At 43.1% G+C, this 576716-nt stretch overlaps 1 protein-coding gene across 1 annotated transcript; it reads right to left on the reverse strand.

Annotated features, from left to right (window-relative positions):
- Positions 1-203150: 203150 nt before the first annotated feature.
- LOC126199511 (ski oncogene) lies at positions 203151-424551 on the reverse strand. The gene is made up of 12 exons (XM_049936434.1): positions 424540-424551; positions 424129-424496; positions 414232-414412; positions 410356-410447; positions 410242-410309; positions 410152-410197; positions 401903-402068; positions 382288-382470; positions 272044-272086; positions 265918-266028; positions 209360-209440; positions 203151-203272 (listed from the first exon to the last, which is right to left on the reverse strand). The coding sequence occupies exons 1-12, from the start codon at positions 424549-424551 to the stop codon at positions 203151-203153; spliced, it is 1473 nt and encodes a 490-aa protein (XP_049792391.1).
- Positions 424552-576716: the final 152165 nt, after the last annotated feature.

The following is a 576716-nucleotide window of genomic DNA, read 5'->3' on the forward strand; positions in this document are numbered from 1 at the left end:
TACTAAGTTTCCTATCGCTTCTCGAGATTATTTTGCCTCGTCTTCAATATGACTTAGATGTGTTGTTGTTGTTGTGGTCTTCAGTCCTGAGACTGGTTTGATGCAGCTCTCCATGCTACTCTATCCTGTGCAAGCTTCTTCATCTCCCAGTACCTACTGCAACCTACATCCTTCTGAACCTGCTTAGTGTATTGATCTCTTGGTCTCCCTCTACGATTTTTACCCTCCACGCTGCCCTCCAATGCTAAATTTGTGATCCCTCAAAACATGTCCTACCAACCGATCCCTTCTTCTAGTCAAGTTGTGCCACAAACTTCTCTTCTCCCCAGTCCTATTCAATACCTCCTCATTAGTTACGTGATCTACCCACCTTATCTTCAGCATTCTTCTGTAGCACCACATTTCGAAAGCTTCTATTCTCTTCTTGTCCAAACTGGTTATCGTCCATGTTTCACTTCCATACATGGCTACACTCCATACAAATACTTTCAGAAACGACTTCCTGACACTTAAATCTATACTCGATGTTAACAAATTTCTCTTCTTCAGAAACGATTTCCTCGCCATTGCCAGTCTACATTTTATATCCTCTCTACTTCGACCATCATCAGTTATTTTGCTCCCTAAATAGCAAAACTCCTTTACTACTTTAAGTGTCTCATTTCCTAATCTAATCCCCTCAGCATCACCCGATTTAATTTGACTACATTCCATTATCCTCGTTTTGATTTTGTTGATGTTCATCTTATATCCTCCTTTCAAGACACTGTCCATTCCGTTCAACTGCTCTTCCAAGTCCTTTGCTGTCTCTGACAGAATTACAGTGTCATCGGCGAACCTCAAAGTTTTTACTTCTTCTCCATAAATTTTAATACCTACTCCGAATTTTTCTTTTGTTTCCTTTGCTGCTTGCTCAATATACAGATTGAATAACATTGGGGAGAGGCTACAACCCTGTCTCACTCCCTTCCCAACCACTGCTTCCCTTTGATGTCCCTCAACTCTTATAACTGCCATCTGGTTTCTGTACAAATTGTAAATAGCTTTTCGCTCCCTGTATTTTACCCCTGCCACCTTCAGAATTTGAAAGAGAGTATTCCAATTAACGTTGCCAAAAGCTTTCTCTAAGTCTACAAATGCTAGAAACGTAGGTTTGCCTTTCCTTAATCTTTCTTCTAAGATACGTCGTAAGGTTAGTATTGCTTCACGTGTTCCAACATTTCTACGGAATCCAAACTGATCTTCCCCGAGGTCCGCTTCTACCAGTTTTTCCATTCGTCTGTAAAAAATTCGCATTAGTATTTTGCAGCTGTGACTTATTGAACTGATAGTTCGGTAATTTTCACATCTGTCAACACCTGCTTTCTTTGGGATTGGAATTATTATATTCTTCTTGAAGTCTGTGGGTATTTCGCCTGTCTCATACATCTTGCTCACCAGATGGTAGAGTTTTGTCATGACTGGCTCTCCCAAGGCCATCAGTAGTTCTAATGGAATGTTGTCTTAGATGTAACTGAATTTTTTTGTTTTGTTCTTTAATCTCACGCATTTGTCTGGTGGTTTCTGCATTCTGAATTTTAATTTGGTTCGCAATTTCTTTATTTTTTCTTGTCATGGTTTCCGTAATTTGCTGTAATAATTCTGCCAGATTGGTGGGTCCTATTGCGTTTTCTTCCGACGTCCTACGCTCTGTGTTTTCGCCCAAGTGTTGGTTTGCAACCGATTGCATTGAACTGTGCGGTGACAAGTTTCTGCTCGAATTCCTTGTACTCTGGGTGAGGGAGCTCTGATTACTTGTACTACGGGTTCTACGTATTCAAGACGCAAGTTAGAATCCTCATCAGCTGTCTCTCTACTTTCCTGCTCCTCTGTCGTACGCTGACTTATGTTTTCTATGCCTTGACGTACATTATCCTCGTTATGGTGCGTTATCTGTCCTATTTCTCGCGATACTGCATCGTCTGTTGTACTGTCCTCTATTCTCTGTCCGTCTTCATATTGGGTCTCTACCTCAATTCGGTCAAGGTCTCGATCTGCCATTGCTAATCTTTCCGAATCCCTTATTTTCTGTTTTAAAAGCAACTCACGCGCCCTAATTCGCGTCTACATGCGCTCATACGATCTCACGCGTTTCATAAACTTTTTGCACACACGACTTGACAATCAATTCACTTACTTGTTGGGTCAGAACCAACTTGTCAACGATGTATCCGCCACCTGTGCGCTTGCATTGGAGAGAAAACTTAATTCTAACAATATTAAAATTCATAACTTAATTATGCTATTGTCTCTGCTAGAATGTCTCACTTTCTATTGAATACTTTCTTACTATCTATCGCCGCAGCTACTGTATTCGACTGTGTATAACTTTAAGAAAAAAAATTTTGTTACAAAAATTTTTCAACAAGATATTTTTCTGACCTAGTTAGGCATGTGGTGGACTTTCAATCATGGTATTTTACCATCCTGGCAGGGTCGCCATTCTCTAATATTCTGCGTGGTGTCTGTTTGTTCTAAGTCATGTCTCCCTACCACTTTCACGCAACGACGCTCTGAGCGTGTTTTTTAGGGAATTGACTAGTTTGGACCTGGGACCTGTTGCTGGTAAGGAGACGCCAGACCACACATGACATGTAGAGTTCAGAAGAGTTCAGTGAGACTAGCGATGATATAACCAAATACTTAATGATTTCAGCGTCAGCTCCACTGCACTCCCTGTAAAAGAATCTTAATACTAACTAAATTTAGTGGAAGGGGTTCAAGGCTTTCCTATTTTTAGTTAGCTGGTAAAATAATGTCGAAAAAGCAGTTAAGTTTACCATTGGAAATTTTATTCTACTCACAAAACATTGTTTATAAATTGCACTATTGATAAAAGGAAATATTTTAATACAGGATGATAAAAACGAACTGCGTTCAACAAAAATGTGAACAAATATTCCCTGAGTGGGTTTTCAAGTTCTACCATGGATCGAAGGATGACCTATGCCATATCACATCTATAATCTAGGTTTAAATTAAGTTTCACAAAAGAGAAAACTATCAAAATGGTCTACAGCGACCCTAAATTATCTTTAATTACTTATCTAACTTGTAAATTACAGTGGCTGATGTGGCTTCTCAATAATTATATAACAGAAAAATCATCGCATTGCAGATTTTAACTTACGTAGCAAATGTGAATACCATGAGCTTCAATTGACGATCGACACTAGTATTACGTAAAAAGGGGATGTAACAGATGATACTTCTGCAGTTCTGAGTGAAGCCTCATGCGCTCAAAAATGCGGCATCGCGTGCGTTCATTACCTTGTCGGTGTCCGTCAGGGGGCGGCGGACGGCACAGCTCCACGCACCTCGCCGTCTCGGAAGCAACTCGCTCCTAACTTCTCCTTACTACTATTTACCGAAGTTTGTTTAAAAAAAACTATCTGGCTGTATTTTCATCTGACCAATCAGGGTCTCAATGTTAACCTTAAGCTCCGCCTACAAAATTTCTGTCTATCCAATGAGAAACGTTATACTTTTCGTGGTGGAGCAATGTTTTTAACGTTTGGGACGTTTGCTCACTCGTTGATCGTATTACTTTGGTTAATTTAATGTGAGGATTTATTCGGAGCTATGTGACATACTGCCGGATTTGCTACCATATCAGGGTTTTCATGGAAGGTGTTGGATTTGCCTGACACCTTACACCTTTACATCGCATATTCGGATTATACGCCAAAAAATACCTATGGTTTACCATACCATTGTTTCCATTTCGTGGTAAATGGCTCTGTCATCGACAATTGCCTGTTTTTGCAATTAAGTATAGACGTTTCTGATTCTACAGTTTTCATTTACGATGTAAATGTAAACCTATGTGCTGATATTGTCACATGAGTGTTGCAAATGTGATTGTATATTGAAAGTAATATGACTAGTCACTGACATTTATGCCATATAAGCTACTCGTATCGTAACGTAGTTATCTGTTTCCTACGGGGTTGACTGTACTGCGTCCCCAAACCATCGGTATGCTTGATTTCGGTGACCACTTGATTTCGGTGGCCACCTTAGAACCTCGCCATTAGGGAGACTGATTACGGTGTGTGTTTACATTCAACCGCCGAACTCTCGTGCTGTCCGCTACGCGACTACCGGAGGAATACAAACCATAAGAATTGTAATAAGGTTAAATGTCCATGAAGTGACAGTGACAGGCGGACCTGTCATCGATACTCACCGAAATCGAGCACCCCAGCGTTGAGACGCAGGGGGGCTCATCGGTATCAGGTAGCCCAATAAAGAGAGTCAATGGGACCCACCGCAATTAAGGATCTCAATGCGACCACAAAACTACTACATCTATGTCGTCGTTCCTGGCTCACTCTAAATGTACACTATGTGATCAAAAGCATCCGGACACCTTACTGAAAATGACTTACAAGTTAGTGGCGCCCTCCATCGGTAATGCTGGAATTCAGTATGATGTTGGCCCACTCTTAGCCTTGATGACAGCTTCCACTCTCGCAGGCATACATTTAGTCAGGTGCTGGAAGGTTTCTTGGGGAAAGGCAGCCCATTCTTCACGGAGTGCTGCACTGAGGAGAGGTGTCGATGTTGGTCGGTGAGGCCTGGCGCGAAGTCGGCTTTCCGAAAATGTCAAAGGTGTTCTATAGGACTCAGGTCAGGACTCTGTGCAGGCCATTCCATTAGGGATGTTACTGTCGTGTAACGATTCCGCCACAGGCCGTGCATTATGAACAGGTGGTCGATCGTGTTGATAGATGCAATCGCCATCCACGAATTGCTCTTCAACAGTGGGAAGCAAGAAGGTGCTCAAACATCAATGTAGGCCTGTGCTGTGCTAGTGCCAAGTAAAACAACAAGCGGTGCAAGCCCCCTCCATGAGAAACACTACCACATCATAACACCACCGCCTCCAAATTTTACTTTTGGCTCTACACACGCTGGCAGATGACGCTCACTGGGCATTCGCCATATCCACACCTTGCCATCGGATCTCCACATTGTGTACCGTGACTCCTCACTGCCTCGTGGTGACTGGGTGTTTTGTGATGTCCTTAGGTTAGTTAGGTTTAAGTAGTTCTAAGTTCTAGGGGACTGATGACCATAGATGTTAGGTCCCACAGTGCTCAGAGTCATTTGAACCATTTTGACTCCTCACTCCACACAACATTTTTCCACTGTTCAATCGTCCAATGTTAACGCTCCTTACACCAAGCGAGGCGTCGTTTGGCTTTTTCGGCTTGATGTGTGGCTTATGAGCAGCCACTCGACCATGAATTCCAAGTTTTCTCACCTCCCGCCTAACTGTCATAGTACTTGCAGTGGGTTCTGATGCAGTTTGGAATTCCTTTGTGATGGTCTAGATAGATGTCTGCCTGTTAGACATTACGACCTTCTTCAACAGTCGGCGGTCTCTGTCAGTCAACAGACGAGATCGGCCTGTACGCTTTTGTGCTGTACGTGCTCCTTCACGTTTCCACTTCACTATCACATCGGAAACAGGGGACCTAGGAATGTTTAGGAGTGTGGAAATATCGCGTACAGACGTATGACACAAGTGACACCAATCACCTGACCACTTTCGAAGTCCGTGAGTTCCGCGGAGCACCCCAATTCCGCTCTCTCAGGTTGTCTAATGACTACTGAGGTCGCTGATATGGAGTACCTGGCAGCAGGTGGCAGCACACTGCACCTAATATGAAAAACGTATGTTTTTGGGGGTGTCCGGATACTTTTGATCACATAGTGTAGTTTCTAACGAGCCACTGAAACGGCTAGCCATATTGTACTATGCAGTCAAATTTGCAACACTTAAGTAAATTTCGGACATAAATATCAGCCGTTAGATCACCAAGATTTACATTTATATAATAAATGAAATATAGAATCAAATGTGTCTGTTCTTAGTCGCAGTATCAGGCACACTTGATATTTGTCGATTACAGCGTCATCTGCAACGAATGGAAAACAATAGTTTCAGTTAATCGTACGTATTTTTTAGTGTAGAATCGGAATATGCATTAAAAAGAGGGTGTTTCCATTTTAAAATACAAAGCTGACTCCCCCCACACAAGAGGGGTGCTTAGGTGGCCAGTTGTAATAGACAAATGTCCCCTTTGCTAATATCAACTTTTCACTCAGAACATATTTTTCGTACGGTTCCCTGTTTTCGAGATATTTAGTCGCCTCAGTTTAAAAGAAACACCCCGTGTACTCTACAGAAAACATAGGAAGAACACATTGAGGTATTTTACCCAGTACTGCTCCGGGTCCTTTCGCTTGGAACTGACTGAAGTGTCCCAAGCAGAGGCCCCGTAGATACCGTGACAGTCGTGTCTGCGGATATCTGAATCTGGGTTATGTGTTGGGGAACTGTAACACCCACTTGACAGATTAGGGGTGCACTACACATAGGAAGCAGCTACTATTGTAGCGGAGCACGAGTGCAGTACACGCGGCGGTCTTATAAGCTAGGCTTTAGTTTGAAGACCTATGATGAACGCTCGTCAGCTGATACGCAGAGACTGAAATTAGACTGCGTAACAAATAGACACACTTCGAATGTCAAGATTTCAACAGTAAATTGCCGCCCTCCAGCAAGGCTGTCGCGCTCAAATAATACTCGAGAGCTGGATGAAACGAAACGTAGAAAGCCCAGAAATGAGGCATAGAATATGTATCGAAAAGACAGATTAGACTTCATAGGAAGGGAAATGTTTATTACAGTCAACAAAAATATTTTATCTATCAAAATCGAAATTGACTGACTATGAAATAAACTGAAAGAGAGTAGCAGCATAGATAAACACAAGTTAATCATGGGATGCTTGTACCGGCCAACCGAATTCACTGTAACAGTTGCAGAAAAATTCAGAAAGTGTTTACTCTCAGTAGCGTGGAAGTACTCCGATCATTCAATAGTAGTTGTTAGTGACTTAAACGTACCGAGAATAGAGTGGGACGCTTCATTGCACGGGAGACGGACAGGCAGTCTTCTGGAGATGGTTCTGAACGCATTCTCTGAAAACTGTCTTGGATAGCCTGTCAAACAATCCATACGCAACTGAAATATTTTAGAATTTGTAGCTACAATCAGGCCTGATCTTATCGACAGTGTCACTATAGAGACAGGGATTAGTGATCATTATGTCATAAAAGCGACGATGTTTACTACAGTTAATAAATCTATCGCCGGCCGCTGTGGCCGAGCGGTTCAGGCGCTTCAGTCCGGAACTGCGCTGCTGCTACGGTGTCGCCGGTTCGAATCCTGCCTCGGTCATGGATGTGTGAGATGTCCTTAGTTTAGTTAGGTTTAAGTAGTTGTAAGTCTAGGGGACTGATGACCTCAGATGTTAAGTCCCATAGTGCTTAGAGCCATTTGAATCATTTTGAATAAATCCATGAAGAAGGTTGAGATAGTTTCACGCTGGAAAGAGCAGATAAGCAGCTGTTTGCATCCTACTTCGATAATGAGTGGACGTCATTTAGTTTGAACATGAGAACTATGTACCGAGTAAGTGGGATAGGGGCCGAAAAGACCCACAGTAATTTAATAGCAAAATTCGGAAAGTGCTGAGGAAAACCGAAAAATCGACAGGGAACAGTTGGTAGACGTTCATGTGTCTGTGGAAAGATCGATGTAACAACTTTGAAGCCGGCCGAAGTGGCCGTGCGGTTAAAGGCGCTGCAGTCTGGAACCGCAAGACCGCTACGGTCGCAGGTTCGAATCCTGCCTCGGGCATGGATGTTTGTGATGTACTTAGGTTAGTTAGGTTTAACTAGTTCTAAGTTCTAGGGGACTAATGACCTCAGCAGTTGAGTCCCATAGTGCTCAGAGCCATTTGAACCATTTGAACAACTTTGAATGTCTCTCCAGTCAGTTGGTAGTTGATGGTTGAAGGCACAACATGGTTGTTACAGGTAGTCTGCAAAAACCAGTTAATAGATGTTGGCCAGTGATGAATTGTGTATACGACTGGAGTTAAGACCCTCAGTGTCAGTTAAGGCCTGAAGATGGCGTACTGAAGCACCGAAACTGGTAGCCGTATAATAACATCGTAAGAACGACTGTAGGTGTTCCATTTTATTACATAAGTGAACGGCGGAAGTGCGTCAAACCTCCAATCAGAAGGCTGGACATACCAAAACTTCGTCATCCATTAGCGAAAGACTTTGCCGATATCTGGTCCTATGTAAAAGCGCTAAACGAGACGAAGTCTTCTTTTTAATCAAACGTCCATCAGTCTGGTGTGGCAAAAGAAGACAGCAAAACAAAAGCTTAAGTTTTAAATTCTGCGTTTCAAAAAGCTGCACGCAGGGGGATCGTGTAGAAATATGTACTATGACCGTCGCACGCACTCCCGTGCAGAGAACATACAAAAATGATTCAAATGGCTCTGAGCACTATGGGACTTAACATCTATGGTCATCAGTCCCCTAGAACTCAGAACTACTTAAACCTAACTAACCTAAGGACAGCACACAACACCCAGTCATCACGAGGCAGAGAAAATCCCTGACCCCGTCGGGAATCGAACCCGGGAACCCGGGCGTGGGAGAGAACATACAGCTAGGGATCCATGGCTTTGAGAAGTGAAGTTGAAAACAATAAGTCACTGGGTCCGAATGGAGAACTCTTCGGCACTGGCCACTTACTAAGCTAGCAAAATGGTTCAAATGGCTCTGAACACTATGGGACTTGACATCTGAGGTTATCAGTCACATATACTTAGAACTACTTAAACCTAAGGACATCACACACACCCATGCCCGAGGCAGGATTCGAACCTGCTATAGTAGCAGCAGCGCGGTTCCGGACGGAAGCGCCTAGAACCGCTCGGCCACAGCGGCCGGCTACTAAGCTAGCATAGTGTAAAGTTTCAAGCGACTGGATAAAGAGCAAGTGACTCTCCAAATACACTAATGGAAAAAAATCGCAGCACCGAAGAAAGAGTTGTGCGACATAAACGAAAATTGGTAGGCGTGTTTCTCCATCTGAAATATGATGTCTATTCAGGTTTTACACCAGTCGCATAAGAATTGCTCTCGTAATGTCATTATGAGGATGCAAATCAGGTTTGCTTTAATACACGGTGTCACGGTGGTGAGAGTTGTCTTTGAGAGAGGCCGTGGTGAGTTCATATTAGTCATGAATGCCTTTAAGACGATAAAGACGCCATTATCAACACCTCACTACGTTTGAATGGGTTCGTGTAATAAGGCTACGAGAAACTGGATTTTCCTTCTGCGATATTGCAGAAAGGCTTGGCAGGAAAGTAGGCACTGTGCTTGAATCTTGGCAGCGACGGTCACCAGAATGTACGGTCGCAAGAAGACCGAGCTCGGGACGGTCACATGGCGATGCCGAGGGGAAGACCGTCGTGTTCGGCGTCGGTAGCCGTGAGGGTCGTGTGTTGATTAGGAGGAGGCCAGCTGAGAGCCAGAAACCAACGTGTCCGCGTACTAGACACACTGCGCATACATCCAGAGTTAAGGTTGTCAGTAGGCTGTTTATGTTTTCTTATTTAGCGCTCTGTATGAAAATCACTGGCTGTGCTGTGTGCAGTCTGTGGCTAGTTTGCATTGTTGTCTGCCATTGTAGTGTTGGGCAGCTGGATGCGAACAGCGCGTAGCGTTGTGCAGTTTGAGGTGAGCCGCCAGCAGTGGTGGATGTGGGGAGAGAGATGGCGGAGTCTTGAAATTTGTAAGACTGGATGTCATGAACTGCTATATATATTATGACTACTAAGGTAAATACATTGTTTGTTCTCTGTTAAAATCTTTCATTTGCTAACTATGCCTATCAGTAGTTAGTGCCTTCAGTAGTTTGAATCATTTATTTAGCTGGCAGTAGTGGCGCTCGCTGTATTGCAGTAGTTCGAGTAACGAAGATTTTTGGTGAGGTAAGTGATTTGTGAAAGGTATAGGTTAATGTTAGTCAGGGCCATTCTTTTGTAGGGATTTTTGAAAGTCAGATTGCGTTGCGTTAAAAATATTGTGTGTCAGTTTAAGCACAGTCTTGTATAATTTTTGAAAGGGGACGTTTCATATGTCGACCCTTAGCCGAGGATACCTCACTGGAATCTTCTGATTTTTTTCTTGTAGTTTGTGTAATTAGTGTAGATTTTGTTTATTGCTAGCGCGTAATTGTAGAGAGAATCTCCTTTGTAATTGTAGTTTTTCATTGTTGTACAGTAAAACAGTTGTGGCATGCATGTAGATTTGCAGCAAGTATTTCGCAGCTGCGCTTGAAATTAACTAGATATTATTTTCAATGCTATGTTAATGTGTTTTGTTATTTTGCTCTTCAAATTGTGCTTTCCTGTGTTGTCGTGTGAAATATTGTGACAATAATGGCATGTGCAAAACATAATACTAGGCTTCAAAGTAAACTGAGAAATGACAGTGAAGACGAAAGCAGTGTGTTAGCGCCGCAGAGTAATGAATTAACTAATGTTCAAAGTAGTAATTTGGTAATTGTGCATAGGGAAATGGAGCGGGCTGCAAATAATGGTGTAGGCAGTGAAACAATTAGTGAACAGGGAAGCATTATCGATCGATCGGTCGGCAACAGCTCGCCTCAGGAATCCGAAATGACAGAACACAATATTACAAATACTGTAGACTCAGGTTTTGGGTCCTCACCGTTTTCTCAAATGAGTCAAGACACATTTTCTGCTTGTCAAAACGTGAATGTTGCCGGTGAAAATGCACTGCCAAAAAGCATAGAGAAACACATTCCAGACACTAATACATTATTATTGCAATTAATGCAACAAATGGAACAAAATCAGAGACAAACACAGCAAAAGCTTCAAAAGGTAGACATAATGGAACAACACCAGAGACAAACACAGCAACAGTTAGACGCAATGGAACAAAATCTTCACACCACGCTTGAACCAACACGTGAAGATTTAATTACTGAGTTACATAACATTGAATCGAAATGTCAAAAAGCCTGTGATGACGTAAAAACACAAATTTGTGAGCATTTTCAACCTATTTTTTCGCGGCATGAAAATGCATTACAGATTCACGAAGCAGCCATGAAAGATCTGCAAACTATTGTTCATGAAAATCATGAGACCTTGCAAGCTAAAATTGACTCAGTTGCATCTACCGATTCGGTTACGCAACTTGCAAAAACTCAGGAAAACTTAAAGGACACAGTAGATACGATTTCAACACAAATGGACACTCTGAAACTTGGTTCAGAAAAACACACAGAGGAAATAGTAATTTCACTATCGGATAAAGTAGCCAAACTTTCAGATCAGTTCACTAACTTATCTACAAAGGTAGATGATGATCTGAATGACACAAGGCCTGTAGCTTTCACTCACACTGAAGAGAGTGAACAAATTAGAAAATTCAAACAAAATCAAAATCAAATCAATTCACTGTACAAAAGAGAAATCTGAGAAGTACAAAATCAGTTGGCACAAGTAATACAAGAATTACATATTTCAGAACACACTCGGGCTCCAATACGGGAAGAGGGACTTAGAAATACGGAAAAGCCTCAAAATAATAACACAGGGCATTTCGGAAGTTATGAAAGAAATTGGCAATGTGCACCGAATTTTGAGATTGAACCGCCGACACTAGGTAACAATGACCGATATGCGACTCGCCGACACGATGATTTTGACTATAAGCTGTTCATTACTACACGTAAATTCAAAACATTCAAGAATTCTGGCAACGATATTCATCCACGAGCATGGCTTCATCAATTCTCTCATTGTTTTCCTCCCAACTGGTCATTGCAGCACAGATTAGAATTTATGTGTGGCTACTTAGAGAATGAACCAGCAGTAAGAATGCGATCGGTCATTCACGATTGTCACAGTGAAGGAGAATTTTATCATGTCTTCCTCTCAGCATATTGGTCTCAGGCTACACAAGACCGAGTAAAACATAGCATCATAATGATGAAACATTTCGAACAATCTGAATTCTCCAGTCTTGTGAAATATTTTGAAGACATGTTGCACAAGAATCAGTACCTGTCAAACCCATACAGCCCCTCAGAACTCATCCGCATTTGCTTAATCAAATTACGTGAACATTTACGACATATTATTTTGGCAGGACGTTGCAAAGACGACATTGAAGCTTTTCAGGGACTCTTACAAGAACTGGAAATTGACACTGCCAATCGCGGAACGCTATATATATTATATCAAGGTAAATACATTGTTTGTTCTCTATTAAAATCTTTCATTTGTAACTATGCCTATCAGTAGTTAGTGCCTCCCGTAGTTTGAATCTTTTATTTAGCTGGCAGTAGTGGCGCTCGCTGTATTGCAGTAGTTCGAGTAACGAAGATTTTTGGTGAGGTAAGTGATTTGTGAAAGGTATAGGTTAATGTTAGTCAGGGCCATTCTTTTGTAGGGATTTTTGAAAGTCAGATTGCGTTGCGTTAAAAATATTGTGTGTCATTTTAAGCACAGTCTTGTATAATTGTTCAAAGGGGACATTTCAAGGTCTGCAGTGCTGTTTTGTATGACAACAGGAGCAGACTTGTGGTCATCCCACACACCCTGACTGCAAATTTGTACGTCAGTCTGATGATTCGACCTGTTGTGCTGCCATTCACAAACAGCATTGCAGGAGGTTCCAACAGGATAACGCTCGTCCACATATCGTTTTTGTAACCCAACATGCTCTACAGAGTGTCAACTTGTTTCTTTGGTCTGCTCGATCGCCGGATCCGTTTCCAGACGAGAACATATGGGACGTCAGCGGACGACAACTCCTGCATCACCCACTACCAGCATTAACCGTCTCGTTATTAACCGACCAAGTGCAACAGACATAGATCTCCATCCTAAAAACTGACAACTGGCACCTATACAGCTTAATGTTTGCAGTTTCACATGCCTGCATTCAACATTCTGGCGATTACACCCCTTATTAATGTACCAGCATTTCACATTTGCAATGGCTTATGTCGTGCTAGCAGTAACCTGTGATCTTGCAATATTTAGCGCTTAAATACACTACTGGCCATTAAAATTGCTACACCACGAAAATGACGTGCTACAGGCGCGAAATTTAAACGACAGGAAGAAGATGCTGTGATATGCAAATGATTAGCTTTTCAGAGCATTCACACAAGGTTGGCGCCGGTGGCGACACCCACAACGTGCTGACATGAGGAAAGTTTCCAATCGATTTCTCATACACGAACAGCAGTTGACCGGCGTTGCCTGGTGAAACGTTGTTGAGATGCCTCGTGTAAGGAGGAGAAATGCGTAGCATCACGTTTCCGACTTTGATAAAGGTCGGATTGTAGCCTATCGCGATTGTGGTTTATCGTATAGCGACATTGCTGCTCGCGATGGTCGAGACCCAATGACTGTTAGCAGAATATGGAATCGGTGGGTTCAGGAGGGTAATGCGGAACCCCGTGCTGGATTCCAACGGCCTGGTATCACTAGGAGTCGAGATGACAGCCATCTTATCCGCCGTAACGGTTGGTGTAGCCACTTCTCGATCCCTGAGTCAACAGATGGGGACGTTTGCAAGACAACACCCATCTGGTCGATCAGTTCGACGACGTTTGCAGCAGCATGGACTATCAGCTCGGAGACCATGGCTGCTGTTACGCTTGACACTGCATCACAGACAGGAGCACCTGCGATGGTGTACTCAACGACGAACCTGGGTGCACGAGCGGCAAACCGTCAATTTTTCGGATGAATCCAGTTTCTGTTTACAGCATCATGATGGTCGCATCCGTGTTTGGCGACATCGCGGTGAACGCACATGGGAAGCGTCTATTCGTCATCGCCATACTGGCGTATCACCCGGCGTGATGGTATGGGCTGCCATTTGTTACAAGTCTCGGTCACCTCTTGTTCGCATTGACGGTACTTGGAACAGTGGACGTTACATTTCAGATGTGTTACGACCCGTAGCTCTACCCTTCATTCGATCCCAGCGAAAACCTACATTTAAGCAGGATAATGCACTACCGCATGTTGCAGGTCCTGTACTGGCCTTTCTGGATACAGAAAATGTTCGACTGCTGCCCTGGCCAGCGTATTCTCCAGATCTCTCACCAATTGAAAACGTCTGGTCAATGGTGGCCGAGCAACTGACTCGTCACAATTCGCCAGTCACTATTCTTGATGATCTGTGGTATCGTGTTGAAGCTGCATGGGCAGCTGTACTGTACACGCCATTCAAGCTCTGTTTGACTCAATGCCCAGGCGTATCAACGCCGTTATTCCGGCCATATGTGGTTGTTCTGGGTACTGATTTCTCAGAATCTATGCATCCAAATTGCGTGAAAATGTAATCACATGTCAGTTCTAGTATAATATATCTGTCCAATGAATACCCGTTCATCATCTGCATTTCTTCTTGTTGTATCAATTTTAATGGCCAGTAGTGTAATACCGAGGGCGCGAGTGACAAGCGTTGAAATCATAGCTAACAACACGGCCGCACTTTCACGTTTTCTCTCAAATGCCACCCGCTACTGATAGCGCTAATAACGTATTATTTGATGAATGGCATTAACTAAGATACGCTTCGTGCAGAGAAAACAATAAAAGCAAAACATGCAATTTATAATGCAGTTGTCTAGAAAGAAAAATAATAAAAATGTATAATGAAACTGTGCGTGCATGTCCAAAGGAATAGGCACTGCAGCGATTACAGCCGTTATGAAATACCATGAGCTGTTGAATGGAATGACGACAGTGAAAATTTATGCTGGATCGGGAGTCAAGGGCGGGTTTCTCTCTTATCGCGAGCGGTCGCCTCCCCATTTGGCTATCCGTGCTCGACTCACGGCTAGACCCAAATTTCCATATGTCGTCAACATTTAATGTATTTCATAACGGCTGCAGTCGCCGCAGTGCCTTTTCGTTTGCATCGTAATTCAGAATAACACTGACACCGCAATTTCGTATCTATCCGCCGACACCGGGCAAGCGACTTTAAAGTAAAACGTCTCACCTTCACGTGAATATACATAATGGATGTAGGAGTACAGATTATAGACGCACGGTTGACGACATTTGCTAATTTGTGCCGGGCCGCGAATCGTGCTCGGATAGCCAAAAGGTAAGGCGACCGCTCGCGATAAACGGGAATTTCGGGTTGAGTCGCGGTCCGGCACAAATTATGTCATCATTTTATTTTACAGCTGATGGTTGACCATATTCGCATTTGCACATACATTTAATGTGTAGTATGAAAGAGAGTAATCCGACATACCACGAATTAAATGTAATGGTGGAACATATGACAAATACACAGAATACGTCATATTAAATAAACAAGAGTGTGGATGCAGACAGTGCAACATAACGTAAGAGTATAAAGTAACATACATAAACATGGATCACAAAATATTCGGTAACGGAGATGTTGGCTTGACTAATAAACACAAAGTAGAAAAATCTCGATATGTACATAGCTGCAGAGATGCACATTAGATACGTAAACTGAGGAACAGTATATTACGTACAAATCCACTTAAAGAAAAACTGAACATAGCTCTGAAAACAACATCCAGACAGTAGTCTCAATGAGCAAATTGAATTAAAATGATGCTCAGCAACCACTTACAATACCTCCAGCGATCTCCGCTACAACTCGGTGTCGTATTTGGTCATCTCGCACAAGGTTTATCTACAGCATTTCCTCCCATAATCTTGGAGGTTGCGTGTTATGTCAACTGGGAGGTGTTGCAATACATACGAGGCCTGTTCAGAAAGTAAGCTCCGATTGATTGCCAAATTGAAACCATAGTGAACATCAGAAATGTTTTACTTGTAACAATTAGCTACACCTTTCAGCTACTTCTCTACGTAGTCGCCGTTCTGACTTAGACTTTTGTCATAGCGTTGTACCAACTTTTCAATAGCCTCATCATAGAAGGCAGCCGCCAGTGCTTTCCGCCAATTCTCCACGCTGGCCTACACCTCGTTGTCTGTGTCAAAATGTTGTCTTCAAAGACAGCGGTTCATGTGACCAGAGATGAAACTCAGGGGGAGACAATTGCGGACTGTATTGTGGGTAATCTCACATTTCCATTTGAAAACGATGCAGGAGCATCTTCATTGCCCCTGCAGAATGCGGCTGAGAATTGTCTTGAAGAAGAAACAGCACGACAGTTATGTAATGTTAGCTGCATAGCTTCAGGCGAAATTTCTCACCAGGCCCTCGTACTTGGCGGCAGACACTATTTTCTAGACATCTTTACGCACTCACTGCGAGCTCAGAAATGAGAAGAGCGACGTGATGCTAACTGGGGTTATACTAGAGACACTACCCAACACATCTGTGCAAAGCTTTATCGGATTTTCATAGTCGTTTCCATTTCGCGACCGATCGGAGCTTACTTTCTGAACGCCCCTCGTATTTAGAGCTAGGTTTAGTTTTTCATTTAGTGGGTATGTACGTAATATATTGTTCCTCAGTTATGTACCTAATGTGTAACTCTGCAGCTATGTACGTATTCAGAAATTTCTTTTCTTTTGTGCTGACTAGTCACACTGACTTCTCCGTTACGCAGATTTTGTGATCATGATTATGCAGGTGACTTTATACACTGTGTTACAGTACATCAATAGTCTTGTATTCTTAATATGACGTATACTGTATAATTGACATATATTCCACCATTATGTTTAATTCGTGGTACGTCAGTTTGATCTCTTTTATATTTTATACTATGGTTTTACTGTCTTTATTTCTTGACAGTTTCATTGTACATTTTTTTTTATTTTTTTTTTATTTCGAAGCTACTGCATTATACATTGCATGTTTTGCTTTAATTGTTTACTCTCAGGTCTATCTGCAGTTACTCTTTCTCTACTGACAACGTAACAGTTCTCGCTTCCTTTTATACTTGCGGGTCCACCTCTGCTAGTATCTAGTGGTCAGTCAAGACACTTCTGATCTTGTAGTGTAAGTACAGATTGTATTAAAGGTTTATAATTGAAACAGCAACCAGTCACAAGTAAGGTTTAACAAGGCTCATTTGCTCATTTGGATCAAATCATGACCGGCTTTAATTGTTTACTCTCAGGTCTATCTGCAGTTACTCTGTCTCTACTGACAACGTAACAGTCCTCACTTCCTTTTATACTCTGCTAGCATCTAGTGGTCATTCAAGACACTTCTGATCATGTATAATTGAAAAAGCAACCAGCCACAAGTAAGGTTTATCAAAGCTCATTTGGATCAAATCATGACCGTTTTGGCATTTCTTACAGTTCTGTTTTCAGATGGTTGTTACAGGTTTCGTTGTTTTGTTTCTGGGGCGTCGTTTTGTTTTGTTATTGGGTTGGTGCACTAGGATTAACAAAGAGTTTTTTGTTCATTGTTTGGTAAAGTTTTATGAGAGATATAGTTATTATGACAGGTAGCAAAGCATTTATGAGCAGGTTTTAAGACTATTAAAATATAAAATGTGATGAAAACTCATGTGCTGTATGATGTGGGGCGAAATCACCCGCTGTTTCTGTTGTGAATTTTAAAATTCATCCATTTGTGGAGGTGCACTATGCGAGTGCTGTTTACTTCACTGAAAGACACCTTACACCACACCACTGACAGACGATTAACATTTACAAGGCGCGGCCCAGCTTCACATGAGTAACGTAAACAATGCTTCTAAAGATGTTACAGTCGCAAAGACGTTAGGTTACCGATGCTGTGAGAGATTAAGGGCGTATTAAAACATGTCTTTTCTAAGGCAACGGAATTAACTTAAAAAACGAAAAAAGAAGTGAAATTATTTAAAATAGTTTCTAATATGCCGAACGGTTAGGGTTAGACATATAAAGGTTATATTGGAACAATACTAAGCAGTGTGTACAGTAGATATACATAATAAGTCACTTTTTATATTACAATGGTAAAGCTAAGTTTGAACACTGAATCTATGGATGCATTTTGCATTATACATATTTTACTACGCCCATACTCGCTCACAGTATCGGTAACCTAACATCTTTGAGACTGTAATATCTTTGAAAACATTGCTACGTCACTCATCTGAGGCTGGGCCACGCTTTGTAACTGTTTGTTGTGTGCGCTACCTTTAAACAGAGAATGGTGTGGTGTGCTTTACGGTGAATTAGATAACACTTGCATACTGCACATTAACAAACGTGTTGATTTTAAAATTCGCGACAAAAACATACGACGATTTCGTCACATAGGATAATACAATTCATAAGTTTTCGCCACATTTCATGTTTTAGTTACTAAAAACGTTCCATAATTGCTTTGATGGAGGTCATTAGAACTATATCTCTTGTAAACTTTACCAAATAATGAACAAGATATGTTATCAATACCATCCCACGGGAATCAGAGCTGTAACGGAATTACGAATTTCCGTCAGACGCGGATATCGGTCGTGCCGGATCTGGCGGAGCCAATGATGCATGCACGCTGAGCCGCACCTCCGGCGGCTCCTGGAGAGCCTATAAAGAGGGAGAGAGTGGCCAATGGTGATAGCGTCGCTGATTGGCTGAGAGCCGAGGACGCTATGTTTTTACCAAACTGACTCTGACTTGGTACGAGTATAAATAGATGCTGTGTGTGACTCTGTACTATTGGTTCTCTTCAACGCTTTGAACGCCAATTCCATTGTACAATTATGTACAGGTTGTATTACTTTACAGTCACTCTGTTGGTCGGGTCTATGACGATACTTTTAGAACTTCACAGCAATTGTAGAGGCAAAATTTTTATTTAAAGTGATTTACTGAGTGTCACTAATAATATGAATTATAAAATCGTCAAAGACAGTCAAGACGAATGCCTGGTTGCTCCGCTGTTGGGTACAAAAACCGAAATGAAGATGGATATATGATGCTCGTTTTCCCAATAAATGAAGAAAGACGTAAACAGTGGGCAGTGAACGTCAACCGAGAAGGCGGGAATCGTAAAGGCAACTTATGAAAACCAACAAATTATTCATTTCTGTGTGAAGTAAGTAATTTTCTCCTGTGATATGCCGTTAGTAAGGCCCAAGCAACAACATTTTGTTTTGCTTGGAAGGTTCACAGGCTGTTTACTTAAATGGTGCCTTTCTATACGAGCAATAAAATGCACTGGCCTGTAAGTAGTTCAGTTTCTTTTCAACTGTAATAAAAATTATAAGCATTTTGAAATGTAACATTATACAGTAAAATGCACGTAAATATCCATAGTTGTGCATAGAGATACTTGCTCATTAGAATAGTGAAGTTGCGTAATTAGCCACATTGTTGTCCTCTTATTCTTTAGTTCTGCTTGCTTTTCTTATTACTTTTTTAAACGCTATTTTCTAGACTATTAATGGTTCTTGAGTGACAATTCATGCTACAAGATGTGTTTTAACATGTATACGGAACTCTAAGTCTACGTACTTCCGACTGGCGACTAGCACTTGGCTCTGTAGTCTTGGCTATTCATATTCCTGTAAATTATAATTATCGTGTGGATATTCAGTTACCTATTTGGAATTACTTTCTGCTCTTTCAGTAGAGTACCTAAGTATTGATATTTTTCCGATTTTCTGTGGTATAGAGTTCCTTAAATGTGTGTACAGAGAGACGTGTTTTGCCAGCATAAGAAAATGTTACAAGAGCGACACACACTTAAAATGCATTATTTGTGGACGGAAAGAGACAATAGTTTACCAGTTTCAGCGATGAATATCCGCACGGAAAAATCTGGAATAGCATCATGTACTCTGAGATACATTAACTGAAACTTCTTTTTCTTATTGATCAGTTGTCAATGTTTATATAGTATTATGAAATACAGCTGCTGAAATTCGGCAGACATACACACTGCTTCACGATACTTCCATTTGCTCACAAATTTATTAGGCCTATATAAACATAGACGAATGGCATTTGTTTTAATCATATACCGAGTATTAAGCTAGAAGATCTTTTTAGGTGTCATGCGTCAAACATAGGCCTTATTTTACTGGTGAAGTGGCAAGCTTTCTGCTAGCATCGCTACCTAATTGCACGTCTCGCGCGCAATCTGGTAAAAACATGGCGGCCATGGGCCGAATAGCCACTCTCTCCCTATATAGGCTCTCTAGCGGCTCCGTACTATGGGCGCCCTCTGCTGCCGCGATGTAGGATGGCCAGCGGCAGCCATACAGCCTCTTCGCTACGTGATGCAACGCAGACGCTGCCTTGTCGTGGATACGACACCATCATTCGTGCTTTAGTTCAGAGCCACATCCTTGGTGCTATTGTATCAACTGGGTTCTGTTTCTTGTTGCAAGATTTGTAATGAGTCTTCGTACTCTTGGAGAAATGCAAGTAAAGTAAATCTTCCGTTTACTGTGTTAATTTGTTCGCTAATCATTTCTACTCCTGTCCAGCTTTCCTTTGACGACAGTTGCCACACCACTCTGTATCCCACCTACCCTTACCGTTGAGTACGCCCGCCCGGTTAGCCGTGCGATATAACGCACTGCGCCGGCCGAAGTGGCCGTGCGGTTAAAGGCGCTGCAGTCTGGAACCGCAAGACCGCTACGGTCGCAGGTTCGAATCCTGCCTCGGGCATGGATGTTTGTGATGTCCTTAGGTTAGTTAGGTTTAACTAGTTCTAAGTTCTAGGGGACTAATGACCTCAGCAGTTGAGTCCCATAGTGCTCAGAGCCATAACGCACTGCTTTCTGGTCGGGAAGGCGTGCCGGTCCCCGCCACGAATTGGCCTGGCGGATTAGTGTCGAGGTCTGGTGTGCCGGTCAGTCTGTGGATGGTTTGTAAGGCGGTTTTCCATCTGTTGTTGATAATTCTTCCAGGTTATATGGCCGTGGTCCATGGAATACTTCTATTCCTAACGTTTCTTCCAATACTACGTTGGACATCCTCAGAGGTATGGCTGGTCCTGTTGAGTCGGCAGGACCAGCCATACCTCTGAGGATGTCAAACGTAGTATTGGAAGAAACGTTAGGAATAGAAGTATTCCATGGACCACGGCCATATAACCCGGAAGAATTATCAACAACAGTACCATCCGGTCGTGAAAGCCTTCATTGCATGGTTTTCCATCTGCAGCGACGAATGCGGGCTGGTCCCTCTTATCCCGCCTCAGTTACACTATGTCGGCGATTGCTGCGCAAATTCTCCACGTAAACAATGAAACCTGTAATAAACATCTGATGATGGTTTTGTAAGAAATCCGAAACTGGTCATGATTTGGTCCAAATAAACCTTGTTGTATGTATGTTGTATGTTAACCGGGGACTTAGAAACGAGGGAGAGGCTCAGTCCCCGCCACAGCCGCAGTGGTCCACAACCACACGACGACTACCGCAGTCCACTTCACCCCTCCGCCACCCCACACCGAACCCAGGGTTACTGTGCGGTTCGGCCCCTAGTAAATCCCCCCCCCCCCCCCCCCCCCCCCAGGGAACGTCTCACAACAGACCAGTGTAACCCCTATGTTTGCGTGGTAGATTCAAATGGCTCCAAGCACTATGGGACTTTACATCTGTGGTCATCAGTCCCCTAGAACTTAGAACTACTTAAACCTAACTAACCTAAGGACATCACACACATCCATGCCCGAGGCAGGATTCGAACCTGCGACCGTAGCAGTCGCGCGGTTCCAAACTGTAGCTCCTAGAACCGTTCGGCCACTCTGGCCGGCCTGCGTGGTAGAGTAATGGTGGTGTACGCATACGTGGAGAACTTGTTTGCGCAGGAATCGCCGACATAGTGTAGCTGAGGCAGAATAAAGGAACTAGCCAGCATTCGCCGTGGCAGATGGAAAACCGCCTTAAAAACCATCCACAGACTGCCCGGTTCACCAGACCTCGACACAAATCCTCCGGGCGGATTCGTGTCGGGGACCAGGCGCTCCTTCCCGCTCCCGAAAGCCGTGCGGTAGACCGCTCGGCTAACCGAGCGGGCAAATAAACCTTACCTCTGGTTGGTTGCTGTTTCAATTATAAACCTTACAGTATTACAGCCACGGTTCTCACAATGTCAGTTTTCGACAAAATAGCGAGAGTGTACGTATATATCTTTTATCTATTCGTTTCTTTTAATAGACAATCGAAGATTAATGTACGAATAGCCTTCGTTCAATGGCGAAGTGAACATATGTGAGGCGATGAAGTAATACGAGAAATGCTAGGAAATTTACTGCGGAAAAGGACAATAGTGTTATATGCGAATTCCCGACACAAAAGAGAAATGTTTGTCGTTTCTCTGTGTGAAAGCACGAGATGTATGAGATGCTTTCTGTCAGAGACGACGCGGCTGGCAGTCAAAAACCGGGGCAGCGTAACGTGGCGTCCACGCTGTGGACACAGGCAAACGACAAACATGCGCGCTTTGTGGGCGCGGCAGCCACTGTGGCGCTCATGCAAGTTTGAGGGGCGGTCGCAATTTGCGCCGCTTTGCCGCTGCGCCGGCGGCAAATTGCCCCGCAAACAGGCAGCCACTCTTACCGAAAGCTGCTCCCCGTCCGCCGCCACCACGTAAACCTCCCTAGTCCGTGGGCAAAAGTCGCTCTGCACAACGGCGACTTTTCCATATTATTCCGCCGTAATCTTTCGTATTCTCGGGCATTAAAAAAAAAAAAAAGAAAAGAAAAGAAAAAGGATGTTTACCGTTCGGATAAAATCTCCGAGTTGTGAGCAGATGAAGCTCACGTCTGAGGTAATGGCCAGCGGAGGGAGACGACAGAACGACGGACAAAAACAACTCGAAGCCGGATTTAGCTTTTTTTTTTTTTCGCCCGGGACAAACACGGTTAGAGAGTAACGGGCAAAGTGCCAAATCCAAACATTGTGTGCCGCTTAACAGCGATTCGTCGCTATACTAAAACATTAATATTTAAGAAACACAACAGGGAACTCTCTTTTCGGGTATTACTTAAAGCACTTTGTACGTCGCGCGCCATATGGAAATTAAATATGTTGCAAGTGGAAAGCTTTTACGAAATTAATTTTTTTCTCTTGCTTTTTCCCCCGTATTTCTGAGAGCGTGCACGGTACTTCACGGACGAGTGACAATTCTTACAAAAGCTTTGACATCAGCTTCGACTAACCTTGGTGGTGGCCTGGAAGCCATGACACAATGGTGCAGGTAGCCGCAAGAGACACAGGCGAACAATCAGTAAAAATGAAATTTACCAGCTGACGTCAACATCCTCTGGCCGTTGAGACACTACTGACGACCACTCTTAACCATCAGTGAAGAATAGGTAGGACCGTAAAGAAAGGAAATCCCCGGAGTAAAAGTAATAAATATTAATTTTCAAGTTTATAAGAAGCTGAATCATAGAAAAAAAATTTGCATTAGCCGCGCTGGTACGGAGAAGTTATTATAAATGTGGTAAAAAAATTGTCCAATACTACAATATATTTGTCAACATAAAAGAATAATAATATTTATTATATTGGTCAGTACAACAGCTGAAAGAATAATCCAGCTACAGTGAGTGATATTCTTTCTCTTAAATATCATATAAAAATAAATTAATCTACAGATTTTAATCAACAGACAGTTTGTAACGTCTGGACCCAACTGAAGGGAGGAAGCAGAGAACTATCACATTTGATAAATTGTAGAACGTAGACCATTTTTGGATCTGCCTAGCAATTTTATCACCCTGGAATACAGTGAAACGAAAGGTGTGGCTTCAGACGAAGCAAGAGTTATATCTCTTCCAGAGATTGCAAAAAAGAGAGGATTGTAACAATCAGACTCACCAGAAGTTCTGATTTTAAACTAGAACTTGTATTCCCATAGACATCCAGAATAATTATTTATTACCTAAAGTACATGCAAATAAAAGGAACAGTTTTTAAAGGATATCTCGATCTGATTATAATAGTGATAAGGAGAGCAAGCTTAAGCACAGCGAAAGCAGCACAAACAAGGGAAAATCGTTCAGTAATGATGCCTGCTGAACATTAAGTATGAAATGTGAGTTGTGAGTTCCTAGTTTTATTATTTCAAAGTATAACGAAAAACACCTAATTCTATAACCTCGGGAGAGTCCCTTAGCAGCAGTCGTTCAGTAGTGTGGAATGACCTGCGAATCTCTGTATTTTGATGAATATTGATAAGAGGAATTTGTTCGTCTCCTCCGCCAGAAGATTTCAGCGAAAACTGCATCCACATCACACACAACTTACAATTTGTAAATCATTCAGTCATCACTTACGGAAAATAAGTTCCAAGAGAAGACGCTAGTGCAATGTGTCCCTGAAATACCACATTCTGCGGATCGTATGAAGATTTCATTCAAAATTCATACATCGATACCATAAAACACGACAAGTTTTTGATTCAGGAAAGGGGGGAAGTAAAACTAATGCTTGTAGGTAAATTAAAATGTCTGAAGCTGTAACTGAAAAAAGAAAATCAAGTATACAGTTCCATCCTGGGGTCTGCGCTCACACACTGATATGAACCAGTTTTAAATGTTTTATGAACAATGCTTTAGAATCACACCAAAGAAAATGTCTCATGGAATAAATACGACGTATAGAGTGGAAATAAGCTGTTTGAAAGTCACTTGCACGTTTGGACGGCTATCATTCCAGTAGATTTTGAATCAGGCGTGCTATAGAATACGTTCTAAGTTGGACAAAGGCCAATATCAACACACGAAATTATAAAGCCGATAATGTAATACACAAGATGTCATTTACAGCGAAACTAGAAACAAAGGTTTCGGCAGTATGCATTCTGTAATAAATTAAGCTGTTGTGATAAGTCAAAGATCAAATTATATCTACTCTGTCACTGTTTAAAATCTTTAGTATAATTTCTTTCTTCAATTTAAAAAATAACTGAGGTACGTGTAGCCACTCCCTTACCTCCTTTCTTCTTCCGCCCGCCTTCATGTAAGGACCCATTTCTTGTTGCATACAATTTTATGAATGGTAATGATAGTATTTAAATTCATTTATACTTTTATTTCATAGTAATCCCGTAGAAAGCGTTTTACTAATGAGGTGTTTACAATTCCTGTCAGTTTCAGTTTATTAATAACGTTGGGAAGCGGTTGGTTTGGTGACGTCTCGGTTGCTCATCATCCGCGTGCCATTACCCGCACATTTGCACTTTTTCACAAGTCGATCCTTGCACACCAAATTTCTCGTCACGAAGTACAGTTACTGTTTTTCTTTCTGTAATGTACGTTAATCAATTTCATTATACATCAAATCATCCCCGCCCGTCGTCATGGGGCTGATGTCGCTATTTATGTTTCATCATGTATGCATACGGTCACGGAACCATGAATGTCTTGTGTCTATTCTTTCGGGCATGTCCGAAAGAACAGAAAAGAAAACAAGTATATACAGGGTGGCCCATTGATCGTGATCGGGCGAAATAAACGTCAAACGAAAAAACTACAAAGAACGAAACTTGTCTAACTTGAAGGGGGAAACATGATGGCGCTATGATTGGCCCGCTATATGGCGCTGCCATAGGTCAAACGCATGTCAACTGCGTTTTTTTAAATAGGCACCCCCATTTTTATTACATATTCGTGTAGTACGTACAGAAATATGAACGTTTTAGTTGGACCACTTTTTTCGCTTTGTGATAGATGGCGCTGTAATAGTCACAAACATATGGCTCACAATTTTAGACGAACAGTTGGTAACAGGTAGCTTTTTAAAATTAAAATACAAAACGTAGGTACGTTTGAACATTTTATTTTGGTTGATCCAATGTGACACATGTACCTTTGTGAAATTGTCATTTGTGAGAACGCATGCTGTTACAGCGAGATTACCTGTAAATACCACATTAATGCAATAAATGCTCAAAATGATGTCCGTCAACCTCAATGCATTTGGCAATACCTGTAACGACGTTCTTCTCAACAGCGAGTGGTTCGCCTTCCGTAATGTTCGCACATGCGTGGACAATGCTCTGACGCATGTTGTCAGGCGTTATCGGTGGATCACGATAGCAAATATCCTTCAACTTTCCCCCCAGATCCGGTGAAGGTGCGGGCCATGGCATGGTGCTTCGACGACCAATCCACCTGTCATGAAATATGCTATTCAATACCGCTTCAACAACACGCGAGCTATGTGCCGGACATCCGTCATGCTGGAAGTACATCTCCGTTCTGTCATGCAGTGAAACATCTTGTAGTAACATCGGTAGAACATTGCGTAGGAAATCAGCATACATTTCACTATTTAGATTGCCATCGATAAAATGGGGGCCAATTATCCTTCCTCTTATAATGCCGCAAAATACATTAACCCGCCAAGGTCGCTGATGTTCCACTTGTCACAGCCATCGTGCATTTTCTGTTGCCCAATAGTGCATATTATGTCGGTTTACGTTACCGCTGTTGGTGAATGACGCTTCGTTGCTTCATAGAACGCGTGCAAAAAGTCTGTCGTCGTCCCGTAATTTCTCTTGTGCCCAGTGGCAGTACTGTACACGACGTTCAAAGTCGTCGTCATGCAATTCCTGGTGCATAGAAGTACGGTACGGGTGCAAACGATGTTGATGTAGCATTCTCAACACCGACGTTTTTGAGATTTCCGATTCTTGCGTAATTTGTCTGCGGATTAGCCACGACAGCAGCTAAAACACCTACTTGGGCATAATCATTTGTTGCAGGTCGTGGATGACGTTTCACATGTGGCTGAACACTTCCAGTTTCCTTAAATTACGTAACTATCCGGCGAACGGTACGGACACCTGGATGATGTGGTCCAGGATACCGAGCAGCATACATAGCACACGGCCGTTGGGCATTTTGATCAGAATAGTCATACATCAACACGATATCGACCTTTACCGCAATTGATAAACGGTCCATTTTAACACGGGTAATGTATCACGAAGCAAATACCGTCCGCACTGGCGGAACGTTACGTAATACCACGTACTTATATGTTTCTATAGCGAAAAAAGTGGTCCAACTAAAACATTCATATATCTTTGCGTACTACACGACCATTTAATAAAAAATGGGTGTTCCTATTTAAAGAAACGCAGTTGTTATGAGTTTGACCTATGGCAGCGCGATCTAGCGGACCAACCATAGCGCCATCTGCTTTCCCCCTTCAAGCTAGACGAGTTTCGTTCTGTGTAGTTTTTTCGTTTGATGGTTATTTCGTGAGATATTTGGCCTGGCCACTGTCAATGGACCACCCTGTATGTACAGTATATATACCCCTTGTCGGTATAATCATGATATCTTCAATTCCTCTTGCAGGAATCATGCTAAATGCTGCGAGGATTCAATATGGTCAACAGAAGGCGCTGAGGAAGTAATGTGTGACAAGTTGGGAATTTGGGTTTTACGGGAAGCGTGCACGGATGGCCAAAGGTGTTAAAATGATCGCTCGTGTAAAGCGGAAAATCCGGGTTCGAATCCCAGCCTGGAAAAATTTCACTTATCGCAAATAAACTATTTCAATGCCCTCACGCGGCTGACGCCGTTAGTTCTCTTTCATAATTTATCTGTTACATTACTACAAGATAGATTCAAGAGAATGACTTAGTTTTAGTACTCTTCAAAACCATGTAAATATTAGCTTAGTAAAGCAAGCCGATTTTGAAAGAGCACAGTTTTCTTGCTCCTCACGTGTTGTACGTATGGTTCTGTTCACCTTTGAGCCTAAGTTATCTTTTGATGTCACTTTGCTTTCCTGTATTCTATTTATTAATGTGATCCAACACTCTATGAAACGACTGACATTTATTCCAGAATAAAGATGTACACATTTGTTCTGTAAACATATCATCTAACTATGTTTTGCATTGAACACCTGAGAAGCGAAAGAGGAGCAGAAACGTATGGAATGTAGATGATAGACTAATGAACAGTGATACGCACTGCCGCAGAGAAATTTAGCACGCCCTTTCAGAAGTTTACAATTCACTCAAAATTTATTGTCGTAACATTGCATATAGACTACATGAAATGATTAAATTTACGGATTAGCAACACAAGCAGTTCAGGGGTAGCAGGTATCGACCCACGCTGAAATAACTGTGTTAGTACATGGTGTTGCCTCCACGGGTAATACAGGTGCTGACTCAGGACCCAGTCGATAATATAGGTGGGAAATACTGTTCTAGGATACGTTATTCAACTTCTGCTCCACCTGTTCACACAATTCCGTAAGAGTTGTTCGTTGATGCGTTGCACGGGTCTCGTCTGATTCCACCGTACCCCACACGTGCCCGACTGGAGACAAGTGTGGATATCATGCTGATCAGCGAACTTGCTGCACTTTTGCAGAACACGCTAACAAGGGGAGGCCGCCAATTGTGAAATTCAGATTCGATTCATACTGCGCATAATAAAAGCTTATGGCCAGAGGTGTAATGTGGCAAAGCACCAAGATGCACTTCTCGGCCGTTGTCGAGAAAATCGACAGTTAAAAGAAACCGTTGCCGTGAAATACTCTCTACGATTAATAATTTTCTACAGCGTCGTGGCGCAACGGTAAGTGCTTGGGTTCGTAATCCGAAGGTCGCCGGATCGAATCCCACGCCATGCAATTTTTTTTATTATTTGTTTTTTGTAATTCAAATATATATATATATATATATATATATATATATATATATATATATATATATATATATATATATATAAAATTCCCGGCAATCAGTTGCAACAATTATGCATATAATAAGTTGTTGAAAGTCGTCTGTCGTGGAAAAACTGGCGACTTCGAAATTCATTATGTTTTCCGCAAACAAAGTTGTATTTCACCAATGTTATTAATTATCTGCATAATGTTATCCACGTATAGTTAACGGAAGACGTAGAAACGATATTCCGAAACGAATACGTATAGCGTCAGTCAAACGTTCGAATTAGAATAGAGACCCCACGAACACAAATTTGCTGTGGCAGGTATGAAATATAAACTCCGTTACTCGCTCGTTACACTTGAAGGACAGATGTTGAATGGGCCGAAACGAGCCGCCGCATAACAGCGTAGTTGCGTGCTAACTTCGAAAGAAGGTAGATGCGGTCCCTAGCGCAACTTATAACATCGTCGAAGAAAATCAGTGCGGACGGGAGAGCTTTGGTACACCCTGTTAGAAAAAACGGAAAAATGGAGGCGGTACAATTGGAGAGCGATCCGCCTTCACCAACATGCATTAATAATAAAAAAAAATTGCATGGCGCGAGATTCGATCCGGCGACCTTCGGATTACGAACCCGAGCGCTTACCGCTGCGCCACGACGCTGTAGAAAGTAATTAATCGTAGAGAGTATTTCACCGCAACGGCTTCCTTTAACTGTCGATTTTCTCGACAACGGCTAAGAAGTGCATCTTGGTGCTTTGCCACATTACACCTCTGGCCATGAGCTTTTATTATGCGCAGTATGAATCGAATCTGAATTTCACAATTGGCGGCCTCCCCTTGTAAGTTTCGCGGGCGGTGTGTGGGCGAGCATTATCCTGTTGGAACAACACATCGCTTTCCTGTGGCAAGTACAGCTAAAGAACGGGTCTAACAACATTCTGCATGTACCGAGCGCTGGTAAGCGTCCCCTCCAGAAACATCAAAGGTGAACGGAAGTTGTAGCTTATCTCACCACAGACTATACGACTTGAGGTGGGGCCAGCGTGTCTTGGACGTATGCGCTCTACGAATCAGCGCTCACCAGGCCTACGTCGTCCACGCAAGCCATCACTTACGTGGAGGCAGAATCTGCTTTCCTCACTGAAGACTTTGGCGCGCCTTTATATCTTCCAAATCACTCTCTGACGGCACCAATCTAACCACGAACACAGATAATGTGGAGTGAGTGGAAGACAAGCTAGATGTATGCTTGCCCGTAGTTCCACTGCCAATAACCAGTTCGAACAGTTCGTGTTGACACGTCTGGACTCACAAGCTCCCTTACCTGTGCTGTTGTAGCTGTACGATATCTGTGCTGTGGTAGCCGTACGATCTGCCACTGCTGCCCTTACGGTAAGACGATCCTGGGGAGCGTCTGTGCTGCACGGACGCCCACAAACTAGGTCTGAGAATGTTCACGTGACCTCTGATGCCAGAATCGTCACACAACTGACACAGCACGTCCAGCTTGTGTGGCAAATGTCCGAAAGGACTGTCCCACCACTCGGAACACCGCAATTTGACCCTTTTCAAACTCGCTCACTTGGATATAGGAGTCCGTCTTCGTGGAATAGTTGGCTGCTTGCTTCACGCGTTTGCACCACACCGAGCCTGCTGGATGCGAGCATTCCCTTTTAAAGGGTAGACACAGATGGCGCTCTGGTAGCTACGCCACTACGCTGTCTGTGGCAGACGTCGGTGAAACCATTATCAGTTCATGTTAGGTGGCATATGGCGTCATTGGATTAAAATCGACTTAGTCTTTCCAGCTGTATTGATGTTTTTTTCCGGAAGTGTAGTAAAGACAAAATTACTGTATTGGTGGGTCTGTGACGGCAATGTGAGACAGTGAGGAACACATGTCGAAAACAGTTATGGCACAGTCAACTTAGCATTGTGTTAGAGCGTGTTGATGTGGACTACAAAACTAAACTACTAGCGTACGACTTATGACGAAGTTGCACTTACTGGGGATGAAGAGAGCAAAAGGCTATCCACTCCTGGTGTAGTGTATAATGACGGTCGTGTTATCCAAGTGCGTAATGCGACGACCGTTCGCACTCTTCACAAGCACTTCATTCTTCGAAAAATAACTACGGCACGTCCCTATCAACGTTCCTCTTCCGCGTGCTTTCATATAAGAGCACATTTCTTTGTTACTTATAATTTTACGCGTGCTGCTGATAACGTATAGATTCATTTATACTTTCGTTTAGTAGTAATCTTGTAAATATCATTTTACTAATGATGTGTTGAGAATGTGTATCTGTTTCAGTTTTTAATAATGTTGGCAAGCTGTTGGTTTCGTGACGTGTCGATAACGCGCCACCCCATGCCATTACAAGCACATTTGCATTTTTCACAAATCGAACCTCTCAAACCAAATTCATTGACGCGAAGTCCGATTACTGTTTTCCTTTGTGTAATGCGCGCTATTCAGTTGCATTATACGTAGATCATGTTACTAAGTCCTGCCGTCACCAAGCTTTTCTGCTCCCCAGCAACGACTCTGCTCCTAAATACAAAGAAAGCAAGTAACACACGAGTTTTATTTTGGACAATCGGAAAGTCTAAGTGTAATCAAAATTGATGATGTATCTTTCTTTATTATGCTTCTGCTGTTGGTCATTGTGATGTATCCCGCTTCAGATCAACTAGCCTTCGGAAGAATTAAGTGCAAGTTCCCCACTATGTGTTTCGATATGAAATTTAGCCCAAATTTACCTCCCACTCTATAAACAGTGTACCTATTACCTAAACTATGTACCGACAAACCATTATTCAACTTAAACTCGTATGCTAACCTTTGAATAAACAGAATAAAATTTGAATTAAACCGTAACTGGTCTGAATACAACCTGTCTTTAGATTAAATGCGCAACTGAAGTAAAATTGTCTGGCACTAATGAAAATTTCCATTTACCTCGCGTTTTGACAACGATGTAGCAAATTTCTTGAAAGCACAACTGCAAACAGCAAGCAGGAAGAGGGTAAGTTAATTTCTATTTTTAAATCTAATTTCTAAACAATATTCAAACTTTTGCATACATACATGTTAATGTTCTTTAAACAGGGGTGGTTGGGAGAGTAAACTATTCCTGTGAAATGGTGTACCAAGATAACGATTTTAGAATGAAGTGTGTATTCAGAAAGACAGAGTAAAACTTCGCGTGATGTCATACATAACATCGGTCTGAACAATTTATGCTTAACAGAGTGAACAGTGTTTTCAAAAGGGTAGAATGTTAAAAGATAATTTCTGTAAAAACCAAAGAGCTTAATAAGTTGACATGTTAATGCATACCGCAGGGAAGTGAGGTGGTCTTCCTCTCAGCTCTGAGAAAGTGAACGAAGTTAACTAGCTGACAATAATCATTCTAGTAAACTAATTGCAAAAAGTTCCAAGAAAACAAGGAATTTAGAGCCACCAGATAATTTGAAAGCGTATGATTCAGTTCATGTTTTTAAACGACTTACACGATTAAAAAGAGACACTGAAATAAGTTGTATAATTTTATTACAAACTGCCCTATTTATATCATAAACACGACAACTAGAAGAAACATTTTAGCAACACAACAAAGTACAGTGAAATTATATGCTAGTTTTAACGATAAAATACCAGCTGATACACCTTTATATATAATAATCCATAGGAAAAAAGCATTTAACAGATGGTGCTCAACATAGAATATTATCAGAGAATGTGTAATTTTTTCTTAATTTTTCACATTTGTCAAATTATCATCTCCGACTTCATCATCAAAAGTTGAAAATTTTATGTTTTCGTCTTCCTTCACTAAACATGCACCATTGGACTTCTTATGAAAGATCTGCTCCGAAAACAATACAAGTCTTAAAGACATCATTCAAACCAACGCCGACTGATGACCATAGATGTTAAGTCCCATAGTGCTCGGAGACAAACCAACGCCGTGGTTCAGTAAGTCATTTTGAGATGCAAACAACGCATTTCATGCATATTTATTTCCTTGTACCACTTAATTCCTACCAAACACGATTCATCGTTACGCAATAGTTATAAATATGTGTAGTTTAACCATTTCACCTTCATGAAGGACCTACGTACAAGACTACATAAGTTCGAAAAACATTACGGAACACAACAAAGACAGATTTTACCGTCACACCAATAAAGCGGTGAAACCAAAGCCGATCATTATATAATCTCTCGGCTAAAGTTCAACTACGACGAAATCTGTTATGTCTGCAATCACGTAGTTAATATCAAGTTGAATATGTAAATCTACTTATTCGCAAGAGCTTAGAGAAATGTGCCTACATCTGTATCTCGAATTTAATCATTTGTTACACACGGGGATGTGGCAGCTATATTCATCTCGCGCTGTGTTATTTTGATTCTGAATCAAACCACAGCTTCTGGCGTCAAGCTGAGGGGGGCGCCACAACTGTAAGATTTCTACAGAGGACGTATCATAATTGTAGCAGCGGCTTAGGGTGCCAAGTTGAGAGGCGCATCGAAGTGCAAGATTTGTATGCAGCGTGGCTCACAATTAGTACTGAAAACAGACGCGGGTGGAAGGGTATGTAGGAAATGGGGGAAGGGTGAAAGGGGGGGGCGGCAAGCGATAAGGCACTTACGTGGAAGAATGTTATCGAACAGATCATGCTAAAAGCGAAAATCTGACGTCCGTTGTCAGCGTCATACATATATACTTCTCTCCCTAGCTTGTGATGCCAAAGACGACGTAGTGTGGGTGATCCTCCGATACAACATTGCTTGCTGTGTTACGATATCCTAATACGTCGACAATTTTCGGCATTTTACTGTTACAATGGAATAATGCTAACAGACCACAAGAAATCGAGTATGATACTCTTTAAAAGACTCTGGCAGAAGTGGGGAACCCGCTTTCCTCACCAAAAATTTTGGCATGCGTATATATTCGCACTCGTTTAACACAGGACATTCTAAATCCTTTTACCCAGTATCTCCTCGTACATAAGTCTTCTTATTTAGCATCTCTCTTTTTCTGCCAATAAATATATACGAGTATGTCTCTCTCCCATTGTATCCTTCTCCCCCCCTCCCCAGTTATTTCCAGTATATTAACGGCGGCTACATAATAGTATGGTCGGGGGAGAGGAGGGGGAGTGGGAGGGGGGGGGGGTGAGCTCGACCTAGGAGTGTGGAGTATTTTTAATATTTTGGAAGACAAATGCTTCTCTCTTGATCCATCTCTTTTCCGCTTTTACTGACACTGTGTGCCACATCAATATCTCCTCGCTCTTTGGCTCCCACTGCTATTGTCTTCACCCAGTTCTCCCTTTCACTGCCACTTTCTCTCCCTCCACCATCGCAGCCTCCTCTCTGTGAATGCCTCGTCTCTCTTTCTCTGTCACTGTCTCTCTACTAGTCTGTCAGTACAAAGAGAGCGTATATGTTCGCATGTTAAAATTTTTGGTGAAGGAAGCGGGCTGAGCATTGAGCTGGTTCCTTAATTTTCTGTCAGAACTTTTCAAGGGGAACCTATTGTTTTTTTAGTGCTTCGACGCGAGTATTTTTTCGATGGTTCTGTTCTTCTCCCTCTTACTGCAGGGTGTGGTGCTTATATGTTAGACGAATTCTATAGGTGAGTAAAATTTCGGCAGTTGATTTATATACCTCATCGATCGAAATTCACCGAAACGCCCTGCAAAATGGTTCAAGTGGCTCTGAGCACAATGAGGCTTAACGTTTGAGGTCATCAGTTCCCTAGAACTTACAACTACTTAAAACTAACTAACCTAAGGACATCACACACATCCATACCCGAGGCAGGATCCGAACCTGCGACCGTAGCGGTCGCGCTGTTCCAGACTGAAGCGCCTAGAACCACTCGGCTACACCGAAAACGCCCTGCATATGATTTGTATCTTAAAAGAGTAAAAACGTTATTAGAAATATGTTACTGAGTTTTCTGTCTTTCCAGCTTTACATAATTTTTGGCAGACATTTTAAGTTCTTTTCATACATCTTAAGACCCTTAAAGCCCACAGTTTTGTCATGTTGTACCACTATGAGCATATCTTATAGGCGTGAAGTGCCCATTATACAGAGACAGAGCATCATAAAATTTTATTGCTGAAGAAACGGTGACTAAAACTTAGTTAGGTGACCTCAGAACCCTTGCGATGTCCCTGAACCCTTGCCATGTGTTCACTCCGTCAGTTAAAACTGTGTTTACGCCTCAGACCTGACATTACGTGGATGTTTTACGTGCATAAGTGCGGTAACTTTGAACCACTGGTTCACCGAGAGTATCGTTTTAAAAACATATGGTAAAAATTTAGACGATATACCATGAACAGAAATTATAGAAGTGGTCACCCTCACAGTTGGTAGATCATGGTTTTTCAAGAATCGTGATGAGCGATACAGGTGTCCGAAAATGGGAAAATGGCGTTTGTTGATGAATGTTTAATAACCGTATAGTTAACATTTGAGCCAGTTGCTATAGTTAGTTATTGAGAGAATTGGTGCCCACGGAGTAAAAACGACGAAAAAGCGGTTTGTGTGGTTTTTCGCATAAGTTTGGTAACTTGGAACCTCTCGATCGCCGTAACGGATAGTGATATCGAAAAAAGTTTCGAATTTCCCCGAAAATGTCATCTTAAGAACATATGGCGAAAATTTTGACTATCTATCAGCAATAGAAATAAGAGAAGTGAGAAATGGCCATTTCCCCCCCCCCCCCCCCATAACTGCTACTATTCCTATCCAAAAATCATATTTTTTAGGGGTTTTCTCAGTAACCGCCCATGAACAAATGGTGCTTTTAGAAGCCGCCTAATTCAGAAAAACCAAGAGATTTACTCAATTTGCATGGGCTGTAGGAAGCGTGTAATGTTTAAATTTGGACCCTTTATTTTGGAATGGCTACAGTATCCCTTTTCTTCCGGTATGTATACATATGGTCGCTAGCCCAAGGAATATCTAAAACACTGGACCCCTCATCTCTGTGATCAACAGAACCTAACTATGACTCCAGAAAAGTTACACTTTCGTGCAAATCCGTGCACGGGCAGATTAAAAAAAAATGTTCGCATGTGTGTGAAATCTTATGGGACTTAACTGCTAAGGTCATCACCCTAAGCTTACACACTATTTAACCTAAATTATCCAAGGACAAACACACACACCCATGCCCGAGGGAGGACTCGAACCTCCGTCGGGAACAGCCGCACAGTCCATGACTGCAGCGCCTAAGACCGCTTGGCTAATACCGTGCGGCCGGGCAGATTATTATTATTATTGTTATGAATTATTATTGATTATTTTCATCATTATTATCATCGGTAATTCTGCCTGGCGGATAGGGCTAAAACGCAATCAAAAAATGGTTCAAATGGCTCTGAGCACTATGGGACTTAACTTCTGAGGTCATCAGTCCCCTAGAACTTAGAACTTCTTAAACCTAACTAACCTAAGGACATCATACACACCCATGCCCGAGACAGGATTTGAACCTGCGACCGTAGCGGTCGCGCGGTTCCAGACTGTAGCGCCTAGAACCGCGCGGCCACTCCTTCCGGCCAAAACGCAATCAATTTTCATGGCCTTTTTCCTGTCTCTTTTCTTCCCAAAAACCTCTCATATGTTCATTGTATTTCTTCTTCCTCTCTTCTGTTCACTTGTTTCCTGCTTTTTCTTCCCTTTTGGCGTTTGCTCAAACTTCTTTAATTTTTCCTGTCCGTCATGTCTTCTTTGGAGATGTTTAGATTCTTAAAGTCTTCCTTGGTATCCATTAATCGCTTAGTTTTCAGCGTGTTAGTCGTCACTGAAAATCCTCTTGGTCAGTCTGTCCTAGTTCATCCTGTGTACGTGTTCGTAGAAGATGCTTGTTGGTGCAGTTTTTTATTCTTTACCCAGATCGCCGTTTCTGAATTAAGCCGTAGATCTTTCTCAGTATTTTCCTGTCAATCTTCTTGATTTCGTTCTTCCCTTGAATACTGTTGTTTCTCAGGAGGACAGGGCCGCATTGCAGTGTCTTAGTTTGGCGTTGTTTCAAATACTTCTCTTGTTGTACTTGTTACTTTTATGTCTGGTTACTTTCTGTAGTTCTATGATCCTTTCTTTGTTCAGTCCTGTTTCCTGTATAATCTTTCCCATGTATTTCAAAATTTCTACTTGCGTTATCTTTTCGTACTTAGTTTCCAATGGGTAGGTGTCTGTGGATTTTGTGTCCATGTGCTATGTTTCTTTATATGAGATTTATAGTCCCGTTTTAGCTGAGATTTCGTGTAGTGCTCTAGAGTTTCTGTGGCTGCACTTCTGTTAGTTGTTCGATGGCTGTATCAGCAATGGCGAGAAATTTTATGTTGGCGGTTCTTTCCTTTCGTCGTCCTATCTTTTAAGCCATTGGTCTCATTGTCCCATGCCATTATTTCCTCAAAAACTGATTTAAATACAATGGGTTACTGGTCATCTCCCGGCCTCACTCTTTTCTTAGTTTCTCTCCCGTGACCATCGATTTGGATACTGTATTTATTGATATTTCCTGCATTAGCTTTCTCGTCTTGTTCACATTCATTTCTGCTAGCATGTTGAAGAGTGTTTGTCTGTGGAATCCTGAAGTCGACGAATGTTATTATGGTGTTCCTGGACTTCCTCTTTATTAATATTATTCTCAAGCATCAGACCTGTTCACTGCATGATCTTGCCTTCGTCTGTCCTCGTTGGTATCCTACTATCCGTGGTTATAGATGAGGCTCTAGCCGATTTAGCACGGTACTTAGAAAAACAGTCTAAATCGTACAAATCACATTTATTGCTATTTTGTCAAAAACTGACATTTTGAGCCCGTGGCTGTGTATAAAATATAGGTTGACTCTTGCACAGAAGATTACAGCAACCAGCCACTTTTTACAATGCCATTTATTTATTAAAACAGCGCCGTTACCGGTTTCGAATCGACAGGTTCATCTTCAGACGGCTAGTTCATGTTTTACATTAGACTTCGCCTTTTGTTTCTCCACCTGAGGAAGTTTCCTTGGGGTGCTGGTGCTCTACAACCAAAACAAGATGTTCGAGTGCAGGTTGTTTATCATCTTGCAGCAGCGAAATATCTCTGAGAGTGGAAGTCTTCGGCATTGGTATGGTTGTTATACTGACATCTTTGTATACATACCTCCATGTGATGAAACTTCTTAGTGTGTGAGTGGTGCTTTACATTAGGTGCATATTTACACACAAAAAAGTGCATTATACAGTTTTCACTGCTCCAAGATGATAAACAACCTCCACCGGAACGTAGTGGCGCGGACTCTTCATCTTAAGTAACCGAAACTGTTGTGTCGATTCCCTAAGGTCTCGACACAATGAGTGGCTAGGTGCACGCGAAACTAACGCAGACGGGCGTAAATTCTGAAACAGGAGACTGGATGAAAACTATAAAGAAAAGAAGAGAGATTTTAATATACTTAACTTTAATGTAGTCTTGTTCTTGTTGAAATACATCTCTTGCATAGTAGTAAGCAATTAGCAATGATACACAAGGCGCCTTGCTAGGTAGTAGCGATGGACTAGCTGAAGGCTATTTAATCTGTCTCTTGGCAAATGAGAGGAATACTTGGTAGGTCTAGTCGCAAGCTATGTCGTCCGTACAACTGGGGCGAGGTCAAGTCCGTGTCTTGTGACCTGCCCTGTGGTGGCGCTACGTTTGCGAATACACAGTGGCGACACGCGGGTCCGACATGTACTACAGGACCGCGGCCGATTTAAGTTACCACCTAGCAAGTGTGGTGTCTAGCGGTGACACCACATTCCTCCCCCGCAAATCGGCGAACGGTCGTGAGATAAGGCTTCCGCCCGCCGTGGGGAGGACCCCATGTTGACGTATGCGATGAGGTGGGGAGCCTAACAACAGGCGAGGCTGTGCCACCCGCACCCGGCCATTCGGTCCGAGGGGAGCTAGTAAACGCCTGCAAACCTAGTCCAGGGTGCACGTCAACATGAGGTGTATGCGCACGTAATGAGACAGAAGGGTCGACCTCCATGTGGTCGGAGCACCCGACGGGCGAAGACGACATCTGGTCCGGAGCGGGCAAGAGGTCCATGGCGGAGGACGGCTGGTCACGGGAAGCAAGCGGCGGCGCGTGACCCAGGGAGGCGCGAGGCGGCTGCAGCGAAGCGTCCGCTGCTGGCGGCGCCGGCGGCGGCTGCGGCGGCGCGACGCCATGAGGCAAAATGGAAGGCATCGTCGGTAACACCTGGGGATGAGGCGAGCCAGTAGATGGGTCCCCAAGGCGCTGACCGGACGGCTCCGTCGCTGAAAGCAGACGGGGAGCGGCAGAACCCAGGCGACGACAGAGGCGCAGCTGATTGAGATGCCGACGCACCTCACCAGAGGCCCCCAAAACCAAATACATCGCGCGGCCGAGGCAGCGAAGAATGCGCCCTGCGAGCCAACGCTGTGAACCGCGATAGTTGCGATAATAGACAACGTCGCCAGGAGCAAAAGCAGGAGTCTGCCGCCGCACAGGAACCTGATGTGGCGGATGCAGCAAAGACATCAGAGTTCGATGAGTGCGACCATGGAGCAACTCAGCCGGCGAGCGACCATCGCGGGGCTGAGAGCGATATGAGGACAAAAAGAGCAACAAAGCGTCCTCCCGAGAATGCGACTCTTTCAACTTCAACATCTGCGACTTGAAAGTCCGGACCAATCGTTCCGCGGCACCGTTTGACTGAGGCGAAAACGGCGCGGAAGTCAGATGTTGAATACCATTGGCCTTGCAGAACGACTGAAATTCTGCGGACATGAATTGTGGGCCATTGTCGGAAACAATAGTCTGCGGAAGACCTTCAATGCAAAAGATAGCAGACAAGGCTTGGATGGTGGCAGAAGACGTCGTGGCAGACATCCGGACAACAAAAGGAAAATTACTGAAAGCATCGACCACAACCAACCATCGAGCATTCCAGAATGGACCAGCAAAATCGATGTGCAAGCGTTGCCAAGGGGAAGTGGCTTTCGGCCATGCAAAGAATGTCCGCGGCGGTGCGGAGTGGTGTTCGGCACACGCCACGCAAGAGGAGCACATATCCGTAATCGCAGCATCGATTCCGAACCAAGTACAGTGCTGTCGAGCAAGTTGTTTCGTTCGCACTATACCCCAATGTCCTTGGTGAAGAAGCCGTAAGACAGAGGACTGTAACGAACGTGGGACTACGACTCGGGATTGATCATTATCGGAACGCAACAACAAAACACCACGTCGGACAAAAAGTCTCTCCTTGTGAGCAAAAAAACGGCGAACCAAAGGATCCTCGATCCGTGACTTGGACAAGGGCCATTGCGTAGCAACAAAACGCAAAACAGTAGCAAGGACAGGGTCAGCAGCTGTGGCTGTAGCTACACGACGAAAATCAATCGGAAACGATGCGACCACGTCATCGGCTTCCGAATCAATGAACATGCAAGCAAGTTCGGAAGAATCGAATGCTTTATCCTCAGCAACAGGCAAACGGGACAACGCATCAGCGTTTCCGTGCTTAGCAGTGGACCGATACAAGATATCGTAGCGGTACTGCGAGAGAAAAAGAGACCAGCGAATGAATTTCTGCGCTGTACGTGGAGGTACAGGCTTGTTCGGATGAAAAAGTGATGTCAAAGGTTTGTGGTCCGTGATGATTGTAAAGTGACGACCATACAAGAAATCGTGAAACTTTGTTACACCAAACACAAGAGCCAAAGCTTCCTTCTCTATTTGGGAATAATTTCTTTGCGCAGATGAGAGCAATTTTGACGCAAAGGCAATAGGGCGATCATGCGAACCATCTTTGTGCGCAAGCACAGCACCGATCCCGAAATCCGATGCATCGACCATCAACAAAAGGGGTTTTCGGGGATCGAATGGCGTAAGGCAAGTATTTGAAAGTAACGCCGATGTCAACTGGCGAAAGGCGCGTTCGCATTCCGTCGTCCAGACGAACGGAACACCTTTACGGCGTAAGCGATGAAGCGGAGCTGAAATGGAAGAAGCATTGCGCACAAATCGGTGATAATAATTTACCTTACCCAGCACACTCTGTAGCTGTTTTAAGTTCTGCGGTGACGGCAAGTCCTGAATGGCACGAAGGTGCTCTGGACTCGGATGTATTCCTTGGGCATTTATGACATGCCCCAGGTACGGTAAGTCACGAGCAAAAAACACACATTTGTCCTTCCTCAAGCGAAGACCATTCTGACGCAATACCTGAAATAATGTTCGGAGATTTTGCAAATGTTCTGTTTCTGTCTTTCCTGAGATTACAATATCGTCCAGATAGTTCGCAGCCGTAGGGACCGACGCACAAATAGTTTGTAAATATTGCTGAAATAAAGCAGGGGCGGATGCACACCCGAATGGCAGTCTTTTGAAGCGATACAAGCCAAGATGCGTGTTAACCACTAAGACGCGCTGGGATTCTTCGTCCACAGGTATCTGCAAGTACGCATCGGCTAGGTCCAATTTTGAAAAATACTTTCCCGGGCACAGTTTGTCAAAAAGATCTTCCGGGCGGGGCAAAGGAAAAGTAGCAGTCACAAGTTGTGGATTCACAGTTGCCTTGAAGTCCACGCAAAGTCTCAGTTTTCCGGAAGGTGTTGGCAAAATTACTAAGGGTGAGGCCCAAAGAGAAGCCTGCACACGTTCAATGACACCTTGAGATTCTAATTCGGCTAATGTTCTTGCGACCTCATCACGCAATGCGTGGGGAACATTGCGCGCTCTGAAAAATTTCGGTTGCGCGTTGTCTTTCAATTCCAAATGCGCTTCATAGTTCTTAGCGCAACCAAGGCCCGGTGCAAAAATGTCTGCAAATTCTTCACAAAGACTAGAAACACTGGCGGAAGGCACAGTCTGATTCACTGATAGGACCTGATTCACTATAGACATATTAAACAATTGAAACAAATCTAAACCAAACAAGTTCACTGCACTAGAGGAACGAAGAACATAAAATGACACAAGTTTTGTCTGTCCCTTGTATGTGGCAAGAAGGCTGCACTGTCCTAACACAGGTATATGCTGTCCTGAGTAACTAGTTAACGTAACATTTGCGGCACGCAATGGCGGGGCGCCCAGTTGTTTGTACGTGTCGTGATTGAGCAAGGAAACTGCAGCTCCGGTATCGAGCTGGAATGGGATCACTTTGCCTTCAAAGTCTAAGTCCACAAAAAGTTTATTGTCTTGTTGACGACAAGAGCGACTGTCTCGTGCAATTTGAACTGATACAGGTCCAGAAGCACTTGCAACTTTACGGGATTTCCGGCGACGTCGACGCACACTTTGGGTGGGACGAACACAGTCACCGTTAGCTAAAGTGTCACTGGACGGGTGGGCAAGAACTACATGAATGTCCATGGGCGAAGGTCCACGAGCCTGATTGTCCTGGGTGCGATTCCGGCGCGAAGCAAAAGGCCTGGAATTATTGCGAGTGTCTGATCTAAGCTTTTTCTGGCAAACACTTTGTACATGTCCTGTCTTTTGACAGTAAAAGCAAATAGCTTGGCGTGACGGGCAATGTTCACGCGAATGTCTAGTTGCACACCGCGGGCAAGATTTCACTGCATTTGCTTGCTTACGCGGCGCACGTGGTTGCAAGCTAGGCGGCCGCAGCGAAGTCGGGCGCGAGGGCCGCTTAGCGTCCCGTGCAGCGGGCCCGGCGGGCCGATTAATGTGACACACTGCTGGCGAAGTTTCAAATGATGCCTGAGCAAAGTCAAGTGTGTCTTGCCTGTCCAATATGTCTATCACTTGTTGCAGGGAGGGATTAACTAGCTTCAAAATCTGTTCCCTTATGCGAACATCAGAAACGTTCTGTGCAATTGCATCACGCACCATAGTATCTGAATATGGGAGGCCACATTCACAGGCAAACGCGCAGTCTCTAGTAAGGCCTTGCAAAGTTGCAACCCACTCCCTATTAGTCTGACCGGCGGTACGTTTTGTACGAAAAAACGTATACCGTTTTGCAACAACATTAACTGTTTCTTTGAAATAGGCATCTAAAGCAGACAAAATTTCCTCGTAGGTCAGAGTTGCTACGTCGCGTCGGGGAAACAATTTCACTATCACCCGGTAGGTAGACACACCGACACAAGAAAGCAAAAACGGCTGCCGCTCTTTACCTTGAATTCCATAAGCAGTGAGGTGGAAGTTGAACTGATCGGCCCACTCAGTCCAGCTTTCGGTTTGGGCCTCAAAGGGCCTAAATGGCGGTGCGACAGCGTTGTGTGGCTGCGGTAGCGATGAAGCGGCTGCCGCCGCATCGGTTTGCAGCGCACGTTGACCCTGGACGAGCTGTCCAAGGGCTTCCAATAACGCCTGCGTCTGCTGATTCTGCAAGCGAAAAAATTCGGACAGTACATCTGGAGAATGCGGCGAAGCCATGACACAAGCAAATTAGAGCAAGTATAACACAAAGACTGCAACGTGGGCGCGGCATCCCATCCTCGTCGCCAAAATATTGTTGTGTCGATTCCCTAAGGTCTCGACACAATGAGTGGCTAGGTGCACGCGAAACTAACGCAGACGGGCGTAAATTCTGAAACAGGAGACTGGATGAAAACTATAAAGAAAAGAAGAGAGATTTTAATATACTTAACTTTAATGTAGTCTTGTTCTTGTTGAAATACATCTCTTGCATAGTAGTAAGCAATTAGCAATGATACACAAGGCGCCTTGCTAGGTAGTAGCGATGGACTAGCTGAAGGCTATTTAATCTGTCTCTTGGCAAATGAGAGGAATACTTGGTAGGTCTAGTCGCAAGCTATGTCGTCCGTACAACTGGGGCGAGGTCAAGTCCGTGTCTTGTGACCTGCCCTGTGGTGGCGCTACGTTTGCGAATACACAGTGGCGACACGCGGGTCCGACATGTACTACAGGACCGCGGCCGATTTAAGTTACCACCTAGCAAGTGTGGTGTCTAGCGGTGACACCACAGAAACTTCTTCCCTTTAATAATAATAATTTGTTTACATCACTTAAAATCATTGTGAGGCACAATTACAGTTAAAAAGACGTTGTATCATATCGTTTTGGTTGTAGGACACCACCGTCCAAAGGAAATTTTGTCAGTTGGGGAAACAAAAGGCAAAATCTGATGTAAAACGTGAACTAGCCGTCTGAGGATGAACCTGTCGGTCGAAACCGGTAACGGCGTTGTTTAAATAAATAAAAATCATTGTAAAAAGCGGCTGGTTGCTGTAATCTTCCGTGTAAGAGTCAACCTATATCACATTTATTGGTTACTGGTTTCAGTCCAAAGGCAGCCACCTTCAGACCGTACTCCAAAGTTGATGAGTGGAGACGGATCCACGGAGTAGGAACTGCAAAAGGCTGCAGGCATCTCCGGTTGACAGAATCAGGAGGCTTCTGCAGTTCCTGCTCTGTGGATGCACCTCCACACATCTACTTTGGATTACGGTCTGAACATGGTCCGCCTTTGGACTGAAACCGGTAATCATAAATGTGATTGTGGGCTCTAGACTGTTTTTCTAAGTAAAAATGTGAATATCTATCGCTGTTTTTCCCAAATTATTTTCCAAAATGTGATTTAACAATGCGTTGGATAGAATTTTATACGTAAGGGGTAGTAGTTATTAGGGACTGTTTTGTTTCCTTTCTTGTGGAGATGGTGTAATAGGGCCGACTTCCATTCTTCTGGTGCTGTACTGCTTTCGCAGATTTTGTCGATGATTCTGCGTTTCTGCGGTGCTTTATTATTTCAATAATATTTTATCTCCCTCGGTGATGTGCTGCCCCCTTGAATATTTGCTATTATGTCCAAAATACTGATATGATAAATTCGTCCAATTTTTGACGGCATAAAAGTTAAAATACAAGGCAACATTTTACGTTCAAGAAACACAGCACAGCCGCTTTGTGTATTCTGTGTGCTGTTTATTCGGCTCTGAAACACAACAAATTTTAGAACCTATACAAAAACAATTTTTGTCGAGACAATGATTATCACCTTTTATGAATGTTACAGTCCATTTCTTTCTTCTGTACTTTTGCACTCATTATGTTAAGACACTTCTTTTCATGTCAAAGCGCAATGCTGAAGCAAAACGAGTTCCAACAGTAACCCACTCTTGACCAGCTTGAACATCAACGTCAGTCAATGCAAAATCAACACGGCCATCACTAAACACTGATGAACCATGTAGCACATCAACAATCTTAACAGAATCGACTTCATATTGTATTCATTTCCAACACCTGAAACAGTCTTGCAAATAGTAGGGCGCCATCGGAGCATACGATGCACACAGCGGCGGGGCATCTCGGCAGTTTCGCCAACACAACAATTTTATGTACTCAGTTTATAGAATTTATAACAGTAATTGTATCCCATGGACATCTGCCACTGTTTAAATTCACTTCCATACACAAGCGATGCCAAGCGTAGAATTTATGAGGGCAAGCGGAAATGTTAATTGCAATTACCAGTGTCTTCAAGCTAACTTCCTTTTATGTACGCTATTTTTAACTGATTCTTACTTCCAGTATTCTATTTTGGTTCCACATTGATACCACGAATTGTTGCTGTTAACGTAACTTATAACTATATACATTGAAGCGCCGAAGAAACTGGTATAGGTAAGCGCATTCAAATACAGATGTATGTAAAGAGGCAGAATACGACGCTGCGGTCGGCAATGCCTATACAGGGTGTTACAAAAAGGTACGGCCAAACTTTCAGGAAACATTCCTCACACACAAAGAAAGAAAATATGTTATGTGGACATGTGTCCGGAAACGCTTACTTTCCATGTTAGAGCTCATTTTATTACTTCTCTTCAAGTCACATTAATCATGGAATGGAAACACACAGCAACAGAACGTACCAGCGTGACTTCAAACACTTTGTTACATGAAATGTTCAAAATGTCCTCCGTTAGCGAGGATACATGCATCCACCCTCCGTCGCATGGAATCCCTGATGCGCTGATGCGCTGATGCAGCCCTGGAGAATGGCGTATTGTATCACAGCCGTCCACAATACAAGCACGAAGAGTCTCTACATTTGGTACCGGGGTTGCGTAGACAAGAGCTTTCAAATGCCCCCATAAATGAAAGTCAAGAGGGTTGAGGTCAGGAGAGCGTGGAGACCATGGAATTGGTCCGTCTTTACCAATCCATCGGTCACCGAATCTGTTGTTGAGAAGCATACGAACACTTCGACTGAAATGTGCAGGAGCTCCATCGTGCATGAACGACATGTTGTGTCGTACTTATAAAGGCACATGTTCTAGCAGCACAGGTAGAGTATCCCGTATGAAATCATGGCGGTGAATCGAGGAAGTACAGTACATACTGACGAAACTAAAATGAGCTCTAACATGGAAATTAAGCGTTTCCGGACAGATGTCCACATAGCATCTTTTCTTTATTTGTGTGTGAGGAATGTTTCCTGAAAGTTTGGCCGTGCTACAATGGCAGTTTATCAAGATTTGAGGGAGTTTGAACGTGGTGTTATAGTCAGCGCTCGAGCGATTGGACACAGCATCTCCGAGGTAGCGATGAAGTTGGGATTTTCCCGTTCGATCATTTCACGAGTGTACCGTCAGTTGGAGGAATCCGATAAAACATCAAATATTTGACATCGCTGTGGCCGGAAAAAGATCCTGCAAGAACGCGACAAACGACGACAGAAGAGAATCGTTCAACGTGACAGAAGTGGAACACGTCCTCAGATTGCTGCAGATTTCACTGCTGGGTCAACAAGTGTCAGCGTGCGAACCTTTCGACGAAACATCATAAATATGGGCTTTCCGAGCCGAATGCCCACTCGTGTAGCCTTGATGACTGCATGACACAAAACTTTACGCCTCGCCTGGGCCCCTCAACACGGACATTGGAATGTTGATGACTGGAAATACGTTGCCTGGTAGGATGAGTCTCGTTTCAAAGAGTATCGAGCGGATGGACGCCCACGTACGTAAGATCCTGTCTGATCACCTGCATCCATTCACGTCCCTTGTGCATTCCGACGGACTTGGGCAGTTACAGCAGGACAATGCAACATCCCACACGTCCCGAATTGCTACAGAGTGGCTCCAGGAACACTCTTCTGAGTTTAAAGACTTCCGCTGGCCACCAAACTCCCCAGACATGGCTGCGCGGAATGGCCGCGTGGTTAGAGGCGCCATGTCACTTATTGGACGGCCCCTCCGGCCGGGGGTTCGAGTCCTCTCTCGGGCATGGATGTTTATGTTGTTCTTAGCATAAGTTAATTTAAGTAGTGTGTAAGTCTAGGACCGATGACCTCAGCAGTTTGGTCCCTCAGAAATTCACACACACACACACACACACACACACACACACACACCCCATACATGAGCATTATTGAGTATATTTGGGATGCCTTGCAACGTGCTATTCAGAAGAGATGTAGACGCCCTCGTACTCTTACGAATTTATGGACAACCCTGAAGGTTTAATGGTGTCAGTTCCTCCAACTTAAGACATAAGTCGAGTTCATGTCACGTCATGTTGCGGCGCTTCTGCATGTTCGCGTGGTTCAAAAATGGTTCAAATGGCTCTGAGCACTATGGGGCTTAACTGATGAGGTCATCAGTCCCCTAGAACTTAGAACTACTTAAACCTAAGTAACCTACGGACATCACACACATCCATGCCAGAGGCAGGATCCGAACCTGCGACCGTAGCGGTCGCGCGGTTCCAGACTGTAGCGCCTAGAACCGCTCGGCCACCCCGGCCGGCTGTTCGCGTGGTCCCTACACGATATTAGGCAGGTGTACCAGTGTAGATGTCCCATAAATACCTGGAAGTTCCCTGGACGGGGTCTGTAGACTTTACAATTATCACGGAAGCATTCTGCAATAAAAACCCAGAAGCACATACTTCTAGGTTCCGATCAACACAGAAACTATTTGTTTCAGTATTTTTGACTTTGTCTCCAACTTTTACATATGTTTCAACTCCTCCTTTTTCGATGTTATCTCTATTTTTTGAATAAAGAAACAGAAGAAGCCATTGAAAAGAAAAATAAACCACATGGTGGTTTTGGCAGAAGACTTAAGAAGCTTAAGAAAAATATAATAAAATCAGAAATGAAACGAAAAACCTATCAAGGTATGTGCTTAGATCTTTGTGGGAAATGCTTATCAGCTGAGTTGAACACGAAACTCACGACAGTCAGGAATCAGCACATAACTGATCAGACAGCTAAAACGTACAGATAAAGATACTGCAAATATAAATATCAATCCTTCAGGAGACTGGTTAAACCACTATAAGGCATTATGCTATAATCTGGATGTAGATGAGCCAATGTATGAAAAAGGAGATGGAGGAAGAGATATAATGGATTTGTCACATTTAAAACAGGTATTGAAGAAAAGGGTTGATCTTCAGGTTGTCATCGATTTAGTTTAACTCTCGTTTGTCCGTATTTTGGTGCTGCATTTAAAGGGTATTTGTAGCTATCGTTTTATTGCATAATGCCATTACTGAGGCTGTTATCATTAGCTCCAGGTTGTAATTGTAAGCTATGTCCCGTGTCCTTAGGAGAGTCCAAGCTTTTCTACTGGAATGAGTAAAGTTCATTTGGGAGGTCAGCTCTTTCTATTTCTGTTTTCGGCCTCCGTTCAGGTCTTCTAATACCTGTTAACTGATTTCAGCGTTGCCAGTCTCTTAATATCCCTTGCAAAGGATTTGGGTAGTTTCGTCCCAGCTAGTCACACAACTTTTTTTTCTCTCCTACTCCATTCAGCTACACCTAAAATAATTCCTGAGCCGTGTATTGGCTCGTATCGGTAGAGGTTTGCCCTCTGTCGTTACGTGTGACTGTTGCCCAGCAACAAGTTTAATGGCGTCTGCTAGCGTTGCGATCTGCCCTGCAGCCTGTTTTTAGAGCACTCTGTAGACGGGCTCTCTCTCAATCTGTTTTGAGTTTTTGTGATGTAGCTGACGAGTGAAGGGGACGCCTTGCGAAGCTGCCTGAGTCCGTCCACTGTGGCGCTAGCCCTTTGGGGTAAAAGCACACGCTGGAATGCATTTGAGGAGACGGGTTGCATACTGAAGGCTACGATGAGTACCAGACAGAGACCACATGGCTCTAAGGCACTCTCTGTTTTCCACACAACACCAGCACATCACTAAGAGCACTCAGTGTTTTGGTGTTCCACAGCCAATGAGTGGTATCTTAGTATAAGATAGCTTGTAAGTAGGCTGTTTAGGTTTTTATGTTGGTAACGTCACCTAGCGCTCTGTATGAAAATGGTTCAAATGGCTCTGAGCACTATGGGACTTAACTTCTGAGGTCATCAGTCCCCTAGAGTTTCGAACTACTTAAACCTAACTAACCTGCTATTGTAGTGTTGGGCAGTTGGCTGTTAACAGCGCGTACCGTTGTACAGTGGGAGGTGTGCCGCCAGCAATGCTGGATGTGGGGACAGATATGGCGAAGTTTTGAGAGCGGACGATCTGGACGTGTGTCCGCCAGAAAGAGTAAATTTGTAATACTGGATATCATGAACTGATATTATATATATATATATATATATATATATATATATATATATATATATATATATATACACTCCTGCAAATGGAAAAAAGAACACATTGACACCGGTGTGTCAGACCCACCATACTTGCTCCGGACACTGCGAGAGGGCTGTACAAGCAATGATCACACGCACGGCACAGCGGACACACCAGGAACCGCGGTGTTGGCCGTCGAATGGCGCTAGCTGCGCAGCATTTGTGCACCGCCGCCGTCAGTGTCAGCCAGTTTGCCGTGGCATACGGAGCTCCATCGCAGTCTTTAACACTGGTAACATGCCGCGACAGCGTGGACGTGAACCGTATGTGCAGTTGACGGACTTTGAGCGAGGGCGTATAGTGGGCATGCGGGAGGCCGGGTGGACGTACCGCCGAATTGCTCAACACGTGGGGCGTGAGGTCTCCACAGTACATCGATGTTGTCGCCAGTGGTCGGCGGAAGGTGCACGTGCCCGTCGACCAGGGACCGGACCGCAGCGACGCACGGATGCACGCCAAGACCGTAGGATCCTACGCAGTGCCGTAGGGGACCGCACCGCCACTTCCCAGCAAATTAGGGACACTGTTGCTCCTGGGGTATCGGCGAGGACCATTCGCAACCGTCTCCATGAAGCTGGGCTACGGTCCCGCACACCGTTAGGCCGTCTTCCGCTCACGCCCCAACATCGTGCAGCCCGCCTCCAGTGGTGTCGCGACAGGCGTGACTGGAGGGACGAATGGAGACGTGTCGTCTTCAGCGATGAGAGTCGCTTCTGCCTTGGTGCCAATGATGGTCGTATGCGTGTTTGGCGCCGTGCAGGTGAGCGCCACAATCAGGACTGCATACGACCGAGGCACACAGGACCAACACCCGGCATCATGGTGTGGGGAGCGATCTCCTACACTGGCCGTACACCACTGGTGATCGTCGAGGGGACGCTGAATAGTGCACGGTACATCCAAACCGTCATCGAACCCATCGTTCTACCATTCCTAGACCGGCAAGGGAACTTGCTGTTCCAACAGGACAATGCACGTCCGCATGTATCCCGTGCCACCCAACGTGCTCTAGAAGGTGTAAGTCAACTACCCTGGCCAGCAAGATCTCCGGATCTGTCCCCCATTGAGCATGTTTGGGACTGGATGAAGCGTCGTCTCACGCGGTCTGCACGTCCAGCACGAACGCTGGTCCAACTGAGGCGCCAGGTGGAAATGGCATGGCAAGCCGTTCCACAGGACTACATCCAGCATCTCTACGATCGTCTCCATGGGAGAATAGCAGCCTGCATTGCTGCGAAAGGTGGATATACACTGTACTAGTGCCGACATTGTGCATGCTCTGTTGCCTGTGTCTATGTGCCTGTGGTTCTGTCAGTGTGATCATGTGATGTATCTGACCCCAGGAATGTGTCAATAAAGTTTCCCCTTCCTGGGACAATGAATTCACGGTGTTCTTATTTCAATTTCCAGGAGTATATATATATATATATATATATATATATATATATATATATATATATATATAATGACTTTTGAACACTATGAAGATAAATACATTGTTTGTTCTCTATCAAGATCTTTCATTTGTTAACTATGCCTATCAGTAGTTAGTGCGTTCAGCAGTTAGAATCTTTTATTCAGCTGGCAGTATCGGCGCACGCTGTATTGCAGTAGTTTGAATAACGAAGATTTTTGTGAGGTTAGTGATTCATGAAAGGTATAAGTTATTGTTAGTCAGGGCCATTCTTCTGTAGGGATGATTGAAAGTCAGACTGCGTTGCGCTAAAAATATTGTGTGTCAGTTTAGTGATGATCAGAATAAGTAAAGAGAGAAATGTCTGAGTACGTTCAGTTTTGCTCAGCTGTTTGAAAATCAAATAACGAAAGGGGTTTATCAGCACAGTAATTCATTAATTTTTCTAAGGGGACGTTTCAAGCTAAATTTCTATATAATCTGAAGGACAATCAAACAACTTAAAATTCGAAAATTGAGTGAAAGTCCGAATCCGCAATAGATGTATGACGACCAGTTTCATACCCTGGAAGTATATCTTCAGGTCAGATCGGATGCTCATCTGCCGAATCATCCAAGGTATTACCGAGGAGTGGCGTGTTTCCACGCGCACTTGTACCTTGAAATTCGTGGCACATTGAGTATTAATTTTATATGACCTGAAGATATACTTCCAGGGCATGAAATTGGTCGTCATACACTGAAAACACGTATAGCTATTGCGGATTCAGCCTTTCACTCAGTTTTAATGCAGACTATTTTAGTATCTCTGATTTTAAATTGTTTGATTGTCCTTCACATAACGTACAAGTATTTGGCTTTGTTTGCCCGAACCATATGGTTATTTGTTAGCTAAATTTGTACAATGTTGCAGTGCCTGTGTTAATCCGAATTACAATACAATGTTCCTTAAGATATACATGCATGTCCGAAGGAACATCGCATCGTAATTCGGATTAACACAGGCTCCAGCACGTCGAATTTATCGACCGACAGCAGGCAAGCGACTTTCAAGTAAAATGTCAACCTTGTACGGGAATATATATAATGGATGTACGAGTACAGGCTGTAAATACGTGGATGACAACATATGGAAGTTTGGGTCTGGCCGTGATACCTCCTCGGATAGCCACATGGTGCCGGTACGGTATCTCAGCGTGTTCGGTCAGAGGGTTACCTGCCCTCTGTAATAAAAAAAAACTGAGTTAATGGCTCAACGATGAACTTCAACAATCGTGATGGGACGTCCGCCCCGAACAAACAGAAGAACGGTAAGGAACAAAATTAGATAAAAAAAATTGTAAGGCGACCGCCCATGTTATGCGGAAAATACGTCTTCAAGTCCCTGCGTGGCATAAATTTTCATTGTTGTCATTCCATTAAACAGCTGACGGCAGTCCACACTCGCAACTGCGAATACATTTCTTGTATTAGCTAACTTTGTTTTGCTGGCGAACTTCACTGGCTTCTGTAACGTCAGTACAACGTGGTACAGCTCTGGTGATGTCTAATATTACCGTATTTGTAAAATATCTAAACCACTGTTGTTCGATTTGTTTTGTTTAGTGTTGAGGATCTCGGATTTGATTATTATGGCATATTCTCTGTTTCTTTTCTTTTTTTTTTAAATCTAGCAGTTCTTATGTTTAATATTGTCATCTTTTTCTATAAATATGCAGGATGAACATTATTAAAACAAACTGCAGAGATGGATTCCTGAGTGGAAATAGAGTAAAAAAGGTCATATGAATATGTGTTCGGAAATACATCGTTGCCACGGTAGATGGCGCTGACGAATGAAAGTTCCTCTGTCCACGTGCCGTGTATTCCTTGTGTGCCGCATGCTGTGTGATTGAGACAGTGTATGTAAGCAGCAGAATGGTCCGGTATTCATGTCGGGAACAAAACGAGATGCGTTTTGTGTACGGCCAAGCAGATGGAGACGGTCGAGTGGCAAAACCGGGTCCTCCAAATCTGGTGTACGCACAGTCCATCGCCTACCTGCACATTCGCCTGTCTGAAAGGACCCATGATCACACAAACACCCAAAAAGGACTTGAAATATAGTGTAACGTGGTCGGTGTCTGAGTGTTCTTTTGGTACAACTGTGCTGCCTCTCGACTCTTTCCGTCTGCTTGGCCGTACACGAACACGATCTCAGCTTGTTGCCGACAACAACACCGGACCATTCCTCTGCTTACAGTACGCTGCATTAATCACACAGCCTGCAACACGGAAGGAACAAACAGCACTTGGTCAGATGGACTTTCATTCGTCACCGCCATCTACCATGGCTGCGATGCATTTCCGGACACATGTTCATAGGACCGTGTTTCTTCCATTTCCAAACAAGAATATGTCCCTGCAATTTGGCAGTTTTATTCATGTTCAACCTGTAGAAAATTCAGAGCTCTGAAATAAGTCTGGCATAAATGTTTATTATGTTTACTAATTTTGATTGTATCGCCTTGATTATTACCATATTTTAATAAGATTGTCCTTTGAATTTTCCTCCGCTTAAAAATAAGAAAGTATAGCTAGATTTATCGATATGATAACAGTTTTGAAAGCGTTTCGTACCTAATTTTGCCCTGTTAGCTGCCCTCTTGAATCAGCTGCACCGTAAGGAGGAAGTCTTTTAGTTGACCGATAGTCAGCAGGCTCCTTTCGATGCACTCATACTTCCGTTAAATAGCGATCCCGTTTTGGCTATCTCAGGTTTTGACCAACCCTTTGTAGTCCAAACTGATGCCACCATTTCTGGGATTGCAGCTGTAGTCTTTCAGTAGAACGACAGTGACCGAAGACCAGTTGCGTAGGACTATAGAGTTCTGTCTACGGCTGAACTGAAGAACTCCGTATACGAGGTAGAACCGTTAGCGGTGCTTTTCACCTTTTAGAAATTTAAATTTTGTCTTGAACATAAGGAACTCTTGTTAGAAACCGACAACTAAGCTTTAGGTTGCGTGCTTTCCAGACGTCGTAAAACAGATATGATCACGCGTTGAGCTGTCCGCCTTTCCACCTTTCGCTTTTGGCTGAAGTATGTAGGGTGATCGCATATCAGATTGTGCACGCCTTGGGCCGTGGGTTTGTGGTTGACCACACTGACCTGGAGGCGTTCCAAGATACTGAATTTAGGTCTGAATTTCGACAGCAGTGACCGAAATACCTTCACTGTTTGGTAACAAAGGAAAAAACAGAATCAGATTCTAACATTCTGCGTGGTGTCTGTCTGTTTTAAGTCGTGTCTCCTTACCACTTTCGCGCAACGACGCTCTGAGCTTGTTTTTCAGGGAATTGACTAGTTTGAACCTGGGGCCTGTTGCTGGTAAGGAGAAGCCAGATCACACATGACATGTAGAGTTCAGAAGAGTTCAGTGAGACTAGCGATGATATAATCAAATACTTAATGATTTCAGCGTCAGCTCCACTGCACTCCCTGTAAAAGAATCTTAATACTAACTAAATTTAGTGGAAGGGGTTCAAGGCTTTCCTATTTTTAGTTAGCTGGTAAAATAACGTGGAAAAAGCAGTTAAGTTTACCATTGGAATTTTTAATCTACTCAAGAAACATTGTTTTTAAATTGCACTATTGATAAAAGGAAATATTTTAATACAGGATTATAAAAACCAACTGCGTTCAACAAAAATGTGAACGAATATTCCCTGAATGGGTTTCCAAGTTCTATAATGGATCGAAGGATGACCTATGCCATATCACATCTGTAATGTAGGTTTAAGTTAAGTTTTATAAAAGAGGAAACTATCAAAATGGTCTACAGTGACCCTCAATTATCTTTAATTACTTATTTAACTTGTCGTAAATTACAGTGGCTGATGTGGCTTCTCAATAATTATATAACAGAAGAATCATCGCGTTTCAGATTTTAACTTCCAGTAGCAAATTTGAATACCATGAGGCTTAATTGACGATCGACACTAGTATTACGTAAAAAGGGGATTTAACAGATGAGACTTCTGCAGTTCTGAGTGAAGCCTTATGCGCTCTTATGCGGCATCGCGAAGGTTCATTACCTCGTCGGTGGTTAGGCAGCGTCAGCGGGCAGAGGGCGGCGCAGCTCCACACACCTCGACGTCTCGGAAGCAACTCTTTCTAACTTCTCCTTACTACAATTTACTGAAGTGGGTTTAAGAAAAAGATATCTAGCTGCGTTTTCAAATGACTAATCAGGGTCTCAGTGTCAACCTTAAGCTCCGCCTACAAAAATTCTGTCTATCCAATGAGAAACGTTATACTTTTCGTGGTGGGGCAATGTTTTTAATGTTTGTAACGTAACAGAGACGTGTATAGTCTCACGCTAAAACTTGCAGCTGGTGTGGCCCGTTTGGTGTTATCGTAAGATCTATACTGTTCTTCTGGAGGGCTCTATCTTTTAACATGGGCTGTGGGCTGCTCTTGTCTTCTAGCTTAACACGGTTCTGCTCTCGGCTTCTGTTCTCGTTTCTCCCCTCCAAACAGCGTCTGTTTCATGGTGGGAAGGTATGACATGCATTTAGGCGTTCTTGTGTTAGTCTGTGGTATTCCATTTGCTCACTCGTTACTCGTATTACTTTGGTTAATTTAATGTCACGATTTATGCGGAGCTATGTGACATACTGCCGGATTTGCTATCATATCAGGGTTTTCATGGAAGGTGTTGGATTTGCCTGACACCTTACAAGATTTCAGACGTAAAATGTGTCAAACACAGGCTTCTCACTGGTGAACAGATTCAAGGTACCAACTTAATAAACAGCTCCTTTGTTACTACACCAATTATCTTGGGAAATTACTCGTTTGTGCTCCAAGGAACTGGTTCTTTTTCGGAATTTTCATGCTTGTCACAACGCGGTTCGAGAATTTATTCTCATTTTCAAATACATTTGTTTACATGAGTGTTTTTGGCGATGTCTGCATATGTGGTTTTCTGCCTTTCTTCCCATCACTTCCAATAGCGAGAAAAATACATTTTGTAATTTACAGCTTTATATATATCCCATGTGATGAAAAGTATCTGGACACACCCAAAACCATACGTCTTTCATCTTAGGTGCATTGTGCTGCCACCTACTGCCAGGTACTCCATATCAGCGAACTCAGTAGACATTAGACATCGTGAGAGAGCAGAATGGGGCGCTCCGCGGAACTCACGGACTTCGAACGTGGTCAGGTGATTGGGTGTCACTTGTGTCATACGTCTGTAAGCGAGATTTCCACACTCCTTAAAACATCCCTAGGTCCACTTTTTCCGATGTGATAGTGAAGTGGAAACGCGAAGAGACATGTACAGCACAAAAGCGTTCAGGCCGACCTCGTATGTTGACTGACAGAGACCGCCGACAGTTGAAGAAGGTCGTAATGCGTAATAGGCAGACATCTATCCAGACCATCACACAGGAACTCCAAATGCATCAGGGTCCACTCCAAGTTCTATGACAGTTAGGCGGCAGGTGAGAAAAATTGGATTTCATGGTCGAGCGGCTGCTCATAAGGGACACATCACGCCCGGCAATGCCAAACGACGCCTCGCTTGGTGTAAGGAGCGTAAACATTAGACGTTTTAACAGTGGAAAAACATTGTGTGAGTGACGAATCACGCTACACAATGTGGCGATTCGATAGCAGGGTCTGGGTATGACGAATGCCCGGTGAACGTCATCTGCCAGCGTGTGTAGTGCCAACAGTAAAATTCGGAGGCGGTGTTATGGTGTAATCATGATTTTCATGGAGGGGGCTTGCACTGCTTGTTGTTCTGCGTGACACTATCACAGCATAGGCCTACATTGATGTTTCATGCACTTACTTGCTTCCCACTATTGAAGAGCAATTCGGGGATGGCATTGCACCTTTTAAAACGATGGAGCACCTGTTCATATTGCACAGCCTGTGGCGGAGCGGTTACACGACAATAACATCCCTGTAATAGACTGGCCTGGACAGACTCCTGACCTGAGTCCTATAGAAGACCTTTGGGATGTTTTGGAAGGCCGACTTCGTGCCAGGCATCACCAACCGACATCGATACCTCTTCTCAGGGCTGCACTCCGTGAAGAATGGACTGCCATTCCCGAAGAAACCTTCCTGCACCTGATTGAACGTATGCCTGCGAGAGGGGAAGCTGTTATCAGGGCTAAGGGTGGGCCAACAGAGTTGTAATATTTTTGTAGCATGTTTTGATTATTAAAACAAACAATACAAATGGAGAATCGCGTGTGTGTGACATTCTGTGTAATCAAGGAGGCACAGTACCTGTACGTAGACAAACGGAAATACCATTTCTAACAACAGTACATAAATACGTGCCAAGGTTAATGTTGTCTGATTTGCCGATTGCAGTATATCCTTCAAAAGACATGCAAGAGCGTCAGAAAATTACTCATGCAAACTTCACCAAAGATATTCATGTAAGCAAATGAACTTGAAAATGAGAATCAGTTCTCGGAACGAGTTGTGCTAAGCATGAAAATATAGGTAACTAGTGCAGTTTTTATTAGTTAAATCATGAATGACACAGTTGCAGGCTTACCTAAAACATCCAATATGATGAACGAAATTAAGGTATAATGTTTGTTCCCCAGTGGTGACGCTGTGTTCCCTGCTCACACAGCTCGCTCCGCCCAGGACTGGTTTTGTGAGTACGAGGATGAACTGTCGCTTCTCTCCAGGCCTCCACAGTCACCAGATTTCAGTATTATTGAGCCTTCGTGGTCTACTTTGGAGAGAAGGCTCCGTGACAGCTATCCACTCGCATCATCGTTACCTGAATTTTCCACTATCTTGCACAAAGAATTGTACAAAATTCCCTTCAAACCTATATGGGCCTGTACTTGCCCATTCAGAGATGACTGGAAACTGCTTTGAACGACGAGTACACCATTGTAGACGCGATGATGTGGCTTTAGTGATTCCGCGTTTTTTGTCCAATTCCTGTATATCCATTGGTTGTAGAACTAGGTAGTCGATCCAGTACCTGAATACTTTCGACAAATACTATCACGTCATCAGAGGACTGTAAAATGATGGTTTCCAATGTGTGATAATTAACTCCTACATCGAGACAATTGCTTTCTTCGCTCACTGCCTTTTCAAAATACAGAGTGAACGCTTGAAGTGGATTTAGAGCCAGGCGCATTGGACCACCGATAGGTTTGCCATCCGTCCAGTTATATCTGGACTACACCGTCATGCACCTTCCCCATTTGTGTGGCCATATTGTCCGTACTCGCTTTACAATTCTTGAAGGTATTTTCGTTCTGTTGTAGCAACTATAAAAATGCGTGTTTTTTTTCACCAGACACGTTTCACTTTATTGAGGTAAAGCATCATCGGTGTTAGGTAATTAAGTTATTTACATTTTGATTTGTTTTGAGACAGAAAAACAATATATTGGTTTGTACTTAAGGTGATTTTTCACTTGGTTTCTCGCTTACATCGGGAAATACGTTCTGCTAGCAATTGGTTGCTGTTTTTCTTCTTTAGACACTGCTAGTTGCGCTCTAACTTTCAGTTGTTGTTCACCATTATACGTTTCTTGTGTTTTATACAGCACACCTTTTCGCACACCACACACTTAGATGTATAAAAACAAACAGAAAACATTGGTGTGAGAAAAAGTGTGCTGTGTAAAACATAAGAAGCGCACAGGGCTGCAGAAAAACTTAAAATTAGATCACAACTATCAGTGTCTAAAGAAGGAAAACATCAACGATGTGCTAGCAGAACGTATTTCCCGATGCAAGCGAGAAATCAAGCAAAAATCACCCTAAGTTAAAACCAACATACTGTTTTTCGATCTTAAAGCAAATCAAAACTTAAATAACTTAATTACAGATGCTTTATCTCAACAAAGCGAAAAGCGTCTGGTAAAAAAACACTAATTTTTGTAATTGCAACGACAGAAGAAAAATACCCTCACTCAAGAAATGGACCTTCTTGTCCCGACATCCTGACAAGACCCTATTTTGTTCCGATGTTGCAAAATACTGTTACTAGTTTGGCTCAAGAACTGAAGTAACGCCATCTGTTAGCGCAACATGTAGATAATTAATCTGATTTCGAAATTTGAGCAAGAGAATTGCTTTTTATACCATAGCATTTGATTACTTAGAGAAATGGGCTGTTTCTTTCAATAAATATCAGATTTTTGACTGGATGACGCTATCTGAAAGATCCAGATTGGGTGATGATTCAAAACACTATTACACCTAACTAAAACTGATGTGAAGGTTTCTGGTGACAATTGTTTTCAAGAATGTATGAATCTCGAGAGCCTTTTAGAAAGTGAGCGTGACTCGGAAGAAGGGAAGTCTAAACATTGCGTGGAAGAAAGGTGGATATACTTTCTCAAGGAAACCGAAAATCCTGAACGCAAATGCCAATTGCTAAAATTATGCGAGTATTTTTTTTTTCCCGCACACGACATCACTGTGGAAAGAGTATTTTCGATGATTTCGGCCCATTGGAGTAATGAAAGAAATAGACTGCTTCCAGGGACTGTATAATCAGTCTTACGCGTGCCAGTTTAACTATAAGCTGACTTGCATGGAGATTTTTAAATACGTGGAAGGAAAAAAAGTATTGTAAATAATCTTCACGGGTTTGCCGCCGGATCACGTTGTGCAGATTCCACAATATTTCCTTGGGGCAACTGTCCGACATATTCAGGTAGTTGGATATTTTTCTGGTGGCTAGGTACGACTGACGGTATTCGCACGTCGACGCCCCCTGTACAGAACACGCACGCGAAGAATGCGCAGGCCCGTAAATCATGCATGGGCCACGATTTGCGGACAGACGGCGCCATACTCAAACGCCCTCTACCGAAAATCGCAGAGCGGCACTCCTGCGCGTCCACTGTTTACTAACAGTGCATCCGGATGTTACTCACTACAGAACCGCACTAGATCAATGTTATGTCGGGTCTGTTCTCGAAAAATCTTGATATTTTTCATCGTGATTTAATGGCAGCCATTGCAGGGTTTCAGGCTATGCTCAGTTGAAATCCTTCATCCTTGTTTATGAGATTATCAGCTGTGCTGTTATGTATTGCTTCCTTAATGACGCAATCCGAGAAAGATGATGCCGGGGATAAAACTTCTTTTCATAAATCATGCGATGCCCTGTATTCAGACAGTGTTCTGCAGTTGCCGACTTCTCCTTTTCGCGTAGGCGTGTATGACGCTGATGATCATCACAGCGTTCTTGTGCCGTGACGCATGTATGGCCTATATACCGGTATGCCGCCCCAAATTGAGTACGGTGCCATCTATTTGCAGATCATTGCGTATGCGTGATTTCCGCGCCTGCGCATTCTTAGGGCGCGTGTTCTATATACGGGGCGTCGACGTGCGGGTTCCGTCAGTCTTACCTAGCCACTAGCAAGGTTCAACCACCTGAAGATGTCGGACAGTTGCTCCGAGGAAATATTGTGGAATATGCACGTCATCCGGCGGCAAACCCATGACTACGTATTTACAACATATCCGCCGGGAAAGCTTGAAGAGTCGAAAAACGACTTTCTGAAAAATGTTGAATCTTCCGAAAAATATGGTGCACCAACTACTATTGTAACACGTTCCCTGTACCAGTAACTTTATCTTGGAACTCTTCCAATTTTTCCGTGTTTGCATAAAAAAACAACAATATGGGAATTGTGAGTCCGCCATGTTGCAATACACTTTTTGTTATTTATTTACTTATTTATTCCCCAAACTAGTTTCAGCGACAAATATCGCTATCATCAGTGGGTTCTTTAAATCTAAAACATGCAGAAAATAGCATAGATATACTGTAAGATGTCCATGATTAAGGAATTTGTTGCTAACGCACTCGAGCAGATGAAATTTCGATGGATTGCTCACGTGCTACCGGAGGTATGTAAGCTATAAGAGAATCTGAGACCAAAGAGCAGTGTTGACTGCATTAGGAACTGTGTAGCAGTAGGAGTAAGTAGTTGCTAGCGAGCAGTCGTGTGTATCGTGTTGGCTGGGCCGGTCGTGGTGCAGCGATGGCGGAGCCTGAGCGTTGTAGTATAAGGTAAAAGCAACCTCGCGCATGTGTAGTATTGTTACATCAAGTCCCATGTAAATGTTTCTAAAAAAATTATCTTAATAATAATATTTCCTATAAAAAGTAACTTTTGACAATCACTCATCTCAATTTAAAGAATTTACTAATTTCCCCAATCCATGGTCATCCCGATTATTGCTAAGAAAAATCAGTTGTTCTTTTTATACATGACAAATATATCGGCCAGCATTGCACTGGGCTGTGCCACAAAAATTTATTGTAAGAGCAGATATATATGCGTTATCCAGCGACTTCATTGAGGTAAGAATTTTCAATTTATTCAGAATGATCTTTCAGGGCCATGACGCAGCACTGCTGACGTCCAAAATTTACCAGTTTAAATTCACAGTCAATTATTGAAAGGTTATAAGTGAGTCACATTTTTATTATTCCTAGGTTACGGAATAAAAACTACTGGAAGGTTACCCTGAATGTGATTGAACTAAATAATTATATTGTTTTTACTGTTGGGAGGTTACGGAATTTATTTTGTGGGGAGGTTACACTTGTCGACAACCGGCCAGGATCGTATTTTCTTTGTGAATTTCTGAGAAGTAGTCATATATCTGCTCTTATTTACTTAATGTTAAATGGAGTTTGCATTAGGCGCAACGCATTTACTGATTTGTCACTCTCTCTTTCACAGATCATCGGCAATTTATTGCTCTTTGTTGTAATTGTATTTGTTCCATTTTTGCTTTGTCTTTGTTTGAGTTTGTGCTTAGCTTTGATTTGTGAAAATGCCGCGAAAAACTGCTAAAGTACATCGCGATGTGCAATGAGTGAGAAAGCCGACTCGAATAATTTGACCGATAATACGATCGACACTCAGTGTCATAATGATATTCCTCTAATTACAGATAATCAGTGCGTACCGACCACTAGTAATGATTTTAATCCTAATTATGAGCAAACAAATGCAATTGCGTCCACTGTAAATTTAACGACAATTGATGACGCGGCACGTTCCGTTACGATGAACGCTGCCCATTTTGAAACACCTGATTTGCAAAATTTACACAGTGAACAGACAAATGTTTCTAACGAAGGTGAACTATATATACAAAACGCGTCAGATTTATTTGATTCCGATGTAGTGACCAACAGAGCACATCCGATTAGCAAACCTTTTTGTGAATCAGACAATGACCAAATGGTTATACAAAACGTGACACAAGCAAATACACCATCACACAGCACAGAGAATACAGCAGCTAATTTTGGCATGGATCGAGTTATGGCATTATTGCTACAACTTAATGAAAATCTCAAACAACACATTAATGAAAATAATGAAAATCTCAAACAACAACTTAATGAAAATCTCAAACAACAACTCAATGAATCGAACAAACAACTTAATGAAAATCTCAAACAGTCGAATGATAAACAAGACAACAATTTAAAACAACTTAGTGAACAGATTACAGCCGTTGCCGTGCAATGTCATGATACTAAAGAACAATTACGTGAGGAAATTAAGGCTTGTACTAGGAACAGTAGTGAAGAAATTAGATCTGTGGCACAAGAATTAAGTAATACACATGCAGCCACAACTAAATTACTTAGACACGAAATTAGTGCAGTCGCTAAACAATGTTCTGAAAACGCAATACAGTTACGCGACGAGTTTAAATTAATGTCATCAGAACTTTCACGCACACTGGATGCGAAAGTAGACACGAAATTTGACCAACAGAACAGCCAAATTGACGAAAGTTTTAATCACCACCTACAAAACAGTGAAACACGTTACCGTAAATTTATACAGGAACAGAATAAAGTAAAGAAACAAGTCATGGAAACAATTACGGCACAGAGACAGGAAGATAAGCGTAAGTTGTTTACGAAAGCAAAAACATACGTAGACACCAACATTGCGACAGTATCAGACGAAATTAATACTATCAAAGAGTTGAACACTGTATTGCATGATGAAATCTCCACTCTTAAAACAAAAGCAGGCACTCACACAGTAGACTTTCAGACAATGACCAGCAGACTTGAACAGTTGGAATTAATACATGATCCCGATGCTATTAAAGGAGACGTTAAGAAATTAAACAAAACCACACGTAAAATCCAAAAACAAATTAATGCTTGTGACACTAAAAATGATGATCAGGTTAAAGCATTGACTGAAAAATTTGATGAATTGGCCAGTCGTATTGAGGTTATCGAAAATAACAATGACACTAAATCAGACGATACGTCACCAATTTCGTTCAATCAAACACCCGAATTCCAAAACTTACAGCAACCAATCAGTGAGATAGGTTCGTCCAGTAATACATTACGTAGAAAATTGTCATCTTTACAGCAAGAAGTAACAGAGATGAAAAATGTTTCAGCCTCTAACGTGGCACAGCATACGCCACATTTCGAATATTTCTCACACTCGCACAGCCAGTATAATTTAGGTAATTTACAGAGAGTACGTGACTTAGATTCCGAACAGTCACAGACAAACAGATTATCATACAATCCTGAACCTGTTCAGACATACAGAGACGATCATTTTGATTATAAGCATTTTCTATCCGTGAGAAAATTTAAGGTATTTAAGAATGACAGAACACAAATTCACCCCTTGGATTGGATACAACAATTTAGTTTTGCTTTTCCACCAACTTGGCCCGTAACACACAAACTTGAATTTATTTGCAGTTTTTTGGAAGGCGAACCGGCAAGTCGTATGAGACCGATCGCGAGAAATGCTACTCGGAAGAAGAATTTCATAATGCTTTTCTGTCAGCGTATTGGTCGAAAACGACACAGCGCGGAATCAGGGATCAATTAATTAGCTTACCGAATTATGAAAACTCAAATTTTCTCACTGTCACGCAATTTTTTGAACACATGGTACAACAAAACCAATACTTAAGTGAGTCATACAGTGAATCAGCACTTATCCAGTTATGTATTTCTAAATTACCACGATCGTTAAGAGTATCACTTTTAACAGGACAGCAGAAAGAAAATATTTCGGCATTTAGAGATCTGCTACAGCTTTTGGAAGTTCAGCAATCAGACTATTCTTCCATAAACAAAAATTTTTCACATCATAACCAAGGCCAACAAGCATACAGTAATTACGACCAGCCACGCTATTTTAATAGCAAAGGTGATAGACGTTCCAGAACTTAAATAACAGACAAAATTTCAATTATCAGTATCGTCAAAATTATCAGCAACAGGAAACACATTTTGGTAACAATAGAGGTTTTTCCCTTCAACAACAACAAAACCAGCCGGTTAGCATACCTAACCAGCAATGTAGTCTGCAAGGTCAACCAAGCTTTAATGTTTCGCCTCCTACACGTATAGCGTCGGCTCCACCAAATAGTAACGCACAGCAACAAGGAAATCACTACGTACAGAAAACACACCATTTCAACGCATATCGCAATGCGCCGTATAGCAACGATTATTATGACAGTAAAAGTAAAGAGCAGTTTTCAGCGTACGTTTAATAACAGTCTGTCTTACCAGCAGCATAATCATCCGCAACAACAAATTATCATGATTGAACCAGACAGTCGATATCATCCCGAACCTAATACGTCAGGAAGAAATAACAGAACAGTACAAATAGTTGAAATGCCACAGCATCCTCCCGCAAATAACAGCACGTCAGAAAGAATTTGACTAAATACAGTACAGGTTGCATCTTCCAGCAACGCAAGCAATACTTTTGACACATAGAATCTTGTTCACGAAAATGTTATTACTTTTGACGACATCCGAGACACTCTTTTGCAGGAAAAACCAGTTATTCAAAAAACCATTTCCCACCCTGTCATTGAAGTAAAGATTGGATCATCCAAATTTTCAGCAGTAATCGATTCTGGATAACCTATGTCAGTCATAAATGAAGAAACCTTCAATGAATGTAAGAAAGAGAATACTTATCCTACGTTACCATTAGGCAGAACTAAAGTAAAAGGAGCAGTATCTAGTAAAGGAGTAGATGTAAAGTTACAGACACACTTATCATTTTGTATTGCAGGTCATACGTTTCACTCAAATTTTTGGATTGTTCCCTTATTGACAACAGACATTATTTTAGGTACGAATTTTCTGATACAACACGACGCAATTATTGACTTTCAAAATTCCTATTTAATTTTAAAGGATGAAAATGTACAACTGGCATTAGAATTTCAGCACTCTTTATCTGCAGAAGAACAAACAATTAATCGGACAGAGGTCATTTCTGCATCACGTAACATAAACTGTCATTCCACATTGTTCACAGATACGTATGTTCACAACTACAATACACCAGACGAAGCCGACTATGACGTTATGCAAATGATTTCTGACAAAGTTAAACAGAGCAGTGCAAATACAGACGACGAACGTACAGAGCTACGCAAAATTCTTTTACAGCAAGCTCCAGTTTTTGACAACTTCCCTGGTATTATGTCCGGTTTTATTTATGAATTTCAAATTAAACAGCACGACACGTTTAAAGCCAAACATTATCCCATTCCATATATTCACAGAGAACAAGTTAAGAAAGAATTGCAAGCTATGCTTGACCAAGGAATTATTGAACCGGCACTTAGTCCGTACATAAGCCCGCTCCATATTGTTAAGAAAAAGGATGGCTCACTTCGGCTCGTACTTGATTCGCGTCACATCAATGACATTATTATTAATGAAACAGATCGCCCTCAAACACTAGAAGAACTTCTACAGAAATTTCATGGTACTGCTGTTTATTCCACATTAGATTTGAAATCGGGATTTTGTCAAATTCAGCTCCATCCGAACTGCAGAAAGTACACAGCATTTCTCTGTTTTGGTGACTGTTATCAATTTTGTAAATTACCGTTCGGTTTAACAATTTCTTCAGCAGCGTTTTTTTCGCGGTTTGAATACTATACTTCCGACAGAATTAAAAGACAGAATCACAACGTATGTAGACGACATTCTTATTGCAGAAGCTAACTGGTCTGAACACAATCTGATTCTTGAACAACTGTTGCAGACTTTTCATGCACAAGGACTCACAGTTAATCTTAGCAAATCGCACTTTGGCAAAACTTCCATAAAATTTCTTGGACATGTAATTTCAGCAGAAGGTATTGCGCCTGACCCGGAAAAACTTCAAGCTTTACGTGACATTACTGTTCCAACGACGAAGAAACAACTACGCAGCTTTTTGGGATTAATTAACTTTTTCCGTAAATTTATTCATTACTCTGATTTAGACACCCCTAGATTATGCCAATTGACGGGTAAAAACGCTATTTGGTCCTGGGATAGCCAAGCACAGTCTGAATTTGTCAATCTGAAACAAGCTTTGTTGAACGCACCACTTTTATCACACCCAGATCCTACCAGAAATTTTCCATTGCCACCGACAGTTCTAACACAGCTTTAGGCGTACACATTTTTCAGGAAATTGAAGAAGACGGCACTACAGTAATTAAAAACATAGCCTTTGCAAGTCGCATTTTGTCACCTTCTGAACGCAATTATTCTGTCACAGAACTTGAAACATTATGTGTTGTATGGGCATTTACGAGATTTAGCCATTTTCTTTATGGAAGACATACGACCGTTTACACAGATCATAGAGCTATACAGTTTTTACTTTCCGCAAAATTTACACACGTCAGGTTAAGCAGATGGAAACTTTATTTACAGGATTTTAATTTTACAATTGTTCACATTCCCGTTACACAAAATATTGTAGCAGACGCAATATCCCGTTCTCTCAGCAACAATCAGCAAGACATCGCAACCAACTTCTGCCAAGCAAATTCTAGCGTCATGTATATTCAACAAGTCGCATTTGAAAATTTCATTTCATCGTCATTACGAGACATAGCACAAGAGCAGAGCAAAGACAACGTGTGGAAAGAAATTAAACGCCTTTGGCAAGATAAGAATAATGTTACCATTAGAAACCATTATACTGTACGCAATAATATTCTGTTTCGCCGCTCTCACCCTGATAGCAACAACTGGTTATTATGTATTCCTGACGAGCTTGTTAACAGATTAATTTGGTATACTCATTTAAGTTACGCACATTATGGAGCCAGAAAATGTTTTCTTATACTGAGACAGAACTGTTATTTTGCGAACATGGAGAAACGTATTCGACGAGTTTTAGCGTCATGTAAAATCCGCCAGAAAGCTAAATCAGACACGACTTCACATATTCCTCCGTTACATCCCATTGTACCCATTGAATTGAGACACATGGCCGCTGTAGACATTTTTGGTCCGATTCCCAGATCTAATAGAGGTTTTTGTTACATTTTTGTCGCTGTTGAACTCACTTCGAAATTTGTTACCTTCACTCCGTTACGCAAAACTGCTGCTAAATCTGTTTCGAATGCATTTGTAAAATATTTTCTATTTCATGTAGGGCATGTATTGAAAGTAATTTCCGACAATGGACCACAATTTCGATATGCGATATGGACCCGTATATTACGTGCTAAAAACATTTCTCCGATCTATATATCCAAGTATCACGCTTCTTCGAACCCTTGTGAACGACTGATGAAAGAAATTGGTAAACTATTTAGAATATACTGCCATAAAAAACATATTGATTGGGACACACACATACTCTCATTCCAGGATGTAATTAACTCCATACCAAATGAATCTACTATGCTACCTCCGACTGTTATATTGAAAAATGTTGAACCACCCGAAACGTCCCCTTTGAACAATTATACATATGAAACGTCCCCTTATAACAATTATACAAGACTGTGATTATGCTGACACACAATATTTTTTTTAGCGTAACGCAATCTGACTTTCAAAAAAAAATCCCTACAAAAGAATGGCCCTGACTAACATTAAACTATATCTTTCACAAATCACTTACCTCACAATAATCTTCGTTTCTCCCACTACTGCAATACAGCAAGCGCCACTACTGCCAGCTAAATAAAAGATTCAGACTATGGAAGGCACTAACTACTGATAGGGATGGTTAGCAAATGAAAGATATTAATAGAGAACAAACAATGTATTTACCTTGATATCATCATATATAAATATAGCAGTTCATGACAAATTTCAAAACTCCGCCATCTCTCTCCCCACATCCACCACTGCTGGCGGCTCACCTCCAACTGCGCAACGCTACGCGCTGTTCACAGCCAGCTGCCTAACACTACAATGGCGGGTATTACAACAATGCAAAGCAGCCACAGACTGCACACAGCACAGCCAGTGATTTTCATACAGAGGTGGCGTTACCAATAAAAAAAACCTAAACAGCCTACTTACATAGCCCCCATGCTCCCCACAAAAAATTTTACAAATTGGCTTGGGCAGTGGCCAATACAGATTTGAAAATATTTTTCATAATTACAACAACAAAGAAATCAAATGCACACACTTATTGATACAATGTTGCTCAAAAGCTAAAATTTTCTCACAGTCCATAAAGACAGTCCTGATCATTCATCACAATAACATTTCAGTGTTTTTCTCAAAGTCTGAGCAGTAGAAGAAAATGCACACGAAAGTAGTGGATTTCCATGCAGTCTTGAAGAAGTAGTGTTGTCCTTCCAACGGAAAGACAGTGCTGACTCTTGACATGCTGACAGGTAATGGGCCACAACAGAGCAAACCCACAGCAGAGTCAGTCGAAGTTTTGAAGAGTATTGGTGGGTAGGTCATCACAGAGCAGACCCACTTTAGTCCTGGTAGAGATTACGGTATTGGTGGGCCACCAAAGGCGCAGACCCACTGCAGTCCTTGTAGAAATAATGGTATTGATGGATCATCAAAGATGCAGACCCACTGTAGTCCTTGTAGAGATTACGGTACTGGTGGACCACCAGAGGTGCAGACCCACTGCAGTCCTTGTAGAGATGGCCAGCAGCCATCTGTTGTGACTGTGCAGGTGCACAATCACCATTGAAGAGTCTTGCGGATAATATAGCAAGTCCATAACCACCACTTGTGCACTCACAAAGTTTTTGGAATTGTCCTTAGAACCAGCAATGCTGTTAACCAGTCCCTTGCTGAATTATTAACACACATGCAAACACTATCAGTCCCTACTTCTCACATATTGTCCATATACTATGACCAACAGAAACGTGTGCAGTGAAATGTAACTTACAAGTTAATAATATGATGAACTGGTGTCAATTACAATTTTATAACATAAGAATACAATAACAAAGGTACAAAATACATCATTAGATAACATTTGTAGTACAAGCTTTACGAAAGAATAGAAATAAAAATATACATCGATGTTACAGGAATTATGAGATAAGTAGATACATAAAAGATCAGAATAAATTTTGAAACATCACCTTCACATATGAGCATTAAAACAAAACAGAATAAATAATGTCTAAAGTATATTTACAAGGTAAATAACATATTATTAATGCCAATTATATTTGAGGATAACAGTATTCCTCATCATAGTGAATGTAACTTAGTATTAGAAGAGAAAAAAAAGTCTATGATACAGTACACAGAGACAGGAAGAAAACAAATACACATGGGTACACAAACACATAGTGGGATAACACAAGGAAAGGACAGGGTTTCTTTTACTGCAGTATTTTGCAAACAAAACTTTCTTTACTTCTCGGAGATCTCCCTTCGTTCCTCATTATTTCCAAAAAGTCCTATCAATACCTGCTTTCTCTACTCTGTTCATATTTCTTTCAAAATAATTATGGATCATTGTACAATACTCATTTTGGCCCAAAACGTTTTCATATACCTTCAATGCATTTCTTTCCATTCATCACAACTAGTTTCTTATATAGTCTACCCCCTCTTAAGCTAACTTAAATCTACTGAGCTCAGATGCTAAACTAAGGGACAAGGCAATGCAGCAGCACATAAAACAATTAACGCAAACAGCAATGACAAAAAAGTGCAGATTTGCAAAGGAAGCAGCATTTTAGAAATTAGTGAAGCAATTGCAATATTACGACTAATATAAGGCAATGTGCAGCAAACAAGAAAAATAAATCTGGCTAAGCAGAGTAACACAAATTAAAACTCAGTAGCACTATGCCTGGCAAACAGCAGCAGCAAAAAAAAAAAAATCTCTAAACATTACATAGCTCAAGCAGAAAAAATATTACACTAAAAATGGCCATGTCTAATACCTATGTCACATCTTAACACTAGAGTGATGCATCACGATAACTTACTCTACCAAAAAAATTACCAAGTAGTTGAAAAGAAAATTATGTATACAGTTCTTGTTACTAGTCCCTTCTTATTGTTCTTTCCGTTCCAAGAGCTCCTTTTTCGAAGAATGTGGATCATAAAGTAATTATTTAATAGATCTGTTGACAGAAAGTGTTCACATTAGCAAATGCATTTAATTTTATTTTATGAAACCAATGCTGCAAGACAGCTGGAAACCAGATATCAAATCAAATAAGCAATTACGCAAACCAAAGCATAAAAATATCATTCAATAGTCATGTGACATTTCATAAGTTAGTAGACATTCTCTCAACTCTCGTAGATATACACTTGTCCTAATCAGGTGTGCAGATGTAAGAATGTTTCCAAGTTATTATTAGCGTGTCGTATTTACAATGCTTTCTACAAAGGAACGTCAATAGCGAGGATAATGGCCTCCCTTTTTTTTTTCTACCTGTGCCGCTGAAAAGGGCTCGCAATAATGGCTTTGTCTCCAGGCGTCTGACACACCTGGCTGCTGAGCTGGGTGCCCACGACGCATTACGTGCAGGTGGTCACTGAACTTTCCTACCGAAATATTTACGACACCAGTTTCTGCTACAGTGACAGTCTCATATAAATATATTTCACAGGTCAAGAATTTGGGTTACAAATCTGTAGAAACAAAATCCTATAAATATAACAGCGTCCAAAAAATTTTAGCCAGCATTGTGATACATTTACGCATTTACACACATTTCCTACCTCTTAAAGTACGATTATTGGTTTCCAACATCCTTTTTCACAAGTCAGTGTCCCTAACCGCTACTCATTACTCCTTACCTTATTACACATATATATATTCGTCGACGCTTCTTTAATATTTCATTATATGAAATATGTAGCATAATCAAATTCCTCATATAGCATCAGCTTCTTGACCATAAACATACCTCAGCAGCATAATACACATCGTCGTCGTAAAAATAACATCATAACACCTCAGTCAACTCTCAAAATCGTCGTAGCTTCCTCCAATAGTTTCAAAACCTAAAAAAATTCTCTGCTCATTTCAATAGTGTCATCTAGAGATGGGCAAACTGAAACACCTAACTGTTTCGAAACAAATGAAACAGTACAATGTAATGTTTCGAAATGCTGTTTCGAAACAGTGAAACAGTTTGTGTCTTATAATTGTTTAGGCCGTCACATTATATAATCTTGAGTGTCTACTCTATAAATATCGTCATAAAAACACAAATGAGGTGCGAGACCGCCAATCATATCGCAGAAAGTGTGAAACTTTCACTTAGGCGTCTTTGCAGTTCCATATTTCGTGTAGCAGCAAATACACTGCTTTCGTGTCATGTGACTTTCATATTTTCCAATTGGCCGAGGTCAGACTTAATATGTTTGACATAACAGATTTTGCCAAACTCGTTTCCCTGTATTCTAGTGCATAATTTTGATAGGTTTTATGAGTGATAATCTGTATGTGCTCTTGAAAAGGCATATCATGGGATATAATTTATTGAGATAACATCCTGGAAGCGAGGCACTGAATTAACATTTATGAGTATGCCACTCACACTTTTACTACCTGCAGATAAATTTTCCATTGTTTGTCACTCAGAGCAGGATGCAAAGTGACTGATGCACACAGATCCAAAAATTACCGTAACAGACTGGAGGATATAGCGCAATGGTCAAGTATGGCAGTTTCTCATCAAACATTCAAAAGTTAGCTGGATACATCTCATAGTAAGTACACTTGATAGAATAGGAAAACATTTCAATGTAACTGAAATGCAGAGATTCGTATGTTTCTTTGAAGTATAAAATCCAGACGAAAATTTAAAGCAGTTCCTACAGTGTAATGCCTTTGTGATGCCTGTATCATGGCAAATCTGCCTCTACACCACTTATAGTTCTTGCTAAAGAAGTTTGTTTGAGGTACAGGTACATGGAGTTCCCTCAAGTAGTCACAGCAAGCAGATGTATTACCATTTTATTATATACTTGCCCAGGAAATCAGAGATGAAATTACGTTGTTGTAGAAATGCAATTTTTATCACAGTATCTGAACGCCAAAAACAAAAGTATCGTACAATTGTTGATTTGCCTGAGAATTTTTTATCATACACAAGTATCAAGATGCCTATAGTGTAATAACCAAACACAGCACATTTACAAAAATATACACACAAACATATACATACACAAATCAGATAATTATTCTCAAACACATAAATGAATAAATAACATACTAAAAAAAATTAAACTCACTGAATGGTGAGCAAAAACGTGTCTTCTGTGTGCAACAAATTTGAAAAAAAATCTTCTTGTAAGGTAGCTACATACACAGTTTAGTGGACTAAACAAAATACAATCAAATATAAATTCAGTGCACTCTGTCCAGAGAAGAACAAAATCAATTGAAATTTTCCTGTTTCATTTCTGAGTAGATCTGCTGTGACTATTCTAAGTTGTAGTTTAGAAATATCATTTTTGATACTTTTTCACTTGTAAGACGGGATCGTCTGTATGTTATTGTTTGCCCCTGCTTTGAAAATATGCGCTCACATGGAACAGAGGTGGCCATAATACAAAGACGTCGTTTCATTATTTCAAACAGTGTAGGAAACAACACATGATTTTCTTTCCACCACAGTAATGGATCTTGTGATCTGTGTATCAGTGGCATCTTCATATATTTATCAAGCTCGACTATACTTGCAGCACGTGGATTGTCTACACTTTGGATCAAGCCACCTACAGCTTGGTCAAAATCTTGCCAAATGTTGCCACTGCTAGAAGTGAATGTGCTCACCTCAACTGGTTTGGCTGGTGGCGGATTTTCTGTAGAACACCGAGTGGGTTTCTGTCGTATTGCACAGCACTTGTTAATTATGGCATCTTTTGTTTCTTTTAATCGATGCCCAGTTTTTGGAAAACCATGCTCCCTGAAGCGAGGATCCAGTAATGTTGCCTCACAAGCAATTGCTTTATCTGCAAACTTTTGAACGAGGCGGGTACAGATTCCGTCCTCAAGTTTAGCAATTACTGTATTAGTGGCTTCATTGCTGTGATCTGAGTTTTTTAGTCTCAGACAATGACTTTGTAAACCTTTGCTTAATAAGACAACTTTTGACAAGGTTACATTTCTTTCACTGCTAATTTCTGTTGTGACTTGTTCAAAAGGAGATAGTATTTCACAAGATTTTTCAATAACTAACCAGTCTTCATTGGACAGTTTTGTTTGTGAATCCACACTGAGGATGGCAAGGGTGCTTTGCAAAGGCTCTTTGATTTTCAAAAGCCTGTCAAACATTTCATATGTGGAATTCCATCTCGTAGGGCAATCTTGTTTCGGTGTTAAAATAGGAACGCCCATTTGCTTCTGAATGTTGTGTAATTTCTCAAGTGCTTGAGGACTTCTTTTGAAAAATTCCACTATTGACTTCACCTTTGCCCTTGTGTCTGTAATTGATTCAAGGCTTGCTTGCACGATTAAATTCAGTGTATGTGCAAAACAAGGTACATGCCACCATTTGCACATCATCACTGCCTTCACCATATTAGGTGCGTTATCTGTAGTGCAAGCTACAATTTTATTGGTGATACCCCAAGTTGAAGTCACATTTTGTAATTCATTGGAAATGTTTTCTGCTGTATGCTTGTCATGGAATTTAAAACTAGATAACAAATATGACTTCAGATTGCAGTTTTCATCAATGAAGTGAGCAGTCACTGCAATATAATTCTCATTTTTCACAGATGTCCATCCATCAGTTGTAATGCAGATGTAGGATGCAGCTTGCACTGCAGATCTTACTCGCACTAGTGTGCTGTCGAACACTTGAGAGAGTAAACTGTGGGAGAGTGTTTTTCTACTTGGTGGTACATAGTTTTCATTTAATAAATAAGTCATTTTTCTAAACTCTACACTCTCAACTACATTAAATGGAAGGTATTCTTTAACAACAAGTCTTAAAATCTGTTCGTCTATTTTGGCTCGTTTGGATGAAGGCACTGGTCTTGATGCAAATCCAGTAATCTTTGTTTGTTTACCACACCTACCCAGAACTGAACTGGTGGAAGTGCTGGGTATTTCTTGCACAGATTGTTCATCTTGACGCACAGGCACTGGAATGGCAGATTCCTGAACAGTTGCTGTGGAAACTGAACTGGTTTCGTCACTGCCCAGATTCATAAAGACTGATTTCGAACGAGTTTCACTTAAATTAACTGTTGGATGCTTATGTCGCAAGTGTCTGTTTAAGCAAGAAGTTGAACTACTTTTAAACGACAACACTGCCGAGCACAAGTTACATTTAATTTTCTCAGGATTTATCTTCATAAAATAATCCCACACCGGACTTCGTAACGCCATAGCTGAAGACAGAAGAACTAACACGCACTGTACTGGAGGCGGGAAAAAATTGCAGAAACAATGGATACGCTACTGGGATTCCCACATTTCGTTAGTATGGATAATATATACCCGGCCTGCTAATATCCATACACACAAAAGAAATCATTGTGGAGAATAGGCACATTGACTATAAACTCACAAATAAAGCCACATAATTCGAATAAATGACAAAATATAAGAGAAAAATTTTTTTGTCTCTTAAGGTGTTTCGAATCATTACTATAAATCCACCATGCTTCTCAGCCCTTCCCGTTCACCATTACATCATCAAAGATCCGTCAATCATATTGCTTTTCAAGTGCATCCAATTTACGTATATGTCTAAAAATTGCCACTCTACGCTTTTTTTTAATTCAAAATGTTGTAGGTTTACTTGAGTTTTTTAATACGATTACTGTACATCAACAGATAAGCATATGTTATAGGAGATGTGTAATTTAACTGAATGTTTTTCACAATTTTATTATTTTGAATGCCAATAGTGTGCTTTATTTTATTGTTTGTTAGTGTTTATAAAGTATATATTACGCCATTTCGGAATAGAGCAATCAATTAGAAACGAAGCTTTATTTTCGGAAATCTTAAGCTTCATGCTGTTGTGTGTCAAAAGGATTTCGACACTCTTGAAAGAGTTCGATGAAGTAGTATATTAAACGTATTTCCGTATCTGTGCCGTGCCCGAATCTCGTCCGAGACAAATCGAAATGAAACATCACTGTTTCGATACAGTTAGTCCGTTCCAAGCACAAGTGGACTGAAACAGCGTTATTTTGAAACAACGATACAGTTTCTGTGGCTGGCTCGAGATCGAATCAGGTAACCGAAATGAAACATCACTGTTTCGATACAGTTAGTCCGTTCCAAGCACAAGTGGACTGAAACAGCGTTATTTTGAAACAACGATACAGTTTCTGTGGCTGGCTCGAGATCGAATCAGGTCCCGTTACCCGACACAGAGCGGAATGAAACACCACTGTTTCGAAACAGTGAAACATAGCCGTTTCGAAACAATGAAACAGTTCCACGTATCGATACACTGTTCCGAAACATAGAAACAGTAGCCAAGTCTAGTGTCATCAACCTCAAACGTACTTTAAAATCATGCTCCCTTACTAAATACATCATTCAAAGCTCTCATAGCATCACAATGGTTCCAAAAAAATATGAACAGTTCACAAAGTACAGACAAAATACAATTTCGTAAGTGTGAAGTTATCCAACGGTGTAATTACGTAAACATCTGTCACTGCCGTAGTAAAAACGTTTGTCTCTCTCAGTTAAATGATCTGATAGCTGTGTAATTTGTGTGTTAGAGAAATATGGTACCGATGGGTAAAGTTGTATAAGCAAATACCATATTAGCTAGGGCTCCTTGTGCTTGCCACACACATGGTACACAAAGTAAGCGTGTACCCCCCTGAGGATAAATGAATAATACCCTCAGGTGTTACAGATTACAGCAATGGAATGAAATGTATCACGGAATACCTTTGTATCATTGTACTTCAAATATCTTTAAAAATAAATGTTTTAAGTACGAAATTAATCACTCAAATACGTGTACTGTAGCGCTAAACTGTGCGTCATGTTGTAAGATAATCTCTGTGGAAGTCTCGTATTTATCGTCCTCCGAAAGCTAAGTACTGCAGAAGTCAATGTACTTACCTCATGGTAAACAAAAGTGAAATGCTTTGTGTATAGATATCGTAGTTATTACGCTTATTGTTGTGATGAAGAAAGTACTGTACTGTAACGTATTGTTGTGCCACGAAAAAGGCTGTCTCATTGTTGCTATACCACAAAAGTTACTACTAAAACATGTTTTTCTTTCCAGAAGAATTCAGAAAACTGTGCAGATATAAAACAGAAACACTGCAAAAGCAACATTGTATATTGCCACTCATTAGTAGCGTCGTGATAAAATCGTGTAGTTGTCACATAAACTAACCACTATGTCATCTGGTATCTCACGGAAAGTAGCTTAAATCCAGAATGTATTTTCAAGTAAACCAAAATGTTGTATTAGAATCTCATTAGCAGTACCAGTATGTGTCCTAAGTATGTAAGCCTGATAGTCGTTACGTAATCGTGCAACTAACAAGCAAGAATGTACACACACAATAACACTGTGTCGTCTGTTCACTATAACAATGCATTTGAAATTACTGTTTAAATAAGTTCTCTTGGTTCTTGATTGCATATTTAACTTCAAACATTGTTGCATGGTAACAGTTTCCAAGTCTGACAAAGCTTACTAGTAACTTGAAGTGAAAAGTTTTATGGCAAAGATAAATTTAAAAAGCAGATTATCTTTCAATAAACGGTTTTACATGTGAAATGTGGTGTAAACCTTTACTCTTCATAGTACTCAGAGTTTCAACTGAAAAGCAATTGTCATGTTTTATACATCGATAAAGAATGCTAAAATTTTTCTCAAGGCTAGCGTCTTATGTTATTTTTCTCGGAGTCAGCGGGCGCACGCGGCTGCCTGCTGTGTGAGTCACTGTCTGTCTCTTTGTTGGCGCGCGCCGTTATTGGGATTAGGAGACCTAACTTCTACAAATTCACTTTGACGAGAAGGCCCTGCCCTGTTTGAAGCTCGCCAGTTCTGATGGATTTCAGGTCTGTCGTTACGATCATATCGTCTGTCGTCATGTCGGTAGATTCCGTAGTTTCTTTCTTGTCGGTCACGAGGTGGAGAATTTCTCCCTGAATCGTAACTGCGCGCTGGACCGTTGCGTCTAAAGTTATTCTGTCTCCCGTGATAATAATAGTTCTGGTTGCCAAATTGTCTGTTTCTATGATTGTCTCTGTCATATTCATTACTATGGAAGTGCGATCTTTCTCTGTACCTATTATTCTGCCAACGGTTGCCATATGGGTGGTGTCTTTTTTGGTCACGATTTGTGTTGTGAGAATAGCCTTGTCGTGTCCAGTTATTGTTTCTGTCGTCACGGAACTGTGACGTATGTGACCTGTAGTGATTGTTTTCCTGTTTTCGCATCCGGCGACTGTCTGTGTCAATTTCTAATTCTTGTAGGAGTCCCTGAAAAGCTTCAATGTCGTCTTTGCAACGTCCTGCCAAAATAATGTGTCGTAAATGTTCAGGCAATTTGATTAAGCAAATGCGGATGAGTTCCGAGGGGCTGTATGGGTTTGACAGGTACTGATTCTTGTGCAACATGTCTCCAAAATATTTCACAAGACTGGGGAATTCAGATTGGTCGAAATGTTTCATCATTATGATGCCATGTTTTACTCGGTCTTGTGTGGCTTGAGACCAATATGCTGAGAGGAAGGCATGGTAAAATTCTCCTTCACTGTGGCAATCGTGAATGACCGATCGCATTCTTACAGCTGGTTCATTCTCCAAGTAGCCACACATAAATTCTAATCTGTGCTGCAATGACCAGTTGGGAGGAAAACAATGAGAGAATTGATGAAGCCACGCTTGTGGATGAATGTCGTTGCCAGAATTCTTAAATGTTTTGAATTTACGTGTAGTAATGAACAGCTTATAGTCAAAATCATCATGTCGGCGAGTCGCATATCGGTCATTGTTAGGTCGTGTCGGCCGTTCCATCTCAAAATTCGGTGCACATTGCCAGTTTCTTTCATAATTTCCGAAATGACCTGTGTTATTATTTTGCGGCATTTCCGTATTTCTAAGTCCCTCTTCCCGTGTTGGAGCGCGAGTGTCCTCTGAAATACGTAATTCTTGTATTACCTGTGTCAGCTGATCTTGTACTTCCCGGATTTCTCTTTGGTGTTGCGTATTAATTTGATTCAGATTTTGTTTCAGTTTCCTAATTTGTTCGCTCTCTTCTGTGTCATTAAAGACTACCGGTTTTGTGTCATTCAGATTATCATCTACCTTCGTAGATAAGTTAGTGAAAAGTTCGGCTACTTTCTCCGATAGTAAACACATTTCCTCAGTGTGTTTTTCTGAACCAAGATTCAGAGTATCTACTGTGTCCTTTAAGTTTTCCTGAGTTTTTGCAAGTTGCGTAACCGAATCGGTAGATGCAACTGAGTCAAATTTAGCTTGCAAGGTCTCATGATTTTCGTGAACAGTAGTTTGCAGTTCTTTTATGGCTGCTTCGTGATTCTGTAGTGCATTTTCATGCCGCGAAAAAATAGGTTGGAAATGCTCACAAATTTGTGTTTTTACGTCATTACAGACTTTTTGACATTTCTATTCAATTTTATGTAACTCAGTAGTTAAATCTTCACGTGTTTGTTCAAGAGTTTGTTCCAATGAGTCTAACTTTTGAAGCTTTTGCTCCACTGTGTCTAACTTTTTGAGATTTTGTCCCATTTGTCTCTGATTTTGTTTCATTTGTTGCATTAATTGCAATAATAATGTATTAGTGTCTGGAATCTGTTTCTCTATGCTTTTTGGCAGTGCATTTTCACCGGCAACATTCACATTTTGACAAGCAGAAAATGTGTCTTGACTCATTTGAGAAAACGGTGATGACCCAGGAACCTGAATCTACAGTATTTGCGAAATTGTGTCCTGTCATTTCGGATTCCTGAGGCGAGCTTTTGCCGACCGATCGATCGATAATGCTTCCCTGCTCACTAATTGTTTCACTGTCTACGCCATTGTTTGCCACCCGCTCCATTTCCCTATGCACAGTTACCAAATTACTACTTTGAACATCAGTTAATTCATTACTCGGTGGCGCTAACACACTGCTTTCGTCTTCGCTGTCATTTCTCAGTTTACTTTGGAGCCTAGTGTTACGTTTTTCACACGCCATTATTGTCACAATATTTCACACGATAACACAGAAAAGCACAATTTGAAGAGCAAAAATAAGAGAACACATTAACATAGCACTGAAAATAATATGTAGTTAATTGCAGCTGCGAAATACTTGGTGCAAATCTACATGCATGCCACAACTGTTTTACTGTACAACAATGAAAGACTGCAACTACAAAGGAGATTTTCTCTACAATTACGCGCTAGCAATAAACAAAAGCTACACTAATTACACAAACTACAAGAAAAAAAAATCAGAAGATTCCAGTGAGGTATCCTAGGCTAAGGGTCGACATATGAAACGTCCCCTTTGAACAATTATACATATGAAACGTCCCCTTATAACAATTATACAAGACTATGCTTATGCTGACACACAATATTTTTTTTAGCGTAACGCAATCTGACTTTAAAAAAAAATCCCTACAAAAGAATGGCCCTGACTAACATTAAACTATATCTTTCACAAATCACTTACCTCACAATAATCTTCGTTTCTCCCACTACTGCAATACAGCAAGCGCCACTACTGCCAGCTAAATAAAAGATTCAAACTATGGAAGGCACTAACTACTGATAGGGATAGTTAGCAAATGAAAGATATTAATAGAGAACAAACAATGTATTTACCTTGATATCATCATATATAAATATAGCAGTTCATGACAAATTTCAAAACTCCGCCATCTCTCTCCCCACATCCACCACTGCTGGCGGCTCACCTCCAACTGCGCAACGCTACGCGCTGTTCACAGCCAGCTGCCTAACACTACAAAAATGGCTCTGAGCACTATGGGACTTAACATCTATGGTCATCAGTCCCCTAGAACTTAGAACTACTTAAACCTAACTAACCTAAGGACGGCACACAACACCCAGTCATCACGAGGCAGAGAAAATCCCTGGCCCCGCCGAACACTACAATGGCGGGTATTACAACAATGCAAAGCAGCCACAGACTGCACACAGCACAGCCAGTGATTTTCATACAGAGGTGGCGTTACCAATAAAAAAAACCTAAACAGCCTACTTACACACCTAACAAAATTAAAGAATTAGTATCTTTTCCTACATCTCGTCGACTACGTCACCATGAAATAATTGACATTGCGCTCAACAACATCAAACGTGCCGCAGAGCGCCGGAGACGACAGCAGAAACAGGTTTGTACACGCCGTGACTTTCACAATGGATAGAAGATATTAGTACGCACGCATTATTTATCCAACAGAGGAAAGAGTAGATGCAGTAAATTTGAGCTTCTATACGCAGGTCCATATAGAATACGACGCATTCCTCACCCTAATGTAGTGCACGTCGAAACTTTGAGAACCAGAAAAAGCAAGAGCAATCACCATGTCTCCAATATTAAACCCTTTATTGAATGAACATACTTTATGATTTATCACACTGTAATGCCATTTCCAGATATTTATATGACCACTTACTGATGATGATTATATTTTTTCTTGGCAAGTGCCCGGCAAGGTAAGGTTAGCAGGTCGCGTTTCTTGTCGTTAGACATCAGACCATGCTCATTTTCAATTTTTTGTGTATGTATGATTGTTTTCCTATCGAAAGTAGAATTTTTGTCTGTATGCACTATGAAATATTTAAGATGTAACAAACACCAGTTGACATTGACATTTTGCCTTATGATATCTCAACATCTTGACTATTCTACATTTTTTGCTACTACATTATGATACTGTGTGTACATTTTATGCACTTAAAAACTGTCTATGTTTTGGACCTAATACGTTTCGTGTCATGCTATGCTGTATGCTTAGTCGTATCGCTAGAAACAAGTTTTTATTTAATGGGTATATGATTTAAATGCAAGATATTAATCCTTATTCATCATTTTCAGAAAGCAATAACGTGTAAAAGAAATAAGTTAAACAAACCACAGTGGTTTACTATGAAATGGAAATTTCACCATTGGAATGAACGAAAGAAAATGCAATACTTTGTCATGAAGAGAAAATGGATCAGAATTAACAAGCATTAACAAGAATATACTATACACACTGTATAATAGCAGTCTTAACTAATTATTTTTCTTTCAGAATACGAGGCGATTATTGCAGGCTGTCAGACAGAACTACACATGTTAATTTTAGTGATGAAATATGCTAGAAGTAAGAAACTCTATACTATACGAAGTAATGAATGATAATGAATAGTTGTATGAAGTAAATGGTAATATTAATATGAATAATGAAGTTTTTCTTTGCAGATGATGATGATGATGAAGTTATTATAATATGAATAATGAAGTTTTTCCTTGCAGATGAGAATTATGATGAAGTTTATATATTTACTATTAGTTAAGACATGCTATGAAGTATTTTTTGCAGTTCCTTTTGACAGTATGTCTTATGTCGCATAGTATAATGATTGAATGTTTTGGGAAAGACAGCTAGTTTACATACATATTAAGTACACGTTTCATTACCTGTTAATTCGAAGTTTACTACTTTTCAACATAACATATATATTTTCTTTCAGGGCAATAATACATTTTGTATTTTTTTCCAGGAGGAGCTTTTCATGATATTAATATGCTATAAGCATTTAGTTATTAAACCTGTTCTAGTACTTGCATTTTCTTTACCCAGTTGTGTATCATTCATGAATGTGATCACATATACTCTACTTCTTTGATAACCTTGGTACAGCTGACTCATGATGAATGACGTTATTAATCCTTATTTCCAGCAATAAGTCAAAAGCAAATATTTTCATGCCCTAGCAATTAATTATCGATCCCAACGCAATGCATTGCTAGCAAAAAAAAAATTATTACCTGTCCACTAGTCCCAGCTATTACCAGTATATAACTAAATAATGCTACCAGTTTAAGATATATTTCTAGTCTTAAATATAATGTAAATTTTTCTGTGCATTGATTCTATTATGTCTATGTATTATTGGACTACCGACCTTGAGTAACAGTTCCAATGTCTTACATTTTAAATATATCTTATGTCACTTACATGATATCATATATAAACACCAGTATCTTGATGCTACACGCAATAGCTCCTGTTTTGAATGATGAGTCGTGAATAATACTGAATAATGTTTTGTAAAACTATATGAATACTTTGTAAATGGGCAATGAGTGCCAATAATTACTGCAATCAGATGAGTTATGAATAGTGTTTTGTAATACTCAATACTTGCTACATGTTTAGTAACTGGCAAATGAATGCCACTGATTACTGTAACAAGATGACATATGCATAAATGAATGCCATTGCTTACTGTAATGAGATGACGTATGCATAAATACTATGCCAATAATTACTGTAATAAGATGACTTATGAATACTGTTCTGTAATACTCCATACATAAATAGAAATGTTTAGCAACTAGCCAATGAGTGGCAACAATTACTCAAATCGGTTGATACACTAGTGTAATTCTGAATGATGAGTAACATAAGACTTAATGTCCTTCACCATCTGACCCAATTACCAGCAATTACTGCAATATCCGTATGTCCTGTCCAACCTCATGATCATGGAGCACTATTTTTGGTTTTTGCACTAACTCTACGTTGATGTAAGAGTATGGATTCTACAAGAATGTGGTGTTGAAATATCAAGCTGTCCACCACCTTGAATGATGGAGATGCTATTGTGGACCTGCTGTTTGGTGTACCTAATGTACTACCAAAATGATAACATACAATATTAATACAAGATTTCAGTGTCTTGGCTACACTGATGAATACTTCAGGGAAGAGAAGTTCAGATTGTCTCACTTGGTGTTGTGCTTCTGTAGAAAGATACGGACTTTCAGTGCAGCTACGTGCAACCTACTGTGCTACAACCATAATGCAATCCTTCCCATTCCTTTCCTAGTTCTTGTAAAATGATAAAGACTTTTACAGTGCGAGTGTACTTTATTTCACTCCCTGATATATATATAATTCATGTAAAATCCTAAAGACTTTTACAGTGCGTGTGCACTTTATTTCTTTTCTTAATGTACCCAGTTCTTGTAAAATGCTAAAGCCCTTTACAGTGCGTGTGCAGTTTATTTCATTTGTTAATGTTTTCAGTTCTTGTAAAAAAACGCTAAAGACTTATACAGTGCGTGTGCACTTCATTTCATTTGTTAATATGATCAGTTCTTCTAAATATGCTAAAGATTTTACAGTGCGTGTGCACTTCATTTCACTTGTTAATATGATCAGTTCTCCTAAATATGCTAAAGACGTTTACATTGCGTGTGCACTTTATTTCATTTCTCAATATGTTTAACTTCTTGTAAAATAGTAAAGACTTATGCAGTACGTGTGTACTTTATGTCATTTGTTAACATATTTTGTACTCATTGCGTATATACTTTGTCATTTCTGGATATGTTTTGTACTCAGTGCTTGTGCACTCTATTTCATTTCTTAATATGTTCTGTACTTATATTATTTATCAATAATGTTATATATATGTATATACTCTGTGACTGTAGACTTAGTAAACTAAATAGATTATAGAAAAATTTGTTGCTCATGGCAAGTCCAATTGACTCACCATCGCTGCCAAATTTTTACCCCCCCCCCCCCCCCCAGTGAAGGGTTATGTAAGAGGTCCATGATTAAGGAATTTGTTGCTAGCGCACTCGAGCAGATGTAATTTCGATGGATTGCTCACGCGCTACCTGCGATATGTAAGCTATAAGAGAATCTGAGACCAAAGAGCAGTGTTGACTGCATTAGGAACTGTGTAGCAGTATGAGTAAGTAGTTGCTAGCGAGCAGTCGTGTGTATCGTGTTGGCTGGGCCGGTCGTGGTGGAGCGATGGCGGAGCCTGAGCGTTGTAGTATAAGGTAAAAACAACCTCGCGCATATGTAGTATTGTTACATCAAGTTCCATGTAAATGTTTCTAAAAAAATTATCTTAATAATAATATTTCTTATAAAAAGTAACTTTTGACCATCACTCATCTCAATTTAAAGAATTTACTAATTTCCCCAATCCATGGTCATCCCGATTATTGCTAAGAAAAATCAGTTGTTCTTCTTATACATGACAAATCTGTCGGCCAGCATTGCACTGGGCTGTGCAACAAAAATTTATTGTAAGAGCAGATATACAGGGTGTTACAAAAAGGTACGGCCAAACTTTCAGGAAACATTCCTCACACACAAAGAAAGAAAATATGTTATGTGGACATGTGTCCGGAAACGCTTACTTTCCATGTTAGAGCTCATTTTATTACTTCTCTTCAAATCACATTAATCATGGAATGGAAACACACAGAAACAGAACGTACCAGCGTGACATCAAACACTTTGTTACAGGAAATGTTCAAAATGTCCTCCGTTAGCGAGGATACATGCATCCACCCTCCGTCGCATGGAATCCCTGATGCGCTGATGCAGCCCTGGAGAATGGCGTATTGTATCACAGCCGTCCACAATACGAGCACGAAGAGTCTCTACATTTGGTACCGGGGTTGCGTAGACAAGAGCTTTCAAATGCCCCCATAAATGAAAGTCAAGAGGGTTGAGGTCAGGAGAGCGTGGAGGTCATGGAATTGGTCCGCCTCTACCAATCCATCGGTCACCGAATCTGTTGTTGAGAAGCGTACGAACACTTCGACTGAAATGTGCAGGAGCTCCATCGTGCATGAACCACATGTTGTGTCGTACTTGTAAAGGCACATGTTCTAGCAGCACAGGTAGAGTATCCCGTATGAAATCATGATAACGTGCTTGATTGAGCGTAGGTGGACGAAACTAAAATGAGCTCTAACATGGAAATTAAGCGTTTCCGGACAGATCTCCACATAATATCTTTTCTTTATTTGTGTGTGGGAAATGTTTCCTGAAAGTTTGGCCGTACCTTTTTGTAACACTCTGTATATGCGTTATCCGGCGACTTAATTGAGGTAAGAATTTTCAATTTATTCAGAATGATCTTTCAGGGCCATGACGCAGCACTGCTGACGTCCAAAATTTACCAGTTTAAATTCACAGTCAATTATTGAAAGGTTATAAGTGAGTCACATTTTTATTATTCCTAGGTTACGGAATAAAAACTACTGGAAGGTTACCCTGAATGTGATTGAACTAAATAATTATATTGTTTTTACTGTTGGGAGGTTACGGAATTTATTTTGTGGGGAGGTTACAATACAAACACTGTAACACATTATTACATTTGTACTGCTTGTTTTTTGAATACAGTTTTCTGTGGATACTTTCATTCTACCTTATTTACTGCATGTAATAGCATGTTTTTAAGAATTGTTGTCGCTGTTTTGCGGTATATTTTCTGTATTTTTTATGTTGCCGTTTTTCCCCGCATGCTTCTTGTTAACTGTAACTGCGTGAGTGGCTGTTACTATACAAATACTAAAACTTGAACTTACGTATGTTAGCTTTATACAATTGGGATTGCGGTAGTGTAATGGATGCAGTTTTGGTGTGTTACTTAGTTTGTCATGTACTCATATTCTTTGGACGGCTTGCAGATAACTTTCTACACAGACAAGCAAAACTTTCGCACGTCGTTTATGATCCAAAACATTACGTCATCTTGCTGTTCGCGTGTGTCACGAGAAACATATCGCATGCTGCGAGAAGTCTATGAAAACTGAATCGGGAGTTCTGACGACTTCCGTTTCTTACTTATGTCTCTGGTCTGATGGGGGAATGGTACTTTTGCATGTGTGTGCTGGGTCAGTTCTCTCAGAGCGGTATAGTGTGCTGCTGTTTCAAAGTATTGTTTTCGTTTATTATGTTTTTCCCTCCCACTACAGCGTTTTGCGTGTAGTAATTGCCTTCTATTGTTAGTTGTCGGTGTAGACAGTTGCTATGTTTCAGAATGTGTAGTTCGCTTTCGATATTAGTGGGGCTATGGTTTTTGTTCATTAGGTGCTCTTCGAAAGTTGAATGTGTGCTGTCACTCACTGCTCTCACGTGCTCTGTGTACGTCATTCGGAAATTTCTGCTTGTTTTCCCTACGTATTGGAACTGACAGGAGTTACATGTGAATCGATATATTCCAGCATTGCTGAATTTGTCTGAGGTTCTTTTGTATGGTCTTATCCTTTTTTGAACGGTGTTGTCTGTTCTGAATGTTATTGGGATCCTTTGCTTTTACAAGTTTACAATCCTATGTCATATTTTATTATTGTATGTTAGTGTACAAAAATGGCTCTGAGCACTATGGGACTTAACATCTGAGGTCATCAGCCCCCTAGAACTTAGAACTACTTAAACCTACCTAACCTAAGGACATCACAGACATCCATGCCCGAGGCAGGATTCGAGCCTGCGACTATAGCAGTCGCGCGGTTCCGGACAAGCGCTTAGAACCGCTCGGTCACCACGGCCGGCTATGTAAGTTTGTATCATCTGTCTCTTTTCCTGATGTGATGTGGTCTGCTGTGTTGGATGTGTGTTCTGCCTCTGGGTTTTCAGATCCTTTGGTTGTGCTCTTGAGTGGATGACCACTATTTTTATGTTTCGTTTTTTACCTTGTTGTTGAGCTTGTTTATGATGTTTGTTTTGCGATCGTTTTCAACAGCAATATGTGTGATAATATTTAGTTCCTGTGTATAGTTTTCTGATTTAAGAGTTGTTCTATTTATATGTGGAGCATGTGTGTAAAACTGGTATATTTATGCACTGTAGGGTGGGAGGATGAGCTATGGATAACACTGCTTGTGGATGTGGGTTTTCTGTAGCTGGAGAATTTATGTTAGTTGTTTCTTGCGATTATAAGATCCAAGAAATTTAGTTCCTTGTTTTTTTTCTGTTTCGATTGTGAAATAGATTTGTGGGTGTACTGTATTGATGTTACTCTGTAGCTCTTCTATCCTATGCTATACTAGGTTATCCAATACCCTATAACAGGGTAGAATAGCTGCTGTAAAGAGAGACAGCACATAATCAACTTCCACAGAACACCTAATGAACAAAAACCCTAACCCCACTAATATCGAAAGCAACCTACACATCCTAAAATACAGCAACAGTGTATACCGAGAAGTAACGATAGTACATGCAAAAGGCTTTCACTGAAGGAAAAAACGTAATAACGAAAACACAACACTTTGCCACAGCACACTCTTTACCACTCAGAGAGAACTAACCCAGGACACAGAACAGAAAGCACACACACGCAAAAGAACCACTCCCCCATCACACACAGAGACATGAGTAAGGAACAGAAGTCGTCAGAACTCCCGTTACAGTTTTCATAGCCTTCTCGCAACATGCGAAACATTTCTCGCAACACACACGAAAAGCAAAATGACATCATGTTTTGGGTCATAAAAAAAGAGCGAAAGTTTTGCTTCTCTGTGTATAAAATTAGTTGCAAGCCGTCCAGCGAAAGAGAGTACAGAACAAACTAAGTACAGGGTGTTTCAAAAATGACCGGTATATTTGAAACCGCAATAAAAACTAAACGAGCAGCGATAGAAATACACCGTTTGTTGCAATATGCTTGGGACAACAGTACATTTTCAGGCGGACAAACGTTCGAAATTACAGTAGTTACAATTTTCAACAACAGATGACGCTGCAAGTGATGTGAAAGATATACAAGACAACGCAGTCTGTGGGTGCGCCATTCTGTACGTCGTCTTTCTGCTGTAAGCGTGTGCTGTTCACAACGTGCAAGTGTGCTGTAGACAACATGGTTTATTCCTTAGAACAGAGGATTTTTCTGGTGTTGGAATTCCACCGCCTAGAACACAGTGTTGTTGCAACAAGACGAAGTTTTCAACGGAGGTTTAATGTAACCAAAGGACCGAAAAGCGATACAATAAAGGATCTGTTTGAAAAATTTCAACGGACTGGGAACGTGACGGATGAACGTGCTGGAAAGGTAGGGCGACCGCGTACGGCAACCACAGAGGGCAACGCGCAGCTAGTGCAGCAGGTGATCCAACAGCGGCCTCGGGTTTCCGTTCGCCGTGTTGCAGCTGCGGTCCAAATGACGCCAACGTCCACGTATCGTCTCATGCGCCAGAGTTTACACCGCTATCCATACAAAATTCAAACGCGGCAACTCCTCAGCGCCGCTACCATTGCTGCACGAGAGACATTCGCTAACGATATAGTGCACAGGATTGATGACGGCGATATGCATGTGGGCAGCATTTGGTTTACTGACGAAGCTTATTTTTACCTGGACGGCTTCGTCAATAAACAGAACTGGCGCATATGGGGAACCGAAAAGCCCCATGTTGCAGTCCCATCGTCCCTGCATCCTCAAAAAGTACTGGTCTGGGCCGCCATGTCTTCCAAAGGAATCATTGGCCCATTTTTCAGATCCGAAACGATTACTGCATCACGCTATCTGGACATTCTTCTTGAATTTGTGGCGGTACAAACTGCCTTAGACGACACTGCGAACACCTCGTGGTTTATGCAAGATGGTGCCCGGCCACATCGCACGGCCGACGTCTTTAATTTCCTGAATGAATATTTCGATGATCGTGTGATTGCTTTGGGCTATCCGAAACATACAGGAGGCGGCGTGGATTGGCCTCCCTATTAGCCAGACATGAACCCCTGTGACGTCTTTCTGTGGGGACACTTGAAAGACCAGGTGTACCGCCAGAATCCAGAAACAATTGAACAGCTGAAGCAGTACATCTCATCTGCATGTGAAGCCATTCCGCCAGACACGTTGTCAAAGGTTTCGGGTAATTTCATTCAGAGACTACGCCATATTATTGCTACGCATGGTAGATATGTGGAAAATATCGTACTATAGAGTTTCCCAGACTGCAGCGCCATCTGTTGTTGAAAATTGTAACTACTGTAATTTCGAAAGTTTGTCTGCCTGAAAATGTACTGTTGTCCCAAGCATATTGCAACAAACGGTGTATTTCTATCGCTGCTCGTTTAGTTTTTATTGCCGTTTCAAATATACCGGTCATTTTTGAAACACCCTGTAACAGCCTAGTACACACCGAAACTGTATCCACAGTGCTACCGCAATCTCAATTCTGAAACGCTGACATATATAAGTTCACGTATTACTATTTGTTTAATAAGAGCCGCTCACACAGTTGCAACTGACATGACGTATGAGAAGAAAAACAGAGAAATCTCAGAATATACGCCGCAACAATTCTTAAAAACATGCTACAAAGTACAGTAAATAAGGTAGTGTGAAAGTATCCACAGAAAACTATATTCAAAGAAAAAAACAGTGCAAATATAAAAATGTGTTACAGTGTTTGTGTAACTATGCTATTTTCTGCATCTTTTAGATTTAAAGAACCCACTGATGATGGCAATATTTGTCGCGGAAGCTAGTTTGGGGAATAAATAAGTAAATAAATAACAGGAAGTGTTTTGCATCAAGACGGACTCCTTGTTGTTGTTGTTGTGGTCTTCAGTCCTGAGACTGGTTTCATGCAGCTCTCCATGCTCCTCTATCCTGTGCAAGCTTCTTCATCTCCCAGTACATACTGCAGCCTACATCCTTCTGAATCTGCTTAGTGTATTCATCTCTTGGTCTCTCTCTACGATTTTTACCCTCCACGCTGCCCTCCAATACTAAATTGGTGATCCCTCGATGTCTCAGAACATGTCCTGCCAACCGATCCCTTCTTCTAGTCAAGTTGAGCCACAAGCTCCTCCTCTCCCCAATTCTATTCAATACCTCCTCATTAGTTATGTGATCTACCCACCTAATCTTCAGCATTCTTCTGTAGCACCACATTTCGAAAGCTTCTATTCCCTTCTTGTCTAAACTATTTATCGTCCAAGTTTCACTTCCATACATGGCTACAATCCATACAAATACTTTCAGAAACGACTTCCTGACATTTAAATCCATACTCGATGTTAACAAATTTTTCTTCTTCAGAAAAGCTTTCCTTGCCATTGCCAGTCTACATTCTATATCCTCTCTACTTCGACCATCATCAGTTATTTTGCTCCCCAAATAGCAAAACTCCTTTACTACTTTGTCTCATTTCCTAATCTAATTCCCTCAGCATCACCCGACTTAATTCGACTACATTCCATTATTCTCGTTTTGCTTTTGTTGATGTTCATCTTATACCCTCCTTTCAAGACACTGTCCGTTCCGTTCAACTGCTCTTCCAAGACCTTTGCTGTCTCTGACAGAATTACAATGTCATCGGCGAACCTCAACATTTTTATTTCTTCTCCATGGATTTTAATACCTACTCCGAACTTTTCTTTTGTTTCCTTTATTGCTTGCTCAGTATACAGATTGAATAACATCGGGGATAGGCTACAACCCTGTCTCACTCCCTTCCCAACCACTGGTTCCCTTTCATACCCCTCGACTGGTATGACTGCCACCTGGTTTCTGTACAAATTGTAAATAGCCCTTCGCTCCCTGTATTTTACCACTGCCCCCTTCAGAATTTGAAAGAGAGTATTCCAGTCAACATTGTCTAAAGCTTTCTCTAAGTCTACAAATGCTATAAACGTAGGTTTGCCTTTCCTTAATCTATTTTATAAGAAAAAACGTAGGGTCAGTACTGCCTCACGTCTTCCAACATTTCTACGGAATCCAAACTGATCTTCCCCAAGGTCGGCTTCTACCAGTTCTTCCATTCGTCTGTAAAGAATTCGCGTTAGTATTTTGCAGCATTGGCTTATTAAACTGATAGTTCGGTAATTTTCACATCTGTCAACAGCTGCTTTCCTTGGGATTTGAATTATTATATTCTCCTTGAAGTCTGAGGGTATTTCGCCTGTCTCATACATCTTGCTCACCAAATGGTAGAGTTTCGTCAGGACTGGCCCTCCCAAGGCTGTCAGTAGTTCTAATGGAATGTTGTCTACTCTGGGGGCCTCACAAGTCCCATATTGTTGAAGTTCCATGCAATTGTGTTCTACACAGAAAGTAATTATATTAAATAATTTTTTTACTTCATTTCTGTACCCCATCTCAGAGTCAGCCGACGAGGTCCCAGCTCGATACGGCAACCCTAGCCACAGACGAGCTTAGCGCCGCAGCCGGTGGTCAGCGGCGGCGCCAGACTGACAAATAAACACTCGGTCAGGGCGGCGGACCTCTGGCAGCGGTCGTTGCCTCACTTTGAGAAATGGGGGAAGACGGCGGCCGGCAGCTTGTTAGCGGATCCTTACTTGTGCTCGGATAGCCATGAATGTTTCATGGCCGAGGCCCTTACTCGCGGGCCCGCCGCCCTAGAGCAAACTTCACCCCCCACCACCCTCCCGCAGACGGTGGCCACTGCCGCCCGCTCAACTATTCCATTTGCCGAGATCTGCGGCCAGCAACACGGTGCTCCGCAAGTTGCCGCTACGACTCGCAGCCGAAGCGCAGACGCCAGCCGACAGCGGAAAAGTACCGCCGTACTCCAGACGTGCTTCAGCGCCACTGAGGTGCAGGTAGCGTAAGGACACTGTCATACAGAAATTCTCTTTTTTTCTGACCAGTACTGATTTGACAATACATCCCGACGTACCCGTTTTCGCTTCGATCTCTTTTTTATTTGTTTTGTTTTACTATTACTCACGTAACAACTAATATATGCCGGCCGAAGTGGCCGTGCGGTTAAAGGCGCTGCAGTCTGGAACCGCAAGACCGCTAGGGTCGCAGGTTCGAATCCTGCCTCGGGCATGGATGTTTGTGATGTCCTTAGGTTAGTTAGGTTTAACTAGTTCTAAGTTCTAGGGGACTAATGACCTCAGCAGTTGAGTCCCATAGTGCTCAGAGCCAGCCAACTAATATATGAGATAAAATATGTTACTACGAAAAGAGACCCGAAATACCTTTTAGTGATGCTGTGCTATGCCTTCCCTTGGATCATTAATTTTCAACAAAACAAAACATATTATGTTCTTATTGTTCTGGATCTGGCTTTCTATTAAAGGAACATTTTTTCGTTACTGTAACTCGCCATAAAGTTCAACATATCTTCCTTACTTTATAGTTATTGAAAAGGTTAATGAAAATTACTTCGTTATCAATACTGAGGTTACAGTACGCAATGATTGTTCAACATCATAATTTTGCAGTGGATTTTTTTTAACAGTAAAACAACAATAAGTACCACGACTAACACGAGAGCATGAGACTATTATCGGAGAAAAAAGATGTTTTTACTATAAGGTTGCCAGACCAGAACTACACACAGCAAGATTTCTTTCATGTTATGAAAGTAAATTATCTTTTTGCACTGTTAATAATATAGGCCCCTATTATCAGCAGCCCGCGTCAACCTGTAAAACACATCAAAAAATCTGCTGCTCTGCTCTGTAATTCTGAAAGCTGAAAGAAATAATTTTACTTCACTATTACCTGCCCGCTTCTTTGCGGTATGGTGGATTTTATTTAATGCAATTTGAATGCGCCGCGGCAACGGCTCGTTGGTTCGTATCGCAGCTCTGCACCACGACTAATATTTAAATAACTGAAAATGTCTTAAAGGGATGGGATAAAATACCAGGCAAGCTTATTACAAATCATAATTCAAGGTTTCACTAAGTAACTCTATTCAAAACATTTAAACAATTCAATTAATTACACACCTTTCCAAAACTTTACTTAATGGCGTCCCTCTTACAAACTTGACAAAAGAATGCTACGCTAGCGTACAATATAACGTCACAGGCTATCCTACTCACGTAACTCCAAGAAGACGACAGAGACATTAATGTTCGTTCTGTATTATTTATACTAGTCACATATTCTCATCTTTGTTTGATATTTATCGTCTGTGGCGGTTTCAGTACTCGCCGACACAGATATTATCTAAAACAAATAAAAAAAACAGTACATAATTTTATACAAGAACAAAACATGACACACAATGTTTTCTCTTTATTACATAATATGTCTTTTGCTAAGGGACGTTACACCGTGTCACTTATCAAGGACGTAGCCAAAGGGGGGAACGAGGAGGTTCCGGACCCCTGACTGCCTTCATCAGCTACATGAAATCACATATGACATAGCTGTCATGAAGTGAAATTGAGAGATATTTTGGTTTTCAATCTTTCGACGAAAACAGGACTCCCTCTGCTAGTAGTCAACAAGGCTATCGACAAATTCGGACTATCGATATATCTAAATCACTATCGACTATCGCCCAGTCCTACTTTCATCAAGAACGACTACTGTACATTCCTGAGCTCAGGTGTTCATTTGTTAATCAGTACAGATCTTACTTGTAGCTGAATTTGATGTAAGTATTTCTGTTCTGTGTGTTGCTGTGATACTTTCTAATTATGGATAAGTCTGTAAGAAGAAAGAAGGAAAAGCTATTTTTATTCGGCCACTAGCGTTATCCTAAGCTTAAAATATGTATGCACTGCTGTAACACCATACTTACCAAGCTATAGCAGTATAATGTTAGCACTGGAGTCGTTATTAGGATAGTACTAGAACTTTTGGGTTACAGCATTCCTTATTTCAAAAGGCAGCGAGCAGCAAACATTATTACAAATAACATCGAATTAAAATCCATTTGTAAATATACACTTGGATATTCTTGTATCACCCAAAAAACATGTTGATCAACAAAAATATCGACCAAACGGCGACGGTTGCATTTCCTTAAAAAAAAAATTAGTTCAAAATGCTATCATTAATAGCCCAAATGGTAAAATATCACCCAATCTGCTGGCCCGCATCTCGTGGTCGTGCGGTAGCGTTCTCGCTTCCCACGCCCGGGTTCCCGGGTTCGATTCCCGGCGGGGTCAGGGATTTTCTCTGCCTCGTGATGGCTGGGTGTTGTGTGCTGTCCTTAGGTTAGTTAGGTTTAAGTAGTTCTAAGTTATAGGGGACTGATGACCATAGATGTTAAGTCCCATAGTGCTCAGAGCCATAGTGCTCAGAGCCCAATCTGCTCACGCAGGTGGTAGTCAATTACGATAACCAATTCCATTACGGAACGATGGTGTGGGATTTGGCAGAACAGAAGGGGTACGTGGTGACAATATATTCTATAGTTCGTTTCTAAAAGATTTTTTTCAGCGGTCCGCTCCAATTCGTCGAGCCCCGATCCCCCATCCCCTTCCTTCCAAAATCTATTTACGCCCTTGTGATAACGTAATAACTCAACGGCAGGAATTCCATGCCTAGTTAAATCTTAAAATAAGCATGCACTCATGCACTATTTCAGCTGACCAAGCATGCGATATCAACATTCTATTTTCTGTTGTGGTCCATTTTATTTTATTTTAAAACAATGTAGAACAAACAGTTTTTCCAAAATCTCCAGCGACCAGTCTAGCTCAGTGCGTTGAGGCGCAGGAACTCTGACTGAAGAACTGGCCCCCACCTCTCACGGACCTCCCATTGCAGTGACGCGTATTTCACCACCATTACCTCACCTACAGGAGTTTTTTGTAGACTTCACTTATGTCAACGCTGACCTGTCGAGTGAGCGACTGCAGAGGGCCCGTGATGTTTCCTGCGATATGATGCGAGGCCATCCCCGAGTCCTCGATTACTTGGCCGGTGGTCTGGCGTTCAGGCATGGCACTCTTCTCGATTCCGATACCAGAGCGGCCTGGTTTTCTGTGGTCAGTCACAAATATATGTAACGCCAGAGACTCCATTCCATACGTATGGTTGATTTTCCGTTATGTCGCCAGTGCTATCTACCTGATACAGATGAGCACAACCTGGAATGACGGTCCGCCATGGAGCTGTGGAGGTTGATGAGACCGATGGTGTCCCCCCTTCTGGGAACGACCCCTACAGCAGTGACTTCGACAGTGAATTCGAAAGTAAAATTCTATGTACCGACTTGACAGAAAATCCTAGGAAGTTCTGGTCTTACGTTAAATCAGTAAGTGGCTCGAAACAGCATATCCAGACACTCCGGGATGATGATGGCATTGAAACAGAGGATGACACGCGTAAAGCTGAAATACTAAACACCTTTTTCCAAAGCTGTTTCACAGAGGAAGACCGCACTGCAGTTCCTTCTCTAAATTCTCGCACAAACGAAAAAATGGCTGACATCAAATGGTTCAAATGGCTCTGAGCACTATGGGACTCAACTGCTGAGGTCATTAGTCCCCTAGAACTTAGAACTAGGTAAACCTAACTAACCTAAGGACATCACAAACATCCATGCCCGAGGCAGGACTCGAACCTGCGACCGTAGCGGTCTTGCGGTTCCAGACTGCAGCGCCTGTAACCGCACGGCCACTTCGGCCGGCTAAGCTGACATCGAAATAAGTGTCCAAGGAATAGAAAAGCAACTGGAATCACTCAACAGAGGAAAGTCCACTGGACCTGACGGGATACCAATTCGACTCTACACAGAGTACGCGAAAGAACTTGCCCCCCTTCTAACAGCCGTGTACCGCAAGTCTCTAGAGGAACGGAGGGTTCCAAATGATTGGAAAAGAGCACAGGTAGTCCCAGTCTTCAAGAAGGGTCGTCGAGCAGATGCGCAAAACTATAGACCTATATCTCTGACGTCGATCTGTTGTAGAATTTTAGAACATGTTTTTTGCTCGCGTATCATGTCGTTTTTGGAAACCCAGAATCTACTCTGTAGGAATCAACATGGATTCCGTAAACAGCGATCGTGTGAGACCCAACTCGCTTTATTTGTTCACGAGACCCAGAAAATATTAGATACCGGCTCCCAGGTAGATGCTATTTTTCTTGACTTCCAGAAGGCGTTCGATACAGTTCCGCACTGTCGCCTGATAAACAAAGTAAGAGCCTACGGAATATCAGACCAGCTGTGTGGCTGGATTGAAGAGTTTTTAGCAAACAGAACACAGCATGTTGTTATCAATGGAGAGACGCCTACAGACGTTAAAGTAACCTCTGGCGTGCCACAGGGGAGTGTTATGGGACCATTGCTTTTCACAATATATATAAATGACCTAGTAGATAGTGTCGGAAGTTCCATGCGGCTTTTCGCGGATGATGCTGTAGTATACAGAGAAGTTGCAGCGTTAGAAAATTGTAGCGAAATGCAGGAAGATCTGCAGCGGATAGGCACTTGGTGCAGGGAGTGGCAACTGTCCCTTAACATAGACAAATGTAATGTATTGCGAATACATAGAAAGAAGGATCGCCCGCATCTCGTGGTCGTGCGGTAGCGTTCTCGCTTCCCACGCCCGGGTTCCCGGGTTCGATTCCCGGCGGGGTCAGGGATTTTCTCTGCCTCGTGATGGCTGGGTGTTGTGTGCTGTCCTTAGGTTAGTTAGGTTTAACTAGTTCTAAGTTCTAGGGGACTTATGACCACGGCAGTTGAGTCCCATAGTGCTCAGAGCCATTTGAACCATTTTGAACCAAAGAAGGATCCATTATTGTATGATTATATGATAGCGGATCAAACACTGGTAGCAGTTACTTCTGTAAAATATCTGGGAGTATGCGTGCGGAACGATTTGAAGTGGAATGATCATATAAAATTAATTGTTGGTAAGGCGGGTACCAGGTTGAGATTCATTGGGAGAGTGCTTAGAAAATGTAGTCCATCAACAAAGGAGGTGGCTTACAAAACACTCGTTCGACCTATACTTGAGTATTGTTCATCAGTGTGGGATCCGTACCAGATCGGGTTGACGGAGGAGATAGGGAAGATCCAAAGAAGAGCGGCGCGTTTCGTCACAGGGTTATTTGGTAGCCGTGATAGCGTTACGGAGATATTTAATAAACTCAAGTGGCAGACTCTGCAAGAGAGGCGCTCTGCATCGCGGTGTAGCTTGTTGTCCAGGTTTCGAGAGGGTGCGTTTCTGGATGAGGTATCGAATATATTGCTTCCTCCTACTTATACCTCCCGAGGAGATCACGAATGTAAAAGTAGAGAGATTAGAGCGCGCACGGAGGCTTTCCGGCAGTCGTTCTTTCCGCGAACCGTACGCGACTGGAACAGAAAAGGGAGGTAATGACAGTGGCACGTAAAGTGCCCTCCGCCACACACCGTTGGGTGGCTTGCGGAGTATAAATGTAGATGTAAATGTAGATGTAGATCCCTTCTTATCCCATATATGACGTTTTATCCACATACTAAGATGAATGCAGTGATACGGATCAAGGGCGTGGCCATACTGTACCTTTACCGTGATGATGACAAACACTTTCTCGAGTTTTGGACCTTCCTATTGGAACGATTCACTCGTCTACGACGTCACTAGAAATACCGCCAATACTTTGCTAATTATCTGGGTAGTATCTTCTTGGACCATCCCCACAGTTGGGGTGTGTCGGGTATGAAATGTTCAAATGTGTGTGAAATCTTATGGGACTTAACTGCTAAGGTCATCAGTCCCTAAGCTTACACACTACTTAACCTAAATTATCCTAAGGACAAACACACACATCCATGCCCGAGGTAGGACTTGAACCTCCGCCGGGACCAGCCGCACAGTTCATGACTGCAGCGCCTAAGACCGCTTAGCTAATCCCGCGTGTCGTCGGGTATCAGAAGTTAACTTTATGTATATGTTAATTTTACGGATCGGACCGGAAAAAGTAACACAGTAATATGAACCCTGTCTTCTTGAAGACGCGCCCGGCGCGAATGATGGGTTAGAATGATCCATGGACGTGTTGATCGATGGTAGCATTGGGTGTCGTGTCTAATGCTGGTTCCATCAGAAGGGTGGTCTTTACGTTCCATTTATGCTTTAATTTTGTTGTTGGTTAGCTACCTTTTTTACCCCTAGAAAGAATAAGGATATTTTGTTTGTGGCCTCGGGTTCCGACCCCCGCTACCCTACCTCCACCGACCTGATGCTGATTGCTCTACTTCATATATATATAGAGTTCCAGTTTAGGCAAGTGCCGGGATTGGTCTCTTACTATAGGCCACAGCCAATTCCTCCCGAATTCCTTTCTTTCCTGACCTTCGGACAGTCCCGGCTCTGAAAGCCATATGATAAGTAAATAAAAATCCAAATTTTCCTCATTTAGGATCATGTTCCTATTGGCCGAGACGTTCTTTAAAGCAGTAAAGCGATCTTTCTACATTGCGAGAAGTGACAGGTGCATACTTAAATGGGAAAATTTGGAAACCTTTAAGGTTGAATAATTGGAGATCCTTTGCATTTTCGCCACCAAAAATTGTTCTAGGTTATCTGTGAACAGAACAGTGTCATATCTGTTTATTCCAACAGACCTGTTAGTAACAATCACGGTGTCCCAAAAAGCTGGCTCTTGTCCATTGCTGATCACTTCCTCAGTTCCGATCTAGATTAAAGGAGGAAGAAGAATGTAAAATGATCTTCGAGGATGAAGGGAGACAGAAGCAGGAATGTTTCTTAGAATTTTGCCAAAATATAGTAGTCCCAGGTAACGAAACTGTCTTTGCTTGGTGAAACGTGGAGATAAAAGAAAACAATTCAGATGGGTCTGAGCACTATGGGACTTAACTTTGGAGGTCATCAGTCCCCTAGAACTTAGAATTACTTAAACCTAACTAACCTAAGGACATCACATACATCCATGCCCGAGGTAGGATTCGAACCTGCGACGGTAGCGGTCGCGCGGTTCCAGACTGTAGCGCCTAGAACCGCTCGGCTATCCCGGCCGGCACTTGGACATCATTGTCGAATAAAATGGTTTATAGTTTTCACTGAAATTCCCTATTTTATAGACCAAAATTCAGAGAATGCACTGTTATACACAATCGTGTAATATTACACTCTAAAGCCAGAAAAAGGTGATTAACATGCTGGATGAAAGTGTAAAATATGCCATATTAAGTGTAAGAAATCAAAATATGCAAGAATTTGCTCCCTGTAAAGTCAAAATATGCGAACATGCACCGGAAAGCTAAGGTTGTTGGTAATGAATAACAGCAGAGTTTGAGAAGTGTAAGCAACATATACAAAAACGTGTATTTCCGTGGAAATCCTGGCTTTAATAATAACTGTAACCGATGTGAATCAGATTTCAGGTTACACTATAAATACGTTAATTTTTTAAGTTTATTTGCAGCCATCTATCAAGTACTGTTTCTGCAGTTCAACAAGAAAATCAACAGTTGACTCGATGAAAAAAAAAATACAAGAGGACAAAACATGTTAAATTAGGCTCTATCGTCAAAATAGGCTTTTTTAGGTCGTTAAAAGACGTCAGTTTTTGATGTTGTCATCTTTGAAATGAGTAGGTCTATGTACAAATTATTATGCACATATTATTTAAAGATTAAAATAGGTTTTTACCTCAAATCCGAAGTCTAGTGATGAGTAAGGGGTTTTGCGACTATATGTACGGAAAATCAAGACATGATCCAAAAATTGCCATGGTTGTAGTGGTTCGCCGAACACCATGATGTAAAATGTAGAGAACTTCATTTTTTCTGGTAGCTGGGTTATAATGGAAATTCATTTTAAAGATTTATATTTTCTACTGTTCGACCGTACCGATAAATACATTTTTCGCGATATATGCAAGGAGGGCTAGGACATTAATGTTCTGATAACATCATTGGATAAACTTATACGGGCTAATCGGATCAGTATGGAATTTAACATTTTGATAAATATGTTAAGCTGACTCAAAGCCTACATCTTGAACATGTTTTTCTTCCCTTCTGTAAGTCAGAACTCTTATTTTTAATCTACTTTAGTTCCTTTTTTCAGTCGAATTAATGAACTTTAACAGAACTGGTCTTTAAAATTTGTAGATCAGCAATTCGTTATATTTTTGTGCCAACTCAAAAGTCGTTTCATCTTCGTTTCAGAGTTCTTATAAGGAATTTCAATAATCTAATACCAGACTGAACTTCCGCTCTTTAAAACACTTGCAACCAAACAAAGTGATCCTCCATCCAGACTCGTTCAACGAATCAGGTTGTTTCCTTGAACTAAACGTAAGTCTTAATGCAAGTTTGTCCTATGATGACATGGTGGAGACCGTGGCTGTTGTTTGAAGACCAATGTTGATGGTGTTGGGACAGCAACCAGCCACAGATTTACTTTCAGATCCTTGAAACGTCCCCTTAGAACAATTATACAAGACTGTGCTTAAACTGACACACTGTATTTTTAGCGCAACGCAATCTGACTTTCAATAATCCCTACAAAAGAATGGCCCTGACTAACATTAACCTATACCTTTCACAAATCACTTACCTCACCAAAAATCTTCGTTACTCGAACTACTGCAATACAGCGAGCGCCACTACTGCCAGCTAAATAAAAGATTCAAACTACTGAAAGCACTAACTACTAATAGGCATAGTTAGCAAATGAAAGATTTTAATAGAGAACAAACAATGTATTTACGTTAATAGTGTTGAAAAGTCATAATATACACTCCTGGAAATGGAAAAAAGAACACATTGACACCGGTGTGTCAGACCCACCATACTTGCTCCGGACACTGCAAGAGGGCTGTACAAGCAATGATCACACGCACGGCACAGCGGACACACCAGGAACCGCGGTATTGGCCGTCGAATGGCGCTAGCTGCGCAGCATTTGTGCACCGCCGCCGTCAGTGTCAGCCAGTTTGCCGTGGCATACGGAGCTCCATCGCAGTCTTTAACACTGGTAGCATGCTGCGACAGCGTGGACGTGAACCGTATGTGCAGTTGACGGACTTTGAGCGAGGGCGTATAGTGGGCATGCGGGAGGCCGGGTGGACGTACCGCCGAATTGCTCAACACGTGGGGCGTGAGGTCTCCACAGTACATCGATGTTGTCGCTAGTGGTCGGCGGAAGGTGCACGTGCCCGTCGACCTGGGACCGGACCGCAGCGACGCACGGATGCACGCCAAGACCGTAGGATCCTACGCAGTGCCGTAGGGGACCGCACCGCCACTTCCCAGCAAATTAGGGACACTGTTGCTCCTGGGGTATCGGCGAGGACCATTCGCAACCGTCTCCATGAAGCTGGGCTACGGTCCCGCACACCGTTAGGCCGTCTTCCGCTCACGCCCCAACATCGTGCAGCCCGCCTCCAGTGGTGTCGCGACAGGCGTGAATGGAGGGACGAATGGAGACGTGTCGTCTTCAGCGATGAGAGTCGCTTCTGCCTTGGTGCCAATGATGGTCGTATGCGTGTTTGGCGCCGTGCAGGTGAGCGCCACAATCAGGACTGCATACGACCGAGGCACACAGGGCCAACACCCGGCATCATGGTGTGGGGAGCGATCTCCTACACTGGCCGTACACCACTGGTGATCGTCGAGGGGACACTGAATAGTGCACGGTACATCCAAACCGTCATCGAACCCATCGTTCTACCATTCCTAGACCGGCAAGGGAACTTGCTGTTCCAACAGGACAATGCACGTCCGCATGTATCCCGTGCCACCCAACGTGCTCTAGAAGGTGTAAGTCAACTACCCTGGCCAGAAAGATCTCCGGATCTGTCCCCCATTGAGCATGTTTAGGACTGGATGAAGCGTCGTCTCACGCGGTCTGCACGTCCAGCACGAACGCTGGTCCAACTGAGGCGCCAGGTGGAAATGGCATGGCAAGCCGTTCCACAGGACTACATCCAGCATGTCTACGATCGTCTCCATGGGAGAATAGCAGCCTGCATTGCTGCGAAAGGTGGATATACACTGTACTAGTGCCGACATTGTGCATGCTCTGTTGCCTGTGTCTATGTGCCTGTGGTTCTGTCAGTGTGATCATGTGATGTATCTGACTCCAGGAATGTGTCAATAAAGTTTCCCCTTCCTGGGACAATGAATTCACGGTGTTCTTATTTCAATTTCCAGGAGTGTACATAGCAGTTCATGACAACTAGTCTTACAAATTTCAAAACTCCGCCATCTCTCTCCCCACATCCACCACTGCTGGCGGCTCACCTCCAACTGCGCAACGCTACGCGCTGTTAACATCCTGCTGCCCAACACTACAATGGCGAGTATTACAACAATGCCAACCAGCCACAGACTGCACACAGCACAGCCAGTGATTTTCATACAGAGCGCTACGTAACGTTGCCAATAAGAAAACATAAACAGCCTACTTACATCCTTTATTCAAAGGGTACCGTTACTGGTTTCGAATCGTTGTGTTTCGTCCTCAGACGGTTTACACGCTTTCTTTATGACATGTGATCGGTTTTTTTACAGATTAATTGTCCTAAAATATAAATAATACATAATTATAAACACGCCACACACAGATGGTTGCGTTACAGGTTTTCGTTGCAAGTGACTTACGTGAAATGTCAGTTTAGAGTGTTTGTTTTCATAACATTAGTCCAACAGATTTGAACACATTCCCAATGCATTATTATTGTAGCACACGTAATTTTTTCTCACTGAACACTTTAGATTTGTCACTGAGAAGATTTCTACCACACACCACATATTTTGATACAAACAAAGAGCTTACAAACATATGAGTATCAAAGATGCTATGATATATCGTAACATTTTACGATGATGTCCTATGTTTGGAAAGGATCATATATTCATTTACGCAACTGTAATGCCTTTTACACTAGTACAGATATTTATTTTTTGAGTTGATATTGTTACATTAATTATAAAGTTGTTTTAAACGAAAGTCTTTCATAATGTGATGTCAGAACAGTTGGAAAGAATATCTTCGAATCTCCTACACAAATAAAGATTAATGCTCTAGGTAAGTCCCACATACTGAAAGAATGGATAGCTCATTGTAAAATGATTGATTTAGCATTTTATGAGAACTGCATTCTTTTCGTTTCAAAATGTCTTGGAAAAGGTGACCACTCAGTGAGAGCGATTCATTAATAGACGAGCACTCCAGAAATTGGAAAGATGCAGTCAACAAATTTCAAGGACTTTACAAGAAAATTAACTGCATTTCTGCTGATAATTTTCTAAAGTTGTTTCTGGTAAAATAGAGGCTATTGCTATTTATTTGGACAAAGAAAGGAGGAAAGAAAAAGAACGAAACAGAATCAGTTATGTTTTGTGGAGAGAATGAACTACCCTTCCGAAGTGACACAGAAAGGGTTCCCATTATTCTTGGAACCTGGTTCTGCCTGGAATCAGTGACGGCCGTGTTTTGATTACAGCTGTCTGCTTGCTAGACACACTGAACCAACACTCGCAGCTATGGTTTGGGGTGCGATTTCGTGTGACAGGAGCACGACAATCTGGTCATTCGATCTACTGTGATGCCGTTCCTGGACAGCATCCTAGGGGCTGTTTTCGAGTAGGATAACGCTCGCCCATGTACTGCTGCTGTAACCCAATTCGCCCCACAGAGTGTCGGTATGTTGCCTTGGCCTGCTCGATCACCAGATCTGTCTACACTCGAGAACATATGGGACATCATCGGAGGACATCTTTAACGTCAGCCACACGTCCCTACATTGACAAATCAAGTGCAACAGGCATGGAACACCAGTCCACAAACTGAAGTCCGCCACCTGTACAACACAATACAAGCACATCTGCATGCTTGCATTCAACATTCTGGCGCTTACACTGGTTGTTAAGATTCCCGCATTTCACGTTTGCAATGGCGTATCTTCCGCTTACGTTAATCTGACATTTTGCAATGTTAATCACTTAAATATGTTAGACCGAGCGAGGTGGCGCAGTGGTAGCACACTGGACTCGCATTCGGGAGGACGACGGTTCAATCCCGTCTCCAGCCATCCTGATTTAGGTTTTCCGTGATTTCCCTAAATCGTTTCAGGCAAATGCCGGGATGGTTCCTTTGAAAGGGCACGGCCGATTTCCTTCCCAACCCTTCCCTAACCCGAGCTTGCGCTCCGTCTCTAATGACCTCGTAGTCGACGGGACGTTAAACACTAACCACCACCACCACCACTTAAATATGTTACCTAGGCAAATGTACTTCCGTAATTTTATTATTCTTCATTAATTTTTGGCGTTGAGATTTTGTTTCCCCATCAGTGTAATATCTGTCAAAAGCGTTAATTCTGAGTTGATGTTTGATCCGACTTCGTATTAACTTGATGATTCTAAGAGAACTGAATACACAGAGGCGCTACGTCGTTCAAGTTTGTCAAACGAAAAAAAATGTGATTTAAAAGTAAGAGTGTGAGAGTAACCTATAAAGAACGGCACTGTAATATTCTTGAAAGTAGACAATCATTATTATCACAAAATAATTTACGAAATTGCATCGGTTCTAGAATGTTGTGTGTTTCAAAGCCAAAACAAATAGCGCACCAATTACACTACTGGCCATTAAAATTGCTACACCAAGAAGAAATGCAGAAGACAAACGGGTTTTCATTGGACAAATATATTATACTAGAACTGACATGTGATTACATGTTCACGCAATTTGGGTGCATAGATCCTGAGAAATCAGTACCCACAACAACCACCTCTGGCCGTAATATTGGCCTTGATACGCCTGGGCATTGAGTCAAACAGAGCTTGGATGGCGTGTACAGGTACAGCTGCCCATGCAGCTTCAACACGATACCACACTTCATCAAAAGTAGTTGGGTTGTTCGGGAGAAGAGACCAAACAGAGGTCATCGGTCTCATCGGATTAGGGAACGAAGTCGGCCGTGCCGTTTCAAAGGAACCATCCCGGCATTTGCCTGGAGCGATTTAGGGAAAACACGGAAAACCTAAATCAGGATAGCCGGACGCGGGATTGAACCGCCGTCCACCCGAATGCGAGTCCAGTGTACTAACCACTGCGCCACCTCGCTCGGTATCAAGAGTAGTGATAGGTGTATTGTGACGAGCCAATTGCTCGGTCACCATTGACCAGACGTTTTCAATTGGCGAGAGGTCTGAAGAATGTGCTGGCCAAGGCAGCAGTCGAACATTTTCTGCATCCAGAAAGGCCCGTACAGGACCTGCAACATGCGGTCGTGCATTATCCTGCTGAAACGTAGGGTTTCGCAGCGATTGAATGAAGGGTAGAGCCACGGGTCGTAACACATCTGAAATGTAACGTCCACTGTTCAGTGTGCCGTCAATGCGAACAAGAGGTGACCGAGACGTGTAACCAATGGCACCACATACCATCACGCCGGGTGATACGCCAGTGCGGCGACGCCGAATACGCGCTTCAAATGTGCGTTCACCGCGATGTCGCCAAACACGGATGCGACCATCATGATGCTGTAAACAGAGCCTGGATTCATCCGAAAAACGACGTTCTGTTATTCGTGCTCCGAGCTTCGTCGCTGAGTACACCATCGCAGGTGCTCCTGTTTGTGATGCAGTATCAAGGGTAACCGCCGCCATGATCTCCGAGCTGATAATCCATGCTGCTGCAAACGTCGTCGAACTGTTCGTGCAGATGGTTGTTGTCTTGCAAAAGTCCCCATCTGTTGACTCAGAGATTGAGAAGTGGCTGCACGATCCGTTACAACCATGCGGATAAGATGCGTGTCATCTCGACTGCTAGTGATACGAGGCCTTTGGGATCCAGCACGAGGTTGCGTATTATCCTCCTGAACCTACCGATTCCATATTCTGCTTACAGTCATTGGATCTCGACCAATGCGAGCAGCAATGTCACGACACGATAAACCGCAATCGCGATAGGCTACAATCGGACCTTTATCAAAGTCGGTGGTACGCATTTCTCCTCCTTACACGAGGCATTACAACAACGTTTCACCAGGCAACGCCGGTCAACCCCTGTCTGTGTATGAGAAATCGGTTGAAAACTTTCCTCATGTCAGCACGTTGTAGGTGTCGCCACCGGCGCCAACCTCTCTGAAAAGCTAATCATTTGCATATCACAGCATGTTCTTCCTGTCGGTTAAATTTCGTGTCTGTAGCACGTCATCTTCGTGGTGTTGCAATTTTAATGGTCAGTAGTGTATCTGTATCACATCTCTGTCCATTTTCTACACTCTCATCTCTCTACCCACGTCCTCCTCCGCCATCTCTCTATGTCCTACTCATCACATATCTGTGTGCAACTCCCCTGTCCATCTCATCCTCCACCTGTGTATGACCATCCCATCGTCATCCCTTTCTGACCAAATCCACCTTCCCCCTCTTTATATCCATTCCCTCCTCTCCCCTCTCTCTGAACGTCTCTTCCGTCCCCTCTCTCTGACCATCCACTCCCACCTCCCCTCTCATTCTTTCCATCTCCTCCTCCCTACTCTATCTGCCAGGCTCCTACTCCCCAGTCTTACAGCCCAGCTCACCCTCCCTCTGTGCATCTACTTTTGCCTCTGTGTCCATGCCTTCCTACCCCTTCTGTCCATCTCCCCCCTCTCTCTACCCACCTCATTCCCACAATATCATGTCCATCTCCTTCTCTTCCTCTCTCTGCCTCTCCATCTCCTCTTCCGCTCTGTGTCCATCTCCTACTCCCACACTTCTACCCATCTCCTCCTCCCCCTTTTCCTCTGTCCATCTGATCCTCACCCCTCTCACTATCCATCTCCTTTCACCCACCTCTCTCCGCTCAACCGTGCCCATCTGCTTGTTCGGCGTCTGTAATACTACTGGCAAATACAATTTTCGTGCAGGGCAGCTAGATGTCAGCAGCTGAAAACCCTTTCTAGTTATATCTCCACTGCTACAGAAACCGAGATTCCTACCCCTCGTGATGCTGTTTCCCAGATAGCAAGTAGTACTGGTAACAGATTTAGTAGAAATTGATCCAGTGAAGCATGGACTTTGTGTGCATCGCCACCACTCTCACTTTGATGTACCAAATGCAGACATCATTACCGAGAGGAAACAGACACGTTGTACGGAAAGGGAAGTTCTGTTGCGCGCCTGAACTGAAGCCGAACTCCATCTAGATAATGACTTTCTTTTTATCAATGAGGAACTAGAACCTCTCTTCCCCCATCGGACTCTGGGCGCTATAAAATACCGAGCGAAGAAATCAGTGCACAGGGAGATTGTGAGTGAGATGGTCGTTGCGATAGAGCGCCGCCAGCGCTGTCAGCAAGAAAATGTGTCGCCCCTGGAGAGGCCCTTCCCTCCACCTGGTTCTGAACCCAGTAGATTACCATCTTCAGCAGTCGATGATTCCGTGTGGAGGCATCTCAAGCCCAATATACACAGAAGTACCATGGCACTACATGCGGCAGCGTCGTGACGGAAACGTAATGTCGTTTTGAGTCATCCCTATGCTAACACTGGACGTGGCGCCGTTTCGAATCATCCCTATGCTAACAAGTGTTACAACGCAAACAGAGGCGGCGTGGTGGCGATCTGTCCTTACGTCACCCATGCCATGATAATGAGACTGAACTTAATGACTAGATGAAAACATAAAACAGGTTTGTCTGATAACATCAGTTCTTATTAGAAAAATTTTACTTCAGATCTTGTCATATTTAAAGCACCTACACCATCATCTGGAACATCATTATAAATGAAGTGTCCCAAAATAATAGGCTTCGGAATAGTGTAGACCTTTAGAAGTCCTCCCTCGGTAATGTAAGAGAAGGGCAAAGTAGGACAGTATTCAGTAGACGGGCGGAATGCCAGCAAGGAAGATCCGCTGATTTTACAGCGCTTGACAGTTTCTTAGGAACAGAGGCATTGTTGCACAAGAATAATTACCGGGAATTGTGAAGACATGAAACACAGTACATTCGTAATAAAGTTGGAGTAGTATATTTATAACGAAAAATGGCATATATCTCACCACATGAGAAAGCTGAATAACAAACATAAATAACGTACACGTTTGACACAGGTCAGACTCCCAACATAAAGGTCGATATTGAACTCTGAGCATGGAATGCTCCCTCCTCTGGTACTGATGCACACTTTGCTCCTGTTATTCACGCTGCCTACCTAAGTGTTGCAGAGTCCTTGGAGGATATCACCCCACTCCTCTCTTAAGGTGGTTTCCAGTTCTTGCACGGTTCGGGGATGGGGTGTTCGTTGAGAAACAAGTCTGCCTAGAGCACCCCAGGCATGGTCTATAGGGTTTAGGTCCGGGGACTATGCAGGCTATTCCATACTTTCCGACGCCTTAGCGGCCTGTGTCGTCATAAATAGAAATTCGGGACCTACCGCACCCCTAAACTGACGGACATGATCCAGGATAATGTCCCTACAATACCTGTATGCTGTAGAGGTACCTCGCGCGAAGATGTGCAGCGGTGTTTGGCCCTTGTGCTAATGCCTGTTCACACTATAACGTCTAGACCATACCGATAACGTTCAACATTCGTAGTGTGTATGTGTTCTCTCTCTCCGCATTGACTGGTGGCCAGAACCACTTCCCACAGTGAAGTGGGAGTCGTCGGATAACATCACTCCGGACCACTGTTACTGACCCCAACCACCATGCTCGGAACACCAATGAACTGGAATGCATTCAGCAGGCTTCCGAGCATACAAACCAGCCTGATTTAATCGCCACAAAATGGTTCTGGCAGGGACACGTGTACCGGTGGTAGTTGCAAGGTCTGCAGCGATCTGCCTCGGACTGAGACTTTTTTTTTTTTCGCCGTTAGAGGTGTGTATCGATCCTCTTGCAGTGTGGTGGTCCGTCTATAACCACTAGAATACTTTAGCATTGTATTTCCACCTTCAGCGGCGTTTTATATTCGCGACCTGACACTTTGGGACACACCGATTACTGTGGCCACAGCAGTCACACTTTGACCTGCTCCGAGTCGTCCAACTGCTCGTCCACGATCATACGAAGTTAAATGATTTCTTGCGCACAAGCTGCCTTACCACACGGAATGTCGCACTAATCGGTTGCACAACAACCTTCGTCAAACTCAGTACTGCATGAACTGTCGAATGCTCACAGAGAGTTCGTGCACAAGTCTCGCTGCAGGTTAATATGTCCCAGTCTCTAGATTTCTCTTTACCATCATTGGTCTGGTGTTCCGTAGCAGTTGTCTTTTGTGCTGTAACAACTGTCGTTTGTTATTTAGGAAACTGGAATATGTGGTAAGATATTATGGGACCAAACTGCTGAGGTCATCGGTCCCTAAGCTTACACACTACTCAGTCTAACTGAAAGTAACTTATGCTAAGGACAACACACACGCCCATGCCCGAGGAAGGACTCGAATCTCCGACGGAGGGAGCCGCGCGGACCGTGACAAATTGCCTCAGAGCACGCGGCTACCCTGCGCGGCTATTTTTTACCAACGCCAGTTGTTCCTTAGCAATTGTCAAACAGTATATATACTATTCGGCACAAGACAGAGTTAATTGCTGCACGCCCTAAGAAATGGGTGTCCAAAGCATTAATGCTGACCATTACACCACCACAGCACTGTGTCCAAAGCACTAATATAGCACAACGACATCATGGAGAGAGGAGGATGTAATGTGTTGACCACGCAGAGCGAAGTAACAAGCTATAAATTGGACGTAAGGACGATTATTCACAGTCTGCAAGATACGATCACTGTTGCTTCTGAAAGGCAAACGCCTTTTAGCTACAACTGAAGCGTCTAGAAAGCCGACCAGTCAAGGAAAGCAGGCCAAGTGAAGTCACCATTATCATGCAAAAGCAACACATGCGAGATAGTAACCATACAAATTTTTCTCCTGTCCATTGGCTCGACCTACTTGGTTCAAAATGGTTCAAATGGCTCTGAGCACTATGGGACTTAACATCTCAGGTCATCAGTCCCCTAGAACTTAGAACTACTTAAACCTAAATAACCTAAGGACATCACACACATCAATGCCCAAGGCAGGATTCGAACCTGCGACCGCAGTGGTCGCGCGGTTCCAGACTGAAGCGCCTAGAACAGCTCGGCCCTACTTGGTTCACAATCGATCAAGTTGGAGGTGACAGCTGTGTCGGCCTATCCCTTGTTCATGGAGACCACCTTTGAGCTCCAATGGTGCAGCAAGTCGAGCCAGGAGGACCTTGACACTGGAAGACGCAGTATTGCCGTTTGAATCAAGACTGATGGGAACAGTGGGCGAAACACACCATCTGACCTTTTGGAGACCTAATTGGTGTGGCCAGGAAGAAGTGAACAATCGGCAACGTGCAGGGGCAGCCGCCTCCCACATCCGTCCCTGTAGGCATATTGGCCTGTCTGAGGGCACAGTGTGAAGCAACCTGACATCGCACACTCAGTGCGGGACCAATGGGTGCTTAGTGGAGCGCAGTCTAGAATTGCAATATGTAAAAGCTGGTGGGTAGCAATTACTAACTCATATCCATATATTTTTGAATATTTACAAATTAATTTATGATGTGAATGTAAAACAACTCCTTCCACATCATTACGATTTATCGTGCAAATGACCTATGAAAATGAAACCAACTCGATTCCATTTTCCTGAATGATTTCACCGAGGTATTTAAATTGTGACACTTGTTTAATTTTGCCGTATTTCGTCTCCGTGTATTTTGGCACTTGTTTGTTGCAGGTCGCGTATTCTGTCTCCTCGAATGTATCTAGAGCCCGACTTTTTCTGCAGTTTCTTAGAAGAGTTCAGTCTGATTTTGGGATAATGAAATGGCGCTAGTTAAGATATCTAAATCCTATACAAATACTAGATAGTCTATCGATACATATGCAACATCATGCGCTACCTCATATTTTTCAAAACACCGGGCATAAAAATGGTACTCATAACTCTATTGGTGATGTAAGGGTAGGGTCAAGTGTTGTGCAGAGCCCTTGGGCTAGTGACCATTTGTACTTGCATTCCCAACAGAAGGATTGCATGTCCTGCAGTACAGGGTCGAAATTTGAATATTAGGCAGTTCCTCCAGCTTAGGAAAATGGAGCAATTCGCTTAATTATTTTTGCATTAGATGTAATCTGCGATGGATAAACCATTTAGTTAACGAACGATTTCTGAGAAAACCCAAAAAACGTGGCTTTTTTGGTATGGAACTGAGCTGTGGATTCCAATACCGCTATGCACACCAAATGGCTCTAATTTTTAGAATATTTTCTTAAGATTCCAATCTCCAACCACCTTCAAAATCTTCTTTTATTTTGATCCGTTTTCAACATACAGAGTTCAAAGTTGCCCTACGCACGTACTATCCAGTGTTAGGCGAAAACGTAGTTTATAAAGTGACGTATCGCCGAGAAATATGCTGTAAAGTATCTTCCTTCTCATCAGAACGGTCCTGAGGAGTCCTTGTCGTAGTACTGAAAGAGGTACGAAATTTTCCTGTCACAAAATCCGGCCTGAGGTGTAAAATTAGTTTTGCGTTGTTCCAACTACAGTTTTATTGACCCATAAAGTCCTTTTCATATGAGTGACATTCCCTGCTGTAACAGGGAAAAGAAGGATACCAGCGGAAAAACGCCCCTATCAGAGCACAAAAAACGCTAATATACTAGGGTAAGAGTGAAGGAGACAGTGCCAATGAGAGAGGAATAAAGAGAAAGAGAAAGTGAAAGTGAATGAGTGCGAGTGATAAAGTCGATGACAATGACAAGGAGGAACAGAGAGACAGCGACAGAGAGAAAAGGCAACAGCAGTGGGAAGGAATGAATGAGACAGTACCAGTAGCAGGGAGTAAGGGGGAGACTGTGGCAGTGAGAGGGGATAGTAGTAGGACAGAAAGAGACGGTGGCTGTGAGACAGACAGTGACACAGAGGCAGAGAGAGGTGATGACAATGACAAGGAGGAACAGAGAGACAGCGACAGAGAGAAAAGGCAACAGCAGTGGGAAGGAATGAATGAGACAGTACCAGTAGCAGGGAGCAAGGGGGAGACTGTGGCAGTGAGAGGGGATAGTAGTAGGACAGAAAGAGACGGTGGCTGTGAGACAGACAGTGACACAGAGGCAGAGAGAGGTGATGACAATGACAAGGAGGAACAGAGAGACAGCGACAGAGAGAAATGGCAACAGCAGTGGGAAGGAATGAATGAGACAGTACCAGTAGCAGGGAGCAAGGGGGAGACTGTGGCAGTGAGAGGGAATAGTGGTAGGACAGAAAGAGACGGTGGCTGTGAGACAGACAGTGACACAGAGGCAGAGAGAGGTGATGACAATGACAAGGAGGAACAGAGAGACAGCGACAGAGAGAAATGGCAACAGCAGTGGGAAGGAATGAATGAGACAGTACCAGTAGCAGGGAGCAAGGGGGAGACTGTGGCAGTGAGAGGGAATAGTAGTAGGACAGAAAGAGACGGTGGCTGTGAGACAGACAGTGACACAGAGGCAGAGAGAGGTGATGACAATGACAAGGAGGAACAGAGAGACAGCGACAGAGAGAAAAGGCAACAGCAGTGGGAAGGAATGAATGAGACAGTACCAGTAGCAGGGAGCAAGGGGGAGACTGTGGCAGTGAGAGGGGATAGTAGCAGGACAGAAAGAGACGGTGGCTGTGAGACAGACAGTGACACAGAGGCAGAGAGAGGTGATGACAATGACAAGGAGGAACAGAGAGACAGTGACAGAGAGAAAAGGCAACAGCAGTGGGAAGGAATGAATGAGACAGTACCAGTAGCAGGGAGCAAGGGGGAGACTGTGGCAGTGAGAGGGGATAGTAGTAGGACAGAAAGAAACGGTGGCTGTGAGACAGACAGTGACACAAAGGCAGAGAGAGGTGACGACAATGACAAGGAGGAACAGAGAGACAGCGACAGAGAGAAAAGGCAACAGCAGTGGGAAGGAATGAATGAGACAGTACCAGTAGCAGGGAGCAAGGGGGAGACTGTGGCAGTGAGAGGGGATAGTAGTAGGACAGAAAGAGACGGTGGCTGTGAGACAGACAGTGACACAGAGGCAGAGAGAGGTGATGACAATGACAAGGAGGAACAGAGAGACAGCGACAGAGAGAAAAGGCAACAGCAGTGGGAAGGAATGAATGAGACAGTACCAGTAGCAGGGAGCAAGGGGGAGACTGTGGCAGTGAGAGGGAATAGTAGTAGGACAGAAAGAGACGGTGGCTGTGAGACAGACAGTGACACAGAGGCAGAGAGAGGTGATGACAATGACAAGGAGGAACAGAGAGACAGCGACAGAGAGAAAAGGCAACAGCAGTGGGAAGGAATGAATGAGACAGTACCAGTAGCAGGGAGCAAGGGGGAGACTGTGGCAGTGAGAGGGGATAGTAGTAGGACAGAAAGAGACGGTGGCTGTGAGACAGACAGTGACACAGAGGCAGAGAGTGGTGATGACAATGAGCTGGGCAGAATGATTGAGGGGATGGGTACTGGTGACTTACAGCGATGTACTACATCTACATGTATACACCGCTAGCCACCAAGTGGTATGTGGCGGATGGCACAATTTGCTCCAAAGTCATATTCCCTCCCCTTCTGTTGCACTCGCGGATCGCGCGAGGGAAAAACGACTGCCTGAACGCCTCAGTACGAGCTCTAATTTCCTTATCTTCGAATGGTGATCATTGCGCGATTTGAAAGTTGGTGGTAATAATATATGCTTTACATCCTCGGCGAAGATTGGATTTCGAAATTTAGTGGGCAGCTCCTTCAGTTTAGCCCTTCGTCTATCTGCAAGTGTGTCCCACTTCGAACTTTCTATGAGATTTGTAACGCTCTCGCGATGGATAAATGTACCAGTCACGAATCTTGCAGCTCTTATTTGGACCTTCTCAATCTCTTGAATCAGACCCAACTGGTAAGGGTCCCATACAGACGAACAATACTCTAATACCGGACGAACTAACGTATTGTAAACAATTTCCTTTGTGGAAGGACTGCATCGCTTCAGGATTCTACCAATAAACCGCAATACAGAGATTGCCTTGCCCGTTACTTGTGTAATCTGATCATTCCATTTGACATAATTTCGAAAAGTCACACCCAGATACTTGACGGGCGTTATCGCTTCCAAGGACTGGGCATTTAGTGACTGTGTGAACGAGTTACAGTTAGGAGAGCTCGTGGGAGTGATATGTGAGTTGCTTCTTAAAAAGAGCGCAAATATGTTCGCATGACAAAACTTTTGGGTAAGTTTTCAAACGTACTGAGGAGGTAAGAACAAGGCAACTTTTCAGTCAGTCTGTCATTTTTCCATTGGTATATAACGTGCCTATTCCTAGAGTGAGTAGGTTATTTATTGATTGAGTTGCTATTTATTCTTACACTACTGGCCATTAAAATTGCTATACCACGGAGATGATGTGCTAAAGACGCGAAATTTAACCGACAGGAAGAAGATGTTGTGATATGCTTTTCAGAGCATTCACACAAGGTTGGCGACGGTGGCGACGCCTACAACGTGCTGATATGAGGAAAGTTTGCAACCGATTTCTCATACACAAACAGCAGTTGACCAACGATGGATGGTGAAACGTTGTCGTGATGCCTTGTGTAAGGAGGAGAAATGCTTACCATCACGTTTCCGACTTCGATAAAGGCCGGATTGTAACCTATCGCGATTGCGGTTTATCGTATCGCGACATTGCTGCTCGCGTTGGTCGAGATCCAATGACTGTTAGCAGAATATGGAATCGGTGGGTTCAGGAGGGTAATACGGAACGCCGTGCTGGATCCCAACGGCCTCGTATCACTAGCAGTCGAGATGACAGACATCTTATCCGCATGGCTGTAACGGATCGTGCAGCCACATCTCGATCCCTGAGTCAGCAGATGGGAACGTTTGCAAGACAACAAACATCTGCACGAACAGTTCGACGACGTTTGCAGCAGCATGGATTATCATCTCGGAGACCGTGGCTGCGGTTACCCTTGACGCTGCATCACAGACAGGAACGCCTTTGATGGTGTACTCAACGACGAACCTGGTTGCACGAATGGCAAAACGTCATTTTTTCGGATGAATCCAGGTTCTGTTTACAGCGTCACGATGGTCGCATCCGTGTTTGGCGACATCGCCGTGAACGCATATTGGAAACGTGTGTTCGTCATCGCCTTACTGGCGTATGACCCGGCGTGATGGTATGGGGTGCCATTGGTTATACGTCTCGGTCACTTCTTGTTCGCACTGACGACACTTTGAACAGTGGACGTTACATTTCAGATGTGTTACGACCCGTGGCTCTACCCTTCATTCGATCCCTGCGAAACCCTACATTTCAGCAGGATAATGCAGAACTGCATGTTGCAGGTCCTGTACGGGCCTTTCTGGATACAGTAAATGTTCGACTGCTGCCCTGGCCAGCACATTCTCCAGATCTCTCACCAATTGAAAACGTCTGGTCATTACTCTTGATGAACTGTGGTATCGTGTTGAAGCTGCATGAGCAGGTGTACCTGTACACGCCATTCAAGCTCTGTTTGACTCAATGCCCAGGCGTATCAAGACCGTTATTACGGCCATAGGTGGTTGTTGAGGGTACTGATTTCTCAGGATCTATGCACCCAAATTGCATGAAAATGTAATCACATGTCAGTTCCAGTATAATATATTTGTCCAATGAATACCCGTTTACCATCTGCATTTGTTATTGGTGTAGCAATTTTAATGGCCAGTAGTGTATATTAGGGTTTCTCGTCCATGCGCATTTCCCGCTGAGCGCACACCACGAGTAGTCGGTCTTGTTCGGGAAGTCGGCCGTGCTGAACGGGGCTTAGGGCGATCGATTGACGCCGCCTGGCCACGGCCTCCCTCCAGGGCTCCCCCCTCCTCCCCCCCCCCTCTGTGCAGACAGTGGCCAGACGGGGGCAGCCGAGGCGACTGCCGGACGCCGCCGCCGCTGTCGGCATCTCCCTACGTCACAGGGGGAAGTGTAATTAATTAGGTGCACGTAATTAACATTATCCCGCTGCCCGCCTCGGGCCCGGTCGCCTAATTAAGCTGAGAGCGCGTATAGTGTTACCCCGTGTCGCCGAGGCAATTACAAGGCTTGACAGTTGCCAGACTGCAGTTTTTCACTCCGTAGGCTCGGCAAGAATCCCACAGCCCGCGGACGTCCCGCCTTCCCCAGTTTCCCTCCCGTGAAGTGGCTCTTAGCTCTCGCCCGGTGTCGTAGATTCCATTTTGCACGTTATCCCTTACACGTTTGGGAGGGATCAATGTCTTCGCGATCTACCATCACTTTCTACTTAGCGAAGTGTAAAGATGAAACACATCTTCGTTTCCCTCACAGTCGATGTCTTTGGAACCACCGTAGTGATCGTGGCCAACGTGCTTTGTTTAAAAGATGGGCATGTAACGTGAGCTTCCGTTGGATGTTCGTGAGGTAAAAGGCTTTGTGAAACCCACGCATTCCTTGTGCGCCCCTCTGGTCACACGACACATTTCCAAGCAGTCGTTTTTTCTGTAAAGGGCTGGGTTGGATTGTTTGGGGGAAGAGCCCAAACAGCGAGGTTATCGGTCTCATCGGATTGCGGAAGGGCAGGGAAGGAAGTCGGCAATGCCGTTTCAAAAACGAAACATCCCGCCATTTGCCTGCAGCGATTGAGGGAAATCACGGAAATCACGGAAAACCTAGCCGGCCGAAGTGGCCGTGCGGTTAAAGGCGCTGCAGCCTGGAACCGCAAGACCGCTACGGTCGCAGGTTCGAATCCTGCCTCGGGCATGGATGTTTGTGATGTCCTTAGGTTAGTCAGGTTTAAGTAGTTCTAAGTTCTAGGGGACTAATGACCTCAGCAGTTGAGTCCCATAGTGCTCAGAGCCATTTGAACCATTTGAACGGAAAACCTAAATCAGGATGGCCGGACGCTAGCAGTCGTCTTTAATGTGACTGGACTGAGTACTTTTCTCAGTCTTCCTCTTAACCGTTTTACATGGTACTTAACATTATCCCGATAATTAACATTATCCCGCTGCCCGCATCGGGCCCGGTTGCCTAATTAAGCTGAGAGTACTCATAGACCCACAATGGTTTAATAACGAAATTCGCAAGATGCTGAGGAAGCAGAGGCTGTTGCACTCTCAGTTCAAACAAGAGCGCAAAAATTACGACAAATAAAGGTTAGTAGAGATTCGTACGTCTGTGAAAAGATCTATGCGCGAAGCATACGACAACCACCTCCGTCACACCTTATGAAAAGATCTGACACAGGACCCCTGAAAATTCTGGTCCTAGATAAAATCTCTAACCGGGTCTAAGGCTTCCATTCAGTTCCTTGTTGACACGTCTGGTGTGGCAGTTGAAGATGGCAAGACGAAAGCCGAAATTTTAAATTTCACGTTCAAGAAATTGTTAGCTCAGGTGAATCGCACAAACATACCGTCATTTGACCATCGGACAGACTCCCGTATTGACAGTATAGTAATAAGGTTCAAATGGGCTCTGAGCACTATGGGACTTAACATATAGTAATAAGCATCCTTGGCGTAGAGAAACAACTAAAAGACTTGAAAGCAAGTAAATTACCAAGTCCGGATGACATCGCAATTAGCTTTCACAAAGAGTTCTCTACGGCATTGGCCCCTTACCTAGCTTGCATTTATTGCGAATCGATCGCCCAGCACAAAGTCTCAAGCAACTGGAAAAAAAAAGCGCAGGTGACTCCAGTATATAAGAAGCGTAAATGAACGGTCCCGCAAAATTACAGACCAATATGCCTAACTTCGTTTTGCTACAGAATCCTTGGACATATTCTCTGTTCGAATACAATGAACTTTCTTGAGGTGGAGAAGCTTATGTCCACGAATCAGCATGGTTTTAAAAAATCATCGCTCGTGAGAAACTCAGCTTGCCCTTTTCTCACCTGATATACTGCGACCTATGGATGGAAAACAATAAGCAGATTCCATATTTCTAGGTTTCCTTAAAGCATTTGACATGGTGCCCTATTGCAGACTGGTAACTGAGCTCACAGATATGTGAGTGGCTCGAAGACGTCTTAAGAGACAAGCGTATAGTCAGAAGTACCCCAGGGAAGTGTGATAGGAGCGCTGATGTTCTCTACATACATAAATGATTTGTCGGACAGCGTGGTGAGCAATCTGCGGGTTTGCTGATGATTCTGTGGAGTTTTATAAGGTATCGAAGCTGAGTGACAATAGGAAGATACAAGACGACTCAGCAAAAATTTCTGCTTGGTGTGATCAATGGCAGCTAAATGTGGAAAAAATGTAAGTTAATGCGGTTAAGTAGGAAAAACAAAGCCGTAATTTTCGGGTACAGAATTGGTAATGTCCTTATTGACACAGTCAGGTCGTTTAAATATCTGGGCGTAACGCTGCAAAGCGATATGAAATGGGACGTAAGTGTGAGAACTGTGCTGGGGAAGGCGAATCGTCGCTTTCGGTTTATTGGGAGAATTCTAGGAAAGAGTGGTTCACCTGGACTGCATATAGGACGCTGGTGAGACTTATTCTTGAGTACTGCTCGAATGTTTGGGATTCGTACCAGGCCGGATTGGAGGAGAGCATCGAAGCAGTTCAGAGGCGGGCTCCAGATTTGTTACCGACAGATTCGAGCAACACGTAAGTGTTACGGAGATGCTTCGGGAACTCAAATGGGAATCTCTGGAGGAAAGAAAACGGTCTTTTTGAGGAGAACTATTGAGAAAATGTAGAAAACCGACATTTGGAGCTGACTACCAAATGATTCTACTGCCGCCAACATACATTATGCGTAAGGACCACGAAGATAAGATTCGTGAAATTAGGGCTTCTACGGAGACACATAGACAGTCGTTTTTCCCTGGCTCTGTTTGCGAGTGGAACAGGAAAGCAGATGACTAGTCGTCTTACAGGGAACCTTCCGCCACCCACCTTACGATGGCTTGTGGAGAATGTATGTAAAAGTAGATGTAGAATATGCCCTAATATTTAAAATCCTGTATGATAAGAAGCAACAGTACAGTGATGTTTGTCATCATGAATATGGCATCTGCCAGATGAAACAAGGAAGAGAGGTCCCGCCGCTTGTGACAATCGCAACAAAACATAAACCAAGTCATTTTGGTTACACCAAGATTTTCGTAATATTCTAGGACACATCAGAACATCCTTGATACGTAATAGCGTCTTCCACTTATGAGCCTATACATAATGAGCAGTTCCCGATGCGAAATTTAATACCGTACGTTATCGTTGCCGGGAGCTGATGGAAGGAAAAAGTTGCAAGCTTGCTATTTTCTTTTATAATCTTGGCTTCAATGAAAATGGCAAAGTACTTTTAATCAGAACACAGGAGAAGTTGTGATCTAAATGACATTAGATTTATTCAATCTTAACATAACAAGACAAAAAAATGACTAAAGAAACGTCACACAAACATCTTTATTTGACAAACGCTGTCACTAACATGGGGTCTATGGTGGACAAAGAGGTCAGCTGGGGATCTACACACGAAAATAACCAGAACACTAATCGCTCTATCTGCCTACATACACGTGAACCCGGGGTATGGCACAACAACTACCCCACAATCAACCATCTATACTCTACCATTCCGACTGAAGTCATAGAAGGCCGCAATCTGTTATTAATGGCGCGCGCCCGAAAAATGCAAGTATGCGGTCTCGCGTTCGGGTAATTCGGAATGCAGGTACTTCCTTATGAGCCTCTGGAAACCCTGTGAATTCCAGTGTGCAGGTGAACCCGTTTGCTGGTCTGCCAAACCAATTTGACTCCATGCCACGACTATGTGTCACAGAATTTGTCAAATGTTTAGACGGCCGACTCAAGACAAATAAGTAGACTCACGTATCACTCATTGTGTGCATAATGCTAGAAGCAGTACCTCTGAAGGCTCAGAAGGTGACAGGCTCTAAGTGGCACACTAGCAAAGGACACAAGTTTCGCCGTTTAGGTAGAGACCTGCAGTTCTTTACTAGCAAAGCGCCAGTACAAGAGTGATCTCTTCTCTTTCTGTCCGCTTCCTCGTCAGCCCGGTAGCAAAGCACATTTACATTTTAGACTTCCCCCACTTTTGCACAAGCCAATCACGAGCTGGAGCGCGGCATTCGAAGCTGGGAGAGCGTCCTTTGCTCTGCATACACCATTTTGACCAATCAGAGACTTTGAAGTTAATTGGGAGAAAAGGAAAAAAGATTCAGCTTCGCGGCCTCTTTCCCACTCGTTTATGCCCTGTCTTTTGCAAACATCATGACAAGGATGGAACCACAGCCCTCCATAAAAAGCTTTTTATCTCTCCTGTTGCGTCCATTTCGAAGTTTGCGAAGAACGTCCATAAACTCGCTAAAAGCCTCGTGGTTTGACAAATATGTTTTGTAACAGAGTCTGGACGTCTGGGCGCCAGTGACCTGTCCCACGGAAATTCGCAGAACGCACACAGATATCTCGTCGGCTTCCTGCCTAACAAGGCCCCATCCTCTGCTTTATTGCCGGTCTACAATGCGCTGGCCATTGCGGAGGCCACTTCTCGGCGCTAGTCAGTCTATCTGGACGTGGATGCCGACTGACTGGCGGCAACCAACGTGTCTGCACAATGAGAACGCAGAACTCGGCCGTCCAGAAATGTTTCCACCCAGGTTCCACAGAAAAAACGCGCTTTCCTTGGTCAACCGTCGCCGAGCTTTTACTGCATTCGTTTAAATCGGCACCCTATTCCTTTTAACGCAGGTAAAGCTTACCATTATTCCTTCCCTCCTTCCCTAGAGCACGCAAGCAAGAACATTAACTACTGCCCACCGTTTCATTATGATGTATGAAGTCAAATCGCAAAGTATATCGTCTTCCCTAAGAACATGAAGCAGCATAACTCCGAATTAGAAGTGAGAGTGCAATGCAATCTCTGAAAGAGTATAAACAGATAATAGACGAGTGGGGTATCGCTCAGGTGAAGATATGGGCTGCAAACTGGGAAATCCACCGACATGAGTAAATTTGACAAAGGGCAGATCGTTACGACACTGCGCCTGGAAAATGGCGTCACGGATATGGCGAAGCTGGTTAACTGTTCACGCGCTAATTTTCTATGTAAAATGATTGATGTACATTGAAACCACGAGGAGGCGATATGGTGTTGGACGCCCATGCCTTATCGTACAACGTGGAGGCCGGAGGCTTTCTCGGGCTGTAAAGTTGCATAGGAGCCGATCTATGGCAAATCTGGCAACAGAGTACAATGCTGTTTGATACACAAGTGTTCCGGAGTACACAGTTCGGCGCGGCTTGTTGAACATGAAACTTTACAGCAAACGTTCCAATCTTGACGCAACGACATCGCGAATTCAGTAGGCAAGCAATCTTCGAGATTGGACCGTCGAACAACGAAAAAGTCTCGGACGAATCACTTTTCTTGTTACAGCAGACGTATGGTGGGGTCCGGATGCGCTGTGATAGAGGAGAACGGCTGCTAGAAACATGCCCCGCGCCACGGCCGTTATTGGCAGTACTGTGCTATGAGGAACATTTTCCTAGGCTTCCGTGGGACTTGTGGTAGTAATCAAAGGCACCATAGCAGCTGTGACGATGTGAATATTATTACGGATTAGCTGCGTATCTTCGTGCTTGATGTCTTCCTTGATGGCGACGGCACCTTCCAGCAAGATAACTGTCCGTGTCGTAATGCCAGGATCGTGGTGCATTGATTTTAGGAGGATGTTAGTGAACACAAGACGTCTCTGTCACCAAAATCGCCTGATATGAAACATATGGAACACATTGTGTGAGGTATAAGGAAACAGCTCCGCTCTCAAAAAACGCCAGCCAACAAGTTATTGAGTTTTGAGTGACCTATGCGCTGAAAACTGCTGCAGTACCTACACAAATACTCCTGACGGTGTGTGGTGGAGGGTACTTCTGACACCACTAACAGAGCTTTCCTTCTCTGTTCCATTCGCGAATGGCGCATGGGAAGCCCCGGTATTAGCTCTAATTTCTCGAATTTTCTCGTTGTGGTCATTTCGCGGGACGTATGTAGGGAACAGTAACAGTTGTCCGACTCCTGCCTCTCTAGAAATTTAAATTGTAAACCTGTCCGTGATGCACAATGACTCTCTTGCAGGGTCTGCTACTAGAGTTTGTTGAGCACCTTTGTAACGCTCTAGCTTCGACTAAAGGGTCCCGTGAAGAAGCCTGTCGATCGTTGTTAGATCTTCTCCATGTCTTCTATCAGCCTTACCTGGTGAGGGTTCCAGACTGATGACCAACACGCCACCTATTTAGTGGGCAAACTACATTTCCTTAAGATCACCGAGCGCGGTGGCGCAGTAGTTAACGCACTGGACTCGCATTTGGGAGGACGTCGGTTCAACCCGCGTCCGGCCATCCTGATTTTGGTTTCTCGCATAAAACAAATACCGGGATGTTTCCTTCGAAAGAGCACGGCCGCTTTCCTTCTCCATCCTTCCGTAATCCGAGCTTGTGCTCCGTCCCTAATGATGTCGTTGTCGACGGGACATTAAACACTAATGTGCTCCTCCTCTTTAACATTCTTGCTATGAATCTCAGTCTTGCATCTGCTTTTTCTACTATTTGTTTAATGTGGTCACTCCAGTTGAGCTCTCTATGTAGATAGCCTATTCCCAGTTATTTTACGGTGGTTGTTGATTCCAGCAATTTGTCTTCAGTAGTGTAGTTTTACAGTAGTATATTTCCTGTCCCATGTATGCGCATTTTGCTACATTTATTTACGTTCAGGGTCAACCGAGAGTCCCTGCACCATTCAGCAATCGTCTGCATGTCCTGCAAATCAGAACTATGTTCTAGCTTTACTACCTATATATAGACAACCGCATAATCTGCGATCATCCTTCAAGAGCTTCTTTGGAACCCACTGGATCATTTATATAGATTGTAAACAGTAACGCTCCTATCACATTTCATTGGGGGACATCGGAAATTACCTGTACATCCATTTTGTTCCATTAAGAGCGACGTGTTGAATTTTACCTGCAAGGAAGTCTTGAATCCAGTCACAAGTCTGGTCTGATACACTGTGAGCTTGTGTTTTTTTTTTTTCACAAAATGGCAGTGCGGGACAGTGTCTAATGCCTTCTTGCAGTCGTGGAAAACTGCATATACGTGAGCGCCGACGTCTATACCTCTGGGAATCTCATGGAGGAACAGAGAGAGCTGAGTTTCGTAAGAACTCTGCTCGCTGAATACGTGTTAATTTTTATAGAGGAGATTTTTGTTCTCCAGAAATGTCATGGTACGTGAGCATAACTATGTGCTCTGACCTATGACACTCCCTGAAAACTGGAATGGCGACATTGGCTAACTACTTCAAAGAGGTACTCATGAAATGCCCTCCGAATAACATGTGCAACAGTTGATGTAACCAGATCGTTCAAAAATGACTAAATCCCTGGTGAAGACGGTATATCATCTGAAACGTGGATATTAGGAGGAGATGAAAATATATATAAATGATTAACAGAGATGTGAGACGATAGAACGATTTCACAGGACGGAAAATAAATGCTGATACATCACTGCGTAAGAAAAGAGATCCGGACAACTACAGACACTCTTTTGTCAGTCACGTACAAAATTCATTCTTAAGCTCTCATGAACCTTTTGGACCCACAGGATGATCACTTGATTCGTGATTATGAAGCAAGATTCAGAAGGGTTGATCACGTGCAGAACATTTATGCAATCTGAAGACGGTGTAAGGTACTGACTTTGCACCGGTAAAACACAACATTGTGGACCTTTAAAAGGCCATGGTTCTCTTGACATCCTGCTTTTCATAATCTAGAAGAGCTCAGAGTGGACAGAGGAACAGAAAACCAATATACCATCGTCCTACAAATGGAAATGAAGTCCCATGCTGCTTTGCAGACCGTAGAGAAACGATGCGGGAGACCCGCACCGCCGTACTAGGCAAGGTCTAATGGAGGTAGTTTGGTGTTGCCTTCTTCCCACGGTGATGGGGATGAACGATGATGAAGACGACGCAACAACACCCAGTCATCTCGGGACAGGTGAAAATCCCTGACCCCGCCGGGAATCGAACCCGGGATCCCGTGGTCGGGAGGCGAGAAGGCGACCGCGAGACCACGAAATGCGGATCTCCTGCAAATACAAAAGAAAAATTTATAGCGTAATCTCTGAGGTTTTTGAGATATGTTCAGATGTTAGACATAGAGATGGTTTTCCCACCGGCAGTTTAACTCAGTTATTAACAATATTATAACAGAATGGGAAAAATACATCGTATAAACATCGAAATTACGGATGCAAATACAATGTTCCGAGCCGGCCGCGGTGGCCGAGCAGTTCTAGGCACTTCAGTCCGGAACCGCGTGACAGCTACTGATATTCTGTTTGTGGATACTATGGTTGAGTTGCCTTATGGTCACAGGAATTTTTCGTAGTATAAAAGTTTTCAGCCACAGAGTGGTCACCTTCAGAAGCATGGGCGTCCGCAGGGGGCACGATTCTAAAATTGCCATTTTCGATGTAGTTCGTCCTGTGTGTCTAATGGGTCATGTGCGAAGACACATGTACGGGACATACACCAATTTCATTGATCTCAAAGGATTGGTAGTTATACACTCATTCCTCTTTTTTTTTTTTAAAAAAGAAAAAAAAGATACATTACTTTGACACGTAAAAGGTATGCATATTTCATTAGTGTATACGAAGTCGATTACTGGCCTAACTCGTCACATTATTTTAAGAAGAGCTGAAATCGCTGTAGATGAAGAATCGTAGTCGAAGAGTCAGTTACTTAAGAAATAAATGAAGAAATAAGATCTTGGTACTGAGCGGTGAGTAAACAGGCTATAGATGATAAATAACAAAAAATAACAAATATGAGTAGTACCTTACTGAATTAACGAAACGAAACGACATCATATGCGTAACTAAATCCGATGAATTGGGAAATGAAAGTGGAAAGTATTCACTAAAGATATTTTCATTTAAATATCAAATAATGTTAGGATGACTCTGAAAATCAGCAACAGAACAAAAATGTCCATCTGCCTGAGGGACTCTTGTTAGATATCACCAAAATAAAAATAAAAAAGTCAGTGATTACCACTCCTCAAAGTGAGGAAACAGAAAATTGGATGCTATCTATAACACAGTTCGCTTACAAAATTTCGCCTCTGATCATGTAAATGGCCTTTCTGGATTAGTTTCATGCAATCCATTTTTTTTTGTTTGGAATAATTAAAGAAAAAATTTTTTTTAGGTTATATGACCAAAGTGTAACCCACAACAAGCATTAGAACCTCCTAAAATAACACTAACTAGTAGAATCGACTCCGAGCAGCCTAGGAGTAAACCAAGATGGTCCTTGCCTTCGAAATTGACTAATTATTGTGCACCATGGCTACTAGACTAAACAACTGAGTATAGCGCTGTGTAGCCAGCCGGGGCGGCTCAGTGGTTCTAGGAGCTCCGCTCTGGATCCGCGCGACCGCTACGGTCGCAGGTGCGAATCCTAACTCGGGCATGTATGTGTGTGATGTCCTTAGGTTAGTTAGGTTTAAGTAGTTCTAAGTTCTAGGGGACTGATGACCTCAGATGTTAAGTCCCATAGTGCTCAGAGCCATTTGAACCATTTTTGAACAATGTTCCGAGAGCGTGCGGAACAGTAATGCCTCCGAACTTTTTTGGTGGAAACTCTTAAATATTTTTAAATATTTTAATCATTGACAAAGGTCTTTTTAGGCACTTGTGGGTTTTATTGTTCTGAAGAACGTGTAGTTGTCTACGCCGAAACCTAGGTAAACACTAGGTGCTTTTTTCGCAATCGAGGTGGGTTTCTAGTTTTTTAATATATTAACCAACGATTGATGACGCGCTGCGATGTTGAAGGTTCTTATTTTTAAATGAAACAAACGTTATTAAGTTTCTGTATCTTCATTCTCGATGTCTACGTATTTATTTCTCAACACGGTCACTCAAGGGAGAGAGACCAGTTTGTTAATACCGTCACATAGAATGTTTGACTTTGTTGACGAAGCCACAACCACACTTCTGCTTGCACCGCTTCTTCACTATTTAAAGTGAAGTCCTCGAAGGTGTCTTTAAACAGATGAACATTGTAACGGGCAAAGTCGGGACTGTATGGAGGATGATCGATGACAGTGAACCCAAGGCGTCGGATTGTTGCCGATGTCGAAGCGCTCGTCTGTGGTCTTGCATTCTCATGCTGAAGGAGAGGGTGCTACATGTGTGGACGAACTCTTCGAGTTCGAAGTTCAGTTACAGCATGGTGTTTCTCACGCACCCACGGGACTCACATGCAGGAGGACGACGGGTAAAACCTGCATCCGGCCATCCTGATTTAGGTTTTCCGTGATTTTTCTAAATCAAAAAATGGTTCAAATGGCTCTGAGCACTATGGGACTTAACATCCATGGTCATCAGTCCCCTAGAACTTAGAACTACTTAAACCTAACTAACCTAAGGACAGCACACGACACCCAGTCATCACGAGGCAGAGAAAATCCCTGACCCCGTTTCTAAATCACTTATGGCAAATGCTGGGATGGTTCCTTTCAAAGAGCACGGCCACCTTCCTTTTCCATCCTTCCCTAAGCTGATATTGTACCCTGTCGGTAATCACCTAGCTGCCGATGGGCCGTTAACACTAATGTCCTCCTCCTTCTCCTTCTCACGCGCCGACGTTGTTTCGTTATACACCGCCACGCTACTCACTACAATTCGAAGCCTGTAGCGGCAGAGGGCTGCAGGTATGTAGATATGAAGAATAAATATGTAGAACGTTAATAACTTTTGTTGTATTTAAAAAGTTTTAAGAGCTTGTACATAAATAATTCGGTGGCATTACTATTCAGCATGCTCTCGTGAGTTTCGGTTACGACTGTGAAGAAGAAACTGAATGTGCCGTAAGGAAAGCTATACAAGATAGAGGCAAAGGCAGGGCTGCAGCCACGTGGGCTAGCCGCGTGGTCAGGGGCGTTTGGCCACGGTCCGCGCGGCTCCCCCCGTCGGAGGTTCGAGTCCTCCCTCGGGCATGACTAGGTGTGTCGTCCTTAGCTTCATTTAATTTAAGTTAGATTAAGTATTGTGTAAGCTTAGGGAACGATGACCGCAGCAGTTTGGTCCCATAAGGCCTTACCACAAATTCCAATTTTTGCGGGGCTGCAGATGTTGTTGTGGTCTTCAGACTGGTTTCACGCAACTCTCCATGCTCCTCTATCCTGTGCAAGCTTCTTCATCTCCCAGTACCTACTGCAACCTACATCCTTCTGAATCTGTTTAGTGTATTCATCTCTTGGTCTCCCTCTACGATTTTTACCCTCCAAACTGCCCTCCGGTGCTAAATTTGTGATCCCTTGATGCCTCAGAATATGTCCTACCAACCGATCCCTTCTTCTAACCAAGTTGTACCACAAATTTCTCTTCTCCCCAATTCTATTCAATAACTCCTCATTAGCTTTATGACCTACCCATGTAATATTCAGCATTCTTCTGTAGCACCTCATTTCGAAAGCTTCCATTCTCTTCTTGTCTAAACTATTTATCGTCCACGTTTCACTTCCATGTATGGCTACACTCCATACAAATACTTTCAGAAAAGACTTCCTGGCACTTAACTCTATACTCGATGTTAACAAATTTCTCTTCTTCAGAAACGCTTTCCTGGTCATGCCAGCCTACATTTTATATCCTCTCTACTTCGACCATCATCAGTTATTTTGCTCCCAAAATAGGAAAACTCCTTTACTACTTTAAGTGTCTCATTTCCTAATCTAATTCCCTCAGCATCACCCGACTTAATTCGACTACATTCCATTATCCTGGTTTTGCTTTTGTTGATGTTCATCTTATATCCTCCTTTGAAGACACTGTCCATTCCGTACAGCTGCTCTTCCAAGTCCTTCGCTGTCTCTGACAGAATTACAATGTGATCGGCGAACCTTAAAGTTTTTGTTTCTTCTCCATGGATTTTAATTCCTAATCCGAATTTTTCTTTTGTTTCCTTCACTGCTTGCTCAATATACAGATTGAATAACATCGAGGAGAGGCTACAACCCTGTCTCACTCCCTTCCCAACCACTGGTTCCCTTTCATGTCCCTCGACTCTTATAACTGCCATATGGTTTCTGTACAAATTGTAAATAGCCATTCGCTCCCTGTATTTTACCCCTGCCTCCTTCAGAATTTGAAAGAGAGTATTCCAGTCAACATTGTCAAAAGCTTTCTCTAAGTCTACAAATGCTAGACTTAATCTATTTTCTAAGATTAGTTTTAGGGTCAGTATTGCCTCACGTCTTCCAACATTTCTACGGAATGCGAACTGATCTCCTCCGAGGTCGGGTTGTACGAGTTTTTCCATTCGTCTGTAAGGAAGTCGTGTTAATATTTTGTGGCCGTGGCTTATTAAGCCGGTCTGTGTGGCCGAGCGGTTCTAGGCGCTTCAGTCTGGAACGGCGCGGCCGCTACGGTCCGCAGGATCGAATCCTGCCTCGGGCATGGATGTGTGTGATGTCCTTAGGTTAGTTAGGTTTAAGTAGTTCTAAGTTATAGGGGACTGATGACCTCAGATGTTGGGTCCCATAGTCCTCAGAGCCCTTTGAACCTTGTTTTGGGCTTATTAAACTGTGTCAACACCTGCTTTCTTTGGGATTGGAATTATTCTATTCTTCATGAAGTCTGAGGGCATTTCGCCTATCTCATACATCTTGCTCACCAGATGGTAGAGTTTTGTCAGGGGTGGCTCTCCCAAGGCTATCAGTAGTTCTAATGGAATGTTGTCTACTCCGGGGCCTTGTTTCGACTTAGGTCTTTCAGTGCTCAGCAGATATGTTGTGAGAAAACCCATTACTTTGAAAATTCATCATAACAGCGAGAAAATTCTGCTAAAGATGGAGTACGGGATGATTTTACGTGTATTATGCTTCAAACACGTTGAAAATACAGACTGCTTGAAGGTTCGATTCAGAATCACTTCGAACCGCTTTAACAAAAAGTAATATCGCGCAGTGCAAAATTGTGTCATTGCAAGACAGTTATATTACTGGAAGCACTATGTGCATCAAAGACCGTAGGTGTTGGAGGACATTCTAAAGTAAAACAGGAGCGATAAATCGTTCGGACAGTACATAGCTCCAAACAAGAAAAAGAAATTTGGTGTAACATAGAAAAAAATGTGAGCTCTACATGACAACAGAGACAAGTTTTTACCACTGTGCACAAGGCACGCTTGAAATTACACGTTCATCTATCTAGAACGGGCTACAGTAACCTCATCAAAAGACTACTCACTATTATTAATTCAAAGAAAGCAAAAATCATCTGGTTAGAAAAATATAGGGAAGATTTACAAGCCATGAGCATCACAAAAGAAAACATGATAAACCGTCTAGCACTTGGACCTAGTAACGAAGCACAGATTCACGGAAAAGATTGCAAAGAAAACTGGCAAAAACTGTTTGAACAACGCAAGAAAACATATTTTGATTTCATGGAGAGACTTTGGGAGGATGAGAAGGCAAGAGCCATCAATCCAACTATCAAGTTTAAATATGGTCTTGAGTGGGCTGAACTAAGAAAGAAAGAAAGACTAGAGAGACAGGATGATATGATATATATTACACATCAAGGAATACCACCTGTGTTGCTAGAAAGAGCTGTAGGGGCCATACCCATAGGTTGTGTTGTTGTTGATGTGGTCTTCAGTTCCGAGACTGGTTACATGCAGCTCTCCAAGCTACTATATCCTGTGCAAGCTTCTTCATCTCCCAGTACCTAATGAAACCTACATCTTTCTAAATCTCTTTAGTGTATTCATCTCTTGGTCTCCCTCTACGATTTTTACCCTCCACGCTGCCCTCCAATACTAAATTGGTGACCCCTTGATGCCACAGAACATGTCCTACTAACCGATCCCTTTTTCTAGTCAATTTGTGCCACAAATTTCTCTTCTCCCCAATTCTATTCAATAACTCCTCATTAGTTATGTGATCTACCCATCTAATCTTCAGCATTCTTCTGTAGCACCTCATTTCGAAAGCTTCCATTTTCTTCTTGTCTAAACTATTTATCTTCCACGTTTCACTTCCATCTATGGCTACACTCCATACAAATACTTTCAGAAAAGACTTCCTGACACTTAACTCTATACTCGATGTTAACAAATTTCTCTTCTTCAGAAACGCTTTCCTGGTCATTGCCAGTCTACATTCCATATCCTCTCTACTTCGACCATCATCAGTTATTTTGCTCCCCAAATAGGAAAACTCCTTTACTACTTTAAGTGTCTCATTTCCTAATCTAATTCCCTCAGCATCACCCGACTTAATTCGACTACATTCCATTATCCTGGTTTTGCTTTTGTTGATGTTCATCTTATATCCTCCTTTCAAGACACTATCCATTCCGTTCAACTGCTTTTCCAAGTCGTTTGCTGTCTCTGATAGAATTACAATGTGATCGGCGAACCTTAAAGTTTTTATTTCTTCTCCATGGATTTTAATACCTACTCCGAATTTTTCTTTTGTTTACTTCACTGCTTGCTCAATATACAGATTGAATAACTTCGGGGAGAGGCTACAACCCTGTCTCACTCCATTCCCAGCCAGTGCTACCCTTTCGTGTCCCTTGACTCTTATAACCGCCATCTGGTTTCTGTACAAATTGTAAATAGCCATTCGCCCCCTGTATTTTATCCCTGCCACCTTCAGAATTTGAAAGAGAGTATTCCAGTCAACATTGTCAAAAGCTTTCTCTAAGTCTACAAATGCTAGAAACGTAGGTTTTCCTTTCCTTAATCTAGTCGTCGGGTCAGTATTGCCTCACGTCTTCCAATATTTCTACGGAATCCAAACTGATCTTCCCCGAGGTCGGCTTCTACGAGTTTTTCCATTCGTCTGTAAAGAACTCGCGTTAGTGTTTTGCAGCCGTGACTTATTACACTGATAGTTCGGTAATTTTCACATCTGTCAACACCTGCTTTCTTTGGTATTGGCATTTGGATTGGATTGGATTGTTTGGGGGTAGAGACCAAACAGCGATGTCATCGGTCTCATCGGATTAGGGAAGGAAGTCGGCCGTGCTTCAAAGGAACCATCCCGGCATTTGCCTGGAGCTATTTAGGGAAATCACAGAAAACCTAAATCAAGATGGCCGGACGCGGGATTGAACCGTCGTCCTCCCGAACGCGAGTCCAGTGTGCTAACCACTGCGCCACCTCGCTCGGTTTGGAATTATTCTATTCTTCTTGAAGTCTGAGGGTATTTCACCTGTCTCATATATCTTGCTCACCAGATGGTAGAGTTTTGTCAGGACTGTCTCTCACAAGGCTTTCAGTAGTTCTAATGGAATGTTGTCTACTACCGGGGCCTTGTTTCGACTCAGGTCTTTCAGTGCTCTGTCAAACTCTTCACGCAGTATCATAGCCCGCATCTCGTGGTCGTGCGGTAGCGTTCTCGCTTCCCACGCCCGGGTTCCCGGGTTCGATTCCCGGCGGGGTCAGGGATTTTCTCTGCCTCGTGATGGCTGGGTGTTGTGTGCTGTCCTTAGGTTAGTTAGGTTTCAGTAGTTCTAAGTTCTAGGGGACTTATGACCACAGCAGTTGAGTCCCATAGTGCTCAGAGCCATTTGAACCATTTGCAGTATCATATCTCCCATTTCATCTTCATCTACATCCTCTTCCATTTCCATAATATTGTCCTCAAGTACATCGCCCTTGTATAGACCCTCTATATACTCCTTCCAACTTTCTGCTTTCCCTTCTTTGCTTAGAACTGGGTTTCCATCTGAGCTCTTGATATTCATACAAGTGGTTCTCTTTTCTCCAAAGGTCTCTTTAATTTTCCTGTAGTCAGTATCTATCTTACCCCTGGTGAGACAAGCCTCTACATCCTTACATTTGTCCTCTAGCCATCCCTGCTTAGCCATTTTGCACTTCCTGTCGATGTCATTTTTGAGACGTTTGTATTCCTTTTTGCCTGCTTCATTTACTGCAATTTTATATTTTTTCCTTTCATCAATTAAATTCAATATTTCTTCTGTTACCCAAGGGTTTCTACTAGCCCTCGTCTTTTTACCTATTTGATCCTCTGCTGCCTTCACTATTTCATCCCTCAAAGCTACCCATTCTTCTTCTACTGTATTTCTTTCCCCCATTCCTGTCAATTGTTCCCTTATACTCTCCTTGAAACTCTGAGCAACCTCTGGTTCTTTCAGTTTATCCAGGTCCCATCTACTTAAATTCCCAACTTTTGGCAGTTTCTTCAGTTTTAATCTACAGTTCATAACCAATAGACTGTGGTCAGAATCCACATCTGCCCCTGGAAATGTCTTACAATTTAAAACCTGGTTCCTAAATCTCTGTCTTACCATTATATAATCTATCTGATACCTTTTAGTATCTCCAGGATTCTTCCAGGTATACAACCTTCTTTTATGATTCTTGAACCAAGTGTTAGCTATGATTAAGTTGTGCTCTGTGCAAAATTCTACCAGGCGGCTTCCACTTTCATTTCTTTCCCCTAATCCATATCCACCTACTACGTTTCCTTCTCTCCCTCTTCCTACTACCGAATTCCAGTCACCCATGACCATTACATTTTCGTCTCCCTTCACTATCTGAATAATTTTTTTTATTTCATCATACATTTCTTCAATTTCTTCGTCATCTGCAGAGCTAGTTGGCATACAAACTTGTACTACTGTGGTAGGCGTGGGCTTCGTCTCTATCTTGGCCACAATAATGCGTTCACTATGCTGTTTGTAGTAGCTTACCCGCACTCCTATTTTTTTATTCATTATTAAACCTACTCCTGCATTACCCCTATTTGATTTTGTATTTATAACCCTGTATTCGCCTGACCAAAAGTATTGTTCCTCCTGCCACCGAACTTCACTAATTCCCACTATATCTAACTTTAACCTATCCATTTCCCTTTTTAAATTTTCTAACCTACCTGCCCGATTAAGGAATCTGACATTCCACGCTCCGATCCGTAGAATGCCAGTTTTCTTTCTCCTGATAACGACGTCCTCTTGTGTAGTCCCCGCCCAGAGATCCGAATGGGGGACTCTTTTACCTCCGGAATATTTTACCCAAGAGGACGCCATCATCATTTAACCATACAGTAAAGCTGCATGCCCTCGGGAAAAATTACGGCCGTAGTTTCCCCTTGCTTTCAGCCGTTCGCAGTACCAGCACAGCAAGGCCGTTTTGGTTATGTTACAAGGCCAGATCAGTCAATCATCCAGACTGTTGCCCCTGCAACTACTGAAAAGGCTGCTGCCCCTCTTCAGGAAGCACACGTTCGTTTGGCCTCTCAACAGATACCCCTCCGTTGTGGTTGAACCTACGGTACGGCTATCTGTATCGCTGAGGCACGCAATCCTACCCACCAACGGCAAGGTCCATGGTTCGGGGGGGGGGGGGGGGGGACCTATAGGTTAACACTGAGATTTGACTACCAAAACAAATACACTAAGTGTTCAAAAGTATCCGGACACCTCCAAAAACCTAAGTTTTTCATATTAGGTGCATTGTGCTGCCACCTACTGCCAAGTACTCCATACCAGCAGTCTCAGTAGTCATTGGTCATCGTGAGAGAGCAGAATGGGGCGCTTCGCGGAACTCACGGACTTCGAACGCGGTCAGGTGATTGGGTGTCACTTGTGTCATACCTCTGTGCGCGAGATTCCCACACTCCTAAATATCCCTCGGGCCACTGTTTCCGATGTGACAGTGAAGTGGAATCGTGAAGGGATCCGTACAGCACAAAAGCGTACAGGCTGTTAACTGATAGAGACCGCCGACAGTTGAAGAAGGTCGTAATGTGTAATAGGCAGACATGTATCCAGACCATCACGTAGAAGTTCCAAACTACATCAGGATCCACTGTAAGTATTATGACAGTTAGGCGGGAGGTGAGAAAACTTGGATGTCATGGTCGAGCCACACATCACGCCGGTAAATGCCAAACGACGCCTCGCTTGGTGTGGGGAACGTAAACATTGGACGATTGAACAGTGGAAAAACGTTGTGTGGAGTAACGAGTCACGGTACACAACGTGGACTTACTATGGCGGCGTGTGGGTATAGTGAATGCCTGGTGAACATCATCTGCCAGCGTGTGTAGTGCCAACAGTAAAATTCGGAGGCGATGGTGTTATGGTTTTGTTGTGGTTTTCATGGAGTGGGCTTGCACCCCTTGTTATTTTACGTGGCACTATCACAGCACAGGCCTACATTGATGTTTTAAGCACCTTCTTGCTTCCCGATGTTGAAGAGCAATTCGGGAATGCACTCCATCTTCAGGCCACGAGTGACCTACAGGGACCATCCGACCGCCGTGCCATCCTCAGGGGAGGATGCGGATAGGAGGGCCGTTGGGTCAGCACACCACTCTCCCGGTCGTTATGATGGTATTCTTGACCGAAGCCGCTACTAATCGGTCGAGTAGCTCCTCAATTGGCATCACGAGGCTGAGTGCACCCCGAAAATTGGCAACAGCACATGGCTGCCTGGATGGTCACCCATCCAAATGCCGACCACGCCCGACAGCGCTTAACTTCGGTGATCTCACAGGAAGCGGTGTATCCACTGCGGCAAGGCCGTTGCCCAATTCGGGAATGGCGATTGCATTTTTCAACACGATCGAGCACCCGTTCATAATGCACTGCCTGTGGCGAAGTTGCAATACGGCAATAACATCCCTGTAATGGACTAGCCTGCACAGAGTCCTGACCTGAATCCTATAGAACACCTTTGGGATGTTTTGGAATGCCGACTTCGTGCCAGGCCTCACCGACCGACGTCGATACCTCTCCTCAGTGCAGCACTCCGTGAAGAATGGGCTGCCATTCCCCAAGAAACCTTCCAGCACCTGATTGAACGTATGCCTGCGAGAGTGGAAGCTGTCATCAGGGCTAAGGGTGAGCGAACACCATACTGTATTCCAGCATTACCGATGGAGGGCGCCACGAATTTGTAAGTCCGGATACTTTTGATTACATAATGTAATTGAGAACTTCGTGTGTACGTGCCGCTCTGTGATGAGAAGATTCGCACAGGATGGAAAATTGTGGCTGGCCGCGTCATACCACTCAGAAAATTGATTAAAAAGCTGTGCTATAGTCCCGTTTACTTCGAATAATTGAAAATAGTGGTTGTAAATGACATGTCAAAGTTGTGTTCTTTGGTTCGGTTGCTTACAGAATCACAAGAACTTTTCGAAATGGAAGCCATTTCTACCCCTGCAGTGGGCATCTTCGGTCTCCTTCCCATAGACGTCCACAGAAGGGGGGGGGGGAGGGGGGAAGGGGGGCGGGATGGAGGTGTTGGCACTTCTTTGTTCGTTACACAATTCTCAGGAATTTCAAAAAATTGTTTTTGATTATATTTAAACTGCAGACTCAGGTCTGACAAGAACAACTGGAAATACTGTGTCTTTAGCAATTGCTATGTAATTTGGTTTTGGCCGGCCGGAGTGGCCGAGCGGTTCTAGGCTCTACAGTCTGGAACCGCGCGACCGCTACGGTCGCAGGTTCGAATCCTGCCTCGGGCATGGATGTTTGTGATGTCCTTGCTCGTGCTTTGGTGGCTCAGTTGGTAGAGCACTTGCCCGCGAAAGGTAAAGGTCCCGAGTTCGAGTCTCGTTCCGGCAAACAGTTTTAATCTGCCAGGAAGTTTCATGGATGTAGTACATTGCCTGAGCGAAATTGTGCTGCTTTTCGAATGAACGGCGGTTCAAATTACCGTCCGACCGTCGAAACATAGGTTCTAGGTTATTTCCATAAATCGTTGAAGGTGAATGCGGCATGTTTCCTGCGACAGGACAGCGTCGATTTCCTTCTCCGTCCTTTCCCAATTCGACTTCATCGTCTATGAAACGCAAGCGTATTCTTTCTCTCGTACTTCACCACGTTGGTTGACTTTCGTCACTAATTCCCACAAGATTACGTCTCCCACTCCCTCTCTCTACTGAACAATTGAGGCAAATCAGCAATTTATTGTCTCGAAATGAAGGAATAAAAGTGGATAATTTGAAGGTCGAGAGAAGTCATCTTCAGGTGTTGTCGCCTTCTCACTCTACATGGGATGGAACACAGCGATATGGCTCAAATGGCTCTGAGCACTATGGGACTTAACTTCTGAGGTCATCAGACCCCTAGAACTTAGAACTACTTAAACCTAACTAACCTAAGGACATCACACACATCCATGCCCGAGGCAGGATTCGATCCTGCGACCGTAGCGCAGGCCGCGGTGGTCTCGCGGTTCTAGGCGCGCAGTCAGGAACCGTGCGACTGCTGCAGTCGCAGGTTCGAATCCTGCCTCGGGGATGGATGTGTGTGATGTCCTTAGGTTAGTTAGGTTTAAGTACTTCTAAGTTCTAGGGGACTGATGACCACAGCAGTTGAGTCCCATAGTGCTCAGAGCCGTTTGAACCATTGTTTTGCGACCGTAGCGGTCACGCGGTTCCAGATTGGAGCTCCTAGAACCGCTCGGCCACCCCGGCTGGCTACACAGCGCTATACTCAGTTGTTTAGTCTAGTAGCCATGGTGCACAATAACTAGTCAAATTCGAAGGCAAGGACCATCTTGGTTTACTCCTAGGCTGCTCGGAGTCGATTCTACTAGTTAGTGTTATTTTAGGAGGTTCTAATGCTTGTTGTGGGTTACACTTTGGTCATATAACCTAAAATTTTTTTTTTCTTTAGTTATTCCAATTAACAAAAAAAAAATGGATTGCATGAAACTAATGCAGAAAGGCCATTTACATGATCAGAGGCGAAATTTTGTAAGCGAGCTGTGTTATAGATAGCATCCAATTTTCTGTTTCTTCACTTTGAGGAGTGGTAATCACTGACTTTTTTATTTTTATTTTGGTGATATCTAACAAGAATTCCTCAGGTAGACGGACATTTTTGTTCTGTTGCTGATTTTCAGAGTCATCCTAACATTATTTAATATTTAAATGAAGATATCTTTAGTGAATACTTTCCACTTTCATTCCCCAATTCATCGGATTTAGTTAGGCATATGATGTCGTTTCGTTTCGTTAATTCAGTAAGGTACTACTCATATTTGTTATTTTTTGTTATTTATCATGTATAGCCTGTTTACTCACCGCTCAGTACCAAGATCTTATTTCTTCATTTATTTCTTAAGTAACTGACTCTTCGACTACGATTCTTCATCTACAGCGATTTCAGCTCTTCTTAAAATAATGTGACGAGTTAGGCCAGTAATCGACTTCGTATACACTAATGAAATATGCATACCTTTTACGTGTCAAAGTAATGTATCTTTTTTTTCTTTTTTAAAAAAAAAAAGAGGAATGAGTGTATAACTACCAATCCTTTGAGATCAATGAAATTGGTGTATGTCCCGTACATGTGTCTTCGCACATGACCCATTAGACACACAGGACGAACTACATCGAAAATGGCAATTTTAGAATCGTGCCCCCTGCGGACGCCCATGCTTCTGAAGGTGACCACTCTGTGGCTGAAAACTTTTATACTACGAAAAATTCCTGTGACCATAAGGCAACTCAACCATAGTATCCACAAACAGAATATCAGCTCTTCTGCAGAAGATGATCATTGTGTTCTTGAAATCGTGAATTGTTCTCGTGATTATGGGCGAAGTGGAGCAAAGATAAGACACTGCACTGGTATTCGCGTGGGCGGAAGTTCACCCCTCCACACAGCCAGTCAGGACTGCCGTGGTTTCCCGAATTCGCTGAAGGTGAATGCTGGGATGGTTCCTTTGTAAGGGCACAGTCAGTTTCCTTTCCTAGTCTTCCTCAACCAAAGTTTGTGCTTCGTCTCTAATGATCTCGTTGTCGACGACACAGTGTTAAATCATAATTGAGCTTCCTTTATTCACCCTTTGTTCTTGTGAATGTTTCAGAATCGGTATTAAGGAATGTGGAACAATTATCGCCAACAGAATATAATTTTTGTAATTTTATGTCAAATTGGGATTCGAAGTCGGAACTCCAACAAAATACGAGAAGCCAAGAAAGGACCTTATTGCCATCTGCACAAGGCTGCAAGTAATCATTCTGCACAATGATTTGTTGCGTAGTTGGAGGCATATCGTAGCTTCACTCGTTAGGATAAAACCATCTTTTTATCAGTGCCGATCAAAATAATTTGGTGAGATTCGTGTATTTTAGCTTAAAATATTTTTATCCGGTGGGGACATTTGTGACAAGTGCCTAAAACGTTGTCATATTGGCGTATATTATTGTTATAAGCGACACTGCTGAGAGCAATTTTTAATACCAGTAATAGGATTTACGGCCCGATTCTGTTTATTTTAATGTTGCAAAGGATAATCGTTTTACCGAAAATTTGGTGTTCTAAAAGCTTTTAACGTTATACCGCTGGCTGATACGCTGCGTGTGTCGTGCCTATACCCCATTCCCTCTTTTGGGTGTGACTCGTGTAACAGTGGATGTTACAATGAGAGCAACATTTTGTAGTGAACGCCGGCGGGCATCTCTTCAAACTGCACCGGTCGAAGCAGAGTTCTTAACAGTGATGGATGGGGTTCGCTACAGGCACTGAAAAACCGAACAGTCTTCAGAGGAATATAATTTTTTTATGACCTGCAATGTGATTAACAGTTCTAAAGCGTTCCTTACTTTCAGCAAGTAGCAAAAAATGGCTCTGAGCACTATGGGACAACTTCTGAGGTCATCAGTCCCCTAGAACTTAGAACTACTTAAACATAACACACATCCATGCCCGAGGCAGGATTCGTACCTGCGACCGGAGCGGTCGCGCGGTTCCAGACTGTAGCGCCTAGAACTGCTCGGCCACTCCGGCCGGCAGCAAGTAGCACAGTGTCATCATTATACCTTAGCATTACCATTCGGAACATGTATTTTTTTTTAGACGATAACTCAATCAACATAACAGCTCTGCTTTAACAACTTTTTATCAAATTTTATCTTTATCTGACACCTTTCTCACTCCAGTTGTAATGTTTTATTTTGTAAATATTTAAAACTACTCAACTGCTGCATCCAGTCGCTCAATACAATTACTAACTAGGTATTTCCCATCACATTGTCAAAAGCCTTCGTGAGTTCTATCGATGTGCTTAAGGAGTTCAAATGTTTCTCAATTCTTGCTCTCATTATCAAGCAAGAGACTTTATTTACTACCTTGCTAATACTGCATTCTCGGCTTTCACACTTTATTTATAAAACAACAGTATCCGATCTTGCATCCAAATCCAAGAATGCTGGAAAGAATGTTATTACAGTACACAGGGAATTTTGTTATTTTTCGGTGCAGCGCATGACCACAGGATATTATACTGAAGTGTTATTTAGCATCAAAGCGTAAATAGGACCAGTCGACAAATATTACAGTTAATGGTGCCGTACCGCAATCTGAAAAGCTTATATTGATCTAACTCACTCAGTACACAACAAGAGTTGTGAAGCATAGTTCTTCTCTGATACAAGTATTGGGAGAGGCATGAGGCTACTACGCATGCTTGATAGTTGAGTTAATGTTTACCAACGAATAATTACTACATACACAAGCCATAAAACTGAAATAGTGTAGAAGAACGAACAATTTTCTGTTATCATCCCGTTGAAACGTACCCTTAGAAACATTATGAACTACTGTGCTGATAAAGCCGGCCGAAGTGGCCGTGCGGTTAAAGGCGCTGCAGTCTGGAACCGCAAGACCGCTACGGTCGCAGGTTCGAATCCTGCCTCGGGCATGGATGTTTGTGATGTCCTTAGGTTAGTTAGGTTTAACTAGTTCTAAGTTCTAGGGGACTAATGACCTCAGAAGTTGAGTCCCATAGTGCTCAGAGCCATTTGAACCATTTTTTGTGCTGATAAACCTCTTACGTTATTTTGCTGTGTAGCCACCGTTTTCGGGTAACCGTCTCTTGTATTTGCGATAACCACCAACTCCGATTTGTGTGTCGTCCAAGTATAGTTTTGGTTTTTTTAGTGTACATTTTCTATCAATCGTACATTGCAAATTGTGGTTTAATGACGCGCATAGTCCGTGAATAATGTTTTTCACTAGTATATCATATAGTTCCGGTCTTCTTGTGGACTGGGAAATTCAGCTAGGATGATTTTGTCGATATCCATGGGATGAATTCTGTCGTGTAGTCATGTGAGACTGTGCGAGTGAGGAAGTCCCTGTTTTTGCCTTTCGAATGTGTACATCCAGCATCTAAGGGTTCCAAAGATGAGGCAGTTTGTGGTGACTTCAATAACTCTCGTTTGTATTTGTCGGAAAACACGGGCTATTACGTCGTATGTCGAGACGATGCATAGGGGCTTGCCCGTACCTTAGTTTGATTCCTGGCTAAGATGAGTTGCACGTGAATGTAATGAAGAGGTCAGGTCATCCATATTTTCTTATGTAGGTCATGGCATCTTGAGTGCATTCGTGCCTGTGTCTCGGACTTATAGTGTATGATGTGGGTAAGATTACCATTGTTCCAATTTCGTCATTGTTTCCGTCTTTTATGACTGCGTCTCGAAGGTGGACGTATTCTTCCGCTAGTAGTTTCTTCTGAGTCAGTCTTAGTAAAGCATCCGTTCCGCTTCTGTTTTTGCATACATACCTACCAGGAATTGTTGCAACAAACAGTGAGTCTTGAGAATGTGACTGTATGTTTCATTGACTCTGATCATTAAGCGGTAAGCGCAGAAGCCTTTGGAAGTGACTTTTTGTTTGTTTCTACTCCTGTTTCTGATTTGTTTCACATTAAAAGCGATATCCGTCCTCTCCATGCAGAAATATTAATGGGTATTGGAGGGCATCATATGAATAGTGTGTCTCTGCAATGCGTCGTAGTCCTCTTCTTCGTTGTACAGTTATGTCACGGCTTGTTTTTTCATTGCCCACGATTACGACGGCGACTTGTTCTATCTGACGTGCATTATGTCGACGTTCGTGTTTTCCAGATGGTCTTCTGTTGGCCCGAATTATAACTTTATAGTCATCAGAAATATTTGGTCTAGTCATGTTTTGACTATGTGAATCAGTTGATTATATTTGTGCAAGATCCTCTGTACATCTTGAACTACTTCTCGTCTCAATCCACTAATATTTGCGCATCGGTGATCAATTTCTGTTTCTTCATTTCCGATTAAATATACTTGCAGAAATTTATGGTCTTCGTTGGGTAGTGGTAATAATGACCCATGTTGTGATAGATTTGTCCTTGGATGGAAAAAACATAATCGATTTCATCTCCGTTAGTGTTAATCGAAGTGACATCGAAAGAAGTCATTTGGAAGCAGGCGTTATACGCTTTTATATTATCAAGAAATTGTTTTGATTCTGGAGTTTCCCCGGTCATGTCATGTACAAATTCCTTTGGAGGTGCTTCAAGTGGTGGTAATCGAATTTCCATTCATGCAACAGAATCCTGGTGTTTCTCTACTGAAATTTTTCACATTACAAAATTGGCAGACGTTATCCATTTTACCGATTACGACGTGTTTGTTACATTGTTTCGTCGGGTCGTGGTGGAATGCTTCATTTGCTAGGTTTACTGTTTACTTGTCCTCGTCCGCGCTTTCCTTAGGGTGATATTTTCAAGGCTGGCTTGAGTTCACAGTCTAGACTGTGTCGCAGTTGTTGATTTTTCGGTCCGTTCATTTCGTTGTTCTTCGCGTTCTCTGCTTCTCACGGTGCTGATTGTCGTCCATTGGAAACTTAAACGTGCTTCGCGCTTTTCGCCTGTTTTGTTTTTTCGCTGTTCTTTTTGTTTCCGCCACTTTGCTTCAGAACTGGTAAGAGCTCCTCCCTTTTACGTTTGGGCATTGTCTAAAATATAAATCAAAACAATCTGTTATTAACAAGTACACTAAGTACACTTCAACATTTTACACACTTTTCACACTGTATTTTCGATTTATATTCAGTCACTGTATCAGTTTGACTACTCACACTTCACTGTTTGTTTTTATTCGCCCACTGCACTACTTTTTCGCTTCCTCTATTCGTCATCGATAACAAACTGACGTTCGAACCCAAGACGGATCTTGCTTTATATGCCCCTACCAGTGGTTAGGCCCACCAGTGGCGAATTCCGTATCATACCAAAAAGGCTTCGAATGCTCCATAATGTTCAAGAACATTCCTCAACATTCGAGAGTGTTCTGGAATGTTTCACAATGATCTGGGATGTTCTTAAATGTTACCGCACATTCTGGAATCTTCCTAAATGTTCCAGAGTATTTCCGAACATTCCAGACCATTCCGGATCATTGTGGAACACTCAGGAACATTCTGGAATGTTGTGGAATGCTCTAGAACACTCCCGAATGCTCTGAAATGTTCTAGAGTGTTCTAGAATGTTCTGAAATGTTCTAGACATTTCTAGAGAGCGAAACTCCCCAGCCCTTGTAACTCCAAAAGCACATCCTCCGGGTAAGAGCGGGAACGTTCTTCATTGATGGGATCTAGAGGGCTACCACACTATATAACACCCTTAATCATTGTTGTTGTTGTGGTCTTCAGTCCTGAGAGTGGTTTGATGCAGCTCTCCAAGCTACTCTATCCTGTGCAAGCTTCTTCATCTCCCAGTAACTACTGCAGCCTACATCCTTCTGGTTCAAATGGTTCAAATGGCTCTGAGCACTATGGGACTTAACATCTGTGGTCATCAGTCCCCTAGAACTTAGAACTACTTAAACCTAACTAACCTAAGGACATCACACACATCCATGCCCGAGGCAGGATTCGAACCTGCGACCGTAGCAGTCGCGCATACATCCTTCTGAATCTGTTTAGTGTATTCATCTCTTGGTCTCCCTCTACGATTTTTAACCTCCACGCTGCCCTCCAATACTACATTGGTGATCCCTTGATGCCTCAGAACATGCCCTACCAACCGATCCCTTCTTCTAGTCAAGTTGTGCCACAAACTCCTCCCCAATCCTATTCAGTACCTCCTCATTAGTTATGTGTTCTACCCATCTAATCTTCTGCATTCTTCTGTAGATCCACATTTCGAAAGCTTGTATTCTCTTCTTGTCTAAACTATTTAACGTCCATGTTTCACTTCCATACATGATTACACTCCATACAAATACTTTCAGAAACGACTTCCTGACACTTAAATCTATGCTCGATGTTAACAAATTTCTCTTCTTCAGAAACGCTTTCCTTGCCATTGCCAGTCTACATTTTATATCCTCTCTACTTCGACCCATCATCAGTTATTTTGCTCCCCAAATAGGAAAACTCCTTTACTACTTTAAGTGTCTCATTTCCTAATCTAATTCCCTCTGCATCACCCGACTTAATTCGACTACATTCCATTATCCTGGTTTTGCTTTTGTTGATGTTCATCTTATATCCTCCTTTCAAGACTCTGTCCATTCCGTTCAACTGCTCTTCCAAGTCCTTTGCTGTCTCCGACAGAATTACAATATCATCGGCGAACCTCAAAGTTTTATTTCTTCTCCATGGATTTTAATACCTACTCCGAATTTTTCTTTTGTTTCCTTCACTGCTTGCTCAGTATACAGATTGAATAACATCGGGGAGAGGCTACATCCCTGTCTCACTCCCTTCCCAACGACTGCTTCCCTTTCATGTCCCTCGACGCTTATAACTGCCATCTGCTTTCTGTACAAATTGTAAATAGCCTTTCGCTCTCTGTATTTTATCCCTGCCACCTTCAGAATTTGAAAGAGAGTATTCCAGTTAACGTTGTCAAAAGCTTTCTCTAAGTCTACAAATGCTAGAAACGTAGGTTTGCCCTTTCTTAATCTAGCTTGTAAAATAAGTCGTAGAGTCAGTACTGCCTCGCGTGTTCCCATATTTCTACGGAATCCAAACTGATCTTCCCCGAGGTCGGCTTCTACCAGTTTTTCCATTCGTCTGTAGAGAATTCGCGTTAGTATTTTGCAGCCTTGATCATACCAGGACTCCTTTCTGAGTTTTAGTGGCATGCACGTTGTGCACTTATTTTTATAATATAACATATTGATTACTATGTGTAAGGTGGCTATAATTTCGCACCTTACAAGAACTCATCCACATACTTTGCGTGATCTAAAAACACAATTAGGTACCATGTGATACATTGTACATCGTATATATGAATATATAAAGGAGACTGACATTGTCACGTACGTCTTGAAAATAAGTGTTAACGCTTATTGCATGGAAGGTGACGGAGTGTCTTTATTATAATACGGCTTAATGAATGATTGCCTGTACTAGTAGAGGTTGGAACACAAGTGGAGATGAATCGACAGGCAGAACTCAAGCTCGCACGGGTGTTGGTCCTGCTTAAACACATGAAGTAGCTAGACGGACGTCGTGGCACCTGAGCTCTGGAGCACAATAGGGTGACGACCGGCCGCTATTGTAGTAGGGGCCGGAAGGATAACCGGATAATACTTCTGAAAGCTGAAAATCTTGGACGCAGCTGAGAGGAACGAAGAAGTGGCGCTTCGGAAACCATGCAGGCTGGGTTATTTCCAAGGATTTTTACTCAGAAGCGTACCATTGTACGAGTATAGGTATTTCTTCGCAAACTTTCCGCGCTGGACGACAAAAGACTAAAATATGGTTAGTCGGCGTTCGGAAGAATCTGTAGAGAAGGAGAAGATTCCGTGGTTTCGGGAATATGATTCGTTTTCGGAATTACGATGGTGGGGAGCCGAGCCTTGCTGGGAGATCAGCGGTGGAAAGACGAGGTCTTCCATCGTGAGCGCCCGTGTGTGAAGGTCGCTCGATGTCAGCTTTTGTTGGTACAGACGGACTTGCTGTCTTTGCCCTCAGGAGAGAGTTTATAGTAAGAACAGTTAGGAACTGTACTGTTGCGAACCTATACGATTCTGGAATTCACCTCCGGGTTGGAAGTCGTCGTTGAGTACGCAGCCTTCAGTAATTGAGAACACTTCTGCCTATACTTACGTTGAGACGTTATCTGAACTCCGTCCTTGTGGCTGGGAGTTCGCGTTTCTCGTCTGTAGAACACTGAGAGGAGAAGACAGTATTAGAGTATATTAGTCAGAGGACCGACTTCTACCTTCCTAGTGTTTGAAAGAGTTTTTATTTTTGTGGCTGGAGTTCTTCCATCGACACAGACGTGTACGAGAACCAGCACGCCGACGCACCAGACGCAGTACATACGGTGATATCGCAAATTGCTTCGGTTCATTAGGGCTATGAAGCTAAACAGCTGTGATCACTTTGTTTATTTCCACTGAGGTTCCACACCAGTATAGATCATCTTTGAAAGTAGTGTCTTCTAGTGTTTGGTACGTAGATGACGTCAGTCATTTTGCGTTATTGATATTAGATCGCGCGTCATAATAAGGGGCGGAGTTGGGCAAGTGATTAGTAAGTTTACTTAGGAAATGAAAGCTTTGTAATATAAGGGTTTTTTTAATCTACAATAAATATATAAGCAGGAACAACGTTTATCATTTTGTAGGATAAGTTCCGCCATCATTCATTTAGACTGTAATTTATAGAATTAATAAATCCTAAGATCTGCTTCAGGGGGTAGTCAGACAGCGCCAAATCATAATTTTAACCTTTATTATTCTCCGTTGCGCACATTTATTTTACACCCGCCTGGAGTAGCATCTTGGATATGTAATATTTCTGGCTTTGCAGCCATGATATTCAGGTAAAAGAAGCTCTTCTTAGAACAGTTGAGAAAGCAGCAATTGCAAGTTCGTGTAATGTGGTGTGAGGTACCGATGACAGACGATTTGTTAGGTACGGGTATCGTGAGAAAGACGCCTAAATTGTAGTCCTCCTCCGCGATTGGCTGCTGCATTCGGAAGTTCCGCACCAAAATGACAATTTTCTGTTATTAATATTAGACAAGCTAAACAGCGTATTTACTTGCATGTCATATTTAAAGCATCTCTCAGTAGCGTGCTGTCATTCCACTATATCACAAGTATTTATAACCAGGAGAATAATAAACAATTGTGAAACGAAAAGGCAGACGAAGCACTTCGGTTATCTTCGGATCGCGCCTAAATTGGATGGCGGGCGAGGTGGTTCGGCTGTAAGTAAGATCAGAGCTAATAATAATTGACTCCTTCTACCGACCCCCCCCCCCCCCCCGACACAGATGATATAATAGCTGAGCGCTTCAAAGAAAACTTAAATCTTATTACAAATAAGTACCCCACTCATACAGTTATAACTGGTGGAGACTTCAGTCTACCCTCGATTTGTTGGCGAAAATACATGTTCAGAGCCGGCGGTAGACAGAAAACATCTTCCAAAATTGTACTAAATGCTTTCTCTGAGAATTACTTTGAACAACTAGTTCATGAGTCTATACGAATTGTAAATTGTTGCGAAAACACACTTGATCTCTTCGCCACAAAAAATCCTGATCTAATAGAGAGCGTCATGACGGATACAGAGATTAGTGAACACAAGGTCAGTGTAGCGAGGCTCAAAACCATATCAACCAAAACCACTAAAAATAAACGCAAAATATATCTATTTAAAACAGCAGATTTGCTTGATTCCTTCCAAGCTAATTATGTAAGTGTAGACCAGATATGGCTCAAATTCAAAGATACAGTATCGACAGCAATAGAGAGATTCATACCAAGTAAGTTAATAAGAGACGGGACTGATCCACCATGGTACACAAAACACGTCAGAACACTGTTGCAGAAGCAACGTAAAAAGCATGCCAAGTTCAGAAGAACGCAAAATCCCCAAGACTGGCTAAGTTTCACGGAAGCTCGAAATTTAGTGCGGACGTCAATGCGAGATTCTTTTAATAGTTTCCACAATGAAATATTGTCTCAAAATATGGTAGAAAACTCAAAGAGATTCTGGCCGTATGTAAAGTACACCAGTGGCAAAAAACAGTCAATACCATCACTGCGCGATAGTGAAGGAAATGTTACCGATGATGGTGCCACTAAAGATGAGTTACTAAATAGTTTTCTGTAATTCCTTCACGAAAGAAGACGAAGTAAATATTCCAGAATTCGAAACCAGAACAGCTTTAAGCATGAGTGACATAAAAGTAGATATCTTAGGTGTTGCGAAACAACTCAAATCACTTAAGAAATGCAAGTCTTCCGGTCCAGATGGTATATCAATCAGGTTCCTTTCAGAGTATGTAGACACAATAGCGCCTTTCTTAGTAATCATATACAACCGCTCACTTGGCGAAGAGTCTGTTCCTAAAGACTGGAAAGTAGCACAGGTCACACCAATATTCAAGAAAGGAAATAGGACTAACCCATTGAATTACAGACCCATATCACTGACCTCAATTTGCAGTATGATTTTGGAGCATATACTGTACTCGAACATTATGAATCACCTTCAAGAAAATGACTTAAAGATACATAACCAACCCGGATTCAAAAAATATCGTTCTTGTTTAACACAGCTAGCTCTTTATTCCCATGAAGTAATGAGTGCTGTCAACAAGGTATCTCAGATCGATTCCATATTCCTAGATTTCCAGAAGGCTTTTGATACCGTTCCTCACAAGCGACTATTAATCAAATTGCGTGCACATTAAGTATAGTCTCGGTTGTGTGACTGGATTCGTAATTTCCCCTCAGAGAGGTCACAATTCGTAGTGATAGACGGTAAATCATCGAGTAGAACAGAAGTGATATCTGGCCTTCTGCATGGTATTGTCATAGGCCCTCTGCTGTTCTTGATTTGTATAAATGATCTAGGTGATAATCTGAGCAGCCCCCTTAGATTGTTTGCAGATGACTCTGTAATTTACCGTCTGGTACAATCATCAGACGACCAATTCCAATTACCAAATGATCTAGAGAGAATTTCTGTATGGTGCGAAAAGTGGCAATTAGCACTAAATAAAGAAAAGTGCGAGGTCATCCTCATGGGTACTAAAAGAAATTCGAGAAATTTTGGGATTACAAATCTAAGGGCTGTCAATTCGACTAAATACCTAGGAATTACAATTACGAACAACTTAAATTGAAAAGACCACATAGATAATATTGTGGGGAAGGCGAAACAAAGACTGCACTTTGCTGGCAGAACACTCAGAAGCTACGACAAACCCACTAAAGAGACAGTCTACATTACACTTTGTAGGGAAGCAGCCTACTCACGCCGTAGTAAATTCACATCAGTCTTTCCATTGTGTGCCAGCCAGTCCGCTGTAACTAGCTCTGCCGTCATAAATGTTGCGCAATACTTTAAAAATCAAGCAAATATCCTAAAACATTTCTTGCATATCAGGAGTAATACTAAATTAATGTGTGTTGAATATCAGTTCGATAACTTTAGCCATTTTCGAAATTTTGACGTTTTTCTGTAAAAATCATTGGCGCAACAGAAAAGAGCTAGAGAATTAAAAATTGATAATTAGATTCATTTTTCATAATTATTTAATAAAAAATTTTAGTGGAAATTCATGATTTTCTGGTTTTTGTCTTAAAACTTAAGGAAGCAAGATAGATTAAGTAGGCTAATAAATAAGGCTAGGATGTTTATATTTAAGTAGGTTTGAGATACGCTATAACTATGAAGATGTGAGAAGTTTCATTTGAATACCTATAAAACTATAGCGATAGCGATCTCCAAAGGGCCAGTTCAGAGCTCATCTACTGCGTGCAGTGCAATTAAATTAATTCTCTCGCCCAAAATATTTAACTTAGCCACGTCAAAATTTTATTATCAATACTTACCTGTGTGCTGAATGCACATTTAAATTGAGAGCTTCATCGGCCATCAGCAAAAGAAGCTATAATTTATTCAATAACTTAATGTGGTGCATTACTAGCCCAGCGGCTAGTCGGGAGAGCCGATTTGATCAGGCGTTCCCTTAGTCGTCCGCACCGCGGCTTTATATATAAGAACGCTGCGCGAGGAAGCAAGGCCCCAGTTCTCTCCAGACACTGAATAGCACACCATCTGTGTCGGGAATCGCGTCGCGTCGGTATCATTGCTATAAACGGCTTCGGATGCCGTAGTAAGTTACTCAGGATACACGCAACCATGAAATCATTTTCGAGTGAAGTGTTAATTCTGGGATGATTTTAACTATCGATCTTCCGTTTGCGTATTGTCGTATTTTCACGTGCCGCCGCGGGACAGACATTCTACCAATTATTTAGCGTGGCGTTTGATGAAACTAATCATCAAATTATGGCGAGCATTCATTTAAACATTTAATTTGGACAGTTATAGTGGCATCAGCGCATTAGACTCTGAACTGCTCTGTTAGTTAGATTGTGTGGATTCTTTTGTTTTCATCTGTGACTTTCAGAATATACTGAACTATTTTAATCAAAATCGTTTTTGATTATGAATCCTAGACAATCTCCTAATTTCTCAGAGCTATAAGCTGCAGCTGTAACTGTGTTTCTCAGATGAAGTGGGCACTAGGAATTCTAATTGCAGGCATCACGTTTTGCTAATCACTTTCTGGTTGCCAATATTGTAGTTAGAAAGCCAGTGTTGAGAACGGCGAAAGACAGCATAAATAACATTCTAAATAATAGGAACATTTTAACAACAATAATTCCACCCGCCGCCGCACATATGGTTAATCAGCCGGGAAATGCAGTGTTTCTACATGCAAACAAATTTTATATAACAGCAACATAATTCCATCAGCCGCCCCACAACTTGTCCGTCCTCTGCTGGAATATTGCTGCGCGGTATGGGATCCTTACCAGGTAGGATTGACGGCTGACATCGAAAAAGTGCAAAGAAGGGTAGCTCGTTTCGTGTTATCGCGCAACAGGGGTGAGAGTGTCACTGATATGATACGCGAGTTGGGGCGGCAATCACTGAAACAAAGGCGGTTTTCTTTGCGGCGAGATCTATTTAAGAAATTTCAATCACCAACTTTCTCTTCCGAATGTGAAAATATTTTGTTGACACCCACCTACGTAGGGAAAAACGATCATCATAATAAAATAAGAGAAATCAGAGCTCGAACGGAAAGATTTAGGTGTTCCTTTTACCCACGCACCATTAGAGACTGGAATGGTAGAGAAGTAGTATGAAAATGGTTCGATGAACCCCTCTGCCAGGCATCTAAGTGTGAATTGCAGAGTAACCATGTAGATGTAGATGTAGACGTAGAGCCGGCCGCGGTGGCCGTGCGGTTCTAGGCGCTGCAGTCCGGAACCGCGGGACCGCTACGGTCGCAGGTTCGAATCCTGCCTCGGGCATGGATGTGTGTGATGTCCTTAGGTTGGTTAGGTTTAAGTAGTTCTAAGTTCTAGGGGACTGATGACCTAAGATGTTAAGTCCCATAGTGCTCGGAGCCATTTTTCTTGTAGACGTAGAGGCAGTCTCGGAGGACGGACATGTTGTCGGCCGCGGTACCAGTTAAAAGTTAGTTAACAATGTATGGTTATTTGGACATGTGGTGTGATACTAATCACGGAAATATGCGGTTCATTAATTTGTTGAAAAATAGAAATAATTTGTGACTCTAAAGCAAGGAATGGAATTGTGCAGTTTCTCGTGATCTGCCAATAAGAAGCGAATGGCATCTCGTATAAAAAACTAATTGGAAATTTAATCATTTCTAAAATAACAGTTCCTCCCAAAGAGTTTCTTAGAGCATCAAGATTACGGATTCACGACCTACGTGCCGTTTTCTGCGCAGGGGACAACAACTGTAGAAGACTGTAGGTTGGTGAACACGTAGTAGAACCTATTCATTCCACACAGGGCGATGGGAGCAAATAGACACCTCGCGTGTACTGCAGTCTTAGTACAAATGAGATCAATGACACGTTATCTGTGGTAACACAGAGGAGGTATGAAGAAGAGAAATATTTATGAGGGAAGGAGTTTTGATACACACATACATCACTTCTCCCTATCTCTCTCTTTTTCAACTCGCCGTAACCACCCGCAGAGCGCAAGCAATGTATCATCTTCCTCTCAGTACCGATGCTTCGAACGAACTTGGTGGTGGTGGTGGTGGTTAGTGTTTAACGTCCCGTCGACAACGAGGTCATTAGAGACGGAGCGCAAGCTCGGGTTAGGGAAGAATTGGGAAGGAAATCGGCCGTGCCCTTTCAAAGGAACCATCCGGCATTTGCCTGAAACGATTTAGGGAGATCACGGAAAACCTAAATCAGGATGGCCGGAGACGGGATTGAACCGTCGTCCTCCCGAATGCGAGTCCAGTGTGCTAACCACTGCGCCACCTCGCTCGGTGAACTTGGTCGTACCAGCGATTGGCGGCTGGTTAAGTCAGCGTTAACAGGGGGCGCTGTACTGTCTTTCTGGAGGTGTGGCGCTGCCCTCTCTATCCACTGGGATGGGTCAGCGCCTTCTTGATGCCGTTTCGCGGCGCTGCACTGGTCGGTATGCAATCGATGCTTTAGACATGCACTTGATGTACTGGCTCACGTCTAATAAATTACCTGTAAAAGTGGTCGCGTTACCAACATGTTGTGAAGTTATTATACCACGGAAATGGTGTGTTTATGGACATAGGTTTCAGTTCGGAATGTTATCTACTTAGTCCCCCCTAAAAGTCCCAGAGTTTGTAACGGGAGTTTCAGAGCAGCTTGTATATTTATACAGGGTGTTAGAAAAAGGTGCGGCCAAACTTTCAGGAAACATTCCTCACACGCAAATAAAGAAAAGATGTTATGTGGACATGTGTCCGGAAACGCTTAATTTTCATATTAGAGCTCATTTTAGTTTCGTCAGTATGTACTGTACTTCCTCGATTCACCGCCAGTTGGCCCAATTGAAGAAAGTTAATGTTGACTTCGGTGCTTGTGTTGACATGCGACTCATTGCTCTACAGTACTAGCATCAAGCACATCAGTACGTAGCATCAACAGGTTAGTGTTCATCACGAACGTGGTTTTGCAGTCAGTGCAATGTTTACAAATGCGGAGTTGGCAGATGTCCATTTGATGTATGGATTAGCACGGGGCAATAGCCGTGGCGCGGTACGTTTCTATCGAGACAGATTTCCAGAACGAAGGTGTCCCGACAGGAAGACGTTCGAAGCAATTGATCGGCGTCTTAGGGAGCACGGAACATTCCAGCCTATGACTCGCGACTGGGGAAGACCTAGAACGACGAGGACAGATGCAATGGACGAGGCAATTCTTCGTGCAGTTGACGATAACCCTAATGTCAGCGTCAGAGAAGTTGCTGATGTACAAGGTAACGTTGAGCACGTCACTGTATGGAGAGTGCTACGGGAGAACCAGTTGTTTCCGTACCATGTACAGCGTGTGCAGGCACTATCAGCAGCTGATTGGCCTCCACGGGTACACTTCTGCGAATGGTTCATCCAACAATGTGTCAATCCTCATTTCAGTGCAAATGTTCTCTTTACGGATGAGGCTTCATTCCAACGTGATCAAATTGTAAATTTTCACAATCAACATGTGTGGGCTGACGAGAATCCGCACGCAATTGTGCAATCACGTCATCAACACAGATTTTCTGTGAACGTTTGGGCAGGCATTGTCGGTGATGTCTCGACTGGGCCCCATGTTCTTCCACCTACGCTCAATGGAGCACGTTATCATGATTTCATACGGGATACTCTACCTGTGCTGCTAGAACATGTGCGTTTACAAGTACGACACAACATTTGGTTCATGCACGATGGAGCTCCTGCACATTTCAGTCGAAGTGTTCGTACGCTTCTCAACAACAGATTCGGTGACCGATGGATTGGTAGAGGAGGACCAATTCCATGGCATCCACGCTCTCTTGACCTCAACCCTCTTGACTTTCATTTATGGGGGCATTTGAAAGCTCTTGTCTACGCAACCCCGGTACCAAATGTAGAGACACTTCGTGCTCGTATTGTGGACAGCTGTGATACAATACGCCATTCTCCAGGGCTGCGTCAGTGCATCAGGGATTCCATGCGACGGAGGGTGGACGCATGTATCCTCGCTAACGGAGGACATTTTGAACATTTCCTGTAACAAAGTGTTTGAAGTCACGCTGGTACGTTCTGTTGCTGTGTGTTTCCATTCCATGATTAATGTGATTTGAAGAGAAGTAATAATATGAGCTCTAACATGGAAAGTAAGCGTTTCCGGACACATGTCCACATAACATATTTTCTTTCTTTGTGTGTGAGGAATGTTTCCTGAAACTTTGGCCGTACCTTTTTGTAACACCCTGTATTTATATAACTATGTTCCGAACGAGGAGTCGGTGTAGATGGGGAATTTAGTAGCCGGAAGACAGCGCATCTGTTGCAGCGTCCTCAAGCTCGCATCCAAGTCTGAGTCATACACTGTGAAGCGGATCTTGAGAAAGCATTCTGAAAATGACACAGCGCAGCGGAATTACGCTGCTTAGACCCGTGAGTGTAAACGACCGATGAAGGTGGTGATGGCGACACGTGCGTGCGTAACTACGGTGCACGGGGGAGGCCCGCCCTCCGCTCTGAGACGGGTGGCTGTCCAGGGGGACGTTTTGGCACGTGGTAAACAGTGAGCTGTGGTGAAGGCGGCCGCTGGTGGCCGGCGGCGGCGCACACGTGGCTCTCTGCCGGCCGGTGGGGGGGGGGGGGGGGGGAGGGGGCGGTTCTCTCCGCACGGCTCCCCTGGGACGCGCTAACTCACCCTATTACGGCGACTGATAGGCCGCGCCCGGCGCGGAATAATAATAATAAAAGAAACGCGCCGAGGGAGCGGCGAAATATGACCAATTTGTGTGGAGCAACGAAGCGAGCCGCCGCGACTTGTAACGAATTGCGGGCCCGCCTCGCCTCTGCCAGCGCCTCTGCTCCTACTTGTGGTTCTGCTGCTGCCTCCAGGCACGCCGCGCCTTTCTTTATCAAGTTTGGTTAACTCGGCCGGTCGCGGTGCTCACCAGCCCCCTCCCCCCAATCATCCTTTAACCGAGCGGAGCTGCTTTCCAGCTCAGGCGACTCGAGCGGTGGCAGGGAGTGAGGGAGGGAGAGGGGAAGGGGGAGGGGTTATAGGGGGGCAGCGATCCCCTGCGCGGGGGCGCGGATGCACCCGAATCCTATTTTTGCTGACTACTGCCTAGGGATTTACTCTGATTTTCTATTATGGCGTATGGTATTGGGGAAAATTAAAGTGACACTGAAGCGAAAAAGAGATTTCGCCCTCTCTCTCTCCCTCTCTCTCTCTCTCTCTCTCTCTCTCTCTCTGCCCTCTCTCGGGCGTCGGCGGGGCGCATCTGCTCGCAGCGAGGCCGGCAGCTGCGTGGGCGGCGGTGGGCGGCGCCGCTGCCCGCTTGACGGCCACTCTGTCACCACAGCCGGCGATCCCTCCCACCTGCAGTGAAGAGCCGCCTCTCCCTCCACACCGACCAGCTGTCAAAGTGCACGGCTGAGCAGTGCGGGTGTTGCCACCTCTTTTGTGTTACACCAGTCTTCTGAACGTGTTTTACATTTTATATTTTATTTTATATGTCATGTTCCGTGACACTGGCTATCAAGAAGATGGCTAGTGAAGATGTAGGTCTAAGGATAAGTGAAGACAAAACTAAATACCTGGTTACTACTAGAATGCCAACAGCAGTAGATCAGGAAATGTTAAGAGTTGGAGACATGCAGTTTGAAAAAGTGAACACATTTAAGTATCTAGGCGTGGACATCACTCCGAGAAATGAGATTGAATCCGAACTGAAGAAGAGATTACGGGCGGGAAATGCGTGCTACTTCTCACTGTATAGATTACTTTCATCACGGATATTGTCTAGGAATTTAAAGATTAGAACATACAAAACTATTAACCGGCCGCGGTGGTCTAGCGGTTCTAGGCGCTGCAGTACGGAACCGCGCGACTGCTACGGTCGCAGGTTCGAATCCTGCCTCGGTCATGGATGTGTGTGATGTCCTTAGGTTAGTTAGGTTTAACTAGTTCTAAGTTATAGGGGACTAATGACCTCAGAAGTTGAGTCCCATAGTGCTCAGAGCCATATAAAACTATTATTCTACCAGTTATGATGTATGGGTGTGAGACTTGGTCTCTCACTGTGCAAAATGAATAGCCAATTCGAGTATTTGAAAACAAAATTTAGAGGAAAATTTTCGGAGCAAAAAGGGATGACATTAGCGGAGAGTGGCGAAAACTGCATAACGAAGAGGTCCACGAACTCTATTCAAGCCCTGACATAATCAGTATTATTAAATCACGTAGGCTGCGATGGGCGGGTCACGTAGCTCGAATGGATGAGGGCAGGGCAGCGCGCAGAGTACTGGTAGGGCACCTAGAGGGAAAACGTCCTGTGGGGAGACCGAGGCGTAGATGGGAGGACAATGTGAAGGCTGATTTTAGGAGCCTAGGTATTGAAGACGAATTGAAGGAAATAGCCCAAGACAGGGACAGATGGCGAAAATATGTTACTGCGGTAGTGGACTCTCGAGTCCGGTATGACCAGTGTGTGTGTGTGTGTGTGTGTGTGTGTTTATGTCATGTTCCTTAGGACCAAATTGAGGATCAAGTCTCCGTGGTCATAGAACGAGTGAGTGCATTCAGTTATAACAGAAGAGTAATAATACATCAAATGAAACGTATTGTGGCAAGTGAAATAGAGAGAAAGTTAGCGACAGGGATTCATGTGTGCCTGGTAAATCCCTTTCCTCATAAATTTCCTTCCTTCATAGCTCCTCGGTGTTACCACAGATGATCGTTCACTTATCTCATTTGTACTAAGATTGCAGTACACGCGAGGTGCCTAGTTCCTTCCACCGTCTTGAGTGGAATGCTTAAGTTCTGAATAATGTTCACCAACCTGCAGTCTTCGATAGTTGTTGTCCCCTGCGCAGAAAACATCGCGTAGGTCGTGGGTCCTTTAATAAACTGTTAGCGAGGAATGGGTCCAGTCCAAATAATTAAATTTTGAGTTGTTGCTTTAAACGGGATACCACTCGCTTTTTGTTAACAGAATACGAGAAACTGCACAATTACAATCCAGTTTTTTGTTGTTATGGCCTTCAGTCCAAAGACTGGTTTGATGCATCTCTCCATGCTACTCTATCCTGTGCAAGCCTCTTCATCTCCGATTTACTACTGCAACCTACCTCCCTCTGAATGTGCTTACTGTATTCATCTCTTGGTCTCCCTCTACGATTTTTATCCTCCACACAGTCCTCCAATGCTAAATTGATGATCCCTTGATGCTTCAGAAAGTATCCTACCCACCGATCCCTTCTTTTAGTCACGTTGTACCACAAAGTTCTCTTCTCTCCAATTCTATTCACTACCTATTCATTAGTTATGTGATTTACCCATCTTTCTCCAGCATCATTCTGTAGCACTGCATTTCAAAAGCCTCTATTCATGTCCAAACTGCTTATCGTGCATGTTTCATTTCCATACGTGGCTACACTGCAAAAGAATACCTTCAGAAAAAACTTCCTAACACAAGAATCTGTAGTCAGTGTTAACAAATTTCTCTTCTTCAGAATTGTTTTCCTTGCCATTGCCAATCTAGATTTTATATCCTCTCTATTTCGGCCAACATCACTTATTTTGCTGACCAAATAGCGAAATGCATGTACTACTTTAACTGTCTCGTTCCCTACTCTACTTCTCTTACAATCACCGGATTTAACTCGAGTAAATTCTGTTGTAATTGTTCATCTTTTATCCTCCTTTCAAGATACTATCAATTCCGTTCAACTGCAGTTCTAAATCCTATGCTGTATTTAACAGAATTACAATGTTATCAGCAAACCTCAAAGCTTTTATTTCTTCTTCCTGGACTTTAATTCATAATCTGAATTTTTCTTTTGTTTACTTTATTGCTTGCTCAATATACAGATTGATCGGGGATAGGCTACAACCCTGTCTAACTCCCATACGTGACCCTCGACTCTTACGACTGACACATGGTTTCTGTACAAATTGTAAATAGCTTTTCACACCCCATATTTTCCCCTGCCACCTTTAGAATTTGTAATAGAGTATTCCAGACGACATTGTCAAAGGCTTTCTCTAAGTCTACAAATGCTATAAACGTAGATTTGCATTTTCTTAACCTATCTTCTATGAAAGTCGTAGGGTCAGTATTGCCTCGCGCGTTCCTATATTTCTCAGGAATCCAAACTGATTTTTCACACGGTTGGCTTCTATCAGTTTTTCCATTCTTCTGTAAACGATTCGTGTTAGTATCTTGCAGCCGTGACTTATTAAACTGATAGTTCGGCTCTCCCAACGCTATCAGTAGCTCTTAACGGAGTGTTGTCTGCTACTGGGGTCTTGTTTCGGCTTAAGTCTTTCAGTCCTTTATCACATTCTTCACGCAGTATATCTCCCTTCTCATCTTCCTCTACGGCCTCTTCCATTTCCATAATATTGCCATCAAGTACATCGCCCTTGTATAAACCTCTTATATACTCCTTCCACCTTTCTGCTTTCCCTTCTTTGCTTAGGACTGGTTATCCATCTGAGCTTTTGATATCGATACAGGTGGTTCTCTTTCCTCCAAACGTCTCCTCAGTTTTTCTGCAGGCAGTATCTATCTTACCCCTAGTGATATATGCTTCTTCATTCTTACATTTGTCCTTTAGCCATCCCTGCTTAGCCATTTTGTACTTCCTGTCGATCTCATTTTTGAGACCTTTGTATTCCCTTTCGCCCGCTTCATTGATTGAATTTTGATATTTTCTCCTTTCCTCGATTGAATTCAATATCTCTTGTGTTACCCAAGGATTCCTACTAACCCTCGTCTTTTTACCTCCTTGATCATCTGCTGCCTTCACTATTTCATCTCTCAAAGCTACTCATTCTTCTTCAATTGTATTCCTTTTCCCAGCTCTTTCAATCGTTCCCTAGTGCTCCCTCTGAAACCCTCCACAACCTCTGGTTCTTTCAGTTTATCCAGGTCCCATCTCATTAAATTCCTGCCTTCTATGCAGTTTACTCAGTTTTAATCTGCAGTTCATAACTAATAAATTGTGATCAAAGTCAACATCTGCCCCTGAAAATGTGTTACAATTTAAAATCTTGTTCCTAAATCTCTGTCTAACTATTATATAATCAATCTGAAACTTTCCAGTGTCTCCAGGTCTCTTCCACATATACAGTCTTCTTTCATGATTCTTAAACTAAGTATTAGCTATGATTAAATTATGCTCTGTGCAAAATTCTACCAGGCGGCTTCCTCTTTCATTCCATTCCGTCAGTCCATATTCCCCTACTACTTTTCCTTCTCTTCCTTTTCCTACTGTCGAATTCCAGTCCTCATTTTGGTACTATACTTCCAAACAAAGCAGTCAGTTGAGGAGAATGACTACAATTTAGTCTGTCTTTCTCACAATATACATATTGAATAAACCATCTGTCGTCGGTACTCTAAGAAGAGCTTCTTGTAGCTGAGTATGACGTCTATATGACCATAAATCCCCCCCATGAACCATGGACCTTGCCGTTGGTGGGGAGGCTTGCGTGCCTCAGCGATACAGATGGCCGTACCGTAGGTGCAACCACAACGGAGGGGTATCTGTTGAGAGGCCAGACAAACATCTGGTTCGTGAAGAGGGGCAGCAGCCTTTTCAGTAGTTACAGGGGCAACAGTCTGGATGATTGACTGATCTGGCCTTGTAACATTAACCAAAACGGCCTTGCTGTGCTGGTACTGCGAACGGCTGAAAGCAAGGGGAAACTACAGCCGTAAATTTTCCCGAGGACATGCAGCTTTACTGTATGATTAAATGATGATGGCGTCCTCTTGGGTAAAATATTCCGGAGGTAAAATAGTCGCCCATTCGGATCTCCGGGCGGGGACTACTCAAGAGGACGTCGTTATCAGGAGAAAGAAAACTGGCATTCTACGGATCGGAGCGTGGAATGTCAGATCCCTTAATCGGGCAGGTAGGTTAGAAAATTTAAAAAGGGAAATGGATAAGTTAAAGTTAGATATAATGGGAATTAGTGAAGTTCGGTGGCAGGAGGAACAAGACTTTTGGTCAGGTGATTACAGGGTTATAAATACAAAATCAAATAGGGGTAATGCAGGAGTAGGTTTAATAATGAATAAAAAAATAGGAGTGCGGGTTAGCTACTACAAACAGCATAGTGAACGCATTATTGTGGCCAAGATAGACACAAAGCCCATGCCTACCGCAGTAGTACAAGTTTATATGCCAACTAGCTCTGCAGATGATGAAGAAATTGATGAAATGTATGACGAGATAAAAGAAATTATTCAGGTAGTGAAGGGAGACGAAAATTTAATAGTCATGGGTGACTGGAATTCGTCAGTAGGAAAAGGGAGAGAAGGAAACATAGTAGGTGAATATGGATTGGGGGAACAAATGAAAGAGGAAGCCGCCTTGTAGAATTTTGCACAGAGCACAACTTAATCATAGCTAACACTTGGTTCAAGAATCATAAAAGAAGGTTGTATACCTGGAAGAATCCTGGAGATACTAGAAGGTATCAGATAGATTATATAATGGCAAGACAGAGATTTAGGAACCAGGTTTTAAATTGTAAGACATTTCCAGGGGCAGATGTGGATTCTGACCACAATCTATTGGTTATGAACTGCAGATTGAAACTGAAGAAACTGCAAAAAGGTGGGAATTTAAGGAGATGGGACCTGGATAAACTGAAAGAACCAGAGGTTGTAGAGAGTTTCAGGGAGAGCATAAGGGAACAATTGACAGGAATGGGGGAAAGAAATACAGTAGAAGAAGAATGGGTAGCTCTGAAGGATGAAGTAGTGAAGGCAGCATAGGATCAAGTAGGTAAAAAGACGAGGGCTAATAGAAATCCTTGGGTAACAGAAGAAATATTGAATTTAATTGATGAAAGGAGAAAATATAAAAATGCAGTAAATGAAGCAGGCAAAAAGGAATACAAACGTCTCAAAAATGACATCGACAGGAAGTGCAAAATGGCTAACCAGGTATGGCTAGAGGACAAATGTAAGGATGTAGAGGCTTGTCTCACTAGGGGTAAGATAGATACTGCCTACAGGAAAATTAAAGAGACCTTTGGAGGCAAGGGAACCACTTGTATGAATATCAAGAGCTAAGATGGCAACCCAGTTCTACGCAAAGAAGGGAAGGCAGAAAGGTGGAAGGAGTATATAGAGGGTTTATACAAGGGCGATGTACTTGAGGACAATATTATGGAAATGGAAGAGGATGTGGATGAAGATGAAATGGGAGATAAGATACTGCGTGAAGAGTTTGACAGAGCACTGAAAGACCTGAGTCGAAACAAGGCCCCGGGAGTAGACAACATTCCATTAGAACTACTGATGGCCTTGGGAGAGCCAGTCATGACAAAGCTCTACCATCTGGTGAGCAAGATGTATGAAACAGGCGAAATACCCACTGACTTCAAGAAGAATATAATAATTCCAATCCCAAAGAAAGCAGGTGTTGACAGATGTGAAAATTACCGAACTATCAGTTTAATAAGTCACAGCTGCAAAATACTAACGCGAATTCTTTACAGACGAATGGAAAAACTGGTAGAAGCGGACCTCGGGGAAGATCAGTTTGGATTCCGTAGAAATGTTGGAACACGTGAGGCAATACTAACCTTACGACTTATCTTAGAAGAAAGATTAAGAAAAGGCAAACCTACGTTTCTAGCATTTGTAGACTTAGAGAAAGCTTTTGACAATGTTGATTGGAATACTCTCTTTCAAATTCTGAAGATGGCAGAGATAAAATACAGAGAGCGAAAGGCTATTTACAATTTGTACAGAAACCAGATGGCAGTTATAAGGGTCGAGGGGCATGAAAGGGAAGCAGTGGTTGGGTAAGGAGTGAGACAGGGTTGTAGCCTCTCCCCGATGTTATTCAATCTGTATATTGAGCAAGCAGTAAAGGAAACAAAAGAAAAATTCGGAGTAGGTATTAAAATTCATGGAGAAGAAGTAAAAACTTTGAGGTTCGCCGATGACATTGTAATTCTGTCAGGGACAGCAAAGGACTTGGAAGAGCAGTTGAACGGAATGGACAGAGTCTTGAAAGGAGGATATAAGATGAACATCAACAAAAGCAAAACCAGGATAATGGAATGTAGGCAAATTAAATCGGGTGATGCTGAGGGGATTAGATTAGGAAATAAGACACTTAAAGTAGTAAAGGAGTTTTGCTATTTAGGGAGTAAAATAACTGATGATGGTCGAAGTAGAGAGGATATAAAATGTAGACTGGCAATGGCAAGGAAAGCGTTTCTGAAGAAGAGAAATTTGTTAACATCGAGTATAGATTTAAGTGTCAAGAAGTCGTTTCTGAAAGTATTTGTATGGAGTGTAGCCATGTATGGAAGTGAAACATGGACGGTAAATGGTTTGGACAAGAAGAGAATAGAAGCTTTCGAAATGTGGTGCTACAGAAGAATGCTGAAGATTAGATGGGTAGATCACATAACTAATGAGGAGGTACTGAATAGGATTGGGGTGAAGAGAAGTTTGTGGCACAACTTGACTAGAAGAAGGGATCGGTTGGTAGGACATGTTCTGAGGCATCAAGGGATCACCAATTTAGCATTGGAGGGCAGCGTGGAGGGTAAAAATCGTAGAGGGAGACCAAGAGATGAATACACTAAGCCGATTCAGAAGGATGTAGGTTGCAGTAGGTACTGGGAGATGAAGAAGCTTGCACAGGATAGAGTAGCATGGAGAGCTGTATCAAACCAGTCTCAGGACTGAAGACCACAACAACAACAACATGACCATAAATATTCAAATACACGAGTCCTGTGCAGATGACAAGCCATAAGTACAAATTAACATACAATAAAACGTAACACAGGAATTAGCTTAATTTTTTACTTTTTCCAGGGGTACCTCAACAGAACAGAAGAAGTGAGTCATGAGGTAGCTTCTCAGTTTAGACTTTCAAGTGCCTGGATTACTGCTAAAATTTTTGGATCGTGGCAGCTCATAGAAAATGGATGCAGCAGAATACTGCTCACCGTTCTCCACAAGAGTCAAGGAGTTGAGTTGCAAATGCAGACTGGATTTCTGCCTAGTACTAACTGAGCGAAAGCTGCTAACTCTTGGGCATAAGCTTACACTGTTAACAACAAACGACAGTAAAGGAAATGTGTATTGAGAGACCAGTGTCAGAATTCTCAGACTACTGAACAGTGGTCGAAAAGAGGTTGCAAATGTTGCTCGAACCGCCCGTTTCTAAGCCAAAAATACCCTTTTTGAATCAGAAGAGTTACCACAGAAAATAATCCTATTCGTCATAGGCGAATGAAAATAAAGTAGATTACTTTTCATATTGAACTATCCATCACTTACTTCACATACTGTTTTAACGGTAAATAAAGCAGCATTTAGTTTCTGAACAAGATCCTGAACATGGGCTCTGCATGGCAGCAACGCCTAATTAGATGCGACTCGCCAAGATTTCGTCTCCTGTGTCACCCTTTTCGGAGTATCAATTGCACGAAATGTCCTCCGTAACTTGTTGGATACCGATACATTTCAGTTTCAGTCTTCCCATACAGTTTTCACCCTCGGCACCTCAATCTAAATCCACGGAAGTTCTTCTTGATGTCTTAATAGATGTCTTATCACCCTGCACCTTGTCAGTGTGCTCTACATGTTCCTCACCTCGTCGTTTCTGCGCAGACCCGTTCTTTATTTTTATTTAAGCTAACTTTATTTATTTTCCACTTTAGTATCTTACCAGTAAACCCCCATCGTCGACTGTTTAAAGAAACAAATTGCCATGCATTAAACAGCATCAAATGTTATTAGTAGATATGACTTACGTGTAAAATATAAGACATTATGGAAATGAATGCTCCAAACCAGCTGCAATAACGTAATCTGTTTTTCAATATTTTATGTGTCAGGCCTGTTTCGGCCTGTAGCCATTATCAAGTGACCTGCGAAATAACATTAGTAAGATTATCTGTACATAAATTGACTGTTTCACGTTTACTTTTGCGCTGGTACCTACGTCTAGTTGGAAGTGACGACCACATTGCGTCTATAGTAAAGTCTTTCTGTCATCTCTCGATAAGTACAATAATAGTTGTTGTAGTACCGAAACGTAAAAATACGTTTTTGTCATATATTTTGACACTTGAGTTTTGACAGTTCTTTACTGTGATGCTATATGCTTACAATGTATATATAGCTTACCGGAGGTGATGTTATCTATCGTAGTTGTTATTTTCCTTTAAATTTTGTCTGTGATCCGTGTAAGTTTTGTTTACCATTTGACTATGTCTTTTCGTGTTCTATAACGGTAATAAAGTTTTCTAGATAGTATTTATGTTAAAAATATGTGTGTTCATTTACAATTTGCATGAATATAAATTTCCAGTTCTTCGAGAATGTTAGTAGTAGGACCTTTCAGTATTTTATGTAATATTTCTAACGCAGTTTCAATTTTTTCCGCTTTGCAGTGTTGAGTTTTCAGTTGTAAATAGAAGCATGACGGGTTACTATCATTGTTTCTAGGGTGTTCTTTAAATCTGGTGTTAAAATTTCGTCCAGTTTGGCCAATAGAGAAATCGTTGCAATCGTCCTAGCTGACTTTGTATATTCCGGAAGTGGCATATTCTGAGATTTTGGTTGTCCTTGAACGTGATTTCGTTATAAGATTATTGTTTGTAAGGAAATCCAGTTGTATTTGTGTGAATTTAAACATTGCATTTATCTTCTTTGATTTCATCCTAGGTAACTTGCAGGTTTCTCTGGTATGTCATTGTGTATCGTGATGCGTTTTGGGGGTTGGGTTGTTTGGGGGAAGAGACCAAACAGCGAGGTCATCGGTCTCATCGGATTAGGGAAGGATGGGGAAGGAAGTCGGCGGTGCCCTTTCAAAGGAACCATCCCAGCATTTGCCTGGAGCGATTTAGGGAAATCACGGAAAACCTAAATCAGGATGGCCGGACGCGGGATTGAACCGTCGTCTTCCCGAACGCGAGTCCAGTGTGCTACCACTGCGCCACCTCGCTCGGTGATGCGTTTTGGTTCTGTGTGTTTTTATACAGTTTTGTTACTGTATCTGGATCAAAATCATTTCTGTAGGCTGTGTAATAGAATGTTTTCAGTTCTTTTTGTATAGCTGATTGCTGTAGAGGTAAATTGATTATTCCGTTAATCAAGGAGTGAAAGAAGGCATGCTTTTGTGTTTTAGGATGGCAAGAGTTGGCATTTATTATATTATCTGTGGTGGTTGGTTTTCTGTATATGTAAAACGTGTGGCTGTTGTTGTCTTTGCTAATTTTCAGGTCAAGGTAACTTACTAAATTGTCTATTTCCAATTCTGTAGTAAATATGATATTGGGATGTAGATTGTGCAGTGCTTGACGGATGTTACTGATGTCTGTACTGTTTCCATTAATCAACATTAGCCACATATACTATGCAGCGGGCTCAACGAAACCGTAAAATACTTGTAAAATATTTGAAGTTAAGCATGGAAGCGAGAACAAGTTTAGGAAATATTTGAAATTATGTTTTTGTTAGAAATCGCCAAGTGCTCTTATTATCAAGTTATGGATGAGTATAGTGTGGGTAATAAGCGCTTCATTTTAAGCAAAGCTGGTTTTTCACGTATCTCAATGTTTATGACTTCACATCTCCTACATTAGGCGGTAGTAAAGAGGCAATAAATTAAAACGTCATGCCTGATGCTGAACTGTTAGTGCGTGAACAGTAAAACGTGTTTTTTTTCTTTTGTCACTTTGTGGGGGGTGTCAACGAGAAAAAGCTTCATGAAGTTGTGAAGTTGCTACGTGTTATCAGTCTCAAATACTGGTTGAGTATAGTGTGGTGACTTAGCGCGCTTTGAATTGCGCTGCCTGAAGACATATGCATAGTTTCTGACTGTAATACTTGCCTTCATATCTTAAATCTTCAACGTAAGATAATATGTCTTATTGAGCAGGTTATGACAGTAGTTTAAATTTTTAGGGGGGGATGTAATGGATTCTGCTCCAAAAAATCCGTTTTTAAAAAATGTTATTTTATTGATCTACACACTTTACTCTATGTTGTGTGTGAATTTTATTGTGACAGCAGCTTTAGAAATGCCTTTAAATTGTTTAACTGATTAACTCTGCACTGGCGGCCACGGCCACCTTTCCGACATTTGTGAAACTGCTTGCTACGGCGGAATTTTTATCAGTGTAGAGGCTATTTTCTTTCGATATCTTTGGCTAGCATCTATATCTCTGGATGATATCTATATCTTTGCATGGTTTATTTACGTTTTCACAATACTAACACTTTTAGTAGGTGGAAGGTTTAATTCGCAAACCTTTACGTGGAAGTCAAGATTTATGCATTATGGGTGCTGGAAAAACTGTGATTAGGAAACGGAGGTTTCATGGAAATCGATTGACCAACAAAAAAGGGGAAGCAGCTCGAAATGATGAACGTAAACTCTCAGCTTCAGCATCAAAACTTGGGACAGGACAACTGTACAGGTGCGTGAATAATGTTGATATGGAAATGAGACGTATTCACATAAACACTCATTACCAGAACCTGTTATGAATGCAGTTAAGCCCACATTCAGGTTTCTTGCACTCCCTGATTTATTGAGCAAGTGTCGTCAAGGAAAGACACAAAATACAAACGAAAGCCTCAATAATTTAATTTGGATTAGATGCTCAAAAAGGACATGCTGCGGACTTGAAGTTCAAATGGTTCCAATGTCTCTTAGCACTATGGGACTTAACATCAGTCCCCTAGAACTTAGAACTACTTAAACCTAACTAACCTAAGGACATCACACACATCCATGCCCGAGGCAGGATTCGAACCTGCGACCGTAGCGGTCGCGCGGTTCCAGACTGAAGCGCCTAGAACCGCTCGGCCACTCCGGCGGACTTGAAGTACTCTAAATGAGTGCCTATGTTGCAGTTTTATGTTACAGTAACGGAAATAATGGCAGAACTGAAGAGCGGAAGAGAGCTGGTATAGATCTTGGTGTGTTCACAACAAAAGCGTTTTATACCGTCGACGAGAGCAGTGTCAAGAAAGCTAACAGATCAGTGTCTTACCTGCAAATACAGGCTAGGCAGATTCGAAGAGGAGAGAAGAGAAACCCGGAGGATGAGGAGTATCAGTACGGAGGATTTTAAAATTGTAGTAAGCTTATTACATGTGGAAGTATGAGAAGAAAATCTTTGAACCTCATCTTCTCTGTTTTACATTTTTTACGTTATTAGAAGCCTTTTCTAAAGAGTATACGCGCTAATGTTATGAAATTTTCAGGAACTGTTCGCAACATATTGCTGTCTCCCTAAAACAAAAAAAAAAAATGAGATCCTGCAATTACATTCTGATTTTTAGATGATTATATGTAGGAAGAAAGTTAAATTTGGACGTGCAAAATTTAAAACTCCGTTAATGATATAATTTGTATCATAAATTAATACCTGTAGTTCAGCGGTCTTATAACCTTCTCAGGACACTACAATAAAATTTTCAGATTAATTGCATGATAATAATTTAAGTTATGGCTTTTTATAAAAAAGACGATAAAAAATTAAAAATTCAAGTTTCTAGCAAAATATTAATCGTGCATATTTTATTGTATTTTTCTGTTAAAACACAGATCTTTTGTTTTACACATGCAAAATTTTAGATTTGTACATTGATAAATATGGCTGTAATGATTTTTTAAATAAGTGTTTACATTTTCCATTACATCCCCCCTCATATCCAATCAATAATTGTATGAAATATTGAAAATCATATTTTTGTTGCCCCTGGAAGACATTAAATAGGATCACTGCGACTGGATAAGTGCACCGTGCACCGCGTCAGCCTTTTAGTAAAATAGATCAGTCCACCAAATTTTCAACATCGTTCTATAGCACTATCTCTCATTCAGGACTGGGCCTATCGGATTGTCCGGAATGTGAGAGTAGTAAATTTCAATCAAGGGCCATTTACTTGAGTGTGAAGTGCTTGACTATGAGGGTGAACTGAAGTACATGCACCAACTCTCTGACTCAGCTACAGCATGGCTCAGGAATATTTCTAATTTTGTATAGAACACTCTAAGAAAAAAAACAGACACACTAAGAAAGAATAGCCCGCATTGGATGGAAATCGGTAGATGTGATGTACATGTCCCAACAAACAAATGGTAACAATTTCAACCAAGTTGGGTTATTTATTCAAAATAAAGAACTTCAAACATTGAGAAAGTCAATAACGCCCTTATACGAGCAGTTGTTCGGCTTGGTATTTATTGGTTGGCACCTTATATCGTCATAATCCCGAGCTGATGCTTCAAACGTTCTCAACTGGGGAGAGATCCGGCGACCTTGCTGGCTAAGGTAGGGTTTGGCCACCACGAGGACAAGCAGTAGAAACTCTTTCCGTCTTCGTGTGGGCATTAGCTTGCTGAAATGTCAGACTAGGATGTCTTGCCATGAAGGCCAACAAAACAGGGCGTAGAATATCGTTGACGTACCGTTGTGCTGTAAGGTTGCCGTTGATGACAACCAAACGGGTTTCGCCATGAAACGTTGCTATCTATCTTTCTCCGGGGCCTCTCCAGACACGTCTTCGCTGATCATCGGGGCTTAGTTCGAAGTGCGACTCATCACTGAAGACAATTCTAGTCCAAGCAATGAGATTCCCTGCCGAGAACTTGTCAGTAGACACCCATTTCTTTGCAGATTGTCATTATTGTAATGGTTTTGTATGAATATGATGAGGTACTTGTTGCGCCGGCTGCGGTGGCCGTGCGGTTCTAGGCACTTCAGTCCGGAACCGCGTGACTGCTATGGTCTCACGTTCGAATCCTGCCTCGGGCATGGATGTGTGTGATGTCCTTAGGTTAGTTACGTTTAAGTAGTTCTACGTTCTAGGGGACTGATGACCTCAGATGTTGAGTCCGATAGTGCTCAGAGCCATTTGAACCAAGCCAGGTACTTGTTGCTGTCAATTATCAGAATACACGAATGAGAAAACGTAAACAAGAAAAACAAGTAAAAAAGACTGTAATAAATAAAATAATTTAAAACATAAATCAAATATAAGTAAAATAAATAATATGAATAATAATGGATGCTTAAATATCTTAATTAGGTTTCTTGCAAATACTCTAACAGTACGCTGTGTGCAGCTTATTTTCCAAAAATATTTCAGAAACCAGCTTCTTTTATGCATGGATGTATGCGGCTTGAAAGATTCTTTAATTTAGGTTGCAACAAACTTCGCATTTTTCCAATGGTGGGGTATTTTGAAAAATTTCAAATTATTAAAAATGTTCGTTATACAGAACTTTATTTACGTATCAACTTTTACATGAAAAACATTTTTTAATATGTCACCGTTTCGAAGATATTCCCTGAAAACCTAATATGCCAAATTACCTTTTGGTGTGTGTTTTACCCCTTAAAACTGAAATTGGGCTCCAACAAGAAAATACATAATGCGTTATTTTGCACTCTTTACACACCATCCAAGTTGCATCAGGATCGTTTATTGACACTTGAGGATGTTCCCCTGACATTGATCGATTTTGTAGCGAGTCGAATGTTTGGGGCCAGCTGCCAGCCAGTGGTGGTTGTTTCGCGAGAGTCACGTTCTCGCTCCGTTGTTTGTTTCGCAGGTACGTGCAGAGCCTTTCTTGTGAAAGTTGTGACTGCACACCAGCAATGCTGCCCAACCCCTCTCCACAATGTGTGAATCACATGGCAATTGAATCCCAGCTATAATATTCATTATTATTGTTTGTTGCGCAAGAAAATGGTACAAACGTATCGTCCTTTGACCATCGCACAGGGTCAGACATAGTAATATGCATCCTTGGTGGAGGAAGCAACTGAAAGAGTTGAAAACAAATAAGTCGGCAGGTCAGAATGGACCAAATGGTTCAAATGGCTCTGAGCACTACGGGACTTAACGTCGCAGGTCATCAGTCCCCCTAACTAACCTAAGGACATCACACACATCCATGCCCGAGGCAGGATTCAAACCTGCGACCGTAGCGCAGAATGGACCCCAGTTCTGTTTTCTAAAGAGTATTCTGCGTCATTGGCCCCTTACTTAGTTTGAATTTATCGCGAATCTCACGAGCAGCGCAAAGTGGCAAGGGACTGGGAAAAAGCGCATGTGACTCCTGTGTATAGGAATGGTAAAATAACGGACCAGAAAAATTACAGACCTGTATCCTTAACTTCGGTTTGTCGCAGAATTCTAGAGCATATTCTGAATTAGAATACACAAATTTCCTAGAGACCGAGAACCTCATGTCCACGAATCATCACCGCTTTACAAAGCGAAACCCAGCTTGCCCTTTTTTTACGTGATATACTGCAAAATATTGATGAAGGGCAACAGGCAGAATCCATATTTCTAGATTTCCAAAAAAACCATTCCCACGATACCCCACTGCAGACTCTTAACGAAGGTACGTGCATACGGAATAGGCTCCCAGATATGTGACTGGCTCGAGGACTTCTTAGGTAATAGAACCCAGTGTGTTGTCCTGGACGGCGGGTGTTAATTGGAAACAGGGGTAACATCAGGAGTGCCCCAGGGAAGTGTGATATGATAGGACCGTTGCTATCTTTTGTGTGCGTAAATGATCTGGCAGACTGGGTGCGCAGCAGTCTGCGGTTGTTCGCTGATGCTGCTGTGGTTTACAGGAAGGTGTCCAAGATGAGTGACTCTAGGTTAATACAAGATGACACAGACAAAATTTCTAGTTGGCGTGATGAATGGCAGCTGGCTCTTAATGTCGGAAAATTCAAGTTGATGCAGACGAGTAGAGAAAAACCCGTAATGTCCGGATACGGCATTAGCAGTGTCCTGCTTGACACAGTCACGTCGTTTAAATATCTGGACGAGATTTGAAATGGAACGAGAGTGTGAAATTGTGGTAGGGAAAGCGAATTTAAGGAAAGTGTAGTTCATCTGTAAAGGGGGCCGCATATACGACTCTAGTGCGACCTATCCCTGAATACTGCTCGAGTGTTTGGAATCCGCACTAGGTCGTACTGAAGGCAGATATCTGGGCAATTCGGAGGTGAGCTGATAGACTTGTTACCGATAGGTTCGAGCAGCATGTATGTGTTACTGATATTCTTCGTGAGCTCAAGTGGAAATCCCTGGAGGGAAAAAGACATTCATTTGGAAGACCACTAATGAGAAAGCTTAGGGAACCGGTATTTGAAGCTGACTGTAGAAAGATCCTACTGTCGCGAACATACATTTCGCGTAGGGGCCACGAAGAGAATATAAGAGGAATTAGGACTCATACAGAGGCATATAGATATCGTTTTTCCCTCGATCTATCTAGGAGTGGAACAGGAAAGGGAACGGCTAGTTGTACAGATTACCTTCCGTCACTCACCGTACGGTGGCTTACGGAGTATATACGAGGGCTATTCCGAAAGTAAGGTCCGATCGGTCACGAAATGGAAACGACTATGAAAATCCGATAAAGCTTTGCACAGATGTGTTGGGTAGTGTCTCTAGTATAACCCCAGTTAGCATCACGTCGCTCTTCTCATTTCTGAGCTCGCAGTGAGTGCGTAAAGATGTCTAGAAAATAGTGTCTGCCGCCAAGTACGGGGGCCTGGTGAGAAATTTCCCCTGAAGCTATGCAGCTAACATTACATAACTGTCGTGCTGTTTCGTCTTCAAGACAATTCTCAGCCGCATTCTGCAGGGGCAATGAAGATGCTCCTGCATCGTTTTCAAATGGAAATGTGAGATTACCCACAATACAGCCCGTAATTGTCTCCCTCTGAGTTTCAGCTCAGGTCACATGAACCGCTGGTTATGAAGACAACATTTCGGCACAAGACAACGAGCCGTAGGCCAGCGTAGAGAATTGGCGGAGAGCACTGGCGGCTGCCTTCTATAGCGAGGGTATGGGAAAGTTGGTACAACGCTACGATACACGTCTAAGTCGGGTCGGCGACTATGGAGATAGGTAGCTGCAAGGTGTATCTAACTGTTGCAAATAAAACATTTTTGATTTTTACCGTGGTTTCCATTTCGCGACCTATCGGACCTTACTTTCGGAATAGCCCTCGTATGTACTGTAGCTATAGATGTAGAAAATGTTGACCTTGAGGATGGAGATGCGTGCTGTGACGCGATTCTGGACGGGGAGTGTTGCGCACTCAATTTCAGCTGCACTTATCGCGGCTCAGGCCAGTGACACGCGGCGTTTCATGTCGTCTGGAGTCGTCGGTGTTTCTTTGGGGTTCCTTGGTTTCTCGTTACTGCAAACAATAATGCTAAAAATGCTTTCCTGGTGAAACGTTTGTTTATCAAAGTGTATCAGTATCCTCTTTTGTAAAGTTATTTCGATGTGCAATAAGGTATGCTGTATGGCGTTCGAGATGATTATGAACAGCGCGTACTAATTACCAGTGGTCGTCTGCCAATGCTTCTCATAGAAATTATTTTGATAAATGAATCCGTAAAGTGTTCTTATGCCTTTGATTTTTTTAAATTGAGTTATCGTTTCAGAGCTGATTCAGGCTGTAGTGGGATTCTATTATAATACGTTAGGAGGGGAAATGTTAGTGAGGCAAGTAATAAGACATCTGTAAAAGGCTGCTTTGCGGGGGAAGGAACTGTTGGATTACACAAACTTAGAAAAAGTAGCATAATTTGTTGGGTGACTAGTGGAGTTTACGCTCAAAGATTGGTTAGTTGGTTGGTTATTTGGGGTTAAGAGACTAAATTGAGCGACAAGGGTATTATGAAAGTAAAGAAAGATGAGAAGGATGTCGTTGCATGTCAGAAGATTTTTAATACTAAAGAGGATTGCATGTTTCACAGACGTGGACGCCATCTCCCCAATAGCGAGTCACAAGCTACGCTGTAGAGTCAGACACACTGCTGGCCATTATATTCTCTGTGTTTCTTTTATACTTCCAGTAAGTAAGAAATTACTGATTTCATGCCCATTAATTTGCTTACAAAGTGATGCCAGGGACTTAAATGGTAGAAGAAAATTGCTTATTGCTTATAATTAATGATTTCTGATTGTGTGTAACTCTCTTAGAGAAAGGCATCGCCTTTTTTTAAAGTTCTTCGAACTCTACGCTCACTGTCAGTTTCTGCTTCTTTCTGTGTCTGTAAGCACTTGGTGCAGATTAAACCAACGAATGATCCGAAATACAATGCCTTCTGAAAAGCCGGCCGTTGTGGCCGAGCGGTTCTAGGGGCTACAGTCTGGAACCGCGCGACCGCTACGGTCGTAGGTTCGAATCTTGCCTCGGGCATGGATGTGTGTGATGTCCTTAGGTTAGTTAGGTTTAAGTAGTTCTAAGTTCTAGGGGACTGTTGACCTCACCAGTTACGTCTCATAAAGCTCAGAGCCATTTGAACCATTTGACCCTTCTGAAAAGCCCTTGTTGACATTGCTATCGGGCTCAAATTTCTGTGCATGGGGCCATCTAATGGTGCTTTACTTTAAACCATTCAGAGCTTAATGTAAATGCTTTTATTAAATAAACTGTGGCTGACAGTAATGATTTACATAGGAAGTATATTCTTAGAAGTCATGTTTCCTTTTAGTATTTCTCTCAGTCATAAAAACAAATTTTTTTAGCGAATGTTGAACATACGATCTTTGTCTGAATTGTCATAACAGAAGTAACAGCGGATTGACTTCATTCTACGAGAGCGTGATGAAATATAATGCGTTCGTATTTTTTGAGTGAAAACTCTTGAAGCTTTTCACATAAAACAAAACGTTATTAACGTTCTACGTCTTTATTCTTCATGTCTACATATTTATTTGTCAATATACTCACCCTGGCGACGAACACATTCCTCTAGGCGAGACAGCAGGTTGTTGTCCGCCCCCGGTAGCTCAGTGTTCAGCGCGACTGAATGTCAATCATAAGGGCCCGCGTTCGATTCCCGGCTGGGTCGGAGATTTTCTCCGCTCAGGGACTGGGTGTTGTGTTGTCCTAATCATCATCATTTCATCCCCATCGACGCGCAAGCCGCCGAAGTGGCGTCAAACCGAAAGACTTGCACCCGGCGAACGGTCTACCCGACGGGAGGTCCTAGTCACACGATATCAGTTTGTTGATATCAACACGGTAGAATGTTTGACTTTATTGACGGAGCCACAATCTCACCTCTGCTTGCACCGCTTCGTCACTATCAAATCGAAGTTCTCAAAGGTGTTTTGGAAACAGATGAAAATCAGATGGGGCCAAGCTGGATCTTTATGGAAGGTGATCGATGGCAGTGGACCCAACGTGCTGGACTGTTGCAGATGTCGCAACGCTCGTGTCTGGTCTGGGAGTGTCACGCTGAAGTGGAGGCTGCTCCATGTCCGGACGAACTATCCGAATTAGGAACTCGATTACAGCACGCTCTCACGCACCGACGTAGTTACGTTGCATACTGCGATGTTACATGCTTGCAATTCAGAGCCCTCTGGCGGCAGAGGGTTGCAAATTGTGCCAGCGAAGCAGGAAAGTCGACCAAGTAATATGTGTGATACGTAATACCTCAGCCTATATTGAGAGCAGTATAAACAATTCGGAGGCATTAGCTTTCAGTACGCCCTCGTAGCACAATGTGAAGGCTTCTTTAGCCAATATCAGTACTGAATATTCATTTATTCATTTCTTCTAAAACTGTGTAATGGGGGGATGAAGAAATAAATTTTTTTTGTTATGCTGACGATGCAATTCTGCTGGCAAACAGTGAAGATAACCTGCAAAACATTTGCATATATTTAACGAGACAGCCAATAACCTACATTTGGTCATATCCATTCAAAAAAACCAAATGTGTGACCACGTCTGTGGTACCAATTACATGAAAACTGGAAGTGGATGGGGAAATTATTCAACAATTAATGACATTTTAATATCTTGGCACTGATCTGTCCAAAAGTGGAAATGTGGAAAAGGAAGTCTGAGAACAAGTAACAAAATCAAATAAAGTGGCATTGTGTTTAAATGATACTATTAGGAAAAAACAAGCATGTAAGAAAAGATGCAAAGGCAAGAATATACAAAACAATGGTGAGACTAATTGTAACAGACACAGCTAGACAAGACCGGAAACATCAAAACCAAAGAGACTTCTGAAAACAACGGAAATGAAAATTCTGCGAAGGGTTAGGGGGGGGGGAGACACTGCGAGACCGAGAGAGAAGTGAAAACATTAGAAAAGGAAGTAAAGTAGATTCCATTAATGAGTGGGCACTTAAGAGAAAGCATGAATGGAACGAACGCATAGACAGGATAGATGAACGGAAGATTGTGAAAATCGTAAGAAATAAATTACCAGCTGTAAAAGAAAAGGTAGCCGTTCAGGGAAAATATGAAGCGACTACCTCAAGGACGCCGAGAGGTACTGCAGGAAACAGGCTTTAACCTAGGAAGAAAGAAGGAAGAAGAAGAAGAAGCAGAAATTGAAAAATCTATTGTTCCACATGTAAATATTTGTCTATAAAGCACATAAATACTAGTGCTGTTATCATCACTTGGCGGAGTTCAGAAAACCAGATCTCCTCAAAGTTCTATCTAACTGTTAATTATTGCGGCAAAATTTTCTAATATTTGAAAGTACAGTTTTTCTCTCCCAAAAGTTGTAAGTTTTAATACTCTACTCGTCATGCGAATTTAGAAAATGCGCGAAGCACAAAACGATCTAGACTGAAACGAGAGAGACTTCTAATAATTTGCATTTCACGCTGAAGCTCAATTTCTGACAGTTCTACAAAAGTTCTATCTTGAATTTTCTCGTTACCTTTCAAAGTTGTCCGTACACAGCCATCCGAGGCTAGCGTTAGCAGTTGTAGTTGACATCACAGATCACTCCGTCGCTAAGCTCGAGATTGACCTGTCCGTTGGCGACACACTCTGGTGACTAAATGTTTTGACCGAATAAAGCCATGAGGCAGCTCCAGAGTCGCCTACATCCCCTCGGTTTCTGTGGAAGCGGACGGCGAACCGAAACAATCGCTTCGAATACGCCAGTGCCCTTTCCTCGGCACTCAAGAAGCGCCCTCTCGTCACACACAATTATTAATAAATTTCCCAGCTGGGGTTGTATCGCTTCTGCAATTTTTACCATCATAGATCCATGCTTGAGGAACATTTTGCTTCAATTTCGTTTCTATATCTCATTAAATAATTAGTACGATTTTTTAAATGGAAGTTTAAGTGATATTTACGCTCTGAACATCCATTCTGATATCGTGTACCCTTGCAAAACTATGCTATCACTTTTAGATTTTACGCATCGTCATCATTTTCCATACGAAGTATGGTTCAGTGATCTCTGTACTCTAGCTTATACCTAAATAGCGGATAATCCATTAAGTTTTTCTGCCTTTTAGTCCAATATTTAAATTTCTTTTAGGAAAGTTTTCAGATTTTTGTATCAAAGTACATATATCCTCAAAATTTCAGATTTGTATCTTGATACCCTGCAGCATGTAAAGTTTCGCAAAATAGCAATTTTTAGGCATAATGTTTATCTGATTACACTTAAACTCAGTAACTCTTCCTTCCACATACTTCTACGACACTGAAGGTCACTTGCTAGTGAATCTGCTTCAAAAATTCGATTTTTTCGTCTTAAATCAATATTTAGAGTTTTTTGAACAAAACAGTAGTTAAATGAATCGATTCGAACATCGGGAACATCTTTAAAAACAAATTTAAATATATGTCGGTATGCGGCAACGACCATGTTTCTGCTGCGGTCGGATGTCAAACGGCGTCATTATTATTTTGCCACTTCGAAAAGATACACTGCGTAATCGTTTCTTGAGTTGGAAGCCCTGTTAGAACACACGCTTTCCGATGCTCCTTTGTTTTCCTTTATATATCTATGGTTTTCGAGACTTGTTTGTGTTGAAACTTCTCTACGTTGTTGAGGTGTTGGTGCTATGTCATTCTCGGAAGTAGTTATGCCTTCAAAATAGTGTTTTGGAACGGGAAAACGTAAGTTGTATGGTAATCGGTTTACATCATTGGAAAGTAGAGACTGCTTAATTACATCCACAAACCAACTGGATGTTATGTCGGCTCCGCCAAGTGCCTCAAGACAGAAGCTAAAATATTTGAGTACCCAGAGTGACATTTTTATAATTATATGATCAAAACACTGTAACGGAATGTGTTTCCATAATAGCTGAATTGAGTGCTTTATGTTCGCTTCTAAAGAATGCTGCTGTGTGTGCGCTTTGCGGAAAAGGTGGTATTAACGTCGTTGAAGATTTTGAAGGCAGGAAAGGTGTGGCTAGTAAGTTACAAGTGTTTTGTGATTTCTGTGGGGTAACTAAAACGTGGTATTCTTCTGGATTGTGCAGAGGAAGAGTTTATAACACAAATATCAGACTTGCATACCGCAACATCCCTAGAAAATGGAAAGGTGATTGACATAGAATGTATGACAAAGTACTGCCATGGTTGCAAAGGAAATAACCAGGATCATGTTTGGGTTCAGAATTTTTCTGGGTACAATTGTGGAATGGAATCAGAGGGAGTTCTCAGAATATTTCAAAGGTCGGAAGAGAATGATGGTGTAGGGTATGTGAAGTACCTTGGAGACGGAGACTCCAAAGGGTCTGCAAATGTGTTGGAAAATATGCCTTATGGAATAACTGTAAAAACTGAAAAGTTAGAGTGTGTTGGTCATGTCCAAAAGAGGATGGGCACACGTTTACGTAAGCTAATAAAAGATATGAAGAGGAAAAAGCTCAGTGATGGCAAACCAACTGGTGGTCGATGTCGTATTACTAAGGAAATGGTGGACAAACTGCAGCTCTATTATGGTTTAGACATAAGAAGGAATCGAGACAATCTTGAGGCCATGAAGAAAGCAGTACGGGCTACCTTTTTCCATAAATCTTCTATGGATGACCGTCCACAGCATGCTCTCTACAACAGTGGTGTAGGCACATGGTCTGGACACAAAAAAGTAATAGCAGAGGTGATACTTATGCACACCATCACTCCCTGCCATTTGAGGTATTGGAAGCTATTAAGCCCATATACAGGGACCTAAGTGACACTAACCTGTTGTTACGGTGCTTACATGGAAAGACACAAAATGTTAATGAGTGTTTCAACCATGTGATATGGGAACGCCTGCCTAAAACTGTGTTTGTTGGTTTCAATACCATGAGATTAGGTGTATTAGATACAGTTGTTTGCTTTAATGACGGAGCAGTTAGCAGATGTGATGTATTAGAGTTATTGGGACTAACTCCTGGTTTCAACATGAGACAAGCACTGATGACAACTGATTCCTTGAGAGTGGCCGAAGGCGAAAAATGGGTTATTGAGGCAACTAAAGAGGTCAGAATAGCAAAGAGGAGCAAGAAAAGGAAGAGAGAAGATGAGGAACACACAGACCAAGAATATTATGCAACTGGAGGGTTCTAAGAACAATACAGGTTAGTAACAGATAAAATGTACCTTTAAACTGAATTTCCAAAGAATAAAATTTTCTGACATGTTTATTTTATGCAAAAAACTATTTGAGTTAGAGGTATGAAATTTTTTGTAATATTTCAGGCTACCATTTGGAGAAAAGTAGATTATATACACCAGCTTAGTGTCACCAGGAGGAAAAATATATCCTTATTAATTACAAAACAAATTACCTTAATTTTGATTGTATAATCGATGTGTTTATAGTATAAAAACTATTGATTGAAATCATTTGATTGTAGTCTACTTTTCACATAAAAAAAGTCATAAATGTATGCACAAAAGTAGTTAATAAGACTAGACTTCAAAGGTAGACTAGCAGGAAAAATTTTAAATTACTGACCGACATGAATGTTTATATAATAAAGTTTATATCAAAGCTATCCTGATTATTCTTATACCAAACTCTTCATCGTTAAAACACTTTCATTGTCCTAAAATTTCTTTGTGTTCAGAGTTCACATTGTGTAGTTAGACCCTCACAAACTTTATGAAAATTCTTACAGTTTTTCCAGCCGTTCACTGGCAAGTTACCTTAACTAACATTTAAACTTTTTCTTTTTGTGAGTGATCTGCAGCCTCAACGGGTTTTGAGAATGGAAACATGGTCCAAGTAGGCTATATTCTGTTTATTATCTGTTCAACCGGACAATTTCAATTGCGGATGACCATCAAGCACATAGTTTGAGTGAAGTATTTATAAGGGTGGCTACAGTTGTAGATAATAAGAACACAACTTGGCAACCATCAATTGCAAAACACAACTGCTGGTCTGTCTCACTGACTGTAGCTGTCGCACATATAATGAGCACCAAAAGTGGCAGACCCGAGAATACTTCTCATGCCGTCTCAGGCAAAAACGATGATATTGCTTGACGCCTCATCTCATTTCATTTCAGTCAACTACAAGATCGCAGTCCAATCTCCACGCTGTACCAAATCTTTCGTTAACCATTTATCCACCTGCTATAGTTCAGACACACGAATCTCGTGATATACACTGTCCAGTCAAACAAATGTCAGTGCCTACCAAAAGTCTGAATAGCCACTATTTGTAGCGCGGACCTCTGCCAGACGAGCAGGAAGAGAGTAAACGAGTTTCTGGAAGGTATCGGCAGGGATGTGGAAACATTCCGATTTCGGAGCCGTGGTCACGTGAGCTAGGTTTCTCAGTTGATGATCCACAGCATGGACGGTCCGATCGAGGCGGTTCCACAATTCTCGATTGAGTTTAAGTCCGAGGAGTTTGGTGGCCAGAGGAATACGGTAAGCTCATCCTGGTGCATTTCGAATCATGCACGTACAATGCGAGCTGTGTTATATGTTATATTGTCCTGCTGGTAGATGCCATCGTGCTGAGGAAAACAAAATGCATGTAGAGTTGGACATGTTCCCCAAGGATAGATGCATACTTGTGCTGATCCACAGTGCCTTGCCGACAACATTTTCCAAACCATAACGGTCCATTCTTTAGCCTGAACGCTTCCAACGATAGTTGCAGGCTGTTTGCTTTCAGACGTTTCGCGCCTTACATGCCAACGACCGTCTGTCCGATGGAGTGCAAAACATCTGAAAAGGCCACCTATCGCCGTTCAGTAAATGTCCAGTCGTGGTAATGGCGTGCAAATTCCAGCCTTCGTCACCGACGAACACCAGCCAGCATAGGTGCATGAACCAGGCGCAAGCTGCAGAGGCCCATATGCAGCAACGTTTGTTAAACGGTCGTTGAGGTAGCCCATTGGTTCTTCAGGGCGGTCAGTTGCTCCACAGTTGAATGTCTATTTGCCCGTGCAAGTCTCCACAGCTGCCGTTCCCCCCTGTCACCTATGGCTGGTGTTGGAGAACAGTTGCCTCGGCCCCAGGGTTTGCACAGCGCCATTTTGCCTTACACTGTATACTTTATCCATGGCAACACACAAACAGCTAACAAACTTAGCTGTTTCGTAAACGCCTGTCCCAGAAGCCCTTTTGGACGGTAGATAAATCGACTACGACAGCGCAACTTTCTGCATCTCTCTGACATGCTTCATAAAGGTTGTTTCTGCTGCCCCTGCCGTCCGCTGTGGCCGAGCGGTTCTAGGCGCTTCAGTATGGAACTGCGCTGCTGCTACGGTCGCAGGTTAGAATCTTGCCTCGGGAATATATGTGTGTAATGTCCTTAGGTCAGTTAGGTTTAAGTAGTTCTAAGTCTAGGGGACTGATGACCTCTGATGTTAAGTCCCATAATGCTTAGAGCCATTTTTCTGCTGCCCGTACCTATGAGTTTTATACAACAGGCAACGTCTTCTAAAACCAGACACGAAATTTTCAATTCCCTCGCTCGTTTCACCGAAACTGTTAGCCCTACAGAAAAAAATGAACAGGACCTTATTATGGGAAATTTAATATAGTTAAATTTTGTACTGAAATACGTTTTCACTGGAGGCCACAGGAATCGGATTTTTCAAGGAAACATGTTTGAAGGTCACTTTAGTACGTTTTTCTTGAATAATTCGATACCTCGGGCTGTAGCGAAAATGTATCCCAGTACAAAATTTAACCACATTTTATTTCTACAAAAAGGTCCTTTATTTTAAGGAGTGCTCAGCAAGAGAGAGAATACGAAAATCTTGCTCGGGGTATTTGAAGGCGTTGCAGGTTGCGTAAAACCGTAAGTATGGGCAGCAGAATCACCCTGTATATCGTCCACTGCTAGTGCTGCCACCTATCATTTGTGAGTGCTTATTGCATGTTGACGTCAGACATGGGCGGTGGTCACTTTAATGTGACTGAACTGTGTATATCCTACAGAGCCCATATCCAATTTGAAGCTGTGCTTTGTTCAACAAACCCAAAACAATCTCTGTTATCATTACGAAAACTCACCTCTCACTTTATCTAAACACTACTCTTCTGATACAACAGTATAACAGGTTCTTTGTATCATAACAAATATATCTGCTCTCTTTCCATTTCACCTTTGGTACCCCTTCCTTCTTTCTGTCATTTTTTCTTCATTTTCCACTCCCCTTTCTTCACTCTTTTTTCCGGATTTTTTCCCCCTTTTCATTCATCTGCATCTGCATCTACATCTACTTCAGACTACTTCTCTACTGTTCCACTCTCGAATAACGTGCGGGAAAAATGAGCACCTAAATCTATCTCCCATTTCATTGTTATGGTAGTTTACCCCTATGTAGTTGGTGTGGTGTCACCGCCAGACACCATACTTGCTAGGTGGTAGCTTAAATCGGCCGCGGTCCATTAGTACATGTCGGACCCGCGTGCCGCCACTGTCAGGATCGCAGATCGAGCGCCACCACACGGCAGGTCTCGAGAGACTTACTAGCACTCGCCCCAGTTGTACGACGACGTTGCTAGCGACTACACTGACGAAGCCTTTCTCTCATTTGCCGAGAGACAGTTAGAATAGCCTTCAGCTAAGTCCATGGCTACGACCTAGCAAGGCGCCATTTGTAACATTGCATGTTTCTAAAGAGTCTCACTTGTATCGCCACAATCTCCAGATGTCTCATCAAGAACGATGTATATAAAGGATGGATTAAAGTTAAGTATCCAAGAAGCTACGTACTTTTCTTTATAACATTCATTACGTATCCTGTTTCAGACCTCACTCCATCCTTCGTGAGTTAGCGCGTGCATCTTGGCCACCTCTTTCAATTAGTGTGCGTAGTGTTGGCAAGTCTGCCGACACTACAGTTGGGCCTCAACAAATATTTTGGAATTCTGAGAAGAAAGTTGTTATTCAAATTTCGTTAAAAGACCTCCCCGCAACGAAAACGCCCTTGTTTTAATGATAGCCACCCCCACTATTTTGCGATGGTACAAAACGAGCTGCCCCTACTAGAAGTTTTTCGATGTCAGTCCCATCTGTTAAGAATCCCATACGAAGCAACTTTTCTCCAGAAGTGTATGGACAAGCATAGTGTAGGCAGTGTCTTTCGTAGAGTTGTTACATCTTCTAAATGCTCTGCCAATAAAACTCGGTGTTTGGTTCCCTTTCCGCACGGTATTTTCTGTGAACACATCACAAATATCCTGTAACGTTAATTATTCTCTTATCACTCGTGACCCCACGTTCTCCAGAGCGGTGGAATTTAATAAAAGAAAGATAATTAGGTCAATTACAGCATTTGAGGCCAGACATAACAAAGAAATTTGATTTTGCTATTGAGTGCTTGTTTTTTAATTTTCTGTGTGTTATGAGGCTAGACAACAGATACTAAATAGCTAGCGATGATAAACAGGTAGTTATCGCCTAGTTGGCGTTTTCCGTTAAAAGTAGTCCCTTGTTGGAACTTGAATGGTACCTCGTGCACGGTTACACCAGGGAAACATTTTTAGCCTTGGGAGTCGTCAGAGTCTGACGGCATTATGAGCCTGAGCAATATTCACAAAGTTGTGAAAATAAACTTGTTTATGGACTGGCACGTCTCATGTTTCAGTTATAACTGATAAATCCGTCATACTCTGAGATACTTCCCTATTAGTTAATAAATATTTAACGCTTGTAATAAGCAACATCAGTGACTGCCAGGATTAAGCAGCCTACGTTTCTGTTCCTGTTTTCTGGTGACATTTTTGTATGTTATATTTTCTGTGGTCCAGTCGGGTCCATGATGAGCCAGGGAAGGCAGAGAGGGCTAGGACAGTGATCAGCCTCCCCCCCCTCCCCCCCCGTTCCGTTCCCTCCATCTGAGAGTTTCGTCTCGTCTTTCAGAGGAGAAAGTGAGGAGCGATGAGATGAAGTGCCAGCAAGCGAGGTAGAATGCCACAGCCGAAGCATTGTTTGGCCCTGGCGCCTGACAATCATACGCCCGCAGTTTTTTTCGTAATTTTGTTCTTTGTAATATGGGGCCCAAGCGTCGGTTCAAAGAAATTTTGCAACGTGACTGGAAGAATACCTGTGCTAGTGCTGAATCTTGTCTTGTACAAGCTGTGCCATCCGGCCAAACAAATTTTGGGTTTTCGCCGCTTCCTGGAATGCTGTGGAGGTGAAAGTCTGTCACATATACTGACGTCTGTGTTCCGTGAGAGGCGACGCAGCTACGTTGTGTTCAACAATTCTCTTCTGTCTTTGTACATCGTCGAGCTGACATTCTGGCGCCCCTTTACATGAGATGAACAACCTCTTTTCTAAAATGTTTTAAGAGGGTACCTCATTGGTTAATCGTAAGAAATCGCTGAGAGGATTGAAGGCAGGACGATGCTTTTCGAGATAGTCACACATGGAGAGTATCATACTGCCTGAAGTGAAATACGTAGCCGGAGAGACGGAGTGCGACAAATATGGTTTAAGAACCGTGCACGTCAAAATTGGGCGACTGTTCAATGCTGTAAAACTTTTAGTTGGTGGAGAGTTAGTTATTTGGGTAACAACAATATTATTGTCAAGCATTTTGCACACCCCTTTTCACTGTTGCACAGGATTTGTGCAGACTAGCAGGTAGGAGAGGAAGTCTGCTATGGGAGACAACATTTCAGCTGCCAGTTCTCAAGAGGAAACTTGATCTGTAGAGTATAGGGAGAATGGATGCTCCCACAGTCACCAACTGACGTATTGCAGACTGCATCTGGTCACGACGCTCGGAATGCTGCACACTGCTGAAGAATATGGTGACAAAATACAGCTAGGGCGAGCAGCGTAAGAGACTTACCGAGTGTCTGTAGGTGCGTTGTTAGGGTCGAGAAGGTTCTACGAATCTTATGCTTCTCCCGAGTCACTGCGGACACATTTATACCTTGATGTTATCTGCGTGCAGCATTTTTTAATTATTCAGGTGAAATCACACGGTAACTGTGCATCCATACCCATGATTCATTTGTAAGAAACGGTTTTGCCCCATTCATCCTAATTGTCCGATCTCCACAAAGTGATGGTTCAGATGGCTCTGAGCACTATGGGACTTAACATCTGAGGTCATCAGTCCCCTACAACTTAGAACTACTTAAACCTATTTAACCTAAGGACATCACACACACCCATGCCAGAGGCAGGTTTCGAACCTGGGACCGTAGCGGTCGCGCGGTTCCAGACTGAAGCGCCTAGAACCGCTCGGTCACATGGGCCGGCTCCACAAAGTCATTTAAATGTTAGACTAGAGCTATTTCATGTTAATACTTGCCAATTTTCGTGTCTTTTCCATCGAATAGTTCCTGTGATTATTTCTTATTAATTTTTATATTAGTAGGGAACTTCATAATAAATATGGACTAATGTGGACGAGTGTTTCATTCCATAGTTAGATGATCTTATGTTTACTATGTTTGGTGAGGAGCAATACCCATGTCTCATGTTTGCTGGGCGACTCTTGTTCCGTCAGTTATTTGTTGCGCTATAGTTTTTGTCAAGCGCATATGAGCCCATGGGAAGCGATCTGACTACTAGCCAGTGTAACCGAAGCGGATTATTCTGACGTCTGAAGACTCAGTCGACCCCCAAGGCAGCAAGTGCCCCTTCACGCAGGACATACAGCGAACTCCCTCAGTTGACTATAAAAGCCTCCTTCAAATGGTCCGCACGTATGTTTCTGGCAACCGTGGCAACCTTCTGTGACATTAGACATGATACAATGGGTTGATTTTGTCAACACCCACTTGACGTCGGGACTACCCCGTTTGGCACAGATTTTAACGATGCCAAAGGCGATGGCACACAGACTGCTGGCGGCTTTTCGATAATTTGTGAGCGTGGATCTTGTGAACAAAGTCCCCTACGACACGCTAACTCCTCCTCGAGACGGCAGCCTTGGTCTTATCAACGTCTATGGAAAAGAGACTGCCTTTATATAAGTGCGATGACTAAATCATGGACGCGCCACCGGACCGGACTAACCGGACCTTCACTGATGAACTGGACCCTCGCTCCCGAATGTCGCTCCTTGCAGTAGCGCATATTTCTACCTCCCTGTCACGCATCAAGGCCTCCTTTATCGAAAATAGTTGTGTCCATGCAGACTCGTACCACAGACACTACAGCACGTGATGTTTATGACCTAATGATGATAAGATCATTTCCGGAACATGCTGGAAAGCCAGGATACTACGGTCGCATGGTCCTAGGTCCCCATTCGGTGCACCATGTCCTCCTCGGCATGAACGCTCGTGCGACCAGGTATCTAGATGTTAACAGAAAATACATGACACACCTCCGCTACGTGCCGTTAACATGACAGATTCGCTGCGTTGTGAGACTGTGGCACACAATAGACACGGACGAACATCGGCTACAGTGTGGATCTTTTGCGGCGGTGTAGCAGCTGATTTGAAAAATATTTGACTTTCTTCTACGTGGAGCTCCCGATGCCACTGCGCCGAAGCCAATTCTGTTCCTGGATGAGACCTACACCATCTACGAAGACAAATGCAGTGAATTGAATAAAAGGCCTCTCGATTCCTAACTTGTTTTATGATGGAGATAAGAGCGTTCTTGATTTTTGGACGCTCCTGCAAGATCATTTTACCTTTATCTCGCACAGTTCGAGATTCCGTCAATATTATGCCAAGATTTTTGGTAGTCTCTTCTTGGACCCCTCCGCGGCAGCTGATTTGTCGTGGTTATGAAAAGATGACTTGAAAGTGAGTGTGTAATACTAGGACTTGGGCCAGTGTACGGACAAAATGAAACATTCTTCGAGAAGACGTACCAGTAACATGCCTAACGGGCATGGATTCTGGGTGCGTCCATCCGTATGTCGGCTACGTGCTGATGCTGTTTTGTTTGTTTCGCAGGGAGAGCGTTCATCATTCCATTTCTGTTTTGTTGTTGTTTATACTAATTGCACATTCATGTGAATCTCTTATGCAGTTACTCTTCTCACACTGAGAAAAAACGACAACTCACGACAAGTGGGAATTCCGGGTTTAAGTCCTGGTCCGGCACAAATTTTCAGTGTCATCATTCCATCATTCTAAAGTTTCCGAAACTGCGAATACATGTCCTGTACGTTTATAATATTTGTAGACTTAAAGAAAGGTTTTTGCAATTAGAACTCGAGTACATTATTTAAATTTTGAAGGTATTTGAGATAAAACAGAGGAAGCGATAGGTTATTTAGAACTTGTACAGAAATCAGACCGCAGTTATAAGAGTCGAAGGACATCAAAGACAAGCAGCAGTTGAGAAGGTAATGAGACAGGGTTAGGGTCTATCCCTAATGTAATTCATTCTGCATGATAAGCAAGATGTGAAGGAAACCAAGAAGAAATCTGGAAAGAGAATTGAAGTTAAAGGAGAAAAGAAAAAAAAAAACTTTGAAGTTTCCTTATGACATTGTAATTCAGTGAGAGAGGGCAAAGAATTTGGAAGGGCACTTGCACGGAATGGATAGTGTCTTGAAAACAGATTACAAGACGAATGTCAATCAAAAATAAAACAAGGCAATGGAATGTAATCCAATTAAAGAAGACGATTTCGAGGGAACTGGATCAGGAGATAAACACTAATAATAGTAGATGGGTTTCGCTGTTTGGGGAGCAAAATAACTTACGATAGTCGAAGCAAAGAGGATATAAAACGTTGAATAACACTAGCGAGGAAAACATTCCCGATAAAGAGGAATTTGTAAACATCGAATATAAATTTAAGTGTTAGGAAATCTTTAGTGAAGGTATCTTTTTGAAGTATAGTCCTTCTATGGAAGCGAAATGTGAACGATAACAGTTCATACAAAAACAGAATAAAAGCTTCTGGTATGTAGTGCTGTACAAGAATGCTGAAGATTTGTTGAACTGCATAAAAACAGTCTTCGGGCTGAAGACTCCAACAACAATAAGGGAGAAAAAGAAGTTACTGCTATGTTATTGCTACTGTTTGTAACCAATTACCCTTAACTTATTTCCTGTTTGGTCTTTTTCCGGATTCTTCAAAAAAATGGTTCTGAGCACTATGGGACTTAACTTCTAAGGTCATCAGTCCGCTAGAACTTAGAACTACTTCAACCTAACTAACTTAAGGACATCACACACATCCATGCCAGAGGCAGGATTCGAACCTGCGACCGTAGCGGTTGCGTGGCTCCAGACTGTAGCGCCTAGAACCGCTCGGCCACCCGGATTCTTCGGCCGACGTTTGTTGGACTGCATTTCCGACATTTCGCCAGCACTAGCGGCTGGGACTGTCAAAGCTTCACCCTCCATAAATGGTGCCACCAGTAACGAAGCGCGAAGCTTTGACAATGCCAGCCATTCGTGCTGGTGGGATGTTGCAAATGTCGTCAAACAAACAGCCGAAGAATGGTAGGTAGAAGTCAAAATGCAATTTGTCAACAAGTGGCCACGAAAGGGTTAACAATTTTCTGCAGTTAGTCTTTGTAAATGATTTTCCAGGAGAGATGTAGTTCTGAATTTTATAGCGGGACAATTACTGTTACAGTCACCCTTGCGTTTGTACGTTCTGTGTGAACTTCAACATTTTAAGGGAGATGATGGCTCTGATAGTGTCCCAAGTTATTGGACAGAAAATTGTACAGACGGCACAAAACGCAGTTCTTATTACAGTGAAATCTCGTCTGTCCAGCCCTCGTTAAAACTGATCTCCGGCGGAACTGCACACAATTTCGTTTAGTACAGTAACTATACACTATTTGATGTTCCAGACGTAATGGCCGCATTAATCTATGACGAGAACCATTAAATTTAAATTCAACCAACTCATGGCAAGATGCCAGTTAACAACTTGACACGCTGTGTTAAGACATGTGTCAGAACTCTCCACTACATTGAAAACAATATAGTCAACTTAACGCTATTCTTTGAATTTTGTAAGCACTCAGATATCAATAGTAACAATCTAAGGGCGAAACGTGGGAGCGCGATTCTAAGCATTGTTGCGAGACGAGGTCTGTCTGCGAGAGTGGAAGTACTAGTGTCGGTCGAGAGCTCGAATATGTGTCACGCTGCTCTCACGTCGGTGATGAAAGGTCTTACCACACTCAAGGCCTGATTTCATTTACATAGCCAGGAGAGATTTAGATGGCGTAACTACGCTTGAAGATGGAATTCAAGGCAAAATTCACAGGCACAGCGCAAAAGCAATTGCAAGGTTAGGCTCGTGATTGTTAGTCTGAGTTTGCAATAATCTCATGTTTTGCTTGTCAGTTAAAGAAGCTTTCTTGTTCTCCAAATAATAATAATTATTCTCCACATCTAATTAATAAATAAATTCTGTGGTTATTAAATGTTAATGTAACTAAGATATTAAAATAATTTGTTAATCTGGCACTCAGCCATTATTGACAGCTACAGTGTGTCCAGAAAAGGACTCCCTGATTTCAAAATTAAATATCTCGAAAACAAAGATCGGTAGAGGAATGCAGTGAACGGTAAGTTTATTGCGAAAGCTGCAAGAAGTTTATACAGCAGTTTGAAATAATAGTAACAAAAACTTCTAACAGATGGCGCTGTAATCGCCATACGTAATGCCTAGTATAAATGGTGATCCGAAGCCCAGAGCGATCAGTTCCACTACTGAAACGTGAAAGGAGGTTAGCGTACCGAAGGAAGAGATTAAAACCATGTACTCCATTGAACGCCGCGTTTTTCTGGTGCTGGAGTACCACAGGTTATAAGAGAGTCCTACGGCAACAAGACGAAGTTTTCAAGCACGATTTAATGTTCCAAAAGGACCCGATGCGAAAACCAATTCGTACGCTCTTCGCAAAATTTCAACGAACAGGCAGCGTAACTGATGATCTAGTGGGGCATGTTGGCCGCAAGAAAACCGCAGTTACGCCTGAAAATATCGCCACAGTTTCTGGAATTATTCAGCGAAATCCAATGTCATCCGTCCGTAGAATTGCATCTGAGACTGGTTTGAAGCGTTCCAGCACGCAGAAAATACTGAGAAAGAGCCTACACATGTTTCCATTCAAAATTCAAACGCACCAGGCCATACCCGTACGAGCTGTGCAACAAAGGGTTGCCTTTGCTAATCAGATGCTCACAATGATTGATAGTGAAGGATTTGATGTTGGTTGCATCTGGTTTACAGATGAAGCACACTTCCACCTGAATGGATACGTGAAGAAGCAGAACTGGCGATTTTGGGGTTCCGAAAAGCCATATTGGTATGAAGCGAAACCCCTGTATTCTCCTAAAGTTACTGTGTGGGCTGCAGTATGCAGCAGAAGCATTATTGGCCCTTTTTTCATTCGAGAAACGGTCACTGGTGCACGTTACGTTGCAATTTTGGAACAATTTGTCGCCACACAGGAAGCGTTAGAGGATCGACCAGGTACTGAATGGTTTATGCAAGATGGAGCCCGACCACATCGGACCGAACAAGTGTTTCGCTTTCTTGAGGAATACTTCGGGAATCGAGTCATTGCTTTGGAATATCCCAAATTTACTGGTGCAGGCATGGATTGGCCTCCATATTAGCCGTATTTGACTCCCTGTGACTTTTTTTGTGGGGCACAGTGAAAGACATGCTCTACCCGAAGCATCCCGCCACGCTGGACGAGCTTGAATCGGCGATCTCTGTGGCACGTGAATCCATTTCGGTTGAGAAACTACGAAATGTGATGGCGAATTTCATTCTTCGTTTGCGCCACCTCTGTAGTGCCAATGGTGAACATTTTGAAAACATTGTGATGTAATTGTTTGCAAAGATTGTTTTCATATGATTGTTTCACTTTTGTATGCTGATATGAGCTGTACAGCGTACAGCGCCATCTGTTAGCAGCTTTTGTAACTATTATTTCAAACTGCTGTATAAACTTCTTACAGCTTTCACAATAAACATACCGTTTACTGCATTCCTCTACCGATCTTTGTTTTCGAGATACTTAATTTCGAAATCAGGGAGTCCTTTTCTGGACACCCTGTATGTCATTGTCATTATTAATACTTGTTCATGATGATTTCTGAAGTTTTTTAAATAGACTTAACTTATGAAATGGCTTCTCACAAGTTATTTAGTAGTTAACATGACCCAAGGAAACTCCTTTTTGTTCAATTCAGTCTTAGTAACAATAAGCTTTAGCCACTGCTGCTGCATGCTGCTGCGAATTACTGTAAACCACATGGAAAAAGGCAGTCTTCTGAAGAGGTGAGTGCAAAACTTAGGGTCAAAACAGAGACACTGACACACCACAACATGTCATTTACTCTAACCCAGTAAATTCCGTTGCACAAGCCATATTCTGTATCACTTGTTAATTCTTGTTAAAAAACGCAGTCAGATAGCTTAGGTATTCATTGTTACAGGTTCATTTGTTCCTGAGTTTTTCATATTCAAATACGCAGTCAGATAGCTTATCCAAATGTTAGTTTTTTCATGTAACGATCTGTTAAGGGCTTAAAGGACAGTGAAACTGACACTCATACAAAACGCACACAGTGTTAATGCACGTTAGATTCCGTTAACTGATATATCAGGTTGCTTATCGAGTCCATTTTCACAGACGAACATAGGCAATATTTGTTGTAGGAACGTCACATATTGGTTGCCTATACGTTACATGTTGGTTGCATATTCGTTACATCATTTGTATAGTACTATGATCCCCCCATATCTAGTATAAAATGTCATCAAAGAGGAAGAAGGTGGTACAGTGCCTATCTGCAAAAAGTTAAATGTACTGCGTGGGATGAATAATAGAAAATTGTTGAAAAACTTTGATGCTGAATTTGATGCTGAAGCATTTACAAGGGTTCCATGATTCTCAGGCAGAGGCGTTATTGACGTAAATGAGTGACTACCAAACGGCAATGACAATGTCCACGATATGATTTCTGATGGCAAAATCATTACCGTTTGCTCCTCTGCGGAGAATGATGATGGTGATGATGGATCAGATGGTGGAATTGGCATTCAGTCTGAAGACATTATGAGATTTACAGAGGCAACAACGCAGCTAGACAAAATAATAGGTTATTTGATCGAACTCTTGCAAAGGAAGTTCAGTTCCTGGGCGAACATACAAATTTTTAAAGTTATTACTTGGCGCAGACGGCAGGGATGCAAATACGGCTCATACAGTATGTCGAAACTATTATCTGGGGCGCACGCGAAGACTGAAATGTTGCAGAAGGCATAGGACTGCCAGTAAGACATTTCCACATAGAGCCGAGCCTTAATTAAGAAGTGCAAACGGCGTAGTATGACAGTACTTAATGTGTCGCCCGGTCGGCCGTGCAGTCTAACGCACGGCTTTCCGGGTGGGAAGGAGCGCCTGGTCCCCGCCACGAATCCGCCCGGCGGATTTGTGTCGAGGTTCGGTGAACCGGCCCGTCTGTGTATGGTTTTTAGGCGGTTTTCCATCTGCCTCGGCGAATGCGCGCTGGTTCCCCTTATTCCGCCTCAGTTACACTATGTCGGCGATTGCTGCGCAAGCAAGTTCTCCACGTACGCCGACACCACCATTACTCTACCACGCAAACATAGGGGTTACACTCGTCTGGTGTGAGACGTTCCCTGGGCGGTCCACCGGGGGCCGAACCGCACAATAACCCTGGGTTCGGTGTGGGGCGGTGGAGGGGTGAAGTGGACTGCGGTAGTCGTCGTGGGGTTGTGGACCACTGCGGCTGCGGCGGGGACGGAGCCTCTCCGTCGTTTCTAGGTCCCCGGTTAACATACAATACAATACCTAATGTGTCATTCTGCGTGGCTTGCACTACAGAGCCATAACATGTAACTTCCGACCTCAGTCGCTCCACGGCATTCAAATGATTCAAATGGCGCTGGGCACTAAGGGACTTAACTTGAGGTCATCAGTTCCCTAGAACTTAGAACTACTTAAACCTAACTAACCTAAGGACATCACACACATCCATGCCCGAGGTAGGATTCGAACCTGCGACCGTAGCGGTAGCGCGGTTCCAGACAGTAGGGCCTTGAACCGCTCGGCCATCTGGCCGGCATCCACGGCGTCTTTGCCCTGATGGAAGCGAAGGATGTCTAACGATAACAGAAACACCAAAATGGGGACAAGTCCACTGACAACTCAAGGAAATGTGAGAAAACGTCTGCATTGCTGGCTGCAATAGCGTTCTGTACAGTTTAAATACGACCATTTGTGAAGCCTCAGTCTCAACGTCTGGTCGTCCCATCTGCAACTCCGACGGAATGACATCTCGCTAGTTACCTTGAACGGAGAGTCGAGATGTGCTGCCTAAGCTGACTGAAGACCTCGCCGTCGAGACCACAACCAGCTATTTGTAATGGTACTGAGCCCCAGCAAGGTACCATTGCTGTTTGGTCACTGCTGTGACAGAAGAAGATGTGGAAGGTCCTGGGCCTTCTGGTGAAGAGCCATACCAAGTGCTGCCTTGCTGCGTGAGACACCTCGAGACACGTGAGTACCGCCTCCCTGGCTGTATGTAATATTGCCTTCCTGGCTGTATGCTCTGATGTTGATCTGGGTCCTGGACTACTGCCTTCATGACACCCACCATTCGTGGTATGCTGTCGGTACCTCTCTGAGTGCGCTGGGGAAGGCTGAGCTGTGATAGGCTTGCGCCTAAAGATTTCTGTCCCGGCCACCTGCATGATATCAATGCTGGGTCCTGACCTGCACATCGGGTGGCGAAGCTGCTCTGTCCTAATTCATTGTCACACTCCATTTTGTGAATCAGTCCGACTTCCACCGTGCCAGAGAAGATAATCTTTACTGTAAAATCAACGGTAATAAAAAAGATTCCAGACAAAGCAGTTTCACTGACGCCTTAAGGTGTATGACAGCCATCCACACAAACTCCCGCATTCTGTCTCCTACAACAGTACTTCTACCACCCCACCTGCTCAATTTCCACACCACTAGAAATTCTGATTCAAGAGAAGACCGCTACAGAACTACTGCTTGGGATATGCCTAAGTGATTGTGCTGACGTAAACGACATTCGAATCTGGCTCAAAAGACTCTTGCTGCTTATTTCTATGTATAATAGAGTTTTTTCGATATCTGGCCAAAATTGATGTCAAACAACGTGTAATTCATGTTTTTCTTGAAAATGAGTATAACGCTTGTATTTATAGCATCAACTACACTAGACTCTCGCTAATCCGGCCCTCTGTAGTCCGGCCTCTCAGTAATCCGGCGCACATCGAAAAACACGTGCACAATGAATTATCATGCGCAACAATGCTTAGTTAAACAATGCTTTATATGCTGTATTTGAACTTTTAACTATCTTTACAGTTCGGAATCATGTCTTCTAAAAGGAAACAGGTTACGCTAGACCTCAAGCAGAAACTTGAAATTTTAGCCAGTCGTAGTGGCCGAGCGTTTCTAGGCGCTTCAGTTCGGAACCGCGCTGCTGCTACGGTCCCAGGTTCGAATCCTCCCTCGGGCGTGGATGTGTGTGATGTCCTAGTTAGGTTTAAGTAGTTCTAAGTCCAGGGGACTGATGATCTCAGATGTTAAGTCCCATAGTGCTGAGAGCCATTTGAACCATTTGTTCAAAATTTTCAAAAGTGTGTGAAATCTTATGGGACTTAACTGTTAAGGTCATCAGTCCCTAAGCTTACACACTACTTAACCTAAATTATCCTAAGGACAAACACACACACCCATGCCCGAGGGAGGACTCGAACCTCCGCCGGGACCAGCCGCACAGTCCATGACTGCAGCGCCTTAGACTGCTCGGCGAACCATTTGAACTCCGAAATTTTAGATAAGTTAAATCGAGGTTGTTCGCTGAAAGCCATTGCAGCTGAGTTCAATGTTGGACGAGCAACTATTTGTGACAACTAAAAGAAAGATGATGTTATTCGACAGTACTCAACACAAATGAACAGGGAGTTGGGAAAACGGAAGGTTATTCGAAAGAGTGAGAATGAAGAACTGGACGTAGCTGTTTATAGATGGTTCATACAACAACGCAGTAAAGGAGTTTCAGTCAGTGACCCGATTATGAAGGAAAAAGCAGCTGCATTTAACAAACAACTTGCGGTAGTAACTTGTTTGCAGCGAGCGAATGTTAGCTTGAAACTGGAAAACGACATGGCATTCGGCAGCTGAGAGTCACCGGGGAAAGTCTCTCAGCTAACGATAAGGATGCTGATGAGTTTATAAGCAAGATACGGAAGATAATAGAGGAAGAAGATTTAACTGCGGATGCCTTGTATAAATAATACTGATGAAACAGGACTCCTTTAAGGGATGCTTCCTTCAAAAACATCAGCTGCCAACAACGAGAAGGAAGCTCGTGGTTACAAGCAACAGAAACAGCGCGTTACATTAATGGTGTGTTGTAATGAAAATGGGGTCGTAAACTACAGCTTATGGTGATATGAAAATGCCAACATCCACGTTGGTTTCAATACACATAAGTGTCTAGTGCAGTATTGTTCTCGGAAGAAAGCGTGGATGGACAGACTAATATTCTCTCGGTGGTTCCATGAAAAGTTTGAACCAGCTGTGAGAAAAGAGCTAAAGAAGAAAAGGCTTCCTCTGAAAGCTATCATTATAATTGAAAATGCTCCCAGTCATCCTTTAGATGTTTCTCTATAGTTCGATGGCATACAAGAACTCTTTCTTCCACCCAATGTGGCAGCCCTAATTCAGCCCATGAACCAGGGAATTTTGGAATCAATTAAACATTATCGACATTCACTTCTCGTCTCCTTGCTGAACGAAAGTGAATACGACTCTATCGAGACTATGCTGAAGGCGTGGAAAGAAATTAACGACGTGATGTTGTTTTCCAAGTAGCCGAAGCATGGGATAAAGTGGAGAGCGCTATCATAATCAAGAGCTGCAGAAAACTGCGGTCATGTACAGGGCTATTACAAATGATTGAAGCGATTTCATAAATTCACTGTAGCTCCATTCATTGACATATGGTCACGACACACAACAGATACGTAGAAAAACTCATAAAGTTTTGTTCGGCTGAATCCGCACTTCGGGTTTCTGCCGCCAGACCGCTCGAGAGCGCAGTGAGACAAAATGGCGACAGGAGCCGAGAAAGCGTATGTCGTGCTTGAAATGCACTCACATCAGTCGGTCATAACAGTGCAACGATACTTCAGGACGAAGTTCAACAAAGATCCACCAACTGCTAACTCCATTCGGCGATGGTATGCGCAGTTTAAAGCTTCTGGATGCCTCTGTAAGGGGAAATCAACGGGTCGGCCTGCAGTGAGCGTAGAAACGGTTGAACGCGTGCGTGGAAGTTTCACGCGTAGCCCGCGGACATGCTGGAAAATTGGCTCATGCCACAACTGGAGACCGACAGCGCCGACTTCATCTTTCAACAGGATGGTGCTCCACCGCACTTCCATCATGATGTTCGGCATTTCTTAAACAGGAGATTGGAAAACCGATGGATCGGTCGTGGTGGAGATCATGATCAGCAATTCATGTCATGGCCTCCACGCTCTCCCGACATAACCCCATGCGATTTCTTTCTGTGGGGTTATGTGAAAGATTCAGTGTTTAAACCTCCTCTACCAAGAAACGTGCCAGAACTGCGAGCTCGCATCAACGATGCTTTCGAACTCATTGATGGGGACATGCTGCGCCGAGTGTGGGAGGAACTTGATTATCGGCTTGATGTCTGCCGAATCACTAAAGGGGCACATATCGAACATTTGTGAATGCCTAAAAAAACTTTTTGAGTTTCTGTATGTGTGTGCAAAGCATTTTGAAAATATCTCAAATAATAAAGTTATTGTAGAGCTGTGAAATCGCTTCAATCATTTGTAATAACCCTGTATTGATGCCGAGTTGGATCGAGTAGTGAGTGACAGCGATGAGCCAGTCAATTCGGAATTATCAATTACTTTGTACACTGACATGTTCCGCAACCTTCCAGGAGGAGAAGAAATTGATGATGAAAATGTTACTAAGTGGCTGAATGGGGAAAACTGTGATACGGACTAAACTTTAACAGTTGAAGAAATAATCATAAGCGTGCAAGAAAGTAATGATGAAAGTGATGAAGAAGAGGACACAGGAGGAGAGAGCATGAAGATTTGTCACACTGCTGGTGCTGAAGCTGCCGAGATCTTCCTGGAATAGATTATGCAACAACCGGATACATGCAGTACTGATGTAACGCTTGTAAAGCGGTTCGTGATAACACATGCCACCGTCGCGTATCATTATTGCGTCAGTTAAAAATTAGGGACATGTTTCATAGTGAGTGATACGACTGTGTAATTATGTACAGTATACACTCAAGGACTAAGTTATTTTTGAAAATTAATATATTTAATAAAGTGTATCCTCTACGTTTTAAAATTGTATCCTTCGGTTAATAAAGTACAGTACACTATATCCCATATGTTTTCAAAATAAATAAAAAAACAAAAGAAACGAATAAAATAAATTTCAGACACTCAATAATCCGGCACTTCCGCTAATCCGGCTCCCATATGTGCCAGAAATGGCCGTATTAGCGAGAGTCTTGTGTAATGCCATTATATTTTCTTCTCACTTTCCGGACTGCACGCAATTTGTATTATCTAGACGATCTGAAGTCCCACTTAGGCCGGACAAATGACTTTCCACTGTACTTTTGGATAAGGAACTCATCGATGAATACAAATATTTAGTTTTTTCATGGTATTGACTAGTTACAGGTTACAGCTGCTACTTTAGTTTATACTAATTATTCAAAGAATAGCTCAGCAATTACATTTCATGCATTACAACATAATCCAGTGACAGAAATGAACTTTGGGTGTGATATTTGGTTTCATTGCTTGCATGCGGTGTTGACGTTCGGGGTGTAATTTCTGCTCAACAGTACTGTATAATTTGATTTGTGCGTTTTACTGGTAAGTTTTATTATGCTTAATGGTGTGCACAGATCATTTCAAACTCTAAAGTGCGAGTAATTCTTTGTCGGGCTCTCTGGGTCGTGAAGGGGACGTTTCTGCCGATGACGATTAATTTCTTACTAGTGGGATGGCCACTGTTGAAAAAATTTCTCTTCACATTCGTTCTGCATTCCCGGCACTGTATAGGTTGAAAGGACATCCGCGAATTCCTATAAAGATTAATTCTTCCTCTTCAACAAGCCGGCATGAGCTGTTTAACAGTGTTAAAAAGCACCGAACACAGATGACAGCCGATTGCGTATTCAGTACGAAGATCATGACGCATTGGTAATGATCAATGTCAAAATGTGTGATTTATTTAATTTGAAAAAAGGCAACATTTTGGGCAAATCATGATCCTGTTATGAAGTTCTGTGAGCACGGGCCACAACTCCTTATTTCACATTATTTCATGTACTGACATTAACGTACTGAATATCTGTCTATTTTTTATTGATTTAAGCCCACTAAGGAGCGCTTATGACTGGTTATTCTTCGATGCTCTCTTGCGTTCCCAATATCTCTTGACCCCTGCTGATAAGTTCTCCTTCCTCTCCTGTGAAAAGAGCTTCCGACGTTTAGGGACTCCAGGTGGTGGTGTCTAAGACTCTACCATAACACGAAATTTGGTACGATCTTCTACCTCAAGGTCAGAGATCCCAGCCGAATCCAAGTCCTTTAGAGTTTCTTTAAGCCACAGGCTTCCAGTCTTGTAGCTTTTAACCAATGAGAAGATCTTGGTAAGCCTATTGTTGTTCATTCGTTGTAGGTGCCCATAGAACTTGAGCCTCCTATGTCGCATACTGGTGTTGGCTGATTCTATCTATGTTATTCATGTAGTGCACGTATCTTGAAAATACTATGATTCAAATGGTTGAAATGGCTCTGAGTAGTATGGGACTTAACATCTAAGGTCATCAGTCCCCTAGAACTTAGAACTACTTAAACCTAACTAACCTAAGGACATCACACACATCCATACCCGAGGCAGGATTCGAACCTGCGACCGTGGCAGTCGCGCTGTTCCGGACTGAAGCGCCTAGAACCGCTCAGCCACCGCGGCCGGCGAAAATATTATGCCATTACGCAAAGTGAAAATTTGCAAGCTGCAAAATTGCGTTTTCAAATGTACACAAGATTCAATTTTACGTACAACTTGGTACAACGTTAGAAATTGCTGTTGGCACTTAACAGTCTGACCAAGATCTGTTCACCGAGTAACGAAAATATACTGTCAGTCACCTGTCACAGTTTGTGACACAGTTCCGTACTCGTCGGTGGCAAACAACGATACTGCTGTCGCCCCAGAGATTATCGAATGTTTGCATGTCTATGTTATAGCAATACCTATAAACATCGTTACTCATATGTTACAATGCTTTGCATGTATTGAGATTTGACAGAATTTTATAATATTCACTGGTATCTCAAACGTTCGTAAACCTTGGTAACTAATTAAATCAATACGATTAACTCTTGACCCATGAGCTCCCAAACTGCGCTCACTGCATGCATTACGAATTCCAAACTGGAAAAGTAAAATGCATTTTACTGTTAAAGGAAATTAGGTATGGTTGCCTCTTTTCCCAAGAACGTCGCTAAATTGGCCCTAGAGTAGCCCACTGGCCACGTCCGACTTTTCTTTTAAGACTTTTGAGTCGTTCTCCAGTGAAAGCGCAAAATATTTATATTTCATCTGCATTCTTTAACAAATAATCCTGGCCTTCTAAATTCAAAATATTCAAGCTGCCCGTGTGTTTACTGGATCTCAATAAATGAAAAGCATTTTAATTTATGAGTAAGAATATTTTTAGGTATCGGTGTTATATAAACACAGAGACGTTCAGATGTCTTTAAGTCTAGTTTTTCGTCAACTGGCACCGATATAAACGAATAGGATGTTACAATCTTTGATAGGTGATTGGCAGTGAATTTTCGTTAGCCAATTTGCAGAGTTTAGTAAGATTGTTAAGTGCCACCATTAATTCCGATTATACCACGTTACATGTGGAATGGATTCTATACGACTGACAATGCAGTTTTGTCGCTTGCAAATTTTTGCCTGTCCTTCAAAAAATGGCTCTGAGCACTATGGGACTCAACTTCTAAGGTCATTAGTCCCCTAGAACTTAGAACTAATTAAACCTAACTAACCTAAGGACATCACACACATCCATGCCCGAGGCAGGATTCGAACCTGCGACCGTAGCGGTCTCGCGGTTCCAGACTGCAGCGCCTAGAACCGCACGGCCACTTCGGCCGGCTTGCCTGTCCTTAATGGCACGATAATTTCAAGGTACGTGTACTGCATGGAAAACATACAGGGGTTCGTGAAAAATTTGGAAACACTGCGAGAAATGCATGCTTGAACATTAATACAGATGATAGCCAAGCCCATAGGTGGCGCTGCTGTGTTTGACCACGAACGGGACCTGTCTAATACCTTCAATACGTTGTAAGTGTCAGTCATGCTCAGGACGGTATTCTGTGTAGTTTTTAGAGACGTATGTTGGATCTAAGCGAATTGGAACATGGGCAAATTGATGGTGCTCGATAGCGAAGATTTATACCGCATACAGAAAAAGTGGAAAAATATCATCTGATCAGTTACAACACGAATGAAAGTGTGAGTTGAGGTCGTTGACGTGGACAGTGAAGAAAAAAAAAAGAGGACGATAGTTGCAAAAGTCACTACAGAACTGAATGTCGCACTCGCGATACCTGTCAGCACCAAAACAGCAGGAAGAGAGCACCCTTTCAAGGAATAACAGGACGAACAGGAATTACAAAACCACTCACCAATGATGCAAATGCACTTAACAGGAAAACGTGGCGCTGCGGCCATAAAACCTGGATTATGGAGCAGCGAAAAAATCTCATCTTTCGAATGAGTCTCGTTTCACACTGATTACAACTTCTGTTTGTGTCCCAGCAGTGTGGGATTCCATAGGTCCCATGGTTACTCTGCAAGGTCTGGTTATTACCGAGTATTATGTGACCGTTTTGAGGGATCTGGTCCATCCCATGGTAGAAAGTTTGTTCCCAAATGGTGATGCTGTGTTCCAAGGCGACAGGGCCTCTATTCACACAGCCAGCATCTTCAAGGACTACACTACTGGCCATTAAAATTGCTACACCACGAAGATGACGTGCTACAGACGTGAAATTTAACCGACAGGAAGACGATGCTGTGATATGCAAATGATTAGCTTTTCAGAGCAAGGTTGGCGCCGGTGGCGACACCTACAACGTGCTCACATGAGGAAGGTTTCCAACCGATTTCTCATACACAAACAGCAGTTGACCGGCGTTGTCTGGTGAAACGTTGTTGTGATGCTTCGTGTAACGAGGAGAAATGCGTACCATCACGTTTCCGACTTCGATAAAGGTCCGATTGTAGCCTATCGCGATTGCGGTTTATTGTATCGCAACATTGCTGCTAACGTTGGTCGAGATCCAATGACTGTTAGCAGAATATGGAATCGGTGGGTTCAGGAGGGTAATACGGAACGCCGCGCTGGATCCCAACGGCCTCGTATCACTAGGAATCGAGATGACAGGCATCTTATCCGCATGGTTGAAATGGATCGTGCAGCCACGTCTCGAGCCCTGAGTCAACAGATGGGGACGTTTGCAAGACAACAACCATCTGCACGAACAGTTCGACGACGTTTGCAGCAGCAGGGACTATCAGCTCGGAGACCATGGCTGCGGTTACCCTTGACGCTGCATCACATACAGGAGCGCCTGCGATGGTGTACTCAACGACGAACCTGGGTGCACGAATGGCAAAATGTCATTTTTTCGGATGAATCCAGGTTCTGTTTACAGCATCATGATGGTCTCATCCGTGTTTGGAGACATCGCGGTTAACGCACATTGGAAGCGTGTATTCGTCATCGCCATACTGGCGTATCACCCGGCGTGATGGTATAGGGTGCCATTGGTTACACGTCTCGGTCACCTCTTGTTCGCATTGACGGCACTTTGAACAGTGGACGTTACATTGCAGATGTGTTGCGACCCGTGGCTCTACCCACCATTCGATCCCTGCGAAACCGTACATTTCAGTAGGATAATGCACGACCGCATGTTGCAGGTCCTGTACGGGCCTTTCTGGATACAGAAAATGTTCGACTGCTGACCTGGCCAGCACATTCTCCAGATCTCTCACCAACTGAAAACTTCTAGTCAATGGTGGCCGAGCAACTGGCTCGCCACAGTACGCCAGTCACTACTCTTGATGAAATGTGGTATCGTGTTGAAGATGCATGGGCAGCTGTACCTGTACACGCCATCCAAGCTCTGTTCGACTCAATGGCCAGTAGTATATTTCTGTGAGGACGAATTGTCACATCTCCTATGGCTACCGCAGTCACCAAAATTATTGAGTCTTTGTGGTCCACGTTGGTGAGAATTGTGCGTGATCGCTATCCGTCTTCTTCATTGTTACCTGAACTTGCTACTATGTTGCAGGAATTATGGTATAATATTCCCTCGAAAACACCATATTAGGCATGACAGTGTGTTGTGATTCTGGTGCTTCCATATTTTTGAGAACCCCACGTAGTTAGATATGAGATACATATATTTTAGTATGTAAAATAACGAGCTATGTTTGCCTTGCTTACAGAACTTGATAATTGGATCATGACTTTCCAAAACATGTTGCCTTCGTACATAAGAGGAATCACAAAACTACAGAACTGTTGCGTCATAATATCCGTTCTAACATCACCACAACAGATAATCGACCTTTTTTTTTTTTTCAAGGCAATGCTATCAATGACGATACGTCATTCTGCATGTAAAGAAAACACAAACAGTAGAAATGGTTCAAATGGCTCTGAGCACTATGGGACTTAACATCTATGGTCATCAGTCCCCTAGAACTTAGAACTACTTAAACCTAACTAACCTAAGGACATCACACAACACCCAGCCATCACGAGGCAGAGAAAATCCCTGACCACGCCGGGAATCGAACACAAACAGTAGAAACACAAGCAGTTTACAAAATAGCGACTGTGTATTTCTTCAAGGTAGAACCATCAATGACGATGCGTCATTTTGGTTGTAAAGGAAATACTAGCACAATTTTGAACATTACTGTCTTGCAGCAACCGTATATAAGTTTCAACACAAAAACGATGCAGCCAACCGGTTATAAAATTTTTTTAATACATTAACCTAGGTTTCGACAGCTCTAAGGATGTCTTCATCAGAACGAAATTTTTACAACGGTAAAGTTACAGTGCGAGAGGGCAGTAACCAAAACTTCGAGGAGACATACTCAAGTCAAAAATTAAAAATGTTCCAGCCTTTGGTACGTATACCTTGCAATGAACAACATCATTTTCAATTTTTGACTTGAGTATGTCTACTCGAAGCTTTGGCTACTGCCCTCACGCATTGTAACTTTACCGTTGTTAAAATTTCGTTCTAATGAAGACACCTTTGGAGGTGTCGAAACCTAGTTCAATGTATTAAAAAAATTATTTGTAACCGTTTGGCTGTATCATTTCTCCGTTGGAGAGAGACACAGTTTACAGAAACCTGTCTCACTTGTATTATTCACTGAAGATCTCGTAACACTTGAAATATTCATTTCCGACCATTAGGTCACTCATTACAAAATGAGTTTAGAAACCTGTCTGCCGCGCGGGATTAGCCGAGCGGTCTGGGCGCTGCAGTCATGGACTGTGCGGCTGATCCCGGCGGAGGTTCGAGTCCTCCCTCGGGCATGGGTGTGTGTGTTTGTCCTTAGGATAATTTAGGTTAAGTAATATGTAAGCTTAGGGACTGATGACCTTAGCAGTTAAGTCCCATAAGATTTCACACACATTTGAACATTTGAAACCTGTCTGCATAATTTGACACCACAATTTTGTTACATATCATAGAGATGGTTGCAAATCTTACTTACTTGTCGGCAACCACGCTTCTCCACTTACCTGCAGATGTTCTCGAAGCGTCCAGAATGCTGTAAAGACACATTTCAGCTGTAAATCACAGTGGTTGATGAAACAGTTCTATGTAAGCGTTGTAGAATAAAAGAAAACTGTTTAAACGCATAAATAACAACCCATTTAATATCGTACAACATAACGCGAAGCGTTCAACATTACAGTGCGTGCTAATGTATGCGGAAGTCTATTGCTAACTGTACATAGTATTAGACGGTAAGCGACATGCAGCCTTTCATCAAGTTACGCCGCTTGCGTGATCATATACATGTACATTCTTAAATGTGTAAAGGTAACAAGAACATAAATTTCAATTTTCAGGACCAAGACAGTATAACACTGAGGACCAGTGATGTCATTTGGACACAAAATCACTTCTTCAGTTTTCATAGGTATACCGTCCACTCTAGCACGGTATTTGGACTGTGCACCACACAAACTGTGACGACTTTTTGAGACAACTCGTTGTACGACATTGGATGCCTACAGTCAACGTGAAATCTAACACTTTGAGTATCCATGACAGTAACAGGAGACAGAAATTGAGAAGTTGGATGTTTGTGCACTACAATAGCTTCAACGGGATTGTATCTGCTCTACAGTGAAAGTCTATTTTAAACATTAGTCATTAATCAATGGGCTACTACTGTTTCATGTCGTGGTATACGTTTCAGTTTCGAAGCATCAGCACTTTCAGCGGCCAAAAGCAAAATATTGTTAAAAATTTATAAGTAAACATCTCTGTGGTGTTCACTAGGAGCATGTTGTACGTTATGTCCGAAATTACACAAGTATTTCGTTACTGGACCTGGACACAGTTCACCCTCACTTTTCTTTTAAGAGCACTGGTGTGATAGAATATTTCGTCCGTAAAAAGAGTGAGACTCTCCTGTTTTCTGAGTAGTAATGCACAACTACTATCATCAGAGATTGTGAAGTAGACTTTGGGAGAAATATGCTAACGGTGCTTAGTCACACTGCTGCGAGTTTCTCTGTGCATGGGTTTCTGTAGACAAAGTTACTCGAAATCGAAGTCCACTGCATACAATATTCGTACCACGAGTGCTTTATCGGTTCAAATGCAAGAAAGAGGCTGCTTGCCTACTCTTTGGAGAATACACACAGTCTAGGATATAGTTCTGCTCTCCATAATACTTTAAAACTTTTTAAACTATCACAACACTTCTCTAACTTGTGACTATTTATAGGTCACTAGGTCTGTGCCACACGATCGGGAAATGTAGAACACTCGCTCCCACAGTGATCTCGTAGAAAGGCGTACGGATGGAAAGCCGGTGCTACGAATCGTCGATGCTGCGCTGTCGAAGTCTATCGGCGGCCCTCGACTGCGCGCTGTGACGTCTCCCTGGAGACGCACGGAAGTAGTGGAGCGGAGCAGCGCGCCTCTTGCAGCTGACGTCACGCCGGAGGACTGGGAGGAGCGGCGGGTGGGCGCCGGCTGGAAGCGTGTGGCAGGCGGCGAGGCGCGTCCGCGCCCTATGGCGCCAGCTTGGCGTCGGGCGAGTGTGTGGGCAGCACGCCGCCGCTGTACAGCTGGTGGCACGCCGAGCAGTCCAGCGCCATCTTGGACGACAGGTGCTGCAGCGCCGTGTGCGCATCTGTCGACAGCGAAGGCGCCGGTAAAGGTCAGCAGCGGATCCGCAGAACATAATACTAAAGGATTTTGTACAATCGCTGGCAAAAAATGTGAAGCTGCCAGAAGACACGATCGGATGTGAATGTAATTTCGTACACTTGAATCATACAGGGTGTTACAAAAAGGTACGGCCAAACTTTCAGGAAACATTCCTCACACACAAATAAAGAAAAGATGTTATGTGGACATGTGTCCGGAAACGCTTAATTTCCATGTTAGAGCTCATTTTAGTTTCGTCCACCTACGCTCAATGGAGCACGTTATCATGATTTCATACGGGATACTCTACCTGTGCTGCTAGAACATGTGCCTTTACAAGTACGACACAACATGTGGTTCGTGCGCGATGGAGCTCCTGCACATTTCAGTAGAAGTGTTCGTACGCTTCTCAACAACAGATTCGGTGACCGATGGATTGGTAGAGGCGGACCAATTCCATGGCCTCTACGCTCTCCTGACCTCAACCCTCTTGACTTTCATTTATGGGGGCATTACATTTCCTGTAATAAAATGTTTGAAGTCACGCTGGTATGTTCTGTTGCTGTGTGTTTCCATTCCATTATTAATGTGATTTGAAGAGAAGTAATAAAATGGGCTCTAACATGGAAAGTAAGCCTTTCCGGACACATGTCCACATAACATATTTTATTTCTTTGTGTGTGAGGAATTTTTCCTGAAAGTGTGACCGTACCTTTTTGTAACACCCTGTATAAATGATTGGAGTTGCAAAATGTCTGTGACAGATGGAACGGCCACCAGAGTGCATTAGTGTTGTCTCTATTTAGTTACGAGGCCTCATAGGTTTACAGGGCATTAAATGCATGGGATAAGCTGCAGGGGAGACGGGTAATATACATACAATGTGTACAAGAACCAAGACGGAAGACTAGGAACGAAGTGCTCGGATTAAAAAGGCTGTAAGACGGAGATGTAGTCTTTCACCCCTAGTGCTCAATCTGTACATCGAAGAAGCAATGATGGAAATAAGAGAAAGGTTCAGAAACAGAATTAAATTTTAAGGTGAAGGGGTATCAATGGAACGATTCGCTGATGACATTGCTATCCTGAATGAAAGTGAAGAAGAATTACATGATCTGCTGAATGTAATTGACAGTCTAATGAGTAAAAAATATGGACTGAGACTAAATCGAAGAAAGAAAAAGTAATGAGAAGTAGCAGAAATGAGAACAGCGAGAAACTTAACTTCAGGATTGATGGTTACGAATTAGATGAAGTTAAGGAATTCTTCTACGTAGGTAGCAAAATATCCAATGACGGACGGAGTAAGAAGGACATCAAAAGCAGACTAGCACTGGCGAAGAGGCATTCCTGGCCGAGAGAAGTCTACTAATATCAAATATCGGCTTTAAATAGAGGAAGAAATTTCTGAGAATATACGTTTGGAGCACAGAATTGTATGGTAGTGAAACATGGACTGTGGGAAAACCGGAACAGAAGAGATTCGAAGCGTTTTAGATGTGGTGTTACAGACGAATGTTGAAAATTAGGTGGACTGATAAGGTAAGGAATGAGGAGGTTCTGTGCAGAATCGTCAAGAAGGGAGAGGATGACAGGACATCTGTTAAGACATCAAGGACTGACTTCCATGCTGCTAGAGGGAACCGTAGAGGGCAAAAACTGTAGAGGGAGACAGAGACTGGAATACATCCAGCAGATAATTAAAGACGTAGGTTGTTTCTCTGAGATGAAGTGGTTGGCACCGGAGAGAAGTTCGTGGCGGGCAGCATCAAACCAGTCAGAAGACTGATAAAAAAAGGATGCAGTTGAAAGCACAAGATACTAGCAGCAAAAAAAGTCTCAGTAGAGATGGACTCTAAAACGCAAAACGCATAGCTTAAGACCTTAGCGCATTTCTTAATCTAAGATGCTGTGAAACATATATCTTCTGCTGTAAGCTCTCCACTTTCCATATTTTGAGTGGAGGTGTTTTGGACCAAACAAACAACAAAAAGTGTCGATTAAACATGGGCTGTAAACTGCATACTTTAAGAGCTATGAGCACTTGATGAGTAGAAGAGATGTGTTTTACAGTAGTGAAGATGAACACGTTCTCATAGCTATGTCTTTTAGACCCTATGTTTACTGGCCTTTTTTTCCTTGTTTCGGTCTGTACTATCTGTGGTCTCGTCCAGAGATTGCGATGCCACACCAAAAGTCGACAACGTGAATCGATCCAACAGACATAAGCAAGGTAGCTCTGATATCCGCAACTACAATGAGAGGCGCACCAGAAGACACGCCCCTTCTCTCAGCACGGCAGTGCCCTCGCAGTGACGCTCATATAGGACCGAGTATTGAAGAACTCTTCCCCCAGTTCGTGGCCTCGTCTGAACGAGCCAACATCCTAGTGTAGGACCAAGGAGTTCTTAAAGTTTCTGTTGAACTTATCCTTTAGTAAGTGAGCCAACATCATAGTGTAGGACCAAGGAGTTGTTAAAGTTTCTCATGAACTTATCCTTTAGTAACTGTTTACCTTTTACCCCTAGAGAACAGTTTGTTAATTGGTGCATCAAGTGATACTTTGCTAATCAAGGACTGTTGTAAATTATCTAATACTCCTGCGTCAAAGAAGTGTGTCAAAGTTAAGTTAATCTTTTATTCACTTATGTAATAAAGTGAACTAACGTTTCACATATTCTAGTTTGACGAGCATTCTCCCAGAGCAATCAAAGAATACAAGCTACAGCGAGACACTGCTAACAATATCACCTCTTAAAATATGGAAGCAGAGAGGCAGCGGTAGCAAAGATTTGTTTCGCGGTATCGAAGATAAAAAAAGTGGTCATAGCTCTTAAGATATCAATTTTAGAGCCCTTGTTTACTGATACTTTTTTTGCTTCTAATATCGGATGCTTGTATGAGGTTTGTCCACAAAGTACGTTCCGTTTGGTTACATAAAACAACGTGTATACATACAGAAAAAAACATCTATTGTACAAAAATCTAAAACTACTGAACTACTTTTCTACATAGCTTCCGAAATTTTGTAGGCACTTGTCACAGCACGGCACAAATTTTTGTATGCCTTCTTCATAGAAAATTGCCGCCTGTGTATTCAGCCATGTGGTAACATGTTCTGTCAGCACCAAGGACAGATTTTAGGTGTAAGAAGAGACGAGTGTCGCTAGGAGCGAGGTCCGGGCAGTAAGGATAATCAAATGCGTCGCAGTGAAATTCCCGTAAGAGTTGTTTGGTCACATTCGCCGTGAGAAATCAGGCATTATCTCTGGAAAAAAAAATTGTGACTAATCTTCGGCCCTTGTTCTGTATTGCGCAGCGCAATTTCTTAATGGTCTCGCATCAACCATGTGCATTGATTGTTAGGCCTTGTGGTAAGAAATCAATGAGCAAAATGCCTTTCCCGTCCCAAAAACCGGTACACATGACTTTTCGAGGTGTCAAGATTAGCTTGGGCTTAGCCTTTGTTGGGGATGAAGTGTGCCTCCATTCCATTGATTGCCGTTTTGTTTCAGGGGTGTTATACGACACCCAAGTATCTTCCCCCGTGACTACCCGAGAAATAAAACAATCGCCTTCTTCATTGTAGCGTGTCAAAAACGGAAGTGCACTGCCCATCCCTTGTTTTTTGTGTTGTTCAGTAAGAATTTTGGGTACCCAATGTGAGCAAAGTTTTCGAAATTTCAGTTTTTCAGTAACAATTTCATGAATTAGTGATCGTCAGATTTTCGGAACTTCCATAGCAAGGGCACTAAGTGTAAACTTACAGTTGTGGTTAATCTTCAATTATGTGAACCAGTTCATCAGTAACCACAGACGGGCATCCACTTCATTCTTCATTATGCACTTGATTACGTCCTTCATTGAACAGCCTGTCTCATCTTCTAACCTCGCAGATTTGTCGATGAATTTCCTTTGATTTAATTTTCTTTGCATTTAGAAAACGAATCACAGATGTAATTTCACAGGCGGCGGCATTTTCAATTACGGCTAACATTATAAAGAAGCACTACAAAGCACACGTCGGCAGCAGCGGCCTGAAAATGGGACGTCATCGTGGGACTCCATTTGGCTGGATAGTTGAATCGTGCAATGTCCAGAGGTGTGGGGCTTCAAATATGACAGTATCCCGATGTTGGACTGCATGGGAACGTGAGGGCAGACACACTCGTCATCGAGAGTTCAGTCGACTACGTCTGTCCACCGTAGGAGAGAATAGCCGCGCTCTGCACCAAGCACATCGTAATCCCTTCACATCAGAAACTGCCATCCGAGAACAAGTAATGGATTCTGTGCCACCCCGCAACATTCGTCGGAGACTGACAGCACTCCAACTAGGAATTTTCCGTCCTATGCATTGTTGCCACAACACAAACAACTGCATTTGGAGTGGAGCGCTAGCAGGGAAGCGTGGATTGCTCATGAGCGGCGTCTCATTGCGTTCAACGATCATTCATACACCAGATGTGGCGCCTCATGCGACAGTATTGTCGTGTCACTTTTCGAGTGGCATACGCTCCTCCACAGGTGGCACGTGTGTCTACAAACAGTGTCTATGAGGTACTCGGATGTCGACTATGTCCCAGAGCCAGTTTTGAAGATATCAAGGAACAGTTACAATAATTAAAATCACTCCGCTCCATGACTACTACAGTGGCGCCGATACAGCTGTCGTAATAGGTCCACTACCAGCAAGCAGGTTTTAGACAAGGAAGAAGCTGCTGCGACCAGGTGCTGGCACTTACCACACACATTGAACGAGGCTTTCAGGAAAAGAAAAAAACAGGGATAGACTTCATAGACCTGACATCAGCGCACGACACTGTATGGCTAAATGGTCTCATGTTAAAACTGGCAAAGAGAGTCAAATGCAAAACAACGTTGAAGCTCATGAACAACATGCTGAGCGATAGGAAGTTCAGGGTCAAATTAAATGGTGAAACCAGCAAGTGCCATACCCTAAAAAATTGTGATTTATACTTTATACTTTATGGTAAAAGTAAGCAACTTTTGAAACTTCCTGGTACATTAAAACTGTGTGCCGGACTGAGACTCGAAATCGGGGCCTTCGCCTTTCACCGGCAAGTGCTCTACTAACTGAGCTACCCAAGCACCGTTCTCAAATGGTGAAGCATGCTCCTGTGAGTTTTTGGAGCCGAGGTGGGGTTGAGAGAAGGAAAGGGACGGGGTATGTGAGGGACAGCCACAGAATGATTGCAATTTGTCATCAGCAAAACGATGGTAGTTTTCAACATCTTTGAAAAAGTTAGTGTCGTCCCTGTAATACATGTTGTTCTTCATTTATCACGGCTGCCCTAATTGCTTTATTGTTAATGATTCTTACGTATATGTTATACGTGGAATTCAGTTCACTGATCCCTCTTTTTCTTTCTAAATACTGAAGAGACGTTTGCTACCTGCCTCGCTTTCCAAAACATGTCTAACAGGTGAAGAAAATGCTGTACGTTTTCTCATTATATTGCTATTTTCTGTTATTTCCCCATTTTATAGAAACAAGTGTGCTTACATTCTTTCCCTTTTTACCTTTTCCCGCTCCTATACAGAGACCCATTTCGGGCCGGATACCCTTCTCACGTCACCATTGCCTCCCACCTCTATGCGAAGGAATATGTGTGGCCCATCTGTCTGTGCCTAGTGTAGACGTCACGTTCAAGAGTGACAACGTTTTAAGTCTCTATGTAGTGCGTAAGTGAGAGTGGACTTGGGTAACAGCCCAGTATTTACATAAGAGGATGTGGGAAACCGCCTAAAAACCACATCCACCAGTAGTCGGCTCAAAAGCCCTCCTTGTTAATCCGTAAGGTGGATTCAATCCGGGCCAGGTTCGTTTCCCCGTGTCCCGCAAGCGTTTGCTTTAGCGCTCTCGGCTATCCGGACGGGGTAACGGCTGTGCTTTCCGTAAAGTGAAATATTTTATCGTAAAAAAATGTGGCTGCTTCTAGAAGAGAGGAGAATATATTTTTTTTTCCGTGCTGGAACCTACGGTATCTTGAAATCACTACTGTTCCCCTAATCTGGCGGGAGCCCTGTGGGAAACGCTTGCTCGTACCTTTGATCCTGTCCGGTGCGTGGAGAGCATCTGGCAGACCAAAGTAGGTGCAGGGCTCCGTCGGCACTGGAGCTGCCAGTTCTGCCAACAGAACAGAAACGGCTATGTTTATTTGAGGACAAGACTATCTGGCATACGAAGCACAATTTCTAGGAATACACCACTGGAAACGCTTTTGTACAAGGAGAAAATGTCGGTTCAAGATGTGCTGCACAATCCAAGCAGAAGCTTTATGTAACCAGGAGACAATGTGGCATTTGGATTTTCGTAATTTTTTACATTTATGGTACGTGAAGTTCGCTACACAAATATCGAACTGCTTTGGCGGTTGCAAATCTCAAATACTCTCGACAAAACCGACTTTAAAGTTTTCCCGGGCGTCTTAAATGTGTTAATGCGAGTACAAAGCTTCGATGTGTATGTGGCTCTTTGGCACAACGGTTAGTAGAATGGGTCTCCTGGGTTCAATAGCTGACCAACGCTACTTTTAAATAAAGGTGCATTTTCTTCAAACCTTTCTCTGAGGCGTAAAGATGAAAAATTTTGAACATGGCTGCTATTCAGCAACTGTGCATTCAAGAGCTTCAATGTATTGGAAATAACAACCAACCAGCTGCAAAATCCAGGTTTGTTAGATCTTGACCACGGTTTCGACAATTTTAAAACTGTCTTCTTCAGAAGGTACTGTACGTAGAATCACATATTATCTACATACAATTTGGGAATGATTGCCTCTGTGTAGTAAATGAGCGTATCATCCTTTTAATCACGATTTAAAAGACATCAAAAGTGGTTCAAATGGCTCTGAGCACTATGGGACGCGTATCATCCTTTTAATCACGATTTAAAAGACATCAAAAGTGGTTCAAATGGCTCTGAGCACTATGGGACTTAAATTCTAAGGTCATCAGTCCCCTAGAACTTATAACTACTTAAACCTAACTAACCTAAGGACATCACACACATCCATGCCCGAAGCAGGATTCGAACCTGCGACCGTAGCGGTCGCGCGGTTCCAGACTGTAGCGCCTAGAACCGCTCAGCCACCCCGGCCGGCAAAAGACATGATTTAAGAGTAGTAATACGGGTGCCGCGACACGTCTTCGACCTGGAATCTCACTGACTAGAGTAAAATTGTCTTCAGTGACGAGTGCCGCTTCGAACTAAGCCCCGATGACCAGCGAAAACGTTTGCGGAAACGCTCTGGACTGTGGTGGAGTACCAACCTGACTGTCGCCCAACATACGGCCCGGGAACCAGGAGTGATGGTCTGTGGTGCCATTTCTTTTCATAGCAGGTCCCATTCGGCTGTCGTCCGCGGTATCCTTACAGCACAGTGGTGCGTCGATGATATTCTAAGCCCCGTTTTGTTGTCCTGGATGGTAAGCCATCCTGGGCTTACATTTCAGCAAGACAATGCCGGTCGCACAAAGCTAGAGTTTCTACTGGTTGTCTTCGTGTTAGTCCACCCTACCTTGGCCAGTAAGATGGCCGGATCTCTCTCCGTTTGGACCATTATGGGCAGGGTCCTCCAACGAGCCTGGCAGTTTGACAATGTAACGCGCCAGTTGGACGGAATTAGGCACGATATCCCTCAGAAAGACATCCATCAACTGTGTCAGAGCCAAGCCGAATAAGTGCTTGTACAAGGGCCAGATGTGGACTAACGCGTTGTTGACTTGCAGAATTTGTGAAGCTCTTTCTATCTGAATAAATCATCCAATTTTTCTGAAGTTGTTATCACTTGTATGTCTGAAAATGTACATCTCATCTACCGATTTCAGTCCCATTCGGATATTTCCTTCGTGGTGAGTCTTTCTTTTTGTCTTACAGTGTATTTAATGAATTTTATTGTCATATGCAAGAGGTATCCGAACTGGACGAAAAAAAAAAAAAAAAGATGTAATCAGCGAAGCAACGTTCGAACCATCAGTGCAGTGGTTACCCATCTCAAGTGCTACCATTTTTTCATATTTACGTGTGCTTCATAGATATGCTCGTAGAGCATGCACCTTTGTTAAAAAAGTTGCATCAGGTGAAAATCAAAACCAGGCAACCCACGTGGGAGGGCGACCATTCCACCACAGTGCCAAACGGGCCGTTAAAAATTCGTTCTTACTTTAGGCCACTAGAGGCTCTCGAGGATACTTAGAAGTTGATCTTCTCTAGAATTTTTTAGAGTTGTATCGAAATGTTTTGTTAGAGTGATATTTGAGTTCTGCACTTCACGTACTACAAGTATAAAAATGAAAAAGAAGTTAGATTGCCGCGTGGTATCCTTGTAAGTAATACAGCGCTGCTACAAGTATGCTGTGAAATCCTGAAACTGTGGTCGTTATCAGCTTTACATAGTCATTAAAGCCGAGGGCAGGTTTTGGAACCCCAGTCAGCGAAGATGTCAGAAGAAAAATTCCTTTTGCAGTACAGAAATGAAATAAGAGGTTTCCCTGAGTTGTCGATATCAAAACTCTCGTGGCGGTTGAGCAGGCTTTCTGGCAGTTGTGTTTCCACAGGTGCCTTAATCACTGAATTCCAACACCCAACACAAAATGAGTGGGTACACATTTATGAGAAATTTTTGTATAATTTATAGCACCAAAATCTTCTTCGATATTATGGATACTAATACCTTTTTAAGCACATACGTAGGTATTTTTTGAAATTAAAAAGCCCCAAGAGGCTGAGTCTCGTCAGTAATTTAATTTTTACGTAATCGATGGAATGATCAAAGAAAGTAGGTGACAACGTTGAATCACCGTATATTTGTTGGGCTGTAGAACGCAAAGCGTGTCGTTGTCGTTCGTTGCAACGTTCTTGTATAATGAGTCGCGTTTGTTCTTTTATGTCATTGACAAACAATTTGATAAGTACGCGCCTTTCGTAAGAACAGATCAACTTCTGCAGATCCGGATGAGCAGCTTTCTTGGTCCGTGGGCGGAAGATCATACTGACTTCATGTTCCTTCATTGTTCTGGCAAACTTTGAAGAAACATTTCATTATTTATTTGTTTCTTTTACAATCTGACTGAGTAAAAGTGCTTTCTTCTTGGCGACTGGTTAAGGCTTTTGTCTATCTCTGTGATCTGCTGAGCGAAAAATCTAATAGTAATAAAAACCAGATAATTGGAATAGCAAACGTACTTAAGTATACACAAAGATCATCAATAGGTTTTGATGAGTGAGTTTTTATTACAGTATGTGATATAAAAGACCATATCTTTTGATTATAATGACTTGGAATCTTAAATTTATAACCGCCAAGGCACCGTAGACCTTAGCGTTTCTCACGAATTTCTGCTCGAAAGAAGAAAAGAAGAGCGGGCTTAAGCAGATAGACACAAATATGGATAACAAAGTTCCGTTTTTACAGACTGATTCACGGACCCTGTAAATGGTAAAAGGTGACTCTTACTACTCTTATTTGATTGTGTTTGGAGATCCTCCTCTCGTTGTTGGTTCCAGTTGTAGCCACATTTAGTTAACTGCCAAGGAAACTGCAGCCAGTAGGAGATGGAAACGGTGCCTTGCGGCTGATAGCTTCTACGCAGGGTAAGACTCTGAGGAAATTTCAGCTGTAGAGCAGAGGGGGAAGATGAGTCCTTACAATTTCCGAGGATTCTTCCCCCGACTGTGTGCGAGCATTCCCTGCAGCTTTCACTTTCCTTATTTACTGCTAACGCCACAGTATGCTACGTGAATCAAACGGCATTCGCCTGGAGAAAGAAGAAAGGAAGGAAGGTTAGTGTGTAATGTCCCGTTGCTGAAGAAGTCTTTAGACACGGAACACTCTCTCGGTCTGGGGACGGATGGGGAAGGAAATTGGCCTGTCCTTGTCAAAGGAAACATCCAGGCATTTGGCTTGACCAATTTAGTCCAGTTTCACACTATGTCATCTAGCTTGATCACTATAGACATCGGTATGCTCCATGCGAAGAACGAATTAAACTCATTATCAGTTTTGTGTTAACAAGCGAAGTTATCAGGAAGACTGGGCTGAATTTTTTGTGTTGTACTTCAGAGTACAAGGAACGTCTACTTACAATCTCAACAAATCTCAGCGAAAAACTGTTATTATACGATTCCAGTTTGTGTTTCATCCTGCACTTTATTAAAAACAGCACTAATAAATGGAGAATCTGGTCCTCCAGACAGCTAGACTACGAACCAAGGAAAAAGACACCAATTGGGTACCAACAGGACTAAGAAGGACTGAAAGCAGTTCCAAGAAACGGTATGCAGCAAGTGCTTCACTTTACAAAGAAGGAGCTACTCTATAATATAAGGGTAAGTCGATATCAGTATTGCTGTAATCGACGGGAGATTGGCTGTACGCCTTACTGCGCTAGTGGGCCACTACATGGCAGCGTTCTCTTCACATATGTTAGACGTCGGTTTCGGCGTTCACACAATAGTTCACTTTTGCGTTTTTGTATAGTGAACACGGTTGCACCGCTATGTTTGCACCGTCGTACAACAGTCTTACGTAATTCGTTTTTCGAGTTTCACTACGGTTTGGTGGCTGAAGGGTTCAAAAGCGGCCGAACGAGATTGACGGACTAAAAGAGAAGATGATATCCAACGACATCACATCCACTACTGATTCCAATGTTGAGAAAGTCCTTGCTATGACTCCCAGTAACCGACGCGTGACTATTGATGAAGTGGCACACTATAACACATTAGTCAAGGCTTTCCATATGAAATCATGCACGAAAGGAACAACACACAGAAGTTAACCAAGCAAGGTAGCGCAATGCTAACACATTGGATCCTCATTCAGAAGGACGTCGATTCAAATCGTCGCACGGCATCCAGAATTGGGTTTTCTGCGTTTTCCTCTAAATTACCGGATGGATCTAGAAAATGCAGTTAAGGCCGTGTACTCGACGAAGGGAAACTCCTGATCTATACCTTCCCAGGGTAGAGAGGGACAACATAATGTGACGGGTAAAGTAGACAGGGACTGAAGGATGACTGCGATAAGGCATCATCCCAGCGTTTTCTGGCCAGGACAACGTCTTATCCTGGAAACCAGAAACAATTTTCGAAGGCAGAAGAATCAACTGATGGTCAACAACATTGAGTATGGAAGGCAATGGAAAATCATCACATTAAAAATCCATGGATGCCCCAAACATAAACTGTAAACTATGCCAGTATTTTCGGAAAAATTTTCCAGAGATAAACCAGTTCCCCACGCCGATTTCTAGGTGCGGAATGTAAAACATATAGACAAGGCGAAGAAAAACAGTCACTTGGAATGTCAGAACACTGCTGCAGTGCAACAAACTAGAAAACCAAATCTTAAATGGATATTATTGGCATTTCAGAGATGATACGGCTTCAATCAGGAGACTTCTGCTCTGGTCTGGTCTGGAGTAGTCATTCACACCGAAACTGATGAAGACAGAACCGGTAATGAGAGTAATTGGAGTGTTTTCAAGAAAAAACAGCGGCTCATGTTTCAGAGGATGTGAAATATCTATCATCTAAGATAATACTGGTCAAACTTCAAACTAAACTGAAGAGCACTGTGGTAGTACAAGTGAACTTATCAACGTCCAAAGAAGTAGGTGAAGAAATATACAAAAAAAAAAAAGTAATGTGAAAAGATATGCTAAAGGAGATGAAAACGCGATAGCCTTGGAGGACTGGAATGCGATTGTGGGCGAAGAACCGGAAGGATGTATTCCATGTTGCTATGGACTACGGAAGAAGAAATGAAAGAAGAGCCTGACGAACTGAGCTCTGCTCGAGGTACATACTAGTTGTTGAAACACACTATTCGAACATCACAAGCGGAGGAGATACACCTGGAAGGTCTCAGGAGCCTTAATGAGACAATAGATCGACTACATTTTAATGAAATGATATTTTAGAAACCAAATTAAACGCTGCAGGAGCTATCCATCTGCTGAGGCGAACAGTTATCACTGTAGGATCCTGATGAAAAGTTCACTGAGATTCAAATGCAACTGAAAAAGACTGTAAAACAGAAAATAGAAATAGAAATCTTGAAAACTGAGAGACTAACTTAAAAAAACTCTAAATAATTGTATCAAAAGACGAATGGGATAAATTACACCTGGTCTATGCAAAGCAGCAGAAGAAAAAAATTAGGGTATCTAAATCTAAAAGTACAAGGATGTTATTCATCTTACTGACAACAGAAGACTACCCAAAAATGCTGTTGTAGAACAAGGAATAGGTGTATACAGTAGACTGAGAAACTCGAGAACCAGGGAAAGCAAAAGAAGGTCTTCCCCAAGAAATGTCCCAGAATGTGGAAGAAAATGTGCGTACTGGAAGACTGAGTAGCATGCAGAACAGCAAACAATTTTTTAACAAACACGATACAATAATCTCGCGTGCAGTAGATGTCAATTTGGAAAATGATGTTTCGAGAAGCCATGTTGAAGAGATTGGAAGAACACATTGAGGAACTATATGACGGGGCAACGTTATCGGAGGATGTAATAGGAAAGTAGGAGGAAGCTGACAAAGATGACAAAGAAGATGAAATTCTGAAAGAAGACTGTGAGAAAAGATTTAAATGTCTATGGTATAGAAAAGCAAAAGATATGACGACATACTTGCAGAACTAATCTAGAATGCTGACAACAGCATGAAATGAATGTGCTGCAGACATTCATATCGATACCTACTGATTTCCAGAAAATGTATCATGGTTACCATATCAATGAAGGCGACATCTAAGAAATGTGAACAGTACCGAACCTTAAGCCTAGTATAAGATGCTTCGAAAATTCTCATAACGATAATTCTGAGGAAAGTTGAAAAGAAGGTGGAGGGTATACTGAGTGAAGATAACTTTGGTTCAGGAGGGGATTAGGAACAAGAGAGATGATTCTGGTACTTAGGCTTCTTATCAGTCAATTACAGAAAAATAAATCAACTTATGCTGTCTTTGTAGACGTGGAAAAGCCATTTGACAGTATTACCTGGCAAGAAATCTTCAAAGTACTGAAGAAAGCAGATGTAAAATACGAAGACATTCGGGTAATACTCACCTTCTATAAGAATGAAGTGGCTGTGATTAGGAATTTCCGTAAGAAACAAGAAGCAAAGAAGCAAGGTGTGAAGAATGAGATGCTCTCTCTCTCTCCTCTTATACTAAGTGCATGCACCCAGAGAGCTATAAACCAAGTTCGCCAAAGAGCTGAGGTATGGATCAAAATTAAGGAACATAAGACAGACGTGCTACGATATGTAGATGATATTGACGTCACGGGGACGAAAGAAGATCTAGTGAAGATCCTTAGTCCAAAGGAAAGAAAATCTGGTGAAGATCCTTAGTCCAAAGGAAAGAATTTCCCGTTCTTGGTATGGTATGAAAAAAAAGGTAAAGACTAAAGTGATGGTACGCAATAATCTAGAAGAATGGGAATTTCTAGAAATGAGAATTGGAAGAGAGGAGTTAGAACTTATAGAAAAATTTATATATTTGGGGAGAAGGATCATAAAGGATTCTAGGAGCCGAAAAGAAATTGTGAACAGAATACAGCAGTTTAAAACTGCATTTAATCTGAGAAAGAAGTTACAAAGAACAGCAAGAACATTAGTGTGGAAATAAGGAAACGACTCACGAAAGTATTTGTTTGGAGTATGGTCCTATGAGTATGTAAAACTTGGACGATAGGAAAACAACAGAGACTCCCTAGAGAGTGGGTGAAACACAAGGAGCCGAAGATCAGCTGGAGAGTTACCAATGAAGAGCACAGGGAACCAGATTTCTCTGGAGGCACATCCAAACAACAGGAGACGAACTCGTAGCACGCATTTTAAGACACAATAACATCATTGAAACAATGGCAGAAGAGCTATTGAGGGAAGGAACTTTTGGGGACGACCAAGAATGTCATGTATGGAGCAATGATGTAGGTTGTGTTACGTATGCAGAAATGAAGAGGAAGGTAGACAAAAAGTGGGACGGCGTACTACTGCAAACCAACGTCAGAGTTGAACACTAAAGAAGAAGAGAATAAGAATAGCAGTTCCCATGAATCTCTTAACGAAAATGGAGAGATGTTTTCTTCGAACAGGGCAAGATCAATTTCTTCCCGAATTCTTAGTTTGTCCTCCGTCTCTAATGATCTTGCGGTGGATGGTGCACTTAACTCCAACTTCCCTTCCTCTTTTCTCATAAAGTCTGCAGCCCAAAATGGCTCTGTGAAGAACACAATAATGGACTGAGAATTTGTCAGTACCTAATCTAACCTCGTGCTAACAAAGGTGAAACTTTATTGAAACAAATCACTGCAGATGAAACATAGATTCATCTTTCCTAATCACAGAGCTAATACCACAGCTTAGGAGGGAAACAGTCCGAATTTCCAGAGAAAAATAAATTCAAAAGGCTCTGCAGGAAAACAGAAGCTCACATTGTTTTGGACACGCGTGGATCAGTTGTGGAACATAACCTAGGAAAGGGATTTACAGTGAACAGTAAACGTCACAGCGATATGCGTTGCAAGAAGTTGAAAGCTGCTTTAGTGTTTCTTTCGTGACAACGTGCGTTCACATGCCTTCCCCATCCTCTCCTCACACGCGAAAACCACTAAGGGTCTACATTTAGTGGCGTTGTAGGTCTCAAAGCCGCGTTAAGAGGGCGATAATTCTCTTTCTGTTAAAGATGACATAAGCTGTGCGTGCAAAACATGCTGCTCAAGCGAAAAACCTTCTTTCTCGTGCTAGCAGAAACACGGTGCAAGACGCAAGAAGTGTATTAATAACCACGATACGGGTTGACTTTAATTAACGTTTAAAAACCTCCGAAGCGAAGCAGATGGCGCTAAGGCAATTAATTTAATATAAGACACATGGGGGTCGCAAATGTCGGGAAATACCCCAAAACGGATGAGAAATGTTGATCATATGACGTCACCAGATGACTATCTCGCCGCCCGTGTAGCGATTGGGCTTGCGTGTGAAGGAAGAATTGAACGAAGCAATATTTGCATTCGAGCAACCGGTGAAAATTTCGAATACATTTTGTAAATGTGATCTGTTGTAAACATAGAAGTTACACGATATAGTCCTCGCCGTAACTGAACAAAAGTTGATCTTATTTTTTGTTTCTGTCCTTCTGTCCCTTCTTTCTTTTGTTTACAGACATTATTTAATAAAGAAAAGTTAGGCCATTTACTGGTAACGATGCAGTTCGGAAGTCTACACCCATTTATATGTGACGCAGAACGGTAGGTTCTTCTTGTACAGCACTGTGCAATAAACCAGCTGAAACCGCGAGACCGACAATTGAGATAATAAATCTTACCTCTATGTAAACACATAATTGTCTAAACGATTCAAAAAATACTGTCTGTCAGACGCAAGACTTGAACCTGAGCTCCAGTCGCTGATGTCGTGCACGTGGACCGAGAGCAACATCTACCTGGACACCTAACTTGGGTGCCACAGACCGGTGGGCTCAACCGCTGGACGGCGAGGTACGTCATCTGGTGACGTCACATTTGTCTTCCACTTTTGGGATATTTCCCGACATTTGCGACCCCCATGTGTCTTATATTAAATTAATTGCCTCAGCTTCATCTTCATCTACATCTACACTCCGCAAGCCACCCAAAGGTGTGTGGCGGAGGGCATTTACGTGCCACTGTCATTACCTCCCTTTCCTATTCCAGTCGCGTATGGTTCGCGGGAAGAACGACTACCGGAAAGGCTCCGTGCGCGCTCAAATCTCGGGAGGTATAAGTAGGGGGAAGCAATATATTCGATACCTCATCCAGAAACGCATCCTCTCGAAACCTGGAGAGCAAGCTACACCGCGATGCAGAGCGTCTCTCTTGTAGAGTCTGCCAATTGAGTTTGCTAAATATCTCCGTAACGCTATCACGCTTACCAAATAACCCTGTGACGAAACGCGCCGCTCTTCTTTGGATCTTCTCTATCTCGTCTGTCAACCCGACCTGGTACTGATCCCACACTGATGAGCAAAAATCAAGTATAGGTTGAACGAGCGTTTTGTAAGCCACCTCCTTTGTTGATGGATTACATTTCTAAGGATTCTCCCAATGAATCTGAACCTGGCACCCGCCTTACCGACAATTAATTTTGTATGATCATTCCACTTCAAATCGTTCCACACGCCTACTCCCAGATGTTTTACGGAAGTAACTGCTACCAGTGTTTGTTCCGCTATCATGTAATCATACGATAAAGGATCCTTATTTCTATGTATTCGCAATACATTACATTTGTCTATGTTAAGGGTCAGTTGTCACTCCCTGCACCAAGTGCCTATCCGCTGCAGATCTTCCTGCATTTCGCTGCAATTTTATAATGCTGCAACTTCTCTGTATACTACAGCATCATCCGCGAAAAGCCGCATGGAACTTCCGACACTATCTACTAGGTCATTTATATTTATTGTGAAAAGCAATGGTCCCATAACACTCCCCTGTGGCACGGCAGAGGTTACTTTAACGTCTGTAGACGTCTCTCCATTGAGAACAACATGCTGTGTTCTGTTTGCTAAAAACTCTTCAACCCAGCCACACCGCTGGTCTGATGTTCCGTAGGCTCTTACTTTGTTTATCAGACGATAGTGCGGAACTGTATCGAACGCCTTCCGGAAGTGAAGGAAAATGGCATCTACCTGGGAGCCTGTATCTAATATTTTCTGGGTCTCATGAACAAATAAAGCGAGTTGGGTCTCACACGATCGCTGTTTCCGGAATCCATGTTGATTCCTACAGAGTTGATTCTGGGTTTCTAGGTCGCTTCGGGTGTTTCTGAACGTTAATAAGAATCGCCGTGTAATATTTTAAATTTTTACTTGCTGTATCCAAGGAGCGTGCGTCCTCCCGCGATACAACCATGTCTGTAGGGTTGCCTATTCAGCAGACGTGTCAGCGTACCACAACACATTAATGTGACCACGTGCAAAAACCACTCACAGACGGCACGTAGCAGCATTAGGAATGGAGGGTACATAAAGCGCGTCGGGGAGAAACGGAAAACAGTGCGGCCGTCGTCGTAAAGCGGGAACGATTTACCTGACGTCCGGCTTCCGGACTAAGGTTTGAAGCATTCACGAAACGGCTAAGTTTGTCAACTATTCGCGTGCCTCCATGGTTAATGTATACCGCTCATGGCAAAACGAATGCCGAGGTATTTGTGGCGCATCACGGGCGCAAACACCGGACACTGCAGGAGCCTCCACGAAGATTGCGTTCACCACTCGAACAACAAGCAATCGGGCGTCCCCTGGAAACGACCTAGTCGGCCAATCCTGCAAACACCGGAGCACCAAAACCAAAGATGACAAAACAACTCTCCGAAGAGACTCAAAAAAGGCCTTTATCAAGACCATCACTAGTGACAACTTCCTGCAATACTGAAGGCTTATCTGTAAATAAGGAAATTTTATTATCTGACATGTGCAAACGAAACAACTGCGATGTTTTAGTGTTACAAGAAACACACAGAGCACCAACTAGCCATAGACCAAAAATACAGGGCATGAAATTAGTTCTTGAGAGACCACACGAAAGGTACGGAAGTGCTATATTTGTGAAACCGAACTTAGACGTATGCTCCTGTGCTCTGACCTGCGAAGAAAATATAGAAATTTTAACTATTGAGCTACATTCATGTAATGTAACATCCGTGTACAAATCACCCAGTGCGAGGTTCAAATTTATGGAGCCTGGAAATTTCCATTCAAAAAACATTAAAGTTGTACTAGGAGATTTTAACTGTCACGGTCTCACATGGGGTTATAAAGAGACAAATGACGATGGCGAAATGCTGGAGATCTGGGCAGACCAGGCTAAACTGAAATTGATACATGACCCAAAGTTGCCTGCATCATTTAACAGCGGAAGATGGAAACGAGGATATAATCCAGATAACATCTTTGTCTCCGAAAAGGTATCCCTGCAAACTGTAAAGCAAATCGAGGACCCAATTCCAAGATCGCAACACAGAGCAATAACTTGCTGCATTACTGCAGTAATCAAATCAGATGTAATGCCCTTCAAGAGACGCTTCAGTTTCAAAAAAGCTCATTGGGAACTTTTCACAGAGGATCTTGATAAGGAGATCTTGGAAATTAAACCAGAGATAGAATCATATGAAACTTTTATAGACCTTGTGAAGAAAATCTCTCTACGGCGCATACCTAGAGGGTGCCGCACCCAGTATATCGCTGGACTCAATGGTAGCAGCAAGGAAGCTCTGAAAAAGTATGAAGAACTATACAATAAGGACCCCCTCTCAGAGGAAACGATCCAGGCAGGTGAGGTACTGATGTCTGGTATCTCCGAAGCGAGAAAGGAAAAGTGGTGTAACCTCCTACAAGAGACGGACATGAAGCACAGCAGTAGGAAGGCATGGAAACTGGTCAAAAGTCTCAACAACGACCCAACAGAACCACAACCAAATTACAGTGAAGTTACACCTGATCAGATAGCTCACCAACTACTCATGAACGGAAAAACTGAAAGGAAGATCAGGAATGGCAAAATTAAAAGAAAATTGAACGAGGAGATTAGCTTCCTAGCTCGCCCGTTCTTCATTCAGGAGCTACAAGATGCCATCAACGATTTGAAAAACAATAAATCCGCTGGCCTCGACGATCTGAGATCTGAGCAAATTAAACATTTTGGACCGGGAGTACAAGCATGGATCCTAGAGCTAATGAATAACTGTATCACAACAATGCAAATTCCTAAACTGTGGAGGAAAGCTCGGGTTATTGCGTTATTAAAACCAGGGAAAGACCCAGCTGAAGCTAAAAATTTCCTGCCTGTCTCACTGCTTTGTCATTTATTAAAAGTGCTGGAGCGAATGATCCTCAAACGCATAGCTGATTGTGTGGACAAAGCCCTCATTAACGAACAAGCTGGATTTCGACCAGGAAAATCATGCTGTGGCCAAATCTTTAATCTCACACAGTACATCGAAGACGGCTATCAGAGAGGAAAGTAACTGGGGTCGCATTCCTGGATCTCAGTGCTGCATATGACACAGTTAACCATAGGTTGCTTACCCGGAAAGTGTATAATGTCACTAAGGACTACACCCTTTCTATGTTCGTGCAATGCATGCTACAGAACAGACGCTACTATGTAACCTTACAATCTAAAAACAGCCGATGGAGGACACAGAAAAATGGACTTGCACAGGGTAGTGTCTTGGCTCCAATATTATTTAACATCTATACCAATCATCTTCCCATCAGCCACCAGACACGAATGTTCATATATGCTGATGATGCAGCAGTGGCCACTCAGGATAAAACCTTTGAACAAGTGGAGGAGAATCTCACAGGGGCCTCAACAGAACTTGCTACCTATTACGACGGCAATAATCTCAAACCAAACCCTAGTAAATCTCAAGTACCCGCCTTCCATCTTAGGTACAAACAAGCCAAACGGAAACTCCGAGTCATGTGGCAAGGGGAAGAGCTGAAACATACAAACAGCCCAAAATACCTGGGAGTATCACTGGACAGAGCACTTACTTTTAAGCCGAACTGTCACAACACTAAAAATAAGGTCTGTGCCAGGAACAACATACTGCGGAAGCTAACAGGTTCATCGTGGGGAGCTCAACCACACGTTTTGCGCACCACGGGTCTGGTGCTATCTCAGCAGCGGAATATGCGGCGCCAGTTTGGAGGAACTCTGCTCACACTAAGCAAGTTGACGCCGCCGTAAACGAAACTGTACGTATTGCCACAGGATGCCTCAAACCAACTCCCACAGACATCATTTATCCCATCATAGGCATAGTACCACCCACTATCCGCAGACAAGTAGCCACCGAGATCGAAAGATCAAAACAAAAGAATGATCCTCGACACCCGATACATATGCACCGAAAACAACGTGTCCGGCTGAAATCCCGCAGGAGTTTCATTGAAACTACTGTAGAGCTCGCCACCAAGCCAGTCGCAAGGCGGCTGTCTCTTTGGGAAGAAATGGTGCCACACTCCACAATGGAACTACTTGAGGAGGGATCTGCAGGATTTCAACTACCTTTTACAACTTGGAGGTCATTAAACCGGCTGCGCACTGGAGTAACTGGGTGCAAATCAAACCTATATAAATGGGGTTACAGTGATAGCGATAGGTGTGAATGCGGAGCAATACAGGACTTGGACCACCTACTGATTTGCCCAGATATGTCTATAACATGCACTAAAGATGATATTTTGAAAGTCAATGACAAAGCAAACTACGTTGCTAAGTACTGGGAAAGGAAGATATAACTGGTGCATCCGGATACGGAAGAAGAAGAAGAAACGGGCCATAGATGACAGGAGTGACGACGGCTGCGGATGTGTGTACAGGCGAATAGACGTGCAACTGTTGAATAGCTGATCGCCCAAATGGACCAAGGGGCCACCAACAGTGCCACCTCAATGACTGTTCAACGCACATCGCTGCGTATGGGCCTCCGCAGCAGGCGCCTGGTCCATATTTCCACGCTGACTGTTGTTCATTGGCGATAACAGTTGGAATTAGCACGCCAGTACCACAACTGGACGTCCACTGAGTGGCGACAAATGGCCATACTCCATCGGAGAGGTGGCCGTTGGCATGTATGGCATGAAACGTCTGAAAGCAAACAAGGAGGGAGCGTATGGTCTTTGGAATGTTTTCATGGTATTCCCTGGGTGATCCCGTCATTCTGCAAGGCACACTGGATCAACAAAAGAATGCATGTACCTTTAGCGAGCAGGTCCACCGATACATGAAGCTTCTTTTTCCTCGGCACGATGGCATCTATTCTGCAACACAGTTCAACGTGTCACACAGCTTGCAGCGTACGTGTGTGGTTCGAAGAGCACCAGGATAGTTAACCTCGCAGCGTTCTGCGCTGTAAAGTGTGGTTATTCTGTCTTTTGACAGGTGGTCACATCAATGTGACTTGACAGTATGTACGGGACGATCAAGAAGTTTCCTTTTGAGGGCGTTGCTGCAACGTGTATACAACGTAACGCGACCACGATGCAAGTACATAAGCACCGACATGTAGGTGAGGAATTAGTGTGGCATTCATGTCTTTCGTCAGCAGCTCGTGGTCGTGCGGTAGCGTTCTCGCTTCCCGCGCCCGGTTTCCCGGGTTCGATTCCCGGCGGGGTCGAAAATCCCTATTTTCTCTGCCTCGTGATGACTGGGTGTTGTGTGATGTCCTTAGGTTAGTTAGGTTTAAGTAGTTCTAAGTTCTAGCGGACTGATGACCATAGATGTTAAGTCCCATAGTGCTCAGAGCCATTCATGTCTTTCCGACGTGTGTGCGGAAATGCGGAAACGTGAACTATGCTGACGTCATTACCAAACGCATCTAAGCACGAATATCGTGCTGTTATTCTTTTCTTGGCTTCCGAAGGGCAAATACTGGTAGACATCCATTGGAGAATGAACAGTGTGAATGGGGTACCCTGTCTGTGGAGAACACCGACGTGGAATGGTGCGCCAAGTTCCGTGCTGGTCCTGATTCGACACAGCACGCTGGTCGACAAGAGAGGCCAGCCTTATTACTAACTGAAGGGAGACACTCCAGCGCCCGCTCTACAGTGCTCACCTCTCCTCACGAGATTATCACTCCATCGCTCGTTCAAAAAAGGTCTGAAAGGATCGACGTTTCCTGTCGGACGAGAATGCTCAGCAGGCAGTTACATACTTCTTCACACAGCAGGACAAACACACAAATGCCGTTCAATATATCTTGGTTTCAGCTCACACGGGACCCAATTTCCTTCTTTTTGTATCATGCCCATAGCCTTGAGACATTCTGAAATGGCTTTCTGTGTCACTCCCATTAATCGTGTCAATTCTTTTTGAGTTTGACGCGAGTCTTCACTCAGCAATGTCTCCAGTTCTGCATCTTTAAAAACATTCTCTTTTCCACCACTGTGCCGGTCTAAGATGCTAAAATCAATCACCGTTCTTGAAGCGTTGAAACCACCCACGACACGTTATTTCACTAATAGAGTCTTTCCCATACGTACTTGAGAGCATTCGATGAGACTCAGCCGCTGTTTTCTTCATATTGTAACAAAACAGTAACACCTCCCGCAAATGACGAGAATTAGGCTCGTAAACTGACATTTTCAATCAAGAACAACCTTATGACGCAGACACGAATCGACTAATGTCTGAATGAGGTTATGTTTACCGAGGTCCAAGCTAACAACCTGACGTCTTCGATCTGTTTCTTTCGACCGCTACTTACCGTTGTCGCCACCTATCGGCAAACGGAGAAAGCAAAGTTGTACACCTTGTATTTATACTTTATTTACTTATTTATTGGCCTGTGTCGTTAATCGTTTAGCCAGAGAAGTGAGTAATTACAGCCTTTCTATACAATATCGTATATGCATCATAGACGCAGCGAATTATATTAATACCAGTTGAACTTCATGGTACAGTTTGTACATTCACACATTCAGCAGAGGCCATATAAAATATTTTCTAAAGCAGGATCCTTTCTGTCTGATTTACAACTGTATATTCCGCTTCTTGCAGAAACACGACAATACTGTAACCACAATATAGTTCCGGCTATCACCAATCCTCCCGGAGGGCACCAAAGTTCCCGCTTTTCTTTACAACGCCAGTCATGTGCTATAAACCAGAGAGTGACATTACTCTTCCGCTAATCGGGCATTCAGAAGCCCTACGGCAGCGAGTTGTCTTCGAGTTAACAGCGAGTTTTCTAGGACTGACACCGAGAGCTGTACATTACTCTACGAGTGTCCACTTCTTGGACGAATAAACTATAATGTTTGGAATTTTGTGTCTAATTGATCATTTGTGGACGTTTGTTGGACTGTATTTACTGTACTTGTAATAAATGTGGCGACGTTGACTCAGTTCTGTGATCACCTTGATATAATAAGACAATAACTTCACGTGCAGCGCAACACATGGTCGCGATGTTATCAGCTTCAAAAAATGAATGTACATGATTGTGAGGCTCCCATACCATTACACGTCATATTATTTACAATTTTCATGCTTATTCTTTAGTTTGAAATGAATTATGGGTATCGATAATCATGCAGGAACAACTGGTTAAGCTGTATCCAGTAGTGAAAATAACAGTTGCCTTCTGACAGTGTTTTATAAATTATTGTCGTAGTTCGTGATGTGCGTGCACTGAGCGTAATATCTGAATCAGTTACAATTCGTAAGCAGCGCTCTTGGGATTCAGAGTCACTGAGGTGTATATTTCAGTATCACAATGGAGGAATGCACCCATCTCGTGATTAAGTTCATGTGAAACATTCGCTTCTCATTTACAGTATATCTGAACTTGCAACAGAAAAGAAATGCATTAGGCGCTGTGATTTTACTAACTCAAAGTGCAGCTTGAAGTTTTTAGAAAAAGAACAATTGAAACAACGAACAGTATAGTTTCTGATTCATCATTAATTTTTGTCAAAAAATTCCTGTTTTTGTCCGTATTGTAGTCTGCCACTAAAGGGACAGGTAAATTATTTTTTGACTACATGAGTGTACTAATTACGATTGGCCCAACGGAGAAACGGAGTCGGAGAGGAGGAGTAACGTGGTACAGTCGCTAACATTGCAGTCGGAGCGTTATACAATTTCAGAACGAATTTCCAGTCATCTGCGGGATGTACGCTGATCGGAAACTTCCTGTTACATTAGAAATGTGTACTGGAGCGGGCTTCGAAAGTGGGACCTTCTCCTTTCGCGGCCAAACGCTCTACCAAGTGAGCTACCCAAGTCCGACTCACCGACACACACAAACACCCTTCCCCCACAGGTTTATTTCCACCAGTACCTTACCCTCTACCATCGAAACTTGACAGAAGTAGCGCTCCGTTCCATGCGTGTCCACCACTCTTGGAAGGATGGATACAGCGCAGACATGGCTTAGCCACAGCCTGGAAGAAATGCTAGTAGAGAAAAGCATGCGAGACAACTTCCGGTAAGCTTGGACAAGATGAAGTGTGGTCGTTGTAAAAGGAAAGCTGTGAGAGTGGGTCATGAGGCGTGCTTGGATATCTCACAAGGATAGCTTACGAACTTCGCCTCACAGATTCGTCATATGCTTGAGGCCGACTAGGACTTCAATATTTGTAATCATGGATAAGTACTTTTATGAGAAAAATCGATTTCGAAAATTTTAGGCATGCTTATGTACTTCGTATGGTCGCTAGCATTCAATGAGTTCGCATCCGAGCGAGTAAGCACTTAGTTTCATAGTCGCAAGGTATCTGGGTTGACTATCGCTTCTGGTACTTCTTTATCATTCCCCGTAATTATAACAGCAGATATGCGTGGCATACGTTGAAACAGTACGATGACTGAGAACCGATTATGAATGTAAATCAAGTTTGCTTTGCAATAGACACACTGAAAAAAATGCACACGCAAGAATTCGGTTCAAATACATGTGCTGTATGTCGCAATAATTATTGTTTTCCACACTTCACGATCAATATCAGTCAGAAATTCTGCAGTGCTCCATAGATTCACATTAACTTTTCACAGATGTAGATACAATAATTTAAATGAATGGCTTTACTGATTTGGCTGAAAGTTCTTATGTATCCCGTTTTGTTTTTACGCTAGAAACAAAAAGAGCACCATGAAGGAATTATCCGAATGGGACGGAAATCGGTAGATGTGATGCGCTTGTACAGGCAAACAAATGATTACAATGTCCGAAAATATGGATGACTTCTTCAATATAAAGAGCTTCACAGATTGAGATAGTCAGTAACACGTTGATCCAGCACTGGCCTTTATGTGAGCAGCTACTCGGCATGGCACTCGCTGACAGTGTTGTTGCATGTTCTCCTGAGAGATAAGGTGCCAAATTCTTTCTAATTGCCTCGTTAGATTGTCATACTCCCGAGCCAGTTGGAGACCATGTACATAATGCTCCAAATATTCTCAGTCAGCCAGAGATCCGGCCACCAAGTTGGCCAAGGTAGGATTTGGACAGCACGAAGACAAGCAGAAGAAATTCTCGCCGTGGTCGGGCGGGAATCAATTTTCTGAAATGTAGGCCCAGTACAGCTTGCCATGAAGGGTAACAAAACGTGGTGTAGAATATCGTCCACATAACGCTGTGCCGTAAGGGTGCCGCGGGCTACAGCCAAAGGGGTCCTGCTATGTAAAGAAATATCACCCCACACCATTACTCCTGGTTGTTGGGGCGTTTGGCGGGCAACAGTCAGGTTGGTATCCCACCACTGTCCGGGACGTCTCCAGACACGCCCTCCGTCTGGAATCTCATCGATTTTTTTGGTGGTAAGTTCCTATCGGACCGAACTACTGAGGTCATCGGTCCATACGCTTACACACTTCTTAATCTAACTTTAACTTATGCTAATGACAACACATACACACCCATGCCCGAGGGAGGACTCAAAACCTCCGACGTAGGCGGCCGCGCGAACCGTGGCAAGGCACCAGAGACCGCGCAGCAACCCCGCGCGACAATCTCATTGACTGGAGTAGAATTGTCTTCACTGATGAGTCCTGCATTATGAGCCGATGACTAGCGAAGACCCGTCTGGAGTCGCGAGCGGTTCTAGGCGCTACAGTCTGGTACCGCGCGACCGCTACGGTCGCAGGTTCGAATCCTGCCTAGGGCATGGATGTGTGTGATGTCCTTAGGTTAGTTAGGTTTAAGTAGTTCCAGGTTCTAGGGGACTGATGACTTCAACAGTTAAGTCCCATAGTGCTCAGAGCCATTTCAACCATTTGAACAGCAACGGGGTACCACTTGACTGTCGCTCGCCATATGGCCCGACGACTAGGTCTGATGGTCTATGGTGCCGCTACTTTTCATAGCAAGACCCCTTTGGTTGTCAAGCACGGCACACTTGCAGCACAGCGGTACGTCGACGATATTAACGCCCTGTTTCGTTACCCTTCATCGCAAGCCGTCCTGTACTTACAGTTTAGCAAGATAATGCCCACTCGCACACGGGGAGAGTTACTGCTACTTCTCCTCGTGCTTGCCGCACCCTGTCTTGGCCAGCAAGGTCGCCGGATCTTTCCCCAAACGAGAACGTTTGTTCTTTGTGAGCGGTACACACCAATCTCATCAGAGTTTCGATGTTGTTCTAAGACGCCAGTCGGACAGAATTTGGCAGCATACCCCTCAGGAGGAGATCCGACAAAACACTGTCAGTCAATGCCAAGCCGAATAACAGCTTGCATTAGGGTCAGAGGTGGACCGGACCAACTTGCTCAATTTTTAAAGCACTTTCTTTTAAATAAATGATCCGATTTTTCTAAAATTGTAATCAATTGTTTGTCTGTACATGTAGATCGCAAATTACCGCTATCCGTCCCATTAGATAATTCCTCCGTGATGCATCGTTTTTTCTGTCTTGCAGTATCTATCCAATCTTCTTGAGAAAATAATTTTTTTCCTTGTTCCAAGATAAAGATTCTGAAAAAAATAAATGTATCATTAAATGTTGATAATCTGCACAGCCATAACAAATCTGTTGCTAGATTCACGTGCGAATTAAAAAAAAAGAAAACAAGATGTACGGGCAGTGAGACTGGACCCAGGGAGCTCGCTCTTACTAAACTAATCGCTTACACGCTCGGCTGCGGACTCCTCGGTTAACAGTGATCATAAGAAGCACGTAAGCACACTTTAAATTTTCAAACTCGATTTTCTCGGAAACGGTTGAGAGTTGCGTTTTCCTGTTTGCATACGCTGAAGTCCTAGTCATGCCTTGCACCACCTATCAATATGGATCAGGTCGTTGAGGGGAATTTCATACAATCCTTGTGTCAGTCGGCAAACAAATGGTCACAGGTTCGAGTCGCGATCCGGCACACAGTTTAATTTGTCAGGTTTTTAATGTATGTTCCGTAATTATTGATTTTCGACTCAAGTCATCATTAACATGTAGCACGGCTGGACAAATAAGCCGAAAACTACGACACATAACAATTCTTCACTAATATAAAACTATATCAAGTACAGAGAAGCCTTTTGTGGGTATAATACCAGTTCTTTGAGCTTAATTATGATGTAGCCGACATTCTCCTCGATATTTCGTTATACCGGTACATATACGCCATCAGGAAGTAAGGAATTTCACGAAAGACCTGCAAATGTGGGAGTATCACGTTATCAGAGGCACTCCATCAGATCGTCCCATCACAAAGGAACAAAATAGACGTACGACTTGTTCGAAGACGAAGACGGTGATCGGCAGCAACAGGGTCTCCCGACGCTTGTCACGGTGAAACGTAAATAAGGCGCATTAAGGATGATTTGATCGCTATCGCCAGGAATAAATAACAGTGGCGCGCCGGATGTTATCGGCACAGTAATTTGCGAGAGTGTGCGTGAGCCGCGTGCATATTAAATGCCGCCGTCATTACGCACCGGGCGTCGCTGAGTCCCCCCTCGGTCGCTTGCCGTGACCGACTGCGTCCAATTTTCCAGAGCGGCGTTTAAACGCCACGGCAGTCGCATACGTCAAGCCGCGGCGATAGACGCATAAATCATCCCTTGTCCGTATGGAGTGGGCGGGTGGGGGAGGGGAGGTGTGTGTACGCTCGTCACCAGGAGCCCAGCAATTAAAGTGGCGGCCTCGAGTGTTTACGGCACTCGGGGGACCGCTGGGTGCGGTACTTGAAATTCCGCTCCCCGCTCATTCGTCGCCGTACGTCGTCGTTTTTACTGTCTGCTTGCTCGAACATTTTCCCAGTCGCTTCGCTACCTTGTAATATACCTTAAGCCGTCCTCTCACGGGACGTGAAAACGCACGTGGACGAACGAGGAGCTGGTGACGTCACAGCATGGGTTTTCACGTCCACTACATTACGGAGCGTCAAATGAGAAAGCTGCCACGTCAGATTTTAGCCTCGTGGAGAGGAGCGTGGCCAGTGAGATGCGACATTGTTTTACGTTATAAGCGGTACATAAGAGCCGACGTAATGTACGGCGTTAAATACTATACAGGGTGTTTATAAATGAATGTCGGGGTTTTAACGCTTTATAATATTTATTATATTAAACTTACAGTTATAAATGATATGTCAAATGAAAGAGCAACTCAAACAGTTTTACCAAGAACCTTATAAATGTTCAATGTGGGCACCATTTGTCACACGGCACAAGTTATAGCCGAGTTCTTCCCAAACGTTGATAAGTGTATCTTCAGTGATTATAGGAACAGCTGCTTCAATCCGGTTTCTTAATTCAGGGAGGTCTGCTGGTAGCGGAGGCTCGCACACACGATCTTTGATGAAGCCCCAAAGGAAAAAAAACCGCATGGCGTTAGTTCGGATGAACGTGGAGGCCATGCAAGTAAGCCCTGTCATTGGGCCCCTTGCGGCCTACTCAGCGCTTGGGTACAGACTTGATGTGTGCCGCGTGACAAATGGTGCTCACATTGTACATTTATGAGGTTCTTGGGTAAACTGTTCGAGTTGCTCTTTCATTTGATGTATCATTTATAGCTTTATAATAAATATTATAAAGCGTTAAAACCCCGATATTCATTTATAAACACCCTGTATTTGGTGGTTTTTCTTTCTCATAGAGTAACGTGGTATGAATATAACCTGTTTGAAAGTATCAGCAAATTAAAGATCTCCACTATAGTTGATGTTATAGTGCTATAACTTGTGTGCTACGAAAATATACCGTTTCAATGCTACCGCACAATGATACTCTATCAAAAGCGCGTCTTTTTGGTACAGTTTGCGTATTAAATATCAAATAATGACATATATAGGTACGGTCTCTAAACCGTGTGTACCAGATACGGAGAGCTATTTCCTAGGTTGAAGCTGTAGAGCAGTTAGAGCGTCGTGAGGTATGAATTTGACGATAAAAGTGGGTGGTTCGCTGCTACCTCCTTCCAATTTCTTTTCACTTTCATTTTCTAAATGATTCTGGGTCATTCTTATTCATTTACTGGAAGTATAATCTTAAAATTTGATGTTATTTATTATAAAAAATGTACTTGCTGCAATTTTTTTGCAAACGTCAAAAATCGTAACGAGACTCCCAGTGTAAGTCTGAAAGCAAAAGTTTTTGCTATTATGAAACTTTCTGTAAAATATACACTGAAGCGCCAAAGAAACTGCTATAGGCATGCTTATTCAAATACAGAGATATGTAGACAGGTAGAATACCGCGCTGCGGTCGGCAACGCATATACACTCCTGGAAATGGAAAAAATAACACATTGACACCGGTGTGTCAGACCCACCATACTTGCTCCGGACACTGCGAGAGGGCTGTACAAGCAATGATCACACGCACGGCACAGCGGACACACCAGGAACCGCGGTGTTGGCCGTCGAATGGCGCTAGCTGCGCAGCATTTGTGCACCGCCGCCGTCAGTGTCAGCCAGTTTGCCGTGGTATACGGAGCTCCATCGCAGTCTTTAACACTGGTAGCATGCCGCGACAGCGTGGACGTGAACCGTATGTGCAGTTGACGGACTTTGAGCGAGGGCGTATAGTGGGCATGCGGGAGGCCAGGTGGACGTACCGCCGAATTGCTCAACACGTGGGGCGTGAGGTCTCCACAGTACATCGATGTTGTCGCCAGTGGTCGGCGGAAGGTGCACGTGCCCGTCGACCTTGGACCGGACCGCAGCGACGCACGGATGCACGCCAAGACCGTAGGATCCTACGCAGTGCCGTAGGGGACCGCACCGCCACTTCCCAGCAAATTAGGGACACTGTTGCTCCTGGGGTATCGGCGAGGACCATTCGCAACCGTCTCCATGAAGCTGAGCTACGGTCCCGCACACCGTTAGGCCGTCTTCCGCTCACGCCCCACCATCGTGCAGCCCGCCTCCAGTGGTGTCGCGACAGGCGTGAATGGAGGGACGAATGGAGACGTGTCGTCTTCAGCGATGAGAGTCGCTTCTGCCTTGGTGCCAATGATGGTCGTATGCGTGTTTGGCGCCGTGCAGGTGAGCGCCACAAACAGGACTGCATACGACCGAGGCACACAGGGCCAACACCCGGCATCATGGTGTGGGGAGCGATCTCCTACACTGGCCGTACACCACTGGTGATCGTCGAGGGGACACTGAATACTGCACGGTACATCCAAACCGTCATCGAACCCATCGTTCTACCATTCCTAGACCAGCAAGGGAACTTGCTGTTCCAACAGGACAATGCACGTCCGCATGTATCCCGTGCCACCCAACGTGCTCTAGAAGGTGTAAGTCAACTACCCTGGCCAGCAAGATCTCCGGATCTGTCCCCCATTGAGCATGTTTGGGACTGGATGAAGCGTCGTCTCACGCGGTCTGCACGTCCAGCACGAACGCTGGTCCAACTGAGGCGTCAGGTGGAAATGGCATGGCAAGCCGTTCCACAGGACTACATCCAGCATCTCTACGATCGTCTCCATGGGAGAATAGCAGCCTGCATTGCTGCGAAAGGTGGATATACACTGTACTAGTGCCGACATTGTGCATGCTCTGTTGCCTGTGTCTATGTGCCTGTGGTTCTGTCAGTGTGATCATGTGATGTATCTGACCCCAGGAATGTGTCAATAAAGTTTCCCCTTCCTGGGACAATGAATTCACGGTGTTCTTATTTCAATTTCCAGGAGTGTATAAGACGACGGGTGTCTGGAGCAGTTGTTAGAGCGGTTACAGCTGCTACAATGGCAGGTTATCAAGTTTTAAGTGAGTTTGAGCATGGTGTTATAGTCGGCGCACGAGCGATGCGACACAGCATGTCCGAGGTAGCGATGAAGAGGGGATTTTCCCGTGCGTCCATTTCACGAGTGTACGGTGAATACTAGGAATCCGGTAAAACATCTAAAACATCAAATCTCCGACATCGCTGCGGCCGGAAAAGAACCCTGCAAGGGCGGGATCAGTGACGACTGAAGAGAATCGTCCTACTTGACAGAAGTGGAACCCTTCCGCAAATTGTTTCATATTTCAGTGCTGGGCCATCAACACGTGTCAGCTTGCGAACCATTCGGCGAAACATCACCAATAGGGGCTTTCGGAGCTGAAGGTCCACTCGTTTACCCTTGATGACAGTACGACACAAATCTTTACGCCTCACCTGGGCCCGTCAACATCGGCATTGGACTGCTGATGACTGGAAACATGTTGCCTGGTCGGACGAGTCTCGTTTCAAATTGCATCGAGCGGATGGACATGTACGGGTATAGAGACAACCTCACGAATCAATGAACCCTACATGTCAGCAGGGAACTGTTAAAGCTGGTGGAGGCTCTGGAATGGTGTGGGGCGTGAGCTGTTAGGGTGAAATGGGATTCCAGATACTTCTGGATACGACTCTGCCAGTGACACGTACGTAAGCATTCTGTCTGATCACCTGCATCCATTCATGTCCACTGTGCATTCCGGCGGACTTGGATAATTCCAGCAGGGAATGCGATTCTCCACACCACCATAATGCTAAAGAGTGACTCCAGGAACACTCTTCTGGATTTAAACACTTCCGCTGGCCATCAAATTCCCCAGACGTGAACATTATTGAGCATATCTGGGAGACCTTGGAACATGCTATTCAGAAGAGATCTCCACCCCCTCGCCCTCTTACGGATTTGTGGATAGCCCTGCAGGATTCATTGGATCAGTTTCCTCCAGCACTACTTCAGGCATTAGTCGAGTCCGTGCTATGTCGTGTTGCGGCACTTCTGCGTGCTCGCGGAGACCCTACATGATATTAGGCGGGTTCACCAGTTTGTTTGGGTGCTGAGCCGTGTCGCGAATCGACCTAACGCGCCAGAGGATTTCGTGCATGGTTATTTTTGGCTAGAGGGCGACCACGGACAGCTTCCAGATAGTCTGCTGAGGATACAGATGGCGCCAAACTGGAAAAGTCGTGGGGTATGTGGAGCACCTGGCGGTGCTGGGTGGCGGGTGTGCTTTCTGTGACGGGCGTGTGGGACCCGTTCCTCTGTAGCTTATGGTGTAGTGGGCAGAGGGGCATTTTCCTCCGTGACCTAAAGACTTGTGCTGCAGACTGCAGTCTGTGCCATTTTTCTACACAGGAGCGCAAGCTACGTGTTTACGTCTCTCCATTAATACCCAGTGAGGAACTTTCAAGTTGTCTCTTACATTTAGCAGTACAGAAATGCAGTTGTCACTGCATTTGCGACAAGTTATACGAGCCGAGTGTCTTCCAAGGTAAAACTTGGGTAATGCTTGTTAACTGGGCGGACCTCTGAGAGAAACCAGTACTTGTTAATTATCATATTGCTATTGTACAACATTTTCTTTCTTTTTAATGAGTAATGAATATTATGATGACTCAGAAAAGGGTCAAATTTTGTTCTTCCTGCAATGGATATCTTATTGTATGTCATTTGTACTATGGTACATGCTACTCGTTATTTCTGCTCCGATTATAGTCGAGTCGCCTCTTCTACATCTACATCTACATCCACATCATATTCCGCAAGCCAATGGAGTGTGTGGTGGAGGTTACCTCCGATACCACTCACTGATTCCTCCACTCGCAAATGGGACGTGGGAAAAGTGATTGTCAGTTAGCATCTGTATTATCTGTAATTTATCGAATATTTTGGTCGTGGTCATTTCGCGAGATGTATATGGGAGGAAGTAATATGTCACACGGCTCATCCCACAAAGTGGTCTCTCGAAATTTCAATAGTAACCTCTCCGTGATGGACAACATTTCTCTTGTAGCTCTGGAGTTTGTTGAGAATCTCTGTAACACTTTCGCGCCGACTAAACGATCCCGTGACGGAACTTGCTACTCTTCGTTGGATGTTCTCTCTCTATTTTATAAGTCCCACCTGATAAGGAGCCCAGACTGATGAACAGTACTCATGAAACGGTCGAACAAGCACCTTGTAAGCCACTTACTGAGCGGATGAATTACGTTTCCTGAAAATTCTTCCTATGAATCTGTCTGGCATCTACTTTACCTGATATTTTGTTTATATGATCATTGCACTTAAGATCGCTCTAGGAAGTTACTCCTAAATATTTTACGGTGGTTACTGTTTCCTTCAATTCGTCACCAATTGTGCAGCAGTTCAGTAGTAGTGGATTTCTTTTTCAATGTATGCACAATATTTTACGTTTATTTACCTCCCAGAACCTGCACCATTCACCAGTTCTCTGCAGGTCGTTCTGCAAGTAGATGCTGTCTTCTGGCGTTGCTACTTTCATAGAGACAATCGTATCATCTGCGAACAGTCCTAAAGAGCTTCCAATGCTTTCTACTAGGTCATTTACACATTTAAACATCATGACCACCAGCTCAATTGCTTGTTGTCTTCACAACGAAATACATCACAGATCCTGCGTATCAGGGATCCGACAGTTTTTTGGAAATTTCGTAAATTTGTGGTAAGTTCCTGTGGGACCAAGCTGTTGAGATCATCGATCCCTAGGTATTACACACTACTTAATCTAACTTAAACTGACTTACGCTAAGGACAACACAGCCACCCGTGCCCGAGGGGGGACTCGAACCTCCGACGGGGCGTTCAAAAAATGGTTCAAATGGCTCTGAGCACTATGGGACTTAACCTCTGAGGTCATCAGTCCCCTAGAACTTAGAACTACTTAAACCTAACTAACCTGAGGACATCACACACATCCATACCTGAGGCAGGATTAGAACCTGCGACCGTAGTGGCTAGCGCGGTTCCAGACTGTAGCGCCTAGAACCGCTCGGCTTCCCCGGATGGCCGACGGGGAGAGCCGCGCGATCCGTGGCAAGACGCCCTAAACCGCGCGGCTATCCCGCTTGGCCCAGTTTCTTGGTCGGTTTATGGAGGTGGCATTAGATGTCTACGCACAGATCATGTGATTCGCATAAATAACAGGGACCGATTACCTCTGCAGTTTGGTTCCTTTAATCCTCAAACCAACCATAAATAACGGGCCGTTATTTGCATATGTGCCAAATTTCGACCCAGGTGGCTTCCGTAGCATTTATAGTGTGTTCCCTATAACGCTCCTCAAACCACTTGAGCACGGTTCTGGCTGCGGGACAGGGACAATTATACTGCTGAAAGATGACATCGAGGCCGGGGAAGACATCGAGCATGAAAGGATGCAAGTTGTTCGCAGCTGTCAGCGTGTCTTCAATTGCTACCACAGGACCCAAGCAAGCGCAGGAGCACGTCTCCCATAGCCTAATCCGGCCCCCACCAGCCTGCATCTGTGGAGCGCTCCACGTTGCGAGCCGCCGTTCACCTCGATGACGGCGTGTGTGTAGACGACTATCAACCTAGTATAGCAAGAATGTGATTCACCCGGAGAGCCGACACGTTCCCATTGATCAGACGAATCGCGATGGTCCCGTGCCCACTGCAATCGTAACTGATAATGTCGTTGTGTCGACGTGTGAACGCGTAGGGGTCTGCTCCGGAGCTCCATATTCAACAATGTATGATAAACGGTGCGCTCCGAAACATTTTGTGTGCACCAGCACTGTGCTCTTTCGGCAGAGATACGACAGAGCACCATCTGTCTTACTTTACACAGCAGACAAGCGTTCGAACCTCAAGTTTTATAAAGAGGTGTGGAGTTCCAACCATTTAGTACCTAGTGGGAGTTTCACTGTCCTTTTAACTCTTTCCATAGATGCTCACGACAGTAGTACGTGAACATTCGAGTGGCTTCTCCGTTTTCAAAATACTCGTTCTCAGGCTCTGCTTAATAATAATCTGCGCTTTGTCAAAGTAGTTTATCTCAGTTAATTTCCCCATTTGCTGCCCATATCTCCGCTAGGGTGATACCCCGTCCGCGTCTGCTCCGCTTGCATAAATTTGTTGCCGCGTTGCGGGCCCGCAACGTCACCAGGTGGCATCCATCGCCGCTGTGGGCAGTGGTCATAATGTTTTGGCTTAGCATATACGTTGTAACCCCCCCCCCCCCCCCACGAACCATAGACCTTGCGTTGGTCGGGAGGCTTGCGTGTCTCAGCGATACAGATGGCCGTACCGTAGGTGCAACCACAACGGAGGGGTATCTGTTGAGAGGCCAGACAAACGTATGGTTCCTGAAGAGGGGCAGCAGCCTTTTCAGTAGTTGCAGGGGCAACAGTCTGGATGATTGACTGATCTGGCCTTGTAACATTAACCAAAACGGCCTTGTTGTGCTGGTACTGCGAACGGCTGAAAGCAAGGGAAAACTACGGCCGTAATTTTTCCCGAGGGCATGCAGCTTTAATGTATGGTTAAATGATGATGGCGACCTCTTGAGTAAAATATTCCGAAGGTAAAATAGCCCCCCATACGGATCTCATGGCGGGGACTACTCAATAGGACGTCGTTATCAGGAGAAAGAGGTTAGAAAATTTAAAAAGGTTGCAGTAAGTACTGGGAGATGAAGAAGCTTGCACAGGATAGAGTAGCATGGAGAGCTGCATCAAACCAGTCTCAGTACTGAAGACCACAACAACAACAACTACACGATAAACGGTGCGCTCCGAAACATTTGGCGTACACCAGCACTCAGTACACCAGTACCACTCTCTTTCGGCAGAGATGCGACAGAGCACCATCTATCTTACTTTACAGAATAGACATGCGCCCGAACCTCATGTTCTATAAAGAGTCATGGAGGTCTAACCATTTAGTACTTAGTGATAGTCTCTCTTTTTAACCCTTTCCATAGATTCTCACGACAGTAGCACGTGAACATTCGAGTACCTTCTCCGTTTTTGAGATACTCGTTCACAGGATCTGCTTAATAATAATCTGCGCTTTGTCAAAGTAGCTTATCTCAGTTGATTTCCCCATTTGCTGCCCATATCTTGGTTAGGGTGACTCCCCCGTACACGTCTGCTCCGCTTGCATAAATTTCTTGCCGCGTTACGTGCCCGCAACGCCAACAGCCGGCATCCAACGCCGTTGTGGGCAGTGGTCATAATGTTTTGGCTTAGCATATACGTTGTAAACAGTAACGATCCTCACGTGGTGCCCTGCATTACGTGCTGCCTTACGTATATACCTCCAGCGAAAGCAATGAAAAAGATGGAAGCTCAATAGGAAAACAAGTGTTGTACTCACGAAGTGATACCGAAGTTATTGTAGCGTCAAATCGTGTTTGCCGACCTCCATAGGCACAACAAATTACCACCCCGTCGGCCAGCCTCATTTGGCTGTTCGGTATAAATGATGTATGGGAAACCGCTGCTCTTATTACACACCTCTTATTCTAAAATGTTGTCATTATAATGCGCGTGACGTAACGTTGACAGGCAGTGTATATTGTCCGCCACGCCGCCGCTCTTTGCATAAGAATAAACGAACTTTTTCATAACAGAGTTAACGATTTCTCCGGAAAAATACTCGCACCTCGGTGTTTGTTAGTCTATAATATCCGGCATTTTTAATATGCATGATTGCTCCCTCAGTGCTGACATATCGGAGAGACAGCCAACGAAACTAAAAGAAATGAAGTCAGCGGCGGAATTCTTGCCATTTAAGTAAATCAACGTGTATCAGTAAAAATCCAATAACAAACTAAGCTCTTTATCGAGCGGTTTTTAATTCGCTTGAAAGCCCAACGCTTACTCGTTGGTACGGGCGTCAAAGTGAGAAAGAGTTATTTTGTTTCTGTAACAGAGCTCCTTTCCAGGTTATTACTCGCATTAGCTGCCACGTTTCGCACATATAGCTGCCTCCAGAAATTTTATAAGAAATAACGACACACTACATTCACGCAGTAATCTCTCGTAATCTCGTTATCCTGGTAACGACTTTTTATGTACTGTACGTTCCTTTGACGAAAAAAAGTTAACGAAGATCGTTCAGAGTCTTTGGGAAACATGAAAATTGTGGCGGAGAGACAGAGAATAGAGTGGTTAACTCAATTTCGGCAATGTTCTGAGAAGGTTCGCGTCCATCTTGCCTGCAGCACAACTCACAACTGCCGCCATGCCAGGGAAACGACATAATTTTCTATCAACAGCCAGATAAACAAACAACCAAAGTTACATAGCGATTGCTAAAATCACCTTTGTCGCGCTCAGAAATGCCAAATGTGACTTAGTAGACTCAGAAAGAATCATCTTTAGAAATTAGAGAGAAGTCTGTAGTAAAGAACAAGTCTGTACCCCAGATACCAAGATGGGCCAAGTGCCTCTCTTGAGGACGACTATGCATAGACTCATTGGTTCCCCGTGTTGCTGCGTTGTTCTGCAGTAACTGCTTTCCAAGTGTATGTGGTGGCAGCTGGGTTACTAGCTGTGTAACTCTTATGGGAAGATGTAGTGGAGGCGACAAAGTATTTGCTGCAGTTGAAATTCTAGCGAGAAATATTTATATCGTTTAAACTACCGTGCAAAGTGTCAGTACTTCTCACTACACGACCACAATGTGGACACAAGTTGAAAGTCGTCTGTTAGAGATACTGGAAGGTAGATGTTACTTATGTGTGTGTTTCATAACGCGGATGTTGCCGAGGGAAGGTAGATGTTATTGCGTGTACCTTACGTAATGTGAATGTTGGTATTGTGTGTCTCTCACAACGTGGACGTTACTAGCACGTACCTTTCACAATTTCATTTTTAAGATGTTGAGGTTTATGGTCAATCATTACGTAATCCACTTTGTTCTGAAACATGTCGACGCTTGGGAAATGATTTATAATGGAGGATTTAATTTCATTTTAATTTCCTCGTGTGACTACTGAGATCAGAGGCATCATTCCCCACCGTATCCCAATTCCTTACGTAGCCATTTTCATGAAAATAGTAGCACGGCGTCATCGAGGTGGAGTCTGAGCCGATTACTTCCCGTCTTTTCCTCCACGCCGAAGATGAGGGAAGTTCGTTGGCTTTCCTCAAATCTGACTGGCTGGAGCGAGTTACAAAGTCGACAATGCACTTTCCCGTCATTTTCAGAATCCAGTCTTTCGATTGGTGCAGGGGAGATCGCCCATGGAAGCTTCCAGAAGGTACTAGAAAACCGTCTGTCCTTAAGGCACAGTGGCTGTTACCATCCCGCGTTTTTTGCAGTCGCTCTAATTGATTTAGCGTCAGATGTTGTGTAGTGGGCGTTGGAGATTAGCCGAGACCGCCCACACTATCAGATCTTTGCCCTGGACTCAGGGGGAAGTTGAGTTGTGTGGCGAGGGCCTACTGTTCAGGCTTCGTTGAGTACAGACGGTTCTGTTAGAACGTGGTTTTAAGTGTACATTCAAGGTGATATGTGTACGTTATTTCGCGCTCAAACCTGATGGCATCAACGCTACCAAGAGTAGGGCGTGAATCACTATATTCGTTTTGAGTATAGTAAGTGCATTTTAATGATTTCGTGTGACGTTTTAGATAGAGTGGATCCTGCGTTAGCTACGTAGGACACATGTGATCATAACAAGGAGTCAGTGGAGCGTCTGGTAACGAGTCTTTGTTTCCTCAAACGCGGTTAGGGTTGCGAGGCACTCACTCCACACTGTTCCTGAAATTAAAGTCGATTGAGTCTGTATTGGTTGTAAGATAAGGTCGATCACCACGTGGTCCTGAGCCGCTATAATAATGGCCGCAGTTCGCGCAGTCAGATTGTGCCGTGGGTTGCCAGCTTAAAGAATGCCGGCTTTCCTATGTCAAATAGTTTACTCACGGCTTCGTTGTAGTCAGTCGGAGTTGGTGATGAGGCCATACGCTTTCTTAGTTTCTGTCTGTGCCGGTCCCTTTTGTTGTGTGCATGTCCGCTTTCCTGTCACAAATCGAATCAAATCTGTGTTTGATGAGGATATCCCGTACCGATTGCTAGCAACCAAAACATTTCCCACTGCTCAGTACTTAAGGAACTGTGAAAGGTGGCTACACTGAGCCACAGCGCCAGAGATCGCTAGAGAGCATTGTTCCGCCGCCTCCACGGGAAGTCATTATTGAGATGTGCTAGAAGTCAGTGCTTGGGGAGAGCTCGTAGTAGTCAGTTCGTGTTGAGATGTGCTTGCTGAGATGTGATACTGAAAAATTCTTGTTGAGATGTTGTAATAGCGAATCGGTGTGGAGATATATTGTAATTATGAGAGTGATTTTGGTCAATATATGAAGGTAACGAAACTTGATTTATTTTTCATTATTTCCATGTTTTAAATAATGTGTCATAACAGGTTCAGTCAACAAAGCATCTGGCTTGTGTTCTTGGATTAGAGTGTAATTGTGGTTCTCTTGAGTAATTATGGTATTCGTATTTTCTTTAATTAATTCAGTATAAATGGTATTTGAAATTCTTGTCTTTTGAAGAAGAACCGTGCCAGATGTGTACGTTGAGTCATACTTCCACACACAGAACAGTTACACTTGTGCTTTGGTTTCGTAGGTTTTATAGTTGCTGGGGACTTAATTGATTAATTGTGTTAATGAAAATTTCCATTTCATTCCTTGTTGTTATTCTAAGCAGTCAGATTGCGTAATAATACTAGTCAGGGCCAACCGGTACGAGACTTCGTAATCGGACAGACTAATACTAAAGCAGAAATTAAAATTATTTGCATTTCAATTTTATTAAGCCCCCATGCACGTGGCGACCACTGCTTCGGATCGTCCCTTGGAATTCTTCTGATGGTAGAAATAGTAGACAGTAGGATTGTTGTAGTAATTTCTAGTTTAGTAATTGTAGTCTATTTTGCATGTGTAGATTTGGTAATTGTCATTCTTATAATGGTATTTTTTCTCTGAATTTGATTTGTTGTCTTGTATACGCGTTTGACGACTTAATGCAATTATTTCAATTGTTCGTTAATCGTGATTGAGGGAAACATTTCATGTGAATGGTATTGTTGGTGATAAAGTCTTATTGTGTATAATTTTCGTACAGTGACGAGTTTTGTATATTGTGTAAATGATTACGCGATCAATGAAAAAGACAAAAATGATGAATAGTGAGAAAGACGAAATTGTTAACATGGCGAACTCGCCAACAGAGGAAAACACTGTGATGAATAATGAAGTGGAAAACAATGTAATAAGTCGGGAAAATAGCCCGCAACCATTTCAAAATTTTTCTCAATCAGAAAATTCACAGAATACGAGATTAACGATAGAAGATTCTGAAATAGTATCGAACACAGATAGCTTTACAGCTATGACGAAGGAAACTGGTTTTGCGGGAAATGTTAGGGGCGAAAGGAGTTTCGAATCAGTTACTATGGAGCAGTTGATGAGTGCTATATTAAAAATGGAAACACGGTTAGACTCACAAATGGAAACACGGATGGAAACAATGGGATCTCGGTTAGACTCACAAATGGGAACAATGGGATCTCGGTTAGACTCACAAATGGAAACAATGGAAACACGGTTAGACTCACTGGGATCACAGTTGGGATCACAAATAGGAACAATTAAAACAGAGATGGAAACAATGGAAACACGGTTTGACTCACGAATAGGGACATGTTTCAAAAATATGAAAGATGAATTAAAGAAAGAAATTAGAGAAGAAGTACAACCGATTTTGAATTCTCACAATAATAGATTAATTGCAGTAGAGATTAGACAAAGGGAACAAGATAGAGAACAGGAAGAAAGAGATCGCGTGATAGTACAGAAATTTTCAGAGTTAAATTTACAACGTGCACACGATAAGGAAGAAATATTTGAGAGAATCGAGGAATCTGTACCAAATGACAGATTAAATAACCTAACACAACAGTATGAACAGTTAACTACTAAATGTGTTAATACTGAAACCCGAGTCGCGATACTTACGGAAGACGTAGGTAAACAGAAAGAAAAAATAGGTGACTTATCGGAAAGAGTTGAGGAGATTTCAGATAAATTGACAAATCTTAGTTTACATGGGGACAGAGATTCAGATGATACAGCTCCATTACCATTTGCAGAAACCGAAGAGTACCAGAACATAAATAAGCATGTTGAAAATCAGGGAAAATTTAATGAACGCGTTAAAAGGGAAGTTGAGGCATTACGAAAGCAAGTCAAACAAATTGAAGGCGAAATCGTAGGAAAAGACAGCAGAAGAAATTTAGAATCACAGATAGCAGAGGGCTTTGAAGAAGATAATTTGTTTCATTTACGGGACGCAACAAGAGGGCGCCAGGCGCGCGAACTTGACAATAATCGACATTCAAACTGGGACAGACGCGGTAGGTCTTTGTCGCCAAGAGGCGAAAACTTTGACTATAAACACTTTTTGACTGTTCGGAAATTTAAGATCTTCCGCAATTCTAAGAATGACATACATCCATGTGCATGGTTAGATCAATTTATGTATGCACTCCCACCAAATTGGCCACTAAGTCACAAACTGGAATTTATGTGTGGATATTTAGAAAACGAACCGGCGACGCGGATGCGCGCACTCATTAGAGAGTGTAATAATCTGAATGATTTTTATCATGCATTTCTATCGGCATATTGGTCCGAAAACACACAAGACAGAGTCAAACATAGTCTGATTATGCAGCGTAATTTTAAACAGTCTGAGTTCCGCACACCGGCAGATTACTTTGAAGACATGATTCGAAAGAATCAGTTCCTGTCCAACCCTTATAGCCCAACTGAATTAATTCGGATTTGTTTAACTAAGCTGCCACAATCCATAAGACAAATTGCTTTAGCTGGAAGATGTAAAGACGACATTGAGACTTTTAAGACTTTGTTACAAGAACTTGAGTATGACAACGACGACGGGACTTCTTGTAACTTTTTCAGTAACAGTAATTACGATAGATTTTCAGAGAAAAGGGATAGTGATCGGAACGGGCGTTATATGGGTAATTTTGAGAATGACAGACGTAACAGACAGGACAATAGATACCAGCCTTATGACAATAACAGACGTTCTAACAGAAATTACACAGACAATTATAATAACGGTAATTCTTACCGGAATGATCATTCATACGGAAACAGTAATCGGTATCATCAAGACAGAAATTATCCATACAATAATAGAAATTCTTACTACAGAAATAACCAGGGTAATAGGTCTAACAATAATTTCAGAAGTGACAGTCGAAATTATACAGGAAGTAGTTATGCAGACAGACAGGAAAACAGAAATTTTAATAACAGACACAACCAAGAATTTGCATCCAACAGACAGGAAGGACCTAATTGGCATCCTCCGCGTGACAGAAATTCAGAGAGACAAGTGGAAATAGTAGAAACTGATCCGCGAAATGTCGGGAATAATCAAAGACGTGACGCAAACAATCGACAATGACTAGCAGCTTCGGCTTCTGGCAGCAATATAGACGGTTCAGAAAGTAATGACACTTCGACTTTACACTACGTACGCCTGGAAGACATGAGAGACATTTTGTTAGACGAAAAGGAAACTAATGTAGACGCATTTTTACATCCTGTTATTGAAGTATGTGTGGGTAAGAATAAGTTCACTGCAGTTTTAGATTCTGGGAGCCCATTGAACGTCATTAGTGAATCAGTTTTTCATACATGTGAAAGAACTATTGCCTGTCCTGTGTTACCTATTTCTAAAACTACAATTCGAGGTGCTATTTCTGGAAAGGGTGTGGAAGTTAAACAACAGACCAACCTAGATTTCATTTGTCAAGGATACGAATTTTCTGCTAATTTTATTATTGTTCCATTACTCAGTACACAGATTATATTAGGTATGGAGTTTCTTAACGCAAATAAGGCAATTTTGAACTTTAAAGAAGGAAGTGTGAATTTGACTGTTGCCGGAATGCCGAAATGTTTGAAATTTTTCGAGTGTTTAGCAAGATCAGAATCAGATACAAAATGTTTAAGGTTTCTTACTTCTGATGTTTTCGTTGAGCATTATGACGACAATGTGTTTATTCATGACAATGACAATAAATACAGAGACGCGATGGATGATGTACTTAATAGCGAAGAATTAATTAGTGAAAAGGTTAAGAAAGCTGAAGTGCCAGATGACGTGGCAAGAGAAGAGCTGCACCACATTTTGACTTCACATGCTACAGTGTTTAGTCATCACACAGGAACTATACAAGGCTTACAATATTTATTTAAAGTGAAAGAACACACACCATTTCGAGGAAAAACGTACGCTATTCCTTTGGCTTACAGAGACAAGGTTAAGAATGAACTTCAATCCATGTTAGATCAGGGCATTGTTGAGCCAGCAGTCAGTCCTTATACCAGCCCATTACACGTTGTTCTTAAAAAGGATGGATCAATTCGTTTGGTTCTGGATTCCAGACAAATAAATCATATTATTATTCCTGAAACTGACCGTCCACAAAATTTAGATGAACTTCTTCAACATTTCCATGGAATTAAAGTTTTATCCACGATTGATATGCGCGCAAGTTTTTGGCAAATAGAACTCCACCCTGATTGTAGAAAATATACTGCCTTTTTAGCCTTTGGTAACTGTTACCAGTTTCGGAAATTACCGTTTGGACTTACTGTATCTTCAGCAGCATTCATTCGTAGCTTAAATGAAATTTTACCTGTTTATCTTCGTGACAATATTACTTCATATGTTGACGATATTCTTATTGCTAAACGTTCTTGGAGTGAGCACAACAAAATTTTGGATTCATTATTACGTATTTTTGCACGAGTTGGCATGACAGTGAACTTGGAAAAATCTGAATTTGGTCGTTCTCAGGTGAAATTTCTCGGTCACATTATTTCTACAGAAGGTATTCTTCCCGATCCAGAGAAGCTAGACGCTATTCGTAATTATGCTGTTCCTACCACAAAACGTGATGTTCGTAGTTTCCTTGGTGTCTGTAATTTTCTTAGACGCTTTGTTAGATTGGACAATTTGGCCACACCTCGTTTATGTGAATTATCTGGAAAAAATTCTAATTGGTGTTGGGATGAGGAAGCTCAGTCAGAATTTGAACAACTTCGTGATGCTTTAGTTGCTGCTCCACTTCTTTCACATCCGGATTTATCTAAAGATTTTTGTTTGGCGACGGACTCATCATACAAAGGCCTAGGGGCACATTTATTTCAAGAGATAGAAGAAAACGGCGTTGTAGTACAGAAGACTATTGCATTTGGAAGTCGTGTTCTCTCTAAATCCGAAAAGAATTATTCGATTACGGAACTTGAAGCTTTGGCTGTTGTTTGGGCTTTCACAAAATTTCGCACATTTTTGTTTGGCAGACATACTAAGGTTTACACCGATCATCGAGCTCTGGAATTTCTTATGTCGACAAAATTAACTCATGGCAGATTGTCACGATGGGCGTTGTACCTACAGGAATTTGATTTTCGTATTGTTTACATACAGGGATCTTCAAATATAGTTGCTGATGCTTTATCACGTGCACCTATGGGTTTGAAACAATGTGCTGAAGAGGACTGCAAAGAAAACCATTATTGTTTGATGTACATTCAAGGTGTTGCGTTTGAGAACTTTATTTCATCTTCGCTCCAGGACATCGCTAAGGAGCAAAATAAGGATCCAATCTGGAAGGACATTAAGGAAAAGTGGAGGAGAAAGGAAAGCGTAGCGATTAGACAGCATTATTTAGTTCGCAATGACATTCTTTTCAAACGAAAATCGGTCGACAACTCTGTTTGGTTAGTTTGTATTCCTGATGAGTGGGTCAATAAATTGATTTGGTACACACATTTCAGTTATGCGCACTTTGGTCCCAGAAAATGCTTTCATAAATTGCGAGAAAATTGTTACTTCAGTAATATGGAAAAACGTATTCGATCTGTTCTTGCCAAATGCAAATTATGTCAAAAGGCTAAGCCGCCAACAGTTTCTCACAGAGCACCGTTGTTTCCTATCATTCCAGCGAAATTAAAGGAGATGGCTGCAGTCGATTTGTTCGGTCCAGTGGTTCGTTCTACTAATGGTTTTGCGTACATTTTCGTAGCAGTGGAATTGACATCAAAATATGTGTGTTTTACACCGTTACGCAAAGCAACAGCTCGTTCAGTATCTAACGCTTTCATCAAACATTTTCTTAAAGAAGTTGGTCATGTTGATAAGGTTATATCAGATAATGGATCACAGTTTCGCTCTAAAATTTGGCTTAGTACTCTACGGCGTCGTAAAATTAAACCAATTTTCATTTCACTTTTTCACCCTCAATCTAATGCTTCAGAGAGATGGATGAAGGAAATCAATAAATTGTGCCGTCTTTATTGTCATCAGAATCACAGAACTTGAGATCAGTATCTTCATATTTTTCAAAACATTCTGAATGAACTTCCTAATGACTCAACTTCTTTACCGCCTCTATTGATATTAAAAAATAAAGTACCAACAAATCGCATTTCTGAAATCGTTCCTTTTCCGCCTTCACGGAAACTGCGGCATTCTGAAGTTGTCAACCTGGCTCTACGAAATATTGCGTCTGCGGCTGCAAGAAGAGAGAAATCAGCTAAACGTCCTGGTCGTTTAAAAATCTTGTCAGTTGGTCAAAAGGTGTTAATTAAGTCTCATCGTTTGTCTCATAAAGGAAAAGGCTTGTGTCGCAAATTTTTTCTGCTTTATAACGGTCCATTTAGAGTTCGCAAAATTATTCATGATAACACTGTTGAAGTAGAAACTCTTAAATCTCGGCGCCCTAAGGGAATACATCATATATCGAACGTAAAAATTTTTGTGGAATGACATACTTTTGAGAAACCAACAGCTACATGTAAACACGAAGAGAGTACAAGGATACCGCGCTGTGTTTTGGCGGCGGCACATACTCAAAGCAACAGTCAAGTCGGCGCGCCGCACAAGGCAGTCGTTGACCGCAAACAATCGCTTCCTACGTCACGCGCCTACAGCTGATCGAGCGCTCAGTGCGAATGCACTGACAGACGTAAACAAATACACAGTCTAATTTCTCCGAATAAATTCTGTATAAAGCTATGATGACTTCATAAATTATGTTATTAACGTTCAGTATTTTTCAGGATACGATTGTGTGAAATATTTAAGACCTTCAGGTAAATTCTGTGCGTGTCCGACGTTAAGACGACTTGCTTTGGAGAAAATTTCAGGAAGAATGTAATTTCAAAAAAAAAGGTAATAAACTAAAAAGGGTAACTATTAATTAAGTTTATTTTTCAGGTAACATAATTCCACTTAGGTACGTACTTTAGACGTAATTTGCTGCTCACGATTACGTGATTCATACTTTGTGCTAAATTTCATGTTCTATGAATTTACTTGTGAAGCGACGTGCTTGTGTACATTAGCTGATTTTGACAATTATTGATTAATGAACAGTGTTATTACTTGTGTATATTATGCATCGCTTGGCTGCTATGCTTTTTCACTGATGTCATATTTTTTAATTATGTGCCTGCTGTGCTTATTTATTTAAATTATAATTGTCACCTGATTAATTGTGCTGATGTGGTTAGATATGTAAGTTATACTTTGTGATTTATCTGCTTGCGCCTTCATGGTTACTTATTAAGATTACATATGAACATTTATTTGCTTATGTCGATGTGATGCTAATGACCTGTTTATTGTGTAAGGCATGTTTGCTGCTGTGCGTATGGATTGCATATTTACACGTTTCTGTTTTGTTGTCATAACTACTCTTCAATTTAGAATATAGAAATGCTGATATACTGTGTACGTACATAGAGTTTAGGTCACACTATTGTATTAATTATAGATTGTTCGCTTGGCAGAGCCTCGTTGTAAGAATTGTGCTGCATCCACTTGTTGACATTCTGTTCTCTACTGGTATATTTACTCGCTATTGCTTGTTTTGCTTACGCTCAGTGCCTTATATTTTTAAGATAAGAAAATGAACTGCTATAATTCGACGAACGACATTAGTACAAGAAAGTCATAGAAGTCACATGAGCTGAGGTTTTATGGAAGCTGTATAAATTTATGCTAATAGGAAGGAAGCTAACGACATGACATACCAAAACTAGGTTTAGACCATTGACAGTATTACACTGCATTTTCCGTGAGCAATTGAAATAGGAAGTGACACTTGACACAAAAAATACTCCACATGTTTGCTTCTGCTTTGATTCTTGAAGTGGTGTACACACTGTGAAATATTATGATCATTCACACTCCGTAATCGTACTTAATTACTGAGAGTTATTCGAACTAAAGTCTGTTAGAGGTCAGGTATGCATTTCTTTTATTTAATGATAGACAAGGAACCAAAATGTATCTTATAATTTATAATGAGTAGAAAATTTGGGTCAGATGGATTACACAGAGGTTGTGTGTGGACACTGTGTCTTCGGATTGTATGGGATGATGAATTGAAGTTGCACTAGGATTTTGTCTGTACTTGTTCGAGGAGACTGACTAGAGGAAAGAGTTGTTATGGAAGTGAAATGATATTGGTGCTGAGGTTTATATGTATCGACGTATTATTGAGGTATTGAGATTAGGTGAAGTTGATGATTATTGGAGTTTTGGTGGATAAGAGGTAAAGTAAATGAGGAGCATATTGTTTTGTTGGTTTATATGGAACAAGGAGGATGAAGATGGCAGACTAGAACACTAAAGTTGAAGGAAGATTGTCTATACACACACTTGTTAAATCACTAAGCAGTATATACTTTTTTTTGAGAGAGGAAGCATGTGCATATCTTGGCTCACTGACAGTTGTTCAGCAACAGTACAATTTGATCTGGCTTGGCAAACATTGGTCTAGACATGATGACTATGACGTTGACTTAACTATTATTGACTGTTATACATTGCTGCCACTACTACTTGATACACATAATGAACATAAAATTTCGACAGAATTGCATTTACACAGTTAACACTATTCAATTACACAGTAGCACTAATGTGGATGAAAGATGAGTGAGTGTGTTTTGTGTGTTTTCCTTTTATAATCCCAGAGAAGTGATCCCAACCTATCTCCTAAATATTATTTCACTTGTTTGTTGTGGCTTGCACTGACACCCATAAATATTATAGGTTAACTGTTATTGTGTACTGTAATAGTTAATGTGACAATTACCTGATATCATTTGTGTGTTTATTATGATTTGTATGTTTAGTGTAAGAGCATTGATAATAATTTGTTAAAGAAATTGTATGTGCATTCAAACTATTGTTCATGACTGAACTGTCTCAGTAGTTATGGTGAATAGTATGGACTGTTACTTGCACTTTTTCTACATGATTGGTGCCACAAGGACATGTTTAATTTCTGCTGATGAACTGTGTGATCAGTGATTGTAAAAATTATGGACCGTTACTTGTACCTTTTCTACAATATTGGTGCCATTAGGACATGTTTAATTTCTGCTTATAAACTCTGATGAACAGTGTGATCAGTGACAGTGTATTTTATGGAACTGCTTCTGCTGAGAAATGTGACTTGTTGCTGTGTGTACCTGCTCAACATTGCGGGTACCACTGATGGACTGCTTCTACTGAAATGATGTTGCTTCTTGCTGTCTGCACCTGCTCAACACTGCTGGGTGCCACTGATGGATTGCTTCTACTGAAATGAAGTCACCTGTTGCTGTGTGCACCTGATCAACATTGCGGGTGCCACGGATGGACTGCTCCTACTGAAAAGGTGTTACTTGTTGGTGTCTGCACCTTCTCAACATTACTGGGTGCCACTGATGGACTGCTTCTACTGAAAAGATGTCACCTGTTGATGTCTGCACCTACTCAACATTGCTGGGTGCCACTGATGGATTGCTTCTACTGAAATGAAGTCACCTGTTGCTGTGTGCACCTGATCAACATTGCTGGTGCCACTAATGGACTGCTTCTACTGAAATGGTGTTACTTGTTGGTGTCTGCACCTACTCAACATTGCTGGGTGCCACTGATGGACTGCTTCTAATGAAAAGATGTCACCTGTTGATGTCTGCACCTACTCAACATTGCTGGGTGCCGCTGATGGATTGCTTCTACTGAAATGAAGTCACCTGTTGCTGTGTGCATCTGATCAACATTGTGGGTGCCACTGATGGACTGCTTCTATTGAAAAAATGTTACTTGTTGGTTTTTGCACCTGTTGACCATTGCTGGGTGCTACTGCTGGAACTGTCAACTACTTATTCTTGAGCTATGGAAAGCGTTTATGTGAATATTTGATAAACTGATTTTTTGTGTATTACTGTTTGTGAAAAGTTATGAGACTCTTACCTGCACATATTCGTCATTCCTGACGCTATTGATTGAATTGTTTAACCACATAATACTTGTGTAAACTATTATGTAAAGTCACATGTATGAAAGAATTTGTATTGCTTACTGTATTCTATATAATAGGTTATTGAAAGGTCAGTGCAAAGCCAAAATTTTATCTAGTTATATGATATTTACGTATTAATATTATCTTTTATTTTTGTCTGTATTTTTTTGACGTATTTGGTGGTATTTTCACCACCAATGCTGGCAAAAATACCATCAAATTCTAGCCGTGGAGGAAGGGCATATGAAAGGTGGCTACACTGAGCCACAGCGCCAGAGATCGCTAGAGAGCATTGTTCCGCCGCCTCCACGGGAAGTCATTATTGAGATGTGCTAGAAGTCAGTGCTTGGGGAGAGCTCGTAGTAGTCAGTTCGTGTTGAGATGTGCTTGCTGAGATGTGATACTGAAAAATTCTTGTTGAGATGTTGTAATAGCGAATCGGTGTGGAGATATATTGTAATTATGAGAGTGATTTTGGTCAATATATGAAGGTAACGAAACTTGATTTATTTTTCATTATTTCCATGTTTTAAATAATGTGTCATAACAGGTTCAGTCAACAAAGCATCTGGCTTGTGTTCTTGGATTAGAGTGTAATTGTGGTTCTCTTGAGTAATTATGGTATTCGTATTTTCTTTAATTAATTCAGTATAAATGGTATTTGAAATTCTTGTCTTTTGAAGAAGAACCGTGCCAGATGTGTACGTTGAGTCATACTTCCACACACAGAACAGTTACACTTGTGCTTTGGTTTCGTAGGTTTTATAGTTGCTGGGGACTTAATTGATTAATTGTGTTAATGAAAATTTCCATTTCATTCCTTGTTGTTATTCTAAGCAGTCAGATTGCGTAATAATACTAGTCAGGGCCAACCGGTACGAGACTTCGTAATCGGACAGACTAATACTAAAGCAGAAATTAAAATTATTTGCATTTCAATTTTATTAAGCCCCCATGCAACTGTAGTAACTAACTGAAGATTAATAAGTGTAAAGGATTAAGCTGAATGTTTGTAATAAATGTTTAGTCAATTTAACTCGAAATTAATTAAGATTATAGATAATTTCATATTCATCTTCATTACAGAGTACCCAACCGCTAGCAGAGAAACTGCACACTTAATGAAATTCGTCGCTACACGTTTGTACTGGGTTTAGCGTTATCGTTGCATGTTTACATTTCTTTATCGCTCGGATGTAAGAGAGAAGTGTAGGACCTTGTGCCTCAATTTGAATTGGGCGCGCCACTAAATTCCTACACACTGTAGTTAACCACAGATGCTTGGTAAAATGTGTAGATAAAGTAACAGACTACAAAAGTAGTAACCTCCTTTCAACGTCTTTCGCATTATGTATCGATACGCGAGCTGTGAGTTCCTCTCTTGGCTCGAGGACTATACATTCGCCGGCCGGTGTGGCCGAGCGGTTTTAGGCGCTACAGTCTGGAACCGCGCGACCCCTATGGTCGCAGGTTCGAATCCTGCCTCGGGCATTGGTGTGTGTGATGTCCTTAGGTTAGTTAAGTTTAAGTAGTTCTAAGTTCTAGGGGACTGATGACCTCAGATGTTAAGTCCCATAGTGCTCAGAGCCATTTGAACCATTTTTTTTTTTGACTATACATTCCATGCTCTTCTGTGCTAGGGACGTATGCTTGGTTCTATAGTGAGAAACAGATATGCAAGCTGTATTTGGTGCGCCGAGCCTTGTCGGCCAGTAAGGTTGCTTGGCGCAGAGTATCCAAGTTGTAATAGGGCCATGTGGGGACACGCTCACTTTTTCCATGGCCGCCGTGTGGAGCAGTTAACATCGTTCTACTGGCTGGCGATTTGTTAAGTTCACACAGATTGTTTTATTACTGAGATGAGCATTTCTTAGCAGCAGGGTTGAGCATATATTGTGAGAGCCTTGCTTGCAGGCGTTTCGTTGGCATTATTCTACATTACATGATTTTTGATTTGGAGACGTACGAAGGGCAGTTAAATGAAAATGAATACACAGCAAAAATAACAAAGTAAACTCTGTTAATTCAAAAGTATTCGTCTTAACTGTTAATTAATTCATCCCACTGTGAGACAAGATGGTGAAATTTTTTTTACTATCAAAAACAGTCTTGATCACAATTTATGTATTACTGTGACCGGTTTCGACCACTACTGTGGTCATCTTCAGACCCAATGAGTAAGGACCTCCTTCTGCTGGAGAATCACTAGTAGTGGGTCTGAAGATGACCACAGTAGTGGTCGAAACCGGTCACCGTAATAAATAAATTGTGATCAAGACTGGTTTTGATAGTAAATATTTGTAGCACTTCGATCATTGTTTCACTCCCACAATGTATTCAAAAGTAAGACGGTGAATGCCTTTATGAAAAAAATGTTTGCGGTTGGCTATGGAACCATGATCATACCTAGGCGTCCGCCTGTTCGTCAGAAGCAAATCGAACGCCACGAATGTCTTTCTTCGGGGCTCCAAGAATATGAAAATCGCATGGGCAGGCATCGGGACTGTACGGAGGATGCTTAAGATCTTCCCACCTAAACTTCTGCAGCGTAATCGAAACAACCTTGGCAACATTTCGGCGGTCAGTTGTCCTGCGATGGAGTAATGCCGTCCTTCAACATGCGTGGGCGTTTGGACTTGATAGCACCTTTCAATTAACTCACATCGGCACGTGGACATTTTGCAAAAAAACTGAAGTCCAAACACCCAGGAATGTCGACGGACGGCATCATTCTGTTGCAGGATAATGCCCGCTGACATGTAGCCAAGGTTGTTTCGACTACGCTGCAGAAGTTTCACTGGGAAGCGCTTATCCCTTATACATCCTCAATACAGTAACGATCTCTCCCCAAGTCAAATGGTTCAAATGGCTCTGAGCACTATGGGACTCAACTGCTGAGGTCATTAGTCCCCTAGAACTTAGAACTAGTTAAACCTAACTAACCTAAGGACATCACAAACATCCATGCCCGAGGCAGGATTCGAACCTGCGACCGTAGCGGTCTTGCGGTTCCAGACTGCAGCGCCTTTAACCGCACGGCCACTTCGGCCGGCTCTCCCCCCAAGTCATTTTCATATTTTAGAGCCCTGAAGAAAGTTGCTCGTGGCTCTCGAATTACTTCGAATAAAGATGTGCAGGTTCTAGGCGCTTCAGTCCGGAACCGCGCTGCTGCTAGGGTCGCAGGTTCGAATCCTGTCTCGGGCATGGATGTGTGTGATGTCCTTAGGTTAATTAGGTTTAAGTAGTTCTAAGTCTAGGGGACTGATGACCTCAGATGTTAAGTCCGACAGTGCTTAGACCAATTTGAAGATGTGCACGCCAGGGCACAATCATGATGCCATATGAAACAGGGAACATTATTTTATTCAAGCATTGATCGTCTTGTCTCACAGTGGGATAAATGTGTTAACCTGTTATGGCGATTATTTTGAAATAATCAGCAATTTACTGACTTTCCACGTCTCTCGTTTTCATTTGACTGTCCCTTATATATTTATGGGTGCAAGGTCAATCCTTTGTTCGGTTCGCGTCATTGCCTCATTTAGCGAAGATTAGTATCTCTTTTTGCCAGGGAATCCACATATGTCGGTCACCTTCTATTTGCTGAAAAGACAATAGTTCCACTTTCTGCCACCAGGCGAAAGTGTGGCGTTATAAGCAGTCAGAATGTCGTGTGGGTGCCAGGAAAGGGGAGGAACGGTCGAACACACGATAACTATAGTTCTGGCACGTTTTTTAGGATATGGTCGCAAGTTAAACGTGTATTCAACATTTTCTACCGACTCAGCAATTAGTTGCACCCATAACACGTCATGGTCGACAGTTGTTTGTAGAGTACCTCGTATAATCTACAAACAACTGTCGACCATGACGTGTTATGGGTGCAACTAATTGCTGAGTCGGTAGAAAATGTTGAGTACCTCGTATAATCAGAGTGATATGTTGTCATATGCTGTCCTTCAGATCAGGAAGAGTCCGGACACATCCCTAATAGATACGATCCCTCTGATATCTGATATCCCCCACAAAATGCGCACTCAGCATTTTTGACTCTGTGGTGTGGTTTCGCAAGTTCCTTCAATATATATATATATATATATATATATATATATATATATATATATATATATATATATATATATGGCGGACAAGACATGCCTTCAAATTGATCGTTGATCCCTTGACTTAGTTTTTTTTATTACAGGGAGCACGCAGCCCTCTGACCGAACACGCTGAGCTACCGTGCCGGTCGACCACACCACTATTTTCACGCAAGATGCGGCGGCGTCGACTGTCACTTGTCATGTGAAAGATTTACCTCGAAAAACCTTCGGCAGCGACTGTATCATCTCTAGACAGTTTCAAGGTGTGTGGCGTTCCACATCCTCCGACCTAAATCCATGCACAACATGTGACGGAGTAGAAGACCATATGCGACAGTTCCGCGCATTCACGGCACCCGTGTAGAGCAAAATGTGCTTCTTCCAAAGAATATTTCCCGGCCACATGTCACGCATTTCTATGCATACCAAGAAAGGAAGTGAAAAGTCGCGGCGTGGTAGCCTATCTTGGGAATTGATTTGGTGCAGACTCTGAATCTTGTAAGGATACCAGTGTAAAAAGCGCCACAAAATCTTTTAATACCTGAAATAACGGAATATTGAGTTTCCTGAAGATTTCCGTATTGCAAGGTCCCATGCGTCTGGCTCCAATTACCAATCCGCGTTCGAATTCATTCCCGACCATAATCACGTTGGAAATCTTTTCACGTGAATGCCTGAGTTCAAGTGACAGCTACGCCAATGCACTGTCCTTATATACCTTGTCTACGTGATACTATCGTCATCTGTATACGTGCATACCCGATGTCTTTTGTCACCTCAGCGTATTTGTTCTGCACTTCCGTACATCTATATCTACATTTGTACTCAGCAAGCCACCCAACGGTGTGTGGCGGGAGCACTTTACGTGCCACTGTCATTACCTCCCTTTCCTGTTCCAGTCGCGTATGGTTCGCGGGAAGAACGACTGCCGGAAAGCCTCCGTGCGCGCTCGAATCTCTCTGATTTTACATTCGTGATCTCCTCGGGAGATATAAGTAGGGGGAAGCAATAATTCGATACCTCATCTAGAAACGCACCCTCTCGAAACCTGGACAGCAAGCTACACCGCGATGCAGAGCTCCTCTCTTGCAGAGTCTACCACTTGAGTTTGCTAAACATCTCCGTAACGCTATCACGCTCTTCTTTGGATCTTTTCTATCTCCTCTGTCAACCCAATCTGGTACGGATCCCACACTGATGAGCAATAGTCAAGTATACGTCGAACGAGTGTTTTGTAAGCCACCTCCTTTGTTGATGGACTACATTTTCTAAGGACTCTCTCAATGAATCTCAACCTGGCACCCGCCTTACCGACAATTAATTTTATATGATCATTCCACTTCAAATCGTTCCGCACGCATACTTCCAGATATTTTAAAGAAGTAACTGCTACCAGTGTTTGTTCCGCTATCATGTAATCATACAGTAAAGGATCCTTTTTTCTATGTATTCGCAATACATTACATTTGTCTATGTTAAGGGTCAGTTGCCACTCTCTGCACAAAGTGCCTATCCACTGCAGATCTTCCTGCATTTCGCTGCAATTTTCTAATGCTGCAACTTCTCTGTATACTACAGCATCATCCGCGAAAAGCCGCATGGAACTTCCGACACTATCTACTAGGTCATTTATACATATTGTGAAAAGCAATGGTCCCATAACTATCCCCTGTGGCACGGCAGAGGTTACTTTAACGTCTGTAGACGTCTCTCCATTGAGAACAAAATGCTGTGTTCTGTTTGCTAAAAACTCTGCAATCCAGCCACACAGCTGGTCTGATATTCCGTAGGCTCTTACTTTGTTTATCAGGCGACAGTGCGGAACTGTCAGGTTAAATTATGACAGTTAGTAAGCGGTTTTCAAAGCACAGTCTCCCTACGTGATGAGTGTTGTAACCACTCTCTCGAGAGCAATGAACTGCTCGGGAGGTGGCACTGTGCTAAAAATTAGGACGTTTTTTTGGCTTTCATTTTACTTCATTGTCATTTACAGTGGAGAGAGAACTTTTGATCACAAGCCTGCACTAGTAAGCTGCGTAGCTGACGTGGGCAGACAGCTGCGCTCTGAATGCAGAAACAGCGCCGGGAGCGCGCCAGCACATCGCGTCTACGCCCGCCGCAGACGTAATTGGTGTTCAGAGCGACGCGTCGCATAAGCCTATTAGGCGGCGCGCTTCCTATTAAATGCCGCTCTGCCCACATGCTCATTCCAATTATGCACTGGCTGAAACGGCAGCGGCACAGGGCGCCCCGCGAACGCGTGTACACAGGTGTACAGAGCCCGTATAATTGTGGCGGCGACGTCCTTTCAGGACGCGCGGCGCGGATTGGCCGGACGTTCTAGCCGCTTCCGTAGCGCCTTTGACGCCGCGCGCCCGCCTGCGTCTCCGCTGCTGTGAATAACGCTATTCAGAGCAGCGTGCGTCGCCAGAACTAATGGACGCTACTCTCTCTCTGTACGTGCCGCGGACTCGGCTGCGCTTTGCGCCGGTGCGAAGCGTTAATTTGGAGCTAGCTGGTAGTTAACACATGTGCCTTGCGCTGGCGAGAGACGACTGCGTGTCTGTCTCGGTCGTAGCGGACGATATTGTTTGCCAAAGATGCGATAGATTTCTGTCAATGGTCTCCACTAATGGAATACAAAGAAAATGTTCCCCAGTGTTCACAGCTTGTAACAACACAATACTCTTTCACTAAGTTCTTATTGTTACTACTCATATTCAAAATTCACTCATAAGATCCTGACAAAGTAAATTTCCAGGCAAATAGTAGATAGTTTCGGCATGTTCCATGCGGCTTTTCGCGGATGATGCTGTAGTATACAGAGAAGTTGCAGCATTAGAAAATTGCAGCGAAATGCAGGAAGATCTGCAGCGGATAGGCACTTGGTGCAGGGAGTGGTAACTGACCCTTAACATAGACAAATGTAATGTATTGCGAATACATAGAAAGAAGGATGCTTTATTGTATGATTATATGATAGCGGAACAAACACTGGTAGCAGTTACTTCTGTAAAATATCTGGGAGTATGCGTACGGAATGATTTGAAGTGGAATGATCATATTGTTGGTAAGGCGGGTGCCAGATTGAGATTAATTGGGAGAGTCCTTAGGAAATGTAGTCCATGAACAAGGCACGTGGCCTACAAAACACTCGTTCGACCTACACTTGAGTATTGCTCATCAGTGTGGGATCCGTACCAGGTCGGGTTGACGGAGGAGGTAGAGAAGATCCAAAGAAGAGCGGCGCGTTTCATGGCAGGGTTATTTGGTAAGCGTCATAGCGTTACGGAGATGTTTAGCAACCTCAAGTGGCAGACTCTGCAAGAGAGGCGCTTTGCATCGCGGTGTAGCTTGCTGTCCAGGTTTCGAGAGGGTGCGTTTCTGCATGAGGTATCGAATATATTGCTTCCTCCTACTTATACCTCTCGAGGACATCACGAATGTAAAAATAGAGAGATTCGAGCGCGCATGGAGGCTTTCCGGCAGTCGTTCTTCCCGCGAACCATACGCGACTGGAACAGGAAAGGGAGGTAATGACAATGTGACGTAAAGTGCCCTCCGCCACTCACCGTTGGATGGCTTGCAGAGTATAAATGTAGATGTAGATGTACGATCACTGAAATATTCAGAAGAGGTCCTTTAGGTAGAAGATCGCAGGCATACAACCTGTTTTTAAGTCTGCCAAGATGAGAAACATAGAAGTAGATATCCTCGGAGTAACGAGGCAGCTTAAATCACATAAAGGCAAGGCCTCCGGTCCAGTTTATATACCAGTCAGGTTCCTCTCAGAGAATTCTGATAAAATAGCTCCATATTTAGCAATTATATACAACCACTCGCTCACAAAAAGATCCGTATCTAAAGACTGGAAAATTGCTCAAGTCACACGAATACCCAAAAAGATAAGTGGGAGTAATCCGCTGAATTACAGGCCTATATCACTAACGTCGATTTGCAGTAAGGTTTTGGAACATATACTGAATTCTAACGTTATGAAGTACCTCGAAGAAAACGATTTATTGACACACAGTCAGCACGGATTCAGAAAATATCGTTCTTGTGAAACACAACTAGCTCTTTATATTCATGAAGTAATACGTGCTATCGACGGAGGATGTCAAATTGATTCAATATTTTTAGATTTCTTCACAAGCGTCTTCTAACCAAACTGCGTGCCCACGGAGTATCGCCTCAGTTGTGCGACTGGATTCGTGATTTCCTGTCAGAAAGGTCACAGTTCGTAGTAATAGACGGAAAGTAATCTGGTAAAACAGAATTACTATCCGGCGTTCCCCAAGGAAGTGTTATAGGCCCTCTTTTGTTCCTGATCTATATTAACGACATTGGAGACAATCTGAGTATCCGTCATAGATTGTTTGCAGATGATGCTGTCACTTGCCGTCTTGTAAAGTCATCAGATGATCAACACGACTTACAAAATGATTTAGATAAGATATCTGTATGGTGCGAAAAGTGGCAATTGACCCTGAATAAGGAAAAGTGTGAAGTTATTCAGATGAGTACTAAAAGAAATCACTAAATTTCGATTACGCGATAAGTCACACAAATCTGAAGGCTGTAAATTCAACTAAATACTTAGCGATTACAATTACAAATAACCTAAATTTGAACGATCACATAGATAATATTGTGGGTAGAGCAAACCACAGACTATGATTCATTGGCAGAACACTTAGAAGTTGCAACAGGTCTACTAAAGAGACTGCTTACACCACGCTTGTCCGCCCTATTCTGGAGTATTGCTGTGCGGTGTGGGATCCGCATTAGGTGGGACTGACGGATGACATCGAAAAAGTACAAAGAAGGGCATCTCGTTTTGTATCATCGCGAAATAGGTGAGATAGTGTCACAGACATGATACGTGAATTGGAGTGGCAATCATAAAAACAAAGGCGTTTTTCGTTGCGACGGGATATTCTCATGAAATTTCAATCACCGGTTTTCTCCTCCGATTGCGAAAACATTCTGTTTGCACCCACCTACAAAGGGAGAAATGATCATCACGATAAAATAAGAGAAATCAGGGCTCGCACAGAAAAATTTAAGTGCTGGTTTTTCCCGCGTGCCGTTCGAGAGTGGACCATTCAAAAATGGCTCTGAGCACTATGGGAGGTCATCAGTCCCCTAGAACTTAGATCTACTTAAACCTAACTAACCTAAGGACATCACACACAACCTTGCCGGAGGCAGGATTCGACCCTGCGACCGTAGCGGTCGCGCAGTTCCAGACTATAGCGCCTAGAACCGATCGGCCACACCGCGGCTCGAGAGTGGAACGGTATGGAGACAGCTTGAATGTGATTCATTGAACCCTCAGCCAGGCACTTTATTGTGAATAGCAGAGTAATCACGTAGATGTAGATGTAGATGTAGAGTGTAGTCACAGATTTCTAGGCCTTATAGAGGGGGCTTAGTATGAGGGGCGTTCAATAAGTAATGCAACACATTTTTTATATCGGACAGTTTTTGCTGAAATGGTACATCGTGGAATATTCCTACTTCGCCCCTATAATTTCACAAACTTCCCATAGGTGGCGGCGTTGCACGTAGCGCCCATAAATAAGAATGCAATGGCGGGGGTTTCCAAGCCGAGAGATATGACTGAGTTTCTTTTGGCGCAAAGCCAGAGCATCGCGGGCGCTTACACAGCTTCTACGGAGACCTGACAGAGAACAAAAGCACGGTAAGCCGTTGGGCGAGGCGTCTGTCTTCATCGCATCAAGGTCGCACAAACCTCTCCAATCTCCCGTATGTCGGCCGGCCGCACACAGCTGTGACTCGTGCAATATTGAAACGAGCTCACACTCTCATTCCAGGTGATCGACAGACTACAAACACCTTGTTTCTGAACTGGACTCTATTGTTGGTAGTACCGACACAGTCGTCCCCACTTGGGGCAAAAATTGTAAATTTTTGATAAGATCTTATGGGATCAAACTGCTGAGGTTATCGGTCCCTAAGCTTACGCACTACTTAATCTAAGTTAAACTAACTTACGCTATGGACAACACACACACCCTTGTCCGAGGGAGGACTCGAACCTCCGACGGGTGGATCCGTGCAGACCGTGACCGCGACCGGCTACCCCACGCAGCCTCCACTTGGTATAACTCAAAGATGTGTGCCCACTGGGTTCTTCGCGGCCCAACAGAAGTTCATAAAGAGCATTGAAGGGCCATGTGTGCGTAATTGCTTATGCGTTACGAGGCTGATTGCGACAATTTTTTGCCGAACTACTTCACTGGCGATAATACATAGATTCATCACTTCGAACCGGAAGCAAAACGTCAATCCAGGGAGTGGCGGTATACTGTCTCTCCTCCGTAGGAAAGACGCGCTCTCAGTTGGTCTTCTGGGACTCTGAACAAGTTATTCTGTTTGATATCCTCCCTCATGGCGCAACGATCAACTGTGACGTGTATCATGGAACCCTCAGCACAATGAAGAAACGATTTCAGCTTGTTTGTGGCCACAAAATTGTGAACGAAGGTCTCCCGCTACATAACAACGCAAGATTTAAAAGACAAGTTCGGTTCGATGGTTTGGGGGAAGAGACCAAAGAACGAGGGTTCAAATGGTTCAAATGGCTCTGGGCACTATGGGACTTAACATCTGTGGTCATCAGTCCCCTAGAACTTAGAACTACTTAAACCTAACTAACCTAAGGACATCACACACATCCATGCCCGAGGCAGGATTCGAACCTGCGACCGTAGCAGTCGCGCCCAAAGAACGAGGTCATCGACCTCATCGGATTATGGAAGGACGGGGCATTAGCCTGGAGCGATTTAGGGAAATCACGGAAAACCTAAATCAGGTGGCCGGACGCGGGATTGAACCGTCGTCCTCCCGAATGCGAGTCCAGTGTCCTCAAAAAAGTCTGTGCACACGAGAGGAGATGACAAAATTTGACTGCGCCGTTTTTCCCTGCCCATCCCACAGCCCGGATCTCTCACCTTTCGAATTCCATCTGTTTGGCTCAGTGAAGGATGCACTCCGTGGGACACGGGACATGGATAATGGGGAGATTATTGATGCAGCAAGACGCTGACACCGACGTCGACCTGCAGAGTGACACGATGAGGGCATACAGGCACTCCCAGTAACGTAGAGTAAGTTCCTCGAATTGAATGGAGATTATGTCGCAAAATAGGATTTTGCAGGCAAAAGAGTGGCGAATGATGTGGTGTATTGGAATCCTGAATGAAACCAACCTGCTTTTAGAAAAGAGCACCACTTGTAAAATAGGTTTTAATAACCGTTTACTTGTAAATATCCCACTTTATGGTAAGCACGTAAAATGGAATAGGGATGTGTCGTCAGTCCTTTTCATAATTAAGGCAGCAGATGCCATTTTCGTCCAACAACGGTTATGAGAAACTGGTACGTTTGCAATTGTGAGGGTTGACTGTCAGCTGCGCAGATGCGCCGCACTCTCGACTTCGAATGGGACGTCTTCCATCACGTAGAAGAAAATGCGAAGACAAGTGCTCGGGACATTTTCCTAGCTATGGGCCTCCGTAGGCACACAGGTCAGAGCTCGTACTGTCCGTTGTGTGCAAATCGTGAAGCGGGACATTCGAAACTTATCGGATCTTCAAACGTATTTTAAACCCAAACGGTCTATTTCCGGACATAGATTCCTTAATAAAACTTAATCTACCAACACAATGGTTACCAAGTCCGAGCATAGCTCGGACCGGGCCGCAACGAGTGTAGCTCGGGCCGGGACTTTTTCGACTCGCGAACCACCTATCGTTCGAAAACTGGATTACTTTCATATGAGAACAATATTCGGAAGTCTCGCAATCTGTCCCTTGACAGTATTGCCTTCTGTTGTCATTAGCGAACGTAACAGCTGCTGTCGCGAATGGTTGAGCCAATATGTGATCAAGTTGGCGTATTTTTGTGCACGAACTTTTTAAGCTTCACAGTTTACTGTAATTCTTCTATAAATACGTCACGTTTGCTGAGTGAGCGAGAAAACCTGGAAGCTCAAGAAGAGGAAGAAATTGCTCAATGGCTCACCTCGCACATTTTTTTAGGAAAATTATATTTTCTAGCATCATTATTTTATAGTTTGTAAACTATCAGAGACCTTAAGTAAATACGATAATAGCCCTCCCGGTTAGCCGTGCGGTCTAACGCACAGCTTTCCGAATTGGGAAGGAGCGCCTGGTCCCCGGCACGAATCCGCCCGGCGCACTTGTGTCGAGGTCCAGTGAGCCAGCCAGTCTGTGGATGGTTTTTAGGCGGTTTTCCATCTGCCTAGGCGAATACTGGCTGGTTCCCCTTATTCCGCCTCAGTTACACTATGTCGGCGATTACCGCGCAAACAAGTTCTGCACGTACGCGTACACCACCATTACTGTACCACGCAAACATAAGGGTTACACTCGTCCGGTGTGAGACGTTCCCTGGGGGTGGGGGGGTGGGGATGGGGGGGGGAGGGTGTCCACCGGAGGCTGAACCTCACAATAACCCTGAAAGCGTGGTTCGGTGTGGGGCGGCAGAGGGCTGAAGTGGACTGCGGCAGTCGTCGTGCGGTTGTGGACAACTGCGGCTGCGGCGGGGACCGAGCCTCTCCGTCGTTTCTAGGCCCCCAGTTGACATACAATACAAATACAATAATAAATCTTGAAGCTTGATTTTCTTTATTATATACTCGTATTACTATTGAAGACATATCAATTATATATTTGACAGTAATAATGCCATAACTGACAGGATTTCTAGGCCCAACATTTTTCTAAGTGGCCAGTCTAAGTTTGCCAGTCTCCTCAATAACCCATAGAAACCCGAAGTGGGAATTCTATATGTCGTTGCCTTGAGGCGGCATACTTTCACAGCAAGCAAATTACAACACGAAAACAATCAAATACGAAAATTCTTTAACCATCAAAATAACGTTTCTCGTCATTTTTTTACAACAAATTGTACGAAAAATGATGCGTTTTCGAGAGATCCTCAGTCCACTATTGCTTTGAAACAGAATTTATTAATTACTACATTGAAAGCACGAAATATGGATTTCAATTGAAAAAACGTAATGCATTATGACGTCTCCGATGTTTTGATTGTGATATAGAACGCAAACTTGCATCTCATTGGCGACTTTCTTCTCCACTAAGCAAAAATCTGACTGGTCTGATGCAGTCTTACACACTTCGGAATGCTTTGGAACGTGAAATTCCCCGTTATCACATCACAAAACTCGATCAGCCACTCGTCCGCGAATGCTTTCACGTCCCGTGTGAGGACGGCTTTAAGCTCGAAGGCGTCGGGCCATTTCACGTTACGTGCTGCGCTTACGGCTGCCGTCGCCCCGCTGCTTCCCATCCCCCGGCCGCCAGCGACTCACCCCTCATGATGTGCAGCTGCCTGGCGACCTCGCTGCGGTAGAGGGCGCGCTCGGGGTGCTCCAGCGAGAGGCGGGCCACAGCCCACAGGCCCGGCCGCGGAACCGGCTGACCTGAAACATAGCGCCCACGTTCTCTGTGAACGTCCCAAAGTAGACCCTTCAGGGATGCGTCAGGAAACAGAACACATACGAGACACTATTTGTGTGGGATGTATTAAAATTATTTACCTTTAATACACTACAGCTGGTAACATCCCTACTTCCCCCCCCCCCCCTGCCACCGATCGTAAAAACGGTCGAACAACGATGTATACAGACAACACACCTTCTAAAATGGCTATAATTTCGCACCTTACAAGCACTCATCTACATACTTTGTCGTGATTTACAATCGGAATTAGGCATCATTTGATAGGATGCACATCGTATACAGGGTGAGTCACCTAACATTACCGCTGTATATACGAGGGGCGTTCAGAAAGTAAGCTCAGATCGGTCGCGAAATGGAAACGACTATGAAAATCCGATAAAGCTTTGCACAGATGTGTTGGGTAGTGTCTCTAGTATAACCCCAGTTAGCATCACGTCGCACTTCTCATTTCTGAGCTCGCAGTGAGTGCGTAAAGATGTCTAGAAAATAGTGTCTGCCGCCAAGTACGAGGGCCTGGTGAGAAATTTCGCCTGAAGCTATGCAGCTAACATTACATAACTGTCGTGCTGTTTCTTCAAGACAATTCTCAGCCGCATTCTGCAGGGCAATGAAGATGCTCCTGCATCGTTTTCAAATGGAAATGTGAGATTATCCACAATACAGTCCGCAATTGTCTCCCCCTGAGTTTCATCTCTGGTCACATGAACCGCTGTCTTTGAAGACAACATTTTGACACAGACAACGAGGTGTAGGCCAGCGTGGAGAATTGGCGGAAAGCACAGTCGGCTGCCTTCTATGATAAGGCTATTGAAAAGTTGGTACAACGCTATGACAAAAGTCTAAGTCAGAACGGCGACTACGTAGAGAAGTAGCTGAAAGGTGTAGCTAATTGTTACAAGTAAAACATTTCTGATGTTCACTGTGGTTTCAATTTGGCAATCAATCGGAGCTTACTTTCTGAACAGGCCTCGTATTTCGTAAACCACATCAAATACTGACGAATCGATTCCACAGACCGAACGTGAGGAGAGGGGCTAGTGTAATTGGTTAATACAAACCATAAAAAAATGCAGGGATGTATGTTTTTTAACACAAACCTACGTTTTTTTTAAATGGAACCCCGTTAGTTTTGTTAGCACATCTGAATATATATTGCCCGCATCTCGTGGTCGTGCGGTAGCGTTCTCGCTTCCCACGCCCGGGTTCCCGGGTTCGATTCCCGGCGGGGTCAGGGATTTTCTCTGCCTCGTGATGGCTGGGTGTTGTGGGATGTCCTTAGGTTAGTTAGGTTTAAGTAGTTCTAAGTTCTAGGGGACTGATGACAATAGATGTTAAGTCCCATAGTGCTCAGAGCCATTTGAACCATTTTTTGAACATATAAACAAATACGTAATCAGTGCCGTTTGTTGCATTGTAAAATGTTAATTACATCCGGAGATTTTGTAACCTAAAGTTGACGATTGAGTACCACCCCTCCGCTGTTCGATCGTGTGTATCGGAGAGCACCGAATTACGTAGGGATCCAAAGGGAACGGTGATGGACCTTAGGTACAGAAGAGACTGGAACAGCGCATTTCGTCCACATGCTAACACCTTTTTATTGGTCTTTTTCACTGACGCACATGTACATTACCATGAGGGGTGAGGTACACGTACACACGTGGTTTCCGTTTTCAATTACGGAGTGGAATAGAGTGTGTCCCGACATGTCAGGCCAATAGATGTTCAATGTGGTAGCCATCATTTGCTGCACACAATTGCAATCTCTGGCGTAATGAATGTCGTACACGCCGCAGTACATCTGGTGTAATGTCGCCGCAGGCTGCCACAATACGTTGTTTCTTATCCTCTGGGGTTGTAGGCACATCACGGTACACATTCTCCTTTAACGTACCCCACAGAAAGAAGTCCAGAGGTGTAAGATCAGGAGAACGGGCTCGCCAATTTATGCGTCCTCCACGTCCTATGAAACGCCCGTCGAACTTCCTGTCAAGGGTCAGCCTAGTGTTAATTGCGGAATGTGCAGGTGCACCATCATGCTGATACCACATACGTCGACGCATTTCCAGTGGGACATTTTCGAGCAACGTTGGCAGATCATTCTGTAGAAACGCGATGTATGTTGCAGCTGTTTGGGCATGTCCCTGCAGATGCTGCTCGCCGACCTTGTAAATTGTTGTTAACGCTTATAACATGAAAGGTGATGGAGTGTCTTTATTGTCAAAACAGCGTAATGAATGATTGCCTATACTAGTAGAAGCTGGAACGCGGGTGGAAATGAAACAGCAGGTGTAACTCAGGCCCTGGGTGAAAAAGCCCGCAGAGGAAGTATCCCAAGACGGACGGTCGGGGCACCTGAGAGGTGAAGCACAATACAACGGCGGGCGGCCGGTATTGTAGCGGGGCCGGAATGATAACCGGATAATACTTCGGAAACTCTGATAATTTTGGCCGCCTCAGAGAGGAATAAGGAAGCGTTACCTCGGAAATCATCAGGTTGGGTTACTTCTGAGGATTTTTACTCTGAGAAGCGTAGCATTGTATGAATTCCTAATTAACGGATAGAGGTATTTCCTCGCAAACTTTGCGCGCTGGACGACAAAAGAATAAAATATGGTTGGTCGGCGTTTGGAACAATCTTTAGAGAGGGCGAATATTCTGTGGATTCGAGAAAATGATTCGCTTTCTGCTTTTACAAGAGAGGGGAGACGAGCTTTGCTGGGAAGCCAGCGGTGGAGAGAAAGAGGTCTTCCGTTTTGAGCGTCCATGTTTGACGGGTTTTGTTGGTAGAGACGGACTTGCTGTCTTTCTCTCAGGAGATTTTATAGTTAGAACGGTTAGGTACTGTACTGTTGCGAACTTATAGGAATCTGAACTTCGCCTTCGGGTAGGAAGCCGCCGTTGAGTACGCAGTGTTCAATGATTGAGAGGACTTCTTGTGTCTATACTCATGTTGAAACGTTATCTGAATTCCGTCCTTGTGGCTGGGAGTTCGTGTTTCTCGTCTGTAGAACACAGAGAGGAGAAGTCAGTGCTAGATTATAATAGTCAGAGGACCGCTTTCTGCTGTCCTAGTGTTTGAAAGAGTTTTTTATTCTGTGGCTCGAGTACTTCCACCATCGAAGTTGCGCATAAAAACCTTCTCTCCGACGCACCGGGCGCAGTACATACGGTGATATTGCTAATTGCATTGGATTATTAGGGCTATAAAGCTAAACAGCTATGATCACGTAAATTTTATTTACACTGACGTTCTGCACCACTGTAGATCATCTTTGAAAGTAGTGTCTTCTAGTGTTTGGTACATAGATGATGCCAGTCATCACGCGTTATTTATATTAGATCACGTAAGCATAAAAAAGGGGCAGATTTGGGCAACTGATCAGTAATATTGGACATTGATATATAAAAATTTGTAATATATAAAACGGTTTTAATGTACAGTAAATATATAAGCAGAAATAACATTTATCATTTATTAATTACTAGCTCCTCTAATCATTCATTTATGTTTATGTTGTAATTTATATGTTAAAGCGCAAGAAGTTGGAAATATTATCAGCATTAAGAGATCCTAAGATCTGCTTCAGCGGGTAGTCAGACAGGGCCAAATCTTCAATTTCGCGTTCAGTATTTTCCATTGCGCTCATTCATTTTACACCCGCCTGGATAGCATCTTGGACATTAATGTGTTAAACATGAGCGAGTACTAAAAAGTAATGCCTCCGAATTTTTTCTTCTCTTTTCAATATCGGCTGAGGTATTGCATAACATGCATATTATTCGGTCGGCGTTCCTTCTTCGCTGAAGCAAGTTGCAACCCTCTGCCGCTACAGGGCTCCGAACTGTAAAGTGTAACGTGGTGCTGCGTAACAGAAAAATGTGTCGGTGCGTGAGAAACAGCGTGCTGTAATTGAGTTTCTAACCGCAGAAAGAGTTCGCTCACACTGTGAGAGCCTGCTCCTTTAGCAGACCACACACGAGCCCTGCGACATTTGCAACATTCCACAGGGTTCGCTGTCATCGATCATTCTCCTAACAGTCCCGACTTGGAACCATCCGATTTTCATCAGTTTCCAAAACTTAAATAACAGGAAATTTTCTGGCAGATTAAAATTGTGTGCCGGACCGAGATAGCAACTCGGAACCTTCCCTTTCACGGGAAAGAGCCCTGCCGACTGACCTACCCAAGCCCGACTCACGAACAGTCCCCACAGCTTTACTGCCACCAGTACCTCGTCCCGAGTTCGAGTCTCGGTCCAGCACACAGTTTTAATCTGCCAGAATGTTTCATATCAGCGCACACTCCGCTGAAGACTGAAAATTTTATTCTTAAATAACATTTTTGAGGACTTTACATTGATAATTATGAAGTCGTACAGGCAGAGGTGAGGTTGCGGCTCCATCAACAAAGTCAAACGATCTACAGTGGCGGTATCAACAAACTGGTCTTTCGCTAGAAGTAGTGTGTTCGGCACCAGGGTGATTATTTTGAGAAATAAATATGTACACATGATGAATGAAAATGTAAAATGTTAATAAAGTTCGTATTGTTAAAAAATCTTTAACATTTTCACATAAAAAGTTAGGAGGCATTACTTTTCAGAACGCCCTCGTATTTGACGTTAAGTATGTAAAAAAATGAAAAAATCCTAAGTATCTTAGTTTTTATTAGTTTCCAATTATTCATCCAGAAAATAATGAAAAAAATAAAACAGATGTTTATATATTTATTTCTCTTGATCTATGTGCCGCGCAACTATACAATAAATTCAGTGGCATACCTGAACACTCAGCAAAAGTGTTGTTAATAGAGTTAGTACTAAACAAGTAATAAACTGAAACGTCAGGTCCGATTCTGCAGAAAGCAGAAAGCAATGAAATTGTGGACGTCCCTGTGAGAAAAGTTTTGAAATGATGACCAAAGATTGTTGGAAGTCGCTAGTACTCTCGTTCTTAAATACTGGATGAAAACAGTCTAGGTAATTTGCGCGCCTTGAGTTACGATGCCTCGAGAGATATACACAGTTTCTATCTTTAATACTGGATCTGAGAATGAAAGCATGGTCCAAGTAGGCTGTATGCTTCTTAATTTTCGTGTAATCGTCCATTTTCAGCAGTGGGTAATTCACAAGCACATATCTTAAGTTTCCAGCTTTATTTCACATTCTAAGACATCGCTTAAAAATAACCCACGATTGAAATTGGTCAATTGCACGGAAAACAAAAAGAGTACAGCCTACTTGGAGCGTGTTTTCATTCTTAAAATACGTTGAGGCTGTGAAGCTTAACAAAAATAATAATGTGTTAAACCTTTAACGTGATGTTGTACCTCTTAATGAGTAGGCATTTAAACTTTTTAAATTCGGTCAGGAATTGTATGAAGTAAGATCGTGCAATAAATGATTGATAAAACATGTAAGTTTTAATATTTTTGAACTAAGATTAGATTTATGGCAGAATAACACAAGCGCATTCAGTATTTATCTACATGCTGAACTACATACATTTTTATGTGTAACTTATTTATCTTTTACATCAGTTCTACCTTGTAACCATCCTGGTTTACGAGTAAGACAGGAGTATTGATGAACTATGCTTCTTTCCTTTGCGAGTGACCTACATTTCATTGCCTTCTTCTTTTCAGTTAATACCTGTCCGGCATCTGATTTCATACAGCTAAGTTTGTGTGGACGTGCAGTGATTTACCACCACAAGGAGGCTCCTGCTCAGACAGCATTTTGGTCTGAAGATGACCACAGGCTTGATCGAAGCCGGTTACCAGAATAAATAAATTTGTGATCAAGACTGATTTTATTATTAACTATTATTACTGTGTCTACTAGTACTTTCAACATAACAAATTCTTAGTAGTGGAAACTTGCACGTTCACGATTGACTGCCTTCCCCGTTCTGAATGGATTTTCGTTTGCGGAATTTCGAATAGAGGGTAGGAGAGAGGAATGTTGACTCACCTTCACCTCCGGCTGGGCTGTCTTGCTGCTCTGCGATTTCTTCCTGAAAAGAGAAAATTCCGCATTAAATTAACAATGTAGTGACTGTCTGAGAACTGTTAGGAAATTGAGATATGTGAGTAAGGAGCAACGTGAAATTCTTCAATCTAACACAAATATCCAAAAAAGTCTGCTTCTCAGTTCTCTCGTCCCGCCCCATTTTTCAAGCTCGCTCTCTCTTGTTCTCATTACATGCACACACACACACACACACACACACACACACACACACACACACACACATATATATATATACTCCTGGAAATTGAAATAAGAACACCGTGAATTCATTGTCACAGGAAGGGGAAACTTTATTGACACATTCCTGGGGTCAGATACATCACATGATCACAATGACAGAACCACAGGCACATAGACACAGGCAACAGAGCATGCACAATGTCGGCACTAGTACAGTGTATATCCACCTTTCGCAGCAATGCAGGCTGCTGTTCTCCCATGGAGACGATCGTAGAGATGCTGGATGTAGTCCTGTGGAACGGCTTGCCATGCCATTTCCACCTGGCGCCTCAGTTGGACCAGCGTCCGTGCTGGACGTGCAGACCGCGTGAGACGACGCTTCATCCAGTCCCAAACATGCTCAATGGGGGACAGATCCTGAGATCTTGCTGGCCAGGGTAGTTGACTTACACCTTCTAGAGCACGTTGGGTGGCACGGGATACATGCGGACGTGCATTGTCCTGTTGGAACAGCAAGTTCCCTTGCCGATCTAGGAGTGGTAGAACGATGGGTTCGATGACGGTTTGGATGTACCGTGCACTATTCAGTGTCCCCTCGACGATCACCAGTGGTGTACGGCCAGTGTAGGAGATCGCTCCCCACACCATGATGCCGGGTGTTGGCCCTGTGTGCCTCAGTCGTATGCAGTCCTGATTGTGGCGCTCACCTGCACGGCGTCAAACACGCATACGACCATCATTGGCACCAAGGCAGAAGCGACTCTCATCGCTGAAGACGACACGTCTCCATTCGTCCCTCCATTCACGCCTGTCGCGACACCACTGGAGGCGGGCTGCACGATGTTGGGGCGTGAGCGGAAGACGGCCTAACGGTGTGCGGGACCGTAGCCCAGCTTCATGGAGACGGTTGCCAATGGTCCTCGCCGATACCCCAGGAGCAACAGTGTCCCTAATTTGCTGGGAAGTGGCGGTGCGGTCCCCTACGGCACTGCGTAGGATCCTACGGTCTTGGCGTGCATCCGTGCGTCGCTGCGGTCCGGTCCCAGGTCGACGGGCACGTGCACCTTCCGCCGACCACTGGCGACAACATCGATGTACTGTGGAGACCTCACGCCCCACGTGTTGAGCAATTCGGCGGTACGTCCACCCGGCCTCCCGCATGCCCACTATACGCCCTCGCTCAAAGTCCGTCAACTGCACATACGGTTCACGTCCACGCTGTCGCGGCATGCTACCAGTGTTAAAGACTGCGATGGAGCTCAGTATGCCACGGCAAACTGGCTGACACTGACGGCGGCGGTGCACAAATGCTGCGCAGCTAGCGCCATTCGACGGCCAACACCGCGGTTCCTGGTGTGTCCGCTGTGCCGTGCGTGTGATCATTGCTTGTACAGCCCTCTCGCAGTGTCCGGAGCAAGTATGGTGGGTCTGACACACCGGTGTCAATGTGTTCTTTTCTCCATTTCTAGGAGTATATATATATATATATATATATATATATATATATATATATATATATATATATATCACGTCACACCACATCACATAAGGTCTCTCTCAGTAGGCACACCACTATAGTTCTCACCAAATTCAAAATTGGCGCGACACTGAAGAGAAGGAAAACGATGAACAAGTGAGCTGCGACAATAACATAGTGTCTCTCTATCAGTATGGAGGCGTAGGTGTTTACTGAAATATAGTTTTGCGGAAAATACGTGTGAGAAACGAAAGTAAGAGTGAAATATAAGAAAAGATATGGAATATAGAGCACACTTTAGTTATGGAAAGAGAAATTCACCAGAGATGCACAAATGGATGGCAAATATAAGTACAATGACATTCGCGACCACTACTCGCGAAAAAATATTTCAAACATCAGCAAATTTATTCCTGACTTCTTTGCAGACGGAGTATTCTCAAACACGATAAAAAGGCTCAAAAGAAGCCGAACTGCAAAAATAAATTTTCACAATCAATGTAATCATAAGAGAGCACTCTAAAGAAATTATACAAAACGCACATGTTGTAGCTTTTAGGCCTGCAACAGAAAAATAACCAAGAACTGCGTTATAGCATTTTACAGAAATAAGTCTAGACCCATAAAAGATAACTCATAAATGTAGAAACATGTCTGCGGAGACAAAAAGGGAATATACATTGTTTTGCATAAAGTGGAGTTTCAGAAAAAAACAATATCTAATACAAAGATGAAAAATTAATGAAATTTCTAAGTGTAACACAAAGATGACATTGATAACGAAGAAATTATATTTATTATTTTATTGATACACGTGAACAATTTTGTGAGGCAAGTATCAATTTGGTCCTAAGAATGTTTAATAGGTCTTTTATAAAGAAGGCATGTAGTGTAGCCTTGTTGTTCTAATGGATAAACTGAAATACTGGGCAGTGACCGAGTGTCTGCATGTAGCGGTAGTATAAGTCTCCATCGATCGAAGGAGAGGTTGTTGTCTTTGTCGTAAGGAGGGTATTAAAATGTTGATGCTACACTCAAAGGAAACAGAAAGTAGGAATTAGTACGAAGAGCAGAGTTTGCCACCGAAAGCTGACGTCTAAGCCGAAGATGCTATACATCACACCAAACTTGCAGAAGATGTTAAAATTTAGTAGTACCTGTTTAGTTGGAGTAGCTTTAAAAGCTCTTGAGCACTTTACCTATGCCACCTATTTTTCATCATATTACGTAAGTAAAACTAGCCATGTTCTATGGTTGAGCAACTCTTGAGGGCTTGATATGATACGTGTTCCGCAATCGTCGTGGTCTGTGGTGATAGCTGCCAGTGTTAATGACTAAGAAACTGAAAGGCAGGGCCGTAAGTGGTAACTAATACAGGTGCAAACAGTAGAAACGCTAACGCTTTGTCTGTGGGTCTCACCGAATGCAGTTTCATCTCTGGAACTGACCAGGTAGGTAATACGGCTGGAGCCACAGAAAAAGCTGTTAGAAGCACTCCGACAGCCGGAGGTCAAGCGGCAAAGCCATCAGTGGAAACTTTCCAAACCTCTTCCGCCAAAGAAAACCTAAGCTGTACACACAAGTTCCGGTTAGTTCATGACAACCTTCTTCGACTGCAGGGGCCCCTCCGCTCGTAAAGTTCCTCCAGCGTGAAAGCACAATCTGTGTGCAATGCTGTGAAGATACTTCGACTCGCCGCACAGTCAAACCTTCCAGGAATGCTGTTGGACGGAACCATCCTGTTGCACAATAATGCCCACCCCCGTCTCGCCAGCAGGATGAAGGCCACGTTTCAGCGATTTGGTAGGGAAACACTGCAGCATCCTCCGTACAACCCGGATCTTCACCATGTTATTTTCAAATCTTTGGCGACGTGAAGAAAGACATGCGTGGACGTCATTTCATTCGGATTAGGAAGTACACGAGTGGGTGCAGTTGAATCCGTCAGCGGCTGACCGCGTTCTGAGAAACGAGAATTAATTGTCTTGTCTCCCAGTTGATAAAAGTCTGAACGCGTTGAAGAGGAATTCCGCCTTAGGCACTTTTCAGCAGTTTTTATTTTATCTTCAGTGCGTTTATTTATTTAAAAAAAATGGCTCTGAGCACTATGAGACTTAACATCTGAGGTCATCAGTCCCCTAGAACTTAGAACTACTTAAACCTAACTAACCTAAGGACATCACACACATCCATGCCCGAGGCAGGATTCGAACCTGCGACCGTAGCGGTCGCGCGGTTCCAGACTGAAGCGCCGGGAACCGCACGGCCACACTGGCCGGCCGTTTATTTATTTACTTTTCTTCTGTAAAACTGTTGTAATCTGTTATCTTTAAAGAAACTGTTGATAACATAATTGCGTTTGTAAAAAGAGCGATTATTGTCAAATGTTTTACATTGGTTAGGATACAGTAGAGAGTTGAGATATGTAGCACTGTGTTGAAGCATTCTATGTTGTTTATTTACGATACATCTAAAAGTTCTGGTTTTATAGTACATCTGGAAATAAAGCAGTTGTATTTATCTGTTTACATACCTTTGCATTCAATTTATTTCCAAATGTACTACGAAACTAGAACCTTTAGACACATCGTGAATAAAGAACATAGAATGCTGTACGCTAACCAGTATAAATTATTTGACAATAATTTCTCATTTTACAAATGTAAATATTTACCAGAAGTTTGTTTAAAGATAACATGTAAGACAATTTTGCAGAAGAAAAAAAAATAACGAATTAAACCCACTGAAGACAGGACAGAGGGTGCTGATACATGTCTGGGTGAAAACAAAACTACAAAGGTGTCTTGCATAAGGTGGAATTTCTCTCTAATTTTCTTAGGAAGCACGGAAATAAGAAGAACTTCAACATTCGTAGGACGATTATGTCATAAAGCTTATGGCGATTATTTTTGAACGAGACCACTCTATGGTTCAGTTGTATCATTTGATGGCCCGTATACTTACCTAGTATTCTCCGATTTTGTCTGCATACACTTGTAAAAGTGACTACTGTGGAGCTTCTCAGGATAAGCACCCATTCAGCCTTCCCGTGGAGGACGGGACTACGTCTGCAGAAAACTGCCACTGAAGTTTTTTTACATCGAAACGACAATGCTTGAGGCCAAGGAAAACCTAACAATTCCTGGGCAAGCATGTACGTTTCGTATCGAGATATCAAGTCACGTTTTTGTTACAGCCAGCGACAACACCGGCCCTTGGGCCAGGAAGCAACATTTCTGAATACGATATCGAAAGAGTGAGAATACTAACGTTTCTATTGATTTATACCATAATTTTTATAATAGGGATTGTATTTAGAGCCATAAAAATCGACAATAACGGTACGGTGGCGCACAACACATATGTGAGTATTTAGTTTCCGAAGCACCCTGGAAGATACAAAACGGTGCATTGAAGGACAATTTATTTGTGATTCTCTTATAACGTACGTACATCTACTGAATAATGTCGTTTTTCTTTAATAACAAAAAATTGGTAGTAACCACCAGAAGACCTGACCTTCTGCAGAAAGACGTCGTATATCCAGCGAACAAAGTAGAGTGTTTGTTCGCTACACTTTCAGCCAAATCAGTGAATTTGGAACAGAGGAAATCTACATGGAATGTAATACCTACATTACTTAAAATATCAAATAGGCCACCACAACTGTAGCTTAAGGAAAAACCAAACAGACGTGAAAATAAATCGTCAAAAACAATAAAATTGTTGCCAAGAGAATAGAAACCAACTCCAATATTGTTGCTAAATCTGAGCCACAAACGGCAATAATCTTCAACACATTCGCTTTCGAAGCAAAACTAATTACATTTACAAAACATTCGTGTAATAGACAGTCGAGTGAAGTGTAAGAAAGGACGAATCAGTGGGCTCCATAATTTCTTTAAGTGTCCGAGAAAGTGCCTATGGTAATAGCAACAGAAATATAAGCTACTCATGCATGAAATGTGTCTATATTCTCTTGCTTTCAGCGGAATAAGCTGCAAATCTATATTCGAAAGTATTTCTTCATGAATGAATCTTAGCTTAAGTCACTGAATCAGTGCGAATCGGCTGTTTTTATACGTATTTCATGATAATTCATGTCTCTTGATAACTTACTGACGCTTGGATCACAAAAAAGGAAATTTTTAAAAACCAATATTATCCTTACGACATATGTGACTGCTTTTTCACCTCTTGGACCGTTAGTGTCGCCCCGGCTGCCAAACGGTAACAACTTTCACACGAGAGAGTGTCGCGACTGTATTTATTAGACTGTAGTAGCTTAGACCGTATATAAAATAGAACGCGCATGTCCATATCTCTGGCGTGTTAAGGCTTGAAATCCTCCTCTAAGTCACGTGACTCCGGGCAGAAAGCCGAGTTCCTGTCTTTACGCGCTGTGCGAAGTGGAGCTGACAGTTTTTCCAATTTATAGCAGAAATGAAGCATTGATTTTGACAATTCAACGTGACAGTTCTTTTTAACAACCGACAGAATAATTGTTGTTTAGTGAATACTCTGTTTTGCAACTGTGAAATCTTGTAGTTCACCACTTCCACAGGAGTGGAAGACAATATAATAATTCCGCGCGCAGCACTAGTTTTCTAACGATTCCACAAGAACGTGAGTGAAATGTTATATCCTATTGTAAGAAAGGAAATGCGTTTCCCTACATAATGTCAGGTATGTACAAGCGCATGTATTTTCTGACTTTTCTCAATCCAATATAAATACCGAAACGATAGCAAAATAGGAAGCATAATATGTTACCCAACTTTGAGTATACTTGTGTAGTGGGCTAGATATTAAATATGTCGTCTTAAAATCGTAGTCACTCATCAGGTTTTGCATCCGAGGACGAACAGCCATCTTAACTTTCAACTACTGCAAATACCTCTGCAAGTATTTTGAAATAGTTCCCTTTCACAATTGAGATTTTCATCCGTTTATGAAGTGTGTAGTGTCAAAACGAACCTTCCCTGGTCATATATTCACTGAAGAACTGTATTTTGTTGTTTGTAAACAGAACTGTCAGTACGTTTCACCTGGCGACACATAAAAACGATAACCATCGTATTAATGTTGGGAATTTCGGAGAAATCAGATTAACTGCACTGCTACATGTGTAACAGCAATAAGGCAAATTATTTTCTTGTTAAAATCAGTGCTTCATTTCAGCTATAAATGAGAAAAACTGTCAGATCCACGCCACACAGTGCGTAATAACAGAAACTCGGCGTCCTGCCCCGAGTCACGTGACTTAGATGTCGGTTTTAGTGTAATGACGTCACGCGCAGTCTATGTTATCTGTGGTCTATGTACTGTAGTGTCTGTTCTGTTACTGCCTCCCTGACGAGTTGCCATATAATACTGCAGCCCTGTCGTATAATCTTTTTAAGAGGGATCTTTTGTGACGTGAATAAAGCACGCTAAAGAAATCATTGCTTTGTGTTACAGAACCGAGTGTGTATTGGATTAGAGGAGAAAAAAAGTTACAATTTTTAGAGGGTGGGGGTACTCAACAAACAGAGCCCTTTCCTAAAGTACTGCGCCGTCCTAATTACAGGTACATAATTATGGGATGTGATTCAAGACTCATAAAGCTCTCTCTCTCTCTCTCTCTCTCTCTCTGGCAGAGAGGGACATAGGCCGCCCAGAATTAATGCAGAGGAGTGTGCGTTCATTTGCGGGAGTGTCTCGTTATTAAAGACAAGCAAAGAAATCCGCTTTATGCGTCCATAATGCTGTGGCCGGTAGCGCACCCGATTGAACCCCCGCGACAGATGCTCTCCACCCCCGCTGTGACGTCACAGCCGGCCCTGAGGCGCCTCGGGGAGGAGTCCCCAATGCGCGCCCCAGGGATATCATCATCGTCGTCTCCCGACAAAGGACTGCACACAAACGTTTAGCAGATACCTATCCGCAGCAATTAATTTCGACTCCGGTGTCCACCCCCTTTCACCTTTCAGAAGCGGCCGTGCCGGCACAACATAAAGGGTGAAAAGTAAGAAGATTGTCTCCCTGCGCAGAAGGCCAGAGCACCTACCTCTGAGGACGGCAATCACATTAAGAGCAGCTTGCCTGGGATGAGCTGTTTATTCATCCTTTACCCTCCCCGCACCCGTTTCCTCTGTACTGATGTAACAACCCGTACAAAGAATGATCTTACCGTCGCACACTGTACTCTTTGAACATTATCAACAAAATGCCTAAATATCATATCTGCAGAAATGAGTAAGACAAAATTAGTTGAAAAATACAGTTAACAACAACTTTTTTGGTAATTTTATTTGTGTGAATAAGGGTTTTTCTCATGTTCAGTTCGCGTGATACAATTCAGTATTTACAAGTACAAGGGTAATTCAATAGAAAAATTTTCAGGTGCAATAAATTCATAAAAGTTGTGAGAGGTGGCATGAGCCCCCCTCTCATATTTCTATCTTACTCTGAGTAATTCGATTTTCCTCTCTAATTGGATGCAATGAAAAGTTGCTATTCCTTCACACGCGGACTTCCCATGCAGCGTCTCTCGTCACCCGGGTGGTCTGGTGACAGGCGGGTTTTGCTGATCTTGAAAGCGTTAAGCCGACGGGTGTGAGGGAGTCGAGTGAATGCTTTCCAGACGCCGACATTGTCATAAGTGCGGGGGCGACACGCCCACAGGGGCCTGACGGAGCGGCTGGGCTAGAGATTCCGTTACTTCGCAGAAACTTAGTGAAAACACTTTCTGGCGGGCTACCAGCGAGGCGTGGGAATGACTTGTGTTCCCAGGCAGTCTTGGCGCGCAAATTCCCGCGTTTTCTGCAAAATCATAACTGTGATTGGCTTGCTCAGGGGATAGCTCCGTGACGTAGCAAAATCGGCGCAGAAATTGGCGCCAAGTATCTGCACTGGTGAAATAGTAGTGCGTCGACAATAGAGTGGAATTTTCCGCCGGTTTTCGAGTTGCTGATTGGAACGTTTAACCACGGCCACTGTCGTGGGGGCGGGAACGTTCTGTGTTCGGCTTGTACGGGTTCTCTTGAGAGGGTCGGCTCTCGCCTTTCGGTCAGAGTAGGTTGCAAGACAGCTCTCGCTGTTCTGGACAGCGTGCCTTCCGTTGGCTGTCTAACGTACTTTCATTTAATTGTAACTGCTTGACGAAGTTGCTGAAGTTTCGACTTCAACGTAACTTTACGAGTACAGTTGGCAATTGAGCGTTCTGCGTACAAGTGGCCTATGTTGTCCGTCTTGAGCAGTTTTGGCTAAAGTTGACTGTATCGGAGTTACTGTGTGACTTCGCTTGTTAAAATCACTCACTGCACTGTCAGTGATTGTGTAGCGAGCCTTCTTCGTCTCCCTCAGAGGCGCATTTGTGTTTCTAGGAAGTCTTTAGTCTGGAACAACCAGACCAGGAGAATTTGTTTCGGGCTATACTCGCGACATTATCATCACCATGACGGGACGTCGAAGCAACCAGCCATCGTCTCCCGTATGCCAGATCGTGTCCTTGCAGTTAAGAGGACAGCTTGGTAATGTATGTCCGCAGCACCGGCAAATCAGGGAATTTGGCTATGTGACAATCAGAGCTCAGCAGAGCGCGCCTGTTCCCGTCTTTTCTAACGTGGTTCTGTCTTGGGTGTTCATTGTCTGAGTTCTCACTACTGTAGCAGCAATTAATGTTGGGTTGGCTGGGTGTTTCTCTTAAGATTTGAGTTGCAAGGTTCAAAAATGGTTCAAATGGCTCTGAGCACTATGGGATTTAACATCTGTGGTCATCAGTCTCCTAGAACTTAGAACTACTTAAACCTAACTAAACTAAGAACACCACACACATCCATGTCCGAGGCAGGATTCGAACCTGCGACCGTAGCGGTCACGCGGTTCCAGACTGAATGAGTTGCAAGGAATTGGCTCCGCATACCACTTGGTCATAAATGTCACAATCTAGTTTATGGACAACTTCACCTTCACAGCATTTATTTGAATATCCAGTAAATGTTTCAAGTGTTTTGTTTATTATTTTGAGTTTAGTCATAATAAGTCATATTGTTATTTTGGACAGAACTTTCATTCTGTGGATCGGCAAAGCAACCCTTTCATTCCTCACTACGTTAATGAAACTTTCCTTTATCAAATTAATTTCTATCAAAGTAAATTATTGCAGGTGTCAAACTCTTTTCTACTCCACTTGCAGGGTCGATTACAGTCAGTTCGCGTTTCTTCTTAATCCATGTGCAACAGCAAAAGTCGGTGTTTGAAAAGGGGGAGGGGGGCTTAGAGCATCATTTCCATATGAAGATTCTAGAAGAATTTAAATACACTGCTAGCCCCGGCACCTCGCAGTTGTATTATCGATTTGGTAGGGGGCATGAGTTATCCCTCTGTTTTGATAAATGGCCAACAGTCAGCAATCTGTTATTGCATTATAGTAGAGGAAGCTGTTCCAGTGCAAACTTGGCCCGCCCCCTTGTCGACTTACACCGCCTTGGAGCAGTAACGTTTTTTGACTAGTAAACTGTTAAACCTGTGAAAATGCATCATAGTATGGTAGCAAATACGGTTATTCGTGTGTGTCCCTGCAGCAAGTGTGCGACGGGAACATTTAAGCACTTCACTGCGCGTAATCTGTACTGTAACACATTACACATGTTCTCGCTCACACGTTTCATGGTTTAATATACCCTAAAGCAAGTGCACAGTAACGTGTGCAGTGTTCTGCATTGTGGACTGCGCGTAGCGAAATGCGTAAATCGACCTAGCAAGTGGAAGAAATTGATGCTATGTGCATCTAGTACATACAGAAGAACACAAAGATAGACAAAACGGAAATAAAAATGAATAACACTGAGGACAACTAGCATCAACTGACGAAATTTTTTTTTTCAGACAAATAACACATTCATTGCAAAAGACTAACATTTTTCTTGCCTATATTAAAGTGAAACTAAGAAACATAGCTGTAAATAGTAATTTTTGAGGACATTTCTGGAACAGAAACAGCAGTCTAGGGTAAAGTACTTTAGAAACGGATTACAAAACAGTCTCGACCACAAAAACAGTTGACGTTCATGGAGTTACAACACCCTCCCCGTTCACCGCCTCCATCTACCATCACGATATGAGCGTCTGAAGAAACCGGTTGCAACTGAAATAAATGTTTTTGCGGAAGACACCTTCTCGTAATTCATTTAAAAAGTGGCTGTAAATATTAATATTGTTCTCCAGAGGTATCGTTGCAAAGCGACATGAAATGGAACGAGTAAGTATGATTGATAGAAGAGAAGGCGAATCGTATACGTCAGTTTATTGGGAGAATTTTAGGACAGTGTAGCTCACCTATAAAGGCTCTCGCGTACAGAACAATAGTGCAGTGCGAGCTATTCTTGAGTATTACCGGAGTATTTGGGACCCACACCAGGTCGAATTACAGAAAGACATGGGAACGATTCAAAGATGTGCTGCTGGATTTGTTATCGGTAAGTTCGATAAACACGCGAGTATTACGGAGAGGCTTCGGGTACTGAAATGGGAATGCCTGAAGGGAACATGACATTCCTAACGCGGAACGCTATCGAGAAAATTTAGAGGAGCGGCATTTGCGGCTGACTGTAGAACGATTCAACTGCCAGCAACATACATTTCGCCTAAGGATCGCGAAGACAAGATAAGAGAAATTTTGGCTCGTGCCGAAGAAGACAGACACTCTTTTTCCCTCGATTTATTGGCGACTGGAACAGAAATGTAAATGATTAGCAGTGGTAAAAGGTACCCTCTACCACGCACTGTCTGGTGGCTTGCGTAGTGTGTATGTAGATGTAGGTCTAAAAATGCTTTCACTGACCTATTGGAAGATGAGGTAATTAAACATCTTATACATTTCAACAAATGTCTTTTGCCCTTAAAAAAATTTTAAATTAGTTTTTGATACTGCGAAGCATTTGAAGTTGCCAATTTAATTCAACAGTAACAAGAAAACTGTAGGCAATAATTTTTGGGGGGGCCTCCATGAAGCGCATGAAGCGGCATCCCGAATTTTCCTTACCATGCACTCAGCCCACCAGCCCTCAACGAGTTCAGAGTTTCAACGGAGAGCAATTAATTATTTTGAAGGCCTGAAATAACATTATTATTATTGTTGTATTTACTTTTATTTCTGTGTTCAGATTTACAATGTTTTGTCTCTCATGCAGAGCGTCGTGGTGTTGAGAACAGATAGTTTTTAAAATGTAATTAAACGTATTAAACACCTCTTATTTTTTCGCAGTTTTTTAGTATTAATATCATACATTTATCACACGAAACAATTTTAGTGTATTTCTTCATAAAATATTTACAAATGTGCAAGAAGGCTTGTGTGTTCGCCACAGGGGCAACCTCCCCTATCCCTTGTTGCCTGATTATACTGAGGAGCACCACCAATCGTCGGTGACCACTCTGAACGGAACTGCGCAGACCCATCCCCTGCTATATTCATAGAATACACCATATCTTAATCTGTTGGCCATCAGAAATATAATACCATGAAGGTAGCAAGCACCAAATGTCAAACTGGCATGAAGTGTACTACGTATTTGGATATGCAAATCTTAGCATTCAGCGCAGAATTTTACGTATATAACTACGATTTAAGTATCAAAAATACTACGCAATAACAAAATCTACGGGAAGGTATGCTGTACCTAATGATACGCCCAATTACACCACAGAAATATTGGCTATTGGAGTGCTCTCATCTGGGGGATAAGGAACGAATTTAAAAAATGTCTAGTCTTAACGGACTCTAAAAGTACAAGGGATAGTCAGCACCATATGGGAATGCGATCATCCCTGATTATACAGGGTGGTTCATTGATAGTGACCGGGCCAAATATCTCACGAAATTAGCATCAAACGAAAAAATTACAAAGAATTCGTCTAGCTTGAATGGGAAAACCAGATGGCGCTATGGTTGGCTCGCTAGATGGCGTTGTCATAAGTCAAACGGATATTAACTGCGTTTCTTTTAAACAGGAACCCCCATTTTTATTACATATTCGTGTAGTACGTAAAGAAATATGAATGTTTTAGTTGGACCACTTTTTTTGCTTTGTGGTATATGGCGCTGTGACCACACGTATAAGTACGTGGTATCATGTAACATTCCGCCAGTGCGGACGGTATTTTCTTCGTGATACATTACCCATGTTAAAACGAACCGTTTACCAATTGCGGAAAAGGTCGATATCGTGTTGATGTATGGCTGTTGTGATCAAAATGCCCAACGGGCCTGTGCTATGTATGCTGCTCGGTATCCTGGACGACATCATCCAAGTGTCCGGACCGTTCGCCGGATAGTTATGTTATTTAAGGAAACAGGAAGTGTTCAGCCACATGTTTTACGTCACCCACGACCTGCAACAAATGATGATGTCCAAGTAGGTGTTTTAGCTGCTGTCGCGGCTAATCCGCAGACAAATTGCGCGAGAATCGGGAATCTCAAAAACGTCGGTGTTGTGAATGCTACATCAACATCGCTTACACCCGTACCATATTTCTCTGCACAAGGAATTGCATGGCGTCGACTCTGAACGTCGTGTACAGTTCTGCCACTGGACGCAAGAGAAATTACGGGACGACGACAGATTTTTTGCACGCGTTCTATTTAGCGACGAAGCGTCATTCACCAACAGCGGTAACGTAAACCGGCATAATACGCACTATTGGGCAACGGGAAATCCACGATGGCTGCCACAAGTGGAACATCAGCGACCTTGGCGGGTTAATGTATGGTGCGGCATTATGGGAGGAAGGATAATTGGCCCCCATTTTATCGATGGCAGTCCAAATGGTGCAATGTGTGCTGATTTCCTACGTAATGTTCTACCGATGTTACTACAAGATGTTTCACTGCATGGCAGAATGGCGATGTACTTCCAACATGATGGATGTCCGGCACATAGCTCGAGTGCGTTTGAAGCGTATTGAATAGCATATTTCATGACAGGTGGATTGGTCGTCGAAGCACCATACCATGGCCCGCACGTTGACCGGATCTGACGTCCCCGGATTTCTTTCTTTGGGGAAAGTTGAAGGATATTTGCTATCGTGATCCACCGACAACGCCTGACAACATGCGTCAGCGTATTGTCAATGCACGTGCGAACATTACGGAAGGCGAACTACTCGCTGTTGAGAGGAATGTCGTTACACGTATTGCATTTGGCAAATGCACTGAGGTTGACGGACATCATTTTGAGCATTTATTGAATTAATGTGGTATTTACAGGTTATCACGCTGTAACAGCATGCGGTCTCAGAAATGATAAGTTCAAAAAGGTACATGTATCTCATTGGAACAACCGAAATAAAATGTTCAAACGTACCTACGTTCTGTATTTTAATTTAAAAAACCTACCTGTTACCAACGGTTCGTCTAAAATTGTGAGCCATATGTTTGTGACTATTACATTGCCATATATCACAAAGCGAAAAAAGTGGTCCAACTAAAATCTTCATATTTCTTTACGTGCTACACGAATATGTAATAGAAAAATGGGGGTTCCTATTTTTAAAAAACGCAGTTGATATCCGTTTGACCTGTGGCAGCGCCATCTGGCGGCCAACCATAGCGCCATCTGGTTTCCCCCTTCAAGTCAGACAAGTTTCATTCTTTGTAGTTTTTTCGTTTGACACTTATTTCGTGAGATATTTGGCCTGGTCACGATCAATGGACTACCCTGTATACATACTGAGCTTGCAAGAAAAATTGACATTGACATAAACATCTTGTGGCTAAAAGGACAGTTAGGCATCTTCGGAAACGGTACATCAAACAAAAAGGCCAAATAAGAAGATCCTGTGCCCGTGTTCAGCCGGTACCGCCGATTAAACCGAGATTTGATGGAATCAGACTGAGTGAGCGACATCAGAGCTCCGGTGCGGCTAGGTCATCAATGTCAGTGCTCTAGTCTGCACTATAGAGCAAATTACAGACTGCTCAGTGTACAGTCATGACAGTGTACGAGAGGTCAATTTCAATCGCTTATTATAAGCGTTGCACTGAAGACCGAACTCGGCAAACATAATTACACTGCAAGTTCAACCAATGAAGGACAACTATCTACTTCCATTACTGTCCTTTGAGGTACATATCGTAGAAGAATTTAACACATCATGAGAATCTGCTTTAAAAATCCAGACATAGATATTTAATTTCGTTTTGTTTTGAATATTTATATTCTGAAAGCATGTGTTGGAAATATCTTTCACGTTAAATATCACTATGTGATTAGTGTCACCAGCATTGTGCAACACTCTCTATGCACTGTTTTCGTCACGTCTTTGACTGCGTAGTAAAAGGAGGTCTGCGCGGTTTATTTTGGGTACGGAGCCCTGCTGACCAGTTACGTGACTCGGCAGTTAAAGCATGACACCGCTTAGCCATGAGGATGGGCATACAAAGGTACTCTCTTCCGCAGACCCTGAGGATAGCTGATGCTGTACGCTCCTTGCAGCTAATAAGTTCAAATTCTTTTGTCTTGTATTTTGCTGAGACCGCCAGATCTAAGTTGCAAGACGTCACTGGAGAAAGTGGCAACAAAAAGACTATTCACGTTCGTGTGTAGAATGTATGAGACTGTCCATGCACCATCAGACTTTCGGAGAAACATCATCCACACAGTTCCAAAGATAGCAGGAGCTGATAAGTGCAAGATTTATCTCATTATCAACTTGACAGCTAATGCATCCAAGATGTTGCCAAGAGCAATATACAGAAGAATGGAAAAGAAAATTGAGGATCAGTTAATTGACCATCAATTTGGATTTTGGGCAGGTAAAGCCATCAGCGAGGCAATGCCAACATTGCGGTTGATAATGGAAACAAGATTGAAGAAAAATCAAGACTCGTTCATTGGATCTGTCGACCTAGAAAATTGTGCAAGATGTTCCAAATTCTGAGAAAAACAGAGCTAAGCTATAGTGAAAGCTGGGTGATTATACGATATGTACAAGAACCGAGAGGAAATCAAAGACTAAAGACCAAGAACGATGTTAAGTCCCATAGTGCTCAGAGCCAACCAAGAACGATGTGTTTGGATTGAAAAGGTATAATTCAGAGATGTGATTATTCGCCCTTCTCTTCAGTTTATACATCGAAGAAGAAATAGCGGAGGTAAAATTAAGGTTCAAGAGTGGGATTAAAACTCAAGGGGAAAGGGTATCAGTGATAAGGTTCGCTCATGACATTGCTACCCAAACTGAAAGTGAAAAAGAATTATAAGATGTGTTGAATGTAATGGTCTAATGAGAACAGAATATGGATTTAGAATAAATCGAAGAAAGACGGAAATAACGAGATGGAGCAGAAATTAGAACAGTGAGGAACTTACCATCAGGAGTGACGGAGGAAGGAGGACATCAAAAGCAGGCTACCACTAGCAAAAAGAGCATTCCTGGCCAAGAGAAGTCTACTAGTATCCAATGTAGGGTTAATTTGAGGAAGAAATTTCTAAGAATGTAAGTTCGCAGCACAGCATTGTATGGTAGTGAAACATGGACTGTGGGAAAAACCGGAACAGTAGAGAATCGAAGCATTTGAGATGTGGTGCTACAAACGAACGTTGAAAACTGAAGTGGACTGATAAGGTAAGGAATGAGGAAGTTCTTTGGAGAATCAGTGAGAAGAGGAATATATGGAAAAGACTGACGAGAAGAAGGGACAGGATGGTATGACATTTGTTAAGATACCATGGAGGGAGCTGTAGAACGTAAAAACTGTACAGGAACACAGAGATTGGAATACATACAGCAATAATGAGGATGTAGGTTGCAACTGCTACTGTGAGATAAAAAGGTTGGCACAGGATTTCGTGGCGGTGCGCATCAAACCAGTACGAAGAAAGATGAAATAAATAAATAAAAATAAAATTAAAAAGAAAAAAAGAAAGGAGAGAGAGAGTGAGAGGTAAGAGGGGGGGAGGGGGTAGATGATGCGAGCCTAGTTCACTGAATAGTTCTGCCTAGGGCGGAATTGCTATCATTTGCCTTCTCTGCACTGATGCTACGGCAAAAAAAAAAAAAAAAAAAAAAAAAAAAAAAAAAAAAAAAAAAAAAAAAAAAAAAAAACGGAATCCAGCGAACTTTCAGAGACATCCTGCAGTACTCCTTTTGTGATGCGTGCTTTTTACGAGTAGATGCTAGGCCGTACAAAGTAGAGTCTACGTCTGCTTCTAGCGCACATAAACTTTCAAATGGTGTTAGAACGATCGAACGTCTTGCTCGTAACTTTCCATTGCGAGCACTTAAACATATGTTAAAGACCCGTTAATAGTTTCCGTTGTGCTATGAAGGTTTTGCTTAGTACCGAGTATTACGTTAATAAGTCACAGCACGTTGTTGTTCATTCATGGATCAAAATTTTGTATAACAAGGGTGATATTTTCAGGGCGTTAATAATAAGATCATTACATACTCAGGTTAAGGTCAAACAGGTAGTAAGCTATGTTGAAGTCTGTAGATGTAACCATATGTATAGATGAATATAGACTGGTGTCCAAAATTAAAACAACAAACGGAAATTTTGCAAGACTGAATTTATTTTGTCACAAAACACTGTAAGCAAGTGATAGTAAAGTAGAAACAATGTGAAGAATACAGAACGTAAACAACTGCAACAGAGCATATCGGTACACAGAAATGTTCTTCATATTTTCCAACTTAACGGGCTTGCGCACACATTCCGACAACTGGTTAATGTGCTCCGTACGAGGTGTGGCCACTTCTGGCAGCAATACAGGCCTTAAAACAAGGGGCATGCTGTGATTGATGTCATTAACCTCATGTTCAGGCAATAAGGCCCATTCTTCTTGCAGAGATGCTCTTAAGTCTTGCAGAGTGGTTGGTGGATGCACAAGTGATGCAACATGTCCCCTAGCGCATCCCAGATATACTCTAAGGGAATCAAAAGGGAGAGCGAGCAGGTCGCACCAGGCGTGGAACATCTTCTGTTTCCAAGAAAACATCAAGCATCTGTGCTTTAGGAGGTCGAGCATTATCGTGCATCAGTACGAAGTCTGGTCCCAGAGCACCTCGCAACAACCGTGCATGAGACCCCGAGGTATCCTCACGGTACCTGCCAGCTGTTAAATATTGCTGATTCACCAGTACAATTTCATGAAGAGGTGTATGAGCGGTCAACATAGTCCCTGCCCACACCATTGGGAATACTCCTCGGTATCGGTCTTTTTCTACAATGTTTGGGTCCCGAAATCGTGTTCCACGTGCCCTCCATATGGGAATTCGCTGACAGTCACTCTCCAGACCAAACCGAGACTCTTCAGTGAAAAGAACATTGGCCCTCTGTTCGACCATCCCGGTGGCATATTGATGGGTCCACTCTAGACGTTCCCTTCTGTGAAGATGCGTCAGAGGCAAACATACAGCAAGCCTGCAACAATAAAGGTCACTCTACTGGAGCCTTCTGTACACCGTTTGCCTCCCTCCAACACGTCCAGGGAATGCTGCGAGGTCAGATGCCAGTTGTAGTGCAGCAGTAAGGCGGTACCGTCGCCAAATAACGGCCCCCTCTGTCTGATGTCACACGTGGTCGGCCCTACCCTGGTCTTCGGTTTAAAGTTTCGGTCTCTATAAACTGTCGCAACATCCGAGAAACAAGAACAGAACGATTCGCGTTAAGCCATAGGGCCACACCAATTTGAGACTGTCGTGCTTCCAGTCTTCCTATGGCCCTCCACTGCAGAGTGACTGGTTGGCGTCTTCTCTGTGCCATACTGCACCATCTGTGGCTGTGCACACAGCGATTGTGGTTGTGGGACTACTCGGCAAACACTGCCCCATTTGATACGTGCCCTGACGTTATTGTTGGCGTGGTTGTCCGTTGACCGGAATGCCATCTTCCGTGCAGAACACGATCCTACGGCCATTTGTTGACAGTTCGTATTACTATATCGCGAATTAGACACAGGATGAAGAAAGAGCAGTTTGAAATGATAATTAAATCAAGAACCTAAGCTGTCGACAGGCGTTGATATACATCAACGGGGACAGTTGAAAATGTATGCCCCGACTGGGACTCGAACCCGGGATCTCCTGCTTACATGGCAGACGCTCTATCCCTTGAGCCACCGAGGGCACAGAGGATAGTGGGACTGCAGGGATTTATGTCTTGCACGCTCCCCGTGAGACCCACATTCGCAACATAATGTCCACGCACTACATTCGTAGTGCCCCTGCCCATTACACTCATTACTCGCAGCAGGCAATCTTACCGAGTCCCGTAAGAGTTCGGGCAAAACGTGTGCATCCAGCACAGAAGAAGAAGGTCAATGGCCGGTTAGCCTTAACTATATGAAGATGGTATACCATCTTCATAAAGAGCAGTTTGCTGCTTCTGGACACCAGTGTAACATGTAAATTTAAAAGGCGCATCATATGTAGACGTATAAACAATATGTAGCTGGTGAATTACTGGATATCATCTGAAGACAAAAATAGAGAAAAAAGGTACGTGAATAGGGCATATATAATGCAAAAAAATCTTTTATTTGCCTAAATTTGTTTTAACGGCTTCCTGTTCGAAGATCTCGGCTGCGAGCAGGCAATAAGAAATGGCAGGATGAAACAGGAACGTAATGCGTCGTTGTAAGTGGACGGGTAACTGCCGTTAGCCGGGTCGCTGGCGGCCGTGCCGCGAGATATACGCGCGAGGAACACATTGAGGAAGCGAGGCGACGCGATGGTAAGTCTGGAGCGCAGGCGCCGCTTCCCGGGGGAACCTTTTATTTCTGGAGTAGCTGCGCCTGATTGTTTCCCCGGACGTGTCGCTTCGCGGCGTGGGGCGCGTTCTCTGTTTATTTTGGGCCCAACTTGCTCCTCTTAACTTCACGATTGATCATTTGAGACGAATGTTAGTGCCCGGCGCTGGCGGGGGGCGCGCCACAGTGCCCGGACGGCCGGCAATCGATTCCGTTCCGCGCGAAGGGACTTCTTTATGGCCCGGCCTGGAAACAATCACAGGTTCTCGATGGAGGTGACGTGTAGCGACTTCCTAAAAGGGGCCCCCCGGGGGCCAATGGGTGGGCAGGTACGGTATGGCTTAAACATAATGCCACCCGAATGGGGGAATTTAAAACGCCATTCCGAGGAACGCGGGCCGGGGCGACGCAAGGCGAGGCGAACTGTGCAGGAGGTGGGCGGCAGGAGCTGTTTTATTTGGCGGGATTACGCGTTTTACAGCGGGCGCCGCCTCCGCTCAGCACCAGCTGATCGGGTAGCGACGAAGCGAAACCGAAGAGGGACCTACAGTCTGCAGTGAAGGCGCTATCTTCTGCTTCCTCAACGAGTTGCTTCCTAAGCATTGTAGTACTGAAGTGGCACGTACTACTTCACCAGAATATTAAATTGCAGTCACTTTTCTCTTATTTGCTTATCATATGAGCTCTGTATTTTCATCGATGTTATACTTCACGTTTCGCTATGGTTGCAGGTTCGAATACTGCCTCAGGCATGGATGTGTGTGATGTCCTTAGGTTAGTTAGATATAATTAGTTCTAAGTTCTAGGCGACTGATGACCTCAGAAGTTAAGTCGCATAGTGCTCAGAGCCATTTGAGCCATTTGAACTTCATGTTTATACCTGGACAGTTTCTGTTACGTCTGCCACAGACGGCCCCTGCCATGCAGACTACACTCAAGACACCGCTGTATACCATATAACATACACAAGGTCTTGCAGACGCAACCAAGAGGAAAACAATTCTTCAAAACAAACAGAACTTGCTAGAGACTAATGCGAACCTTTTTCTGCAGAGGTCGCCTCACAGATACAGGGAAAGTTGGAGTACTCCGCCAGCCTCCGCCGGCTTTATAAGGCCAGCGCAGTAGCAGTACAGCCAGTTCCTCGCTGAGCTAGGACCAGCTCCGACGGACCTCACTGACGCTCTTGGTGAATGGTCGTCTTCAAGTTATTTATTTTTGTATGTATATAGTGATCGTTTGAGAAGAGTAGTTCAGTTTCAATAAACGACATTATACTGAGTGTTCTACAATACTGAGTATTCACTAGTTTCAAACAATAGTTTACAATAAAATTTATTCCAGTCCATTGTGGTGCGGTAGTAAAGAAACCAAGTACTGTAATTAATATAAAAAACTTAGGACTGAAACCTAGGACTGTTTTTAATATCACTTTTCAGTAGACGATATGTTACGCCACGGCTGTTCTGAGTACAAGCATCGTGATCTTTGGTTGCTAGTAGCACTGTCGTTGGATTCTAAAATAAGCTAGCGACTGAGCCGGGTGTTGGCTATGCTACTGAGCGTTTTGGAATAGTTTACAGAGAACGGAGATAAAGATAAAGCTGATGATGAATTTGGAATGTCATTTGGTAAAAATTATTTTGACAAATGAAGATTTGAGGAAATGTTATTGCTGCGCTGCTTCTTGGTGTAGTTATGATCTGTCCGAATAACACAAGGCTTTATTGGGTTAGGTTAGTTCATTTTATTGTTCAGACGTGACCGGATAAGTTATCAGTTCATACGTCTCAAAGATTGTAAATTTACCACTGCATTACCAACTGAATAATGATGACTTGGTTATACACTTGATATAAAAAGTAATTTTTTAAACATTATCGTAGCTGTCAAAAGATGAAGTTCAGTACTCACAATATAGCTTTTTAGAAGTTAGTCGTCCTTCAGTCATTTAGGAAGTTTAAATTCCACTGATCACTGCACTATATAAAGCAGAATTACATACGATCGTTTCCTTAGTTTACAGTTTTGGTTTTCTAATTAATTTGGTAGAGGCTATTTGCAGCACATTTTTACAGTTATACAGTTTCAGAAAGTTTGGCGACTTACTTCATCAAACAGCGTTTTCGTAATTACACTACCTGCATTGTTCACAACAACTACACTTATACATAAAGTTTAAGGTATGAAACCAGCCCATGTTTAGTTCACATCAAACAAACACGTTTTTATTCAGAAAAGTTACGCTGTCACCCATCCCGAGCAAACAGCGATACACGCGATCTGATCAAAAGTATCCCGACACCCGTGCGTAATGCGAATTGACCACCAGATGTAAGCCACGGGAGGCTGTATAAGAGTCGGCGGCGTGTACTGTGTTGTCGTGTATAGGCAGAGAAGCGATATCAGCAGAACGCGTCCGTCATGCCAGCTCAGTGACTTCGGACGCGAACTAGTCGTTGGATGTCACCTGAGTAGCAGATCCATCAGGGACATCTGACCCTTCTACCGCTGCCCAAGTCGACTGATAGTGATGTGACTGAAGTGGAAGATGCGGAAGACAACCACAGCTGAACCAAGATCACGCAGACCTAATGTACTGGCGGACAGGGACCGTCGAACGTTGCGGAGATTAGTTGTAAAATATCTCATGAAATCAGCAGAAGGAATCATTCGTGAGTTCCCAAGTGATACCAGCAGTCCAGCTAGCTCGGTGACTGTCGGGAGTGAAAAAGAATGGGGTATAACGGTCGGCCACTGGACAGTGAGTAACACCTATTTTGGACCTATTTTGTATCTGTATCGATGTTTCTATGTAAATTTGTAATGTAATTTACGTAGAGTGTCGTATCTGTCATGGAAAGGGTTGGGTTGGGTTGTTTGGAGGAAGAGACCAAACAGCGAGGTCATCGGTCTCTTCGGATTAGGGAAGGACGGGGAAGGAAGTCGGCCGTGCCCTTTCAAGGGAACCATCCCAGCATTTGCCTGGAGTGATTTAGGGAAATCACGTAAAACCTAAATCAGGATGGCCGGACGCGGGTTTGAACCGTTGTCGTCCCGAATGTGAGTCCAGTGTGCTAACCACTGCACCACCTCGCTCGGTGTCATGGAAATTATTTGACTATGTATACATATTTCAGTTATGTGAACTTTTTTAACTATGTTGTTTAAACTGTGCTACTGGCTTTAAATTACTAATGGAATGACTATTATTATACAGGGTGAGTCGCCTAACATTACCGCTGGATATATTTCGTAAACCACATCAAATACTGACGAATCTATTCCACAGACCGAACGTGAGGAGAGAGGCTAGTGTAATTGGTTAATACAAACCATAAAAAATTCACGGAAGTATGTTTTTTAACAGAAACCTACGTTTTTTTAAATGGAACCCCGTTAGTTTTGTTAGCACATCTGAACATATAAACAAATACGTAATCAGTGCCGTTTGTTGCATTGTAAAATGTTAATTACATCCGGAGATATTGTAACCTAAAGTTGACGCTTGTGTACCACTCCTCCGCTGTTCGATCGTGTGTATCGGAGAGCACCGAATTACGTAGGCATCCAAAGGGAACGGTGATGGACCTTAGGTACAGAAGAGACTGAAACAGCACACTGTCCCACTGGAAACGCGTCGACGTATGTGGTATGAACATGATGGTGCACCTGCACATTCCGCAATTAACACTAGGCTGACCTTTGACAGGATGTTCGACGGGCGTTTCATAGGACGTGGAGGACGCATAAATTGGCCAGCCCGTTCTCCTGATCTTACACCTCTGGACTTCTTTCTGTGGGGTACGTTAAAGGAGAATGTGTACCGTGATGTGCCTACAACCCCAGAGGATATTAAACAACGTATTGTGGCAGCCCGCGGCGACATTACACCAGATGTACTGCGACGTGTACGACATTCATTACGCCAGATATTGCAATTGTGTGCAGCAAATGATGGCCACCACATTGAACATCTATTGGCCTGACATGTCGGGACACACTCTATTCCACTCCGTAAATGAAAACGGAAACCACATGTGTACGTGTACCTCACCCCTTATGTTAATGTACATGTGCGTCAGTGAAAAAGACCAATAAAAAGGTGTTAGCATGTGGACGTAATGTGCTGTTCCAGTCTCTTCTGTACCTAAGGTCCATCACCGTTCCCTTTGGATCCCTACGTAATTCGGTGCTCTTCGAGACACACGATCGAACAGCGGAGGCGTGGTACTCAAGCGTCAACTTTAGGTTACAATATCTCCAGATGTGATTAACATTTTACAATGCAACAAACGGCACTGATTACGTATTTGTTTATATGTTCAGATGTGCTAACAAACCTAACGGGGTTCCACTTAAAAAAACGCAGGTTTGTGTTAAAAAATATACTTCCGTGGATTTTTGTATGGTTTGTATTAACCAATTACACTAACCCCTCTCCTTACGTTCGGTCCGTGGAATCGATTCGTCAGTATTTGATGTGGTTTACGAAATATATCCAGCGGTAATGTTAGGCGACTCACCCTGTATAATATACTATGACTGACTTGTTTCACAATTAGGGAACGTGGGGTTGAATGTAAGAGATGTGGTGAAGCTCCGCAGCTACGGAAGTAGCCTGGCGGAGTGGAAAAAGTGTGGTTGGCGGGCAAGTGGCAACTCGTTCTTTGTCACGGGTAAGGAGTTTGGCTAGAGCCGTGCCGTGCTTAACATATCGCTAGCTGTAGCGGATCATTGTGGCTCATGTTGTTGGAGTTTTGAGGCCAGAAGAGCTTAAGAGCAGTACGTATGGGCTTCGGATGTTGCATTTGCTGATACTATTATCACGGCATGGTTTTTGGCCCAGTGAAAATATAATTCCGACCCCAAGAAGATCTGTAACAGGGCGAGGTCAACAGTACTGCTATGACTGCATCGCCGCTATGTTAACAGCCACTGAAAATTACGCCACCACTGCCACCAGCCATCCACTAAATTGTTTATATTTGGCACTCTGTAAATGGACCAGGTATTTGTGAAATTTGGTTAATTTTAATAATAATCGTCATGTTGCTAATAACTCTATTTTACATCCGTGTTTATCACAAACCTGCGAGGAATCCTATCCTAATGAATTTAATTCCGAATGTCCTAATTTATTGTGGAACGATTTGTTCGGGAGCTGTAAAAATAGTTATGATTGCTTTCTAATGTGTAGAGTTATAGTGTTTAAAGTCCAGTTGTATAGTCTGAGATATGCTCCACTTCCAGAGCATTTTTAAATCAATCTGCAGTCATTTTCTGAAATAATTTGCCTTATTTTAAAAGCTGCCTGAAAATAGTAAAGCTGAAACTTCCTGTTAGATTAAAACTGTGTGTCGAACCGAGACTCGAACTCGGGTTCGACACACAGTTTTAATCTGGCAGGAAGTTTCATATCAGCGTTCACACCGCTGCAGAGTGAAAATCTCATTCAAGAAATAGTAAAGCTGTTGGCTAAAAGAACAACAATATTGATTTGAAGTGAAAAAGATTATTAACTGTTGTATTTATGCACTTTGATCAGAATTACAAAGTTTTATCAGTGTTCATTTCATAAGAAAGTGTTTGAACTTGAATTTAATGTTGTGTTGGCATTTGCAAAACCTACTATATTTTGAGTAGGTTAAAAGACTGCTCATCAAAGCACATTTATTATTTGAAGAACTATCGTTTGTTGTGCATTACTTATTAATTATTGATGAGAATACTTACCGTTCCTCATTTATACTTGTGTAGTTTTGTTAAAGAGCATCGTTCTTCAAACCATGAAAGATTAACAGCCCTCTGTGCTAGGCTACTTAGTCAATGAAGCAAAGCAAAGGCTTCTTCAGACGTAGTGTAGTTAGATTTGCATTCTGTTTAATTGCTTCAAACAGAGCTTAAGAAAGAAACATTTACTGTGTTAACTATTGTATTGCAAGTTGGTTAATGCACAGGCTTAGAGACCCTCTACTAATGAATGATGTTATAGAGTATGATCATTAAAAGACCCTCTGATTTAAGTCAGAAAAATTTCATGCTCTCCCCTGTTTAATATTGCTGTTAGTTTCATGTGTGTTGGTGATTAGTTCTATAAACTGCTGCATCTAGTTCATTTAAGGTTCCTGTTGTTGAGAGGAATATGTTACCGTTTGCTATCTCATTGGCCATTTGTTTGTCTGACTTCCAAGTTTGTAGTACATCTATCCGCAAGGTTAAGTTACTGTGTTGTAGTGCGAACCGATATAAAGAAAGAGTTTAGAGTGTGTGTGTCAAGGCAGGTTAGGTTAGCCTTAGCACTGCCTCCTGCTTTATTATATTACTTGACACAAGAATGCCTAATCAGGCTGTCGACCGATATTAATACATAATATTACGACTTGCTTTTGTGCTGGGAGAACGTCTAACACCTGTTCCTGACCCACCTGTTTACTGTTGGTTATACTCTGCTGGAGTGTTTCGGAAACGAATCCCAGTCTGATTGTTCTGTTCCCATTGTATCTCACGGTCACAACTTTCTCAAAAATTCCTCGTACAGGTGTATCGTTAGCATCGACTGCCGTTTAAGATTGCCGGTGTCACCGTTACAAGTGGATGACTGGAAACGAGTAATTTGAAATGGTGAATCACGGTAGACCCTGTGCTAGTCCACTGGAAGCGTTTGGGTTTGGCGAATGCCTGGAGAATGTTACCTGCCACCACGTGTGGTGCCAACAGTAAAGTCCAGAGACGGTGCAATTACGATACGGGGAATCCCTTAGTGCGCTTTAGAAAACGCTAAATGGGCAAGGTCCGACCACAAAACAAAAAAGGTTCAAATGGCTCTAAGCACTGTGGGACTTAACATCCGTGGTCATCAGTCCCCTAGACTTAGAACTACTTAAACCTAACTAACCTAAGGACATCACACACATCCATGCCTGAGGCAGGATTCGAACCTGCGACCGTAGCAGCAGCGCGGTTCCGGACTGAAGCGCCTAGAACCGCTCGGCTACAAAAACCGGCGGGTCTGACCACATTTACGGCATTATGTACTGCGTACAGTACAGGAACAGTTCGAACAGTACGACTGTATCAGCGTGACAATGCAGACAGCCATACTGCAGCACCTGTGAGGCAATGGGTTGTGGACAGTAACATTCCTGAAATGATCTGCCTCACCCAGAGTCACGATTTGAACCCAAAGGAACGCTTCTGGGACAAGTCAGGATGTCGACGACGCTCCTAACCCAGCGTCCAACCGCACTACTTTCTCAGATTTCGGTTCTCGAGGAAGCTGAGCTACCATTCCTCACACAGACATGCAGACACGTCAATGGAAGTGTCCCCATCCAATTTCTGGGTGACGGATGGGCACATCATATATAAATATCCACTAACATGTGTCCGGATACTTTTAACAGATATTGTACACCTCATCCAGCCACACAGATGTGTTACACAAAAACTGGACGAAAGAAAGCTATACTTTTGGATAACTTTACGAAAGCACCAACTGCTAAGCTTCATCACGTCGCATTGGTGTACCCCATCCCACGCCCACATGGCGAAAGGAATCAAGAGGTCTAACACCGTCAATTATCCATTTCTAACTACAGCCGCACCCATTTATGAGGACAGTTTGGGTTTTCGCAGTCCTCTAGTATATTTCAGCAAAATTTACGCCAGAACTATTTACTTTTTCTTATCAGCTACTAAAACTTCGTTGAATGGCTCTAGGCCGGCTGAGACGTCTCCACAAATATTAATGTCTGGAACGAAATACCTGCAGCGTGATGTGAAGTCGTACTTCAGTTCTGCAAGTTACTAGAGACCTAAGGTCCTCCGCCATACCAGAACATTTTAAATCAACAAGCAATTTACCACCCATCGGCACTCCCACTTTACAACAGTAATCTATCGACAGTCTGGGACAGGGTTTGATGGTAAGTTCATAAAATATTCTCACTGTCAAATGTCAAGTACATCTGGCTGGATGTAACCCACGAGAAGGCTGCAACGACAGAGAAGTTGTTGTTCTTTTTATCAGTGTTCTGATACGGCCGTCATGAATTTCTCTTCCGTGACAACATCTTCATCTATCATCTATCCCCTATGTCATCAATTACTGATCGCTGGATATATTGCAGCGTCTGTCTGCCCCTACAGACTTTCCTTTCTACAACTCTCTCAAGTAGTTATTCTTTCGTTCTTCACACTTGTCCTATCACTTAGCCCCCCCTCTTGTCAAATTCTAGGGTACAAATGCACAAAATATGAACACAGTTTTTAAACTACAAAAAAGGGCTGTAAGAATAAAAACCAAAAACTCTAATCGAGCTGGCTATAAAAATATTGTGTATTTGATAAAACCATGTGAGTACATTTACCAATAAGATACGAAAATCAAAACTATTGTTGTTGATTACTGCATAAACAGCTCCTTCCATGTCCATGGAAGAAGACAGAGAGTGGACTTACATTTATCAAAAGGACTTACTGAAAAAGGCAGATAAAAGGTAGGGCAAAGTGTTTTACGTGGTGGATAGTGCTCCTAGGAACAAATGACGTTTCCTGGTCTGTGTTTCAGTCTAATGACCGATTTTAAAATCACATGAGTAAAGACGAGTCAGAGACCGCCAAGAGCACTTTGTACATGAGGGACAATGGTCAGTAGGCCTTCACTCCAAGGGCACCTAAAGGCACACTCGCAGTGGCGAGGATAAGAACAGTGTGTGAATGGACTCTCGGTCGGTGGCTGTGGCCGTGCGCCATGTAAAACGTAAAAAATGCGTGTATTTTTACTTGTAACTAGAACCTGATTGTGAATAATAAGTGATAATTTGATTGTCGTCATTCATTACAATCAAAACCATTACAGTGTCTTTCTAAATTCATGATTCTACAGTACATTTACGCGTTACATTTTCAGGATGTCAAATCAAACGCCTTTCAACCGCCTAATTTTCCAAATTGTTATTTTATAGGGCTACAAGTTTCGGCGATATAATACACCACCTTCAGGCCCCTCTGACCGAGGTCTGAATATGGCATACTATATCGCCGAAACTGGTAGCCCAATACAATAACAATTTGGAAAATTAGACGGCTGAATGGCGTTTGATTTGACATTCTGTGCACATCAGCCGAGGTCCCGTATCCATCCAGAGACTTCACATTTTCGTCTGCGGACGCTAACAGTGTCTTTGTACAGCCCTTTGTCGAATTTTCAAGCATAAAACGAAACTTTCCATTACTTGATGAAGAAATAGATGATAGAGGCAGGCGACCTTTCAGATTGACACAACTTTGAAATATTGGTTCAGTAAATTTAACTTGTGTCTAATATAATTATGTTACTTTGATGATAGATGATAGAGGCAGGATAGATGATAGAGGCAGGCGACCTTTCAGATTTAACACCACTTTGAAATATGGGCACAGTAAAATTAACTTCTCGTATCTAACATGAACATTGTGGTTAACCTTACGGAAGATGAACGTTTGGGTTTCGCTAGCAATTCAACGAGCTTATTTCGCTAATGTATCTCTACAATTCCAAATTTTTATACATGTTCGCATTGCATTCCGTATAAGCCCACACGGAATCCATTAATTCCGAAATAGTATGACCACATTTCAGCATTACGACTGACTAGGCATCAGCTGTTTTGTAAACTAATGATCCTAACTTTATATCTTCAACCACAATATGCTAAGATGTTTTTTGGATGTCCTCACGCATCTACTTTAAGCTGAGTTGTTATACGTTTCTGATATTATACATTTCCGTTTTTTAATATGAAATAAAGGACAAAATTTGGAATATTTTATTTCAAATTGTTGCCACTCATTTAGACTTACATATATGGTTATATGTATGTCATACGTTGTTTGTTAGACTAGTGTAATGATTACAATTGCTAATACTCATGTAACATTTCTTTTTATGGTGATTGTAAACCGATAACAGCTAAACAGTTATACAATCTAACACTAAGTTAAAAAATTAATAAAATCCGTTTTTATTTATTAATAGTCCTTTTTTATTACAAGTTGTTCCCACTAATCTGGACTCACTTGAATGATTCTGTTTCGCCATTTTTTACGTGTTCGTCTATTGTAGTGTGACTACATTTGGCGATACTTATGTAAAATTTATTTAGCGATGGTTGTAAACTTATTCCTTCACACCTATATTTTATTTATTACCTACATCGGTTTTATGTTTATATTGTAACACACAAGGTTTGCAGTTGTCTTTTGTTGTGATTATTGACTAAAGACTATCTCTGTAAAGTAGTTCACGATGTGACCTAACGACGCACGTTTCATGCAGTATATGAGTTTCTCTTCCATAAAACTACGATAAATGATTTTTTTTTCAAATTGATCACGATATTCTGACCGCAATGCATGGAAGTTTGCAAAGTTACTCTTTGACTTTCTTTCTATGGTTAATGCTAGCGCCTCATATTGATACTAATTGAAGTTTCTGTAAAGTGGAATACTTGTATGCATATCTATGTTGTTACGTACTAACATGCTGTCGTTAATTTTCTTGCACACTTCGTTTCTCAGCTTCAACCTGATGATGAAATTTTGAAACGCGTAACATTAAATGAAGAACTGTGAGATCAAGACATTTCTATATTTTAAAGTCGTGATAGAACGACACCAAACCATTCTTACGTGTTTTTAAGCTTCTGTCATGGCACCCAGCGAGCACATCTCTTGGTTAGGCCTACATGATTGTGAACGATGGATGGTCTGTACCATAGGCTATCCCGTATCTAGGTCCTCTCAATCTTCAGTCATCTTCATCACAGCATCGATGTCTTCTGAGGTCACTGCAGTTACTGAACGACTGAAACGAGGTTAATCTTCAAAAAACACCCCGGAAGAGGCAGTATCGACGTAACTGCGTACCAGAGAAGCGTGGTATTCTTCTTTATTTAATTTCTTTATGTAGTCACGTAGTCCTTTATGTAAAGGAAACAAAAGAAAAATTCGGAGTAGGAATCAAAATCTATGGAAAAGAAATACAAACTTTGAGGTTCGCCGATGACATTGTAATTCTGTCAGAGACAGCAAAGGACCTGGAAGAGCGGCTGAAAGGAATGGACAGTGTCTTGAATGGAGGATACAAGATGAACATCAACAAAAGCAAAACGAGGGTAATGGAATGTAGTCAAATTAAATCGGGTGATGCTGAGGGAATTAGATTAGGAAATGAGACACTTTAAGTAGTAAAGGAGTTTTCCTATTTGGGGAGCAAAATAAATGATGATGGTCGAAGTAGAGAGGATATAAAATGTAGACTGGCAATGGCAAGGAAAGCGTTTCTAAAGAAGAGAAATTTGTTAACATCGAGTATAGATTTAAGTATCAGGAAGTCGTTTCTTAAAGTATTTGTATGGAGTGTAGCCATGTATAAATGTGAAACATGGACGATAACCAGTTTAGACAAGAAGAGAATAGAAGCTTTCGAAATGTGGTGCTACAGAAGAATGCTGAAGATTAGATGGGTAGATCACATAACTAGTGAGGAGGTATTGAATAGAATTGGGGAGAAGAGAAATTTGTGGCACAATTTGACTAGAAGAAGGGATCGGTTGGTCGGACATATTCTGAGGCATCGAGGGATCACCAATTTAGTATTGAAGGGCAGCGTGGAGGATAAAAATCGTCGAGGGAGACCAAGAGATGAATACACTAAACAGATTCAGAAGGATGTACGTTGCAGTAGGTACTGGGAGATGAAGAAGCTTGCACAGGATAGAGTAGCGTGGAGAGCTGCATCAAACCAGTCTCTGGACTGAAGACCACCACAACAACAATATGTAGTCATATAATTGCACAACAATCGCAGCGTGACATATCCACCTTGCACCGCCTGCGACTTCATTCACCGTTCGCACCATGATCTGAAACCCAGTTCTGGTGGAAACGCTGCACACTCACTCCAAGGTGGGAAAAGATTGCTCTTTCAAACTAAAAGTGAAATAATCGCCTTGCCACCGGACTTCCAGTTAAAGAGCTGCTAAGACTTCCGGCACAGCACTCGTACGTTAGAACACAGGCGTAGTGCATTAGCAGCGGTGCAATGTATGATCTCCAAACACCGTTGACAAATTAAAGCTAGCTCGTGACAACACCTTAGCTAGGTCCAGTGCATCTGATGCCAAACATATAGCGTGATGCTGCGGTGATGTGCGAAAGTTACGAGTATAACCACAGCGGATGCTGTTCCAGTTGCAGCACAGCGGAGTAAAAAATGAAAACACTAAAATTTCAGCAGCTGTAACGTCAGAGCCCACAACCTATTTTGTCCTTTAGCTGCAGTCATCCTTTTCACATCGGGATACATTCCGCGTGCCTCAAAAAAACCCTGATAAATAATCCGGTGTTTGCTGACCTGTGCGTATTCTGATACCTTTGCCGCAGTATAAGCCCGCCATGTGCTTCGCGTTTGCATTCTTTGTTTCCTCGGAAGTGAATATAGGGCGGGATCGGGTCGAAACGAATACACGATTTCCGCAATCGGCCCCCAAATGTTTTTAGTGTGTGTGTGTGTGTGTGTGTGTGTGTGTGTGTGTATATTTGAAAGCGGGGTGATGGAGTGAAAATAAAAATGTCAGCCAGGGAAAGGTTAGGGGGGAGGGGGGACAGAGATGTGCTCGCCGCGGCGACAAACACTATCTTGCGGTTTCTATAGTTAATACGCCGTGGCGGAGGCTCCAAATTGCACCTGTGACGTATTTATGGAGCTCGGGGCGGTGGCGCTGCTGCAGTATTCAGGCACAAGACCCGCGCTGCCAGACACAAAAACCGCTAAGTTAACAGCGAAAATTACTGGCGCGCGCCCGAGTCCACACACACTCAATTATGCAGCGCCCCGCTCGACATTTATGAAGAGAAGCGCACGATTCCGCTCTCTGTCTGCGTTCAGCCCTACCCCGCACCCCTGTCGGACGTATCTTCCTTCGCTGGAACGAAACACAATCCACGTATTCTGGCGCAGTGCCGGCCGTTGCTATATGAGGGAGAACTGGATGGGTAGAAAGGCTGGTGTGGGGAGGGGGGAAAATCTGCCGAGGTAAAAAAAACTGCACCCCCCTCTCACCCTTACTGGAGCGAGAGAGTCAACATAATTATTTCAGGGGGGCGCGCGGTCGTCCCATTATTCGTCGGAAACATAACAATGATAGCTGTTAATATCTGTTCGGCGTCTGGCTACATTGTGAAGCGAGAGCCTGTGTATTTAAAAGGAATGGTCGTCTCCCGGGACCTGCCGACTGGCGTCGTGGCGGTGGGGCGAGGGGAAGGGGGAAAGGGGAAGCGGGAGGGGGGGGGGGTGGAGAAAAACCGTGGAGGGAGAATGTTTAATCCTGACGCGACTGCGCCGGCGGGTGTGATGGGGGTGGGGGGAGGGGAGCACCATTGTCAGTCCCCATTGGCTGCCGCTAATGAAATTATCAAGAGAGGCGGCACAAGGGGGCGAAAAAGAATTAAAGACCGTCTTCGTACACAATGGGAAATTTTGTGTGGACTATTAATTCTCGCTAGAGGTCGAGCATTGTCTAACGAGGTTTAATTTTGTATCAGCAGCGGCGTAGGTCCCGCGGGGCCGCGCTGAAAGGTTAAACAGGGCCGCAGGTCTCCGTCTGGACAGGACGGAGGAGGGACGGAGGGAGGGATGGGCAGAGCGCTTGGCAGCGCTGCGTGTCAGCGAGCACCGCTACCCACTATCCACCCACCGCACGAAGCCACGGTTCCAACGTATGAGTGCTATGCCGAAAGTTTTCACCATCCGGTAACACTTTTTCGGTTTGTTTGGAAACGCAATGTTTCAACATTAAATCAGTTTCTATAATTTTACGTGTCCGCCCCCGGTAACTAAGTGAGCCGGCACGGTAGCTCAGCGTGTTCGTTCAGAGGGATAGCTGCCCTCTGTAATAAAAAAACTGAGTTAATCGATCAACAACGAACTTAAAAGGGTGTCTTACGACGTCCGCGCTGAGCAGATGCGACAAACAAAAGCGAACAAAATGAGATTTAAAAAAATATATAAATAAAAAAAGTGCTCAGCGTGACAGAATATCAGTCCTAAGGCTCCGGGTTCGATTCCTGGCTGGGTCGGAGATTTTCTCCGCTCAGGGACTGGGTGTTGTAGTGTCCTAATCATCATTACTTTATCCCCATGGACGCGCAAGTCGCCGAAGTGGCGTCAAATCGAGAGACTTGGACCCGGCGAATGGTTACCAGACGGCAGGCCCTAGTCACAAGACATTTAATGTTGTCTGCACCCAGTAGCTGAGTGGTCAGCGCGACAGAATGTCAATTCTAAGGGCCCAGGTTCAAATAGCGAAGTATAGTATTCTAAAGTGTTTCTTCTAAGTGAAATCAGTGATAGAAAGTGCTTCTCACTAAACGCCTGTCATGCTCACAGCCATATCAGTCAAAAGTATGCCCAATAGTACTAACAGTGTTTTTTTCCTTATTTGTACTATATTGTTTAGGATACAAGCATTACTTAGTGAAAAGTGCCAACTGCTCGCAATTTTTTTTGAATGATTTCCTTTACTATGTGCCCTATAAAATTTATATTTTTACTCACACTTTCCTCTCTGCTTCTCTTACGTAATATGGCATAATTTCTCTTTCTTCTTCAATTTATGTATAATCTGTAATATATGTAAAAAAGTTTTCTTCCACTGCTGCTCCATCTGTCATGCTGATGTTTTCCCTCATACTGTCCCACCTAACAGTGCTAACTAGAGGAAGAGATCAAACCAGCATGCACAATGTGCCTGTGGCATCACAAGTGCATGACATACACAAATTTGACTCAAAATCAGTGTGTCGATGCTACATATAAATTATTATGCCTGTCCTGCTATGTTTTACCCAAAAAAAGAAGACAAATGGCCATGTAAAAGGATTCAAGGAACAACAATAGGAGAAAAATGAAAAAAGAAAAGGATATACAAACGAAAACCTATAAAAAGACAGTAATGTTAACCAACTCAAGGAATATAATAGGTTAATAGGAAGAAATGTTTTTTAAAAATGTATGGTTGTTAATAATTTAAATAAATATATATTGTTCCAAAAAAAGAAAGGTTCGATTCCCGGCTGGGTCGGGCATTTTCTCCGCTCATGGACTGGGTGTTGTGTTGTCCTAATCACCATCATTTCATCCCTATCGACGCGCAAGTCGCCGAAGTGGCTTCAAATTGAGAGACTTGCTCCCGGCGAGCGGTCTACCCGACGGGAGGCCCTAGTCACACGACATTTACATTTATTTACGTGAAAAAATGGTAGTTACTATTTCCCTCTATGTCTGCGCATTTCTATGAGGTGAACAATTTCATCTACATCTAAATCTACATGTCACGAGTTGTCATATAGTCGCAATAAAATACGCAGTGAGCCAGCAAACAGCTGATTCCTTTATTACAGTTACAGACTACAAACTTACACAATATGTAATTAATTTCGGTCGGTCTGATTATACCCAAGAGCTGAATACAAACACTTTTCCAGCGCATCCAGACAATATCAAAAACCTGAAAAAAAAGTGAGTACCCAGAAGGAGAGGAGGAAACGAAATAAAACATCACAGTATGAGAGGCTGTGTGTTGCTATTTCAGTGATTACAAAATCGAGTGTAATTTGCAAAGAATGTTGCAGTATGGGGGCTGTAATCAACATGATATTATACCTTCTCTGGCCTCCACACATACACTAATTTGGTTTGGACGGGTGTCAAGCGGTTCAAATGGCTCTAAGCACTATGAGACTTAACATCTGAGATCATCAATCCCCTCGACTTACAACTACACTACTCGCCATTAAAATTGCTGCAACACGAAGATGACATGCTACAGACGTGAAATTTAACCGACAGGAAGAAGATGCTGTGATATGCAAATGAGTAGCTTTTCAGAGCATTCACACAAGGTTGGCGCCGGTGGCGACACCTACAACGTGCTGACATGAGGAAAGTTTCCAACCGATTTCTCATACAGAAGGAGCAGTTGACCGGCTTTGCCTGGTGAAACGTCGTTGTAAGGAGGAGAAATGCGTATCATCACGTTTCTGACTTTGATAAAGGTCGGATTGCCGTTTATCGTATCGCGACATTGCTGCTCGCGTTGGTCGAGATCCACTGACTGTTAGCAGAATATGGAATCGGTGGGTTCAGGAGGGTAATACGGAACACCGTGCTGGATCCCAACGGCCTCTTATCACTAGCAGTCGAGATGACAGGCATCTTATCCGCACGGCTGTAATGGATCGTGCAGCCACGTCTCGATCCTTGAGTCAACAGATGGGGACGTTTTCAAGACAACAACCATCTGCACGAAAAGTTCGACGACGATTGCAGCAGCAGGAACTATCAGCTCGGAGACCATGGCTGCGGTTACCCTTGAGGCTGCATCACAGACAGAGCGCCTGCGATGGTGTACTCAACGACGAACCTGGGTGCACGAATGGCAAAACGTCATTTTTTCGGATGAATCCAGGTTCTGTTTGCAGCATCATGATGGTCGCATCCGTGTTTGGCGACATCGCGGTGAACACACATTGGAAGCGTCTATTCGTCATTGCCATACTGGCGTATCATCCGGCGTGGTGGTATGGAGTGCCATTGGTTACACGTCTCGGTCACCTCTTGTTCGCATTGATGGCACTTTGAACAGGTGACGTTACATTTCAGATGTGTTACGACCCGTGCCTCTACCCTTCATTCGATCCCTGCAAAACCCTACATTTCAGCAGGATAATGCACGACCATATGTTGCAGGTCCTGTACGGGCCTTTCTGGATACAGAAAATGTTCGACTGCTGCCCTGGCCAGCACTTTCTCCAGTTCTCTCACCAATTGAAAACGTCAGATCAATGGTGGCCGAGCAACTGGCTCGTCACAGTAAGCCAGTCACTACTCTTGATGAACTGTGGTATCGTGTTGAAGCTGCATGGGCAGCTGTACCTGTACACGCCATCCAAGCTCTGTTTGACTCAATGCCCAGGCGTATCAAGGCCGTTATTACGGCCAGAGGTGGTTGTTCTGGGTACTGATTTCTCAGGATCTATGCACCCAAATTGTGTGAAAATGTAATCACATGTCAGTTCTAGTATAATACATTTGTCCAATGAATACCCGTTTATCATCTGCATTTCTTCTTGGTGTAGCAATTTTAATGGCCCATAGTGTACTTAAACCTAACTAACCTAAGGACATCACATGCCCGATGCAGGATTTGAACCTGCGACCGTAGCAACAGTGCGGTTCCGGACTGAAGCGCATAGAACCGCTGGGACACAGCGGCCGGCCAGGAAGGGTGTAATCAAGCTGTTGCATCCTCTCCTGTGGAAAGCTCGCCTACTGCGTTTGTAGCTTTGCCTTGATATCCTCTAGACTGGCACTGTGACAGGTTGAGTCCGAGCTGTTCCCACACATCTACCGAGGACCGACCTGGTAATCTTGCTGTCCACGGGAGTACCTCAATGTCACGGAGACAGTCCATATGTACGCGTGCCATTGTGTGGACGAGCATTATCATGTTGAAAAAAAAAAAAAACCAGGGGAAAGATACTGCCACACGAAACACCCAGGATGTCCGCTACGTATTACTGTGCCGTCAGAGCTCCATCAGTCACTACAAATCGTGACCTTATGTCATACCCGATGCCTCTCCACGCCATGACGCCAAGGGTAACACGGCTGTGTGTCTGCAAGGCAATGGAAGAATGCCACCCGACCCCAGGTAGCTACCATACTCGCCGAAGAGTATCACCGTAGCGCAGAGCCGCGAGCCATCGCTAAGAACGTTGCTTACTCCCTCTCACAGTACCCCTCCAGGGCCTACCGATTGTGTCGTGGAGTTCAGGGCAGCCTATGTGATACCTAGTCTGGCTGTTGCTGGCCTCCTATTAAAGGTGCTGCACGATACAGAATGTTGCAGAGCGTCCATTACTTGTTTCGGATGGAAGGCACAGATGTCAAGGAGTTAGGATTGTCCATGGCGCACAAAACGGCGATCCTCCACTGTGGCGGTCAGACGTGGTCTCCTGGACGCTTGACGACGGGTATATCTGCCCTCATGTTCCCTTGCAGTCTAACATCGAGGCACTGTCACCTCGGGGCGCCCCACAAATCTAGATATTCCACGACTCGACCAACCGGCCAAATGGACACGCACAATGAGACTTCTTTCAAAATCTTCCAGGAGCTGATAACGCTGTCTCACACGAGCACGCGACACCTCAATGTCCTTCACAGTGATCACTCAAAGTCTGACGCTGTTCACGCGCCTTATACAGACGGGTCCAGAAAAATATAGACACTCTTTGACAGCTAATGTCTTTGGAACAAAATGGGGTACTCAGTCAATAAAACTCTTCTGGGTTTGGAACCGCAATGTCAAGTATAAATTTCCGACGTTTCCGCGACTATTGCAAGACGCCTTTCCCAGGGTGTATTGACTGTGACATCGGCAGCGGAAGCCTGCGTTTAGAAAATGGCATATCGTTGCAATTTTTCGCGGTAGCGTATTCCATTGTTTTCTCAATAGATCTTGGCGCGCGTTTTCCAACAGGTTACAGTATAGCAGTGACTGAAGTAAAACTGTCGTTTGAGCAAAGCAAGGCCGTATTGAAGCGGCACTGGAAGTACGGAAACATGATGGAGGTACAACGACAATGGCGTAATGTGTTCGGTGCTCAGCCACCAACACGTGCAACAATTTATCGTATTCTGGATAAATCTGAAGCCGACGGTACTGTTCAAGATGTGCATAAGGAAAGATCTGGCCGACCGGATACGTCAACGAGTCCAGCTTTCAGCGCCGCTGTGTTGCAACATGTTGCTAAGTCACCGTAAAAATCTGTGAAGCGAGGGTGCACGTGAAAGCGGGGTAAGCTGATCAAGTTCAAATGGTTCAAATGGCTCTGAGCACTATGGGACTCAACTTCTGAGGTCATTAGTCCCCTAGAACTTAGAACTAGTTAAACCTAACTAACCTAAGGACATCACAAACACCCATGCCCGAGGCAGGATTCGAACCTGCGACCGTAGCGGTCTTGCGGTTCCAGACTGCAGCGCCTTTAACCGCACGGCCACTTCGGCCGGCTAAGCTGATCAAGTGTACGACGAATTCTGACAGCTGCAAAGTGGAAAGAGTACATTCCGAGATCGCTGCACGCTATGGACGAGGACGCCCGGGATCGAAGGATGAATACTGCGAGAGGTTTGAAGGCATGATTCGCGAGGATGAACGGTTTGCAGAGACTGTTATGTGGTGTGACGAGGCGCGGTTCAAACTGAACGGTACTGTAAACTACCTCAACTGCGTGTAATGGGCTCCTGAAAATCCTCACGTTTACATGGACCAACATGCTAATCTACTTGGTGATAATGTGTGGCGTGATCTGCCATCGCGTCGTTTGGCTGGTCCATTCTTCTTTGAAGGTACCGTAACTGGTGACGTTTATATGGTGTAAGAAATGATTTTACCTGCCATCTGAGAGGTGTGTGGAAATGAAAGGTTTTACCTACAACAAGATGGCGCTCCGTTTCGCTAACACAGATATGTCAGAGCCTCATTGGATGAAAATCTACCCAGACGATGGATAGGTCGAAGAGCCGTTGGGTGCCCATCACGGTCTCCAGACCTTACACCTCTTGACTACTAACTACGGGGGACGTTGGAATGAATTTTGTGAACAGTATCCAGCTACACAGAACGAGCTATGAGAAACCATCGTGAAGTCCTGTGAAGCTACCACCTCGGCAACACAGCCGCAGATAGGTCAACAGTTCAGCAATGACGTTGTTTGGCTGCTAATGGGAGTCTCTTTGAACACATGAGATAACCTTAGCCAGCCGGAGTGGCCGAGAGGTTCTAGGCGCTACAGTCTGGAACCACGAGCCCGCTACGGTCGCAGTTTCGAATCCTGCCTCGGGCATGGATGTGTGTGATGTCCTTAGGTTGGTTAGGTTTAAGTAGTTCTAAGTTCTAGGGGACTGATGACCTCAGATGTTAAGTCCCATAGTGGTCAGGGCTATTTGAAATAACCTTTCTCCCGTGCAAGAATTGTAACGGTATGGTATGTCATTTTGTTCCGTTCATGATGACTATCAAAGAGTGTCTATCTTTTCCTGTATCCCTTTGTATACTCTACCAGGCCTGGTCACAACATTAAACACGAGTACAACTCATGTACTCTGATAGCCTTCTGTCTGTCACAGGAATTGCAGCTATAATCATTTACGTACTTGCCGACAGTGTGTGCGTGTGAGAAGTTACATTAGCATCAGTCCACGTCTTCTGGATGCTTCATTTACTTTGTCGGGCAATATGCTCTTTTCTTGTATTGCGAACCAGCATATCCACGGGGTTTTGGAAGGTCTGAGATTACAGAATTTTAGTAGTTTATGATGGTAACTTTCTGTGAGCGATCTTCTCTTTCAGGAGGATCTTATGGAGTCGCATCTTCCATTTTGATGATCCTTATGTGACATTCATCAATTACATAAAGCAGTACAAGGAGACAATTCTCAAACAAATTCGGAATAATCGTCATTGTAGACTAACGTATTTCCGAGCTCTGTTGAGTACAATATATTTGTGCGCATTACCGTAGTTGTAGGGAAAGAAATCTGAGTGCGTATCGTAAAACTCTTGTAATAGTAAAGTCAGTGGTTCGAATCTCGCTAAGAGTAAAATTTTGTTTCACTTTTATTTAAATTCCATATTTATTAACAAATAGAAATGTTAATTAAAAATATTGCATCGCATTTTTAAAAACAGAAATAACATATTTTTCTTTTTAATTACTGACTGCATGAAAATAATTTACAATAAATTAAAATTTGGTGGAAAATTTTTTATTTCTAGAGAGTGAACGGTATTATTGATCTGCATATTTTTATTTAATAATAAGATATTCGGCATATTTACATCATATTTCAATTTATCGTCATTTAACCAGTAATAAAAAATAAAAGAGAGTCGAACCAGTGGCTAAACATATACTACACTTTTAAAGTATAAACTCTTTTCTCTTTATTATTATGCTTTTCTTAGATATTTAGATAAGAAATCGAAATAAGGGCGTAAATCTAAGAATTTACAGAAGTTAGAGCATAGTACTTTTAGAGAAAAAAATGGAGGAGCTGGGTTAAGAAGGCGGAAATTTCTTTATGAGGAGTAAGGACTGTCTTGCATTTTTTTTTTTGAGTATATAATTTTAATGCATTAAGGAAACTAAAGACGTTGTTCCTAATGCAAATTTAAATGTTTCTCCACAAAAGGCGATTTGCCTGTACCATCATCCTCAAATAAAATTTCTAACAAATTACCGAAGTTAATTATTAGATTACCCTTTTCTTCGCTTGCCAAAATGCTGTCCCCATGACACTTGGAAGTCGACTATGTTGCCAGTGGCGAATCTATTGATTAAGTATTTATCGCAGTTCTGAAGGAGTCTCATCTCTACGTTATTTCTCTCAGTTGGATAAAATTCTGTGTCTGATCGTATCTGTTGCAAATATTTTGTACTTCACAGAAGTCTAATACTTTGAAAAGTTATTATGCTTTTCAAAGGCGAGTTTCTTTTATTTTTTTTAGATTAACGCTATAATGACTTAAGGTACTGATGTCTGGGCACCGAGTTTCAAATACTTGTACGAAGAATTTCGAAAAATTCAGTTCGTAGGCACCCTATGTTATGGAGCAGCAAAGTAAAACTATTACAACTTCTCACAACTAATATTTCATTTCACTCTCTCTTGGTTGCTCAAACGAGTAAGGTACGAGTGGGTAGCATTCTTCACCAGCGAAGTGAGACTTTTAGGTGTTAATAACGTAAATTAAGGCGCACACGGTTAATAATCGATGGATCCGCTTCTTTCTCGCTAGAAGATATCTAAGAGGCAGATTAAGAGCAGCTGCATAACTAAAAACTTACGAGCAAAAGTACACGTGTTTCAAAGAGGCAAAGTGAAACAGATTGGGGCGACTCTGAATACCGTTTAATTAATAACGGATTTGCACTTTGTAAAGCCTTTTATTCATTTCAGATCATTCGGCGGTTTCCAATAGACGCTTCAAAAGTCTTAGCGCTGTGGTTTCTCGGATACTGGTAGCGAGAAAAAGATGTGATTCTTTGAGCCACGTAATACTTCATACCTTCGTAGCTGCAGAAGAAGCCTCGTTCGAGACGAAGACGGACAAAGTCGGGACTTTCCAGTCGTATAGTCGGTCATCGACCGGCTTCGTTAAACAAGGCAGACTCGGTAGCATAACACAGCCGCTATTCGACGGTGTGCGTAAACATCCGTCCTTATTAAGCCGATTTGCGGCCTGATCATTTATGAACGAGCGGCTATCGCCGAATGCGCCCTCGGTGGAGAACGAAACACAAATCGCTTTTGGGAATATTTTCGACTGTAAATTCGCGCAGCCATCGAGCAGTAATTCCGGAAAACTCGACAGATGTGACGGTTGATGGGAAGCGGCACACAGGATGTGGGGCGGGGAGGGGGAACGGAGGGGAGGGTAAAAGTATTATTTGTTTTCACCCCAGAGACTTCAGTTCCGGAAGGCTAACGCCGCGGTAAAAAATCATCGGTCCGGCAGGGTCGTAAGGGTGGAGATATTAGGAGGGGCGTTAGGTCCCGGAACTCTTTAAGCGGGCGAACTCTCCAGGGACGTGGCCCCGTGAGCCTTAAACAAACGGCCGCCCCGATCCACGGCTGCACGTGCCACTCGCCTGCAGCCGGGGTCGAGTTGCAGAGGCGGGGTCACACCCTTGACCCGGGCAGCTCTTCACCAGAAATGTCACAGCGCCGCCACGTCACTTCGTGTACACTCTAGGACAGAGGTAGTTGCTCCTCAGGGATGTCAACGGAACTGTTTCAAACTGGCAATGGTATCACCGACTGAGAGTAAGGGAAAGACAGAAGAAAGTACAAAATTGTTAAGGCTTTCGTGGCCACTTGTTGACAAACTGCCTATTGGCTTCTGTCTCGGGTTCTTCGGCCGACGTTCATCTAATGATTTTACTGACTTTTCGCCAACAGGAGTGGCATTGAAATTTCCTGGCAGATTAAAACTGTGTGCCCGACCGAGACTCGAACTCGGGACCTTTGTCTTTTGCGGGCAAGTACTCTACCATCTTAGCTACCGAAACATGACTCACGCCCGGTCCACACAGCTTTACTTCTGCCAGTATCTCGTCTCCTACCTTCCAAACTTTACATAAGCTCTCCTGCCAACCTTGCAGAACTAGCACTCCTGAAAGAAAGGGTACTGCGGAGTCGTGGCTTAGCCACAGCCTGGGGGATGTTTCCAGAAGACGAGATACTGGCAGAAGTAAAACTGTGAGGACGGGGCGTGAGTCGTGCTTGGGTAGCTCAGATGGTAGAGTACTTTCCCGCGAAAGGCAAAGGTCCCGAGTTCGAGTCTCGGTCGGGCACACAGTTTTAATCTGCCAGGAAGTTACATATCAGCGCACACTCCGCTGCAGAGTGAAAATCTCATTTAGGAGTGGCATTGTCAAAGCTTCACCCTCCATTGCCGGTGGCGAACTGGAGCCGAGCTCGCGGCCGCGGACTATATGTACCTGGCGCGCCAACGTCCGAGGGCTTCTCTGCGGTCATTTCTGGTGCGGTTCTCCTCTTGCTACTTGCGACGGTCGTTCGTTGCAGTACGGGAAGCCCGGATCCGTTTATCTTAAGGCTTTCCTCTTTCTTGTTGAAACTGTTCTCGTGTTTTTGTATTTCTACAGCTTCTCTGAACAAGAGCGTGTGATAGTGCTTCTCTACAGCCAGAACTTCCGTGTCGGCGAATTTTATTACGTGGTCGATCTCACTCAGTGCGTGCTCTGCCACTGCCGATTTCTCCACCTGCCCCAACCTGCAATGTCGCTTATGCTCTTTGATCCTGGTGTTGATCGATCGTCCAGTCATTCCGACATAAACTTTTCCGCATGTGCATAGTATACGGTATCCCGACATTGCAAGTGGGTCCCTTTTCTCCTTTGCCGATCCAAGACACTCTCTGATCTTCCTTGTCGGTTTGAAAATCGCCTTTAAACCATATTTGCGCAATATACGGCCGATTCTGTCCGTCACTCTGGGATGTATGGCAGAAAAAGCCGTACCTGATATTTCTTTTTCTGATTCCTTACTTCGCCGAGTGTTTGGCTCTGTTACACTTCTAATATAATTTGTGGAGTACCCATTGCTCCTCAGAACACTTGGTGTTGCATTTCACGTCTGAGGTGCTGCAGCTCACATATTCGTCCTGCTCGCGTTACGAGCGTATTAATCATGCCTCTTTTCCGGCTCGGGTGGTGGTTTGATAGTTTGTGCAGGTATCTGTCCGTGTGTGTCGGTTTTCGATAAAGAAGAAATTAACAAAAAGTAGCAGAAACGAATTTCTGCTACATACGCAACAAAAGGAGGGCATAAAAAGCAGACTAACAGTGCCAAGAAAGACATTCCTGGCCAAGAGATGTCTACTGGTATTAAACATAGGCCTCAATTTGAGGAAGAAATTTCTGAGAATATAAGTATGGAGCACAGAATTGTATGGTAGTGACACATGGACCGTCGGAAAACCGGAACAGAAGAGAATCGAAGCATTTGTGATGCGGTACTACAGAAGAATGTAAAAAATTAGTTGGGGTGATAAGGCAAGGAGTGAAGAGCTTTTCTGCAGAGTCGACAAGGAGAGGAACATATGGAAAACATTGCCAAGAAGAAGGGACAGGAAGACAGCAACTACCTTACGACAAGGGGGGGGGGGGGCGGGGAAAGTGAGAAAGGTAATACAGTGGTTAGCTATAGGGAAAGACAGGTAACATACAGTATGTAGAAGAGCCAAGAGGGAACAATAAGAGTGTAAGACCAAGTACAAAGTGCTTGGATTAAAATGGGTTTAATACAGGGTTTCGCCTCTATTGTTCAATCTATACAGAGAGGAAGTAATGATGAAAATAAAAGAAAGGCTCCGAAGTGGAATAAAAATTCAAGGTGAAAGGATACCAATGATACGGATGACATTTTTATCCTGAGTGGAAAAGAAGAAGAATTACATGATATGCTGAATGGAATGAACAGTCTAATGAGTACATCATACAGACTGACAGTAAATCTACGAAAGACGAAAGTAATGAGAAGCAGCAGAAATGAGAACAGCGAGAAACTTAACAAATGGTTCAAATGGCTCTGAGCACTATGGGACTTAACTGCTGAGGTCATCAGTCCCCTATAACTTAGAACTACTTAAACCTAACTAACCTAAGGACATAACACACATCACTGCCCGAGGCAGGATTCGAACCTGCGAGCGTAGCGGTCACGCGGTTCCAGACTGTAGCGCCTAGAACCGCTCGGCCACCGCGGCCGGCTGAAACTTAACATCAGGATAGATGGTCACGAAGTAGATAAACTTAAGAAATTATGCATCCTAGGCAGCAAAATAAACAATGACGGACGGAGCAGCGAGGACATCATAAGCAGACCAGCACTGGCAAAAAGCTCATTCCTGGCGAAGAGAAGTCTATTAGTATCAAACATAGGTCGTAATATCAGGAAGAAATTTGTTAGAATGTACGTTTGGCGCACAGCGTTCTGTGGTAATGAAATATGTACTGGAAAAACTGGAACAGAAGAGCCGCGAAGAATTTGAGATGTGATGCTACAGACGAATGTTGAAAATTAGGTCGACTGGTAAGGTAAGGAATAAGGAGGTTCTATGCAGAATCGAAGAGGAAAGGAATATATGGAAAACACTGGCAAGAAGAAGGGACAGGATGATAGGACGTCTGTTAAGACATCAGGGAATAGCTTCCACTGCACTAGAGGGAGCGTAGAGCGCAAAAATTGTATGCGGAGATTGGAATAAATCCAGCAAATAATTGTGGATCTAGGCTGCAAGTGCTACTTTGAGATGAAAAGATTGCCACATGAGAGAATTAGTGGCGGATCACATTAGGCCAGAAAGAAGAATGGGAAAAAAATAGAAAAACTGAACAAGGTGATACGTTGGTTAGAACAGTGGACTCGCTTTCGGTAGGACGACGGGTCAAATCCACGACCCACCATCCTGATTTCCACGATGTCCCTAAATCGCTTGAGGCAAATGCGGGGATCGTTCCTTTGAAGGGCACTGCCGATTTCTTTCTCCAACCTTGGAACATTCCAAGCTTCTGCTCCCTGTCTAATGACCTCGATGTCAGCAGGACATTGAAACCGAATCTCCTTTTTCATCCCTGCGACAGTATCGATTGAATATGAGCCTTTTTGCTACCAAATTAACAGGATGTGCCTTTGTCGTCTCATAAACTCATTTGCGACACTCGTTTTTCTGCGACCATTGACCCACTGTATGCACTAAATATTTTAACATTATTTATTGTGTTTTAAGGTAAGAGTGTCACCCTTATTCGCAACTACAATAGGATTGCTTTCTGTTGCTCTTTAGAGATCCGTAAGTAAGTGAATCAGGAAAAATGGAACCCTTGTAGGTTCACTTTGTTGTCCATCTCTCCCTCCGTCTGTTATACTTAGGAATGGTTACAAGTATCAAACTGAAATGTAGGTCAAATACTAAAGTCCATTACCCCTTGACGTAGTTAAAAATTTAAGTTTCTAAGTCAATGCAGTCAAAGGATACGGCCTTTTACGTCACATATTTTGATATTCGCAAACGCACTCATCGTAACCTATGGGATATTTCCCGTTGACCTAGAATCATGGAAATTTTGCGAGAAGCGAGGTTTGCAATGGAAGTGAAAAAAATCTGAAAAATGTTAATTTGTAATTACACTAGGCATATTCGGAAAGTATGGTCCGATTAGGCGCAAAATGGAAACCGCTGTGAAAATCCGATGGAACTTTGCACAGACGCGTTGGGCAGTGTCTTTAGTGTGCCTGTCGAACGCTTCACGTAGTTCTTTTTAGTTCAGAGAGCGAAGTGGTCTCGCTGAAATGCCTAAAACAACTGTCTCCCACCAAGTATGTGGCTCTGGTGAGAGATTCGCCTGAAGCTATGCAGCCCACATAACATAAATGTCGCTCGTTCCTTTCTTCAAGACAATTTTCAGCCGCATTCTGCAGGGTAAATGAAGACGCTCCTGCAACGTTTTCAATGGGAAGTGTTTGATCACCCACAATATAGCCCTTAATTGGCTCCCTCCGTTGTTCATCTCTGCTCACACGAACCGCTGACTACGAAGACAACATTTTGGCACAAACAACGATAGGCAGACCAGCGTAGAGAATTGGCGGAAAGCACGGGCCGCTGCTTTCTGTGACGAGGGTACTGGAAGTTTGTACAACGCCACGACAAGTGTCTAACTCGGCGCGGTCACTATTTAGAGAAGTATCTGAAAGGTGTGGCTAACTGTTGCGAATAAATTTTTTTTGATTTTTACTGTGGTTTCCATTTCGCGTCTAATCGGACCTTACTTTCCGAATACGCCTGATATCACATAACAATATTTTTCTGCCATTTGTTGTCCGTCTATCTGTTTATGCATCTGTTAGCCTCTTTTCTCGGGAACGGGGAGATATATCACATTGAAATCCATGCCGAACCAAGGTCTACGGTTCCATGCCGCTATAAAAAGTTAAGCTTCTAAGTCAATGCAGTCGAAAGAAACGGCAAATTACGTCACATATTGTGCTAATCGCAAATTCACTCATCAAGATCCGTAGATGTACTATTTAAATGGCCGGCCGCTGTGGCCGAGCGGTTCTAGGCGCTTCAGTCTGGAACCGCGCGACCGCTACGGTTGCAGGTTCGAATCCTGCCTCGGGCACGGATGTGAATGATGTCCTCAGATTAGTTAGGTTTAAGTAGTTCTAAGTCTAGGGGACTGATGACCTCAGATGTTAAGTCCCATAGTGCTTAGAGCCATTCGAACCATTCGATCTATCTAAATACAGATTAATTGCTTGGGTTACCAGGAGGACTACGTGATGCCTCCGCTGTCCGAACCGCCATGAGTATTTGGTCGCTAGTTGTGTGTGCCCCGATACTCGTTACTCCTAGCAGAAGCTATGGCCGTAAAAATAAGGGATTTGACCTACACTAGGTTTACATGGGCTCGAAACACCGTAAATGAATTTCCCAATAACGCTTTTGGTTGCTCATTTAGACACTCCAAAATCAGTTCTGGAAATCCGCTTCTTGCTGCCGGTTTTCCACTTCCACAATCGATTTACGCTACCATCTAAGTGCACAACCAGAGTTATTTAAGGATGACTGGTTTTGAACACTAAAACCCGAGTGGTGCAAACATATGGTATCATTATCTGAGCGTTGATGTCAGCCCAGTTAACATCTCTGCAAAAGGAATCAATCGATTCGCACAATTTGTTTGGGCGCAAGCTCGGGTTTGTTGTTCAAACCTTGGTAAATATACTGTAACATAGCTACAGTAAGATGTTCGAATTGCTATGCAATTGACGGCTGGTCAGAGCTAAACGAAAAACTCATGATCGCAGCTCAAGTAGGAACAGAGCACCAAGACTGCACCCCGTCCCTCCCCCCCCCCCCCCCATCCATGTACCAAACCACGATTCTGCGCGCGTTCTTTTCAAGCATATTTATTATAGCACTGCAACGATTCCTGCAGCACGGCCATGGTTAAAGTTGCCTTTCTTTAATAGCAAATAGGAAATTAATGCTCTCCGGAAACTATAGTTGCAATTTTGCCCCTTTCCTCAGAGTAGCGTTGACCGACTTGTGGAATCGCAGTACTGGACGGCGCTGGAGCGGGGCCATCTGTTGAGGCCGGGCTGCCAGTGGTAGCTAACATTTAGCCGCGCTCCACGGCCGGGGTTAGCGTTATTCTTTGAGAGCGAAATGCCACAATGACCTTCCCGAGTTTTATTCCACACCCTCACTTCTTCAGGCTTATTCTTCCTCCTCCACCTTACAGTTTCTTCAACGGTCATGCAAGACAGGGCAGAGGGAACAAGAAGCTGCAAGAGCGATAAAGAGAGGGAGAGAGAGACTAGCAGGAAAGGATGGACGGAGATCAGCGCTTAGCAGCGTGCACTTGCTTCCACCCTGAAATCCTACATCTGCATCTACATCCATATGATTACCCTGCAATTCACAATTAAGTGACTGGCAGAGGGGTTCATCAAACCACCTGCAAGCTACTTCTCTATCGTTCCACTCTCGAACAGCGAGCGGGGAAAACACTTAAATACTTCCCTGACAGCTCTGATTATTGTGCTGATCATTTCTCCCTATGTAGGTGGGCGCTAACAAAATACTTCCACACACTGAGAAGAAAGTTAGTGATTGAAAATTCTTGAAAAGATCCTGCCGCAACAAAAAACGCCTTTGTTTCAATGACTGCCGTCCCAGTTCGTGTATCATATTCGTCGCAGTCCCTCCGTTATTTCGCGACTTCTTCGAACTTTTTGGATGTCCTCCGTCAATCCTACCCCACACTGCACAGAAATACTCCAGAATAGGGCGGACAAGCCTATTGTAAGGAGTCTCTTTAACAGCCCTTTTACATTTCCTAAGTGTTCTGCCAATAAATCGCAGTCTTTGGTTTGCTTTCCCCACAACTTTATCAGTGTGATAGTTCCAGTTTAAGTTATTCGTAAGTGTAATCCTTAAGTATTTAACTCAGTTTACAACCATTATTTTTGTATGATTTCTCGTCTAACTGAAATTTAGCGGATTTCATGTAGTACTCATGTGGATTACTTCACACTTATTATTTAGAGTCGATTGACACTTTTTACACCACACAGATATCTTGTCTAAATGTTTTTGCAATTCGTTTTAAACATCTGATGGCAGCATCATCTGCAAACAATCTAAGAAGTTTGCTCAGATCGTCTCCTAAATCGTTCGCGTTGATCAGGAACAAACTTTGGGGAACGCCAGAGACTATCCGTTTTACTCGATGACTTTCCTTCATTTACATTCCGGGCAGAAAATCAGTCATGCAACTGTCCACAGAATTGCATTTCATTTAGATGACGACTGTGAGGATGGTTCAAATGGCTCTAAGCACTACGGGACTTAACATCTGAGGTCATCAGTCCCCTATACTTAGAATTACTTAAACCTAACTAACCTAAGGACTTCACACACACCCATGCCCGAGGCAGGATTCGAACCTGCGACCGTAGCAGCCGCGTGGTTCCGGAATGAAGCGCCTGGAACCGCTAGACCACAGCGGCCGGCGACTGTGAGGAACGGTGTCAGAATCTTCCTACAAATCTAAAAATATGCAATCATTTTGGAGTCCTGAGAATAAAGAGCTGCTGTGTTTCGAGAATGATATTTTCTGAATTAGTGGTGGCTATCTGTCAATAAATAGTTTTCTTCGAGGTGATTCATAATGTTCGAACACAGCATATGTTCCAAAATCCTACTGAAGCGCCTAGAGCCCCTCGGCCACAACGACAGGCAAATGGACAACAAGGCCCCTTGCAAACTCTGTCAAGTGCTGATAAACCCGTCTCAAACGAGTACCCTGATCTTCGTATATTCCCACCATGTGTACCTGCCCCTTCACGTTTTTGTCAGACAGTGTACATAGCTGCACGGCATAAATAATTGGTGTTGGTGCCGTGGTATGTTAAACTCTGCCTTTCGGGCCAAAGTGAGGCAGGAGATTCTCATCCATACTAGTGCAGAAGTCTTATCAGTACCCTCTAATAAGCATTACCTGAATAAAAGTACGAGCGAAGCGGCATATGGTTTCCAGTACCAAGACTTTAAGAAACGTATCGTGGATACATGTCTGCCCCCGTCCCTTCCACTGCCAGCCTTTCAATTCAGTCTCTGTACAGTCATAACTATGTCTTACGTTCCACTCATTTTCTTGATCCTTTTGTACTTTTACCTTTCTCCCCTAGTAACTGTCAGCTTATACTTCTCCAGGTCTCCTTGTGTAACACTCAGTATTTCAATGGGTTCCGTGTCTCACAGCCACAGGTCACAACTAGTAATACACATTAATCATAAAATTTGAGCTTCAGACACATTCACACGTTAGTTCTCAAAACTTATATATTTCCCCAAAAAGTACGCCGGACTATTTTTACGTTCCTGAATACTATTGCTGTCCATCTTGTCGCAATAATAAATGCCATTGGTCGTAATTTTTTTTTCCTGGCAACATAAATCTACAATTTTTGGATAACTGACGTATAGTCAACTAGAACTGTGTGTCCTTTATAAATGTTTGTATAATAATTTACTGTGTCACGGTCGTTTATAAAAAATATAAAACATTCAAAAGACCGATTTCAGCAAGTAACTGCCATCTTCAGAGGTGGGTAATCCAGTAAAAAAACTTCCTACGGATATACAGCGAAGAGCCAAAGAAAGTGGTACACCTGCCTAATATCCTGTAGAGCACCCGCGAACACGCAGAAGTGCCGCAATACGACATGCCATGGACTCCCCTAATGTCTGATGTAGTGCTGAACTGACAGCATGAATCCTGCAGAGCTATCCATAAATCGGTAAGAGTACAAGGGGGTGGAGATCTCTTCTGAACAGCACGTTGCAAGGCATCCCAGATATGCTCCATAATGTTCATGTCTGTGGAGTTTGGTGGCCAGAGTGTATAAACTCAGAAGAGTGCTCCTGGAGACACTCTGTAGCAAGTCTGGACGTGTGGGGTGTCGCAATGTCCTGCTGGAATTGACCAAGTCCGTCTGAATGTACAACGGATGCAGGTGATCATACAGGATGCTTACTCCAACTGCACACTCCTCACGCCACACGCCATTACAGAGCCTCCACCAGCTTGAACAGTCCCCTGCTGACATGCAGGGTCTATGGATGCATGAGGTTGTCTCCATACCCGAACACGTCCATCCCCTCCATTGAATTTGAAACGAGACTTATCCGACCAGGCAACATGTTTCCAGTCATCAACAGTCCAATGTCGGTATTGACGAGCGTAAGGCTTTGTGTGGTGCAGTCATCAAGGGTACACGAGTGGGCCTTCGGCTCCGAAAGCCCGTAATTCAGCGGATTACTCCTTTTTCCTTTCTTCGGTATTGGTGTGATCTGTGCAGTTTTCCAGTCTTCAGGAATGGATTTTTCCACGAGCGAGAGGTTGTATATGATTGCTTAGTATGCAGCTATCGTGTCAGCATACTCTGAAAGGAACCTGACGGTGTACAATCCGCGCCGGAGGCCTTGCCTTTCTTAAGCGTTTTAGTCTACTTCGCTACACCGAAATTTACTTCTAAGTTACTTACGAGGATATCTAGTTCTAAGTTACTAATGTTGGCAATTGTTGTTGATTCGAATCCTGGTGCGTTGTGATGTAGGCTGTTCATCCTGGTGCTTACTACACGGTGCTTCTGCATTATCGTATGTATTCGTTACTGAATAACGAGAACGGCTCGAGACTGGAAGTACCGTTTTGTTACAGCCTGAAATGTTTTGTTGCTCTCAATATTTTCTTCAGTGCCCGCAATCGAGCCCGATTCGGCCCAAGTCGGTAGTAACTTTAGTTCTCCAGTTCGTTACTCTCAGCGGATTTCGAATAACGAAGCGTTTGGTTAGTTAGTCACTTAATACATAGATTATTTGAACGATTGTTTTATCGAAATGATGTGGAACAAGTCAGTTTGCAGGATATGTAGGCCATACGTGATTTTTGTCATGAACTGTCATTCTATGCACTGGTTATAGAATATGACTGATGTGGTAATTAACACATTATTGAATTTTAGTCGTTCTCATGCAACTACACTAACTACATTTAAAAACAAGATTCTCTCTCTCTCTCTTTTTAACTGGCTACCAGTTTTTAATAGAAATTCACAGGTGGAATAGGAGTTCTCCTGGACAAATTTTAAATTAAATAAAAAAATTGTTTCGTTACCTGTCAGACCTTTTATGGTATTGGACAAATGATCAAAAATTTTTGTTGCTGGCTATTGAACTGCTTTGTGAGTCACTGGCAGCTACATCAATGAATAATAAAGATAATATATTTTCCTCTAGTGCTGTAGGTATCGGTTGGTATCGATTGTTCTTCTGAAATGTGTTGCAGGTATCGATTGATATTGATTGTACTTCTGAAATGTGACGGATTATTAATGACGAATTTCATTAACTAATATATGTATTTTGACGGAACAGTTAAAATGCCTAGCTCCTTGAATAGACACCTATACGACGTCCGTGGATGATCACCAAATGCTATTCTTACTGCTCGCTTTTGTGTAATGAAGACTTTCTATGTGGTGAGTTACCCCAGAAAATTATTCCATAACGGTGTATTGAGGGGAAATATGCGAAATTTGTTAGCAAGTTAATTTCTTTGTTTCCAAGATCAGTCACTATACTAAGAGCAAAACTAGCCGAACTTAATTGTTTGAAACGCTCAATGATATTCTTCTTGCAGTTCAAGTTATTAATATTTATACCCAAAAACCTGTAGCATTCTACTCTATTTACTAATTCCTGCTCACGTGCTACATAAATTTTGATATGACTATTTGTCGTATAGCACTGAATGTAATGTTAATTTTCTAAGACCCGCTTAATAATTCCTTGCGAAACATAATTAGGATCTCTTCTGTTACTCTCTCTCTCTCTCTGTCTCTCTCTCTCTCTGTCTCTCTCTCTCTCTCTTATGGAATTTATTATGACAGTAGTAGCGCCTAAGAAAGTACTTATTCCGCTTGTTAAATTTTAAGTGGAACGTCATTCACATATGTAAAGAACAGGAGTTGATCCAAAATTGAACCCTGAAGGATTCCTTTCTTAATTTCTCCCCAGTCACTAAATTCTTCTATCCCTGAAACATTGATTGAATTATTCAGCACAACTCTTTGTATTCTGTTTGTTATGTATGATCAAACCAGCCGTGCATAAAACTTTCAATTTCATACAGCTGAGATTTTCTAAGAGAGTAACATGATCATCACAATAAAAAGCCTTGAAAAGATCACAGAAAATTGGGACTGGAGATATTTTCTTATTTAAGACTTGTACTATTTGACGAGAGAATCAATAAACAGCATTCTTGGTCGAGCAACTGACAAAAGCTGAGTAAATTGTTTCTCCGTAAGTGTGGGATTGCTCTTGACTGCATTATTTATTCGTTCCGACTCGGTAGCTTTCGTAGTCTTTCAGTTCCTTATTCTTAGCAGAGCAGGTCGTTAATGACACGGAAAACCCAAACATCTTGCCACTTGCCACGTTCGCTTTCTCCTAATGTAATTCGCATCCTACTCGGGCAATTTCGGCTGTATTTGTATCCTCCAGTTCCTTCTTTTCACATGCTGCGCTTATAAATCGCTGGCTTGTCTATAGCCCACGGCGTTAAATGGGGTTTTTGTCAGGGCTACGGCAAGCGACCAGAACACGGTACTTCTGTCAGGCGACCATATAGTATATCGGCGTGACGTACCACCGCAGATTTCGGCTGCCAGCATAAAACCATTCGATGAAGTTCGCACGTGATTCAAAAGAACAAATGGCGCTTGAGCTTTCCCATCCCTAATGTTTCGCTCTCTCCTGTGGCGTGATCACAGAGCGGTGAGGCATTGACACATGCTTGAATACAACATCAAAGGGTCCCTGTAAGACCTCCCACTTCGGCATTATCCTGGTGCCACCCACCTGCCTATGTTGAGCATTGTAGAAATCTTACAGTTTTGAACACGGCTGCTATTCATCAACTGTCTACTAGTTTCAACTTACGATTAAACAGCCAACCGGTCGCACATAAACGGTATGTACATTGACCTAGGTTTCGAGGTCTACTAGGGCTGTCTTCATCAGAATGAAATGTTGCTAAATCGTACAATTACTTTGCTAAAAAGCAATAGTCACAATTTGGAGCAGCTCTAAATTCTGACTATTGCTTTTCAGCAATGTAATTTTACGATTTAGCAAAATTTCATTCTGATGGAGACACCAATAACAGGTCTTGAAACCTAGGTCAATGTACCTACGGCTTATGTGCGACCGGTTGGCTGTTTAATCCTCAGTTGACACTGCAGAAATGTACCTGAACAGAGACAATAACAAATTGTAGTACATCCACACTACCCTCCCATTGATGAGCCCCCACGGTCTACTATTAGCGCCCAAGTAAGCTTTAGAATGGAAAAGAATTTTCTTGGAACATTTTCATTTTTAAAATGAAAGATAAATGATATTTAAGTGTTACAGGTGTTTTATTAGACCATGAGCTAAAGAGTCAAGGAGAAAATTTGTACTACTCATCTCAAACACTTATTTTTATACAATAGAGAAGCATTTATCAGTGCATTGCAAGCGCTACCTACAACTCCATCTCAGAAAAGGAAGCTAACTATCGACATTAAGAGCATACACTTGCTACAGAACAACTTCGTTAGCACCACTGCCCTCCGTAGTGAACTTGCTTTACTACACCCTGCAACCCCATTTAAACTTAAGTAAGTTAAAATGTGTGCACTATACCTAGGCCAGTTACTTGAAAATCGCTTGAATGTGAACTTCTTACTTCCAAAGTGGCAGCAGTTGGAAAACTTCAAGCTGACCACTGACACAAATAACTATAACAGTGACCGAGCGAGGTGGCGCAGTGGTTAGACACTGGACTCGCAATCGGGAGGACGACGGTTCAATCCCGCGTCCGGCCGTCCTGATTTAGGTTTTCCGTGATTTCCCTAAATCGCTCCAGGGCACGGCCGACTTCCTTCCCCGTCCTGACCTAATCCGATGAGACCGATGACCTCGCTGTCTGGTCTCCTTCCCCAAAACAACCCAACCCAACCCAACTATAACAGTACCAGGGTCGGTCTTAGGCCCAAAGTTGGAAAGTTGTGGTAAGGTCTTACAGGACCAAACTTCTGAGGTCATCCGTCCCTAAGGTTACACACTACTTAATCTAACTTAAACTAACTTACACTAAGGACGACACACACACCAATCCCCGAGGGAGGACTGGAACCTCCACGGGAGAACCCTTAGGTCCAAGAGACACGTGCCACCATTTGGGCCGCCAAGGTAAGAGACATGCCAGATGCGCCACAGCTGTAAGTTTTCACAATCAGTAGCAGCCGCTTGTGGAGCCCCTGCCGCCCAAATGGAAGATTTGTATACTGTGCATATCGCAACTAGTACTGTAAATTGACATGGGGGAGAACGTATGAGGGAAAAGGATGGGGCAGGGGGGGGGGAGTGGGGGTGGCAGGGGAGGGGGCAAGTGATAAGTCGCTTGTGTGGAAAAGTTTTCTATAACCGGCACCGAATAATTATAATAATGTTTCAATATTGCGAAGCGAGTAATGAAGCAATTGCTGTCCTATAGCGGAAACTACCTACAACAAGGAGAAACCTTTTCATCAACATTTAAGCATATATGAGGAAGATATCCAGTCAGTTCATAAGCTGTAACCACCACAATTTGTCAAATATTAGTGATAGTTTTTGAAAAAGTATATTTATTGGTAATTTATGTAATATCATTGGCTTAAGAAATAGTGATAATAGCGATGACCTTTTAATAACAGCCGGCCGCTGTGGCCGAGCGGTTCCGTCCGGAACCACGTGGCTGCTACGGTCGCAGGTTCGAATCCTGCCTCAGGCATGGATGTGTGTGATGTCCTTAGGTTACTTAGGTTTACGAAGTTCTAAGTCTAGGGGACTGATGACCTCAGATTTAAGTCCCACAGTGCTTAGAGCCATTTGAACCATTTTTAAAATAATAATTTAGTTTCCTGATCAAAAAACTATTGACCTTTTTTTGTTTTAACCTTTAGAAAATCACATTTTAGCACTCATGGGTAATTACCTTCAAGTTGGGAACCACTGTCTTAGAGGGAACCTTTGCCATATTATTCACGCATGTGAAAATGTTGCAACCCTCTGTGATCACGCCACAGTAGTGCGCGAACAGGAGGGCTGAGAAAGCAAATGCGCCCTTTGCTGCTTCCGATCGTGTTCAAACTCCGTCGAATGGTTTTGAACGGTCCCTAGTGGTTCAACCCTGTACACAAGAGCGAATATTTGGTCGCACTGCACTCCAGAGAGGTTCAGTGGGGTTGCTGGCCTACGTTGTAATTAGAGTAGGACTGAAGCGTCCGAGGCGTGTCAGCAGTGTCAAAAGTTCTCTGGAACGTCGTCCTGTCGCTCATCGCACTATAAACTGTCCATTCTCGAGTGCGAAATGTGTGGGAATGAACGCTTCAACCGAAGGGGTGATTTCCTTGTAACCTTTATGCCTTCCCCTAAGGCCTTCTCGCGTCGATTCGGAGCTGCTGTGTACCTGAAATATTTTTCTCGGCATCCACAATAAAACCACGTAGGCGTCGCGGTTCAGACCTCCATCACAGAGGCGTCAAGAGAAGGGGCGAAACGTGGTTAAGAAGGGGTTCGACGACCTTCCTATCGCGTGACACGCCTACATTGGGATGGAAATAATTATAGTGGAACACGGTGCCAATGTGACATCATTAACAAACCTTACACCTCACATTATCCTCTGAGCTGTGGCCTATTTTTTTTTTTTTTTTTTTTGCAATGTTAACACACTGTTGTTTGAAGCGTTGCAGAGCCCGAGAGTGACGTTGCAGGACGCCACGATTTTGCACCATTTCATAGGAAGGATATAAGCACCTTTGAGCCAAGTTTCAAAGTTATGCGTTGCAATGAGAGGCAGTTAGAGCGTTTCGGCAAATTGATCACGTAATTGTGTTCTGCAGTCTGTTATCACCAGCAGACCAGCATGGCTTTTCCTTGCAAGAAGGGACAGGAATCATGAAGGTATCATATTACTTCTTAAGCGTTTAATTTTCTCAGTCTTATATTACAGTCAAGACGCGTCACATTTTTGCCAGCCATACAAACTAAGAAATAGAAAGATAACAGTACTGCGACTTCACAGTATTTGTGAATCTGTATAAAACATTTCTTGGTTTCGAAAAGAATGGAGACCCAATACACAAAGAAATGAGTCGTCTGTAATTTATACAAAAAATCATGTGGGAGCAGTGAAAGCGGACATTCAAAAAACATAAATCAGTTGAAGTAGTATCAAAGGCAGGGTTGAAGCTGATCGCCATAAGTGTTCATTTTGATTGTTGAAGAACAATGAACCGAAGAAGAGTCAGAACAGGATTGTAAGGTCAACAGAGGACAATGTGAATATTTGCAGATGAGATGGTCTTTCTGGTCGATCTCATGGAAATTTAGTTGAACTGCCCGATCTAGGTGAAGCGTTCTTGGTCGTAAAGAGCAAGGCTACATCTTTTAGAAAAAAATTATACTATTCCGGATTTATCCTTTAAGGTCAATGAACACTGGCCAACGATTCCATACCTGAAGGGCGATAATGAAACGTCTTCATTTACCAGCTCCCAAATTTCTCGTCACTCGACTCAAAATTTTTGTAACTGTAAATCTCGTTATATGTTGTAGCAGGAAAGGAATGAAGAAAACTTAGTTTCTAACGACAACGAAATCTTTAGCAGATGGAACACAAGCCGGATTAAGGAAGGTTGGGAAAGTAACCTGGTCGTGCTTTTTTTCCAAAGGAATCGTCCCGGCATTTGGTTCAGCGATTAAGCGAAATCACCGAAAACCAAAGTCTGGATGACCGGAAGGGGATTTGAACCGTCGTCCACCCAAATGCAATTTCAGTGCGCTCAACACCACGCCACCTTGTTTGGATGGCAGCAGGAGAAACCAGAGGGTGCTCAGTCTGATGAACTGAGGCCATATCCCAACAGTCTGTACCTTAAATCCCTCACTTTCCCCACCAAATCTAGCAGCCTGCCTCTGCATTAGTTGTACGCCTTTCTTTAGTGCACCCTTGTGTGGATCCCAAATACATGAACAGTACTCGAGAAAGGGCCGCACAAGTGTCCTTTATGCCGTCTCCTTTATAGATGAGCTACATTTTTCTAGAATTGTCCTAACAAATCGTACTCGATCATTCGTCTTCCCTGCAAGCGATCTTACGTGATCAATGTATTTCATGTCGGTTTGCAGTGTTACACTTAGATGCTTAATAGACACGCCTATGTCAAACATCACACCATTAGCACTACATTCGAACATTACAGATTGTTTATCTTGTGCACCACTTTTTTCCGCATTTAGAGTAAGCTGCCATTCAACACTCCAAATTGAAATCCTGCATCCTCCTACAGTCACGCAACGACGACACTTTCGCATACACTTCATCGTCATCAGAAAACAGTCGCATATTGTTGCTCATCTTAACCACCTGACCCTCTGTGCGTATACAGAGTGAACATTAATGAAACTGACAAACTGCAGGGACGGATTTCTGATTGGAAATGGAGGAAGAAAGGTGCTGCGAACACGTGTCCGGAAATGCATCGTTGCCACGGTAGACAGCGCTGATGAATCAAAGTTCCTCTGACCACGTGCTGTGTGTTCCTCGCATGTTCCAGGCTGTGTGATAGACGTAGGATACTGTAAGTAGCGGAATGGTCCCTTATTCATGTCGGGAACAAGTCGAAATGGTATTCGTGTACAGCCAGCCAGATGGAAACAATCGAGAGGCAGCATGGTTATACCAAAACAAATACCGGTACCCTCACAGATACCAACCACGTCACAATATTTCAAGCACTTTTTAGGCGTTTGTGTGATCACCCTTTTTGGGGGGTTTTGTGATAATGGGTCTTTTTGGACGGACGCTCAAAAAAGGACTTGAAATGTTGCGTGATGTGGCCGGCGTCTGCGAGGGTACTTATTCTGTTGTTATAGCTGTGCTGGCTCCCAACCTTTTCCATCTGTTTGACCGTACACAAACACCATCTTGGCTTGTTGCCGACATAAATACTGGACCATTCTGCTGCTTACAGTACACTACGTCAATCACACAGCCTGCAACACACAAGGAACACACGGCACAGTCTGAACGTCGTTATTCTCTTCTGATGTCCAAACGGAAGCACGCGTAACACCCGCTTGAATTTGTACTGACGTACCAGCTATACGCAGATTTCATTGTGAAATGTGTACCCTCTTGTATGATATCCACAGGACTGTAAGCTTTCGCACCTGATTCCTATTAGTAGTTTCTGACATTAAAATACTACAGTAAATCTATATCACACACTCGCACAGGTTTTTATAGCACTGATCTGATATACAGAGTTGCACTTTTCATAATTGTTGCACCAACCACAAAACGGCTTAAGCCTTTTCCTTCCAATCTCACGCTAATGAACCACATGAGGTTGACAGTTTATCTCTGTACAGGTATGCGATTCAATTACGAACTTACCACAAACCGTTCAAGACAAAGATAGGGAACCAAATCAAATTAGTACGTCCAAAGCGGCGCAACCCCAGAATCCGCTAACAGCACAAGTATGCAGATTGAAATATACAAACTCGTTGAATTAATTAATCTCGGAACAACATTGCTGATATATGCCTAACTGTACCTAAATCAGACGTAAAGAAAAGGGCATTTTGATTATGTCATGTAAGAATAGTTTCAAATGGCACGTGGGTACGTTCTGTTTCTGTGTGTTTCTCGTGATTAATGTATTACAAGAGTTTTAGAAAATGAGTTCTGAGATGGAAGTAATGCGTTTCAGGAACCACCTCCATGAAAGGTATTTTCTTCGTCTACAGAGTGTTCGAGAAGTCCCGTCCGCCTTACGAAAACACGAGAGGAATCGTGTGCCGCCATCGCTCAGTCTCCAATGAAATCTGTTCGCAAAAGAGCAGCTGAATTTCAGGTACATCTACATCTACATCCATACTCCGCAAGCCACCGGACGGTGTGTGGTGGAGGGTACCTTGAGTACCTCTATCGGTTCTCCCTTCTATTCCAGTCTCGTATTGTTCGTGGAAAGAAGGATTGTCGGTATGCCTCTGTGTGGGCTCTAATATCTCTGATTTTATCCTCGTGGTCTCTTCGCGAGATATACGTAGGAGGGAGCAATATACTGCTTGACTCCTCGGTGAAGGTATGTTCTCGAAACTTCAACAAAAGCCCGTACCGAGCTACTGAGCGTCTCTCCTGCAGTGTCTTCCACTGGAGTTTATCTGTCATTTCCGTAACGCTTTCGCGATTACTAAATGATCCTGTATCGAAGCGCGCTGCTCTCCGTTGGATCTTCTCTATCTCTTCTATAAACCCTATCTGGTACGGATACCACACTGCTGAGCAGTATTCAAGCAGTGGGCGAACAAGCGTACTGTAACCTACTTCCTTTGTTTCCGGATTGCATTTCCTTAGGATTCTTTCAATGAATCTGCTTTACCGACGATCAACTTTATATGATCATTCCATTTTACATCACTCCTAATGCGTACACTCCGCTGCGGCATACCTGAAATCACTCTTACTTCGGAAGACTTCTCTCCATTGAGAATGACATGCTGCGTTCTGTTATCTAGGAACTCTTCAGTCCAATCACAAAATTGGTCCGATAGTCTATATGCTCTTACTTTGTTCATTAAACGACTGTGGGGAACTGTATCGAACGCCTTGCGAAAGTCAAGAAGCACGGCATCTACCTGGGAACCCGTGTCTATGGCCCTCTGAGTCTCGTGGACGAATAGCGCGAGCTGGGTTTCACACGATCGTCTTTTTCGAAACCCATGCTGATTCCTTCAGAGTAGCTTTCTTGTCTCCAGAAAAGTCATTATACTCGAACATAATACGTGTTCCAAAATTCTACAACTGATAGACGTTAGAGATATAGGTCTATAGTTCTGCACAACTTTTCGACGTCCCTTCTTGAAAACGGGGATGACCTGTGGCCTTTTCCAATCCTTTGGAACGCTACGCTCTTCTAGAGACCTACGGTACACCGCTGCAAGAAGGGGGGCAAGTTCCTTCGCGTACTCTGTGTAAAATCGAACTGGTATCCCATCAGGTCCAGCGGCCTTTCCTCTTTTGAGCGATTTTAATTGGTTCTCTGTCCCTCTGTCGTCTATTTTGATATCTATCATTTTGTCATCTGTGCGACAGTCTAGAGAAGGAACTACAGTGCAGTCTTCCTCTGTGAAACAGCTTTGGAAAAAGACATTTAGTATTTCGGCCTTTAGTCTGTCATCCACTGTTTCAGTACCATTTTGGTCACAGAGTGTCTGGACGTTTTGTTTTGATCCACCTACCGCTTTGACATAAGACCAAAATTTCTTAGGATTTTCTGCCAAGTCAGTACATAGAACTGTACTTTCGAATTCATTGAACGCCTCTCGCATAGCCATCCTCACACTACATTTCGCTTCGCGTAGTTTTTGTTTGTGTGCAAAGCTTTGGCTATGTTTATGTTTGCTGTGAAGTTCCCTTTGCTTCCGCAGCAGTTTTCTAACTCGGTTGTTGTACCACGGTGGCTCTTATCCATCTCTTACGATCATGCTTGGCACATACTCATCTAACACATATTGTACGATGGTTTTGAACTTTGTCCACTGATCCTCAACATTATCTGTACTTGAGACAAAACTTTTATGTTGAGCCATCAGGTACTCTGAAATCTACTTTTTGTCACTTTTGCTAAACAGAAAAATCTTCCTACCTTTTTTAATATTCCTATTTACTGCTGAAATCATCGATGCAGTAACCGCTTTATGATCGCTGATTCCCTGTTCTGCGTTAACTGTTTCAAATACACTCCTGGAAATTGAAATAAGAACACCGTGAATTCATTGTCCCAGGAAGGGGAAACTTTATTGACACATTCCTGGGGTCAGATACATCACATGATCACACTGACAGAACCACAGGCACATAGACACAGGCAACAGAGCATGCACAATGTCGGCACTAGTACAGTGTATATCCACCTTTCGCAGCAATGCAGGCTGCTATTCTCCCATGGAGACGATCGTAGAGATGCTGGATGTAGTCCTGTGGAACGGCTTGCCATGCCATTTCCACCTGGCGCCTCAGTTGGACCAGCGTTCGTGCTGGACGTGCAGACCGTGTGAGACGACGCTTCATCCAGTCCCAAACATGCTCAATGGGGGACAGATCCGGAGATCTTGCTGGCCAGGGTATTGACTTACACCTTCTAGAGCACGTTGGGTGGCACGGGATACATGCGGACGTGCATTGTCCTGTTGGAACACCAAATTCCCTTGCCGGTCTAGGAATGGTAGAACGATGGGTTCGATGACGGTTTGGATGTACCGTGCACTATTCAGTGTCCCCTCGACGATCACCAGTGGTGTACGGCCAGTGTAGGAGATCGCTCCCCACACCATGATGCCGGGTGTTGGCCCTGTGTGCCTCGGTCGTATGCAGTCCTGATTGTGGCGCTCACCTGCACGGCGCCAAACACGCATACGACCATCATTGGCACCAAGGCAGAAGCGACTCTCATCGCTGAAGACGACACGTCTCCATTCGTCCCTCCATTCACGCCTGTCGCGACACCACTGGAGGCGGGCTGCACGATGTTGGGGCGTGAGCGGAAGACGGCCTAACGGTGTGCGGGACCGTAGGCCAGCTTCATGGAGACGGTTGCGAATGGTCCTCGCCGATACCCCAGGAGCAACAGTGTCCCTAATTTGCTGGGAAGTGGCGGTGCGGTCCCCTACGGCACTGCGTAGGATCCTACGGTCTTGGCGTGCATCCGTGCGTCGCTGCGGTCCGGTCCCAGGTCGACGGGCACGTGCACCTTCCGCCGACCACTGGCGACAACATCGATGTACTGTGGAGACCTCACGCCCCACGTGTTGAGCAATTCGGCGGTACGTCCACCCGGCCTCCCGCATGCCCACTATACGCCCTCGCTCAAAGTCCGTCAACTGCACATACGGTTCACGTCCACGCTGTCGCGGCATGCTACCAGTGTTAAAGACTGCGATGGAGCTCCGTATGCCACGGCAAACTGGCTGACACTGACGGCGGCGGTGCACAAATGCTGCGCAGCCAGCGCCATTCGACGGCCAACACCGCGGTTCCTGGTGTGTCCGCTGTGCCGTGCGTGTGATCATTGCTTGTACAGCCCTCTCGCAGTGTCCGGAGCAAGTATGGTGGGTCTGACACACCGGTGTCAATGTGTTCTTTTTCCATTTCCAGGAGTGTAGTTCGGGACCAGTTGTCACCAGAATGTCTAATATGTTATCGCCAAGAGTTGGTTCTCTGTTTAACTGCTCAAGGTAGTTTTCAGATAAAGCACTTAAAAAAATTTCACGGGATTCTTTGTCCCTGCCACCCGTTATGAACGTTTGAGTCTCCCAGTCTATATCCGGCAAATTAAAATCTCTGTTGTCAATTGGGAAAAGTCAAGTGGCTCATCGTCCGTATAAGACTAACGCACAGATCCGCAAAAGTGCAATTGAAGGCTTTCGAAGCAAAGCTACTGAGATGCTCCTCAAGTGAGGAGGACATGGACAACGTATGTGTGCTGCTTGCGAAGGACACACATGACTCGTTTCACGGCACTGACGGCTGATAGGTACTACACAAAAATTACATGATTTTCTGTAGGTCACTTTTCACTCTATCTCAAGAATCTTTCCTCTTCGCTTTTTGCGAGGAATAACCCAACCGCCTGTTTCCTGTTGCGGCAGTGCACCCCTACAGGCAGTGAACGCCCAACTCCCCCTCCACCCCCTCCTCCTCCTCCTCCACCACCGGTCTGAGGCGAACCAGAGGCCACGGCGCGGCGGTCAGACCGCAGCCTTTGGACGGCCTTTGCGTCTTGCGACGGCCAACCTTTGGCGGTGCGGAGGAGCGCCGTAGCAGGCCGTAATGCCCGCAGCAACAGGCCTTCCAGTATGCATACAAGCCGTTGACTTCACACCAAAGTAACTACACGCGACCTTCAAGTAACTGACGAGTGGCAAAGGATAAAGGTGGAACGCCCAAATTTGTTTCTTAGACAAAATAGAAGTAAAGAAATTGCGAAAAATAGTTTAAGATATATTAACATACTGTAACTTGTTAGCCAACAACGGAGGTACAACTGTATGGGAACATCTATACTGTGAATATTAGATGTGGAATGTACCGACAGGTATTGTCACAGAGGTTACTAGTTACTGCGTACTGTGAAACGTGACTGAGAGAAGAGGCTCGTATGGCGCCGTATTGTAAAGGCTTTTCGGTAATACAATACAGCCCATTAAAATTGCTACACCACGAAGATGACGTGCTACAGACGCGAAATTTAACCGACAGGAAGAAGATGCTGTGATATGCAAATGATTAGCTTTTCAGAGCATTCACACAAAGTTGGCGCCGGTGGCGACAGCTATAACGTGCTGACATGAGGAAAGTTTCCAACCGACTTCTCATACACAAACAGCAGTTGACTGGCGTTGCCTGCTGAAACATTGTTGTGATGCCTTGTGTAAGAAGGAGAAATGCGTACCATCACGTTTCCGACTTTGATAAAGGTCGGTTTGTAGGCTATCGCAATTGCGGTTTATCGTATCGCGACACTGCTGCTCGCGTTGGTTGAGATCCAATGACTGTTAGCACAATATGGAATCGGTGGGTTCAGCAGGGTAATACGGGACGCCGTGCTGGATCCCAACGGCCTCGTATCACTAGCAGTCGAGATGACAGGCATCTTATCCGCATGGCTCTAACGGATCGTGCAGCCACGTCTCCATCCCTGAGTCAACAGATGAGGACGTTTTCAAGACAACAACCATCTGCACGAAAAGTTCGACGACGTTTGCAGCAGCAGGGACTGCAAGCTCGGAGACCATGGCTGCGGTTACCCTTGAGGCTGCATCACAGACAAGAGCACCTGCGATGGTGTACTCAACGACGAACCTGGGTGCACGAATGGCAAAACGTCATTTTTTCGGATGAATCCAGCTTCTGTTTACAGCATCATGATGGTCGTATCCGTGTTTGGCGACATCGCGGTAAACGCACATTGGAAGCGTGTATCCGTCATCGCCATACTGGCGTATCACCCGGCGTGGTGGTATGGGGTGCCATTGGTTACACGTCTCGGTCCCCTCTTGTTCGCATTGACGGCACTTTGAACAGTGGACGTTACATTTCAGATGTGTTACGACCCGTGGCTCTACCCTTCATTCGATCCATGCGAAACCCTACATTTCAGCAGGATAATGGACGACCGCATGTTGCAGGTCTTATACGGGCCTTTCTGGATACAGAAAATGTTCGACTGCTACCCTGGCCAGCACATTCTTCAGATCTCTCACCAATTGAAGACGTCTGGTCAATGGTGGCCGAGCAACTGGCTCGTCACAATACGCCAGTCACTACTCTTGATGAACTGTGGTATCGTGTTGAAGCTGCATGGGCAGTTGTACCTGTACACGCCATCCAAGCTCTGTTGGACTCAATGGCCAGGCGTATCAAGGCCGTTATTACGGCAAGAGATGGTTGTTCTGGGTACTGATTTCTCAGGATCTATGCACCCAAATTGCGTGAAACCGTAATCAGATGTCAGTTCTCGTATAACATATTTGTCCAATGAATACCCGTTTATCATCTGCATTTGTACTTGCTGTAGCAATTTTAATGGCCAGTAGTATAGTAATATAAAGTGCTAATTACGTGTAGAAAATAACTAGCCAGTTTGTTTTGATTTTCATTTTACAAATTCAATAATATAAGGAGTGTTCAAATGAAAAGATGCGAAATGTCGTAACAACCAACGCGGCTGAAATGTGCATATGCCGCTTTGGGATACTGTCGTGAGAAAATCTAGGTAGGCGAATGTAGCGTCGTCACCTCCCCCTAAAAAGTTCAAAGCTTTGCCCTCAGCAGGAAAGGTGATGATCACCGTCTTTTTCGACGACCGAGGTCCGATGCTCATCGAATTCCCCGAGTACGGAAAAACCATTAGTAATGACGTGTATGATACTCCGTAGCCTACTCAAGTCTATCAGGAGCAAACGGACTGGGCTTCTGATTCTGCTCCACGATAATTCGCGTCTCCAACGTCACAAGAAGTGTAACGGCCAAGTTCAAGTGGGAGCAAACTGAGCACCTGCCCTAAAGCCGGGACACGTCGCCCTGTGACTTCCGTATACGAGGGTTGCACAGAAAGTAATGCACCGCATATTTTCTTCAAGAATTCTTTATTGGATATAATGAGAATTACACACACGAAAGAATGGCGTTTTATCTACACACTCAATTTTTCCACGTAATCTCCATCCCGTTCTGTGACCTTCCTCCAGAGCGAAACAATGGCGTGTATGCCGTGTCCTTGTCCTGGTGTAGGAGCCAATGCTTCACTGTGTGAATCACCTCCTCATCGCCCTCAAAATGTCTTGTCGAGTCGTAATGCGTCTGTCCTCGCGAATGACATCAGCTCGCTGCAGCATGTCAGGCGTGACAGCCGTGGATGGTCTCCCCGACCGCTGCAAACCTTGGAGCTCCGCCGAACAACCTTCTGATGACCTCACCCTCCGTGCCCAGCGACTAACCGTACTTCTGTCGACAGCAGATGCTCCATAGACTCTTCACAAGTGTTTTTGAATATTCCCCACAGTTCTCTGCACTGAGAAATTCAATGACGACACGTTGCTTGTAACGCACATCACCTACAGACGCCATTTTCAAACTGTCCTATAGCTACGCTATCTGTCGAAGTGACGGATTCCTGGCGCGCTCACTCAGTAGACTTCAAATAATACATACGTAACGTTTCACATTCGTAGCATTGTTCTCGACTGAGAAGAAAAAAATGCGGTGCATTACTTTATGGAAAACCGTCGTATTTGGTCCGCTACAGAAACATCTCAGAGAGAAGAGTTTCATCTCGGACGACGAACTGAAAGGCTGGCTCCTGTCACAGTCACTGGAATTCTGTGAACGGGGAACCCTTCATCTCGTGAAACAGAGGGACAGTTGTACTCAGACCTCTGGTTATTACTTCTGAATAAAGAGTTGAATTATACCCACAGTGTTGTTTCGCACCTTTTCTTTTGAACACCCCTCATATGTTTACATGTTGCAGTAGCGGTCTTTTAGCTTGAGGCATTGAAGAAAGTGATTTAATATCACGAGCGCGAGTGTCAGCCTACCGTGTCACAGAACTGAAATGCGAGATTCAGTGTGAACGGCAGAAACAATTGCTGTCAGAGCAAGGATGCTAAAACTAACCGAAATAAATAACAAATCCCCGCTACAAATATGTAGAACGCCTATCGTGTTTCTGGACGCTAATGTTTTATCCTATGTTTCAACCTTAAAAACATCCGAATTTCAACAACTTCCTCGCATCATAAATTTGAAAATCTTAGAAAAATATACCAAGTCAGTGTGTGATTGAAGGAGACAAAATTTTACGGAAATAATAAAAAGAATTAATTCATGTACGCCATCTTAGCATGGCAAGGAGAGAAGCTGTATCAGGAAGACAATTTGTTTGAGCTACACTTGGACCATTAGTAATATACCACGTCACCCACGTCATCAGCAAAGGAAGAAGGAAAAATATTAAATGACTAAATTGAAGGTCTAGATCATTGCATTAAATCCATACGATAACAAGGGCTCATGCTACACAACAACATGACTAACGAAATTTCTCACAGTTGAAATTTTAAGCTTTAGCATATCAAATAAATTAATAGGATTCCAGTCTCTCGATTCCGAGCAATGACTTCGGGAGGTTTCCGAAAACCCATCCTAATTATTGTCAGTTGGCATCTCGTACCTGTCCCACTAGTAACTCCTCTGATAATTGACTGAACAGCACTGCTACTATTTAATGGACCGGATTATGAAATTTTTAGGGATATTCAGAAATACGGAAATGCAAGTCACTTAGAAATAGGAGACACAGAGAAGCTGCATGAAAAACGCGAAGAAATCGAAAAAGGAATCATTATCGAGAGGACTGATTCAGCATATAGAAAAGTCAAAACAAACTTCGTTGAAATCAAAAGCAAGGGCGGTAACATTAACAGTTCAATGATAATTCTACTGCTAAATGCAGAGGAGGGTGCGGATAGGTGGATGGGGAAAGAAGTCAGTTGTGCTCCTTCAGAGGAACCATCCCAGCGTTTGCCGGGAGCGATTTAGGAAAATCACGGAAACCTAAATTTTGGTTGGTTTGTTGATTTGGGGGAGGAGACCAAACAGCGAGGTCATCGGTCCCACCGGGTTAGGGAAGGATGGGTAAGGAAGTCGGCCATCGGCCTTGCCGTTTCAAAAGAACAATCCCGACATTTGCCTGAAGCGATATGGTGAAATCACGGAAAACCTAGAACAGGATGGCCGGACGCGCGCTTGAACCGTCGTCCTCTCGAGTCCAGTGTGCCAACCATTGTGCCACTTCGCTCGGTAAACCTAAATGTGAACCACCAGACGCGGGTTTGAACCATCTTCCTCCTAAATGCGAGTCCAGTGTGCTAACCACTGCACCACCTCGCTCGGCAGACATAGAAGAGATAAGGGACTCAGTATTAGAGTCAGAATTTAAAAGAGCTTTGGAAGATATCAAATAAGGCATTAGGGGTAGATAACAGTCCATTAGAATTATTAAAATCACTGAGGAAAGTGGCGGCAAAACGATTGCTCACGCTGGTGTATAGAATGTACGAGACTGGCGATTTTTGGAAGAAAAATCATCAGCACAGTTACTATTGCAAGAGCCGACAAATCCGAGAATTATCGCGCAATCAGCTTAACAGTTCAAGCATCGAAGTTGCTGAAAATAATAATATAAAAGAATGAAAAAGAAATTTGATGATCTGTCAAATGACGATCCGTTTGGCATTAGGAAGGGTAAGGAACGATAGAGGCAATTCTGACTTCGTGGTTGACGATGGAAGCAAGACTAAAGAAATTCAAAACACGTTCATAGCATTTGTCAACCTTAAAAAGCATTAGAAATAGTAGAGTGGTGTAAGATGTTCGAAAATTCTGAGGAAAATAGGGATAAGCTATAGGGGAAAACGGGTAGTATTCAATATGTACAAAAGTGAAAAAGAAACAGCTATACTGGAAGACTAAGAACGAAGTGCTCGGATAAAAAAGTGTTTAAGACAGGGATGTAGTCTTATGCCACTACTGTTCAATCTACCCATCGAAGAGGCAAGAGTGGATTTTAAGTTCAGGGTGAAACGATAACAATGATAAGATTCGCTGCTGATTGCTATCCTCATTGCAAGTGAAGAAGAATTACAGTGTCCGTTGAGTGGAGTAAACAGTCTAATGAACACAGAATACGGATTGGGAGTAAAACAAAGAAAGACGAAAGTAATAACAAGTAGCAGGGGACAGCGAGGAACTTATCAGAATTGCTGATCACTAAGTAGATGAAGGTAAGGAATTATGCTACCTAGGCAGGAAAATGACCCATGACAGATGGAGCAAGGAGGACATAAAAAGCGAACTAGCACTGGCAAAAAGGGCATTCCTGGCTAGGAGAAGTCTACTACTATCAAACATAGTCCTCAACTTGAGGAAGAAATTTCTGAGAATATTCGATTGGAGCACAGCATTGTATGGTAGTGAAACATGGACTGTGGGAAAACTGGACCAGAAGAGAATGGAAGCATCTGAGATGTGATGGTACTAACGAATGTTGAAAATTAGGTGGACTGATAAGGGAAATGGTGAGGAAGTTCTCTGGACAATCGAAGAGGAAAGTAATATGTGGAAAACCCTGACAAGAAGAAGGGACAGGATGGAAGGACATGTGTTAAGACATCAGGGAATAACTTCCATGGCACTAGAGGGAGCTGTAGAGGGTAAGAACCATAGAGGGACGTGAGGATTGCAATATAGCCAGAAAATAATTGAGGATGTAGGTTGTAAGTGCTACTCTGAGGTGAGGAGGTTGGCACAGGTCAGGTATTCATGGCAGGCTGCATTAAACCCATCAGAAGATTGGTGACACAAAAGAGAAACCACATGTCTGTCCATCTCCTTCACTCCGTGTTTCTGTCCATCTGCCCCTCCAGTGCCTCTGTATGCCCTCCTCCCCACTTCTGCGACTCGGTCTGCCCTCTATCTGTCCATATCCTCCTACCCTCTCTTTATGTGTCCACCATCTCCTCCTCTTCCTCCCCCCTGTCTCTGTTCATCTCCTGTTGCTTTCTCACAGCTATCTCCTTCTCCTCTCCCCCTCCTTGTCTAACTCCTCCTTCCTCTCACCATCTCCTTGTCTGCACTACGCCAATATCTCCTGCTACCCCTCTCTATGTCCATTTCATGCTGCATCCATCCACCTTCTCCTTCCACCTCTCTCTCTCTCTGTCCTATTGCCCCTCTTTGTCCATGTTCTCCTCTCCCTCTCTCTGTCCATGCCATCGTCCTATCTATACATCTCTTTCTACCTCTCCACTCTGTCTCTTCATTTGCTCCTTCCCCTCCCTCTATGTCCATCACCTACTCCCACCTCTCTGTCTGTCCATCTCCTCCTTCCATTTTCTCTGTCCATCTAATCCTTCCCCTCTCACAGCCTATCTCCTCCTCCTTCCTCTCTCTACTCATCCATGCCCATAGACATATGCTGATATTACTTGCAGAACATGCATCTTATGCGGGGCAGCCTAGTTGTCAGCAATTGAAAAACTGTTTCACCCATACCTATAAGAGCTGGGAGGCTCTCCCCCCACAGTGTTGAGTCCCAGATACTAACACACCAAGAACTGTTTGCATGCTACAGTTGTGAGATTATACGAAAGTGGTCAAATGATATTGAAATCATAAGTAGAGAGCAGATTATGCTATGAGGGACATTCACCTGGGTTTTTATGGAATCTGTGATAGTAATCGAAGGCGTCACGAACACGATGTTCTATATGCTTGAAGTCTTTCCCTATAATGGTATCATCTTCCAGCAGTATAACTGGATGTGTCACAAGGTCAGAAGCGTGCTACAGTGGTTTGAGGAACCTGATAGTCAACCCACGTTGCTGTCTAGGGCAACCAAAATGCCTGATGTTACCTGAAGGGACTGTATTGGGCGTCAGTTCCGCGCCCACAAACCACCGGCGCGTAACTGCCGACAATAGCCTGGTCTGTGCGTAGACATCTGGACCTCTGGAAACCTACCAAAGACTTTGAGAATATGGGGGTCATGTAGAATCGCTGCTGTGCTACGTTAAAAAAGTGGATCAGTGCACTGTTAAGGACATGGTCACAATTCTTCTGCTTGTTAGTGAGGGTTTGCGTGTGTGCACAGTTCGTAAATATTTGAGAAAATCATACTTCAGAACCGCCAAAAGCAGCTGATGAGTAAATATTTAAAAACTATCGTTTTCAATTATTTTTTCCTCTCCAAGTATCATAATATTTGCCCGAGTATACGCCAGATAGGCTAATAAAAGGACTGATAATTTAAAGAATTACAGTGAGCATATGCTACCCTGTTTCAACGTTTCCTGGGAGGTCCACTGTGGTCTGTTGGAGTGCTACATCATTTCCTGATCAGCGCTGTGGTAACTGCATCTACGGTCCCAGCTTCGAATCCTACCTCGGGCATGGATGTGTGTTATGTCTTTAGGCTAGTTAGGTTTAAGTAGTTCTAAGTTCTAGCGGACTGATGACCTCAGAAGTTAAGTCGCATAGTGCTCAGAGCCATTTGAACCATTTGAAATAATTAAATTTGTAAAGGGAAACAAACCGAAGATTTCCACTGACGTTGGGCGTAAAGACACAATGAGTAATATTTGTTCGGCCTGCCTCTGTCTACACATCGCAAGAACGAAATTACGAATATCAGCCGGAACACCAGAGACAATACGACTGCCTGAAGGGATGGGGGTGTGGGAGCAGATGTGTGTGTGTGTGTCAGGGAGAGAGAGATATAAGGGTATTCCAAATTAAATGTGGTGAATACATTCAAGACAGAGTGTTAAATATTGGTGAGTAGATTGTCCAAACCCATATTTAAAGGGTTTTCGAAAATACGTAACTGCTCATTCATTCACAGCAGACATTTGTTCACGGTCACGACAGATGAGTTAGGATGGAGCGTGCTGTGCTGCCACGTCGCAGTATCGTCATCAGAGCCCTCGACATAGGAGGTTTCTTTATACACGATATCCGCCTGTTGTGATAACAACCAGAACACTGTAAAGTTATTGCTAATGATTCTATAGGGACCATAGGTTCCTTGTTACAAACAACTCAGTAATAGCCTTCGAATAAGCTCTGAAGGGTTGTCAGCAGACATCGTATAAATTCTGCGTACTGTGAGCGGCAGTTCCCTGAGGCACACTAAGCAGTGTGCTCGTAGCACGTTACGTTCGGCCGCATATCTGATCGGATGTTACGTAATGCGTTCCTTATTGATTAAACAATATTGCGGGATTATATTAAATGCTGTCCGGAAGTGAGGGAGCACGGAAACATCCCGATCGCCGAGCGCGCCTGCAGACCCATTGCCTGGGACTGGCAGAAGTGACGTCGCTTGCGCACGCGCCCCGGGTGTTTCCCCCTCCACTTGCCGCCATCCCCTCGTCGTGACATTTGAAGAGCGCCGGCAGCGCCCCGGGGACATCAGGCCGAGTGAGCCGCGCGCCTCTGTGTATAAAAGAAGATTGTACAAACAGAATTGTAATCATTGTAAAAGGTTAGACTGGGCAGGCGCACTGTTTCAGAGTTAATACACACAGAAGGCCGCTCAAATAACACTTGATTAAGCGTGCATCGGGGAGGGCGGTGGCACTTTCCGGCAGGCGTGTGGGTCGTCGCTCTCAAGTGGTCATCGCTTAATTTCCCGCGGCAAACACGGCTCGCTACGTCAGCCATCAACACTCCGGCGCCCACCGCGTGTATCCGGGCTTCTTTACAGCCTTCCACGCGAAACACTTGCCCGCTGAAATCAAACTACGATCCATCGGCTAAAAACTGTAGTCATAAAAGGAAACACACGCTGAAGACGAGGGCGCTCCATGCTTTAATCTAAATTGGACGTAAGAATTGCAATATCCGCCACAGCTTGTTACAGATATTTTGCTCTTGGGAGAGTTTCACAAAAGAAATGAGAGTGGTCGGACTGCTAAGGAACTATTTGTTCTGTCGAGTTGCAGTGAAGCTTCACAAATTCGGTCTAACTGGCACAAGTCGCACTCTGAATTACTGGAAGGCCGAATTATAGAAATGTTTTGTAAAATAGGTATTTGAAGCCGCATTTAGGAATAATAAATACTCTATCTGGTCAAATATATTCCGTAGAAACACTGGAACACGTGAGGCAATACTGACCTTACGACTTATCTTAGAAGAAAGATTAAGGAAAGGCAAACCTACGTTTCTAGCATTTGTAGACTTAGAGAAAGCTTTTGACAATGTTGACTGGAATACTCTCTTTCAAATTCTAAAGGTGGCAGGGGTAAAATACAGTGAGCGAAAGGCTATTTACAATTTGTACAGAAACCAGATGGCAGTAATAAGAGTCGAGGAGCATGAAAGGGAAGCAGTGGTTGGGAAGTGAGTAAGACAGGGTTGTAGCCTCTCCCCAATGTTGTTCAATCTGTATATTGAGCAAGCAGTTAAGGAAACAAAAGAAAAATTCGGAGTAGGTATTAAAATTCATGGAGAAGAAATAAAAACTTTGAGGTTCGCCGATGACATTGTAATTCTGTCAGAGACAGCAAAGGACTTGGAAGAGCAGTTGAATGGAATGGACAGTGTCTTGAAAGGAGGATATAAGATGAACATCAAGAAAAGCAAAACAAGGATAATGGAATGTAGTCAAATTAAGTCGGGTTATGCTGAGGGAATTAGATTAGGAAATGAGACACTTAAAGTAGTAAAGGAGTTTTGCTATTTGGGGAGCAAAATAACTGATGATGGTCGAAGTAGAGAGGATATAAAATGTAGACTGGCAATGGCAAGGAAAGCGTTTCTGAAGAAGAGAAATTTGCTAACATCGAGTATAGATTTAAGTGTCAGGAAGTCATTTCTGAAAGTATTTGTATGGAGTGTAGCCATGTATGGAAGTGAAACATGGACGATAAATAGTTTGGACAAGAAGAGAATAGAAGCTTTCGAAATGTAGTGCTACAGAAGAATGCTGAAGATTAGATGGGTAGATCACATAACTAATGAGGAAGTATTGAATAGGATTGGGGAGAAGAGAAGTTTGTGGCACAACTTGAGCAGAAGAAGGGATCGGTTGGTAGGACATGTTCTGAGGCATCAAGGGATCACCAATTTAGTATTGGAGGGCAGCGTGGAGGGTAAAAATCGTAGAGGGAGACCAAGAGATGAATACACTAAGCAGATTCAGAAGGATGTAGGTTGCAGTAGGTACTGGGAGATGAAAAAGCTTGCACAGGATAGAGTAGCATGGAGAGCTGCATCAAACCAGTCTCAGGACTGAAGACCACAACAACAACAACATCTGGTCAAAAGTATCGGGAGACCTGTTAGTGGATACCGTTCGCCTTTATGACGGCTTTAATTCCGCTGGAGATTCTTTCAGTAAGGCTCCTGAGTGTTTGTGGAATAACGGCAGACCACTCTTCCTCAATGGCTGAAACCAATGAAGGTAGCGATGTTGGGCATCGGGGTCTGAAGCGATGTCGAGGTCCTGACTGATCCTAAAGATGTTCCATTGAGTTCAGTCTGGGCAGGCCAGTCCATTTCAAGAATTATTTCCACAATTCATGCTGCTTTATTCCTTTATTCCAGAGCGTATTGTCACGCTGATACAAAAAAAAAAAAAAAAAAAAAAAGAAAAATCGTCTTCTCTGAACTGTTTCTCCACGCTATAAAATGTTACTAGACTAAAAAAACCGCTTCAGTTGACAGTAATTTATTGTTTATTGCATGACCAGTTTCTAAGGCTAAAGCTTCATCTTTAGGCACTACAAAATGAGTATGAAAACGTAAATGTGTGGCGATCGGGCAAATCAGTCATGGGCGGGAGGAGGTGGGGGAGGACATTGGTTCAATGTTTTTGAACTTGTGTTCTGTCATAACACATGTAACAACTCCCCCTGTTCCCCATAGCAGTTCTGCATGAGTCAGCTGCTATCGTGTAATCTTTTACATGTAACTTATCTCACCCTGTGGTTACGTGATCCTCAGACAGGCACAGGATTTCTATCTTTTCAGAGCTCTCTAAAATTTGCAAACAAACAAGCTCTTCTGCCTTACTACTCAGTCATCTAATATTTCGATTAAATAAGCTAACCTTACTTTTCTGTGCATTCTTAATCATTTTGTAGGGCTCTTCTGTTATTTTCACTTCTTTCAAAACAGGATGCCTGAATTCCGATTCTAACCTAAAAAAGGTTTATCTCTGACATCAGAGATGCGATGGTGCCCCCCCCCCCCCCCCCCATATAATATCTGAAAGAAGCTCAGCCAACTTATCTTTCTCTCTCCTATTCAGGTATACGCCATATCATGTATGTCCCCATCTTCCAACTGGAACTGCTCCCATATGAGACTTCGTTTCAGTCACCAGCAGCCTGCTCAAGTCAGTGTTCACACAGCTCACAGCAGTATTAACCCAGGACCGAACATGGCGCTCCACAAAACTCACTTTCTTGTGTGTAGTTGCTACTCGTATTTCCAGGTCACCCTTAATGCTGTAATTACTGTTCTTAGTCAGGCCGTTTCCTCTTGCACCCACTATTATAACCCTATCCCTTAGCCAAAACCTTTCCACAAACGTCCGCAGCTCGTGGTCGTGCGGTAGCGTTCTCGCTTCCCGCGCCCGGGTTCCCGGGTTCGATTCCCGGCGTGGTCAGGGATTTTCTCTGCCTCGTGATGACTGGGTGTTGTGTGATGTCCTTAGGTTAGTTAGGTTTAAGTAGTTCTAAGTTCTAGGGGACTGATGACCATAGATGTTAAGTCCCATAGTGCTCAGAGCCATTTGAACTTTCCACAAATTCCCTGTCGCTAGGCTAAAGCTAGCACTTGGCTTCACAATACTTGTGCCCTGGTACCCTCTTCGTAATTTGTCCTATACCATCTGTTCCACATAACTCCCATGGGCACCATCTAGCAGCAAGTCTCTTTTCTTTCTATTCTCTTTTGGTACCGACCAACACTGAGTTTCTTTGCTAGAAGTCTGTTGCGCGCTACTGGGGCTATGCCTGGAAGAGGCTCTGCCCCTCCTATTTCAGATAACAAGTCAAATTTATTCGATAGTGTAAGCTCAAATGTAAATGAAGAGCTATTCTCCCTGCGCTCATTGCTTGTTATCTTTACCCAGTTCCCAATATCTTTTTCTCCCTCCAGATTATCTACACTCATGCACATAAATTAAGGGTAATCCTGATACATCGTGTAACAACGCTCTGGTGGGCGGTTCGCGGGTTTAAATCACGTCGGCGTATGACCATGCGGTACATTTGACCTGCGGTCGTCGCACGGTGACGCTGGCAGCAGTCCACATACGCAGAGGTGTGTTGGTGAATGTCAGATTACGGTGCAGTGAGTAAGTGTGCAGACGTTTTCGCACGTACTAATGGTGACTATGTGTTGAAAATGGCTCAAAGAACACATATTGATGACATTATGACGGGTAGAATACTGGGGCGACTGGAGGCTGGTCAAACACAGTAGGTCGTAGCACGGGCCTTCCGTGTGCTACAAAGTGTGATCTCAAGGTTATGGCAACGATTCCAGCAGACAGGAAAAGTGTGCAAACGCTACAGTACGGGACGTCCACAATGTACAACACCACAAGAAGACCGATCGATATCTTTCCATCAGTGCTCGCAGACGACCACGGAGTACTGCAGGTAGCCTTGCTCGTGACCTTACCGCAGCGACTGCAACAGTTGTCTCCAGACACACAGTCTAAAAATGGTTCAAATGGCTCTGAGCACTATGGGACTTAACATCTATGGTCATCAGTCCCCTAGAACTTAGAACTACTTAAACCTAACCAACCTAAGGACAGCACACAACACCCAGCCATCACGAGGCAGAGAAAATCCCTGACCCCGCCGGGAATCGAACCCGGGAACCCGGGCGTGGGAAGCGAGAACGCTACTGCACGACCACGAGATGCGGGCACACACAGTCTACAGACGACTGAACAGACATGGTTTATTCGCCCGGAGACCTGCAAGATCTGTATCGTGTGTGTTCCCAATGTGCCTATGCTATTAGCGCCAGTTTTGTGTAGTGCCACGTTGTGTGACACCACATTGTGCAATTATCCTTAATTTATTAGCATGAGTGTAGTTCAAATTTCGCGTGATCTAGTTCAGCCTGAAGGGCATAAATCTTTTCCTTCTGATCAGCGATTTCTCGTCTTTTTTTGCAAAGCCCCAATTCCATGGGATAGCCTCGTTGATTTGCCCTTCCAGTTCCTCATTACAGTCGCCTCAGTGACATTGCAACTCGCAGTCTATAAGTACCACTCCATCTTTGAGTCTCCTACGGTAACATCCATACTTATCACGCATTTCACTGCAGATTTCGTTCTTAAAATAAGGATTAAATCACTTGACACACTTTACACTACACGAATGTTCGTTATTTATGAAAAGCAAAAAAATAGTCCTACAGGTTAGAATTTCTGAGGTCTGATATGACGTAAAAAGTAATTTATTTCCGCTTACGACGTGAACTGCTGTATCCGTTAATTATTTTAATCACAGCAGGATGTAACTTTATGTAACTGCTTGTAAACTACTAGTGCGGAAGATCTAAACCAGACAACTTACGATTTACACTGCTTTCCGGAAATATGAACTTAATAATGAACGGACACGCTCAAATTAAATTGTTGGAAAGAAAAACAAAACAATGAAACGTGATTCTTTGAGTTAACTGTGCCGAAACGTAAACGAATAAACGACTACAACCCGACTTAAGATCTTTTTGCTTTTTCTGGACTAATACGCAAAGATAACTGATACTTTTAATAGTAAGCTTAAAAAGGTACTAATACAAGTATTTAATAAAAAGTAACCTGTACTAAACTAAATGTTATTACAATCTAAATAAATTATCTTTAGAGGAGCGCAAAAACTCTGACGTCTCGCCTGGCGAAAGTTTGCCAACTAAGTCATCAAAATATTTCCAAAAGATCTGTTAAAAGATGGTGAGCATCACATAGGCTTGTAGCTCTTACGTTTTGAGCTACACTACTTGGAAAACTGACAGATTTTTCAACATTTCCCTCGTGTTCACGAACCAGTCCTCTTGAACATTCTGCGCCACTGCTATACTTCCTGCATCGTCGCACTGTGCTTTTATCCTGCTATGCATTTCCCCGGATTTAACAGCTCCACTACTCAAAAAATGTATCACAGATCATTGGTGCAACGTGATAATAGACAGAGTGGGGCGGCACAGCTCCCTTTCCTATGATGCTAAATAAGGCTACCAAACGTTGGACATTTTTCGAGACACAAGGATATCTACTGCAAACTGTTAAATCGATCGTACCGTGTTTAAGAATTTTAAGGTTTTCGTTTCAGTTATCTTCGTAGTTTTTAGCAAATCCACTTAAGTTTCCCACGTTATCGTCGTTCAATACTAAGCAGTTCACGTTACGTCACAGTGGCTTCTTTAACCCGTCAGAATGGAAATTCACCGCTTGTGAACTGAACCAGTTGCTCGCCGACCCTCGTCCACCAAGGCAACGTTTCTAGAGAAAGAAGACGTAATAGTGCAAGAAGAGAGAACAGTCGTGGGATGCGAGATCGGCAGTGTAGGACAAGCATTCGGAAGGTTGTCAACGGGAATGCCCGAACTTGGCGTCGGTGGGGGCAGCGGTGTGTGGTAGCGCGTCTCGTGGTGGGGCGCTATACCGGTTGACGGTTTCCCGCGCCGTCGATTTTTGATGGGAAGTCTCAATTTGGTGAGCTTTCAGCGGTACACGTCGGCTGCAAAACTGTCGCCCCATAGTCCATAAAATCAACCAAAAGTACGCCTTTTCCGTCACAGAAAATGGTATCCACCATTCTTCTACTCGAGTAGCGAGATTGTTTGAATCTCTTCGCTTTTGGCGACGACGTTTATTGAGTATTTGATTCTGCACTGGGTGCTAGATACTCACGTTTCATCGCCCACAACATTGCGGTTCCATCTACGGATAATACTTTCACGATACAGAAAAATGTGTTTTATGAATTGTATGCGGCGTCAATTAGAGAACATACTTAAGAGGCCTCTTACATATGTTCATTACTGTCCTTTGTCATTACCAATATTTCTATTTTCATAAAAAAATAGTGAAAAGCATGTATATAGCACTTGGACCATAACTTATCTGTACAAAGACTTCAAGGAATTAACATTAGTACAGAAACGTGTCACATACAGAGTACATGTATATTCGGTAACCTTCCAGAGTAGATTAATATTAGTGTACGTAACGTGGTGGAATTTAACACTAAACAACTTTTTGTTGGGAGACCCCTTATACTCCATTGATGAGTATCTTCACAGAAACACTGAAATTTGATTTTCCAAGTTAATTTGTAATTAGAATTAGCACGGAAATATAGTAATTTAAAGTCACTTCACTGCGTTGCCCGTATATTAACTTTGCGTCTTTGACTTCTTTCCACATCCCAGAGATCACTTTTCGTGATATCGATGGAATACGAATAATGTAATTAATTCCATGTAATTCTAGTCTATTTGGGTACGAAAACATTGACATTGTTTGCTCTTTATGTCGTTCGATTACCATGTTAGATACCTACCTAGCACACAAATTGAGGTATCCGCCCTTTCCTGTGATAATTCTCCAGTAGTGGTACACCCAACATCGTTGATTCAATCGCAATTTTTGGTCTAATTGTTTCGCGACTTAATCGGTCTGGATATTATGCCTGCTACTCCACACTCCATCGAGCATATTCGTACCACCATTTTTAAAATCTCTGCACAATTGTCTAACCTTTCCGTCTGTCAACCATAGATACTTTTGCACACAGCCGACCGCGGTGGCTGTGCGGTTCTAGGCGCTGCAGTCCGGAACCGCGGGACTGCTACGGTCGCAGGTTCGAATCCTGCCTCGGGCATGGATGTGTGTGATGTCCTTAGGTTAGTTAGGTTTAAGTAGTTCTAAGTTCTAGGGGACTGATGACCTAAGATGTTAAGTCCCATAGTGCTCAGAGCCAATATGTTTTTGAAGTTCTGAAGAAAAGCATTCGTAAGAGTCGATTTGCTTCGTGCGAAGATGTGCAGCCCTGGGTACAATAACGGTTCCGTAGGCAACCGCCAACATTTTTCTATGAAATCTTTGATTGATTTGTCATGTGGTGGGATAAATTTCATGCGTCTCGTTTTCATTTGAGTGCCCCTTACATTTTTGTACGAATGAAGCTTGCACGCATACGAGAGCGTGCTGAAAAATAATGCCTCCGAGTTTTTTTATGTGAAAACTCTTACAGGTTTTGACATAAAACCAACATTATTAATATTCTACTTCTTTATTCTTCCAGTCTACATATTTACATCCATCTGCAGCCCTCTGCCGAGTTGTAAAGTGTAACATGATGGTTCGTAACTGTGTCAGTACCTGAGAAGCGGTGTGCTGTAATCGAATTTCGAATTCGACGAGTTCTTTCACACGTGGAGCACCCTCTATTTCAACACGATAATGCCAGTCCAGACACGAGCGCTGCGACGCCTTGCGTTCACTGTCATCGATCATTCTCCATACTGTCCTGACGTCATCTTATCGATTTTCATCTGTTGCCAAAACTTGAAGGACAGCTTCGAGCACTTCACTTTCATGTTGATGAAGCAGTATTGGGCCGAAATAGTCGTACATGCTACAGTGATGATATCAACAAGCTTGTCTCTCGTTGGGAGGAATGTCTTTTCGCCGTCAGGGTGATTATAGCGGGAATTAAACATGTAGACACGAAGAATAAATATGTAGGGTGCTAACAACGTTTGTTTCATTTAAAAAGCTGCAAGAGTTTTCAGACAAAAACCTGAGGCATTACTGTTCAGCATGCCCTCGTACTTCGTGCCAGAAGCGGATGTCATCCACACCTCTAATCTCGCCGACTTGCCCATAAGGAAAAAGTTTCAGACTACGCTGGATTATAAGTTTCCATAGCAGAATTATTTCGCTGGATAGAAATTGAAATGGCCTGTATTAACACCGTTTATGAAGGGGAAAAGAGCGTGGTTATACCTTCAATGCAGCGTAGTAGCCACTCGGACCAGCCTTAAACGAAGCCATATTGAGTCATATGCAAGACGACTCGTCTAAGCAGTTAACTTCAAATACTCCCGGAGCCGTATAAAATACCGTAATTCTATTTCACTTAGATGAGTTGTAACAAATTCTTACGGAATGACGTACAGCTCCTTATCATATCTACATTAATTAGAAAGGATCGGTATCAGTATCGCTTTTTCAACTGGAAATACACCAATTTCTGCTGACAGTATCGTATACCTCTCCAAAATCCGAGGAGTAGTTTTGAGTTTTACGTTCCGAACTTCAAAGAAACCACCAGCCATTCAGTTCCTGAGTGGGTCAGGCTATATTCTGAAGTGGTACTGGACACTGTAGGCGCAATATAGTTTCGATCAGGCAGTTTACAGAATCATCAATTTGTGGGACAATCTATGTGTTATATGACTCGTCTGCTGCGCATTCAATTAAGGTTCCCAACCATGTGGTGGGAAATGTTACTAATAACAAATTATGATAAATGCAGTGTTAATGAGAAATATGCTAATATTGGCATGTTACTGGATTTAATAGTGAACATGATTTTTCAGTTCTTTAGGCATCGCGATGAGAAGTATTCTGGTCGGCCACATGTGACACAGAAACTACGCTGGTTTGTTATAAGCGGTGCTTGTTTCATTTCTAAGCTCTTAGATCTATCTTATGAACACCACACGCTGTGATAAGAGTTTCAAAATTACAACGAATGAGTGAAACTCTTTATTTTTGGTGTTGGTGCTATTTAGTAGTGTCCTATTCTCTGCAACTGAACTCCACCGTTCCCAGTTTCCCGTTTTTACTTTACTTTACTTTAAAATCAATAACACATGCCAACGATGGAAAAACGTTTTTGCTGAAAATACCGTATTTTTATGTTTTTTAGGGTGGGAAATCCAAATATGATACTTAAAAAACTGTATCACCCACCATTTATTCACATTTTACAGTTAAATTTATTAAATTAAGCGATCTTTTAAAGAATTTAACAGCTTTTATATAATTAAAATAATTTAAAAAGGAGGTGTAATGAATGTAGATGACGTTGGTAGCATTGCTGAAAAACATTTGCTGGAAAAAAAAGGTAGATTCTCTTTTTGTGTTAACAGATGGTGTTTTGTTTACTGTCAACCTAACCTCACTTTCCCGTTTCCTGTACATGTGCTGTACACAGTCAAAAAGTGGTTGTTAAAACTTTGCTGATGTTTCTGTTATATTTGTGGTGAATTTGTGATTAAAAAACACTAAAGAAACATTACAGACTTTGTGAAAAAGGTTTATCTATCATACTTTGGATCTAAACTTGGTGATAAAGATAAATCTTGGGTGCCACATAATGTATGTGATGGGTACGTTGAAGAGCTGAGAAAATGGTCCAAAAACGAGAAAAAAGCCTTTAGATTTGCTGTTCCTATGACATGGAGGGAGCCAAGAAATCATTCCGATGATTGCTACTTTTGCAGTGTTGATATTACTGGTCATAATTCGAAAAACAAGGAGGTAAAAAGCTACCCTAACCATGGGTATCATTCAAGCAAGTCGTTACAAAGTTCTTATGACATGAAAAAGACCGAGAATATGTTTATATTATAGCTACAATGTTAAAGAAGTGTAAAACTTTAGGATGTTTAATGAGCATGAAAGTTCACTTTCTGAACAGTCACCTTGATTACTTCCCGGACAATATGGAAGATGTCAGTGAGGAGCAAGGAGAGCGTTTTCACCAGGACATTAAAGTGATGGAAAAACGCTACCAAGGCCACTGGAACACCAACATGATGGGGGACTACTGTTGGTCACTTCACCGAGAAGTTCAGCAAGCGGCTCATCGTAGAAAAAGCTACACAAGAAGCTTCAATGAAAAAAGAGAAAGAAACTACAAATCAATTCCAGCTGACAAGTGAAACGTCTATTAACACATATCATTGTTTTAAGTAGCTTACTGTAAATACAAACCATGCTTATGTTGTAACAAAGCGTGTCGTTAATTTCCCCGTTTACCGTATAGCGTAGTATTTTTATACTATATAATAAAAAGCATATTGCTCGAAAACGAGGGATGATACAAAAAAAAATTAGGGTAGATCTGGCTTCAGGTCATAAAAAATATAAAGATCAGCAATCAAAGTAAAAAAAGTTTTTAAAAAATTTTTCGTTGGCCTGTGTAATTTCGCCACGTTTTATACTGATCTGGCAGTCTTAAGACCACTGGACGTACCTATATTTAAGAATCATCACTTCAGTATTCATACTACAACAGATAGTTAACTGTTCTAAAGTTCATTTTAATATCATTTAAACTTCAGCTGTACACATTTCAATAAAAATATTTTTACAAGGCTGTCCGTTTATAAGCAAGTAATTGATTACTTATCTCTATTCAAGATTTCTCTGTGGCAACAAAAGGAATAGTGAAAGAGCACCATCAGAAGCTACATTTAAAAGCCTTATTGGTATTTACGTGTCGTTTTACTGCAACCGAATTTTATGGCCGTCTATTTAAGTTAGTTCCGTTTTAAGTTACATCTCTATCAAGAGCATATTCCACGAGCCACCTAATAATACGTGGCGGATGAAATTTCTGTTACAACTACCTAATCCCCCCTATCCTGTTCCAATCGCTAGTGGAGCGTGGGAGTAATGATTGTTCGCAAGCCTCTGTATTAACTCTAATTTCTAGAAACTTCTCGTCATGGTCAGTAAGCGAGATGTTTGTGGGAGGAAGTAATATTTTGCCCAACTCTTCCCAGAAAGGGTTTTTCCGAAATTTGAATAGCAAACATCTCTGTGATGCGCACCACCTCCATTGTTTGGTCTGCCATTCGAGTTTGTTGAGCATCCCTGGAACGCTCTTGCACCGACTAAACGATCCCGTGGCGAAATGTGCCGCTCTTCATTGGAACTCCTCTATCTCTTCTACCAGTCCTACCTAGTAAGGATACCAGACAGATGAACAATGCTCAACAATCGGTCGAGCAGGTGCCTTTTATGCCACTTCCTTCACGGATAAGTTACATTTCCTAAAGATTCATCCTCTGGATCTCTGTCTGGTATCCGCTTTTCCTACTATTCGTTTAATGTGATCATTGCACTTAAAATCGCTCTAGATTGTTGCTCCTGGAAATTTCACGGTAGATACTGTTTCCACAAATTTGTCATCAATAGTGTAGGTATATAGTAGTGGATTTATTTTCCTATGTAGGAACAATATGTTACATTTATTTACTTTGTCAGTCTTCTGCGTGTCATTCCCCAAATAGTTACCGCCTCCTGGCGTTGCTACTTTGTTACAGACAACCGCATAACCTGCGAACACTATTAAAGGGAATCCGACGCTTTCTACGAGATCATTTACAAACACTGCAAACAATAACAGTGCTATCACACTTCCTTCGCGTTCTCCGGAAACTAACTGTACATCTGTGGATGTTGTTCCGTCATGAGAGACATGTTGAGTTCTATCTGCGTTAGCGACAGTTTTCCCGTTTGGTGCTGTGCTATATCAAAACTTATCATCTTTACTCTCAAATATCATGCTGAAAACTGCTTTTGTATCTGTCAGGCTTCGAAAGATATTACAAAGGCATCACTTTTTAAAAAGTGTGTACTTTTTGACAACTTCGGCATTTGTTTAAGTCAGACGAACGCTGCAACAGTCGGTGAATGTACGCAAGGCAGGAATGTGACCGACTAACGCAAATCGTAACCGCATTTGCGTTGCTGATTAATACTCAGAGCTTTGAAACGAGCACCAATTACCTGGAGCACTCGCTGGGATCAACGCTAAATGAAACCGCACAGACGAGTTTGCGGGGCGTGGCTGAAAACAAAATTACGTTAATTGACATCAATTCGTAACCTGTGGGGGCTCGACGGGACGCTGCCTCATTATAATTAATCAATCGATCCCTGCAACTAAATTTAATTATAGGCTTCCAATTTGCAATTATTTAACTGCTGTATCGTGCACAAAGGTGAAGTGCGCTTTGAAACTCACCGAAGCTGTAGATTAAACGAAGCGGCTCCGCTACTGCAACTGACACACACGCACCCACCCACCCACACACACTCACACACACACACACACACACACACACACACACACACGCGCACACACACACATACACAGACACCACAGAAACGCAATGTTGCAGTCCCTGTGTATTCCAGGAAAATTCTCGCAATCGCTGCAGTCGAAAGCTTAACGTTTGTGCCAGTCAATTTCCGAAAAATCTCCACCATTCAAGTGATCCGTAATTAAAATTTCGTCGCGAAATGACTCTTTAGCTTTTTGCAACACATACGACGGTGCCTTCATTGTACGGAAAACACCCCACTCATCAAAGTGAAATACTCTCTACCTGCAGTGTTAGATTATGGGAATCAGCAAGCTTTACTACTACCAGATTATTATGATCCAAAGGTTCTGTGCAGCCTTTCTATGAGTTAGCTGCAGGAGTGCTTTTTAAGTTTCGTGACGTATGTTTCTGTCATCCTCCACACGTCATTTTAGCCAAGTATGACGCTGCATAGTAACAGAAATGCTAGAAACGCTGCACTTCTACTTTATATACGTGCGCGGTTCTTATGATGAGTAATGTAATGGAGTAATATTGTTTGTGGTTGTTCCCTATTTTGGAATTCAGCCCACTGCAGGAAAACAGATTTTGGTTTGTACACAACGGTTAAGGCCAGCGGTCTTGCCAGAGTGGTAACACCGTTTCCCATCAGATCACTGAAGTTAAGTACTGTCGGATTTGGCTAGTACCTGGATGGGTCACTGTCTGGGTCTGCCGGGTGCTGTTGGCAAGCGGGGTGCACTCAGCCCTAGTGAGGTAAACTGAGGAGCTACTTGACGGAAGTAGCGACACCGGTCAGGAACACTGACAACGGCTGGAAGAGCTGGTGACCCCTAAGGACTGAGGACGACACGGCGTCCGGTCGGTACCGTTCAACCTTCAAGGACTATTCGGAGGCTGCTTTTTTTAACTTTTTTGTACTATAGTTCAGACGTGGCTGCGTACTGTCATATAAACAAAAGTGGATCTTTCATGTAACCAAGTTCTACATTTTCTTGTGTATATGTCTCTTTACCTTTTTGCTACAGGCGTAATAAATTGATACGTTGTATATGTAGTACTGCACGAAGCAAACAACACAAATGTCTCAGTAACGATTAATATACTGCTTTGTCCTATAGAAGATGCGGAATAGAGCCATACATAGGAAGAGTGACCAGCTACCTGCAACTCAGGCACACCTTAGTTACCGTCCTTAGAGGGCGCAACCGGCAAGGGCTATTTTATGCTTCCGCCTTACATCACACAAAAAAGTTCCCACAGGGACATCCATTTGCCAAACGCGGATATAAGCCAACGCACGCTATCAACAGCATTGCACAGTATCAACTGTACCTTGTGTTAGATATGTTGGTCGATTTTTGGAATAACCGTGCTGGGAGGCAGCCCAACAGCTAACGCAAAGTGTATGAATCGGCATGTAATTTACGTAATGAAAGATAATTAATGGCTTGGTTCAAATGGCTCTGAGCACTATGGGACTTAACATCTGTGGTCATCAGTCCCCTAGAACTTAGAACTACTTAAACCTAACTAACCTAAGGACAGCACACACATCCATGCCCGAGGCAGGATTCGAACCTGCGACCGTAGCAGTCCCGCAGTTCCGGACTGAGCGCCTGAACCGCTAGACCACCGCGGCCGGCAGATAATTAATACATGCAGCACTGGAATTAAAGCATAAATTCTTGTTGAAACTAAATTTGGTGCCGTGAACAGTTTTCCTCGCAACGTAAGGAAAATACAGTGCAACGTACCAATACTGAAGTCACACAAACCGTATTTTGCAGCAAAATTGCTGCTTAACAAAAAGTCAATTGTTCGATTATTACACATACGTACATTTAATAGAAGTCACTATTAAGTTACGCCAACATTCTTTGATTACCTCTAATTTCTTGCGGTTGCCATCATACTGCCCATCCAGTAAATCTTGATTATTAGTGTATACATATACTTTAGGATGTCTTGCAGGTTGGAAGAAATTACTGCCTTTTCTTACGACTGCAGGTGAAATTCATGCGTAACAATAAAAAAAAAATTCTTCCGTCTGTTGTAATAGGAGTAAGAACTACACGTCCTTTTGTATGAGATCTAGAACATAAGTACTCAAGCGAGATTGAAACAAAAGTTGTTAAAAAATTGAATATTCTCCTGTCATTACTCTTTTGTTACATTTATAATATTAATAGCTTATCTTTGCCGTCTTCTGCGGCGATGTACCAATTTCTTATTACTAATGAGGAAAAGAAAACATTCATATAAATTGATGTTGTGAGAGAAAATGAAAAGGTATTACACAACTTAGAGAATTTATCGGGACCTCATCTGCAGCCGCCGCCAAGAAGAGCCACCCTGGACATCCTGCAAATGGTCGTAGTTCTAATTCTCTAGACTCAGGACTAGACCGGAGTTAAAGACAGACCAGTGCAAGTGCACGCTGAAATATTTTGACACGCACTCTCTTCATACTACCGATAAATAAAATGCTACGTAAAACTCAAGAATAAAGGTAACTTTCGTAAGATTTGTCACTGAAAAGCAACATACACTATTTGATCAATAGCATCCGGAAAACTGGCTGAAAATGACTTACAAGTTCGTGGCGTCCTTCATCGGTAATGCTGGAATTCAGTATGGTGTTGGCCGACCCTTAGCCTTGATGACGGCTTCCACCCTCGCAGGCACGTTCAATCAGTTGCTGGAAGGTTTCTTGGGGAAGGGCAGCCCATTCTTCACGGAGTGCTCCACTGAGGAGAGGTATAGATGTCGTTCGGTGAGGCCTGCTACGAATTCGGCGTTCCAAAACATTCCAAACGTGTTCTGTAGGATTCAGGTCAGGACTCTGTGCAGGTCAGTCCATTACAGGGATGTCATTGTCCTGTAACTACTCCGCCACAGGCCGTGCATTATGAACAGGTGCTCGATCGAGAAGAAAGGTGCAATCGCCATGCCTGAATTGCTCTTCAACAGTGAGAAGCAAGAATGTGCTTAAAATATCAATGTAGGCCTGTGCTGTGATAGTGCAGCGCAAAACAACAAGGGGTGCAAACCCCTTCCATGAAAAACACGACCACACCGTAACACCACCGCCTCCGAATTTTACTGTTGGCACTACACACTCCGGCGGATGACGTTCACCGGGCATTCGCCATACCCACACCCTGCCATCGGATCGCCACATTGTGTATCGTGATTCGTCACTCCACACGACGTTTGTCCACTGTTCTATCGTCCAATGTTTACGCTCCTTACATCAAGCAAGGCGTCGTTTGGCATTTAACGGCGTGATGTGTAGGTTATGAGCAAGCGCTCAACCATGAAATGCAAGTTTTCTCACCTCCCGCCTAACTGTCATAGTACTTGCAGTGGATCATGATGCAGCTTGGAATTCCTGGTTTGGTTGGTGGTTCTGAGCACTATGGGACTTAACATCTATGGTCATCAGTCCCCTAGAACTTAGAACTACTTAAACCTAACTAACCTAAGGACATCACACACATCCATGCCCGAGGCAGGATTCGAAACTGCGACCGCAGCAGTCACGCGGCTCCGGACTGAGCGCCTAGAACCGCTAGACCACCGCGGCCGGCAATTCCTGGTTTGGATAGATTCCTGCCTATTACACACTGCGACCCTCTTCAACTGTCGGCGGTCTCTGTCAGTCAACAGACGATGTCGGCCTGTACGCTTTTGTGCTGTACGTCTCCCTTCACGTTTCCACTTCACTATCACATCGGAAACAGTGGACCTAGGGATGTTTAGGAATTTGGAAATCTCGCGTACAGACGTATGACCCAAGTGACACCCAATCACCTGACCACGTTCGAAGTCCGTGAGTTCCGCGGAGCGCTCCATACTGCTCTCTCACGATGTCTAATGACTACTGAGGTCGCTGATATGGAGTACCTGGCAGTAAGTGGTGGCACACTGCATCTAATATATGAAAAACGTATGTTTTTGGGCTGTACGAATACTTTTGATCACATAGTGTATCTTCATGAGACATGGAATATCTATAGAAAGAATTTCTAGAGTATATTACAGAATGTAACTGAAAGAAATTCGCAATGACACGAACAGAAATGAGTGTTTTTTTTTTCGAAGACAGTAATCACACTGAAGTCACCGCGCTTTATGATGATCCAGTGGATATTACAAAAGGCGGAACATGGTTTTTAATAGGGTGTGTGATCACCATACATGGCAATGCACGTTCTGCAAAGTACCCTCATGCTGGCCAAAAAGTTCGTAAGGAGTTTTCACGGTAGGTAGTTATATTTCTTCATCAAGGGAGTTGATAACTGCCGAATGGTTGTTGGTGCATCCCTCAAAAGACGCACTTAATATAGCGTGACAATAATGTTGACCGGTGAGTATAACGTGAACAAAGCTTTGGAGGTCAGTACCCATTCAACATTAAACCTCCACACACCAAACTCCTGGAACATGTTCGACAGCGTTCTTGGGTACATTACGTGTTCCCAACTCTCGCCGTATGTGGGTACGTCCAGGATCACTGCTTAGAGGGAATCTACTCTGATACGAGAAGAGCACGCGACTCCACTCCTAGTTGATCCAGTCCATATCAACTGGTGCCGCCGATGCGCCTGTTGTCAACGGAGCACAACGTCGGGCAAAGAGAACACACCGCACAATCGGCGTGCTGTTGTGGAGCGTGAGATGGTGTGTCTCGCAGTCTTGTTAAACACGCTTGCAGCTGCACCTGCCGCTTGATGTGAGTTGTTCAACGTAGCGATCATCTGCTGTTGCAGTTGACAGTGGTTGACCATCTCCTCTTCCTTGGGCAGCAATGCCTGTGGTTCGGAACGCTGCCAATGCACGTGAAACAATGCTACACACCTGGGATACACTCGTCATACATCGTTCTTCCAGTTTACCGATGAAGTCATCCAAATGTTGTCTCCAGGTCACGGTGTAATGAAAATCACAACCACAACGCACAGTAACTGCTCGCTGATTGGCACACACTTTTTCCGTTCCTTCAAATGCCTAACGTTTTCGGCACCAAGTCACAGGGGCTATAGTCATGCTTACCTCACACAACGTGACGTCCAAATTTCTGTGCACGATTGGGAGATCTATGGCAACATGTTCCACAACTTTCATTCATTTCCACTGAGTACTTAATAAAACTCTTGAATTATATCGTCCTCAAATTTTTCAGAGCAGGATATTTGTAAGGTTTCTGCGAATTAATTGCTGTAAATTATTATTCTTCTGTGTTGGCATCTTTTTTTCATATGCGTTGCCTAACAATGTTTAATGCTATGACGAGGCTTTATAGTTGCTGCGTGCAAGCAAGACACCCCACAACAGCAATCAATTTCGGTGGTAAGGAGTTCCCTTCCTGCTACGTACTAATGTTTGACACCAAGAACATTTGCTGGAGACAACTTTTTTTTGGTCATGAGTCTCCTGACTATCTTACAGCGTCCCAACACGATTTCCCTGGTCTCACAGTAGCACTTGCAGCCTACGTCCTCAATTATCTACTAGATATATTCGAATATCTTTTTCTGCAGTTTTTACTTTCTATAGCTCCCTCTAGTACCATGGAAGGTATTCCCTGATAATTGAACACATGTCCTATAATCTCTTCTTCTTGTCAGCGTTCTCCATATACGATTTTGCTACGATTTTGCGTAGAATGTCCTCATTCTTTACCTTATCAGTCCATATACAATATAAAATCTTACTGGTACTACACAACGGTCACAGACAGCAGACACCGGCACTGTTCATGCAACAGACTTTCTTTCGATTACAACAACCCAGTCATAGATGCTCATGTTCGCAATTTCAGTAGCAGTCACTCTACGAGCACTTACAAATGGTAAACAAACACACCCAAATGCGTCGTGATGATTGCATAGGCCGGCTCGAAGTTGAAAAAGATTCTTTTCTATGTGGCATTGCTGACTACCTAACTTTGAGTTCTTTAACGATAGAATTTCTCTTTTATTAAAAGAAACAACATTAATGACAAAGGAAGTCCTTTTCAGTTAGATTTTATGTTTGTTACGTCTGCTGTTCGCAAATCTGTTTTTGCGACGTTTATTTCGACACTCCACTGTGAGGTCTAAGGCGCTGCAGTCATAGACTGTGCGGCTGGTCCCGGCGGAGGTTCGAGTCCTCCCTCGGGCATGGGTGTGTGTGTTTTTTCTTAGGATAATTTAGGTTAAGTAGTGTGTAAGCTTAGGGACTGATGGCCTTAGCAGTTAAGTCCCATAATATGTCACACACATTCCCCCCCACCCTGTAAGAATGTTTCTGAGCGATAAACTGACGTAATACGAGATATGTGTAGCAGCTATCCACAAGCACATCTACATCTGTGTTATTCAAGTGTGGTATCGAATGCTTCTAGTACCACACCAATTTCCTATCGTATGATATTTGCGAATTGAGTGATTTTCCCGCCGTTTTATCATTTCGCGAGACTTGCTTGGAAAGAAGAAATACGTTACCCGACTCTTTCCTTGGACGAATGCTATATGAATTTCAGCAGTAAACAAACCTCTCCGTAACGCACGATGTCCCGCTGGCAGCACCGGCCACTGGAGAACCTTGAGCATCTCCGCAGAAATATCGGGCCGACTTAAAGATAACGCGGCGAAACGTGGCGCTCTTCGTTATATCTTCTCTATCTCTTCTATTATTCCTACGTGATAAGGGTCTCAGATTGATGGACAAAACTCAAGAATCAGCCGAACTAGTGTGTTGTAAGTATGTATATGGTTTTTTGCTAAGTATTTCTGTTGTTTCTATTTAGCTTTGGTAAGGTAAACTATGTAGATAGATATTATTATTCTTATAAAATTTTCCAGACGCGTCTGAAGATGGGACGTATGTCCTGAAACCGGATAGCGCTTTCCTTTTCAGAAATAAATAATTTTCGCAGCTGTAGCAGATTTTATCATTGACAATAAATAACAGATGAGGAAGTTCCGTGAAGAGAAACGTGTCTCTACAAATTGTTTAATGTAGTCCTTACACTGTAGGACGCTCCGTACGGTTATTTATAGGTATTTTACGGTGTTTGATGTTTCGACTTAGCCGGCCGGTGTGGTCAAGCGGTTCTAGGCGCTTCAGTCTGAACCGTGCGACCGCTACTGTCGCAGGTTCGAATCCTGCCTCGGGCATGGTTGTGCGTGATGTCCTAAGGCTAGTTAGGTTTAAGTTGTTCTAAGTTCTAGGGGACTGATGACCTCAGACGTTAAGTCCCATAGTGCTCAGAGCCACTTGATCCATTTTTTTTTTTTTTTTTGTTTCGACTTACGTGTCGCAAATACGAGAGCGTGCTCCGAATTTTTTATTTGACGTCAAACAAACTTCATTAACATTCTACCTCTTTATTCTTCATCTCTACCTATTTTCAGCACTTTGCCGTTAGGAGGCTCCAAATCGTAGCTTGTAACATGGCAGTATGTAACATAACCACGACGGTGCATGTGGAACAGCGCGCTGTAATCGAGTTTTGAATTCGAAGACTTCGTTCACACATGCAGCACCCTCTCCTTCAGCATGACAATTTGAAACCATAAACGGACTCTGCGGCATCTGCAGTAACCCAACGCCTTACGTTCACTGTAATCCATCATCCTGCATTCAGTCCCATGTTGGTCTCATCCGAATTTCGTCTGTTTCCACACTTAAGGAACACTTTCCAGAACTTCGCTTTGTTAGTGATGTATGTGTGTGAGGTCTTATGGGACTTAACTGCTAAGGTCATCAGTCCCTAAGCTTACACACTACTTAACCTAAATTATCCTAAGGACAAACACACACACCCACGCCCGAGGGAGGACTCGAACCTCCGCCGGGACCAGCCGCACAGTCCATGACTGCAGCGCCCTAGACCTCTCGGCTAATCCCGCGCGGCAGTTAGTGATGAAACGGTGCAAGCAGAGGTGAGGTTGTGGCTCCGCCAACATAATCAAACATTCTGTAGTAATGGTATCAACAAAGTGGACTCTCGTTGGGAAAAATGTGTTCGTCGTCAGGGTGACTATGACTAATTTTTAAGAGTCTTCACATAAAAAATCCGGAGGCTCTACATTTCAGTACGCTCTCGTAGTGGAATTGAGCAGTAATGTATCTCTTTCACTTTCTGGACACAGTTCGTGATATTTGTTTACGTTCGAGGTCGACTTCCAGACTGTCTATCGATCATTTTAAAGCCTTCCTGCATTTCGCTGCATTCCTCTAACGTTGTCACCTTCCTATTGACAACAGCATCGTCTGCGAAGAGCGTTACTGAGCTTTCGACGTTAGTCACTACATCATTTATGTATACTGCAAACAACATCGCCATTACTCTCTTTCCCGTGTCCGGCCATCCTGATTTAGGTTTTCCGTGATTTCTCTAATTTGCTCCAGGCAAATGCCGGGATGGTTCCTCTGAGAGGGCACGGCCGACTTCCTTCCCCGTCCTGCCCTGATCCGACGAGACCCATGACCTCGCAGTTTGGTCTCTTCCCACAAAATAACCCAACCCATCCATTACTCTCCACTGGCCTACTCCCGAAATTACGTCTACATCGGTCGTGTTGAGTTTTATCCGCGCGGAAGTCCTGAATCCGATCACAAATCTGGTCAGATTTTCCGTAAGGTGGTAGTTTGTCCACTACACGCATTTGCGGGAGTGTATCGAAAGCCTTCCAAAATCAAGGAACACAACATTCACCTGAGCGCCGTTATCTGTTGAGCTTCGGCTCCTGCGGACTAACAGACTCAACTGAGTTTAGAGGACGCGGAAAATTTATTCAATTATATGAGCCTATAAAGACAGAAGCTACTGTTTGAATGAATACTTTTACAAACGCCTTTTCTGACGGCTGAGCAAATGCGAGCGAGAGTCACGGGGAACAGATCCGCTTCGAACAAAAATCGTCCTCTTCTGATTAACATTTCGACAGGTATCAGATTTCCAGTATCTTTCAGGCAGTATTAATTACAGGATCTTATACTCAGTTAAGATATATATACCAAAGCATTTGCGACACGATAGCAAGAATCATAAAACCGTTATTGCCTGCATTAAGACTCTAATGTGAAACCCATAACTGCGCAGGACAAAATAAATTGGGAGAGGTATGTGCCAAGACTGCAGGAGAGATTAATGTTGAAGCAAAGTCTTGCAACACCGTTCTTCGACAGAGAAAAGTTTGGTATTAGTACTCAATGACTTAACACTTTTTTTCAATTTTTTAAATGACAGCTAGTTTTATTATTGATGGCATCAAAGTTGTAAGTCTTTCTTTAGAAACTCTGAAAGGCCAATAATGTATCATTGGAAGTACTCTTTCTCATGTTTGTCACGCAGCTTGGCTATGCGGTATTCATTACGTTGTAGCAAAAGTGTGCTGCAGTTCTCAACTGCGAAGTTTGTTTGAATAGTGCAGTGCTATCTCCCCTCTACCATCTGAATTAGCCAACCAGTTAACTTTGATCCCCAACTACAGAGTAAAATAGCTATAAAGGGGTAAAATGAAAGTTGTGGTATATTCTTGTGTGGTGAAGTATGTAACTACTTCTGTGCCTCTATTAAGAACTTATCTTTATTGCGATTCGGCTACACGTTTCCGGTGGGACTATCCTCGAGGAATAATGTCGTAGGTAGAAATGTACAGGGAAAGAGTGAAATGTGAACTTTCAGAAGAAACTAACATAATGCCCATGCTTATTGAGGTAGAAATCAGTCGAGCAACAGTTTCCCTATTTCTTGGAAACGGAAAAACTAGGAAGCAAACAGTACTGGCCGAGCCAAAGCTCCGAAATCATGAACGCAAGTACGAAGAAGGGATCCAAAACGAAAGTAAACAGAATTCTTTTCCTGCTTTCGGAGGGGAGTTTATGATAGATTCTCATACTGAGTCACTTCATAACAGTGGGGAATCAGTTCACAGCCATCAACGCTGAATCGTCAGATAATTCTGAGTACAGTGCAACTTCCTTAATGTTGACATCATTAATCCGTATGTCCTTTTTTTGTAGTATTTGGTACTCCGAATATAATAGCAGCATTAATCTGCGACTGAAAGACGGGAATCACTAAATTTAATTTCAGCCAACCGCTACACACAGGTATCAGTTAACAATTTTCTATTGAGTTGTACAGTACTGTAGTGCCCTAGTTTGTTACGAGTGCAAAACGACATCAGAGAGAAAGCTGTGGCAGTGTGCATGGACAAAAAAGTAAATGCACTGCATAGAATGGATAAAGGAGAATTGCTGAAGAAGACTGCTGCTGAATTTGGTGTTGAAGCTTCACAAAGATTCCACTATGCTCAGTCATTATAAACGTAAATGACTGGCTGAAAAATGACAACAGTGCACGTTACGGTATGATTTCCGATGAACAAATTATGATAGTTTGTCCATCTGCAGAGAATAACGACAATGGTGGCTGATTAACTGGTACTCAGTCTGAACACATGACGACACATGTGGAGCCAACAACGCAGCTGGACAAAATGATGGCTTCAGTGAAACTCCAGACAGTAACAACTTGGACTGAACTATTGCTGGTGGAACGCTCAGGTGATCGTGTTGGACATAAACGGCATACGAATCTGTCTCAAAAAGACAGTTACTGATTATTTCAGTGTGTAAAACTCCTTGGTTTTGTTCATTATCTGGTCAACATTTATATGAAAATAGTATACATTGTATTAGGAGCATAAGAGCAGATATTTATGTTGATGACTGAATACTGTGTACTGACAGCTTGACATCACTTGCAGACTAATAATTATGGCTATTATCAGTAGTATGTTTGTAGGTTGGTTAGTAACTCCAAGTAAGGGTGGCACAAGCAAGCCAACAACGTCTATCTTCCTCTGGGTAGCAAGTCAGGTATTGATGTATGGACGTAATATGGGCACTCTATAGTAGTCCAGTACGATCGTACAGAAAACATCATGTAGTACAATTTGTGACGTGTTTGTGGGAAGACCAGCCACGCGTGGGTAGCCACGCGGTCTCGGTCGCCTTGTCACGGTTCGTGCGGCTCTCCCCGTGGGAGATTCGAGTCCTCCCTCGGGCATGGGTGTGTGTTTTCCTTAGCGTAATTTAGTTCAAGTTAGATTAATTCGTGTGTAACCCTAGGGACCGATGACCTCATCCGTATGGTCCCATAGAACCTTACCACAAATTTCCATAATTGGGAAGACCATTAGACTGAGAGAAAAAAATAACAAACATACTGAAGTGAGTATACATTAAGATAACAATTATCACAATATCTGTACCTATAAATTCGACATCCAGTATGATTTGTGTCTGTGCGTGAAAATAATGAAACGTGTGCTTGTAGTGAAAGGGTACAGGTACAACATACTTCATTATTTTTGTCAGAACAACACATTTTTTTTTTGTAAAATAACTCATTTTCAATTAATACAGCGAAGCCGGATACCAATGTGGGAAAGAACGACAATTTATTTATTTAATTGATCACATGTGCACTCCCACAAAGTAAATCCCTACATCCAGTTTGGTGAGATCTGTGAAATGAATGAATGTATGGTCGTCTGCTAACCGCAGATAGTGAATGTGAATATATGATCATCTTTGAGTCGATCCTTTGGCCACCTTTGGTGGGACCAAAGAGATGAAATTTACCTGAGCTTTGAGCGCCTGAAATGTGGCTGACCAATACGGTAGCAAGGTGCTCCCCCACTTCGACAGAGGTGTGAGAGGACCTGGAGAACGGCCATGTTTCAGCACTCTGCCGCTGGATCTTGTGCTGTTAAGACCTTTTTTAGTTGTGCTCCGTAATGACAAAAGAGTGGAGACATGGTATGCATGTGTTATATTTAAGAGTAGTTTGAAATAATAATTTCTCTATTTCAGGAACTTTTGTGGGGAGAATTAAGTGTCAGGCAGGTAATATTAATGGGATTGTAGTAATCTTCGGAAGTGACCATCGGTCACAATGAAACCACGTGTAGCAATAAGTTGAAATACTTCCGTGTGCTTAAGTTAAGCTGAATTACTAGCGTGTGTACAATAAGTTGAAATATTTAAGAAATAGCGTGTGTACCATAAGTTGAAATATTTAAGAAATGGCGTGTGCAGGACTTGAAATTAGAGACGAGTACTTCCACGTGGTGAGTACTGTGTGAGTCTCAAACTGTGTATGAGACAAAAGATAAAGAGAAGTACTCGTCCATGGTATCAGTTGAGGACTCGCGTGTGTGATGAATACGTTCTTAATATTACTTTGCGTGATATGATTCCGTGTGACGCTAGATTCAAACTCTGAGAGAGAAGCAAGGTGAGTCGGCCATCTATCCAGCAACGCCACTTGGCTTGCATTGCACAGGAAGACGTGCATATATCTCCAGAGTTCATAGTAGGAAAGTAGAATTACGAAGTGGGGCAGTGTCGTGTGAAACTGGGATAAATATTAATTTAAGTGGGAAAGCTGAAAGTGATAATGTTGTGACTATTCTCTGTGTAGTATTTCATATTGTAGTGTGGTGTATGTCATGTAATTCGGGTATGTGTGGTTTGCATGGGAGAGTAGCAAGGTAGTTTCAAAAGATTAGTGGGTTATGCTTGTTCCTTCTGTACTGCTCGGTCTGGAGGATAGTTTAGTGATGACGATTGTGAGAGTCGAAGTGTGAGAAATAATAAAAGATTCACCATCCTATCCAGAAAGTGCACTGTAGCGTTAAATAATTACGAGACCATAATATAGAGATTCACCAATGTAAAGCCATGCCCACTGGGCGGAATTTCTCATGTGTTATTGTTGTAGGTTATAGAATTTGTGTGTTTAGGTTAGAGAATTTATCGGAATAAATAAGATAGTGAAAAGAAAAAGATTGGTGTACTTTTCCTTCGAATTGTATATTGTCATAATGTCCCGAATTTATAATGTGTGCGCCATTCATATTCAGTGCGGTGGCCACGTGTTGACAAAAGCCGTTAAATAAAAAAGAAAGAAAATGTGGTATTGCCAGTGCGTAGTGTACAGTCACAGTTCTGTAAATTACTGATAGTCAGATGCGTGTTTCCGTTGCGTATTAATCATATAGGAGGATAACTTGTAACTTAAGTGTGAGTACTAGAGTTCATGTTACTCGATAAACGAGAATGAATCCACTCGCTTGGCAGACCACTCATCTTGCAGGCCTGACTGCTTGATGCCACAGTATGAGCAAGGCATGTGGGTGCCTCTCAGTAGCATTTAATCCACGCCACTTAATTTTTTTCTGACTTTTGGTTTATCTGGATTTTCGGTTATCCGGATTAGTTACTTTCCAGCCTAGACTGGGTAAACGAAGTTACACTGTACTTGTTTCCGGAAATGCTCTTCCATATTCTCGGCGATTTTTTAACCTACTTTTGTTTAAACTACTTTATATTCTGAAAACATTTCTCTTTGTGGTCCACTGTCTAAATACTGCTCATGTAACTGTATTTCTTTTGTTACGGCCTAGCAGGCGTGTCTGTTAAGTACGGCAGTTGCGTTGTTGGCGAGACAGGTAGAAAATACAGTTAATACAGCAGGAGATTTTTTTAACTGCACCAGAGCCACTATGAAACAGGAAACTGCTTATCCAAAACACCAGCGCTGTTACTGTGCTAGCAAATGCCAGCCGCGAATTTCCGTGACAGCTAGGATACCATCTGCAAGATGGAGCGATAAACTGGAGTCCCACACGGAAACCCACGATTTCCATCGCAATTTGTGACTACCCCAGCAGCCGGTGAGACAACGGCACGGTACTTGTCGCGATTTTATCGGTTAAATTTCGATCTGTGACAGCAAAGAGGCATAAATCTTTCTGGAGGTCGGAACCAAATTAGTAATAAATATATGGAAAGAAGGAAGACTGTGTCACAGCGATGTCAAAATGACGTAAAATGAAGACTTGCGTGTTTATTTCTGATTCTCAGTGTTGCCTCACTCGATGTACCTTACAGCTGTGACATTGGACTGCATGATACTTCTGATTTGAAGCACCAAACAAAGTCATAGGTATTAGCAAGAAGGTCTGCTCAAGCTTACCGATTTATTTATTTATACGCACGTAATATACTCGTTAGGTGGCTCTTGATTAGGAGGTAAACAGTTCGAATGCTGAGACTGGAAGAAAGTTGCGTTATCAGTATTTTATCGGCAGGGGAAGGTGAGACGGTGATGTAAAGTTGCTGATCATCCGTCTGAGGGTGAATGTGCAGCGTGTCATGGAGTCAGAGAATTTGATTCCATTGATGGTGATCTGTCTGTCAGAACAAGGTCGTACTGCATTTGCTTCAGTAGTCTTCAAAACTCTGTGAAATACGTGGCAGAAGATTATTCCTATTGTATCACTTTTTAGGGATTTCTCCCACTCTCTTCGTGTATGGACCACGGGAAGAATGATGGCTTAAGTAATTTTGTGTGTGCTATAATTAGTCGTTCCTATAGGAGCAATAAGTAGGCAGTTGTAGTATATTCACAGATTCCTCACTTAATATTTGTTCTTGCAACTTTCAAATTAGGCTTAGTTCGCGTCTATCTTCAACAGTCTGCTAGTTCAGGTTTTTTTTAGCATTTCTGTGACGCTTTTGTACTGGCCACCCAAAACCTCTGGTCATGCGTGCTTTTCTTCTTTTTGTATATTAAATGGTACTAGTTACACTCATTTGAGTGAGTTACAGAAGTATTTTGTGGGCGCTACAGTCTGGAACCGCGCGACCGCTACGGTCGCAGGTTCGAATCCTGCCTCGGGCATGGACGTGTGTGATGTCCTTAGGTTAGTTAGGTTTAAGTAGTTCTAAGTTCTAGGGGACTGATGACCTCAGATGTTAAGTCCCATAGTGCTCAGAGCCATTTGAACCATTTTTGAAGTATTTTGTAAGCAACCTTTTTTGCACACTGATTCTACTTCCCAGTATTCTGTCAATGAATCGAAGTCCTGCTTTACCTACGACCAATCCCACGTGATCATTCCACAGCATATCCCTACAAATTGCTAAATGCACGTATTAGTATAATTTGACTGATTGCAATTGTGACTCCTTGATATTATACTAATCTCACATACTTTGTTCCTTCGCTCTATGAAGAGCACAATCCTACATTGTGAACATTTAAAGCGACGCGCCAGTCTTTAAGTTTTCCGACCCCGTAGTTGGTATTCCAGAGGAGCAGGATGCGTTCTGCGTACTAGGTAGACTCTTTCACCCTACTCTCCTTCCTTCGAATTGTCATCACCACAGTTATCATTGTTAACACGTAGTACTACAGCTCATTGTCATCGATGCTATACAGTTTACACGTGATACGACGAATATGTAAGTTGTCTCAATAGCGGCCACCTTAGATGATGTACCCTGCGAAAACGCACCACACAGGAAGTGAAGGGATGAGATCCTTGGACTAGATAGCTGTCTGTATACGTTTACACAATTTTAACTCATTATGAAAAGCGCAAAACCACATTAGGTTTAGCAAACAACAAAAATAAACTTCTTTATTAATCTCGTTGTACGAACACACGTAAATAGACCCGTTAGATGCTTCACCTAACGAATTAAGATGGCGCTCCTCATTTTTCACCAACACTGCTAACATTACGACGAATCATCTTCGAAAGTACAGCAACGAAGAAGAGTAAGCATTTACCAAGCAAAGCTGCAGTACGTTAGTTTAATAAAAGCAGTAATTCCTTATACACGAGACTTCTCTCTTGTTCTCAATCCGTTATTCTCCATTTTCCCCTTTTTCTTCAGCTCTCTCTATTTCAGTGTATGTTGACAATTTCAGATCTTGTTTTATCCCTATGATGTAAAGAAGTCATGATATTGCTCGTGCATTCTTTCCAGAAATATTTGTTTCTATTAATTTCACAATGAATAGGTTTCCCACCTATCGGACCCTGCATCCCTTTATGGCCCTCCAAAATTATCTTTTCTGTCTTATGTACCTGAAGAACGACTCAGCCTTCATTCTCGTTGTCCATGATCTTTAGGACTCTTCCCTAACACCCTACCCCAAAAGCCCGTAGTCTTTTCCAATTTTGGGTCCCTTTGCGTGGCTGATTTCTTAATTTTAACGGCCTACGTTATTGTATGAGAACCAAAACCAGATGGAAGGATTTCGGTTAATCTCGTATGTATGCTTAATAGGCTAAGCCTAATACGTGCATAAGAAGTGTTGGAGCACATTTGTTTTACTTCAAATGTCGTCGCAAAGATTCTGAGCTGCTTACAAAATAAAAAGGAGGCAAAGCCAAGACATCATGATTGCAGTCTTGAAAAGATCTCTTTGTATTTCAATAGCTTAGTGTCCTTTGTATTGGTGCTGCTTTTTAATAGTGAAGTAGTTTTTTATGTCATCGTTGTAATCTCCTTCATCACCGGTAACAGTTTTGAACAGGAATCATCGCTGTTTACAAGACAACCGATGACGGAACTACTGACACAAATTGTAGCCAGTTAATTTATGTGTAGTTTCCTCTTAAAATGAGCGATACTCATACACCGGAGTTTTTTAACTTTGCCCATAGTATCTTGCACGGTGGTAACTGGTCATAATTTATGACATATGACAATTTGAAACGTCCCCTTAGAAAAATTATACATGACTGTGCTTAAACTGACACACAATATTTTTTTAGCGCAACGCAATCTGACTTTCAGTAATCCCTACAAGAGAATGGCCCTGACTAAATTAACCTATACGTTTCACAAATCACTAACCTCACAAAAATCTTCGTTACTCGAACTACTCAGTACAGCGAGCGCCACTACTGCCAGCTAAGTAAAAGATTCAAACTACTGAAGGCACTAACTACTGATAGGCATAGTTAGCAAAAGAAAGATTTTGATAGAGAACAATGTACTTACCTTAATAGTGTTCAAAAGTCATAATATATATATCAGTCCATGATATCCAATATTGCAGATTTACTCTTTCTGATGGACACACGTCCAGATCGTCCGCTCTCAAAATTCCGCCATCTCTCTCCCCACATCCACCACTGTTGGCGGCTCACCTCCAACTGCGCAACGCTACGCGCTGTTAACAGCCAACTGCCCAACGCTACAATAGCAAATTCCAACAATGCCGACCAGCCTCAGACTGCACACAGCACAGTCAGTGATTTTCATATAGAGCGGTACGTGGCGTTACCAATAAAAAAACCTAAACAGCATACTTACAAATTGTCTATTGACTGACGTGTATCGTTGTGAGTTACAGCGTACAGAAAGTCTCCGGAAAAACCCAGATTGAGCGAGTTACTGATCGTCGTTCTCTTTACCGGTAAATCGAGTACGAATAAGTATTGTTTAAGTGCTCCATACCGAGACGACAAATATTAACAGTTCCTAGGACTACTGTCACTTCGATTTGTTTTTACCAATTTGAAAGTATGTAAATCCCAGCCGGCCGAAGTGGCCGTGCGGTTAAAGGCGCTGCAGTCTGGAACCGCAAGACCGCTACGGTCGCAGGTTCGAATCCTGCCTCGGGCATGGATGTTTGATGTCCTTAGGTTAGTTAGGTTTAAGTAGTTCTAAGTTCTAGGGGACTAATGACCTCAGCAGTTGAGTCCCATAGTGCTCAGAGCCATTTTTTTGTATGTAAATCCCGATGTTTTACCACTCAACAAACGTTAAACTCTAAAATTTACTACAACTTCTGTGGTTGTTTGGTCATTGCTTCTAATGTTACAACACAACATCAACGCGTTGTCGTTTATTCAGACCGAACGCACATCTGTTGTTTACATTTGTTAGTTCTAACTGCCACTGTATTTACAGCGTCAACATCGCTTATAGCCTGGGATAAAATAAGTATCGAAGCTTTTTGGACGAACAGTGTAAGCGTAACGTAACGTTTGTTATTTTGAATATCTTGCGTGTACATATTTAGCTCGTTTAACTTTCGTCTTTACAGTGCGGCATAGTTTGATTTATCACTTTCTTGACAGCCGTTTCTTAACGCAATCTTTCTAACAGTAGATACTTCTTTGGCTTTTTCCATCAACAGATATGATGATGTCCGCGTGTGACGGACGTGTCCGGCAATAAAATCGAACTGTGTGTCAGTTGTGGCTGTTTTATCTCTATGCTGGCTGACTAACAAAGAACTGCATGGGATTCATTTTGGCTCTGAGCACTGTGGGACTCAACAGCTGAGGTCATCAGTCCCCTAGAACTTAGAACTACTTAAACCTAACTAACCTAAGGACATCACACACATCCATGCCCGAGGCAGGATTCGAACCTGCGACCGTAGCGGTCGCGCGGTTCCAGACTGAAACGCCTAGAACCGCTCGGCCACACCGGCCGGCTTGGATTCATTTTGCCAATTTTCTTTCACACACGTAAAAAAAGAGCTTTGTCTGTAGTGTAACATGAAATAAATTTCATTTCCATATAAAAATGAAAAGACCTTAGAAATATGCAAAGTTCGTCTCGTGAAAAGAAATATGCATAATGTACAGATGAATAAGTACAGCTGAATAAGTACAGCTGCTTCAAGAGTCTACAACGCAATTTTGTAAGCATCTCTGTGGCAACGTCTCTTTGTAGCTCTGAAGACGGCTAATGTTTTCGCCTACAGCCATTTGCACTTCGCAGCTTAAAGCTGTCAGAAGAGTTGCCAGGTGTCAGGGAGTTCCTTAAGATGACTCGACTTAGAAGTTTCCTAGTAGCAAAAAATTAATGTATTCAACCTGTATGCATGTTGTGACATTTTTTAACGCATCTCACTGTTTATGCGCCATATTGCCTGAACTACTCGTATGTGTGGTACCATGCTACAATTTTGTAGGCGCATTTAGCGGTATATGTGGATACTTACTGCACAGTTTATTGCGAATAGAGTTAGTAGCACGCAAGTAATAAATGTAAAGCGGTTTTTCACGCACCTCATTGTTTATGATGTCATATCTCCTGAACCATGATAGGTAGGTAGTTCTTATCCCGACAGCGACTGATAGCTGACAGTAAGGGACATCTGTACCAAATATGGTTGAAATAAGTCCAGTGATTTAGGAGGAGATGTGAAAAACACACACACACATTTTTATAATTTGCTCGTATGGGTTATTGGCAAATGTTGCTGTGTGCCCGGCATACCACGCCTGAGTTTGCTAATAACATGGCACTTGCTACAAAAGTTCGTCTCAGATAAAAGATTTGATAAAATAAATAAGTCGTTCGAAGTTCTGCGTTAAGCAAATACGTTTAGCGTAGAAACGTTGGCAAAGAAACGAAGCCTTAAAAAGTGTCAGCTTGCGAGAGCGGACTCCGATTCCCAGCCTCCCTCGAAATGCGGCATTTAAGCCGCAGAATGCAAATAGCGCACGAAAAGAAGAGCCAATTAAAGGGAATAAAGTCGCGGACACAGGCCGTTAAGTTCATTCCGGCCCGAGAGACTTGGCGGGCCTCACGTTAGAGATGGACGCCTCCGTTACGGCGTGAAAATGAAGTTCAAAGTTAATTTGGGGCCGGCAGGATTGCTTTCGCGAGAGTTTCCGGCGGCTGGCGCATACTGACGCTCATTACGGAGATGAGCGCGGCTAATGCGGCCCTCCGTATGCCCTGCGCGTCCTGACACCCGCGTTAATTAAGCCAGCGCCGCACGGCGCATGCGCGAGGCCACCGTGGACAGAGGAATCGAGGCCGCTGCTGCGCTGGATTTTAGAGCCAAGCCGTTTCCTTATGTCCACCTCGTTCTGTATTTTGTCCGTATTACCGCAAAAGCCAGGATACATTGCTTATAACACTTCCGTGATTGATGGGACACTTGTCCCACTGAAGTAATAAGAATTTTTGAGCATTGGGACGTCTATATCTCATATTTGTCTAGTGCTAGCATGCATCGATACGCTTTCGGTACTTGGAGAAAGATATCGCGGGTTTTGGGGTGGATATATAGAAGCGTCTGAGCGATCAAATGGGACGACGCGTGTTTAGAGTGTACCTGTTTCACGAAAATCAGATCAAGGGACTATCTATGAGGTAACTAATTATTTTCTTATAAATCATAGACGCTGTTCCGAAACATTACTACACACCTAGTAATTCTACTGATCTGTACTTAATTTTGCATGTAGTGGGACACATATGCCCCAGCAAACTTCGTAGAATATAGAAAATATTGGTGTGTGATATGTCAAAGCCATCTCCTAATCTTTTGCTAAAAACATGTGCGATATTTCTTTTTTTATTTTTGTTTTGGTCTTGATTTGTTATACTACTCCTCCATAATCGCCGTACTGGTAAAAACATTCTAAAATTAAATAATTAGCTCTAAAAAACGATAAAAATCAACCTAGTTATGTTCACGGGTTACACCTGCCCATTTAGCCGATTTTAAAAATCGGTCAGTGTAGTGAAAGTATATTATTTACTACAAAGGAAGACTAGTTTTGACGTATAATTTTTCCAAATATTTCCTAAATAAATTTTACCATGGGTTAAATAAGCTGTTTTTGTAGGTAGCAGTAATCCCCTTCACCCACCGATTCTGTAAAGAATCGAACTCCCATACATGGAACAGCCTCAAAAGTCTGGATACTTTAAAAAAGAGTTAATCTGTTTAATATTTGACGTTAAACACGTAAAGCCTTTGTGGATGAAGACTAAAGCCTTAATTACGCGTATATTGGTTTCAGTAGTTCCGTTTTATTTGCCCAGAGACTAAAGAGAACCGTCCAACCCAAAACTGGTAAACCAAGAGAGTGATAATTCTTTTATACGTTCTAGTAGGTTTTTTTTTTTAATTTGTGTAAAGCACGAGACCGTATATTTTAGACTTAATCACAGCAATGATACGCTACAAAAGCAAAGTCATTAAACTGCAGTTTCATAATATAATTACGTGCAAATATTACGGTATCAGTTTTATAATTTATATGATGACTACGTCACAAAAGGCATTTAATTGTGTCTTCAGTATAAGGATGTAAACTAACCAAGGTTACGAAAGAAGAAAGGGAACGTTTGATTACTAAAAATATTCTTAACATATTTCATGGTTTTAAATTTTAACGCATGAAAAACGAAAATTCAATGAGGCTATACTCGTTTCCTTTCTTTATTTTGTGGGCTGTAAGCGAGACTAAATTTAGAAAAGGTTTGAAATTATATTTGAAGTTTGTTTTAAGTCGCTACGTGCTCTCATTATGAAACACTGGATGGGTACAGTCAGGGTAATTTGTGGTCAGTTTTTAGGAAAGCTAGTTTTTCACGCACCTCTGTGTTTATTAAGTAATACCACGTGAACTATGTGTCATACAGTGATGTAATTTTGAACGTACTCTCAGTGGAAGATGCAAAATGTGTTACGAAAATAGTAGCTAAGAAGTAATAAAACGTCATGCTGATGCTGAAGTTTTACTGTATGAACGGTGAACATATAGTAAGCGACAAACTTTTTTCCTTTCGTTATTTTGTGAGGGGTGTCAGGGAGAACAACTTTCGAAAAGGTCTGAAAGGGTTTGGAAGTCGCAAAATATTCTTCCTCTTAAATACTAAATGAATTCGCAAACCGTGAGTTCCGCTCGCTGAAGACATATACGTACACGCTTTCTAATACTACTTGGCTTACTGTGTTAAAGCGTTGACGTCAGATTATTCATTACGACAGCTTTTTAAGGTTTTGATTCGGTGAATAATCATGAAAAATAACAGAAATCAAATTTTGGTTTCTCAGGGGATCGTTTTAGCTGTTTAGGACTATAGAAAAGATAATATGCAACCAGTCGCTTTTTGAATCTGATATGCCATTAACTGGTTTTGCAGCCAGTGCAGACTCATCTTCAAACGAAAATGTTACAGAAACATTACTTTCTGGACAGTGTGCAGCTACACGCGATGATCGTAGTTCTGGTGAAATCAACGGAAGTTTAGGCATAAGTTAACGAAATGTTTGTGGAATGAAAAGACTGTTACGTTTTAGAATACTTATATTGCATAGCATCTTACTATTTATGACAAATTCGTTTACGGTAATACACCTTTCAGCTAGCTTACACACACACACACACACACACACACACACACACACACACACACACACACACACATGGACGACTTTTTCCGTCGCTTTTACTAGAAAACATATAGTATTTAGGTGCACCTGATTTTAAGTAAACAAACACTGAACATAAATAGAAAGAGTGTGATGTCTTAAATGCTGTCAAGCCTGTTGTGAGGAGTTCCGTTCCCTGTGCGTTAATGTAGATAATGAGTATAGAGTCATTCCATGACTACAAATATTTATTCGTAAAGAACTATGCTAGATACAGTTGTGTGGTTTGTTGCAAATGGTAGCTCAACTCATCTATTTTTATGGATACACTTCCACACGTCTGTGTGGTCTTTGGCAAACGACATCTTAACTCATCACCTGGAAATTTTGGAAGTTTACATTGTACTTCAACTACTGGAATTTCAACCATAGCTATTGTTTCAACAAGATGTTGCTCTGCCAGACTGAGCATTATTTGTTCGCCAGTTCTTGGATAAAATATTATCCGAACAGAAGGATCGGTAGAGACTTTCCAACATCATTGGCACCGCGTTCGCCAGCTCCTGTTGACCTCTTGTCGAGTTAAATTACGGGTAAAGTGTCAATTTCACCAGTTCCTGATATGCAGAATCTTATGATACGAATACGAAGTGCTGTAGAGGCGCTGACGGAAGAGGTGTTGGCAAAGACATAGAGAGAAAGTGAGTGCCGAGCACACGAAGCAAATTTGGAACTGTATCCATAATAAGCCTTTATGTTTGTAACAAACCGCATAGCCGTATCTAGCAACTTGGTTAGAAATAATTTTTTTGTAATCGGGAAAAGAATTTATTCTCACTCTGCATAAAACTCATATTTTCTCTTGATAGGGTAGCCTAGAGGCAGGTGTCATCCGCTACAGTTTCAACTCTCTGTGGCGTAGTTTCATGAATTTTCCAGACGTAGCTTTGTATCTTCAAAATTTGTTCCTCAAGACAGATCTACAGGCGGTCAAAATTTATCACTATGACTTTGTTACACTGTGTAGCTTCTGTTTATACATTTAAACGTTCGGATTTTATAAATACGGCTCGATTATACTTATTTACTAAAATAGACTAATCCAACATACTTTGTAGCATTACCAAGAAAGACTAAATGGCGATAAAATTAAGCGCAACATTCGACAATGTGCCTTTACTGGAATGTTCTTTAAATCCAGGTCAGTAGGAATACCCATCATCTGAACCAAATTAACCTGCAATTCGCCTTTTCTGGACACTATGGAACACATATGGGACGCTATAGGGCGTCAGCTCGGCGTCCACAAACCACCGGCACATAATGGGAACATCCCTGCTGTTATAAGCACACACTCTGACGCATGTGTTCTTCCGCTATTCGTAATGGTACATCTACATTCATGAGAGATCACTTCCCTGCTTCGCAGCCTATATTAAGACAACATTTGAAGACTTTTTTCGATTCTTTTACTGGAAAAAATTTTTGAATGAAAATATCAAATGTTTCGTCAAATTATTTGTCTAAAAGTACGAAATGAAATAAATTAGAGGAACACTGGAAACGGCTTTTACGTGTCGATTGGGAACTAAGAGTTGAGTGTGCTATTCTTTAAAATTCTAAGATTTTAAGTTGAACATGGTACTTCATATTGTCAATGGGCTCTTCAAATACCGTACGATTTCGATCAGCGTTCGAAGGCGCATCAAATATATCTCTAAACTATTTTATTTCTTACTTTTAGATAAATAATTGTGGTAAACATTTTACAGTTTCTTCAATTTCTTTTTATTTACAAGTTTTTGACAGTTAAATATAAAACCTTTTTATGCCCACAATAGCTAGGCCTTCACCATAGAACTTTCTGACTCGTTAATTGCCTAGCGCAGCTGTTCGTGAAATATTTTAATATTCCCTCAATTCACTAATTTACTTTTTCTTAACTGCCTTGATTACTTTCAAGCAATTAATTTTGTTTCTTACCAAGCTACACCCTAGGTTGGTCAATTTGTCTATTTTCCACTCTTCGTTTGGTCATGAAAATTCGGACAAATCCCTCGAATCACTAAATAAGTTTTTCTTAATTAGCCTCATTCATCCAAGCAATTAACCATTTTTTGTAAAAGTAGACCTCATGTGGGTCAGTTTTATTTCCTATCTTTCCATTTCCCATTCTTCATTCGGCTATGAAAATTCGAATAAAAATCCATTGTGTAATTTTCTCTCAAGTCGCTGATTAAGTTTTTTTGTTGCACGGGTTAATTTCTAACCAATTAAATAAATTTTTGCAAAACTAGATTTAATGTTCATCAATTTGAAAGCCGATTTGTCCACTTGTCACTCTTCATTTGGCTATTAAAATCCTGATAAAAATCCATTGCGTAATTTTCCCTCAAATCACTAATTAAGTTTTTCTTCATTGCACTGATTACTTTCAAGCAACTAAGTACATTTTTGCAAAACTACACCTCACGCTGGTCAATTTGAAAGTCAATTTGTGCATTTCACACTCTTCGTGTGAGTATCACAAATTCAGACGAAAATCCCCTGAGTAATGTCTAGGGAGTCTTGTTTCCGGCACCGCACCAACACTTCACCAAACATCGATAGAAATAACACAGGTGTGTAGTGCAGTGAACGAGAGGAAGCGAAACAAGTGTACTCACCTCGACCTTGGGGGAGGCGGTTTTCCAGAGCCGCGGCGCTGGAGCGTTGGTGGGGGTGGCGGGGGTGGGCGCCGGAGGCGGCTCGTCTTCGGTGCTCTCGATGTCGACCAGCGTCTCGTCGTCGTCTTCGTCGTCGGCGCTGGCCCCAACGCCCGTGGGGCTCGGTGCGTCGCCCACCGAGGCCTGCGAGAACACAAGCGCTCTTTCAAGGGACCGCTCCTGTACCTCCAGTATCTGCTCAATACTGTAGCCTGCAAACGGAGAACCCTCTTCTGTTCCTGATAGTATTTGCCAACGACTTATTCTTATTGTGCGGTAACATCAGTATAAATCTATCAATTGTTCAAATGTACAGCAGTCTTTTTCTTATACCTATCTGCGACTCAGCGTCTCCTCAATGTGGTGAATAGCAGTATATCCTTTTCGTGATATTGTCATAATGCCATAAAGGCGTTTGCAACCTAATCGAACAGCTATACGTCTGACGTTTATGATTTGTTAGCAAAATGTTTCGATTTTTAATGAATATAAATAAATAGATCGAAAAGTCTCTGGTTGTTGTAAAGTGATTTTTCATCATCCATGTTAACACCAATAGACATGAATGTACGGGAGTTAGTCAGAAAGTAATGCTCCCTAGCCTTTCTTTATTTTATAAGAAAAGTAAGTGCCGTATGCCAAGTATAGCAACTACAACATTCACGATTAGTTTGTTCTTTCCAGTATAATCATCGCATTTGTCAACATTTTTCTTACACCTTGAAACATGAGTACGTATATCTGTGCGGTACACATCTTGATCGTTCTTCCTCAACCACTGAAGCACAGAATTTTTCAAAGCCTCCACATCTTCAAAGTCATGCCCCCGATGAACATCTTTGAGTGGGCAGAACAGATGGAAGTCTGATTGCGCAACATACTGAATGCAATAGAAGACTTAAGATTACAATATCAACTGCCGGAAGTTGGTGTTAAAAAAATTATTTTCCCAGTCTCTCCAATGCTGCTTCCTCAACTGCAATACTAGCTACACATAATACATAAAAAGTGAAAAAGGTACATTAGTAATGAGAGCTAAACCAGTAAAAACAATAAATCTCAGATACCTTAAAGATCAGTGGCTCCACATCTAAACAGATGGTTCATTAACGGAAAAAGAAGGAAACGCTGGCGTAGGAATGTATACCAAAATTCTCTTTTTTTGTGAAACTTTAGGTCCAAACCACTCAAATTTTTAAGGTGAAGTTGAAGCAGTTGAAACTGCACCATGCCAGCTAAACAACAGTTCGCACATTCGGCAAAGCTGTTATTTTTGTGATTCCAAAGCAGCAATACCAGCATTTTTCAACACACAAGATCCAAAAATCGTTCAAGTTAAGTAACTCTAAGAAGTTATTAAATGTCTTCAGTATAATAACAAGACAAAAGCGTTTCAGGGCATACCGTCTCACTGAGGATTAGACGGAATGGAAAAGCAGACTTTCTAACCAAAAAGGGTACGAAAATTAAACAGCCTGGAAAAACTAACTTATTGTATTTTGCAGTAAAAGACATTATTAACAGCACATTTCAGGAAGAAGCGATCCAATAATATTTTATTGAGGGAAAGATCTGGAAAAACCTCATGGCCGACTCGCTAGTGCCCAATGGACCAACAAGAGAAGCAGCAGCCATTTTCCTCTCGACTATTGGATGTGAGAGTTTGGCCGCCAGTCTGGACCAGATCTCTATTCCGCGCCCTCCAGAATGTGTTCTGTGTCACAGGATTATGTCGATCATGAAGAAAGAAAATTTAAAAGAGTGTTAAACATTAAGTGATTGTAAATCATCCTTAAGGACATTGTACTGAGAATCTAAAAGGCGAGTGACAATAAGTCAAATGTCAAAACATTGAAATAATAATAATATTTTCAGTATCCAGCCTACACAAATCTTGGAATAACCCAGATTTTCAATAGCAGCCATAACATTGCCTTTACCAGTGGATAATTGACGACACAATTCATTTTTGTTACACCTGGCAGTTGTCACTGATGATTTGCCTGACACCTTTGATGTTGGGGCAAACAAGATACACGGGCTCTCTGTCGCACGCCACAGCATGTGACACTATAGGTCTTAAGAGTTGCAGCAACCGCCTCCACCCGGAAGCGTGTTACTATTCCCGACCGGTTTAATACCTCGTATCTGCGCTTTTAAATACATTGACGCACTCGATAACACATGACAAAGTTAAGGATTTTATTGGATTCCTTCTCATTCACATACTGGTTTCCCATCTGGCCTCCCGGGTTCCCGGGTTCGATTCCCGGCGGGGTCATGGATTTTCTCTGCCCCGTGATGACTGGGTGTTATGCGATGTCCTTAGGTTAGTTAGGTTTAAGTAGTTCTGAGTTTTAGGGGACTGATGACCTCAGATGTTAAGTCCCATCTTGGACGTAGCTAGGCGTTCGAGACGTACGTCGGGCAAGGCAACTACTGTTACGTCACAAGTTCTCTGCGGGTCCCATATTTCCCACGTGCCGTGGGTGGATGTTGTGTGACGTCATCGCAGTCGCTGGCAGGCCGATCCGCGTTGCTTCAACCAACCGTGTCTGCTCTTGAGCTGCTCTACAGCGACAAACCAACAGTCTGACGGTTCTGACGTCCACCGCAGCGTCTTAATGCTCCTCCCCCAGCCTTTCACGAATACGATTATGTGTTTCACCTTCTGCAGTAACGAATTCAGACACAGAATCCTGTCTATAAAGACACCAATGGCGACAAAACCTTACACTTATACAGTGATACCATCTTGATGCAAAGCGCTGTTCCTGGTCAGCCATTACTTTCTGGCTGGTCTTCATACACTACTGGCCATTAAAAGTGATACACCACGAAGATGACGTGCTACAGACGCGAAATTTAACCGACAGGAAGAAGATGCTGTGATATGCAAATGATTGATTACCTTTTCAGAGCATTCACACAAGGTTGGCGCCGGTGGCGACACCTACTATGTGCTGACATGAGGAAAGTTTCCAACCGATTTCTCATACACAAACAGCAGTTGACCGACGTTGCCTGGTGAAACGTTTTTGTGATGCCTCGTGTAAGGAGGAGAAATGCGTACCATCACGTTTCCGAATTTAATAAAGGTCAGATTGCAGCCTATCGCGATTGCGGTTTATCATATCGAAACATTGCTGCTCGCGTTGGTCGAGATCCAACGACTGTTAGCAGAATATGGAATCGGTGCGTTCAGTATTGTAATACGGAACGCCGGGCTGGATCCCAACGGCCTCGTATCACTAGCAGGCGAGATGACAGGCATCTTATCCGCATGGCTGTAACGGATCGCGCAGCCACGTCTCGATGCCTGAGTCAACAGATTGGGACGTTTGCAAAACAACAACCATCTGCACGAACAGTTCGACGACGTTTGCAGCAGCGTGGACTATCAGCTCGGAGACCATGGCTGCGTTTACCCTTGATGCTGCATCACAGACAGGAGCACCTGCGATGGTGTACTCAACGACGAACCTGGGTGCACGAATGGCAAAACGTCATTTTTTCGGATGAATCCAGGTCCTGTTTACAGCATCATAATGGTCGCATCTGTGTTTAGCGACATCGCGGTGAACGCACATTGCAAGCGTGTATTCGTCATCGCCATACTGGCGTATCACGCGGCTTGATGGTACGGAGTGCCATTGGTTACACGTCTCGGTCACTTCTTGTTCGCATTGACGGCACTTTGAACAGTGGACGTTACATTTCAGATGTGCTACGACCCGTGGCTCTACCCTTTTTCGATTCCTGCGAAACCCTACATTTCAGCAGGCTAATCCACGAGCGCATGTTGCACGTCCTGTACGGGCCTTTCTGGATACAGAAAATGTTCGACTGCTGCCATGGCCGGCACATTCTCCAGAACTCTCACCAACGGAAAACGTCTGGTCAATGGTGGCCGAGCAACTGGCTCGTCACAAGACGGCAGTCACTACTCTTGATGAACTGTGGTATCGTGTTGAAGCTGCATGGGCAGCTGTACCTGTACACGCCACCGAAGTTCTGTTTGACTCAATACCCAGGCGTATCAAGGCCGTTATTACGGCCAGAGGTGGTTGTTCTGGGTACTGATTTCTCAGGATCTACGCACCAAAATTGCGTGAAAATGTAATCACATGCCGGCCGGTGTGGCGAAGCGGATCTAGGAACTTCAGTCTAGAACCACGCGACCGCTACGGTCGCAGGTTCGAATCCTGCCTCGGGCATGGATGTGTGTGATGTCCTTACGTTTAGATCTAAGTTCTAGGGGACTTATGACCTCCGATGTTAAGTCCCATAGTGCTCAGAGCCCTTTGAACCATTTGTAATCACATGTCAGTTCTAGTATTATATATTTGTCCAATGAATACGCGTTTATCATCAGCATTTCTTCTTGGTGTAGCAATTTTAATGGCCAGTAGTGTAATTTCAGCAGGCGAACGCATCGTAAAACCACCCTGTACATTCCGTGCAAGAAAGAAACAAGATGATAAATACTGTAGCCTCAGCTACAGGGAAAGGTAAAATGCACCATTCTCTGGCAAAATGAAGTAGAAACGGGACCATATAATGATGCTAGGAAGTAATTCTGCACAAAATTGCATGTCACACCGAAACTCTAGCTGCTCAGCGCTGTCAGTGCTGTATCAATTGCTTATCGGCGTGTGCCACATTGTATAAAGTACCCTCTGTCATTTACTGTACAATTCATGACCAAGAATGTGTGTTCCACGTAGAAGTTGCACCGCAAATATTGCGGGAATGTAAAGTTCTATTGATATGCGGTATTCATAGAATGGAATGGTAATAAGGAACTCATATTGTTAGCCAATCAACAAGTTGCAATAATACTTAGAAAGTATATATCTTGTGCCAACAAGAACCTTTCTAAATAGAACAGTGCCTACTGACATTAACAAACTGAAAGCAGGGTAAATTAGAATGTATGTGATATTTGTTGCAGGACTGTACTGCGAGTTGTTTACGAGGTATCGTATTTTAAAAGTTTCCACGCACACATGCTTGTACCATTCAACCTGCGTAGTTTCCGGATACGATGTTGTTAAGTTTGCTTAAAGTGTGCTTTGCTTTTCCTTGAGTGCACTGCAAATTGTTTGTCAGTTAGTGTCTGGCAATCCAAGCGGTAGATCGTGAGCGGACGTTGGGATTACCAAAACAGAAAAGGCCCACATGCTGTTGGTGTATGGAGAGTGTAGGAAGAATGCAGTTCGTTTTTGTACAGTGTATGCAGCAAGATACCCCAATAGACTTCAACCACTTACGTGAAAGTAGTAGTATAGCGCTACACATCGTAACAGAAGGAAACAAGTTACGACAGAAGAGGGAGAAGTTAATATTCTTGTGGCTGTTGCAGTTTATCTGCACGTTAGCTCCCATGCCATCGCACGAGGAAGTGGCATGTTTCAGGAAAGTGTCCTACACACTCCCCATGGACATAGGTTCCATCCTTATCGCATCCCTCTCCATCGAGAGTTGCATGGAAACGATTATGGTACTCGTGTTAACTTATGTAGATGGGCATTAATACAAGATACTCCATATATATCATGTATTCTGTGTAGTGACATTTACTAATCACAGCCAGGTAAACCGTCGAAATTTGCTCCACTGGTCTGTGGTGGCTTCGTCAGGTGGAACGTCAGCGTACAAAGAGCGTAAGCGTTCGGTGTGGCATAGTGAACCATAAGCTCATAGGCCCGTTTCTGATAGACGGAACACTGAACGTGCAGAAGTATCGCAACCTCCTAACAGGCCATCTTCCACGGATGCTAGAAGACGTTCCTCTACAGACTATGAGGAACCTGTGGTACCAACAAGAAGTACTACAAGATGTCTTCAAGAATTGTTTCCAAATCGTTGGATTGGAAGCAGAGGCTCTGCACCTTGTATCCCTTTCCCCGGATTTGACACATGTATACTTTTTTCTGTGGGGAAAGCTGAAAGACGCTGCCTACAGGGAGATACCAACTACATCCAGTGATATGCAACGAAGTTTTACTGGAGCCTGCGTCTACACTGAAATGCTAGAATGTGTACAGCAGCCGTTCCATACCAGACTGGAGGCGTGCATTGTCGCTACCGGGGTTATTTTGAACACAATCTGTGGCGGTCAATTATTTCGTTACTGATCAAAACCCTCATAACTAATGTCTGCAACTATGTTGTTCTTTAGTGTGAACTACCACAGGTATTGAACAAGTGTCGGTGTGGGTGCTTTTCAAAATACGACATCTCGCAAACGTCTCGTACTTGAAGGTCTGCAAGAAACAGCAAGAAACACCGCTGCCAGTCTGATTTACTCTACTTTTAGTCTGTTAACGTCAACAGGCATTGCCCTATTTAAAAAAAACTTTTGCACAGAAATGCACTTTCTAACTATTATTACAATCTGTTGATTAGCTAATAATACGCCGAGCGAGGCGACGCAGTGGTTAGCACATTACACTCGAATTCGGAAGGACGACGGTTCGAACCCGCGTCCGGCCATCCAGATTTGGGTTTTCCGTGATTTCACTAAATCGCTCCGGCCAAAACCTAGGATGATTCGTTGCGAAGGACACGGCCGATTTCCTTCCCCATACCTGACACGATCAGAGTTTGTGGTCCGTCTCTAATGACCTCGATGTTGACGGGACGTTAAACCCTTCCTTGGCTAACAGTAAGAGCCCTGACTACCGATCTTCTGTGAAAACCGAACACCGAATAGTGCTTTCCGTTTTCGCAATATTTGCAGTGTAAGTGACTCATCTTGTATATCTTATCCATAAATGTCGATAAATAACACCATACACTAGTCTTTGCTTCTCATACCACATGTATTTATTTTTAACTGATAAGACTGGGACACAGACGTGCAAATATGAACAGAAAAGCACTTCTGGACATACTTTTTTTCAGTATGTTAAATGTACAGAATTTAGGCAAGGAGTACGCATAATGTCTGACAGTTTCGGTATTATTTATTTATTTAACCTGGCAAGATTAGGGCCATCAGGCCCTCTCTTACATCTAACCAGTAACTCATAAGTTTTAGTAGCCGTGTCTAAACTACATCTAGAACAAAAAGTGAAATAAACAATTACAAAGGCACACTTGGAAAAATACGTACATATAGAGTTTATATTCGTAGATGATAAGTACTGTTATAATTAGACATTATGAAAGAGACAGATTATAGATAGGAGTGCTAGCAGCAGGGAGTATGAGGGAGACTGATGGTGAAGGGAGAAGAATAAAGACATGATGAAACATAATTAAGGAAATATAAAGGAAAAGAAGATTGCGTGGCTAATAGAGATAGATGAAGAGGAAGAAGAGAAAGGAGCAAGATAGGAGATACCAGCTTTGCTATTTGACAGAGGAGAGGATTGGCCTTGTACATTAATTTTGTGGAAAACGTTATGCGGATGATAGTAGGAAATGCTTCAACTTCTTAAAAGCAGCAGGGGATTGAATTTTGCGCAAGGTAAGGGGCAGTTTGTTCCAGAGGCGGACAGCGGCAACAGAAGGAGTTTGCAAAAGTTTTTGTTTTGTGAGTGGCCACAGTTAGGATACCAAATAAGAGTGACCTCGTTTTTCGATTATGAGGGCATGAAAGGTGTTTAATCTCTGAAGCAAGGTACTGGGGTGCTTGCCCGTAATGTGAGAAACTGGCAGTCGTTTGAAATTCCGATGAACAACTTATGCAAAGTTAAATTAGATGAGTCCAAAATGCAAACAGTCTTCTGCAAAAAAGTGGTCAGCAGCATTTGAAACGTTTCATTAGGAATAATAGACTAGCAAGCTGGAGGGACCATACCGAATTAGAAACAAAGCGTGGAACTACGACGTGAACAAGATGTGGCCTTTCAAACTATACCAGTTTCCTGTTGTCTGCGGTAGTCTAAAATTTTAAAATATGAAAAAATATTGCTAAAAAGTTTCGTGAAATGATTTTCCTATGACTAAGGAAGAAAATAAGTTAGAGAAATATTTGACGGACCTCATTTAATGTACATGATTTCGAGTATCATTCAAAGGCGCGTCAAATGTTTCTCTAGCCTATTACATTTCAATTTTCCATCAAATCATTACGTTTACGTTAATTACCCTGATTACTTCCAAGCAATTAAATATTTTTTTGCAAAGCTACACCTCGTTTATCCACAGGATCATCATTATTGTATGAGTTTTGCCAATGTTGGTGACAGCTGGTGACCCGATTTCCTTCCTGACGCCACATTTCTCCCCAGAAGAAAATCTGTATACCCTCCGTCTGCATGTAGAGAGAAAGTGAGAAAACTTTTTTCTAAATGTTCTGTTGGTATTCTAGCGCGCTCGTTCGCTTAGACCACAATGGCGCCATTATGGTGCTAAGTGAACGAGCCCGCTCTGACGTCAGCATAACTTGACGTATGTTCTATATTTATGGAATTTTTAATTTGATAAGCTGATGTTACTTGCTACCTTTTATTGTAAAACGACGCAACATCACTGTGTGTCTTGCAAGTTGTAAAGATCATGAAGTTCTGTTTGTGTGTTACAAGATCCAATGATGGCAGCACAGTTCTAGCGAAACCGGTAATCAATAAAAACAATTACAAGCGATCTTGGCGTACCTGATATTTCAGGATAATATAACAATTCAGATCATCTCTAGCAATTAATACAATGTCAAATATGTATGAAATTGTTGTAATTTGGTGCTAATCTCTGTTGCCATCATTTTGCTATAGCTGCTGCTTAACTGTATTCGGTACTGAAAATGGTTCAAATGGCTCTGAGCACTATGGGACTCAACTGCTGTGGTCATTAGTCCCCTAGAACTTAGAACTACTTAAACCTAACTAACCTAAGGACATCACACACATCCATGCCCGAGGCAGGATTCGAACCTGCGACCGTAGTAGTCGCACGGTTCCGGACTGCGCGCCTAGAGCCGCGAGACCACCGCGGCCGGCTATTCGGTACTGAGACGAGGTTGTACATTCGCTGTGGGCAAGCTAGCCACCTCATAAAAACAACTACTTTCGAATGGAGGAGGTTGTCTTCCTGCCGTATTCATATGTTTCACACCAAAAGTATTTTGTGAATATCACAGAAAACATGCAGACAATTTTCAAACGGCACAGCCGATTTCCTTTCTGAGCCCAGTTCACAAAGGTCTTGTTGTTCCTTAGCAGCTCGTGCCCCATCTCCTGCTCATTACGAGCTTGCACCCTATCTCTTGACCATTACGAGTTTCTACCCCGTCTCCTGTTCGTTGCGGACTTGTACCCCACCTTTTGTTCATTACGAGCTCGTACCCCATCGCTAATGACGTGGTCGACTTAAGGTTAAACCCTAATCCTCCTTCCCTTAACGTAACCTTTCTCGGTGTATCAACCGCTGCCCAAAAAGATGTCTATGTACATGTACAAAATGTAGTGGTAACAGTGTTGTCATTTATACCAGACTTTATTGGCAGACATTCACCGTATTAAATGCCCTCATTGTAATCGACCCACATCTCACTCAGTTTCCCCCACACAAATGGAAGGTGACGTAAGCTGTCAGCTATCGATGTGTCCCAAGGACCGCCCAGTGGCAAGGAAGATATCTTCTGTTGTAGCAAATCCCACGAAGAGGTTCATCCATTTCCGGGAAAAGGTCGTAGTTGCACGTACTGGTATTGAGTGAATAAGGTGGATATTCTAGTATCGAATATCTCAAATAGTCACGTAAGCAGGAGATCTTGCACGGTGTTTATTATGTGGCAACGTGCATTGTCACGAAGGATGATGGTAAACAGTGCCAGAACGTGCCGTCGCTGTAGTATTAGACTGTAATGATTGTCTGCTAGGGCGCTTGAACTCGTCTCCTGCGACTGACTCAAACACAGCTGTCGACGCTTATTGCAGCACTTACACTAATTAGCCAAAATATTATGACCACCTGCTTAATAGCTTGCTTCTCCGTCTTTGGAACGAAACACATCACTGATTCTGCATATCAGGGATCCGACAGTTTGTAGGAAGGTTTTTGGAGATTTGTGACATTAGGCGTCTACGCACAGGTCGTGTAATTCACGGGTAGCTGATTTGCGTAAGCGATGATGGCGCCCGCAATCGACGCAGATGGGTGTCCATAGGATGTACATCAAGCGACTTTGGTCGCCGAGACATCAACGTGAGTTCACTACAGTGCTCTTCAAACCACCATAGCACGGTTCTGGCGCCGAAGCACGGACGAATGCTGAAAGTTGACGTCGCTGTCGGGGAAGACATCAAACAAGAAGGGATGCAGGCGGTTCTCGTCTGTCAGCGTGTCTTCGATTACTATCACAGGTAATATGCAAGCGCAAGAGAATGTCTTCCATTCCGTAATATCTCAGACCAGTCTGCGTCCGTGGCGCCCTGCACGTTTCCAGCTTCGATGACGCCTTTCATGGAGACGACCCTTGACGTAGTGTAGTAAAAATGTGATTCAACCTAAGAGCCGACACCTTTCCATAGATCGACGATCCTGCAGACATAATTGACTATTTCGTTTGTTCAGCATGTGAACACGCAAGGGTGGTCTGCTGCGGAGTTCCATGTTCAACAATGTACGATGAACGGTGTGCTCCAAAACCCTTGCGTGTGCACCAGCATTGTGTTCTTTCGGCAGAGATGGCACAGACCTCCATCTATCCCACTATAAAGAACAGAGAAGCCTCTTTTCTCCACTTTCTACGAAGAGTCGTGGACGGCAAACCATTCAGCGCGTAGTGGTAGTTTCACTGACGTACCTCTTTCCGTAGATGCTAGCGACGGTAGCACGTGAACATTCGACCAGCTTCGCCCTTTTTGAGATACTCGTCCACAAGTTCTGCTTAATAATAATCTGCACTATGTCGAAGTCGCTTATCTCAATGGATTTCCCCACTTGCAACCCATATCTTCGCTAGGGCGGTCCCCCTTCTGCGCCTGCTCCGCGTACATAGTTTTTTTTACCGTGTCACGCGGTTCAAAATGGCTCTGAGCACTATGGGACTTAACATCTGTGCTCATCAGTCCCCTAGAACTTAGAACTACTTAAACCTAACTAACCTAAGGACATCACACACATCCACGCCCGAGGCAGGATTCGAACCTGCGACCGTAGCAGTCGCGCGGTTCCGGACTGAGCGCCTAGAACCGCTAGACCACCGCGGCCGGCGCCCGTGTCACGCGCCCTCAAAGCTGCCAGGCGTTCTGCAGTGGTTCAAAAATGGTTCAAATGGCTCTGAGCACTATGGGACTTAACTGCTGAGGTCATCAGTCGCCTAGAACTTAGAACTACTTAAACCTAACTAACCTAAAGACATCACACACATCCATGCCCGAGGCAGGATTCGAACCTGCGGCCGTAGCGGTCGCGCTGCTCTAGACTGTAGCGCTTAGAACCGCTCGGCCACTCCGGCCGGCTCTGCAGTGGTCATAATGTTTTGGCGTATCATCGTAAAACGACATTCTGCTATCAGCTGCATGCCGTTTGAGGCATGTCCTACATGTTACAGCAGCGCTACCATAGCTTTTTATACAAAATATATATTTGAGCAGTGTTTGTTGTGTCGGACATGTGCGAACTCTAATATGTACACTTCTGTAAGAGCACGACGGCTCCTTGCCGTTTGATTCAGTGCGCATGCACCATTTTCGTCGGAACACCTACGGGAATCAGTAATTCGAGAATACAGGGTAAGTGGATGAGGGACGCTGTATTGCAGCGTCCGTAAGTTGGAAATTTGATTCGGTCAGAGGCTGTGTCCGGATGGCCGAAGCGGTTACGGGATCCGCTCACGAGAAGCGGTAAAACCTGGTCCGAGTCTCTCCCGACATAAGTTTTTAGCTTTCGTCTTTGCGCTACCACAATGCCCTGTGCGGCTGGAAGTCACCGTCCCTTTCCTTTCTTTCCCTACCCTTAGTTTCGTACAAAAAGGGGTCAATGGTAAGAAACTTTCGTAGGCAGCTCCGGGTGCACGTACCTCCGTGACGAGAGCAGCGGGCGCAGACGGCTGGGGCGTCGCGACGGCGGCGACGCCGGCAGCCGCAGCGGCCGCCGCAGCGGCGGGCAGCACAGGCCGGAACGCCGACTGGTACGGCGCCTGCGAACACCACACCAGCCAACGTCAGCACGGCATCGCCACCAGGGTTACCAAGATGAAAAGCGCACCTGTGGATCTAGTTATCACAGTCTGTCGACGAAGGTGGTCCTAAACCTCGCTTCCAAAGGAACCCTTCAGTTACAATAGGGGACCCAGAGAGACGGGCACATTCTGGAGACGAGCACATGTTACGCGCGATCTTGGGCTACACATAGATGAGAAACTGAATTTCCAAGAACACATCAGGCTAACAACAGACAAAGCAGCAATAATAGTACATAAACTTGTGAGGCTAAGTTCAGAACAGTACAGACTACCTCTACCAGTCATACCGACATAAACTGTGCACTCTTAGAATCGCTACTCAGCTTCGCAGCTATCACGTGAGCACACGAATTGAAACTGGTCACCAACAAAGTATGATAAATGAAAAGCACCAGTTTGCTTTTGTTCTACAATATTACTTTTATCGTTAACCGGTTTTCGGCTTACAAGGCCATCTTCAGACATGGCCTTGTAAGCCGAAACCGGTTAACAATGAAAGTAATATTGTAGAACATAAGAAAACTAGTGCTTTTCGTGTATTATAATGTTGTTCAACCAAGAACCAACGGAAGATTCTGTTAATACAACAAAGTATCAGTCAGACGAGGGCAGAGAAGTGTCCTACTTAGGCTATCTGGAGCCGTCGGTACCATCTCAGTGGATGTACTGTGTATCGTGCTTAGAATATGCCTCGTAGATATCACAATCAAATACAGAGCTGCAAGGTTCTGGTTAGAGATGGGGAGACTAGATAAGGTACAGAAGAAGCATTGTACCAATACAAATGACGCGTTAAATTAAAAGTTGGGTTTTGGACATATGACAAGGTGAGTGGGGTGTCAGTGATAAGGGACATAGACTGCACGATTTCCTCCTGACATAAGAGAGTGGTTGAGAATGAAACATATCGATCCCAGCCGTGATATGGTACGTTTCTTAACAGGACCCGGGCCTTATACTACGCACTTAAACCTCGTAAGTCTGAGATGCCTACTTCCACATGCGGGGAAGAAAGTTCACTAGAACACGCTGTCTTCTTCTGCGAACAATATAATTGAAGAGAGAGCGCTTGAATCAGCTGCCCGGAAGCCAACAGTTTTTTGGCGGTATGTGGATGACGCTTTCATAGTGTGGCCTCATGGAGAAGATAAATTAATGGAGTTTCTACATCACCTCAACTCCATTCATAGCAACATCCTGTTCACCATGGAAATAGAGAAAGATGGTTGTTTGCCTTTCTTGGATGTCCTGGTTCGAAGGAAGAATGATGGTTCTCTAGGGCATTCAGTTTACCGGAAACCCACTCATACTGATTTATACCTGCAAGCATCGAGTTGCCATCACCCATCGCAAACCATGAGTTTGCTTAAAACGCTTGTTCATAGAGCTCATACTGTCTCAGATCTAGATAGCTTATCTCAAGAACTCGCCCATCTAAAGACAGTATTCAGTGAAAATGGGTATTCCATCCGGCAGATTAACAGGGCACTAACAGTTAAAACTAAGAAGCAGGAAGTGAATAAAGAGGAGAACATGCCGGAACAATCTTTAGCTTTTCTTCCTTTCGTTGGCAACACTACGTTTAAAATAGCAAGAATCCTCCGAAAATTTCAGGTAAAAGTGGTTTTCCGCCCACCATCGAAGATTGCGGACCTTGTGGGATCAGTTAAGGACAATCTGTTACTACGAAAGGCCGGAATTTACAAGATACCGTGCCAATGTGATATGGCTTACATAGGTCAAACCACACGCACCGTGAAAGAACGCTGCACTGAACATCAACGTTACACCCGCCTTTTGCAGCCAAGCAAGTCCGCTATTGCTGAACATTGTATTTCTACTGGACATTCAATGGAGTATGAGAAAACAATGATTTTGTCTACAGCAACGTCTTTCTGGGACTCCATTATTAAAGAATCCGTAGAAATACGACTGGCGGAATATCTGTTAAACCGTGACAGCGGCTACCAGCTGGACAGTGCATGGAATGCCATCATCTCCACGATTTGCTCAAATCGAAGACGACAGAGTGCGTCGACGGCCGTGGCAAACAGCAACGCAGAGGGCGACTGAGTTCCGCTATTCCACCAGCGAGGGCGCTGCCGGCGGGCAGTGTTGGTTCAACTATCAAGTTTTCGACGCATGCGCAGATTAGTTACAGTACGCTATATACTGCGGAGCTGAGAACTTTATCGCCAGTCTGCGACGGCTCAGCTGAAGATGACTGGCAGGTGCCCAGTTGAAATATCGTGCGAAGTATTGAACGACGACCGGCTGCAAGCCCGAAATTTGTTTAACAGTCAATTCGCCGGGAAAATTTTAAAATTCACAATATAGACTACACTTACAAGGGAACCTCCCCATCGCACCCCGCTTAGATTTAGTTATAAGTCGGCACAGTGGATATGCCTTGAAAAACTAAACACAGATCAATCGAGAAAACAGGAAGAAGTTGTGTGGAACTATGGAAAAATAAGCAAAATATACAAACTGAGTAGTCTATGTGCAAGATAGGCAACATCAAGGAGACTATGAGCTCAGGAGCGCCGTGGTCCCGTGGTTAACGTGAGCGGCTGCGGAATGAGAGGTCCTTGGTTCAAGTCTTCCCTCGGGTGAAAGGTTTATTTTCTTTATTTTTGCAAAGTTATGATCTGTCCCTTCGTTCAATGACGTCTCTGTTCACTGTAATAAGTTTAGTGTCTGTGTTTTGCGACCGCATCGCAAAACCGTGCGATTAGTAGACGAAAGGACGTGCCTCTCCAATGGGAACCGAAAACATTTGATCGCAAGGTCATAGGTCAACCAATTCCTCCACAGGAAAACACGTCTGATATATTCTATACAACACTGGTGACGGCATGTGCGTCACATGACAGGAATATGTTGTCAACCCACCTAACCTGTACACTTGGCGAATGGGTAAAAAGATTCTTCTACCTTGCCCGAGTTAGGTTTTCTTGTGGATGTGATAATCACTCCCAAAAAAGTGATGGAAACATAAGCGTTTGTCACATAAACTGAAAAAAAAAGAAAGTTAAAATTTTCAGCCAAGGGAAGGCTTGAACCAAGAACCTCTCGCTCCACAGCGGCTCACGCTAACCACAGGACCACGGCACTCCTGAAATTGCTCATTCCTTGTTGTTGCCTATGGTGCACATGGACTTCTCAGTTTGTATATTTTGCTTATTTTTTCATAGTTCCACACAACTTCTTCCTGTTTTCTCGATTGATCTGTGTTCAGTTTTACAAGGCCTATCCACTGTGCCAACTTATAACTAAATCTGAGAGGGGTGCGATGGGGAGGTTCCCTTGTTAGACTACACTGAAACATACATATATTCATACACTCATGAGCTAAAAAATTTGACCACTGCTCACTGTGACGTTGGATGTAGCCCGGTGGCGTCGCGGGTAGGTGATGCGGCAATAAAAGTATGTAGGCAGAGCAGACACGGACGGGGGATCACCCTAGCAAAGATATGGGCTACAAATGGGGAAATCCATTGAGATAAACTTCGACAAAAGACAGATTATTATTACGCTTAACCAGTGAACAAATATCTCGAAAACGGCGAAACTGGTCAAATGTTCATATGCTACAGTCATGTGCATCTACAGCAAGAGGTAGAAAAACAGTGAAACTACGACTAGGTGCTTAGTGGTTGGACACCACGACTCTTCACAGAACTTGGGGTTCGGAGGCCCGTCTGCTCTGTAAAGTAGGACAGATGGATATCTGTGGCAGAACTGTCGAAAGAGCACGATACTGGTGCATTCACAAGTGTTTCGGAGTACATCGTTCATCGTACATTGTTGAACATGGACCTCCACAGCAGACGACCCCTACACGTTCACGTGTTGACCCAACGACATCGTCAATCACGATTGCAGTGGGCACGGGATCATCGGGATTCGACCGACCGTCGATCAATGGAAACGTTTCCGCTCTTCGGGTGAATCCCGGTTTTGCTGCACTAGGTCGATCGTTGTCCACACAAACGCCGTCATCGAGGTGCACGGCGGCACGAAACGTGCAGCGCGCCACCGACTAAGGATGGTGAAGCAGTTTTCTGCTTCTCTTGAGTTTGCATGTGACCTGTGGTAGTAATCAAAGATACGTTGACAGCTGCGAATCATCTGCATCCCTTCGTTCTTGATGTCTCTCCCGACGGTGATGCCTTCTTTCAGCAGAGTAATTGTCTATGTCTCGGAGCCACAACCGTGCTACACTGGTTTTAGGAGCGTTATAGTGAACTGACGATGTCTCGGCGACTCAATTCGCCTGATGCAAATCCTGTAGAACCCTCCTGTGTCGCTATAGGGCGCCATCACCACGTACGCAAATCAGCGGCCCTTCATTTACGCGAATTACATGATATTTGCGTAGATATCTAATGCCACATACCTCCACATAGCTACGAACAACCTGTCGGATCACTGAGACGCAGTGATGCACTTCGTTCCTAAGACAGACAAACAGGCTATTAAGCAGATGGTCACAATGTTTTGGCTCATCAGTGTATATACCAGAGGCGAAGAACAATGGGCACAACTAAATGCATAAACAAGCAGTATTTCAAGAACAACATGCGAAGAGTACCTGCGAACACGACATAAAAGACATGCCTGCATGCAACGTAAGAACATTTTCTAGACGGTACACAGCGACAATCGTAGCGACAGTGAAAACAGCGACACTGAAGAGCAACAGGAGGAGGAAGACAAGATGTAAGAATACATAAGCGTAAGGTGATAGCGACACAACCAAGAAAGCACGAAATGTTGTACACATACGAGCTATTAATGTTAATACAGAGGATTAGCAATACTGTTTCTCTGCTACTAGCCAAAGTTTTTTGTTGTAATTGTCTAACAACTCGAAGAAACCATTCCGAGGTATTCACCGATGGCACTAACAAATCTCCCCTCTAACGTATCAGTTTTTTTTACATTTCCCTTAAAAGAAAAACATTTATTTATATTTCAAATTTAAATTATTATTTTAAAAAGTGCTATTCTTTGTGAAGTTCTGTAGATTAAAACAAAACAAAAAGAAAACTACAAAAAAGATGTATGACCTGTTTTAAAACATCAGGGAACAGGTCTTTAATTTTGCAATAAATAAGTACATAAACCCGCTTGCAATGGGGTGAAGAGAAGCGAGCGTAAGCTAAGGTGCATTCGCTGGCCACGTGCGAGTGTTCACTGCCACTCCTTTGTAGAAAAAATGGTTCAAATGGCTGTAAGCACTATGGGACTTAACATCTATGGTCATCAGTCTCCTAGAACTCCTACTTAAACCGAACTAACCTAAGGACATCACACAACACCCAACCATCACGAGGCAGAGAAGATCCCTGACCACGCCGGGAATCGAACCCGGGAACCCGGGCGTGGGAAGCGAGAACGCTACCGCACGACCACGAGATGCGGGCACTCCTTTGTACAGTGTGCACAAAGCAACTTGGCCTGTAGGTGTGCACAAGGTGCAGTAGGTGAGGGGGCAGTGGTGGTAGTGGTGGCGGCTCCATTGCGAATGGCTACAGAGTTGCAGGGGAAATACAGTCACACAGCTGAAGTCTGTGCACAAACGTAACTTGTAATTACAGCTTCTGAATCTCCTAACGATCATATTAACAGTGCACGTCAGTACGACCAGTAATTCGACAAATATAGACAATCAAAGTAAAGAGCGCCTCAATAAAGCCCCAAAAAATAAATAACCGCGTAAGCAGAGAACCAACGAAAGCAAAAACAAGATCAGCCACATGCTGTCAGAGGGAAATCTCATAAAACAAAAAAGGAGTAAAAAATTCAGCATTGCCAACAATGTCACTTGCTACGATTTGATACTGTAAAACATTTTTAAGAAATTAATTTTTAATCTAAGAAGTGTAAAATAATTTCTCCTAGCCCCATACACATAATCGTGGAAATCAGCGATTGTCAATTTTAATAACTATGCAAATATTCGTAAGATTAAATACAAAAACGTGGCGTGTATGGAATAAATAATATATGCCTAGTGGTAAGTAGTGTATGTTAAGTATGTGAACTATTCTGAGTGGGCATGTGCGTGTGTGTGTGTGTGTGTGTGTGTGTGTGTGTGTGCGTTTTGCAATACGACGTAAAACCTGGTTAAGACGTAACCTTTTGACGTCAATCTTGCATGATCATGCCAGATTTGTCAAATACACCCTTATGTGTGAACGGAAGTTGACAGTGTACCAAAACTGAATGAAATTTGACAAAGTCGCAAAATATTGATAGGCTGGAGCTTTGTGTACAAGCAAGAACGCCAACCAGTCTGTGCATGCAGACGCACGTCGGCCCTATCACTGAAAGTTAGGACCCTGCGTCCACTCTCGGTGACGCTACAAATTCCAACTTCATTTTAGTGGTTGTAGTGGCGAAATAAATTGGTAGACTTGCCTCTAACAAGTAAAATGGAAGGATTACAGCAACCGAGACGAGAAAACGCATACGCCACTTTAGTTAATAAGAACGAGGAAGTCGATTGTGAAGTAACAGACGAGCTTAAACCGAACAGAGTGCGAAAATAAAAGCAGCCATGAGATATGGAGGTGGAACGGAAGAAATGCTTAACATTCTTTGTGGTACTCTAAAATGTTCAAATGTGTGTGAAATCTTATGGGACTTAACTGCTAAGGTCATCAGTCCCTAAGCTTACACACTACTTAACCTAAATTATCCTAAGGACGAGCACACACACCCATGTCCGAGGGAGGACTCGAACCTCCGCCGGGACCAGTTGCACAGTCCATGACTGCAGCGCCTCAGACCACTAGGCTAATCCCGCGCGGCATGTGGTACTTTAATTTAATTTCCTTCTTGGGTATGTAAGATCACTATCAGGAGTTAAGTAATAAAAATCAGTTTTAATTTTCGTGGACAACAATCATTATTTATTACGTCCATCATACAAAATTAGGCAATTCAGGGTTCCTGTAGCTCCTGCCAGTCGCTAGAAACCTTAATGTTGCTGTGAGTCTCTCGTAGGGGCTGACAGCCACCGTCATGAAACTATCTTCCTTTTCAGTTTCTGGGGTTCAAGCGTTAACAGTTTGTGTTTTTATGTTCATAAGTAAGAAACTACACCAACTTCTGGTTCCTGTAGTAATTCTCGAAGAAAATTCACCTTGGAGAATGTCCCTCTCTTCAATAACCAATCCTGGGACCCTCGCGAACGACTTATGGACTTCTTTTTCTTCTTTATTTTGAAAGCTCATGGTGAAACCGTCGTCAGTAACAGTTCTTTCTCCATGACTATTTCGGAACGACGGAGCAAGAGACTGAGCGAAAGTTTCAATAGTGTAACTTGTCGATTTCTGTCAGTCTTCCATGACCGTGCAAGACTGATGACAAAACTTTAAAACGTTACGTGTAGGAGAGAGAGACAGATATGCTGCTCACCTTGGGCTGCAGATCAGCGTGGCTGAGCGCGGACGGTGGAGGCGGCGGGGGCGGCGGTGGGGGCGGGAAGCCCAATTTGGCGCTCGCCAGCCAGGGCAGCGCAGCCGCATACGGCGGGAAGGCGAAGTGCTGCTGTTTCTGGTGCCACACGTAGTCCATCACCAGGCTGCGACACAGCACAGCACCACGCTCTGGCTCAGGCAGACCGACCAGTATTTTGCTCGAAGGGTCGCTTACACACTATCCGATCAAAAGTATCCGGACACCTCTAGGTAATGCGGAACTGACCATTAGACGTCTGTAAAAGGAGGAGGGATTGGACTGTGTTACCAATAGAGACCTAGTAAAAGCAGAATGGGCCGGTTAGGAGTGCTAAGTGGCTAAGTGGACTAGTCATTGGATGTCGCCTGAATATGGGATCCTTCAGGGTCATTAAAAGCGTACTAAAGCTACCTAAGTTGGTGGTGTGATCGTGAAGTGACCAACACCAGACAGACTTCATGTACTGGAGGGTGGCTGTAAAAAAGTAGCCCAAAATGAGGGAGAGGCTTCACTCTTGAGTTCCACAGTGCTACCAGCAGTCCAGCAAGCACAATGAACGTACATAAGCAGTTAAAGAGAATGGAGTTCAACGGCCGAGCAGCTTCTCATAAGCAACAGTGTTCTTTAGTCAGTGCCAAACGACACGTGAGATGATGTAAAAAGCGAAGCCACTGGACAGTGAATGACTAAACGAGTGATTTGGTATGATTAACACTTTCGCTGCGGCATCGGTGCAGGCGCGCAACTCTCCAGTGCGGCCCGGCAATGTGCGAGTGCGGGCCGGTAACACACTGAAACTGTCATGAAACAGTTTCGAAAGCTGTGCTTCCACGCTATCATCACTCTGCAATTATTCTGCAGCCTCTAAATGATAATCTCCGTGGTATGACTCGTCCTCACTACACAGAAAATCACTGTCGTCTAGTACAATAAGTAACTGTTCCTCTGTCAATTTAACACATTTCCTGCTCCTTGTCACATTAGAGGTCCAGGTGTCTGTTCATTAGTCTCCATTACGAACAATATATGTTCGATAACTGACCAAACAGGTATACACGCTTTTATGCTAGCTTAGAAGCTGCAACTAGACTGCGTAATCCGACAGTGAGCGCGGACGCTTATAAGCGTCAGCCGCACTGGCTCGTGGCTTCTTGTGACGCTTATAAGCGTCAGCCGCAGCGAAAGTGTTAACAACGCTATACCTTGTGGCAACCAGATGGAAGAGCTTAGGTTTAGCGAATACCTGGACAACATTACCTGCTATCATGTGTACTGACAGTAGTGAAGTGTAGAGCAGACGGTGTTACGGTTTGGGAGTGTTTCTCTTGGTCAGAGTACAGTTCCTTACTGTAGTTAAGAAATCGTTAAATAGGGAAAAATATGAACACAATATTCAGTGTTATGAACTACGTACAGTAGAGGTACAGTTCCGAGACGATTAAATTATCAGTATGACAATCCACCTTGTTATAGAGCAGCGTCTGTGAGGCAATAGTTTGTGGAAAAAACATTCCTTAAATAGCTTGGCCTGCCTAGAGTTCTGACTTCAACCCAAAGGGTCACCTATGGGATGAGTTATATTGTCGATTTCGCTCCAGACCCCAGTGTCCAACTCTGGTTTTGGCTGTAGGAAGAAAGGGCTGCCGTTCCCCCACAGACACTCAGACACCTCACTGAAATTGTCCCCAGCAGAGTTCAAGACGCTCTGCAGGTGAAGGATGGACACACCTCATATTAATGTCCACTAATAGGTGTCCGGATAGTTTTGATCAGGAGTGTATTACAAAAGCTTGCATTAACAAAAAAAAAATAATAATTGTCGGATGATTTTTCCAATATGGGTGTTCTAGGAACAATATGTAATATTCATTCCGAAAATTACTTTCATTTTTTCTATCGCTTCAGGATTTTTCACAAAACAAGATCTCATATTTCAAAAATTTATGTAATTTAAGCTGAAATGTAAGGGGTGATGGAAAAGTCACCGTTCGAATGCTTATATACCCGCAACGTAGTAGCGCTGCAGCAACTTCCCCATCGCTCCTTATATTAAAATAAAATTACATTAAAAAAAGACCGTATTTTTTAAATTATTATTTTAAATTTACTTCCTAAACATACTGCAAACAGTTATCTTAGCAACATTATGTATATTTTCTTGTATTTAATATTCAAACTTCCTCATTTTTGACTTCCTTCCAAAACATTCATATTTACTATCTCTCTTCAATATCTAAAAATATTCTGACTTTTTAAATCATTCCAGTCTCCCTGGTACTACTACATATCCTTATTGCCCTGATGGAAGTGCTCTCCTTTCTCTTTACTAAACTGTTACAGGTCTTCAGGGAAGTAGGAATATGAGAGTGCAGGGAATGGACTTTAATGTTCATGTTACAAAAATTCTTATTCAAACTTTCCTACAAGGTATTGACAGTTTCCTTGTAATTTGCATCCTTTTATTCCTTCAAAAGCTTTCAGGACGTGCATGAAGGCAGTTCATGCTTCTTTCTTTCTAACGTTCAGTGTGTATTTAAATTTGTGATCCTTTATCAGTTTGTGAATTTGAAGACCAACAAAATATCCAGGATTCAGTTCTTATTGACAGATAGAGACAAATGTCATAGAAGGGTACTTATAACAGGATAGCCTTGTGAAAGATCCGGTATAAGCTGTTTCATCATCCACAGTTTCGCACATAGTAGTGGAAACAATGTTTGTGGTGTACAAAGCTTGTTCACTAATAATATTTCTGTAACTGAAAATGAAATAACTTTATTTCATTCCGATTAAACTAAGAACAGTTTTAAAATCAGCATTATTTTTAGTCAATAGATATCGTTCAGACTAATGTACTGACTGCAACAGTGTGTTCAAGAGTAGCGCCGTCTAACGGGAAAATGAGGCAGGTTTGCAAGTAGCCTTCTTGACGTTATTCTCGTAACGCGGAGGAAAAGTGTACGTGTCATAATCTCTGGTTCAAATGGCTCTGAGCACTATGGGACTTAACATCTTAGGTCATCAGTCCCTTAGAACTTATAACCACTTAAACCTAACTAACCTAAGACATCACACACATCCATGCCCGAGGCAGGATTCGAAACTGCGACCGGAGCGGTCGCGCGGTTCCAGACTGAAGAGCCTAGAACAGCTCGGCCACAGCGGCCGGCTCATATTCTCTCTTATCCTATAGTTCCTAAGATACGCTGCTGCCGCAGTTATAGGAAGGCATCCCACTGGACATAAGACAATCGGAGTGGTACCAACAAGTTGGATTTCCCTCCAAATCTGCTCATGTAATGACATACAATCTTAAGAGAATATTTGGAAAGCATTGGAACTGCCGTTCAGGAAACGACGCAAAATGGTCTGGCCACTCACCAGACTTAACATTTCTATACTTTTATCTGTGGCTAAAATTAAACCAAGAGATCTATTAGGATACATCGACGGCCGCTGAAGGCATGAATTGCTTTATAACATAGACCTTTGAAATTTAGCGTGCAGTACTGTTCCTCCAGAATCACCTTGCAGCGTGTAGCAATGCTCAAGATCCCATTCTAAGCTCTTATTGTGACAGTCGTGATAACAAACACACGAACAGCACCTGGGTTACGTGTTTGCTTAACTTATACTCGGTACAATAGAGCAGGCGTCTATGGAACCTCTTCTCCTGACGGCGGGACAGCCGGCGGCATGTTATCTTGATACAATTTGATGAAGTCTCACGCATGATATGTCATTGTGGTTTTTTTAGAAGCTGCTTTCACAGAAGAAAAGTATATAGTTCCATTAGAAAAAAACGAAGTCGGTGTCGTAAAATGCCGACTATAAACGATAAAAATTACTTGCGGACGTCAGGAAATTCGTGATAATGTCAGCTGTGACTTGACGAAAACCGCACCTAGGTAATTATGTTTTTCATTCTCGATGTATATGGGGAGGCCTGTCTTAGCTGACCCAGCTGTATTCATCCAGTATTTGTTGGTTTCCAACAAACTTTACACATAATTTCAATCCTTTTTTAGACATTTTTTCGCGAATACCCATCACAAAATAGTGGAAGGGAAAAGGCTGATCGCTTACTACATTTTTTACTGTTCATGCAGTACAACGTCAGCATAAGACATGACGTTTTAATTTATTACTTCGTGGCTACTAAACCTATTCGTAACAAATCTTGCAGGAAGTATACACAGACAAAGCGTATCATAATTAATGGCGTAAACACATACAGTTGAAAGTACATGATACTGGAAGCAAAAAATTCTCAGTAAACGTAAATCCGGAAACAATCCGTTTGCGAGATAATAGCGATTTTATGGTTACCAGCCACCACTGACTTGATACTGCGTAAACGCCATCCCAATTAGGAAAAGGTAACAGTACTGCCCAACATTAAGAAAAATCATTAGTGATATGGTTCAAATGGCTCTGAGCACTATGGGACTTAACTTCTGAGGTCATCAGTCCCCTAGAGCTTAGAACAACTAAAACCTAACTAACCTAAGGAGATCGCACACATCCATGCCCGAGGCAGGATTCGAACCTGCGACCGTAGGAGCAGCGCGGTTCCAGACTGTAGAGCCTGGAGCCGCTTGGCCACTCCGGCCGGCTTATTAATGATATCCCGGTAGAATGTTTTGAATGAACATGATAACTGTTACTTAGCTGTACTCGTCGTTAAAGGAGGTGTTCGAAGTTTCATCTTTGTACCCGGATGAATTATATTTTTCATTCTCGATGTATATGGGGAGGCCTGTCTTAGCTGCCCCAGCTGTATTCATCCAGTATTTGTTGGTTTCCAACAAACTTTACACATAATTTCAATCCTTTTTTAGACATTTTTTTCGCGAATACCCATCACAAAATAGTGGAAACCCGTCGCCACAGTGAGTTTCGCATCCTTTCAAACCCACCTGGGTCGTTTCGAAATCCTTGACAAGCACTGACAAGTCTCTGCTCTAACCCTTCAACAGTGTTAACCGGAGCGGCGTGCACTACATATTAAGGTGGCCTCAAGCACAGAAATCCATGAGGTGCAGTCGATGCGATACTGGAAGCAACGGTGCAGGTTCGTTTCGCCCAATCCATCTTTGACCATGTCCGCTGTTAGATTTCGTCTCACCATACCAACAAAATGTGCCGGTGCTCCATCACCCATGTATCACATGCGCTGGCGTTGCTCTTTGGGAATATCCTCAAGCCATGCTGCAAAATGATGCCGCACAAAACGAAAGGTAATTCTGTCCATTGAGTGTGTTTCGTAACATGTATGACCCAATGCGACGATCATTCAATGAGAAACGTCGCTGATGTGGGGACTCATGATCGATCTATGGGTTGAAGGCTAGATGACTCCACACGTGAGAATTGTGAAGATTAAACACACCATCACGAGTGAACTCTGCTTCATCTGTACATAAAATGTTATTGTCAAATGTAGGGTTTCCGGAAGCTTGTTAGTCTAGTCCGCCTCAATAAGACACTGAACCCATTGGAGGTGGTAGGGATACATTGCAATGCGACGTATTATTCTCTAAGCAGTATTGTGTCTCATTCCACGAATTTGTATGGCACGTTTCCTTGTCGAGATTACTGGAGAGTGTTCGTCTGTTCCAAGACCAGGTCTTCAAGCACAACTGTAATTCAAAGTTCCCAGTTTCGACTCTCGTGCAGGGTATGCTTCTTAGTACAAGTGTGCACTGTCGATTAGCCCTGCCATACATGAAACTAATATCTGCATACTCCTCCTTACCGTAACGTTTCGCGTTACCTCCAACACTCGAGCAACACAACTGGCGCTCCGCAAACTGACGTGAGTGGAACTTTGACTGTGTACTGTACTGTCGTATCCATTCTGCTTACAACTTCATGTCTCAAAAATGCAAAGAAAGGCCAAACCAAGGATCGGTGTGCAATGTGTACATAAAATCACGTCATTAGTGACTGGTAACCAGAAAGTCGCAATTATCTCGCTCACGGTTCGTTTGCAGCCCTATGTTTGCTGGGACATTTTAGCTCCTAGTATAGTGTACTTTCAACTCTATGCATTTACGCCATCTATTAAGATACATCCTGCATTCCATTGAATGTACCTTCAAAGTTATGTCATTGTCCGACACATGACGTCATAAACGTTGAGATGTGTGGAAAACTGCTTGTCTTAGATGGGGCGCAACTGTATCAGGACAATCGGCGTCACTGCAGACAGAGTGCACTCTTCCTATTCGCCACGGCACTAGGAGGGGGAGGACTGTCGATTCCTCGTCACGGCCGCCTCTTACACCGGGAAACATCCCCTTTACTTATTTTGACAGCTGGCTGAGTGCACTTGGGGCAGTCATGGAGAGACTGGAATGAGAAAAACTCCCCACTCCTCTCTGGCGTTGAACCAGAGACATACGGGTTCGGAGTCCAGTGTTCTAAGCGCTAGTTCACCACGACCACTGTGGATGAATAATCAGGGCTTTTGCTGGTCTTACAGCTGCCTATGATACAGTACGAAAACTCGGAAGAGTTATACAATGCCAAAACATAGTTAGGCTCATTAACAACTTGTTACCTGAGAGGTGCTGCCAAGTGGTCTTCGGCAATCCATTAAGCAGACGGGAGAAGACCAAACTGCGAGGTCATCGGTCTCATAGGATTAGGAAAGGATTGCGAAGTAAGTTGGCCGTGCTCTTTCAAAGGAACCATCCAGGCATTTGCCTGAAGCGATTTAGGGAAATCACGGAAAAACTAAATCAGGATGATCGGACGCGGATATGAACCGTCGTCCTCTAGAATGCGAGTCCAGTGTGGTAACCACTGCGCCACCTCGCTCGGTATCTCCTCTGTGTGACTGTGGAAAGGGACATCAGACCATCAAACTCATTGTAAATAGCTTTAGAAGTCGGACTTACCCTTGAAATCTAGACAATTTCTTTTAAGTATGAGAGGCAGTCCTTCAATGGGTTGAAAATTTAGGTATTATTTTGTGTATTTAGCCGTTTAATTCTATTTAGTTTGTAAAATTGTGTAATTCGTGTAACTAAGTTGCAGTTCAGATAAAGAAATAATCCGAAACTAATACTCCCAACACTAATTACCGGTTTTCGTCTTTAATCATAAAGGTTTAACATACTAAACATCAAATATTTAAGACATTAACTCATTTGTTACTTAACCTCCTGTTTCCATTATACCGGGTGATCAAAAAGTCAGTATAAGTTTGAAAACTTAATACAGCACGGAATAACGTACATATAGAAGTAAAAATTGACACACATGCTTGGAATGATATGGCGTTTTATTAGAACCACCTCATATTGCTAGACGCGTGAAAGATCTCTTGCGCGCGTCGTTTGGTGATGATCATAAAGGTTTGACATACTAAACATCAAATATTTAAGACATTAAATCATTTGTGACTTAACCTACTTTTTCCATTATACCGGGTAATCAAAAAGTCAGTATAAATTTGAAAACTTAATAAAGCACGGAATAATGTAGATAGAGAGGTAAAAATTGACACACATGCTTGGAATGATATGGCGTTTTATTAGAACCACCCCATATTGCTAGACGCGTGAAAGATCTCTTGCGCGCGTCGTTTGGTGATGATCATGTGCTCAGCCGCCATTTTCGTCATGCCTGGGCTCCCAGGTCCCCAGACCTCAATCCGTGAGATTATTGGCTTTGGGGTTACCTGAAGTCGCAAGTGTATCGTGATCGACCGACATCTCTAGGGATGCTGAAAGACAACAACCGACGCCAATGCCTCACCATAACTCCGGACATGCTTTACAGTGCTGTTCACAACATTATTACTCGACTACAGCTATTGTTGAGGAATGATGGTGTACATATTGAGCATTTCTCGTAAAGAACATCATCTTTGCTTTGTCTTACTTTGTTATGCTCTTTATTGCTATTCTGATCAAATGAAGCGCCATCTGTCGGAAATTTTTTGAACGTTTGTATTTTTTTTTGGTTCTAATAAAACCCCATGTCATTCCAAGCATGTGTGTCAATTTGTACCTCTCTATCTTATTCCGTGATTTATTCAGTTTTCAAATATATACTGACTTTTTGATCACCCAGTGTTTAATGTTAACGCGTCCATTGTGCATTTCCCCTTCGTCATCATGCGTGAGAACTTTTACTGAGCTGGACCAAGTAAGTACGTATAGAACGGCAGTGGTGGACAAGCACAGGCAACGCACCTCCTGGAGAGCGGAAGCGGCAAGTCCGGAAAGGGTGGCACGCGCGCAGGTGCGGGGGCCGGCGTCGCGAAGACGGCAGCGGCGGCGGCGGCGGGGGCGGCGGAGGCGGCAGAGGCTGCAGAGGCGGCGGCGGCAGGGGGCGCGGTCTCCAGCTTGGGCTGCTTGCAGGCGGGAGACGAGGCCGACGACGCCGACGAGACCGACGAGGAGGAGGAGGACGATGACGACGAGGCCATGAGGCGCTTGCGGGTGCCGCCGTTGAACATGGCCTTGACGTCCTCCCACGCGTGCACCACCTGCACACGCGCCGCGTCACCAGCCTGCGGCCGCACTGCAATCACCTCGCCGTACACTGCTGGCTGGGGGCTCCGAGCGCCGCTGCAGCGCTGAGCAGGCATTGTGGCAGTGTTCGATTTGTGCTTTTACCAGTGGGGGGGGGGGGGGGGGGATGTCTTAGGGGGGTAGTATAATTATATATGTTACTAGCTTGGACCGTGGCGTTACCCATGGTTAAACAGTTATTTATAAATAGATGTTAATGCCGAAACTCACTATTCACGCGTAAGCACTTTCAGAAAAGCCATCCCTTGTTATATCTTTAAAAGTACATTATAGGTAAAGCTTATTTACAAAATTATCTACATACAGGTTTACGAGGGGAATTCAAAAAGTGAAGGCACATTTGTGAAAAGCTGTACTTATTCTGATGGTAGAAAACTGAAACTTCAATGCAGTTTTCCCGACGTTTTACGAGTTTTTTTAGTTCATCAGAAAATACGTTTTTCGGTTGCATCTGTAACGAATTTTGCACCGCAGCAATGACGTCTTCATCACTTTCAAATCTTCTCTGTAGTGCTTCCGTTAAGGTCCAAACATGTGAAAATCGCTTGGAGCCAGGTGTGGACTGTATGGTGGATGTTCCAGCACCTCGAATCTCAACTCCTTTATTGCGTCGGGTGTCCGTTTGGCAGAATGTGGGCGAGTGTTATCTTGCTGCAGGATGACACCTCTTCACAGTTTTCGACGACGTTTGGATCTGATTGCAGGTTTTAGTTTCGTACTCAACACATTACATCCACCATAGAATACACACCTGACTCTAAAGCCTCGTTTACGCTGGGGCGACGTCTTGCGACATTGTGGCATGCTACGGAAATGTGGCGTGCGTCGTCTTGTCGTTTAGTTCTAAATGTTTTGAAATGCTTACCTACTACGTAACACTTTTTCAAAATTAATAAGCAAATATATTAATAGTATTAATAGGAAGACTGTATTAACAACTTTCAGTGTTCGGCTCCACAAATTTAAATTATATGTAAAGTTTTACTCCAGTGCGTGGGAAATAAACATCCCAGGTTGGGATGCATAAACTAAAACCAGAGGAGGGGATGGTCTGATGCAGAGGGGGGAAATCCCCCCCCCCCCATCCCGCCCTACAAATTGCACACTGCCTTGTGGCTACTATAGAGGCGGCAATACAGTCAGCATGCGCTTCATACAGCGTCTCCCCGAACACTACCGACAAAATTCCGTAAGCCGTTCAGGAATTTCTTCTTTAATTCCAATCAATTACCACTAACAAATTATCAGGCTATCAATTTCGGTCATAAAAAAATGGTTCAAATGGCTCTGAGCACTATGGGACTTAACATCTATGGTCATCAGTCCCCTAGAACTTAGAACTACTTAAACCTAACGAACCTAAGGACAGCACACAACACCCAGCCATCACGAGGCAGAGAAAATCCCTGACCCCGCCGGGAATCGAACCCGGGAACCCGGGCGTGGGAAGCGAGAACGCTACCGCACGACCACGAGATGCGGGCAATTTCGGTCATAATGACCGTCTCAGATCTGTCAGGGAGAGCTCGACAGATGCCACTCCACGCACGCGATGCTGTTCCCGGACGGCGTGTACTGCCCGCAGACGGAGACTCACGATGTGTATTGATTCTGCGGCGTGGCTGTTCGAACGAACGGCATTGCCCCATTGTCCGTAATAAATGCAAGCAATACTTTTCTAACTTAGGGTTTTTAACAAGGCTTTCAATCAGCGACTGTTTTATAATACAAAATTTTGAAAAACACAGCCCTCAGTCGCGAACTCAATTAATTTGTAACCTAGGTTTCGGTGTCACAAGGGACACCTTCTTAGGACAAAATTAACACTAAATGTTACAGCATAACGTACCAAAAAATACAAAAGCTGCGGTCATACCTGACAGCGTCAGATAGAATTAAAACAAAATGCAACCGAGGTGAAAGCCACTAAGGACTGCCATGTGTCCTCTGTTACAGTCAACACAAAACTGAAACATTATGTGACTTGTGCGCCACGGCAACTTCAAGACAATACCGCCATACGATGGCTAATTGGTAAAACAGGCTATTTTGTAAACATCTCTCGTAACTGCAGAGAGGGAAATAAATGAACACCTGAATGGTGTACATGAAGTAATTACAATAGCGGCATATTGCATTATATAAAATACAACTAATGAATGACTGGCTGTAGTACAAAAATTCCAGAATAAATCCATAAAGAAGACATATACGAAATAATATATTAAATGACTTTACTGCTTGCTACAATAGATACGTTATAAAAACCAAAAATGTTTTTTAATTTAGGTATATGAGCCGTAAAAAGTAGAAAGAAAAGGTATCTCTGAATCTGCAAGAAGTAGTTGGTACATCAAAGTGTTAAATCTCGCCGAGCAGCGGCTTTATACCATTGAAATAACTTCTTCCACGTAACTGCTCGTTGAGAAAAAGTCCGTCATTCGAAAGTAAATGCTTGAAAATTTCCAGCTCCTCAAAAATATCAAGTTTACGCCCTTTTTTTCCTACAGGATGTGAACATTACAAGACTTGCCTATGCAGATGATGCAGCATTAATAAGTAGTTCCTAAAGAGAATTAATCACAATGATGCAAAATTACTACAAAATTGCTGAGAAAACAGGATTACATGTTAATGAAGAAAAGACAGAATATCTGCCCATAAGTAAGAAAACCAGAAAAGATGCACCTCTGACTGTAGATGGATTCAATTTCAAGACTGTTGACCACTTCAAGTGCCTAGGAAGTCTTTTTAGTAATAACAACACAACAGATATAGAAATAGATGCCCGTTTATCAAAAGCAAACAGGACACTTTTTAGTTTCATCAAAATTCTAAGAAAGAGATCACTTAGCAGTAACTTCAAAATCCGCTTATATCAATCGACCATTACACCTGTGATGTTATATGGATGTGAAGCATTAATATTTAGAAAGAAAGATGAAGAAAAACTGTTAATATTCGAAAGAAAAGTACTAAGGAAAATTTTTGAACCTGTATACGACGAAAATAACATGGAATGGAGAATAAGAAGAAATGAAAAATTAAGAGGGCTGTACAAACACCGTAACATCGTCGAAGTGCTCAAGAGGAGAAGATTGAATTGGGCAGGCCATATAGCAAGAATGACAGAGAATAGACTGCCTAGAATGGCATTCAGCAGAACAATAGATGGAACGAGAGGAAGAGTTAGACCCAGAATCAGATGGTGGGATAACATTCGGGAGGACACAACTAGGATGAACAGCAACAGCAACTGGACAGGCAGAAGTGGAAGAGGCTCATAGAGCAGGCGTATGGTCGATAAGGCCCTTGCCACATGTAAAGTAAAGTAAAGTAAGCTTGTGAAGTTTTCTTCAGTTCCCATATTTTATCCTTTGTGTTTTATGTTAGTAATGTACCGTTTGATGAACGCAATGATTTGAAAATGAACTAAATGGCTCAAAACTAGTCACTACTAAGGACCTTATGCAATTGTGACAAGAAAACTAAATAAATAATAAAATATTCAAAGAGTAATGATTTATCAATACTTGTATATTTTCTGTAAGAGTAAGCTGGTTGTTTGCAGTTAGCTGATCAAATAATAATTGACATTATTGTGATTTTTTCCTAAAGATGAGTTAGTTGCTAACTTGATCGGAGGTATTGGCTGATATCTGTTGTCGGTCGGGGTAATGTTCTCCGGCAGTTTGGGGCCCACTGGTCTAGGCAGGTACGTGGATGTGGTTACTGTACCTCCTCGGGCGGCGACCCGCTGAGCCGCAGGTGTCGTCGCCACGAGTTGAAGTTGGCGGCGTCCGGCTGGACGTACTTGGCCGTGGGCCCCGAGCGGTGCGAGTGGAAGATGAACTTGTTGGGCGAGAAGAAGAGGCCGCACATGGCGCACTTGATGCACTTGGCCCGCGACGAGTTGTACCTGGGCACAAGAAGGGCGCAGCCAGCCAGTTAGGCGCAGAGTCGCGTTGTTCCAACTGCTGTGCGTCGCTCTTAACGTACAACTCACACTGCTGCGAAAACAAACCACAGGCAGAACCCAGCAGTACTTATTTCAAACATAACGAAGAGTAAAATGGGCATTACTGTTGTCAATGGGAAGTACCGTGGCTGAACGGAAAAAGGTTCTTTCCAAGTAAAAGACAAAAAATGGTTCAAATGGCTCTGAGCACTATGGGACTTAACTTCTGAGGTCATCAGTCCCCTAGAACTTAGAACTATTTAAACCTACCTAACCTAAGGACATCACACACATCGATGCCCGAGACAGGATTCGAACCTGCGACCGTAGCGGTCGCGCGGTTCCAGACTGTAGCGCCTAGAACCGCTCGGCCAACCCGGCCGGCAGGAAAAGACACAGCGCACGTCATCGAGCTTGTCAGTGTTGTGTTGTGGACCATGTATACGAGGGTGAGTCAAATGAAAACCTTAAATATTTTGTAAAGATTATTTATGGTGCAGAAATGGTACAAAGCTGTATCACTTTTCAACATAATCTCCCCCACGCTCAATTCAAGTCCTCCAGCGCTTACAAAGTGCATAAATTCCTTTAGAAAAAAACTTCTTTTGGTAGTCCGCGCAACCACTCATGGACCGCGTAGCGTACCTCTTCATCAGAACGGAACTTCGCTCCTCCCATTGCGTCTTTGAGTGGTCCAAATATATGGAAATCACTCGGGGCAAGGTCTGGTGAGTATGGTGCATGAGGAAGACCCTTAAAATGCAGATCTGTGATAGTTGCAACTATTCCACAGGCAGTGTGGGACCTTGCACTGTCATGTTGCAAAAGGACACCTGCTGACAGCAATACACGTCGCTTTGATTTGATTGCAGGCCGCAGATGATTTTTTAGGAGATCTGTGTATGATGCATTGGTGACAGTCGTCCCTCTAGGCATGTAATGCTCCAAAATGACGCCTTTTTCGTCCCAAAAGAGAGTCAGCATGACCTTCCCTGCTGATGGTTCTATTCGAAACTTCTTTGGTTTTGGTGATGAGGAATGGCGCCATTCCTTGCTCGCTCTCTTCGTTTCCGGTTGGTGGAAGTGAACCCAGGTTTCGTCCCCAGTAACGATTCTTGCAAGGATGCCATCACCTTCTCGTTCAAAGCGCCGAAGAAGTTCTTCACAAGCGTCAACACGTCGTTCTCTCATTTCAGGAATCAGCTGCCATGGCACTCATCTTGCAGACACTTTGTGAAACTAGAGCACATCGTGCACAGTGTGGTGTGCTGACCCATGACTTTTCTGTAAACATGCCGCAATGTCATTCAATGTCACTCGGTGGTTTTCCTTCACTATGGCTTCAACTGCTGCAATGTTCTGTGGAGTCACATGTCGTTGTGCCTGAACTGGACGAGGAGCATCTTCCACTGAAGTCACACCATTTGCGAACTTCCTACTTCATTCGTAGACTAGCTGTGATAAACATGCATCACCGTACTGAACCTTCATTCGTCGATGAATTTCAATAGGTTTCACACCTTCACTGCGCAAAAACCGAATAACAGAACGCTGTTCTTCCCTGGCGCAAGTCGCAAGTGGGGCGGCCATCTTTATACTGATACTGCGACGGTATGTGTGCATCTGCACTATGCTGCCACCTACAGGACAGTCTGCACGCTGTTTGTAGCACGCTTACGAACTTACAGGATAACGGCGCGAAATTTCGATTTGTTATTACAAATTTAAGGTTTTCATTTGACTCACCCTCGTACAAACAGGAGTAAGAAGTCAAACTAAATGCAAATTAATCTGTAAGGAGCCACCGAAGACCACACATCCCTTATACCAAAATACTCAGAAATTATCCCTATACAACCTCCAAAATTTGGCTATGGAGCTCCGATTCACTCTGTCTATTATTTAAATACGAACGTTCTGGGTTAGGCGTTACCGTGACTATTATTCAAAAAATAGTCGTCATTACCCGTTTTAGAACGTTAAACCTACATCATCAGGTGGAGATATGTCAGCCCTACTACCAGGGTAATCCCAAAAGTAAAGTCTCCTATTTTTTTATAAGTACATAGACCTGTTTATTTCTACAATGGTTTACATCAGTTTACAGCTTGAACATTTAGCGATTTTTCGACATAATCAACATTTCTGTCGATGCATTTTTATAGACGCTGTGGCAGTTCTTGTATGCCAATGTCATACCAACTGGCCGCCATGCTGTTCAGAAATTTATGAACCTCTTCTTTCACCTCGTCGTTGGAACTGAATCGCTGGGACCGCGATTAACGCTGAAAAAACTCAAACGGGCAACTCAGAACCGGAGAAGAGGAATGTTGAGCAAGGGCGTATACATTCTCCATGACAACGCTCGCCCACACATCGCTCGGCAAACCGTTGCTCTGCTGCAACATATTCAGTGGAACATAATCACCCACTCACCCTATAGTCCTGACATGGCGTCCAGTGACTATCACCTGTTTCCTAGGTTAAAAGAACATTTGGTCGGAAAGCGATTCAGCTCCGACGACGAGGTGAAAGAAGAGGTTCATAACTTTCTGAACAGCATGGCGGCGAGCTGGTATGACATGGGCAAACAAAAACTGCCACAGCGTCTACGAAAATGCATCGACAGAAATGGTTCAAATGGTTCAAATGGCTCTGAGCACTACGGGACTTAACATCCGAGGTCATCAGTCCCCTAGAACTTAGAACTACTTAAACCTAACTATGGTAAGGACATCACACATCCACGCCCGAGGCAGAATTCGAACCTGCGACTGTAGCTGTCGCGCGGTTCCAGACTGAATCGCCTAGAACCTCTCGGTCACAACGGCCGGCTCGACAGAAATGGTGATAATGTCGAAAAAAATAGCTAAATGTTCAAGCTGTAAACTGATGTAAACCATTGTAGAAATAAACAGGTGTATGTACTTATAAAAAATAGGAGACCTTAATTTTCGGATTACCCTCGTACTATTCTGATGAGAACAAACCTATCACTGAACTGTTCACAGTAACTCTCTGTCTGCCCTACCTTCCTTTTCATAAAGAATCCTATTCCCGTTACACCATTTTCTGCTACTGTTGATATTTCCTGTACTCTTCTGACCAGAAATCCTCATATTCATTCCATTTCATTTTACTGAATTCCACGATATCTAGACTGAGCCTTAGCGTTTCTCTTTTCAGATTCTCTAGCTCCCCTACCACGTTCAAACTTCTGACGCTGCACTTAACACTTTTGGGTAAAATGAGGAACATTCTCCAATTATTGCAGGCTCCTTTCCTGTCGTGCTTGCCTCACATGGAACATCACATAGCCTTTGCATACAGTTCAGTGAGATTTCCAGTCTGGTCTGAATGAACAATGGACTGTTTTCATACTCCGGTCGAAGATACCACGCTGCACTAAAGGGCAATGGTCGTCAGCGGTTGGGATGCCGGAGTCCCAGACGGACTGGCGTTCTAGCCTCTATATAAGAAGAGCAGCCACTGGTATCCGCTAGTGCGTGTTGGCTTTGTATTATTCTATTGTGACAAGTTTCACCCACACTGCTGTCTTTTCCAGCTGAGTCACTTAACATATATATTTGTTTTTGAATTATTATTAAGAAAATTTAACTCATTGTGTTTTATGATGTAACTAATAAATGTTAATACCTTTATGTTTCATACAGAACGGGTGAGGATCGGTGCGAATACAGGGATTGGACAATAATATGGAACACCGCGAGAAACTGATGCTTGTGCATAAATGCAGATGCTAACCAAGCCTGCAGGCAGCGCTATATTTGACGGCGAATGGTGCCCGTGCAATGTCCTCAGTAAGTTGCAAACGTCACTCGTAATCAGAAAAGTGCTCAGTACAGCTCTGAAATCAGTGCTAAGTGAGTTCGAGCGTGTGCAAATTATTATTGTTCCCATGGTGGGGGCTTCCGTAACCAAGGGAGCCGAACTGTATGGTCTATCGAGGCACCGTGTAGAGGATTTACACCGCTTACAGGAAAAGCAGAAAACATCATCCGCTATCACAACTCAGACGAAAGCGTTGTTGAGTAATCGTGAGAGACGCTCAGTGAAGATGATTGTGACGAAAAGTAAAATGACGACAGCTAGAAAAGTCACTGCAGAACTGAATGCCGCACTCGGGAATCCTGTCAGCAGCATAGGCTGGAAATGGCAGGGCGAGCGTGGAATACCGAATCACAGACAATGATGCAAATGCCCGTAACAAGAAAATGTGATGGCGAGGCCATAAAAACCAGGACCACGGAGCAACTGAAGAATGTCATTTGGTCGGACGAGTCTTCTGGCCGAGTTTACTTCACAAGAGTGAAAGATGGCGGAGGTTCGGTCATGATTTGGGTAGCCGTGGGGCCATGGCTACTCTGCAACTTCGCGTTACTGTAAAGGATTATGTGGCCATTTTGACAGACGAAGTTCCTCCCATGGTACAACGTTTGTTCCCCAGTGGTGATGCTGTGTTCCAAGACGACAGAGCCGCTGTTCACAGAACTCACATCGTCCAGGACTGGTTTTGTGAGTACGAGGATGAACTGTCGCATATCCTCTGCCCACCACAGTCACCAGACATCAGTATTACTGCGTCTTTGTGGTCTACTTTGGAGAGAATGGTGCATAATTGGTATCCATTCCCATCATCGTTGCTTGAACTCTCCACTATTTTGCGGGAAGAAAGGTATAAGATTCCTTTGAAAGCCTTACATGACCTGTATCTATGCATTCCGACTGAAAGCTGTTTTGAATGCCGGTGAGTTTCCTGCAACTTATCGGGGATAGTACTGTATTATTTTGGTGTTTCCGTAGTTTTGTCCATCCCTGGACTTAGTTGGGAACGGATCATCGCTGTCCTGAGCAGAGCAACTGATTTGGCCGACGGCTAGTAACCACGAGAATAACCGTTTTTCTCTCGTTTTCCGCAACCATTATTTACGTTATTGTAATTTACAATAAAAAACGATTGCAAGTAAAATATGTACCAATTTATCTCTTTTTACGTTCGGTTTTTCATTTTGTATCTGTTAGCGAGAGGTTGTCTGCCTTATAACCTACTGAGGAGTGCACAAAGTTCTTCATGACAGAAATACATGTGTCAGGTGTGTGTGACGTTATATTACTGTAGTATGGGAAAATGAGTACTGCATTGGTAAAGTGTGCAAATAAATCGCGTCTTCTGAAGATTTAATTTGACACATTTCTCATGTTTTATTCGAAGACTAAAACTGGTGAATGAAGTGAAACTTTTACACAGTCACAAATGTGGAGCAGTCAGACATAATATATTTCTTAACTATTAGTATAGTAAGAATCTACCGTCTATAAAATTTACAACGTTCTTAAATGTCAGGAGCCTGGAATGGTATCAGAGCACAGAATGTTTTAATGATTACAAAAGTAATTCTATGGAATTTTAAGTTGAATAGTATCACAAGTGTCGAAAAAAAGAAAAAATTATGCCGGGTTACCTTTATCGCACTGAGCGATAAAAACTTATCGTTTGTTGACTCTAAAGTAACGAAAACAAACAGCTAATACGATACCGTCAACCTATGTCGCCAAAAAATTGTAGTAACATCTGAATACGAACAACAAATGTTCCCGTCAAAAACCTGCGACCACAGATAATAAATGTAATACAGCTATACATTTGCATATTTAGTGGCAAGAAATATGATGCTCGTAGTACGTCAACACACGATCTGAAAACAACGAGACGTATATCGGCACTGTGGACATCAGGTGTTCAATGCTACAGTATCAGAAACCACAAAAAAATTCAAATGGCTCTGAGCACTATGGGACTTAACTACTGAGGTCGTCAGTCCCCTAGGACTTAGAACTACTTAAACCTAACTAACCTAAGGGCATCACACGCATCCACGCCAGAGGCAGGATTCGAACCTGCGACCGTAGCGGTCGCGCGGTTCCAGATTGAAGCGCCTAGAACCGCTCGGCCACAACGGCCGGCCAAAAACTACAGTAGCGATATTTTTACCCTGTTCAGAGCTCTATACTTATCCATTATTTTAGAATAATCTCAAAATTGGTAATTTTTTATGAGCATGATGCCGTGGTTCAACCCATATTTCTGTGGCTAGCGTTTAGATTCCAAATACTCAGACGTGATCAGAGGTTATAAACACTCAGATAATAGTTTCAGATAAAGTCTTCAGCAGGGCTCGCTGAACTCGTTTAAGTCTGAAACTGCTGTGTGAGTCTTTATAGCCTATGGTGATGTCTGCATAATTAGGAGACGAAATGTTAGGAAGAGAAATATGCCTTGGACCACGACGTAATGCCTATAAAAGAATAATCACGTGGGACGTTAACACTGTCCGTCAAAGCCTGCTTTGTACAATCTCAAAATTTATCTGAAATGCAACATATAAAACTTCCTGGCAAATTATAACTGTGTGCCGGACCGAGACACAAACTCGGGACCTTTGCCTTTCGCGGGCAAGCGCTCTACCATCTGAGCTACCCAAGCACGACTCACAACCCCACCTCACAGCCAGTACCTCGTCTCCTACCTTCCAAACTTCACAGAAGCTCTTCTGCGACCCTTGCAGAACTAGCTCTCCTGGAAGAAAGGATATTGCGGAGACATGGCTTAGCCACAGTCTGGGGGATGTTTCCACAATGAGATTTTCACTCTGCAGTGGAGTGAGCGCTGATATGAAACTTCCTGGCAGATTAAAACTGTGTGCCGGACCGAGACTCGAACTCTGGACCTTTGCGTTTCGCGGGCAAGTGCTCTACCAATGCAACATATACCTGACGGAAATGTCAAGCAGGTAAAATTAGAGCCCACATGGAGTGTTACCAAACATCTTTGTTCCTGCATACCACTGGCGACCGGAACAAGGAAGTGGAAAAATGACAGTTTACACAAAGAACCTTCTTCCACACACCGTGAGGTGACTCGCGGAATGTACAAAGTGAACCGCCTAACTCACGCACCGCAAATATTTCAGACATAAACGGCAATATCGATACGCCGTTTTCACAGAACTGAATTGTAGGCAAGGGCACATGTTTGCAGCCATTACAAATATTTTAAGACGTTGACGAAAGAGCTGTTTTTTACGACAGTTACTAACTTTTTAATGGAGAAATGCCTATTGATAGTAAAATCCTAAAAGTAGCGTAAATGATGCCAATGGTGTTTGTTGCAGGAAGCCAGCGCAAGTAGTTTACGGGTTACCGTATTGTTAACATTGTAAATACCGACAGCTGTTTGTTCCATCCTAGTGCTTAGACAGTAGACGACGATGTTGTGTTTGTTTACATTGTTTTGCGTGTACTCTGCGATTGTATTCTGACGATGCTGTCAGTTACTGTGTGATGGTAGATGGTATTTCCCAATGCGAAAAAAGCGGATATGCTAATAGGTTATGTAGAAAGCATGGCGTTCGTTCGCGTACCGTGTATGCCGAAAGATATCCCAGTTTAGATGTCAACCTTTTCAGCCACTTCGAAGAATGATATGAAACGACATATTTCTGCTGCCTGAGCTGCAGTTTGCGCTGAAGTGCTAGAACGTGTGCAGCGATTGCTGAATGGCAGATCGGAAGTTTGTATCGACGCTGATGGTGGTGATTTTGAGTACAGGCTTTGAAGGTACAGTAGTTCTTTACGTGTCAGACCCCAAGAGGTACTGCATTCACTTTTGTATGTCTTTCGTTTGTCTGTTTGTCCTAGGCAATGTCCCTTTTAACAACATGACAGCTGCGGAGACCTATTAACTTATTCATAGGGATGCACATGCACACCAACGTGAAATTGACATTCGTTTGTGCTACACTATGGAACAAACAACCGCCGGTGTTTACAATGTTCAAACTACGAAATCTTGTAAACGACTTGCACTAGGCACCTGCAACGGACACCATAGACGTTCTAATTTAGTCTAGTTGGATTGTGACTGAGCAGTGGTAAAATAAAATTGCCGTTTTGAAGAGCGCGCCGCAGCGCGTTGTGTGAAGCAGTCGCCCTCCGTTTCTGGCGGTGGCGCCGCTGTGGTAATCGCAGCTTTGGTGTCTCCCTCTGGTGGGAAAGCGGAAAAGTTGTCTGTTCACGTGCATTTAAGGGGCGCTATGAGCTCCGCAGTGGAGCAGTCAGTCAGTCTGAGTCAGTCAGTCTGAGAAGTGTCAGTCTGCAGTCTCGGCGAGTCTGGTTAGTTGGTCAGCCGGATCAGTGTGGGACAGTCAGTGTCTGTCTGTTGTGCGGAGTGCTAGTATGTGTTAGGCCGCCAATCTGCTCGAGTTGTTCAGGGCAATGGTCATTGGCGGTCGGATTGGTCGGTTGGTCGGTCGCGCACTGGGACACAGGATGACTGGTCCGTCTTGAGCGTCGGCGCATGTGAGGTCGCCACGTTAGTCCAGGGGGCCTCGCCGTATACCAAGGGGAGTGGCTTCGCGGCCGACGAGAGCAACAGGAGTCAACCCACGACGTCGGTCTGGCCGGGGCGAGCTGCGACGCCGTGAGACGGGAGATCGGCGCGCCTTTCTGCGTCCGTTGAAGCGGCTGGCAGCGGACGGTTCGGGAGAGCGTTTTGGGGGTGCTGCGCCAGGTCTTCGCCAGAAATCGCAGTTATTAGAAGTTAACTGATCCGTGATACGTTGTTTCAGTTACTTGTTAAATTCTGCTTGTTTTCTTGGTCAGTCTCTCGTCATCAGCTTGCTCGTTTTGTTAGGCAGTTAGTGTCTGTCTGTCTGTCTGTCTGTCGGTCGGTCTGCCGTACGTTAATAGCTGCCTCTGTCATGTTTGTCGGATTCGGTGTTAACGAATTTATAGAATTAAGGTAAAGGCCGAATTTCTGAAATATGATTTGCCTGTCATCTTGCGAGGCGGTATGTGTGTAATGTAGAGCATGTTGTACATTTTAGGTAAGTCTGAATTTCATGGGTTTTATTTAAATAGTCATTTTAATAAAGTTGCCACCCTTCCACCGTAAGGGGCCTTTTAAAAACAAATTGCACTTTCGGTGGCACCATTTCCATCCCTCTTACGGGGTGCATAGTTAATGTGTTTGTGTGAGATGTTAAAATTTTTACTTTAAGGTAATCTGGTGTGTTGCAGATTTGCACCAGTGTAGTCTTTTAGAGGTTGTTGTGAGCGGTCGTGACTACGGCCGTGTTGAAAGGGAGCGGCAAGCTTCTCAGTCGGAAAGCTCCTAAAGTAAAAAAAAAAAAAAAAAATAAAATTGTTATTCTGCCCCTGAATAATTGTAATTTGATATATAGAGGGTGCTTTCTGATTGTAATTTTAAATCTCACCTTTTTTTTTTAAAGAAAAGTGTTTTAGGAATAAAATTTACATTTGTTGAAATTTAATTTGTTTCCATCAGTTACTCCCTGGCAACTATTTGCACGCTCACATAGTGTGATTAAATGTGTTAATGTTCTTGATGAATCGTTACTAAATAAATAATTATTTAAAAAAATTGAAAGTAAATTCAGGGTTCAGTGACACAGAAGTAGTTGTACCTTTTTTTAAATAAGTACACATTAGGAACTCATTAACGCTCAGTGTCTGGGCTGCAAAGGCGGATGCCTGCCTGCCGTGGGAGACTGTGAAACCCGCATATCGGCGGCGCCTTCCATTATCGAAATGTCTGCGGTGCAAGTTTTCGGCAGACGGGAGCTGGTGTGGCTGACCTGGCGGGCAGGAAGGCGCCGCGGCAGCCCCAGGCGCACTCGTGGTGGACGGCGAAGGCGAAGTCCTCGGGCAGTCGCGGCGGCGCGTTGTCTCCCAGGAAGCTCTTGCAGAGGCGCTCGGCCTCGCGGCGCGTGATCATGCCGCAGCGGCGCGACGACACGGGCATGGCGCCGGCGCGCCGCAGGATCTCCAGCTGCACCGGCGTGCACTGCACGCACGTGATGCCCAGCGCCACGCGCCGGTTGTGGATCTCGTTGTAGCTGAACTCCTTCAGCAGCGTGTTGGAGATCTGCGCCAGGCACAGCCGCTCCTGCGACTCGATCAGCAGCGACACGATCGGCACGCCGTACAGCAGCACCGTACCCACCTGCCGCACCAACCACACACACTAACACTCACAACACTTTCACGGATGTCAGCATTAGCAATCCATATAAAATAAATGTAAATGTTCGTTTCTTCAGATTCTCATACCTCCGAAACATCTTCACCGATTGCTTCGAAATTTTGACACAACGTTGTATTCCAATACGACCGTGTTCTTATATACCTACTGGATATCCATTTGTATATATATATATATATATATATATGTGTGTGTGTGTGTGTGTGTGTGTGTGTGTGTGTGTGTGTGTGTGTGTGTGTGTGTGTGTGGGTGTGGGTGTGTATATGGTAGTCCATTGCCATTGATCGTGACTGTGCCAAATATCTCACGAAATAAGCATCAAACGAAAAAACTACGAAAAACGAAACCTGTCTATCTTGAAGCGGGAAACCAGATAGCGCTATGGTTGGCTGCTAGATGCCGCTGCCAAAGGTCAAACGAATATCAATCAGTTGCGTTTTTTTAAAAATAAGAACCCCCATTTTTTATTACATATTCGTGTAGTACGTAAAGAAATAAGAATGTATTAGTTGGACTACTTTTTTCGCTTTGTGTTAGATGGCGCTGTAATAGTCACAGACGTATAAGTACGTTGTATACCCGCCAGGTTAGCCGAGTGCGCTGGACTCGGGTAGGCGCGCCGGCCCCGGATCGAATCCGCCCGCCCGATTAACGACGAGGGCCGGTGTGCCGGCCAGCCTGGATGTCGTTTTTAGGCGGTTTTCCACATCCCCCTAGGTGAATACCGGGCTGGTGCCCACGTCCCGCCTCAGTTCCACGGCTGGCAGACATCTGAACACTTTCGTACAATTCGATGGATTATACTACTCGCAGACATTTGGGGTACACTGATTCCTTCCCGGCGGGCACGGGGTGGCGGCAGGAAGGTCATCCGGTCACCCTTTCAACTAACATCGACACATCCGATTAACCAACCAAAAGAAAAGAAAAGAAAAGTAGTATAAGTACGTAGTATCACGTAACATTCCGCCATTGCGGACGGTATTTGCTTCGTGATACGTTACCCGTGTTAAAATGGACCGTTTACCAATTGCACAACGGGCGTGTGCTTTGCATGCTGCTCGGAATCCTGGACGGCATCATCCAAATGTCAGGACCGTTCGCCGGATAGTTACGTTATTTAAGGAAACAGGAAGTGTTCAGCCACATGTGAAACGTCAACCACGACCTGCAACAAACGACGATGGCCAAGTAGGTGTTTTAGCTGCTGTCGCGGCTAATCCGCACGTCGGTAGCAGACAAACTGCGCGAGAATCGGGAATCTCAAAAACGTCGGTGTTGAGAATGCTACATCAACATCGATTGCACTCGTACCAAATTTCTATGCACCAGGATTTGCATGGCGACGACTTTGAATGTCGTGTACAGTTCTGCCACTGGGCACAAGAGAAATTACGGGACGATGACACATTGTTTGCACGCGTGCTATTTTGCGTCATTCACCAACAGCGGTAACGTAAACCGGCATAATACGCACTATTGGGCAACAGAAAATCCACGATGGCTGCGATAAGTGGAACATCTGCGACCTTCGCGGGTTAATGATGGTGCGGCATTATGGGAGGAATGATAATTGGCCCCCATTTTATAGATGGCAATCTAAATGGAGCAATGTATGCTGATTGCCTGCGTAATATTCTACCGATGCTACTACAAGATGTTTCACTGCATGACAGAACGACGATATACTTCAACATGATGAATGTCCGGTACATAGCTCGCGTGCGGTTGAAGAGGTATTGAGTAGCATATTTCATGACTGGTGGACTGGTCGTCGAAGCACCATACCATGGCCCGCAAGTTCACCGGATATGAAATCCCCCGATTTCTTTCTGTGGGGAAAGTTGACGGATATTTGCTATCGTGATCCACCGACAACGCCTGACAACATGCGTCAGCGCATTGTCAATGCATTTGCGAACATTACGGAAGAGGAACTACTCGCTGTTGAGAGGAATGTCGTTACACGTATTGCCAAATGCATTGAGGTTGACGGACATCATTTTGAGCATTTACTGCATTAACGTGGTATTTACAAGTAATCACGCTGTAACAGCATGCGTTCTCAGAAATGATAAGTTCACAAAGGTACATGTATCACATTGAAACAACGGAAATAAAATGTTCAAACGTGCCTACGTTCTGTATTTTAATTTAAAAAACCTACCTGTTACCAACTGTTGGTCTAAAATTGTGAGCCATATGTTTGTGACAATTACAGCGCCATCTATCACAAAGCGAAAAAATTGGTCCAACTAAAACATTCATATTTCTTTACGTACTACACGAATATGTAATAAACAATGGGGCTTCCTATTTATAAAAACGCAGTTGATATCCGTTTTACCTACGGCAGTGCCATCTAGCGGGCCAACCATAGCGCCATGTGGTTTCCCCCTTCAAGCTAGAGTAGTTTGTAGTTTTTCTTTTATCTTTTATTTCGTGACATATTTTGCCCGCTCACGATCAATGGACAACCCTATATATGTCAACCAGAACATATATATATATATATATATATATATATATATATATATATATATATATACGCTCCAGTAGGTACATAAAAACAAGCGCATAATCGAATGCAACGTTTTACCAAAATTTCAAAATAATCGGTGAAGAACTTTCTGAACGAATAAACATTTACTCCTATAGAAATAAAAATATAAATATTCGTTTGTTTAAAGTCTTAAGTCTTCGAAAGTCCTTCACCGATAGCGTTGAAACTATGACACAACGCTGCGTTAGAATACGGTCGTATATTAATAAAGCTTTTTAAGTATATATTAATAAATATGTAACATATAAATGTGAAACCTTATTACCAAAAAATCTCGAGAAGTTTTTGACCTATTTACATCTAATTTTTACACAATACTGTTAGGAACACTCGTACGGACACAGACTATACATTTTTAACACACACACACACACACACACACACACATATATATATATATATATATATATATATATATATATATATATATATATATGAAGCATTATTACCAAGAACCTCAAAGCATACTCGACCTGTTTACCTCAAATTGTTACACGTTACGATAATAAACATTTAGAAGGAGGAGATGGACCGAGACGGGGAAGAAGGAGATGAGGACGTGTATCTAATTCCCATACATATTAGAAACGTCTGATTTAACGCCCTATCCCAACAATATTAAATTTTGTGACTTGGCTTCCCTGTATTTCAGGAACCACTGTAGCCATTGACACAAAACTTTTACAGGACATTAACCTGTATGTTCTGAGTGTACTGTACTACCATACTTGCATTTCAGTCACTGCTTTCGGAATTACAATTTTTTAATTGAATACTCTACTCGAAGTAGTTTCTGAGATTTATGGAAAAATGCAACAGAGAATGTAAATTTTCAGGAACGGCTTCTAAAGTTTCAGAGGACTGTAACTCAATACATGCTTAATTTTTTTTTTTTATTTTTAGTCACTCAGAAGCACCCGGCACCACACTGTATATCATCCTTTTAATCTTTTTCTGAGTTTTTTCTTTCTGGACTCCTTAGCGGCCAACTGTGGTGCATACTCTGCTTTACCAATGCGAACCTTGTCCATCCTTTCAAGTTCTCTGATACAGTTTGCTCCAGGATTAATTCTCATATGCTGAGGCACTTTTACCCTACCAATGTTGCTATCATTAGAAGCAATAACAGGATCACTGACCCCCCCACTTTAGTGTCTTCATTCCAACAAAATCATTTTTTGGTAAATGAGTCCATATAAGATTATTGAATGACTGATTCGGATTTTGAGTCTGACTATGCCGACACTTCTTTAATAATTCAGGATTTATCAGGTCTCCGTAAGTAGATTTTATGATTGCCATGACTGCTGGTAGGATGGAATATCTATGACTGGGCATTGCGGTAACTGCACAATGAATCAGATCCTGGAAGGCAAAGGCGGTGTACTGGTTTTTCATCAGTTGACTGTCTGCGGAAGAAGGTAGCCCATATTGCCTGCTTCATTTTCAACAAATCTTCAGTATTATTTCTAATGGCCATCCCACAATACTGCTGTAGTTCATTTTGTCTGTCAGCCTGGCTCTTATGGTTTTACTACCAGAAAGTTTCTTGTCTCTCAAACTTTGTTTCAACTTCGTCAATCTGGTGCCCATCCTCTTCTGGACATAACCTTTATAACACAGCAATCTAAAACCTTCTACATAAAAAATTGCCGATTTAATTATATCTTGAAGTAATGCGCTTAAAAATTTTAACCTTTTCAACTGGTGTATATTATATTTAAAAGAATAAAATAAAATACTTCCCATGTGAGTTTATAAGTGATATGTTTATCATTTTTTCGAAAAATTGCAAATTTTATAATGAGATAAAAATCCGAAAATGTGAAAAACATTCTTCTCCGTTCTAACTACTCTTAAATCAGACTGAGTCACATCAACGTGTGGCTAGGCTCAGCCGGTTATAATATTTTTTAAATGTTTTATTGCAATGTTCTTCACACTTAACGGTACTATGATACATTACTGACAAGAGGATGTCCCTTAGTTGTGGAATCGACTTTTTGAAAACACATTCGCAGATCCATAAACTAAGAATACGCTTCAGTTGTTCTAAGTTAAATCACTTGGGCAAAGAACCCAAATTTAACTAAATGAATAAATAAAAGGAAGAAAAATACGACCAAATAAATTAAATCTAATTTGCACCAGGGGATAAAACAGCAGCGGTCTTAGCAGCCAGCTCTTCCCGCACCGAAACAGTTTATTGTGGAACACTCTTGCTATCATTGTAATAAAGCCAGCAATATCCTTAAAGAGGAGACCCTTTATTAGACACAAATCTTCAGGAATTAGCAGCCCTAATATTCTGTGTCTACTGAAATAAAAAAAATAAAAAAACTTAATGCGATGATTAAAATGATGTGTCAAAGTAATTTTAATGAAAAAATTATATTGAAACCATTTAATCCAGCAAAAATAATGGGCGCAGCGATTTACATTATTTAAAACAAATATAGAAGGCAGCCACAACCATCACTAGCCAGCTGGTCCATCACGAGAAATTCTTTACCGTCGAATACTCGCAAACAAAGGCCCACTAGGATGAATGGCTGCATGGTATCATATCTTGTATCCTAACTGCTGCATTGTGCAGGTAGTTTCAAAAAGTGGATCCCATGCCTGGCAACCTCAGCTTGTTGATACAACTCGGTGTCATAAGAATATAAGTTCGTTTACTCTTTCATATTTTTCCACACTTTACATTTTATTCGTTTAAATTTTTGGATGGTTGTATCGGCTATGAAAGGGTAACTTCTAACAAAAGTATTTTTTTTTCAAAGTCCATTAACCAGAACGATTGCCTTTATAATATCCTTGTCCATTACAACGAAATGGACAGCTGTGTTCCTTTTTCAAAATAGCACTCTACATTTTTTATTCGGTTACCCACTTTCTCTCATCAAGATCTGTTAAAAAATACTTCACAGACGTAGCACAAAATTGACTGACTCTGCTGTATAATTACACACGGCAGGAAACCGGTTTTGCGTAAGTCATCCACTTGATGGACGTAATTAACAAATGCAAACACAAGAAAACTCTACGCGGATCATAAAGTCAACTGTCTTCAATTGAAGATTTGAGTGAGTGCAACGTACGCTAAAGGAAAAAAAGTAGAAACGCTACTCATCTATGCAGAATGTAAGGCAACACAACTGTAATTGCAAAAATGTTTTCTTATTAGTGTTTACTACCATTTCCAGCAAGTGGATTAATCACTTTGTTTGCATTTCGTACTAGAACAGGAGAGTCGAAGTCATTTCCTGTTACGTTTTTAATAACGCCATATTTACGTTATTGGCTCATTGTGATACGTTTCTGAACAAGTCTTGAGGAGAGGAAATGGATTTCGAAATAACAAAAAGTAGGCTACTGTTTAAAAAAACACGTACTGCTGTTCACGTCTCCGTAACGACCAAAGTTACAGGAAAGGCACTTATGCCAGTAAATTTTCCCCTAGTAGCTAAACAAGATTTGCTTGATACATATTTTATTTTGTTTTGGACAAAATGTTATTTGGATTTATCAAGATAAATGGGAAGCATATGAAATCGAACGGCCACGAGGATCAGCTTACGGACATGCATGCATGTCAAAAAAAAATGGCTCTGAGCACTATGGGACTCAACTGCTGTGGTCATAAGTCCCCTACAACTTAGAACTACTTAAACCTAACTAACCTAAGGACAGCACACAACACCCAGCCATTACGAGGCAGAGAAAATCCCTGACCCCGCCGGGAATCGAACCTGGGAACCCGGGCGTGGGAAGCGAGAACGCTACCGCACGACCACGAGATGCGAGCCATGCATGCATGTCCAAAGTAACACTGCATCGTAATTCAGAATAACACAGGCACTGCAATATCGTGTTTATCTGCCGACACCGTGCAAGCGACTTTCATGCAAAATGTCTCATCTGTTCGGGAATATACATAATGGATGTACGAGCAGAGGTTGTGGGCAAATGGTTGACGGCATCTGGAAGTTTGGGTTTGGCCGTGACTCATGCTTGGATAGCCTACTAGAAGGCGACAGAAATCCCGATCGAGTCCGGCACAAATTTTTATTGTCGTCATTCAATAATGCAGATGATAGTTGTACATATACGTAAGAGCGCATACATTTCGGATCCTTTATTGATAGGGTACTGGGACATAGTAACTCACCTATAAAAGTGATTGCATACAAAATACTTCTAAGGGTCATATTTGCTTACTTCTCAAGTCAATGGGACCCATATCAGGTCTATTAATGGGGAACATAGTGTATATACAAAGAAGCACGCTGGAAATTATGACAATCTTAGCTGACGGTCGTGTGCAGCAAAGCTGTTCAAAAACCTTAACTGGCAGAATATTAACTCTGCAAGGTCTTCGAGGAAGGAAGGAAGGAAGACTAACGTCCAATCGACATCGAGCTCATAGGAGACGGAGTGAAGCTCTGATTATTTGAAGGATGGTGAAGGAAATACGCTGTGATGTTTCAAGCGAACCTTCCCGGCATTTGCCTAAAGCGATTTACGAAAAGCACGAAGCACGGAAGAATTAAATCAGGATGGTCGGAGGCGGATTTGAACCGGCAGTCTACCGAATGCGAGTCCAGCGTGCTAACCATTGTAGGCCTTCTAGGGCAGAAACCAGAAGTATTCTTCAATTCCTACACATCTGTCCTGTAGAGAATGCGCCAGAGAAACTGCAGTCATTCTTCCCACGCACCATAGTTGAAGGGAACGGGAAGTAACCTTGATAGATTGTACAATTGAATGTGCCCTCTCCCACAAAGGGCACTGTGATTCGCAGATCACAGATATGGATGCAGACACTGCAAGACCGCCACGAAGTGGCGTAGCATGCTGGAATCGATATGACGTCACTTTTCTATTGAAATCTACAAATATTTGCTGGCACAAAGTGATTTGATTGGAAGGAATGTTGAAGAAACGTGATTCACCCACTGTATAGGTAATCTATCTGATGAAACCATAGTTTGACTGACTCATGTATCACAGAGGGTTTACTGTTAAAATTACGAGCAGGTTCGTCAAGTAGCGTATTAATTCCTCCTACACAAATATCACGAATTCATCATGGCGGCATGATCAGAGGAACTGGAGCGTCCTGGGACCTCTGCTGTTCCTGATCTATATAAATGACCTGGGTGACAATCTGAGCAGTTCTCTTAGGTTGTTCGCAGATGATGCTGTAATATACCGTCTAGCAAGGTCATCCTAAGACCAGTATCAGTTGCAAAGCGATTTAGAAAAGATTGCTGTATGGTGTGGCAGGTGACAGTTGACGCTAATAACGAAAAGTGTGAGGTGATCCACATGAGTTCCAAAAGAAATCCGTTGGAATTCGATTACTCGATAAATAGTACAATTCTCAAGGCTGTCAATTCAACTAAGTACCTGGGTGTTAAAATTACGAACAACTTCAGTTGGAAAGACTACATAGATAATATTGTGGGGAAGGCGAGCCAAAGGTTGCGTTTCATTGGCAGGACACTTAGAAGATGCAACAAGTCCACTAAAGAGACAGCTTACACTGCACTCGTTCGTCCTCTGTTACAATATTGCTGCGCGGTGCGGGATACTTACCAGGTGGGATTGACGGAGGACATCGAAAGGGTGCAAAAAAGAGCAGCTCGTTTTGTATTATCACGTAATAGGGGAGAGAGTGTGGCATATATGATACGCGAATTGAGATGGAAGTCATTACAGCAAAGACGGTTTTCGTCGCGGCGAGATCTATTTACGAAATTTCAGTCACCAACTTTCTCTTCCGAATGGGAAAATATTTTGTTGAGCCCAACCTACATAGGTAGGAATGATCATCGAAATAAAATAAGAGAAATCAGAGCTCGAACAGAAAGGTTTAGGTGTTCGTTTTTCCCGCGCGCTGTTCGGGAGTGGAATGGTAGAGAGATAGTATGATTGTGGTTCAAAATGGTTCAAATGGCTCTGAGCACTATGGGACTTAACATCTGAGGTCATCAGTCCCCTAGAACTTAGAACTACTTAAAACTAACTAACCTAAGGACATCACACACATCCATGCCCGAGGCAGGATTCGAACCCGCGACCGTAGCGGTCACGCAGTTGCAGACTGAAGCGCCTAGAACCGCTCGGCCACACCGGCTGGCCTGAAGAGATGAAATGACGGCCGTATCAAAAGTACCCTCCGCCCCACACTGTGAGCTGGCTTAAAGTGTAGCTGTACACTGAGGTGACAAAAATCATGGGATACCTCCTACTATCGTGTCGTTTCTCCTTTTACCCGGCGTAGTGCTGCGCCTCGACGTGGCATGGAGTCAACAGGTCGTTGGAAGTTCCATGCCGATATATTGAGCCATGCTGCCTGTATAGGCGTCAATAGCTGCGAAAGTGTTGCCAATCTAGGATTTTGTGCACGGACTGACCTCTCTACTGTATCCCATAAATGGTCGATGAGATTTGCGTCGGGTGATCTGGGTGACCAAAACATTCTCTCGAACTGCCCAGAAAGTTCTTAAAATCAAACGCGAACAGTTGTGGCCGGGTGACATGGGGCATTGTCACCCATAAAAATTACTCGTATGTCGTTGTTGGGCAGCATGAAGTCCAAGAATGGCTGCAGATGGTCTCCAAGTAACCGAATATATCCATTTTCACTCAATGATCAGTTCAGTTGGACCACATGACCCAGATTATTCCGTGTGAACACAGTCCACACCATTACGGGGCCACCACCAGCTTGCACAGTGCCTTGTTGACAATCTAGATCCATGCCTTCGTGGGGTCTGCGAAACACTCGAAACTTACCATTAGTTCTTACCACTTGAAATCGGGACTCATCAAACCAGGCCACAGTTTTCCAGTCGTCTAGGGTCTATACGATATGCTCACGAGCTCATCAGTGTGGGATCCGTACCAGGTCGGGTTGACGGAGGATATAGAGAAGATCCAAAGAAGAGCGGCGCGTTTCGTCACAGAGTTATTTGGTAAGCGTGATAGCATTACGGAGATATTTGGCAAACTCAAGTGGTAGACTCTGCAAGAGAGGTGCTCTGCATCGCAGTGTAGCTTGCTGTCCAGGTTTCGGGAGGGTGCGTTTCTGGATGAGGTATCGAATATATTGCTTCCCCCTACTTATACCTCCCGAGGAGATCACGAATGTAAAATTAGAGAGATTCGAGCGCGCACGGAGGCTTTCTGGCAGTCGTTCTTCCTGCGAACCATACGCGACTGGAAAAGGAAAGGGAGGTAATGACAGTAGCACGTAAAGTGCCCTCCGCCACACACCGTTGGGTGGCTTGCTGAGTATAAATGTAGATGTAGATTTAGATGTAGATGTAGAGGCGCTCCAGGCGATATCCTGCTGTTAGCAAAGGCATTCTCTGCCGTAGCTCTTTATCGCCAAATTTTGCCGCACTGTCCTAACGGATAAGTTCGTCGTACGCCCAACATTGATTTCTGCGGTTATTTTACGCAGTTCTGCTTGTCTGTTAACACTGACAACTCTACGCAAACGCTGCTGCTCTCGATAGTTAAGTGAAGTCCGTCGGCCTCTGCGTTGTCCGTGGTGATAGGTGTTGTTCTCGGCACACCTTTGACACTGTGCATCGCGGAATATTGAATCCTCCAACGATGAAGGGAATGTTTCACGCGTCTAGCTTTAAGCACCATTCCGCGTTCAAAGTTTGTTAATTCCCGCCTTGCGACCATAACCACGTCGGAAACCTTTTATATGATTCACCTGAGTATATATCACAGCTTCGGCAATGCACTGATTTTTTATACCTTGATGCTACCACCACCTGTATACTTGCACGTCGCTGTCCCATGACTTCTGTCATTTCAGTGTAGGTGTAGATGTAACACTGCAGACCACCCTGGATCCAGTAGAGACTAGTCAGCGCCTGAGTGATTCGTTACAAATACGTCGAGTTGCTGTTTGTTTTGACAACGGTGGTTACTCAGGACACATTTAGACATATAATCAACAAAACATCTTGCTCTGTCTGCTGGCGTGTACTCTGAGCACCAGAAATATTTTCCCCATCTCGTTTTCGTACATTGTGCCTTTCCACTTGCAACTGGATCACACGCGATCAGTCTCGTGAAGCCGGCCGCTGTGGCCGAGCGGTTGTAGGCGCTTCACTCCGGAACCGCGCTGCTGTTACGGACGCAGGATCGAATCCTGCCTCGGGCATGGATGTGTGTGATGTCCTTAGGTTAGTTAGGTTTAAGTAGTTCTAAGTCTAGGGGACTGATGACCTCAGATGTTAAACCCCATAGTGTTTCGAGCCATTTTTTAGTCTCGTGAAGCTTCCCACGTTATGCAGAATTTCCCCTACGAAACTCTGTCTCAAAATCTGACAGTAACTCCAGGGAGATTCGGGTCGTATGTAAAACGTATCAGCGGCAAGACGTATCAGCGGCAAGACACTATCAATACCTTCATCGCATGATGATGATGGTAGCATTACCGACGACAGTGCCACTAAAGCGAAGTTACTGAACACAGTTTTTCGAAATTCCTGTAGCAAAGAAGTTGCAGCAAAAGGTTTCAGGATCAGAATGCCGAATAGCTGCCAACATGAGTAATTTGAACGCAGAGATCTTCGGTTTAGCGAAGAAACGCGTCAATTAAGGCAAGTCTTTCAGTCCAGCTTGGGTACCAATTAGGTACCTTCCGGAATATCCCAATGAAATGCTTCATTTTTAGACGTCATACACAACGGTTCCGCATCAAAAGATGGGAAAGTTGGACAGGTCACACCGATACATAAGAAAGAACATACACTGAAGAGTCAAAGAAACAAACACCTACATAATATCGCGTAGGGCCTCCGCGAGCACGCAGAAGTGCTGCAACACGACGTGCCATGGACTCGAATAATGTCTGAAACAGAATTGGAGGGAACTGACACCATGAATCCTGCAGGGCTGTCAATAAATCCATAAGAGTACGAGGGGGTGGAGATCTCTTCTGAACAGCACATTGCGCAGCATGTTCATGTCTGCGGAGTTTGGTGGCCAGCGGAAGTGTTAAAACTCAGAAGAGTGTTCCTGGAGCTACTATGTAGCAATTCTGGACGTATGGGGTGTCGCATTGTCCTGCTGCAATTGCTCAAGTCCGTAGGAATGCACAGTGAACATGAATGGATGCAGGTGATCAGACAAGATGTGTCACCTGTGTCACTAGTCTCCTAAACGTATCAGGGTTCCCATATCACTCCACCTGCACATGCCCCACACCATTACAGAGTCTCCACTAGCTTGAACAGTCCCCTGCTGACATGCACGGTCCTTGGATTTATGAGGTTGTCTCCATGCCGAGTACACATCCATCCGCTCGATGAAATTTGAAGGGAGACTCGTCCGATCAGGAAACATGTTTCTAGCCATCGACAGTCCAATGTTGGTGTTGACGGGCCCAGGCGAGGCGTAAAGCTTCGTGTCGTGCAGTCATCAAGGGTACACGAGTAGCCCTTAGGGTCCGAAAGCTCATATCGATGATGTTTCCTTGAATGGTTCACACTTTGACATTTATTGATGGCCTAGCATTGAAATCTGCAGCAATTTGTGGAAGGGTTGGTCTTCTGTAACGTTGAACGAGTCTCTTCAGTCGTAGTCGGTCCCGTTCTTGCAGGATCTTTTTGCGGCCGCACCTGTGTGAGATTTGATGTTTTGCCGGATTCCTGATATTCACGGAACACTCGTGAAATGGTCGTACGGGAAAATCTCCATTTCATCACTACCTCGTAAATTCTGTATCCTATTGCTCGTGCGCCAACACCAGTTTCGAATCTTGATAACCTGCCATTGTAACAGAAGTAACAGATCGAACAACTGCTCCAGACACTTGATGTCTTATAGGCGTTGCCGATCGCAGCGCCGTATTCTGCCTGTTTACATGTTACTGTATTTGAATACGCTTGCCTATACCAGTTTCTTTGGCGCTTCAGTGTAGAAGTAATTCGCTGGATTAAAGCCCCATTACCGTCGTTTTGTCCAAGGTTTTGGAACGTAACACTTCGTCCCAGTATTATGAAATACACATAACTAGCACGGATCCGGAAACTATCCTTGTAGTGAAACACGGTTGGCTCTTAATTCACACGACAGGAATTCTGAAGCCGGTTGCAAATTTATAGATTTACAGAAGGGTTTGACACCGATCCTCACAAACGGCTTCTAATCAAATAGCGTGTCTGTGGAATACTGCCTCAGTAGTGTGACTGAATTCGTAAGACCCTATCAGAAAAGGCACAGACTGTACTAACTGATGGGAAGTCATCTAGTGAAACGGTTCCCCAAAAATGTATTATATCCTTTCTTCTATTAATCTATGTAAACGATTTAGGAAACAATCTGAGCAGCCGCCATAGGTTTTTTGCAGATGATTCTGTCTTTTACCGTCTAATAAAGTCATCAGAAGGTCAAAGGAACTGCAAAACAATTTAGACGAACTATCTACCTACTTGATGCGAAAAGTGTCAAATGACCTTAATCAATAAAAAGTATGAAGTAATAAACAATTCCGTGAAATTTTGGCTATACCATAAATAACAGAATTTTAAATATTGTCGATTCAAGTAAAACCCTGGGGATTAGAGCAATGAACAGACTGGAATCATCACATAGAAAATGTTGTGGGGAAGGTTAACCAAGGACGACGGTTTATTGGCGGAGCACTTAGAAGATGCAAAAAAAAAAAACTGCTAGAGATAATTTGTAGATTACTCTTTTCCGCTCTTGTCTACAGTAATGCTGCTCAGTATGGGGTCCTTACCAAATGCTATTGACGGGGAACGTCGATAAAGGTCAAACCAATGGAGTTCGTCTTATATTATCACGAAATAGGGAATAGAATGTATCGGATTTGAGCATCGAGCTAGAGCAGTAATCTTCCAGACAAAGGTATTTTCATTGTGATGATATTTTTCATGAAATTTAGATCACCAGTTCTCTCATCTGAATGCCAAAATACTTTGTTAATTCTCGCCTGCATACGGAGAATCGAGCATCGTTACAAAATACGAGAAATCAGCGCTCTCAAAGAAAGATTAATTCACATTTTCCAATGCGCTTTTCGAGAGCAGAACAACAGAAAAATAATCTGAAAGTGATTCTATGAACACTACGTCAAATATTTAAGAGGGAACAGCAGAGTAATGACGTAGATGTTTTGTGTAACGGATGTACAGTTCCTCTTTACTTCCTGAAAGAAGGGATAATATGACAGAACATATGGTGAGGCTTCAGTAAATAATCAAGGGAATTCTGGGTGTTAAAATTTGTTGAGGCGCGTCAAGGCTTGATGGTGCGAGCAGATTCAAATGCAGTTTGTTTGCAGGAGTTATGCAGAGAAGAATGAGACTTACAAGGGGACCGCGCTTACTTGTCAACAACGACTTCCTCCAAAGTTGTGGTATATTCAGGAGTTGGTCAAAAATGAAAGTGACAGAAGTGGAACCTTTAGATGGACAAGTGATTAGAAAAAAATAGCACTTTTGGCGCGGGTTGGGTTAGGAGTGAAGTAATTATGTTACGAGTGTTGGAACTTTAATAGTGTCAACTATTTATTTGCAGCTAGTACAATATAGATACGTGTTTCACAGTTTTACTGACCTTCAGAGTAGTCACCAGCATTGTGTATAACCCGTTGCCAGCGATGTGGAAGTCGTTGGATACTCTTAGCAATGCCAGTTGTGTTGACAGTTTTAGCGGCGCGGTCTATTGCCCGACGAATTTGTAGTAGTTCTGAAGCGAATGCCATGAAGTGCTTCCTTCAGTTTAGAAATCGAGTTGTACTTACGACAGCTTAAGTCAGGGGAGTGCAGTAGATGGCATAAAACTTAACAGCTCCATCACTCAGACAAATCAGCAACATCTTGCACTGTACGTGCTTGAGCATTGTCCTGCAAAATGATGGTCAGGTCCTGCAGAAAGTGTCATCACTTCTGTCTCTAAGCTGGTCGTAGGTAGTGTTCCAAGAATGAACAGCTTAGAAACAGAAATGATGACACTTTAGGCAGGACCTGACCATCATTTTGCAGGACAATGCTCAAGCAAGCTGTTGCTGATTTGTTTGACTGATGGAGCTGCTAAGTGCCATACCGACTCCTGCACTCCCCTGACTTAAGCTGTCGTAAATTCAACTCGATTTCTAAACTGAGGGAAACACTTCACGGCATTCGCTTCAGAATTGCTACAGATTCGTCGGGCAATAGACCGCGTCGCTCGAACTGTCACCACAACTGGCACTGCTAAGATTATCCTAAGACTTCCACATCACTGGCAACGGTTTATACAAAATGCCGGTGACTACTTTGAAACACGTATCTATTTTGTACGAGCTGTAAATTGATAGTTGCCGCTATAAAGTTCCAACCCTCGTATTATAGTTTCCAGGCAGCAGCTGGCGCAGAGGAAAGGGACATACCGGTAATCCAAGGATCGTGGGGTAGAGTCCTTGAGCAGAAAGTTTTTTCATTAACAGTTTTTGCCTTACTTACACTGCAAATAGACTGGAACAATGCTGAATATCTTGAATTTGTTTCTTCATAAAAGGCATGAAAAGGCAAAGCAAAGGAAAATTTAGGACCGATGATTCAAAAAACTGTCGGAGACTATGTGGTAAATTATTGGAATGTTTTCATTAGTTCATCAAAATTGGGGAAATTTCCAACAGCACATAACAAAAAATTTTTGACTGATGGGAAGAACCCGTGCGTGCAGGAGAAAAAATTTATTCTGTTAACTGAATCGTGGCTAGTCAAACTAATACATAATTATACGATGAGAATTTGGTTAAAATTCTTCAAAACTGCTCTTATTTCATAGAAAGAGGAAAAGAAATCACATGCCGAGAAGCCTGCACCAGAATACATTCCACTGCAGATCACCAGCTATCCTCGCCTATATTTGGCCACAAGATGCGTTACGCATGCCTTTGTCCGATGACAGAAAAACTTTTATGAATGTAGGCCTCGTTTGTTTTTCTACGGAAACTGAAACAACCATCTTACTGAAGACATCCGGCATTTCGAACGTGTGCAACATGTGGAGAAAATTACTGTTTTTCTATTTTTAAGATGAATGTCACTTCAGCAAGTGTAAATCATCAACAGTTAATGTAAAATAATGACGAATCTAATTTTGTTTAGACCAGCGCACTTTTCGTGTTCTCTTAAAACCTCTTCATCGAAATTTGTTTGTGGTCGTAAATTTTCCGTTGTCTTTTCTTTCCAAGCCTTTTATGAAAATTTTAATAAATACAGTACACAGAGCATTATTTCGCTTTACTTGCATTGTAACGTAAAACGTGGACGATAAACAGTTTAGACAAAAAGAGAATAGAAGCTTTTGAAATGTGGTGCTACAAAAGAATGCTGAAGATTAGATGGGTAGATGGGTAACTAATGAGGAGGTACTGAATAGAATTGGGGAGAAGAGGAATTTGTGGCACAACTTGACTAGAAGAAAGGATCGGCTGGTAGAACACTTTCTGAGGCATCAAGGGATCACCGATTTAGTACTGGAGGGAAGCATGGAGGGTAAAAATCGTAGAGGGAGACCGAGAGATGAATACACTAAGCAGATTCAGAAGGATGTAGGTTGGAGTAGTTACTCGTAGATCAAGACGCTTGCACAGGGTAGAGTGGCATAGAGATCTGCATCAAACCAGTCGTTGGACTGAAGACCACAACAACAACAAAAGTGAAACTGAGAAAAAAAGGTTTCCAGAAAGGGACTCGACCCAACAACCATCGGTTTATCGGTCTGCACTCCTTACACTGCACCAACCTCTGCTTGAAAGCCAAGTTAACATAAATGGCCAATGCCTAGCCTTACTCGCGCCGAAAAAGTCTTTATGTAAAAAAAAAATAAAAAAAAATAAAAAAAGCCAAGATAAACCGCTTGGAAAGCTAGAACCCCTCAATTTCTGACCGAGCCAAGCATATAGCACAAATTTGGACTAAATCGGTGATAATGAGTAGACATGGTCTCCTTATTAGGGTAGACTGCTACGAGAGCTGCTCCAGAGCAGTCTTTGCACTGAAAATTGCAAGAACCAGAGCTCTGCTCTGGAGTACTCGCGAAGTTTATTTTTCATCCGACGATTTCGTGTCGAGCTGTATCTGCAATGAAGTCTTGAATCCAATCACAAGACCCGTTCGATATTCCGTAAGCTTACATTTTCGTCTCTAAAGGAGAGTGTGGAGCTGCATCGAATGACTAGGAACATGGCATCAACGTTGGCGCCGCTGTTTACCGCCTCCTGAATCTCACGAACGAATAGAGTAAGCTGTTCGTACAAGATGGCAGATGAAAGAGCAGATCGATACGACGGCGGTGTTAAAGATTCCACTTCCAGCAGTAGAGCAGGTGTGCGGACATTTGCCACACCGGACATTTGCCACGATTTTATCTGCTCCGAAGGGTTGGGTCCCTTGTCTCCCCCTACCCCTCCTCATCGCTGTCGCGCAGTGAAGGTACTTACTGAACCTTTCCGCTGGTTTATTTAACATAGGACCAGAATCTCTTTGGATTTTCCACCACATTTCTAGAGGTACTTTCGTTGTGGAAACTATTAAATGCATCTCGCATTGAAATCCGCACCAAATTTCAATCCTCAGTAAAACTTCGGCAATCTTGGAGATTTTGCGTTCGTCTAAATTATACGTGCCTTTTTCGGTGCTCCTGCTGCAGCTTTCTGTCGTGTTTTCTGTACCATGGGGGATCAGTTCCGTCTCTTATTATTTGGTATGAATCTCTCGAGTGCTATTGATACTATTTCTTTGAACTTAAGCCACATATGGTCTTCACTTACGTAGTTTAGAAGGATTGGAGACTGTCTCTTAGAAAGACGTCAACCGAATTTTTAGGTGCTTTTATAAATCGATGTTTTTCGCGTTTAGTTTTCTGTGAATTTCTTTGTTACGGAATTGAGCCTCGCTCGACTGTGTGTTCACTAATCCCTGCATCCGTCGTGATGCTCAGGATTATTTGTGGCTAAGAGGTCAAGTGTGTTTTCGTAACCATTTACGATTTGAATGGCCTCGTGAACTAATTGTTCAAAATAATTTAAAAAAAGCATTTAGAACAATTACGGAAGTCGTTTTTTATCTACAATAGGGTCTGAAAATGTATTTTTGTCAATTTACGGAAAGTAGATTGAAGTCACTGCCAACTGTAATTGTATGAGTAGCGTACCTATTTGTGATGAGACTCAAGTTTTCTTTGAGCTGTTCAGCAACTGTTTCATCTGAGACCGGGGGTCGGTAAAAGGAGCCAGTTATTAATTTATTCCGGTTTTCGAATATAACGTCTGCCCATACTAAGTCACAGGAACTATCTGCTTCAATGTCGCTTGTGTGCTGGAACACACATTACATTATTTTTCCTTAAGTTGTGCTTCGTGTTTCTGTTGTAGTGCAGATCATTACAATTACGGCTTTTCCCTCCAAAACCTAGGATGCTTTCTCTGTGACCCTGTTAATACCAGACCTAAACAATGTAGAACAACAACGTACGTTACAAGTATGGCGTTCTGTATTACTTCATTTCCTTATTTCTAGCATTTTAAAATTGTACGTCGACTTTAGATGAGATGTCAATCATAGATGTTCTTAACTCTATTTAGTGAAAGTATTTTCAGTCATGTTTTGAACATTGTCCCGCTACAGTTTATTAACTAATGGTTCGCCGCAAGGGATATCGGATTTCAGAGAGTAAATTAGTACGGAGTATGTCGTTCTTTTCAAACAGTCCCATTCCCATTTCTTCTTTCCTTATTGTCTTTTGGGCATGTAGTTGTAGTGATTAAAATAGACACAAATGCAGTGATCAAAAAGAAATGATTAGCGTACATTCGCATTCTTTTTACATCGTTTCTTTCTTGTTGCTCTCATGCCGATGGACTGTTTCTATCGCAATCGGTAAGCGTGAAAGGAAGCTACCCTACAGACAGAGGTATCTATATTTATACTTGGCAGAACTAATTACATACTGACATAATTGTCGATATTGCTTTCGTTTCCCAAAAGTTATAAATATTTCGATTTCGGAAAATAAGCTCTGTATTTCGCCAAGATGTCGAAGAACAAGGTTCCTTCCGTACTGGTTGTATCGAATAAGATGTGGAGACGGCGGTTTGAAAGCGGACAGAAGAAGTCCCTTACCTGAGGGATCGCTATAGTCTGTCGGTAAATTGAAGAGCGACCGAGCGAGTCCCCACTCTGCCTGCCCACCTGCGTCACTAGGCGCTTCTACCAGCTGTTTCACAACGTAGTATCTACCCGTCTCGGCGCGCGCTTTAAATCTATGGCGGCGCTGTGTACAGATATGGCGACGCGTTTATTTTTAGACAAATGCGTTAAGACGATAAGGAACACAAAAGACGATAGCTTCTTCCGAAACACATTATAGAGTAAATAATATTGAGATAAGAATAGATGTCAGGATTCTACTACGCGTACAAATATAGAACCGAATGCCTGCTCATGTGAATGTATTTTCCTCTATTGCTATTTGTAAAACGAACCCCATCTAATGCAATCAATCTGTAGAATTTAAGGCCTGTTCTTACTTTGTGTTTCTACTAAATGGTAGAAGTTTTAAGAGTGTTTAAAAAGTAACGAGAAATTTATAATTTTGCTTGTTGTATTAGTCCTATTTGCATTACTTTTTTGTTACTGTCTTCGTAAAAATGTATGAAAAGTATGTGTACGATGTTATGCATATTGGGTATTTACTCTGTTGACAGCTGTCAAAAAGGTTACATGTGCTTTGGTAGCATTAATGATTATTTGTTTTGTATAAAAATAGATTAGAGAACCTGTATTAAATTTCGGTACAAGAATGCAATAAAGTTATGAAATTTTTCGAAATGTTAAATATTGCTTTTGGTTGGTCTGTTATCGGTCAACAAATGGCATACAAGTAGCATAAACATTTCAAAGCAGGCCTTAAAGCACAGCAGTTTCACAAGCATGGATGAAATCCCGAGGAAACAGTTCCTAAAGTGTTTCGGGAACTGGAAAAAGCACTGGCGTAAGCGTATAGTATGAAATAGGGAATATTTTGAAGAGGCTAACATTGCTGTAGATTAACAAATAAAGTTCTTACAAAAAAATAAAAATTAATATGTGAACGCACCTCGTGTGTCAAGCTTTTTACTTAGTAGTCCAGAATCGGTATACATGTTTCGAAGGAAATTTCAGCAGTGTTTAGAATAGCTATTGCGCATATGCTTTAAGCAATATGTCTTAGAATCAGGTGAGTAGTAACCGAGATAGAGATTTAGCGAGAGAATACATTCAAATGCTGCTGTTCGATAACCATCAAAGGTTTTACATGATTGTGAAACTGCCTATAACGATGGGTTTCCTCCCAAAATTATTAGTTTTCCTTCGTGGCGATTCCAGTTAACCAAGCGCCTTATTTTCGTGTTCCTTCCTTATACGTCTTATTGTGGTGAGGCTGACGTTTGTATAAATTCCAGTCCTTTGTTGGGACTAGTAATATTAGCTAACAATTCTTTTTGTGTCGCCTCCTTAACACACTTTGTAATAACATTAGAGACGGTCGAACGCTCGTCACTTCTTCGTATTCTGCACATTTTCTTGCAATGCAGGGCGATTATCCACCTCTTCCGGACACCGAAGTATATCAGTGAATATACAGCGTTAACTGACTGACACTGGCATCTAAGATCTCAGGAACAAAAACGACGTATATCACTGTACGCCGAACTACTCAGCTGGACGGGTAACGGGCAACTGATTTTGGGTGCCCCTGTAGGCCAGTGGCAGGGTTCTTCCGGAAGAGGCCACTTCTCGCTCGCTCTTGAGTTTACAGACAGACTGTACCCAAGCTACAGGGTGTCCAGAAAAGGACTCCCTGATTTCAAAATTAAATATCTCGAAAACAAAGATCGATAGAGGAATGCAGTAAACGGTATGTTTATTGTGAAAGCTGTAAGAAGTTTATACAGCAGTTTGAAATAATAGTTACAAAAGCTGCTAACAGATGGCGCTGTATTCGCCATACGTAATGCCTAGTATAAATAGTGATCCGAAGCCCAGAGCGATCAGTTCCACTATTGAAACGTGAAAGGAGGTTAGCGTACCGAAGGAAGAGATTAAAACCATGTACTCCATTGAACAACGCGTTTTTCTGGTGCTAGAGTACCACAGGTTAGAAGAGAGTCCTACGGCAACAAGGCGAAACTTTCAAGCACGATTTAATGTTCCAAAAGGACCCGATGCGAAAACCATTCGTACGCTCTTCGCAAAATTTCAACGAACAGGCAGCGTAACTGATGATCTAGTGGGGCATGTTGGCCGCAAGCAAACCGCAGTTACGCCTGAAAATATCGCCACAGTTTCTGGAATTATTCAGCGAAATCCAATGTCATCCGACCGTAGAATTGCATCTGAGACTGGTTTGAAGCGTTCCAGCACGCAGAAAATACTCAGAAAGAGCCTGCACATGTTTCCATTCAAAATTCAAACACACTAGGCCATACCCGTACGAGCTGTGCAACAAAAGGTTGCCTTTGCTAATCAGATGCTCACAATGATTGATAGTGAAGGATTTGATGTTGGCTGCGTCTGGTTTACAGATGAAGCACACTTCCACCTGAATGGATACGTGAAGAAGCAGAACTGGCGATTTTGGGGTTCCGAAAAGCCATATTGGTGTGAAGCGAAACCCCTGTACTCTCCTAAAGTTACAGTGTGGACTGCAGTATGCAGCAGAGGCATTATTGGCCCTTTTTTCATTCGAGAAACGGTCACTGGTGCACGTTACGTTGCAATTTTGGAACAATTTGTCGCCACACAGCAAGCGTTAGAGGATCGACCAGGTACTGAATGGTTTTTGCAAGATGGAACCCGACCACATCGGACCGAACAAGTGTTTCGCTTTCTTGAGGAATACTTCGGGAATCGAGTCACTGCTTGGGAATATCCCAAATTTACTGGTGCAGGCATGGATTGGCCTCCATATTAGCCGGATTTGACTCCCTGTGACTTTTTTTGTGGGGCACAGTGAAAGACATGCTCTACCCGAAGCATCCCGCCACGCTGGACGAGATTGAATCGGCGATCTCTGTGGCATGTGAATCCATTTCGGTTGAGAAACTACAACATATGATGGCGAATTTCATTCTTCGTGTGCGCCACCTCTGTAGTGCCAATGGTGAACATTTTGAAAACATTGTGATGTGATTGTTTGCAAAGATTGTTTTCATACTATTATTTCACTTATGTATGCTGATATGAGCTGTGCAGCGTACAGCGCCATCTGTTAGCAGCTTTTGTAACTATTATTTCAAACTGCTGTATAAAGTTCTTACAGCTTTACTGCATTCCTCTATCGATCTTTGTTTTCGAGATATTTAATTTTGAAACCAGGGAGTCCTTTTCTGGACAGCCTGTACCTGGCGAAGGGGCAAGTGTGGCAAATGTCCGGCATTCGTAGCGCATGGGTGTGAAATGTCGAGACGTGGCGGGGGTTTTCGGCACCTGTCGGTGGTGCAGAGACGGCGCAGCAGCAGCAGCAGCAGCAGCGGCAGCAGCAGCAGGGGGCGCTGGAGGGGCTGCCGGCGAGCTGGCGGTCCCCCAGGCGGCGGCGTCGGCGGCGCGGCGCGGATTAGCGGCGGATCCTTGTTGCGGCAATAACAGTAATCCCGGGCGGTGATTGTGCCGGCTCGGCTCCCGCGGGACCAGACCGGTCCCGGTCCTCTCCTCTCCCGTCCTCTCGTGTCATACAGCTGGCGCCCGGCCGCTGCCGCCGGCGCTCCCCAGCTCTGGCGTGCTGCCGCCACAAGTAGCGGACACGCTGCTACAGCCTGCATCCTGACATACCGAGCCGAGCTCTGACGTTCACTAGCACGCCGAGCTCTTGTCATTAGTCGACGTATTTACGAGGGGGGACCCAAAAGAAACCGGATTGTTGTCATAAAAAATTTATTGATGAACCTTTTTACAAAATTACTTCAGTCACCTTCAAAATACTCTCCATTACATGCGATGCACTTGTCAAGTCTCTTTTCCCATTGTTGGAAGCATGTTTGGAACTCTTCAAGTTTGATATTGTCCAGTGCCCTTTGCGAAACTGTTTTTACAGCCTCCACATCGTCATAACGCTCCCCTTTTAGCGTTTTTTTGTTTTTCATTCGTGGAAATAGGAAAAACTCGCACGGGGCTAGGTCCGGCGAATACGGAGCGTGGGGAACGACAGACCACCTCTGAGATTCCAAATAGTGGGTCACTCGTAAGGCCGTGTGTGCTGGACCGTTCTCGTGATGCAGAAACCAGTCACCTGATCGGCAAAGTTCCGGGCGTTTCCTCCTCACATCCTCTCGCAGACGCCTTAAAACGTCCAACTAAAAGTGCTGGTTAACAGTCTGGCCAGGGGTACGAATTCCAGATGCACAATTCCACGAACATCAAAAAAGACAATGAGCATCGTCTTCACGTTTGACCTCACATGCCTCGCTTTTTTTGGTCTGGGAGAGTTGGGAGTCCTCCACTGGCTTGACGCTTGCTCGGTTTCTGGGTCATACCCGTAACACCAACTCTCATCCCCTGTAATGACTTTGTTCAAGAAGTTTGGATCACGCGCAATCTCTGTTTTCAAGTCCTGACACACATTCATGCGGATGTTTTTTTGCTCCTGTGTGAGAAGGCGCGGAACAAATTTTGCAGCCACACGTCTCAGGTGCAAATCCTCACTCAAAATCCGCTGGCACGAGCTCCAACTGATTCCTGTCTCTACTGAAATTTGGTCGATCGTTTGGCGACGATCCTCATTGATCTACTGGCGGACCTTTTCAATGTTCTCCTCATTTCGCGATGTTGAAGGGCGTCCAGAACGATCTTGGTCTTCAACACACATCTCACCACGTTTAAAGCGCCCAAACCACTCGAAAACCTGTGTGCGGCTCATAGCGTCCTCCTGGAAAGCTTCCTGAAGCATTTGGTGTGTCTCCGCTGCAGTTTTTTTTAAGCAGGAAACAAAATTTCACACACACTCTTTGTTCTTTTAAAGTTGCCATAACCACTTCGCAGAGGCAACCCGCCAACAGTCAGAAAAACACAATACCACACTTACACGTTCAGCGCTACACTGACGCTGTCTGCACAGCTGTTTCATGAAGGTCTCTACTAACACCAACTACCTTGAGAACCCTGCACTACGTCTACGAGTGGCAGCGCCCTCGGAGTCCGGTTTCTTTTGTGTCCCCCTTCGTACATTAATGTTATCCGCGGCTGCGCTCCCATTTTATTGCGATGAGTGATGATGAGTCAGTAGGATTGTAATTTACAAATACGAGGCGTGTTTTTTAAGTAAGTACCGTTTCGAAATTAAAAAAAAATACGTGCTAAGGTATCTCAACAATTTTATTTTTACGTGAAAGCCTGTACCTTAATCTGCGTACTGACACCATTACAGTCTGATTCTTCCTTGTTTACGTTGTGTACTGAGTGTTTGTGATGCCTCCGATAATCGTGAGTCCCGCCGATTGTGAAGAACGGGCTGTTATAAGATTTCTTAGTGCTAAAGGCCTAAAAGCGATCGATATTCATCGTGAGATCTGTACAGTTTACGAAGAAATCATTACGAGTGATGCAATGGTAAGAAAGTGGGTGAGAGCATTTAAAGATGGCCGCAGAAATGTGCATGATCAACAACGGAGTTGGCGTCCTTCGGCCGTTAATGAAAGTTTGGTGCAGGAAGGACAATAAGGCGAGAGAAAACAGACGCTTTATGATTTCCTCCTTGCGGGATGACTTTCCTAATGTTTCAAAAAAATTCAAATGGCTCTGAGCACTATGGGACTTAACTGCTGAGGTCATTAGTCCCCTAGAACGTAGAACTACTTAAACCTAACTAACCTAAGGACATCACACACATCCATGCCCGAGGCAGGATTCGAACCTGCGACCGTAGCGGTCGCGCGGTTCCAGACTGTAGCGCCTAGAACCGCTCGGTCACTCCGGCCGGCTTTCCTAATGTTTCTCGTAGTGTTTTGTATGGCATTCTGATCGAGCACTTGAATTACCGAAAATTGTGCGCACGTTGGGTACCGAAAATGTTGACGGATATGCACAAAACCAAACGTTTAGAAAGTGCATTGACTTTCCTTGAGCGGTACCATAGCGATGGTGACGATTTTGTAAGCCAAATTGTTACGGGTGATGAAACATGGGTGGCCTTCGTCACACCAGAATCAAAGCAAAAGTCCATGGATGTTGAGCAAGGGCATCGTTTTGCTGCAAGACAATGCCCGTCCGCATGTGGCGAATCAGACCAAAGATCTCATCACATCTTTTCGATGGGAAACTAGATCATCCTCCGTAGAGCCCCGATCTTGCGCCCAGTGACTACCATCTGTTCCTGCACTTGAAGAAACACCTGGGCGGTCAGCGTCTTCAAGGCGATGACGAAGTCAAAACAGTGGTGATGCAGTGGTTAACAAGTCAGGCGGCAGACTTCTATGAGGAGGGTATTCAAAAACTGGTACAATGCTATGACAAGTGCCTCAATATCGACGGAAATTATGTAGAAAAGTAGATTAAGGTACAGGCTTTCATGTAAAAATAAAATTATTGAGATATTTTAGCAAGTCTTGTTTTAAATTTCAAAACGGTACTTACTTAAAAAACACGCCTCGTATGTGCGTATATAGTGGTGTAGATATTGATCATATTCAGGTATTGCCAGAACTATATAGTGGCAGAACAATATAGTTCTGGCAATACCAGTCATGACCTTCTTCTTCTGTGCGGATGCACATATCCCCCGAACTCTTACCGGACTTGGTAAGAATGTCTTCCAAGAGCAATGAGGGTGTTGGTGTGGGACACTACAAATATAGTGTGTGGACATACAAGGTGAGAATGAGGGTCTCGTGGGAGGCGTGCGCGAGATAGTTCCTGCAATCGCAATATACTCTGTGCCCTCGGTGGCTCAGATGGATAGAGCGTCTGCCATGTAAGCAGAAGATTCCGGGTTTCCGGGTTCGAGTCCCGGTCGGGGCACACATTTTCACCTGTCCCCGTTGATATGTATCAACGCCCGTCAGCAGATGAAGGTATTAAATTAATTATAATTTCGTTCTAGATGGCTGCAGGTCATTAATGGTGTCTGTCCTTTCGGACATGTCCGAAAGAACAGTTATCATATCCATATAAGTGCTTAACTTCCGTGATTTGACGGGAACCGGTGTTGCCACTGCGGCAAGGCCGTTGGATTGAATATATGTAAAACATATTTGTAACAGACACGTTTACATACAAGATGTGGCAATAAAATAACAGAACTATTACTGTGAAATATTTTATTTCAAAATCATACATATTTAGTTATTGTCGTCCTCAATATAATTCCCTCTTCTGTCCCTACAACGCTCCATGCGAATTTTCTATTGATGGAAACAGTGCTGGAAGTCGTTAATGACACATGCCGCTTTTTCGTCCCCTATTTCAACTGACTGAAATCTCGTTTCTTTTAATGCAAATTTGACCATGGGGAGTAGATGAAAGTCACCTGGTGCTGGGTCAGGCAAACAAGGCGGGTGGTCTAACACTGGGATGCAGCACTTTGCTAGAAACCTCTTAACAGACAATATGGTATAACACAGTGCATTGTGTTGATGAAGAACCCATGAGTTGTTTTTCCACAATTTAGGTCCTTATTTTATCATTTTTTCACGGAGCTGAGAAAGAGCCTCAAGGTACTAGTGTTGATTACTAGTCTGCCTGTCTGGAACCTAGTGAAGATTCACAATTCCGTGAACATAAAAAATTATCATCGCTTAGAAACTCAATTCGCTCATTGGAGCTGTTTTCACTTACGGTGAAATTGAGTCCTTCCATTGCAAGGATTGGCGTTTAGTGTCAGATCCCAAGGGTGCCCATACCCTGGCGCAAAGCGGGACCGCGCACCCCTATCCCCTCTAGTTATCCAGAAACAGGAAGTGTATACTGTAATCAGCTGTTTTCCTTTCAATAAAATGATTTAAAAGCCGGAATTACGCAGATTTTTGACAGTGTAGGAAGTCGCCATTCGTCTTCCAAAAATATTAAAAATACTTCATAGCCCTTCCTTCCCCCCCCCCCCCCTCACCTTGTCCGTCCCCCCCTCCGAGAAACTATCATTTGTGAGCGTTCTTGTCTGGATCAAATGTAAAAAAAAAAAAAAAAAAAGAATCGTCCCATGTTATAGTTCTTTTCAAGAAACTAGGATCATTTTCAGTGGTATTCAAAGTGTCAGGTCAAATACATTCACGAACTCCCTTTTGTTCGTTAGTGAGAATTTTCTGCACCAGTTACACACACTCTATTCTCACATTAAATTGTGTATTTTAAATCTTCGTTATGTATTCTTTACCAGTTTCCTGCAGTTTCAGTTATTGCCTGAATACTCAAACAATGATGAGATCGAGTCAGATTAGAAACTTTTCATCCAACTCTGATGTTGAAGTGCGACCCAGACGTGAATCATCTTCAACGTCATCTTGCTCATCTTGGAAACGCTTGAACCACTCAAAAATCGCGTGTATGATAAACACTCTCTGACGTACTTCTTTTTAGTGAAATGTATGTTTCAGTAGGAGTTTTTATAAGTTTCATGCGAAACTTCAGTACAGTTCGTTGCACTGTTGTTACACTTACTATTTTTTCAGGAAAACTTAATAACAGTTCCTACATAAACGCAGGGCACAGCGAACCTGATTTGCTTACAGACACATTTAACTGAGAAGGCTTCAAGCTTCACAGGTATTGTTTGTTCTGCTTTGGCACATGCATATTTACTCTGTGACACCATCAGTCTCGTTATTCAATAGCCACATAACGTATATAAAGCAGAGTGTATGTGTGTATTTGAGGGATCTTCTCTCAAATGGTTCAAATGGCTCTGAACACTATGGGACTTAACAGCTATGGTCATCAGTCCCCTAGAACTTAGAACTACTTAAACCTAACTAACCTAAGGACAGCACACAACACCCAGCCATCACGAGGCAGAGCAAATCCCTGACCCCGCCGGGAATCGAACCCGGGAACCCGGGCGTGGGAAGCGAGAACGCTACCGCACGACCACGAGATGCGGGCTCTTCTCTCAAATCCCTGGATCAATTTCAGACTAACTTGGGACAGAAACATCAGGGCTCGTGAGTATCAGCATTGTTGGATTTATAATCTCCAGCCTCCAATAGAAGGAGAGATACAAGCAAATATATGTTTCCTTCCATCCCATGGTGCATAGGATTTCCTGCATGATAGGTATGTGTGGGAACTGCACTGGCCTGCAAATCAACCTGCTTTGCAGGACAGCCTTCATTTCAGGGGTAAGAAACAGTTTTCTGAGTCCTAAAATGTAGGCTGCCCTATGTGATAGATGTGTCATGCTGAAATATTACCAGCCTGCTTTATCGACCAGGTTTTCATGGCAGCCACTATGTCAGTGACAAATAAATGAATTTCCGGTATCAGAGGTGTAGTGTGCCCTCCCTAATTGGCGTGTTGTGGGAATAGTGTCATCCTGCTTTAGTCAACTGTATTGCAGGGACTACACCTGCTGATGAGCATGGCTGGGAAGATGCTTAGATGCATAGAGGGGGCGGGGGGTGTAAAGAGCAAGGGAGAAGGAAATTGACAGAGAGAGAAGGTAGGAGGGGGAGTAGCATGAGAGCAATGGAAGGTGTAGAAAGGTTATAGGCAGGTGGGAAAAGATTAGAAATGGAAAAAGAGAAGAGGAGGATATGGCCAGTGGGAGGGACAGGAAGATATGGTCAGAGAGAGGGGTAGAGGAACTTTATAAAAATATGGGAAGGAGGAAACAAAGAGAGAGAGAGTGATAGAGAGAGGGGGGAGGAGATAGATGAAGGCTGGAAGATGAGTTGTACAGACAGACGGAGGAAGAGGTCTATACACAGAGGGGAAGAAGAAGTTGTTTCCAGAGAATGTGTTGAACGCATATGCAGGCAAGGCTACAAGCGTACACACATGCACGCACACAAACACACATAGAGAGAGCAGCAGACGCCTCCACAATCACAAAAACAAAACAAAAGAAGATTGCATCCCCCAGAATCAAAAGAAATTACACGACGAGTAAGTGGATCCACATAACTTGAGAACGAACATATATTCTGCGTCACTGAAGTGCAGTATGCAAAAATCGAACGCCTTTGTATAGAAGAACGTTAGGAATGAAGAAAAACAGATAAAAAACCTGTGAGAAATAACAGCAATTTAATTCTTTTCACTGATAGTTATTTAAAACATGAAAACTGTTTACGATCTTTGCAAACAAATTTCTAAGAAAAACCACATTGTTCCAATGATCACTGAAGAGCCTTGAAAATAAAACGAAGCAAGTGTGGTCCAAATAAGATTTTTATTACCGTCACAAAAAATCGTAAATAATCTATTTTACTTCTTAAAAAATATCTATTTTCCTAGAAAATATTTTTTTATGTGGTAACATGAGTACATGGTTTATGTAACCCTAGTGGATAATTTATACGAACTAGATACTAGAATCCATGCAACAAGTCTCATTTAAAGAAGGTCGTTTTGGAATGTCTAGTAGCCAAAACACATTATTAATAGTTGGTGGGATAAAATCCGGTGAGGTTGCTGCTGTGCAGTGACATACCTGATTGGGCTTTGCGCCTACTTGCTGTTGCTGCTGCTGCTGCTGCTGGTGTTGGTGGGCCGCCATCTGGGGCGTGCTGCGCTCTTTGGCCACGTCCATCATCTCGGCGGTGCAAGGCTCGTTCACTTGGCCCTGCTGGTCTGCCTCATCCTACCTCGAGTTCTCCTGTCAGCAATGGAAGCCAATCACAGAAAAAGGGAGGTATATTTTAGTTCACATTATGGTTCAAATGGCTCTGAGAACTATGGGACTAAACATCTATGGTCATCAGTCCCCTAGAACTTAGAACTACTTAAACCTAACTAACCTAAGGACATCACACAACGCCCAGCCATCACGAGGCAGAGAAAATCCCTGACCCCGCCGGGAATCGAACCCGGGAACCCGAGCGTGGGAAGCGAGAACGCTACCGCACGACCACGAGATGCGGGCTTCACATTATGCAAAATACATAGTATCACATGGCTCGCTGGGAGACCCTCAAGAGGAACTCGTGCAGATCTTTCAATTGGATGCAGCTTTAAAGTCCTGCATGGCCCTAAGCTACCTCAGTAATCCTGCCAAGGAAAGAGGACTTGCAGTTTAAGGTGATTTTTCGTATGTTTTTATAATTAAAAGAGGTTATTGTTAAAGTCCTAACCAACTGAAAGGTGGTAACAACCTAATATCCGTTAGGTATTTTTTTCTTCTCGCCGAAGTCCCATAGAAGGACTGACTTTTCAGAAGCTAACAGAACCAATGCGTCCATCTTAGAGTGTGAAAATCTCATGCCGAAATCAACTCTCCTTTGCATTCCTACAGGATCAGTCCAGATGGACTACTCAGAGACGATGACAATATTCATAAAGCAGAGTCTGTGTGTGCATATGTGTATATCTGGGATCTGCTCCCAAACTCCTAAATCGATTTCAACTAAATTTGGCACAGAAACAGCACTGTGGAGTTTATAACCATCTAGCTCCAGTAGGAGTGGAGAAACAGCAAAAAATTGTTTTTTTTCCAGCCCCTGGAATATAGGCTGCCCTGCACAACAGAAATTGTGTGGGAACAGTATCAGCCTGCTAAATCAACCTGCTTTGTTGGATAGTCTACATGCTAGGGACAACAAAAGGATTTCTGGGCTCCTCTTTGTAGGCTGCCCTGCACAATAGGCATGTCGTGTTGGAGTAGTTTCAGCCTGTATGTCATGGGCAAATAATTAATTTTAAAGCCCCTGCCCTGTGTAAGAGGTGTGTTGTGGGAGTAGTATTAGTGTGCTTTGTTGAACTACATTGCAGGGGCTACATGAGCCAATGTGCATGGCTGAGGACAGGTTGAGATTAATAGAGGACGGGTGTGCATAGCGATCTGGAGGAGGAAATGGACAGAGAGTGGGGAGAAAGGGGAGACACATGAGGCAAGTGGAAGGTGTAGAGGGGTAGTGGGCTGGAAGAGGGGGAGTCAGAGGTGTAAACAGAGAGAGGGAAGAAGATATAGTCGAAGGGATGTAGAGGAACATATGGTCAGAGAGATGGGGAAGAGGAAATGGACAATGAGATAGGGAGGAGGAGATAGAGAGAGAGGTTAGGAGAAGATAGAAAGAGGTGGGAGGATGAGATGGACAGAGAAGGGAAGAGGTGGACAGGGGGAGGTGGAGGTGTGCTCAATGTATGAGTCGAATGCATATACGAGTAATGCCGTGGGGAAAAAGCTGGTTTCCAGTATGTGTGCGACCATCAACTAAAGAGCTAATAGATCGAACTTCTGTTGACGGACTGGAGTGTTTTGAAATTATAAATTATGTTACAAGCTATCAAATGTGACCAATGTTAGGTCCACAGGTACAATAAATATATAGGGTGATAAAAAAATGTAGACCGTATATTCTGCAGGTGTGAGTATGGACCGAAGGTATGTGCATGCAAATGTACATCCTGAATGAAGTGACATGTGATAAAACGACGTAGAAAAGAATGTTTTCCGCAACTAAAATGTTGAAAATGCTTTCCTTGGATTATGTGGAAAGCTTACACTGTTCATTTTCCACTATTTTGCACATATTTTCCGCGTTCGACCTACGAAATTCATAACCTAACATTAAAACTTTTCGTGACAGGAATATGCATTTCACCTCATTCAGGAGAAGAAATAAGAAATAAAACATGTATTAAAACAAAGTACACCTGACGATGGACCCACAGGGTCCGAAATGCATCGTGTAGTTAATAAAACACGAAAAAGTTGTGACTGAAGGCGTTATAAAAACGTAATTTGTGCCAATTGAGCTAATAATACATATAAAAATTTTCTCTAAACTTTAAACAGGTTTTTCTCGAGAATCGATTTTTCAGAACTTGCAGCATCAAATAAAAAAGATTCAATCAATTAACCTCTACCTTTGACCCCTGAAAATTAAACCTTTTTTCTGGGCGCTACGCCTATAATATGTGTCATTTGTTAATTTTAACTATTATGTATACAGCTGTAGAGTGAAAAAAACAAAATCGAATTCAAATTTCGAGTTGGCACCATATCGTTAAATTTAAGGTTATTTCATTGTAGTTAGGTATGAGTGCCCATAAATTTAATGTAGTATCGACTGGTATTATCCATTTTCGATTTCAGATAACTCCTGAGGGGCTACACTGCACGCAGTCTGCGTACTTCAAACTCGCAGGCCCTAGATCAAATCATAGCTACGGACGCTATTTTTTTATTAAAATCTCAAATAAAATTCAAGGTATGTTCAATCATAATCCGAAAACAGATACTTTGTGTGCCTTGTCATTGTCTCTGAAAAAATTCCAAATTTTTCCTATTTTCTGCTCACTTGAATGAGAACTTAAGCATAAAATGTTCAGTTCACCAGTTCCTTATATGCAAACTTACGGCACGAATAATAGAAGCTGTACAGCTATGATGTAAAATATGTTGTCAGACACATGGAAATAAATTGTTTCACCTAGAATGTTCTACGGGAAACAAAGGAGCACATCTGGAACGCTATCCAGAAAAAACTTTCTCACTTTAACTACCCTTTGCTTACTCCAGCGTAGTTCCTTAGATATAAATTGTATTATTCAGTGAAGACTTCATGCTCACCCTGTACACTGAAGCTGCGCACATCACTGTATTAGTACAGCCGATATGTTTTCAACAATACATTTTCCAGAAGGGCGTGAGACGATAATTAGCAATGAAAGCTCAACCTACTGAATGATGGTTACAGTGTCGTCGGTGGCAAGCCACGGACCATTTGGGCTTTACAAGACGATCGGTAGGAGTCACGTGTTCGCTGTAATGGGGAAGTGAATTGAATGACTTAGCATTCATCTACATCACTACTCTGCAATTTACAATTAAGTGCCTCAAAAATTAAGTTTATCGAACCACCTTCAAGCCACTTTTTCACCATTCCACTCAGAACAGCGCACGAGAAAACGAACACTTAGCTGCTTCCGTGCGAAATCTGATTTCTCTTATTTTATTATGATGATCATTTCTCCTTATTTCCACCCTCTGAGGAGAAAGCTGATGAATTAAGTTTCATGAGAATGTCGTGATACAGCGAAACTCGCTGTTGTTTTACTGACTTTCAACTCAATTAGTGTATCATATCCGTGCCACTGTATCCCATGTTTCGCGATAATACAAAACGAGTTGCCCTTGCATGAACTTCCTCAATATTCTCCGTCAGTCCCATCTGATGTGGAGCCCACAATGCACAGCAATATTTCGGAAGAGGGCGGACAAGAATGGTGTAAGCAGTCTCTTTAGTAGACACGTTGCATTTTCCATGTGTTCTGCCAATAAATCGCAGCCTTTCCTTTCACCCACAACATTATCCATGTGATCTTTTCAATTTAAATTATTGGTAATTGTAATCCACACGTATTTAACTGAGTTTAGAACCTCTATATTTGTGTGATTTATCGTGTAACTGAAATCTGGCGGATTCCTTTTAGTACTTATGTGGATGACTTCACACTGTACATTATTTAGAGTCAATTTCCACTTTTTGCACCATCCGGATATTTTGTCTGAATCATTTTACAATGCGTTTCAATCACTTGATGATTTTACAAAACGGTAAACGACAGCATCACCTGCAAACAATCTTAGAGTGCTCTTCAGATTTTCTCCTAAATCGTTTATATACATCACGAACAGCAGAGGGCCTATAACACTTTCTTGGGGAACGTTAGGTATTACTTCTGAAATACTCGATGACTTTCCGTCACGAATTCAGTCATACAACTGAGACGATATTCTTTAGGCACGAAATTTGAAGTCGCTTGTGAGGAACGGTGACAAAAAGCTTCTGAAAATCTAGAAATATGGATTTAATTTGAAGTCCACTGTCAATAGGACTTATAATTTCGTAGGAATAAAGAGACAGTTGTGTTTCACAAGAACTATGTTTTCAGGATCTCTCTTGGCTATTTGTCAATAAATCGTTTTCTTCGAGGTAATTTGTAATATTCGATCACAGTATTTGTTCCAGTATCATACCACAAATCGACGTTAGCGATATGGGTCTGTAATCCAGCGAATTACTCCTATTTCCTTTCTTGGGTATTGCTGTGATTTGTGCAACTTCCCAGTCTTTCGTTACAGATCAAAGCGAACGGTTTATATGATTGCTAAATATGGAACTACTGTATCAGTATACTCTGAAAGGAACCTGACAGGTGTACAGTCTGGACCGGAATCCTTGCCATTAATAAGTGATTTATACTGATTCGCTACATCGAGGATATCTACTTCCAAGTTACTCACATTGACTGTTGTTCGTGATTCGAACTCTGGAATATTTACTTCTTTTTATTTGGTGAAGAAATTTCGAAAACCATGAGTTTAGTAACTCTCATTTAGCGGCACTGTCATCAACATCTCGCGTTGAATTTCGTGGTATTTTCGAGATTCTGCAAAACTTCGCCAGTTTTGCGTTCTTTTAAATTTGGCATGTTCTCTCGTTGCTTCTGCAACAGTACTCTACCCTGTTTTGTGTACCATGGGGAATCAGTTCCATCTCTTATTAATTTATTTGCTATATATCTCATTCGCTATTAAAATAGTGCATATCATGAAATATGTCACCATGAGCCTTGCAGATAGTTTTCTTCTCAGCGAAATGTCCGTGACGCTTAGTTCTTTAACCTCCGTGGCCACGCCGTCAGTCACTGCCAGATTAAAGTTTTAAAAAGCAACAAGAAGTATCTACGCAAGATACAGTATATATTTCCCAACTTTCGACACGTTTCGAGGTTGTTGTTAGAACTCCAGAAAAACACCGAAAAACCAATGATCAGATTGTATCTGGAGGGAACAATCTCCCTTTAGTTTAAATTTGCTGTGTTCCATATTTGTCAGATTTGTTATTTGCCTCTGCTATCGTAATGAAAATGTGGATGAAAACACGTGTGAGCTGGACTAATTTCGAAGTACATTTACAGAAGGGCCGCACAGAGCAGCAGCACAATACACATAATAACAACAAAAAAATTCACTGATGTAATGTAAGCTTCGGATAATTGGTGCAAAACATTTATTTAATTTTATGAAACAGGAATCCAATTTATACGCTCGAGTGCAACTGAAATAACAAATATTATTTAAATTCCACGAATACGTTTGTAGCTTGCAACTCATTAACTGTACATTTTACAGTGAAAACGCTTTCCGATTGGCGATCCAAAATAAAAGAGTGCATCAAAGAGTCTTTGGAAACAGGTTTAATTAATTTGGGCACAGGTCGCTCGCTGGTGGCGTTACACATTTCGACGGTGGATCACTGCAGGGCGAGCCAAAGTAGGATGCACATCGTGTTGCGAATGTGGAAGGGTGTTTCTGTGGCAACAGCGGCAGTCACACCTTTGCTTAAAGCGCTTCTCTGGTGCGTGATGGGTGACATGACACTTTCTTTGGTCAGGATCAGTTGAAGACCACACAGGTCCCACTACACTAACTATGGTTTTTTTCAGCAATAAGTTCTCACGTTTTTTTAATTGCATGATATGAAGGTACTACTAAAATTCTGTTTCATTAATTTGAACACTAGCTCACTTACTACAACTTCTCTTGAATGTTTGTGATTTCTCATTTTAAGGAAGGACAGGAACACAACAATCTTCTTGCATTTCCAGATTTCAGCTATAAACAGCTGTCTTCAGTGCTAAAATACAAGGAAATTACAGAATCAGAATTGATTTACATAAAAAATGGATAATTCCTATTGGATAACACGTTATCCAATAGCAATTACCCATTCAGGGCAACATATCATTTGAATGAGGTACGATCCAACTACCTCGCAGCAGTACATGTCACCATATAAGTTTACTGGTGTATAGGCAGCAAGAAAGCGAGTTTGTTGTTTACAACAAGCACCGAAGCCTCAGTTAACGACGTGTTGTATAGGGAACGCTGTCTAAATTACCACGTAACTAACCCACTCTCATTCCAATATAAATGTTCAAAACCCATTTTTTAAAGAAAATCGGCAAGTATATTTGTACATCACCTTTAAAATACATCAAGAAATAACGGTTTACAATGTCTTTGTTCATATATTAGTGGTGAAGCTATATATCAAATATTATGCAAAAGATTATTAATATAATCCTACAGTTGTCTTATATAGAGTTGTTACATCACGCGAGGTAATACTGACACTACGACTTATCTTAGAAGATAGGATTAGGAAAGTCAAAGTTTATAGCATTTGTAAACTTAGAGAAAGCTTTGGATAATAGTGTTTGGAATACTCTCTTTGAAATTCTGAAGGTAACAGGGATAAAATACAGGGAGCGAAAGGCTATTTACAATTTGTACAGTAACCAGACGTCGGTCATATGAGTTGAGGGTCATGAATGGGAAGCAGTGGTTTAGAAGGGAGTGAGACAGAGATGTATCTGTCCTCGATGTTCTACAGTGTGTACATTGAGCAAGGAGTAAAGGAGACCAAAGAAAAATTTGGAGTAGTTCAAGGAGAAGATATAAAAATTTTGAGGTTTGCCAGTGATACTGTAATTCAGTCAAGAACATCCAAGGACTTGGAAAAGCAGTTGAACGGAATTGAGTGTCTTGAAAGGAGGATATAAGACAAACACCAACAAAGTGATGAACCTTTAGTTTTAAGAAGTCGTGTATGTAGAAAAGTTGAAAGATAACTTCCTCCATACGACTTGTTTGACTGATGAATAATGTTGAATGTCTTCCAGGCGATAACATCTCTTGAAGCAAATGAATCCAAAGAACTCCTCTTGGCAGCAGTTATTCGGAGATGATGAGGTTTGCTCGGGATAGAGTAGCGTGGAAAGCTGCTTCAAGCCAGTCATCGGACTGAAGACCACAACAATGTATATTTACTTCTAATTTCGTCCCCTTAGAAATTTTTGCAACTGAGGAAGGCTAGCGGAAAGAAGTAGATTCGTTGCACTAAATGCATGGTTCGTTACCAGTATTCTCTTCATCTACCCAGACAAAAAAATTCATACGTGACACGTGTTTAGAAGGCTAAAATAACTTCATGTCCTTCAAGTGATTACGATATTCAAAGTGTTGGCATTCGTATAATGGAAAAATACAATTAAATTTATAAAATACAATTAAATTAATTGTATTTCTGAGAATTTTTATGGGGACAAAACTGCTAACCCTTTTTATATTTCTGTTTTTGCACCGCTAACATTTACGTCAAATACTGGCTTTAGTACGTTATAACAATTTAATTGTAGTTTACCTACAAGTGGAGAAAAATTCAGGAATATATATTGCAATTTGTGGTCTTTTCCACCCACGCCTACATGAAGGGAAAACTCTACATGAGCTTCATATAACGTCGCATTCTATAATTGCTCCCTTGAATACAAACCTCTAATTTCATTCTGTATCCAACACTTTTCTGCAAGCTCTTAACAGACTTTCTCCATGAAGGATCGCACGCTGCTGGTAAAGCTTTTTTAAATAAACGGTGACTGTGCGCCAGTAGCCTTACAGAAGTTCCGGACTCTCTACGGTATGAAAAAATGCATTGGTCCGATATCTGCTAAGGGTCTGGAGAAAATGATTACAAAGAAAAGGCAGGTTCTTTTGACGAGCATTGTGTCAAAGGGAGGAAAGCAGTTGACCCGACGTCTGTCGAACATATGGCCTAGCACTGCAGGAGCGGTCGTACGGCGGTGTGCAAACATGCAATGCATGGGGAACTGCCCAAACATTGGACCTGACAGCGAGCACGATGCATAAAATCTTACGCAACATCCTGTACTGCTATCCATACAAGATCGTCCATGTTCTGGACTTGCTTCGTGCTGACCTGCCAGTAAGACAAAAAAGTTCGCTTTCGTTCTGGAATTTATTGCTAGCATGAAAGTGGGCAATAAATGGCCATGGAACATTCTGTGGTCAGGTGAAGCCCGTTTCCGTCTCCAAGGACGTGTCAGTACATAGAATTGTAGTATATCCGGACGCACATCAACCCGTACAGTTTCATTCTGCAAAGGTGAGCGAGTGGTGCTGGTTGTCGGTATCGTTCATCGTAGGGACGTATTTTTTCGAGGAGATGAGTCCTGCGGATCCTGTTACCTGCACCGTCATTGGTGGACGTTGTGAGAGTCTTTTCTGCACATACATCATTCCATCCTTTCAACAGCGTGGATGTGCGGGTATGATTTTTATGCGGGATGGTGCTGATCCGCACTTCAATTAGCTAGTGAAGCGGCTGCTGCAGAGGCATTCTGAACATGCTACAATTACTCCCTACAGCCTGGCCGTCCAGATCATCTGATCTTAATCCCTGTGTCTTATGGCTGTGCGGTTATCCGAAAGAAGTTGAGTTCAACGCTGCAATTATGGAAGTAACTGAACTGAAATCATGCATTTCGCAACACATTCTGAATTTGACCCCCGAGACATTCCGATATGTGTGGAACATGCTGTTTCTCGATTTCAACGTGACAGAAAACGGTGGACAGGATACTGAACATGTATTGCGCCAATCTAACGATAATTGCTTTTTATGCTGATTTTGGCCTCAGGACAATTAAAACCCGATTAATTTGGTTTTTATGCTGTTTTTGGACCCAGAACAATTAAAAACCGATGCCTAAGCTGTTTGTGTGGTTTTTTGCCTTATGACAGCTAAAAACAGAATTTCCCATTCTATGTGGATGGGTTTACCTAACTGACAGTGGGGCAGTAGCCGACTGCCGTACTTGTTCAGTCATGAACATTAAACAGTACGGACGGTGCAATGTGCAACTCAAACCATAGCCGTCGTATTGCGATTCATCCGTCATTTGTGACCGTCCGTATTTATGTTAAGATACTTATAGTGAATTCTATATTTTTTTCATTACGCTTCCCCCCGTGTCAATAACACGCTGTTAAATTTGAAGTCATTCTGAGGAATGGTTCTCTTTCTACAGCGTTTGAAAGTGGAACTTTAATTATGGACACCCTGTATCTGGATGGTGTTTGTTGTAACTTTTAACAAGTGAACATGTCGAAAAATACGCATCGTATGAAACAAATGTTTCAGATGAAAAATTATTATTTAGAAAATGGACATCTGTCTGAGCTAAAAATAACCACCCTACTAATCCCCCGCCACCCCACCCACGTCTGCGGAGCCAGTCTTTGATTTTCAAATGGAAACTCTTTTTATTATAGACTGTGCAGTATGCCAAAAATGCCTAAATTTATCTGAAACAATTTTCTCCATTCGTGGTAGGCGGCACTGTAATTTCTCTCGAGAGTTACCGCGTTGGACGGAAGGAAACGCCAAAAATGGTTCAAATGGCTCTGAGCACTATGGGACTTAACTTCTAAGATCATAAGTCCCCTAGAACTTAGAACTACTTAAACCTAACTAACCTAAGGACATCACACACATCCATGCCCGAGGCAGGATTCGAACCTGCGACCGTAGCGGTCGCGTGGTACCAGACTGTAGCGCCTAGAACCGCTCGGCCACCCTGGCCGGCAGAACACGCCAAAATCAGTCACCTTCATAATGAGATTCGAGGGGAATCACCGAAACCAATAATCCTGATGGTGTGGGGAATATCCGAAGTCAACCCCGAAGGAAACAGAAAACTACTTTACACTAAATGTAGCTTATTCGCCAAACTTTTAAACGGCTGAACGTAAAAGTTTTACTGTACAATCAAATATGCAAAACTAAGTTAAATTTTTAACGATAATATAATAGAATTAAATAAGGTGGTTCTTAACTGTAAAAATGGAAAAAAATTGAATTTTGTAGCTTACAGCAACATCCACCACAAACAGAAAAAAATTTTGATAAACCCTTGCAGCTTTTGGTGTAGAATCCGAATCTATGGGGTGTAGGGGTTCCCAATCAAAAGTAAAAAGTTGATCTCCATATTGTGGGCAGGGAGGGGGGAGGGGGTAGGTGTAAGGGAATGGCAAATTTTAGCACTCATGTCGCCTTTGAAACTATTAACTTTTCATCTAGTACATATTTTCAGCACGATCGGTATTTTTTGAGATAAATAGTTGTTCCAAATTAAAACACCCTGTATATGTAAAGGGTGTCAGGGGTATAAGTGCACACATGTGACCACTGGTATCTTAATATGTAGACAGTTCAGTGTGCTAGTTGTTGTTTCCATACATCTTCCTCCAAAAAAGTCACATAATTTACTATATGATATTTTCTGCACAGTCGTAACTGCACCACTAACAAGGGACACCTTTGATCTAAAACGTTCGGAACACCACGAAACCATACTTAGAATAACACTCGATCATAAAAACAGTGGTCTGTGTCATTTCCATGCAAAACGTTTCCCTCTACCGCGAGTGACATTTTAACAGAGAGAAACAGATTAACAAGATGTCAGTAGGATAGGAGGAGAATTATAAGTAATACACTGACGTCAGTGTATCTTTATATTTTCAATCTACAGTGCCGAGAACCTTATGTTTACAGTAATTATATATATATATATATATCCTGCACACCTCATAGTGCTTATATTCGTCCTCATACTACAGATGTGGTATTTCAATGAAGTGCTTAAAACAAAGTGGAAGAGAAACATATGCACATTTCAATAAAGCCACCCTTTTATATTCAGAATCTCTTTCGTGTTTAATATATCCAATATTAAAAGCCCAACTAATTACATTGTCAGATGATTATGTGGGTATCTCAGTGTTATAACCTGACTTTCACCAAGCATATTTGAACATAGGCGTATACTTCGGTGCAGAATTTTGATTATAAATCACAGAGTGAAGTCTGATTATGAAATAACAGTCATGTATCTTGTAGTTTGGTACACTGTAGTCATACAAATTAGCAATCCCTCTGATACAGGGCTTACGTTACCAAAAGAAGTAAACATAAGGCGTTTCCAATATTTTGTTGTTTTTGGTGGCAATATCTTTGTTTGGAAAACTTAGAAGGATATGATCTGTGTAACGTTACCAGAAATAACACAGCAATAGGCTCTTTTCACTTGTTACATGTTCACCAAGGACTAAAGCTACTAAACGTTTCATGTGTTCTTTAGTCATTTTTCCGCTTCTGGTTGTCTTCCTGGACAAGTTGTTTCAAGCTTCTTTAGAATATTTTGGCTGACCAAAGTGTCTTATACCTATTCATAACAGACGTACAACTCTCTGTACTTCTCCCAAAAACTGTTGTGCCGTCTGGCGTATGCATTTATCGTCTTCTATGTCCTTACGTGTCACAAATGTAGTAATGTGCCATATTCATCCTTAAAATTGTTGTAAAAGAAATCAAAGGTTTGAAACTGCTGAAGCCAACCATTTCAGAAGCTTCTAGTATTCACTATTGCAGATTCCAAAAGTGAACTGTAGATTCATACGACCTTACACTATCAAAATTCAGTATTACGTTCGCCTTTATACTTTGTAATCTATTTCCTTTGGAACGAGCTCCTGCTTGCTTTTGCTAGACACACAATTTAGAACTATTCTGCAATTTGATTTACTTTTAATGGGCTTATAGCACTTAGTACGCTGTCATCAATTGCTCCCAGCACACTAGGCTTCGGCTTTTTAGATTTAGATAGTTCGTACTCACTTTGACTGGACTGATCCTGTCGCTCTGGAGATGAACGTTGAGTACTGCTCGAACAGCCACGCTGATGCTCAGGTTCTTCCTGCCCTTCAAAATCGGTATATCTAACCAGTATCATCCCCATTACATTTCTGAATTATTATGTTATTTAATATATTCGCGAACTCTCTATTCTCGAACCCGATTTCATTTCCATATTCAGTACGTCGCAGCTTTTTCCCTTACATTTGGACTCCATTCATAGGATTAGTTCTCTTCATCATATCACTGCACACAGTTTACACAGCAACCCCTAAGCGAACAATCCAAGAAACACATTCGTACTGCAGCTATACCATTCTTGCAACCCGAGCACTTGCAGTACAGCTACAACGGACCGCCGTCTGATGGCGCTAGATTAGATTAGTTTTTCGTTCCATAGATCCATGCTGAGGAGATCCTCGTGGATGTGGATACTATCAATTTTTTAAGCTGAAATAACAATACTAATAGTATGAATATATACAATACATCATTTGTTTCTATTAAAAAATTCGTCAATGGAGTAGAAGGAGTTGGCCACTAGTAAGTCTTTCAGGCTCCTTTTAAACTGATCTTTATTTGTAACTAAATTTTTTATGTTTACTGGCAAATTATTGAAGATGTGTGTTCCTGAGTAGTGGACCCCTTTTTGAACTAAAGTAAGTGCTTTTAAGTCCTTGTGCAGATCATTTTTGTTCCTGGTATTGTATGTATGAACTGAGCTGTTTGTTGGAAAAAGAGATATATTATTTAGGACAAATTTCATTAATGATTAAATATACTGAGAGGCAGTAGTTAGTATACCCAGTTCTTTGAAGAGTTTTCTACAGGACGTCCGTGAATTTACTCCACAAATAATACGTATTACACGCTTTTGGACTCTGAAAACTTTTGTTTGACTTGAAGAGTTACCCCAAAATATTATACCATATGACATTATGGAATGAAAGTAGCCAAAGTATGCAAGCTTTTTCATTTTTATGTCACCTATGTCGGCTAACACTCGAATTGCAAATACAGATTTGTTAAAGCGTTTCTGCAGTTCTGTGGTGTGCTCTTCCCAACTGAATTTATTATCAAGTTGTAATCCCAGGAATTTAAGACTGTCAACCTCTTCTATCTGCTCTTCTTCGTATTTTATGCATATGCTGGGTGGAAACCTCTTACAGGTTCTGAATTGCATATTGTGAGTCTTTTCGAAGTTTAATGTCAGTGAATTGGCTTTAAACCATTTATTAATATCGATGAAAATATCAATAGCAGATCTTTCTAGAACTACACTTGACATACTATTTATTGCAATACTTGTGTCATCTGCAAACAAAACGAACTCTGCTTCTGGCAGTGTAACTGATGAGAGATCATTAATGTACACAAGAAAAAGCAATGGCCCTAAGATGGATCCTTGTGGGACACCACATGTAATTTCTTCCCATTCTGATGATGACTGATGACTTAATTCACTAGTCCCTTGCACTGACACCCTATGTTTCCTGTTAGTGAGGTATGACTTGAACCATTTTGCAGCACTTCCCGTGACACTGTAGAATTCCAATTTACTTAAAAGGATGTTGTGGTTCACACAATCAAATGCCTTTGACAAATCACAGAAAATACCTGCTGCTTGTAATTTGTTATTCAATGAATTAAGTACATTTTCACTGTAGGTGTAAATAGCCTCCTCGATATCAGAACCCCTCAGAAATCCAAACTGTGTTCTTGATAATATGTTATTTGTGGTCAGATGGTTGAGCAGTTGCCTGTACATTACTTTTTCTAAAATTTTTGAGAATGCTGGCAAAAGTGAAATCGGTCTGTAGTTTGATGGTATCTCTTTATCCCCTTTCTTGAATAGAGGCTTAACATCTGCATATTGTAGCCAGTCAGGAAATGTCCCAGTTATAATTGACTGGTTACACAAGTAACTTAGAATTGTACTAAACTCACAAGAACATGGTTTAATTAACTTTGTTGATATTTCCTCGTACCCACTAGAATGCTTTGTTTTAAAAGATTTTATTATGGAAGCTATTTATTTTGGTGAAGTGAGTGATATATTCATGTACTTGAAGCTATTTGTGAAGGCTAGTTTCAGATATTCAAGGGCATTATTTACTGATCCTGAAAGTCCCATTCTATCAGTAACGGATATAAAGTACTTGTTAAATAGATTTGCCACACTATGCCCATCAGTTACTAATGTGTCATCTACCCTTAGTGCTATTTGCTCCTGTTCCTTTCTGGTTCTACCAGTCTGCTCTTTCACTATATCCCATATTGTTTTTATTTTGTTCCCTGACATTGCTATCTTCTTCTCGTAGTGCATTTGTTTAGACGTCTGAATTACTTTTTTTAATGTTTTACAGTATTCCTTGTATTTAGCTAAATCATCAGCACTGGAGCTATTCTTGGTCGACAGATACATTTTCAAATCAAAAAATGGCTCTGAGCACTATGGGACTCAACTGCTGAGGTCATTAGTCCCCTAGAACTTAGAACTAGTTAAACCTAACTAACCTAAGGACATCACAAACATCCATGCCCGAGGCAGGATTCGAACCTGCGACCGTAGCGGTCTTGCGGTTCCAGACTGCAGCGCCTTTAACCGCACGGCCACTTCGGCCGGCATACATTTTCCTTTTTGTCTTACAGGAAATATTTGTTCCTTGTGTAATCCATGGTTTTATTATAGACTTCTGTTTAAGTGCCGGCCGGAGTGGCCGAGCGGTTCTGGGCGCTACAGTCTGGAACCGCGCGACCGCTACGGTCGCAGGTTCGAATCCTGCCTCGGGCGTGGATGTGTGTGATGTCCTTAGGTTAGTTAGGTTTAAGTAGTTCTAAGTTCTAGGGGACTGATGACCTCAGATGTTAAGTCCCATAGTGCTCAGAGCCATTTTTTTTCTGTTTAAGTAAAGAGTTTTGCATGGAAATGACACAGACCAGTATTGTTTTCTTGATCGAGTGTTAGTCCAAGCATGGTTTCGTACGGTTGCGAGCGTTAGAGGTCAAAGGTGTCCCTTGTAAGTGGAATTCTTCTGTCAGTATAGACTAACAGTTTCGCATCGATGCATCCACACCTCAACACCCGATGTGCTGCGTAGCGGAAAACAAGCATTAATTAGTGGCTTGCTCTTGCCACACGTACTTCGAGGTACTAACCAACCTAAAGACATATTACTCCTAAAACTATAATTATTAGTCTCCAAATGAATTAAATATTGCCGGCCGCGGTGGTCTAGCGGTTCTAGGCGCTCATTCCGGAACCGCGCGACTGCTGCGGTCGCAGGTTCGAATCCTGCCTCGGGCATGGATGTGTGTGATGTCCTTAGGTTAGTTAGGTTTAAGTACTTCTAAGTTCTAGGGGACTGATGACCACAGATGTAAAGTCCCATAGTGCTCAGAGCCATTTGAACCATTTTTGAATTAAATATTGATATAATGCTGTTCAATACACTGCCCACAGACACCAATAAAAATATCTGCATTTATGCTCCAAACATCGTGTATATACAATCTGTGACCACGCACATCATTACTTTCGTCTTCCTTCGGTTTGGTCTCAATCCATAGTATGTGGCAATCAGACACTTCCTGCAGTTCGTCCTCAATGTCACTGAGGATACCAATGTCATCAGCAAATCTCCTCTTTGAACACACAGAGAAGTACTAGCGCCATTACAAAATTTCATAGTCAGGGTTGCACTATCACAATACCGGCCTCTGTGGCCGAGCGGTTCTACACGCTTTAGTCCGAAACCGCGTTGCTGCTACGGTCGCAGGTTCGAATCCTGCCTCGGGCATGGATGTGTGTGATGTTCTTAAGTTAGTTAGGTTTAAGTAGATCTAAGTCTAGGGGACTGATGACCTCAGATGTTAAGTCCCAGAGTGCTTAGAACCATTTGAACCATTTGTATTACCACATATTGATTGAATACATAGATAAGTACACTGAGGCGACAAAAGTCATGGGACAGTGATGTGGCAGTAGTATCGCGAACACAAGGTTCACTGCAGGAGCAGCCATTTGTAATCATGTGATTGATGTTTCCCATGTAATTATGGCCGCACGACAGAAACTAAGACTTTGAACGCGGAATGGTAACTAGAGCTAGACGCATGGGGCATTTCCATTTCGGAAATCGTTAGGGAATTCAATATTCTGAGATCCATAGTGTCAAGAGTGTACCGAGATAACCAAATTTCAGGCATTACCTCTGTTTACAAAAAACACCGTGGCCGATGGACTTCAGTTAACGACCAAGAGCAGCGGCATTTGTGTAGAGTTGTCAGTTTTAACAGACAAGCAACACTCCAACACTACGTGAAATAAAGACAGAAATCAATGAGGGACGTACGACGAACGTATCCGTTACAAGAGTGTGACGAAATTTGGCGTTAATGGGCTATAGCAGCGGACGACCGATGCGAGTGCCTATGCTAACGACATCACCTGCAGCGCCTCTCCAGGGCTCGTGACCATATAAGTTGGAACCTAGAAGCTGGCTGGAGTGGCCGAGCGGTTCTAGGCGCTACAGTCTGGAACCGCGCGACCGCTACGGTCGCAGGTTCGAATCCTGCCTCAGGCAGGATGTGTACGATGTCCTTAGGTTAGTTAGGATTAAGTAGTTCTAAGTTCTAGGGGACTGATGACCTCAGAAGTTAAGTCTCATAGTGCCCAGAGCCATTTGAACCTTTTTTTTAGACGACTGGGAAACGGTGGTCTGGTCGAATGAGTCCCGATTTCAATTGGTAAGAATGGATGGTAGGGTTTGAGTGTGGCTCAGACCCCATGAAGCCATGGAACCAAGTTATCAAAAAGGTACTGTGCAAGCTAGTGGTGGCTCCATAATGTTGTGGGCTGTATTTACATAGAATGGACTGGGTCCTATGGTCCAACTGAACCGGTCATTGAATGGAAAAGATTATGTTTATCTGCTTGGAGATCATTTGCAGCCGTTCATATACTTCACATTCCCAAACAACGGCGGAACTTTTACGGATGACGATGCGTCAGGTCACTGGACCACAATTGGTTTGAAGAACATTCTGGACAGTTCGAGGAATGATTAGGCCACCCAGATCGCCCTATGTTAATGCCATCTGCCATAATCGAGATATCAGTTGGTGCAGAAAATCCTGCACCGGCAACACTTTCGCAATTATGGACGGCTATCAACACACACTCCACTGTAGAGTGAAAATCTCATTCTGGAAACATGCCCCAGGCTGTAGCTAAGCCATGTCTCCACATTATCCTTTCTTCTAGGAGTGCTAGTTCTGCAAGGTTCGCAGGAGAGCTTCTGTGAAGCTTGGAAGGTAGGAGACGAGATACTGGCAGCAGTAAATCTGTGAGGACAGGGCGTGAGACGTGCTTGGGTAGCTCAGATGATCGGTCACGCTCTTCTGCACTCTTTGTCCGTACTATGTTGCGGCACTGGTGGGGGCCGGTACCGACCTTAACACGCAGTCTCTTAGATACCCTCCGACCAGCTTCTCTCGATCCACCGCTCCATGTGGCACCTATTTCTCCATTATTGTACCACGTCGCCAATCGTTTCATAGCACTCAGCTACGTTCGGGCCGCTCTTCCAGTCACCCGTCCTCCCGGTAAGAAAGATTATTTTCGTTTGTTTATGCTGTCCAACCCTTGCGACCCCATGGTGCTACAGCACTCTGACATTACCTGGAGGGATGTGCATGCACCCTTTTTACCGTCGTCTGTGTCTGAACTCTGGTATGTTTTAGTCTATGGCAAATTCCCGACTAATAGTCGACTTTATCGCATAGGACTGGTCACCTCCCCACTCTGCCCTGACTGTCAGCTCAAGCACCGTCTTACGTACCCCGTCAAACGAAACGTATGGCACCTCATCCAATGAATCGTGGGCTTTTACCTCCGTGCCCCGCCAACGACGGTAACCCCAGACTTCTTGTTGTTGCCCCAGACATTTGACTACCCTATTGCTAAGCACCATACTCTCATCTGGCTTTAGAATACCTCTTTCAGAGTGGTCCGCATACAGTCCATGACTTCTTGTACAAAGTTGTGACCGAGCATAGTACCCTCACCCGAAAACCATCTTACCGACAAAGTTTTGCCAGTTATCTCCGCAACGTCTTCCTTGACCCCCCCTCAAAGTTGGCGTGTGCCATGCCTACCCGTCACATTATGCAACACCCTTATTCATGTTCTCATGCATCGACCAAACAAAATAAAATAAAATGTGTTATATTTTGTTCTATTTAATGTTTTTCTAATATTTTTTGTGTAACTAACAATCATTTGTATATGTTTAAATGATACCTTTAAGAACTGTTGCATTGTGTAAAAAAAATGGTAGAGCACTTGCCCGCGGAGTTCGAGTCTCGGTTAGGCACACAGTTTTAATCTGCCAGGAAGTTTCATATCAGCTCACACTCCGCGGCAGAGTGAAAATCTCATTCTGGAAACATCCCCCAGGCTGTGGCTAAGAAGGTAGGAGACGAATCTATCAACAACGAACGAACGTATGTCTTACGACGTCCACCCCGAGCAGATGCAACGAAAGAAAGCGAACAAAAACGAGATATTAAAAAAAAAGAAAAGAACAAGAGATGGAAGAGCCCTTGCCCGCGAAAGGCAAAGGTCCTGAGTTCGAGTCTTGGTCCGGCACACGGTTTTAATTTGCCAGGAAGTTTCATATTAGCGCACACTCCGCTGTAGAGTGAAATCTCATTGTGGACTGCTACAGTATTTCTGCAGGGGATTCCAACAACTTGTTGAGTCCATGCCACGCTCTATGCCGGGCAAAAGAAGGTCCGATATGACATTGGGAGATATACCCTGACGTTTGTCCTCAGTGTACTGGCCCCATTATCAAATTTTATCGTGTCTGTTCGATTTTTTTCGAGTTAAAACTTTATGACTACATCTCTACTGCGCGGAGCTGCCTGACTGTTCAAATGCTGCCTTCCCGTTTTTATTCCTGCAGTCTGCCCTGCCCTGATTGCAAAGAGTGTTGTGGCTGTATCACTGCGAAACAAAGTAGCTTCGCTGGCAGTTCGTGATGTCAGCACTCGTCACGAACCGGCGGCGTTTTTCCTGCCACTGAGTTTGGCGGCAGCGGCGGTTTGCTGCGGCGTGTCCTCCTGTTTTAATCGGCACGAGTTACGCGCCGGGTGCGGCGGCGATTAGGCGCTGTGAGTTGAATTATTCAGAGGGAGCTGGCCGTCAATTTTTGATGAGCGCGTCCCGCGGTGCCACGCCGCGGCCGTGACTTGGCCGCAATTACAAGAGCTGCCGCTGGCGGTGGCGCCGGCCGCGTGCGTCACGCCACACGCCACAGCGCCGGGCTGCGCCGCGCCGGGCCGCGCCGCGTTATTTAATGAGGCCGCGCGGACGATAACTACAATTACTTAACTCTGCGTCCGCTCTGCTTTTCTTACACTTTGCGCGACGCGTAGTCGGCGGGAGAACTGCTTCCAAATACCGCAAGGAGGATTCGAGCCATCAGCACACGCCTTCACAGCAACCGAATACGAGGGGCGTTTTAAAGTCCGTGTTCTTCCTGAACAGCTGCAAACCATCCTTGCAACACTTCACACGATTCCGTTTTTGGTCAAGCGTGAGCAATCGCGGAACCCATCTTACGGATAGCTTCCTCATGTCCAAATGCTTACGCAAAATAATATGTACCCATTCATTCGAGATTCCCACAGTACTAGCAATCTCATGCACCTTATCACTTCTGTCATCCATCACCATATCATGGATTTCATCAATGATTTCTGGAGTTGTGACCTCCACAGTGCGTCCAGAACGTTCAGCATCACTTGTGCCCATATGGCCACCCCCAAAATTTTGAAACCACTTATAAACTGTTCTAATCGAAGGTGCAGAGTGTGGTGTGCGTACTGTAAGACCTTCCGTACACACACCATCAGGTTATTTGACTTGTCGCTCTGACGAAGAAGGCGAGTGTCAGCAATATGTATCGTGGTCTTATTGTGGCGTGTTCATCTTCTGCCGTTAGGTCAGACGATAGAAATGCCACTTGCGCGCGTAGAGTAGCATATTGACGGTGACCAACTTTAAACAGAACTTGATTAATTTTCACACACATTTATTAAAATAATAAAAAGCATAGACATTACGTAACTTGATTCTGGATGCTGTTTACAACTGACAATCTGAAGTTCCTTTGGTCTTGGTATGTTAATCTTATTCTCACATATCTCTGATCTTGACAAAGTGTCTATTCATTTATCTTCGTGGCTATGTACAGGAATATGGTAATCTCATTAGGTTCAGACTGAAACTTGACTATAGACTGGTACAGACTAATGCAGACTGGTACAGACTAATGCAGACAAATGCAGACTGACTGATCGGAGGTCTGTACACTCGTTATAATACCTCGCGCTTTCAGGTATCACTGCGCAAGAGTGATCCATGAGGAGAAAAGGTTCTACGTTAGCAGCAATCTCATTGGCTGCGTTACATATTAATACGCGGATCGGCGGAAGCAGAATTTGGTCCGTCTTTATGGCAGCGCCATCTCGTAGTGCGGAGACGGACGAGTGCTGCGCCTGCGCTGTTGTGCTTAGCGGGGCGCGCTCTAGTGGGTAAGTTGTGTACGCGCTGACTACGCGGAACTACGTACACAACACAACACTTCACACGATTCCGTCTTTGGTTAAGGGTGAGCAATCGCGGAACCCATGTAAGGTGTCAGGCACATCCAACACCTGTGAAAACTCTGACATGATAGCAAATCCGGCAATATGTCACATAGCTCCGAATAAATCCTGACATTAAATTAACCAAAGTAATACGATCAACGAGTGAGCAAATGGAATACCACAGACTAACACAAGAACGCGTAAATGCATGTCATACCCTCCCACAGTGAAACAGACGCAGTTCCGAGGGGAGAAACGAGAACAGAAGCCGAGAGCAGAGCAGTGTAGGCTAGAAGGCCCTACGATAAGGGACAACCACCCACATCGCCGGCCGATCGCCAGGAGGTCCACCCCCCTCCCATGTTAGAAGATAGCGCCCTCCAGAAGAACAGTATAGATCTTACGATAACACTAAAACGGCCACACCAACTGCAAGTTTTAGCGTGAGACTATACGCATCTCTTTTACGTAGCAAACATTAAAAACATTGCCCCACCACGAAGAGTATAACGTTTCTCATTGGATAGACAGAACTTTTGTAGGAGGAGCTTAAGGTTAACATTGAAACCCTGATCGCTCAGTTGAAAACACAGCCAGATACCTTTTCTTAAACAGATCTGATATGGCATAGGTCATCCTTCGATCCATCATAGAACTTGTAAACCCATTCAGGGAGTATTCGTTCACATTTTTTGTTGAACGCAGTTGGTTTTTATCATCCTGTATTAAAATATTTCCTTTTATCAAAAAAATGGTTCAAATGGCTCTGAGCACTATGGGACTAAACATCTATGGTCATCAGTCCCCTAGAACTTACGACTACTTAAACCTAACTAACCTAAGGACATCACACAACACCCAGCCATCACGAGGCAGAGAAAATCCCTGACCCCACCGGGAATCGAACCCGGAAACCCGAGCGTCCTTTTATCAATAGTGCAAATTATGAACAATGTTTTGTGAGTAGAATAAAAATTCCAATGGTAAACTTAACTGCTTTTTCGAGGTTATTTTACCAGCTAACTAAAAATAGGAAACCCTTGAACCCCTTCCACTAAATTTAGTTAGTATTGAGACTCTTTTACAGGGAGTGCAGTGGAGCTGACGCTGAAATCATTAAGTATTTGATTATATCATCGCTAGTCTCACTGAACTCTTCTGAACCTACATGTCATGTGTGGTCTGGCGTCTCCTTACCAGCAACCGGTCCCAGGTTCAAACTAGTCAATTCCCTAAAAAACACGCTCAGAGCGTCGTTGAGCGAAAGTGGTAGGGAGACACGACTTAGAACAAACAGACACCACGCAGAATGTTAGACCCATCTTGCGGATACAAAATATTATGTCCCCGTTCATTCGAGATCCCCACAGCACTAGCAATCTCATCCACCTTATCACTTCTGTCATCCATCACCATATCATGGATTTTATCAATTATTTCTGGAGTCGTAACCTCCACAGGGCGTCCAGAACGTTCAGCATCACTTGTTCCCATATGGCCCCTCCGAAAATTTTGAAACCACTTATAAACTGTTCTAATCCTTATCACTTCTGTCATCCATCACCATATCATGGATTTTATAAGTTATTTCTGGAGTCGTAACCTACACAGGGCGTCCAGAACGTTCAGCATCACTTGTGCCCATATGGCCACTCCGAAAATTTTGAAACCACTTATAAACTGTTCTGATCGAGGGTGCAGAGTCACCGTAATGTTTCTTAAGCTTCTCTTTAATCTCCTGAGGCGTTTTGCCTTTCATAAAGTAATGTTCAATCAACACACGAAACTCTTTTTCGTCCATTTTTTGACAATCACTCGACTTCCTTGATTCACACGAATGCCAAAAACAAAGAAATGGACCAATATGGCTGAAGCTTGGTGTGCGTTCTTTCCAAAGATGCTACTAACTAAACATGACCTCGATACGCACCGGTGGTGCCATCTCATGGACTTTGCACGTACTTTTCAAATGCCCCTCGTAACTTGTAGGCGGTGGAACGAAATAGAAAATCTGACATCGTCCGCAACTGAAACGAATTCAATGGCGACAAGTGAAAATTTGTGCCTGACCGGGACTCGAACCCGGATTGCCGCCTTAACGCGAGCTGTCGCCTTGATTGCTTCGGCTATACGAGCACTCTTCCCGTCCATGCCAAAGTCCCAGCTTATCGCACACTACTTACGTAGCGCCCTCTGTCCACCATACTGGCAGCCTCACACTGATTCCCGCAAGAGTTTCGGTGAGAGAATTCATCTGCACGGAACATGGTAGTAAGGGAGAACGACAGGGCGATGAACGAAAAACCGAGTGAAGTGGGAAGTCGTTAGCACACTGGACTCGCATTCGGGAGGACGACTGTTCAGTCCCGCGTCTGGCCATCCTAGTTTAGGTTTTTCGTGATTTCCCTAAATCGCTTCAGGCAAATGCCGGGATGTTCCTTTGCAAGAGTACAGCCGACTTCCTTCCCTCATCTGATGAGAGCAATGACCTCGCTGTTTGGTTCAAATGTGTGTGTGAAATCTTATGGGACTTTAGTGCTAAAGTCATCAGTCCCTAAGCCTACACACTACTTAACCTAAATTATCCTAAGGACAAACACACACACCCGTGCCCCAGGGAGGACTCGAACCTCCGCCGGGACCAGCCGCATAGCCCGTGACTGCAGCGCCTAAGACCGCTCGGCTAATCACGTGTGGCTCGCTGTTTGGTCTCCTCCCCCAAATCAACATCAACGAACGAAAATATTGCCCAATTCAGGACTATTTTCTCCATACTGGAATGTAGTAGACACATGGGGTTTGCTGCAATGAATAAAGTATACATTCAAGTTGTTACTGGGGTTTTTTATTCAAAAATATTAATATCTTCACTGTGTAGTTGGGATTTTCTCGGGGCAGCTCTGCAAGGAGGTAGTTCGACGGTTGTCGCTGTAACGCTGGTTGTGGTTATCTGAAACATGAAATTAACATACCGCGCTTATCCTTACAGATGTAATTCTACTTCATCGTAGGAATTTGCAAAAAAGAAAAAAAAATCTTTCGGCGTAATTATAGTTTTCTGAAAAAATTGCCATTTATCGGCCCCTTTTTTCTGGGCGAAAAAGTACTAGACATCAACATTAAAAAATCGGCTACGATGAACTGAAGCAAATTCAGTTTGCTTCAAGGGAGACAAAAAAAAAAATCGGATGAAAATTGTAGCGTGGGCGACGACAACTATGCCAAAAAACGTGGTTTTGAGAAAAATGTATTTGAAGTTTGATGTGCATTTATCATATAAAAAAAGGGACAAAGCTTGAAACTTACGGGATACCATCGTTGCCTGGTCCATAATAACTATCGCCTCGGCTAGTGGATTGCCGCTACTTTGACCTGATAAGCCCTCAGTTCCGTCCTCAAAGTCCTTCTCGTCGCTGAGCGCATCGCCGCTAGAGTCTCTATCTTCACAGAGTTGGCGCATTTCATCGCCGATTTTGATTTGAAGGGCACTTGCCGCGTGCATTAATGCAGCATGGCCTACACTGAATAGACATACGACCAAATTTGAAGCATCGTTGACAATTTCGCTTCTCTTGGATGTTATTTTGGGTGTGCACCTCCAAATGAGACTATTTTAACTTTCTTTCACACCTTGAGTAAAACCGGCCAAACAATGCTCCAGCAAATCAGGTTTCCTTGAAACAATAACACCTCACGGACGCAACGAAGAGAGCGTGAGCGCGGAATCGGTATTCTAACGCCGAGGCGTGTCGTGCACGCTCGGCTTCCAACGCTCACAGAACCGTTATTTTTTGGAGTTCACGCATAATATTTTGAGGAATAATTCTCTAATGTAAATAAATTCGAGTTCCATAATAAAAAATGAACAGTTTTTTCGTCCATCACCCAGTCTTACCCACTTAATGGCCATCAACGCTTATACAGCGTCAGTCTGGAAAAAAGCTGAATAAATCTGTGAAGAACAATTTATTGAAAATAAAAGATAAATGTTTGGTATGAAAACAGCACTCTTGGGCGTCAGTATAATCTTCCCGGCGGTTCTACCAGCTCCGACAGACTTCCTGGAACACGTTGACGCGGACCTCCTCACAGAACTCGTCGCGGCATATGCCTTACAACGATCACGGCCGTGTAAGCTTTTCTTTATTCGAGGAAACAAAAATAAGTCCGTAATTTTTTAGGATACCTATCGTGGAGAATCAGCGGTTCGTTTCAAATTACTTTACAAATGGATTAGAAAACAGTCTCGGCTGCGAAAACATTTATTTCGGTGATAACCGGTTTCGGTCAGTATTTGACTATTCTCAGAGCATCGTACTACGATGGTACGTGGTGGCGATGAATGGAGCTGGTGTTTAAACTCCACGAACGTCAACTGCTCAAGTCCGTAGAGTTACAACACTCACTCCATTCATCGCCAATGCCTAGCATCATGGTCTGAGGATGGCCAGTACTGGCCGAAACCAGTTACCACCGAAATAAATGTTTTTGCAGTCGATATTGTTTTTCTATCAATTTTTTAAAAAGAAGTCCGCTGGTGTCAGATCCGGAGTGTACGGTGGCTGGAGCAGCGTTGCTACGCCGTGCCTGGCAAGGAACTCGCTAATGATGAAGGCGGTATGACGCTGCGCATTGTCGTTATGCAGTCGCCAGTTTCCACTGATCTCCTTCCTGACCCAAAGCAGGCGGTTTCATTTCAAGGACTTGCAAGTAGAACTATCTGTTGCTGTTTGTCCCCGTGGCACAAACGCCGAGCGGACGATGCTCTGGAATGGAATCAAATAAGAAGATGACCATTGTCTTCATCCGGGATTTCGTCACCCTTCCCTTATTTGGCTCCGGAGAAGCCAATCTGCTCTTCGTTTTTTTTGATTTAATGGCATGCCGCTGTTCTGTGAACCGTGGCATTTTCATCTCCAGATGCGTCACTCCAACACACTTACACACAACGAGCTATCTGCACTGGCCAATGGCGAGCAGGCAACTGGCGAGGAATGCGTTGCCTTCACAAGAGCCCTCGCCAGCTTTTCTTCCACCACCAGTAACACTGCAACATTCCGAGTTGGCACATGCTTTCACATTTGTGCCAGAGATGCAGAATCGTCTTGGTGTGGCTGTTTTTCGGATGAAAGCCTGTGTCGACGCGGATATTAATGGGTAGTGGAACTCGAGGCAAGGCGGTGTAGCGGGTCGCAACGGTATTCGGCTGTTTTCTGCACTAGACAATGTTACAGCCTATAGTAACTACATGTGACTGTCTGCGAATGCAAGACTAGGCAAGACTGCCACTTTGACTTGGCTTGTAGAGCGAAGTTTATGTGAACGCTTGTCCCTCACATTTCGAGTTGTGTTTTGAGAAGGTTTTTTGAATGTAAATCGAAGATAAACCTTTAACTGTTAATTGTATGTCCTTAAATGACATGTAGTCTTAACGTGCATGAAGTTCGGCATGCGCTAGTTACATAATACGTCTAGGCTTGTTAATCTGAAATGTGCTCTTGCAGATAAAGGAGACAGGACAGTAGGGGATGGGCTAAAGGAGACGGGACAGTAGGGGATGGGACCCATTCTTCCCGTTCAGTGTTTGATGAAAGTAGATTTCAAATTACAAATTTATTTTTTCCCTTGTTTCTCCAGATGGCGTGAACTTACATTAGAAAGACAGGCATACAGAAATTGGATATTAAATCAATGGAAATGTCAGTTTCAGCCGATTTATCTTCTGAAATGGCAGTATTAAATGCATACAAGGAGTTTAACATACCCAAATGAACGTTGGAAAAATACGTTCGTAAAGATAAGAATAATCCCAACTACAGAGTTGACAAATCATATGGGAAATTTAAAATTGTGATTACTGCAGAACAGAAACACACCTGAAGTCAATGAAGACTAGACTTTTTAGTTCAACGACGAAAACACCGATTGTCATATCATTAGTCTATCAGCTAGAAGAAAGAAAGGCTTAGCACACAGGTTTGACAAAGAAACTTGTCTAGCAGGTCAGAACTGGGTTGCAGGCAACATATATTGTCTATTCGCTATCCAGAAAACAGACCTAGTGTACAAGAGATTGGATTCAACAAAGTAACCGCAGCTTGGTATTAAGCATTAAATAAATGGTACATTTTTCAAACTGACATTAAAAATTTTCTTATTCTTAACGACTTTTTTAAGATTCCATACTCCTTTGTCTAAATTTTTCACTAAACAACCCTTATGTTTTAGTTTTAAGATGATATTCGTAAAATTTTCATCGTTTATCCAATTATTTCACAAAAAATTGCCTTGTACCATTCTGCCCCATGGCTGCAGCAAAACGGGGAAACACGTCAACATACCTTTGAAAAGATTTTAAAAAAGGTGATTTTCACGTGAGGTACGTTACATTATACTACAAGGTGATTTTTCATACTTTTCTCGAGTGTTTTCTTGTATTCTTTTATTTTACAAAAAAATGTGTGTGATATCTTATGGGACTTAACTGCTAAGGTCATTAGTCCCTAAGCTTACACACTACTTAACCTAAATTATCCTAAGGACAAGCACACACACCCATGCCCGAGGGAGGACTCGAACCTCCGCCGGGACTTTATTTTACAAAGATTGTTAAACAATAAGTATACCGTTCCACACGGAGTTCGCCTTAATCTGTGGGTATCTGCAATTATAATTAGTCTACTTTGTAGTTAATAGATAAAGGACAGTGTCAATAATACAATTTTCGTCTATTTGCACAACACGCGCTCAATGAAAGTTACTGCATGGAGTGGCATCGCACGTCAGTTCTAAGATCACCTGAAAGCTGGCAGATTGAAGATGTTCTTGCAGTATTTACGACGCAACATCGAAGGAGACGCCGTCGTTACTTTCTCGGTATCACCGCTTTACGTGCACATGTCCTTACGTCAGACAGCTGCACTATTGTTATGAAGACTGAGATAGAGTGACTAAAAAATATATGGCCGTGATGCTGTTTGTAACCTTTTAGCAGAGTTTAGCGCCTCCCTGATTTTGAGCCTGAGCACTCGCGAATGCTCATGCTGTTAAGCGCAAGCAGAGCAGTTGCACGGTGGTCGTGAGTGGACGTGACGGCACGGGAGAAGCGCCATCTGTGGAATCTGATCAGTTACAATGGCGGTGCCACCTAATAGCAACAATGATTTGTCCGAAGCGGGACTCGTCATTGAAGACAATTCCACGCCAGTTAATGAAATTCCAGGCCAAACACGTGTCTGGACAAGCCCCGGACAAAGCGGTAGGATACCAATCTGAGGGTCTTTCGCCGTACAGTGCATCTTGGGTGTCATTTTATTTCATAGTAGGACCTCCCTGAGCGTCATTCACGGCGCCCTCGCAGCACAGCGGTACGTCGACGAAATTTTACTCCCCGTTTTGTTGCCCTTCATTGCAAGCCATCCAGGGCCTACATTTCAGCAAGATAACGCCCGACTACACAAGACGAGGGTTTCTACTGCTTGTCTTCATGCTTGCCAAACCCTGCTTCGGCCCGCAAGATCGCGAGATCTCTCCCCAGTTGGGAATGTTTGGAGCATTATGGGCAGGGTCATACAACCAGCTCGGGATTTTGACGTCCTAACACGCCGATTGGACAGAATTTGGCACTATATCTCTGAGGAGAACATCCAATAACTCTTTCAATCAATTCCAAGCAGAATAACTGCTTGAGGGGGTCCATCATGTTACCGACTTGCTCAGCTTGTGAAGCTCGTTCTTTTGAGTAGGTAATGCAGTTAAACTGAAATTGTAATCATTTGTTTGTCTGCACATGTGCGTCACATCTACAGATTTCTGTTCCATTTTTGAAGCAAGGCGTACTTGGGTAACCACTTAACCACTCCATAGTGAAATAATCAACTTTAAAATCACAACTGAAATCAAGCCAGGAACTGTTATAGCCGTGAGAGGATACAAAACCACAGTGAAGCCGCTGTTTCGTAGAGCAGTCGCGCAGATTAATCAGAAAACGGGACGTAATGCGAACGGCGCCTAAGTACTCGCATTGCAGACGGCGTGCCCGCGACCGGGCCGCGCTGAAGCACTCGCTACACCACTGTCTGGCCCGGCCTGTAATCCGCGGCGCCAGCTCTAATTGGCGGCGGGGCTTACCTGTGCTACGGTAAATACAGCCGGCCGCAGCTCCGGTAATTGATACGCGGGATCGCGCTGCTTCTGCAAACTCCGAACCAGAACCAGAACCCGGCGCACTTGGCAGTCGACAACAGGCATCGGCCGCTCATTAGCTCGTCTGATACAGTTATTGCCGCGAAGTGAGGTTTAACTACGAAGCATGTTTTAATCCCATTTCAGTTACAAGTGGCAAGCTTTACACGAACGAACACTGCCACTCGAATCGGATCGTGATGAATACGTAACGCAGGCAATAGTAACTAATATCTTAAATATCAACCAGTTTGCTTATAAAATAATTTGCTGCCACTCACAATTTTATTTTTATTTGTCTTTTGCTTGGCGCGTTTCGAGAAATGACTCCCGTTTTCAAGTGCGTGTTTCGTCTGTTGAAATGTGTGTGAATTCCGAAGGGACCAAACTGCTGAGGTCATCAGTCCCTAGACTACGCACTACTTAAACTAACTTATGCTAAGAACCAACACACACCCAGCCCGAGGGAGGACTCGAACCTCCGGCGGGAACGGCCGCGCAATCTGTGACATGGCCTCTCTAAACACGCGGCCACTACGCGCGGCATTTCGTGTCTATTATCGCAATTACACTACTGGTCATTAAAAGTGCTACACCAAGAAGAAATGCAGATGATAAACGGGTATTCATTGGACAAATATATTATACTAGAACTGACATGTGATTACATTTTCACGCAATGTGGGTGCATAGATCCTGGAAATCAGTACCCAGAACAACCACCTCTGGCCGTAATAAGGGCCTTGATACACCTGGGCATTGAGTCAACCACAGCTTGGATGGCGTGTACAGGTACAGCTGCCCATGCAGCTTCAAAACGATACCACAGTTCATCAAGAGTAGTGACTGGCGTATTGCGACGAGCCAGTTGCTCGGCCACCATTGACCAGACGTTTTCAATAGGTGAGAGATCTGGATAATGTGCTGGCCAGGGCAGCAGTCGAACATTTTCTGTATCCAGAAAGGCCCGTACAGGACCTGCAACACGTGGTCGTGCATTATCCTGCTGAAATGTAGGGTTTCGCAGGGATCGAATAAAGGCTAGAGCCACGGGTCGTAACACGTCTGAAATGTAACGTCCACTGTTCAAAGTGCCCTCAATGCGAACAAGAGGTGATCGAGACGTGTAACCAATGGCACCCCGTACCATCACACCGGATGATATGCCAGTATGGCGATGACGAATACACGCTTCCAATGTGCGTTCACCACGATGTCACCAAACACGGATGCGACCATCTTGATGCTGTAAACAGAACCTGATTCATCCGAAAAAATGACGTTTTACCATTTGTGCACCCAGGTTCGTCGTTGAGTACTCCATCGCAGGCGCTCCTGTCTGTGATGCAGCGTCAAGGGTAACCGCAGCCATGGTCTCCTAGCTGATAGTCCATGTTGCTGCAAACGTCGTCGAACTGTTCGTGCAGATGGTTGTTGTCTTGCAAACGTCCCCATCTGTTGACTCAGGGATCGAGACGTGGCTGCACGATCCGTTACAGCCACGCGGATAAGATGCCTGTCATCTCGACTGCTAGTGATACGAGGCCGTTGGGATCCAGCACGGCGTTCTGTAGCGTGGTGTAGCAGTAACCAGTAGTGTATTTGTGATGTTTTCAGTGTGTGAGATGCTGCGTTGTTGTGTTGCCTTTACTGTGATACACAAACACGCAAAATTATGCACTTCATTTTACTTTGTGGACGGACTCATAGTAAAATTCACAAACACGGAAGTTCTGTCTGCAAGAAGAGTTATCACAAATGGTTCAAATGGCTCTGAGCACTATGGGACTTAACAGCTATGGACATCAGTCCCCTAGAACTTAGAACCACTTAAAGCTAACTAACCGAGGGACATCGCACAACACCGAGTCATCACGAAGCATAGAAAATCCCTGACCCCGCCGGGAATCGAACCCGGGAACCCGGGCGTGGGAAGCGAGAACGCTACCGCACGACCACGAGCTGCGGACGAGTTACCAGACTCACTTGTTCAGAGAAGTTATAGAAATACACAAACACGAGAATAGCTTCAAGAAGAAAGCTTCGAGGTAAACGATCCTGGATTTCCGTACTGCAGTGAACGACAGTTATAGGTAGCAAGAGTAGAACTGCGTCGGAAATGACCGTGGAGAAGCCCTCCGACGATGGCCAGGTACATATAATCTGCGGCGCCGTGCTCGTCTCCAGTTCACCACCAATCATAGAGGGTGAAGCTTTGACGATGCCAGCCACTTGTGCCGGCAAAACGTCAGAAAATTCATCAGACAAACGTCGGCCGAAGAACCCGAGACAGAAGCCAACAGGCAGTTTGTCAACAAGTGGTCACTAAAGCCTTGTAAGTGGGCTGCTTCTTATGTAAGTGGGCTGCTTCTGTGTTGGCAGCGCTGTGTAGCGCTTTGCATTGCATCTCTGACTACCCTTTCTTTCAGTGATGCAAGTACTGTTGGGCAATCGGAGGTGAACAGCCAGCAGTGACTGTGAGAAGTTAGCATTGATGCAGGAAAGAGGTCTGAAGTGTTAGCGTAGGCTAACGATCTGGAAGTATCCGACTTGGAGACTGAAAATTATTCATGATGATATATCTTTGAACTGGATGTCAATGTCGATTTATATTCGTGTTTGAACTGGGTGTCACATTATTAAGATACAAAAAATACATTATTTGGATTGCAACAAAATCTTTCCTTTGCCAACCACATGCTTATTGGTAGTCAGTGGCTTTAGTAGTTATAATCTTTTATTTAGCTGGCGGTATTGAAGCTCGCTTTATTGCAGTAGTTCGCGTAATGAAGATTTTTGTGAGGCACGTGCTTAATGAAAGGTATAAGTTATTGTCAAGATTGCTTCTTATTCATGGCTATTCTTTTGTATTAATTACTTGAAGTCAGGTTGTAATTTTTTTGAGCAGTCAGACTGCGTTGCGCGAGAATATTATGGGTCAATGTTGACATGATGAGAAAAAGTAAAGAGAAAGTAGGCTCAGTACGTTCAGTTTTACTCAGCTGTTTCAGAATCAAACAACGTAGAAGTTTCATCTTCTCAGTCGTTCTGCAATTTAAGCACAGATTCACACATTTAAAGAAGTTTCAGCCTTAACAACTTTGTAATATCTAATAAGTCACTTTTCTTTTCATTATAACAATAAATAATACAGCGATAAATTTTTTTCGTGTAGCAACAACCTACACTTTCACGTTCCAGCGGCATTGTTTTCATAACTTTCAAGTGTTTAATACTGAGTTTTATAAGTGTAGCTTATATTTTAGATATTTCCTAATGTAAATACTATTCAATTTGAACACGTCCTACAATTTTGGTTAATCACAACAATTTTAAAAAAAATTATATTTTGGTCGTATTTTATCCCGGAACATTGTATTGATCACCAATATAAACTTTTCGTTTACAAAATATAAACTCAGGATTGAGCAGGTTAATTGCAACCTTAGAAAAAAATATTAATTCCTTCGATAAATTTGTAAGTCCCCTACCCACACAGGGTATGAGACTAGATATGTGACTGAACTGCGGACTGTCTAGAAGACACAACGCAATGCGTTATTCTTAACGGGACGAAATCAACAATTGTAAAGATAATGCCTGGAGCACCACAAGAGAATTTTACAGGTGATTTTACCATGTAGAGAGTGATTCCGTGACTACGTTACAAAGTTTCAGGGATGATGCGGTAAGGTAAATGTAGCCATATCAGAAAAAGGACCCTAGTCCGGAAACCACGGAATGGAAAGTTGCATGCGACAGTGTAGCTCATCGAAAGCTATTTACATATTTTCGGAGGAGGTAGCATGCACCAAAACAAGAAAAAATTTTCTAGTAAAGATTGACCCTAAAATGCATAGATTAGAGCTATGAGCACTTGTTCAATAGAAGAGATGTGTTTCACAGTAGCAAAGATGAACAAGTGCTCATAGGTCTTAAGGTAAGCACTTCAGAGCCCATGTTTACTAGACACTTTTCTCCTTGTATGGAAAGCAAAAAGGCTGCAGTAGAGGACATCCACTGTCAGAGATATCAGAACGATTTTCGAATGCAACTTTTGACTCCGTCTTTCTCTAGATCAGTGTCCCTTACCACAACCCGATACACTTACATTTCTGCATCGTCCCTGAAAGTTTATAACATCATAGCGGAACCACCCTGCATGTAATGATCTAGTGGATAGCGTCGGAAGATCAGTGAGGCTTATTACAGACAATGCAGTTGCCTGTAGGCTACTTCCAGCGTCAGTAGAGTGTGACGAAAAGCGGGAAGATACGCAGAATATCGATGACTGGCGCAGGGACTGGCAGTAGAACCTGATTGTACTGAAATCCAACAAACTGCGCGTAAGTAGGCGAAGAAATGACTGTTCTAGTCTAGCTTATGGTAAAAACTCACTGGAAACAGTCATCATCATCATCAGTGTTCTGCCAAAAGGCAGGTTTTCACATGGTAGTTCTCCAGGCTGTCCCGTCTTCTGCCACGCTCTTCAAGTCTGCATAATTTCCTCTTCCCTTTATGTCGTCTATCAACTTGTATCTCCTTCTTCCTCTCAGCCTTCTCCCACAAACCAGTCCTTCCAAAGCATCTGCTAGCAAGCACTCCCTTCTCAATGAATGTCCCTCCCAACCATTTCTTTTTCCCTTCTCTTACAACATTCAGCAGACGTCTTCTCTCACCAACCCTTTCCAATACTCTTTCATTACTCACTCTTTCCATCCAGATTATTCTCTCCATTCTCCTCCACATCCACATCTCAAGTGCTTCTAATATTTTTTTCATCCTCTCGTCTCAGCGTCCTTTTTTCTGCCTCATATAGTGCCACACTCCAGACAATACATTTGCCAAGACTTTTCCTTAGTCCTTTATCTAATTTACTGGAAACAGTAACAACCATAAAATACACTAGATTAACCATCCGGTGCGAATTAAAGTGGAATGGGTACATAAAACTAATGCAGGAAAAGAAGAAGTCAGACTAAGATTGACAGGAAATAATCTTAAGCGAAAGTAATTCATCTACGAAGTGGCTTGCGAGACACTTGTAAGACCGTTCCTTGAGCAACCTATTGTTCACCGGGCTTGTTCCTTTACCAAGCAGACTTAAAAGAAGAGTACGAAACCCCCTGCGCGTGAGCTGACCACGCGTTTAAGATCTAAGTTACTAATTTACAATGTCCACAGTTTTAATGGGTGAAGCTATCTTTAGAGCCCTAGCTATAGATCTTAAAGCGAAGATTTACACAAAACTGCATTTGAGTAAGAATGAAATGTGTTTGACAGAAACAGTCTATCAGTAAACACAATAATTTACTCAATAAAACACGGTAAAAATTAATAGACTATTCAAGATTGCTGACTAATTTGTAAACTCAATGTGTATAATTGTAACTAATAAATTTTGATTGATTTACTGAGTTACTGTCGCCAGTAAGATAACTAAGTCCTTCTGACGCAAAATATCAGACAGTAATTTGGTCGGAAAATTCGTTAACCACGAACGAGTGCAGTGCCTGGATACCTGATGGTTAATCAGGAGGTTCACGCTCTCAGTAGAGCTACTGGAATTTGAGACAGTTTATCGTACAGGAATCTGCAAGTGCACACCGCGAATGCCCTACCATGCCGGTTCTGCAATTTATGCTCACCGTAATTATTTTCGGAGACGCTGAACCCTGCTGACGTCCGGGTGACTCCTGACTGCGAGCTTCGAACTCCGTTCACCGCGAACTAACTACGACTCTTTACTTCCTAGCGTCATCCTACAGCCAGAAATATACTCCCCCCGAGCCTTACATGTCCAGCAACAGCAAAAAGTGCACATACAGGGTGTTTCAAAAATGACCGGTATATTTGAAACGGCAATAAAAACTAAACGAGCAGCGATAGAAATACACCGTTTGTTGCAATATGCTTGGGACAACAGTACATTTTCAGGCGGACAAACTTTCGAAATTACAGTAGTTACAATTTTCAACAACAGATGGCGCTGGAAGTGATGTGAAAGATATAGAAGACAACGCAGTCTGTGGGTGCGCCATTCTGTACGTCGTCTTTCTGCTGTAAGCGTGTGCTGTTCACAACGTGCAAGTGTGCTGTAGACAACATGGTTTATTCCTTAGAACAGAGGATTTTTCTGCTGTTGGAATTCCACCGCCTAGAACACAGTGTTGTTGCAACAAGACGAAGGTTTCAACGGAGGTTTAATGTAACCAAAGGACCGAAAAGCGATACAATAAAGGATCTGTTTGAAAAATTTCAACGGACTGGGCACGTGACGGATGAACGTGCTGGAAAGGTAGGGCGACCGCGTATGGCAACCACAGAGGGCAACGCGCAGCTAGTGCAGCAGGTGATCCAACAGCGGCCTCGGGTTTCCGTTCGCCGTGTTGCAGCTGCGGTCCAAATGACGCCAACGTCCACGTATCGTCTCATGCGCCAGAGTTTACACCTCTATCCATACAAAATTCAAACGCGGCAACCCCTCAGCGCCGCTACCATTGCTGCACGAGAGACATTCGCTAACGATATAGTGCACAGGATTGATGACGGCGATATGCATGTGGGCAGCATTTGGTTTACTGACGAAGCTTATTTTTAACTGGACGGCTTCGTCAATAAACAGTACTGGCGCATATGGGGAACCGAAAAGCCCCATGTTGCAGTCCCATCGTCCCTGCATCCTCAAAAAGTACTGGTCTGGGCCGCCATGTCTTCCAAAGGAATCATTGGCCCATTTTTCAGATCCGAAACGATTACTGCATCACGCTATCTGGACATTCTTCGTGAATTTGTGGCGGTACAAACTGCCTTAGACGACACTGCGAACACCTCGTGGTTTATGCAAGATGGTGCCCGGCCACATCGCACGGCCGACGTCTTTAATTTCCTGAATGAATATTTCGATGATCGTGTGATTGCTTTGGGCTATCCGAAACATACACGAGGCGGCGTGGATTGGCCTCCCTATTCGCCAGACATGAACCCATGTGACTTCTTTGTGTGGGGACACTTGAAAGACCAGGTTTACCGCCAGAATCCAGAAACAATTGAACAGCTGAAGCAGTACATCTCATCTGCATGTGAAGCCATTCAGCCAGACACGTTGTCAAAGGTTTCGGGTAATTTCATTCAGAGATTACGCCATATTATTGCTACGCATGGTGGATATGTGGAAAATATCGTACTATAGAGTTTCCCAGACCGCAGCGCCATCTGTTGTTGAAAATTGTAACTACTGTAATTTCGAAAGTTTGTCTGCCTGAAAATGTACTGTTGTCCCAAGCATATTGCAACAAACGGTGTACTTCTATCGCTGCTCGTTTAGTTTTTATTGCCGTTTCAAATATACCGGTCATTTTTGAAACACCCTGTATGACGACCCAGTAATATGGATTCCGTGCAGCACACAGTTTTCCGCCAATACAACGTATCGTGATACCAATCAATTTCGCAAATCATCTTCCGACTTCTATAAAACAATAACTTCAGCTTCGCCCCTGTGAGTCACTGATTAATTTACCAATGGCATGTTTCCCTACCCAGCACCAGTGCGCAGGACTAGCCTCGTATCAGAGGACCTCTGAAATTAGAGAACCGTACACGAGGCTAGGCCCATTATTTCAGTACTCCGTGTTTCTTCGGGAAAGCAAGCAATAGTTATCTACAAAAGCTTTTTTTCAGAACATAGGAAAGCGGCGCTCTCCCAATGTTTGTATGACGACTCGGCCACAGTTCTGCCATTAGATAGGTCCGTGTTGTAAAATGCACAATAGCCGATGCACAACAGCCGCTGGGTCCGTTCACTGCACCCTGATGACCCAACGTCTGCGAACACAGGCACATGAGGCCTCACTCTCCGCTCTTTTTTCGTAGCAACATGTCTGTCCTGTCCCAAATCCGAGGCTCTGTGCCTTCTCACATTTACGAAAGTCATTCAGAAAACAGGACCTTCTAACACGAAGTTGACATGAAAAGAAACGACGCAATAAAGAGTGTAGTATGTCCAGTCCCAACGAATCACGTTCTTTAATAAACATTGCCTATGCAGGCCTAATAAGCACCATTACATTCCTCTCCTTCCTTCATTGACTTCATATAGAATGAAAAAGGCATACGAAATAGCTTGCCAGATACAGAAGAGTCATCGAACAGGAGCAAGGTTCATCATGAGATTGTTTCGTCAATGGGAGAGTATTATGGAGATGCGTCACAAACTCCAGTGGCAGACGCTATAAATGAGGCATTGGGCTTCACGGAGAGGGCCAGTGTTTGATATTCTGAGAACAAAAGTCCGAAGAAGAGTTGGGCAACTTATCACTTCCTACCACACATTGAAACGTGGCAGTTAAGGAAGGCAGGAGTGGGCTACGATTGTGGACGGGGCCGGAATCAATTACTATTGGTTTTCTTTACAATTTCACTCATTTATTTTAATAAATAATTTTTGGAAACTAGCCACTGAGGTCGCAATCAGACTTTTAAGGCACGTAACCACAATCACGACTGAAGGCCTTTAACGCCCAAAATGGCAATTATTAAAAAATTTAACAAACATACATAAAATACAGATAGCAAATAATTTTTGAACACAACCCAATGTGGTCACTATCCGAATTTTAAGGCAAGTAAGCACTATCCCGGCTGAAGGCCTTTAACTCCAAAAAGGCAATTATAAAAAATTTAACAAATATACTGTCAAACGGGGAATGGCATAGCAAAAGTTAATTAAAAAAACAAACAACAGATCACCAAACAGGTGAGGCAAATGATGGTAACTTAATAATACAATAATAAAATGAAACACAAGGGTCAGTGACAGACGGTGCTCGAGGAATCGACGTCTGAGTAGGTCACACCAAAAACACTTTTGCGAGCGAAGAAATGTTTCAAATGACTCTGAGCACTATGGGACTTAACTTCTGAGGTCATAAGTCCCCTAGAACTTAGAACTACTTAAACCTAACTAACCTAAGGACATCACACACATCCATACCCGAAGCAGGATTCGAACCTGCGACCGTAGCGGTCACGCGGCTCCAGACTGTAGAGCCTAGAACCGCTCGGCCACCCCGGCCGGCTGCGAGCGAAGAGAAAGGCAGCCAAGAGTTGCATTCAGATCACACGATGGTAACTCGGACTAGTGGCAGTCTGACGAGCGACTCATGATAATCTTGGTGAGGCTACCTAACATACAACAAAACAAATGTAAGATGTAAAATTACGCCAAAGCCGGAACCGGCGGTCTGTGCTCCTCCCGCAGAATACTGTGCTTAGAGCGCCCGGAACGAGAAGGAATGACTGCCACTAAGGTACAAGAACGCCACCCAACATAAAATCAAGAAGCTGTCAAACTTACACGCCTCACCGGACAGTGGCGGCAAGGCGAGGAAATGTACACTGCCGTTACATACGCTAGCCCCCAGGGCAGGTAACTGGCGCGTTAGCTGCCACAAGACAGAGAAATACCGCTGGTTGAACTTAACAATGTAAGAAGCTGAAAACAGTAAATAGTACTTACAAGGGAACCTCCCCATCGCACCCCCCTCAGATTTAGTTATAAGTTGGCACAGTGGATAGGCCTAGATAAACTGAACACAGATCAATTGAGAAAACAGAAAGAAGTTGTGTTGAACTGTGAAAAAATAAGCAAAATACACAAACTGAGTAGTTCATGGGAAGATAGGCGACATCAAGGACTCTAAGAACACAGGAGCGCCGCGGTCTCGTGGTAACGTGAGCAGCTGCGGAACGAGAGGTCCTTGGTTCAAATCCTCCATCGAGTGAAAAGTTCAATTTTTTTATTTTCAGTTTATGTGACAAACTATTGTGTTTTCATCACTTTTTTGGGAGTGATTATCACATCCACAAGAAAACCTAAATCGGGCAAGGTAGAAGAATCTTTTTACCCATTCGCCAAGTGTACAAGTTAGGTGGGTCGACAACATATTCCTGTCATATGACGCACATGCCGTTACCAGTGACGTATAGAATATATCAGATGTGTTTTCCTGTGGAGGAATCGGTTGACCTATGACCTTGCGATCAAATGTTCTCGGTTCCCATTGGAGAGGCACGTCCTTTCGTCTACTAATCGCACGGTTTTGCGATGCGGTCGCAAGACACAGACACTAAACTTATTACAGTGAACAGAGACGTCAATGAACGAACGGACGGGTAATAACGATGTAAAAATAAAGAAAGTAAAATTCTCACTGGAGGGAAGACTTGAACCAAGGATGTTTCGTTCTGCAGCTGCTCACGCTACCACTTTTTTTTATTTTGTTAAATCTCATTTTGTTCGCTTTTGTTCGTTGCATCTGCTCGGGGCGGACGTCGTAAGACAGCCGTTTTGGTTCGTTGTTGATCGATTAACTCAGTTTTTTTATTACAGAGGGCTGATAACCCTCTGACCGAACACGCTGAGCTACCGTGCCGGCGTACCACGAGACCACGGCGCTCCTGAGCTCACATTGTCCATGATGTTGCCTATGTGGCCCATGGACTACTCAGTTTGTATATTTTGCTTATTTTTTCACAGTTCCACGCAACTTCTTCCTGTTTTCTCAATTGATCTGTGTTCAGTTTATCAAGGCCTATCCACTGTGCCAACTTATAACTAAATCTGAGGGGGGTGCGATGGGGAGGTTCCCTTGTTAGAAGCTTAGGAAGGATAATCAGATCTGCCTTCTCCAGGTACTCCACTCGCTGCTTTCAGCAACACGAACGCAAGTCACTGAAAAATCGCGAGATTTCACAGTGGTGGATGTTTCTCTACGCAAATTGCAATGCACTCAACTTAAATATGGAGGATCCGGTTTCGACGAGGTCGTGCACCCTTCGATCCGGCAGTCCATACACGCCGCCATCGGTCCCGGCGTGTTGACGCTCTGAGCGGGCCTCGCTGCTCCTGCGTCCCCAACCGAACTCCACACTCACACCACACGGAAGAAGAACGAGGTGGCCCCAAAGATAGGGCAGCAGCACTACATATCGATAAGCGCCGCTGCTGCCACTATCGGACAGGCAACGCTTACGAAACCAAGTGACGCCAGTGAAGATGAGAAGAAGACAAAAAACGCAACCGTGCCAACAAAACGATACGGTCTGGCAGACACCTGCACACGACACCAACGTGAGCCGCAGCACTGCTCACACATGTCTCTCGAAATGACCTCGACGAAAAAATAGGGGAAATTAGAGGCCGTACAGAAATTTATAGGCAACCGTTCGTCCTAAGTACCATTAACGAATAGAACAGAGAAAGTGAAAATGTTAATCATACCAGAAGTACCCTCCGCCACACACCGCAAGCTAGCTTGCACCGTATAGAGTTAGATGCAGAAAGTTACAGAAGTATATTATCTGCGTCCTGATACCTCTAGACAATACGCACTTGACCATTAGATGTCATTTCGGTCAGACACACCCGTACAAAAGCAGGTGGCTAGCATCTTGTGGACAGTAGAGCAGCAGTAACAGCGAAATGGTTGGTCCGGATACCTCAGTGAATTCGAATGTGGGCTATTCATTGTTGACTGATGATTACGAGTCTGTGAAGCGGAAGTGTGAAGGAACAACCACAACTAAACCAAAACTAGACAGACCTCATGTACTGATTGACACAGCCCGTCGAGCATTGCAGAGAGTGGTTGCTGAATAGTCGCATGAAGTCAGTAGGAAGAACAACTTGCGAGTTCAAAAGCACTACAAGCAGTCCACCTTGAACAACGTGTATAGGGTGTTACAGAAAATGGGGTACTATGTTCGAGCGCCTCCTCATAACCCACACATTACTGTAATCAGTGGTGAGCGACGTTTGAGATGGTATAAAGAGCTACGCTACACCCTGCGGCAATCCGATGGAGATGCCTGGAAGATGTTACCAGCCAGTGAAGTACAGAGGAGGTGGTTAGGATCTGTTCCAAATGTTATACTTTTGAAAACGCTAAACACATAAAGCTATAAACACACTTTACAGCATTATGTACTGCTTATGGTAGAGGAAGAGTTCAGAGATCAGCGTGGAAATGCACCCTACCATTGTAACGAAGCAGGGTTGCCCACTGCTATCCTGTTTTGGTTTTACACTCCTTCAGTAACTTAGTTAAGCAATGAACTTTCATTTTTTTTCCATTTTCACTACTCAGATTCCGACTACAGATTCTGTGGCCTTCAGCCTCATAGCACAGAATTCAGAAATAGTTTAAATAAAATTCCCCTAGTAAAATCTATTATTTCAGTACATTCTACTGTCTATTCAGAAATTAATGAGCTAATTAGTTTTATTGGAAATGCATACTATTAAAAGTTACGAACAATGACGTATATTGTGCAACACATATTAAGTAAAATTCGAGTGAGCTAATAGATCGAATTCAGCTATAAGACTGCATCCAAAAGAAAGCCTAAATTTTACTGATTCCAGCAAAGTGTTTAAAATAACCTAAGGTCCATTAGTTAAATAGATATTAAGACTTGAAATCTGTAGCCTGTATGACTATCAGTGCGAATTGTGACGAAACTACTGAATAATTCCGATATCTGTTTTGATACTTTTGCTACCTATATTTTTCTACGTAAAATGACTTCAGTCTCAACTTTGTAAGTGCATTAATTAAGAATTAAGTAAATTTGAATAAGTAAAAATTATTGTTCAAGAGGGCTGCCATGGTTATAAGTCAGGAATCCCCACTGCGGATGCATAAGTTAGTTCTGCGTATTTAAATTGACACAGCTCAATCATATTATTTAAGTAATAAAACTCAATAGTTAACTTCAAAACCAATTAGAAAGGATCATTTTAACCCTGGGAAATTATAAACTATAATATATTACCAGAAATAGTCAAATATTCAAGCACTCGTCTATATAAGGTCCGAGCTGATGCAGTTCTCAGTTAGTTCTCGGTCAGATTCTCATGGAACAAAAGTGCGGCAAGTCGGTGCCGGAATGTGATGTGATAACTTTTCCGGTCAGTGCCAAAAAAGTGTAATTGTATTCGGCTTTCAACATTTAACGCGTATTGTAAACATTCTTAAAGACTGGAAGTTTTTGACCTACCTAATGTGACGATTATTAAGTGTAAGAGGCCTGGTCATATGATATTGTGTGTGTGAGTGATAACAAATAAATCGCACTGTGGTTGTCATAAGTGTTCAACAATGAATACGGTCTTGACTTTTGATTTTGGAAAACATAATACAGGATCCTGGCTTCCTAAATTGCAGTGTGATTTAAGTGAGACGGACGCAGCTACCGAGACGACAATAATGAATAAGCAAAGCAAGGTAGGTCAGGAACACTGCGCACAATCTACTGGGTCAGTAAATGTTTCACTACATCCGGTTGTGACGTGAACTTTAAGTGGGACTAATACAAGGATTCAGCCCGGCACGTTACACCATAAGGCACCACCTGTAAGGTAATGATTTGCAGACAATAGCATCTCTGAAATGGACTGTATTGCCAAGAGTGCAGACTTGAACCCAACGGGACACCTTTGGGATGACAGAACGTCGACCTCTCTCTAGACCCCAGCATCCAACAATACTACCTTCTCTGGTTTTGGGTTGTGAGGAACAATGGGATGCCATTCCTCCACATTGATTCAGACGCCTCATTGAATATGTCCTTATCACCAGATAGTGTCTATCCCTTCCTTACACCCATTTAAATCCACCATTCCTTTCTGCTGTTCCATTCTTACGAGAAGAACACGGCAAGTTCCATAACCCGAATTCCCAGAACTTCGCCCAGTGGAAGGTGAGTCAAAAAAAAGGGAACGAGTGTCTCGTTCTGTCTGAAAATACCTATCTACACTCCTGGAAATGGAAAAAAGAACACATTGACACCGGTGTGTCAGACCCACCATACTTGCTCCGGACACTGCGAGAGGGCTGTACAAGCAATGATCACACGCACGGCACAGCGGACACACCAGGAACCGCGGTGTTGGCCGTCGAATGGCGCTAGCTGCGCAGCATTTGTGCACCGCCGCCGTCAGTGTCAGCCAGTTTGCCGTGGCATACGGAGCTCCATCGCAGTCTTTAACACTGGTAGCATGCCGCGACAGCGTGGACGTGAACCGTATGTGCAGTTGACGGACTTTGAGCGAGGGCGTATAGTGGGCATGCGGGAGGCCGGGTGGACGTACCGCCGAATTGCTCAACACGTGGGGCGTGAGGTCTCCACAGTACATCGATGTTGTCGCCAGTGGTCGGCGGAAGGTGCACGTGCCCGTCGACCTGGGACCGGACCGCAGCGACGCACGGATGCACGCCAAGACCGTAGGATCCTACGCAGTGCCGTAGGGGACCGCACCGCCACTTCCCAGCAAATTAGGGACACTGTTGCTCCTGGGGTATCGGCGAGGACCATTCGCAACCGTCTCCATGAAGCTGGGCTACGGTCCCGCACACCGTTAGGCCGTCTTCCGCTCACGCCCCAACATCGTGCAGCCCGCCTCCAGTGGTGTCGCGACAGGCGTGAATGGAGGGACGAATGGAGACGTGTCGTCTTCAGCGATGAGAGTCGCTTCTGCCTTGGTGCCAGTGATGGTCGTATGCGTGTTTGGCGCCGTGCAGGTGAGCGCCACAATCAGGACTGCATACGACCGAGGCACACAGGGCCAACACCCGGCATCATGGTGTGGGGAGCGATCTCCTACACTGGCCGTACACCACTGGTGATCGTCGAGGGGACACTGAATAGTGCACGGTACATCCAAACCGTCATCTAACCCATCGTTCTACCATTCCTAGACCGGCAAGGGAACTTGCTGTTCCAACAGGACAATGCACGTCCGCATGTATCCCGTGCCACCTAACGTGCTCTAGAAGGTGTAAGTCAACTACCCTGGCCAGCAAGATCTCCGGATCTGTCCCCCATTGAGCATGTTTGGGACTGGATGAAGCGTCGTCTCGCGCGGTCTGCACGTCCAGCACGAACGCTGGTCCAACTGAGGCGCCAGGTGGAAATGGCATGGCAAGCCGTTCCACAGGACTACATCCAGCATCTCTACGATCGTCTCCATGGGAGAATAGCAGCCTGCATTGCTGCGAAAGGTGGATATACACTGTAGCAGTGCCGACATTGTGCATGCTCTGTTGCCTGTGTCTATGTGCCTGTGGTTCTGTCAGTGTGATCATGTGATGTATCTGACCCCAGGAATGTGTCAATAAAGTTTCCCCTTCCTGGGACAATGAATTCACGGTGTTCTTATTTCAATTTCCAGGAGTGTATTTACAGGAAAACGACACTCAAAATTTTCGACATAATTTAGATGCTTTTTAGCGCACGATAATGTCACCCACAATGGTCTCTCACTTTTGCGCACCGTATTCGAAACCCGATTATTGTTTTTATTCATTTTAGTTCATTTTTCTTCAGTTACCTGCCCACGTCCGCAAAAGGCTACTAAACTAACATTTCTTATCAACATATCGGACACAAGGACGTGGTATTAATGGTAAAACTACCAGATGGTTTCAGAATAACTGTCATACATTTATTACATGTGCGTATAATTACTTCAGGGATTACAGTCTCTTTAATGTGTCGTATTCCCATACTGCATTCTTACAGGGTGAAAATTATTGAGCTATATGGGGAAAAAAACGTAAATTAGTTACAAACCACGGCGCACACACATTTTATTCAACATGTAAACGTCACTACAGGTATTAGAATTTACGTTATGACATGTTAGACATGCCTGCCATCAATGGCGACGATGTGGCGCAGACAAATAACGAAATTCTTGCATGACCCGCTGACGATCGATGCTATCGACGCCGTCCTGAATTATTGTTTTCAGCTCAGCACTGGTTGTGAGGTTATTGCTGTACACTTTGACTTTAATATAGCCCCACAAAAAGGTGTCGCATATGTTCAGATTCAGAGAACATGGCGGTCAATCTAGGCGCATGCCAGTGGCCTCTGGGTACTCCAGAGCTAGAATGCGGTCTCCAAAGTGCTCCCCCAGAACAACAAACTCTCTCCTGCTTCGACGGGGTTGAGCTCCGTCTTGTGTGAACCATGTCGTCATCAGGGTAACTTTGGATGACGGAGATGAAATCAGATTCCAAATCCCTTCACGTACCGTTCGGTAGTGACCGTGCCGTCAAGCAATATCGTACCGATTATTCTGTAACTGGACACTGCACACCATACAGTCACCCATAGAGGGTAAAGAGACATCTCTATCGCGAAATGCGGATTCTCACTCGCACAAATGCGCCAATTTTGATTATTGACGAATCCATCCAGATTAAAGTGGTCGTCGCTAAACCAAACCATACAATTCCCATCATGCCCCGCGGACAACAGTGCAGTTTGAGCGTCCTAACGCAAACTGGTCAAAAGTTATGACGATTTTATTTCATATAGTTAAATAATTGTCACCAATTCTTATATTTTATTCTTATGTTTTTGCTTCTGGAGTATTTGGTACATTCCCTTCAATGATACAGGTCATAGGAACGTTCGAACCATAAGAAATTCTAAACACCACGAGCATCGCGAGAAGGCAGGTTTTCCACAATGACATTTCTTCGCATGAATCTCACTCGGGGAAAAACGTCATTAACATTGCTGCAGATTTCACGCGTTGGCATTAATCTCGCGGCAAACCACGCCTGACAGGTCACTTCACCGAAAACTCGCGCTTGCAGTTTATTATGAATCAAGATACACTACACGAATTTTACCGAACACAATTTCAAATAATTGTCTCATTCATTTAGTTTTATTTAATTCATTCACTAGGTATAAAATTTGCAGATGAATAAGGTCAACGGTATTTCGATATAGACTGGAAAAAAGTCTAGGAGTCATCTTCTACATCTACATCTACATTTATACTCCGCAAGCCACCCAACGGTGTGTGGCGGAGGGCACTTTACGTGCCACTGTCATTACCTCCCTCTCCTGTTCCACTCGCGTATGGTTCGCGGGAAGAACGACTGCCGGAAAGCCTCCGTGCGCGCTCGAATCTCTCTAATTTTACATTCGTGATCTCCTCGGGAGGTATAAGTAGGGGGAAGCAGTATATTCGATACCTCATCCAGAAACGCACCCTCTCGAAACCTGGACAGCAAGCTACACCGCGATGCAGAGCGCCTCTCTTGAAGAGTCTGCCACTTGAGTTTGCTAAACATCTGCGTAACGCTGTCACGCCTACCAGACAACCCTGTGACGAAACGCGCCGCTCTTTTTTGGATCTTCTCTATCTCCTCTGTCAACCCGATCTGGTACGGATCCCATACTGATGAGCAATACTCAAGTATAGGTCGAACGAGTGTTTTGTAAGCCACCTCTTTTGTTGATGGACTACATTTTCTAAGGACTCTCCCAATGAATTTCAACCTGGCACCCGCCTTACCAACAATTAATTTTATATTATCATTCCAAAAAAATGGTTCAAATGGCTCTGAGCACTATGGGACTCAACTGCTGTGGTTATCAGTCCCCTAGAACTTAGAACTACTCAAACCTAACTAACCTAAGGACATCACACACATCCATGCCCGAGGCAGGATTCGAACCTGCGACCGTAGCAGTCGCACGGTTCCGGACTGCGCGCCTAGAACCGCGAGACCACCGCGGCCGGCACTATCATTCCACTTCAAATCGTTCCGTACGCATACTCCCAGATATTTTATTGAAGTAACTGCTACGAGTGTTTGTTCCGCTATCATATAATCATACAATAAAGGATCCTTCTTTCTATGTATTCGCAATACATTACATTTGTCTATGTTAAGGGTCAGTTGCCACTCCCTGCACCAAGTGCCTATCCGCTGCAGATCTTCCTGCATTTCGCTGCAATTTTCTAATGCTGCAACTTCTTTGTATACTACAGCAACATCCGCGAAAAGCCGCATGGAACTTCCGACACTATCTACTTGGTCATTTATATATATATTGTGAAAAGCAATGGTCCCATAACACTCCCCTGTGGTACGCCAGAGGTTACTTTAACGTCTGTAGACGTCTCTCCATTGAGAACAACATGCTGCGCTCTGTTTGCTAAAAACTGTTCAATGCAGCCACAAGCTGGTCTGATATTCCGTAGGCTCTTACTTTGTTTATCAGGCGACAGTGCGGACATGGGTAGATACATGAAAAACAAAAACAAAAATGGTTTCGTACACAGAGAGCAAAAGCCTGAATCCGCGAAGCTAACCACTGTGCCACCGCCTCGGCTGAACTATGGACTCATGAAATGTCACATAAAATACCTGGAAAACTTTGACCGTCTTCTCGGAAACGGTGGAGCATCTGTTATTCGCTTATTTTGATCCCTCTTCCAGTGAGTGAAGTTTCTCGGAAGTCGGGTAATGGCACTTGCCTTGTTCACCTCATTAAAATTCGCTTTTGGCGCTTGTGCGGTCTGGGTCTCCCACTCGATAAAAGTGGAGGCATGACGTTTCCGGACACAGCGCGTTGAAGCGAGTACCACAGCGGTGGCGCGTGTCGCCGTCGCCATAGTAACCGATGCTCGCGGAAGCGGAACGATCGACCACTCGAGGCGCAGGTTCGTTAACTGGTGAGCACACAAGCATGTCTGCCGCTGGCGCCTCCACCAATATTTCTCGTAATTTGCTTCTCGCCTGCCGCTAATCGATTCGTATCATCGTCGCAACACCAGGTCGGTGAGTACATATTTTCCACGCTACGTCGAATAATTTTTATATCTTGCAGCTATTTTATCTTACTTTTGCAGCAAATTGAATTATAAATGTAATTTAATGGCAGAATATGTACTTTTGGCGTCAAATTTGGACTACGTAATATCAATAACTCAAAGTTTTTAATTTTAGGGAAGAGATGTTTCTGCGCCGTCCTCTTTTCTTTCATTACTGTGCAGTTATAATACTTCTCTAAACTTGCTGCTAGCTATAAACACATTATTTTCTTGATATTAATCACATGTTCCGCGATAATTAAAAGTTAAGGATTAATTTTTAGTTAATATAACCTTTATCTGACAAAAGGCTTACTTAGAAAGATCAAACTGAATGCTTAAAACAGTTTTTTTGAGGTCATCATTATTTGGACTAGTCTGATGAGGGCAGCTACGAATTCTCTCCTGTGTCAACCTCTTTGTTTCATAATAGCATCGGAGAGTAAAGAAGTGTTAGTCGATGAGGTCTCGGAAATCGATTGTTTCGTTTTTGGAGTTCCGTACGTCAACTGGTAAAAGCGAAACCCTTATAGGATCACTTTTTGTCCGTTTCTCTGTCTGTTATGATCCACTTTTCTCAGGATAATATCAAGTTGAAATTTATGCCAAATACTTAGGTCTACGCTCCCTTGGCGGTTTAAAGAATTTAGGTTTCTAAGTCAATGCAGCCAAATGATACGGCCGTTTATGTCACATATTGTGATACTTGCCAACTCAGTTATCAAAACCTCTACATGAACTATCTCAATATATGATTAAGTTTGTACCGATAGGCCTATATTGAGTTGGAGCATACGTTTGTAGCGTTTTTCCATAAGTTTAATAAACACGACAGATACACATAACAGAGACTTTAGTCATCAATATTCTCCACCACTCTCCCTAAGCTGGATAACTTTTCGATTCCGCGACTGTAGAAATCATGTGGATTCGAGGTGAAGGACTCGTCGAGCCATGTTAAGGCCGCATTTTCATCCGTAAAGGAAGTTCCTTCAAGGCTGTTTGATAGAGAGCAGAAAAGCTGAAAATCTAAGGGCACAAAATCAGATGAGTAAGGTGGGTACGAAGTGCCTTTCCACCCCAACTCCTGTATAGTGTTTTTGCCAGAATGTGGGAGTAATGTCACCTCACGCAGTCATCCTGGTCGCTGTTCTTGGACTGCGTCTGCAAGACGTCTCAGTTCTTGACAATGAATGTCAGTAGTTATGGTTACGCCTCAGGTAAGGACTCCGCAGTACTCCACATCATCGCTGCTCCACCAGACCATTATCTTTCGTGGATGCATGTAGATCTTCGTACGGGAAATTTTTGTTTTGTTTGGGATCACCCATTTGTTTCTGTTTCACCTGTTAGTACAAAGACACCACGGCCCGTCATCGGTACCGATGCAGCATAGGAATGGTCGGTGTTGTTCACGCGCCAGTTGACGACGAGCGAGCACAGGTGCGCATATGACCACCAGCTGATATGGTGCAGAGCATGCGGTACCTATACACACGCAATTTTTTAACCTTCCCCACTACATGCCAATGTCGCACGATGGTGGATGATCACAGTTCATTACGTTTCCTTTCATTTATGTCTATGGTCACAAGCTTTTTGTTAACAGATTGCCGGTTTCGGTCTAGAATGACCATCATCAGATCTGTTTTATAAAAACAAAGTCCTAAAGTACTGCAGCCATAGTGGCATCGTCAAATGTTAAATGCATAATCAGCACGAGCATCGTCAAATATATATAAATAACATCATATTTCCACTGACATTCCAACCTCTACTAGTATGATAACAAAGACACTCCGTCACATTTCATGCAATAAGCGTTAACAATTATTTACAAGGCGTATGTGACAATGTCAGTCTTCTTTAAAAATTCATATATACGATGTACTTTCCTATCAAATAATACCTAATGCGGTTGTAGATCAAGGAAAAGTATGTGGATGAGGGCTTGTAAGGTGCGAAACTATAGCCACCTTACAACCTAGCCTCATGCGCTTGAGCAGCAGCGATGCAAGGAATGAATGTTAAACCCTCACTCAGGTATATTTATAACGTGCTCAACAAATGTGCGTGGGTGGCACAGAGTATAATTTTATTCACGCACATGTGAACGTTGCACGCCTCCGTGGAGACGCCAGGGGAGGGCACGGAAAGGGAGAGTTGAAAAAGTATATGCACCCGTTGCTGTTTCGGGTCAGGTACAGATTTCGTCCAGTGGGTTTGAGTCTCCCTAGTGGTTCCATCGTGTATATCGAACCAAAAACTGTGGTAGCACAACATTCCAGTGGGGTCAGATCACGTTCCCTGGGGTTGCAGCCCCACGATTTCCATGGAGTAACGCTGAATCGTGCGGGACACGTTAGCAGTGTCGATAATTGTCAAGACCGTCGTCCTATTGCTCATGTCACTGAAGACTGTTGTTTTCAACTGAGAAATTTTTGGGAAACAACGCTCGAAGGGAAGGGGTGGTTTCATTGACGCTCATTAAGTCACCTTTTGTGGGCTTTTCGTCTCGATTTTCAGGTTTTAGTGGCAATGTGTCTGAAATTCTTTCCACGGCCACCTATATGAAAAGCACGTGATTTGAACACTCAGGTCTTTCAGTGCTCTGTCAAACTCTTCACGCAGTATCATATCTCCCATTTCATCTTCATCTACATCCTCTTCCATTTCCATAAAATTGTCCTCAAGTACATCGCCCTTGTATAGACCCTCTATATACTCCTTCCACCTTTATGCTTTCCCTTCTTTGCTTAGAACTGGGTTTCCATCTGAGCTCTTGGTATTCATACAAGTGGTTATCTTTTCTCCAAGGGTCTCCTTAATTTTCCTGTAGGCAGCATCTATCTTACCCCTAGTGAGATAAACCTCTACATCCTTACATTTGTCCTCTAGCCACCCCTGCTTAGCCATTTTGCACTTCCTGCCGATCTCATTTTTGAGACGTTTGTATTCCTTTTTGCCTGCTTCATTTACTGCATGTTTATATTTTCTCTTTTCATCAATTAAATTCAGTATATCTTCTGTTACCCAAGGATTTCAACTAGCCCTCGTTTTTTACCTATTTGATCCTCTGCTGCCTTCACTACTTCATCCCTCAAAGCTACCCATTCTTCTTCTGTATTTCTTTCCCCCATTCCTGTCAATTTTTCCCTTATGCTCTCCCTGAAACTCTGTACAACCTCTGGTTTAGTCAGTTTATTCAGGTCCTTAAATTCCCACCTTTTTGCAGTTTCTTTAGTTTTAATCTACAGTTCATAACCAATAGATTGTGGTCAGAGTCCACATCTGCCCCTGGAAATGTCTTACATTTTAAAACCTGGTGCCTAAATCTCTGTCTTACCATTATATAATTGATATGATACCTTCTAGTATCTACAGGCTTCTTCCATGTATACAACCTTCTTTCATGATTCTTGAACCAAGTGTTAAATTTACATATTTTATTTTACCTTATTTTGCACAGTTTAGATATTATCACAGTGCAGCTTACGCTTATTTTCTTTGGTTAATGTAATGCCGTTTTTAATATGCCTTCGCTGTTTTGTATGATAACGTGGTCAGCCGCGAGAAAAATCACGTCGATATAACTTCTCAAAAAATGGATCAAATGGCTCTGAGCGCTATGTGACTCAACTGCTGAGGTCATCAGTCCCCTAGAACTTAGAACTAGTTAAACCTAACTAACCCAAGGACACCACAAACATCCATGCCCGAGGCAGGATTCGAACCTGCGACCATAGCGGTCTTGCGGTTCCAGACTGCAGCGCCTTTCATCGCACGGCCACTTCTGCCGGCTATAACTTCTCATCGTGGAGGTTCACAGTCATCAACAATTTTTAAAGGACGTCATATTCGCCGTTGAACATATTTTTTGTTGCACACCTGCAATATTGGCCTGTGGGCCATTTTCAAGTGGTACTGCAAAAACTAAAAAATTACAAAAATGAAACTCAGGGTCTGTATAAAGAACTCTACAAAAAGTCGTGTAAGCAGTAGTATTTTACAAAAATGCTGAAAATACCACTTCACTTACATTTTGCTTAAGCACGTGACAGGTTTTTAAGTCATCCTACATGTCATCGTCAAAAATAAGTCCTTTTTTTCACTGCAGGAATACAGTAACATTGGACGAGTGCGAAGCTCTGTGCATACTGAAATGTTGTAAATTACATGAAGTGTTGCCAATGTCAACATCCTTCAAATAAATCGCAACTCTTTACATGGAACTAAGGTCGTTGCAGCGAAAATACATCCCCAAGTCAGACTGACAGTGCAGTAATCAGAGATAATAGCCTATAACAGTCTTGTTGATAATTTTGTTCCTCCCAATATTATATCTGGTATCTGATAGTGTTTTTACCTATTTTTCCATTCTCTGATAACGTCACCTTTATAAATACTGGGTAATAGTTGTGAAAAGCTACACCATTGTTTCTAAACATATTTTTTCTTTTTCGGTCCATATTTTTTGTCTCGGGATTTTTTTTTGTTTCCACGCAATAAGCAAGAATTCGAAGTTTCGCCCATTTACGACCTGTAAATCCAACGGGGCCGCTTCTGGACTCACTATGGTGCGTATTTTTCTAGCTTTCGTGCCGCTCCCTTGAAGATGGCGGTCGGGCAGTGGGCGATCCCCGGGCTTACCTGGTGCCGGCCAGTCCTAATTACTTGGGGCGCTAAGTAAGCAGATTAGGAGGCGGGATGTAATTCCCAGGCGCGCCAGTTTGTTTAACGGGTTGGCGGCGCCGCGAGTGTCAAATTGAATCCCGGCAGTGACGGCGGCTGCAGCGTCCCGAGGGAGCGCCGCCACTGCGCAGGCGCGCCGTCCAATTAAAATTGACCCGCCCCTCCCCACCCCCCTCCAACCCCCCACTCCACCGTCCCCTGCCGCGCCACGCCTCGCCAGCGCCACGCCAATTCCCGGCGCACAAATTGGAAAACAAATGAGAAGCAGCCGGGAGCGCCCGGCGGGCTGGCTCGTTCACACCGTGAGACCCCGGCCCGCAATTAAATAAAGCAGCTGCTGCCAAGTAAGCAACAAGGGAACAACTGCAAGCGCCGGCGCGGAGCTACTGCGCCGGCTACTGGCTCTACATCGCACCGAATAGCTTTTCTTTGTCTTACTCCCTTACTAACATCCTTCCGTCAGTTATCTTTATTTCGGTGGGAAAATCGCAATCGCAACAGATGTATAAATTTCATGCAAATACACACATTGGACTCGTAAACTTTTGTTGTTTTCTGTTAATTAAGCCTCTAATAATGCAGGCCGTTAATTTATTTATAACTGATTCCAAATTATTTTATATTCAAACGTACCGAAGTCTCGCCGCTCTACATCTCCATCTACGCATACAATCTGCAAGTCATCCTATGGTACATGGCGGAGGGTACCTTGTACCACTACTAGACATTACATTTCCTTTTCCATTCGCAACTAGAACTACAGGATATATGCCACCGTATGAGCTCTAATTTCTCTTACCTTTTTTTGTATTGAAGAGGGAGGGGAGAAAAGGAAAGGAAAAAAATCGCAAAGTTAAACTATAGCAAACGAAAAGATTGACAGAAAAAATACATAACCAAAATCACTCAAAATACAGATAACATAAATGAAACATTCCCATTTCCAAAAATTATCAATTACAAAATTTATTTTCTAAAGAACTTAAAGAAATTAGTTCGGCGGCAAGTTCTGCTTTTAATCTACTTCTCTGAATAAAGATCACCTCACCAACTTATGAATATAAACAGCTGACGAAGCAACTGCTGGACTAAAATTGGAACTGAGAGGTCTCCTTACTGTATCAACACTGCCGCCGTTTGATTTGACGCCGTTTCTTTCGACGAGTCCATAGTCGACCGTTCCTAATCGAAAGTTTTCTGGGTGCTGGGACTTTAAATAAGCCTTCAAGTTTGTGATTTTACAAGAGGTTTGATGTACCTTCACACGACAATTTTATTTCGCACTTTTATTATCGTTTGATTCAAATTTCTTCCACACGACACTTTTCAGAGGCACTGCCTACTTCTTTTTGTCTTCACACTGCAAAATCGCTAACAGAAGCACACAACGAAGAGCACAAACAGAAGAGGTTTCGAGAATTTCACTTCAAACCTTTGTACAACCTTATATTCGAGTAAAAGGAGGTTACGAAAATACACAAGTGACTGTACTTTTTGTATTAAAATATCAGTTCATTTACTTACCTGAATTACGATATTTCGATGAATCATTGTCCTATATCCAGACCCTAGTTTGTGTCTCATATGTAGAAACAACCATGGAAGTGGTCTCTTTTGCTTTAAGAAATAGTTTTATTACTTTTAACCTTTTGCTATCTCGTCTGTATAGTTCTCTCTTCAGCTACAGGTGTGGTGGCTTATTTGGTACGTTAAATAATGTTGGAATTGATCCCATACAAATTTCCTACGTTCCAGATCCACTGATTTGACTGAAAGTGTTGTAGTGAACAACACGTCACGTTGGTGAGTAGATATACGACGTGTTTCTGCAGAGGTCACGTCTGCGGCTGTTTACTAGCCATCTTTTGTTCTTAAACGAAAACAACAGTCTTCAGAAAACATCTGTGGGTTACAAGACAATGAAAATACACCTATAATGTACCGTTTCATACTTCCCCGTGGTATTTAGGAAACTAAATAACGATAAATATGGTGTAATTTTTTAGTTATCGCGGATTTTTATGGCACTACATACGCTCCCTCGTGTAAAAACTATGTTACAAATCAATATTCCACACCTGCAGTGTTATGGCTAGATCCAGCTACAGCCGCGAAACGACGTTTAGGATCATTAAAGTCGTTTTAAAGTAATTCGATTACTTCAAGCTTCATTCTGAAGACTTGCATTTCGAAGTCATGAGCAACTGTTTTCAAACTCAACTGTGGGTGCTACGCCGGCCGGGGTGGCCGAGCGATTCAAGGCGCTACAGTCTGGAACCGCGCGACCGCTACGATCGTAGGTTAGAATCCTGCCTCGGGCATGGATGTGTGTGACGTTCTTAGGTTAGTTAGGTTTAAGTAGTTCTAAGTTCTCGGGGACTGATGACCTCAGAAGTTAAGTCCCATAGTGCTCAGAGCCATTTGAAACATGAGTGCTACGTATTCCTTATAGTACATCTGTTTTCAGTTACTATTACGTCAATCATATAAATACATGACATTGTAAGCTAGAGAGCGATCAGTTAGTTCAGTGTAAAGAAAGCTTCTGGTATGAAGTTACCTACTACATTGATCGCGTGTGCGTACACAGGATTACTAGTTTCGACAGGACTAAGCTGCCATTTTCAGATCCACAGAGTATAAACGTTTTGCGTATTGCACACCATGATTTCATAACCTCTACTCTGTGACTGCGAATATGGCAACTTAGTCCTGTCGAAACCAATAATCCAGTGTACATACACGCGATCAAGGCAGTAGATAACTTCGTACCAGAAGCTTTCTTTACATTACGGCAATCACTGGACGCTTCGCAATGGTAGTTAATTTACTTCCACCGTTATTAACATCGAACGGCGCCCATACCCGGAGGCTGAGGCTGTGGGGAAAGGTGGAAAGGGGGGGGGGGGGTCTAGCTCTCAGGGAATGGAGAGAAATATAGTGCAGTCAGATGTTTTTCTTTCAAGAAAGTGATTTATAAGTAGGTATTACGCAGGATTTTTGTAGGTTTGGAGCTGGAATTTTATTATGCGTGCTTAGATGTCGTCTTTCGGCTTCAAAATATTAAAAATACTTCATACCCCGCGGTTTGGCTATCATACGAGCGCTCTTGTTAACATACTTCCTCCAGGCCGCCTTTGTCAGATGTGCCAAGGTTTTTGTTAGAGTAATACTAGTACAGGATGCCATTTGTTTATCTGTAATTTTGTTGGAAGAAGCTTAATGTGCCACAGGTTGACATTTGTTTAGTGATTATTTTTATTGGAGTAAATCAAAGTAATTGCAATTCGTGTCTCATACATTACTCATTATTTAGAAGGGTGCCGCTGTATATTTAATCGGCGCCAGCCAGAATTCAGTTCACTAACCTGGAGCGTGAGACTTCTATACACATAGAAACAAAATTGCCCCCCAGCAGTCTCTGTTGATGTGAGTGTTGGGAGTGCAGCGTTTAGGCTCGACCGTCTTATCATGGAGCGTAATTAGGTCGATATTTTTTTGTCATTACGATGTCCAAAACATCCAGTTGTTGGTTTACACGAGACGGAATGTGCGATGGTTCAGTACAGCTCCAAACCGACATACCCAGTCACTCTTCGCGCTCGAAAAGTTTTATTCGCTTGGGGTTGATGTTCCTCGGATTCCACACGAAGTGCTTAGTGTTTAAGTCTCCGGCAAATAATATTTTGTAGTCTCCTTGAAAAATTGCTTCAAAATCTTCCTCCAGCAACTTAGCGATGTGTTACGGAGGCGGCACACTGCGCTCACATTTGGGAGGACGATGGTTCAAACCCGCTTACGGCCGTCCAGGTGTAGCTTCCGTGACTTCCATAAATAGCTCCATGAAAATGCCAGGATGGTTCCAGTGAAATGGGCACGGCCTGTTTCCTTCCCCAACATTTCCTAATCCGAGCTCGTTCTCCCAGCAGTTGTTATATGTGAGGTCTGCGGCTGTCATTATTTTTGTCCGTGCCGTTTCTTGACCGTGACTATTGTTGCTTCCAGGGTTCGTAACTTTGGTAGGGGATTCTTTATGCTCGGAAGTTCGAAGTTGCGGCCGTTATAGTTATAAGGGTTGAGGTAAGGTTAGTGGGTGGCCCTTTCTGACAACACTACTCCCCCTGGTGTGACATCTGCGAACCCCATCTGTCTACGGTCAGATTAAATATCCAAAGAGTACTCAAATGCAAATGAAAAGATACGAAACGTTGTAACTACCAGACTGTTTAAAATTTGCACATACAGCTTTTGGATATCGTAGTGAGACACCTAGGAAAGCGAATGTAGCGTCGTTCCCTCCACCTAAAGAATTCAGAGCTGTGCCCTTGTTTAGGAGGCAATGTGAAGCTCACCGTCTTTTTCGGCTTCCGAGGTCCCATACTCATTGTGGTGTCACCGCTAGACACCACACTTGCTAGGTGGTAGCTTAAATCGGCCGCGGTCCATTAGTACATGTCGGACCCGCGTGTCGCCACTGTCAGGATCGCAGACCGAGCGCCACCACAAGGCAGGTCTAGAGAGACGTACTAGCACTCGCCCCAGTTGTACGACGACGTTGCTAGCGACTACACTGACGAAGCCTTTCTCGCATTTGCCGAGAGACAGTTAGAGTAGCCTTCAGCTAAGTCCATGGCTACGACCTAGCAAGGCGCCATTTGTACCATTGCATGTATCTCAAGATAGTCTCACTTGTATCATCAAGAATGCTGTATACCAAAGGACGATATAAAAGTTAAGTGTTCTAGTAGCTACGTTCTTTTCTTTATCACATTCATTACGAATCCTGTTCCAGACTTCGCGCCAGTCGGCGTGTGTGCACGTGTGCCCTCTCGGCTACCCGTCTCTGTGGACTGGCTGCCTTTTCAGTCCACTACATTGGCGACGAGTCTAAAAAGGGACTTTAGCGTTCGTATTGTCTTAATTTGCTTGTGTCATGGCTTCGCCACACTCTCCAGATGTACTATCCGAATTTTATCGCTTGCAGAATCAGCAGACGCAGGCGTTATTGGATGCCCTTGGACAGCTCGTCCAGGGTCGACGTGCGCTGCACAACGATGTGGCCGCCGCCGCTTCCTCGCTACCGCAGCCACACCATGCTGTTGCACCTCAATTTAGGCCCTACGAGGCGGCCAACGAGACATGGCCGGAATGGTCCCGACAGTTTGGATTTCATCTCGCCGCCTACAGAATTCAAGGTCATGAGCGGCAGCCGTTTTTGCTCTCGTGTGTAGGTGCGTCCACCTACCGTGTGATAGTGAAGTTGTTTCCCCGACGCGACGTAGCAACTCTGTCATACGAAGAAATTTTGTCTGCTTTAGATGCCTATTTCAAAGAAACAATTAATGTCGTTGCAAAAAGGTATACGTTCTTTCGTACCAAACGTACGGCCGGTCAGACTAATGGGGAGTGGGTTGCAACTTTGCAATGACTTACTAGGGATTGTGCATTTGAATGTGACTGTGGACTCCCTTATTCAGATACTATGGTGCGTGATGCAATAGCACAGAACGTTTCTGATGTTCGCATACGGGAACAGATTTTGAAACTCGTCAATCCCTCCCTTCAACAAGTGATAGACATATTGGATAGGCAAGACACAGGACTTTGCTCAGAAATCATTTGAAACTTCGCCAGCTGTGTGTCGCATTAACCGGCCCGCCGCGCGCGCTGCGCGGACCTGTCAACAGCCTTCGCGCACGTCCGCACCGCCACGTGTGCCGCGTAGGCAAGCAAATGCAGTGAAATCATGCCCGCGGTGTGCAACTAGACATTCGCGTGAGAATCGCCCGTCACGCCAGGCTATTTGCTTTTTCTGTAACAAGAAAGGCTTCGTCAGTGTAGTCGCTAGCAACGTCGTCGTACAACTGGGGCGAGTGCTAGTACGTCTCTCTAGACCTGCCTTGTGGTGGCGCTCGGTCTGCGATCCTGACAGTGGCGACACGCGGGTCCGACATGTACTAATGGACCGCGGCCGATTTAAGCTACCACCTAGCAAGTGTGGTGTCTAGCGGTGACACCACACTCATCAAATTCCTCGGGCACAGAAAAATCATTAGTAGTGTACAGTGAAACACTCCGTACCCTACGCAAGTCCATCAAGAGTAAACGGCCTGAACTGCTCAAGGAGGGAGTGATTCGGCTCCACGACATTGCACGTCCACACGACGCCGAGGTCACACAAAGCGTAAGGGGCCAGTTTCAGCATCCGCCATACAGCCTGGACACGTCGTCCCGAGACTTAATGTATTTCGCCCACTAAAAGAAAAAAAAAAAAAAAACCTGTCCTCATGCCTCTGGTGATTAGGCCTACTTTTTACACTACTGGCCATTAAAATTGCTACACCACGAAGATGACGTGCTACAGACAAGAAATTTAACCGACAGGGAAGAAGATGCTATCATATGCAAATGATTAGCTTTTCAGAGATTTCACACAAGGTTGTCGCTGGAGGCGACACCTACAACGTGCTGACATGAGGAACGTTTCCAACCGATTTCTCATACACAAACAGCAGTTGACAGGCGTTGCCTGGTGAAACGTCGTTGTGATGCCTGGTGTAAGGAGGAGAAATGCGTACCATCACGTTGCCGACTTTGATAAAGGTCAGATTGTAGCCTATCGCGATTGTAGTTTATCGTATCGCGACATTGCTACTCGCGTTGGTCAAGATCCACTGCAGAATATGGAATCGGTGGGTTCAGGAGGGTAATACGGAACGCCGTGCTGGATCCCAACGGCCTCGTATCACTAGCAGTCGAGATGACAGGCATCTTATCCGCATGGCTGTAACGGATCGTGCAGCCACGTCTCGATCCCTGAGTCAACAGATGGGGACGTTTGCAAGACAACAACCATCTGCACGAACAGTTCGACGACGTTTGCAGCAACATGGACTATCAGCTCGGAGACCATGGCTGCGGTTACCCTTGACGCTGCATCACAGACAGGAGCGCCTGCGATGGAGTACTCAACGACGAACCTGGGTGCACGAATGGCAAAACGTCATTTTTTCGGATGAATACAGGTTCTATTTACAGCATCATGGCGACATCTCGGTGTACGCACAATGGAAGCGTGTATTCGTCATCGCCATACTGGCGTATCACCTGGCGTGATGGTATGAGATGCTATTGGTTACACGTCTCGGTCACCTCTTGTTCGCATTGACGGTACTTTGAGCAGTGGATGTTACATTTCAGATGTGTTACGACAAGTGGCTCTACCCTTCATTTCCCTGCGAAACCCTATATTTCAGCAGGATAATGCACGACCGCATGTTGCAGGTCCTGTACGGGCCTTCCTGGATACAGAAAATGTTCGACTGCTGCCCTGACCAGCACATTATCCAGATCTCTCACCAATTGAAAACGTCTGGTCAATGATGGACGAGCAACTGGCTCGTCACAATACGCCAGTCACTATTATCCATGAACTGTGGTATCGTGTTGAAGGTGCATGGGCAGCTGTACCTGTACACGCCATCCAAGCTGTGTTTGATTCAATAGCCGGGCGTATCAAGGCCGTTATTACGGCCAGAGGTGGCTGTTCTGGGTACTGATTTCTCAGGATCTATGCACCCAGTTTGCGTGAAAAAGTAATCACATGTCAGTTCTAGTATAATATATTTGTCCAATGAATACCTGTTTATCATCTGCATTTCTTCTTGGTGTAGCAATTTTAATGGCCAGTAGTGTAATATCAGCTACACCAACAGTCTTGTTTCGTACCTTTTCTTTTGAACACCCTTCATATTTTCAACTGCGAGGATATTTTCTAAATGCTCGCGTACTGTGTATCTGAAGCGGGATGTGGGTACCAGCCTGTGATTTACCTAATTGAATGTGAGAAACCGGCTGAAAACCACATCCAGTTTCGCCGGCTCTCCAGCCCCCGTCGTTAATCCGTTCTAGTTCCAGGGCAGACCCGCCTGTATATATTCTGCATCCGTTTATCTGGACGTCTGCAACCCTTCTTGATTCAGTGTTATCTACATCCTCATCAGTCCATCCAATTTTCAACAGCCTTCTAAGCACCTTATCTCAAACGCTTCTATTCTCTTACTTTCCTGTTTTCCCACAGTCCATACAAAGCTGTGCTCTAAACTTACAATCACAGAAATTTCTCCCCCAAATCAAGTCTAATATCTGATAGTAGCAGACTTCCAAAGAACGTCCTCTTTATCTCTGCTAATCTGCTGTCTGTGACCTGGCTTCGACGGTTGTATCTTACTTTGCCCCCTAGGCAGCAGAATTCCTTCACTTCGTTTTTTTTTGTTTTTTTGTTGTTTTTATGGGACTTAACTTCTAAGGTCATCAGGCCCCTAGAACTTAGAACTACTTAAACCTAACTAACCTAAGGACATCACACACATCCATGCCCGAGGCAGGATTCGAACCTGCGACCGTAGCGGTCGCGCGGTTCCAGACTGTAGCGCCTTTAACCGCTTGGCCACCACGGCCGGCCCTTCACTTCGTCTACGTCAAAGTTCCCAATTTTGATGTCAAATTAATCGCTGATCTCATTTCTGCCACACCCAAACGAATTCATCCTTCATAGATTTACTGACAGTCCACACAGTGTTCTGATTACTGTTCATTTCATACAACACGTCCAGCTGTTCTTCCTCAATTTCACTGAGGATGACAATGTCGCCAAGGAATCTCATCACTGACATCCTTTTTTCCCTCAATTTTAATTCCACTCTTAATCTTTGTTTTGTTTCCTTCACTGCGTCTTCAACGTCGATTGAACCGAAAGGGAGAAGTATTTCACAGCTATCTTACACCGTTTTTAATCCGAGCACTTAGTTTGTCGTCTTTCTATCTACCTGTTCCCTCTTGGTAGAACCAGTGGTTACTTTTTTTTCTTCGTATCTCTCAAAACAGTCTTCATTTTGCCGCTTAAGTCTGTCGTCGTAGTATCCGTGCATGTTTTAAGTTTCAGACTTCTTTCTGTCTGTTGATTGGCCGTGAACTTATGAAAGTAGATCCTCTGAGTGTCACCTAGTCATTGGTGTCTGAAGTCTTGCATTTCCTTTTTGAAGATTTTTTGGTGAATCATAAGTTGTACATTTGCACTGTACTGTGTGGTCAGGAAAAGTCTGAAAAGTCCGTAAGGGTGTTGCACGGTAGGCTGTGCTGAGAAAGATTTTTTAAGAAAAAAGTGCGATAAGTTGCGCCGTTTCCGAGTGAAATAGCGTTGAAGTTAGCCAATCAGGCCTTTGTGCGCGCAAGTTCAAGCAGTCTGCCAGATACAATTAGTGCCTGTTGTTCTCGTGACGTAGATGACAGCGCACGAGACAGCTCAATCTTTGTCTCGGGTTCCATGCTTACTGTCCCATGTTCAGTTTTTGTATCGCTCTCATGTTCGGTTTTAGGAAATCATACGAAGAACATGTTTGGCGACACTGTCTCTGGCGCGGCGCTTGAATAACAGCCTGATGTGCTAACTTCAGTGATATCTCGGAAATGGCGCTCATGTGAATTTTTTTCTTTACATTTATTTCTCAGAGCAACCTAAGTTGCAACACCCTTAAAAGGTTTTCAACCTGTTGCTGACCCTGTTTATTCTCAAAATTCGAGACAAAATTTCAGTTTAAACTGAGATCAGTCCACACATTATTTCTTTCACGTTCAGTTGTGAGTTACTATGAGGCCTATTTTATGCTGATTAGAGCCATGGAGTTTTACTTATGGTTTTCTAAAAGTCTTGTAACTTTGACGACTTTCAGTTCATGTTGTTGTTGTTGTTGTTGTGGTCTTCAGTCCTGAGACTGGTTTGATGCAGCTCTCCATGCTACTCTATCCTGTGCAAGCTTTTTCATCTCCCAGTACCTATTGCAACCTACATCCTTCTGAATCTGCTTAGTGTATTCATCTCTTGGTCTCCCTCTACGATTTTTACCCTCCACGCTGCCCTCCAATACTAAATTGGTGATCCCTTGATGCCTCAGAACATGTCTTACCAACCGATCCCTTCTTCTGGTCAAGTTGTGCCACAAACTTCTCTTCTCCCCAATCTTATTCAATACTTCCTCATTAGTTATGTGATCTACCCATCTAATCTTCAGCATTCTTCTGTAGCAGCACATTTCGAAAGCTTCTATTCTCTCCTTGTCTAAGCTATTTATCGTCCACGTTTCACTTCCATACATGGCTACACTCCATACAAATACTTTGAGAAACGACTTCCTGACACTTAAATCTATACTCGATGTTAACAAATTTCTCTTCTTCAGAAACGCTTTCCTTGCCATTGCCAGTCTACATTTTATATCCTCTCTACTTCGACCATCATCAGTTATTTTGCTCCCCAAATAGCAAAACTCCTTTACTACTTTAAGTGCCTCATTTCCTAATCTAATTCCCTCAGCATCACCCGACGTAATTAGACTACATTCCATTATCCTTGTTTTGCTTTTGTTGATGTCCATCTTATATCCTCCTTTCAAGATACTGTCCATTCCATTCAACTGCTCTTCCAAGTCCTTTGCTGTCTCTGACAGAATTACAATGTCATCGGCGAACCTCAAAGTTTTTATTTCTTCTCCATGAATTTTAATACCTACTCCGAATTTTTCTTTTGTTTCCTTTACTGCTTGCTCAATATACAGATTGAACAACATCGGGGAGAGGCTACAACCCTGTCTCACTCCTTTCCCAACCACTGCTTCCCTTTCATGCCCCTCGACTCTTATAACTGCCATCTGGTTTCTGTACAAACTGTAAATAGCCTTTCGCTCCCTGTATTTTACCCCTGCCACCTTTAGAATTTGAAAGAGAGTATTCCAGTCAACATTATCAAAAGCTTTCTCTAAGTCTACAAATGATAGAAACGTAGGTTTGCCTTTCCTTAATCTTTCTTCTAAGATAAGTCGTAAGGTCAGTATTGCCTCACGTGTTCCAGTGTTTCTACGGAATCCAAACTGATCTTACCCGAGGTTGGCTTCTACTAGTTTTTCCATTCGTCTGTAAAGAATTCGTGTTAGTATTTTGCAGCAGTGACTTATTAAACTGATAGTTCGGTAATTTTCACATCTGTCAACACCTGCTTTCTTTGGGATTGGAATTATTATATTCTTCTTGAAGTCTGAGGGTATTTCGCCTGTTTCATACATCTTGCTCACCAGATGGTAGAGTTTTGTCAGGACTGGCTCTCCCAAGGCCGTCAGTAGTTCCAATGGAATGTTGTCTACTCCGGGGGCCTTGTTTCGACTCAGGTCTTTCAGTGCTCTGTCAAACTCTTCACGCAGTATCATATCTCCCATTTCATCTTCATCTACATCCTCTTCCATTTCCATAAAATTGTCCTCAAGTACATCGCCCTTGTATAGACCCTCTATATACTCCTTCCACCTTTCCGCTTTCCCTTCTTTGCTTAGAACTGGGTCTTCATTTGAGCTCTTGATGTTCATACAAGTGGTTCTCTTATCTCCAAAGGTCTCTTTAATTTTCCTGTAGGCAGTATCTATCTTACCCCTAGTGAGATAGGCCTCTACATCCTTACATTTGTCCTCTAGCCACCCCTGCTTAGCCATTTTGCACTTCCTGTCGATCTCATTTTTGAGACGTTTGTATTCCTTTTTGCCTGCTTCATTTACTGCATTTTTATATTTTCTCCTTTCATCAATTAAATTCAATATTTCTTCTGTTACCCAAGGATTTCTACTAGCCCTCGTCTTTTTACCTACTTGATCCTCTGCAGCCTTCGTTACTTCATCCCTCAAAGCTACCCGTTGTTCTTCTACTGTAGTTCTTTCCCCCATTCCTGTCAATTGTTCCCTTATGCTCTCCCTGAAACTCTCTACAACCTCTGGTTCTTTCAGTTTATCCAGGTCCCATCTCCTTAAATTCCCACCTTTTTGCAGTTTCTTCAGTTTTAATCTACAGTTCATAACCAATAGATTGTGGTCAGAGTCCACATCTGCCCCTGGAAATGTCTTACAATTTAAAACCTGGTTCCTAAATCTCTGTCTTACCATTATATAATCTATTTGATACCTTTTAGTATCTCCAGGGTTCTTCCATGTATACAACCTTCTTTCATGATTCTTAAACCAAGTGTTTCAGTTCATATAAAGCAAAAATGTATTCCTTTTCCATCTGATGTATTGCTTGTTATCTGTGATGATGGCCGATACGACCGAAACGGATAGAGACTAAAGAATAAATCATGGTGCTGAACTGCTAAAATACAGTTCTTCAACTTACTGACAGCTTAGCGAGTCACTTCAATAAAATATTCTGACGAAAAAAAAATCATATCGCCAACAAGTAGTTGTACGGCATAAACGGCAGCTGGTAGGCGAGTTCTACGCCTGGAAGATGATGTCTATTGAAAGGCGCTAGTAGCGCCACGGTTAGAATACAAATCAGGTTTGCTATAAATATATGCTGTAACGGTAGTGACTGTTTGTTACCTTTGAAACTGGACTTGGGAGTTGATTTTAGCTAAGTAGTCAAGAATGCCTTTAAGGCGACAAAGACGCCGTCATTAACACCTCACTGAGTTCGAACGAGGTCGTAATAATAACGAGCGTATGGCATTGGTGGCCGGGAGACCCTTAGCGGTGCGGTTCGGCCGCCGCTCCAAAAGTGAATGAGAATGAAATGATGATGAAAGACACACAACACCCAGTCATCTCGATGGAGAGAAAATCCCTGACCCACGCCGGGAATCGAACCCGGGACCTCGTGCGCGGGAAGCGAGAAAGCTACCGCAGGACCACGACCCGCGGACAGTGAGGTCGTGTTATAGAGCTAGCAGAAGCCGCATGTTCCTTCTGCGGTTTTGCAGAAAGACTATGCAGGACTGTAGCCACTGTATATGATTGCCGGCAGCGGTGGTCACGAGAAGGTACAGTAGAAAGAAGACACGCCTCCGAACGCCCAAGTGGCACTGCTGAGATGGAAGACGTATGGCTCCGGCGCGTCGTACTACATCTGCAGCGGCAATTTGATCAGCAATTGGTACCACAGCGACACAAATTACTTTTACAAATCGATTGCCTCAAGGATACCTCCGAGTCAGACCCCCTGTAGGGTGCTTTGCACCGACCCCAATCGCGACTTCAGTGGTGTTAAACGAGAGCTCATTGGAAGACAGGGAGGGTGTCTGTTGTGTTTTCCGATGAAACCCGGCTCTGCCTAGCTACCAGTGACGGTCGTGTTTGAGTTAGAAGGAGGCCAGGTGAACGACTGCAACGAACCTATCTCAGCCCTAGACGCTCTGGACCTACAATTGTAGTTATAGTCTAGGGTAGGATTTTGTAATTTAGTACGACACCAGGACTATTCTCGTGGTTATTGCATGCATGGTTAACGCACGCACTCCCTATACGTCAGTCTGATGATTCGATCTGTTGTGCTGCCGTTCGTGAACAGCAGTCAATGGGGCGTTTTCCAACAGAATAACGATTATCCACGTACCGCTGTTGTAGCCCGACACACTCTACAGAGTGTCAGCATGTTGCCTTGGCCTGCTCGATCTCCAGATCTTTCTCCATTCTATAACTAATGGGACATCATCGGACGACAAAACCAGAACCATCAAGAAACAGCTGTAACCGTCCCTGTGTTGACTGCGACAGGCATAGAACTCCATTGCACAAACTGAAATCCGGCATTTGTACAACACAACACATGGACATTTGCATGTTTGCATTCAACATTTTGGTCGTTCCAGCGATTATTCATGTACGAGAATTTCACATTTGCAATGGCTTATCTTACGATTACATTAACCTGCGATCTCGCGATGTTAACAACTATGTTACCTAATCACGAAATTTCATTGCTCGACATTAATTATTTTTTGATGTTGCGAGTGTTTTTCCGTCAGTTTGTTATATACCGATATCACTGGCTCGGGTTCATTGGTGACGCCTGCAGCGCATAGTCATAACAGCCTTTCTCCAGCCTCGTAGTCCAGAAAGAGATGTTACCGCGAGTTTCGCGGCGTGACGTGCGGCGAGTGCGCTTTGGAGAACAGCTGGAGTGAGTGGGCACGCACCGCGCACCACGCACCAGCGCGCACCCCGCCGCGACCCGCGACCTGCGCGTGCGTCACCGTGACGTCACGCCGCTGTTTATTTCATGAGCAGCGCGCATCTAGATAACGCGGGCGTGGGATGGCGTGACGTGCTGCGGCGCACGGATTTGTTTGCAGACAAACACACGAGAGTGGATGGCCCACAGGCTGCCACTATTGTTCCAGGCCCACACCTGCCGCTGACACGCACTTGCACAATTTTCTCACTCACCTCGCCCTGTGCGAATCCTATCCTCTAAAGCTACTGCGGCACGACCATTCCCCTTTACTCTATTTTAACGTGCTTTAAGATCCATATGTTGACAGGTTTGAAAATTCTTCTACTTATAATGGTTCTAACATCCCAAAGCTAATATCCCTTTTTACAAATTTAACTGATCGATACCGGTCTATTTACGAATCATCCGATACCACTTTTAGCCGATTTTATGCGGTTCGCGTTTTTCGCAGGGGCACTTAGTTTTCCATTGCATTTATCCTTTTTTACTATTGTTTATCTGTATCTCGTTTTAATTATGAGAGCAACCGGTATTATTTTTATAGAAAAATTTGTGCATTCCAAAAAGTTAGCGTGGTACTCTTTACATAATCAAGATCACCTAAAAATAAATAAATCGTATATTTTGTAGAGCAAAAATTATCCAGTATAACAAATCGATACTTAAGCAATAATTTTGTTTTCTACATTCAGAATCACGGAAATTATTTATGCCAAAAAAATGGTTCAAATGGCTCTGAGCACTATGGGACTTAACGTCTGAGGTCAAAAAAATGGTTCGAATGGCTCTGAGCACTATGGGACTCAACTGCTGTGATCATCAGTCCCCTAGAACTCAGAACTACTTAAACCTAACCAACCTAAGGACATCACACACATCCATGCCCGAGGCAGGATTCGAAACTGCGACCGTAGCAGTCGCGCGGTTCCAGACTGCGCGCCTAGAACCGCGAGACCACCGCGGCCGGCCGTCTGAGGTCCTCAGTCCCCTACAACTTAGAACTACTTAAACCTAACTAACCTAAGGACATCACACACATCCATGCCCGAGGCAGGATTCGAACCTGCGACCTTAGCAGTCGCACGGTTCCGGACTGCGCGCCTAGAACCGCGAGACCACCGCGGCCGGCCGTCTGAGATCATCAGTCCCCTAGAACTTAGAACTACTTAAACCTAATTAACCTAAGGACATCACACACATCCATGCCCGAGGCAGGATTCGAACCTGCGACCGTAGCAGTCGCGCTATTTATGCGAATATCAATTATTAAATGTTCATTTTTGCAATAAAAATGACTTTGAACTAGTGTCCGCAACGTTACGCCATTTTTTTTTTTTACAGAAAGTAGTTAAATCTCTGTTCTGGAAGATGACAGTTCTAATGTATTAGGCACATTTTACGAACTTGTTTATAAGATTGTCAAAAATTTTTCGTCTGTGTCGGTAAAAACCGACTTGGTGGTGTGGTTATGGTAGCATGTCGTCGAAATAAAATCTAAAGTGGAATAATGAGCATGGAATTTCTGTCACACAAAATACACCACAGACCTGATTATTAAGGAGTTTTTTTAGAAAGACTGTGGTCCCTAGACACCGCTGCCACAAATCAAGTGCGCTCATTTTATTATACATTGCGCAAAAAATATAAATTTCTCGAAACCACGTAATCGTCTCCCATTACGAAGCAAACTTTGGAATTTGGCTCAAAGGTGCCTACTACGACCTACCTCTGTAATGGTGCAAAAGCGAGGCGCCATGTGACGTCACCCTTGGGCTGGGTGACGCTTCAAACCGCAAGCTGTCGACACGGGCGACACAGCTCAGAAGTTAATGTGTGGTGTAACGTGGGCTAATGGTGTCACATTGGGACGGTGGCGTGAAAGTGTCACGCGATGGGAATATCGTCCCAACCCTCTTACCCACATTTCATCCATTGTTTGGTCGCCTCTGCGGTGGAGAACAGAACCGCAACGTCCAACGCTGAAACCGCGTGGTTTTATCATGGGTGCCCGAAGAAAGCATTTCAGACACACCGCCGCTCTGAATCGATCTGAAGAGGTGGCATAAAGGGTATCAGCGAAACCACCCATTCCCTTGGGGCGTTGATTCCCACATATTTCGCCGCCGAAAATGACAGTTCGCATTGTGATGACCAAGAGGACGACGTTCTTGACAAATGTGGCCACCGCTGCCAACCCGCGGACGATTCAATCCTGTTCTAAGGACATCGTGGAGCTGCAACGCCACTGAACGTGATCTGACCCCTTTCGAGTGTAGTGTGACCGCAATTTTTGCTGCTGGATACAGAGTGGAACAATTAGGGGCCGTCAGAGAAAAAATCGACGAAGTAAGAACGTGATCCGAAGCAGGAAAGGGTGTTCATACGTTTTCAGCGCTCCAGTTTCGCACCCTCTTGTTGCGTGATCACAGAGAGGTGGAACATTGACATGTGCGTGAATGAAATGCCAAAGCAACCGTCTAAGAAACCCCATTTCAGCAACATTCTTGGGGCCACCCACACACCTTTATTGCGTACGTTAAAAATGTACCTGTCAGAAACTCTGTCATCCATTCAGCTGAATAATGCTTTGCGGCTGCTCTGGCGCCCGAGGGCAGGCAACCGTACGTAACGGGAGTCGCGGTTCTGACCTCCGCCGCAGAGGCGTCAAAACAAGGAAATGTGGGCGAGAGGTGGTGTGAAGATCGTTCAGTCGTGTGACATGTCCACCACGGCGTTGGGCATAATTGTCGTGGAATGTGGTGCTCATGTGACATCATTAATACTCCTTACATCTCACATGAACTTCTGAGCTGAGGCCTTTTACGCAGGTGTGGACACGTCGCTGTTTGAAGTGTCGCAGAGCCCTGGGGTGACGTCGCAGGGGGCCGCGCTTTTGTACTATCACAGAGGAATGTTTTAGGCACAATTTCATGAGGATTTTCAGTGCCCCACACTCCCAAATTGTGGTGATTAATCTTTCCAGATAAATGGAAGGCTGCTTTGTCGCTGAATATCAGCTAGGAGGCGAAATGTTCACCCTAAAATGCTTCCTGAGTTGCGATGCGAAACTGATGGCGCCGATCATAGTCTTCCGGTTTTAAACATTACATGAGCTGCAGATGGTACGGTTTGAAATGTAACCACCGTCGAAAAATCTTCCACACAGTTTTCTGCAGTATTGAAACTTCGTGTCCTCGGCGGACAATTGATTTTATTGGTCTGCGTACGAAAAATCCCGTTACTGTCCCCAAGGTTGCATTTGGCAAACTTGGTACTTCTTTATTTACAGAGACAACCAGTGTCCCTAAATCGTCGATATCAATGCACAATCATTCTGCTTACATAGTGCTTCTGTTTCAGAGTTTCTGTACTGTCATATAACAGATAAAAATCTCGAGTATTCCAACACACTACAACTCTTTTCCTGTAGTTTCGCCGATTTGTCAAGGCACTGTACCCGTAACGCCACAATGGAACACTGCAAGTTCTTTGAGTTTACGATAATATTCATGCATGAATCATATTTGTACGTGTCGAAATACAGAATACCGAAAACGAATGAATCATTTATAGTAGCCCTGTATAATTGCGAAAATATATTTTGTTTTTGATCTGGGTCTGTGGATTATTTTACAGAGTGAACTGATATAAAGCATACTCCTTTTATTTTCAGTCAATTTATGCAGTGTGAAATTTTTAAATCACCCTGTAAAGCTACAATGAATATTTATGCCATGAAATTAGTAATCTCAAACAATTTGCTTCGTTAGCGGCATTTTGAACACTGTCAGATGGTAATGTAGAACACCATTTATAATTTTTGCACTTCTTGGAATTGTTGTCGCAGGAATTTTTAATCACGGCCTTTATTGTGGTGGTTCAGTCGAGCCAAATTATAAAAACAAAGTTTCGGTTATGTTGAACTGTAGCTCTTGGGATTTTAGGCTATCTGAAGACTTCAAACAGAAGCCGGCTGTTTCATTTTAGAAGGGAACCGCCACATCTCCTATACGTCTTCTATTACGGGCAGGGTGGAAAAGGTGGATGTATCCGGGAAGACTGAGAGGCATAAACACAATGAAAGAATTCTGCTTGTCCTGCAGTTATGTTGCGTACACTAGAACGTTCCAGGAGATGCTGAGCCACAAAAAATGCCAGTCTCAAAGGCAACAGGGATGGGCGGCCTCAGCTACAAGAGGTTCGAACGGAACAGCTGTGTTCACAGGGCGGATATGGAAATGTGAAATAATGAAGGCAGAGGCAGACGCAAGTTACAACAGAGACGGAGGCAGATGGTGTAAATCGTCTGTCCTGAGGCAGAACCAAACCACAAGAGATCCAGAGCCTCGAATGTCTCTGTGAAACAAGACGCGGGGGACACGTAGCCTCTATCCAGTGCCTTCTGATTGGATATTCAAACACTGCTGTGCTTTCATGAGGGCTCTGTATAGCCCGTGGACTTTGGTCCACCAGTTCAACATTCACGTCGCGGCATGTACGAGATGGGTCTCTTAAGGGTTACATACCTGGTCCAGCGATCATCCAGCTTTTTCGTCCGATCGGAAAAATAGGTTCTGTCAAAGTCTGCAAAATACTACTTCACTGGAACCATGATTTCCTCATTTGATGAAAGATTCTTCCCAGAAAGCTACAGTTTCAAATTAGGAAACAGTAAGACGTCGTCACTTGGGGCTAAATCTGGTAAGTTGGTTGGATGAGGTTCAAATGGCTCTGAGCACTATGGGACTTAACATCTTAGGTCATCAGTCCCCTAGAACTTAGAACTAGTTAAACCTAACTAACCTAAGGACATCACACACATCCATGCCCGAGGCAGGATTCGAACCTGCGACCTTAGCAGTCACGCGGTTCCGGAATGAAGTGCCTAGAACCGCACGGCCACCGCGGCCGGCGGTTGGATGAGGAACCAATTCAAAGCCCAATTCGTGCACTTGCGCCATAGTTACCGCTGATCTATGGAATAGTGCATTATCCTGGCGAAAGAGCACTTTTTTGCGTGCCAACTTTTTCAGCCACCAATGAAGCATAAGAGGGTCCAGTTAAGGATAAACGTCACCTTTCTCCAAGTAATCTATGAGGATTACTCCTTGGAAATCCCAAAACCCACTGACCATTACCTTACGAGCTGACAAAATGGTCTTTGCTTCTTCGGAACACTTTCACCAGCCTTTGACCATTGTTTTTACTGCCGTTTTGACTCAGATGTGTAATCATGGATTCATGTTTCATCAACAGTCACAAGTCGGCGCAAAAATTCTTGCGGATTACAATTAAACATCGCCAGACATCGATCTACCGGATGCGCTTTTGGTCGACTATGAGCAATCGGAGCACCCACTTGTACACAGATTCTTCATTGTCAACTTCCCGAGCATAATGTTATGCATTCGCTCAGTTGAGGTGCCTACAGATCAATCTCACGAACTTTTATTCGGCGGCGTCGCATTACCATACCGTGGATTTGTGGATTTTTTCAATGGATTCCTTTGCAGTGACAATTGGACGGCCAGTGCGCGATTCGTCAGCGGTGCTTGTCCGACCACCATGTTTAAATTCATTAATCCAAAAGCAAATAGTCTCCAATGATGGTGCACAGTCTGCGCGAACACCATCCAATTATTAACTGATTTGTGCGGCAGTCCAACTCTTCAAATGAAAATGTTTAGTAACAGCACGAAACTCGGTTTTCCCTGTTTTCAATCGCAGTCAACACACTGATCAATACATACGGCTGTCAACAATGACCTGCGTGCTGAGCAGTGTTGAATTTCTTTACTTGATTCTTTGAATAACCAAACTTACCAACCGTGAAGGTGCAACAAAAATATTCCTTTCTTTCTTGGAAATTTACCAGACTTATCAAACTTTCCTCATATGTCTGGTGAGAACATCAGAGTATGTGCAGTAAATAGGGACGAGAAAAACGAAAAGATAATAAAAATAATTAATCTTTAGCCGTTTACGTTGAGTCGGACAACCGGGGTTGTAAACTTCGCTCTCTAAGCGATACTTTACGCCAGAACTTCGGCAGACGTGCGAGTAAAAGATGAAGTTGACAGAGGAAGTCGAAGCATCCGTTTTCATCCGCAGTAATTCATGCTCTCATGCTCCGATACCGCTTTAAGCCGGTTTTTCACAGGCGTTAACTACAACTATTCGCGTTAAGTCAACTTACATGTGGCGGCACTCTGCTTGCACAATGTCAAGCCAACTTAAGTGAAATTTATGGAAGTTAAAAGCTATTTAATCTTCTTATCCGGTGTCGCTTCCCTCTATGTGCTTCATCAACTGGCGCCATACGCATCTCCTCTCATTTTGCTCTTGTTCGTTTGACTGTACATGGCTTGAACAGCTTCTTTATATACGAGCATATTTAGTGTCACAGCAAAATAATGGGGTTAGTCTCCAATTAAATAAATAAAAACTTTGTAAAGTGGCATAATTTTCGTAAACCGTTCGACAGGAGTCTCAGCTAGCATTCAGGAATTCCTTATAATCATTTATTTGTAATAAATTTGTTTGAAGTGATGTACCGATTCGTAAAATGTTGTAACTGAGAATATGGAATTGCTAAGACTCGTATTACTCTCGAAAAATTTGTTTGAAGTGATGTACCGATTCGAAAAATATTGTAACTGAGAATGTGGAATTGTTAAAACTCGTGTTACTCGAGAAAAATCAATTTGTTAAAGGTATTTTTTATTTCAATACAGCCATATTTTCTTGTTTCAGTCACTGGGTGTAAGTATTACGGTGAAGAAGGATAAGAATCGTAGAGAGAGACACGGATTGGAATACATCCAACAAACAATTGAGGACGTAGGTTGCAATTGCCCCTATAAGATGCCAAGGTTAGCACAGGAGAGAAATTCGTTTCGGACCGCATCAAACCAAAAAAAGAGAAATCGTGGCTATTGAAGACGAAGAAACTGAAAATTAGTAATTACCATAAATTTAGTGGTAAAGGCAGCAAATGAACACAAAGTTACTCTCGTTTACTTGTAGATAAAAGTAAGCGAAAAACCGACACCAGTAAACAATGTTATGTACAGTATGTGTGGCACCTTACTACGATGTTTTGTTTTCGACTGCTAACATCAACAACTCGGCAATTGTGGCACGAGGTGCCCGGTATGCGTATTTTACTGGAAATGAATCACCAGCAACATTTCAACATTTCTACCATACCACCCCATCCGTACGCGGGCTACAAGTTGGTACCAGTGTGAGAGACAGAGGAATACTTTTCTTATGTGTGTGTCCACTTTACTTTTACCTCTCGTAACGGCTATGTACAGAAATGAATTTCTATGCACATCTACTGGCAAAGTACCTCTCGAGTTACGTAAGTTTCATTGGTTTTGTTTAATTAATATTAAAAGGTGATACTTCAGTTTTCGATGTTGATGTATTAATGGTTCAAATGGCTCTGAGCACTATGGGACTTAACTGCTAAGGTCATCAGTCCCCTAGAACTCAGAATTACTTAAACCTAACTAACCTAAGGACATGACACACATCCATGGCCGAGGCAGGATTCGAACCTGCGACTGTAGCGGTAGCGCGGTTAAAGACTCTAGCGCCTAGAACCGCTCGGCCACTCCGGCCGGCGATGTATTAATATTAGGATGTATTTCAATTTAGTTATTTATATTTGTCGATGTGTTTGTATACGTTAACAGTTTTTTTCTTCTCACTGATGCCTTAGACAGTTTTCAGAGATTGGTTTGTGCAATTCGTTGCGTTCTTGCGCTATTACGCAGCTGAAGACTGTGCATACCGTTCCGCTCCACTCACAAGCGACCGAACGAACTCCCCCTTCACCGATTTGATTCATGTTGACAGGACTGCAACTTATGTAAACAGGAGGATTGCAACTCACAACCATTTTCGAGAAAATCGAGTTTGAAAATATTAGCCGCGCTCGTATACTTTGTATGATCGATAGTACTCACGGAGTCGGCGCGTAGTTTCGTAAGTGCGAGGTCTAAGGATCGAATCTCTCTGCAGGTACTCCCATCTTTTTTCCAGTCACACGTTATTCTATGAACGGATATGTGTGGTAACGGCACGCAACTGTGTGATGACCAAGACTCGTTTATGAATGTAAATCAAGTTTGGTGACACATTAAAACTACGCACGTGCGAAAATTCGGCGTTCATTGTGTGGCATTACCTATGGTTTTCCATGTTTGTGTGATCATCATCATCCTGGTTGGTGCAGTGTCCCGTAGGTTACTCGTTACAATTGTCACTAATAACTAAATAAAATGATAGTAATGATGTGATGGAATGTTCTTCTGTATCGTCTGTTTATTTCCGGTCTCCTTACCAAATGACATTTTTCTCGTTTTCAGGATTTCGTACCACAATCGGTTAAAACGGCGCCCTTTTAGAATCACTTTGTTGTCCGTCTGTCTGTTGACGTGTTGAGACCCATTTTTCTCCGGTACAGATAAAGATATGAAGTTCAAATTTATGACAAATACAGTCTCTTGGCGATTTAAAAAATTTATGCTTCTGAATCAATGCAGTCCAAGGATAAGGCCATTTGCGTCACGCTACCTATGGGTTTTATGCAATTGTCTGTCTGTCCGACTTTTCAAAACCGTTTTTCTCAAGAACGGGTAGACGAACCAAGTTGAAATTCATGTCACAATTAAAGTCTATGGTCGCTTGGCGAAATAAGAAACAGAAGCCTTCAAGTCAAAGAAAAAGAACAAATATAGTTAGTTCGTAATTATATCACAAGGAAAAAAATTTATCATTTGTTATAAGACTGTCTGTGTGTCCGTCTGTCTGTTAAGACTCCTTTTTCTCAGGAACTATTAGACGTATCAAGTTGAAATTTGTGTCACTTACTAAATTAGTAAGTCTATCGTACCTTGACGATACAATAAACATTAACTTCTAGATGAATGCAGTCCAAAGGCACGGTCATTTGCGAGTGTGTCAAAAAGTAGAGACCCGCAAACTCACTCATTAATACATATAGGATAGGCCTACTTCCTCTTGCCATAAAATCATTAAATTTGGTAAGAAGAAAGTCTTCACAGTACAAGCACAGGAAAAAATCAGAAAAGTGTTGATTTATAATTATATTATACGACAAAATATTTCTTTTGCGATTTGTTATCCGGCTTCAGACTTGACATTAAACCATTCTCGAAAGTCTAGGGCTCCCTGGAACTGATATCTAGCCAGTATCGGTGCAGATAACAGGCAAGAGTCGTCGAGATCCTCGATTGCTGGAATCTGTCTTCACACATAATTAAGTTTGTACGGAACCCTCAGTGGGCGGGTCCTATTCGCACCTGACAACTTTCTTTTTTTTTTTTTTCAGCGTAAAGATTATGACAATAATTAATCTTGTTAGAATTACTTGGGATGAAAAAATGTATCGGCAGCGAAATTCGATCCGCGTTTTTGAAACTATACACTAGATTGCTACCGGCTATAACATAGTGTATTGTAAGTAGGCTGTTTAGGTTTTTATGTTGGTAACGCCATGTAACGCTCTATATGAAAATCACTGACTGTGCTGTGCGAAGTCTGTGGCTGGTCTGCATTGTTGCAATATTGCTATTGTAGAGTTGGGCAGTTGGCTGTTAACAGCTCGTAGCGTTGCGCAGTTGGAGGTGAGCCGCCAGCAGTGGTGGATGTGGGGAGAGAGATGGCGGAGTTTTGAGAGCGGATGATCTGGACGTGTGTCCATCAGAGACAGTAAATTTGTAAGACTGAATGTTATGAACTGATATATATATATATATATATATATATATATATATATATATATATATATATATATATATATATACATAATGACTTTTGAACACTGTTAAGGTAAAGACATTGTTTGTTCTCTATCAAAATCTTTCATTTGCTACCTATGTCTATCAGTAGTTAGTGCCTTCAGCAGTTAGAATCTTTTATTCAGCTGGCAGTATTGGCGCACGCTGTATTGCAGTAGTTCGAGTAACGATGATTTTTGTAGGGATTATTGAAAGCCAGATTGCGTTGCGCTAAAAATTTGTGTGTCAGTTTAGTGTCGATCAGAATAAGTAAAGAGAGAAATGTCTGAGTACGTTCAGTTTGCCGGCTGGAGTGGCCGAGCGGTTCTAGGCGCATCAGTCTGGAACCGCGCGACCGTTACGGTCGCAGGTTCGAATCCTGCCTCGGGCATGGATGTGTGTGATGTCCATAGGTTAGTTAGGTTTAAGTAGTTCTAAGTTCTGAGGGACTGATGACCTTAGAAGCTAAGGCCCATAGTGCTCAGAGCCATTGAACGTTCAGTTTTGATCAGCTGTTTGAAAATCAAATAACATAAGGGGTTTATCAGCACAGTAACTCATAAATTTTACTAAGGGGACGTTTCAGTATAAGCAAGTCTAAAATTTTTAAACATGATTTCCTCGAAAGAGGTTTAGAACTGTGTTTCCATGTTTACACTTGTTGAAGTCCTGGTCATATTCTACATACCTCGTCAATATGAATGAAAGAGGTGAGGGCTAGCTCGTATGGATCCTTTGTAAGCATCTACGTGGATGTCTGAAGGCTATAAATATTTTGTATTTTATTGTAATCTACATTCTTCTTCGGAACACTGTTAATGTGTTTCAAAGTTCCTCTCACCTTCTAAGTAAATTCATATCAAATTTTCAGAGATGCTTTACGGTCTGAGGATGATGTACACTACTGGCCATTAAAATTGCTACACCAAGAAGAAATGCAGATGATAAACGGTTATTCATTGGACACATATATTACAATAGAACTGACATGTGATTACATTTTCACGCAATTTGGGTGCATAGATCCTGAGAAATCAGTACCCAGAACAACCACCTCTGGCCGTAATAACCGTCTTGATACGCCTGGGCATTGAGTCAACCAGAGCTTGGATGGCGTGTACAGGTACAGCTGCTCATTCAGCTTCTGCACGATACCAGAGTTCATCAACAGTAGTGACTGGCGTATTGTGACGAGCCAGTTGCTCGGCCACCATTGACCAGACGTTTTCAATTGGTGAGGGATCTCGAGAATGTGCTGGCCAGGGCAGCAGTCGAACATTTTCTGCATCCAGAAACGAACGTACAGGACTTGCAACATGCGGTCTTGCATTATCCTCCTGAAATATAGGGATTCACAGGAATCGAATTAAGGGTAGAGCCACGGGTCGTAACAAATCTGAAATGTAACTTCCAATGCTCAAAGTGCCGTCAATGCGAACAAGAGGTGACCGAGACGTGTAACGAATAGCACCCCATACCATCACGCCGGGTGATACGCCACTATGGCGATGACGAATACACGCTTCCAATGTGCGTACACCGAGATGTCGCCGAATACGGATGCGACCAACATGATGCTGTAAACAGAAGCTGGATTAATCTGAAAAAATGACGTTTTGCCATTCGTTCACCCAGGTTCGTCGTTGAGTACTCCATCGCAGGCGCTTCTGTATGTGATGCAGCGTCAAGGGTAACCGCAGCCATGGTCTCCGAGATGATAGTCATGCTGCTGCAAACGTCGTCGAACTGTTCGTGAAGATGGTTGTTGTCTTGCAAACGTCCCCATCTGTTGACTCAGGGGTCGAGACGTGGCTGCACGATCCGTTACAGCCATGCGGATAAGATGCCTGTCATCTCGACTGCTAGTAATACGAGGCCGTTGGGATCCAGCACGGCGTTCCGTATTACCCTACTGAACCCACAGATTCCATATTCTGCTAACAGTCATTGGATCTCGACCAACGCAAGCAGCAGTGTCGTTATACGATAAACCGTAATCGCAATAGGCTACAATCCGACCTTTATTAAAGTCGGATAGTGATGGCACGCATTTCTCCTCCTAACAGGAGGCATCACAACAACGTTTCACCAGGCAATGCCGGTCAACTGCTGTTTGTGTATGAGAAATCGGTTGAAAACTTTCCTCATGTCAGCACGTTGTAGGTGTCGCCACCGGCGCCAACCTTGTGTGAGTGCTCTAAAAAGCTAATCATTTCCATATCACAGCATGTTCTTCCTGTCGGTTAAATTTCGCGTCTGTAGCACGTCATCTTCGTGGTGTAGCACTTTTAATGGCCAGTAGTGTATATAGAATTTTTTTGCGTTCGAGACTGATTATTATATTACAATTGAATTCAGATCACTCTTTCTTCCAAATATGTAATAAAAAATTGATAAAAGGCCAAAATATTTCTGATTAACTGTAACAGCCGCCGCAAGCCGTCGCCTCGCGTTATAAAGGTTTCGCGAGCAGGGCAGGTGGCTGCACGGACTGCGTGCGTCCCGCACCCGCCCACGCAGACGCGGCAAGCGAGCCCTTTGAGGCGCCGCCGCCTGCGACCTGATATTTTGCACTGTCCACTATATATAATTACTGAGCGGCTAAGAGGATTACGCCGGCTTCTGTTCCGGTGATCCCGTTACACTCACAAAGCGCGGGCCGCCGCCTGCAACAAAAAGGGCGTGCCCAAAGAGACAGAGAAAATCTCGAATACACGGCCGGGCAATCGCTAATAAAGCGGCCCGGCGGACGGTGAACCAACAGTAATTCCGAACTGGCCGCCTGCGGCGCTGCTGTCGCCGGAGCCTTTCGCTCAGACATCTGTGTGCGTGAGCCAGATCCTGCTGCCCGCGGAAATTAACTTCCAAACAAAGCGTTCATTCCAGGATCCTGACGTTCCAGCACACACAACTAACAGTTTTAAGCAGACATTTACAAAGTTGTTCTGCAGAAACAATAGATGGATTTACAACTGCGAATAAGGTCTTTTAAAACTATGTATTGCAGCTAGTATTTCATATACTGGTTTGTTGTAATTAAAGTGCAGCTACCAACAGACGTCCAATGTGAGCTGTAATTGTCGTATGACAGCGGATTCTGGTAGGTACTCTAACGTGTTAATATGGAACCGATTTCCGCTGAAAAAAAATTGTTCCAGTCTAGAACACCAGTTGTGAATCTTGTGCTGTGAAGGCGAGATAGATGTGTAGAAATAACAAGTTTGTTTGCATGGTTATCTTCCACAGCAAGCACAGAATTATTTGCTTTGTAAATAAAAACCGCCTTATCTTGCTGCACTGTGTTTTATTTCTCCCATCCTGTTTGGTTTGTTTACGTAGGTTGGCAACACGTACGCAAAGAAACCAAACAGTTCACATATAGTGAACTCACAGTAGTTATGTCTTTACATTACAGTTTTCGATCAAATATCTAGAACTAGTGACGGAAGACTAATAGTGTACCACAACAGTAAGGGGGGAAAAATATGAAAAGTGTGGAGAAAAAAGTTCGAACATGAAAACGTGCTTATGTTTCGTAAATGAAGTTATAGTGCATGCTCCAGCATGTGACCAGATGCGAGGAAACGCAGATGCCAATCAAAAATGCTAACAACGGTAAGTAATCACTTATTTATGTAAAAAAACGAGACGTAAACTTTTTCACTATCTACAAATAACACATATTACAACGAAACTGTATGTTTCTGGAGCCCACTGAAAATGCCTAAAACTGAAAAAGGCGAAACGAGTCTGGGAGAAATAAAATTTAGTGCAGTAAGAAAAGGCGGTTCTTATTTACAAAACGAATAACGTATACAAATGTTTCTATATGTAACGGATTAGAAACGGGACTTGGGCAGAAAAGGTCAAAGAAGTGAGATAGGTATAATGTTGATTTTGTTATTAACCATCGCTTATACAGTTTGTTCAATATGAGCACCGAAACGCTGACGAGATGATGTACAGTGCCAAGGTTGCACCTCGTCGCCAAATTTGGAACTAATTTTTATCCAGCGTACATCAGCTCTGCATTAACAGATTAGCATACCTAACAAATTTCGCTCCCATCCGATAACTGCAGTCCACAGTGGATCATCGTGAGTAGTTGCACTTTAATTACAACCATTCGGCATATATTGCCTAGAGGATAAAACCTGTGAAGAAACTACAATATCGCTTTTAATAAAGACCTCAACGCTGTTATTCGATACGTATCGCACCCACATGGTCCCTCTTAACTAAAGTATGATCTCTTTTCCTCCCATCGATTCACAAGACTGTCACTTGGCAGCACAGAAACACTGCGTCATATACTCCATTTTCTTCTTATTTCTGTACGGCTTCTTCTCATTCTACCACCTTTCTCTCATCCGTTCTGAATCTAAATTTTACCTGTTTGCTAATTTCATAGGTCTCTACTTTTTTCGCGCATCATTTCAAGTAAGCAAATTCATTAAGTGGCAACTGGCTGAATGTTCGGTCCACTGTGTGTAAAAAGACATAATTACCTGTTTCGTCACCTCTGTTTCGTCAACAGCGATCATCATTTATTGTATTCAACAATTTTTAAGGATAGGAAATGGAACGATGACGTATAGCAGACTCGGTCATAGCTAAAGCGGGTAGTACTGTATCATAGCGAATTTATTTAGGAGTACGAAAAGCTAAGCTATCCTAAAGTAGCTCCATACGCCATATTGATTCTCAGTAATTTATCCTTCCACGAAAAACAGTAAGTTGGCCCTTGTGAGATAGCCATTGAAGAACCTCGCATTTCAATTGCTTAAAATATTATTTAACGAATGGTGAGGGCTATCCGCGTAAAATCGATGTCCAGATACTGTAGTACGTGATCAGATTATTAATTCTCCTTGCTCTCGCCACAGACGGACACATATAAAAACACATAAACTTAGTCGTATCAAGCAAAGTTCCAAATCCTATAAAATACTACAGCGTGTCTGTAGATTAGAATCTAGTGTCAAGACCATCTGATAGATCCAACTCTTTGCCCTGAGCGTAAGTTGTTACATCACCGGTTCTCCACACAGTCGGCGAGGAAAGGAATATATGGAAAATTGTAAACAGTGGCAGACTAAAATACGTCACGACATCAGTTAATAACTTTCATAGTACTACGGGGCAAAAAATACAGAGCAAGACAGAGATTGGACTACATTCAACAAGTAATCACGAACGTTATTCGCAAGCCACTGTTTTGAAATGAAGACGGGTTCAGGATAGGAAATCGTGGGCTGGGGCGCACCAGACCAGTCACCAAGACCAGTGACCAAGACAAGAAATAACGAGCTGACAGCTGTCTGCCAAACTACTGAGGTGTCTCGTAGCTCCGCTGGAGACCTGAGTTCGAATCCTGGCCTTGGTACAAATTTCCATTTGTCGCGTTAGTCTGCATATATGCATCATATATGGCTGAGACTTGAAAAGATCTCTGTAACCACATTAGTCCCATTTGAATAACGAAGTAATTACATCTCAAATCTTCCTGCCGCCCACCTCCCCCCCCCCCCCCACTACCAAGCAGCGGATTCCCCTCCAACGTATCCTATTTCTTCATTAAAACCAATTTCCCCCTCCCTTTCCTTTTAACACTTCTGTCATATTTCCTTCCATTTTTTCAAGGTCAAAATTTTTCTCTAACAATCCAAGTTACCTTCTCCTCTATTATAACGTTACCCTCTTACATGAACCTCACTTCACTCCATTACTTATCCCACCGCCTTTTCCTATGCATTCATATCAATACACAAGGTTCCCTGTACATTTAACCCCTTCCATCCATATTCCCCTGCACGGCGTATATGTTCCCGCTGCTCTAGCGCCGCGTGCGTAGCTGGCCCTCAACTCACGCAGTTCCCCTTCCTTAAATTTTGTACTTACAGTCGGCGAAGGCACTACACTTCCATCAAATTCAGTTTGATCGTTGTAAACATGCACCGGCTCTTCCTTCTGCTATGGTGAATATTTACATCCAGAGACTCTTTCTAATTACTTTTAACTTTTATCCGTTTCTCCTTCCCACCCCCCTCACGGTCACTCAGAACTCACTACAGTAATTTTTTTCTATCTATCTTCTTACGTTTTTTTAGTGTTCCATTACGTTAACTTGTATTTCGTGACAAGCATGTTTGCCACCGCCGTTTTCGCTAGCAACCAAGCCCCACGCCTTATATATATATATATATATATATATATATATATATATATATATATATATATATACTCCTGGATATGGAAAAAAGAACGCATTGACACCGGTGTGTCAGACCCACCATACTTGCTCCGGACACTGCGAGAGGGCTGTACAAGCAATGATCACACGCACGGCACAGCGGACACACCAGGAACCGCGGTGTTGGCCGTCGAATGGCGCTAGCTGCGCAGCATTTGTGCACCGCCGCCGTCAGTGTCAGCCAGTTTGCCGTGGCATACGGAGCTCCATCGCAGCGACAGCGTGGACGTGAACCGTATGTGCAGTTGACGGACTTTGAGCGAGGGCGTATAGTGGGCATGCGGGAGGCCGGGTGGACGTACCGCCGAATTGCTCAACACGTGGGGCGTGAGGTCTCCACAGTACATCGATGTTGTCGCCAGTGGTCGGCGGAAGGTGCACGTGCCCGTCGACCTGGGACCGGACCGCAGCGACGCACGGATGCACGCCAAGACCGTAGGATCCTACGCAGTGCCGTAGGGGACCGCACCGCCACTTCCCAGCAAATTAGGGACACTGTTGCTCCTGGGGTATCGGCGAGGACCATTCGCAACCGTCTCCATGAAGCTGGGCTACGGTCCCGCACACCGTTAGGCCGTCTTCCGCTCACGCCCCAACATCGTGCAGCCCGCCTCCAGTGATGTCGCGACAGGCGGGAATGGAGGGACGAATGGAGACGTGTCGTCTTCAGCGATGAGAGTCGCTTCTGCCTTGGTGCCAATGATGGTCGTATGCGTGTTTCGCGCCGTGCAGGTGAGCGCCACAATCAGGACTGCATACGACCGAGGCACAGGGCCAACACCCGGCATCATGGTGTGGGGAGCGATCTCCTACACTGGCCGTACACCACTGGTGATCGTCGAGGGGACACTGAATAGTGCACGGTACATCCAAACCGTCATCGAACCCATCGTTCTACCATTCCTAGACCGGCAAGGGAACTTGCTGTTCCAACAGGACAATGAACGTCCGCATGTATCCCGTGCCACCCAACGTGCTCTAGAAGGTGTAAGTCAACTACCCTGGCCAGCAAGATCTCCGGATCTGTCCCCCATTGAGCATGTTTGGGACTGGATGAAGCGTCGTCTCACGCGGTCTGCACGTCCAGCACGAACGCTGGTCTACCTGAAGCGCCAGGTGGAAATGGCATGGCAAGCCGTTCCACAGGACTACATCCAGCATCTCTACGATCGTCTCCATGGGAGAATAGCAGCCTGCATTGCTGCGAAAGGTGGATATACACTGTACTAGTGCCGACATTGTGCATGCTCTGTTGTCTGTGTCTATGTGCCTGTGGTTCTGTCAGTGTGATCATGTGATGTATCCGACCCCAGGAATGTGTCAATAAAGTTTCCCCTTCCTGGGACAATGAATTCACGGTGTTCTTATTTCAATTTCCAGGAGTATATATATATATATATATATATATATATATATATATATATATATATATATATAACATAATTAGCTTTCCACCCGTAGTAGATCCGCTGCTCACTAGGTCACGTGACTGAGCTGAATTATTTCCTTATTATTCCAGTCTGATATGCACTAATTGGCGCTGACTGGAGTTAATAAAAGAATTACTTAATTGTAACAGAGACTTGTGAGGACATTATATGTCTAGTAAGCCAAAACGCTGCTATATTCAAAGGCTTTTAGATATTATTTTCTGGTGTTATGAACTTATTTCGGGCCCGTGGCCGCTATCGAGCTTTCTACAAACGTATGGAGTTTTCCGTGCTTATATCTTTGTCTATTTGTACCTAATAACAATTTTGTATATTTCCGCCACGGTACTTACTTCCATAACACACCCTCAACGCTGTCAGTGTCTGAGGGCTTGTAAAGCTCCGTATCGTAGATGTAACGCAGACAAAATTTCATATACACTACTGGCCGTTAAAATTGCTACACCAAGGAGAAATGCAGATGATAAACGGCTATTCATTGGACAAATATATTATACTACAACTAACATGTGATCACATTTTCACGCAATTTGGGTGCGTAGATCCTGAGAAATCAGTACCCAGAACAACCACCTCTGGCCGTAATAACGGTCTTGATACGACTCGGCATTGACTCAAACAGAGATTGAATGGCGTTTACAGGTACAACTTCCCATGCAGCTTCAACACGATACCACAGTTCATCAAGAGTACTGACTGGCGTATTGTGACGAGCCAGTTACTCGGCCACCATTGACCAGACGTTTTCAATTGGTGAGAGATCTGGAGAATGTGCTGGCCAGGGCAGCAGTCGAACATTTTCTGTATCCAGAAACGCCCGTACAGGATCTGCAACACGCGGTCGAGCATTATCATGCTGAAATGTAGGGTTTCGCAAGGATCGAATTAAGGGTAGAGCCACGGGTCGTAACACATCTGAAATGTAACGTCCACTGTTCAAAGTGCCGCCAATGCAAACAAGAGGTGACCAAGACGTGTAACCAATAGCACCCCATACCATCAAACCGGGTGATACGCCAGTATGGCGATGATGAATACACGCTTCCAATGTGCGTTCACCGCGATGTCGCCAAACACGGATGCGACCATCATGATGATGTAAACAGAATCTGGATTCGTCGGAAAAAAATGACGTTTTGCCATTCGTGCACCCAGGTTCGTCGTTGAGTGCACCATCGCAGGCGCTTCTGTCTGTGATGCAGCGTCAAGGGTAACCGCAGCCATGGTCTCCGAGCTGATAGTCCATGCTGCTGCAGACGTCGAACTGTTCGTGCAGATGGTTGTTGTCTTGCAAACGTCCCCATCTGTTGACTCAGGGATCGAGACGTGGCTGCACGATCCGTTACAGCCATGCGGGTAAGATGCCTGTCATCTCGACTGCTATTGATACGAGGCCGTTGGGATCCAGCACGGCATTCCGTATTACCCTCCTGAACCCACAGATTCCATATTCTGCTAACAGTCATTGGACCTCGACCAACGCGGGCAGCAATGTCGAGATACGATAAACCGCAATCGCGATAGGCTACAATCCGACCTTTATCGAAGTTGGAAACGTGTTGGGACGCATTTCTCCTCCTTACACGAGGCATCACAACAACGTTTCACCAGGCAACGCCGGTCAACTGCTGTTTGTGTATGAGAAATCGGTTGGAAACTTTCCTCATGTCAGTACGTTGTAGGTGTCGGCACCGGCGCCAACCTTGTGTGAATGCTCTGAAAAGCTAATCATTTGCATATCACAGCATGTTCTTCCAGTCGGTTAAATTTCGCGCCTGTAGCACGTCATCTTCGTGATGTAGCAATTTTAATGGCCAGTAGGGTATGTAATGTCTCAGCAGTGGAATTTTCTGGCGTGCATTATTCGTTGTGACGTATTTAGTATCTTTCTTAAGTTTGACAGCCTCATTTGACAGCTAATTCAGCGATGTTGTTACATAATTAGCCTATTCGTCTATGGAGTTACGTGTAATAGTAGTAAATTCTTTCCTAATGTTCGCTGGTGTTGTCTTCATCTGTGAATTTGTTTTATGCGTTACTGTGTTCTAAAATGCAACATGAACTGTGAGAAAACCGGAACAGAAGAGAATCGAAGCCTTTGAGAAGTGGTGGTACAGAAGAATGTTGAAATTGAAGTGCACTGATAAGGTAAGGAATGGGGAGGTTCTCCGCAGAATGGGCGAGGAAAGGAATATACGGAAAACACAAGAAGAAGGGACGGGATGACTGGACATCTGGTAAGACATTACGGTATAACTTCCGTGGTACTAGAGGGAGCTGTAGAGGGCAAAAACTGTAGAGGAAAAGAGAGATTGGAATACATCCAGCAAATAATTGAGGACGTAGGTTGTAAGAGCTAGTCTGAAATGAGGTAGGCACAGGAGAGAAATTCGTGGCGGGCAGCATCAAACCAGTAAGAAGACTGATGAGTAAAAAAAAAAAAAAAAGGTAGTTGTCAGTACATTCTGTAAAATGATTTTCCTATTTGATGACTGATGGCTGAGAATTACATAATGCATCTAAGTGTATTAAACATTTACAGGTAAGTTATCATCTTTTAAATAAAAATATGTTTAAGACTTTAATTATTTCACCTCCATGAGCACCATTTCACTTGGGATAAGTGGAAGGTACTTCAGGATATTTCTTTTCTTTGTAAATATTTATTCGGTATTCTTGTTTTCCTGACAATTTTTAAATCCTGGTGGATTTCCTCATTGTAGATCTATTGGAACGAAAAGTACATCTCATCTAAAATAATGTGCAGGCTACAGTGACAGTTGTTAATGAGGCCGAAACATCTAGGTTATGTGGCCGAATCATGTTCCTTTTCACAATAATAACTCAAGAAAAATCGTTTGAACGGGAATATGATGCGCCATAATAACATACAAGACTACAATCAGTCAGTTGAGGGTACTCACTGAAGACAGCAATAAAAAGGTTCAAAAAATGTTCAAATGTGTGTGAAATCTTATGGGACTTAACTGCTAATTTCATCAGTCCCTAAGCTTACACACTACTTAACCTAAATTATCCTAAGGACCAACGCACACACCCATGCCCGAGGGAGGTCTCGAACCTCCGCCGGGACCAACCGCACAGTAATAAAAAGGTATGGGACGAAACCACGAATTCAGAAAGAAATATTTTCCGTAGATTTACAACGTAGGCTCCATGCAAGTAGAGTGCCACACAAAATAACGTAGTGGTTCTTGGAACTCATTTCTCACACTTTAAGATGTTTTTGTTATGTTCTTCAGTCCTGAGACTGGTTTGATGCAGCTCTCCATGCTATTTCATCCTGTGCAAGCTCCTTCATCTCCCAGTACCTACTGCAGCCTACATCCTTCTGAATCTGCTTAGTGTATTCATCTCTTGGTCTCCCTCTACGATTTTTACTCTCTACGCTGCCCTCCAATACTAAATTGGTGATCCCTTGATGCCTCAGAACATGTTCTACGAACCGATCCCTTCTTCTAGTCAAGTTGTGCCACAAACTCCTCTTCTCCCCAATTCTATTCAATACCTCCTCATTAGTTATGTGATCTACCCATCTAATCTTCAGCATTCTTCTGTAGCACTACATTTCGAAAGCTTCTATTCTATTCTTGTCTAAACTATTTATCGTCCATGTTTCACTTCCATGCGTGGATACACTCCATACAAATACTTTCAGAAACGACTTCCTGACGCTTAAATCTATACTCGATGTTAACAAATTTTTCTTCTTCAGAAACGCTTTTCTTGCCATTGCCATCCACATTTTATATACTCTCTACTTCGACCATTATCAGTTTTCTCCCCAAATTGTAAAAGTCCTTTACTACCTTAAGTGTCTCATTTCCTAATCTAATTCCCTCAGCATCTCCCGACTTGACTACATTCCATTATCCTCGTTTTCCTTTTGTTGATGTTCATCTTATATCCTCCTTTCAAGACACTGTCCATTCCGTTCAGCTACTCTTCCAAGTTCTTTGCTGTCTCTGACAGAATTACAATGTCATCGGCGAACTTCAAAGTTTTTATTTCTGCTTCATGGATTTTAATACCTACTCCGAATTTTTCTTTTGTTTCCTTTACTGCTTGCTCAAAATACAGATTGAATAACATCTGGGAGATGCAACAACCCTGTCTCATTCCCTTCCCAACCACTGCTTCCCTTTCATGTCCCTCAACTCTTATAACTGCCATCTGGTTTCTGTGCAAATTGTAAATAGCCTTTCGCTCCCTGTATTTTACCCCTGCCACCTTCAGAATTTGAAACAGATAATTCCAGTCAACATTGTCAAAAGCTTTCTCTGAGTCTACAAATGCTAGAAACGTAGGTTTGCCTTTCCTTAATCTATCTTCTAAGATATATCGTAGGGTCAGTATTGCCTCACGTGTTCCAATATTTCTACGGAATCCAAACTGATCTTCCCCGAGGTCGGCTTCTACCAGTTTTTCCAGTCGTCTGTAAAGAATTCGCGTTAGTATTTTACAGCGGTGACTTATTAAACTGATAGTTCGGTAATTTTCACATCTGTCAATAGCTGCTTTCTTTGGGATTGGAATTTAAGATAATCTGTGTAATTCACAAACCGACCTCGTCGCTTTACATGGGCAGGTGACGCTTATCTGCGTTATGCCCTCTGTTTCTACCGCTCTGTTGCCATGCGACTGGAATTACAACGTGCTGATAAAATTATTGAATCACAGAACTGCAGTTATTATAGCTGTTCTGTATGTACTTTTTCCTCAGCTTTTCACGCAAATAGAAGCTACTTCGCTTTGTTGTCTGCTTTGTCACCCATGCTTCATCACGCGATGTCATAGCTTTACACGATGCAAAGTTTTCTTGCTCGCATACAGTTCGGGGATTATCTGGCCTAACTTTAACAAACAAATAACAGTTCTTTTTTCCCTTTGTGAGATTTTTATAATAACGCTACACATAACACAAGAATCTTTTATTCTTCTAAGCTCTCTCAGGCCTTAATATAATGGGTATGTATCACAAATGATAGTAGAATACGGTCATTGTTGATAAACACGAACATGACGAGATGATATTCCATATCGTTAGTCAGACAGTCACTGAATGCGTAGCTACCACATGCCTTACACTCACATCAAGAATCATCATTCAGAAAGTTGCAGCTAGGATTAATTTTCATAATATCCCACAAAAAATTCTAACTTCAGAGTTCTGAACAGCTTGAAAATATCATCACTGCAGTCCCTGTTAGTGTAGTGTGGAATACCTGATGTCCACAGCACACAGGAAAGAAATACGACGGATGTGGTAACAAGTTCATAGAGCTGCGTCTGTGACAGACGTAATGTATCGGGTTGGTGCACAACTTCGTAGCATTTTTCCATGTTTAACCAACACAATACGTAGGCATAACAGATACTTTAATCATCATTAATATATCCTCCTTTATCATTTACAAAAGTCTCCAAATGATGGGCTACCTTTCCGCCTCCGCGACTGTAGAAATCAAATGGTTTCGAGGCGAAGAACTCGTCGAGCCATGTTGGGAGAGCATTTTCATTCGGAAAGGAAGTTCCTTGAAGGTTGCTGGATAGAGAGCGGAAAAGGAGAAAATCTCAAAGCACAAGATCAGGTGAATAACGTGGGTGCGGAATGACTTCCCAACCCAACTCTCGTGTTGTGTTTTTTATCAGTCTAGCAAAATGTAAATATCACACGATGGTGGAATGGTCACAGCTCATCACATTTGCCCACTCTCGAGTAGAATGAGGTGGTTCATTGTGGATATAAGCGACTCGTGTTCATCGAAGCCAGAAGATCTGTAAGTAGGCTGTTTAGGTTTTTATGTTGGTAACGCCACGTAGCGCTCTGCATTAAAATCGCTGACTGCGCTGTGTACAGTCTGTGGCTGGTTGGACTCGTTAATGGAAGTCATTCGCCTGTGTAGGATTGGATTGGATTGTTTGGGGGAGGAGACTAGACAGCGAGGTCATCAGTCTCATCGGATTAGGGAAGGACGGGGAAGGAAGTCGGCCGTGCCCTTTCAAAGGAACCACCCCGGCATTTGCCTGGAGCGATTTTAGGGAAATCACGGAAAACCTAAATCAGGATGGCCGGACGCGGGATTGAACCGTCGTCCTCCCGAATGCGAGTCCAGTGTGCTAGCCACTGCGCCACCTCGCTGGTCCGCCTGTGTAGTGTTGGGCAGTTGGATGTGAACAGCCCGTAGGGTTGGGCAGTTGGAGGTGAGCCGCCAGCAGTGGTGGATCTCGGGAGAGAGATGCCGGAGTTCTGAGATGTTAATATGAGCGGACGATCTGGACGTGTGTCCGTCAGAAAAAGGCAATTTGTTAAACTGGATGTGATTAATATATATAATTACTTTTGAACACAAAACCTTTCATTTGTTAACTACATGCCTATCAGTAATTAGTTCCTTCAGTACTGGCGCTCGCTGTATTGCAGTAGTTCGAGTAACGAAGATTTTGGTGAGATAAGTGATCCATGAAGGGTACGGGTTATTGTTAGTCAGGCCTATTCTTTTGTAGGGATTATTGAAAGTCAGATTGCGTTGCGCTAATATATAGTGTGTCAGTTTAGAAATGATCAGAATAAGTAAAGAGAAAACAGTCTCAGTACGTTCAGTTTCGCTCTGGAGGTTGAAAATCAAGGAACGTTGAAGTCTTACCAGCATAGTCATTCAAGTCATTCAAAGGGGAAGTTTCAGATCATCTTGAATATGGAGAGTCACTAATATCAAAATTATCATCTTTAAAACGAGAAAACTATTGTCTTACTGTCCTCTGTCAAGTGGCATTATCTCCATATACGACCAAATGTTTTTGTCTGCTTCCTCTGCTGTCACCTCTATATTGAATTAAAATGAAATAATACGTCGAAAATGTTCCGACTTCTCTACTTGTCACTCCATTTTCTAGCTTCCACAGGTCCATTAATTATCTGCAAATGACAATACGTAAACTCAAATAGCAAAAGTTAACTAAAAATGAAAAATTATAATCGATAAATAAACCGACAGCAATCAGAATACCAACATACTTACGCATCAACGTAATATTTCTGAGTCCTACACTGTTCCACAGCAGTTCTTTCCCAGGTGATTTTGGCAATGTTAAAAAAAAAATGCTAGGCACAGAGCTCTGAAAACAGCTTGACAATATCATCACTGCAGTCTCTGATAGTGTAGTAGAGAATACCTGACGCGTACAGTATACAGAAAAGACATATTGACGGATATGGTGACACGTTCACAGATCTCAAACTACGACAGAGTTAATGTAGCCAGTAAACAGTGCCAAACCGTCTATATCTCCACCATTTCAAATTTTTTTTGCGTATTGCACATTTGAGCAGCGTGTTATGTTCAGTGGAAGTGAGGTAATAGTCCACTATTCATCCAGACCAGCATAGAAATCACGTATCGCCACATTGAAACTATTCAGAATGATACAAAAAGCACATTGCTAAACTTGAGAACTGTAAAGAGGGCGGACCCTTACTGCATCGGAAAAGTATCAGAGTATGAAATTTCGTAGCAGATTAAAACTGTGTGCCGGGCCGGTACTCGAACTCGGGACGTCTGCCTGTCGTGGGCAAGTTATCTATCGACCGAGTTACCAAAGCAGGACCCACGACCCAGCCTCACAGCTATACCCCGCTGGTATCTCATCTACTACCCTCCAAACTTCACAGAAGCTCTCCTACGAAACGTGGAAGACTAGCACTTCTGGAAGGAAGGACATTTCAGAGACATCGAGGACAGGTCGTCAGTCGACACATGACACATGGTGGCAGGTAATGTTCTCTAGGAATTAACCAAACGCAAAACCCTTCCATCGGATTGATGCAGGGTATAGCGTGATTTATCAATAGAAATCACTCGTTTCCAGTCATCCTCTATCCAATGGCGTTGCTCTTTACCACAGCTTAGCACTTACTACACAAATTTTTGTGTCTTGTGGGGAGCTGCTCGAGCATTGCAACCCATTCTTTTTTAATTCATTCTTTTCATCACTGTCATTGTGCTTTCTGGACTGCTGGCAGCACTTTGGAACGCACGACTGATTCCTTCCACTGACTTCATGCGGTTTCTTTTAACTACCTTCTACAACGCTCAATGGTGCCCGTTCGTACACGAGGTCTGGTTGGCCTCGGTATAACTGTGGTTGTACCTTCTGCTTTCCACTTCACAATCACATGAACGACAATCGCCTTGGGCAGTTTTACAAGAGTTGACACGTCCCTGATGGATTTATTACTCAGGTGACTTCCAATGACTAGTGCATGTTAGAAGTTCCACAAATCTCCTGGCCCATTCGTCTGTCATTGCATCTCCACTGAGAGCACAATACTCCCCGCCATGTTTATACTGGCGGGTCTGCTCTCGTGACACCGAGCAGCCAGTTCGCATTACATAGTGATGCCTGGACACTTTTGCTCATGCAGTGTATCTGATTGTAAGTAACGAATATTGTCGTTTCGAAAGAGCTTACAAGTGGATGTCTCAAATTTATATAAACAGCAGTTAATGGGATATAGCAATGTTCATCGTTTGCTATGAACACGTTGTTAAACACTCGATGTGCTCATTATTTTGTACTGACAATTAAATACGAGCTATAATATGCAAACAAGCCGTTGGTGTTTCGATATTATACTTGAGAATGTCCTGTACACTGAAATTAGCCAGTCGTGTAAAATGCAGTAAATAATCGTATGGCATTGTTGGCCGGGAGGCACCAGGCGGGGGAGTTCGGCCACCGTATTGCAACTCCTTTTTCGTTGACGCCACTTCGACGACTTGCGAGTCAATGATTATGAAGGACACATCACCCAATCATCTCGAGGCAGAGAAAATGCCTGACTCCGCCGGGAATCGAACCCAGGTCCCCACACGTGGCAAGCGAGAACGCTACCACAAGACCACGAGCTGCAGACCGCAGTAAATAAAAATACATTCAAAGGACACAATAACAGCAAAGAGGAAATCATGTCTCTAATCTTCTTTCTTGATTTAGGTTGTTGGCATCATAAGCATGTGAAGATGCCCGCCCGGCTAGCCGCGCAGTCTAACGCGCTGCTTCCCGTGCCGAAAGGCATGCCGGTCCCCGGCACGAATCCGCCCGGCGGATTAGTGTCGAGGTCGGGTGTGCCGGCCCGTCTGTGGACGGTTTTTAAGGCGGTTTTCCATCTACCTCGGCGAATGCGGGCTGGTTCACCTTATTCCGCCTCAGTTACACTGTGTCGGCGATTGGTGCGCAAACACTGTCTCCATGTATGCATAAACCATAATTACTCTACCACGCAAACATTTTAGGTTACACTCGTCTGGTATGAGACGTTCCCAGCGGGGAGGGGCGGGGGAGGGGGGTCCACTGGGGGCCGAACCGCACAATAACCCTGGGTTCGGTGTTGGGCGGCAGTGGGGTGGGTGGACTGCTGTGGCCTGTTGTGGGCCACGGCGGGACGAAGCCTCTCCGTCGTTTCTAGGTCCCGGTTTAACACACAATACAATACACAATGAGAAGATAATGTTGGCTTATGCAAAAAGAAGTGGAAATGAGCATGTGGAGTCATTGGCCGGGAGGTCACTTACGAAGCAGGTCCGGCCGCCTTGGTGCAGGTCTCGTTACAGTCGACGCCACATTGGGCGACCTGCGGGCCGGATGGGGATGAAATGATGATAAAGACAACACCCAATCCCTGAGCGAAGAAAATCCCCGTAGGACGGCAATCCGTCAAGCTGACCACTCAGCTATCGGGGCGGACTTGGTTTATGCATAAGAGAATGAAATGAAATGATCCTGTGGCATTGATAACCGGGAGGCCCCATCCGGGGAAGTTCGGCCGCCGAGGTGCAAGTCTTATTTCAGGTGATGCCACATTGGGCGACTTGCGCGCCGGTGATGATGAAATGATGAGAAGGACAACACAACACCCAGTCCACGAGCGGAGAAAACCGCCAATCCGGCCGGGAGTAGAACCTGGGCTCACTGCATGGGGTGGGCAAACACGTTACCACACAGATAAGCAGGCATAAGAATGACATTTAGACTGTAATTCATATGTATGTACACAGAGGGACTTGGAAAAATCTCGTGTCAGCGAGAGCGCCCATCTTCTTCCCGTCTTCCGTGAAACGGAAAAGGAGCGGAATTCGGAGCGGCGTAATGGTTCTCTTGAGTGACGGTGATAAGCACAGGTCAAAACATAGGTTTTATTTCATGCAAAATTATATTTTATGTCGAAATGCGGCACCACACTACGTTCAACAGATATTATCTGTATGACCGCTGCACACGGAATCCCACGCTATTTTACATACACTTTTGCATCTACGTCGAAACTGTTGAAATCAGTGCGTTCTATGCGTTACTTTGCGTTGCGCCATATATTTTTCCCTGTTTCATTTATGAATGGGAGATGAATGACCACTTACTTGCGTAAGAGTGCACTGCTATTTGTTACAAATTTTCTCACGAGGTTTTTAATAGAGTAGTATGGAGATCCTAAATATCCTCATATTCCGGGTTGAAAACTGGTTCACGAAATTGTTAACATAAAGTGATGAGATATCTCGGGTTTTTTCGGTGTGATTTATTAATGGTATGCTTCCGAGTTTTCTGTCGAGTTGCTTCCATTATATGTATAATATTTCAATGACCGACGCAGTTGTCTTCTCCAGATACTGCGAGTTGTTCTGTTAAGCGTACTACCTGCATGGGCACCAATCAGACTGCGAACTACTATTGGTGCCGCTCCGCTATTTATAACTGGGTTCGACTCACGAAGCCATCTACGTCAAGTGATACTGTTTTGTTTTTGAGAGAATACAGTGATTTACGTAGAATACACTGACGGAAAAAAAAGCCGCAACATCAAAAAATATTTAAGACAGAGCAATGAAACTTCAGGAATACATTTGTCTAGGTAACATATGTAAATAATTAACATTGCAAGATCACAGGTTAATGTAAGCGCGGGGTACGGCATTGCAAATTAAAAACACTGGTCCGTTAATAAGCGGTATAGCCGCCAGAATACTGAATGCAAACATGCAAGCGTGCATGCATTGGGTTGTACAGGTGACGGATGTCACTTGTGGGATCGTTGCGCTTGGTCGGTTATACAGGGACGGTTAATGCTGTTTGTGGATCACGCTGATGCTGTCGTCCCATGATGTCCCATATGTGCTTGACTGGAAACACGTTTTGATCGAGCAGCCCAAGACAACAAATCTTCAAATGTGTGTGAAATCTTATGGGACTTAACTGCTATGGTCATCAGTCCCTAAGCTTACACACTACTTAACCTAATTTTTTCCTAAGGACAAACCCACACACCCATGCCCGAGGGAGGACTCGAACCTCCGCCGAACCAGCCCCACAGTCCATGACTGCAGCGCCTAGACCACTCGGCTAATCCCGCTCGGCCCAAGACAACATGTCGACATTCTGTAGAGCATGTTGGGTTACAACAGCGATATGAGGGCGAGCGTTATCCTGTTGGAAAACACCCTAGGGGATGATGATCATAAATGGCAGCACGACAAGTCGAATCATCAGACTGACGTTCAGTTTTGCAGTCAGGGTGCTTGGGAAAACTACGAGAGTGCTCCTGCTGTCATACGAAATCGGATCCCAGACCATAACTCCAGTGTAGAGCCGGTACATTTAGCACACAGACTGGTTGGATGCAGGCAAGCGGGCCTCCTTTTAACCAATACACGACCATCACTGGCACCGAGGCAGAACCATCTTTCATCAAAAAACACAATCGCCCTCCACCCTGCCCTCCAAGGAGCTCTCCCTTGACACGACTGAAGTCGCAAATGGCGGTGGTTTGGGGTCGGTGGAATGCACGCTACTGGGCGTCTGGCTCGGAGCTGTCTTTGAAGTAACCGATTTGTATCAGTACTGTTACCAACTGCTGATCCAGCTGCTGCTGCAGGCGCAGTACGATACACTAGATCATATGCCGAACACGATGTTCTTCCCTGTCGGTAACGCCATGTGGCCGTCCGGAACCCAGTCTTCTTGCGACGGTGCATTCCTGCGACCGCCGCTGCCAGTAATCATGTACAGTGTCTACATTTCTGCCAAGTCTTCCTGCAATACCACAGGAAGACAGTTTTATTAAGAAAATCATCTTCAGTCCGCATTTCTACACAAAACAGAGCTTTTTTTTTAAAAAAATTCTTGCAACAGTTCCAATTTGTAAGGTCTGAGTGACAGGTGTTTTCGTAATACTTTCCATACCGTGACACTATTCAGTTCTAAGCTGACACATCTCGTTGATTTACCCATACTGCTGAATTTGTTCAATTGCGTGTCAGGGACTGCTGGTCGACCCTGATCCAGCGTCCTATGTGATACACAGCCAGTTTCGGTGATACCATTGTACCAATTAATAGTTTGACTTTCAGGTGGTAGCTTGCAGTATTTAGTCCTGAATTGTCTCTGAACTGTAGTAACGGATTGAGATTCATGAAACCATGAACTACACTGCTCACGCTCTGCACCATAATATGTATCCATGATGACTGTTGGAATTACCTATTCACACACGCCACCTAGCGGGATCATCGGGAACTAACAGTGTCAACCGGGAATAAAGCTTGAAGATACACTGCATACAGTGCTATATCCAACATTTCTGCAAGTGATTTACCATTTCCACAATTAAAGATTAGTAATGTACAACTAATTTATAAACAACTTTTATTATTGCAGAGTTTGAATTCTATCTAGAGTTCTGGAAGATTTGAGCGATGCTGTACTGACTCTACAACTTCTCGTAGAAAGCAGGTTAAGGAAAGAGAATCTTAGAGCATTTTTACACTTAAAGAATTCTGAAGGTAGCAGGGATAAAATACAGGGAGCGAAAGGCTGTTTACTAATTGTATAGAATCGAGACGGAAGTTATAAAAGTCGAGGGGCATGAAAGGGAAGCAGTCATTGAGAAGGGATCGAGACAGGGTTGCAACCTATCTGCAATATTATTCAATCTGTACACTGAGCAAGCGGTAAAAGGAACCAAAGAAATATCTGGAGTGGGTACAAAAGTTCAGGGAGAACAAATAAAAACTTTGAGGTTTGTAGATGACATTGTAATTCTGTCAGAAGCAGCAAAGGATTCGGAAGAGTAGTTGAACGGAATGGACAACGGGTTGAAAGGAAGATATAAGATGAACATCAAAAAAATCAAAACAAGGATAGTAGAATGTAGTTGAATTAAATCAGGTGATGCTGAGGAAATTTGATTAGGAAACGAAAGACTAAAAGTACTATACGAACTATGTTATTTGGGCAGCAAAATAACTGATGAAGGCCAAAGTACATAAAATGTAGACTGGCAATGGCAAGAAAAGCGTTTTTTAAGGAGGGAATTGGCTAACTTTGAATATAGACTTATGTGTTGGGAAGACTTTTCTGAAGGTATTTGGGGTGTAGCCTTTTACGCAAGCGAAACGTGGACGATAAACAGTTCAGGCAAAAAGAGAATAGAAGCCTTTGAAATTTACTGCTACAGAATGGTTCTGAAGATTTGAAGGGTAGATCGCGTAACTAGTTTGGAGGTACTGAACAGAATTGAGGAGACAGGAAATTTGTGGTATAACTTGATTAAAAGTAGGGATCTGTTCATACGACTCATTCTAAGACATCAAGGAATCATCAATTTCGTACCCGGGTTCCCGGGTTCGATTCCCGGCGGGGTCAGGGATTTTCTCTGCCTCGTGATGGCAGGGTGTTGTGTGCTGTCCTTAGGTTAGTTAGGTTTAAGTAGTTCTAAGTTCTAGGGGACTGATGACCATAGATGTTAAGTCCCATAGTGCTCAGAGCCATTTGAACCATCAATTTCGTACTGGAGGGAAGTATGTGGGGTAAACGTCGTAGAGGGAGACCAGGAAACGAATACAGTAGATAGGTTCAAATGGTAATAGGCTGTATGTAACAGTTGTTTTGAGAAGAAGAGGCTTGCGCAGGATAAAGCAGCGTAGAGAGTTGTACCAAACTAGTCTTCAGATTGAAGGGCACAACAACAACAACATGCCGTAGTTCAGTGGATCATTTCTGCTGCACTTTCTGTATCTTTGACCTGTCATCTCATTCAGACGGTAAGGATAGCTCCCTGTCCAATAAACTGGGATCAGGAACTTATCTCTTATATCAGTGACGTTTCACGTTCGATTGCAATCGTGGCTGAGGTTTCCAAAACGATAACGGCAGGGCTACCACCTGCAGCTACAAGGCTATTTCCATCGGGTTACCTTTCATCGGTTACGAGTACAAAGAAAAAACACTTGCGCAGTAGCGAGATAAATGCTTCGCCCTAGTGATACTCCTAACGTAGCCTTTACGTTGGATAACGTGCGCATGGCGCGACTAAGTAAAGTTCTGAGAGAGACGTGCCTCCGCTTATGACTTTTGTCATAAGTTTTTCTGATACATCCTCCGAGAGATACTCGATGTATAATACTGGAATCTGTGCCGAAATGTTTCATAATTAGACACATAACGTACTGAAGTTTCCGTAGATAATGGCCCTGTCTGATACGTAACCTCCAAAAAAGGAAGAGAATCCGTTTACATTACTTCGCAGCACAACTACTCACCGAACTCATGTCTGCAGATGTAATATCGTTACAACCAAAGAATTATCTTTCATGTCGACACAGACTTATCGAGATACGGTGGCCATAAATGCACCTAATATAAATGGTGTCACAAAAAGATATTAGCAAACTTTCAGGAAACATTCTTTACACACAGAGAAATAACGTGTTATATGGCATGGATCTGGAGACGCTTCATTTCCATGTTAGAGCTCATTTTATACTTCTCTTCATAATCGCACTAATGATCGGAAACACACACAAAAATAGACCGTACCAGCTTTACATGAAAAGTTTTCTTACATGAAATGTAAAAAATTCGTTTTTGTTATGTTTGATTAAAACGTGCAATAAGTTGTAATTCTTAGGTTCACCGCGAATGTTTCTTGTACGAATAGAGCAAAGGTAATGTTGACATGTCAACCACTTCATTGACTGGGTGATGCAACAAAACGTGTACTTCAAGAAGGATGGTGCTTCTCCTCCTTCCAGTGTTAACGTTTCTAGGCATCTAAATAAGAGATTCCGTGACACATGGGTAGGCATAGGTAGAGCAGTTTCTTGGCCTCCAAGCTCTCCAGACCTAAAACTAGTAGACATTTATTTGCGGAGGCATCTGAAAGCTTTTGTGTACGGATGTACGGAGCCTTCGTGCACGTATTGTACAAAAGCCAACAAGTGCGAGAATTTTCACACAACCAGCTTAAGAGCTCATGCATCCAAGTTGATGATAAAAATAATATTCAGAAGAATGGAAAATAAAATTGAATATCTGTCAGACGACGATCAGTTTGGCTTTAGAGAAAGTAAAGGCAACAGAGAGGCAGTTCTCACATTGAAATTGATAATGGAAGAAAGACTGTAGAAAAATCAAGACACGTTTATATGATCTGTGGATCTGGAAAAAGCGTTCGACAATGTAATCTGGTGCAAGGTGTTTGAAATTCTGAGAAAAATAGAGATAAGCTATAGGTAAAGACGTGTGATGTACAGTATGTACAAGAACTAAGAGGGAACAATAAGAATGGAAGACCAAGAAAGAAGTGCTCGGATTAAAAAGCGTGTAAAAAAGGCATGTTGCCTTTCGCCCCTACTGTTCAATCTATACATCGAAGAAGCAATGACAGAAATAAAAGGAAGTTTTAAGAGCGAAATTAAAACTCAAGGTAAAAGGCTATTAATGTTAAGATTCTTTGATGATATTTCTATCCACAGTTAAAGTGAAGAACAACTAAGAATAACTACAGGACACGCTGACTGAAAAGAACAGTCTAATGAGAACAGAATATGGATTGAGAATAAATCGAAGAAAGTCGAAAGTAATGAGAAGTATCAGAAATGGAAACAGCGAGAAATTTAACGTCAGAACTGGGGATCATGAAGTAGATGAAGTTAAGGAATTCTGTTGCCTAGGCAGCAAACCAACCCATGACGGACGGAGCAAGGAAGACATAAAAAGCAGACTAGCAAGCAAAAAGTGCTTTCCTGGCGACGTCTACTAGTATGAAACATAAGTCTTAATTTCTGGAATGTATTATTGAAGCACAAAATTGTATGACACTGAGACATAGACTATGGGTAAACCGGAACAGAAGAGAAGAGAAGCATTTGTGATGTGGTGCTACAAAACAATGTTGAAAGTTAGGTGGACTGATGAGGTAAGGAATTAGGGGGTTCTCCGAAGAATTAGCGGGGAGACGAATATGTGGTAAGCACTGGCAAGAAGAAGGGACTGGATGACAGGACATCTGTCAAGACACCATGGAATACCTTCCGTGCTACAAGAGGGAGCTGTAGAGGGCAAAAACTGTAAAGAAAGACAGAAATTTGGATACATCCATCAAATAATTGGGGACGTAGACTTCAAATGCTACTCTGAGAATGAAAAGGTTGACAAAAAATAGGAATTCGTCGTTGCAAACCATTCAGAACACTGAGGACTTAAAGAAAGAACAAAAGTGGAAGACTTTGAAACAATACACAGTTCTTCAGGGATACATTAGTGCATAGAGATTCAACGCGACAGTGGTTTCGTGCATGTATTCTTGCTAATGAAGGCGTTTCGAATATTTTATTCTGGAAGGTGTGTGGATATATTCTTCTGCTGAATGTTCCCCTTGATTAATGTGATTATGAACAAGACTGGTCGGCGTTGCAGCACCAGTTGAGCTACGATAAAACCTCTTCCGGCAAACAAATTTCAAGCAAGAATTTCGTATGTAAACGGCTAACTTATCCGATGAATATCCTAGCAAAAACTGACACAGTTACCAATAAGGTATCAAATAATGTCGCTTCTACATCCGTATTTTGCAAACCACCGTAATGTGCATGGCAAAGGGCAGTTCTTACTGCATCACGTTAGTGTTTTTCCCTTTCCACTTTCAAGGACCTTTTAATGAAATTAAAAGTTGAGGGATGTCTTGAGATTCATAACCAGCAGAGCGCTTTTGGACATATCTTACACCACGCTATAATTACCTGGCTTTTTCATTCAATGTATATTAGCAACAAAAATTTTGTCCTGCGCATCAGAATGCTCACACCATAGCTATTGACACTCTATGGCTACGACAGTTAACAATCCACTTCCACACCTGCAGATTGTAGTGAAGTCAGTTAGTGATTTTGTTGTGATATCTGTGTCATTAAAGTCTGTTTCCAGTGTATTGTTGTTGAGGGGTCTGAGTAAACTGCACTTTGGCTCTGATTTTTTCATTCACTGACAATGGTGTCAGCAATCAATAGTGGACTTAATTAGTTCTCTAATGTCGACTACTAAGAGAAGAGTATGATAGGTGCTTTTGATAAACTAAATACATTGGTATACAATACTTAGGGACGAAAGTAACTTTCGCATGATGTGATCCTTGTTGCATATGGTTGTGCCGCAATATGTCTCCCTAAACCTCACTGACTATAGTATAATTATTGTCGTTGACTATATGTGTAATTTCTGTTCATCTTATTGCGTATTTCTTTCAGCTAACACGTATTACGCTGTAGCAGTTCTTTTCTTCCCTGGTCCAAGTTGAGTTGTATTACTTATCATTGACACATCATCCGAATGTCCTTGGGTTTTGCACACCAACGCATTTCACTTAAAACGAAGTTACCAACGAGTCTAAAAGTTTAGAAATGAGTTTTATCTTGAATTATGACAGTGAGACAGACTCTGAACCTGAAAAATGCGTGCTGGGACAAGCTAGAAGAGACTGGAAAATAAACAGACGATCAGGGAACAGCGTGCGAAAGAATACGTAACTATGACTGTAATGAAAATGTTGAGTGGAGGTCCGAAGTACATGTAGCCAGGCGAATGGTTGGTAGACAGGGTAAGGAAGCTCTTTGCTGAAGTAAAAGAAATAAAAGAGAACTGAGGCGCAAATTGAACGGATAGTGCATGGATCGAACTAGAAAACAAGCAAGTGAAGCAAGAATGCGTGTCGCTGAAGACGACAAAGCACGGAAAGAGCTGGAGGAGGCTTTCAACTACGGATGTCACATGGCGGTTGATGATGGTGATCTTTAAAATATCGCACGTCTAACGAAATAATGACAATCATAGATATTAATTTAAAAAAATAGAGTTGTGACTAATTAGCCCTCAAAAAAATCACTGCCTCCTCCCACCCAGAGTTAATTACCCTCGGGTTGGGTTGGTTCAAATGGCCCTGAGCACTATGGGTTCAAAAATGGTTCAAATGGCTCTGAGCACTATGGGATTTAACTTCTGCGGTCATCAGTCCCGTAGAACTTAGAACTACTTAAACCTAACGACCGAAGGACACCACACACATCCATGCCCGAGGCAGGATTCGAACCTGCGACCGTAGCGGTCGCGCGGTTCCAGACTGAAGTGCCTAGAACCACTCGGCCACACTGGCCGACCCCCTCGGGTTGGGAACCACTGGATTAATGGCTAGGGTGTCGTGTAAACTGCACTCTGTGAAATATGCGCCCAGAAAAAGACGTGGAAAGGTCCGCTAATGCCTCACTCCGAACTCCGCAACTTGCCCGGAAGGTAGAAGAGCCGAGGCCTCTTAAATGGTGTACTGATGAGGACTGAAGATCCTCGAAAAAGAATTGTAATGCCAATTTTTTTACGTTCTGACCATAATATACACTCCTGGAAATTGAAATAAGAACACTGTGAATTCATTGTCCCAGGAAAGGGAAACTTTATTGACACATTCCTGGGGTAAGATACATCACATGATCACACTGACAGAACCACAGGCACATAGACACAAGCAACAGAGCATGCACAATGTCGGCACTAGTACAGTGTATATCCACCTTTCGCAGCAATGCAGGCTGCTATTCTCCCATGGAGACGATCGTAGAGATGCTGGATGTAGTCCTGTGGAACGGCTTGCCATGCCATTTCCACCTGGCGCCTCAGTTGGACCGGCGTTCGTGCTGGACGTGCAGACCGCGTGAGACGACGCTTCATCCAGTCCCAAACATGCTCAATGGGGGACAGATCCGGAGATCTTGCTGGCCAGGGTAGTTGACTTACACCTTCTAGAGCACGTTGGATGGCACGGGATACATGCGGACGTGCATTGTCCTGTTGGAACAGCAAGTTCCCTTGCCGGTCTAGGAATGGTAGAACGATGGGTTCGATGACGGTTTGGATGTACCGTGCACTATTCAGTGTCCCCTCGACGATCACCAGTGGTGTACGGCCAGTGTAGGAGATCGCTCCCCACACCATGATGCCGGGTGTTGGCCCTGTGTGCCTCGGTCGTATACAGTCCTGATTGTGGCGCTCACCTGCACGGCGCCAAACACGCATACGACCTTCATTGGCACCAAGGCAGAAGCGACTCTCATCGCTGAAGACGACACGTCTCCATTCGTCCCTCCATTCACGCCTGTCGCGACACCACTGGAGGCGGGCTGCACGATGTTGGGGCGTGATCGGAAGACGGCCTAACGGTGTGCGGGACCGTAGCCCAGCTTCATGGATACGGTTGCGAATGGTCCTCGCCGATACCCCAGGAGCAACAGTGTCCCTAATTTGCTGGGAAGTGGCGGTGCGGTCCCCTACGGCACTGCGTAGGATCCTACGGTCTTGGCGTGCATCCGTGCGTCGCTGCGGTCCGGTCCCAGGTCGACGGGCACGTGCACCTTCCGCCGACCACTGGCGACAACATCGATGTACTGTGGAGACCTCACGCCCCACGTGTTGAGCAATTCGACGGTACGTCCACCCGGCCTCCCGCATGCCCACTATACGCCCTCGCTCAAAGTCCGTCAACTGCACATACGGTTCACGTCCACGCTGTCGCGGCATGCTACCAGTGTTAAAGACTGCGATGGAGCTCCGTATGCCACGGCAAACTGGCTGACACTGACGGCGGCGGTGCACAAATGCTGCGCAGCTAGCGCCATTCGACGGCCAACACCGCGGTTCCTGGTGTGTCCGCTGTGCCGTGCGTGTGATCATTGCTTGTACAGCCCTCTCGCAGTGTCCGGAGCAAGTATGGTGGGTCTGACACACCGGTGTCAATGTGTTCTTTTTTCCATTTCCAGGAGTGTATTTTATTTTCTGCCCGATGCAAATCAAAACTGTGCATACTAGTCCGGATTTTCAGACGTTTCTGAAAAACGACATCAAAGGAAAACATAAAAAAGGAAAACATTAAAACCAAATTACAAAGACGGAAAAAAACGTTTCTGTTCTACTTGACAAAGCATACCTGTACTTTACTGCAAATTTAAAATGCAATAAGATCTGCACCCAAGGATCAGCATTTGATATATGTAAACCTATATGTATATGTATACCAACTAAATGACCGGAGGTATGCTCTTATATAGGTGTCTTAATCTCTACATTACTACTCCTCCCACTCCTATCGCTATATGCGCCCGTCCTCTACGTGTGACTTAACAACATAAAAATAGTCTTCCTCGTGATTATAAATAGCTCAGAAAACCAGCGTTGCCCTGGCAGTTATTTTATTCGGATCTTCTATTGGTCCATCTTCCCTTCTCTCCACTCTCTGTCCATCTTCCCCTCCCCCCCCCCCATCTCTCTCTCTCTCTCTCTCTCTCTCTCTCTCTCTCTCTCTCTCTCTACCCACCTCCTCCTGCCCCCTCTCTCTATCCATTCATGTCGTGGCTAATGCAAACCAGTTTTGCTGCGCGATATTTATGACCATTGCCTCCCCTACTGTTGCGGCTTCTCTTGACAGTCAGAAGTGCCATGGCAAGTATATTTATGTTCCGTGACCCCACACTGACGTTACGGGTTGCAAAGTCCTCGGTCGGAAAGTTCGTGACACTCAAATTCCACAAATTTTTTTATGGGTGGGTGTTCACTCTACATGACATTTGTTACATAGCAGCAAAGTATAAGTGAAATCAATAAATAGTTCCGATAGAGGAATCCGTTTTCTGTTCAGTACCTAATATAGGATTATCCAGAAAAATACTTGAGATGCGAGAATGTAGCAAGAATTAATATCAACAGAGGATGAAAAACGAAGCTGTTAGACAGAATGAAACAGATGAGGCTTGTGGAGCAAACATACGGCCGATAAAGTCCCCGTTGCAAAAGAAAATGAAATAACATGTCGTAAATCACAGCATATGTCCATAGAGCGACGGGAACTCTGGAAGATGAGCAATATATTTTGTCGATGTTCTCAGAGTGGGCCCGAAAAAATAAGAAATAAGTTCCTTTGTTTTGGGCCGAAAACTTTTTCAGTTATTTCTGCTGATATATTCATCGTCTAAATAAGTAGCCACTAAGTTCTGAAAAGTTTTTATCCTCCAAAACCATCTGGTTTTGACGACTCATTGTAGGTCTCGTAACTTTACCTTATACTACGTTTAGGAACATATGTGCATCAAAAATATCAGAAAAATAATTAATCTGACAGATGTCGAATTTCAAAATAAAGCGCATGTGCACCTTCTACATCGAATTGGAGAAGTAATACAAACAGACTAGCATAATCAAATGTTTGCTTACGAAGGCACTCTGTTGTTCGTAAGACAGGATTTATGAATTGTATGTACAACAAAGATCTTGCTCTTTACCGTCGCAACTTGCCTCCTTCCGATTTTCATCTGTTTTCAAAACGGGAGCACACGTTCAAGGGCTTCACTTTGATAGTGATAAAGCGGAGCAAGCAGGGTTGAAGTTGTGGCTTCGTCAACAAAATCAAACATTCTACAGTGATGGTATCAGCAAATTCGTCTCTCGTTGCGAGAAATGTGTTTCTAGCTAGAGTGTCTAAGTTGAAAAATACATTCAAGTACGTACACACGAAGGATAAAGATGTGGAATGTTAAAAGTTCTTGTTATTTAAAAAACTTCAAGAGTTTTCACATAAAGAATTTAGCACGGCCTTGTACATTAATTTGGTAGTATAGTCTTTTTACAATGAACAATGTAAATCGTATTAGTTACATTAGGCAAAGCATCTTCAATCAAATTTTAGTCTAGACAGACTGCTGCGTAAAACTAATTAGGAAAACTATCGCTGCTGTGTTACAGCACTGTAGTTTGTCCAATGTGGAAGTATGTAATACATCAGCGTACAAAGAATTACCCTGTTTCCCCTCCAAGTAACTTACAAGGGAGTCGATATTCAGAGCGTTAAAAAGTGTACACCAGCACTAGACAAGCCGAAGTGAACAGAGATTGATAAAAATATGACGTGGTCAGGTCCCAGTCAGACAGGAGAAATGTCGTACGGGGGTTATATAAGCGCGCTACAGTCTTTTAAAATAAAGGAATACTGTGATGTTCTGTGAAATATCCAGTCACGGAAGCGAGCACTAGACCTGCAATGGGGCTAGTTCGGACACTGGTAAGTGAAACAAATCCAAGAGAAAAAAAATTACTAGTGTTCTGGCTCCTTTGTCGACACTCTTCATATTTGGTGCTATCAACGTTTTCAGTGGTCACCATTGGTTGTGCTGTATTGTCCATCCCCTACTCATTCGTCTCCCAGTGTAAACGATAGGATTGTTGTTGTTGTTGTTGTTTCAGAAGGGAACACAGTTTATTTTGGGAAGTATTAATAAGCTAAACAACCTGTAGCAAGAAAGAGTCTTCCATCGGTCAGTAGAGAAACGGTCTGTCAGTAGGCCTGCAATACGAGGGTTGGAACTTTAATAGTGGCAACTATTTAATTACAGCTCATACAAAGTAGATACTTTTTCAAAGTTTTACTGAGCTTCAAAGTAGTCACCAGCATTGTGTGTGTGCCAGTACGTTGAAGTCGCAGGATATTCTTAGCTGTGCCAGTTATGTTGCAGTTCGAGAGGTGCGGTCTATTGCCCGCAAATTTGTAGCAGTTCTGAAGCGAATGCCATGAAGTGTTTCCTTCAGTTTATAAATCGAGTTGAACTCACGAGGGCTTAAATCAGGGGAGTGCAGTAGGTGGTATAGCACTTAGCAGCCCCATCAGTAAAACAAATTAGTAACAGCTTGCACTGTACGTGCTTGAGCATTGTCCTGCAAAATGATGGTCAGGTCCTGCAGAAAGTGTCATTGCTTCTGTCTCTAGGCTGGCCGTAGGTTGCGTTCCGAAAGTGAACAGCATAGAGACAGGAGTGATGACACTTTCTATAGGACCTGACCAACATTTTCCAGGAGAATGCCCAAGCACGTACAGTGCAAACTGTTACTGATTTGTTTGACTGATGGGGCTGCTAAGTGCTATACCACCTACTGCACTCCCCTGGCTTAAGCCCGTGTGAGTTCATCTTGATTTCTAAACTGAAGGAAACACTTCACAGCATTCGCTTCAGAACTGCAACAAATTCGCCGGTTAATAGACCGCACCTCACGAACTGTCAACACAACTGGCACTGCTAAGAGTATCCTACGACTTTCACATCGCTGACAACGGGTTATACACAATGCTGGTGACTACTTTGAAGGTCAGTAAAACTTTGAAACACGTATCTACTTTGTACGAGCTGTAAATAAATAGTTACCCCTAGTAAAGTTCCAACCCACGTTCAACAGCTTCACACAGTGCCTCGCAAAGTAGCCCAGAAAAATCAGACTGTTAAATAGCCATGGATATTAAAAATCTGTCATATCACGTGCCACACCGTCACACATGATAAATATATATTCTTGATATTGCCAGAATGGGGAGGATCTGTAATGTTACAAAAATGAACTCCGGGAAAACTCCCGACGCCCAAGATCGCTAGTAACGTAAATTTAGATGACCGGTTTCGGAAAGACTATGTTATCATCTTCGGATCTTCAACTTTACTGTTCATACAGTCTCCATAATCTGCGCTTTGTATCGTGTCATATCACAAATGTAAGCGTAAGGATCGTGGAACACACAAGATAACGGCATGTCACAATTAAAATAACTGCATACGCAAAACGTAAGATTAATGCGCCGACTGCCAGTGTTCTTGCTGAATACAGTCTATCATTAGCTGCAAAGCTGAAGATCCGAATATGGTAACATAGTCTTACCGAAAGCGCCTGTAGAAATAAGTACTTTACTAGCGATCTTGGCTGTTTGCAGTTTTCCGAAATTCCCACAGGATAAACATATTCTAGGGCCACCAACAAATTTTGACTAGCATACGTATATTTCGTCGTTTTTCGCCATGGCACATTTTGTTCCTTCCAAGAACGCTGTTCGTTCATTGTGTTCCACCGAAGTTGAATGGAAAATGAAGACCCGGAGCTTCAAATGATTAGATTAACTAGAAATATATTAATTTAAAAAAGAAGGATTGTATTCTTGTATGCTGTCTGTTTCGAGTACAAACAATCTTTCACTATCCGGTTCAGCGTATGCTTCATACCCTGCCTCATAGAGCGGACTTCATCTCAGAACCAGCAAGTTTGCCAGCCAAGTTAACATACCTGAAAGTCATCTCTCCCTAGAATCACTATAGTGAAAGACAGACAAGACTTGGGTTTCGATATCGACCAACCGTGAAAAAGACGAATGCCTCACACTGGTAGCATTTCCAACGTGACTGCTCTTATTCTGCGGAGAAACAGGATATAAATTGTGTCTGTCGACCAGATTAGTACCCCTTGAGGGACTGTGAAGAATGATATCGTTTTGCACTGGCCATATGTCTACCGTTTTCCTTGCAGCTGCGACGTCATACGAATATATTGGTCAGGCCGTCAGGACCACGGTGAACCGGTGTATTGAGACTAAGCGCCACACATGTTTGCAATAAGCGAGCAAATCTGCTATGCAGACCATTGCCTTGGTGCCGGTCGTCCATGAAATACAACGAATTAGAAGTTATGGCGTGAACTTCCAGTTATTGGGACAGTATTATTAAAAAAGCGGTTCAGGTTAAGTTATCATGTGTCCTTATAGATAGGGACGGAAGCTGCTTCTTAAATTCTCCTTGGAGCTCTGCTCCCTTCCTGGTCAAACAACAGATGGACAGACTGAATACTGCTTGCTCAGCGGTTGGTAATAAATGTTCACTAATTCACTATTGATAACTTCCGTCATTGGTCGTGTGGTTGTGTGGTGGTGCTAGTTGTTTACTGTGTGTGTGTTTTCTGTGTCTGAATATGCAGTATTGGTCGACGTAGGCCCGCCTGCTGAGACTTTAAATTTTCTCGCTCAGCGCTCTTCTGTAACATTTCTGCCTTGAAAATGAAAGTGTCTTCACTTGTTGACTTACTGGCGGCCAACCAGCTGCATTCCCGTAAGTTGCATGAAAGTTTAATGAAATAAGCCAAGTTTCCATTTTCATTCATATTTTAAGTAGTCCGCTATACACTCGCACAGCCTACAATTTCTTACTTACCGTCGTATCTATGTTGTTTCACTGTTAAATGCCGAATTTCGTGTGACGCCACATTCAGTCATTAATCTTTGGAGCACTCTTCCCTGTAAAAGCTGATGCAGGCACTATCTGATTCACGTTATCGTTACGCTCTCCACTTTTTTCTATGTAATTTATATATTATGAGGTATTCACCGCCAGTCACTGTCGGTGATGGCACTAACAAATCTTACATCTATACTATCATCTTTTCACATTCTTCTTAAAACAACCAAATTTGTCTGTGTTTCAGCCTCAAATCATTTGCTGTTTTAAAAAAGTGTTTATTCCGTGTCAAATGTTGCAGATAAAAACAAAACAAAAACAACAAAAAAGATGATGAACGAAAACTGTAATATGTAGGAACTATTTTAAAACATCGGTAAGCAGGTCTTTAAATCTGTAATAAATAAATAAATTGTCTAATTACTGCTAAGATCATGCAGTTCATGCTTAATTCTGCCGCTATATCGAAACGCAGCAGTTTAACATAAGTTATGATCTTTGCGCTAAGGTCGACCTCCATGTTATTACGATATCACATCACAACTCTTCGTATCAGCGTATTAATTGAGCAGTTAATGCAAACAAACCATGCACTATCTGCATGAAACAACGACGTTGATGGCAAATTTTTCTTGACTTTATGAAACGAATTTCTCTCAACGCGTGTGACCGCTTACTGTTGTTCCATTGCAGCTCTTAAGTCAGCACAGTAGCGGAATCCTCTTTTGCTCTAATTGACAAAATATTTGCATCGTATGTAAACTTGTGTTGCCATGTATTCAGTGAACGATGATAAAGTACTGTAAAGCCTCCAAACATTGGTGTTGTATTGTGCGTGGGTGTTTAAAAAGTAAAGAACGCTTGTCACTCCATAAATTTTTATTCAAGATAATGAAAGAAAACTTACGTTACAACTTATTTTGATGTCTCACCTGTCGCAGCGTTCCAGAAGCATTCCTATGCCTAATGCATGTACACTTTCCGCCAAGTTACTGAAAATGTAATCTCTTTCAGCTCGTTATGATTTTCAAAATGCTTTCCTCCAAAAAATTGCTCAATTTGGGAAAAATGTCGGTGGGGGCCAAGTCCGGGCTATATGGTGTATGTTCGAAAACTTCCCACTCAAAATACCGAAGTAATTGATTCGTGAACGCAGCATCACGACGGCGTGTGTTATCGTAAATCCACGCCATTTGTTTTGAACGGCGCTGCGTAAGCGCTGAAGGGTCAGATAATAGGCAGCCGCATTTTTAGTCTGCTGTGGGTATTAAATCCACCAGTAGGACGCCCTTTCACCCCGAAATACTGTGGGTACAAATTTATCGACGCTCAGGATGTTTGACTTAGTTTGTGATGCAGAATGAAATCATTCCATTGCCTGGCAATTTGTTTCCAGGCTTCCATGCGAAACCCAGGTTTCATGACAAGTGATAATGTGGTTCAAAACTCCTCACCATCCTTGTCATAGCGAATGAAAGAAGTCAGTGCAGATCTCATTCATCGTCTTGCGTGTAGATCAAAGAAAAGTCAAGGAAATCACATGGCACACATTTCTCTATAGCCCAGAGCACCACTAACAATTTTGTAAAAAACTGAACGTGAACTGTCAGGAATGCATATGCTGAGTCCATCAATATCCTGTTCAATCATTTACTCAATTTATGAGTTTGTCAGTCTGAAGGTCTGCCTTATCGTTTTCATTAGGAATATTCATTCGTACGCCATTAAACATGATACATCATTTTCGGGCATAAGATCTTATCGTGACGTTCTTATAAGCGTCAGTTACGTCAGCAAATTTGGATAGGGCGTACTATTTCTGCATTCAGAAACCGTGCTTCGCTATGAACCTCACATTTAGCGAGATTGTTAAAATCGTAGAAATAAACAGCAAATGAAATCAGTAAACAGGCAGAGCGCCAGCCAAAATAAGGAAGGTCTAAGACACGGTGGAGGGGGGGGGGGCGGGGGGGGGGGGAGTGGTTGGAGAATTGCACGCCTCGTCGCATCGAAACATTATTTTCTTCTAGAATGACACTGTTACTGCACTATTCATTTCCCAGGTTGTGTGTCCTCTCATTGTATCCCTTTAATTACGTCTGAAAAATATTATAAATTTAAATTGTAATGGCCCAAAGTGTTTAGAGAAGTAGGAGACAAAAAATAATTAGTAAACCAGTAACTGAAATCATAATTACAGAATAACGGTCTGCAATCCGAATTTTGATTGGAAACTACTATCCTAGCTTCAACATATATCGCATTAATTGTATATAAAACAGACCGTCTCCGTAGCGTAGCGGTAGCTTTACCGCCTACCACGTAGGGGGCCCGAGTTCGATTCCCGGCAGGGGACTGGGTGCTGTGTGTTCCTCATCATCATTTTCATCATCATTGACTCGCAAGTCGCCGATGGCGCATCACGAACTCCCCCGAATGGGGCCTCACGACCAACAATGCCATACGATCATTTCCATTGTATATAAAACGAGATGATCGTATGGCAGTGTTAGATGGGATATCCCAAGGGGTGGGTTTAGCCGCCTATCGGACAGGGTCTGCTTCCTCCGCACACATACACTCCTTCCCTTGCGGATATATGAGATTTGCGTCTTATTTGTAGTCCCAGGGTGTCCCAGGAGAAACAGTCAATGTCCACGGATATGACAGGTGGGATCATTAGAAGCCAAAAATAGACTAGTAACCATGAGCTCTATAATGCCTAGCTTCGGAGCTACGGTCAATTGTTCAGTGGAAGAGACGTGTTGCGCAGATGAGACGTGTTTCGCAGATGAATAAGTACTCATAGCTCCTAAAGTATAAGCTTTAGAGCATATGTTTACTGGACATTTTTTTCTTGTTTTGCTTCACACTACCAACTCTCAAAATATGGAAAGCAAAGAGCTTGCAGCAGAAATTTGTTTCCCAGTATCGAAGAAGTGCTCATATGTTTGTGCTGGATGATGATTAGAGAAGGTAGAGCGAGATACCTGGTGCTGGCTGAATGGCACCAACGAGGACCTCAAGCTTCACGTCACTATCCGATGGACGGATCACCAGCAACAATGCCACATGCTCTCTCTTCATGGGACCCTCCAGAGAGGTATGTAATGAAATCTAGGACATCGCAAAATGGCGGTCAGAAACTTTTCCTCCCCTTGGCGGCCAAATACTGGTGGAGAAAATTTCATTCACCACCAGATTCGAATCGGCTTACCTCCAAGTCAACCGCGACCTCGGCTAAGGAGGCGCTTTAAATGTCTATTGAGAATTCGCAACGTATTTCTGGTACCGATCTTCAGAAGGTAGGCAAGAGGAGTGTCTGCAATGGACCCACTCCAATAGCTCTCAAATCTGTTTGGTACGAGGGCCTGCTAAAAACTAATGCTCCCGAACTTTTTATTCTGTTCTAAGTGTCAAATGAAATATTACAGTCATGCATATTACTCAGTTATTTATGCATATTACTCAGTCGGCTTTCGCCCTTCGCTGACGCAACTTGCATCCTTCTGTTGCTTGCTAGAGGGCCCCGGATTATTGCATGTTAACATGGCGGTGTATAAAGTGGCTATGTCAGTACGTGAGGAACAGTGCGCTGTAATCGAGTTGCTAACCACAGAAAACGTTCGTCCACAAGTGGAGCACCCTCTGCTGCAGCATGACAATGCCAGACCACACACGAGCGCTGCAACATCTGCAACAATCCGACGCCTTGGGTTCACTGTCATCGATCATCCTCCAAGCAGGCCAGACCTGGTCCCATGCGATTTTCATCTGCTTTCAATACTTGAAGAACAACGTCGGGAACTTCACTTTGACAGTGATTATGCGGTGCAAGCAGAGATGAGGTGGTGGCTCTGTCAACAAAGTCAAACATTCTGCAGTGACGATATCAACAAACTGGTCTCTCATTGAGACAAATGTTTTCGTCGCCAGGGTGACTGTGCTGAGAAATCAATATGTCTACGTAAAGAATAATATTATATAATGTTAATAAAGTTTGTTTTATTTAAAAAGCTCCAAGAGTTTCAAATAATATTTCCAAGGATTATTTTTCTGTACGCCCTCGTAATATAGCGTGAAAATGGGCCACATCTATAGTCAAGATTTTGGACATTCTAGCCAAAGAAGCTGTTTCGTAGGGGGATGTAACTCGAACTTTAAACCTGAGCTCCAACTACTGTTACTACTTAAAGGGCTCTACGCGAGAATGACAGCAGACAGCAGGACTCAGAGGCAAGGGCTTCGCAAATTGCCCGGCGGTTCTTCAGTTCATGAAATTCCACCCATAATCGGTCACTAAACGCTTGGCTTCTTCAATAGCTGGACTCAATTTACGCCATATATGCTCAGGGCGGACATTGTGGGAACACGTTTTGTACTTGTGGATGGTTGTAATCCTTATATTGGGTTTCCCAAACGAAGTAAAATAACGGCAGTTCTCTAACACGCAACTTTCATGTCAGTTTCCAAACAATTTGACTTCATACCCTTCAGATCCGCTGTCACTGCAAAAATTCATATTTAACCGCTACACTATGCAGCCCAAATGTCTAAACAAATCATACCATAACAGCAATAATCTGTGACAAATCAAGCAAAATATATTTTATCTCATATAAATAAGATTGCTGGTACACGTATAAAAATGAAGGGAAAGAAGTCTTTCAACTTCAGCGATCCAACCCTTTCACTACCACCGGTACGAACGTGTCGCATGCTAGATTATCAGAGAATCGCCGCAGATTCACAGCGTGTTATTCCAGTGTATCTTCTACATCCTCATCTTCATACATACTCCGCAAACCACCGTACGGTGCGTGTCGGAGGGTAGCCTGTACCACAACTAATCGTTTCCTTCCCTGTTCCACTCGCTGATAGAATGACGGAAAAACGAATGTCTACATGCCTCCGTATGAGCCCTAATGTCTCGTAACTTATCTTCTTGGTCCCTACGCGCAGTGTATGTTGGCGGCAGTAGGATCGTTCTGCAGTCAGTTTCAAATATCAGTTCTCTAGTAGTGTTCTTGGAAATGAATGTCTTCTTCCCTCCAGGAATTCCCACTTGTGCCCCCAAAGCATATCCGTCACACTTCCATGCTGATCGAACCCACCGATAACAAATCTAGCATCTCGCCTCTGAACTGCTTCCTCCTTTCAATCCGGTGCATATCCCAAACACTCGAGCAGTACCCAAGAATAGGTCGCACTAGCGCCCTATGTGTGGTCTCCTTTACAGATGAGCTACACTGTCCTAAAATTCTCCCAATAAAACGAAGTCGACCATTCGCCTTCCCCACCATAATCCTCACACGCTCGTTCCATTTCACATCACTTCGCAACGTTATGCCCAGATTTTTAAACGACGTGACTGTGTCGAGAAGGACACTGCTAATGCTGTATCCGAACATTATGGGTTTGTTTTTCCTACTCATTCGCATCAACTTACATTTTTCTACATTTAGCGCCAGCTGCCATTCATCACACCAACTAGAAATTTTGTCTAGGTCATCTTGTATCAACCTGTAATCCGTTATCTTCGACAGCTTCCTACATCAAAGCATCATCAGGGAACAAAGCAGATTGTTGCCCACCCTGTGTGAAAAAAAAAAAAAAAAAGGTTCAATTGGCTCTGAGCACTATGGGACTTAACATATTAGGTCATAAGTCCCCTAGAACTTAGAACTAGTTAAACCTAACTAACCTAAGGACATCACACACATCCATGCCCGAGGCAGGATTCGAACCTGCGACCGTAGCAGTCGCGCGGTTCCGGACTGCGCGCCTAGAACCGCGAGACCACCGCGGCCGGCCACCCTGTGTAGGCTATACAGAAAACAGTAACGGTCCTACTACACTTCCCTGGGGCACTTCTGATGTTACCCCTGTTTTCGATGAACACTCGCCGTCGAGGACAACATACTGGGTTCTATTACTTAAGAAGTCTTCTAGCCAGTCACATGTCTGGGAGCCTTTTCCGTATGCACGTACCTTCGTTAAAAGTCTACTTTGGGGTACCGTGTCGATTGCTTTCCGGAAATCTACGAATATGGAAGCTGGCTGTTGTGCTTCATCCATAGTTCGCAGTAAATCACGTGAGAAAAGAGCGAGCTGGGTTTCGTATGACTGATGCTTTTTAAACCCGTGATGATTCGTGAGCATGAGCTTTCCAGTCCCTAGGATACGAGGGTTGTCCAGAAGGTAAGTTCCGATCGGTCGCGAAATGGAAACCACGGGAAAAATCCGGTAAAGCTTTGCACGGATGTGTTGGGCAGTGTATCTACGAGGTGCATTCAAGTTATAAGGCCTCCGATTTTTTTTCTAATTAACTATTCACCCGAAATCGATGAAACTGGCGTTACTTCTCGACGTAATCGCCCTGCAGACGTACACATTTTTCACAACGCTGACGCCATGATTCCATGGCAGCGGCGAAGGCTTCTTTAGGAGTCTGTTTTGACCACTGGAAAATCGCTGAGGCAATAGCAGCACAGCTGGTGAATGTGCGGCCACAGAGAGTGTCTTTCATTGTTGGAAAAAGCCAAAAGTCACTAGGAGCCAGGCCAGGTGAGTAGGGAGCATGAGGAATCACTTCAAAGTTGTTATCACGAAGAAACTGTTGCGTAACGTTAGCTCGATGTGCGGGTGCGTTGTCTTGGTGAAACAGCACAAGCGCAGCCCTTCCCGGACGTTTTTGTTGCGGTGCAAGAAGGAATTTGTTCTTCAAAACATTTTCGTAGGATGCACCTGTTACCGTAGTGCCCTTTGGAACGCAATGGGTAAGGATTACGCGCTCGCTGTCCCAGAACATGGACACCATCATTTTTTCAGCACTGGCGATTACCCGAAATTTTTTTGGTGGCGGTGAATCTGTGTGCTTCCATTGAACTGACTGGCACTTTGTTTATGGATTTAAAAATGGCACCCACGTCTCATCCATTGTCACAACCGACGAAAATAAAGTCCCATTCATGCTGTCGTTGCGCGTCAACATTGCTTGGTAACATGCCACACGGGCAGCCATGTGGTCGTCCGTCAGCATTCGTGGCACCCACCTGGATGACACTTTTCGCATTTTCAGGTCGTCATGCAGGATTGTGTGCACAGAACCCACAGAAATGTCAACTCTGGAGGCGATCTGTTCAACAGTCATTCGGCGATCCCCGAAAACAATTCTCTCCACTTTCTCGATCATGTCGTCAGACCAGCTTGTGCGAGCCCGAGGTTGTTTCGGTTTGTTGTCACACGATGTTCTGCCTTCATTAAACTGTCGCACCCACGAACGCACTTTCGACACATCCATAACTCCATCACCACATGTCTCTTTCAACTGTCGATGACTTTCAATTGGTTTCACACCACGCAAATTCAGAAAACGAATGATTGCACGCTGTTCAAGTAAGGAAAACGTCGCCATTTTAAGTATTTAAAACAGTTCTCATTCTCGCCGCTGGCGGTAAAATTCCATCTGCCGTACGGTGCTGCCGTCACTGGGACGTATTGACAATGAACGCGGCCTCATTTTGAAACAATGCGCATGTTTCTATCTCTTTCCAGTCCGGAGAAAAAAAATCGGAGGCCTTAGAACTTGAATGAACCTCGTAGTACGCCCGTCGATGCTGACTCGTCGCTCTTTCCAGTTTTGAGTGAACAGTCAGCACGTAAAGATGCGTGGGGAATGCAGCCCACATAACACATCTGTCGAGCAGTTCCTTCTTCATGCCAGTTCTCGGCCACACACTGCATGGGCAATGAAGACACTCCTGCTGCGTTTCCGATGATAAGTGTTTGATCACCCACAATACAGTCCGTAATTGGCTCCCCCTGAGTTTCATCTCTGCTCACAAGAATCGCTGGCTATGAAGACAAAATTTTTCCACAGACAACGAGCTGCAGACCAGTGTAAATAACTGGCCGAAAGCACAGGCGGCTGCTTTTTATGACGAGGATATTGGAAAGTTCATACAACGCTACAACAACACTCGAATTTGGAGCGGCGACTATGTAGAGAAGTAGGTGGAAGGTGTACCTAACTGTTGCAAATAAAACGTTTCTGGTTTGCACAATGGTTTCCATTTCGCTACCGATCGGAACTTACTTTCAGAACAGCCGTCGTATTTACTATATTCGAACCCACAATATGCTTTAGAATTCTGCAGCATTAAGGATATTGTAGAGGTTGAAAATATCGCTTCAGTTGTAAATTACTTCATTTTCACACGACCGGTTTTTGACTGGTGTCGTAGCTGTGCTGTGGTCCCTGACCGCAGCGTGTACCAGGCGCGGTGTGCTGCCTATGAGCGCAGAACTCCCTCTTTACAACTGAAGCTTTATTTTCAACCTCTACTGTAATGCTCAGTTGCGGATGTTTTTCCAACAGGGTTGTTTGTAGTTAAGGATATTGGTCTATAATTTTTCGGGTCCGTTCTTTTATCCTTCAGTGTCCGAGCGGTAAAGGGAAACCTGTTAACGGTTTGCACAATTCTTGTAATTACAGCTTGCACATGTAGGTTGCGCTCTCTTCAAGATTCCTTGTCAGCGCTTTTATCCCCACCGCTCCGTATTGTCACAGCAAATCAGTTGACGCCTACATGCAGGCAACCCAATGAAGGGACTTGCAAAGCGGGCTGCTGTCGCGCTTTCCCAGACAATTCATGTCAATGAATTGTGCGCACTTACTGACTTCTGCTGCGCCGCCAACGGTGCCCATATTGAGTCCCCGTAATGTGAGTTAAAAACTTGGATATGTACTCTATACCCTGAAATGTGGCTATTAGCTGTATGTCTGATAGATTTTGTGTAGTCGTCTCATGAAACTCCGGAGGTACTTACGAGTTATAACCCACACCTCTCTGTGTTTAAAAAACTAAACGACAGGAAAAATTCTTTTTTCGTACTGGCACTTCTGTCTAAGACAATAATTAAAATAAAGTTTTCGATTCCGAAAAAAAATTCTTAGTGCGAGGGTGAATGAGACTGAGCAAAGTAGTAGTTGAAAGCAGGATGACTGAGAAAACGCAACAGAGAAACAACACACCATTTTCTGGAATACTTAGGCGGGAAGGTGACGCAGACCACGACAATCTACCGTATAAATTGTTGACACATTACTTGATACATAATGTAAACGCGCCAGCCCATCCTGATCTAGGTTTTCGTGATTTCCCTAAATCGCTTCAGGCAAATGCCGAGATGGTTCCTTTGAAAAGGCACGGCCGACGTTCTTCCCCATCCTTCCCTAATTGTACGGGGCCGATGGCCTAGCTGTTTGGTCCCCTGTCGCAAATAAACCAACCAACCAACCAACATAATGTAACGAAGAAATATCCGCGCTAAGCCAGAAAGATGGCATCCTACCATACTGATACATGAAATGTATTCACAGTTGCGGAAACGAAGAACCATTAGGTGTATAAGGCAATGACGACAATGAAAATTTGCAGCGCACCAGAACTCGATTCCGCATTTCTTGTTTTACGCGAGCGGTCGCATTAACAGGTTTGACTATACGTGCCCGTCCCACGGCCAGACACATGCTTCCATACCTCGTCGTTCCTGGGTCACAACCTGTACCTGTACACACATTATGTCATTCCGGAACATGAGACGACATTTTAATTAAAAGTCGCTGCCTGATATCGGCGGATAAATACGATATTGCAGTGCCTGTATTGTTAACAAGAACGATGCAATGTTTCTTCGGACATGCATGTATGTCGTAAGGAAGACTGCATCGTCTTTCTTAACAACACAGGTACCGCAATATCGTAGCAAATTGATCCATGCTACTTGTGAACACAGACGTTGGAATACAACATCAAAAATTCCGAAACGAACTGAAATTATCTACAGGGTGTTTATAAATGAATATGGCGGTTTTAACGCATTATAATATTTATTACATTAAACTTACCGTTATAAACGATATGTCAAATGAAAGAGCAACTCAAACAGTTTTACCAGTTTTACCAAGAACCTTATAAATGTTCAATGTGAGCACCAGTTGTCACACGGCACATATCAAGTCTATAGCCGAGTTCTTCCCAAACGCTGGATAGACTGCAAGGGACCCAATGACAGGGCTTGCTTTGCATGGCCTCCACGTTCACCCGACCTAACGCCATGCGATTTTTTCCTTTTGGCATCATCAAGGATCGTGTGCACGTGCCTCCGCTACCAGCAGACCTCACTGAATTAATAAACCAGACTGAATCAGCTGTTACCATAATCACGGAAGACACACTTATCAACGTTTTGGAAGAACTCAGCTATAGACTTGGTGTGTGCCGTGTGTCAAATGGTGCTCACATTGAGCATTTATAAGGTTCTAGGTAAAACTGTTTGAGTTTCTCTTTCATTTGACATGTCATTTATACCTGTAGGTTTAATCTAATAAATTTTACAAAGCTTTAAAACCCCGATATTCATGTATAAACACCCCGTATAAGTGAGTATCTACAGGAAATAGGAAATTAAAATAAAGTCGCAGTAAGAAGATATTAACTATAGCCTAGTATCTCACTTTCGAAAACGCATTGAAGAAAGTGAAATGATATTTCAGAAGTGCTAAATAGATACCAAAGCTAATTTTTGCAGGTAAAAGAACTCTTCTGCCTGAAAGTGAGGAAAATTTAAGAAGCAATACTCGCCTCCCTGGCCGAAGTCGCTGACAAACGGTTGTGCGGTGGCAATCGCAAAAGCAGTGGAAGAAGTTTTAGTGGTGATGTAAAATTCATGACCATCAGACTCTGTACCAATATCTAGATTAAATTCCAAACCACTCTGCAGTGTCTCGTGAAGTGAGTGTACGTGACACTGCGGGCGTTGATCTGTCTAGAGATGGTAAACTGTAACAGATGATCCAGAAGTTTCTGTTTGAGGACGTTGCTGCAGCGTGTTTGCAGCGCAGTGCGATTCCGATAGCTACATATAAGCACCGAGGTATAAGCAAGGTGTTAATGTGGGATTCCCGTCCTTCAGACGTGAGTGCGGTAAATGCAGAAACGCGGACTACGGTGACGCTATTACGAAATGCGACCAAACAGGACCAACGTGCTGTTATTCTTTTCTTGGCTGACGAAGGACAAGAACCGGTACAGATACTTCGGAGGACTAGAAATGTGTCTGGGGCCCCACGTCCATCGAAAACCGCAATTGTCGAATGGTGTGCCAAGTTCCATGTTCAAATGTGTGTGAAATCTTGTGGGACTTATCTGCTAAGGTCATCAGTCACTAAGCTTACACACTACTTAACCTAAATTATCCTAAAGACAAACACACACACACCCATGCCCGAGGGAGGACTCTAACCTCCGCCGGGACCAGCCGCACAATCCATGACTGCAGCGCCTCAGAGCGCTCGGCTAATCCCGTGCGGCAGTTCCATGCTGGTCGGGATACAACACAAGACGCCGGTCGATCTGAGAGGTCAGCTTCAACTGGGAGACTCAAGTGGGAGATGCTGGAGCACTTGCCACATAGCCCTGATGTCTCGCCATGCGAATACCGTGCTTTCGATTCCCTAAAAAAGTCTTTGTCGGTTCGACGACATCTGTCGGACGAGGATGTGCAGCAGCCAGTTACGAACCACTTCACGCAGCAGGACAAGGTGTTTTCCTAAATTTGTACCTTCAACCTGGTAAGTCGGTGAGGTGTTTGCCTCAATTCTCACGACATTTTGCCTGAGTGGCATATCAATTATGGACTGGACGGCCCCCGAACGGGAACTTTTTCATCGTCCCTTGTAGATTTCTGGTGACAAGTCCTTTTTGGGACCCATTCATTTTTACTTGGCAGCTATTCCTTTTTTATTGAAGAATGCTGTATGGATAAAGAGAAAGAAAAGAAAATTGAAAACTAGAAGTAGTTTACCAAAATATCACGACGAATGTCTCTGGAAACTTTTCCTTCTTGTCGGTTCCATTGATGATGTCCGTACATATATCTGCGTCGCCCGCTAAAATGCAAGTTCAGTTTTTGAAGATAATTTTTTCTAGGAGGCCCTCTTTCCCCTCCACAAATGTAGGCCTATACAGAAACCTTTTATAATGAAAATGGTTAATGTAATTGGAACTTTGACGCTACAATATTAAGCAAGGTGTTATTAGCAAATTAGAACTAAAATGAATGAAAACCCATATTAGCGTTTTATCAATAAACAGTTAATGCAGTCATATTGACTTTCATTCATTTTAGTTCTAATTTGCTAATAACACCTTGCGTAATATTATGGATGGAAGTTACAATTCCATCAATCATGTATTATTTTAGCTTAGTTACGCCACCTATAGAATAGTTTGTAAAATGACAATCTATGACATATTTTAATCTATATATCTCCTGTCGCGGCCCATAATAAATTAAAAAGAAGTATATATAGGAAATTTTTAAAAAATCCATTTTAGAAGCTGAAACAGGTGGATAAACATAGAGTGCTATCATAAATTTTCGAAATCCGAACTAAAAAATTAGATAATTTAAGTGAACGAATCTGAGATTATAATGGACTCCATCCGACGGCCCTTATATCCGTTCAGACGAAATAAGCTTAGCCTCAGTAGATAAAAAGTGAAAATGCTACTGGGAATTATTTTGATAAATTCATTTTTACTTTTTTAGCAACTCGCAGAACCTGCATGTATACCAGCTCAAACACTGCCATTGAAAAATACTATTTTCACAATTGAAGTAGAAATTATGACCTCATTGTATTCAAAAATACAAATTACAGCGAATGGGTACATCGTGTTTTCATTTTAACATACAATTATAATAATAGTAAAGTACTCTGAACGCCATACGCAAAAAACTATAAATCAAGCTTTCGAGAATTGAAATTGCACAAAAACTAGTGAATGCAATGAACGAAATGAGCAACAACTCGGTATTGTTCGAAGAACGGTAGAGCTGGAACAAAGAACCGAGTGATCACAAAAAAAAAAAAAAAACCGAGATGGAGGTGGCAACGTTGAACGCCAGAAATGGGACAAGGAACTGGCGACGAGCTGTAAAATAACGTGATCAATCGAACGAGACTCGAGCTGGAACGTGACCCACATGATGAGAATACTGAAGGAAGTTTCTTTAACAGTCGTTCCTCGGTCCTTGCGTTCAGTTTAGTGAAGCGTTCCTTTCGACCCGGTCCTTCAAGAACGACCCGCTTCTAGACCCGTCTGCCAAATGGTGCCATCCGGAACGAGCAGTAACCGGAATTCACTCTTTCCCTTCTCCCATCATACAACACAAACATGGCGCTATACTACCTGCACAGAGACATCAGTGTCACACAAGCTTGAGGCACAGGCTTTACTGACTGCCACGATAGGCGCCCTTATGAGCGTTGATGAAAATCCTTTCTGATTAGGGGGATGAATCTACTCCTAGGGCTCTCCCAGCAAGACTCTCCCTTTGTTTGAGAAGAACAATTGAAAGGGAGGGATAGTCTGCATAACATACATCTTAGTGATAAAACAGACAGGAACAACACGAAAGGGACGAAGAGTAGTAGAAAGAATGACCATTTGCAAAACTTTGTTGGTTAAGATGCAAGATTAAGAAAATACAAAGCAAAAGGGATGTCAAAAGTAGACTTTTGAGGCAAAGAAAGATTCACCTACATCTTACGGAGGGTGAACTTCAGAACTTGTATGTCT

Source organism: Schistocerca nitens, chromosome 8, assembly GCF_023898315.1.
Source record: "Schistocerca nitens isolate TAMUIC-IGC-003100 chromosome 8, iqSchNite1.1, whole genome shotgun sequence".
In the NCBI taxonomy this organism is placed as follows: domain Eukaryota; kingdom Metazoa; phylum Arthropoda; class Insecta; order Orthoptera; family Acrididae; genus Schistocerca; species Schistocerca nitens.

What these genes read in the sequence shown, in the direction of transcription:
- LOC126199511 (XM_049936434.1), bottom strand. An exon ending in CCGCCTCCCCCAAGGTCGAG is followed by an intron (nt 272,087 to 382,287) that starts GTGAGTACACTT and finishes TTCTCTTTTCAG; the next exon opens with GAAGAAATCGCAGAGCAGCA. An exon ending in CGCACCGGACAGGATCAAAG is followed by an intron (nt 203,273 to 209,359) that starts GTACGAGCAAGC and finishes CGCTGTCGACAG; the next exon opens with ATGCGCACACGGCGCTGCAG.